This window comes from Siphateles boraxobius, unplaced genomic scaffold (genome assembly GCF_051911475.1).
Source record: "Siphateles boraxobius isolate OS27281-9 unplaced genomic scaffold, OSU_SipBor_1 199, whole genome shotgun sequence".
In the NCBI taxonomy this organism is placed as follows: Eukaryota; Metazoa; Chordata; class Actinopteri; order Cypriniformes; family Leuciscidae; genus Siphateles; species Siphateles boraxobius.
The window spans coordinates 1-503,959 of record NW_027508809.1 but is presented as its reverse complement, the minus strand read 5'-3'; the positions used below and the strand labels follow the sequence as shown (position 1 = coordinate 503,959).

The 503,959-nt window shown below is 43.4% G+C and overlaps 3 protein-coding genes across 5 annotated transcripts; 2 read left to right on the top strand and 1 right to left on the bottom strand.

Annotated features, from left to right (window-relative positions):
* The first annotated feature begins 26,351 nt into the window (after window positions 1-26,351).
* On the top strand, window positions 26,352-266,635 carry LOC143744160 (cadherin-7-like). The gene is made up of 11 exons (XM_077235580.1): window positions 26,352-26,516; window positions 41,246-41,540; window positions 86,014-86,133; window positions 115,955-116,122; window positions 135,083-135,270; window positions 139,747-140,000; window positions 177,048-177,184; window positions 183,161-183,282; window positions 242,900-243,017; window positions 248,497-248,748; window positions 262,301-266,635. The coding sequence occupies exons 1-11, from the start codon at window positions 26,352-26,354 to the stop codon at window positions 262,807-262,809; spliced, it is 2,328 nt and encodes a 775-aa protein (XP_077091695.1). The 3' UTR covers window positions 262,810-266,635.
* A 41,527-nt stretch (window positions 266,636-308,162) lies between these two features.
* On the bottom strand, window positions 308,163-411,888 carry cdh19 (cadherin 19, type 2). Of its 3 annotated transcripts, none has more exons than XM_077235577.1 (13): window positions 411,696-411,819; window positions 385,409-385,746; window positions 384,275-384,569; window positions 348,275-348,394; window positions 346,662-346,829; window positions 344,408-344,595; window positions 343,841-344,094; window positions 342,368-342,504; window positions 320,494-320,615; window positions 319,969-320,086; window positions 318,750-319,001; window positions 318,540-318,585; window positions 308,163-310,232 (listed from the first exon to the last, which is right to left on the bottom strand). In XM_077235577.1, exons 2-12 carry the CDS (start codon window positions 385,613-385,615, stop codon window positions 318,569-318,571), a joined length of 1,878 nt encoding a protein of 625 aa, XP_077091692.1. In that variant the 5' UTR covers window positions 385,616-385,746; window positions 411,696-411,819; the 3' UTR covers window positions 308,163-310,232; window positions 318,540-318,568. The 3 variants fall into 3 exon arrangements, with proteins under 3 accessions (XP_077091692.1, XP_077091691.1, XP_077091693.1); XM_077235578.1 differs by having other exon boundaries at window positions 308,828-310,232; window positions 318,540-318,582; XM_077235576.1 differs by lacking the exon at window positions 318,540-318,585 and having other exon boundaries at window positions 411,696-411,888.
* On the top strand, window positions 368,066-369,054 carry LOC143744159 (uncharacterized). The gene is made up of 3 exons (XM_077235579.1): window positions 368,066-368,303; window positions 368,388-368,726; window positions 368,815-369,054. The coding sequence occupies exons 1-3, from the start codon at window positions 368,139-368,141 to the stop codon at window positions 369,052-369,054; spliced, it is 744 nt and encodes a 247-aa protein (XP_077091694.1). The 5' UTR covers window positions 368,066-368,138.
* Window positions 411,889-503,959: the final 92,071 nt, after the last annotated feature.

The following is a 503,959-nucleotide window of genomic DNA, read 5'->3' as shown; positions in this document are numbered from 1 at the left end:
TTCCTCCTTCCTTCTCCTTTCTTCCTACATACCTTCCTCCTTCCTACCTACCTACCTACCTCCTTCCTACCTACCTGCCTACCTTCCTTACTTCCTACCTACCTTCCTTCCTACCTACCTTCCTTCCTTCCTTCCTTCCTACCTACCTACCTACCTTCCTTTCTTTCTTCCTACCTACCTTCCTACCTACCTACCTTCCTTCCTTCCTTCCTACCTTCCTACCTTCCTTCCTTCCTTCCTTCCTTCCTTCCTACCTACCTTCCTTCCTTTCTTCCTTCCTTCCTTCCTTTTTCCTACCTTCCTTCCTTCCTACCTACCTACCTACCTACCTTCCTTCCTACCTACCTTCCTTCCTTCCTTCCTTCCTTCCTTCCTACCTTCCTTCTTTCCTTCTTACCTTCCTTCCTACCTACCTACCTTCCTTCCTTCCTACCTACCTTCCTTCCTACCCTCCTTCCTACCTTCCTTCCTTCCTTCCTTCCTTCCTTCCTACCTTCCTTCCTACCTTCCTTCCTTCCTTCCTACCTTCCTTCCTCCCTTCCTTCCTACCTTCCTTCCTTCCTCTCCCTCTCCCTCTCCCTCTCCCTCTCTCTTTCCCTTTCCCTTTCCCTCTCTCTTCCTCTAAATTCAATTCAATTCAAAATTGCTTTATTGGCATGACTGCACATCATACAATCTTGCCATAGCATGTAATGCATAGAATTGTTATAAAGACATAACAATAGTAAAATATAATAAAAACACTTATAATAAAAACACTTAAATCTAAATGTACAAATTAAATGAATTTATTTATTTATTTATTTATTTATTTATTGTTTATTTGAATAGGGACAGATACAAAAAAACATAGATTATTACATAAAGAACAATCCGATGCCTGTATCACAGTGTTTATAGCCAAGTCTAATTCGCAACACCTGTCCCTAGAAGGGCTTTTAACAGTTAGAATAATAAAGGAGTACAAAAATGACAGTGAATACAATAAAATGTCTAGAAACCAGTTAGCACCAATAAAATTAGTAAATAAACACATTCACTCGAACTTACACAGATGCACACCTCACATACACACGGATATTCCTTTCATATGGCATGATTACACTGCTGCTGCTGTATGAACCAGGCTTTTGTTAGTTTTTTAATGGTGGATAGTTTAGTTAAAATATTTATATTTGTAGGAAGCCAGTTCCACAGATTGGCTCCTTTCACTGAAAAAACATTTTGGGCAAAAGAAGTTTTAAAAAATGGAACTTTACAGTCTCCACGAGTAGCAGCTCTTGTTGATCTGGAGGGTTCCAGCCTGTTCACAAATTTACAAAGTGGCTCAGGTGCAAGTCCAGTTAAACATTTAAAAAACAACTTAATGTGTCTGAGATTAACAAAATTTACAAAATTTAAGATTCTATGTTTACTTAAAATATAACAGTGGTGGAATCGAATGGGCTTTTCATCTAAAATTTTTAGGGCCCGGTTATAAAGCCTCTCAATAGGCTTCAGGGTAGTTTGGCTGGTCTGGGACCAAACGGTGGTGCAGTACGACAGATGGGACAGGATCATAGTGTTAAGAAATACATGAGCACATTCAAATGTAAGACAGCTCCTGATCATTCTGAAACTGTTCATACTGGCCTTCATTTTTCTTGAAATGTTTTTTATATGACTTTTAAAATTTAGCTGAGAATCTAAAATCACTCCTAAATATTTTTCTTGTTCTACCTGATCGATTAGTTCGCCATTCATTTTAATGTTAAGATCTTTTATTGTCCGAGCTCTTAGCGAAAAACACATAGCCTTAGTTTTCTTCAGATTAAGTGTTAAACATGATTTGTTTAGCCAATTAAACACTTTCTCAAGACTTTTGGTCAGTGTACTGCCGACAACAGCAGGGCTTTTGCCGGACACATAAACCACCGTGTCATCGGCATACATCTGAAGACCCACTTCAGGACACACTTCAGGCAGCTCGTTCACATACAGGCTGAAGAGAATAGGCCCCAGTATGGTTCCCTGAGGGATTCCGGTCTTAATTTTACATGGGGCAGATTTTACATGATCAATTACTACACATTGTTCTCGTCCCTGTAAATATGACTCAAACCATGATAATGCCTGGTGTGACGTATTATAGGTTGACAGTTTTGAGATAAGACGGCTATGGTTTACTGTATCGAATGCCCTCTTTAAGTCCAGGAATACTGCACCCACAATGTTTCCTTTATCAAGCGGCTGCACAATATTTTCCAATAAAGCGCAGATAGCTGATTCAGTGGAATGGTTCTGTCTGAAACCATACTGTTGAGGGTGTATATATTTCTGTGTTTCTAAGTATTGAGTTAGCTGTTCCTAAACTATTTTTTCTAGTATTTTTGACATTAGCGGAACTAGACTTATTGGTCGATAGTTACTAACGTCTGTGGTATTCCCGGACTTAAAGATGGGTTTAACCAGTGCCTTTTTCCAAGCATCTGGAAATATCCCTGTTTTAATAGAGACATTTATAATGTGGGTCAAAGGTTGAATGATAATTTGAGCATATTGTTTGAGGAAAGTTGCGTCTATGTTGTAGTTGTCTTTGGAAAAGTTGGTATTCAGGTCTGAAATGGCTTTCAATACCACTGCCTGATCCACTTCTCTAATTTTAAAAGAATTCTCATTTGCTGATGACAATATATTTAAGTTGCTACTATTGTACAATTGTGAATTGTACAAATTAACAGTAAAAAAGTTTATGAACCTCTCTCTCCCTCCCTCTCCCTCTCTCTCTCCCTCTCTCTCTCCCTCCCTCTCCCTCTCCCTCTCTCTCTCCCTCCCTCTCCCTCTCCCTCTCTCTCCCTCTTCCTCTCCCCCTCTCTCTCCCTCTCTCTCCCGCTCTCTCTCTCCCTCTCCCGCTCTCTCTCTCTCCCCCTCCCGCTCTCTCTCTCTCCCTCTCCCGCTCTCTCTCTCCCTCTCCCTCTCTCTCTCCCTCCCTCTCCCGCTCTCTCTCTCTCTCCCTCTCCCGCTCTCTCTCTCTCTCCCTCTCTCTCCCTCTTCCTCTCCCCCTCTCTCTCCCTCTCTCTCCCGCTCTCTCTCTCCCTCTCCCGCTCTCTCTCTCTCTCCCCCTCCCGCTCTCTCTCTCTCTCTCTCTCTCTCTCTCCCTCTCTCTCTCCCCCTCCCGCTCTCTCTCCCTCCCTCTCCCGCTCTCTCTCTCTCTCCCTCTCCCGCTCTCTCCCGCTCTCTCTCTCTCCCTCTCCAACTCTCTCTCTCTCTCTCTCTCCGCCTCTTTGAGACTTTGGGAACGTGTTGCATTTATTAAAAAGATTAATTTCAACAATTCTTAAAAACACTTATGGTACTTTAACTATTAAAATAAATAATATAACAGATAATATTTTAATAAGTATTTATTAATTCCTGTAGGTCTACCACTTATAATGCGGGAAATTCCCCCGCAAACATTGATTCACTTTAGCATGTAGATTGTATGAGTAGCCTAAATTAATCCACACAGATTATCAAATGAAATCAATAATTTTAAAGTGCCCCTATTATGTTGCTGTTTGAGCATAAACAACATCTGCAAAGTTACAACGCTCAAAGTTCAAAGCAAAGGGAGATATTTGCTTTTAAAGTAAAGGACTACAACAAACGGCTGGTAGGGACTACACGACATTCCTCCCGGGTTAGTGACATCAGCAACCCTAAAATGTACATAAGCCTCGCCCCCGGGACACGCAGTCCATGTGGAGAAGAGGAAAAGTCGTTGTATAAGAGTACATTTGTGATCAGCTCAAACTTTAGCATCCTTCTTTTCACATGCAATAAAAAGTCACTCTGTGTGCATCTCACAACAGTTCCTATACCAGCGATTTATAGATTAACATGACAGAATATCCTAATTGAAGATAGTTAACTCCACATCAGCAACATAAATTAATCAACTAACCATTCAGAGACGTCCTGTTGCATTCTACATGTTGTCACTTCTTCTTGAGTCTCTCCATCTTTGTCTGACTCAGTTTTAACATTAAAGGCAGAACAGTTTCTGTCATTTTAGTGTGTCTGCGTGAGGTAATCGCTCTGCTAACACACAAGAGCTCTTGAAACGCCGCTCTCTGCAGCAGCTTATTTGCATTTAAAGGGCCAGGCACAAACGGTGCGTTTTTGCAAACCCTCAAAATGTGACAACTCTAACATGCTATATAAAAATATCTGTGGGGTATTTTGTGCTAAAACTTCACACACACACTATGGGGACATCAGAGATTTATTTTACATCTTGTGAAAATGCCATTTTACCACCCCTTTAAAGTAATTTTAATATTTAATTTTCTCATGATATACATTTGTACATCACCACATTTTCAATGATTCTCAAACGACTCGTCAAATGAATCAATCTCTCTAAATCCCTCCTTTCCGCAAGCTACTCTGCTCTGATTGGCCAGACAGCTCAGTCTGTTGTGATTGGTCAACCCCATACAGCGCGTGCTTCGAAAACAAAAACGCCCATTGCCATAACAACGTCAGCTCTGCGTGTCCTGAGGCTTCCTACACCATAAACTAAACACAGTAGTGGACAATGACGTCGATTTTACCATATCAATGCGAGCACGATGATAAAACATTGGAAGAACTAGTTATTCATCCCGAGCCTCAATCGCAAGGACGAATAGAGCAGGATGTTTCTCAGTGATACACTACTTAGTTTGAGATAAATTATGAGATGTTGCAACTGTAATTCCTCAGCATCAGCATTAACAAGTGCATGTCCATCAACAAACCGATTATTTTACTTGTAATAATTTATTTACAGAGTATTTTTCTAATATATTGCGGTGAACACGTGGAAACTGTATCAATAACAGTGCATGTATGCAATGTATACATTAGCTGAGCTCTGATGTAACATAAACGTTGGTAAAACAAATCTTACTTCATGCTTAATCTTTCAGTTTTAGGTAATAGTGCCCCACAACGGATTAGCAGAAGTATTTCAGTAAGACAGTAATAATGTGAGTTAGCCAGTTAGCAGGAGACCTAAACAATATAAAACTCAAAACTAAGTATTTTGAACACCATCTTTCAAGAGCAAGCGGTTTGTGAATCCTGCATTGATCTCTGAGATTTGAGAAGCAGTCGTCAATAAAATAAAGGGAGAACAGCAAAAGTTTAGGGTTATACTGCTGTGGTATCGTGGTAAAGAAGAATTTTAACCACTGATTCTTCACATGCTCCTCCTTTGGCAGTGAAAAAAAAACTGGCTTTACCTTCACATTGTAGAGCACAGCGTCTTTTCGACATGATGCTGTCCAGTGTCCACAGGAATCAGCTTCTGGTTTGATGTTCAAGTTTCCCTGGTGTCTGCGCGCGCAATAATTGGGCGGGCAATGTGCTAACGTTTCATCTTGACGTCACAACGAAATGGCTTATTTTCATTTAAAAAACGATTCATTTCATTGACTCGATTCTTACTTTCGAAAGAAAATAACTTTGTATACGGTGCACTTTCAGATTTAAAACTTTGCAGGATGTTTTCATTCACTTACTACTTTCACACCCTACATGAAATGTAATTTTAAAAAATCCATAATAGGGGCCCTTTAAAACTTTCTCCAAGACGCAATTACATAAACCACGTGAGTGTTCAGCTGTGTTGCGTCTTCTCTCTTTGTGTCTCTCAAAATGGGTTGGACAAGGCAAGCGTCGAAACTACATTCTCGCGTTTAGGAGTCGGGACATGACGGAATTGTCACTTGCACAATCGGGCCAGCATTGCATCATAACTAAAGTTGATAATTTTCACTTCTTTTTAAGTCTTATCAGTTTAAACATTCAAGCTGAGAGAGTTTATGGCTTCGGGAGGGGTGGATGTGTCATTCAGAACACAAGACAAAATAAGAGTGTTCTTGAAAAACAGAACACGGCAAAATATTCGTTTTTACTCGATTTTACTATTTTGGTGTTCATTGGGAGGCAAAATCGAAATGGAAATTCAATTAATTGTCCCCACAATTCTTGCCTGCATTCAGGTGACTGGCCTACTTTGACTCTGGACCATCATTCTTACTGGTTTATTGATTATTTTAGCAGATACTGTATGTGGTGACTGTGATCCACATGAGATGCCGTCATCAGCCTTTGCCAGAGTCATTCTTTGACATTGGGAATCAGCACTACGAAGCTAAGCGGCTCATAATTGATATTCCACACACTCCGGTCTTCTGCCCTTTCACAGACTTGTACTTAACCCTCTGGGGTCTGAGGTGTTCTGACATGCTCTGACATTTGTGCTTATTTCTGTTACTTGTGACATTTTCATGGCTAAAGTTTGATTACACTGTATTCAGCACAAACTCTGCTACAGTTAAATGTCAGCAGCATGTATGTAAAAGTTTTTTTGAGATAATGATGTTTATGCGTGGTTTGTGAAAAAACAAAAAACAAATGTCACTGAAATAAGATCATAAAACCCATACTGATTATTCACTAGACTTTTGAAAATTGTAACACATGGCCTAGAATATTTGCTTCAAAACTATGTGAAAATCATCCTGACTGCTCATTCAGATAAGACAATATATTGATTTAAAATTTGTAAGACATGTTTTGTGTAAGAAAGCTGTATGCGAAGAGGCGTAAACCACCCATTAATATATCGTTTTTCACACCTGAGAAAGACAAAGACCCTCCCCTAATGGCCCTATCAGGTGCTATCAGGCCCAATCATTATGAGGAGCCTTGCACAAAGAATGAGGAGACATTTCAAAAAGAATGGCTTTTAGATTGTTTGGATTTATTTACAACACAACATAATCCAAAGATACACAACAAATGACAAAATAGCACATTAGTAAAAACACTGATCTAAAGACAGAGACTTGGAAAGTCACACACCTTTGTGCCATTCCTAAAACATACCTGTCATCTTCAAGGTGATTGATTTTTCACTTTACCATGTTCATGTACAGAGACTCATGTGAATGTTGAAGTCAGCAGGACTCATCAGTGACATCTGCTCCCTGTAAAAAAAATGCTGATATCAAGAGAAACTATAGGGCTGCACGATTTTGTGAGTACATTTTAGATTTTTCTGGTTAAAATTGTGAAATTTACTAAGTACACACACACACACACACACACACACACACACACACACACACACACACACACACACACACACACAACACACACACACACACACGCCGCTCCAAACTATGAAACATTATTTTAACCATATCTACGTGTGAGCAGATATCCACAAGGACAGTATTTAACAGTAAACACAGGTCTAAACATTATAATATTCACCATATTAGAATAAACACTCATAGGCATACAAGCCTAGCTGTTATATCGTGCTGTGTTTAATTATCGAACATAAAAAACATTCTTGTGTCGTACATGTATATACATTTAGCATTAGGCTTCATGTTTTTACTCCAATCTCATTTCTTAACGTACATTTTAGTCTGGCACCAGTTTAACTAGTAGTTACAATGTAAAGTTTATGCAACAATAACATGCTACTATTAGTGTCTTACCTTAAAAATCGTTCTCATAATCAAATCGTGTTCTTCTAATTCTTCTGAGGTAAATCCAAGGTAAACAGCAGAGCACAAACACTCGGCGAAAAGCAGGACTGAAGTCGCTGATTCTTTGTTTAGAGGTGATGAGGGTGTTGAGTTCCTTCACGTGGCTCATTTGCATGTGAACAGCTCTTGCACGCGTGGGTGTGGTCAAATTAGTGTTAATGAGCTCGGGCTCGAGAAACTGTACATGTCGTTGCTTTCATACGAGTTACTTAGAGAATATTTGTTTTTTATATGATTTACATCATTTAAAATTGGAGACTTCAAGCATTGTAAAGACATATGTTTCATGTCACAGTGACAAGTATTCGCTGAGTTACAGGTCACTTTCTGTTGCGTTTCAGAATGAACTTCACATTGAGTAAGATGGGAGAACGCGCATCATGTTAAATTAATTTTTTACGAAAAACACAACATTTTGTTTTTATTATTAGTGTACACAAATAAAATAAGACATTTAACAGTTTTGAATGATGTATAACACTTGCCTGTATGACAAATATAGACAGAGTTATTTGAGTCTATTTTGCACTGATAAGAAAAAAAGCGAGGCAATCGCGCCGGCGCGATAGTATTAAACAACTTGTGCTGTGTATTGTCATGTTCCTCTCAAATCTAGGATTTGTGAATGTTATGTATATTAAGGTAAAGGACATTTTCTGTACTATTGTTTGGCGGCATCTTACACCTTTTCCAAAATCAATTTCTAACCCTTTTCAAGCTTTCAACTGTGGTTAATTACATGTTTACATAAGTAGCTGCCTTTGCTATGTTTCACTTGAAATGGGACTCTGTCTTCACGCCACACACACACACCAGGGGCAGAAACTGTTTGGGCTTGGGTCAAAAATGTCAGCGAAATTACTAAAATGCTCTCTAAATTCATGATAAATAGGGCAACATTTTTTATATATATATATTTATAATAGCCTAGCCTGTATTTATGTTTATTTAAAGGGCTATAGAGTGCTGTTTTCCCGAACACCAGCACTATTGCAAACCTGAACCCTAATGATTTTATACAACAGTGTAGAGCTAAAAATATATATATGGCGTCTGAAAGTTGTGCAAATGTACGTTTTATATCAACTTTTTCCACTTTCGATGTTATTTCTAGTGAGAAATTACTTTTGTAGCAATTAAATATTCACTTAGTTTTCACCAAAGCTCACTATATTTTGCTGTAGTTCATTAAACTGTTACTCTGCCTGAGAAGTCTGTCTGATATCATTTTCCTGATGTACCTTCATGTATTTGATGGAGGTACCTTCAAACATTGCTTGAGTCAACAAGTCAGTCACAATAGCTTTGTCTCTGAATGAATCATCCGTTTTTGAATGGATTTTTTGACTGATTGAATGACTCGCACGTAAAGGCAATATTTGCCACCACCTACTGGCAATTTTAGTTTCATTTCCTTTTCCCCATCATTTCATTTTTATTTATATCTGGCACATGCGGCTGATAAGAATAATTCCTGCGGCCCCACGCTCTCATGAGATAACTGCATAATAAGGATATACTGTAGTTACACTTTTCAGAGCTTTTGCAGCACTGGGTCATCGGAAAGCCAAATTATAAATGTCAAATTCGGAGTGTAAAATATTTCCTCCTGATGTACCTAGCATTTTCATAATTCATTACTAATTCCTATCAAACTATTTATATAATCCCTGTTCTCTAAATGTAATGTCTTTGCTCTTTGTGAGGTTAGTGTTAGGGTCTAACCCTTGCAATCTACTAAAAGAAATATAGTAGAAAAATGTATGTTATGAAAATAAAATTTCTGATAGGATTTATGGAACTATTTATGAATGCTTGTTAAGTCAAATTAAGTTGAAATGGTATGAAAAGTGAGTTTACTTGTTGACTTAACAGGCATTCATAAATAGTTCCATAAATCCTATCAGAAATTTTATTTTCATAACATACAAATTTTTCTATTATATTTCTTCTCAAAATGGTTAGTCTGCAGATACAAATATTATCATCAGAGGTGGACAAAGTACACAACTTCCTTACTTGAGTGGAAGTACAAATACTACTTGTCAAATATTCCCCCGTTTCAAGTTAAAGTTGTAAAGACAGAAGTACTTGTTTTTAAAAGTACTTGAGTATCAAAAGTAAAAAGTAAATGTCAATGCATTGTTATATTATTGTTGCATTATTACAGGACCTAAATGCCTCTGAAGCAACCTAGTGAATACACTGACCAGTTTGTAGTTTTGTAGTGTGGAGCTTTTAGAATGTCACAAAACCTATAGAAATTAAACAACTGAATTTATAAAAAAGACAGCCATAATCATCTTCATTTATTTTTTTAACACTCCTACCAACCCCAACAAAAGAAGTACACATCTATGTGTATCCATTCATGCACATTTGAATCAAGTGGTCTGTAAATAAAAATAAAAAAACTAGCTACAACCATAACTGTATAACTGCTCAACAGCAATACTGCTTTAACAAACAGCACAATATAAATATTTATTTGCCATGAAAACAAAACTTTCAAACCATTACTTGTGACAACGATACTGTCTCTCACAGATCACTAGTAAAGAGAAATCGTACTAATCGTCAAAGTTTACAAAACGTGACCCTACAGGAGTGATTACCGATAGGCTTGTCTGTCAGCCGCAAAAAAAACCAATCACGTTTTAGAAACTGAAAAAATCATGACAAACATAACTACTTTCTACTCAAGGACGTTGACAGAAATGTAGTGGAGTAAATGTACGATATTTGTCTTTCAAATGTAGTGAAGTTAAAGTAAAATGTTTCCAGAAAAAACAATACTCAAGTAAAGTACAGACACTCAAAAAGTGTACTTAAGTACAGTACTCAAGAAAATGTACTTCGTTACTGTCCACCTCTGATTATCATTATTGTCTCAGTCCCACTTATCTCTACTGTTTTACAGAAACCAAAATATTATATTACTCATATCTCAATCCCCAAGTCGCACACACAGACTTTTGGCTGCTTGCTACTTCAATGTTTATCATATAAACTTAAATTCTCAAGATATCTAATGTCATACATCCATTTACTGGATGAAAAATGGCAGTTCGACTTTTTTATCTTTGCGCTCTGCCTCCTCTAACCAGTACATGATTGTTTGCTTACAATCCACACACACACATCTCACACAACAGACAAAACAGACATCAGACAAAACACCGGTTCATCATATTGATATTTTTTTGCACATTTTGAGATTTCCCCATGATGGTCCCTCTTCTCAGTTGGTGCCACAAATATAACTCTAGACGTCTCTAGAGAGATCAGTTTTCACCTCAATTGAAAAAGGTGAGCATTCACAACTTGCTCACAAGACCATCAGAGTTTCCCCCACTACTACAGAAGTACCTTTATCGGGGGCCTGTTTCAGAAAGGAGGTTAAGTGAAAACTCTGAGTATGTTAACCCTAAAATGAGGGACACTCTGGGTTTTCAGTTTCAGAATGGGAGATATGTCAAACCTGAGAAAGAAGAGTAAGTCAAGCCCGTTTCTGAAAGAGAGGTAACTTATACTCAGAGTCAGTCACCATGGTAACTAACGTCTCGGTTACGTATGTAACCCTCATTCCCTGAGTAGGGAACGGAGACATTACGTCGGATGACGACGAATGGGGGTTTCGCTTAGAATCCTATCACCTTCGAGTGTTAAAAAAATGAGCCAATGGCAAAGAAATGCCATGGGTCTGCAGAATTTGCATAGCGTAGCTCCGCCCCACCTCGTAGGCATATAAGGAAGGACACTGGCAACATGCAGATATGTTTTCCTGCTGAGGAGCCAAGACTGAACCCGGCGTTCCAGCCGAACAGCGGAAGTGGCCGGAAGACGTAACGTCTCCGTTCCCTACTCAGGGAATGAGGGTCGCATACGTAACTGAGACGTTCTCTTTCGTTGTCACTCCGAGTTACGGCGGATGACGACGAATGGGGGTACCAGTCTAATCACGCCACTTCTCGGCTGTCTTCCAGTGCCCTGCGTAAGTGTGAGCTCCCTGTCGTGAGACTGGCATGGAGGAAGGACTCCAACTTAACACGGGAATACCAAGGTACACTGGGGTGCATATCTCAGTGGAAATATCAATGCAAACCACGCCCGAAGGGAGGTCTTAGGAATACACGTATGGCCCAAGAGCGGATAACATACGGAGAAACACTGGAGTGTCCAGCCCGTAGGGTGGAATCTTTCAACTCCAGGGGTGGCAAGGTGGCTTGCCGAGGGAAAGACACACGCTCAAGGAGGCTTACAGTGGAAATACACATGTGGGGGTAGCCCAGTGGGGGGACCATGCACATGGAGGCACCTAGCCAACTGCAAAAGCTGCCGGAGGCATAACCTTGGCGTTGACGTCAACAGTGCAGGAGGAACCCAGGGTTTGCCTCCTCCGAGGGCAGCGCTTGCAGGTTCACCACCTGGTCTCGAAAGGGAGTGGTAGGAACCTTGTGCACGTATCCAGGCCGGGGTCTCAGGATCACGTGAGAGTTAGCCGGCCCGAATTCCAGGCACAATTCGTCAACAGAAAATGCCTGCAGGTCCCCTACCCTCTTGATGGAGGCCAATGCAATCAGGAGCGCTGTCTTCATTGAAAGGAACTTAGGCTCCATTGACTGCAAGGGCTCAAAGGGAGCACTCCGCAGGGCAGTTAAATCCCAAGAGGGAACGAGAGGAGGGGGAGGAGGATTTAGTCTCCCACGCTCCTCTCAGGAACTTGATGATTAGGTCATGCTTTCCAATGGACTTACCTTCAACTGCGTCATGATGTGCAGCAATAGCGGCAACATACATTTTCAGGGTGGAGGGAGACAGCCTTCGCTCCAACCCGTCTTGCAGGAAGGAAAGCACGACACTGATCGGGCATATCCTGGGGTCTTCTCGGGCATATCCTGGGTTCTTTCTCAGCACCAGTTGACGAAGAGGTTCCACTTCAACGCATAGGCATGTCTCGTGGACGATGCTCTAGCGGAAGTGATGGTAGCCGGCACCGCTGATGGTAGGGTACTCAAACCTGCCTCGTCCTGTCCAGGAACCACACGTAGAGGTTCCAAAGATCGGGACGAGGCTGCCATAGGGTGCCCCGTCCCTGAGAAAGGAGGTCCTTCCTCAGAGGAATTGGCCAGGGAGGTGCTGTCGCGAGGAGTACAAGTTCGGAGAACCAGGTCCGGGTGGGCCAATGAGGCGCAACCAGAATGACATGCTCCTTGTCCTCCCTGATCTTGCACAAGGTCTGTGCGAGAAGGCTCACTGGGGGAAACGCATACTTGCGGAGGCCCTGCGGCCAGCTGTGCGCCAGTGCATCCGTGCCGAGCGTGCCCTCGGTCAGGGAATAAAACAGGCTGCAATGGGAAGAGTCGTGGGAGGCAAACAGATCTACCTGAGCGTCCCCGAACCGTTCCCAAATCAGCTGAACCGACTGGGGATGGAGTCGCCATTCGCCGGAGAGAGGCTGAATCCGTCAGAGCTCGTCGGCTGCACAGTTCAGGTCTCCTGGAATGTAAATAGCACGAAGCTACCTCAGATGCTTTTGACTCCATAGGAGGAGGTGGCGGGCGAGTTGCGACATACGGCGGGAGCGTAGACCACCTTGACGGTTGATGTACGCTACAGTCGCGGTATTGTCTGAACGGACTAGTACGTATTGGTCTTTGAGCAAGGCATGTCCAGGAGCCCGCAGCAGCATGTCCATTGCACATGGCACCCCAGCCCGTGGTGTAGACATCTGTTGAGACAACAACATGTAACTGGTAGTAACTCGGAGTCAAGTCAAGTCAAGTCATTTATATAGCGCTTTTAACAATGTAGATTGTTTCAAAGCAGCTTTACAGAGATAAACATATAATTTAAGGTAACAGAGATTGGTTTGGTTTCATAGTGGTTCTTGAAAAAAAATTTTTCCAGCTAAAGTTAGTTTTGATTGATTCACTTCCGTCTAAATGATCATTTGTTATTAAATTAGGGGCCGCTAAGACGACACCGTTCTCTCTAAACAGACTTTAAACGTGAACCTGTGATAGACGCTGATGGCGTTCACATGCGCATTAAGAATTGATTCTATAGTTATGTGCGTTTGAATATATGTGCGCAGGTTTGTAATTCCTTACAAACCATGCCTAAACAAACTACTTGTCTTGTCTATAAATTTTGATGCAGAATTTTATTTTATCTTATCACTTTGGGTAGGTACGCGAACCGAAAAATTTCACAACGCTTTATCTGTAGAGTGGTATAGGGATTCTCCATAGGGAGAGGCTAGTTGGCACTTCAGCACTGCATTGTCATCAGGTCCAGGCGAAAGTCCTTCGTCAGATCTGGAAATGGCCTGGATCCGGCAGGCTGCGGGAAAACCTCGGGATAAACAAAGACACTAAAATTAGCGTAGATGCTATTCTTCTTATGATGTAACGAGTACATCAGGATTTGCGGGAAGTTTTCCCAGTTCCGGCTGACCTAAACTAAGCAGCCTAAAATTGAATTATAGAAGTCTATAGAGTGTCATGTGAATGCTAGGTCAAAAAGATGTGTTTTTAGTCTAGCTTTTAACTGACAGACTGTGTCTGCTTCCCGGACAATGTTAGGAAGATTGTTCCCAAGTTTTGGTGCTAAATAGGAAAAGGATCTACCGCCAGCAGTCGATTTAGATATTCTAGGTATTATCAACTGGCCAGAACTTTGAGATCGCAATAGACGTGAAGGACTATAATGCGTTAAGAGCTTGCTCAAGTACTGGGGAGCTAAACCATTTAGTGCTTTGTAAGTAATCAGCAATTTTTTAAAATTTATACGATGTTTAATAGGGTGCCAATGCAGTGTTGACAGAACCGGGCTAATATGGTCGTACTTCCTGGTTCTGGTAAGAACTCTAGCGGCTGCGTTTTGAACTAGCTGTAGTTTGTTTATTAAGTGTGCAGGGCAACCACCCAGTAGAGCATTACAATAATCTAGCCTTGATGTCATGAACGCATGAACTAGTTGTTCCACATTTGTCAATGAGAGCATATGACGTAATTTAGATATATTTTTAAAATGGAAAAATGCGGTTTTACAGACACTAGACACGTGACTAGACACTTTTCAAATGAAAGATTGGTATCAAAGAGCACACACACACATACACACACACCCAGGTTCCTAACTGACAACGAAGACTTAACAGAGCAGCCATCAAGTGTTAGACGTATTCTAGGTTATTACGTGTGGAAGTTTTTTGTCCAATAATTAGAATCTCTGTTTTTTCAGAATTTAGTAGTAGGAAATTACTAGTCATCCAATTTTTGATATCAACTATGCATTCCGATAATTTTGTGAATTGGTGAATTTCGTTTGGTTTGGAAGAAATATAGAGCTGAGTATCATCAGCATAACAGTGAAAGCTAATTCCATGTTTCCTAATGATATCTCCTAAAGGTAGCATGTACAGAGTGAACAGCAGTGGTCCTAGTACTGAGCTTTGTGGTACGCCATACTGAACTTTTGACCGATAAGACATCTCTTCATTTACTGCTACACACTGATAGCGGTCAGATAAATATGATTTAAACCATGCTAATGCAATTCCACTAATGCCAAATTAGTTTTCTAGTCTATTTAAGAGAATGTTGTGGTCAATGGTGTCAAATGCAGCACTAAGATCAAGTAACACTAATAGAGAGATACAACCACGATCGGATGATAAGAGCAAATCATTTGTGACTCTAAGGAGAGCTGTCTCAGTGCTATGGTGCAGTCTAAATCCTGACTAGAAATCCTCGCAGATATCATTTCTTTCAAGAAAGGAACACAGTTGTGAGGATGCTGCCTTTTCTAGTATCTTTGACAGAAAAGGTAGATTTGAGATCGGCCTGTAATTGACTAATTCTGTAGGATCAAGTTGCGTTTTTTTTAACAAGCGGTTTAATCATAGCCAGCTTTAAGGTTTTTGGTACGTATCCTAGAGACAAAGACGAATTAATGATGTTAAGAAGAGGATCTATGACTTCTGGAAGCATCTCTTTCAGAGTCCCGGAGTACCTGGTACCCGGAGCGTGCCCTGTTGCCATGCCCACCTCGGGACTCGATCGCGGAGCCAGTGCTGAAGCGGTCTCATATGAAGCAAACCGAGCGGTGTGGCTGCCGCTGCGGATGCCATATGCCCCAGGAGCCTCTGAAATAGTTTCAGTGGAACCGCACTCTTGCTCTGGATTTGACGCTGGCAAGTCAGCAGTGACTGCACAGGCTCGCTCCTAAGCTGCGCGGACATGACGACCAAGTCGATTTCCATACTGAGAAAAGAGATCCTCTGCACGGGGCAAAGTTTGCTCTTGTCCCAGTTGACCCGAAGGCCTAGGCGAGCTAGGTGCTGGAGCACTAGATCTCTGTGTACGCTAACCTGGTCTCGAGAGAGACCAAGGATTAGCCATTCGTCGAGAGTTCAGGACGCGAACCCCGTGTAGCCGAAGTGGTACAAGGGCTGCCTCGACAACCTACGTAAAGACGCGAGGAGACAGAGCTAGCCCGAAGGGGAGAACCGCGTACTGATATGTCGAGGAAGAATGGCGACATGAAAGTAGGCGTCCTTCAGGTCGATCGTTGCAAACCAATCCTCTGGCTGAACACATTCGAAAATGCGTTTGGCCGTGAGCATCTTGAACGGAAGCCTGTGAGGGGATCGGTTCAAGACGTGCAGGTCCAGGATTGGCCGTAACCCACCGGATTTCTTCGGTACAATGAAGTAGGGGCTGTTGAACCCGGACTTCATTTCGGCTGGAGGGACAATCTCAATCGCACCTTTCGCCAGCAAGGTTGTGACTTCTGTACGCATGACAGGGGCATTGCCACCGACCATAGTGTAACGGACTCCCCGAAAGCGGGGAGGATATCGCGTGAACTGAATCGCATAGCCGAGCCTCATGGTCCTGGTGACCCAGTGGGACATGTTGGGAAGCTGAAGCCAGGCTCCCAAGAACTGTACCAGCGGGGTCAAGGGGACCACAGACGTACCTTCGGTGAGGCAGCGTGGCGGTATGACTGGCCCAGACTGAGGAGGCATAGCGTCCCGGTGTGGGAGCACAGTCATAGACCGCGTCCTGGCAGAGGAGACCAGGGAAGGACGTGTGTTCCGCTGGGGTCTCGTCTGAAAGGGGTCTGGCGATATAGGGGAACGAGAGTGGTGAGGCTCGTAAGCGGCACGCACTGTCGTCTGCACACTCTGAAGGCTCAGAGATGAGTGTGTTAGTTCTGTCTTTAACCACATTAGGGTGCCGCTGGCTGGCCGGCCAGCAGCTGGAGAACAAAAGATTCTCCCATGGCCCTCCACCGGGGGAAGGAGTGGCCCTGCTACCACCTCCTCGACAGAACTGTAGCCCATCTCTGAGCTGTCCGCATCAGAAGCGCCGCTTGGCCTGGCGTTTAACGGGCGGCGGGGCTTGAGCGGACTGGGACACCTTCCTGCGACCACCTCCATGGCGCGGCCCGTTTGAAGGCTGCTGCTGGGACGAGTGGGAGGGGCGGGAGCCGCAGGGGGGCGTCCTCGGCGGCGAGCAGACGGAGAGGACTAAGCCGGCAGCTGTGTAGAGGCAGCAGCTGGCCGCCGGGGCAGTATGTGCTTTATAGCCTCAGTCTGCTTCTGGGCAGCCGAGAACTTTTGGGCGAAGTCCTCGACTGCAACGCCGAATAGGCCTGCCTGGGATATGGGGGAGTTGAGCAGACGGGTCTGCTCAGCATCCCACATATCGGCCAAGTTAAGGCGAGACACGGTAGGCAAAAACATCGTTTTTTTTTCACTGGTCAATTTTGAGATTTTAGGATATTTGTCTTCAATAACATGTCTTCTTTCAGACTTGTGGTGAAAAAAAGTCAGAAATACACATTTAGGTCTTTATTTTACTACACTTTGCCTGTTTGCGTCTGTAGATTTCTCATAAACTCATCAAAAGTTGTCGTTATAAATCATCCTTCTGCTCCGCGATCGCGATCTGCACTCTGTCATCACACACACCGTTAGAAAGCTTGCTCTCTGCTGTACAATACTGCCGGATCCAAATATGGTCATTTCCTTTTTATCAGCAACCAATCGCGAAAGTAAAAGGGGGGATTTTACTCTAAATGCGCGATCTCATTGGCTGATGCTAATTCTTTAAAGCCCGTTTTCTCAAAATGACTTTTCTCTCTCACTCCAAGTCCGAAATCTCCACGTCAGTAGCACCTATATACACCAAACTTTCCAGTCTTGTACCTAGTTATATTATGAAGACATTTACAGAGGGATTTGTAAATATATTATTCTTAGCCTGATTTACATAACATTTTATTCCAAAAAACATGTCGAAAATCATTTTTTAAAGGCTATTGGCAGTATATTCTGATTTACAGGATAACAAAAGTAGATATCCATAAATCCCTCTGTAATTTTTTTCCCATCTAATATGTGAACACAATGAAAAAATAATTTTGAACCTGGCTTTATCCAATACTCAGATTTCGTTTTTTAAAATATATGCAGAATTGCGCATATTTAATTAGATAATGTCTAATTTGCATATTTAAACATTAAATTACAGAAAACTTGTGATACATTTTTTTCTCATCTTAATGTAGGTAATCAACTGGCAAAGTTTCATGGTGATATCTGCTAGTTAAAAAAAATACCCTATTCACCTGTAGTGTCTCGCCTTAAGCCACAGATGTCGTTCCTGGACCACAGCTGTGGACATCACCTGGCCAAGGGAGCGTGCGACCACCTTCGTCGCTCGGAGAGCGAGGTCGGTGGCCAAACGCAGCTCATCGAAGAGCCCTTGGTCAGCTCTGCCCTCGTGCATGTCCTTGAGCATCCTGGCCTGGTAGACCTGGAGGATGGCCAGGGCATGCAGCGAGGCGCCGGCGCTCCCCGCAGCTCTGTAAGACTTCGCCACCTGAGTAGATGGAAATTTTCAGTCTTTGGAGGGGTGCTTTGGGTCACCACGCCATGTGGAAGCGCTCTGCGGACACAACTGCATCGCAACAGAGCGCTCCACAAGGGGAACCCCAGTGTACCCTTTCGCCACGGCCTCATCGAGGGAAGAGAAGGTGGAGGAGGCTACTGAACAATCACGGGAACACAACGGGGCCTTCCAGAATCTCGTGACCTCCTCATGCACCTCCGGGAAGAATGGAACTGGGGGGGTGCACTGACGAGAGTCAGTGTGTGCAGCCCCCAAGAACCAGTCATCCAACCGCGAGCGCTCAGGACAAGGTGGAGGCTTCCACGCTAACCTGTTGCTCGCGGCGGCCTGGGAGAGCATAGCTGTTAGTTCGCAGGTCAAACTCGGACAATGCTGGGACCACGACGTAACTCGGAGTGACAACAAAAGGGAACTCTGTGAACCTAACCTGGTCGGGAGCAGTTTTTCTTTGGTAAACCCAGAGTTTCTTTCGGTCTCCTCCCCCTTTTTAAAGAGCAAGCGGTGTTTAAACACCTCATTCTCAGGCCTCAGGCACAAACGGTGCGCTTTTGCAAACCCTCAAAATGTGACAACTTTAACATGCTATATAAAAATATTTTTGGGGTATTTTGTGCTAAAACTTCACACACACACTATGGGGACATCAGAGATTTATTTTACATCTTGTGAAAATGCCATTTTACCACCCCTCTAATTAAAATGAAAAAACGTATGCATTGACTCAAGCAACTATTTTCTCTAAAGCTAAAACTCTCCGTCCTTTGCGCTGCAACCAATATGTATATATGCAGACCTCTTTTTGTCTTGCGCTGTTGTCATGGTGACTCGTAATATCTGCACTCCATTTATAATGGCTTTTTATAGTTGTGGAGCACTGCACGCGCTTAACTCAGAGTCAGTCAACTTAGAGTTGATTGAACTTACTCATTTCAGCTGTTCTGTAACCAAAAACTCAGAGTTTCCCATCTCAGGGCAAGTCAACTCAGAGTTCAAGTTTTAACTCAGAGTTGGTTGAACCTCCTTATTGAAACGGGCCCCTGTTGTACAGACAACAGGATTATCTGAGCCCCCCAGGTAAGTAATCCATTCTAACTGGACTAGTAATCTGTACTAGTCTCAGTGTTCCCTTGATAATCCGTACCAGAACAGTAATCTGTACCAGTCACCACAAAGCCCCTTGACCTCATGATCATGAGTCTATCTCTCTCAAACAGGTATCAATAACAATTTAGACTCTGTCTCTTACCAGTCTCAGCTTATGCCACTTCAGTTATTTTGATCATTCCAGTGATGTCTCTCTTGGGCCCTTGCGGTCGGTCCCTCTCTCTCAAGTTTACGAGGTAGGGCTAGAACTGCTCAGTCCAGGTGGCCAAACACCGTCCGCTCTCGGGTCCAAGAGACACATCCAAGGAATATTGCAGACAACACCAAATTGTGGTGGCAAACAATTTTACATCACTAAATAAGAGACAAACATGTACCAATTATCTTTAAAGGTTTAATTTTCAACAAAAAAAAATAATTTTCTTGCAAGAAAAGGCCAGCGGTCAAACAGTCATACAGAATGGCTGCAGAGTGTGACAGAGAAGGGTGGGCATCCTTTCATCGTTATAGTTAACTCCCTCTATGTCATCATGAACAACATGTCCCATAACTAACACATTGTGTAGTACTACTACTAACACTTCTACTAATGTCTAAAAGGCCCTTTGTCTCAGTCATACAGAGTCACACATTACTTTTTGTCAAGTCACATATACAAGGTCATACACATACATACACAGATAAGGGTTAATAGTTCTTTGTTCCATCAGTGTAGCAGAGAATCATGGGACTCCACATGCAAAACTCGTGCATTTTACTACCTTAATCTAATCACTATGAATATTAGAAAAAGCACATATATATATATATATATATAGCAAATTAAATTGCTTCCACACTCTTCAAGGCCTGTCATTAAAGGGTTAGTTCACCCAAAAATAAAATTATGTCATTAATGACTCACCCTCATGTCGCTCCAAGCCCGTAAGACCTCCGTTCATCTTCAGAACACAGTTTAAGATATTTTAGATTTAGTCCGAGAGTTTTCTGTCCCTCCATTGAAAATGTATGAACGGTATACTGTCCTTGTCCAGAAAGGAAATAAAGACATCATCAAAGTAGTCCATGTGACATCAGTGGGTTAGTTAGAATGTTTTGAAGCATGGGAAATACATTTTGGTCCAAAAATAACAAAAACTACGACTTTATTCAGCATTGTATTGTCTTCCGGTTCTGTTGGGGATCTGCGTTCACGAGTCCGCAGTGACGCTGATGACGTAAGACGCTGCTGAGGTGTATCTGGTGCGTCCGTGTATTCGGGTTCAAATAAATATGGATGGGCAAAAAAATGCAAGTTTTCCTCTGTGTGGAAATCCCTAGACATGTTTGTGAAGATTGTTTTGTTTCCAGCGTGCGTCTCCCTCAGACTGTAAACGAAGCTCGGGCGCACCAGACACACGTCAGCAGCGTCTTACGTCAGCAGCGTCACTGAACGCGGATCCACAACAGAACCGGAAGACAATACAATGCTGTATAAAGTCCTAGTTTTTGTTATTTTTGGACCAAAATGTATTTCCGATTCTTCAAAACATTCTAACTAACCCACTGATGTCACATGGACTACTTTGATGATGTCTTTATTTCCTTTCTGGACAAGGACAGTACACCGTTCATACATTTTCAATGGAGGGACAGAAAGCTCTCGGACTAAATCTAAAATATCTTAAACTGTGTTCTGAAGATGAACGGAGGTCTTACGGGCTTGGAGCGACATGAGGGTGAGTCATTAATGACATCATTTTCATTTTTGGGTGAACTAACCCTTTAAACTGTCCAAGCTGGTATTTGAGGGGAAAACTGAATTGACGGAGATTGAATGTTGACTTTGGTTCGGTCGTTGCGTAGCAGTAGATAGAATATAAATTGTCTATTAAGTGTGAAATATAACAAATAAAAGTAATTGCAGTCTGACTTTCTTTGAAACAGGCCTCCCAATTGCAAAGACCGCCTTTGGTTTACATGCATATATGAACTTATACATATACATTCTTCTTCACATTAAAGTTTGAATAATGGTATGAATTATTGTGCTATTTTAATAAGAAAAGCATTTGTTATAGCATTCTACAGAAGGGTGACAAATTACAGGAAAACGCCTTTAATGGTTTAAAATGTCTCACGTTTAAGTAGACGGCATCCTATGTAACTGTAAGGTATGAGCAGGTAAGGATGGCTGGCGCGAAACAGACGTTCCGAAGCTTTGCGAGATCCCGAAGCAAAGATGATTCGAAACACTGATCCGAAGCGTGATTCAAGACACCCACGTCACGTGACAACGGCTAAATGAAGCGTCTAAGTGTTTCATCAGGTGGAGTGCTCCTCCGAATCAGGGTTTCATTGATTGGTCGGTTCGGGAACAAATCACACAATCACACAGTATAAAAGTTTTGTCAACGCATTTTCATATCGTGGGTTTTTGTGAGAGGAGTTTGGTTTTGAGATAGCGGATTTTTGGTGATATAGTGACATTTATAGTGCGATTTGTTTAGTTATATTTAGGATTTAATTTACATTTACACATTGACTTAGAGACACACAGAGTACATATAGTGACACATTAATAGATGCATTGATAGAAATATATATATATATATATATATATATATATATATATATATATATATATACATATATAGATTAATAGATAGATACATATATTACAGATACATATAGATTGTTAGATAGATAGGCTACATATAAGATAGATAGATAGATAGATAGATAGATAGATAGATAGATAGATAGATAGATAGATAGATAGATAGATAGATAGATAGATAGATAGATAGAAATGGAGGCTCCACAGAAGAGATGCCGTACATCTGTGGTGTGGGAGCATTTCCATTTGGAAACCCCAAAAAAAGTGAGATGTGTGTATTGTGATCGGCAGCTAGCCTACTGCAACAATACATCATCCATGATGCGCCATTTGAGGAGCATTCATCCTGCCATTCTGCAGGGTGCAGAGGATGGTAGTGTTCCCCCTGTACCAAGGCCTGCTACTGACACTGCTGGGCCATCTAAGCAAGGTATGCATTGTTTGAAATATATGCTAATTATAAGTGAAATATAATAACTAAGTGTTGGGCCATTGTTTAGAAAGGCCATGGACTAAGACATGCCTAACATCCCAATCACAACTGCCAATCACTTTAAAAACAAATGTTGTCAATATAATATTATACTTTGTGAATATACATTTTATATGTCTACATATGAGTACCCAATCTACAGCCAAGACATCATTTTGTTTTTTTGTAATTGTTGTATTTCTATAATGCACTTTATCTTTCTCTGCACACTGAGCATAAATATTCATAACATAACTTTGTTTAGGAAGGTTTCCAAATGAACCAGTAGACTACTTTCACGGTAGGCTACTATTTTTCCAATATATTTGTCTGAAAGTATGTTTTATCTTCTCTTTTAAAAGGCAGACAGAGGGAATTGGATGAGGCTCTTCTGAACATGGTGGGGAAGGATCTGCAGCCCTTCACCATCGTGGAGGATGAGGGTTTCAGGGCCTTTGTGAACAAGCTTGATCCAAGCTATGTCCTCCCATCCCGGAAGGTGCTTAAAACAATGGTCAGCGAAAGGTACAACACAACCAAGGAGAAGACAATGGAGGACCTACAAAAGGCGGAATTTGTTAGCCTTACGGCTGACATGTGGTCTTCCATTAATATGGATGGATATCTTGGTGTAACATGCCATTACATAACACCAGAGGCAACAATGGCAACTGTTTTACTGGGTGTAAGGAGGTTTTACCAAACCCACACAGCCCAGCATCTCATGGAGGCTAAAGCCTTGCTAATGGCTGAGTGGGGAATAACCTCCAAAGTTCACTGCATGGTGACTGACAATGCATCCAACATGATCCTAAGTGCCCAGCTACTCAACCTTCGCCATGTCCCATGTTTTGCTCATAATTTGAATTTGATAGTGAAAAAGGCCCTGGATCAAACCCCAGTCATCAATGAAATTCGCCAGAAAGCCAGAAAGATAGTGGGGTTGTTCAGATCCAGCTGCAAAGCAAAGGACAAGCTTGTGGAGATGCAGAGCTTGATGGGCAGACCAAGTCTGAAAATGATACAGGAGGTTGAAACGAGATGGAACAGCACATTCGACATGCTACAACGCTTGTATGAGCAACGTGAGCCAGTGGGTGCTGCACTTGCCAATTTAAACAGTGATACTGCTCCCCTGACAAGTCTTGAGTATGACATTATTCAACAGTCATTGACACTTCTTCAACCATTCAAACTAGCAACAACAGAGATGTCAGAGGAACAGAGAGTGTCTGCTTCAAAGCTCATACCATTGTACAGGATGTTGCAGCACAAGCTTGCACAGAAAAAAGGAAATGCAACGCAGGAATCAACTGTACAATTAGGTAGGACACTATGACCATACGTGTAATTGGCCATAACTCTCATATTGTTGTCATTATTTTAATTAATATGGTTTTCTCTTGTGTTGGCTCATAGGCTCACATCTACAAGAAGGTCTGCACTCCAGATGTGGAGGGTACGAGACTTTTAGAGCCTTGGCACTGGCTACACTGCTGGACCCAAGGTTTAAAAATGTGGCTTTTGGAAACCCTGCCAAAGCCCTGGATGCTGAAAAGCACATCACACTGGAGTGTGCTTCACTGATGCGTTCAAACACAACTCCTGGTGAGTTTCAGTCTATGTTATCTTATGTAATGTGATTCATGAAATTTATACTTCATATGTGTTGTCAGTTTATGATTTGTTACTAATTGCCGTTTTCTTTTAATTCAGAACCACAAATGTCAACATCAGGCCCATCATCATCAACACCAGTTGAAACACAAGACAGTTTATGGGAACATTTTGACAATCGTATCCGTGAGACCCAGATGATACACAATCCTACAGCTGATGCCACAGTGGAAGTGAAAAAATACCTCAGCGATGCGTTTTTGCCCAGAACTCATGATCCTCTAACTTACTGGAAAGAGAGAGCAGTAATCTTTCCTCATTTGTATGTCCTAGCTAAAGAATATCTTTGTATGCCAGCAACAAGTGTCCCTTGTGAGAGAATTTTTTCAAAGGCTGGAGAAATTATCTGTAAAAAAAGAAGTAGGCTGAGTCCTTCAACAGCAGAGAAATTAATATTTTTGAATAAAAATCTATAAGAAAGGGAGACATTGTGGCTTGATTTATTTTTATTAATATTCATTTTTCATGACCAAAATCACATTATGCAATGTGAAGAGACTACAGGTTACAAGCTTCATATATTACAAAAATACAATAATAAAAAAAAAAAAACCAACACATTTTTTTATTAGCTCTTTGTAAAGGTTGTTTCAGATCAACACCTGCAAGTGACCACTAGGTGTCACCGTGGAGACAGGTTTCGGATTGATTCGAAGCCTCGAAACGAAATGGCACATTTGCTTCGACTGTTTCATTGCTTCACGAAGCCTCGATCTGCCCATCACTATGAGCAGGCATGAGACAAAGTGAGAATCCAAACACAAGCACAGAGGTTTATTAATAAAACAAACACAGATAATCCAAGAACAAGAGTATAATCTGCATAATCCACATAGAGCAGGCAGGAGAGCAGGCAGGAGAACAACAACAGGAACACACATGCAGGAACAACGAACAACAACCAACAACTGAAGCACATAGGTTTAAATAGACAGGTTAACAAGGGGCTGATGAGGGACAGGTGTTGGTGATTAGATGTCATGGAAACTAATGAGGGTAACTATGGCAATAAACATGGTACAAGGAAAAACAGGAACCAAACACAGGAAGTCAACACAGAAACAATGGGAACTAAGACTACACTTCAACATAAAAGTCCTACAAAACACAAGACACGTGAAATCGTGACAATAACCTGGATTAGTTGATATAAAACAATCACTAAAATGAATTATAATAATACAACTTTACATAATATACATATAGTGTGTATATAAATATGTATGCAAAAATAGTATAGCCTATAAAGTATTTAAATTATAAAAATAATTTTAAAAAACAGTAGTACAGTGTAGGGCTTCAGTATTATAAGAAAATAATTATTATTGATTATTGCTCTTTATATTGTAATGATGATTATTCATTTCAATTAATAGAGTACATTTTACATACATGTTTTTACAATTTTGTGTGGGGGTAACACCCTAAAAAACATTGCAAGACGTACCATCTGCTTTCAGCAACACCCTGTTAACCACTCAAACATGGCAGTGGGGATTTGCTGCAACAACTCTTCTTCAGAAAATCTACAATAGTTGAAGGCAGATCCACTCATCCTTGTTTTATCTCTCTTTCTCTGACAGGCAACAGAAACTCCTCCGGAACCATCAGGAATGACATCACTGTAATCACTTCAGGGAATTCTTGGTTTTGTGCATCAAAAACTTTGGAAAATCCACAAACTGCAAGGGTTTGACATTTCATGATCTGCGCTGGTGATATTTCAGAACGATCGTATTTTTGTTCAGTCTCTGATCCGTCCCGTGTGCTGATCCTTCACTCCAGTGTTCTGATCCTTCACTCCGGTGTCCTGATCCTTCACTCCTGTGTCCTGATCCTTCACTCCAGTGTGCTGATCCTTCACTCCGTGTGCTGATCCTTCACTCCTGTGTCCTGATCCTTCACTCATGTGTGCTGATCCTTCACTCGCGTTTCCCCAGATGAGTGTTTGTGGCCGTCTCTTGTATTGTGCCGTCTGGCTCCTCACTGTTCAGAACATGTGCTGGTCTGCGGACACGACCCATGACCCAAACCCTGACCGACCCCACAAACACCCCACACACTCACGAGACGCCCTGCAGAGACAGAAACGCAACTGGGTTTGGAATCAGTTCTTTGTGCTTGAGGAATACACTGGGACGGAGCCGCTGTATGTGGGCAAGGTAAGAACTCTTCACTCGTTTCTCACATGGAAGTCTTATTTTTTTTAAATAATCACCACAAGGTTTACAAAACATTAGTGTTTAGAATCATTAATAAGTTCAGTCAAGTGCTATACAAACATGTACAGTTATTTTTTTGTTCTCTCTGTACTGCACTAATGCAATATTTGCTGCGAAATGGGTAGTCATTTTAGTAGAGAGTAATGTAGTAGCGGTATTATGGAGAAGACTTCACAGCACAAAGAGAACGGGCATAAATATTTCAATATTACATTATTTTTGCCCTTTTATTTCTGGAAACTTTTGCCCTTTAGTAAACTGCAACTTTTGAGTAAAGTCTATTAATTCTGGCCTTCTGGTATTTCGCTGATATGATTGACAGCTGTTCACCACCTGTTACCATGATGTCAAACAGTTAGGGAAAAATATCTCTTGCAGATTTTAAACAGATATCAATCAAATGTTGGTGGCTTTTGTTTTCAAATATAAATATAGTGGGGTTTTTAAATGGTGAGGCATCGTCAGTGCTTGTGAAACCTGTCCTGGTTCCCATAGCACATGCCGTGTGTCTCCATCATCAAACACACCTGATTCACTCATCAGTGCATCAGTCTAGTCTGCAGGATGTGAAGGATGAGGGAGACACACAGAATGTGGTGTGTTTCACTCTTCGGGGTGTTTATTTAGGCTGTTCATCTCATCTTCACTACCTCTATTGAAACAGCTTTGCATCATGGACGTTTGCCATTGCCAGCGGTACTAACCATACTAGTTGACACATTTCATCATAGTGTAATACATGCATTGTTTGTTGAAGTGGAATCACAAATGGAGAACATGAATGCACTTCTTAAAAGTATTCTGAAGCAGAACACAAAAGCTCTTTTCCCATTCTCTCTCCTGTTAGGGCATATCTGTGACCTTTTCTCCTGTTTTCCTGTGAAATGATAGAGCTGAAAGTTGACAACGAAACCACTTCAGACAGAAACAGAACAAGAGACAAAAACTGAATATGAAAAGAAGGAAGGTGAGAGAGTGGATATTTCCACAGGCGAATGTGTCATTTGCATTTAAATGATTTTTCGGCACTGGCATCCCTTAGGCGAGCCTGTTAGCAATGGCATCATGCCAAAGACTGAGATTAGATGAAAGGCAGCAGACATATATTTCCTGGATCAACATATGTAATGACAACCCTCAGACAACACGCAAACATATTTTGACACAAAGCGCATTGTTCAAGGAACTGAGCTTCCATGTTTGAGAGGCACTTTTTCGGCTGTTCTCTCATTCAGGCTTAGATCTGATGTGCAATTATTTTTACTGGAACTGGCATATCCTAAATGTAACAAAGAATGTATTCATGAATGTATGCATTTTGTCAGAGGTATTGTCCCCAACGATGATAAAATACTTATTGATGCTTTTGGGTTTGACTAATTTGGGAAAGGCTCTATTGTGTGGAAATACACTGAACCCGTCTTTTATCTGGGTTTGTTCATTGTTGGTGAAAGTCCATTCTTCTATCCAGTGGAATCATATATTTAGCTCTATTTCACATAGAGGCTTGCATATTGTGCATAAGAAGAAGCACTACAGTCCTTTTAAGACTTGACAAAATGTAAAATGTAAAGAAGCATGTTAAGGCTTTTAACTCCACTTGTGTAAAGATCTTAAATGCTTCAGCTCCTCCGAGGAATAAACATGCTAAACCCAAGTCAGTCCCTTGGTTAAATGATGATATCAGGAATGTCAATGGAAAAATGCTGTCTAATGAAATAATCTTATTAAAGTTTCAAAATTCTTTGAAAGCAGCAAGGACAGATAGTGTGATAGTGTGATTAGACACAAATGTGAAGTCTTCCCGCGCTCCAGAACATCTATAATCAGAAATGTAAGAATCAGTTGTGACTTTGATGGGAAACTGATTGGTCTGTGAGCACTGAAGCTTGTCTTATTCTCAGCAAAGCTGTCTGAAGATATTTTCACATTTGCATTTGCACAGGGGCCTGTCTCTAGATGCTTCAGAGCTACTGTCAATGTATGATACACATGGTTGACTGTGCTGAGCTGACTGATGCTCCCAAAGCTGCTAACCTGCCTTACCATCACTTACCTTCAAATGGGTTTAGCACACAACAAATAAGAGCTTTCACTCAGACCCATGGAAATGGCCATGCACCATTTACTGACCATCTGATGTATATCGCACTCAAAAATGGCAAAAGCTCCAATCTGGGGTGCGTTTCCCAAAAGCATCGTTGGCCAACTATGATCGCAATTTCCATTGAACTCTATTGGTAACGACGGAACTTGCGACCATAGTTGGCTTTGGGAAACGCACCCCTGATTGGCTGATTTTCAACTCCCAAAAGTCAGTGCACCTGCTTGAATTAGTAAATTACAATGAGTATGTTGGCCATTACAATGAGTAATGTAATGAAACTCAGATCATCACTAGATTTCTCTCAGGACAGTAAGGTTGAGTAAGAAAACATTCAAAGTAGGAATTCATCTCTGTAGTGGTTTTGAAATATTTATAAATTACCTTGTTTCTTGTCTCAGCTAGACATCATCTCTGTAGCACATTTTATTTTATAGGGTTAGATCCATTTCTAAGCATAAAAATTAATCTACCTTCAGATTTCTTTTTAGCTTTAATATGGATATTGAAATGATTCTTGTAGAAATTATATAATGCAGTATTTTATGGATCCAAACAATGCAGATATTTTACTGTTTACTGACTAATGAAAAATGACATTGCCTTCCCCCAGGACTATAAGAAACAGAGAATATGATAGACCTGGTCTTCTTTTCTTTTCTTGTTTTGGAAGGGGTACCAGTGGCATCCTGTCACGGTTCATGAATTCACTGCTCCTTCTCGTCTCGTGTGTTTTGTTAATCTGCGTGTGGGCGTGGTCCCATCACCGCCGCTGATCCGCAGGACCAGCTGAATCGGTTCAGCGGCATCAGCTGCAGCTGATCAGCAATGTCTATTGATGTTCACAGTTTCCGTCCTGTCTTTGTCAGATCGTTTGTGGAGTACCTTTTCATGTCTGGCGTCTTGGTCTTCGTGTGGTGTCGTGTTGGATTTGTCTGTTGGTTGTTAGTTCCCGTCTAGATTATCTGTTCACCCTGCACTTCATGGACTTGGTTTTCACCTGTCATCATCTTACCTGGATCAGCCCATAAAAGTCCCTGCATCACTGCACCGCCATGTTGTGTATTTGTTCTGACATCTGTGATCCAAATAAATGACTATTACTTGCTGTTGCATCCGTCTCTGAATTACGTCACAGAACAATCTGACCCTGATAATGGAAGCAGAGAGTAAGATCAGTCTGGACGACTTCGTAACGCACAGCATTTCCAGGATGGATTCCCAGGAGGAAAGCATCACACAGATGGGTCGGGTGGTGCAAGCTCTAGTGGCGCATGTGTCCGAGCTCACCCAGCAAATTCAACATCTGAGAAGTCCCGCTGCTGTACCCACACCACCAGTTCAACACACACCACCAGAGCCGACTCTCCAGCCAGAACCTCGTCTACCTGTTCCGGAAGCATACGCAGGTGAGCCAAGCTACTGCAGAGCCTTCTTAACTCGTTGCTCGATGCATTTTTCTCTTCAGCCGAGGACGATCTCAGTGAAAGAAGCAAAATACTCGTAGGATACTCGTTGACCTCCAGTAAGGTAACCGCTCGGTCTCAGACTATTCTATTGAAATCCAGACCTTGGCGGCAGAGTGCCAATGGAACGAGGAGGCGCAGTGGGACGTATTCCTGTGTGGGCTGGCTGACGTGTCCAAAAGGAGATCTACGCCCTGGACCTTCCGACATCCCTGAATGGTTTAATCGAGCTGGCTCTTAGGGTGGACGCTCGTCTGTCCGGAATGGAACGATATACTCGTCCTAACAGACCGTCAGGAGGCACAGAGAACCCAAGAGCCAGCAGTGAGGACACGGTCAGTCCTGTTTTTGATCACGAGCCCATGCAGGTGGGTAGAGCTCGGCTTTCCCGGAAGGAGAAGGAGAGGCGGAGATCCCAGGGACTCTGTCTCTACTGTGGGGGAGCAGGCCATTTCCTTCACGCCTGCCTGGTAAAAGGGCCAAGCCAGATAGTAACAGTGAGGCTACTGTCGGGTGGGATCTCCGCCGAAAAGACCTCATCATCATCCACCCTCCTTCTGGTAAGACTGAGATGGGTCACTCACACTCACGACTGTCAAGCCCTGCTAGATTCCGGAGCAGAATGTAATTTCATGGACCACACATTTGCTCACAGACTTGCCTATCACATCTCTCAAGCACCGGATATCTGTCAACGCACTCAATGGTCAAGAACTCCCTAACATTTTGCTCACCACCGGACCCATCACTCTCATCACATCTGGCAACCATACAGAAACATTATAATTTCTCCTCATGTTTTCTCCCCTTGCATAAATCCTGTCTTGTGGTTGCTTGTTTGTCTGTGTCTGGTTCTGTGTTTCAGGAGGAAGCAGTGGATTTATCGTGCCCGTAGAGTACCGTGACCTGAAGGGGATCTTTAGTAAATCTTGTGCTGCTTCTCTCCCTCGGCATCGTCCCTATGACCGTGCCATAGATTTACTGCCAGGTAAATCTCCACCTAAAGGCAAGTTATATTCACTTTCTGTATCAGAAAGAGAGGTCATCAAGAAGTATATTTCTGATTCTCTAGCATCTAAGTTCATTCACCCCTCCTCTTCTCCTGCGGGGGGTGGGGTTCTTTTTTGTGGGGAAGAAGGATAGTTCTCTGTGACCTTGTATCGATTACCGGGGGTTGAACAACATCACGGTAAAGAATACCTATCCTTTGCCGTTGATGTCTTCAGCTTTCGAGAGGTTGCAGGGAGCATCGGTCTTCACGAGATTGGATTTACGTAATGCTTATCATTTTGTCCGCATAAGGGAGGGGGATAAATAGAAAACTGCTTTCAATACCCCCAGGAGGCACTTTGAATATTTGGTTATGCCGTTTGAGCTGTCCAACTCCCCAGCGTTTTTCCAGGCACTCGTCAATGACATGCTGCGAGATATGGTTGATCAGTTCATATATGTTTACCTGGATGACATATTGATTTTTTTCATCTTCTCTCCAGGAACATGGGCAGCACGTCTGACGAGTGCTATAAAGATTGCTATAGAATGGGCTTTTTGTCAAAGGGGAGAAATGCGCTTTTCATGCACAGTCTGTTCCTTTCTTAGGGTTACATCATCTCGTCTGAGGGAGTACATATGGATCCTGACAAGGTTAAGGCTGTGGTAGATTGGCCAAGTCCATATTCCCATAAGGTCCTACAGAGGTTTCTGGGATTCGGCGTTTCATTCACAATTTCAGCCAACTAGCCGCGCCTCTGACCGCCTTGACCTCCCCCAGGACTACATTCAGGTGGTCCGATACAGCTGAGGCTGTATTCGCCAAACTAAAGTGTCGCTTTGTTTTGGCTCCCATTCTGGTAGCCCATGATTCCTCACGTCAGTTCGTGATCGAGGTCGATGCGTCAGAGGTGGGGGTAGGTGCAGTACTCTCCCAACGTTCTTCCACAGACGACAAGATGCATGCACATTTTTGTCCCATCGTTTATCCCCTGCCGAACGTAACTATGACATTGGTAACAGAGGGCCCTATCTTGCACCCGGCGCAAATGACTTTGTACACTGACGCATGTATCCTTCCTATTTTGCACCCGCGCAAAGCGGACTTTTCCCTCCACAGACACACGTTGGTTAACTAAGAAATACACTTGCGCTCCCCGGGGCGGTTCATCGCAAAGAGGAGGCGTGTTCCGGCGCAAACTTTCCCTCATGCTATTTTGCTGTTCTATAAAACAATTGCGCCACTGACCAGATAAAAAGTAGTTTAAAGTCAATGGCGCGTTGCATGTACATTCAGATGCTATCCCGCCGGGAAAATAGCAACAGCGCCGGGATCTGCCCACAAAGTTACTTGCGCTTTGCGCTTTGACACTTGCGTTTCCGATCGGTAAAATAGGGCCCAGAGAGTTATTGGCAGTCAAATTAGCATTGGAGGAATGGCGTCATTGGTTAGAAGGGTCGGGGGTACCTTTTATCGCTTGGACCAATCACAAGAATTTGGAATATATCAGAACCGCCAAAAGACTAAACTCCAGGCAGGCTCGGTGGGCACTTTTTTTCTGGTCGTTTTGATTTTTGTCTCTCGTACCGCCCGGGTTCCAAAAACATTTATTTATTTATTTATTTGATACGGACAATGCCCATTAATGAACATCTGCATTGAGACAACAAAAACAGACGTAAACATGCCGGATTATAGCCACAGGGCTAATTTACATCCGTGGTCACATCCATCCAAGGGGTGGTGATGGCGCAGTGGATAAGACACATGCCTTTGGTGTGAGAGACCCGGGTTCGAATCCACTGCGAGACACCAATGTGTCCCTGAGCAAGACACTTAACCCCTAGTTGCTCCTGAGGCGTGTGACCTCTGACATATATAGCAATTGTAAGTCGCTTTGGATAAAAGCGTCAACTAAATTAATAAAAATGTAAATGTAAATGTAAAAATGTAGTCCCTAGATAAATTAAAAAAATACAGATATTATAACGAAAAAAATAACAAAAATGAAAGGTAAAAGTAGAATAAAAAAAATAATCATTTAGTGCTCACAAGACTGGTTTGCTATAAGCCACACTGAGTTTGGTTTTAAATATAGAAAATGTGGAACATTCCCGGACAGTAATGGGGATACTGTTCCATAACTTACAGGCCTTCACGGACAGATAATTCTGTCCAAAGTCTTTTCTTCTGAACGGAACCTCACAGTCACAGGTTTAAAAAAGTCCGACAACGGAGGTGGGGCTAATCCATTTAACACTTTGTAAACAAAACAGGCATATTTAAAATGTTTGAAATTCTCTATGCTTAATAGATTATGTTTTTGGAAAATATTACAAACATGGAAGGACATTGACTTTTTATCAAGGACTTTTAAGGCATTTTTATAAAGTAATTCTATTGATTTGAGTTTGTTCATACCGGTCAAAGTCCAGCTGGTACAGCAATATTCCATATGTGATAAAATCATAGAATGTACAAACACTTTAGCAGCCCCAAATGGTATAAATTGACGAATTTGTTTAAAATTTCGTAAATTAAATTCTACTGTACTCGATATTCTTTTTACATGTTTTTTAAAACTTAATGTGGAATCAAGGGTCAGACCAAGGTACTTAAATTCCGAGACGATTTCTAACTCTTCTCTTAGAAATACACCAGATTGTTTTATGTTGCGAGACTGTTTAGTAAACATCATACAAACTGTTTTTTTAGTATTAAGTAACAGACAGGATTTAAAAAGCCATTCATTTACAGGGACCAGAGCGGAGGTCAGAATGTCTCTTGAACACTTTTTGCAATTGTGTAGATGACTGCGTCATCAGCATACATTTGAAATTCAACATCAACACAAGTGTTTGGAAGGTCAATTATATATACAGAAAATAATGAGGGACCAAGTATTGACCCTTGAGGCACACCAACGGGGACATCTAAGAAAGACGATTTGACACTGTTAATATTAACACACTGTTTTCTTGAGTCCAAGTAAGATTTAATCCATTTAATGGCATTTAAAGAAAAGTTAAAATATGTCAGTTTAGATAATAAAATGTCATGATTCACAGTGTCAAATGCTTTTTTTAGACCTAAAAACACTACACCGACACAAGCATTATTGTCCAATTTACTTTTTACTTTTTCTACAAACAAACTATTGGCAAATTCAGTCGAGTGATTGGTGCGGAACCCAAATTGCATAGGATGCAAGGAGGAGTGGCCTTTATTTAGATGTTCATTTATAATTTTAGCAACCCACCTCTCAGCAACTGGAAGGATACTGATTGGTCGGTAGTTGGCTACATTTAATTTATCACCGGATTAAAAGATTGGGGTGACTTAGGCCATTTTCCAGAAGGATGGAACAATTCTCTGCTTGAACGATAAATTGATCATATATGTTATTAGATTAGATTATGATATAAATTGATCATAATTTTAGAGAATATGAATCTAGCCCATAAGCATCCTTTGCTTTGGAGCTCTTAAGTGATCCAATGATGTTATCTACCTCCAGCTCTGTTATTTCACACAAATTGAACACAGGCTAGGAAGAATCAATGGGTCTAGTTATTTTCTCAGGTGGCTCAAACAGTTCAGTTATCTCCCTAACAGATTTAGAAAAGTATTGGTTAAATTCATTTGATAGAGAATTTGGGGTTTTTTCTACATTGTTAATTTTGAGTTCAAAGGCTTCAATTGATTCTTTTTTTTTGTCTACCAAGTAATTTATTGATATTTTGCCAAATCTTTTTGCCATTTCCTTTGGCATCAATTATAATATCCATGAAGAATTTTGCTTTTGCCTTTCGCATATAATTAATGACTTTATTTCGTAAGGATGTGAATTTTTTGCCTATCTATTATAAGACCTGATTTTAATGATTTTTTAAGTTGCACATCCCTCTACCTCATTAATTTCCTACAATTATCATTTAACCAAGGCAACAACTTTCCTTTTCTCTTGTTATAGCTCCCTCTTTTAGTAAAGTTTAACATTACTTGATTGATTTTAAACTGAAACAGATTACTACAATTCTCTATGTCCTCACTTTGATTTATTTCACTCCAATCGGTTTCTTGCAAAGCCGCCGCAAAATTTGGCAGTTGGTTTTTTGGAATAGCATTATACACAGTATGGCTGTGTGAAACTTTAAAACGTCTTCTTGTGAGCTTTCTTGAAAAAAAGAAAGCATTGTGGTCTGATAAACCTGTCATAAAGTTAAATGTTTTAATAATTCTTTCAGGTCGATTGGCAAAGAGTTATCCGGGTGGGCTGTTGAATTAATTGTGTGAAATTATAGCGGTCTGTTGTTTCTTTAAGATGGTTCTTAACCTTCTTTTCATTCCAATTTACGTTCAAATCACCAATAATAATTGTTTCTTTATTTAATATCACAATATTTGAGAAGAAGTTTAAATTTTTCATAGAAATCCAACTTTGCAGATGGTTTACAATATACACATATTATGGTAAATGTCATTGAAAATGAAAGGGATATATCTACTCCGACAACATCGAGTTGAATATCCTCTGGCCATACAATCTGTTTACTATTAAAAACATCTCTCACGTACAACAAAACTCCTCCGCACCTACCGTTATCCCTGTCATTCCTGTACACATTATACCCAGGCATATTTACAACAGAATCTGGAGAGCTATGTGTCAGCCATGTTTCAGAGAGGCCTATAAAATCAATGTTGAAATTGCAGACCAGATGTTTTTGCTCTTCTCATTTAGGTGCCATACTCCTTATATTTAAATGTCTGCCCAATAAGCCTTTAGGTTTGGCTAGCGGGTCCCATATTATTTTTGCCTGATTCAGAGTATGGAAAATATTAGATGATCTGTGTCTTTCCAACACGGGATTCCTAGTTTTAGTCTGTATTGTTACCTGGGAAACTGCAGTTTGGAGCACTCACCGGCAGAGGTGACAGTATCTGACTGCACCACCTGTGACCGTCGCGGATCTTGACCTGTCCATGGATATGAGACGTCTGCAATGGATCTTTGCAGTCGACGATCTCGCGGTCCACACAACACGCAGCCCCCACCAGGTCCAAGCACAACAGGACGAGCCGGGGCTCGACCCGCCATCGGGCCACAAAGTGGGCAGAAACCAGCAGACGCAGCCCCCAAACCAGCCGATGAACACGAAGACGCCGTGGCCAACAGCGCACCGCTCCCACCGGAAACACAGCAATCCGAACGAATGCCGGGAAGCGCTCCGCAGATTCACCCCGGGGTTCTCGGCACCACAATACTTCCTCCTGAAGACGGTAACCCTGCAGTAGCAGAGTCCACAACCCGCCCATCCGGAGCGCCCCGAGCCACGCCACCTGAAGCCAACACCACAGGGCAGAGCACCCCCGCGCCACCCACCACACGACCACCAGCGGCAGGCCAGGCCGGACCAGGCCCCCACCGGAAGCCACACGGGAGGAAGCCACACGAGCCCCACAGGTGGGCAAAGCTCCACGGGAGGCCAAATGCCAGGGTCCACTGACTGATGGATGGCCCGGGGTGGAATCATTGATGTTACTGGATCACTGCTCTGTGTAGCATCTGATAGCAGGGGGCCAGGATTTAGCTCAACAGCACCAGGAAGCATGAGTATTAAAGCGAGCTGATATAACACCAGAGACCTACTATTTAAGTAGATTTCTTTTTGTCTTTTTGAAGGTAGGTTTACGCGTCCGTCTTTCAGAAAAACTGAGAACAGGACATGTTGACTCTTCCGGGTTGGTAGATAGTCTCCAATTGTGATTTCTTTCATTAGGCAACATCTTAAACTCAGTAAGAATGTCGCAATCATAATTATTAAAACAAACCAGAGTTGTGGGTTCAATGTCTTGAATAAAATAGACAAATGTGCAGAATACCCAGCACCTGCTAGTCCGTGTGCGCGCACAGCAATCATCTTGAATGAATACCACTAACAAGGCTCATAATAGCCCCACACTAACATGGTAGCATAATTAGGGTCTCTACCTGCAAACCGAAGCATTGAGAACTTTGTAAGTGTCATCAAACCCGACTCTTTATCGCGCATTTTTGACCATTCCGATCGCCCGGTTACTCCCGAATGCATTTGACCCGAGACCCTATTTGTCTCCACACTCACATGGGAGGTCAAATTAAAGGTTAAGTCGGCCTTAGAAGGGGTAACGCCTCCGCCCGGTTGCCCACCAAATCGTTTGTTTGTGCCGGAGGGATTATGGTCCAACGTCATTCAGTGGGGGTATAGTTCTAACGTGGCTTGTCATCCAGGAGTTAACCGCACCAGTTTTTCTGGTCAAGCAACGATTCTGGTGGACATTAATGGCTTGGGACATTCGCAGTTTTGTTTTGGCCTGCTTGGTTTGTGCCACTGGTAAGACTTCCAATCGACCCCCAGATGGGTTACTCCAACCGCTGCTTGTCCCTTCAAGACCCTGGTCCCACATAGCGCTAGATTTTATCACCGCCATCCCGCCCTCCCAGGGCAAGACAGTTGTTTTGACTGTAGTGGACCGGTTCTCGAAGGCGATCCATTTTATTCCCTTTCCTAAATTACCGTCTGCCAAGGAGACAGCGGTGGCTGTCGTTGCACACTTGTCTGCAGGTCTGTTCACGCACACATCAGACGTCATCCGCGCGTTCACATATGCTGTGCAGTCAGAGCGACAATGGCAGGCAAACAGTTCTTTACGTTCGTTACTGTAGTACTGTTACTCACTGTACTGTAAAGTTTCTCACCGGTGAATGACACATGATAATAACGTTGTCTCTGCTCGTCTCGCTTCTGGTGTGTGTGCGTTCATGTGTTTTGTAGGTGGCGTGGCTTTGGATGACTATTTGCAGGGTGGGTGGAATCGTATGCTTTCAATGCTAGCAGGCAAAATTTTGCATTTTCCAGATCACCTATTGCACCTTTAGATGATTTTACTGAATGCAATGCAGAATTCTGCAAAAAAATACGAGTCTTTTTGGGGGATTTATGGTTAGATGTCCATATTTGTAGCAGCATTATCATAATTTGTCAGTGAGTACCTGATGTGAGCAGAGAAGGCAGACCAATGTCAGCAGCTGATTGGATTAGAGAGAGATGCTGTATAAAGACTGGTGGAAGTTCCAGGGTTAGGGTACAGGGTTAGGTTCCAGGGTTAGCGTGAGAAGGAAAGGGTTAGGGTTAGGTTAGTGTGCTTTGGGATCTGTGCTGGTTGCTAAGACAGGAGGATGGAAAATACAGGTAAACAAAAGAGGATAGACCGATTGCGGAGGCCTTGTGCTAGCGTCTGCTCATTAGGGATTAGGATGAAATGTGGAAACAGAAGGGAAAAAGAGTAGAATGAGGTGAGAGTTCTGGATGAGCTACTGAGGCCTGGATTAGCATAAGTTTAGTGGCCGCTGTAGTTGTTTGGGAGGAGGTCACATTTATTTATTAAGTGCTTTATACAATATAGATTGTTTCAAAGCAGTTTCACATGAATAAAAAGGAAAATAAGTGATAATGTTGTTCTGAAATAAGTGATAATGTTATTTCAGCTGTAAAGCAGCTTTACATAAGCAAATAGTGTCATTAATCAGCTCAATTTTGCTCAGTGTTGTTTTCATTCAAAAAGTTAAAAGTCAGGGTTAGGGTTCAGGATCCAGCTCAATTCTGTTTAAATTTTGTTCTCACCAGTGCAGTTCTTACTAATTATTAATTGTCTTTTCAAACCTGAATTGAGCAAGTCAAAGTCCATTAGGTTATAGCACTTCTCGTTGAAAATACTCTTTATCTGCAGTGTGTTTGAGTGCCAATAGAGAGATGAGTTCTCATCGGCTGTCTTCTGTGATTGTGTTGCATCACAATCTATTTTCACCTACGGTGTGGTCCTGACAAACAGCTTGTTGCTGGAATCTTGCCACATCTCACCTGATTAAGACACAGAGTTGCAGTTGCAAGATATCCCTTGATAAAAAAGTACACTTAAAGGTACAATGTGTAAGAATTTTGTATCAAAATATCCAAAAACCACTTGCACAGTGTTATATATTTCTTTCAATTGTGTACTTACATTATCCTAAATGTTTCCAAGAATCTGTAAATTCAGAGAAATTCACAATTTTAAATAGTGCCCGTCCCTTTTCACTTGTCGCATGTGAATGATGTAATATCTGCGTTATCCATGGTTTCCGCTCATACTGCCATAGTAACCATGGCGACAGATGTGGATAACTGCGTAATGTAAACGATACACTGTTTTTGTTTCGTTCAAACATTATGGATTATGGCAAGCAGACTCTGGGACAAAAGGAGAACTAAAATGAGGATCAATATCAGCGTGTCATTTTCAAGATGCCGAGAGCTTCACGACAAACTTGGACTTGACAGAGACACCACTCTTGTATCTTGTATTTACTTTATGAGACAGGTGAGCAAATGTACATAAACATTGTTTATATACATTATAAAAATTATAACACACTCAAATGTTTAGTATGATAGTGTAACGTTAGACCAAGTGAAACAGCGCTGCGTTACCTCACAAGTTTCATTCGTCAAATAAACTGACCTGTATGAGTAGTAATTCAGCACTTGCTGGTAATTCGGAAGAATTAAATGTCCTCATTCCTTTATATCCGAGGGACTCGCGTGTGGCGCTGATATCTGTCTCTCATTAGCAATCGCGCCCTGCTTCATACCACAGTCATGTTAAAAAACATGAATGTATTCACTCATCCATAAACATTATTAGATCCATCAGCATGACGGCAAGTTCCATGATTCCACTTATCACTGCATCATTTAAATGTAGGGGAGACAGTGAATAACCCCAATTTCAAAAAACGGTGAAGTGTTCCTTTAACTGCCTTTTACTGACAATAATCCCTTGCAAAGCGAGTGTGTTCAGTATATCCTGGTAACGCATCCCTAAATTAAAATACAACTTTATCAAATGCTCTCTATCCATAGCTATTAGCCTGACAAGAAGTGCCTTAAGCGGGTGGCAGCTTTAGCGTGCACTTTCTGCTTTGGGGAGAAAAGCTGCTCCACTATATTTGCTTCTTATTTATGAATCCATGCAAATTTGTTAATGAAACATTGATTAAAATGAAAATACAATTTATACAAAATGAAATTTTAAAGTAAAAATAATATTCGAAGATTGCCGAAAATTATTCGATTATTATAGCTTTAGCGTGCACTTTCTGCTTTGGGGAGAAAAGCTGCTCCATTGTGCATTCTCCTTTTATAAACACCTATCTTGAGGCCACTAGTTATAATCTTGAGGCCACTAGTTATAATCTTGAGGCCACTAGTTATAATCTTGAGGCCACAAGTTACTATCTTGAGGCCACGAGCTACTATCTTGAGGCCACTAGTTATAATCTTGAGGCCACAAGTTATAATCTTGAGGCCACTAGTTATAATCTTGAGGCCACTAGTTATAATCTTGAGGCCACTAGTTATAATCTTGAGGCCACTAGTTATAATCTTGAGGCCACAAGTTACTATCTTGAGGCCACTAGTTATAATCTTGAGGCCACTAGTTATAATCTTGAGGCCACTAGTTATAATCTTGAGGCCACTAGTTATAATCTTGAGGCCACTAGTTATAATCTTGAGGCCACTAGTTATAATCTTGAGGCCACTAGTTATAATCTTGAGGCCACGAGTTACTATCTTGAGGCCAAGTGTCTCGCCAAAGTGTGGCTCTTATTACAAAATTAAAAAAAGGTAAAGGTTCTTGCACACTTTTTCTGAACAAATGACATGATTGCAAAGATTTAAATAAATGCTGTAAAACATTGAGGAAGTTCCCCAATGACTGAAATGTTTGTTACTTTTAAATGCACTGAGCACTTTATTTTTGCACATGGAAAAAATATCAACAAAATTGCTAGACTGCAGTTCCAGGTGTGTATGTGCAAAGAAAACTTCAAAAAATGAAATTCAAAAAGTTTAAAAGTTGTGCTGAAATATTAATTTAGGTTTATTGTAACTTCACTGTAATTTATTGTACTGTTTTGTTTAAATGCTGTAATCCATTTATTCTCATCTAAATGTCAGAGCATTAAACAGCTGTAGTGTGTGTTCTGGTTGTCTATAAGTCTGTTGTGTGTGTTTTTTCACAGCTGCATTCAGATGTGGATAAGGGTGATGGAAATGTCAGGTACGTGTTGACAGGAGAGGGAGCGACTTCAGTCTTCACTATCGATGAGAATACAGGAGACATCCATGCTACCAAACGCCTGGACCGAGAGGAACAGGCTTATTACACACTGCGTGCTCAAGCGATCGACCGCGAAACTAGCCTTCCGCTAGAGGACGAGTCTCAGTTCATCGTGAAGGTCCAGGACATCAATGACAATGAGCCCAAGTTCCTGGACGGGCCGTACGCCTCAGGAGTGCCCGAAATGTCTCCTCTCGGTACGTTTATTTAACTAATCTTTGCTCATCTTCAAAAGCTTATGATTACTTTCTTCGAAGGACACGTATAAAAATATATTTTAAAAAAGCCAAGTACTACCATTAAAAAGTTTGGGATTGGTATGATTATTTAAAATGTTTTTAAAGCAAGTCTCTTCTGCTTTCAAAGACTGCATTTATTTGACAAACAAGTGCTGTACAAAAAAAACTTGTGTGTGTGGAAACTACTTCACAGATTCAGTAGCTGCCATTGCTAGTTTAAAAAAAATGTCTAAGCCTTTGTTATTAAATTGAAAACATCATGTTAGAACAAGGATGGGTGAATTGGTCTGTTTCTTGAAGTAACACGAGGCAGGACTTGCTAATAATCTCCATCATAGCTGTATTTCTCTGCAGTGTGTTACTGAAGAATGTCTGAAAAAAGACCAGACACCAACTAAAGAAACTGATTTACAGAATGAGATTATTACAAAACTCCTGTGAGTTAAGAAGATGATAAGCTTGTTATCATATTATTATTTGATATTGCCTGTTTTCTCAATATTGTACGGCACAGAATTGTGTTCTTTTACTCCCAAGATGCAGTGAGCCCCTGATTGTGTGTCAAATCTTGAAAACTGCCAATGAAAATAACCAAAAGCTTTCCGAAACACAAGAACATGACAAATGAGATAGAGCAAGAGAGAAACACACAGTCACTAAAATGAAACATGGAGGCAGTCACATGACAGGCGTATTCAGTGTATGTGAATCAGTAACATGACAGGCGTATTCAGTGTGTGTGGTTCAGTCACACGACAGGCGTATTCAGTGTGTGTGAATCAGTCACATGACAGGCGTATTCAGTGTGTGTGAATCAGTCACATGACAGGCGTATTCAGTGTATGTGAATCAGTAACACGACAGGCGTATTCAGTGTGTGTGAATCAGTCACATGACAGGCGTAATCAGTGTGTGTGTGAATCAGTAACACGACAGGCGTATTCAGTGTATGTGAATCAGTCACATGACAGGCGTATTCAGTGTGTGTGAATCAGTCACATGACAGGCGTATTCAGTGTGTGTGAATCAGTCACATGTCAGGCGTATTCAGTGTGTGTGAATCAGTCACATGACAGGCGTATTCAGTGTGTGAATCAGTCACATGACAGGCTTATTCAGTGTATGTGAATCAGTCACATGACAGGCGTATTCAGTGTGTGTGAATCAGTCACACGACAGGCGTATTCAGTGTGTGTGAATCAGTCACATGACAGGCCTATTCAGTGTGTGTGAATCAGTCACATGACAGGCGTATTCAGTGTGTGTGACAGGCGTATTCAGTGTGTGTGAATCAGTCACATGACAGGCGTATTCAGTGTGTGTGAATCAGTCACATGACAGGCGTATTCAGTGTGTGTGTGAATCAGTAACACGACAGGCGTATTCAGTGTGTGTGAATCAGTCACACGACAGGCGTATTCAGTGTGTGTGAATCAGTAACACGACAGGCGTATTCAGTGTGTGTGAATCAGTCACACGACAGGCGTATTCAGTGTGTGTGAATCAGTCACATGACAGGCGTATTCAGTGTGTGTGTGAATCAGTCACACGACAGGCGTATTCAGTGTGTGTGAATCAGTAACACGACAGGCGTATTCATTGTGTGTGAATCAGTCACACGACAGGCGTATTCAGTGTATGTGAATCAGTCACACGACAGGCGTATTCAGTGTGTGTGAATCAGTAATACGACAGGCGTATTCAGTGTGTGTGAATCAGTAACACGACAGGCGTATTCAGTGTGTGAATCAGTCACATGACAGGCTTATTCAGTGTATGTGAATCAGTCAGTGTATGCGTATTCAGTGTGTGTGAATCAGTCACATGACAGGCGTATTCAGTGTATGTGAATCAGTCACATGACAGGCGTATTCAGTGTGTGGGGATCAGTCACATGACAGGCGTATTCAGTGTGTGTGAATCAGTCACATGACAGGCGTATTCAGTGTGTGGGGATCAGTCACATGACAGACATATACCGCACTGATGGCACATGACAGACAGAAACCTCCAGTTGAAATTGCATGAAGGAAACCTCCAGTTGCAATAACTCTGGTATTTGATATCGATAATTAAAGGCGAATCTGAGGGGATGCAGGCCTCATAAAATCACTGTCTCTATAAAAACCTCAGGAGTATTAACTGATGACCAACATACAGATAGTGATAGATAGATCAAATAAATTACTTCACATTCTACAGAGCATTGAGAATTCAGTGTTTCGCTCATTTCCTAGACACAATATATCACGCTCTCACAATGTTACATTTTGTGTTGATTTGTGTACAGCAAACAGAAACCAAACTAGTGATCATAAGAAAATGAGATATAGTGATCATAATGGTCAATTTCAGCTCTTGTTTGGGGGAGGAATATTAAAAAGTGTCATCGCTTAAAATTAGTCGAGATATATTTATTTTCATTACTGTCAGATGACAGTCGGCTGCCTAGAGCATAGACTTGATTGAAAACAACAGAGATGCATTTGTAGTACACAGAAAATGAATGGAAACCTGAGAATGTGATCATTCACTGTAATGAAGATGGACAAATGAGAGATGACAGAGAGAGGGAGAGAGGGAGGGAGGGAGGGAGAGAGAGGGAGGGAGAGAGAGAGACTTTGACTTTTAGGGTCTCTTTTATTTCACAAAAATATATTTCCTTCCATATTTATGAAAAAAATATTACAATAAAAAAAATTCCTTAAAAAAAAAAGAATAAAAAAAAAACAAAAAAAAACTATACCATAGACATGTAACAATATACCATAGGCATTAACACCCCTAGACATTACATTTAAGATTGCTCTCAATGTCAACTTCACACACACATTGCTTTACTTCCCATTTTCATTTAAAATTTTCAAGATTGTCAATTAGCTTATGAAAAGCATACTCTATTTTAACACGTGTTTTTATCAATCCTTCCAAAATTAATAAAACATCAGTTGACCCTGTTTCATTTAATTTTCCTTTATGTGACAACCATATTGCCATCTTTGCCTGTCCAAATAACAAATTTAATAAAACAAGTACTTCCTTTTTACTTTTAATATATTTTGGTCCATAAATAAAGACCATTGGGGAAACGATGCCCAACGTTTGGCATCACCTCTTTAATTCAGAAAATAGTATCTGCAATCTCCCACAATTAAAAAACAAATGGAAAACAGTTCCCTTTCGAGGGAACTCGGACTGCGTCGAATGACACTTTGGGGGGAACGCCCTTAGCGTTACGCATCTGAAGTATGAATGAAACTAATCCAATCCTGATTGGTGTTGCGTCATGACGTAACATGTGACGGCATACACGGAAGCAACGCCGGCACACAACTGAGTTAGCTTTCTGCTCTTCAGCAAGCGCTCTGTGTCAAACTGTCTGTCCTATTTGGTGTTGTTTGTCCCATAAGAATTGTCCTAAATAAAGGTCTGCAAGAAAAAAGAAATTGCAGTATAGAATCTATAGTGGCCCGGATCTCGCGTTTGCCGAGGGAGCGCGTTGATTACGGGTCTACTCTGCAATGAAGATTCTGTGGCTGGGATCTCGCGTTGTCGAGGCAGCACGTAGATTTAAGGTCGTACATTGCAATACAGAATCTATAGTGGCTCGGATCTCTCGTTTGCCGAGGCAGCGCGTAGATTACGGGTCTACTTTGCAATAAAGATTCTGTGTGTGTGCGAGGCATGAACAGCTCCTGAGGGTGCTGTCTGTGTTCATTGAGAAATATCTTGACGCGCACAGCCGTGCGTTTTCGGGTGTTTCAGCCTCGTGCCTGTTGATTTTCTTCTCGAGAGATGAAAACCAAATATATTGTGAACGACTCGAATCTCGCGTTTGCCGAGGCAGCGCGTAGAGTACGAGTCTGCAATGAAAGGGACACACGCGATCTGTGAAATAATAGGCTACTGTTTGGGGGCGAGGCATTCACAGTCAGCTCCTGAGGGTGCTGGCAGTTGTTCATTGAGAAATATCTCAACGCGTATATCCGTGGGCTGTCGGATGTTTCAGCATTGCACCTGTTGGCTTTCTTCTTGAGGGATGAAAGCCAAATATATAACGACTCGAATCTCATGTTTGTAGAGGCAGTGTAGATTACGAGACTGTAGCCTATAACACAAAACAGTATGTCTGGTAATTATGGCTGCATTTAATTTTAAGAAATTAAAATGATGACATTTTATCTGACTTTAAGGAAGTTAGATATTTTAATTCAGCCTACCATTCAGACTGTGTTTCACAAATACAGTGTTTATGGCTGCATTTAATTCTGAGGAATTAAAATGATGAGCAGTGAATGCACGCTGCTCTGTCTGCCCCACAGGCTTGCGGCCATGCATTGTCCCTTCTGCACATCAATAATTGTTTTTCGATTTTTCCCTGCCAGTCCTCCGCTTCAGGGTATCGAAAACGAGACAAAAATAGCAGGGCTATCCCCCCCGTGGAGGGATGAGCGAGAATTGCTCCTCCGCGGAGCCCTCAGAAAATCGATGTTTGTATCCAGCGTCAAGTGCGCCTCGGGACACATCGGTTTTCAGCGAATGCACTGCAGTGTCCGCCACAAGGGCTTGCGGCCAGGCAGTGCTCATGTTCGCCCATCGGAAACGGTTTTCGATTATTCCCTGCCGGTCCTCCGCTTCAGGGTGTCGAGAACGAACCCGAAAGAGCCCTTAGGAAGTCGATGTCTGTATCCCGCCGTTAAGTACACTTCGGGACACATCGGTTTCCAGCGAACGCACGCTGCTCTGTCTGCCCCACAGGCTTGCGGCCAGGCAGCAATCGCGTCCACCCATCGAGAATCGTTTTCGGTCAAACCCTGCCAGAGATCCCCTTCAGGGGCCCGAGAACGAATCCCGATTGATACCCGAAACCAGGCTCGAGAGTAGATCCGAGGATTGGTTTGTCACGAAAGATCTAAAGGACGCATACTTCCACATATCCATCCTTCCATCTCACAGGAAGTTCCTGAGGTTCGCTTTCGGGGGCGAAGCGTACCAATATCGGGTTCTTCCGTTCGGCCTAGCTCTCTCCCCACGCACATTTACCAAATGTATAGATGCAGCTCTAGCACCCCTGAGGCTCCAGGGCATCAGGGTACTCAATTATATCGACGACTGGCTGATTCTGGCCCAGTCACAAGAGCTGGCGGTTCGGCATCGAGATGTCATCCTCGCCCACATCCAAAGCCTGGGGTTGAGACTCAACACGAAAAAGAGCATGTTGACACCAGTCCAGAGAACCACGTTTCTGGGAGTGGTGTGGGACTCGGTCGCGATGTGGGCACGATTATCTCCTGCACAAATCGAGTCCATTCTGGCCACAGTGTCCAGGATAAAGCTAGGCCAAGCCATTTTTGTGAAACATTTTCAAAGAGTGTTGGGGCTAATGGCAGCAGCGTCCAACATTATTCCATTTGGCCTGCTGCACATGAGGGCCTTCCAGTGGTGGTTGAAAACCAAGGGGTTCTCCCCGAGGGGGATCCCCATTCTGCATGATCAGGGTTATGCGCAGATGCCTTCGTTCCCTATCTATGTGGAAAAAAGCTTGGTTTCTGTCCCAAGGTCCAGTGTTGGGAGCGTCATGTCGCCGGAAAACCGCTTCGACAGACGCCTCCCTCACGGGCTGGGGCGCGGTCATGGATGGCCGCATTACGACAGGCCTATGGCAAGACCATCATGCCTCCTGGCACATAAACTGCCTGGAGATGTTGGCGGTGTTCCGAGCTCTGAGGAGCTTCCTGCCGAGCCTCAAAGGTCATCATGTCCTTGTGAGGTCAGACAATATTTTGGTAGTGGCCTATTTAAACCATCAGGGGGGGCTGAGGTCTCGCGCTCTATGCAGACTGGCGCATCAGATCCTCCTGTGGTCCCAGGGGAAACTGTTATCTCTAAGAGCAACATACACCCCAACATACATCCCACAAGACGCTCTGCTCCCGGGAGTTTTAGAGAGGGTCCATCGTGACGGGATCAGTCTACTGCTGGTAGCCCCATTGTGGCTGGCCTGAGTATGGTTCTCAGACATTATATCGCTCCTAGACGGCCCTCCATGGGAGATTCCCCTCAGGAGGGACCTGCTGACACAGGCAGAGGGCTCAATATTTCACCCTCGGCCCGAGCTATGGAAGCTGTGGGTCTGGCCCCTGAGGGTGCACAGTACCTAGAGGCCGGCCTATCAGTTGGAGTAGTGGATACCATACTCAGCTCTACAGCTCCCTCCATGAGGAAATTGTACGGCTTAAAGTGGAATGTCGTTACCAATTGGTGTAGAGAGCGTGAGGTGGATCCAGTTAACTGCCCAGTGGCTTCAGTTCTGGAGTTCCTCAAAGATCGCTTTTCAGCTGGTCTTACCCCGTCCACACTCAAGGTGTACGTGGCTGCCATTGCGGCTTTCCACACTCTTCTGGGTGATGGGCCTCTGGGGAGACAGCAGTTGGTCGTACGTTTCCTCCGTGGGGCTTGGAGGATGAGACCTGTGGCTCGTACCAGGGTTCCCACATGGGACCTGGCAATGGTTCTCGAAGGGCTGGCCGAGACCCCCTTCGAACCACTGGAGTCGGCTGAGGCCAAGAACCTTTCCCTGAAGGTGGTTTTCCTGTTGGCCATTCCTTCTCTGAGGAGGGTAGGAGATCTCCAGGCGCTCTCTATATCTTAACGGGTGCCTGGAGTTTGCTCCAGGCGACATTAAAGCAATCCTACATCCTAGGCCGGTCTATTTGCCTAAGGTGCCATCTAATGCGGCACGGCCTACGGTTCTGCAGGCTTTTCATCCTTCACATCACGTGACGGCGGATGAGGAGAGACTTCATCTGCTCTGCCCTGTCAGAACTCTAAAAATTTACATTCAGAGGTCATCTTCATGGCGGAAGTCAGACCAGTTTCTGATTATGTTTTGGGTCGCCCAAGAAGGGTCTTCCCGCCTCCAAACAGATCAGCAGCAACTGGATTTTCCATGCTATTTCTTTGGCTTTCTAGGTGCGCAATCTGCCTTCACCTTTGGCCGTGATGGCTCATTCAACCAGAGGCATGGCGTCATCTGGAGCCCTCCTCTCGGGGGCCCCAATCCAAGAGGTCTGCGATGCAGCAGGATGGGCCACCCCCCACACCTTTGTTAGGTTTTACAGTCTGGACATCCCGTCTACACCTGGCACTCTCGTGCTCTCGTCCTAAGTGTGCCTGTGAGCAGCTTCACACTAGGACAGGCAGGGCGCGTTGCGGCATAGTGGGTACTCGTTCCCCCAAAGTGTCATTCGACGCAGTCCGAGTTCCCTCGAAAGGGAACGTCCTCGGGTTACGACTGTAACCCTTGTTCCCTGAGAAAGGGAACGAGGACTGCGTCCCTTCGCCACGCCTTCCCCTGCCTGGGAGCGACTTGCTTCATCGCATAAGCTATCTCTGTTGTGTGCCGGCGTTGCTTCCGTGTATGCCGTCACATGTTACGTCATGACGCAACACCAATCAGGATTGGATTAGTTTCATTCATACTTCAGATGCGTAACGCTAAGGGCGTTCCCCCCCAAAATATCATTCGACGCAGTCCTCGTTCCCTTTCTCAGGGAACAAGGGTTACAGTCGTAACCCGAGGACGTTTCCTGTACTCCACAAAAGGGCAACCCTCCCCTACCTCTGGATCAAGGTGTGCTCTGTGTTTGTTTGTAGCTATTATACCATGCACAATCCTCCACTGAAGATCTCCAGTCCTTTTCGCGGTAGGAGGCTTGTACAGGGACCTCCAGCTACCTTTAGGGGAAGCGCCTGCTCCAAACGCCTGCTGCCATTTAGACTATTTTACACTGTCCAACTTTTGAAGGTATAAAACTTTGACACACAGTACATAAAGAGCTTTTTTTCCTACATTCCTAAAAACTCCAAGTTGGAGTGTCTCAAAAGACAGCAGTCAACCCTCCGTATTATTCCATGATCCAGTCTCTGCAGTAATAGACAACTCTGGGAAGGAAACAAACTCTTCTTCATCATGCGTTTCTAGAGACAGTCTGTAATCCACAGGTAGAGCTTTACTTAACTGAGTCCGTATGTTCTGGGCGAGCCGAATTGATCTAATTCCCAGTTTTTCCGCCAAAGCATCCGCAGATATTCCTCCTTCCTCAGATAAGAATTGTCCAACTTTTAATAAATTTGCAGTCTTTAGAGTATTTCTTAGAGATATTGACTTTAAAATGTTCAATTCCAATGCAGGATTGAAAACAATCGGTTCTTCTTTCCTCCACATTCTCTGCACACCATTTTGTTCTTGAGAAACTCTGCAAACTGTCCAAGATGTTAAAATTGACCTGTAGAACACTGTTAACCCTCAGGGGTCTGAGGGGTTTTCTGGGTCCTGGAGGTGTTCTGACATGCTCTGACATTTTTGCTTTTTTCAGTTATTTATAAACATGTTAATGGCAAAGGTGTAAATTCACTCTATATAGCACAAACGTGTCTACCGTAATATGTGAGCAACATGTATGTACATGTTTGTATTTTTGAGAGAATATTGTTTATGCGTGGTTATTGAAAAAACTAAAACTTAAAGTGTCTGAAATAAGGCCACAAAACACATACTAAATATGTGTCTACAAGACTTTTGACTAAAGGGCATTGTTGCCTAGAGTTTTTGCTTCAAAATGATCTGAAAATCATCCTGCCTAATCATTTACACAAAACAATACATTGATTTAAATTTTATAAGACACCTTTTGTTTGGAAAGGCAATATGTGTGGAGGCATGTTCACACCTGAGAAGACAAAGGCCGGATAATGTGCCACATACATAATGAGCTGCATATTAATTAGCCCTTTCACACAGATGTGTCACAGGGTCCCAAAGAACGCAAGGACAAAAGAAATTATCTATATATTCAAATTCTACAATTAGAAATTGTAACCAATTACAAATAGGTTACAATTACAACAACAATTACAATTTTAACAATATTTCAAGTGTATTTCTTTGGAAAAAGTATACATTTTATCATACGTATTAAAAAAGGTAAGGATTCATTATTTTGAATATTGGAACAAACACTATAATAACATCTTAGTTGATAATTCAATATACCTACTTTATTTTTGACAAAACATCATATAGTATATTTTACATGAGCAGAAATTGGTGAACAAAAGCTTACCTATTTAATGTGACAGTAATCTTTTTTTACAGTCAAAACTTAATAATCTATCCAAAACTAATCACAAAATCTTGTCTAAACATTCATATTTAGTCTGTAACATATTGTGTATGATATATTAGCATATACATGTTAATTTGCAGTTTGTTGCTTATACAGACATTTTATTTCAACATATTTCAGTCTATTTTTACTCATCTTAGTAGGCTATATCAATATAGTTTGGATGTGTTCATGTAAATTTAATAACATGTTTACTAATGTAGATGCGAGAGTGAATGAACGGCAGAGACACGCGCTATATAACTGTAGTAAACAAAGCGGCAATACCAGCTCACTTTTTTCCTTATCAGTGCAAAAGAGACTCAAATTACTCTGTTGATTTTGATCTTACATATTAAGTGTTGTACATCATTACATCCTGTTAAGTGTCTATTTTTTTTGTGGGTACTCACAATAAAAACAAAGTGTTGTGCTTTTCGTCAAATAAAGAAAAATAAACATGATGCCCGTTTTACCTTCTCTCGTCAGTGAGGTCCATTCTGAAACGCCTCCGAAAAATGAACTGTAACTCTGTCAATACTTGTCACAGAGATATGAGAGATTTCTCTTTATGAAGCTGAAATTCTCTTCTTTTAAATTAAGTAATTTATATAAAAAAACAAATATTCTCAGTTTATGTAATCTGTATGAAAAGAGAGAGATGTCAGTATTTTTCTTTCCAGCTCATTATACCTCATTACGCGTTACGTGTCACACAGACATGCAATTCATATTTAAACAGTCTTTTTGCGGTTTATAGACACTATTCAATATCGTGATTAGAACAAAGCACTTAAGAATAAATGACTTACTACATCAGCTGGATCCGTTGCTCCTCGAAATGAAACTGCCAGCACTTCTGGTACATTTTCCAGGGTTATTAGATAGTATTATTCCTCACAGGGTAGGGATACGCTGTGTTCACAGCGGTAGTAAGAAACTTACTAAACATGATTTTATAATCCAGCTGGTGGGCGTTGGCATGTTTGAATGGCTTGCCTTAGATCATTTGCGTTTGAATACCGCGAGCTCTCCGTGGGCGTGGCACATTAACGCGTAATGAGGTATAATGAGCTGGAAAGAAAAACACTGACATCTCTCTCTTTTCATACAGATTACATAAACTGAGAATATTTGTTTTTTTATATAAATTACTACATTTAAAAGAAGAGAATTTCAGCTTCATAAAGAGAAATCTCTCGTATCTCTGTGACAAGTATTGACAGAGTTACAGTTCATTTTTCGGACGCGTTTCAGAATGGACCTCACTGACGAGAGAAGATAAAACGCGCATCATGTTTATTTTTCTTTATTTGATGAAAAGCACAACACTTTGTTTTTATTGTGAGTACCCACAAAAAAAATAGACACTTAACAGGATGTAATGATGTACAGCACTTATATGTAAGATCAAAATCAACAGAGTAATTTGAGTCTCTTTTGCACTGATAAGGAAAAAAGTGAGCTGGTATCGCCGGCGATACCGCCGACCCCAGAGGGTTAATCCAGACAGGTCTATCTGGTAAATGTCCATGTGGAATAAATGGCAGTCTAGTCCTATATTACCCGCTCTCCTCAGCAAGGTACATGCGACTTCAGCCCAACTCACATCTTCCCCATACAGGAGTTTCTTCACGGTCTGGAGTCTGAAGCCTTTGACTCGGGATCTTATGTCTACCAGTCCTTGTCCTCCTTCTTGTAGAGGTAGATACAGCACCGATGCCTTCAACCAGTGTTGTCCCGAACAGAAGAAATCTACCAGGCACTTTTGTAATCTTCGTACTAAATCCTCTGGAGGTTCCAGAATCCTCATTCTGTGCCACAAAGATGCTGCAGCCAAATTGTTACAGACAAGCACTCTTCCCCTGTAGGACAGCTGGGGCAGCACCCATTTCCAGTGAGGCAACCTCACACACACTTTTTCCACTAAACTCTCCCAATTTTTTTCGCCTAAAATCTTCTGTACCTAAAAAGACACCCCCCAAAAAAACTGCCCTCCTCCATTTTAAATCACCTGGGAGTATTGGACTTTGAGGTTCTTGACCACACCACAGAGCATCGCTTTTGCCCCAATTGACCTTAGCTGAACATGCTTTTTTAAAACACTTGTTGTGGCAAAAATTCTGTTAAACATCATCACTGCGTAAGAAACACTCAGAGTCAAATTAATAAAAAGAAAAGTATTTATTCTTGCAAGAATAGGTTCAGTCTAGTACACAGAAGTTACGCTGTGCAAGAGAGTGACACCCAACAGGAAGATATGAGACAGCCTTTATACTGTTTTCAAGGTTCCTCCTCACCCGCTGTACCTTTCACCCACCCAGATAAGGTCCTTACTGCTGTTCAGTTTCTACTTAAAGACACAAACTGGTACTGAAATAAACTGGCCAAAACTGACCATCCCTAAGGTCAGAGGTCCTGTCCCATATGTTCCTGAAAAGTCACGCACAAGCACGTACACACATATACTTTTATACATTGAATAGGTTCTTTCTCTTATGATACCTGTTTGGGATCAATGACTATTAAAGTTTCTACAACAATTCCCCCCTTTTTATCATTCAGATTACCCAATCATAATAATAAAAATAATAGAACAAATTTTAAGTCATTTCATCACACTTATACTCTTCATCTCTGGTTTTCACATAACTGACCACTCTCTTAAACATTTGTGAAATAACATTTGGAAAAGTAAAAACCTTAGGCTGTTTTTGTGGGGATAGTCCCTTAAGTATTAGCAAGCAAGTAAAGACTTTATCTGAGGCCGGGCTGAATGAATAAGCACTGTTATTGCACTCCCGACCTAGGTCGGACCCTCAGTCACCTCAGTATAAACAAGAAATAGTGTATAGTTTAAGTATGAAACACATCAATTTAACACCCTGGTTATCATTACACATCTTGAAACCCACATGGCATTTCAACAGGCTAAGAAATACGAAGAAATAAAAGTAGAATAAAATCCCTCATTTCGACCCCTCTCCTTGTACGTCATCACATAGCGGATAACCACAGCTTTTAACCTTCTGTTCATATCAAAAACATTCATAGAAAGAAAGAAAAAGAAAAGGAAACATACACTTTAGCACATGTCACAGTAGCTCCCACTACTTGTATCATCATATTTTGTTCATCCAATTGAACAGACTCCCAGCTTTAACCAGTCTCTGTACTGAGCTGGAAACACATTATAATGCATGGTAAACATAACAATATTGATAATCCTATCGCTGAAATTGGTAGTACAGTACCCCCAACCCCCCAAAGATTAACCAATCTTATCCATTTACCATCAGTCCACGCCCATTTCCATACATCGCCTCCATTTTCCTAACCATATTTTCTTAACTTTTAACACCATATTTAATAAAATCTATCCTGAAAAGGTTTTATATTTTTTTATCCATTCTTTTAACCAATGTAGTTGTTCAAAATTTACTCTAATATTTCAAATACGGACCATCTTTTAGCTTATTACCACACATATTCTCCCATGATCGGCCTTTCTTACCCTTAATGGACAGCCTAATCAAGTTTCTTCAATAATAATCCCTATAATTTACCTGAAATATTTTCTAATGAATCCTTAACCAATCAAATCATTTGATCTAAGCCCTATTTTGATTCAATCAAATAAAATCATCAAAATCATCACAAAAACAGATTATTTTGCTAAACTCAAACCATTAGTTGGTGCATCTTCCTCCAGGTGTGTTGGTCATCTCGTTTGCCCCATGGACATTCCGTCTTCACCAGGGTGACACTTTGCGTGCCGTAGCCATGGTCTTCCATCGCTGGTTCGGGAGGTACGTTACTAGCACGTCCTTGAATCCCTCACTTTGTGCTCTATTGGATAGTTGAGGCCTGTTGGTGTTGTCTAAGGTGAGAGGCTTGGACCCAGGTGTCACACTCTCCAACCATTTTCTGATCCTTATAAGGTTTTCCCTTAAATCACGACCCCCACTGGAGTGAACCATTTCTTGCCTGCTTTCACCTGTGAATGGAGACCTTAAGTATTTTGTTAGTGACCGCTTGTCTTGCCGCTCGTGCCTATTGGTGTGACCTGTGGAATTTTCACCATTTGTTCACCTTGCTGATGATATGCATAAAGAATTTCAAGTTTATTCTCAACACTTCTCCAATTCAACTCTGTTTCTTCTCATTTTACAAATCATCTTATCACTAAATAATTTCTTCCTCACTTAATAGCACTCGGGGTCCTTTTACCCTGAAAAACACTCAACCCACTTTGCTCATGTCCACAACACAATATTTATACATTTGGAACAGAATTAGTTCTGTTTTCTGCAATCCTTCCTGACATTCTACAAAAGGACAATCTTAAGTTATGCGCTGCGCAGGTGTGGCCTTGTTTCTTTCTGCCACAATAACAATCTAGGCCAGGATAGTTAGTCAAATTCATCCATAACAATTATTTTATTGGGCACATTCTGCCCTGCATCAAAAGTCTGCATGCTCTGTAAAGAAAAACAAATGTCGAGGTTATTTTCAGATAGTAAAGTACACGTAGTTTCTTTTGTCTGCTGTGCTGCCACGGCCTTCGCTGCTGCATCTGCCCTGGCGTCTCCTGTTGAAACAGTCCTGCAATTTTGTTATCAGCGTGTGCGGCACACTTACAGACAGCAATTTTGTTAGGGAGAAGAATGGCTTCTTGCCAGGCTTTTACCCTATTAAGCCCCTTGTCCTCCCAACATATACCGTCCCTTAATAAACCAAATTTTGTCAATTGTTATCAAAATTGTTACCATCCCCCCTTTTGATGCATGAATCATCTCGTGCATCAATCTAACATAATGGTGTTTGGATAAAGTTTGCCATCAACACTAACCCAAATGTTGTCCCAAAGCCAAAATTCCTCCAGACATCTTTCTCTGCCTCTGAAACAAAAATATTACTTAAAGCCACAAACACATCTTCTTATCAGAGTATTTGGAGGGCAACGGCCCTCAGTTTTACAGTGTATCCTGCTTTTCAGGCCTGTTGTTTGGTCTCTTAATCCCGTCATCTACAAACATTGTTTCTGAAAATTCTGTTTCAATTGTTTCTGTCAGGTCAGGTCGTGCTGTACAGACTTGGTCAATGTCAGTCAAACAACATTTTCCCCCTTTTGTTCACAATATTCATAAATGTGAAGGACTCTCTGGATAATTTGATATTGACTTAGCCAATATGTCACTTTGTTATTGCCTTCAAATCTATAACATTTTAGTTTATCTCAACCCATTATGGACGACGATCTACCACTTCACAAATCCAATTTAAATAAATGCTTTTAATCCATAGATTGATTCATAATTACCAGTAGCAGACAGAGCTGGATAACTAATCCATTTAAAGCTCGTCCCATTTTCTGCATCATCTTGTCATCAGATTGACTCAAAACTATTAGCTTCCTTAAAACTTGTCATTTGCCTTAACCCATCTGTAATGATAAAACCCTCATTCCAGAGGTTAAAGACACAATATACACACTATTCAGGCGGAGTATTAGTACCCCAAACTAACACATACAAGACATAGAGTGCAGTCACCATCACACACACTCATATTAGACACATATATTAACTGTTCATTTTTAATGTTCGCTTTTCATTATATCATCTCTAAAAAGATTTAAATTTTAAGTAAGATTTTAAACTTCACATTTTACTGTAGCTTTTACCTAATTTTAAATGGTCTCTTAACCAGTTACAAGGCATGTCTGTTCATTATTCATTTCATCTTAGAAAAGTCAGCTGGGTTGTTTTGGTTCATTATCACTATTTTGTTCTTTAGCAGGCCGATAACAGAAATACATACACAGTTACCATCCCTTCCTCCACTCAAGCAGTCTCTCTCACTATAAACAAATAATCTTTTCAACAGCCTCCTAAGACTGTAATTTAGACAAAATGTAATATTAAATTTATTACATTAACCTTTTACCATTCACCTTTGTTATCCAAACTCTTCTCAAATCTACAAAAGCCTGTCTTCATCTTTAGCCACCACCATGCCTAACGACCTTCAGGAGTTAAAACTATGTTATAAACATATTAGCTCAACATTAACTCTTCTATACATTTTACTTGTCCATATGGCAACCAACATCATGTCCCTCATATAATTAAGTTTTGTTACTGTCTCCGCAGCAAATAATTGCAATCACCTCATGGAATCAGCTGGCTCCTGAAAGCCCACTCCCGTTAATCATTTATCTTTAATTTTCTTCTCTTCAGGGTGTTGTCCCCTGGCATAGTTGCAGACACTTGTCACAATGAAAAACAAGCCATACAATCAATGCGGTTTCTGGTGAGTGGTATAGAGGAACTCACATTTCTGGGTCAGACTGCCGTAACATTAATTTTCACCTCACAGCCCATCTCACCTCTCAATGCTCTGCTGACCCCGGTGGCCTCCAGTAATCAGCGCTCAACTCTCATACCTTTCTCACAAATAACACCTCCATCCGGAGTTGCCCAATGTTCGTGACCCCCTGCGTTAGGCTGTCCCCTGGCCAGGAAGATCATCCCGTCATTGAGTAGCCACTCGTACACACGTACACACCGGTGACCGCTCATTCCCAATACAATCAGTTTTCTTCAACAGAACTCAGCTGTTTTCTGGAGCTTAGGAAAGGCACGTTCAAGAGTCACCAGAGCCATTCCGATTGCCTCATAGTGTTCACAGGGAGACAGGTTAATAACAACAGTATTTAATCACTTAAATCCATTAACTATCTTAAAAGCAGCAACCTAGCTACTTAAACTATACTCAGTGAATTTAGATCACAACCGTACATTCAGTGTACTTCATCTGTAGCCGGAGCCATCGGTCCTGAATGGTGGAGACTAAATGAGACAAAGTTGTTACTGGTCCTAAAATACGCTAATCAAAATGTCACCTCAATCGTTTAAGGTCTGTATTATTATTTTAAAGACTTCTTTAAAGTCATTCAGTTTTACTTTTAACATTTTTAACATGATTTCCATTACACGAGAGTAGATGTTAAAACTTCATGCTGATTTGTACTCGGCTTTCGCCAAGATAATCACCAACTAAGACGTAGCTTTACAGTAACCTATGCTTCTCCATCCATTTACGCTTCTTTCCATCTGGTGACGTGAATCTTCTGTCTGGTGTTAATACAGTGTATTGCGCGTCAGCACACACAACGGCTGCAACCACAGTGCGGTCCCCCATAACAACCCTCTGGATTGAGCGGAGTAGGGAACATCTCTAGGGTCTTCAAGTGGGCACCTTCCGTCCTCAGTGTTTCGTCGACTAGCCCACGACACCTCAAGAGGGCTCGACAGTGACTCTGGCGTCCCAGAGTCACCCCCCTCCGTCCCCCACTCAACTCAGCCCAGCTTACTGACCTCTACTTCCCTCTTGCTGCTGAGACCTAACCACAATCTCACAATCTCTCCGCAACCCAACCATACGCGCCAACCCGTTTGACTAAGGCTGTCGAGCCCCACTGGTGCGTTAATATGCAGTTTCAGTGGCAACGGTTCCGTATGGCATACCAACTACCACAAAACACAATATCTGCCCAACCACCCGTCATTCACGCAATATACACAGGAACGTAATGACTGTAAATACTATACAACCTATACAAATAAACCAACAGTTGCTGCTGAGACCTAACCACAATCTCACCGCAACCCAACCATACGCGCCAACCCGTTTGACTAAGGCTGTCGAGCCTCACTGGTGCGTTAATATGCAGTTTCAGTGGCAACGGTTCCGTATGGCATACCACCTACCACAAAACACAATATCTGCCCAACCACCCGTCATTCACGCAATATATACAGGACGTAATGACTGTAAATACTATACAACCTATACAAATAAACCAACAGTTGCTGCTGAGACCTAACCACAATCTCACAATCTCTCCGCAACCCAACCATACGCGCCAACCCGTTTGACTAAGGCTGTCGAGCCCCACTGGTGCGTTAATATGCAGTTTCAGTGGCAACGGTTCCGTATGGCATACCATCTACCGCAAAACACAATATCTGCCCAACCACCCGTCATTCACGCAATATACACAGGAACGTAATGACTGTAAATACTATACAACCTATACAAATAAACCAACAGACCTTTCAAGTTTTCAAGAATTCTACGAAACCGTAGCATGGCGGCCTGTACACAGCCAGCTAGAATCCTTCCGTCTCAACCACAGCCAGTTGCTGCTCCTTTCTGCTGCTTCAAATAAGTTCTTTACTGTACGACGCAACTCTTGGCCACTGAATCCGACGTCTCTGAGGAACCGGGTTGTAGAGTGTGCCACAAAACCACGACAACCCACTTCCACTGGATAAACCTGGACTCTCCATCCTCGCTGTTCTGCTTCAGTGGCCAGATGAGCATACCGCAGTTTCTTCCTCTCATATGCCTCATCTACCGCATCCTCCCATGGCACTATTAACTCTATCAGTTGAACAATGCGTGCTGATCCAGACCACAAAACAATATCTGGTCGTAGGTTAGTGGTGGCAATCTCAGGTGGAAAAATAAGCCGTTGATCAAGATCAACCAGCATCTTCCAGTCCCTAGCAGCTTCCAGTTGTCCTGGGGCGAGAATTGGTGTTAGCACCTTTTCTTGGTGGTTGCTCGCCTGGGCGGAGGAATATTGTCTTCTGCGTGTAATGTTTTGCTAGAACAGGCGGCAATTTATTGGTCATACTACGCTTGCCTTCCAATGCTAAAGCCAAACATCGCAATACTTGGTTATGGCGCCAAGTAAACCGACCCTGGCTAAGAGCCACCTTACATCCTGTCAAAATGTGCCTTAATGTGGCAGGTGATGAACACAAAGCACAAGATGGATCCTCTCCTACCCAGAGGTTTAGGTTCTGCGGTGATGGGAGAACATCATATGTTGACCTAATAAGGAAACTGATCCTACTCTCTTCCATTGACCAAAGGTCTTGCCAGCCCATTTTGCGTTGTTCCACACTCTCCCATCTCATCCACTCTCCCTGCTTGGCCTGGGAAATGGCCTTTATACATCTCATCCTCTCATCCTGCTTTCGCACCTCGTTGACTACCAGCTTCCTCCTTTGGGCTGGGCCTGCCTTGTGCCATTTAGGAGGAGCTAAACTGAGCCCAAAACCCCCTCTTCCATGCTGTACCTGTCCCACGATATCCCCAATTTGAAGGTCAGCATTTGCCTCTACTACAGATTTCTTTGCTGACCACTTTCTACCAGTTTTTACCACAGGGGCTGTCTCCCTTACACATTTGTCACGTGACTCTGCTAAAGTCATTTCCAGTCTGACCTTGGCACACTTAAACTCCTCAGTTAAAGCAGAGACTGGCAGCTGCAATACTCCTTTACTATAAAGTCCCACTCTGCTGAGGCAGCGTGGAACTCCCAACCATTTCCTGATGTATGAACTTATTAACGCTTCCAGCTTATCCACTGTTGTCAAAGAAACCTCATACACAGTCAGTGGCCACAGCAACCTTGGCAGTAGACCAAACTGAAAGCACCAGAGTTTCAGTTTGCCTGGTAGAGCACAGCTGTTTATGCTCTTCAACCCTTCCACTGCTTGTCGTCTAACTTCTCCCACTCGAACTGTGTCCTTTAGATCCCCATCGTACCATCTCCCTAGACTCTTCACTGGCTTCTGAGAAACTGTTGGTATTGCCTCACCATTAATGAAGAATGTTTTATCTACTACCTTGCCTTTAATTATGGAGATGCTCCTTGATTTAGAGGGCTTAAATTGCATTCGTGCCCATTCAATATTATCTGTTAACTTCCCCAATAACCGATTAGTGCAGGCTACCGTTGTAGTCATGGTTGTCATGTCATCCATGTATGCTCTGATTGGTGGTAGTCGCATCCCAGAAGCCAAGCGCTCTCCTCCTACTACCCATTTTGATGCCCTAATGATTACTTCCATTGCCATGGTAAAAGCCAGTGGAGAAATGGTGCATCCTGCCATTATTCCAACCTCTAAGCATTGCCATGTAGTGCTGAATTCTGGAGTTGAGAAACTAAATTACAAATCTCCAAAATAGGCTTTCACTAAATTTGTTATCGACATCGGTACCCTGAAAAAATCAAATGATGCCCAAAGAAGCTCATGTGGCACTGAACCATATGCATTAGCCAAATCCAGGAATGTGTCGTGGAGCTCCTTCCTCTCCTTTTTAGCTGATTGAATTCGTTGCCAGATAACACTGATGTGTTCTAAGCATCCTGAGAATCCTGGAATGCCCGCTTTTTGAACTGAAGTGTCAATGAAGCCATTCTTTAATAGGTAGGTTGACAATCTCTGAGCAATAATGCTGAAGAAAATCTTTCCTTCGACGTTTAATAGTGAAATAGGGCGAAACTGACTGATGCTTGTAGCATCTTTTTCTTTGGGTATAAAGACTCCCCCTGCTCTGCGCCATGCTCTAGGTACAACCTGCTTTTCCCAAGCCACTTTTATCAATTTCCACAGAATTCGTAGAACTCCTGAAGCACTCTTGTACACTCTGTACGGAACTCCATTAGGCCCTGGAGATGATGAAGCCCTTGCCTTTCTCACAACCTGCTCTATCTCTTTCCACTTAGGTGCACAGACCTCCATTTGGTATTCTGGTGGATTGACAGGTGGGATGTCTGACGGAATAGACATAGGCTTATGCCTTTTTGCATCTGTATGTGTTTCCTCCAAATATCTCTCTAGCTCAACCCTAGATGCTTTTACAGTGCCCTTCTTCTCACTGGTGAATAACTTCTTTGCGAATTTGAATGGATCTTTATAGAAATTAGCCCTCGCACGCTCCATCTTTTTGTAGCGTTTCCGTAGGCGCTCAGCTCTGCGTAATGTTGCAAGCTTATCTTTTATGGCCCTTTGTAAGAGATTGAGTCCCTCCTTCTGACTTTGTTCCGCTCTTTTCCATTGCTTCCTCAGCTGTCTCCTTTCTCTAACTAACCCTTCAATTTTCTGCTGCCGTCTAGACAATCCAGGAGTAGTTTGTACTTTTTCCTTCCTTTTTTCCACACCAAACCTCTCACTTCCATATGCGTAAATGATGTCCCCAAATTTATCCAGCTTCTTTTCAACTGTTCCAGTTAATCTTTCTAATGCAAAGCATAGATCTGTGTTTACCGTGTCCCATGCAGTTTTCTCACAAGCTCTTGGCCATCTAACTCCAGGCTGATGCCCGTTGAGGTTCTTTTCTCTCTTATGCTGGTTAGTCTGACCGGGTTCACAAGAATCAATGTGTTCATCACTAACTGTGCAAACCCTCCTCTCCTCTATGACAGGGGTGCTGATATCCTGCTAACTGTGGTTTGCTTCCTGTCGCTGGATTTCATTCGACTGACTTGACTGACTTCGTAAGAAGTACTGATCAATGCGAGGCCCTTGTCCCTTCTCCCTCAAGCATTTCATTTTCCCTTGATGAATCTTCAAACCCCTGACCGTTGTCGCCTTGCTCCAGCCACAGACACAAGCTTGGAGTTCAATGGCTTTGCTAACTGCAGAACCTGAACTAGTCTTTTGTGAAGTACTCTCTATACTCATATCCGTTTCCATTCCAAAGTCGTTAACCATGTTGTCCACCATTGAGTCATCTTCCGCCCCTGCTCTCGCAGACTCTAGGGGTATTTTCCTCTTTAATTTTTCAGAAGCCTTGGGCGGGTGTCTCCAGCATCCTGTAAACACAGAGCTGGATACTGCCGACAAGGGTAGCTAACCCTTACCAGTCCCATTGGGGTCTCTTTCCTCCTGTCAGCTGTCTCTCCAGGCTGTCACAAGGTCTTTCCCTTGTTGCCAGCAGCACTATTCACCGCAGTCACTGGACGTATCCAGATCTTCATGATTTCCATTACACGAGAGTAGATGTTAAAACTTCATGCTGATTTGTACTCGGCTTTCGCCAAGATAACATTTAAATACAAATTGCCCTCTGAATGGTAATGATTTCTTTTAACATCTCTGTGTCTATGGTTTTCAACTGAAACACTGTGCTTTACTATAAATAGCTTATTATCACTTATGACACAGGCTCAGATAACAGCTTTTAGCTGACATTGAATGAGAGAGACTCTGAGACATTCGGACTGGTACACTGCTCTCTCATAAACTTCTAACATCAAACTTTTATACACCATCTTTTAACTCTAGCCCAGCTTAAGGCATCTTAGCCAGAAATTACATGTGTTTTCAAATAAACATAGTTTTACAGTTGTCTTTTGCCCACGTCAGGGAATCTAGACATTACAAATTTCCATTCAGATTGAGTCTCTGTCGCACTGGCTGTTTCAGCCACAGCACACATCAGATTTAGATAAGCGAACTGTTTCATTACAGCCAATAGCAGACTCATCTTTTGAAAGCAAAACATCAGCTTCTAGCTCTTTCATGGTCAACTTTTCAAGCTGTTTGTTTAATCAGATGCCTTTCAACACATTTTACATTTAGCAACCGTTAATTCAGTAGCCTACTACTTCTGCTTATTTGTTCTTACATAAAAATAATTATTCTAGTTCTCAATAACGTTTCACATTTCTCAATCTCAATTACCATAGTTTAATATTTGACTTAAGTTTTCTCTTGGAGTTTATCAATCTCCAATCAGGATTTACTTTTTGACGAGGCAAGCACTCTCTGCTTGTGATACTTTTGCAGTTATTGTAAATCATCTGTGAGATTAGTCTCTCTATATACTCTAAAATCTTTTTTTAAATGTTTAATTACAACACAATCACCCTGTTAGTTACTTTGATATATTTTGCAACTCATTTTTTTTAGTCATTATCTGTAATTTTACATTAACCTGTATTCATCAGTTCACTTGTAAAAATTACTATTATAGATCTTTTCTTCAAAAGGATTCACTTTAAGACTTCAATCTTTTGACCTTGTTTTTATCTCTTACTCTTTCTCAGACGAAAACTTTAATATCGTCATATAAACACTGATCTACTTTCAAACCCACATTATTACCAGAAATGTGCCACTATCACATTTTCGAACACCTTCTCAGTGGGCATTTAAAGTTACATGTTAGATGGTCCTGCTGACCACAATTAAAACACTCTCAGTCGGCTCCAACTTACTGCACACTCTTGAAGCAGTGTGTCCCATTCAGGAATGCAAACAGAGCTGATAAGCAGTTCTCTTTATTCTTTCACAGTCCACCAGTGGCGGATTCAATCCCAATAGCCGAATCATAATCTTTATCATTATTTTTCATAAGCTGCATCGAAATGCTCAAAATATTCTAAGTTGTTTTCACAAAGTTTTCGTTTAACTTTAGTCATACTTGTCCAGGGAAATTATCCCCGACCCATAATTTCATTTATAAAACAGACAATATCTTTTGCTTCAATTACTTAATATCAACAAATATCCGACATTATACATTATTGATTTCCAGAATTTTTGGTCAAAGTTGTCTTTACATTTTACTAATTTGGTATTATCATCAACAACCCTAATTACAGAACAAGTACATATCTAACATCCGGGAACCGGGCTGAATAATCAAACCCTGTTGCTGTACCCCCAGCATAGCTGGACCCTAGGTTCAAAACACAATGGTTATCAAACTAAAACTAAACCTAATTTCAATCATTATTTTACCATTAAAATATAGAATTTTCCCCATTTTGCTTAATGAAACATTCCTTATCTTTATATCACATTAGTCCCCGTTAATCATACTCAATGCCTTATTTTTATTCTGAAACTCATTTTTCATACCATTTAAACAGTTAATTTGACTTCCATAAATTCTGTCAGACATTTTATTTTCATCACATATAGTTTTCTACTATATTTCTTCTCAGTCTTTCCCTACATGCCAGTTCCTTCTGTATCCTCTCCTTTCTTTTCCCTACATGCCAGTTCCTTCATTATCTAACCAGTACATGATTGTTTGCACAATCCCCACACAAACATATCTCACACACCAACCTTCTTGTTTTTTTTTGTTTTTTTCGCTTCCTTCTTCCATCAAGTCTCTCACCCGTCATAGTGACACTTGAATTTCCAATCTTTCCCTTGTTTTGATAACAATCCCCTATTTCACACAAACAGCCTTATTGCTGCTTGCAACTTCAATCCGTATCATATAAATTTAAGTTCTCTAGACATCTAATGTCATGCATCCATTTACTGGATGAAGAAGTAAAACCCTATTTCTCTCGACAGTTCTTTTTTATCTGCCCCTTTAAGACAACAATCCATTGTTTGTTCACATTGCTTACACATGTTGAACACAGCCATAACAACCTTTTTTGTTTCTCACTGCCCTGTTCAACTGATTCTCGCACTACTTTCAGTCTAGTTGTGCTCAGTGTTCCCTCCCTGGGGAAATCATGGTATTTTCTCAGTTTTTTCAATATCTAAAACATAAATTTTCCCCCATAATTTTCTCATTTGATAGAAAAACCGGTGTATCAAATTTTGCATGCTTACCTTGAGACTTCCCCATATTGGCTGCTTCTCTGTTCTCTGTGGATTTCTCTTCAACGCGCGTTTTCCTGATCTGTTAGGCGTCCCCAACAGACCCGATTTTTTCTTTTAACCCAAATCGGTCGGGTTGCACTATTAGTGCCCTCCTAATTAAGGTTTACCAAAAACTGTTCTGGTTCCCCCTAATTAGCCTCAGTACCTAAAAACAATTTGCTCCGTGGCGGAACAACTCATTTTCAGGTTACCTATCTGTTTGAAATCTCTTGATCTGTTACAGACCTCAATTAATCTCAGATAATTTTCTCTCGTATCTGTTTGAAACCTCTTGATCTATATATAGATCTCAATTAATCTCAGATTACGTACCACAGAAACAGCCCTCAGCCAATATGGTTAACTCACATTTCATACCCGAAACAAAATACTTTTCCCCAAAAGAAAATATTTTAGACGTCTCTTACCAGAGATATGTTGGTTGCCACGGGTTCGCTTTCTTTTGATTCCAGTGGAGCCCCTCCCGGACCCGATAGCGGTCGGCCCCTCTCTCTCAAGCTTACGAGGTAGAGCTGGAACTGCTCAGTCCAGGTGGCCAAACACCGTCTGCTCTCAGGTCCAGAAGGCACTTCCAAGGAACCCCACTCTGACACCAAATTGTTGTGGCAAAAATTCTGTTAAACATCATCACTGCGTAAGAGACACTCAGAGTCAAATTAACAAAAAGAAAAGTATTTATTCTTGCAAGAATAGGTTCAGTCTAGTACACAGAAGTTACGCTGTGCAAGAGAGTGACACCCAACAGGAAGATATGAGACAGCCTTTATACTGTTTTCAAGGTTCCTCCTCACCCGCTGTACCTTTCACCCACTCAGATGAGGTCCTTACTGCTGTTCAGTTTCTACTTAAAGACACAAACTGGTACTGAAATAAACTGGCCAAAACTGACCATCCCTAAGGTCAGAGGTCCTGTCCCATATGTTCCTGAAAAGTCACGCACAAGCACGTACACACATATACTTTTATACATTGAATAGGTTCTTTTTCTTATGATACCTGTTTGGGATCAATGACTATTAAAATTTCTACAACACACTCTAATGCCTTTTCTAGCAATTTTACATCATTTTGATTAACATTGACATTCAACCCTTTTAATTCTCTACTCAGTTTGCACAACAGAGGCTCTATTGCCATACTATAAAGAAGACCAGACAGAGGACAACCTTGCCTAATTCCCCTCTGCACTTTTATCGGAAAACTGAGAACTCCAGCCATTTTCACCATACATGTGGCTTCAGTATACTGTATAACATTTTTAATGTAGAAATAAAATTGTCCCCAAAACCAAAAGCTTTTAGCGTCTTAAACAGAAGAGTGTGATCAACCCTATCAAAGGCCTTTTCCTGATCTAAGGATAAAAAAACAACATTAGTGTCATTTATGACCGCAAAATCTATAACGTCCCGCACTAAGTGTAGATTGTCAGAAATACATCTGTTTTTTTTAATACAATATGACTGATCTTTGTGAACAATTCCATTCAGTACACCATTTAATCTATTTGCTACACTTTAGAGAAAATTTATACTCAGAGCACAGAATTGCTACCGGCCTCCAGTTCTTCAACAGTGTCAAATCTCCTTTTTTTGGGAGCGCATTAAAACTGCACGCTGACAGCTTGTAGGAAGGATTCCCTTACTTTGACAAATTTGCAATACTTCAAAAAATCTTTCCCAATAATGTTCCAAAAAGTCTTATAGAAATCAGCAGGCAATCCATCCAGTCCTGGCGCACGGTCTGAGGAGAGTCCCATGACAGTGCTGGTAACTTCCTGAAATTTAAGTTCAGTTTCTAGAGAAAGTTTATCTCCTTGAGTTATAATAGGGAGATCTTGCAACAGTTCAGTCCTGCATTGTTCATCTGTATTTTCAGCAGCATACAGTTCCAGAATAAAAATCAACAGCAATTCCTCTCATATCCACCGGGTCTGAAGTGTCATGTCCATTAGTGTCTTTTAAGCAGTACATTCGTTTTTCTTGCCCAGCTTTATGCTCCAAATTAAAAAAGAGAGTTGTAGGAACATCCACATCTCTTATTGCAGTGAACCTGCTCCTCACAAGCGCTCCTTTGGCCTTGTCATTAAGAATTGAGCTCAGTTGATTTTTCTTTTCCCCCCACAAATATTTTACAATTATAGGTTCACTTTCAATCATGTCTTTTTCAATCTCCATAATTTCTTTTTCTAGCCAATCTATTGTATTCTTTAAAACTAATTAGGAATGAGAAGTTTATTGCTGACAAAAATTCTTTATATGCACCTTTCCTACTTCCCACCACTGAGTAATATCTTCATAATAATTCTTCTCTCTTTTCCAGGTCTCCCAAAAACCATTAAAATATTCACAGAACTTTATATCTTCTAATAATTTTATATTAAAGTGCCAGTAGCAGCTTTTATGATTTGTTCTTTCTAATGTGCATTCAACTGTGATGAGTTTATGATCAGAAATCGATGTTGGTATTATAGCAGTTTTTAAAATTCTATTTCTCATATTTGGTGATACATATATCCTGTCTAATCATGCAGCAAAAACGTCCCGGGTTACGTATGTAACCTTAGTTCCCCGAGGGGACGGACGCTGCGTGTAATCGCAGTGGGAACGCCTCCAGCGTAGTGCGTCTGAAGCATGAATGAAATCAGTCAATGGAGAGAATGAGCGTCACAGCGAGTGACGTCATCGACCAGGAAGCTATAAAGCACCCCAGAATCATAAGCGCGCCAGCTTCTGATGTTACTGAACCAAGCGATCCAAGGGGATGCCGGAGAATAGCAGGACACGCAGCGTCCGTCCCCACTGGGAACTAGGGTTACATACGTAACCCGGGACGTTCCCCTTCAGGGACTACCGCTCCGTGTAATCGCAGTGGGAACGCAATACCCATGTCCCCATACGAACAAGTCCCCGTCGTGTGTGATTAGGGGACACAAGCCGACAAGAGAACCTGAGCCCCAGGAGTGGAGCTAAAATCAAGATAATAAATAGGCAAACTAGGCGGAGGACAGAAAGCCTGCAGTACTATATACCAAACCAGGAGCAAATTCCAGGCACGAGGGAGACACCGAAAGTGCTTGAATATCTACTATTCTTTTTAGAGATGAGACAGCGAGAAGAAGAATAGTCTTAAGAGTAAGAAACTTTTCTGAAACCTCCTTGATGGGCTCGAAAGGAGCTAGGGAGAGACCTTCTAAGACAATGGCCAGATCCCAAGATGGTACCCTCATGCGAACTGCTGGCCTCAGCCTCAAGGTGCCACGAAGGAAGCGAGATATAAGTGGGTGTCTCCCGAGGGAACCTCCACTCGAAGGGGCGTGGTAAGCAGCTAAGGCCGCCACATACACCTTCAGTGTGGAGTGGGATAACCCCGTGGAGAGACGGGGTTTGTCTGCCCCCTGATTTAAATACCCCGGGAGATAAATAGCTCTCAGAGAAAGAATTTTCCCCTGGGACCATAGAAGGATCTAACGTGCCAGTTTGTAAAGCGGGCGAGAACGCAGACCCCCCTGATGGTTGATATAAGAGACCACCGTTGTGTTGTCTTTTTGGACAAGAACATGGTTGCACCTTAGGTCTGGGAGGAAGTGTTTCAGAGCCAGAAACACTGCCAACATCTCTAGACAATTTATGTGCCATAGACGATGCTGGTCCTTCCACAGACCCTGAGCTGGGCGACCACTCATGATCGCCCCCCAACCTGTGAGAGAGGCATCCGTCGTTAGCATTACGCGACGGCAAGGAGATCCCAACACAGGACCTTGGGACAGAAACCAAGGGTCTTTCCACATGATCAGGGCGCGATGACACCGTCGCAAACTCATGATCATGCGGAGCGGATTTCCCCTCGGGGAGAATCCCTTGGTTTTGAGCCACCACTGTAACGGTCACATGTGCAGGAGGCCAAAAGGTATCACGTTGGACGCAGCTGCCATGAGACCTAACAGTCTCTGGAACTGTTTTACAGTGGATGACTGGCCTAGCTTGACTTGATCTACTGCGGCGAGAATCGAAGCAATATGAGCAGGTGACAATTGTGCCTGCATCGTCTTCGAATTCCACACTGCACCGAGAAAAGTGGTTCTCTGTAATGGAGAAAGCACACTCTTCTTGGCGTTAAGCCTCAACCCCAACCTCTTGATGTGAGCAAGAACAACATCTCGATGCCGAACCGCCTGTTGTTCCGATTGAGCTAGAATTAACCAATTGTCGATATAATTCAGAATGCGGATGCCCTGCAGCCTTAGCGGGGCTATAGCCGCATCCATACACTTCGTGAATTTTCGGGGTGACAATGCTAGGTCGAACGGGAGAACCCGTTATTGGTACGCTTCGCCCCCGAAAGCGAACCTCAGGAACTTCCTGTGTTGAGGGAGGATAGATGCATGGAAGTAAGCGTCTTTTAGATCTATCGTGACAAACCAGTCCTCGGATCTGATTTGTGACACGATCTGTTTGAGAGTGAGCATCTTGAATTTGAGCTTCCCTACAGTGCGATTTAAGAGACGCAGATCTAAAATGGGACGCAACCCCCCATCTTTCTTTGGAACGATGAAGTACCGGCTGTAATATCCTAACTCCCTGCTGGGGGGAGGAACCCGCTCTATAGCTCCTTTTAGCAGCAGAGTTTTTACCTCCTGTTCTAATACCAGAGCCTGCTCGGGGCCCACCACTGTGGGCAGAACCCCTCTGAACCGAGGTGGACGCGTTCTGAACTGAATAGCGTACCCATTTTTTATAGTATTCAGGACCCACTGAGATACATTGGGAAGAATTTTCCATTCCACCAGAAACTCTACTAAGGGAACCAGCCTCGCGAGGCTGGCCTCTGGTTGAATATCCCGAGTGACCGACGCAGCGTCCTGTAGCGGCGCACCGGCAGGGAACAGCTGGTCTGGGCACTCCGAAGCCCTCCTCGGAGGGGGCGAACGTCCCTCGGGAAATTGCTCGCAGAGTCTCTCTATTTCTCTCTTTCTTGCATTTTACGTTGATTTAACCATAAATGCCTCTCTGTGGCCACCAGGGCTGCCATAGAGCGACCGATTGATCTGGCCGTCTGCCTGGTGGCTCGAAGAGCGAAATCAGCTGTCTGTCTGAGCTCATTGATCGTCTCAACAGAAATGTCCCCCTGCTCTGGAATGGCGAGACTTCGGCCTCCTCTGATCCGAAGCTTTCAACGTCCAGCTCCTCAGAACTGGATAGCTGAAGCTCCGCAACAAAATGTGCCTCAACCCGGGGAGAAGTAGCGGAGGACCGCGCTTCTACAGCCGGAATAGACGCACTGGATCTCTCCGGTGAAGGCTGAGATTGCGAGAAGCTGTCCGTGAGGACGCTCCACTCCTGCCGGGAGTTCTTCGAGGAGGACGGTTCGGTTCACACTCCCCGAGGTGCGTGTCCCACTGCTGTCGAGACACAGCGGCGGCTTTCATCTTGGGGTTCGCATATGGATCTAGTAGCGGGGCTTGAGACAGGCCCAGCCCTTTCTCAGCCCTTACCTGCTGGATCCAGTGCCTCTGTCCAGGAAGGAGCCTGCGCTGCGGTTTCTCCTCCCCAGGTTGAGGCACACCAATGCTGCGGCTATCCAATTCTGAGGAAATGGATGTCGTTAAAATTGATACTGGGGATTATCAGTCTTCACCAGCTCATACCCCCGTTGATGAGGAGCTTATGGAGGTCTTGACTCGTGCTGTAGCTAAATTAAATATTGACTGGCCAGCTGATGATGTTGAGACTGAATCAAGAAAGAGTCTTTTAGATGAACGTTATTTACCATCTATATCACAACCTCCTCATCGGGAACTCCCGTTTTTTCCCGATCTCCACACTGAGGTGTCGAGATCGTGGAATAAACCGGTATCTTTCCAAGTGCATAATCCACAAACACACAACTATAGTAATATTAAAGATATTTCACACTGTGGTTAATTGACAATGCCTCGTGCTGAAGAGACGCTTGCGAGCTATCTCTCCCCCGAGTCAGCGTCATCACTGAAAGCCCCGATGTTACCCACCAAGCCTTTAAAAATACATCTTTACTGGTGGGTAAAGCCGCGTATTCGGCAGCAGGTCAAGCAGCGGAATGCTTACACACTATGTCTATTCTTCAAGCATACCAGGCTGACCTGCTGAGGGACATTGATGATTGTGAGGAAGTTAGTGCTGACGCAATTTGAGAATTGCGTCGCACAACAGATCTATATCTCCGGGCCACCAAGGAGACGGCCAAATCTGTATGCCGTTCTATGGCAGCCCTGGTGGCACTTAAAAGACTGAAAGTTCAGACATTCATCCGTGGACCACTCCCAGCAAGAGGAACAAACAGGTTTTCACGGTTGCTTCGGCTTAATACATGGCTGCAAAAAACCTGCAATATAAAAGGAGTGAACTTCATTGACAACTTCAATTTTTTCTGGAGTCAGAGGCAACTGTTTCAACAGAATGGCCACCACCCAAACAAACTTGGTTCAAGAGTGCTAAAGGACAATATCTACTTCTCCCTCCGTCATCCTTCTGCAATGTGTGCCAATCCACTCAACCGGAATGGCACACACACACACCTGGATACAGTATGAATGACCACAGGATTTCACTTCAGCACCTGAATGGACATGCGGTTGACACATCACACAAGGACAATGATAACACCACTCAGCCACAACAACCTCTGCTCACGGACACAATCTTAGCTGAGCCCTGCCCACAGAGCTCACCACAGACAGACTGTGACATACTAGCACTGCTCCAAGATTCAGCACCCAAGGATGACTTTCTGGAAAACAGCTAAAGAAACCAGGACAGCATATTACAGCCTCCAATAACACCAGAGCAACAGGCCCTCTCAACAGACACGTTATCCCTCTCTCCAGCATCTCCACTTCTGTGCTTCTCAGAGAAAATGGAACAACTGGTGTATGCTGAAACTAGACTATCCCACTCTTTTGCTGCGAGCCCCCAGATACCAACCAAAAAACGCCAGGCCCTGCAACCACCAAAGCCTACGGGCCCAGCTCGCCCTCCCCCTCCTCCTGTGAGAGCTCTTCGGCCTCTGCCACAGCGCCAGGGCCCACACCCTCCTCCAGCGGCTCGAGGTGATCCAAAAACAACTGATACCAGCTCTCAGTGATATGTGTCGGTTCCCCGCTATGACAATAATAACTTTCTCAAATGTTTACAGAACAAGTGGGAAATCAGTGTGCCTGTATCTGACTCTATTGTTGTTCGATTACATGATAGAAAGTCTAAGGCCTTCAAAAGCCGTACAGCAAACCATTCTAATCTGGTGCCTATTACAATCAAACTAAGATTGCTGTGGGGACAAAAAATAAGACTGTTAAGTTAACACTTTTAAACAAACCGCTCACTTAAAAATAAATCACTTCTAGTCAACGACTTAATAACCACATACAACCTGGATTTTATGTTGCTAAATTAAACTTGGCTATTAGACAGCTGCAGTGCAACAGTCCTCAATGAAACAGCCCCTCCTAACTTTACTTTTATGAGTGTCTGCAGAGCTGTCAGAAGAGGCGGAGGTTTAGCTGCTCTTTTAAAGATATCTATCAATGTAAGCAAATATCATTTGGGAATATCTGGGTATTGTGTTAAAAGGTGCTTCACGCATTTTACTTATCATTGTTTAGAGGCCTCCAAAATACTCTCCAGCCTTTGATGATAACTTTACAGAACTGTTATCAACAATTTCCTCAGAGTTTGACTGTTTTGTCATTGCTGGAGATTTTAACATTCACATAGATAATGCAGAAACCAATATGGCAAAAGAAATCAAAACTGTTTTAAAAACTTTTGATCTGACTCAGCATGTACATGGACCCAAACATAATCGTGGACACACTCTAGATTTACTTATCAGTAAGGGTCTAAACATTTCATTGATTGTTATTAAGAATGTAGCACTGTCTTATCATTTCTGTATTTTCATTGATATATTGATCTCTCCTGCCATTGAAGCTAGATCTGTGTCTGTCAAGAAGATATGCTTAAATGAGAACACTAGTGTACTATTTATGAATGCTATATCTTTAACACCAAGCATATCTGCTGACTCTGTTGATTATCTCCTTGATTCTTTTAACTCAAAAGTTAAGAGTGTAATTGATGATATTGCTCCTGTGAAAGTCAGGAAGAAGAGTGGCAGACAAAAAGCACCTTGGAGAAACTCAACAGCAGTGCAAAATATGAAAAGACAATGCAGAAAAGCAGAGCGCATGTGGCAGAAGACAAAACTTGTAGTCCATTATAACATCTACAAAGACAGCATCCATGCTTTCAATAAGGAACTAGGCAAAGCTAGACAGACTTTCTTCTCGAATATTATAAACAGCAATATAAACAACACACGCACTCTTTTTGCTACTGTAGAGAGACTGACAAACCCCCCAAGCCAGATTCCCAGTGAAATGCTCTCAGAGAGCAAGTTCAGTGAGTTTGCTTCCTTCTTCTCTGAGAAAATCAATAATATCAGAAAGGTGATCAGCTCATCCTTGACTTGCGCTGGGGTCAGACAGTTCAGACAACAGCCTGAGAAAGTAGTCACTATGTCTGATTTAGAAGAAATTGATGGCAACATTTTGGAAGAAACCGTACAGCACCTTAAAACATCAACCTGCGCCCTTGATGCGCTTCCAACATCTTTTTTCAAAAATGTGTTACAGAGCTTAGAAGCAGATCTCCTAGAAGTGGTAAATGCCTCACTTCTCTCTGGGAGTTTTCCGAACTCCCTGAAAACTGCAGTTGTCCAGCCTCTCCTGAAAAAGAGCAATTTGAATAAGACCATATTAAACAACTATAGACCGATCTCAAATCTTCCTTTCATAGGCAAGATCATTGAAAAAGTTGTCTTCAATCAGCTGAACAAATTCTTAAGCTCGAATGGATACTTTAGAAATTTTCAATCTGGTTTCCGACCGCACCACAGCACAGAGACAGCGCTCATAAAGATAATAAATGATATTCGCTTAAATACTGATACAAGCAAATTATCAGTGCTGGTACTACTCGACCTCAGTGCTGCATTTGACACTGTCGATCACAACATACTTCTTGACAGGCTGGAAAACTGGGTCGGGTTTTCTGGGAAAGTCCTAAAATGGTTCAGGTCATACATGGTAGGGAGAGGTAATGATGTGAGTATTGGAGATCATAAGTCTGAGTGGACATCCATGACATGCGGAGTCTCTCAAGGCTCAATTCTTGCGCCACTCCTTCTCAAGGTGAACGCATACCTTCAGTCTAGTGGTCAAACAACCAAAAATCAAGTCAGGAATCTAGGTGTGACTCTAGAGTCAGACCTTAGTTTCAGTAGTCATGTCAAAGAAATAACTAAATTAGCATACTATCACCTGAAAAATATTGCAAGAATTAGTTGCTTTGTTTCCAGTCAAGACTTAGAAAAACTTGTGCATGCTTTCATCACCAGCAGGGTGGATTATTGTAATGGACTCCTCACTGGCCTTCCAAAAAAGACCATAAAATAGTTGCAGCTCATACAGAATGCTGCTGCTAGGATTCTGAGCAGAACCAGAAAATATGAACACATCACACCAGTCCTCAGGTCTTAACTGTCACAGTATCAGACAGGTGGATTTAATACAGCAGTTTATTGAACACAAAGGGGGCAATCACAGCAGGTGAGGAGTAGCAATGAACAAAGTCTCTTATCTGGCTCAGGACGGAAACAACGATGAAGGCAGGAGTCCGGAGGCTGACTGCAGGATGGAGGAATGAACAGATGAGAATCTTCACACGGATAGCAGGTAAGCGGTACAGATAGAAGCACGAGTTACAGGTAGTTGAATCCCGAGGGAGAATCAGGGGGTCGATGGTGTATCGACGAGACCAGACAGAGAACTGAAGGTGAAGGTGGTGTATATATAATGCCAGTGATGAGAGAGCGATGAGTAACAGGTGACGATGACAGGTGCGGGTGATCAATACTCAGGGGACGCGGAACGAGTGGGAGGAGTGAGAAGTTATGGAGTTTCCGTGACAGTACCCCCCCCCCCCCCCCCTCCACGGCCAGCTCCTGAGGGCAGAGATGACCGACGACGGGGACAACCACGACCTCTAGGTGCCGGACGGTTGGGATGGGTTGAGTGGAACTCTTGAAGAAGTGTGGGGTCCAGGATGTCGTCACGGTGGACCCAGCATCTTTCCTCCGGTCCGAAACCTTCCCAATCTACAAGGTATTCTAGGTGGCCGCCCCGTCGTCGAGAGTCGAGAATGTCCTTGACTTGGTAAATGCCATTGTCTGCGGGATTGACTGGAGGAGGAGGTACGTCACCAGATCCTGGAGAGGAAGGAGTCAGAGGGTTAGAGTACGGTTTTAACAGGGAGACATGAAAAGAGGGTGAGATGCGATAGTGAGCGGGTAATGATAACCGGTAGGTGACTTCATTGATCTGCCTCTGTATGGCGAACGGACCGATGTACTTGGGACTCAGCTTGCGGCAGGGCTGTCGGAGACGGATGTCCCTAGTAGAGAGCCAGACCATTTGTCCTGGTTGATATAAGGGGGTCGCAGATCTCCTAGCGTCGGCCTGGTTCTTATGTCTCCGAACAGCCCTCTGCAGATGGACATGAGCTGAGTCCCAGACCCTCTCGCTCTCTTGAAACCAGTGATGAACTGCTGGGACATTAGATGGTTCACCTGACCAGGGAAACAGAGGTGGCTGGTAGCCGAGTATGCACTGCAAAGGTGTTAAGCCCGTGGTGGATTGCAGTAGGGAGTTTTGTGCATACTCGGCCCGGCTAGCCGGTAACGGCTCCAGGATTCTTGGTGGGTATAGCAATATGACCGCAAGTATCTCCCGATCTCCTGTATCTTCCTCACCACCTGGCCATTGGTTCAGGTTCACAGGTTCAGATCGGGTGGCCTCAGCGATGTGGTCATCCAAGCTCCACTGGATGGGACTAACAATTAAGGCTGGAGGGAGAATGGGTTCTGGTTTGGAGATGATGGTTTCTGGTTGAAATAAAAGCGAGAAAGAGAATCAGCTTTTGCGTTCTTCTCACCAGAGCGGTATGTTGCTTTGAAGTTGAACCGGGTGAAAAAAAGCGACCAGCGGGCTTGGCGGGTGTTGAGACGTTTTGCTTCTCTGAGATATTCGAGGTTGCGATGGTCGGTGATGACATCACAGGGATATTTAGCTCCCTCCAGCCAATGTCTCCACTCTTCCAAAGCAAGCTTAATAGCCAGAAGTTCCCGATTGCCAATATCATAATTTTGCTCCACCAGGGACAGTTTCTTAGAGAAGAAGGCACATGGATGGAGTTTGGGAGGCTTCCCCTGCCGCTGAGATAGCACCGCTCCTACCCCGGTGGAGGAGGCGTTGACCTCGACTACAAACGGAAGATCTGGGTTAGGAAGAGCTAGGGTAGGAGCGGAGGTGAAGGAGGTCTTGAGTAATTCGAAGGCATTGGTGGCTTCCATGGTCCAGGATAGAGACTTGGCCCCTTTTCTCAGCAGTGAGGTGATGGGAGCACTGATCTTGCTGAAACCTTGGATGAATCTTCGGTAAAAGTTGGCAAAACCTAAGAAACGCTGTAGTTCCTTGACGGTGGTCGGTTGTGGCCAGTTGGTGACTGTTTCCACCTTCCTCTGGTCCATGGAGATTCCGTTAGGGTTATCACATAGCCTAGGAACTGGATAGATTGTAGATGGAACTCACATTGTTCAAGTTTTAGGAAGAGCTGATGTTCGCGCAGACATTGGAGTACACGTTTTACGTGATGGAGATGCTCGGCAAACTGGAAGAGTAGATGAGGATGTCGTCTATATATATAATGATGAACTGATGAAGGTAATCTCTGAAAATTTCATTCATGAATCCTTGGAAGACTGCAGGAGCGTTGGAAAGCCCGAAAGGCATGACCCGGTACTCGTAGTGGCCAGCAGGTGTGATGAATGCAGTCTTCCATTCGTCACCCTTACGGATACGCACCAGATTGTAGGCACTGCAAAGGTCCAGTTTGGAAAATATCTGTGCCCCACGTAGTTGTTCCAGAGCGGCTGCCCCAGGGAGCAGGTCGATCGCACAGTCCCATGGCCGATGAGGTGGTAGTTTGCTTGCCAGTTGTTTATTGAAAACATCCTGGATCGCCCGGTAGACAGTTGGTATAGTGTGATGTTCACTGGAGGCTGGACTCTCAACTGAGGTGAAACCGAGCGTGAGTTAAGAAACTGAAGTCAAAGGTGGGCGAGAACACTTATTGATTGGACGTAAACAATGGATGAAACAGTTATTCCCCCATTGACGTACTTCACCGGAGGACCAGCAGATGTTGGGTGAGTGTTGTTCTAACCATGGGAGTCCCAGGATGATGTCAGCGGTGGAGCCCTCCAGCACCAAGAATGAGAGACTCTCTCCATGAAGACATCCAATTTTTAGAGAGATGGAAGGACTGCAGAACTGAATCTTCCCACTGCCGAGCGGCTTCCCAAGGATAGACTGCACATAAAGTATTTGTGAGATGGATCTTTGGCGGGCGTGGAGCTTTTGAAGAATGTTGCGTGAAATAAAGTTGCCGCCAGCACCGGAATCAATCAGCGCTTTCGCTGAAACAGACCATAGACGATACGTTAGTAAAACTTGAGTAAACTTCATGTGAGAGATTGGAGATGGGAGATGAACTGTACTCACCGCCGGTCGGGGGGGACGAACTGGACAGGTGGCGAGAAGATGCCCGGCGGTTCCACAGTAAAGGCATAGGTTGTTATGAATTCGGCGTTGACGTTCGCTAACAGACAGATGAGCTGAATCGATGTCCATAGGTTCAGGTGCTGGAGGGCTGGTGGTGATAGATGGGCGTGGAGGAGGAAATACAGGATTATCCTGCTGGCAGGCAGAGCGTAGTTGGGCGAGTCGTATGGATCGCTGAATGAGGCTCTGAAGTCCGATGTCATCATCATAAATAGCGAGCTGTAAACGAATTTCGTAGTTCAAACCCTGGCGATATGCAGTGATTAATGCTGACTCGTTCCATCCACTAGCAGCTGCCAAGGTATGAAATTGTAAAGCATAATCAGACACTGAAGTTCTTCCCTGTCGTAAATGAAATAACTGATCTTGAACGGAAAGAGGATCAGAAGTTTGTGAGAAAACTTCACGGACATGAGTGATGAAATTAGAGAAGGTCTGTGTGACAATACCGTCAGCATCCCATAGCGCTTTCGCCCAGAGAAGTTCTCATCCGTTGAGAAGAGAAACGATGAACGCAATTTTCGCTCTTTCAGAAGGGAACTGTGAGGGATTCATTTCCAGATACAATTCACACTGTAAAAGGAATCCGCTGCAATCCCCCTCCACACCAGAGTAGGTCGCTGGTCGGGCCATGGGACTTACAGAGGCAGAAGAAGCAAAACTGATGGCGGTTGGACGAACACGCTGGGCGTCTTGCAATGCTTCAGGGTTGGGAGCCGAAGCACCTGCTTCGCTGTGACCACTCGGTTCATGCATTGCGGTCTGGTCTTCTGTCACAGTATCTGAATGACGCAGACAGGTGGATTTAATACAGCAGTTTATTGAACACAAAGGGGGCAATCACAGCAGGAGAGGAGTAGCAATGAACAAAGTCTCTTATCTGGCTCAGGACGGAAACAATGATGAATGCAGGAGTCCGGAGGCTGACTGCAGGATGGAGGAATGAACAGATGAGAATCTTCACACGGATAGCAGGTAAGCGGTACAGATAGAAGCACGAGTTACAGGTAGTTGAATCCCGAGGGAGAGTCAGGGGCTCGATGGTGTATCAACGAGAACAGACAGAGAACTGAAGGTGAAGGTGGTGTATATATAATGCCAGTGATGAGAGAGCGATGAGTAACAGGTGACGATGACAGGTGCGGGTGATCAATACTCAGGGGACGCGGAACGAGTGGGAGGAGTGAGGAGTTCTGGAGTTTCCGTGACATTAACACTGGCTGCCAGTTACATTTAGGATTGATTTTAAAGTATTATTACTGGTATATAAATCATTCAATGGCCTAGGACCTCAATACATTGCGGATATGCTCACTGAATATAAACCCAACAGATCACTCAGATCATTAGGATCACATCAGCTAGAAATACCAAGGGTTCACTCTAAGCATGGCGAGTCTGCTTTTAGCTATTATGCCAGCCGCAGCTGGAACCAGCTTCCAGAAGAGATCAGATGTGCTCCTACAGTCACATTCAAATCCAGACTCAAAACACATCTGTTTAGCTGTGAATTTACTGAATGTGCACTGTGCCACTGTTCGTCCGACTGTTTGCACTGTATTTTATTTTATGTTTTAAGGCGAGACACGGCAGGCAAAAACATTGATTTTTTATGCAGTGGTCAGTGAGATTGAGATTTTGGGCTAGTTTACTTCTTCAATGTGTGTTCTTTCAAACTGCTATAAAGAAAACATTGAAAATATACATTAAGATGTTTATTTTATTACATTTTGTTTACTTGCGCCAGTAAGTTTCTCCCGAATTCACCAAGAAGTTAGCATTCTAACGCGACATGCAGCACTCCGTCTGTTTACTGAAGTCTGTCATGACCGGTATCGTTGGAAAGCTCTGGGTCTCATGCACAACGCTGTGTAACCCATATATGGGCATTTCCTTTCTATCAGTAACCAATCATGAATGTCCAAAGGGGGATTTAAAGCTAATGACGAAATCTCATTGGCTACTGCTGGTTTCTGCTAACGTGATTCGCTCAGACGCATCACGTGGTGTACTCTGACACTTCCGTGTTTAGCTTGCCGCGAGACTTTCGAAAATGCCGCTAACACCGCAAATCTCAAGGAAAAAAAACCGGCAATTGCGCTTTGCAAGATGTGGAAAGGGAAAGCAATCAGATGGGTTAGGTGAAAAAACACCAGGAAGCAGCACATCTGCCCGTAAGCTGACGTTGGGAAACCGGGGTGGGTTTAATGACAGTGCCGCTGACTGTGGGACACAGCAGTGGCTGATTATGCATGTCGCACGTCTGAACGAATTAATAAATGATCTCTTGTGCCCTAATTGTGCTGCATCAAGTCTATTTATTAACATTGATCCAGTGAACATGGATTTTGTAGCAGTTTGCTTCTAGAGTGCAGTAATTGCAAAGGGGAGAATGTGTATAGGCGAAGCATCTACACATCCACACGGCTGCAAAGCGAAACGAGAGGTGATGTCGCTTTTGACGTGAACGTCCGCATGGTGCTTTTAGCCCATGAATTAGGGATGGGATATGCAGCACTGATGAAGGTCAGCAAGGTGTTGGGGATCCCTTCCCTTCACCTGAAAACATACCAGAGGCATGACAAGAGAGTCACAGGTAGGCTTTCGAAATAGGGATAGGACAGGGATGTTGATTTTGGAGGTCTAATGACCTGTTACATTTATCATAGTGTTGTTGTAACAGTGAACATATTTTATTGGATGGAACACACACACACACACACACACACACACACGCACGCACGCACACGCATACATACACATACACATTAACAGTAGGCTGCATCACATACACGCACAATTATGAATCTGTTATAATAGTATAACATAGGATGGCCTTATTCTTTAGTCATTTACTGTTTGCTTGTCCAATTGGCTGCTATGACTGCATGGTCTACTCCCTGGTCCTTTCAAAAAAAAATTTTGCCACTCAAATGTACTGTTTCAATAAACTCAACAAAAAAGGAACAGTTCTTGACACAACATGCATTTTAATCTTAGTGGCGGAAATTGAGAGAGGACTGGAGTCACTGCACAAGACTAGGGAGCAGATCAGACAGGCCTATGCAGACGTTGATCCAGAGTTGGCAGAGTTGCTGAGGGAGGATGCTGATGCTGTAATTAACATTGGTGTCTCTTTTGATGGCACCTGGCAAAAAAAGAGGCTTCACTTCCCATTATGGCATTGGTGTTTGTATCGACATTCTTACAGGACTTGTCATTGACTTTGAGGTCTTATCCTCTTACTGTCATGCTTGTGTCCTAAAGCAAAGTGCCAAGAATGAAGGGAAGATCACTGTGGAGGAATTTGACAGCTGGAGGGAGACGCACACTGACTGTGCAAAGAATTTCACAGGGTCTAGTAAGGCAATGAAGCAAGAGGCAGCAAAGAGGATGTGGGCTAGATCAGTCAGTCGCCACCAGCTGCGGTACACTGAGATGCTCTCAGATGGGGATAGCTCTGCTTTTAAGGAAGTACTGTCACTAAACCCATACCCTGGGCATGAGATTGTAAAGCTGGAATGTATAAACCATGCTCACAAGCGAATGGGCACAGCGCTCAGAAAATTTAGTGGCGAACGCAAATTGGGAGGCAAGGGTTTGGGGAAACTGACTGCAAAGAAATGCAAAACACTGCAAAATTATTACAGGGGGGCAATTTTGAATAACCAGGGGTCACTGGAAACAATGAAAGCAGAGATATGGGCAGGCCTTCTCCACTGCATGTCAACAAATGAAACACCATTACATACTAGGTGCAATCCATCTTGGTGTTGGTATCGGAGGGCAGAAGACAAAAATGAGACCCCCGAAAGCCACACACGACATGCTGCAAACTACCTATCCCACGAGGTGGGCCAGAAACTTCTCCCCATTTATCACCGCATGTCAAGTGATAGCTTGCTGCAAAGAATGCAGCATGGTGGCACACAAAATGCAAATGAGTGCCTCAATTCTGTGATATGGGCCCGCTGCCCAAAAACAGTTTTTGTAGGCAAGAACAGGGTCGAGGCAGCGGCAAGCATGGCCATCTCCACTTTTAATGAGGGTGCCTCAGCTATGCTTAATGTGATGGCAAACTTATGGCTGGAGAGCACACTTATTACAGTGAACACCATCAAGCAGGCAGACCTGCTCAGGGTGTCCAAAGCAAACGCCATTCAGTCCGCAAGTGCAAAACGCAAACGAAAACTTGTGAGCACAGAGAAGAAAGTGAAAAGGCACCAGCAAGAGATGTCAGAGGGACCTACATATGGTGCTGGAATGGATCATTAGACTTTAGAAAGCTGTGACAGCTACTGTTGGTATTGTTCTGTGTCCATAACTGTCCAGCTTCGGTTTTGTCGGCATCTTTGTGCATGATACACCAATGTTAATTAATTAAGTTACTGCCGTTGTAGGCCTTATATGCATGCCATGTTATTAAATAATCAGTTTTCATGAGCTTGAAATATTATATATTATTATTACTAAGGGCCTGAGCATTTATTCTGTTTTTGAAAAATGTTTTCCAATAGAAATGTATTAAATTCCCCTATTTAAATTTTTTAAATGCCGTTTTCTCAAAATGAGTTTTTTGTCATTCTCCAGTAGAAACTTCTCAGCCTGTGTAGCACCTATGTACACCAAACTTTCCAGTTATACACTTAGCAGTATTCTGAAGATATTTTCTGAGGGATTTGTTAATAAATCATTCCTGGCCTGATTTATGTGACATTTTAATAAAAGAAATAAGGCGAAAATCGATTTTTTAAGGCTATGAACAGTATATTTTGATTTCCTATGTAATGAAAGCATATATCCTGAAATCCCTCTGAAATTTTGTTTTCATCTTGTGTGTAAACAAAATGAAAAAAGAATTTTGCACCTGGTTTTATCATATGTTCAGATTTATCTACCGAAAATATATGCAAAATTGCGCATATTTAATGAGATAATGCCTAATTTGCATAATCAAACATAAAAAAATTAAAAACTTGTAATACATTTTTTTTATATACTATGCAAGTAATCAACTGAGGAGGTTTCATGGTGATATCTATTATTTAAATTTTTTACCCTATTCACCTGTAGTGTCTCGCCTTAATTATTCTGATTTCATTTGATTATTTCTGTATTTTATCTTTTATTCTAAACTGTTTTAATTATTCTGATTTCTTTTGATTATTTTAATTTCTTCTATGTAAAGCACTTTGAATTACCATTGTGTATGAAATGTGCTATATAAATAAACTTGCCTTGCCTTGCCTATTATTAGTAGCGCCTTACTGGGCGGCCCGAGTATGGTTCTTGGACCTAGTGTCCCTTCTAGATGGCTCTCCTCTGGAGAATCCGGTCAGGAGGGACCTGTCGTCCCAAGTAAGGGGCACGATATTTAAACCCTCATCCGGAGTTGTGGAAACTGTGGGCCTGGCCTCTGAGGGGGCTCGGCTCATAGAATCCGGTCTCTCGACTGAGGTCGTTGAGACCATTCTCCAATCAAGAGTGCCTTCCACGAGAAAACTATATGCATTGAAATGGAAATTATTCTCCACCTGGTGTGGTGGACGTCACCTAGATCCTGTTAACTGCCCTGTTGGTACAGTTCTTGATTTCTTGCAAGACCGTTTCTCTGGAGGATTATCTCCTTCTACTTTAAAGGTATGTGTGGTGTCTATTTCTGGCCTTGGCTCCCTTCGAGCCTATTGAAGAGGTTTCAGAAAAATTCCTCACTCTAAAAACTTCATTTCTTCTCGCTATTTCTTCGATTAAGAGAATTGGAGATCTGCAAGCCCTGTCGATTGCTCTTCATGATTGGAATTTGCACCTGGTATGGTGAAGGCATTTCTTTACCCTAGGCCGGGTTACATCCCTAAGGTCCCTGCTAATGTTTCAGGCCCAACAGTGTTGCAGGCCTTTTATCCTCCATCTTTTAATACCCCAGATCAGGAACGTCTTAATCTGTTATGTCCCGGTAGGGCATTGGAGGCTTACGTTCACAGAGCTGCCCTGTGGCGTAAATCTGAGAAGCTATTTGTCTGCTTCGGGTCACCTAAGAAAGGTTGCCCTGCATCTAAACAGGTAATGAGCAAGTGGTTAGTTGAGGCTATCTCACTTGCTTATGAAGCGGCCGGACAGCTTTCAGCTATGGCTGTTTGGGCCCACTCTACTAGGAGTATGGCTGCCTCTAAGGCTTTAATTTCGGGTGTTTCTCTTCAAGATGTTTGTAATATGGCAGGCTGGTCCTCACCACACACGTTTGTCAGGTTTTATGACTTAGACCTCTCCACTCCTGGGACTAGGTTGCTCGCTTCTTAGGGTGCGCAAGGACTTCACTCAGAACAGGCATTTGTCATTATGGTGTAGTGGGAATGGGGTTCCTACCGCGTCTCAACGCAGCTCGAGTTCCCTTGAAAGGGAACGTCTCAGGTTATGTATGTAACCCTGGTTCCCTGAGAGGGAACGAGACGCTGCGTTCTCCTGCCATACTTCCTGCATGCCCTGATCGACTTGCTTCAGGCTTTCCAGAAGCTGACGCGGTCTGTTTTCAGGGGTGCTTTATAGCTTCCTGGTCTATGACATCATCTATGACGTCTCGTTTTTCCATTGGACTGATTATACACGTGCTTCACGACGCAATCACACAGGGTGTTCCCACCGCGTCTCCACGCAGCGTCTCATTCCCTCTCAGGGAACCAGGGTGACATATGTAATCTGAGACTTTTTATTTAACATACTTGTTGTGACTTGTTTTTGTTGTGTTGTGGCTTGATTTTGTTGTGTTGCGGCTTAATTCCGTTGTGTTGGGACTTGATTTTGTTGTGTTGCGGCTTGATTTGTTCTGTTGTGGCTTGTTTTTGTTGTGTTGTGACTTGATTTCGTTGTGTTGTGACTTGTTTCTGTTGTGTTGTGGCTTGATTCCATTGTCTTGTGACTTGATTTCGTTTTGTTGTGACTTGTTTCCTTTGTGTTTTGATTTGATTTCATTGTGTTGTGACTTGTTTCTGTTGTGTTGTGGCTTGATTTTGTTGTGTTGTGGCTTGATTTTGTTGTGTTATGGCTTATTTCCGTTGTGTTGTGACTTAATATAGTTGTGCTGTGACTTTTTTCCGTCGTGTTGTGGCTTGATTTTGTTGTGTTGTGACTTGTTTCCGTTGTGTTGTGGCCTGATTTTGTAGTGTTGTGGCTTGTTTCCGTTGTGTTGTGACTTGTTTCCACTGTATTGTGACTTGATTCCGTTGTTTTGTGATTTGATTCTGTTGTTGTTGTGTTGTGACTTGATTTTGTTGTGTTGTGGCTTGATTTTGTTTTGTTGTGGCTTGATTTTGTTTTGTTGTGGCTTGATTTTGTTGTGTTGTGGCTTGTTTCTGTTGTGTTGATGCTTGATTTTGTTGTGTTGTGAATTGATTTTGTTTTGTTGTGGCTTGTTTGTGTTGTGTTAGACTTGATTTCATTGTGTTGTGACTTGTTTCCGTTGTGTTGTGGCTTGTTTTTGTTGTGTTGTGGCTTAATTTTGTTGTGTTGTGGCTTATTTCCGTTGTGTTGTGACTTAATTTACTTGTGTTGTCACTTGATCTTTTAGTATCTTGATTTCGTTGTGTTGTGAACTGATGTTTTTTTTATAAATTCCACTGTGTTGTGGCTTGTTTCCGTTGTGTTATGATTGTTTGCTTTTTAAATTTCGTTGTTTTGTGGCTTGTGTCCATTGTATTGTGACTTGATTTCGTTGGGTTGTGAACTGATGTTTTCTTTTTAAATTCCTTTGTGTTGTGGCTTGTTTCCTTTGTGTTGTGATTGTTTGCTTTTTAAATTCCGTTGTTTTGTGGCTTGTGTCCGTTGTGTTGTGACTTGATTTCGTTGTGTTGTGAACTGATGTTTTCTTTTAAAATTCCATTGTGTTGTTTCCTTTGTGTTATGATTGTGTGCTTTTTAAATTCCGTTGTGTTATGCACTACTGGGGCACTGTAAGACACAGCATTACCATGGTAACTCACATCACATCCTGTTCCCTTCAGCTGCATTGTTTCCTGATGCTCACAAGCGTGTTGTGTTGCGTCTGTTCTGCATAGGCACGACTGTGGTTCAGGTGACAGCGACGGATGCTGACGACCCCACTTACGGCAACAGCGCCAGAGTTGTGTACAGCATCATACATGGACAGCCTTACTTCTCTGTGGAGCCCAAGACAGGTAACTTTACATTTATCTCATAAATATATCTGAATAGTTGACATTAAGTATTTGTAGAAATTTGGGACTTTTCGACACTGTTTTTTGCCAAGCAAAAAAAAAAATGAAAATGGACATATGGGCTACTTTTATGCTTCATTTTTTTCTTCATAACTCAATATCCCCCAGTCTTCATAACTCCATACCCCCTAGTCTTCATAACTCCATACCCCCCAGTCTTCATAACTCCATAGCCCCTAGTCTTCATAGCTCCATACCCTCCAGTCTTCATAACTCCATACCCCCCAGTCTTCATAACTCCATAGCCCCTAGTCTTCATAGCTCCATACCCCCCAGTCTTCATAACTCCATATCCTCCAGTCTTCATAACTCCATACCCCCCAGTCTTCATAACTCCATACCCCCCAGTCTTCATAACTCCATAACCCCCAGTCTTCATAACTCCATACCCCCAGTCTTCATAACTCCATACCCCCAGTCTTCATGACTCCATATCCTCCAGTCTTCATAACTCCATACCCCCCAGTCTTCATAACTCAATACCGCCCAGTCTTCATAACTCCATATCCTCCAGTCTTCATAACTCCATACCCCCCAGTCTTCATAACCCAATACAGCCCAGTCTTCATAACTCCATACCCCCAGTCTTCATAACTCCATACCCCCCAGTCTTCATAACTCCATATCCCCCAGTCTTCATAACTCCAAATCCTCCAGTCTTCATAGCTCCATACCCCTCAGTCTTCATAACTCCATATCCCCCAGTCTTCATGACTCCACATCCCCCAGTCTTTATAACTCCATACCCCCCAGTCTTCATAACTCCATACCCCCAGTCTTCATAACTCCATACCCCTCAGTCTTCATAACTCCATATCCTCCAGTCTTCATAACTCCATACCCCTCAGTCTTCATAACTCCATATCCTCCAGTCTTCATAACTCCATACCCCCCAGTCTTCATAACTCCATACCCCTCAGTCTTCATAACTCCATATCCTCCAGTCTTTATAACTCCATCTCCCCAGTCTTCATAACTCCATACCCCCAGTCTTCTTAACTCAATACCGCCCAGTCTTCATAACTCCATATCCCTCAGTCTTCATAACTTTATATCCTCCAGTCTTCATAACTTCTTACCCCCAGTCTTCTTAACTCAATACAGCCCAGTCTTCATAACTCCATATCCTCCAGTCTTCATAACTTCTTACCCCCCATTCTCCCAACTCTATACCCCCCAGTCTTCATAACCCCATACCCCCCAGTCTTCATAACTCCATATCCTCCAGTCTTCATAACTCCATACCCCCAGTCTTCATAACTCCATACCCCCAGTCTTCATAATTCCATACCCCCAATTCTCCCAACTCCGATTGTATTCGTCTGAAAGAAGAATTTCATATACACCTAGGATGGCTTCAGGGTGAGTAAATCATGGGCTAATTTTCATTTTTGGTTGAACTATCTTTGATAGTAACTTTGTGTATGTCAGGTCAACATTTTTGGGGTCTGAGGGGTTTTCTGGGCCCTTGAGGTGTTCTGACATGTTCTGACATTTGTGTTTATTTCTGTTACTTGCAACATTTTCATGGCTAAAGTCTGATTACACTGTATTCAACACAAACTCTACTACAATAATATGTGAGCAGCATGTATGTAAAAGTTTTTAGTTTTGAGAAAATTACATTTATGCGTGGTTTGTGAAAAAACAAAAAAAGTCTCTAAAATAAGGTCATGAAACCCATACTGATTATTTTTTCACAAGACTTTTGAAAATTGTATCACGTAGCCTAGAATAGCATCCTGCCTACTCATTCAGATAAAACAATATATTGATTTAAAATTTGTAAGGCATGTTTTGTGTAAGAAGCTCTATGCGAGGAGGCGTGAATCAACAATATGAATCATCACATTCATATTGATGGGTTTCACACCTGAGAAAGCCAAAGACCCTCCCATAATGGCCCTATCAGGTGGGGACTGTGAGGGAATTAGAACAAACAATGAGGAGAGATTTAAAAAATAATGGCTTTTTGATTGTTTGGATTTATTTACAACAAAACATAATCCAAAGGTAAATAATAAAGGGCACAAAAGCACATTAGTGAACACATTGATCTAAAGATAGGTTAGGGTTAGTGACTTGAACAGTCACACACCTTTGTGCCATTCATGAAACATAGTATATCCTACCTGTCATTCCAAGGTGTTTGATTGTTCATTTTACCATGTTCATGTACAGAGACTCGTGTGAATTTTTAAGTCAGCAGGTCAGTCTGGATTATCTTATGTTACTTAAAATGTTTCCATTTCATTATGACGTTATGATATGAGATTGGAGTAAAAACATGAAGCCTAATGTTTGGCGCGTTGTGCTTTTCAAATGCACAGCGCGAGTGACTCAAACCCACAGCGAGTGCAGAGAACATTTACTGAAGCGATGGAGACGCTCCAAATTATGAAACATTATTGTTACCACATTATACATATCTACGTTTGAGCAGATATCCACAAACACAGTATTTAACAGTAAACACTGGTCTAAACATTCTAATATTCACCATATTAGAGTAAACACTCATACTAGCCTACTTTGATATCATTCTGTGTTGTATTATCGAACATAAAACATCCTAATGTCGTACATGCATATACATTTAGCATTGAAAGGTTGCCTACCTGTCTATAGTTCATGTTTCAACATGTTTCTGTCTAGGGAACAGAGCTAGGGAACATGTGGTAGCTGCCGCTGGAACCTGTTGATAAAGGTGATCGTCAAACCCACACTAAAAGATGGTCTTTAGTGTGTCCTCCTTCCTGGGTCTTTGATATTAGAATCAGAATCAGAAAGAGCTTCATTGCCAAGTGTGCTTGCACACACAAGGAATTTGTTTTGGTGCTGAGGCTTCCAGTGGACTATACAAATACAACAAGAAACATGAAACATAATACTACAAATTATAAGAATAAAGAATAAAAATATAAATATATGAGAATAAAAAGTATCACAGTTAGGTTTAGTCAGAATAGACATTTCCAGATTTCCAGATTATGAACATATTTACAGTGTTTTGAATATTATAATAAATAAATCTAAATATAAGTATAAGTATCACCTGAGTTGTAAGATATTGCACTAAACAGTGGGAGTATTGCACTTAGAGGCATATGCCTTGGGAGGTGTGTTAACTGTTCAGAAGGGAAATGGCCTGTGGGAAGAAACTGTTCCTGTGCCGAAATGTTCTTGTGGCCAGTGATCTGAGTCTCCGTCTTGACGGTAACAATTCAAACAGGTGGTGTCCAGGGTGAGTGGAGTCTGTGGTGATTTTACCTGCTCTCTTCCTCACTCTGGAAGAGTACAGGTCCTGGAGGTTTGGCAGGGGGGCACCAATAATCCTCTCCGCAGTCCGGACTGTCCGTTGTAGTCTCCTGATGTCTGATTTGGTAGCTGAACCAAACCAGACAGTGATGGAAGTGCATAAGACAGACTCAATGACGGCTGAGTAGAACTGAATCAGCAGCTCCTGTGGCAAGTTGAACTTCCTCAGCTGGCGAAGGAAGTACAGTCTCTGCTGGTCCTTTTTCACAGTGGAGTCAATGTGATTATCCCACTTCAGGTCCTGAGAGATGATAGTGCCCAGGAACCTGAATGACTCCACTGCTTCCACAGTGCTGTTCATGATGGTGAGTGGGGGGAGTGCTGGCCTGTTCCTCCTGAAGTCCACGATCATCTCCACTGTTTTGAGCGTGTTTTGCTCAAGGTTGTTATAACTGCACCAGACAGCCAGCTGTTCAGCCTCCATTCTGTAAGCAGACTCGTCACCGTTTCGGATGAGACCGATGACAGTGGTGTCGTCGGCAAATTTCAGGAGCTTGACAGTGGGGTCTTTAGAAGTACAGTCATTAGTGTACAGGGAGAAGAGCAGTGGGGAGAGAACGCACCCTTGGGGGGCGCCAGTGCTGATTGTGAGAGTCTTGGATGTGTGTTTCCCCAGTCTCACTCGCTGCTGCCGGTCCGTCAGGAAGCTGGTGATCCACTGACAGATCAAGGATGGTATGGAGAGCTGGGTCAGTTTGGCTGTGAGAAGACCAGGCATGATGGTATTGAAGGCCGAAATGAAGTCCACAAAGAGGATCCTTGTATAAGTCCCTGGTCTGTTGAGATGTTGCAGGATATAATGCAGTCCCATGTTGACTGCATCATCCACAGACCTGTTTGCTACGTAAGCAACCTGAAAGGGATCCAGCAGGGGTCCAGTGATGTCCTTCAGGTGGGCCAACACCAGTCTTTCAAACGACTTCATGACCACAGACGTGAGAGCGACAGGTCTGTAGTCATTAAGTCCAATGATTTTGGGTTTTTTGGGGACAGGAATGATAGTGGAGCGTTTGAAGCAGCAGGGAACTTCACACTGCTCCAAAGATCTATTGAAGATCTGCGTCAAGACTGGGGCCAGTTGGTCAGCGTAGGCTTTTAAACAAGCAGATCAGATGCCGTCTGGGCCTGAGGCTTTGCTAGTCTTCTGTTTTTTGAAGACTCTGCTCACGTCCTCCACACAGACCTTAAGCTCAGGTTGGATGGCAGGAGGGGGGGGGGGGGGGGGGAGTGAGAGTGCAGGAGGTGATGGTGAATGTGTGAAGTGCAGGTCAGAGCCGGTGTGTGGTGTGAATGAGGGCTTTTCAAACCTGCAATAAAATGAATTTAAATGGTCAGCCAGGTGTTGATTGTCCACAGATCGGGGGGATGGTGACTTGTAGTTGGTGATGTTCCTCAGGCCATTCCAGACTGATAATGGGTCGTTGGATGAAAACTGTTTTTTCAGCTATTCAGAGTAGTTCCTTTTAGCAACTCTTATCTCCTTCGTCAATCTGTTTCTGGCCTGGTTATACAAGATTTTATCCCCACTTCTGTAAGCATCCTCTTGGCATGACGAAGGTGTTTGAGTTTCCCAGTAAACCATGGTTTATCATTAGTGAATGATAAGAATGTCCTGGTAGGAATGCATGCATCCTCACAGAAACTTATATATGATGTTACTGTCACGGTTCGTAAATTCATTGTTCCTTCTTGTCTCGTGTAGTTGTTGTTATGTGTGTGGGCGTGTGTTTTGTGGGCGTGACGGCTCGTTCCACTTGATCAGCGATCAGCTGATCATTCTCCTCTCCAGCTGCATCCTATCTGCTCTCCCATAAATACTCACCGCATTCTTCTCTCATTGTCAGATCGTTGTTTGATGTCTCGTTCGTGTTTGGTCCTGTTCCAGTTGTCCTTGCTGTGTTGCGGTTGTTCCTGTCTTGGTCTCGTTTCCTGTTCCCGTTTGGATTACTCACTCTTCGTCACTTCTACACCCTGCACTTGGACTCTGACCATCTTGTCCCTGCGTCACCAAACGAACTTGAGACTGTTCATGATTATTCCTCATTAAACGAGTTACTTGCACTTTTGCTTCTGCCTCATTCATCATGACAGAACGATCTGACCGTCAAATGGAAGCAGCGAGTAGTTCGTCGGCGTTGGAGGACTTTGTCAACACCAGCATTAGACGCATGGACAACCAGGAAAGAGGTCTTAACGACACTACTCGGGCCGTGCAAGCTTTGGTGACGCAGGTGTCCGAGCTCACCCAGCAACTACAACTTCTGCGAGCTCCCACTGCGCCGCCCACACCGGCCGTTCCCCCCACACCCCCGGAGAACGTTCCACAGGCGGAGCCCCGTCTGCCTATACCACAGTCCTATGCTGGTGAGCCTAATTTTTGCAGAGCATTTTTGAATCGGTGTTCTATGCATTTTTCATTGCAGCCCAGGACCTTTGTCAACGAACAGGCTAAGGTAGCCTTTGTGCTCACGCTGCTCACGGGGAAGGCAGCGTTATGGGGGACGGCGGTGTGGGAGAACCAAGATCCCTGCTGCACCTCGTTCCAGACACTCGCCGCCGAAATGAAGAGGGTGTTCGACAGAGCCATCGCCGGAATGGAGGCAGCTCGCATGCTCACCGAACTCAAGCAGGGCGAGAAATCGGTATCGGAATATTCTATGGAATTTAGAACCCTGGCGGCTGAGTGTCAGTGGAACGAGGAGGCGCAGTGGGACGTATTCCTGCATGGGTTGGCTGACCGCGTCCAGAAGGAGATTTATGCCCTGGACCTCCCCACTTCATTGAATGCCTTGGTGGACCTGGCCCTCCGAGTTGATGCACGCCTGACAAGAGTGGAACGGTGGAGACTGCCCAGCCGATCTCTAGAGGGTGCGAGAGTCAGCGGTCCAGCGGCGGGGACGCGGTCAGCCCCGTCTATGATCACGAACCCTTGCGGGTCGGGCGAGCTCGGCTTTCTCGGGAGGAGAAGGAAAGGCGGAGATCCCAAGGGCTTTGTCTGTACTGTGGAGCCTCGGGCCATTTCGCCTATAACTGCCCAGTAAAAGGCACAGCCCGGCAGTAAGTATGAGGCTACTGTCGGGTGGGATCTCCGCTGCGAAGACCTCATCTACATCTACACTCCTCCCGGGAAGACTAAGATGGTCTACTCACGATCACAATTGTCAAGCACTGGTGGACTCGGGAGCCGAAGGTAATTTTATGGACCGTTCGTTTGCACAGAGGTTTCAAGTTCCTATTTTTCCACTCACACACAAGATAGCAGTCCACGCACTCAACGGCCAAGATCTACCCACCATTTCTCTCATCACCGGACCCATCACGCTTATTACATCTGGCAATCACTCGGAAACTATTTCATTTTATGTATTGGACTCCCCTCTTGCACCCATCGTACTTGGACACCCATGGCTAATCAAACACAATCCGAAAATAGACTGGCAGCAGAGAGCAGTATTGGAGTGGAGCAGTAAATGTCATGAGTCCTGTCTTGTGTCTGCTTGTTCGTCTGTTTCTGTTTCTGTCTTTCAGGAGGAGGCAATGGATTTATCTAACGTGCCCACGGAGTATCTAGACCTGAAGGAAGTGTTCAGTAAGTCTCGTGCGGCTTCTCTTCCTCCGCATCGTCCCTATGACTGTGCCATAGATTTACTGTCAGGTAAGTCTCCGCCTAAAGGCAAACTTTATTCGCTCTCTGTACCAGAGAGGGAGGCTATGGAGAAATATATTTCTGATTCTCTAGCAACGGGGTTCATCCGTCCTTCCTCATCTCCGGCGGGGGCGGGGTTCTTTTTTGTAAAGAAGAAGGATGGATCCCTGCGACCTTGTATTGACTACCGGGGGCTGAACAACATCACGGTAAAGAATACTTATCCTTTGCCGTTGATGTCTTCAGCTTTCGCGAGGTTGCAGGGAGCGTCGGTCTTTACTAAATTGGACTTACGTAACGCTTATCATTTGGTCCGCATCAGGGAGGGGGATGAATGGAAGACTGCTTTTAACACCCCCAGGGGTCATTTTGAATATTTGGTTATGCCGTTCGGGCTGTCCAACTCCCCAGCAGTCTTCCAGGCACTCGTCAACGACGTGCTGCGAGATATGGTTGATCAGTTCATATATGTTTACCTGGATGACATATTGATTTTTTCGTCTTCTCTCCAGGAACACGTGCAGTACGTTCGGCGAGTGCTTCAGAGGTTGCTAGAGAATGGGCTTTTTGTCAAGGCGGAGAAATGCGATTTTCATGCACAGTCTGTTCCTTTCCTAGGATACATTGTGTCGACTGAGGGTATACGTATGGATCCTGAGAAGGTTAAGGCTGTGGTGGATTGGCCAAGTCCAGATTCCCGTAAGGCCTTACTGAGGTTTCTGGGGTTTGCCAATTTTTACCGGCGGTTTATTCGCAACTTCAGCCAACTAGCCTCGCCTCTGACCGCTTTGACCTCCCCCAGAACGACGTTCAGGTGGTCAGATGCAGCGGAAGCTGCGTTTGCCAAACTCAAAGGCCGGTTTATTTCAGCCCCCATTCTCGTTTCCCCTGATACTTCACGTCAGTTCGTGGTGGAGGTCGACGCGTCAGAGGTGGGGGTAGGTGCAGTGATTTCCCAACGTTCTCCCACAGACGACAGAATGCATCCATGCGCATTTTTTTCCCATCGTTTATCTCCTGCCGAACGCAACTATGACATTGGTAATAGAGAGTTGTTTGCAGTCAAGTTAGCGTTGGAGGAATGGCGTCACTGGTTAGAAGGGTCGGGGGTACCTTTTATCGTTTGGACCGATCACAAGAATCTGGAATACATTAAGACTGCCAAAAGATTGAACTCCAGGCAGGCTCGGTGGGCACTTTTTTTCGGACGTTTTGACTTTACTCTCTCGTACCGCCCAGGTTCCAAAAACGTTAACCCTGATTCTTTGTCACGCATTTTTGATCATTCCGAGCGCCCGTCTACTCCCGAGTGTATTTTACCTGAGACTCTGTTTGTCTCCACTCTAGTATGGGAGGTCGAATCGAAGGTCAGGAAGGCCTTAGAAGGGGTAACGCCTCCGCCCGGTTGCCCACCGAACCGTTTGTTCGTACCGGAGGGATTACGGTCTGACGTCATTCAGTGGGGGCATTGTTCCAATGTGGCTTGTCATCCAGGAGTCAGTCGAACCAAGTTTTTGGTCAAGCAACGATTCTGGTGGCCACTTATGGCTCAGGATGTTCACGATTTTGTTTTGGCTTGCTCAGTTTGTGCCATTGGTAAGACTTCCAATCGTCCTCCTGATGGGTTACTTCAACCGCTGCCAGTCCCTTCGAGACCCTGGTCCCACATTGCGCTAGATTTTGTAACCGCCCTCCCCCCTCTCGAGGGAACACGGTAGTTTTGACCGTGGTGGACCGGTTCTCGAAGGCGGCCCATTTCATTCCCTTGCCCAAATTACCCTCAGCCAAGGAGACAGCGTTGACCGTCGTGGATCACGTCTTTCGCTTACATGGCATCCCGACAGACGTGGTCTCCGACAGAGGACCCCAGTTTGTGTGAAGATTTTGGCGAGAATTTTGTAAGTTTTTGGGGGTGACTGTCAGTCTGTCCTCTGGGTTTCATCCCCAGAGCAATGGTCAAACTGAGGGAGCCAACCAAGATTTGGAGAGAACATTACGATGTTTGGTCTCTAAGAGTCCTTCCTCGTGGAGCCAACAACTGTCTATGGTGGAGTACGCCCACAATTCATTACCAGTGTCATCTACGGGCCTGCCTCCGCCCACGCCTTCGTCCAGAGGTGTCATCACACTTGGACTAGAGCCCGAGAGACTCTACTCCAAGTGGGAGCACGCACCAAGGCCAAAGCCGATCGCCACCGGTCTAGGCCTCCCGCATACGTCGTTGTTCAAAAAGTGTGGCTTTCTACCAAGAACATTCCTCTCTGATCCATCTCTAATAAACTTGCTCCCAAATTTATCGGCCCGTTCACTGTCACCAAGATCATTAGCCCGGTGGCAGTCCGCCTCAAACTCCCTCCAGTGTACAGGAGGATACATTCCGTCTTTCATGTGTCAAAAATAAAACCCATGTTTCGCTCTCATATTAATCCGCCAGTCCCGGTTCCCCCACCGCCGCGACTCGTAGAAGGGGAACCCACATATTCGGTTAATCGTATTCTGGACTCGAGACGGAGGGGACGCGGATTCCAGTATTTGGTGGACTGGGAAGGTTACGGTCCGGAGGAGAGAAGTTGGGTTCCTGCTAGAGACATTTTGGATCACTCTCTTATCGATGATTACAATCGACAGGTAAGGGAGTCTGGGAACGCCGGGAGGCGTTCCTAGGAGGGGGGGTACTGTCACGGTTCGTAAATTCATTGTTCCCTCTTGTCTCGTGTAGTTGTTGTTATGTGTGTGGGCGTGTGTTTTGTGGGCGTGACGGCTCGTTCCACTTGATCAGCGATCAGCTGATCATTCTCCTCTCCAGCTGCATCCTATCTGCTCTCCCATAAATACTCACCGCATTCTTCTCTCATTGTCAGATCGTTGTTTGATGTCTCGTTCGTGTTTGGTCCTGTTCCAGTCGTCCTTGCTGTGTTGCGGTTGTTCCTGTCTTGGTCTCGTTTCCTGTTCCCGTTTGGATTACTCACTCTTCGTCACTTCTACACCCTGCACTTGGACTCTGACCATCTTGTCCCTGCGTCACCAAACGAACTTGAGACTGTTCATGATTATTCCTCATTAAACGAGTTACTTGCACTTTTGCTTCTGCCTCATTCATCATGACAGTTACAGTATCTGTGAGCTCATCCAGATCGTTGGTAGCAGCTTCAAAAACAGTCCAAACAGTGCAATCAAAGCAGGCCTGTAGATTCTGCTCTGCTTCATTAGTCCATCTTTTTACAGTCCTTATTACAGGTTTAGCTGATGTCAGTTTCTGCCTGTAGGTCGGTATGAGATGAACCAAACAGTGATCAGAGAGCCCCAAAGCTGCTCTTGAGACGGAGTGATACGCATTTTTTATTGTGGTGTAACAGTGGTCCAGTATACTACTGTCTCTGGTGGGACATGTAGCGTGCTGTCTGAATTTTGGTAGTTCACGGGAAAGATTTGCTTTGTTAAAATCCCCAAGAATGATTAAAAAAGAGTCTGGGTAACTTTGTTCCGTTTCAGCTATTTGTTCAGCCAGCTGTTGTAGCGCCGCGCTCACGCACGCGTCTGGAGGGATGTAAACATTCACGAGAATGAAAGAGGAAAATTCCCGAGGTGAGTAGAAGGGTTTACAGTTTATGAAATGTGCCTCTAAATTAGGAGAGCACATCTTCTTCAGTTTTGTTACATCTGAACACCAACTTTCGTTAATGTAGAAACACAATCCACCACCTCTCGTTTTCCCCGTTAGCTCCGCGATGCGATCCGCTCGGAACAGCTGGAAGCCCGGCAGATGTATTCCATTGTCCGGTATGGCTTCACTCAGCCAGGTTTCAGTGAAGCACAGAGCAGCAGAGTTTAAAAAATCCTTGTTAGTGCGGGTGAGGAGAAGAAGTTCATCCGTTTTGTTATGAAGGGATCGGAGATTCGCGAGATAAATACCGGGGAGTGCAGTGCGCAGGCCGCGCTCGCGGATTTTAACCAGCGCGCCGGCACGCTTCCCGCGTTTGCGTCTGACCGCGCGTTTGAACAACAACGCTGCCCCTCCGACGAGAATGTCCAGCAAAACGTCCGAATAATCAAAAACTGTAGAAAAGTTATCTGGTGTGTGTTTCCTAATGTCCAGTAGTTCGTCTTTGGTGAAACTGATAGGAAATTATGACTAAACGCAGAACATACGAACAAAAACAATACAATAGCTGGAGAGCCCCACATCGAGGCAGCCATCCGCGCCGCCATCTTGATGTCACCATTTTGAATTAATGTAAAACGCTGTGCAGCAGCATGCAGACATAGGCAAGACGGCTTGCGCGCCTATTGGCTGCCCCGCGGCAACAGCAGCAGCCTATCGAGAAAGGCTCTGCGTGATGGATATCCAATGGGGGCATTTCGCGCCCATTTCGTCACGTCCCGCCAGAAAGGGCGTGGTCTCACCCTATAAACATAGCTCGATTAGGCTGGTCCAACTGATTTTCATCTCTTCAGCGAAGCATCACCGCATCGCTTGATCCGGAGTGAGAAGCCACGCCGTCTGAGAAAAAGCACACAGCGGGACGAGCCTTTCACATTCCTTCACAGACACGCTCAACCCCACTGGGTTTGTCCCGCTCGCTCTCTCTCCACAACCTGTCATAGGGAATTCAAGTGCGAACAGGCTTCCCGCCGTGATCGGTGCGCCTCCCGCCTCGCACACTATAAACACAGTGTTTATGTCTCAGCACACCGAAGCTCTGCAGCCGCCACTATGCCGCGGCCAGAGCCCGGATATCATTCTACCCTTAGCTATTCACGCAGATGCGTGGGCAAAGCTTCCCGGGGTATCAGAATGGGTGTTGAACACTATAGAAGGAGGCTATTCGCTACAGTTCGCTCGACGTCCCTGCCCAGCTCCTATGCATAAACTGTCTACAAATGCTGGCAGTCGACAACACCCTATGGCGCTTTTGTCCCCAGATAAAAGGCTGCCACGTCTTAGTCCGGTCGGACAACATGTCAGTTGTGGCATACATAAATCACCAGGGTGGCGTAAGGTCCCGAAACCTTTACAGGCTGACGGAACGCCTCTTGGTCTGGGCTCAGCACAACCTGCTTTCACTGAAAGCAGCGCATGTGCCTGGTCGCCTGAATCTGGGACCAGACCGTCTGTCCAGAAACAATGTCCCAGCAGGGGAATGATCGCTGCACCTGCAGACGATCCAACTGCTGTGGGAGACTTTCGGCAGAGTGCAGGTGGACCTCACTGTCAGAAAGCGCTCACTGTCAGAACTTTTTCTCCAAGAGCAGGGATGCGCTGGCCCACGTATGGCCCCGCTGCCCCCTCTATGCTTTTCCCTGCTTCTCGCTCCAGCCTCAAGTGCTGGAACGAATCAGGGAAAACGGATGCCCAGTGCTACTTGTGGCTCCGCTCTGGACAAACCAGAATTGGTTCCCAGTCCTAATGCGGCAGACCAGCACTGCCCCGTGGCTGATACCGGTGAGGAGAGGCCTCCTCTCTCAGGCTAAGGGCTCGATTTGGCATCCTCGCCCGGAATTATGGTCCCTACATGCATGGGCCATCAACGGGTATCGCTAACCTCCCAGAGGGAGTGTTAAATACAATCACGCAGGCTAGAGCCCCGTCTACTAGACGGCTCTATTCCTCAAAGTGGTCAGTGTTCTCTGCCTGGTGTAAAGCTCAGGGCTTTTCACCTGCAGACTGCGGGGTTACGGAAGTGCTCAACCTTACTCCAGGAGCTGCTGGATAAGGGCCGAACCCCATCCACGCTCAAAGTATACGTGGCGTACATAGCGGCGTTTGCAAAACCGACGTCTGGCCAGTCACTGGGGAAAAACGACCTGGTTGTGCGATTCCTCAGGGGAGCTCGGAGGCTGAATCCTCCCAGACCCCCCTCAGTCCCTGTGTGGGACCTTTCTACGGTTGTGGAAGCCATGAAAGGTGCCCCATTCGAGCCAATCCATTTGTCAGACATGAAACATCTGTCTCTCAAAACGGTATTCCTTATGGCTCTCGCTTCAGTGAAGCGCGTAGGGGACTTGCAAGTGCTTTCGGTAAGCGCCTCATGCATGGAGTTTGGGCCTAATGGCTCAAAAGTCATACTCAAACCAAGGCACGGGTACGTGCCCACATCCCTCAACACACCGTTCAGGGCCCAAGTTATTTCCCTGTGCGCCCTCCTGGTTCGTGATGAGGAGAAGGATGCGAGTCTCCTCTGCCCTGTCAGGGCTCTGAGAGCTTATGTGTCCTGCTATTCGGTCTTCAGACAGACTGAGCAGCTCTTCGTTTTGTTTGGCGGTCGCTCCAAGGGACTGGCCGCATCAAAACAGAGCCTATCCAGATGGATAGTCGACGCCATAGCACTGGCTTACACTTTTATGGGCCTGCAGTGTCCTTTGGGTGTCAGAGCGCACTCCACAAGAGGCGTGGCCTCATCGTGGGCGTGGTATAGTGGGGTTACCGATATCTGTACGGCCGTGGGCTGGGCCTCACCGTCTACATTTATAAGGTTTTACAACCTAGAGGTTCCCGCCTTACAAGCCAAGCTTCTGTCGGTATAGAATTCAGTGCTATCTGCCCTGCTGTGCCGGCCCAGATGCTGAGTTTCGCTTGTGCATCGCTCACTGAGCGATAAAACAGCTCCATGGGTGTTGAATAACCCTTACTATTACCCAGTTCAGGCTGAACACGTTCACCCTGTCTGCGTGAAACACTGTTAACATAACTAGCTCCTGTAGGATGCTATTTCTTGGGGAATGATGCTTGCAGCCTCTCTTCTCCGACTCTTTGTGAGTCTATGGTGATTATGCACTATATGAGCCCCGGGCTACTGCCCTTGGGACTTTGGTTTCGGATCCCAGTACGCACGCCGTTTTGCATTGTGTTCCCCATAGCGTAAGATATTACGCAGTACGAGAGATACTCTCGTAAGAGAACGTACTCGGTTACTAACGTAACCTCGGTTCTCTCTAGAGAGGGAACGAGTACTGCGTATCTTGCCGTGCATACACAGCTCTGGTTCGCTTCGGCGATTAAAACCAGTTGTACCAGCCTAATCGAGCTATGTTTATAGGGCGAGACCACGCCCTTTCTGGCGGTACGTGACGAAATGGGCGCGAAATGCCCCCATTGGATACCCAACACGCAGAGCCTTTCTCGATAGGCTGCTGCTGTTGCCGCAGGGCAGCCAATAGGCGCGCAAGCCGTCTTGCCTATGTCTGCATGCTGCTGCACAGCGTTTTACATTAATTCAAAATTAAGGATAATTTTTGGCTTCAATATCTCGTGGAAAAGAGGTTTTCCCCATAGCGTAAGATATTACGCAGTACTCGTTCCCTCTCTAGAGAGAACCGAGGTTACGTTAGTAACCGAGTAAGTTATTTCTTAGTTTTATTGATCCGAAATGTTTTTATACATTTTCTTGTATCTTTGTGTGATGTTCTGTACATCGCGGCTTTAAAATGTTAAAGCCCCGCCCCCTCCCCAACCCCACACACGATTCGAATATTAGTCGACTATAGGGAAGACTTGACGATTCTGATTCGACTATGGAAATCCTTAGTCGGGGACACCCCTGAACAGGACATTATAGTAAATAATGATTCAAAACAGAAATATATATGAAGCTTACAGATGCAAACCAACTCAGCAACAGCAGCAGCAGACAGACATACAGACCGACAGACAGACAGGAGTAATCGAATTGAAAGGGGTTTGAAATCTTTTCAGGGGTCTTGGTCTGCTTGACCAAGCTTGGTGGCACCAGGGTTCAGATGGCAGCGTTCACAGATCAATCGCACCAGAGTTTGTTTTAATCAAACCTGCTATAAGTGAACACCTTTAGGTTTAATAAGTAATTTTCAGGGAGCAAATGACTCGATTTGCATTTGCACCACCTTGTGTTTGCGTGTGAATGAGGAGCTCATGCAAAATACAGATTCATCCAAGGAAACCCACAAAAGAGATGACAGGGCACACTGTTTTGCGCACATGAAACCCACAATCCTTTTATATAGGCAAGCCTTTAGTACATCAGGGCCATAGATTTTTAGACAGAAAATCTCTGGTCCATCATGAGGCTAACATTAACTCTTAAATCAATTAGTCTCAACAAGAAAATGTGTATCTTCATTTTATTAAAAGCTGAGCTAAAATCAATAAATAGAATTCTAGTTTAATGTGCTCTGCAGTCTGAATATATTCAGGATTTCTGTCTAACCCTAAATGTGAACAGAAGTAAAAGTGATCCTTGCCTTAGCAAACACTAAATTACATCAGTGTATACGACAGAAACACTGACTGTTGATTCACTGTGAGGGTGATTCTCTCTCTCTCTCTTGCTTCTATATCTGATGCATTTTTCATCTGTCATAAACTTTTTCCTTTCGATTCAGCTGAGGTCCCACATCTGAGGAGTTTTATAATGTTCCTGACGCATGGGTAGATGTTTTTTAGTTCTTAGACTGGCTTTTTTCTCTCTCTTTTAAGCTAACCACGGCCATATGAGCTTCAACTCATTGTGTGAACCTCCACACAAACAATCACAACATATGCTCTATTAGAATCTTGCACAATTATTTTGCACAGTAAGCTTTAACATTAAAGCTTTTTAACATTAAAATGGAACTATTATGCCCTTTTACAAAGTCTTGAGGTTGTTTTCAGGCTCTACCAAAACAGGTTTTCCTGCTTGAATGTTGATTATTTTCCTCATATTCTCCATTGTTGCAGCTCCTCTCTTCCCAGTATGTCAGTAACGCTCTGTTTAGTTCCTGTCTCTATGAAGCCCCTCCTTGTAAAAAGGACACTGAGCTCTGATTGGTCGGCTGGATCAGTGTGTTGTGATAGGTCGATAGCTTCGAGTGTGTTTGGGAAATGTCCTTCCCCTTACCATAACACTCTACTATACTCCAGTTTCAACACTCCAGTTTCAACACTCTCCTAACTAACTCACCCAGGCCCCGCCCCCTTTATTCTGCATATCAATTACTTAAATGAGGAATATTGTGACGTGTCCGTTCCCGGAAGAAACTCAAAACTACAATGGAGGCGTTTCAGGGAGTTCAGAAACACTGACACTGATATAGAGAATAACTGGAGCTTTTTTATGCTCAAACAGCAACACACTAAAGAAAGATGAACGCAAAAGCAGAATAGAACCCATTTAAGTTAAGAAATTAATTTTTTTTTATGTAGCCTGCTGAAATGGAGCCAAAACATTTTAGTTCTCTTTCAGATCAACATCACTTTAGACATAATCAATACAATATGCCATTACTGACACCATATTTCATAACGTAATTCATAACGTCTGAAGTTAATATTGAGCAAAATACAGAGTCAAAAGATTTTGCCACATTTACCATGGCTTGGTGAAATTTTATGGTAAACAATCAAGCAATTGATATCAATTGGTATAATAGATGTGTGCATGTATGTCAATTACCCTGTCTCATTGTTTGGCGTATTTAATGCTTTATTATTTTGTTTATTTAGAGGAAAAGCTTTTTATGCGTAGTGATGTAACTGTTAAATACATAACTGTTTATGTAAATATATAACACACACACACACACACACACACACACATATACACTGAACAAAATTATAAACGCAACACTTTTATTTTGGCCAGCCTAAGACACACCTGTGCAATAATCATGCTGTCTAATCAGCATCTTGATATGCCACACCTGTGAGGTGGATGGATTATCTTGGCAAAGGAGAAGTCCTCACTAACACAGATTTAGACAGATTTGTGAACAATATTTTAGAGGAACAGTCGGTCTGATCACAATGTCTGATTATTTTCTCGGTTGCAGATACATGAAAAGTGAAATATTAGTTGGGGTTTAATACTTAATTATTCAAACATCTTGACCTGTGCATTTTATTAAGAAACAATAACGATACAACTTCCAATGGAATAATCTGGCACTGTAAATGAAAACATTTGTGAATTTAAAATTGTATATATATATATATATATATATATATATATATATATATATATATATTATCACAATCTCACTCAGTTCGACCTTCTTTTTTTTTTTTTTTTTGCAAGTTAGGGTTGTGCCGATAGACGATAGTATCGTGTATCGACGATAGTCAGAGATATCGCCGATGGCAGATGCATTTGACGATATCAATACGATAATTTGCTAGTTTTATCATTAATGTATTAAATTATTATTATTATAAAGTTAGTATTGTTATTAAATTAATATTAGGAACTACAATTAATTGGCATTAAAATGCCCTGTGTTTCCCCCTTTCATTGTGTATTTAGTTCAGTTCTGTTCCCAGTTTTCTCGCTCATCGTTAGTGTTCAGTTCTATCACCTGTCTATCAGTCTTCATCATTTCATTTGTTCTTGCTGTGTCTCCTTTCCCCTTGTCTGTCCTGTGTATTTAAGCCCTGTGTTTCAGTCTGTTCCTTGTCTGTCGTTGTCGCTACATGCGTGGTTGTTTCTGTTCCTGTTCTCTTTGAATCATGTCCGTGCGTATATAGTTAGTTTAAATACAGTCTTCTGCAATTGTGATCCAGCTTCTGTGCCTGCCTCAACCAGCCCGTGACAGAACGACAGACCCAAAAGAAAAATGGATTTTGCAGCAGTGTAACTCCTCCTTCTCATATGTACCATAGGTATTTGGACTTAGTACATTTTGTCCATTACAATGACACCAGCCTCTGTTGGTTCTGCCGGGCAGGCCTTGGCGGAACTTCGCCGAGTATGTAGATTGGGTGCTGGCGAGCTGTAACTCACCCTTCACCCTTGGCTTAGGAGAAGAGCTGAGTCTCGTCCTGCCGAGACCGTCCTGTCAGAGTCTCGTCCCGCCGAGACGTCCAGCCAGAGTCTCGTCCCGCTGAGACCACTGAGCCTGCACTTCACGTCGATCCAGCCGAGCCAGAGACTGTTCAAGTCACGTCTGCCCAGCCAGAGACTTTTCACGTCACGTCTACCCAGCCAGAGACTGTTCACGTCTCATCTGCCCAGCCAGAGACTGTCCAGCCAGAGACTGTTCACGTTTCGTCTGCCCAGCCAGAGACTGTCCAGCCAGAGACTGTTCACGTCTCATCTGCCCATCCAGAGACTATTCACGTCTCGTCTGCCCAGCCAGAGACTGTTCATGTCTCTTCTGCCTACCAGAGACTGTTCACGTCTCGTCTGCCCAGCCAGAGACTGTTCACGTCATGTCTGCCCAGCCAGAGACTGTTCACGTCACTTCTGCCCAGCCAGAGACTGTACTCGTCACTTCTGCCCAGCCAGAGACTGTTCACGTCTCGTCTGCCCAGCCAGAGACTGTTCACGTCACATCTGCCCAGCCAGAGACTGTTCACGTCTCGTCTGCCTAGCCAGAGACTGTTCAGCCAGAGACGAGACTGTTCAAGTAACTTCTGCCCAGCCAGAGACTGTGCTTGTCACTTCTGCCCAGCCAGAGATTGTTCACGTCTCATCTGCCCAGCCAGAGACTGTGCTCGTCACTTTTGCCCAGCCAGAGACTGTTCACATCACGTCTGCCCAGCCAAAGTCTGTTCACGTCACGTCTGCCCAGCCAGAGACTGTACTCATCACTTCTGCCTAGCCAGAGACTGTTCACATCTCTTCTGCCCAGCCAGAGAATGTTCACGTCTCGTCTGCCCAGCCAGAGAATGTTCACGTCTCGTCTACCCAGCCAGAGACTGTTCACGTCACGTCTGCCCATTCAGAGGCTGTTCACGTCACGTCTGCCCAGCCAGAGACTGTTCACGTCACGTCTGCCCAGCCAGAGACTGTACTCGTCACTTCTGCCCAGCAAGAGACTGTTCACGTCACGTCTACCCAGCCAGAAAGTGTGTTCGTCACTTCTGCCCAGCCAGAGCCTGTTAACGTCTCGTCTGCCCAGCCAGAAAGTGTGTTCGTCACTTCTGCCCAGCCAGAGACTGTTCACGTCACGTCTGCCCAGTCAGAGGCTGTTCACGTCACGTCTGCCCAGCCAGAGACTGTTCAAGTCACGTCTGCCCAGCCAGAGACTGTACTCGTCACTTCTGCCCAGCAAGAGACTGTTCACGTCACGTCTACCCAGCCAGAAAGTGTGTTCGTCACTTCTGCCCAGCCAGAGCCTGTTCACATCACGTCTGCCCAGCCAGAAAGTGTGTTCGTCACTTCTGCCCAGCCAGAGCTTGTTCACGTCTCGTCTGCCCATCCAGAGACTGTTCACGTCACGTCTCGTCTGCCCAGCCAGAGACTGGTATAAGTATAAGACATAATTCTTATACAGATCCATGATGAAAACGGCATCGTTGTTCGTCAGTATTTTGTTTCCATAGCCCATTACCAAAACATTTAATGACATTAATAACACCAAAAACAATACAATAATAATAATAATATCACTAAGATGATATAGGCCTAATAACAGTCTTTAGTTCACGAACACAACACAACTCTGCCATCTGTGAAAATCAAACGCAACTTCAAACACTTGTTTAACAAGAAATATTCTTCTAATTTTTTCACTGTCATATGGGTCCACAAGAGAAATATTAAGCCATTAAATCAAGATAGTTGCTTTACCGTTAAATCCGTCATCGTCTCTGAGAGAATGCGGCGTTAATGCAGCGCCAGATGCCGAAAGCTCAGTCCATTTTTACTTTCACTTTCAGGGAATGAGCGCGTTTACATGGACATTCTTGTTTCAACCCGATTATGCTGAATTAACTGACAATGCATGTGGTCATGTAAACGCATTAACCCGTTTTCCTTTATCGGAGTCAAGTCATAAGTTTAAGTATAAACCGATCGACTCAGCTAGATTTTTGCCCCTTACTCGGATTTCTCCCGGCATTTAAAACACATTAACCCACGTTCTTTGTACTTACTGAACTGCGCAAATGTGAAGTGCATCCAGACAGAGAGAGCACTGGTAGGAGGACATATATCGAAAACTCTTGACTCTTTCTTGACCCAAGACATTTTTAAAACGTGTCCTCGTCTCGTGCAGAAGTAGAGTCAAAATGCTGCATCTGTAACGGCATGAGAGGATAATTGGTGTCTGTAAATTTCCTGCTGACATGTTGAAATACTCTGAGTCAGATACAAAAATTATTAGGATCTTTTTTACCTCACTATACCAGGAAATAACCTGATCCAGCCTATTAATAAACACTCCACCTTTTCTAGCAAAATAGAAAAATATTCTCATATATATAAAACGAAGTAATAAAACAAGAAAATTAATGAGTAAATAATCAAGTTAATAATCAAATAAGTGAGCCCCGCCCCCTCACGATAATATCGTGTATCGCCGATCTCACAGGCTGACGATAGGACAATATGAAAATTGAGCATTTCACCCAACACTATTTCAAGTATTTATATAGCGCTTTCATATGTTATATATATATTGTTCTTTTTTAAATCTAGATTAATCTCACTGGAATCTTGGAATTAATCTAGATTAAAATGGCTCATTCGAATTCTGCCGAAGGCATTCAGAATATGTGTGCTACCCAAATAATGACTTAAAGTAAGTCTTTGAGAATAGTTCGCCTCGCGTAGGGATGTGAATTTCTGCCAAAAATGCCATTTGACAAAAGAGGAGCAAAAGTCAAATATCGTTAAAAAAAAAAAAAAACAACAAAAAAAAACGCACACTCACAATGACAGAAAGGGAGGCCAATTTCATCTTTAGCGATTAGTCATCAAACAAACTGTATATTAATTGAACAAGTAACATGTTTTCGTCATTTTTTTAAACATAGTAGGCTAATTGGGAGAAGAAAAAAACAATAACCACAGCGTAGCTACAGTCCGTTTTCGTCATTTTTTTAAACATACTAGGCTAATTGGAAGAAGAAAAAAACAATAAGCACGGCGTAGCTACAGTCCGTTTTCGTCATTTTTTTAAACATAGTAGGCTAATTGGAAGAAGAAAAAAACAATAAGCACGGCGTAGCTACAGTCCGTTTTTGCATCGCCAAACCAGATGCTCGTTAGATCAAAAAATAATGTCATATGTCATAATGATTTTATGTGAACTTGCCTTTACCGGCAATAGCCTCCTCCTTTTTAAACAAATTAGTTTTCAGACTATGCCCCTACACAATACACACACATTACCGTGGGATGGCGGGTGTTCATTTCATAAACTGTACACAATGGTAGCGTATTTAACCTGTTAACCTAGTTCTTGAAGTTTTTCACTGAGAAAATTGACCACATCAGAACACAGTTCACTCCAGTTGTATCTGAAATACCACCACATTTCCCCATTGCCACAGCAACGTTTGACCTATTTCAAGCAGTGTCCTAAACTGATCTATGTGAAATTATAAAGCATATGAAACAATCAAAAGCTCCACATGATTCTATCCCTTCACAGATTATCAAAGATGCGTTTGATGCTATTGGTCCCATCATTCAATTTATTCTTAACTCTTGCCTTGCAACCGGCACTGTTCCTACATGTTTCAAGCATGCGGTTGTCCAGCCTATGCTAAAGAAACATAATTTGAATGCAAAATGTCATAATAATTTCCGGCATATTTCCAAACTGCCATTTATCTCAAAAATTTTGGAGAAGGTGGTTTTAACATAGCTGCTTCCATACCTCAACTCAACAGAGATCCTAGAGCCATTTCGATCTGGGTTCAAAGCCCGTCACAGCACTGAGACAGTCCTGTTAAAGGTGACAAATGACCTGTTGCTCACTCTTGACTCAGGTGATAATGGCATCCTGGTCCTGTTGGATCTTAGTGCTGCATTTGACACTGTAGACCATAGTTTATTACTGGAGCGTCTCAAACAATGGGTTGGTATTAAGGGTATAGCTCCTAAATTGTTTCACTCATACCTCCACCAAAGATCTTTTTCTGTATCCATAGGCCAGTGTTCTTTATCCTCTGCCCCTGTGTCTTATGGTGTCCCCCAAGGATCCATTTTGTGTCCAATACTTTTCTGTCGTTGCATGCTCCCCTTAGGTAACATAATCAGAAAATTCAATATTTCATTCCATTTTTATGCAGATGACTCCCAACTGTACATCCCACTTAAATCTGGCAACTCCATGCAGACTCTTTTAGACTGTTTGAAAGAAATTAAAATCTGGATGGCAAAAATTTCCTTCAGTTAAATGATAACAAAACTGAAGTTATTGTCTTTGGTCCTTCAAAATCAAAGAATTCCATTTCTGCCAACCTTGGCTCCCTTGCCCCCTATGTTAAAGCCCATGCACTTAATCTGGGTGTTATTTTAGACTCCCATCTTAACCTGCACAAACAAATATCATCTGTTGTAAAGACTAGTTTTTATCAATTAAGAATAATTTTTAAAACTCAAGTCTGTTTTGTCATACAATGATCTAGAAAAAGTTATCCATACCTTCATAACCTCTCGGCTAGACTATTGTAACTCTCTTTACTTTGGTCTTCCTCTGACACTGGTCGCACGGCTTCAGATGGTCCAAAATGCAGCGGCTAGGCTGCTCACAAATACAAAAAAACGTGAACACATTACACCGGTTCTAGCCTCCTTGCACTGGTTTCCTGTCAAGTCTAGGATACAATTTAAAATGCTGTTGATGGTTTTTAAAGCTCTTCACGCCCTGGCCCCCAGCTACATGGGGGCCAGGATGGCGAATGGCGGATGGCAAAGTATGATCGCTCAGAAAAAAATGGCGGAGTAGAGGCATAGTTGCTCACAGCTCTCCCTGCTAAAATTGCTAAAACATCAAATCAAGATCTCCAAGCGCAGAATTTATCTCATGGTCTTTTGAATTTTTGCTATATGACTTTGATCATGCCTGGGAAAAGGGGAAACACAAAAGAGTCTGCGAAGTTACAGGCTGAAAACGCTGTCACTACCTCGTGCGTCGGACTGACTATGGCGTCTCTGCAGGAAACTCTGCAAAGGTTTTTTGCTGAAGCCGACATAAATGCCAGAGGTCGCTTTGAACGTCTGGAAAATCAGCTGGATTCTATCAAAATGACACTTGATCAACATTCCAAAGACTTGGATTCCCAGCGCAAGATTACAACCTCTCTACAAACACGAATGAAGCGAGTAGAGGAAGCTACTACTGCACAAAATGATACTATGGAGAAACTTCAACAGAAACTGGTTTCGATGGAAGACCGGAGTAGGAGGAACAATCTCTGAATTATAAATTTGAAAGAAGGAGTGGAAGAAGATCAGGCCTTGGCTTACCTGGTGCGTAGCCTTCTCAAATGGTTCCCTGAATTGGACAGCAGCCCTCCGGAGCTCACACGAGTACATCGTATTGGTCCCCTGCGCAGGGCTCCTGCTCCTCCGCGGACCATGATCCTGAATTGTCTTCGCTTTACAGATAGAGATCGGATCTTAGGATTCACAAGGAAGTCACCGGTGACGGCCAAACAATTCGCTTTGCTGCAGACTATAGCGATGCCACCGCTCGGCGCAGACGTCCGTGCTTCCCTATAATGAATAGGGCTCGCACCTTGGGATTTCCAGCTTTCCTGTTATATCCAGCCACCATCAAGTTGACAAGAGGATCCGAGAAAAACCTGTTTACTGAGCCAAGTGAGGCGTCTAAGTTTATCGATTCCTTTGATTCACTCAATTCGGAAAATGAGACCTCAATTCTGCCATGACTGTTGTCATGTTAGTTTTGTTTACTTCCGAATGTACGGTATGACGCGCTGTTGAGTGCTTGACGTCCTTCCATTCAAAAATAAGAGACGTCTACAGGTGCGACCTGATTTAGATTTTTTGACTCTTTGATTAATTATCGTCCTTTTTACGGCTTGGAGGCTTGTCAATTTTTATTTGGTAATAGTACGCTGTTTTGTTGTTCTTTTGCACTAAGAGTTAACTTGTAAAATTCGTTGTGATTCACTTTTATTTATCTAGCCAAATATAATAAAGAAATATGATTGATTATGCTCAGTAGTGTTACTCTTGGGGGAGCGAGCGAAGGACAATTATTTGAGTTGTTGACATTTTTGCCTTATTTCAATGCAAGATTGCATTTTGTATTTATTTTTTATTTGTATTTTGTGTGTGTGTGTGTGTGTGTGTGTGTGTATGTGTGTGTGTGTGTGTGTGTGTGTGTGTGTGTGTGTGGTTTGTATGTTGGTTTGCTCTCATATTCTCCTTACCCCAATTCACTACCATTATTGTAAATCGGACATGTCCAGTTGGTTCTATTTTGGCATTCGCTTTTCAAACTGTAATCAATGGGCAAAGGTCTTAATGTAATTCATTTAAACATTCGCAGTTTAGTTCCTAAAATAGTTCCTAAAATTTAATTCCTAAAAGGGCATGGCTTGTTCATAATAATCCCAATATTATAACATTATCTGAAACCTGGCTAAATGAAAATATAGCAGACTCCAATGTTAAACTGGACAACTACATCATATATAGGCTAGATAGAGAATCTAGGGGAGGTGGGGTTGCCACTTACATTTCATCAAATTTGAAATCACAATTAACTATTCCTAAAGTGAAACCTGAGCTTTTTGAAGGTATCTTTGTTAAGGTTATTCTTCATGTAAATAAAGAATTAGAAATTGGCAATATATATCGCCCACCAACATCTCCCAAGCTAGAGTCTGTTCGAAACATCCTAGCCACTGTTTCATCGTTTGGTGACTCATCAGAAATTGTGCTTTTGGGGGTTTTAATTTAAACTGGACTGATCCTGGTACTCTCACAGAACGTGACATGTTCAATGGTTTAAATTTTACACAAATGATTAAAGAGCCTACTAGAATCAGCCCAAGTTGCAAATCTCTTCTTGATTGGATATTAGTCACACATCCCAACAGAACATTTAAATTTGGTGTTCTCTCGGATTGTTTCAGCGACCATTCTATCATATATTGCACTTGGAAAATTTCAACTCCCCATCTTCCTCCAAAATTTATTAGGATCCGTGACATGAAATTATTTAACAGTGATTTATTTATAAATGATGTGAGAAGGATAAATTGGAACAGATTTAGCCTAATTCCTGACGCGGAAGCTGCCTGGAATTTCTTTTATACTGAATTTGTGCAAGTCATTGATAAGCATGCCCCATGGACAACTATTAAGGTCAAAGGTCATCATCTACCCTGGGTAAATGGGGAACTTATCAGTTTGTTTAAGCAGAGGGATAGGGCGTGGAATAAACACAAAAAAACAAAACTTCTTAGTGATTGGGAGGAATACAAACGGCTACGAAACACGTGCACAACCCAAACTAGAAATGCTAAAGCCAATTACTATAGAAATAGTTTGTCATATGACTTCAATAATCCTAAACAATTTTGGAAAAAAATGATTACCTTACTTGAAGAGCCGAACAGTAGCAGGAGTAACATGACCATTAATAATGCAACTGTTAATGATCCAGCAGTTATCTCAAATGCATTTAGTTTGCATTTCTCCCCAACACTTCAGGTACAGTCATCGCTCTTTCACCCAGAACCGACTTTTAATTCCCAGGCCTACGACAGTTCTTTCACATTCCGACAGGCTAGCTCAGCTGATGTCCAGCTGGCCATTAGCAAGCTATCCTCTAGCAGTGGACCGGGCCCTGACGACATTGAGGGTAAGTTTATCAAAATTTCTTCACATGTCCTATCCTCTCCATTGGCTGAGCTCTTTAATCTGTCATTTCTAACCCATGAAGTGCCTCTGGCATGGAAGTGTATCAAAGTCATTCCATTGCATAAAGGAGGGGACACCCAAAACATGAACAATTATAGACCCATTTCAATAATTAATAGTATTGTGAAAAATTTTGAGAAAATTATCTTCGATCAATTATCTAACTACCTTTCTGATAACAATTTACTTTCTCAATGCCAGTCAGGTTTCAGGAAACACTACTCAACTACCACTGCTCTTTTGAAATTTACAAATGATATTTTCACTAGTTTTGATAACAATATGAGTACTGGTGCCATCTTCTTAGATCTTACAAAAGTGTTTGATTTAGTTGATCATTATCTGCTCCTGGATAAATTTTATTCAATTGGCCTTTCCCGCCCATCTCTTCTGTGGTTTAATTCATATTTCCATCACCGCCGCCAATGTGTGTCCTTCAGGGGCAGTCAGTCGAATTTTACAGGTGTAGATAAAGGCATACCCCAGGGTTCTTCTCTTGGGCCTTTGTTATTTTCCAGTTTTATTAATGACTTGCCACTCTGCTGTTCGGGATGTGACATTCATCTTTACGCAGATGACACAATTATATATTGCTCCAAATTGAATATTCCTGACATAAATGATTCCTTACAACATGACTTTGATTCTGTACAGCAGTGGCTGTCATTTAATAGACTGCTGCTGAATAAGTCAAAATCTTACTGTATGCTTTTCCAGAAGAAAGATAGAAATAATCTTAATCTGCATTTTCTGGATTCTTCTCCTTTAGAGTCAATTGAAAAATTTAAATATCTCGGTGTTTGGCTAGAAAATTATCTTTCATTCAAAGCTCATATACACGCTAAAAGCGCTGTTAAAAGCGCAATATAAATGAGGAAATGAGGATGACGCGCTCAACAACAAACTTAGCTTTCGTCTTAAAACATTATATCGATAGACTGTTTTAACTTTCAGGTTAGGAGAAGAATAGTCTCCCAGTTGCTGCTACCTATACTGGACTATGCAGATATTATATATGCTAACTCTTCTGCCACTTGTCTACACTCTCTCGATGTGGTATACAACAGCCTGTGCCGATTTGCCCTTCGCTGCCCCTATAGTACACATCATTGTGTGATGTATGACCAGCTGTCCTGGCTTGCACCCTCAGCCAGAAGACAATATCATTGGTTTCAGCTTATATTTAAATGCATTTACTTTCAATATCCATATTATTTATCGCAATATTTAGTGCCTTACAGTTCACAATATAATCTTCGTCACAACGAACAGATCTTCTTTTCTGCCCCTAGAGTTAAGAGAGAAATTGGGAAATATGCTTTCTGTGTTAAAGCCCCTCGTGATTGGAACAGCCTTCCTGCATCTATCTGCTCGCTTACATCTTTTCCTCTGTTCCGAACTACTTTGTTAACACATCTTCAGAATACTTGTCTATGTTTCTAGCATTTCAGATTTAGCATTGATATGTGTCATGTTATGTATGGGTGTATGAATGTGTATATATGTAGAAATTTCATATCTAGTGATGTCAACTTTGTCAGTTATATTTGGGATTATAGTGTTTTATGCAATATGTTACACCAGTTGTTCTCTTACATCTCACACTTAATACCACTCTTAAAATGCTTGACTTTCAGAGCACCATCATGCTTAGTCTAAGATTAAAAAAGGTTTTACTGTTTAGTGGTATACATACCACAGTTAGGGAACCACTGTGATTTACTTTAACTTTATCTGTGAAGAGTGGGGATAGTGAGAGCTTGTGTGTGTGTGTGTGTGTGTGTGTTGTGTGAGGGGGTGCATGGTGTGAATGAGTGAGAGTGTGTGCGTTGAGGTTTTTCTTGTATCGTGTATGTTGTATCTACTCTGGTGTTTTGCTTTTCTATATTGTTTGGATATGATCCTGAGGACCCCCATGAAAACGAGATGTTTCATCTCATGAGGCTGATCCTCTAAAAAATGTTCATAAATAACCATAGCTACATATTATTCATCCGCATGTAGCTCCCAGGTCCCTTAGATCTTCCAGCCAAGGTATCCTCCATGTACCGCGGTCCCGGTTCAAACAAAAAGGTTATAGAGCCTTTTCTATCGCTGGCCCTCAGCTGTGGAACCAACTGCCACCTGACATCAGAAATGCTTCATCTATCACAATTTTCAAAACCAGGCTCAAAACTCACTTATTTACATTGGCCTTCCCTGCGTTTTAACTGTCTTACTGTGCTATGTTTGTAATTGTAATTGTATTTATTTATTTATTTTATTTTGTGGCTATTGCGCTATGTACAGCACTTTGGTCAGTGCAAGCTGTGTTTAAATGTGCTATAAAAATAAATTTTACTTACTTATTTAATTATATATCTAATCAACCAATCACATGGCAGTTGCTTCAATGCATTTAGGGGTGTGGTCCTGGTCTAGACAATCTCCTGAACTCCAAACTGAATGTCAGAATGGGAAAGAAAGGTGATTTAAGCAATTTTGAGCGTGGCATGGTTGTTGGTGCCAGACGGGCCGGTATTTCACAATCTGCTTAGTTACTGGGATTTTCACGCACAACCATTTCTAGGGTTTACAAAGAATGGTGTGAAAAGGGAAAAACATCCAGTATGCGGCAGTCCTGTGGGCGAAAATGCCTTGTTGATGCTAGAGGTCAGAGGAGAATGGGCCGACTGATTCAAGCTGATAGAAGAACAACTGAAATAACCACTCGTTACAACCGAGGTATGCAGCAAATCATTTGTGATGCCACAACACGCACAACCTTGAGGCGAATGGTCATTTGTGATGCCACAACACGCACAACCTTGAGGCGAATGGGCTACAACAGTAGAAGACCCCACCGGGTACCACTCATCTCCACTACAAATAGGAAAAAAAGGCTACAATTTGCAAGAGCTCACCAAAATTGGACAGTTGAAGACTGGAAAAATGTTGCCTGGTCTGATGAGTCTCGATTTCTATTGAGACATTCAGATGGTAGAGTCAGAATTTGGCGTAAACAGAATGAGAACATGGATCCATCATGCCTTGTTACCACTGTGCAGGCGGTGGTGATGGTGTAATGGTGTGGGGGATGTTTCTTGGCACACTTTAGGCCCCTTAGTGCCAATTGGGCATCGTTTAAATGCCACGGCCTACCTGAGCATTGTTTCTGACCATGTCCATCCCTTTATGGCCTCCATGTACTCATCCTCTGGTGACTACTTCCAGCAGGATAATGCACCATGTCACAAAGCTTGAATCATTTCAAATTGGTTTCTTGAACATGACAATGAGTTCACTGTACTAAACTGGCCCCCACAGTCACCAGATCTCAACCCAATAGAGCATCTTTGGGATGTGGTGGAACGGGAGCTTCGTGCCCTGGATGTGCATCCCACAAATCTCCATCAACTGCAAGATGCTATCCAATCAATATGGGCCAACATTTCTAAACAATGCTTTCAGCACCTTGTTGAATCAATGCCACGTAGAATTAAGGCAGTTCTGAAGGCGAAAGGGGGTCAAACACAGTATTAGTATGGTGTTCCTAATAATCCTTTAGGTCAGTGTGTGTATATATATATATATATATATATATATATATATATATATATATATATATATATACTTACTGTATTTATAATTACTTAGTTACATTAAGTGACGTTCCTGTCGGTACTTTATTCTTAAAGCAAATGCACATTTGACTGGACTGGAGCTAATGGATCACTCTGTTGAGTCGATTCTTTTCAAAGCTTCTACTTGCATTATTCTTCTACATTACATTATTTCTATAACCACTTGTACTTTTACTCAAGTATATTTTTTGGTTATTTTACCCACCTCTGGTGATTTGAACACATTATATCCATAAAACAATAATAAAAAAACTTTTTAAAAATCTAGATGGACCAGATGGATTTTCAGCCAAGTTTTATAAAAACCTTCTGTAGAGAATTTTCTAAACCATATTTCAGCAATACATATTTTTACTATTTTATTTTATGCATACTTAAATTTTACAAAATATTTGCTGGAAAACATCAATCCATTATTGGTTTATGTAGGAGCACCACAATTGTTCAAACAGCATTACAACAGAATGGCAAACAAATTCACGCTGTGGTTGATTTATATAATCAAGATATGTTTTAGATTTAAATACATGTTTTTCTTCGCACATCAGTGTATATTTCTAGAGACTAAATAAAGGCTATGTTTTCCTCAGGCATTATACGGACAGCCCTGCCCAACATGGACCGAGAGACGCGTGACCAGTATGTGCTGATCATTCAGGCCAAGGACATGGTGGGTCAGATGGGAGGATTGTCCGGCAGCACCTCTGTGACGGTCACACTCACCGACGTCAATGATAACCCTCCACGCTTCTCTCACAGTAAGAGCAAAGCATGTCTGACATCCTGACCTCTGATCACTGAGGACATTTGCTGATTGTGGAAAGTGAATATGATCTAATTTCCGCATAAAAGGAAACACAGTTGCTCCACTTTAGCATGTGGTTTTTCAGTGTGAAACATATATTCATGTACCAATGTACCATACACAGTCCATCTTAACCAGGTACCAAATGCCCTTTACATTTCAAACTCCTACAACAGTATAAATCAAGCTAGCTGGTCATCAAGCTACAGCAGATAGATGTTCTAGTGCTTTGGAAAAAGTGCTTTGTGTTTATACTGAAAGCTAGTTGTGTGACGCAACAAGTCAAGTCAAGTCACCTTCATTTACTGTATATAGCACTTTTTACAAAACAGATTGTTTCAAAGCAGCTTTACAGAGATAATAGGAAATTAATGCAACAAAGATTGTTTTGGCTGTACAGCAGCTCTAGAAGAAAGCCATCGTCTATATCGTAAGTAAGGTTTTTAATAGATTCATTTTCTTTGTAAGAATCATTAGCTATTAACTTAGGGCTGCTTACACAACACCATTTGCAAATGAAAACAGAAAACTTTTTAATGCGCTCTGGCCGTTCATTTACACAACAACAGCGTTTTGGTGGCCTGAGAACGCAAATTTTCTAATTTGGATTCAAAGTGCAAGTTTTTGAAAATGGGTTTTGAAGCAATACCGTTATCATCTCCATGTAAACTTCAAAAACATGTTTCTGTGAAAATAGTGACGACATGAACATGCGTATTACATGTTTAGTCTATAGGCATGTGCATTTGAATGCATATGTGCGCAGGTGCGCAGTCTTTCTTTACAAAGTGACATTGCCAATTACTTGTCTGGCAGCATAATACAGCGTTTTTAGTTGTTAATACTGATCGGTGTGAACGGGTAACATTTTGATAACATTTTTATCTGTACAGAGGATAAACTTTGTAATGGAAAAAAAAGTATGTCGTGTCGATGAGGCCTTCGCAGGGGAGAGTCTAGTTGACACAACCTCTGCTGACACTTCAGGGCTGCGTTGTGGTCGTGTCTAGGCAAAGGTCCTGCATCTGATCTGGATATGGCCCGGAGTAAGGTAAACTTTGGGATAAACAGAGAGACTAACATTAGCGTAGATGCCATTCTTCTTATGATGTATTGAGTACATCGGGTGTTATAGGAAGTGTTTTAGATTCCTGCTGACCTAATTTATGCAGCCTTCCTCAATTTTCATTGAGAGCATATGTCGTAATTTAGATATATTTTTAAGATGGAAGAATGCGGTTTTACAGATACTAGACACGTGACTTTCAAATGAATGATTGGTATCAAAGAGCACACCCAGGTTCCTTACCGACGACGAGGACTTGACAGAGCAGCCATCAAGTGTTAGACAGTATTCAACCAGCTAGATGTCAACCAATCTGGCTTCAAGAAAGGCCATTCAACCGAGACTGCACTACTGTCGGTCACAGAAGCCCTGCGGATCGCAAAAGCTGCTTCCAAATCTTCAGTTCTCATTCTGCTGGATCTTTCTGTTGCCTTCGATACTGTGAATCATCAGATCCTTCTGTCCACCCTCTCATCACTGGGCATCAAAGGAACTTCCCTCCACTGGTTTGAGTCCTATCTCACAGGTAGGTCCTTCAGGGTTACATGGAGAGGCGAGGTATCCAAAGCACATCAACTGAACACAGGGGTTCCTCAGGGTTCAGTTCTTGGACCGCTCCTCTTCTCCATCTACACCACATCATTGGGACCCATCATACAGGCACATGGTTTCTCTTACCATTGCTATGCTGATGACACACAGCTCCACCTCTCATTTCAACCAGATGATCCCACAGTAGCTGCACGTATCTCAAGCTGTCTGGCGGACATCTCGGCATGGATGAAGGAACATCACCTGCAGCTCAACCTGGCAAAGACTGAGCTTCTCGTCCTCCCTGCTAATCCGTCTCTACAGCACGACTTCACTATCCAGCTAGAGTCATCCTCAATCACCCCATCAAGGTCGATCAGAAATCTTGGAGTAATATTTGATGACCAGCTGACCTTCACAGACCACATTACAAAGACAGCTCGATCATGCAGGTTTGCAATGTATAACATCAGGAAGATCAGGCCTTTCCTAACTGAGCATGCAACACAACTTCTCGTCCAGGCCCTGGTTATTTCTAGGCTTCATTACTGCAATGCTCTTCTAGCTGGACTTCCATCATGTGTTACTAAACCTCTACAAATGATCCAGAATGCCTTGTCTTCAACGAGCCCAAAAGGGCTCACGTCACTCCTCTGTTCATCTCACTGCATTGGCTACCACTCGCTGCTCGCATCAAATTCAAAGCTTTGACGCTTGCTTACAGATCTACCACAGACTCAGCTCCGTCCTACTTTCACTCCCTACTACAAGTCTACGTCCCTACCAGAAGCCTACGATCGGCCAAGGAGCGACGGCTCGTGGTGCCATCACAGCGAGGCACTAAATCACTCTCCAGAACATTCTCAAACACGGTTCCTTGATGGTGGAATGATCTCCCCGCCCTGGTCCGTAATACAGAATCCCTGACAGCATTCAAAAGACAACTGAAAACTCATCTCTTCCGTGAGTACTTAACATAAAACAATAAATAAAAATAAATAAAAATAATAAAAAAAATTCTTCTCTTTTAAATCTTTCCTTCCCTTTTAAATCTTCCCTTGTCTGGCTTTTGCTACTCTGAGCAATGCCTGAACTTTTTATTTTGAGCACTTCTTGCGTCGTTCTTCCCTCTTCACGATGACTCGCTTGATTTAGTCCTCAGATGTAAGTCGTTTTGGATAAAAGCGTCTGCTAAATGACTAAATGTAAATGTAAATGTATTCTAGGTTATTGCGTGAGGAAGTTTTTTGTCCAATAACTAAAAACTCTGTTTTTTTCAGAATTAATTAGTAGGAAATTACTAGTCTTCCAATTTTTTATATCAGCTATATATTCCGTTAATTTTGTTAATTGGTAAGTTTCGTCAGGGTGTGGAGAAATATAGAGCTGAGTATCATCAGCATAACAGTGAAAACTAATGCCATGCTTCCAAATGATATCTCCTAAAGGTAGCGTGTACAGAGTGAACAGCAGCGGTCCTAGTACTGAGCCTTGTGGTACGCCATACTGAACTTGTGATCGATAAGACATCTCTTCATTTACTGCTACAAACTAATAACGGTCAGATAAGTATGATTTAAACTATGCTAATGCCATTCCACTAATGCCATCATAATTTTCGATTGTCTATTGAAAAGAATGTTGTGGTCGATAGTATCAAATGCAGCACTAAGATCGAGTAACACTAATAGAGAGATACACCCGTGATCGGATGATAATGAGAGATCATGAGAGCTAATGAGAGCTGTTTCAGTACTGTGATATGCTCTAAATCCTGACTGAAAATCCTCGCAGATACATTTCTTTCTAAAAAGGAACATAGTTGTGAGGATACTGCCTTTTCTAGTATCTTTGACAGAAAAGGTAGATTCGAGATCGGCCTGTAATTGACTAATTCTGTAGGATCAAGTTGCGTTTTTTTAACAAGCGGTTTAATCATAGCCAGCTTAAAAGTTTTTGGTACGTATCCTAATGACAAAGATGAATTAATGATATTAATAAGAGGATCTATGACCTCTTGATGTGCACCCCACATCAAAGCGCTGACCAAATCCTGTTTTTTCCACTTACGTAATTTAAGTAAATTGAGGTCTGTGGTCTCTCACTCAGAACTGGAGATGCTCATTCATGCCTTCATTCCTCCCGTATTGATTATTGTAACTCACTTTTCTCTTCACTTAACATATCTGTTCTTCATAGATTGCAATCCATTCAAAATTCAGCTGCTAGGTTACTTACTCGATCAAATAGGCGCACCCATATCACCCCGATACTCTGCTCCCTTCACTGGCTTCCTGTAATTTACAGGATCCAATTCAAAATACTAACCATAACCTATAGGGCTTTACATGGTCAGGCCCCTGCTTATCTTGCTGACATAATTCATTTTCATACCCCTCTCCGGTCTCTCAGGTCTAATAATCAAAATCTGCTATCTACGCCACGCACTCGTTTAAAGACATGTGGGGATAGAGCCTTTGCCGCTATGGCACCCAGATTATGGAATGCTTTGCCAACCAGTATTAGGTTTGCTGAGAATGTGGACAGTTTTAGGGGACAAGTGAAGACTCATTTGTTCAGATTAGCTTTTGGGTAATCTCTGTACTTTATATATTGATAATTTTATCTGTTTTATTTTTATTTTTATATCCATTTTTGTCTATTGTAAAGCGCTTTGTGACTTAGTCTGTGAAAGGCGCTGTATAAATAAATTTTACTTAATTACTTACTTTTGTTGGGTTGGTGAGGAATGTCTGAAATGATAACTCTTTGCTGCCTGTAATCTTTTTAAATGGCTGTTAGTAGGCATCTTTAAACTCTTGTCAATTATAATTACAATGCAGGAGACTGACCAATGTTACCACACATGTCTGTGTGGATTAACCCTTTTGTGATGGGAAGAGAGAAAGTCAACGGAAGCTGACCTTTACTGCTCACGAGTCTAGTCACAATCAATAGATCATTGCTGACTTCCTAAGACAGCAGTAAGTCAAACAAACTGAACTGGCCATGTTAGATCTGACCTATTGAAGAGACACAGAGTCTGTCTCTCCAGGAAATGCGCTACTCTCTTTTTAGGAATTAGGCTCATAGCCAGGGCCTAATTTACCTCATATTGTAACATAGTGTAAATTAATTTATAATTAAAAAATAAATGTTTGAGCTCCCTAAACCACGCACCTCATTGAAGACAGTATTAGCTGTGACTCGACGACAAATGCTAGACTAAGAAACTCTTCTCCACTCCTTAAATGCATAAAATATTAGCCATTGAGTAAAGAAAATGCTGCACTTATTGAATAAACCAGTTCTTCTTTATTTACCTTTACATTGCAAACAAGCAGAGATGCTCTAAAATGTGTGCAGCACTTCATTCACGATACACGCAACTTCAGAGCTCATCAATAGAAAGGCTAACATGTTAACACTAGAAATAATTTCCTCTACGAAGAAATTAGTCTAACTATAGGCCAGAAAGAAGTCAAACAAACTTAGAATAAGAAGAGCAATGTTTGTGAGACAATGTGAAAAAAGAGAGGTCTGAGAAAAAAGGGGAATGTGAATTAAAAACAAAAGGATAGGTAGATGGTGTCACACGATGAAGACAGATGAAGACAGATTAACAATATAGACGAGGTTTAATCCACAGAGAGGTGATAGACAGTAACAATGTCTATCACACACAAACAATAACCAACAAGGGCCTGAACAGACCGGGGAGAATAAAAACTCATAGCAAATAAGGTCACTAAACAGGAACAGCTGACAAGTCTTAACTAATTAGAAACCATAGTGACAAACGGTAACTAATGGAGACAAGACAGAAACTTAACTAAACTGAACATACATGTGACAGATGGATGGCGGGATAAGAAATCACATGGAGAAAAAGAGGAGAGAAACCAAGCCAAGGATGACAGACAAGGTTTGGTCTGCTAGAAGCTTCTATTCCATGGCAAATTAAAAAGTCATTACAGAGATTTACACGCCAGTTCTCCATGAGGGGGACATGATAATACAGACACAGAGAGATCTAATGACGCTCATGATTTCATGAGTCTCAACATTAGCATTTCATAATAGATCTGAGGTAAACCTGAGATCGTGTGATTAAACTGATTTGCAGATATTCTTGCCCTTATTGAAAATTCAAATTAAAAAAGGCATTGAATGTGCTACTGAAAAGAGAAAAACTGGTTGGTAAACCTTAAAGGGTATTCGGCAACTCTAGCTATTTCTTCGCTGATTTTCACCTTTGTTGTCTCATGTTTTCTCAGAGAGCTCCCCCTACAGCTGTTAGGCGTATATTTCACAACAATGTCGTAAAAAAACTCACTTGCGGCCCTTCCTCCCCCTTTCTACCGCTGTTCATGTGCATTTGTTATTATCGGAGCCGGCCAACTTTATTGTGTGGAGCTATGGCTACCGAGGTGGGTAATACATCATACACATTGAGGGCGCCGTGTGTGTTTATGTCGAATTGCCGTAAAGCAGTTTGTGTTTCTCGCTCATTCTCGCTTCTCACGAGACTTCCTATTTCCAACTTACCTTCAAACTTGAAAAGTGACTTTTGACTTAAAGTCATGATGCAAAGGTCCCCTTTGGTATGGAAGTACCTTAGGGCCATAGAAATAAATTTATCCTAAGACACAAGTGAGATCACATTTTGTATCTTATATACGCACTTATAACAAGTGTCTTGCTGTTCCTGAGCCGGAGCCAGTGCCTGTTGTTCCTGAGCCGGAGCCAGTGTCTGCTCCTGAGCCAATGTTTGTTTCTGTGTTTGTGTCTGTCCTTGTGGTTGTTACTGTCCTTGTGTCTGTTCCTGAGCCGGTGTCTGTACCTGAGCCGGTTTCTGTTCCTGAGCCGGTGTCTGTTCCTGAGCCGTGGCCGCCCGAGTGGTCGTCTTCGCCCTGGTCGTCACCGCCATGGCCACCCGAGGGGTCTGCACCGCCCTCGCTGCCCGAGGGGTCGTCTTCGCCCTGGTCGTCACCGCCATGGCTGCCCGAGTGGTCGTCTTCGCCCTGGTCATCACCGCCATGGCCGCCCGAGTGGTCGTCTTCGCCCTGCCGCCGAGAGCGCTGCACCCGAGCCTGCCGCCGAGAGCGCTGCACCCGAGCCTGCCGCTGAGAGCGCTGCACCCGAGCCTGCCGCCGAGAGCGCTGCACCCGAGCCTGCCGCAGAGAGCGCTGCACCCGAGCCTGCCGCCGAGAGCGCTGCACCCGAGCCTGCCGCCGAGAGCGCTGCACCCGAGCCTGCCGCCGAGAGCGCTGCACTCGAGCCTGCCGCCGAGGGTGCAGTTTCAGAGCCTATGGCGGTCACCGAATCAGAGTTCTGGAGCGTTGATTCTGGGTCTACCTCTGGGAGCTCTGTTCTTGTTCCAGCCCCCCTACCGCCTGATAATCCCCTTGTCTCCGTTCCACTACCTGCTGCGGCAGTCCCAGCTGTCTCCGGTCATCCGTTTGTTTTCCCTGTCTCCTCTGTCATGTCTCATCCCCGGACTGTTTCCCCGTTCGTCCCTGTCGCCACTAGTCCCCGGACTGTTCCCCCTGTCACCACGAAACCCCGGACTGTTTTGCCCAAATCTCGTCCTCGTGTGTCTCCCTCCAAGCCTGCCCGGATTCTTCGTTCCCCGCCCACATCCCTTGGACCTAAGACCCCCAGCACACCCATCCACCCTGGACCACCCCCCATGAACTCTGTTATTCCTCCACCTCCCCTGCCATGTTTGATGTTTTTATTGTTCCATCCCAACCCTGTTATTATTTTTTCTTGTATGCCTTTATTAGTGTTTTCCATGTTTTGTTGGTTTTTATCCATGTCACCATCTGTCTTGTCTTGTGTTTAGTTTCCCTTTGAGGAGTGTCTGGTAGCTGCTCCTTAAGGTGGGGGTTCTGTCATGATTCTGCCATCATGTCTTTTCCCCTAATCCCCTTGTGTTTGCTGTCCTGGGTCGGTTCATTGTGTCAAACAATGTGTGTATCATTCTCTGTGCTTATCTTACCTGTGAGTACTTTGTGGAAGGTCGTGTCGTTGTGAACATTTTATTAGTAGTATTGTTTGTTTTCGTATAGTCATGTCTTGTAAGTCTAAGTTTCCCTGTCCTGTCCGTATTTTGCCCCCTCGTGGGTTTTGTTTTCTTGTTTGTTACTAATAAACCTTGTGTTCATCGTACTCTGTCTGCATTTGGCTTCACCTCCTGCATCCACATAACACTTATGACATCCTGTGCATATGTTTACCCAAGTCTCATCCTCTATATGGTCATTCATTTCAAACTCCCACTTTGCCCTTATATGGAACATATTATCTGTTGAATCAAGCAGTAATCTGCTGTATATGTGTGACATATGTTTTTTTTTTTATGTAGTGGGTGTTGTTTCTTTATAGCGATGAAATATTGTTCCACATTAGTTGGGGCTTTCTTAATTATTCCCCTTTCCTTTTGATTTGTAATATAGTTTCTTATTTGTAGGTATCTGAAAAAATCATTTGATGATAACGTAAACTTTTCTTTAAGATCAGAGAAAGAGCGCAATGTATTTCCATCAAAAAGCTGATCAATCATGATAAGACCCTTCTCAGTCCATCTTTTAAAAATAGCATCCCACCGGGAGGGTAGAAACTCAGGGTTATCTCCTATGGACATAGCCCTTGATAAGGTTGCCACTCCTTTCAGTTTTTTCTGAACTGTTGTCCACACTTTCAAAGTTTGCTTAACCCATATATTTGTTATTTTCATCTTCTTCTGAGATTGGGGTGTCATAAAAGCTAGTATTGATAAAGGGGTATTTGGTACAGAACTCTGTTCTATGTTAACCCATCCTGTTTCAACATCATTATTAATCCATGCCACTATCAGTGCTACAGTATCTGGGCAGCCCAGTAATAGTATCTTAAATTAGGGAGCCGCAGCCCTCCTCTGTCTTTTCCTAAAGTCAATGTTTTTAATTTTATTCTGGGTCGTTTGTTCTGCCATATGAGTTTTTTTTAGCATATTAAATATAGTTGCAGGAATCCATACTGGAAGGGATTGAAATAAAAAAAGCAATCTAGGCAAAAAATCAAAAAAGGATTTTGAATCCTCTCTGCTAAAATTGAGGTTAAAATATTTAGATCCTGACAAAGGAGGCTTATGGGCCTATAGGTTGAACACTGAGTGGGGTCTTTGCCGTCTTTATGGATAACTGTGATAACTGCCTCAGCCCATGAGTTTGGAGGATCTCCCTTCCCTAATGCGTAATTATACATTCGACACAAAGTTGGGGTTAATTAATTTATGAAAGCTTTATAAAATTCTCCCGGGAAGCCATCTACTCCTGACGACTTGTTATTCTTGAGTTTGACAATACTTTTATGAATTTCTTCCTCTGTAATGGGATTAACCATTGCTTCAGACTCCTCTTTTGTCAATCTATTTAATTTAATAGAGTCCAAAACATTTTTTTATTTTTCTTTCCTTGTTTGGCTGTTTATCCCCTTCGTATAGTTTTTTATAATAGTATTTAAATGCATCTGCAATTCCTTTAGGTTGTGATGTTATAATACCCGTATTTGGATGTCTAATTTTCGGGACAACTTTACTAGATTGGACTTTGCGTAATTGGAAAGCAAGCAGCCGATTTGCTCTATTACCAAATTCATAATATTTTATGCTTGTATACCTGAGAGCACCCTCTGCCTTGTAAGTTAACAGGTCATCTAGTTTCTGTCTATTTTGCTTCAATAGTTCTAGTGATTTTTAATTTCCAGAGTTTTTATGTTCACATTCCAACCTTCTTATTTCGTTCTCCAATTCCAATCGCTTAAATTCAGTTTGATTTTCTATTTTAGATGTAAGTGCAATAATCTTTCCCCTTAATACTGCTTTGGCTGCATCCCATAGCACAGAGGGTGATACAGATCCATTATCATTTATTTTAATGTAGTCAGCCCATTCCCTCTGTATTTCCTTTTTATTTGCTTCATCATTCAATATTGAGATATTTAGTCTCCAATATTTAAACTGTTTATGCTGCCCTAAATTTAGTTTTAAGACAACAGGGCCATGATCTGAAATAGTAATGGGCTCTATATTGCACTCCACTACTCTATGCAGCTCAGTTTTTGAGATGCAGAAAAAATCGGTAACACTTTACGGTAAGGGTACATGAATTATCATGAATTCATATATAAATTCATGCATGAATTATGCATTCATTCATGCATTAATATCTCATGAATCATCAGGAACTAACACGAGTTCAACGTTTTTCATTCATGATTTCATGGATGAAGAACACCTTAATTAAAACATTAACTAAGATGAGCACATCATCATGAATTATGATTTATTTCGCATGATCATGATGTTTTCTTTGTTCACAGTTATGCCACCATTAATAGCACATTGTTCATCAGTGTTTCAAAGGACTAGTCACCACTTTAGTTGAGGGGCCACACACATGATGAAGTCATTGATAGATAATGCTTAGTTAATGATGACTACTGTATTTGAATGTCAACAGAATTTGTTTGCTATGAGTTGTGATTGGTCTATTTTGGGGTCTGTCCAATACAGTAGTCATCATTAACTAAGCATTATCTACCAATGACTTCATCATGTGTGTGGCCCCTAAACTAAAGTGGTGGCTAGGTAACTGACCTAGACAAAGAACAAAGAAAACATAATGATCATGCGTAGTAAATCATAATTCATGATGATGTGCTCATCTTAGTTAATGTTTTAATTAAGGTGTTGTTCATCCATGAAATCATGAATGAAAAACATTGAACTCGTGTTAGTTCCTGATGATTCATGAGATATTAATGCATGAATGAATGCAGAATTAATGCATGAATTTATACATGAATTCATGATAATTCATGTACCCTTACCATAAAGTGTTACCAAAAAATCTAGTCTAGAATAGCTCCCGTATACTTGTGACATAAATGTAAAGTCTTTTTCTTTTGGGTGGAGATATCTCCAAGTGTCGACCAGCCCGAACTCTTTCATCATCCCCAGCGCTGTATTTGTTTTGCATGATTGGGGTCTCTTTTCTGCTGGCAGTCTGTCCATATGTGGGTTCAAGACACAATTGAAATCTCCACCTATCACTACAATACCCTCCGCTTCATCGGCCACAAGTGAGGAAATTTTCCTAAAAAAATATGGACAGTCTTCGTTTGGAGCATATAGATTCAAAAAAGTTATTTGAATACCCCCAATTGTTCCCACAACCATGATATATCTCCCATCTTTATCCTTAATAGTTTTTTTGTCTGTAAAATAGACATCTTTACTAATAAGAATGGCAACCCCCCTTTTTCTCCCTTTACCATAGGATGCACTGAAAACCTGATCCACCCATTCTCTTTTCAACTTTAAATGTTCTTTGTCTGAGAGATGAGTCTCTTGTAACATAGCAACACCACATTTTAATGTCTTGAACTGATTTATAATTTTGTTCCTCTTTACAGAGCTACCCTGTTCACGTTGTAACTAACACATGTTAAACTTTCCATGGTTATTAATACAATTAAATGTTTTTTTTTATATTGCCACTTTGGGCTGGTCATAAACCAAAAAACAATCAGCACACATAAGGCATCACCGCTGTCAAGGAAGAGAGAACAATGAACTTGAACATCATTTTGAACTTTGCCACATGTGCATAGATTTGCATAACACACTCCGCCCCCGCAGCGCGGGTATAATACGGAAGTGGATGCACGCACTAGTTGCTTTTCGCTGAGGAGCCGAGAGTAACCCGGGGTCAGCGGTGGTCCAGCGGTAGTGGCAAGGGGACTATGTCCTCCGTTCCCTCCTTCAGGGAACGGTGGGTTGCTTACGCAACCAGGACGTTCCCTTTCAGTCGATAACGTCAGACGTAGTCGACGGTCGACTGAATTGGGATCACCCTTTGAACACGCCACTAACGCTGCCACCTTCCAGTGCCTAAACCAAAGCCTCCTGATGCCCCCGCAAATTTAAGGCGGGGAAGGACAGGGCTTAGGCCAGGGAAGTCACTGCTGTTCCTACAGGACCACTGGGAAAGCGTTCCCCGTACATTGGAAGGAAGGGACGCTGCGGAAGCCATATCCAACCCAGAGGGAGGTAACGTGGAGAATACACATATGAACTGGGCGGAAAACCGGCAGTCTAACATATGGAATGCACTGGGGTGGCTCCAGCCTAAGAAGGGGGAGACACACCGGACAGTGACGGCAGAGAGACTCTGCCGAGGGAAGACACGGGCTCGCCGCAGGGAGCCGTATCGTGGAAGAATACACATATGGGGTCGCCGTAGGGACCGCAACATATGGACCCAGCCTAACACAGGTTCCACACTGCTTACGAGTGGTTGGCCTACACCAGACGTTCCGCACGTCCGACGTCGGAGGGGTGTGGAGGAACTCAACAGGGTTCAATTTTAAGGGAACTCAACTGGAGTAGAAAGGCGCACGTATCCAGTCCATAGGAGGGGAATGGCGCAGCAAGCCGACACTTGAACCGGGCTCACGGTGAAACTGGCTTCATGAGAAGGGAGCCCACGGGAAGCAGCGGTTCAACTAGGTGTCGTCCAGCCCCCAACTCTAGAATCTGTTTAGCAAAGCATATCGTCAACGCCCAGGCAGAGCACTTTACACTCATCATAGAGGAGCTCAACACCTAAGTGGACATGTTGCATCTCGGATTTTTACCGAAATGAAGGCAAGCACTAAGTGCAACTTTGCATGGAAGCAGCCTTCCCTCTCTGCTGAATTCCAAAAGATATTTGTAGAGCTGGTCTGAGGTCTATGGCTTGCGTTCTGTACGCGTCCAAGCGAACGGACAGAGAAGCCAGGGCTGGATCTGCCTCCTCCAGGGCAGCGCTTGCAGGGTCACCACCTGCTCCTATTACGGGAGAGGTAGGAACCTTGGGCACAGTCCGAGCCGGGGTCTCAGCTTGTGAGAGTTAGCCGGCCCAGACTCCAGGCACAATACGTTGACCGAAAGCGAGCAAGTCCCTACCCTCTATTAGAGACCACGCGAGCAGGAGAACTGATATAACAGAATTTTTAACTCACTGCCTGCAGTGGCTCAGGGGCGGTCTCTGCAGTGCAGTCGCACCAGGACAAGGCCCAAGAGGATAAAGAGGGACGCAAGGATTAACAAGACCTTGCTCCTCAGGAACCTGACGATCAGAACATGCTTCTGCACACTTCTGCAACACGATGAGCGTCGTTTAAACACCGAGGCAACATCATTTTGAGGGTGAAGGAAAACAGCCTACTCCAACCCATTTTGCAGGAAAGAGAGCTCTGAAGTGATCGAAAGCTTTCAGGATCTCCTCTGGAGAGAAGACGCACTCAACGACTAGGTTCCACTTCTAAAGGCGTAAGCACGCTACCCATTTCTAGGGGGTGCTCGCAGAAGTGATGGTAACTATCACATGCCCTGTGATAGCCACCTGAACCTCCGCGTTCAGATGTAAGACCGCCCGGAATCTCCGGGGGAAGAACGCGGGTGCCCTCGTGCCCCGTCCCTGAAAGAGTTTTCAGGGGAAGTCAGGAAGGCTGTCGATGGGAACCAGGTCTAGTTGGGCCAATAAGGGGCAACTATGAAGACCTGTTCCTCCTGACTTAGCACGTAGGTGCAAGCGACGGGCGCAAAAAGACAGGAGCGTTGCTCAACACAACTTGTGAAGATCACTGGGCTTCAGGAGCATCTTCTGCTCAGCACTTGAGTGTGACAAGTTCACTGAGCTTCAGGAGCATTCCTGCTCAACACCTGAGTGTGATAAACTCACTGAGCTTCAGGAGCATTTCTGCTCAACACTTGAGTGCGAAGAACTTCACTGAGCACCAGGAGCATTTCTGCTCAGCACTTGAGTGTGACAAGTTCACTGAGCTTCAGGAGCATTCCTGCTCAACACCTGAGTGTGATAAACTCACTGAGCTTCAGGAGCATTTCTGCTCAACACTTGAGTGCGAAGAACTTCACTGAGCACCAGGAGAATTTCTGCTCAGCACTGCGTGTGACGAATTCACTGAGCTACAGGAGCATTTCTGCTCAACACCTGAGTGTGATGAACTCACTGAGCTCCAGGAGCATTGCTGCTCAACACCTGAGTGCGATGAACTTCTCTGAGTTTCAGGAGCAGTTCTGCTCAACATGAAGTGTGATGATTTCACTGACTTGAGCAGGCGCAAGGCGACCATGAGTCGCAGTCACTTTTAGAAGGCTCACTGGGGTTAAACGCATCCCTGCGGGCTCCTGGGGCAGCTGAGACCCAGTGTTTGTCCAAGGGTAGTCCGCTCGGTTTACACAAACACTGGCGGAAAGATGAAACCGAGGACCCAGGGGATGGAGTCTCCACTTGCCCTGGCTATAACTGTCGTGAGGCTCGATGGCGGCACGATTGAGTAAAGTGGGAGGAGTGGAACAAAGCGTCCCTCAGAAGCTTCTGACTCCAAGGAGGAGGTGACGGGTGAGTTGTGACAGCCGGTCGCAATGTCTAACAACTCGAGGCATGAATGCCCGTGTAGTCGGGGGTCGCCCAGGCCCCCGTTAAAACACGCCCTTTGTCCATGGCCCCTCTGTTGAAGAGGGTTTGGCAGCAGACCGGGATGAACTATAGTCACACAGGGTGAGCTGCTCTGCCACGGTCACCTCGGGACTCGATCATGAAGCTAGCACTGAAGCGGTCACATATGGAGGAAGCCAAAGGCTGCGACTACCATATACCCCAGGAGCCTCTGAAAGTTGTTTCAGTGGGACCCTTTCTCACTTCAATACCAGCTGAACCCATTCTCATTGGAGAGACGTGCTAGACCGAGTCCCTCTCCAAAACTGAAAAAGAGATACTCAGCCCGTGGGCGAGATTACTCTCTTCCAGTTGACCTGAAGACCCAACGGGCTCTGGAGCACTCGAGGGAAGGACACTGTACTGATACTCCACCCTTAGACGCAACACACAGGATGGCCTGCGGTGCAGAAGGTAGAGATCTAAAAGACATGTCTTTCAGGTCGGAGCTGCAGACCAATCTTGGGCCAAGATGGTCACGACTCACCACCTAGTAGCACGAAGAAAGAGTTTGCAACTGGCCTTCGTACCGGCTGGAGGAGCGGCTATATCAAATCCTTCGCCAGCAGGATAAGATAAGCACGCACAAGTCAGGAGCACTGCTCCACACTCGGTGTGATGAACATCACTGAATTTTCAGGAGCACGTCTGCTCAACACCTAATGTGATGATTATCACTGACTTGAGCGGGGTAGCCTTGCCTGAGGTGGGGCAGCAAAGTAGAGATAGTGCTGTTAGTGTGCAGTGCAACACTTACCTGTCTCCACTAGCGGCAGGGGGACGTGAGAAGGCGGATGACCGGGTCCTCGAACGCCCCAAGCTACCTTCTGGCGACCAAGGGCTGCTGGGGGATGTAAGGCTATTACAGGGTCACACCCGCCAGACTGGTCCACTTGGGACTCAGGAATAGAAAATTTGCTATTTTTCTGAATATGTGGGTACCGCTGACCCCGTTTTTATAGGGGCCAGCGGCGGAACAGACACATACATAACAAAAAACTCCAGCCGGCCCTCCAACCAGCCAGAGGGAGTGGATCGGCGACCACTCCACGAGCAACTCCTCCATCCCTGAGAGCCCGTCCAGGTTCAGCGTTTTCTTTTGCGCTGATGCTTACCACCTGGCTTGGCAGCGCCTGGAGCAGGCTGGGCGCCCCTTCCGCGGCCGGCTCCACGCCGGAACCTGGGTGAAGGCTGCTGCGATGGTCCGGCGGGAGCTGAGGCGGCTGCAGGCGGACGCCCTCGGCGACGAACAGGCGGAGGATCTGACCTCGGCGGGCGGGTGAAGGCAGCAGCGTCCCTCCGAGGCAGGATGTGCCGGATGGCCTCCATCTGTTTCTGAGCTGTAGAGAACTGTTGGGCAAAGTTCTCCACAGCGTCGCCGAATAACCCAACCTGGGACATGGGAGAGTCCAGGAACCGAACCTTGTCCGCTTCTCTCATATCGGCCAGGTTGAGCCAGAGATGGCGCTCCTGGACCACAAGTGTGGACATCGCCGAACCGACCGCGCGAGCTGCAACCTTCGCCGCCCGGAGGGCGAGGTCAGTTGCAGTGCGGAGCTCACCCATGAGCTCACGGTCCGAACTACCCTCGTGCATGTTCATGAGTGCCTGGGCCTGGTGGACCTGGAGCAACGCCATGGCATGCAAGGAGGAAGCGGCTTGCCCACAAGCTTTGTAAGCCTTGCCTGTAAGAGCGGACGAGAACTTACAGGCTTTAGAGGGGTGACGAGGATCACCTCTCCAGGAAGCGGCCGCCGTTGGGCATAACTGCATCGCAACGGCCCGCTCCACCGGAGGGATAGCCTCGTAACCCTTCACCGCTCCCCCATCAAGGGTAGTGAGGGGGGAGGAGCTACTCAGGCGGTTTCTGGCAGAGAAAGGTGCCATCCATGCCTTCGTAAGACCGCACCCAGAAATGCACGGATGGAATGGCATCTTGAAAAAGACGCACTCACACCCGTGTTGCTCTTTTAGGAAATGGGACCGTCACCAGTGCCGGAGCACACAGGGAATGACCGCGGCAAACACTGAATAGTCTTTCAACCAACAGTGAAGCACTCACTTCTCGCCCTCTAACCAACCGTCAACACACAAAGAAACAATAGAAATTTGATGCTGTTAAAACAGTCATTATCAAAGTAAATTCGTCTGTTATTATACATGACTTGTTTTTGTACCCAGGCCTGCCGTAGAATCGCTTCTTTTACCGAGAAATCCGTGAATTTTACTACTATTGATCTGGGTGGTTCCGTTTCTTTTGTCTTGGGAGCCAGTGCTCTGTGAGCCCTTTAAATTTTTATGTCACCATCGGGAAGTGAGTTTAGAGTTGAATTGAGTAATTCTTTCACAAACTCAATTGGATTCTTACCATCCTCGCTGTTTTCAGGCACTTGGTAGATTCTTAAGTTATTTCGTCTCACCCGGTTTTGCAGATCATCTCACCTTGCAGAGAGTTCCACCTCTCGTTGCAACAGATATCGAATCGCCCTCCCGTGACGCATCACGGAATCCTCGCTGTTGCTAATACGTTCTTCAGCCTCTATGATGCGCGTTTCCAGCTTTGTTATCTGACCTTTCAATTCTTCGACCTATGTTTCTAATCTCGTCAGCGACTGCTTCGTGCCGATGTGCCCCTGTTGGTTTTCCTTTCGCAATTGTTTAAGTTCCCCAACTAACTCCGCCATGGTTACGGAGGAGTCGGAGTTAGCCCGTGTCTGAATAGGGCTCGGGGACTTTTTCCTTTCATCTCTCTCTCTTAAATTATCATGTTTTGCCCCAGATTTGGCATGTCTGCTAGACGAACACATCTTTAGGATGCAGGATGTCTTTTGTTTGCCGTGTTAAATTTGATATTTTAGTTGGTTTAACAATAAATTCGCAGAGACCACGTTCTCCGATATCTATTCAGTCATGGCGTCACCGGAAGTCTCGCCAAGGTCTTTTAGCCGTCTGATAGTAGAAGAAGCCACAAAACCTCTGCATCCCACTTCAACCGGACTTTCGCTTTCCATCCTCGTTGTTGAGCGTCTGCTGCCAGTTCTGTATAGCGCAGTTTCTGAATTCTCCCATGGGACTGTGAGCTCAGTGATGTAAACAGACTTCAATGAAGGGGACCAGATGGCTGTATATAAGAATGGAATTTTTGTCCCTATATGTTGTTGTTTTTCTTTCAAAAAGAAAAAAATAAGAAATCATATTTCAGATGAAGAGAATCGTGCCTATTGGGTTTAAAGATTTTCTCATTTCATTCCTAAATTCTAATTTCTGTATCTATATTACCCTGTTACAGGAGTTTGCATGTAGTAATGCTATAGTTTTGTTATTTGCTTCACTGTCGCTGAAAATCATTGAAAATACTTACTTTTGATTTTTTTTAATAATCAAACAATAATCATCACAACTGTTCATCTTTTAGTTAATCACCATGTGTATTTAAGTTCCTCTTGTTCACCCATTGTTTGTTCGATCTACGTTACATTTCGTGTGTGTTACCCTGCCTGTCTGAGTGTTATTTCTATTACCTTCATTAAACTTCATATTGGAACTTTATTCTTCATCTTCGTCTGCTTTCTTACAACTTCCTGAGACAGATAAATTCATTAGGCTAAAAATATAGTTAAGTGGATTGCAGGAAAATGTGCTTAATTGTCACGAAAAAACACAAAATCGTACTGATCCTAAAATTGTAAGGCTGCCCTGGATCAGGCCAATGAGGGTCTTCTGATCATGCGGTGAAGGTCTCTGCATGTTACTGTCTTTTCTCGCGGCAAAGTATTTTTGGTTAAATGCAATACATTTTCTCATATGTTCTGTTATTTCATCTTGACTCCATAAATGAAAAGGTTTTAATGATATCTGTGCATCATTAAGTGTGAGCGGATGTTTAACTATTCTTTTAAACTCTTGAATGAAAATAATGTCAAAGTCAATTAGAATAATCAAATATAACAATTTATTACTTCAAGTAAATGTATCATTACAATCTCATAATCAATTTAAAGATAATCAATGCAAAACATCAAATGCTCTAGAACAAAGAGGAAAAATGTTTACCCGACATTAGAAATACATGAGGCTGAGAGACCACTTTCAGCCTCACAGGCTGATCTGAGATACAGAAAAGGCCCTGATCTTTTTTCTGCATTCCATTATATAGCCAGAACCTCTTTCACATGGTAACATGCTAAACAATGGATATTTGCATTCGGAGGTCATACCTTTTGGTGGTACGAGACCATTTGTCTAGAGACCACATTCCTTTGTGTGTCAGTTATCTTTAAACTCTTAAAAACCTTATTACCTTTTGTTTTACTTATTTGGAAATGAGACATTTGTACCAGTCACACTGAGACATTTCAAATGATACCAAACATGTATAAACTGTATGATAATTGTTCACATTAAAACCATATTGATTCTTGTGTGAGTTTTGGAGATCTCACCTCGAGGGAGGGAGAGTGGGGGTTGAGGGAAAGAGATATAGATTAGAATGATTCTGAAGTGAGACTTGAATCTCGAATGTTGCAAAAGAGGGGGTCCAAATAGTAATTTCCTTTGTTTTCTCAGAGAGTAGCCCTCTCTTACAGTTCTTACAGTTTTTCCAGTCTTACAAATTATTGCAAATTAAATAATTAGCTTAATTTTCATCAAGCAAACTTCACATTTGTAATTACTTTTTTTTTTATTCATAACCTAGACATTGGTAGGTTCATTACAGGTTTGAATGAGTTTCAAGTGTTAATGTTAAACATCTCTCTGCCTCTAGAGTTATATCAGTTCTCCGTGCTGGAATCTCTGCCGGTCTCATCAGTGGTGGCCAAACTGAAAGCCGCAGATGCTGATATCGGCTTCAATGCGGAGATGGACTACCGCATAATAGATGGAGATGCACCCGGTGTGTTCAACGTCACCACGGACGAGGAGACTCAGGAGGGAGTCATCTTTCTGCAGAGGGTGAGATCACACTGGCCTCCATAGGGAAAGACTGGCCATTTGGAGTCAACATTAAATTAGATTGTTGTGATTTGTTAATATATCTGTATCTTTGTTAATATATCTCAACTGATTATGGTGGTATGCAGGGTTCCTCACTTTTGGGTCTGGAGAAACAAATACAACTTACACTTACATTTAATAATTTAGCAGATTCTTTTATCCAAAGTGACATACAAATGAGGAGAACTATAGAAGCAATCAGACCAACTAGAGGGCAACAGTATTAAAGTGCTGTAACAAGTCTCAGTTATTCTAACACAGTACACATAGCATACTACATGCATGACACGCGAGCTGAGCGCTGAAAGCCAAAGTGGAAAGAGTGATATTTGATATAGTGGAAAGAGTGTTCTCTGAACGTGAGTGGAGTTTATGTTAAAGCGCACACAGCGCATTTTTCTGTTCTATTTTTGGATCAAATAAAGTGTACGAGTCCCTGTCACGCCGACCCCTGTTTTCTTCCATCACACCTACTCTGATCCTTCACTACAAGCAGTGACTGAAATAAAGAAGGACAAATCTCCACACACCTTTTTACACAAAATGGACAAAAGCCTACAACACATCCACTTAATGCTTATTCAGAGAAATAAGTATTCTTAATAACAACCTTTTGTATTACAACGGTTTACACAAATTCAGCTGTTAGCATAAAATTCCTAATAGTTCTGTCTATTTCCATCATGTTTGACTCCATGCGTTTAAAACATTGCTAAATGTTTTTTGGAGGTTTGGTGGTCTGGGAAGTGATTAATGCATAGATAGATAAAATGTGTATTCGACATCGGCTGCGGCTGGATGTAACTGATCACGTGCAAGCGGGAGGAGCTGTAAACGGAGACGTGAAGTCGGACACTTTCTGGTTCCCGTAGTGACCGCTCACAAGGGTCCTCATTTATCAAAAGTGCGTACACCAAATTTCCAGCGTACACCTGGCGTACACCCAAAACCACGGTGACTTTGATATTTATCAATATGGACGTTGGCGTACGGCACGCTCAAATCCTACGCCAGGTCAGGAGGTGGTGTACATGTACGCACGTTTTGAGTTAGTGCGGAAATGCGCAGAAAAACAATTCCTAACATCACAAAACGCACTGACAAACTAAAAGATATGAGGAGCTCTTTTCCAAAACGCGATAAACGCCATTTTTAAAAATAAATTTGTATTTTATTTCTATTAATAAACTAGTGTTGTGTCTGCAAAGATGAAATTGATGATCACCATCTCCGTAGTGAACGCGCCTATAGAGAGAGTAGCCTATTTCTTTTCGTTTATAATTGTTTCGTTTAAAGACATTTCAAGCTTTCTTTATAGATATATTTCTCATGTCTGGTTCGGCATATACTGAGTTTCGGTTAATTTGTGATGAGATGCGCTCCAGTTCACGTGCAATGCAAGGGACCGCGCCCGCGCCTCCATGTCATGACTCATGATTATATTGTCTGCTATTTGTTTCTTATTTATTAAATCCAGGCAATTGGTTGATGAAAAAAATATTAAAATTAAGATACAATTTATAAAAAACGAAATTCACTTTAAAGAAAGGCTTTCTACAAAACAAAACTTAATTAAGTGGCCAAAATCATGTCCGAGCATGTCTCCCGATATATTGCGCATCCTATCTTAGCCTATGTTCACTTTTCATAATCAACATAGATGGGGAAAAAATAACATTATTATTTTTTTAACAAATATGAAACTAAATGCACTTAGTTAATGGCTACAACACGTAGCCTAATAGTAGGCCTGAATATTGCTATCATTACTTTTTTCAAGTTCGGCACGAATTACTATTAGCCTAAATGTGTTACTAAATGATTTGAATGTATTTTTAACATTGTTGTATTTAAGGACTGTATTTGTGTGTTATTTTTAAATTATTTGTTTTATGTGGTGGACAATATTGGAACGTGTAATTGGAAATATTTATTTTATTTTTACTATTTAATTTATTTTACTATTTATTTTGTTTGGCTTTTATTTATTTCATGCAGCTGCACTTATTTAATTTATATTAATTTATAGTATGAATCCCTGATTATATGTTGCATGTTCTCTTCTTGTTGTTTTTGTTGTTGTTTTTTTAGACAAAAAATGGATGGATTTATAGCGTTTTGAAAAAAAATACAATTAACTTTGAATTTATCATCAACAATATTGTTGTTTGATTTAATGATAATTTTTCATGATGGTGATGGTCTCGATCTCCAGAGAAGTGTCTCCTCTTTGCCGTCTTCCGTGTGTCGATGGTGTAAAATGAGGGCGCGGGGGAAGTGGATACTTGAATATATAGGGGCGTGTTATTCTAATGACGATCGTTTTCAGCCGCGGCATTTATCAAGGGCAGGTATTGCGTACACCTGGATTTCAAAGGTACGCACAGCTTCATAAATCAGGCGGTGAGAGGAGTGTAAGCATAATCTTACGCCAACATATACGCCCGTTTCTACGCAAGAATGATAAATGAAGGCCAAGGTGTTTGCATACTTTACCACAGCTGAAGTGAAATAAATGCAATATTTGTAAAATACACAGATGTTTCAGAGACATTTTCATTCAATACTTTATGTACTGCTTCATACAGCGTCTGTTTGAACAAGAATAAAGTTCAACATAAGCCTGCAGCTACTATCAGTGGTGTAATCAATGCTTTTTAATCAGTTTTATTTTGATAAACATGACACAATATAACATTGCGACTACATGAAAAGAGTGTTAACTGTTATAAAAAACTGATTTGTGAGCTTTAGTGGAACTAAACCCTGGGCAAACCCTCTGATGCCAACAGCCAATCATTGCACATCATAGAGACTGCCAAATTGCAATCTATTCTTTAGAAAATGGATACAGTACACTTGACCAAGTTCTGTGTCTCTGGCCCAGTGAGCCAGAAAACATTATAGACACATTTGCAACCAGGTTGTTCTAGATTGTTAAGGACCTTCTGTGCCTACTTCAAGGCCTTGTCTTCATGTTCCAGATTGTGAGGACCATCTTACAGGAGATCCGCATCCTACATTTTATGTTACATAGAGTACATAAAGGTGTTTTTTCCTTGGCGCTGACTCTGTAAAATCTCCTCTTTTAACACAAAAGTCATCACCTATATCGCTATATAAAACCATCTAGACATGACCACAGACTACGTAATTATAAGCATCTAGCGATTTGTAGGCTCTTGGTTTTTCGTGTGTGTAAACACTCGGCTTCTCCACCAGATAGCTGTATATGGTGGGCCAGTGAATATCTGGTCACTTGCTAGCGTTGTCTACCCATTCTGTTAGGAGCTCGGGATCGGGGCAGACAATCGCCATTAACTAAAACAAGTTTCCCTTCGAGGGCCAACCTTCACCTTTGTCTACCAGAGCTCATTCTACTAGGGGTATGGGTGCTTCTAAGGCCCTTATGTCAGGGGTATCTATTCAGGTGGTTTGTGATGCATCTGGCTGGTCCTCACCTCTTACGTTTGTCAAGTTTTATGATTTGGACATTGATACCCCAGGGTCCAGAGTTCTCATGTAATGACAGTGCAACGTGACAGGTTCTCGGCTGTATGGCGTTCGGGCATTCTCGTTCCCAAAGCGTCATTGACGCATCGTGAGTTCTCTCGAAAGGGAACGTCTCAGGTTACGACTGTAACCATAGTTCCCTGAGAAAGGGAACAAGACGATACATCACTTTGCCATACCTCCTACATCCCTGTCATCACTGCTTTGGCTCCTTTGAAGCGGACGCGGGGCGATTCCGGATGTGCTTTTATCCTTTCCTGGTCATGACGTCACCCGCCCATGACATTCATTCTCGCCATTGGACTAGATGACACAAGTGCTCAGAGGCAATCACGCAGGGGCGTTGACAAAGCGTCATTGACGCATCGCGATTTCCCTTTCTCAGGGAACTATGGTTACAGTCGTAACCTGAGACGTTTAGTATGGTACTGTTACCGTTCCTGTGGTGGCAAAGACAGTGCATACCTTGACACAATATGCCGGTCTATTAGCGGTGCCATTTTTCTGACCCCTTGCTGCGCGTGCATCCAACCTAGGCTTTCGATGTTTACAAACATTGAAGGGGTCTATAGGACAGGGGTTCTCCACTCTGGCCCTCGAGATCCACTCTCCTGCAGAGTTTACCTCAAACCCTAATCAAACACACCTGCCTGTAACTTCCTAGCAATCCTGAAGACTTTGATTAGCTTGTGAATCTCGGGGGAAAGAGTTGAGAACCCTTGGTATAGGAGAAGTAAAGACGTGGATCTAAGTGGTTCCCAACCCTGGTCCTGGAGATCAGGACATGTGTCAGACATTCAGAATGTGCAGTGTTGTGCTCCAGGAACAGGGCGGAGACCCACTGTATCACACACTGAAGATTGAAGCCACTAATCGGAATATTGTCTTTCTCTCTATCTCTCTCTCTCTCTCTCTCTCTAGCCTTTGGACTATGAAACTAAGAGCAGTTTTTCTCTGAAGATTGAAGCCACTAATCGGAATATTGACCCTCAGTTTCTGAGCTTTGGGCCGTTCAGTGACTCAGCAGCTGTAAAGGTCACAGTAGAAGATGTAAACGAGCCCCCGGTCTTCTCAGCCCGGATCAGTAAGATGGTGGTGTCGGAGGCAGCGAGGCTTGGTTCTGTCATCGGGACGGTTTCAGCTCGTGACCCAGACTCGTCCAGTAGCGCCATCAGGTAAACACTTAATTCATTTGTGTGCTGTGTAATATGCTAATGTGATTCATATCGCTGTTCATCCTACTGTCCTACTGTTAGCAACATACAATACAGTTCTAAACATAACACTGATTGGCAGAAAGCACCTGTAACCACACATGAATCAGAGTCTATAGTACAGTGCTGCTTTTCTGTTTTTGGTCAGATAAAAGGTTGATTGAATTATCAAATGTATAAAAAGTTGACATTACATAAAAAATAATGTCATCTTTTCAGCCATTTAGTTTTAGCCAAAGTTTGTAAAGAGCGAGAACATGCAAGTTTGGTTGTGAGGGTTGAACAAACAGGTGTCAGGGTTCTGTCACTTCCGTCTAGTCTATTTCTTGGTTTTGTGAAAGAGCCCTGACACTCCTGTTTTGTCTTGTCTGTGTGCCTTGTTTCATGTGCGTGACGTGTTCTGTGTAGCACATGGTTCGTGTTTACATCGGCCGCATGCTTTCATAACGTGTTTTGTCTTGTGCTGTGTAGCACGCAGTTTGTGGGGGAGTTGGGGTTAGACTCAGCGTTCTGTCACCTCTATCTACTCGTTATCTTGGTTTTGTGACAGAGACTGCTAAACACATTTACTTGATTTCACTTTATTATCAGAATTTCTTACAAACGTTGTATTGCATTCTAAGATGTTTCATGTGAACACCAAGAACAAACAAAAATCAAAACAGAATGACAACATATTTCACATAAGTAATTACAAATAACTGGCTTACACGTAAAGAGGAAAACTTTGTATGTGTTTTGGCCATTCATTTACACGAAAACAGCATTTTGGGGGCCTGAAAACCAAAGCTTTTGTAAACGGATTTCAAAGTGAAAGTTTTTGAAAATGATAGCATTATCGTCCCAATGTAAACAACAAAAATGACAATTTGTAAAAATGATGATATCATGCAAATGCGTGTTACATGTTCAGTCTATAAGCGCATAGTGTTTCTTTACAAAGTGACATCTCCATCTACTGGCCTGGCAGCATAACTGCAGTAGTGACTGAAGATAATTAATGACGTGCACCTGAACAGAATGAACTAATAACAGTAACCATAGAATCAAAGGAGAGGCAGAAAAATGAAACAAAGGAACCCATGAGATGGATAAAAACAAACTAAAAGTCCATGAAAACCAAGAAAAACTGAACATAACTGTGACAGTAGCTTGTCTCCACCATTAAAGTGATGGCGTTCTCTTTTGTGACTTTGATGAAGTCTCTTCCAAGTTCCAACTTAGTAAATATATACAATTTGTTTTGGAAACTTTCTTTAGAAGAATGTTTTATTTAATGATCATCTGAACTTCAAAATGCAATCATATTGAAGTTTTTTTAGGTAACAAAAATTATGTTTTACCGCCCAAAAAATGCATGTCTTAAACCATACTCTACCTGGTATTTTGCGTCTGTCATTATGTAAATGATCTGACTGCATCCGTGTTCTTTAGTTTTCATCATGCACAGAACTTTACACTCCCATTGGTGCTGTTTTGGAATTGCGCTCTCATGCTAATTTGCCCTGTTTAGTAAATCTACCCCTATAACTACTAATTATTTAATTTGCATTGCATCAGCATGCCATTTTTGTGAGCCTCATTGGAGAAGGGAAAGTTTATACTGTAAGTGAATTATGGCTTTGTTTTGTTCCTCACACTTATCCTAATGTTGAGTCAATAGAGTCCATAGTCCATGTATCAGTAACTGTTCCTTTGAAGTTTTGCTAGGTTGAAGATTGTTCTATTATTGACATAGTGAAGGATTACAGGCTTATTTTATTCATGAAGATTTTTAAACAGGAATGAATGAGATCATTATTTGAGTACTTAACAAATAATTAATCAAATTGCTCTTTAAATATCTATATGTAATAATTCTTGAACGATGTTGCAAGCAGACTAGTGTGGTTGCAGGGACACTGTTAACTCATTCATCTGAGCAGAACATGAATCCATTCTGACAAGCAGACTGTGTCCCAATTCAGGGGCTGCATCATTTGAAGGCTGCACCGAGACTCGTTTAAAGTCAAGTCAAGTCAAGTCACCTTCATTTATAAAGTGCTTTTAACAGTATGGATTGTTTCAAAGCAGCTTTTCAGTGATAATATAAATTACCGTAACTGATTTTTTTGGCTTTACCACAGATCTAGGATAAAGTTAATGTCCAGCTAAAGTTAGTTTTGATTGATTCACTTCCGTCACAACGATCATTAATTATTAACTTAGGGGCCGCTAACACACACCGTTCTAACAGAAAAACCCTTAACGCGCTCCGGCCGCCCATCCGCATAAAACAGTGCCTGGTGTCTCGAGAACACACTCCCTGAAATAGGTTTGAAGGTGCAAACGATTATCTGTTATCTCAGCGCAAACCTCAAAAACGCAAACCTGTGAAAACACAGAAGGCGCACACATGCGCATCACGTGTTCAGTCGATAGGTATGCGCGTTTGAATATTTATGTGCACAGGCGTGTAGTCCTTCTTCACAAATCAACCCTCAACAAACTACTTGTCTGGTTTAAAATTTATAATACAGAATTTTCTACGTAGCCACGTGAATGTTTTATCTGTACTGAGGTAAAGGGAAGAAGGGCTTCACAGGGGAGAGAACAGTTCACACTTCAGGACTTCGTTGCAACACAGAGACTAATATTAGTGTAGACGCCATCCTTCTTATGATGTACCAAGTACATCAGGATTTATGGGAAGTGTTCCCGGTAACGACTGATCTAAACTATGCAGCCTAAAATTGAATTATAGAAGTCTATAATGTGTTATGTGTATGCTAGGCCAAAGAGATGTGTTTTTAGTCTAGATTTGAACTGACAGACTGTGTCTGCTTCCCGGATAATGTTAGGAAGATTGTTCCAAAGTTTTGGTGCTAAATATGAAAAGGATCTACCGCCAGCAGTCAATATTGATATTCTAGGTATTATCAACTGGCCGGAATTTTGAGATCTTAATAGACGTGAAGGACTATAATGCGTTAAGAGCTCGCTCAAGTACTGGGGAGCTAAACCATTTAGTGCTTGGTAAGTAATCAAGCAATACTTACAATAAAATGTTTAATAGGGAGCCAATGCAGTGTTGACAGAACCGGGCTAATATGGTCATACTTCCTGGTTCTGGTAAGAACTCTAGCAAGAACTCTAGCTGCGTTTTGGACCAGCTGTAGTTTGTTTATTAAGATTGCAGGGCAACCACTCATTATAGCATTACAATAATCTAGCCTTGATGTCATGTCTGTCAAGACACAGATAGGAAGCAATTGCAAGTAAATGGTCTTTATTGAAGTTAACACAGTAGGTATCGCTGACACAATCAATGAGGCAGATGAGTGGCGCAGGGACAATGTTCCCTCTTATTTTATTTCTTGGTGAGCAAAACTTTTTTCTATTGGGCGGACATATTTCGCCACCTGAGCAAAAGTATTCTTTATACATGACCTGTACAGCATACGTAGAAACACAATGGTTTCAACATTCAGTTGTAACTTTTAACTTGAATGTGGCATTTCTATTTTATTTGACCCTTGATGTAACTTATTGGTATTAAATCATATTTTTGAAAAACAAGCAGTTAATAAAGAAGTCACTAAATGAAGCACATTTTAGGTTACCTGATATTTTTTTCACAGTGCTGTTAACTGTGCAGTCTTTACCAAGAAATCCTATGAAAAATAATTTACAAAATCTTCTGCAGGACAGTTCAATTCTTTACAATAATAGAATATAGTATGAAAGAAAAGTAAGCTGTTACGTTGAGATGGTTTGGTTAAAAAAAGTGTTTTTGTACAGTCAATTAATTGTGTACAGGAAGCATTAAACCATCAAAGTTAAATGATTGTTTATTTCTTATGAATTTCCAATATTTTCTTTAGCAGGGGGTTTCAAAGTTTTTAATGGCAATGAGCCCGTGAGATTCTTTATTTAGGCTTATAACAAAATATAGGCCTAATATAATATAATATTAAAAAACGAATTGAAGTATTTGAAGTGATATAATATATCAGTTTAAATGCTTCAATTTGTTTACATATTATTATAATATATAACAAACTGAAGCATTTAAATAGATCGAATAGCTAAATATTTTCAAGAAAAGTGAATATGTGAACTCTTTTATAGTAATCTAACCATGCCTGAACCAAACCCCCCCCTCCCTCCCCCCCCCCCCCCCCCCACACACACACACACAAACACAAAAACATAGATTTAAACTAATGATAGCCTATTTTGAATTTGCACGCGGGTGGGTGTGTAATTGTTACCGTTCTGTATCAATCAACAGTTACTTCTACCACTTTAATCAAACCACTCTTCTTTAAAACATTATGATGTGATTTTATTTCACATGTCTGCATTTCTCGTTGCCTCTCGTATTGAGCTATTTGGTCCGCACGCAAGACTCACTGCCAATCACACGTGCTCACATCATTCTCTTTCTATGAAACCTGTAAACTGCATTCACCAGTTTTCACTCTATAGCGGTTGACCAGAGCACTGAAATTATTTCTCACTTAAACTACAATAAAATGGATTTCCCTACACATTTCGCGGCAGTCCTCTGTGTGGCATTTTAATCTTTTCTGCACGGCCGCGGCTTCAGAAGTGCAGGTTGCTTCAACAACGATCTGACAATGAGAAGGAGAAAACAGTGGCTTTAAATAGCCGAGATGAGTGGCTGCAGCTGGAGCCGCTAATAGTGATCAGCTGATACCGCTGATCAGCGGTGACGATCCGGACCACACACACATACACACACACACACATATAACAACAAAGACACGAGACAAGAAAGAGACATGGGATTCATAAACCGTGACAGTACCCCCTCCTAGTAACGCCTCTTGGTGTTCCCAGACTCCCTTACCTGTCGATTGTAATCATCAATAAGGGAGTGATCCAGGATGTCTCTAGCCGGTACCCAACTTCTCTCCTGTCCACCAAGTACTGAAATCCGCGTCCCTTCGCCTTGAGTCCAGAATGCGATTAACCAAATAAGTAGAATAAGTAAGTTCCCCATCTACGAGTCGTGGCGGGAGGGAAACCGGGACAGGCCGATTAATATGAGAACGAAGCATGGGTTTTAATTTAGAGACATGGAAAACGGGATGAATTCTCCTGTACACCGGAGGAAGATTGAGGGGTACTGCCACCGGGCTAATGATCTTGGTGACAGTGAACGGGCAAGCTTAGCGAGCAAGCTTATTAGAAACGGAGCGGAGAGGAATATTCTTGGTTGAAGCCACACCTTTTGACCAGCGACGTATACGGGAGGCTTAGACCGGTGGCGATCGGCTTTAGCCTTGGTGCGCGCCCCCACCTGGAGTAGAGTCTCACGGGATCTATTCCAAGTGCGGTAACACCTCTGGACAAAGGCGTGAGCTGAGGGAACCGCAACCTCGGATTCCAGACGGGGAAAAATTGGTGACTGGTAACCTAAACTACACTCAAACGGAGATAGGCCCGTGGATGACACTGGCAACGAATTGTGGGCGTACTCCACCATTGAGATTTGTTGGCTCCAAGAGGAAAGGAATCTTGGAAACCAAACATCGCAACACTTTCTCCAAATCTTGGTTGGCTCTCTCGGTTTGGCCATTGCTCTGGGGATGAAACCCGGAGGACAGACTAACAGTCGCTCCCAGTAATTTACAAAATTCTTGCCAAAATTTGGACACAAACTGGGGTCCCCTGTCGGAAACCACGTCCATCGGTAGGCCATGTAAGCGAAAGACGTGGTCAAAGACGGTCAACGCTGTCTCCTTGGCTGAGGGTAATTTGGGCAAGGAAATAAAATGGGTTGCCTTCGAGAATCGGTCCACCACGGTCAAAACTACCGTATTAATCCCTTATCCCTTCAAAAGAGAAAAACTACTCTCTTATTCTGATTTATCTGCCGCATAATGGATCGGAGATCTAGAAATAAGCAAACTAACTCGACGAGTGTACATACTTCATCGTGTGAAAAGGAAGACCAGCAACAAGAAGCTAGCATTAGCAAGATGGCGCACGGAAAAGCACAACCTACCGGGGACAATGCTCATATACTTCGAGAGATACGAAAAGGGAACCTAGCCCTTTCCAATAAATTGGATACCAAAACGGCAGAGATTAATGAATCCATATCGGGTTTAAAGTCCATGCTTGATAATCTGACATCCCGTGTCACTGAAGTGGAGGATCGCATCGGGGCGGCGGATGATCATGTCACCGAGCTGGATTTGCGGGTGGTCAAGTTGACTAAGGACAATGAATATTTGATGGAGAGTGTTGAGTCAGTTGAGAACTACAGCAGACGCAATAATATCCGCGTTCTTATTGTGCGTGAAGGGTGTGAGGGCGGTGACCCGGTCACTTTTTTCGCCGATTGGCTTCCGACTGCATTGGGTCAAGAGCACTTTCCCAAGCCACTAATAATAGAGCGAGCACACCGGATGCCTGCGCCAAGACCATTCGCGGAGGAAAGGCTGAGGGCTGTGTTGGTACGCCTGCTGAAATATTAGGACCGGGAGAAGATGCTCCGTACGGCAGCAAAATTGTCCAGGGAAAGCAACGGTCCCATATTGTATGAGAATGCGCCGGTGATGTTTTTTCCTGATCTGAGTGCCAACTTGGTGAAGCGCCGAAAGGAATATGATCGGGTAAAGAAAAAGCTGAAGTCCAAAGGTATCCAGTATGCTTTACTTTATCCCGCTACCTTAAGGGTAACGCTCTCAGATGGGAAAAAGAAAAAAATTAAAACACCAAGAGAAGCAGCAGCATTTGTGAGAGAGAACACTTGAAAATGGAAGAGAAGTGTAAACAAGTGGCCTGACGCACCTTCTTAATCTCAACCATTGTGCAAACTGTAATGTTAAGACACCACAATTATATGATATTGTTCACCTACTTGACTGGTTATCTTATTACAGTCAGTTCTATTTTAGAGTGTTTCATATAATATTCTATATTATATAGCGGAGAGCCTCTGGGGGCAGAAGATCTTAGATTTAGGTTAGAATAGTTGTTCACGGATACAAGACCTTTCTAGAGGTAGGGAAGTGTGCCACACTTTTTGAACAAAATATACTTATAGGAGGGGACTTTAACTTTTGCTTAGATCCTATAATGGACAAATCGACAAAGACCAGTAGAAATTCAAAAGCAGCCAAGACCACTCAAACATATATGAAAGATCTAAATTTAATAGACATTAGGAGGCGGATGCACCCTCAGACCCGGGATTATTCTTTTTATTCATGCCCTCATAAATCCCATACTAGAATTGATTTATTCCTATTATCCACCCAATTATTCCATAGAGTATTAGACTCTGATTATTTATCCAGAACGTTATCGGATCACTCGCCACTGACTTTGTCTATCTTGTTTCCAGATAAACCTAAAACACCATATAGGTGGCGCCTTAATCCCACTCTCCCACAAAGAACTGAATTTGCACATTTATAAGAGACCAGATTAAGATGTTTTGTGAAACAAACTGTGCTTCCTCCTCCGATAGCTTTATCTTATGGGATACGCTGAAAGCCTATCTGAGAGGGCAAATAATTTTGCTATACATAAGGCCTGAAAAGGCAATATACAGAAGATATTGACAAATTAGAAAAATAAATATTATCCCTAGAAAAAGATTATCAAAGAAATGGTTCTTCTGACACATATCAATCCTTAATCCTTAGAAAAAACTCCAATACAATACATTAGACACTCACAAAATTGAAAGAGCCTTTTTAAGAACTAGACAGAGGTATTATGAATTTGGAGAGAAAGCACATAAAATATTATCCTGGCAACTGAAGACAGAGGAAAACAATCGAAGTATTAATGCTATTCAAACTGAAACAGGCTCTATCTCATATAGTCCAACAGAAATTAATGATACATTTAAACACTTTTATTCAAATTTGTACAAATCAGAGCTCCCTAAAGATTTGACCTATATAGACAATTTTCTATCTAGAATCGAATTACAAAAAATTAGTGAAGAAGATAATAAAAAAAATTTGGACCTCCCTTCGAAAAAGCCTTTGATAGGCTGGAATGGCCCTACTTATTTAAGGTATTAGCTCAATTTGGTTTTGGACATACATTTATTAACTGGGTCAGAACCCTATATTATAACCCCAAAGCAAAGATTAGTACTAATGGAAAAATTTCATCCCCATTTTCATTACATAGATCCAGTAGACAGGGATGCCCGCTGTCTCCGAATCTGTTTTCCTTAGCCATTGAACCTTTGGCGGAAGCAATTAGAAGGGACCCTGATATAAAGGGCTTCAAGGTCGGACAGACAACCCATAAAATTTACTTATTAACTGATGATGTTCTTTTATATTTAACAGACCCTTCTCACTTTCTCACTTGATTACAGGATTTATTAGACACCTATAGTATTGTTTCAGGATACAAAATAAACTATGATAAAAGTGAAATAATCCCCTTAACAAGATTTAATTATCATGTGTATCTGTCACGGATTGGCCAGGTTCTTCCACCACAATCACCCAACGATCACAGTCACCTGAGTTTTAACAAGAGACACCTGCACCCCATTAGCCACTCTGCTTCATAAGCACACACCACACACCTCTCATTGTCCGGGCTCGTTCATACGAAGCGGACTTATAGTGCTTCTCTCTACGAGTATCACTAACCTATCTACCCTGTGTTTACTTACCAGTTCTCTGTGCCGATCCCAGTCTGTCCAGATCATCTCTGCCGTGGTGTACGAGCCTTAAGCCTTTCAGTCCAGTCAAGGGGTGCGTGAGTGTGTGCCGTCAGCCTGTTAGTCTCTTCTCCACTCAGGATATCTCCATCCGACGTTCCTGCAAAGGAAATATCCATTATCCATCCACGGACTGCACTCAAGTATTATCCATATCTGAACTCTGTTACTCACCCATTTCTGCACGTTGAAGTATCCTGAAACTCTGCTGTTTGAATTAAACATTATCATCACTACCTACCTTGTTGTCCGCCTGCTTCCGTAACAGTTAGCCCGGACCTAAAGACAGTAACAGCATGAGTGTTCCAGATCCCTTTCAAGAGCTGGTGAATTCGTTGAAGAGGATTTTAATATCTTCTCCTACCATCGCGCCTCCCGCACCACCGGCACCGCCAGCGCCACCACCACCGAGCATTTCTTCGGCAACCGCAGCTTCCAGTCCCATGGCCCGACCAGCGCCCTACTCTGGCGGGGCGGAGGAGTGCAACGGATTTTTGCTTCAATGCTCTCTCATATTTACCATGCAACCCACTTTATATTCTACCGACCAGTCAAAAATAGCATTCATCACATCGTTACTCACCGGTCCAGCTCTCCAATGGGCAGAAACGATCTGGAGGCAAGCTGGTCCAGCCATTAGTTCTATACAAGCTTTCGTTTCTCACTTCAAGGAGGTGTTCGGCCAACCTGATGGAGAGATATCAGCCGGTGAGCAACTTTATCATTTATCTCAAGGAAAGATGTCGACTCGTGAATATGCCCTTCGCTTCCGCTCTCTTGCTGCAGCCAGTGGATGGAACGAGCGGTCCTTACTGACCACCTACCGGCTTGGTCTCACACCCCAACTCCGTCTACAACTGGCCGCTTAAGATGATCATATGGGGCTCGAAAAGTTCATTCAACTATCCATCAGATGCTCAGACCGTCTACAATCTTATCAGTCCCATTCTAATGTTACTGCACTCTTCCGCCCATCTGAAACCGCCAGCCCTCCATAACCAGAACCCATGATTATCGACTCTGGTAAACTCACCGCTGCTGAGCGACAGAGGAGACTGAACCGGGGTCTATGCCTGTATTGTGGAGCCAGTGGGCATGTTCGGTTAAACTGTCCAATTCGTCCCATACGAACATCGGTGAGTGGGTTTCATATTGATGAAGAAAAAATGCATCCTCTCACTACTTGTGTCCAGTTAACCACCCAGACATCCTCTGTTTCAGCCCACGCTTTCATTGACTCCGGGTCAGCAGGGAATTTCATCTCGGGAACCCTCTGTCGCCAGCTCCAGCTCCGTACCGAAGCCTCGTCAAATGTTTACCAGATCCAACCCATAACCAAGTTCATCACTGCACGTCCACGTATTCACCAGAAATGTGAACCCGTTATGCTCCAAATCGGAGCACTACACAAAGAGGATATTCAACTGCTGGTTCTGGAGGGAGCCAATGTTGACATCATCCTTGGGCGTCCGTGGCTGGTGAAACACGATCCCATCATCTCTTGGGGCTCCGGGGAAGTGATAAAGTGGGGCAAAGAGTGCTTACCAAGATGTTTTCCGGTTCTTCCACGTCCGATACCGAATCCTGTTCCAGTCTATGTCACATCAGTTGAAAGTCCTCTCGAGAAACAGTCCACGGAAATTCCTGATATCTACTCTTCTTTTCAAGACATCTTCTGCCCCAAGAGAGCTTCCCAGTTACCACCACATCGGCCATGGGACTGCGCCATTGATCTGATTCCCAATACTCCTTTGCCCAGAGGTAAGATTTACCCGTTGTCACTGCCAGAGACCAAGGCCATGGAGGAGTATATACAGGAAGCTCTCAATCAAGGATACATTCGGCATTCCACATCTCCTGCAGCGTCCAGCTTCTTTTTTGTTGCCAAAAAGGATGGAGGGCTGCGGCCATGCATTGATTATCGGACTCTAAACCAAGGTACAGTCAAATTCAAATATCCCCTTCCTCTCATCCCTGCGGCCCTCGAACAACTTCGCTCTGCTACCATCTTCACGAAGTTGGACCTCCGCAGCGCTTACAACTTGGTGAGAATACGAGAAGGCGATGAATGGAAGACCGCTTTTGTGACCCCTACTGGTCACTATGAATATCTGGTTATGCCGTATGGTCTGGTCAACGCCCCTTCCGTGTTTCAAAACTTCATACATGAGGTCTTCCGGGAGTTTCTGCATCGCTTCGTGGTCGTCTATATAGATGACATCCTCATCTACTCACGGAGTGAAGTTGAACATCGTCACCACGTTGCGGAGGTCCTCCACACACTCAGAGATCACCACCTCTTCCTGAAGGCAGAAAAGTGTTCTTTCCATCTCCCCTCAGTACAGTTCTTAGGATACCTCATTGACCGTCAGGGGGTTCGAATGGATGAGAAGAAGGTCACTGCAGTAACTACCTGGCCAGAACCCACCACGATCAAGGAAATTCAGAGATTTCTTGGATTCTCCAACTTACAGACGTTTCATACGAGGTTACAGCCTCATCACCACTCCACTCACCAACTTGCTCAAAGGTAAACCGAAAAGTCTCCTCTGGACTCCTGAAGCAGCCGCAGCCTTCCAATCCCTCAAATCTGCCTTCACACAGGCACCTCTCCTGACGCATCCAGATCCTGAACTTCCTTTCGTCGTGGAGGTAGACGCCTCGACTTCCGGAGTTGGAGCCATCCTTTCTCAACTTCACGGGACACCTAAATTACTCCATCCATGTGCCTACTTCTCCCGGAAGCTTAACCCGGCAGAAAGAAATTACGACATCGGCAACCGTGAACTCCTGGCCATCAAACTCGCCCTGGAGGAGTGGCGACATTGGCTGGAAGGTGCCACCCATCCATTTCAAGTTATCACTGACCATAAAAACCTCCAGTATCTCCGGGATGCGAAACGACTTTGTCCCCGTCAAGCCAGATGGTCGTTATTCTTCTCAAGATTCCACTTCTCCATTACTTACCGTCCTGGTCCTAAGAATGTCCGTGCCGATGCTTTGTCTAGATTACATGATTCTACAGAAACTCCCGAGATAACCACCAACATTATACCCGAAGATATCATCATCAGTCCCATCGAATGGTCTACTCCTCCAGCCGTCGCCACTCCTAACCCACGACCTCCGCCGGGCTGTCCACCTAATCGTCAGTTCATCCCTAGGTCACAACGGGTGGATCTCATTCATACCATTCACACCTCTCTGGGCACTGGGCATCCAGGGGCCAACAACACTATCTCGCTGCTATCCGAACGCTTCTGGTGGCCAGGTTTGGCAGGGGATGTGAAGAGGTATGTACGAGGTTGTAAGGAGTGTGCAATGTCCAAAAGTCCCAGACATCTACCTGCAGGAAAGCTCCTACCCTTGCCAATTCCTAACCGTCCCTGGTCACACCTAGGAGTGGACTTCATGACTGACTTGCCTTCATCGGATGGAAACACCTGCATCTTCGTCATAGTAGATCGATTCTCTAAGTTCTGCAGGCTATTGCCCCTAAGAGGTCTTCCCACTGCCCTGGAGACTGCCGAACTTCTCTTCAATCATGTTTTTCGCTATTATGGGATCCCAGAAGACGTTGTATCGGATAGGGGACCCCAATTCATATCCCGGGTATGGAAGTCATTTTTCAAACTCCTAGGTGTGACAGTCAGTCTCTCCTCTGGCTACCACCCCCAGACCAACGGCCAGACGGAGAGAAAGATCCAGGAGTGTAACGGTTCCTCAGGACCTTCTGTAATGGCCACCAGAACTCCTGGAACCAGTTTCTGGGCTGGGCAGAGTATGCCCAAAATTCACTGCGGCAACCCACGACCGGCCTCACACCATTCCAGTGTGTTCTTGGATTCCAACCTCCCCTATTTCCCTGGGATGGTGAACCATCTGAGGTTCCCGCAGTGGATTACTGGTTCCGGGAGAGTGAGAGAGTTTGGGACGAAGCTCACCATCATCTGCAAAGGGCAGTACGCAGATCTAAGACAGTCGCTGACCGGAGGAGGATTTCGGGCCCAGTCTATGTTCCGGGAGATAAGGTCTGGCTCTCCACTCGTGATATGCGTCTGCCCTCCAAAAAACTTAGTCCCAGGTTTGTTGGCCCTTTTACCATCTTGGAACAGGTCAATCCCGTCACCTTCAAACTCCAGCTACCACCACAATACAGAATTCACCCCACATTTCACATTTCTTTGCTCAAGCCCTTTCACGAACCTCTGATTCCCTCTACAGAACCTGGCCACGAAGAGGAACCTCCTCCCCCCTTGATGCTGGAAGAAGAATCCATCTACTCCGTTCGAGAACTCCTGCAGTGCCGACGTCGTGGTGGTCGATTGGAATATCTCGTCGATTGGGAAGGATACGGACCAGAAGATAGATCATGGATCCCAAGAGTCGACATTCTAGATCCCACAATCATGGAAGAGTTCCATTCCAGCCATCCTCGATACCCTGGACCTCGTGGACGAGGAAGACCACCACGGCGCCGGAGACCTCGGCCCTCAGGAGCGGGCCCTGGGGAGGGGGGTAATGTCACGGATTGGCCAGGTTCTTCCACCACAATCACCCAACGATCACAGTCACCTGAGTTTTAACAAGAGACACCTGCACCCCATTAGCCACTCTGCTCAATAAGCACACACCACACACCTCTCATTGTCCGGGCTCGTTCATACGAAGCGGACTTATAGTGCTTCTCTCTACGAGTATCACTAACCTATCTACCCTGTGTTTACTTACCAGTTCTCTGTGCCGATCCCAGTCTGTCCAGATCATCTCTGCCGTGGTGTACGAGCCGTAAGCCCTTCAGTCCAGTCAAGGGGTGCGTGAGTGTGTGCCGTCAGCCTGTTAGCCTCTTCTCCACTCAGGATATCTCCATCCGACGTTCCTGCAAAGGAAATATCCATTATCCATCCACGGACTGCACTCAAGTATTATCCATATCTGAACTCTGTTACTCACCCATTTCTGCACGTTGAAGTATCCTGAAACTCTGCTGTTTGAATTAAACATTATCATCACTACCTACCTTGTTGTCCGTCTGCTTCCGTAACAGTATCAAGGTGCATCCGCATTCAAATGGGCCCTAACTGGAATAAAATATCTTGGTATAGTTGTGGAATTTTAACTAAAAAAATCTTTATAGATTGAATTATTGTCCACTACATAAAAAAATTGAGGAAGATCTATGCAGATGGATTAGTCTCCCCATTACTTTTGATCGGGATAATTAATTGCATTAAAATGAACATTCTACCAAGATTGCAGTATCTTTTCCAATCATTACCTATTCCATTACCCTAAAACTTTTTCAAAACTCTTGATAAAAATGTAAGACAGTTCATTTGGAACAACAAGGTACCAAGGATATCTTTGGAGAAATTAACGTGGGACTATCAGTCAGGGGGACTACAATTACCCAATTTTAGAAAATGTTATTTTGCTGCCCAAATGAGATTTCTTTGGTCTATGTCTGAGAAAGACACAATTCCATCCTGGGTTTATATCACATTTCTTTCATTGAAAGATAACTCCTGTAGCGAATTTGTGTACAAATACAACTACCGAATTTTATCAAGGAAAACTGATAACCCAAATCTGTTACACCTTATTAAACTTTGGTATGATGTACATAAGACCATCGGCAAGGAGATAAGACTGTCTCCAAAGTCACCTTTAAAACAAAACGAGCTTATCCCGGTGACTGTAAATAACAAGATCCTGGAGGCATGGCATCACAGTGGAATTCATACTTTGGAGGATTGCTATGAGGATGGACTTTTCATGTCCTTTGAACAATTAAGGATGAAATATAACCTGCCCAGCAATACTTTTTTTTTGTTACCTTCAATTGTGATCCTTTTTGAGGAGCACTTTGAACGACAGCATGACTAAAACCTGATTTGTATAGGTCCAAGGGGAAGTGGGAATCAGACTTAAATACCACAATTGAAGACCAACTTTGGCCAGAGTTGTGTAAAGACAGTTGATCTGCCACTATTAATGCACAGTATAGACTTATCCACTATAATTTCCTCCATCAGTTGTATTTAACTCTGGAGAAGATTCATAAGTTCAAACCTGATCTATCTGGTGCATGCTTCCGCTGTACAATAGAGATGGGCACCTTCCTACACTGTACTTGGTCGTCTGTAAAAGTAAGAGATTTCTGGATTGACTTTTGTAGTGTCTTGACTAAGATTACACAAATTTCATTACCGGTCAACCCAGAGTTTTGTTTGCTGGGGAACTTCATGAAAGTTTATAAAATATTAAACAGGTTTCAGAAAAGATTTCTGGAGATAGCTCTGGCAGTGGCTAGATAGATTCCCCTCTATCTATAACTAGGTGGTATTTAGAAATGAATAGATGTTTGCCATTAGAAAAAATAACATATATAGCCTTAGAAAGGGATACAATACTTTTATTAAAATCTGGCAACCCTACTCAGATCATGTGGATAATGTGATGTTAGAATGTGACTGACATCGAAGACATTGTTACATTACATTTCTACTGTAGAATATTGGAGCACCCTTTTGGGGAGGGGGATTTTTTTTCTTCTTATTCTACTTGTTCTTATGTTATTGTTTTTGTAAACTGAAAAACCTGAAAATAAAATATTTAAAAAAAAATGCACTCGGGAGTAGACGGCATTCGGAGCGGTCAAAAATATGTGATAAAGAATCAGGTTTGATGTTCTTGGAACCCGGGCGGTACGAGAGAGAAAAATCAAAACGACCGAAAAAAAGTGCCCATCGTGCCTGCCTGGAGTTTAGTCTTTTGGCGGTTCTGATATATTCCAGGTTCTTGTGATCGGTCCAAACGATAAAAAGATACCCCCGACCTTTCTAACCAGTGACGCTATTCCTCCAACGCTAACTTGACTGCCAACAATTCCCTGTTACCAATGTCATAATTACGTTCGGCAGGTGATAGACGATGGGACAAAAACGCGCAGAGATGCATCTTGTAGTTTGTGGAAGATCGTTGGGATAACACTGCCCCTACTCCCACCTCCGACGCGTCAACCTCCACCACGAACTCACGTGAAGGATCAGGGGCTATAAAAATAGGGGCTGAAACAAAGCAGCCCTAAAGTTTAGCAAATACAGTCTCGACTGTGTCTGACCACCTGAACGTAGTTCTGGGGGAGGTCAAGGCGGTCAGAGGCGCTACTAGTTGGCTGAAATTGCGTATAAAATGCCGGTAGAAGTTGGCGAATCCCAGAAACCTCTGTAGTGCCTTACGGGAATCTGGACTTGGCCATTGTACCACAGCACTAACTTTCTCAGGATCCATATGTACCCCCTCAGACGAAATGATGTACCCTAGGAAAGGAACAGCATGCTGCACATGTTTCTGGAGAGAAGAAGAAAAAATCAATATGTCATCCAGGTAAACATATATGAACTGATCAACCATGTCTCGCAGCACGTCATTAACGAGGGCCTGGAAGACTGAAACATAAACTTGGTTGCCAGAGAATCAGAAATATATTTCTCCATAGCCTCCCTTTCTGGAACAGAAAGCGGATATAATTTGCCCTTAGGCGGAGACTTACCTGGCAGTAAATCTATGGCACAGTTGTAGGGACGATGCGGAGGGAGAGAAGCAGCACGAGACTTACTAAACACTTCCTTCAAGTCGTGGTACTCTGCGGGCACGTTAGACAAATCCACTGTCTCTTCCTGAAACACATACACAGGTACAGACGAACAAGCAGACACAAGAGAAGATCTCATAACATTGATTGCTCCATGTGAAAATGGATTTAGAACAACAATCTATTTTGGGGTTGTGATGAGTTAACCAAGGGTGGCCAAGAACGACAGGAGCAAGGGGAGAATCCATGAGGAGAAATGAAAGGGTTTCTGTGTAATTTCCTAAGGTGGTGAGAGTAATTGGATCGGTAGTGAATAAAATAGTGAGAAGTTCTTGACCGTTGAGGGCGTGGACTGAAATCTTGTGCGTGAGTGACCGGGTCGGAATCTGAAGTTTGTGGGCGAATGACCGGTCCATAAAATTACCTTCTAGTTACTATCGGGCATGCCCTTTTACTGGACAGGCGTTGAGATAGTGGCCTGCCCCACCACAGTAGAGGCAGAGCCCCTGGGACCTCTGCCTTTCCTTCTCCTCCCGGGAAAGCCGAGCTCTCCCCACCTGCATGGGTTCGTGATCGTAGACGGGGCTGACCATGTCCCCGCCGCTGGACCATAGACTCTCTGCTCCTCCAGGCGATCGGTTAGGGAGAGTGCATCGTTACACTCGGGTCAGTCGCGCATCAACTCTCAATGCTAACTCTATCAGCCCATTCAGGGTGGTCGGAAGGTCCAGGACGTAGATATCCTTCTGGACACGATCAGCCAGCCCATGCAGGAACATGTCCCACTGTGCCTCCTTGTTCCAGTGGCACTCTGCCGCCAGGGTCCGGAACTCAATGGAATAGTCTGAGAAAGAACGGTCGCCCTGGTGGAGGTCAGCGAGTATTCTGGCCGCCTCTCTTCCCGCTACAGCTCTGTCGAATACTCGCCTAATCTCGGAAGAGAGTGCCTGGAACGAGGCGCAGCATGGATCCTGGTTCTCCCACACCGCCGTTCCCCATAACGCTGCTTTCCCCGACAGCAAGGTCAAAATGAACGCAACCTTTGATCGTTCGTGGCTGAAAGTTCTGGGTTGCAAGGAGAAGTGCATGGTGCACCATGTCAAAAAGGCTCGGCAGTATTTTGGTTCTCCGGAATAGGATTCGGGAACCGGCAGTCGAGGTTCTGCTTGGAACAGAGATTCCTGTGATGTGGGAGGGACTTGCGGTGAGGTTGGCGCAGTGGGGACCCGCAGATGTTGAAATTGCTGGGTGAGCTCGGACACCTGCGCCACTAGAGCCTGAACCGCCTGACCCGGGTTCGAATCCACTGTGAGACACCAATGTGTCCCTGAGCAAGACACTTAACCCCTAGTTGCTCCAGAGGCGTGCAACCTCTGACATATTTAGCAATTGTAAGTCGCTTTGGATAAAAGCGTCAGCTAAATGAATAAATGTAAATGTAACCGCACGACCCGTGTGGTTGAGGCTCTCCTCCTGAGAATCCATTCTAGCCATACTGTTTTGAATAAAATCCTCCAGAGAGCTCGTCGTACCACCTGCTGCTTCCATTTCGGGGTCAGATCGTTCTGTCACGACACAGTTGGAAGCAATTGCAAGTAAATGGTCTTTATTGAAGTTAACACAGTAGGTATCGCTGACACAACCAATGAGGCAGACGACTGGCGCAGGTACCTCGGTGGGCAATACAGATGATGGTGAAGAGATGGTATATGATAAATGGGAACCAGAACAGTAATCCAGACAATGAACGAACCGAACACGGAGACATCCACCGAACACCAAACACGAACAGGTCAGACTGAAGACTAACAGATGGAGAACCGGGAACAGGAACAGGACACAGCACGAACTGACTTCAACAACGATCTGACAATAAGGAGAAAACAGTGGGTTTAAATGCGGTTTTACAAATACTAGACACTTTCAAATGAAAGATTGGTATTAAAGAGCACACCCAGGTTCCTAACCGGTGACGAGGATTTGACAGAGCAGCCATCAAGTGTTTAACTGTCACGATTTAGATCCAATGAAGACGGTGAAGATTGAAACAAACCCTGTCTGTTGCCTGGGTATAAAATAAAAGATGTATCTTTCTCTGTCTGAATTTACTTGTGCAGAGACAACTGTCACACACACAGTTAGTTAATTATTCATACATTGTTTGGATAGTGACAGTATGAGCGTTCCGGGTTACTTGACTGTAACCTGTTCCCTGAAAAAGCAGAATGAGATGCTGCGCTGCTTAGCGCATTGGGAACGTCTTTAAACGTGACCTGCTGTGAATATAGTGTGTAAACACGTCGATGGAATAGACACAGAGGTAATATAGCCTCGGTCGGTGACGTCATCGGGGCGCACCCGCGAGGCGAGGCTATAATTAGATGAGCCACAGGTGCATCGTCAGGATTTTTTGTCTGAAGAGCAGTCATGGGACATCATCAGCACGGCAATGCAGTGCAGCTTCTCGTTACGCTTTTTCAGGGAACAGGGTTGAATTAACCCGGAACATTCCCTTTCAAAAGCTACAGTCTATGCTGCGCTGCTTAGTGCATTGGGAACGAGAATGCCCAATGCCCCAGAATGGGCAGGAGGCGACCCCTCTGGTGGTAGTGAGCCCTTAGACCCGTTGGCGTAGCTTGGCCGCGCGGTTCATAGGCAAGAGCAATAGCATCCCTGACCCAATGTGACATGGTCTGTTTGGTGGCTACAGCGCCTCTGCTGCTGCCCCCATAACAAACAAATAGTTGCTCTGACTTACACCACTGGCTAGTGCGGTGGACGTAGGTCTGAAGAGCACGAACTGGACATAGTCTGTGAGATCTCTCCTGCTCCGGTGTTGTGAACGGTGGAGGGCAGAAGGCACCTTAGGCAGGTAGAAGGTACCTTAGGCAGGTAATCAGCATGAGGATGCAAAATCACTTTCACCATTCCTGGGGCAAAGTCTAAGCAGGATGGCGATATTGACAGAGCCTGCATTTCCCCGATTCATTTTAGAGAGGTTATAGCCATAAGAAAAAACATCTTGAGGGTCAGAAGTTTGTCAGACGCTGACTCTAAAGGGGGTCTCAACCAGACCCTCGAGAACTATTGCTAAGTCCCATGACGGGATCTTGGTTCTTACGGGAGCCCTCAATCACCTGGCCCCACGAATGAAGCGAGCGAGCAGAGGATGTCTCCCGAGTGGCACCCCGTCAACCAAGGCGTGGCAAGCCGAAAGAGCAGCCACATAAACCTTGAGAGTGGCGGTGCATGTGCCTGTTAATAATTTTTCCTGCAGGAAGTCCAGAACTGAAGCAATCTGACAGTTGACCGGATCTGCATTATGCACAACACACCACCTTTTAAAAACACCCTATTTGTTGGCATAACTCTTTCTAGTGGAGGAGGCCCTAGCACTTAGAATCATCTCAATAACGGCAGGCGAAAGCCCAGTGTCCCTCAGTTGGTACCCATCAGGGGCCAAACATGAAGGTTCCACAGGTCGGGCCTGGGATGGATTATCGTGCCCTACGCCTGGGACAGAAGGTCCCTCCTCTTCGGAATCAACCATGGCGAGCCGTCGAGGAGCGATATTATCTCCGAGAACCATACTCTGTTCGGCCAACAAGGCGCTATCAGTAAGAGGCAAGACCCTTGTTGGCGAACTCTGGCTAGAACTCCTGGCAGCAGAGCCAATGGAGGAAACGCATACAGGCGCATTGTGGGCCATGTGTGCGCCATTGCATCCAGACCCAGGGGGGCTGGGTGACTCGGAGAGAAGTAGAGGGGAAATTGCGCTGTCTGATAAGAGGCAAAGAGGTCCACCTCCGCTTCGTAAAAATCTGTTCCAGATCTGTTTTACTACCTCTAGGCAGAGTTTCCATTCCCCCATTGGTAATTTCTGTCTGGACAGTAAATCCGCTCCCACATTCAGATGCCCTGGAATGTACAATCCCCTGAGTGACAGGAACTTCTCCTGGGCCCAGAGAAAAATCTGCCTCGCTATTCTGTTCAGATTGCGTGAGCGCAGACGTCCCTGATGATTTATGTAAGAGACTGTAGCTGTGTTGTCCCCCCCACACTAGGACATGACAGCCTCTCTACTGAGGGAGAAAGTATTTCAGGGCCAGAAATACAGCCATCGACTTGAGCCAATTGATTTGCCAATCTAGATGATGCCTCCCCAGATCCCTTGGGCTGGACGACCACTTAAGACCGCTACCCAGCCCGACAGGGAGGTGTCTGTCGTTAGCATTCCGCAACGGCAATACGCACCTAGAGTGGGACCCAAGGTGAGGAACCGGGGTCTGAACCACGTAGAAAGGGAACGAAGCCACAGCGCGTAAACCTTACCGTAAAGATGGATTTTAGAAAGTACACGAAGCATTCAGCGCGTGTCTTACCATAAACATGGATTTTTAGAAAGGACACGAAGCACTCAGCGCGTGCTCTTGCCTTTATTTACCCTTGGGAATTGTATAGCGATTTTGAACCACAACTGAAGTGGTCTCATGTGCAAAAGGGCCAGAGGATCACTGGGGACCCAGCTGCCATGAGTCCCATGTAATGTCCTGACCTAGCCAGATGTTGCTTTAGGGTGTTTAAAATGGTCTTGACACGAGCGGGGGACAGTTGTGCCCCCGATGGTGACAGAGTCCCATTTAACCCCCAAGCACGTTACTCTTTGGGGAGGAGAGTGAACGCTTTTCTTGGCGTTGCAACTCAGCCCCAGAGAGAGAGGATGAGCGGGGATCGGTCTCAATGTCGAAGCGCCAGCTCTTGAGACTGGGCCAGTATCAGCCAATCGTCTACATAACATGGCTAGGTCAAATGGAACGACCCGATATAGGTAAGCTTTGCCCCCAAAAGCAAACCTCGGGAACTTCCTGCATTGTCCCAATCGCAATGTTGAATTTGCAACACAATCTTCTTGATAGTTAGCATCTTGAACTTGAGTGTTCTGACGGAACGGTTCAAGCCTCAAAGATCTAAAAACGGATGCAGTCCCCCATTTATTTATTTCTTGTGGCAGCTTATGCGCCTATTTCTGTTTCACGGTAATGGGAACCACACCGTTAAAACGAGGAGGGCAACATATTCCTTTTTACTGTCTTTAGGACAAAAAGAGATACCCAGCAGTAGCTTTTGCGCTGCCAAAGTCTCTTTAATACTTCCTGTTAGGGGAATGTAAAATATTCTTTGTCCTGGGCGATAACAGCCCAGGACAAAGGAAACAAAACAGCATTCAACATTTCGCTGGAAACCGCTGGCCCCTGAATCACCAGAGGTGGCAGGATGTTACAGTGGTTTCGTGAGGGTGTCAGGCAGGAGTTGATTGATGCATTTTACATGCTCCGTCCCAAAGGGGCACACTCCCACAGACCTGGGACGAAAAAACTCAGGATTTTTGTCTCTGGTATGTTATGAGGCTGCTGAGCGCGTCGAGCCGGTCCCCAGTCTTTACGAGGGGGAACGCAACTCGCCACACTCTGCTTTTTTTTATCAGATCAGCCTGGCATGCCTGCAACACTGCCATAGTGTGCAGAGTAGCACCAGTCTGACCCCCACCAGCGTGGATGTTACAATACACGACTTGGTGGGGAGTGCTGACTCCTTAAATGGCGATGATCCACAGAGAAGAGATAGCCCGCGAGCATCTCTTCGGACCAGCGCATCATCGTATAAGCACACGCCCCTGCAGCCATGATAGTCTAATAAATTGACGTTGAGGGCACAAAGATGCATGAAGAATAAGGTTTTCCCCATGCACAAGTTAACGTCATGGAGATCCTCAAGGAGGGCAGTCTAGCTGTAATCTACTGCACGAGTCACAACCTCGAGTAACCTCTCACACGCTTTATCATAGCGAGAGAAGTGTTCGGAGGCAGCACTCTAAATGTTTAATTCCTCAGAATTAAGACCAGCCAGACAATATATTAATATGAGCATCTGATATATTGCATTGAATATCTGATATCTCATTTATTATTTTTTAATTCGTCAGCAATAAATAGCCAAATATCAATCAGACAATCAAACACAGTCTGGATGACAGGCTGTGTTTAAATCTTTCATAAGATCAACCTTGTAAGCCTGCAACACAGCCATTGTGTAAAGTGCAGTACCAGCCTGACCCACTGTAATGCGTGTGATATTGCGATCTCAGGGGAGAGAAAGCCTGTGAGCGTCTCTCGAATCTAAGGGAGCATCATATAATCGCGTGCCTTCGCACCCGCCATAGTCGAACTGGTCGACGTCGAGGGCACAACGACACGTCATGTATATACATATATATATATTATATATTTATAATCTTTATTTAAGCTTAGAGTGTTTTATGGGACTTTTTTTGCTGTGATCAGAGTAGTCTGGACACTGCACGAACGATAGCCCCGAGCAGTTCTCCTTTTATCATCACGGGAGGAACACTCGTAGGCGGCGAACTCACGAGATTCAGTGTCCTCAGCCCGAGCCGAAGAAGCGTCAAGGCACGCTTCGGTAGTCAGGCAAAAGGACATCGTGATCTGGAGAGAGAGTGAGCGATAGGGACACATCCGTCTCTTGTTCCTCAGCCAGAGCAACACGCGAGGCCCACAATCGTATTGTGGGTGCTACCCCTTTGAAATAAGCAAAGCGAACGCGAAGCACTTTAACTGTGAATATTCCACTGTGCTCGTAATCACCATGCTCAAACGCAAGGGCAGCATGCTCTTTCCCAAAAAAACAAAGCAGGAAGTGTGTGTATCCAGTTCTGACATAGGACGAGAACATGGAGGGACACATCGCTTAAGCGGTTGCTGACTCATTTCTCTTTTGAGATCGTTCAGAGATGAGAAATAGAAAAGTCTGCACACTGCCAGTTGTAAAAACTAAATCACTCCTAGCAAAGATCTGTAGTAGACAGAGAGAAAAAAGATGCTTGCACACCAAACACAGAAAGGTGTTATGTGGATGGCGGATGAACCCAGGCGCAGACAGTATGCAAATCACAGAACGTTTATTGTAGACAGAAAACAGGAAAACAAAAACCCACGAGGGGGCAAAACAGACGAAACAAGGGATATAAGACTGACAAGGGGTGGTGATGGCGCAGTGGATAAGTCACATGCCTTTGGTGTGAGAGACCCGGGTTCGAATCCACTGTGAGACACCAATGTGTCCCTGAGCAAGACACTTAACCCCTAGTTGCTCCAGAGGCGTGCGACCTCTGACATATATAGCAATTGTAAGTCGCTTTAGATAAAAGCGTCAGCTAAATGAATAAATGTAAATGTAAATGTAAATGTAAATGACAAGGCAGTACTAGAAAAAAGACTGAACAAGAAACAAACAATACGTCTTACAATACTAACAATGACTAGGCTACTAATAATGACTAGACTTGACAGGATACTCACTAGTAACGTTTGGCAATGAACCGACAAAAGACAGCGAAACACAAGGGGATAAAATAGGGAGACTAATCATGACAGGTGACACAGATAAAGCAATAATGACTAAATCAGGATAACAAGGGGGCGGGGTAAAGAGACGAGACGACACAAGCACATGGCCCAAACAACAGACCATGTGCTTGTACATAAAACATGGGTCTGTCATGATCCTGCCACAATACTAGAAGAATACAAGGACATGATGGCAGAATCATGACAGAACCCCCCGCTTAAGGAGCGGCTTCCAGACGCTCAAAGGGACACTAAGCACAAGACAAGACGGAACGAGACATAGACAAAAACCAAAAAACCTTGGAAAACACTAATAACGGCATACATGAATAAACAATTACAGGGTTAGGGTGGAACAATAAAAACATCAAACATGGCAGGGGAGGTGGAGGAATCACAGGGTTCATGGGGGGAGGTCCAGGGAAGATGGGAAGACTGGGGATCTTGGGTCCACGGGATGAGGGCTGAGGACGAGGACTCTGGGCAGGCTTAGACGGAGACACACGAGGAGAGGTCTTGGGGGAAACAGTCCGGGGCTTAGTGGAGACAGGGAAAACAGTCCGAGAACTAGTGGTGACAGGGACAAACGGGGAAACGGTCCGGGGACTAGTGGAAACAGGGACAAACGGGGAAACAGTCCGAGAATTCGTGGAGACAGGGGCGACCGGGAAGACAGACTGGGATACTGCTTCAGTGGTAGCAGGAACAGTTTCAGACACGGAGGACACAGAGGATGAGGAAATGGGACTCCTGACGGGGGACATAGCAGGTGAAGGGGCAGGACTGGGTGCAGCGCTCTCCGTGGCAGGCTTGGGTGCAACGCTCCCAGTGACAGGCTTGGGTGCAGCGCTAACAGGGACAGGATCGGGTGCGGCGCTCACAGTGGTAGGCTTGGGAGTAGAGCTCACAGACACAGGGGGCTCGGGACAAGACATGACGGGCACATCGAGGATCTTGACAAGCTTGGCAAGGTAGTCTGCTAGAGTCTCGGCAGCAACAATGATAGGCATCCGCTTACGAGCATCCGCTTGCAGGACTGCTTCTGCAGCTTGATCGGCCGCAGCTCTCACAGAGATGGGCTCTGGAACAGCGCTTGCAGTAGCGGGCTCTGGAACAGCGCTTGCAGTAGCGGGCTCTGGAACAGCGCTTGCAGTAGCGGGCTCTGGAACAGCGCTTGATGAAGGATGGGAGGCTCCCCTCTTCCTCCTCTTTCTCCTAGGTCAGGAAGCAATGGTCACAACAGGACTCGTGATCGGCTGGACGGGCTCAGCGGAAGACAAAACAGGAACTGGGAAGACCACTTCTGGTAGGCTGAGCTCAGATGACGATGATTCCGAAGGGGAATCCCACGAAACCCGTCTCCCTCGTTTACCATGGAGGTCAGTGGGTGTGGAAGACGCCTCTGGAGTCGTGGGGGAACCAGCCTGGTCCCCAAGCGTCGCAACGCCTATCATACGACCCTCCGGGATGACAGGAAGACTGGCAGAAGGTAAAGACCTCGAGGACGCCGCCCCAGACTCCTCCCGGGAGAAGTGGTCATACAACCGGGAGAAGTTCGACAAGATCCACTCACCCTCGGGTGAGTATGGAAGGGTGACACTCTTCTTATTGAGGGGGGATGACAACCAGACTTCTTCAAGGGGCTCCAGACGATGCTTGGCAGAGAAGGACAAACGGTCTGCTGGGTTCTTCTTTGGTCGGTTCATTCTGTTATGTGGATGGCGGATGAACCCAGGCGCAGACAGTATGCAAATCACAGAACGTTTATTGTAGACAGAAAACAGGAAAACAAAAACCCACGAGGGGGCAAAACAGAGGAAACAAGGGATATAAGACTGACAAGGCAGTACTAGAAAAAGACTGAACAAGAAACAAACAATACGTCTTACAATACTAACAATGACTAGGCTACTAATAATGACTAGACTTGACAGGATACTCACTAGTAACGTTTGGCAATGAACCGACAAAAGACAGCGAAACACAAGGGGATAAAATAGGGAGACTAATCATGACAGGTGACACAGATAAAGCAATAATGACTAAATCAGGATAACAAGGGGGCGGGGTAAAGAGACGAGACAACACAAGCACATGGCCCAAACAACAGACCATGCGCTTGTACATAAAACATGGGTCTGTCATGATCCTGCCACAATACTAGAAGAATATAAGGACATGATGGCACAATCATGACAAAAGGTCTCTGAAGACAAAAGACCTGACGATGCACCTGTGGCTCATCTAATTATAGCCTCGCGTCGCGGGTGTACACCGATGACGTCACCGACCGAGGCTATTTTACCTCCATGTCGATTCCATCGACGTGTCTACAGACTATATTCACAGCAGGTCACGTTTAAAGACGTTCCCAATGCGCTAAGTAGCGCAGCATCGATTGTAGCTTTTGAAAGGGAACTACAAAAGTGACACTGTGTTGAGTGCATTGCTTATGGTGGAGGGAGTGTAATAAAGTAAACTGCAATAGAATAGTCTGGGGCAGAATAAGTTAAGAATTGTTTCTGGGTTTTTGTTTTTTTGCAGTGAACTGTTACTAGTTTTAGTGCAGTGTTGTGCTTATAGGACGGGGGATGTAGAGGAGCAAACTGCAACACTGCAGTTTGGAGTGGGTGAAGGCAGGATTACAATAGATTTTTATTGAGAAACAAAAAAATGTTCAAGTGTGTTGGGGTTTAGACGATTCATCTTCTTGGACAAAACTTCTCCAGCCTTGGAAAAGTTCCTTTCACAAGGAACAGAGGATGCAGGGGAACATAAAAATGACAGTGCCAGCTGGTATAAATGAGCATATTGATGCTTCTGATGAGCCCAGACAGGGGAGGATTTCCTCTTTCTTGCTGGATCTATTACCAGGAAAAAGGAAGAGTCACAAAAAGCAAACAAATCCAAAAGGGCAATCCAAAACAAAATGCAGTCCAGTCCAGATCTAAAAATCCAAAGCAATCAAAATAATCTTATCTAATTAATATAACAAGACTACAATATAGCTACTATAATTAATAATGACAATATACTATAAGTATTCTAACCTGATATAATGTAATAATATACAGCCCTAACACATGACAATAACGACAATGACAATGGGAGTTCTCTAACTCTCTGAATCTGACACTACTACAACTGCTTCTACTACACCCAGAAGGTGGCGCAAGTTTCAAACCCCCTTTATCCGGAAGCGACACTCAGACTGAACCGATGACGTGTCCACACAAACCAAGTCCTCGTTTGTCATTAGTCATATGATTTTCATGTTAACAACACAAGCCTCGAATCGCGGCTTCATCTGGCACGCCCATTTTTTCTCGACACAAGCTCCGACGCCTCGGTTCAAATGTCACATCACTACCCGTTTGCCTTGTCCCCTGCCTGCCTCTGGATTACCTGTTTGCCTTGTTCCCAACCTTGTGTGTTTGTTTGTTTGTTTGTTTGTTTGTTTGTTTGTTTGTTTGTTTGTTTGTTTGTTTGTTTGGATTGCCTACCTGGATTTTGACCTGTTGTCTATTCACTTGATTACGTGCCTGGATTACCCCATTTTATTAAAAGCTGCATTTGGATCTAAACTTTCTTGTCTCAGAGCAGTTTGTGACAGACATAAACAGTATTCTAGCTTATTATGTGAGGAAGTTTTTATTCCATTAATTAGAATCTCTGTTTTTTCAGAATTAAGTAGTAGGAAATTACTAGTCATCCAGTTTTTTATATCTGCTATGCATTCCATTAATTTTGTGAGTTGGTAAGTTTCGTCAGGGCGTGAAGAAATATAGAGCTGATTATCTTCAGCATAACAGTGAAAACTAATGCCCTGCTTCCTAATGATATCTCAGTCCTAGTACTGAGCCTTGTGGTACACCATACTGAACTCTGACCGATAAGACATCTCTTCATTTACTGCTACAAACTGATAATGGTCAGATAAGTATGATTTAAACCATGCTAGTGCAATTCCACTAATCCCAAAATAATTTTCGAGTCTATTTAAGTCAAATCGGGTCAAATGCAGCACTAAGATCGAGTAACACTAATAGAGAGATACAACCACGATCGGATGATAAGAGCAAATCATTTGTGACTCTAATAAGAGCTGTCTCAATACTATAATACGGTCTAAATCCGTACTGAAAATCCTTACAGATACCATTTCTTTCTAAAAAGGAACATAGTTGTGAAGATACTGCCTTTTCTAGTATCTTTGACAGAAAAGGTAGATTCCAGATCGGTCTGTAATTGACTAATTCTGTAGGATCAAGCTGCGTTTTTCAAACAAGCGGTTTAATCATAGCCAGCTTAAAAGCTTTTGGTACATATCCTAATGACAATCATGAATTAATGATATTAAGAAGAGGATCTATGACCTTTGGAAGCATCTCTTTCAGTAGTTTAGTCGGGGTCTAACATACATCATGTCGATTTAGATGATTTAACGAGTTTAGAAAAATTTTCCTCTCCTATAGCAATGAATGAATCAAATTTTTCGTCAGTGAGACTACACTGCACTGCCTGATGCAATACTGTAGTAGACGGTTGCTTAGTTATAATTTTCTCCCTGATAATATCCATTTTATCATTACAAAAGTCATTACTGCAATGCTGCTTGGAAATTTCTGGGCTAGAAGTTTTATTTTTTGTTAGTTTAGCCACTATTTCAAATAAATACCTAGGGTTTTGTTTATTTTCTTCTAATAGGGTTGAAAAATAAACAGATCTAGCAGTTTTTAATGCCTCTCCGTATGCAATCGTGCTCTCTTTCCATGAATTGCGAAATATCCTTAGTTTTGTTTCCTTCCAGTTGCGTTCCATTTTTCTGGCTGCTCTCTTCAAGGCCTGAGTGTGCTCGTTGTACCACGGCGTTGGACTATTTTCTTTAATCTTCTTTAAGCGCAAAGGAGCAACTGTGTCTAAAGTGCTGGAAGAGAGAGATTTAAACATTTCTGTCGCAATATTGAGTTCTTCTAAGCTATCTGGGATGCTGAGATGATGAAACTTGTTACAGAAGAGGCTCCCGTACTGCCTCCACTCCACCACCGGAGGGAGCCATCTTTGGAATATTGAACTTTAACGAACTCCAAATCCCATCATGCCTCTTACCTGGGACTGGTTGCGCACACACCTGTATCTCATTCACACACACACACATATAAACCACTTCCAAGCACCACATCAGTGCGAAGTCTTGATTTGCCCTGGTTATCACTACCGAGCGTTTATTCCCGTGGATTGTTTATTGCCTTTGACCTTGGACTGTGTACCCCATCTCCTGATTGTTCTCTGCTTACCATGACCTGGATTGTTTACTGGACCTTGTCTCTCGCCACCTGCCCGACCATTGCCTGTTATCTGGTTTGTTCTCTGCCTATTCTCCGTTGCCCTGTTTGCTAGTGTTGATTCTTGCCTGTTTGACAATTCTAATAAAAAGCTGCAAATGGATCCCGTTGAGTCTGCTGGTTCATTACAAAACTGATCAGGAAAATTATTTATAAAGCAATCTTTAGTGGCAGAAGTGATAGGGCTAACATATTTGTAACACGGAGTCGGCTTTGCAGCCTTAGCTACATGAAGTTTACACAAGACTAGATAATGATCTGAAATGTCAGTGCTCTGCTGCAGAATTTCAATGGCATTAACATTGATTCCATGTGATAATATTAGATCTAAAGTATGATTACGACAATGAGTAGGTCCTGACACATTTTGTCTACCTCCAATAGAGTTAAGACTGTCTTTAAATGCCAATCCCAATGCATCTTTTTCGTTATCTACATACATATTAAAATCACCAACAATAAGGACTTTATCTGCAGCCAGTACTAACAGCCAGCAAATTTTTTGATAAAGTCTGTATGGTGCACTGGTGGCCTGTATACAGTTGCCAGCACAAATCTCAAAGTATTTGTCATTTACACTAGATATTGTTACATAAAGCACCAACACTTCAAAATAATTATATTTGAAACTAGACTTCTTAGTAATTCTGAAAATATTACTATAAATTACAGCAACACCTCCCCCTTCATGTTTATAACCGTAATCTTGCGGGGTGGACTCATTTAAAGTAATGTAATCGTCTGGTTTTATCCAGGTTTCTGTTTTACACAGCACATCTAGGATATAGTCTGTAATCATATCATTAACAATACTTGCTTTTGAAGTAAGGGATCGAATATTCAGCAACCCAAGCTTTATCATTTGTTCATTTATATCATATCTGTTTTTTATTTTTGAACATCAATAACATTTTTACCCTTAGATGGGTTTGGAAGTTTTTTGTATTTCCCAATTCAGAGAACAGACACAGTCTCTATGATGATATCTAGGTGACAGAACCTCTATGTGATGGGATTTATCTGACCTCAGTGACGTGAGAAAGCTAGCAGACGGTCGGTTTAGCCAGTCTGTCTGCTTCCTGACCTGAGCCCCAATTAATGTTCAATTCATTTAAAGGGGAAAGTATAGCCGATTGCGTCACTGGAGCGCAATGAAGATTGTTCCAATGTGAAGGTCCTTCGAAGGCTCCAAAATGCAACCTGCAAATTCGTCCTCCTTTTCCTGTGAATGCAGGATACATCAGAAGGATCCTTTGCAGCCTTGCATACCCCAGAATGCATTGTGCGCCGGAGACAAATTGCCAGATTACACTTTTAAATGTAAGTCTTGGGTTTCAATTTAATTGAGTAATCTAATGTATCTAATGATTAAAATGAAAAAAAAAAATACAATAAAGGTTCAAATGTTGACTTATATGTTACCAGTATGTGGTTTTACATAGGCTTGTTTATACTCTTTAGACTTTATTATGTGTATAAATGGTGAACATTTTTAGATAGATTTTCAACCACGTTTTGTTTTTAGGCAGTTATAACTATATGCATTTATATATACTTATATAAAGTTTTATATATAAAGTCCAGTCCAAATGTTACTGCGGCTCGTCACAACAGGTGTCACCAGTTGCTAGACGACAAAACCAGACCGTCCCATTGAACACATCTGGGTAACAGCTTGCAACAATTTGTTAATGTGACAATACAGTTTGTTAGTTTCATTTTCCAAATAACCAGTGGTGGAATGTAACAACATAAATTTACTCTGGATTAAAGTATACATTTGAAGTACTTTAGATTGTTATTCAACTCCACTTAATCTCAGAGGCAAATATTGTACTTTTTATGAAAAACTGACTTTTTACAAATTAGATTTTGATATTATGTATTGTTTCAAAAAATATGAACAGTATATAATAGAAACACTAAAAATATATCTTATAGATCAGGGATAGGCAACGTTCGGTCCTGGAGGGCTGCTGTCCTGCAGAGTTTAGCTCATAGAACTGTTTTTCATGTTAAAATATTTTATGCTTTGATTTTTGAGTAGGTGAGTTAATTTCTTTTATTCTTCCCTCTTTCTGAGAACATCTCAGTAATTGGCAGCCCATGCATGAGTCAGCCAAGCAAAACTGCTAGTGGACACTGGAAATATGCACTCATCCCAGATGATTCCCTCTGGCAGAGGCTTTATCCAGGGCCGGATTAAGAACTCAGAGGCCCCTGGGCACATTGTCTTGTAGGCCCCCTCTTAGGCAGGCCAAATGTATAGTTTCACCAAGGACATTTTAATTTGGCATTAACAGTTTTACTGACTTAAAAGGAACTTTGTTGTACTATGCTGGAGTAAAGTTCATAAATGATTGTTTTTTTCCCTTAGGATTTTGTAAAACTATGTTGGGTGGACCACTGTCCCTCTAGGGGGTTCTGGGGCATGCTCCCCCGCAAGAAGATTTTGTACATTTTAAGGCTAAATCCATCAATCTGGTGCACTTTGAGAGCTCAAAATTAAGAGCTTCAACCGGCTTCAACCCATGAACTGTGCACGTTGAACAAAGAAAAAGCATTGACTTGTACCTGGACATTAAAGAGGGCTCAAACATCTTTTTAGTTATGATATAGAGTCTCAGTCTACATTACATTATCACTGGTGTTTTAGTCAAGTCAAGTCACCTTCATTTATGTAGCGCTTTTAACAATATGGACTGTTTCAAAGCAGCTTTACCGAGATAATAGGAAATTACAGTAACAGAGATTGTTTTGGCTTCACAGCAGCTCTAGAATAAAGTTATTGTCCAGCTAAAGTTATTTTTGATTGACTTAATTCCATCGCAATGATCATTAGTTATTAACTTAGGGGCCGCTATCATGACATCGTTCTAACAGAAAACCTTTAGCGAGCGATCCGGCCGCTCATTTGCACAAAACAGTGCTTGGTGGCTCTGATCATTTTTTGTCGCTTCCGCGTAGCCACGTGAATCGGAATTATCCCGACAACGTTTTATCAGTACAGAGGTAAAGGGAAGGAGGGCTTCACTAGGGAGATACTAGTGACACTTCAGGTGCATTGTCGTCGTGTCCAGGCGCAGGTCCTTCAGCAGATCTGGATACGGCCTGCATCCGGCGGACTGCGGTAAACCTGGGGATAAACAGAGAGACTAATATTAGCATAGACGCCATCCTTCTTATGATGTACAAAGTACATCAGGATTTATGGGAAGTGTTCCCGGTTCCGGCTGATCTAAACTATGCAGCCTAACATTGAATTATAGGAGTCTGTAATGTGTTATGTGTATGCTAAGCCAAAGAGATGTGTTTTTAGTAGGGCTGACTTCTAATAGTCGAGGATTCGACGATTCGATTCGGAGAGGTCTGATTCGACTATGAACCTAATAGTCGAATAGTAGGGAAGTGTTATGTAACCAATAGGGGTGTGACGGTTATTATATAACGTGAGACCGACGGTTATAGTTGATCACCATCATTAGAACTCTATAACCGCCAAAACCATGCTATTAAAATATTTTTTACAAAAAAATGTTATCATAGAGAATGTTTAAATACTAATATCATCTTACGAGGGAAGCGGAGGCGGAGTTAGTGGTGCTTCGGAGGCTGAGTCCTGGAGATAATTCGGGAGAGGTCTGTGCACCTTTACCGATCAGAGCGCGCTCTGACACAGAGTAAAGCCTTGTTTATACCAGACGCATCCGCACAAGAGCGAAGGTGCGCGCGGCAAAAAATGACGCGTTGACCGGCAAGACCCCATTTCGCTTGGCTGTGTGCACGGCTTTTTTTGTAACAGCGCGCGGCGCCGCATCCTAGGATGAACGACTTCAAGCTGAATCTGCTCGAGCATGTACGTCGCACCGGCATGCAGTTTGCGCGTCTAAATTGCAAAGTTCATTGCAAAGTTTTTTTTGTTAAGGTTTTGTTTACTGTGTGTGATTTATTTAAAACAAAGCACGTTCATTGCAACATTTATTTTTATTTATTTTTGTTAAGGATTCATTTAATGGAAAGCACATTCACTTCTAGTTGTCTTGCTGTTCATTTTAAATAAACGTAGAGCGAGTTGTCCTATTACAGACGAACAGTTATTCAACTGAACGTCTAGCTGCTATCTAAAAAAAAAAAAAAAAAAAAGGTTTGATTACCAGTCGACTACGGCAAAATCTAACGAATCTAACTATCTAACTAGTTTTTAGTCTAGATTTGAACTGACAGACTGTGTCTGCTTCCCGGACAATGTTAGGAAGATTGTTCCAAAGTTTTGGTGCTAAATAGGAAAAGGATCTACCGCCAGCATTCGATTTATATATTCTAGGTATTATCAACTGGCCGGAGTTTTGAGATCGCAATAGACGTGAAGGACTATAATGCGTTAAGAGCTCGCTCAAGTACTGGGGAGCTAAACCATTTAGTGCTTTGTAAGTAATCAGCAATATTTTAAAATGTATACGATGTTTAATAGGGAGCCAATGCAGTGTTGACAGAACCAGGCTAATATGGTCGTACTTCCTGGTTCTGGTAAGAACTCTAGTGGCTGCGTTTTGGACCAGCTGTAGTTTGTTCATTAAACGTGCAGGGCAACCACCCAGTAGAGCATTACAATAATCTAGCCTTGATGTCATGAACGCATGAACTAATTGTTCTGCATTTGTCATTGAGAGAATATGACGTAATTTAGATATATTTTTTAGATGGAAAAATGCGGTTTTACAGATACTATTCACGTGACCTCTCAAATGAAAGGATGCCAAACAATTATTATAATAATGTAATAATGATTTGCATAATTATTCCTATGACGTAAAATCCATATAGCCTATGAATGTACTGTATAAATGAAAATGAATATTTCAAAAGTATATTTTACATTACACTATAGTATAGGAAAATTACAATACCTTTGACCTAATTTCTTCTCTTGCAAGAAATAAACCCTTGAGCTTTTATTTTGGAGAAAACACCAGATCACCATGCTAATCGCGTGAGCAAAGTGCACACTTTTCTTTAAATCACGCAGCACAAACAAAATGCCTATATAGGCTACTTAATTAAAGTCTTGTGCTGTTTTATAAAGGCACAAAGCCATATCATGGTTTCGATTTTAGTTTGTTGGCAAAATGTAACGCTAGAGACCTTTATGTTAGGCTATACATTTTACATCTCATATGTGTTGGGAAAAGGGAGAAGAGAGAGTTCGGCAAAAGGCGGATTCGAACTCGGGTCCAATGCTTCAAAAGCTACTTTCAAGCACCTCACGCCCTACGACCTATGCCACTGTAGATATTTAGTGGCAGGTGTTTTTTTGCTAAAAAGACAGGCACTTAGTGGTAATATATGCCGTGTTATCGGAAATGTAAAAACAAGGTTTTTTTTAAAGTTATTTTTTGTCTTCCCCTCACTTGGATCCCAAGTGCGCATGGGCCCCTGGGCCCGTGGCCATAATGCCTATTGGGTAACAGGCTTTACAGGGCTTATAGTTGGCTTTAAAGGGTCTCTATTGTGCAGTCCATCCTGGATCTCCTGCTCAGATCAATAACAGTCTACAGAAAATTGTTTTCTTCCAATCTGTTTTATGTATACTGTTAATTAAAATTTGTATTTTGTTTTTCTTATCTTAAACGTAACTTATCTTGTAAATAGTAGTAAAAAGTACTGTAAGTAAAAATGTATAGAACAATTTATTCTGTATCAAATTTAAAAATTAATTGAAATTACAAAAATAAATGTACAGAATAAATTCATTATTACAAGTTATAACTTGCATTACAAAAATAAACAAATGCACAGAAATTATTTTTTTACAAAAAAGTATGTATACGATTGTTTAATTTATAAATGTCCTCCCTAAATATCTCGATCTCAATTCCTTGCTCTATCCTTCGCGGCCCGGGGAAAGGAGGACGGTAGGAGGGTTGCCAGGTCTGTGCAACAAAAGTAGCCCAAAAAGACCATCGGCTCTTCTCCATCGAGCGGCCAAATTCTCCACTGGATTTGAAAATCTGAGGGGTGTTTGAGTGCTGAAATCGTACTTACGGGGATGGAAATCAACTAGTGGAAAAAAATGTTTACCCGTGACAAAAACTTAAAAGTAGCCCAATTCTGCAGGAAACTCTCGGACTTGGCGACACTGACGGTAGGCCACAATTAGAAGGATCCTTCAAATGGGGAAAGCCTTCGTTGCGCCGCTGTGACGCAATCGCCTTCAAATGCAGCCTTCGGAGGAGCAGCCCCTGAATTGGGACACAGCTCACCACTGTTTCTCTCCAGCACTGTGATCGCTTAGAGTCTGTCTTTGGTGTATCTGACACTGCTTTGAGTTGGTTTAAGTCTTATTTCTCTGATCGCAAACAATTCGTTGTGTTAGGTGGCTGCAGATCTGAGGTTGGCATGGTAAAATTTGGTGTTCCCCAGGGCTCAATTTTGGGTCCCTTACTTTTCACTCTTTATATTTTTCCTCTTGGCCAGCTTTTGAGGTCTCTAGATCTTGATTTTCATTTTTATGCAGATGACACTCAGATATATGTTCACTCAAAATCTGATGTAAATGTGGCAGTATCACATCTTTCTAACTGTATTACAGTTATTAAAAAATGGATGTCTGCAAACTTTTTATGTTTAAATAGTGACAAGACTGAGGTGATGCTTATTGGTTTGCCTCACCATTTACGCAGAGTGCAACCTGTAGCGATACATGTGGATGGCTCGGTAATTCAGTTCCAATCTAAATTAAAACATTTGGGAGTAATTTTCGATCCTAATCTTACATTCGATCTCCACATACGTAATACTGTCAAAGTTTCCTTTTTTCATCTTAGAAATATATCCAGATTACGGCCCATGCTGTCTTTTCCTGTAGCAGAAAAATTAATTAACACTCTGTTTTTTTACAGATTTCTTGTTAGCAGGAGCATCAAAATCTATTCTGAACAAACTTCAGTGGGTACAAAACGCTGCCGCACGTATTCTGACCAGGACAAGACAAAGGGATCATATAACACCTATTTTAGAGACCTTGTATTGGTTACCTGTTAAATTCCGTGTTGACTTTAAAATACTTATGTTGACGTATAAGGCATTGAATGGACTCGCTCCTCAATATCTCACCGAGCTTTTAATGCCCTACATTCCAACACGTAATCTTCGCTCGGCTGATGCCGGTCTCTTAGTTGTCCCGGTAACAAACAAAAAAACAATGGGTGACAGGGCATTCTCTTCAGTTGCCCCAAAGTTATGGAACTCCTTGCCTTCTGAAATAAGATTTGTTCCATTTTTGAAAAGGTTTAAATCATCCCTTAAAACTCATTATTTTACGGAAACATTTGGAGAAAGGTGATATTGGTGGTTGTTAATGAGATGTATCTTATGGTATTCTCTGGTTTTAATTTTAATTGCCAAATACTCTGTTTGTATTATTGCCTCTTTTATGTGTTTTCTTAATTCTGCTTGTGTAAATCGCTCTGAGAATTAACTTGTAAAAGCGCTATATAAAATAAAGTTATTATTAAGTTATTATCCTTTACAGTTATTTGCTAATTCAAGAATTATTGTGAGGGATTGAGGCTTGAATGTTTATGATTATCTGTCATTTCATTTCAGGTCATCAAAAAAATTTAATTACTCAATTATTAATTTTTTTGAGAATGGCATCTCTATGACTGAAGGAAACTGAGCTAGATCCGTGATTGAGCTATGGATTAATATCTGTGCTTGTTTAATGACATCACTGGAGGATATGCTACATTTAAATTAATGGGGGGGGGGGGGGGGGCATCTAAGAATACTTTTAGTCATGGTACAGTTAACAATGTGAATTATTTTCCAGGTTAGAGCCAATGATGATAAATAAGAAAATAAGAAAGCCTATAAAGATTAGTTTATTGTCCGTGTTATTATTGAAAGACACGTAACTGGTGTGTCCAGGTACTCCATAGACCGTAACACAGACCTGGAGCGGTTCTTCAATGTGGATGCTCTGTCTGGTGTCATCAGCACAGCCAAACCTCTCGACAGAGAACTCAATTCAGTCCACAACATCACCATATTTGCCACTGAGAACCGTGAGTATAATATAAGCCACATCTGAGAATCTTCATTTGCATAATTAAAAGCAGAACAATTGTGTATGCCTCAGTCAGCATATGTATATATATATATATATATATATATATATATATAAGAATCACCAAATTATTGTTGGTCCAAATCAGCTTTGCATTGCTGGTTCTTCACCTACTGAAAACACGTTTGTGCACTACATGCCCTTCCCCTAATCACACGCAGACATGGGCAGTATTTCAATTAAATGTATTTTAAATACGTATTTAATTACTTTAGTGTATTTTGTAATTTGTATTTTGCAGGTGTGGAAAACATAAAATGTAGTTTGTAACTGTCACAATCACTAGGCGGAAGCAAAGATGCAAGTAACACGTTTATTATGGGGTCTTAACGACACAACAGTACAGGATCACGGGTGGGCTTTTGGTGCAGGGACTCGATGGTCAGCGTGCTGGTGCAGAGTGAAGGTGGTGAATCCAGTGTAGGTGAACATCCAGACGAGACGACAACCACGAAGACACCGAACAGGAACTTGAACCAGGACAGGACTGTAGACAGGCACACGATAAACAAACACGGAGGACACCAAACCAACGATCTGACAAGGAGGGGTGAGTGTGATGAGTTGATATAGGTGAGTGAATTGGCAGCAGCTGGTGCAGGGAACGAGATCAGCTGGCATGCTGATCAGAGGAACGAGCGGTAACGCCCACTCACACACGCTCACACACACAGGACAACAAATACACGAGACACGAAGAAAACAGCGAATTCATGAATCGTGACAGTACCCCCCCTCCTAGGAACTTTTCCCCTTCTACGAGTCGCGGCGGTGGGGGAACCAGGGCTGGCGGATTAATGCGAGAATTAAATACGGGTTTGATTTTGGATACATGAAAAACGGGATGGATTCTCCTGTACACTGGAGGAAGGTTAAGGCGGACTGCCACCGGACTAATGATCTTGGTGACAGTGAACGGGCCAATGAATTTGGGAGCAAGCTTATTAGAAACGGAGCGGAGAGGAATGTTCTTGGTAGAAAGCCACACTTTGGAACCGACGACGTATATGGGAGGTCTAGACGGGTGGCGATCGGCCTTGGCCTTGATGCGCGCTCCCACTTGGAGTAGAGTCTCACGGGCTCTAGTGCGACGACACCTCTGGACGAAAGCGTGGGCGGAGGAGACCGCGACTTCGGATTCCAGACTAGGAAAAATTGGTGGCTGGTAACCTAGACTACACTTATACGGAGATAGGCCCGTGGATGATACTGGTAACGAATTGTGGGCGTACCCCACCATTGACAGTTGTTGGCTCCATGAGGAGGGATTCTTGGAGACCAGACATCGCAACGTTCTCTCCAAATCCTGGTTGGCTCTCTCAGTTTGACCATTGCTCTGGGGATGAAACCCTGAGGACAGACTAACAGTCGCACCCAGTAATTTACAAAACTCTTGCCAAAATCTGGACACAAATTGGCGTCCTCTGTTGGAAACCATGTCCATCGGGAGGCCATGTAACCGAAAGACGTGGTTAACGACTGTTAACGCTGTCTCCTTGGCTGAGGGTAATTTGGGCAAGGGAATGAAGTGGGCCGCCTTCGAGAACCGGTCCACCACGGTCAAAACCACTGTGTTACCCTGAGACGGTGGGAGGGCGGTGACAAAATCTAGTGCGATATGGGACCAGGGTCTCGAAGGAACCGGCAGCGGTTGAAGGAGCCCATCTGGGGGTCGATTGGAAGTCTTACCAGTGGAACAAACTGAGCAAGCCAAAACAAAACTGTGAACGTTGCGAGCCATGCGTGGCCACCAAAATCGTTGCTTGACTAAAGATGTTGTGCGACTAACTCCTGGATGACAAGCCACATTGGAACAATGCCCCCACTGAATGACGTCGGACCGTAATTTCTCTGGCACAAATAAACGGTTCGGTGGACAACCGACCGGAGGCGTTACCCCTTGTAAGGCCGTCTTGACCTTCGATTTGACCTCCCATGTGAGTGTAGAGATAATTAAGGTCTCTGGAAAAATGCACTCGGGAGTAGACGGGCGATCGGAACGGTCAAAAATGCGCGATAAAGAATCGGGCTTGATGTTTTTAGAACCCGGGCGGTACGAGAGAGTAAAGTCAAAACGTCTGAAAAAAAGTGCCCACCGAGCCTGCCTAGAGTTCAATCTTTTAGCAGTTCTAATGTATTCCAGATTCTTATGGTCGGTCCAGACGATAAAAGGTACCCCCGACCCTTCTAACCAATGGCGCCATTCTTCCAACGCTAACTTGACTGCCAACAACTTTCTATTACCAATATCATAATTAGGTTCGGCAGAGGACAAACGGTGAGACAAAAACGCGTATGGATGCATTCTGTCGTCTGTAGTAGAACGTTGGGATAACACTGCACATACCCCCACCTCTGACGCATCGACCTCCACCACGAACTGACGTGATGGATCAGGGGTAACCAGGATGGGGGCTGAAACAAAGTGGCCTTTCAGTTTGGCAAACGCAGCTTCAGCTGCGTCTGACAACCTGAACGTAGTTCTGGGGGAGGTCAAGGCGGTCAGAGGCGAGGCTTGTTGGCTGAAATTGCGAATGAACCGCCGATAAAAATTGGCGAACCCCAGAAACCTCTGTAGGGCCTTACGGGAATCTGGACTTGGCCAATCCACCACAGCCTTAACCTTCTCTGGATCCATACGCATTCCCTCAGACGACACAATGTACCCTAAGAAAGGAAAAGACTGTGCATGAAAAGCGCATTTCTCCGCCTTGACAAAAAGCCCATTCTCTAGCAACCTCTGAAGCACTCGTCGGACGTGCTGCACGTGTTCCTGGAGAGAAGAAGAAAAAATCAATATGTCATCCAGGTAGACATATATGAACTGGTCGACCATATCTCGCAGCACGTCATTGACGAGTGCCTGGAAGACTGCTGGGGAGTTGGACAACCCGAAGGGCATGACCAAATATTCAAAGTGCCCCTTGGGGGTATTAAAAGCAGTCTTCCATTCATCCCTCTTCCTGATGCGGACCAAATGATATGCATTACGTAAATCCAACTTTGTGAAGATTGAGGCTGCCTGCAACATCTCGAAGGCTGAAGACATCAGCGGCAAAGGATAAGTATTCTTTACCGTGATACTGTTCAGCCCCCAGTAGTCTATACAAGGTCGCAGGGATCCGTCCTTCTTCCCCACAAAAAAGAACCCCGCCCCCGCTGGAGAAGAAGAAGGGCGGAAGAACCCCGATGCCAGAGAATCAGAAATATATTTCTCCATAGCCTCTCTTTCTGGAACAGAAAGTGAATATAACTTGCCCTTAGACGGAGACGTACCTGGCAGTAACTCTATAGCACAGTCATAGGGACGATGTGGAGGGAGAGAAGCAGCACGAGACTTACTGAACACCTCCTTCAGGTCTAGATACTCCGTGGGCACGTTTGACAAATCCACTGCTTCCTCCTGAAACGTAGAGACAGAAACAGACGGACAAGCAGACACAAGACAGGACTCATGACATTTACTGCTCCACTCTGATACTGATTTCTGCTGCCAGTCTATTTTGGGGTTATGTTCAATGAGCCAGGGGTGTCCTAAAACAATGGGTGTGAGGGGGGAGTCCAGAATATAGAAGGAAATGGTTTCAGTGTGGTTGCCAGATACGCTGAGTGTGATGGGTCCAGTGGTGAATGAAATAGTGGGAAGTTCTTGGCCGTTGAGACCATGAACTGCAATGGTACGGGTGAGAGGCAGAAGGGGAACCTGAATCTTGAGTGCAAATGTGTCGTCCATAAAATTACCTTCTGCCCCAGAGTCCAGTAGTGCCCGTGAATGTGGGCAGACCACCTGAGTTTTACCGGAAGGAGCGTAGATGTTGATGAGGTCTTCTCAGCAGAGATCCCACCCGACAGTAGCCTCAGATTTACTGCCGGGCTTGCCCTTTTACCGGGCAGTTGATATAGGTGAGTGAATTGGCAGCAGCTGGTGCAGGGAATGAGATCAGCTGGCATGCTGATCAGAGGAACGAGCGGTAACGCCCACTCAATGAGTTTTTAACTCTTTAAAACGGCATTAAGGTTAAGTGTTTTGTGACAAATATACAGTCTACACACACACATATTGCACACTGAACGGCATTATAGAGAAAATAATTGTGCCTTATGAGATCAATACACTGTGTTGTCATTCATAAAAGGACATCATAGGCCCTACCTATTATGAAACAGCGCGCCTGTCGTAACTCCACTGAAATCTCCATACTAAGCAAGCGTTCACAATATAACATCCATCTGCAGTTTTTACAGGTTTTTAAAAGTATTACATATGAGAAATATTGATTTTGTATAAAATAATCATCAATAATCGTGCACACAGCGCGATTCTACTATGGAAAAGGCATACGCGGTCAGGGCAGTTAGAGTCTTGTGTGTAAAACAAACCCACACATATTATGATTAATATGATTAATCATATATATTATGATTAAAATGGAATTTTGATTTTGTGACGAAAATTCTCAGTCTGTTATTTTTACACAAAAATCGCTGCAAAAGATGCTTTCCAGCAGTTTTATCTAACATCAGTTGCTAATACAGAAACCGAAAATTCTCGGGACAGCAGCATTTGTCCAAATTTCAATCTTAACCATTCGATTTTATCAGAAACGATCTTAAAACAGGGTTTTAAGTGTAAAATACCGAACTTGTCCTATAAGGCACGAGTAGAGTAACGGTGATAATATGGCTACGTAGCCTACATCAAACACGTTTTGCTATTAAGGGCCGCCTACCACACCATTGATGTGAACTTAGCTATACATGCCATTTACGTCAGAGGGAGCTATTTCAGGCCCTGTAGAGATTTAGTGAAATGCCCATCCTTTTTTTATTTTGCTATTTCGCCATTTTGAATTTACACATTTCTCATATTTGTGTTATTGCTACTATTTGTGTTATTTACCTTTCAGTAATTTAAAAAAAGGCTTAAGATTATTGTGGGAGTATTTTTGTATTTTCAAAATACTAATTACTTGTATTTTATTTAAATACATATTTCACATCAGTATTTTGTATTTTATTTTGTTACATTTCATGAGCCAGTATTTGTATTTTGTAACAAAATAGTTTTTGATGTATTTGTGCCCACCTCTGTTTCACACGTGAGCAGGACAATGGAGCACTTGCATGTGAATGTGTTCTTCTGGGACTGAATGTGGCCTGCAGCTCAGGGTCTATGAGTTGAGCTGCTGACTAAGGCATGTCTACACAACTGTTCTGTGTTTAATTATGGAGATGTCATGCCGCGAGGTGACACACATGCAGAACAATGCTTTCAAGAAGAAAGGATCTCACTCCACAGAATCTTGATGTGACTCTCATCCACACTCACTAAATGTCATTACTAACATTATTCCTTCTTATAGATCAGACTGGAAAGTTCTCCCAAAGTTAATTCACACGTTCTCAAGATAAAGTTAACACTAAATAAATCGAAATTAAACTGGTTTAACCAATGGACTCGTTTGCAGGTTGGTGAATGGTCAATACTACAATTCTGATTTCCAGAAGTCTTTATTTGTCAGAAAATAATAATGATCTAGACTAGGGCTGTTTAAACCTGTCCTGCAGAGTTCAGCTCCAAACCTAATTAAACACACTTGAACCAGCTGATCGAGCTCTTCAGACTCACTGGAGACCTCCAGGCAAGTGTGTTGGAGCAGGTAGAAGCTAAAGTCAAGTCATGTCAGCTTTACAGGGATAACAGGAAAATGATTCAATGAAGAGTCCTGAAAAGCAAGCTAAAGTGTTCAGGATGTTGGCCTTCCAGGAGCAGGATTGGACACCCCTGATCTAGACATAACATCATATTATTGACCCGTCTTAGACCATCAATCAAAACTAAATTTCAATGTGGTGAGTCTGTATGGCTTAGCGAATAGCGAATGTTGATGCTAACTGTGTTTGTGTGTGTCAGAGGACCCGTCTCAGGTTGGCAGAGGAATCGCTCTGATCACAGTCATGGACATTAATGATAACGCTCCAGTGTTTGCTATTGAGTACGAGACACTCCTGTGTGAAACTGCTGCACCTGGACAGGTACGTATAGCACTGTGCATGTTTATTAGGGGCGTCAAAATACAACAATATATCTTTACGGTTATAAAAATTAAATTCATTGATTATGGAATTTAATTACATTGATTATAGTAATAACCAATCTGTCAACATATAACGATTTCGAATATCGTTATATTTTCGCACAATTCCATGTGTAGCCTAGTATATTAACATAATTGACGCCGCGCCTACTGTCACAGATCGCGCTGCAGGGTATTTTCCTGTCAGGGACACAAGGTTTATACTTTTACATGTTACGTTGGGTGACGTTCCTCTCGTTACTTTATTTTAATGCAATTACATGTTGTTAAATTAGTTTATTCCACGCGCGCTGTATCTTTTTATGGGCATGAGCTATGCTCAATTTACAAATGAATCACTCTTTTGAGTCGATTCTGTTCAAAGACTTCATCAAACAAGTTGGCAGATCTGTCTAAATCGGTTCGCGAATCAGTCTGAATGATCTGTTCAGTTCCTCACGCACTGAATCGTCTGAAGCGCGTTCAATCACACTCGACTCGGATTCATAACAGGAAGATTTAAGAACATCAAGAGCGTTGGATGAAGTGGCCGTGGATCTACATTTTAGTCTAGTGAAAGCAAATCTGCAAATGCATCATATTTTTGCCAGCAATGAAGATCTTTATTCGTTGAACATCTTCGTAAGCTGTCTGTGAATGAATGATTCCACAGGACGATACATTCGATTTCATTTCATTCAGATAATACATTTTACAACCAAACAGATTATTACGCCACAATAGCACTACTAAAAAGTATGAGATTATTTGTTTTTTGGACATATACATTAATTTATAGGCTACAAAAAAAACGCTTCAGAGCGTCGGCGCACTGGCAAAGGTTAACAGGTTAAATAAGCTAACGTTACCATTGTGTACAGTTTATGAAGTGAACACCCGCCATCCCGCGGTAATGTGTGTGTATTGTGAAGGGGCATAGTCACACGCATAGTTTACATTGATTGAAAACTAATTTGTTTAAAAAGGAGGAGGCTATTGCCAGTAAAGGCAGGTTCACATAAAATCATTTTCACATATGACATTATTTTTTGATCTAACGAGCATCTGGTTTGGCGATGCAAAAACGGACTGTAGCTACGTCGTGCTTATTTATTTTTTTCTTCTTCCAATTAGCCTACTAGGTAAAAAAAAAACGACGAAAACATGTTACTTGTTCAATTAATATACAGTTTGTTTGATGACAAATCGCTAAAGATGAAATTGGCCTCCCTTTCTGTCATTGTTTTTTTTTTTTTTTTTTTTTACTATATTCGACTTTTGCTCCTCTATTGTCGAATGGCATTTTTGGCAGAAATGTACATCCCTACGCGAGGCAAACTATTCTCAAAGACTTACTTTTAGTCATTATTTGGGTAGCGCACATATTCTGAATGCCTTCGGCAGAATTCAAATGAGCCATTTTAATCTAGATTAATCTAGATTCATTCCAAGATTACAGTGAGATTAATCTAGATTAAAAAAAATAATCTATGCCCACCTCTAATATATATATATTATGCTAGAGCTGCATCCATGCATTTTGTAAAAGTGCGAGGAGAGAGAGCTAGGCCGAACGGAAGAACCCGATATTGGTACGCTTCGCCCCCGAAAGCGAACCTCAGGAACTTCCTGTGACATGGAAGGATGGAAATGTCTAATATATCTAATATATAACAGAATCAGACATAAAACTTCCCTGTGGTGGGAAACACTACTGGCAGCTGGACTGGGCAGGAACAGGCAAAGCAACCCAACATGGGAACAGTAGAGAACCAGCTGGGACAGGACAGAGAATATAGGGTAATAACATGAGAGAGCAGGTGGACAAATAAACCAATAATCAGGTAACAATAGGGGTGAGGTTAAGACAATCAACAGGAGAGCACACGGCACATAGAAACAAACATGACAAGCCATGTGCTCACACCAAACATGACAAAACAAGCGCACGGCCAGCGAACACAATCACAACACTAAACACGCAGCCAATGAGAGCTCTCACCGACTGCCTGTCCACACAAAACATGAGTATATGAAAGCACGGGGCCGATGGAAAACGTCTTGGGTTACGACTGTAACCCTTGTTCCCCGAGAAGGGAACGAGACAATGCGTCATCGTCGTGACGACACTAGGGGAATGCCCCCAGCGTAGCGCGTCTGAAGCATAAATGAAATCTGTCCAATCCTGATTGGTGCTGCGTCATGACGTAGTAGATTACGGCATAACCGGAAGATACAAAGGGACGCCCAGCACACACACACATTAGCTCTTTTGCGATGAAGCAAGCGCTCTGACCGTGATAGGTGTGGCGATGAGACGCAGTGTCTCGTTCCCTTCTCGGGGAACAAGGGTTACAGTCGTAACCCGAGATGTTCCCCTTCGAGGGAACTCGCACTGCGTCGTCGTCGTGACGACACTATTTATAGTGTAGAACTAGGGGAACGAAAGGCCCACTATATAACACACCGTAATCACGCCCGCCCTAGTGTGAAGCTGGAAGACCAGGCACACTTAGGACGCGAGCACTCTGGCGCCAGGCGTCACGGGGAGTTGCAGACTGTAGAAACGTATGAAGCTGTGCGGGGTAGCCCACCCGGCCGCCTCGCAGATCTCCTGAAGCGAAACGCCAAAAGGAGGGCCACCGAGGAGGCCATGCTCCTGGTGGAATGTGCCCTCACGGTCATAGGTGAAGGCAAATTGCGCACCTGATAAGCCGTGGCTATAGCCTGGACAATCCAATTGCTGATTGTCTGTTTAGATGCAGGCAGCCCTTTCTTGGGTGAACCAAAGCACACCAACAACTGGTCTGACTTCCTCCACTGAGAAGACTTCTCCAAATAAACCCTTAGAGCTCTGACTGGGCAGAGCAGGTGAAGTCTCCCCTCTTCCGCCATCCCATGAGGTGGAGGATGGAAGGCCTGAAGAACCACCGACCGTGCCACACTAGACGGCACCTTGAGCACATAGCCCGGTCTAGGATGCAAGATGGCCTTGACACCGCCAGGGGCAAACTCCAGGCAAGTTGGCGTTATAGCCAAGGCCTGGAGATCCCCCACCCTCCTCAGAGAGGTGATGACAAGGAGAAAGGCCAACTTGAGGGTCAGGTTCTTTGCCTCAGCCGACTCCAGTGGTTCAAAGTGGGCCTCAGCCAACCCTTCAAGAACCACCGCCAGGTCCCAAGTTGGGACTCTGGAGTGAGCCGCAGGCCTCATCCTCCGAGCCCCACGGAGGAAACGTACAACCATATGGTGCTTTCCCAAGGGCCCAGCACCTATAGGCGAGTGGAAAGCCACAATGGCAGCCACGTACACCTTAAGTGTGGACGGGGTAAGACCGGCGGAGAAACGATCTTGGAGGAACTCCAGCACTGAAGCCAATGGGCAGTTAACTGGGTCCACCTCACGCTCTCTACACCAAGTGGAAAACACATTCCACTTTAGGCTGTACAGTCTCCTGGTGGAAGGAGCCCTGGAGCTGAGTAGGGTCTCGACAACATCTGCTGACAGGCCAGCCTCTAGGTACCGAGCCCCCTCAGGGGCCAGATCCAGAGGTTCCACAGCTCTGGCCGGGGGTGAAATATTGTGCCCCCTGCCTGAGACAGCAGATCCCTCCTCAGAGGGACCTGCCACGGGAGGCCGTCTAGCAGTCCTACAATGTCCGAGAACCATATCCGGGTCGGCCAAAGGGGTGCTACTAAAAGTAGGCTGATCCCTTTCAAGCGGACCCGCTCCAAGACTCCCGGGAGCAGAGCGATCGGGGGAAATGCGTACAGACGCAGCCTCGGCCACGTCTGTGTCATAGCGTCCAGCCCCAGCGGAGCTGGATACCTGAGAGAGAACCACAGTGGACAGTGGGACGTCTCTTGAGACGCGAACAGATCCACTTACACTGGGCCGAATCTCACGCACATGGCCTCCACCACCTCGGGGTGGAGTCGCCACTCCCCGGGCCTCAGCCTCTGCCTCGACACGACGTCTGCTCCCTGATTTTGGATCCCGGGGACATACATCGCTCTGAGAGACGACAGTTTCCCTTGGGACCACAGAAGGATCTGGTGTGCCAATCTGCATAGAGGGCGCGACCTCAGACCCCCCTGATGATTCAGATACGCGACTACAGAAGTGTTGTCCGAGCATATCAGGACATGGTGGCCGCGGAGGTCCGGGAAAAAACTCCTCAGAGCTTTGTAGACCGCCAGCATTTCCAGGCAATTGATGTGCCAGGAAAAATGCCAGGTCTCCCACAGACCTCTCCGCAAAGCGGCCGTCCATGACCGCGCCCCAACCAGTGAGAGAGGCATCTGTTGAAACGATTTTCCGGCAACATGATGCTCCCAGCACCGGTCCCTGGGACATGAACAAAGGCTTCCTCCAAATGACAAGGGAACGAAGGAATCTGCTCGTTACCCTGATCATACAGAACGGATTTCCCCCCGGGGAAAACCCCTTGGCTCTCAACCACCACTGTAGGGGTCTCATGTGTCACAGGCCAAAAGGTTCCGCACGGGGCGGGAGAACCTCTGAATCCTCAGACGAGGACCGGGAAGATGCCGTAGCAGTCCCGTGTCCCCCTGAGAGATCCATCTGCGAGCCCTACGATCTGCGGCGTCGGGCTGCCTCGGCAACCGCGGGCCCAGAACCGCGAGGCTCGCGAGCCTGGCCGCTTGAATCAAACACGGCCAGCCGCGAGCGAAAAGCCCTGAGCGGCAGCTTCTCACACTCGCTACAAGCGGCTCCCTCGAGAGCCGCTCTAGTGTGCTGCGCGCCCAGACAATACACACACAGCTGGTGTGTGTCCGTGCCCGTAATGTAGCGCGGACACGGATGCACACACTGTCTAAATTGCTCGCTAGACATCTTATATATTGTGCTTGATGTCACTGCAATTATATATGGGACAAACAACAGTAAATAGGATGAACAGATCACACAGAGCGCTTTAGCTGAAGAGCAAAAAAGCTAATGTGTGTGTGTGCTGGGCGACCCTTTGTATCTTCCGGTTATGCCGTCATCTACTACGTCATGACGCAGCACCAATCAGGATTGGACAGATTTCATTCATGCTTCAGACACGCGACGCTGGGGGCTTTCCCCCAGTGTCGTCACGACGACGACGCAGTGCGAGTTCCCTCGAAGGGGAACCACGAGCTTCGTGCTGCACAGAACACAACAATACACGCGGACAGAAGAGCGTATGGCCCGAGCAAACTCGAAAACACACGTTCACACAATGAGACCAGAACGCACGGAGAATTAGCAAATGCCCATCCCGTTCAGTCACAATGGAAGAAAAACATACAGAGCATGAATGTCCGAACCTCGACATGAACCGAAACCAAACTAGACAGAAGTGCCGGATCCGAACATCATGCTCTCACGGACGGAAGAGCGAACTCGGAACCGCATGCTCACAGTGACGAGACAGCAGGAGTGTGAGGGCTCTGTCACCAAACAAGAATAAACTAGAAGCCTGACACAATGTGTTACACATATTATACATGCGTGCTCTCAATACAGACAGAGCATGAAAGACTAAGGAAACATTTTAGATTTTAATTATTGTTATATATTTTAATTTTTGACAGAAAACATTTTTTTTCAAGAGTCAACTTAACATGTGGGTTAGTTTGTAAAATAGTACATTTTACAATAATAAATGTACATGAATTTGTTTTCAGGATTTAATTCAAATCTCATTCTTTTTTAAACCGCACATATTATTTTGTCTATATTTGACTATAATTCAAATGATCTTCGTTACAATGTCTTGAGAGTATTTTTTTAAATAATTATGAATTGTTGCAGAATAATACTGTGATGCAGAGTCAGAGACAGTCGGATCCATTTGCAGTGGTTTATTCAGGATAGTCAAACAGGCAGAAATCAGAAAACAGCATAGACAATGTAGCAGGCAGTCCAAGAGCATAAACGATGCCAGGCAGAGATCAGGGCGGGCGGCAATATCCAAAATCCAAACGATAACAGGCAAAGGTCAAGGCAGGCAGCAGACAAGGAGACGGGAGTCGATAAACAGTCACAGGTCAATACACGGGGAATCAAAAGACAGAAGATAAACGCTTGGTAATGTTAGCCGGGGCAGAACAAGACTTCGCAAAGTGTGTGAGTCAGAAGGCAGTTTATATAGAGGAGAGAAATGGGAACACCTGTGCAGATAATAGACCTAGGTACGGGGTTTGTGGGAAATGCAGTTCAATACTCTGGTGAAGGTGTTCTAGGATGAGCGGAGAGAGCCACAGAGGTGCGATCTATGACAGAGCCCCCCTCCTGCGAGCGGCTCCGGAAGCGAGGACCAGTGCGGCGCCGAGGTCTTCCACGGGGTCTTGGGGCAGGTCTTGTGGGGTGGTTTTGATGAAACTCGGTGGTAAGTGCGGGATCCAGTATATCCTGTGATTTAACCCAGGATCTTTCTTCTGGACCATACCCCTCCCAGTCGATCAGGTACTGTAGCTCCCTGCCTCGGCGTCTTGAGTCGAGAATCTCCTTTACACGGTAAGCCTCCTCGCCCTCGATGATTATAGGAGGGGAGCTTGCCTCCGCAGCCTCGTCCTGGTCCCTCTCTCCACTCGGAACTCCGGCAGGTTTGAGCAATGAAACATGAAAAGTGGGAGATATGCGGTAAGTGGATGGCAATGCTAGACGGTATGAGACTGGTGTAATTTGTCTAAGAATCTTAAATGGACCCACGTACCTAGGACTTAGCTTTTTGCTGGGAAGACGAAGACGGAGGTCCTGGATGACAGCCATACCCATTGTCCCGGAAGGTAGTTAGGTCCCCCTCTCCGGGGACGATCCGCCTGTTCTCTGACTCTGCGAACTGCTCGTTGAAGGTGTACGTGAGCATTATTCCAGGTCTCCTCACTTCTCTGTAGCCAAGCGTTAATGGCCTGGAGATCCGTGGGTTCCCCAGACCAGGGGAACAGAGGGGGTTTATAACCTAGCACACATTGGAAGGGGGAGAGGCCAGTAGAAGGTTTGCGCAATGAATTCTGGGCGTACTCGGCCCACATGAGAAAATGATGATGACAGTATGTACGTAGGAAGCGGGTGAGCTCTTGATTTAACCTCTCTACTTGCCCGTTGGACTGTGGGTGATAGCAAGACGTCAAACTGACATTAATGTTCAGCTGACCACATAACGCATGCCAAACCCGAGAGGTGAACTGGGGACCCCTATCTGATACGATATCCTCAGGTAATCCGTACAGTGTGAAAACCTTTTGCACTAAAGCCTCTGCTGTTTGTAAAGCTGTGGGTAGTTTGGCGAACGGAATGAATCTGCAAGCCTTCGAGAATCGATCAACCACGGTCAGAATGGTCGTATAATTCTGTGAGGGAGGTAGATCAGTTATAAAGTCAATAGCAATGTGCGACCATGGACGTTGTGGTACAGGGAGTGGTTGAAGTAATCCGGCCGGTCTCTGATGGGATGATTTGGAAATGTTACAAGTGGTGCACTGATGCACGAAGGTTATCACGTCGGCCTGAAGCGTCGACCACCAGAAACGATTCATTACAAGATGAGTAGTAGCTGTGATCCCAGGATGTCCTGGCCTGGGAGTATTGTGCACCCATTGTAATACTCGTGTGCGGAGACAGGTAGGCACGTAGGTACGATCTGGAGGGCATTCAGACGGTGATTGTTCCTCACTCTGTGCGGATGAAATTTCGGTCATTATGTCCCACTGTACCGGAGCAAGAATAAGTGTCGTAGGAAGTATAGGATCAGATGAAAGAGGGCTAGAGGAGCTGTCAAACTGATGAGACAAAGAGTCGGCCTTGCCATTCTTGGAGCCTGGGCGATAGGTTACCTTGAAATCAAATCTGGTGAAGAAGAGGGACCACCTGGCCTGTCTGGGGTTCAGTCTTTTGGCAGCCTTAATGTATTCTAAGTTATGGTGGTCAGTTAGTACCCTGAAGGGCAGATGAGCTCCCTCCAACCAATGCCGCCATTCTTCCAATGCTGCCTTTATTGCCAGAAGTTCCCTGTCACCTACATCATAGTTGCGTTCAGCTGGAGTACGTTTGCGAGAATAATAGGCGCAGGAGAAAAGTTTCGCTGGATTACCATGCCGTTGTGACAATATAGCCCCGATTCCTGTATTGGAAGCGTCTACTTCCACAATAAACTCTCGTTCAGGATCTGGGTGGTGCAGAATGGGGGCTGTAGTGAATTTCTCCATGAGCTGTTGAAATGCTGCAATACTCTTGGATGACCACTTTAACTGATGTCCTCCACCTTGAAGTAGGGATGTGAGAGGTGCTGCGGTGATGCTGAAATTTCTAATGAACCGACGATAGAAGTTGGCAAAGCCCAGGAAACGTTGTAATTCTTCACATTGGTGGGCTGTGGCCAATTTACAACTGCTCGTACCTTGCCGCTGTCCATGGTTACCCCCTCAGCACTGATGATGTAACCCAAGAAGGTAATCTGTGTTTGGTGAAACTCACATTTTTGTAGTTTGGCGTACAGTTGGTTCTCAATGAGGCGTTTCAGCACTGCTCTTACATCTCTCACGTGATCTTCAAAAGTCTCAGAATAGATAAGTATATCATCAATGTAGACGATGAGGTTCTGATTGAGCATGTCTCGGAAGACCTCGTTGACAAAAGACTGGAATACAGAAGGACTGTTGGCCAGCCGGAACCGGCTTAACGTAAATCATGCACTGTTCCTTCGTTGGCCAGAGGAGAACTGGCCCTCCGACTGAGTCTGGTTTCTCCCAAGGTTTTTTTCTCCATTCTGTCACCTGATGGAGTTTTGGTTCCTTGCCACTGTTGCCTTGGCTTTTGGCTTGCTTAGTTGGGGACATTTAATATTCAATAATATTATTGATCTGCCTTGCTTAAGGTGGACGTTGACTCAATTTTCATTTAGAAACAAACTCTGTTATATTATTTTCATGTTATCACTGTGAAGCTGCTTTGATACAATCTGTATTGTAAAAAGCGCTATATAAATAAAGGTGACTTGACTTGACTTGCCTTAATGTAATATTCATATTGCCCAGTAGTGGTTGAAAAAGCTGTTTTCCACTCGTCTCCCTCTCTGATCCGAATGAGATTATAGGCGTTTCGCAAATCCAACTTTGTGAAGTACTTTGCGGTACGTACCTGTTCGAGAGCAGCTGGAACTAAAGGCAAAGGATAGCTAAACTTAACGGTGATCTCATTGAGGCTGCGGTAATCAACACAAGGACGCAATCCTCCATCTTTCTTTTTCACGAAGAAGAATCCGGCTGAAGCAGGAGAGGGGGATGGTTTTATGAATCCTCTGGAAAGCTGTTCCTCTATGTAAGTTTTCATGGCTTCGGATTCGGGCTTTGAGAGAGGGAAAATTCTTCCTCGTGTGGGAGTGGCTCCTGGGATGAGATTAATAGCACAATCATGGGATCGATGAGGAGGAAGTTGAGTGGCTCGGCTCTCACTGAAGGCTAGAGAAAGATCGTGATACTGAACAGGAATCTTCGGCAGATCGGGACTCTCAGAGTGGATGGAATTTGGAGTGATTTTGGTAAGAGAGTGCAGACATTCTTCTTGACAGGCTTTAGACCATTGGGTTATCTGCTTCTCGGTCCATGAAATTATGGGATTGTGCTTCTCCAGCCAGGGTAAACCAAGAATGATGGGGTGTCGTGGGGATTCAATCGTGAATAGTTGAATGAGTTCAGCATTAAGAGTACTGGTGTGTAAGATGACTTCTTGAGAGATGTATTGGATCTCTCCTGTTCCCAACGGGCGCCCGTCTAACGCTGCCACAGCCACCCGGGATTTACATGGAAGAAGAGAAAGATGATGAGTTCTCGCGAAAGACAGATCAATGAAATTACCTGCAGCTCCAGAGTCTACTAAAGCGGTGGTATTAACCGTCTCATTATCAAAACACATAGTAACATCAAGTTCAAAGGATTTTGAAGAACTGAAATGAGAACTCACCGCAGCAGAATCTCGGGAGATGGGTCGTTTAGGACAGGTTGCCCTCATGTGCCCGGATTGTCCACAGTACAAGCATAAGTGATTGCGTAATCTTCTCTCTTTCTCTTCGGGCGTTAGACGAGTGTAGCCGATCTGCATGGGCTCGATTTCTTGACGAACGGCTGGATATTCAGTGATTCTGTGCATCTGCGGAGTTCGCCGAGCTCGCAACAAATTGTCAAGACGAATGGACAGGTCCGTGAGCTGATTGAGTGATTTCCCCTCATCCCGACATGCCAATTCCCCCTGTAGATCGACATTGAGACCCTTGCGATAGAGTAATTTCAGCGGACCATCCTCCCAGCCAGTTTGTGCTGCTAGTGTGGGGAACGAGAGAGTGTAATCTGCAGCCGAAGATCCGCCCTGATGTAGCGAAAGCAGAAGTTCGCCCGGTTCCTTTCCACCAGCGGGATGTTCGAACTCCTCTCTGAACGGTTGAAGGAAACTGTTATATGATGGAAATGATAGATGACCACCCTCCCAAAGTGCCGTTGCCCACTCCAGAGCTCTTCCGGTCAGCAGTGAGCAAATGAATGATACTCGACTATCGTCAGTGTGGTAAAACTGTGGTTATTGATTGATAAAGATTGAGCATTGCAACAGAAATCCTTCACATCTGGAGGGACATCCATCATATTTGTCTGAAAGGGATAGACGAGGAATGTTGGATGGGTTACTCACACTTGGAATGGGTTGATCCGAAGCTGCCGCTGGAGTAGCTGGTGCGGCGGTACGTGCGGTGAGTGTCTGCATGGAAGTCAAAAGCTGTTCGGTAAGCGTAGTTAACTTGACGAGTTGTTGCTGGTGTGAAGCTAGAACAGACGCTTGAGATGTAACCTCATTAGTAAGACGATACATAGCTGCTGGATCCTGTGTTGGCGAAGTCTTCTGTGATGCAGAGTCAGAGACAGTCGGATCCATTTGCAGTGGTTTATTCAGGATAGTCAAACAGGCAGAAATCAGAAAACAGCATAGACAATGTAGCAGGCAGTCCAAGAGCATAAACGATACCAGGCAGAGATCAGGGCGGGCGGCAATATCCAAAATCCAAACGATAACAGGCAAAGGTCAAGGCAGGCAGCAGACAAGGAGACGGGAGTCGATTAACAGTCACAGGTCAATACACGGGGAATCAAAAGACAGAAGATAAACGCTTGGTAATGTTAGCCGGGGCAGAACAAGACTTCGCAAAGTGTGTGAGTCAGAAGGCAGTTTATATAGATGAGAGAAGTGGGAACACCTGTGCAGATAATAGACCTAGGTACGGGGCTTGTGGGAAATGCAGTTCAATACTCTGGTGAAGGTGTTCTAGGATGAGCGGAGAGGGCCACAGAGGTGCGATCTATGACAAATGCAATTGAATTCAGATTTCATAAAGTCAGAATATATATGCATTAATTGCACGAATAAAACATTCCTCTCATGTATTTGCATTGATTAGTCTTCTAGTTTAAGTTTAAAATACTTTTTTCTGGTTTCAAAGACAAGGCTTAAACCTAGTCCCAGACTGAAATGCATGTTTTCAACTGTTTGAGCTGAGAGCATAGATTAAAATATGTCAGTGCCATTGTTTTGTAGATGCACACCAGTGATGTCTTTCTGTAATTTAAGCCCTGTCTGTGAAACCGGGCCATAAAGTAATAATTAGTTATCAACACAGTCAACCATAATATGAGATTATATACTAAGTGCGTGTAATGTGTTTGTATCACTGTTTCACATTCACCTCATGTGGTTTGGATAGAAAAGATGCAGTCAAACAGAAAGAAGAATGAATGACAGTGAATGAAGGTCAGGGGAGGCACACAATTCATGCATCACACAGCAAATATTTATCAAAAGTCTTTTGTGGAGCTAAATGCCTGAACTGGGTGCTCTTGGCATTTGGAAAATATTATCAGCAAGGGAGACATGAAAAAAGTATCATAGATCAAAATGATATTATTAAGGAAACGGCCGTTAGGCTAATTTAATGTGGATTTGCATTGGCTCTTGCTACTCATAAAAGCAAATAAAGAAGGGCTTTCTTTTAAATCTGCTACTAATCACATCAGTTTTGTGTTTAGCTTCCTTTCTGTTGTGTCAGTGGCTCAGCTTTGAGTTTAGAATCAAAAGAATCTGAAAAAGTAGGCTGTGTAGAAGCAGAAATTAGCATTATTGAGTCTTTCAATTGTACTCTGACATATACTTTGTACTTGGAAGATAATTTCAAAGTACATGTCTTAAATCTGGAATTAGAGTGGAGCATAAGATGATGTCCCAGACAATTAGAGTTAATAATAGACTTGATGTTTGTGACAGTGAATTAATATGACTGAAGAACCAAGTCAAGTCAAGGCAAGTACCCTTCTTTTATATAGCGCTTTTTACAATACAGATTGTTTGAAAGCAGCTTTACAGAGATAACAGTGTGGCCGGTGGGTGTGGATAGGTGTCACGGTTGTTGAATCCACTGGGTCATTCTGTTATGTTGTGTCCGTGTATGTGTGTCTGTGTAGGCGTGGTTATCAATTCCCGTTTGATTTGTTTGCACCAGCTGCAAGTCATTACCAGTTCCTTTATATGTTCAGTAATCTCCGTCTCATGTTGTCAGATCGGTGTGGCTTCCCCGGTGTCGTGTCCTGTTCCTGTGTGGCTCTCTGCTTCTCCTCGCGTGTTCCAGTCTTCGTGGATCTTCGTCGTTGTTTCCCAGTTTGGATTGTTTATTGTTCCTGGTTCCTGAGCTCACCTATTTCATCACCACAAGTTTCCGGGTTGCCCATCGACGTCCCTGTGTCACAGTACATCTAGAGTTTGTCCCCGACCTGTGTTTCTGTGTTTTATCTGACCAACTGGAATAAACAACTTTTACTTGCAATTGTATCCGACCCGTTCATCACAGAACGATCTGACCAGACATGGATGCAGCAAGTTCGGCCAGTTTGAGCGAATTCATCACACACAGCGTGACAAGAATGGATCAACAAGGAGAAGAAATCGTGAACATAGGTCGCGCGGTTCAAGTACTCGTGGCACAGGTGTCCGAGCTCACCCAACAGCTACAACTTCTACGTGCTCCCACTGCACCGTCCACACCGCTCGTTCCCCCCCCCCACCACCGCAACCAGAGAATCGACCTGAGCCTCGTCTGCCCACGCCTGAGGGGTATTCAGGTGAGCCTGAGTACTGTAGAGCTTTTCTCACGAGATGTTCCATGCATTTCGCATTGCAACCACGGACTTTTTACAGTGAACAGTCCAAGGTGGCATTTGTGCTGACTTTACTGTCAGGAAAAGCAGCGCTTTGGGGAACGGCGGTGTGGGAGAATCAAGACAACTGCTGCTCCTCGTTCCAGGCACTCTCCACAGAGATCAGAAGAGTATTCGATTGAGCGGTAGCGGGTAAGGAGGCGGCCAGATTACTCGCGGATCTACGCCAAGGTGATGGCTCGGTGTCAGATTACTCAATCCAGTTCCGCACCCTGGCCGCAGAGTGTAATTGGAACGAGGAGGCGCAGTGGGACATGTTCCTGCATGGGCTGGCTGACCGCGTTCAGAAAGAGATATACATCTTGGACCTTCCTAAATCTCTCAATGAACTGGTGGAACTGGCGATGAGGGTCGATTCACGCCTTAACCGCGTAAGTCAGCGGGTGCGTTCCAGTCAATTCCAACCATATCCGGAGGATGCACGGACCGGTGACGGGAACGCGGTCAGCCCAGCTTTCGGCCATGAGCCCATGCAGGTGGGGAGAGCTCGGCTTTCCCGGGAGGAGAGGGAAAGGCGGAGATCCCAAGGACTCTGCCTGTACTGTGGTAAGGCTGGACACTTTCTCTACTGAAACTGAAAATATTTCCTTTCTTCTCATGGACTCACCACTAGCACCGGTGGTTTTGGGGCACCCGTGGGTCACCAAACATAACCCCCGTGTCGACTGGCAGAACAATTTCATTTCCTCCTGGAGTAACCACTGTCATGAGTCATGTTTGGTGTCTGCTTGTTCGTCTATGTCTAGTTCTGTGTTTCAGAAAGAGGCAGTGGATTTGTCAAACGTGCCCGCAGAGTACCTCGACCTGAAGGAGGTGTTCAGTAAGTCTCGTGCTGCTTCTCTTCCTCCGCATTGTCCCTATGACTGTGCTATATATTTACTGCCAGGTAAGTCTCCGTCTAAAGGCAAACTTTACTCTCTTTCTGTTCCTGAAAGGGAGGCCATGGAGAAATATATTTCTGATTCTTTAGACTCTGGGTTCATCCGACCTTCCTCGTCTCCTGCGGGGGCGGGGTTCTTTTTTGTTGGGAAGAAGGATGGTTCTCTGCGACCTTGTATTGATTACCGAGAGTTGAACAACATCACGGTAAAGAATACTTATCCTTTGCCGTTGATGTCTTCAGCTTTCGAGAGGTTGCAGGGAGCATCCATTTTCACAAAATTGGACTTACGTAATGCTTATGATTTGGTCCGCATCAGGAAGGGGGATGAATGGAAAACCGCGTTTAATACCCCCAGGGGCCATTTTGAATACTTGGTTATGCCTTTCGGCCTTTCCAACTCCCCAGCGGTTTTCCAAGCACTCGTCAATGAAGTGTTGAGAGACATGGTCGATCAGTTCATATATGTGACCCGTCACAGAAACCAGGGACACAAATCGGCAGCACAACTTTCGAGCAAAATGAGAAAGAAGAGTTTTTTTTCAAAATTGGTGATTTTCAATTTTTTGGAGAATCTGTTAATTGAAATCACGAAGAAGCCTCTCCATGTTTGAGATAGCAGTATTGGTATATTTAAAAGCTTACATTTTGAGGTTGAAATCGGCTTGTTTTCGGAGATTCTAGCTTGCAGTAGGGGCGTGGCGTGTCATTGTCTGTGTGTATTTCCATACTGAATAACCCGGCGCTTTTGCCCCCGCCCTCCAAGTCAACCACATGGCTACTTATTATGCTGTGCTCTGGCCAGCTCTCTCTGATATCAAAATTCAATGAAGATGGATGCCGCAAAGATTGTCGCAGACGAGATGAACCGTCTGGCAGTTACACCGAAAATGTTTTCGCCGCACTTCGTGGGCTCGGGAAACTGAACCGGAGGTATGGGCGCAGCGCGCTCGCCCTCAGTGCTTCAATACGACGGCTCGGCTCGCTGACAGCGGTGGCTGGCTGTTTCATATGTGACGGAGAATCGAAATAGAGGATGCAGTTAAGACCTTTGCTGCTGCGATGAAGGCCTGCCGTGCGTGTTTCTGAAATGTAAGTTAAGCTTCATTTGCTCTTTAGTCGTTATTTAAGATGCTGAACCTGCTGATGATATAATGTGCTTGCGGACATTTCATTTGTGTGTGTATACGCACATAAGAAAGTGGTGTAAAGAGATTTGCAACAGTAATTTGAGGAGGTGAAATGTGATTATTTGGAAAATTGCAGAAATGACTGCTTAAAGAAAAATGCCAGCAGGCATTTGCCTCCTACATAAACTTTAATATTGTTGACATTTTGGGCACACGAGTGTTGCGTACTATTTGCGCTATATGTAGGCCTATGGCTTATTGGTCTTTGTTTGTTTTGTTGGTTTTGCGTTATATGTATATGGCATATTGGTCTTTGTGTGTTGTTGCTGGTTTTGCGTTATACTGTATGTATATGGCATATTGGCCTTTGTGTGTTGTTGCTGGTTTTGCGTTATATGCAGGCTATATGGCATATTGGTCTTTGTGTGTTGTTGCTGGTTTTGCGTTATATGTATATGGCATATTGGTCTTTATGTGTTGTTGCTGGTTTCGCGTTATATGCAGGCTATATGGCATTATTGGTCTTTGTGTGTTGTTGCTGGTACGTTGCAAATAGAGGGGCAGCACAATTGTTTTTCGCCTAGTGCGGCAGAAGTGCACTCATTCGAAGTGTAAAAAAAGCTGTAAAGCACATGGAGGAGCTTTACAGGGGGTATGGCTTATCTAAATGAGATGTAAATGAGCCCTATTGTCACCCCCAGCAGCAGAGACAGGTGAGAACTGCACAATCTTTAGCTCGTTTTCTCCTCTTTGAGCTTTTTTAAGTGCCTACTTTAAAATGGCCACAACTTCTCCAAATATTATCAGATTTCCACATGTTACACATCGTTGGAAAGCTTGGATATTACACTCTCAGAATCTATGAATAACTCAAAATGCCCCAGAACCGACTTGTGTCCCTAGTTTCCGTGACTGGTCACATATGTTTAACTGGATGACATATTGATTTTTTCTTCGTCTCTCCAGGAACACGTACAACATGTCAGGCGAGTGCTTCAGAGGTTGTTAGAGAATGGGCTTTTTGTCAAGGCGGAGAAATGTGATTTTCATGCACAGTCTGTTTCCTTCCTAGGGTACATCATCTCTTCTGAGGGAATGCACATGGATCCTGACAAGGTTAAGGCGGTGATGGATTGGCCAAGTCCAGATTCCCGTAAGGCCCTACAGCGGTTTCTGGGGTTCGCCAATTTCTATAGGCGATTCATTCGCAATTTCAGCCAACTAGCCGCGCCTCTGACTGCCTTGACCTCCCCCAGAACTGCGTTCAGGTGGTCCGATACGGCGGAAGCTCTATTCGTCAACCTCAAGAGTCGATTTATTTCGGCCCCCATTCTTGTCACCCCTGATTCCACACGTCAGTTCGTGGTGGAGGTTGACGCGTCAGAGGTGGGGGTAGGAGCAGTTCTTTCCCAGCGTGCATCCTCAGACGACAAGATGCATCCCTGCGCGTTTTTTTCCCATCGCTTGTCACCTGCCGAACGTAATTATGACATTGGTAACAGAGAGTTGTTGGCGGTCAAACTGGCGTTGGAGGAGTGGCGACATTGGCTAGAGGGTTCAGGGGTACCCTTTATTGTTTGGACCGATCATAAGAACCTTGAATATATTAGAACTGCTAAAAGACTCAACTCCAGGCAGGCTCGATGGGCACTTTTTTTCGGACGTTTCGATTTTGTTCTCTCGTACCGCCCGGGTTCCAAGAACATCAAACCCGATGCTTTATCTCGTATTTTTGATCCATCCGTACGCCCGGTTACTCCCGAGTGCATTTTACCGGAGAAAGCAGTTATCTCCACACTCCCATGGGAGGTCGAATCGAAGGTCAAGACAGCCTTAGAAGGGGTAACGCCTCCGCCCGGATGCCCATTGGGTCGTTTGTTTGTTACGGAAGGGTTACGGTCCTACGTCATTCGATGGGGTCATTGCTCCAACGTGGCTTGTCATCCAGGAGTAAGTCGTACCAACGCTTTGATAAAGCAACGATTCTGGTGGCCGTTAATGGCTCGTGATATTCACAATTTTGTTTTGGCTTGCTCGGTTTGCGCCACTAGCAAGACGTCTAACCGATCTCCTGATGGGTTGCTCCGACCGCTGTCTGTCCCTTCGAGACCCTGGTCCCACATCGCACTAGATTTTACTACCGCCCTCCCACCCTCTAAGGGCATCACGGTTGTTTTGACCGTTGTGGACCGGTTGTGCACATTTCATTCCCTTGCCCAATTACCTTCAGCCAAGGAAACAGCGGTCACGGTCATTAATCACGTCTTTCGGTTACATGGCCTCCTGAAGGACGTGGTTTCTGACAGGGGTTCTCAATTTGTGTCAAGATTTTGGCGAGAGTTTTGTAGGTTATTGGGAGCTACGGTCAGTCTGTCTTCGGGTTATCATCCCCAGAGCAATGGTCAATCCGAGCGAGCCAACCAGGATTTGGAGAGAATGTTACGATGTATGGTAGCCAAGAATCCTTCATCCTGGAGCCAACAACTTTCTATGGTTGAGTACGCTCATAATTCGTTACCAGTGTCATCAACGGGCCTCTCTCCGTTTAAGTGTAGTTTAGGTTACCAGCCACCAATTTTTCAGAGTCTGGAATCCGAGGTCGCGGTCCCCTCCGCTCACGCATTCTTCCAGAGGTGCCACCGCACTTGGGCCAGAGCCCGTGAGACTCTGCTCCAAGTGGGGAGGCACATGAAGTCCAAGAGCGATCGCCACCGGTCAAAGCCTCCCGTATACATCGTGGGTCAAAAGGTGTGGTTTTCTACCAAGAACATTCCGCTCCGCTCCGTTTCCAATAAGTTAGCTCCCAAATTTGTTGGCCCGTTCCCTGTCAACAAGATCATTAGTCCGGTGGCAGTCCGACTCAAACTTCCTCCGGCGCACAGGAGAATTTGTCCCGCCTTTCATGTGTCTAAGATCAAACCCGTGTTTTATTCTCCTATTAATCCGCCAGTCTCCTATTAATCCCTATTAATCCCCCCCCCCGCCGCGACTCGTAGATGGGGAACCCACTTATTCGGTACACCGTATTCTGGACGCCAGACGGAGGGGACGCGGATTTCAGTACTTGGTGGACTGGGAGGGTTACGGTCCGGAGGAGAGGAGTTGGGTACCTGCTAGAGACATTCTGGATCACTCCCTTATCGATGATTACAATCGGCAGGTAGGATCGGCTGTTCCATTATCACTTCCAATTGACACGACCGGCTCAAAGCCGTGAAATGAAATAAGGACAGAGTAAGGTTGGTAAGGTTGCAAACAAAAATATTTATTAACATAAGCAGAAAAAAATATAACATAAAAAAACAACGTAATAAAATACAATTTCTGTCAGACACATGATGTAAAAATATTAGACAAAACAATACTCAAAAAGTAATAACAAAGTCAAAGTAAACAAACAGAAGTCTGGAGGGGGTACTGTCACGGTTGTTGAATCTGCTGTGTCATTCTGTTATGTTGTGTGCGTGTATGTGTGTCTGTGTAGGCGTGGTTATCAATTCCCGTTTGATTGTTTGCACCAGCTGCAAGTCATTACCAGTTCCTTTATATGTTCAGTAATCTCCGTCTCATGTTGTCAGATCGTTGTGGCTTCCCCGGTGTCGTGTCCTGTTCCTGTGTGGCTCTCTGCTTCTCCTCGCGTGTTCCAGTCTTCGTGGATCTTCGTCGTTGTTTCCCAGTTTGGATTGTTTATTGTTCCTGGTTCCTGAGCTCACCTATTTCATCACCACGAGTTTCTGGGTTGCCCATCGACATCCCTGTGTCACAGTACATCTAGTGTTTGTCCCCAACCTGTGTTTCTGTGTTTTATCTGACCAACTGGAATAAACAACTTTTACTTGCAATTGTATCCGACCCGTTCATCACAATAGGAGGCTAATCACTAGAATGATGTGTATCTGTTCTTCCTCTATAAAACCTCAGGATTTGTTGGTATGAGGGTGCGCTCACTTTCTCACGGTTGTTTTGTGCTTGGTTTTGACTTCTGTTTGTTTACTTTCAGAATCAGAATCAGAATCAGAAAGAGCTTTATTGCCAAGTGTGCTTGCACACACAAGGAATTTGTTTTGGTACTGAGGCTTCCAGTGGACAGTGGCTTTGACTTTCCAGTGGCTTTGACTTTGTTATTACTTTTGAGTATTGTTTTGTCTAATATTTTTACATCATGTGTCTGACAGAAATTGTATTTTATTACGTTGTTTTTTTATGTTATATATTTTTTTGCTTATGTTAATAAATATTTTTGTTTGCAACCTTACCAACCTTACTCTGTCCTTATTTCATTTCACGGCTTTGAGCCGGTCGTGTCAATTGGAAGTGATAATGGAACAGAGATTGTTTTGGCTTTACAGCCAAATTTGTAAAATCATTAGTTCTTATCTTAGGGGCCGCTTACAAAACACAATTTTCAACAGAAAACAGAAAACTGTTAATGTGTTCGGGCTGTTCATTTCATTTTGGTTGCCTGAAATCACAATAGACGTGAAGGACTATAATGCGTTAAGAGTTCGCTCAAGTACTGGGGAGCTAAACCATTTAATGCTTTCTAAGTAATCAGCAATATTTAAAAATGTATAAAATGTTTCTGTCACGAGTGGTTGCAAGAAGTCAGATGAAGATTACAGTTCCAACACAAATTTTTTATGATAATAGGCAAAGCAACATGCACCATAAACATAAACTAACTGAGCTAAACTGAACATAAATGTGACAGTTTAATAGGGAGCCAATGCAATACTTCCTGGTTCTGGTAAGAACTCTAGCGGCTGCGTTTTGGACCAGCTGGAGTTTGTTTATTAAGCGTGCAGGGCAACCACCCATAAGAGCATTACAATAATATAGCCATGATGTAATGAATGCATGAACTGATTGTTCCGCATTTGTCATTGAGAGCATACAGGTGAAACTTGAAAATTTTGAATATCGTGCAACAGTTCATGTATTTCAGTAATTCAAATTAAAAGGTGAAACTAATATATTTAGTATATATAACTATATATATATGCATGATTATACTTTTCAGAGGGCCGACATTTCTGTATTTAAAATCCTTTTTTTATTGATTTCATGTAATATCCCAATTTTATGAGATTTTGAATTTGGGGTTTTCATAAGCTGTAAGCCTTAATCATCAAAATTATAACTTTTGCAGGATATTTTAATTTTTCGAGTTTCACCTGTATGATGTAATTTAGATATATTTTTAAGATGGAAAAATGTGGTTTTACAGATACTAGACACATGACTTTCAAATGAAAGATTGGTATCAAAGAGCACACGCAGGTTCCTAACCGACGACGAGGACTTGACAGAGCAGCCATCAAGTGTTAAACAGTATTCTAGGTTATTACGTGAGGACGTTTTTTGTCCAATAATTAGAATCTCTGGTTTTTCAGAATTAAGTAATAGGAAATTACTAGTCATCCAATTTTGTATATCACCTATGCATTTTGTAAAATTTGTGAATTGGTAAGTTTCATCGGGGCGTGAAGAAATATAGAGCGGCGTATCATCAGCATAACAGTGAAAACGCCTCGGTTACGACTGTAACCTCGGTTCCCTGAAGAGGGAACGAGACGTTGCGTCGATTGACGCTAAGGGAACGCTTTGCGTGTTGATGTATTGAAGCACATGTAAAATCAGTCCAATGGTGTGACGGGACGTCAGAGGTGGGTGACGTCATGAACCAGGAAACTATATAAGCCTGTTCAAACCCAGCCGCTCCAGCTTCGTAAGGTCTGAACAAGTCGCTTACAGGCACGTAGGAGATATGGCAGGTGACGCAACATCTCGTTCCCTCTTCAGGGAACCGAGTTTACAGTCGTAACTGAGGCGTTCCCTTTCAAGGGAACTTGCTTTGTGTCGATTGACGCTAAGGGAATGTCTATACCAACGCCACCATAGCAAGAAGTGCCTGTCCAGTGTGAAATCAGGGGAGTAGCACTAGGACTAGAGCACTCAGGACCCTGGTTTAGAGTCCAAGTCCAGAGAATAAAACCTAATGAATGTGTGAGGAGAGGACAAGCCTGCCGCATCATAAACGTCTTGTAGAGGTACTCCTGACAATAAGGCCTTAGAGGCCACCATACTCCTGGTTGAGTGAGACCGCACCGCCAAAGGTGAAGGCTGTCCGGTCAACTCATAAGCAAGCGAGATAGTCTCGACCACCCTCTTGCTCATTCTTTGCTTAGATGATGGTGACCCCTTTTTAGGGGGTCCAAAACAGACAAATAACTGTTCAGATTTATGCCACAGGGCAGCTCTGTGGACATAAGCATCCAATGCCCTAACCGGGCATAGCAAATTGTGCTTTTCCTGGTCCGCATCCTGGAGCGGAGGAGGACAGAAGGCCTGCAGCACTATAGATCGGCCACATTAGTGGGGACTGTGGCGAACAGGACGGCCGAGGGACGTGAGAGAATGGCGCGAGGCCGGTGGTGCGATTGGGCTGAGGCGGTGGACTCTCTGCTGTCAGAGAGTCCTCGCCGCTGTGGGGAATCCGCGGTGTCATCGAGCATGGTGCGCGAGTCGCCGCCGCTCGCCCGTGGGCCGGAGCCTGCTGCCATCCGCCAGAAGGGGAGGAGCAGGGAGCGGGGGACTCGCGGCCATGGACGCTCGAGGCGGTGCGCTGGAGAGAGTTGCCGGTTGGACGGTCGAGCTCGCTGCCGGCCGCCTGTGTATTGGAGGGGCGGGAGGGAGAGGAGGAGTCGCCGCCGCTCGCCGTGGGCCGGAGCCTGCTGCCGTCCACCAGAGAAGGGGAGGTGCAGGGAGCGGGGGACTCCTACCGTCTGCCCAAGGCACCCGAGGAGCCGTCGCCGTCCACCGGGCGGCGGAGGAGCGTCGAGCCGTCCACCGAGGGCCATCCAGCGTCACCGCCAGGCACCGCGGAGGAGATCGCCCAGCTGGTGGGGGACCAGATGGCAGCGCGTTGTGGGAACCGGACCATTTTTTTTTTTCCTCTCTCCCCTCTCTCGATCTGTCGCTCCTCATGCTTCCGTCTCCATTTCCCTCGGCTTGTCGGTCCATACCCCCCAGGGATCGCCGCCGCCGGGGGGGGAGTAGGCACAGGCTCGTGGGTACCCCCCGGCCTGTGAGGGGCGATGGGGGTATGTGGCGAACAGGACGGCCGAGGGACGTGAGAGAACGGCGCGAGGCCGGTGGTGCGATTGATAATGAGCAACACCTGTGAGCACACCGGTCTCGCATCTCTCACGGAGGAGCGGAAGCATAAAGGAGGAGCGACGACGTTGATGATCGAGAGAGGAACAGGCCTGTGTTTTAGTTGTGTTTTTGTTTTATTTTAGCCAGCAGTCGTCCGCGAGGGGCTGCTGGCCGTTATGTTTATTTTTGGTAAGCCAGCAGTCGTCCGCGAGGGGCTGCTGGCGGTATTTTAGTTTGTTTATTTTATTTTAAATAAAGTATATATTGATTGTTCGCCGGTTCCCGCCTCCTTCTTCCCTGAACATTGCTACAGGGACCTTGGGAACATAACCCGGCCTAGGATGAAGGAACGCTTCAACCATGCCGTGCGCAAAATCCAGGCACGAGGGTGCAACCGACAGCGCCTGAAGATCTTCTATTCTCTTGAGAGACGAAATAGCAAGGAGGAACAGCGTTTTCAATGTCAGAAATCTGGCAGGAACCTTCTCCAGGGGCTCAAAGGGAGCCTGGGAAAGGCCTTGGAGGACAATCGCCAGGTCCCATGTCAGAACCCTTGTGCGTGCAACAGGCCTCAGCCTTAAAGTGCCACGTAGGAAACGAGATTCTAAGGGGTCTTTACCCAAAGACATTCCACCCAAAGGAGTGTGGTAAGCACCTAAGGCCGCTACATAAACCTTTAAAGTGGACGGGGAGAGTGAGCCGCTCCAGCAGGAACTCCAGCACTGTACCAACCGGGCAGTTAACCCTCTGAGGTCGACGTGATAGTCTCGCTTTTTTTCTTATCAGTGCAAAAGAAACTCAAAATACTCTGTTGATTTTGATCTTACATATTAAGTGTTGTACATCATTAGATCCTGATAAGTGTCTATTTTTTTGTGGATACTCACTATAAAAACAAAGTGTTGTGCTTTTCGCCAAATAAAGAAAAACACGTGCGCGTTCTGCCTTCTCTCTGTCAGTTAAGTCCATTCTGAAACGCGTCCGAAAATTAACTGTAATTCCGCGAATACTTGTCATACAGGCACGAGTGTTTTTCCATAATGAAGCTTGAACTCTCTTCTTTTAAATGAATTAATTTATATAAAAAAACGAATATTCTCAGTTTATGTAATCTGTATGAAAAGAGAGAGATGCCAGTCTTTTTCTTTCCAGCTCATTATACCTCATTACGCCTTAATGTGCCACGCCCACGGAGAGCGCGCAGTATTCAAACGCAAATGATCTAAGGCAAGCCATTCAAACATGCCAACGCCCACCAGCTGGATTATAAAACACATCGTGTTTAGTAAGTATCTTACTAAAGCTGTGTACACTGCGTATCCCTACGCTGTGAAGAATTATACTATCTAATAACCCTGGAAAATATACCAGAAGTGCTGGTAGTTTCATTTCGAGGAGCAACGGATCCAGCTGATGTAGTAAGTCATTTATTCTTAAGTGCTTTGTTCTAATCGCGATATTGAATAGTGTCTGACTGTAAAGCGCAAAAAGACTGTTTAAATATGAATTGCGTGTCTGTGTGTAGGCTAAATGATGAATGAACGGCACAGGCGCACGCGCTTTGTTTACTACAGTTATAGAGCGCGTGTCTGTGCCGTTCATTCGCTCTCGCACCTACATTAGTAAACGTTATGTTTACATGAACACATCCAAACTATATTGCTATAGCCTACTAAGATGAGTAAAAATATACTGAAATATGTTTAAATAAAATGTCTGTATAAGCAACAAACGCCCTCGGGTTACGACTGTAACCCTTGTTCCCTGAGAAAGGGAACGAGGACTGCGTCGAATGACACTTTGGGGGAACGCCCCTCAGCGTAGCGTCTTTGAAGCATAAATGAAACTAAGCCAATCTCTGATTGGTGTTGCATCATGACGTAATGAGTGAGCCCTCACGGCCAAAGGTGAAGGCAGATTGCGCACCTGGTAGGCCAAGGAAATAGCATGGACTATAGTTGTGGTTTTCAGTCTTTGTAGAAATAACTTCAGAGATCTTGGATTTCAGAAATAACAGACTTTATTTTCCAACAAATAAAGCCTAACGTTCTCTGCAGAAGACACGCTCCCGAGGTCTTTCACATTCTACCTTATATACCAAGCCTTTCGACCAAGATGGTCACAAACCTATAGATTATTTGTGGTGAAGGTCTTTTCTCAAGTGACTTCTTAGAATAGAATTTTCTGCAGCAAACAACATTCCAGGCCTCTCAAAAATCACTCACAGAGGTAATTCAAAGTCACACAGAGAGTAAAGGAAATCCAAAGTCACACAGAGAGGAAATAATTGTGTATAAATATATAGCTAAATTACTTATTTTCTAACTAATAAAATCTTCAACATTCCCCTCTCTGGGGCTTACTTAAGCCCCACTTTCACTATCCTTTTCCAGAGTGTAGTTTCAAAATCCAGTTCCTTCAGTTATACTACCTGATGACTCAATTCAGTCACCCCTTCTTCTTTCCAATAACCAGATTATTGCCACCACACTCTGAGGAGTATAAGAACCAAACATCTCTCTCCATACATGTTTCTTTCTTTCAGTTATTTCTTATTTTTCTTTCAATAGAGAGAGTAAAAGATTCTTTACTCATTAACTAAACTTAACATTAAAACATTGTTATAAGCGTGAGCGTGTATTTTGTTCAGCCTTGCCTGTGGTTGTCACAGTTATGTAGAATACATTGTACATCAAATCATGCATTCATTTCAAGTTTTTCTTGCCGGGTAGACATCTTCTTCGACCTAGAAGCTTTGCGCTTCGTAGAGGGTCACCACTGGGGAGAGGGCAGGCCAGTACTTACACCCAGGGTCTGGCTCATCAATCATCTTTTTCATCCTCAATTGAGGTACTTGAATCATTGTCCAGTGCTTGTAAAATCCAATTTGTGTCCTGATAGTATATACCTTGGCTATCCTCTAAAGTTATTTTCCCATTTTCTTGGCATTTTAGCACCTCTATCTGCTTAACGGTGGTTTTGACAACCAGTGATCTTAATATGGGAAGTACACAACAGAATAATAATCCTCCTATTAATATTGCAGCACCTAAAAACATTCCTAATTTTGCAAACCATGCGCCTAATGCTCCAAAATTTAAATCGAACCAGTCCCACATTTGCGCATCTCTTCCTGCATTTGCTTTAAGTTCTGCTCTTAAGCCTTTTATCTTATTCATAGCTTCAGTAAATTTTCCTTCTGGAGCGGTATTATTTGGGATAAAAGTACAGCACTGATCTCCAAACATAACACATACTCCTTCTTTGTCTGCCAATAACCAATTAAGCGCTTGTCTATTTTGCCATGTCATTTTACTTGTTTCACGTAACTGTTCTCCTAATGCAGATAATGCATCATCGGTATAATTAATAAATCTCTGCTGATTATAGTAAATATAATTGATCCATTCGACATTTTTGTTTTGTTTCTTAGTTCTTTTTTTGTCTTCCTTTACATTTGGTTCTGGTTCCCATTGTGCAATAGTAACTTCTTGAATTAGTCTTACTCTAGCACATATTCCTTTACATTTTAGTGGCAAGGAGGCTAGAAGTCGTTTTTTCCCACAAGCCCAAAAGAAATCTGCTACTACTATTGTTTGGTCTTCGTACAGCTCTATTGATGGTAATGCTATAGTTTGGTTTTTACATTCTTCTTCTGGATTTATTTTTTTTCCTTTCCTTGTTCCTAGTGCTTGAAATTCTGGAGCTCTTACCGGTATTTTGGAATCCCACGCATTTGTTTTATCTAGGTTCCATATTGTATCGCACTTCCCTTTAAATTCTCCTAAATTATGAGTTCCTGTAGATTTATTAAAACACTCATATTCTTGGCTGTAGTCTATGCTGTACCATTTTGGGATTTCTACTTTTCCTTTTTCTATTTTAATATTTGCATTTACGTCCCAATATTGACACCAGGTTCCCCAATGTGGTCTACTAAATTGTTCAAAAAATACAGAATTTCCTGAAAAGGCTAGGCACTCAGCTGAGCAGTAAGTTCTAAAATAGTCATTTACATGACAGAAGTGACTATTAAACTCCGCACATTTTACGTAGTCATGTGGATTTGGAACTACTATCACCTTATTCAAGGGGGATTTGGAGCACATTATGCAATTGCTCATACCTATTTCTCTGGCTGTATATGACGCCCAGTTATACCAATCATTATTTTGTGCTGTCTCCCATAATATATCTTCTTCACTAGCCCCTTCAATTTTATCATCTTCAACATTTCTACGTTGCTTTGATATCTTTTGCTGTTCAATCAATTCTTGTTCTGCTGAGGTTATTGTTGTTTTGTCACTAGGTCTATTTGAGGGCTGAGAAGTCAATTGTAGGGTAGTCTGGGTGGTGTTGTCTAATATTTGAACTTGAAAGGAGGTTTGGGTGCTGATGCTGGTAGCTTGAGATTGCAGTATCAGATACAGTAAGCATGTGAGGATCATTATCAGGCACATTATCGGACTCATTCCTTTCAGTTTGTTGATTTTCACTGCTGTGCTCACCCACTCGTTGTTCTGAGCTTTCAATATTTTGCACCCTTTCGTCCTGTTCCTCAGTTTCACGTGTTCTTTCTTCTCTTTCCTGTCTTTGCCTGGGAATTCTTGTGCAGTGGTTCAGATGGTACCAGGTGGTCTTTCCTTCCACCTGGACTGCTGTTGGAGTAGCCGTCACTACTTTGTAGGGACCTTCTCTCCTAGGCTCATTCCACTTCCTCCTGAATACCCTCAGATACACTAGATCACCTGGAACCACTGGACAAGGTGTCTCTGTCTCCTCACTGGGCTGCTTTCTCGATTCCTGTAAATATATAGCTTTATGTATTGCAGTTAGTTTCTTCATATATGATCGTAATTCCATTTGCAATTGTTCCAATGGAGGTCCTTTATAGGGACCTCTGCAATACGGCACAGGCATGGGTCGACCCGTAAGCATCTCATGCGGTGTTAGATGTGTAATTCTATTGGTTTGCATGCGATAGCTCATTAGTGCAATTGGTAAAGCATCAACCCAATTAAGCTTAGTACTTTCACATATTTTGTTAATTTTGGCCTTGAGAGTACCGTTAATTTTTTCAACTATTCCTTGCGATTGCGGTTTATAGACACAACCTAATCTCTGTTTTATTCTCAATTGCTGCAGTACTTGTTTTACAGTCTTTTGAACAAATGCTGACCCATTATCAGAACTTATTTCTGATGGTATCCCAAATCTAGGGATTACTTCTCTTGTCAAAAATTTAATCACTGTTCCTGACCCCTCATCTGCTGATGGTACCGCCTCTACCCATCTACTAAATCTATCTATTATCACAAGCATGTACCTTTTGCCTTGTACTCGCTTTATCATATCCACATAATCCATAACCAAGTGTCTGAATGGTCCTTCTGGTACTGGTATGTGGCCTATTGGTGTCGCTGTTCCTTTCCTTACATTGTATTTGACACAAATTTCACATGTGGACAGAAAATCGTCAACCATTGCATACAAATATGGGGACCAATATCCCTGTTTTTTAATTTTCCTAATTACTTCCCCTCTCGCGCAGTGATCAAATCCATGCGCATCTGCAATGAGAATATTTAAAAATGCTGTTGGTGCAACAATCTGTCCCTCATGTGAACGCCAAATATCTTGTGCATCTTTTTTGGCCCCTCTCTGATACCACATAGAGTGTTCATAAGTGGCTGCTTCTTTTTGAATTCGAGCGATATCATCCAATTGCGGCTGTGGTTCTATCAGAACCACCGGATTTAATATTGCTACTTGACACCCTGATGCTTTTTTGGCTTCCAAATCTGCTATGTTGTTACCTTTAATGACAAAGTCATTTCCTTTTTTATGTGCTTGACACTTGATGATTGCCAATCGTGTTGGTAGCATCATAGCAGAAATTAATTGACCTATTTATTCTGCATGCTGGATGGGAGTTCCATCACTCTTTTTGAAACCTCTCTGTTTCCATACTGCTCCAAACAGATGACACACTCCATGAGCATATGCTGAATCCGTAAAAAATATTTGCGGTTTGTCCCTTTGCCAATTGACATGCAGTCGTAAGAGCTTTTAATTCTGCTAATTGAGCAGAACAAGGCTGGATACAATGTTGAGATATTACGGGTACAAATTCATCCTTGTCTTTTCTTACCACTGAATATCCTGTATGAGTCCCCAGATAATCTTTAAAACTAGAACCATCTACAAAGTAAATTATTTCTACTTCAGGTATTGGTGTTGATTCAAGATCTGGTCTCAATCTGGTGAATGCCAATGAATTGGCTACACAATCATGTGATTCACCTTCATAATCCAGAGGAATTAATTCAGCTGGATTCACTGTATCACATCGTTTAATGGTAACATCTGGGTATGTAAGCAATGATGAATATGCTAGAATACGAGCTTGAGTTAATACAAATTTGCCTTGTTCTATTAATTCCACAATTTTATGGTGCGCATAAATAGTTATTGGGTATCCCATAGTTATTGTAGATGCTTTATCATAAGCATAATATACTGCTGCAAGACCTTGTTGGTAGCAAGGTGGGTAGCCTTGTGCTACGTTGTCTAGCTTGGTGCTATAATAAGCTATGGGCTGTTTCTTTCTGCCACTGCAAGTTTCCTGCATTAGAACAGCTGATGCATAGCCATCAGTTCTATTTGCAACATATAAGTAAAATTGTCTAGTATAATCAGGGTTTCCGATTACAGGTGCCCTTTGCAATTCCTTTTTAACAGATTCAAATGCTATCATTGCATCAGTAGTCCATTTTAATGGATTACTCAAATTTTGTACTCCTGCTTGTTTCATGATTTCCCTCAGTGGAGCTGTCTTTATTGCATAATCTTCTATCCAATCTGCACTGAAGCCAGTCATTCCTAGAAAGGTCATCATTTGTTTTACTGTTTGTGGCAACGGTGCTTTACTTATGCCTTCTAAGTGATTTGGAGCTATAGCTTTTGTCCCGTATGAAATCGTTCTTCCCAGATATTCAACCTGTGGCTGACAATATTGTAGTTTATTTTTGGATGCTTTGTGACCTCCTTGGGCTAATTTTATAAGCACTTTTATAGAATCCTTGTGACACTGTTCTCGTGTTGCTGAACAAATCATCAAATCATCTACATATTGTAGCAAATTGCTGTCTATTACAAGATCCTCTAAATCAGCCTTAAGAACTTGATTGAATATATGTGGAGAATGCTTAAATCCCTGCGGCATTCTTGTATAAGTATATTGTTTATTAGCATATGAAAATGCAAATAAATATCTACTTTTTTCTTCCACTGGTATACTGAAAAAGGCATTACATAAATCAATTACCGTAAAATATTTAGCATCAGGTGGTACATTTGTTAACAGTGTATGTGGGTTTGGAACATCAGCCGGCCAATCTTCTGCTATTTCATTAATTGCTCGTAAGTCATGTACGAGGCGCCATTTAGATTTATTTGCTTTAATTACAGGTAAAATTGTGTTACAGTAACTATTTGTTTCTATTAATACTCCTGCTTTCACCAGCCCTTCAATTGTGTCTTTTATGCCCGCTTCTGCTTCAGGCCTTAAAGGGTATTGTAATTTACGAGGTAGGCGTGCACCTGGCTTAAGTTGTATTGTTATTGGACCCGCTGATTTAACCAATCCCACATCAGTGTCATGTTGAGACCATAACTCGGTTGGTACTTGTTGCTCAGTTTCCTTAAATAGTTCATTATCAATAGTCTCTATTGATTTGGATTTTGTTATCATTTGTTTTTGTATTTTTTGATTAATGATGATTTCTTGAGGAGACCCCATTAATTTTGATGTATACAAAATTTTAATGAAATTTTTGTCATCTGAATGAAAAATTAGCGGATTTATTGTTGGCTCCCACTGGCATTGTTCTGCTTTTTTCATCATTGGTCCTAAATCTTTTGTCTCCCAATTACTTCCTACATATAAGGATATATGTGGCACAGAATCAGGTACATTAAACCAATCTTTTATAAATTCAGTTTGTAATATACTCATTGCTGCTCCCTGTTTTCCTATTATGATATCTTTCACATTCAGTTCAATTTTTTGACTGTTAGTTTTTTCCTGCCATAGTTTTTCAAATTTTTCATCTCTCTTCGGGTCATATATCATAGTACAATGAAATTCAGATTTTGGTACTTGTGCTTCAAAAATCTGTGCTTCAATGAACTTTCCCCATGTGTTAATTATTTGTCTTACCTCATTTTCTATTTGTCCTATCCAGTATACGTTTGCTTTTGGTTCAGAGATCATCATTTGAGTTTTTATTCCTTTCAGGTCTATATATACTCCTTCTGAAGAACACCAAATTTGAAGGCCTAATTTACATAATGCATCTCTTCCTAGCAAATTAACTGGAGTCTGATTTGATACAAGGACAGGTAGTGTCACACTTTTATTTTCAGTTTGTAAACAAACTGGAGCGGTCATAGGAATTAGCTGCAGTTGTCCCGAGAATCCTATTGTCTTGGCAAATTTTCCAGACAAGGGGAGATGTGAGGCATAATTTGAATTTACACATGTATAAACTGCTCCAGTATCTATTAACATGGGTGTTGTTTTACCTTCTATATTAATTTTTAGCATTGGCTCTTGATCAGCATTGGTTGTTAAAATTGGCAGCTGATTCTCCCCCATAGGATTCTCTGGGCATCCCTAATATCCTTGATTTGGACCTCTCCAAGGGTTTACTGGGCCTTGACATGGACCCCGAAAAGGCTGTTGCCATCTCTCCCCCCTCCCACTCCCCGGTGACTGTTGAAATGGATTGATGGGGCAGTTGACTTTATTATGTCCAGGTTGTCCACACCCCCAGCACAGTCCTGGGGGTTTTTTATTAGACCTGCCTTTTCCTCTTTGTCCCCCTTGTGGTGGATTACTTTTCCATCCCATTTGCCGCTGCTGTTGAGCATTAACATTGACAGTGGGTACAGGGATCTGGTATGTATTTTGAGGTATTGGTAGAGGTGGGGGCTGCTGCATAGCTGACTGTGGAGCACTCATAGGACACATCACTGTCATTTGTTCTGACTCTTCTCTTTTTACAGTAGCTTGAATCTTTTTCTTATTATTGCTTTGTCAGCTGTTCAATCTGTAACTGAGTCAGTTTTCTCTGTAGCTCATTTTCTTGAATTTTTATTCTCTGTTCATTTTTCCTGTATTGTTCTACAGCATGGGTCACATGGTCACAAAACTCTTTGTGTGTTTTTGAGTTTAAACCGACTACATCTTCTAGTTTGCTTTTTACAGTTTGTGGCATGGCATCTACCACAGCATTTCTGAACAATGTAGCCATTAATGGGTCTCCTTCTGGATTCCCTTCAGTCTCTTGCTTCCATCTTTTTAATTGTCTCTGTATATATGCAATTGGGCTTTCTGTATCTCCCAGTTGATCCCCTTTTAATGCTTTAGGGTCTATTCTGGTTGGATACTCATCACGCAGTGCTTGCCATACTGCTGGACGGTATGCATCAAAAACAGTCCCATCCATGTAAAATGAATCAACAGCTCTGTTTAAATCAGAGGCTTGAAGGATTTCTTCCATTTTTGATCCACCTAATATTTTTGCCAGAAGTGCTTTAATGTCCCCCACAGATAACAATTTGCCCATTGTTTCTTCTTCAAACACTTTGATCCACTTTCCAGCTCCCTCATGAATGTTTGGGAGGCGAGTGACTAAGCCCTCAAGGTCCTGTGAGGCCCAGGGCACATATTGACCCTCAGTACCTTTAATTAGAATTGGGAGTTGTTTTGCCAGAGATCTCAGCCTTCCTTTTTCTCTTCCCTGTGTCCACCTTTCCTCGTCAAATGACAACTCCTGTTCACTTCCTATATTTAAACTGTCCAATAGTCTACTTCTATTTTTGACTAATTTGTCTGTATCATCTATTAATCGTTCTGTTTCTTGAATAGTTTGATCTATCTCATCATCAAGCATTTGTGCTACTATCTCAATCTCTTCTTCTACTTTATCTATTTTTTTCTCCTCATATTGTTTTTTTATTTTTTCTAATGCTTTCCGCGCCTCTTTATATCAATCTAAGGGCAAGCTTTTCTTAAACGTTTTATTTTGAGTCATTTTTTGTCTCACATCTGGTCCTGTTTGTTTGTCTTTATCTAATTCCACTTGTCCCTTCATTTTCATTTCTCCTATAACTTCTACCAGTCCCTTCAGCATTGGGAAATGACCTTCTAGTTTATTTGAAGGTGGTTTGGCAAAGATTTCCTATTTTTTCTTTGTTTCCTTGTCTGTCTCTTTAATTATTTTCCTTGCCTGCTTAATATTTTTCAATAATTCTTCTCCCTCTTGTTTGAACAATGCCAGCACTGCCTGTTCTTTTTCCCATTTTTCTTCTCTAGTTTTTCTTTTAAGGTTCTTATTCTTTATTCTATAATTTTTTATCAAAGTTTCCATTTCTTCGCATAATGAAACATCAAATGTTCCTTCCTTAGGCCATTTTGTTATCATATCTTGAGTTCTCTTTTGCCATTTATTTGACATTTTATCAATTAATTCCTTACACAATGGGTATTTTAACCCCAGCATTTCTACTGGAGAGGCCATAATTCTCCTCTAATCAATTATTATTTTATGAAGTAATTACCTTTGGTTTAAAACACTCTTTGTATTTCTAGTTTCAAATATTATTTTGAAAAGGCATTCAAAAAATTTTCTTTCTCTTTCCTATAGCTTGTATTTGAATGTTTATACAGCTTTTCTCTATTTCTTTAATTACTTTATACTTGAATATTGCCAATCATCAATAAAAGCAACTTCTTTATTTTTAGATTATAGTATTTTCCTATTATTGTCTTTTATACTTTGCATATGCAGAATAAATAATTATTTTAGCACCAGTCGTCTGGATATCTCATATATTTTTCTATTTTGCAAAGCTAGGTTTCTAAATTGGTGTTTCTCACATTCACAGTATTGCAACATTCAAATCATTCACAATAGTCCTTTATTATTGAATGGGGACAATTTTTATTCTTTCACACTTGTTCCTGAGGCTTATTACTTTATCCTCAGGACTCATACATACACTCCTTATCTCTTCTCAAGTGAACAATTTCACCTCACCACCAGACCGCAGTCTGTGACGGTCAGCAAGCGATCAAAGTTCACAAGGAGCAGAGCTTATTTTTTACCAGTGACACCCAGAGCTCATCCACACACACACATACACACAAGCTAGTCTTTACTCCTCTCCCTGTCAGTTTTACTCACTGAAAGAACACTCTTTAAACTATAACACTTACTGACACAGCGAAAAATAACTTTAAAATTATCACAGTCCTCTGCGATTCACTTTAGCTTCCCTGAGCAAGCCATCGTCATACCTATAACAATGCGGTAACCAGAAGCTAAACTTATCTGTGCGCATGCTATCTTATTAACCTTAATAAGAAACACAGATAAAACTGATAACCTTATCAGTATACTCGTTATCCTTAACGAGCAGAAAATGATTAACCTTAATCATTAACAATAACCATTATCCTTAACAGTAAATATAAATCCTGATAGCCTTACCAGTAATGATAATCTTATCATTAAACTTGTTATCCTTAACAAGTGTGATAAACCCTTTATAGTGCCAAATTAATACCAATATTTATACAACCTGCATCAGATTACATAAACACTGGCAAACGAGAGCTCCATTTTTACAATTTATCTTATATCCCCAAGGCCTTCTTATTAGACATCACACTGCATGCAATTATTTCGAAATCAGAGACCTCTGTTTAAAATATGTAGTTCTTTAATTTTGGAGAAGCTTTTTTTAAGTGTCTCACCGTAAAGGGCAAATATCCGGGCGAACCACACAAACTATAAGCAAAAATTGCTTACCTTGTGGCCACTTTTTGTTTGTGTTGCTCGTCCAGCGAAGCCCACCACGATTCGTCACCAGCCCCTACGGACGTCCCATCTGGGGTGCCAAATGGTTTTCAGCCTTTGTAGAAATAACTTCAGAGATCTTGGATTTCAGAAATAACAGACTTTATTTTCCAACAAATAAAGCCTAACGTTCTCTGCAGAAGACACGCTCCCGAGGTCTTTCACATTCTACCTTATATACCAAGCCTTTCGACCAAGATGGTCACAAACCTATAGATTATTTGTGGCGAAGGTCTTTTCTCACGTGACTTCTTAGAATGCAGCAAACAACATTCCAGGCCTCTCAAAAATCACTCACAGAGGTAATTCAAAGTCACACAGAGAGTAAAGGAAATCCAAAGTCACACAGAGAGGAAATAATTGTGTATAAATATATAGCTAAATTACTTATTTTCTAACTAATAAAATCTTCAACACTATCCAGTTGCTGATGGTCTGTTTGGAGGCGGGAAGACCCTTCTTGGGCGACCCAAAACACAACAGCAACTGGTCTGACTTCCGCCATGAAGAGGACCTCTGAATGTAAATTTTTAGAGCTCTGACAGGGCAGAGCAGATGAAGTCTCTCCTCATCCGCCGTCACGTGAGGTAGAGGATGAAAAGCCTGCAGAACCGTAGGCCGTGCCGCATTAGATGGCACCTTAGGCAAGTAGCCCGGCCTGGGATGTAGGATGGCTTTAATGACGCCTGGAGCAAACTCCAGGCACCAGTTAGATATAGAGAGCGCCTGGAGATCTCCTACCAACCAAATCTCCTACCTTGAGTGTGGACGGGGTAAGAGCAGCTGAAAAGCGATCTTGGAGGAACTCCAGAACTGAAGCCACTGGGCAGTTAACTGGATCCACCAAACGCCCTATACACCAATTGGTAAAGACATTCCATTTTAAGCCGTACAATCGTGGAGGGAGCTCTAGAGCTGAGTATGGTCTCCACTACTCCAGCTGATAGGCCAGCCTCTAGGTACTGTGCCCCCTCAGGGGCCAGACCCACAGCTTCCATAGCTCGGGCCGCCCTGATGGTTTATATAGGCCCCAACCGACATATTGTCTGACCTCACAAGGACATGATGACCTTTGAGGTCCGGCAGGAAGCTCCTCAGAGCTCGGAGCCCCGCCAACATCTCCAGGCAGTTTATGTGCCAGGAGGAATGATGGTCCTGCCATAGGCCTGTCGTAAAGCGGCCGTCCATGACCGCGCCCCACCCCGTGAGGGAGGCGTCTGTCGAAACGGTTTTCTGGCGACATGACGCTCCCAACACTGGACCTTGGGACAGAAGCCAAGCTTTTTTCCACATAGATAGGAAACGAAGGCATCTGCGCGTAACCCTGATCATGCGGAACGGGTCCCCGTTCGGGAAGAACCCCTTGGTTTTCAACCACCACTGGAGGGCCCTCATGTGCAGCAGGCCAAATGGAATAATGTTGGACGCTGCTGCCATTAGCCCCAACACTCTTTGAAAATGTTTCACAGTAATGGCTTGGCCTAGCTTTATCCTGGACACTGTGGCCAGAATGGACTCGATTCGTGCAGGAGACAGTCGTGCCCGCATCGTGACCGAGTCCCACACCACTCCCAGGAACGTGGTTCTCTGGGCTGGTGTCAACACGCTCTTTTTCATGTTGAGCTCAACCCCAGGCTTTGAATGTGGGCGAGGACGACATCTCGATGCCGAACTGCCAGCTCTTGTGACTGGGCCAGAATCAGCCAGTCGTCGATATAATTGAGCACCCTGATGCCCTGGAGCCTCAGCGGTGCTAGAGCTGCATCCATACATTTGGTAAATGTGCATGGGGAGAGAGCTAGGCCGAACGGAAGAACCCGATATTGGTACTCAGGAACTTCCTGTGAGATGGAAGGATGGATATGTGGAAGTATGCGTCCTTTAGATCTATCGTGACAAACCAATCCTCGGATTGAATTTGACTCACGATTGTGGGAAACGTGAGCATCTTGAACCTGAATCTCCTCAGAGAAAGATTCAAGTGTCTGAGATCTATTATTGGACGCAACCCCCCATCCTTTTTGGGCAGTATAAAGTACCGGCTGTAAAACCCAGACTCCCTGTCCGGTGGAGGAATACGTTCTAAAGCCTCCTTTACCAGCAGGGAGTTTACTTCCTGTTCCAATACCCAACCCTGCACTGGGTCGACTGCAGTCCAGACCGGCCCGTTGAACCTTGGTGGGCGTAAACCGAACTGCAGCCTGTATCCCTCTTGAAAAGTGCGCAGGGCCCAAAGCGAAATATTCGTGAGATTTTTCCATGCATCGAAATATTTTACCAAAGGAACCAGGCTCTCGAGCCTGCCTTCGGGTACAATTCGTTCTCGACCCCCTGAAGCGGATCCCCGGCAGGGTTCGACCGAAAACGATTCTCGATGGGCGGACGGGATTGCTGCCTAGCCGCAAGCCTGTGGGGCGGACAGTGCAGCGCGCGTTCTCTGGAAACCGATGCGTCCCAAAGCGCACTTGGCGGCGGGAAGTCGACATCGTATTTACGGTGTCGCCGAACAGGCCAGAAGGTGAAATTGGGGCATCAAGGAGAAAAGCCCTGTCCTTTTCCTTGATCCCCGACAGATTTAACCATAAATGTCTCTCCGAGACCACCATAGCTGCCATGGAGCGGCCGATGGCACGGGCCGTCTCCTTGGTGACTCGGAGAGATAAATCTGCAGCCTTCCTCAACTCCGCTACATCTTCGGAAGTTGGTCCCTCGCCCTCATCAATATCCTTAAGAAGGTCGGCCTGGTAAGCTTGTAACACTGCCATAGTGTGTAAACAAGCACCAGCTCGACCCGCAGCCATATAAGCCCTGCCCACCAAGGAAGATGTATCCCTACACGGCTAAGTGGGCAGCACCGGGGCTTTTAGGGACGATGTCGATTCAGGTGATAAATAGGTGGCTAATGGTTGTTCCACCTGTGGCATCGTCCCATAACCGTTCTCTCGCGCCCCCAAAATATTACTATAATTAAGGACAGGGCAGTTGGACACGCGCGAGGAATGTGGTTTATTCCACGATTTACACAACTCGTTGCTGCAGGAAGCGCTCATCTAATTTGCTTTTCACGAGCGCGTCCTGCCTCTCATGTGGCCAACTGATATTAAGACGGGCCACAGCATGAGAGACAACCTCTAGCAGCTCCTCATATGCGGGGACATGGCGTGGCGAGTCATCCCCAAAATCTCTGCCCTCGATGCTGAGCACGACTACTTCCTCGGAAGCAGACAGCTCAAACATCGGGTCCTCCACTCGCGCGGAAGAAGCCGCAGGGGCGGACTTCCGCGCGAGGTGGGAGAACATCAGAACTGACAGAGGAATCCCGAGAATGTGCCTCGGCAGTCTCGAGATCCCCTGTCAGATCCATTTAAGAGCCCCATGAAGAGCGTTGCCGTGCTGCCTCAGCAAACGTGGGTCCCGCACCACGAGGCTCGCGAGCCTGACCATCCTCGTTAAAAATGGCCAGGCGGGAGCGCAGCACACGGATTGGAAGTTTTTCACAATCCTCGCAAGCAGCCCCCTCGAGAGCTGCCCGCGCGTGCTGCACTCCCAAACAATGAGTGCACAAACGATGTGTGTCCCCACCCGTGATATAACGAGGGCAGGGATGCACACACCGCGTGAAACTCGCTTGGCTCGCCATAATATATATATATATATATATATATATATATATATATATATATATATTTGAAATGCTTGTGACAGACAACACCAAATAAGACAGACAAGTCAAACACAGAGCTCTTGCTGAAGAACAGAAAGCTGACATCTCATGTGTGCCGGCGTCCTTTATAGCTTCCGCTTGTATGCCGTCACTCATTACGTCATGACGCAACACCAATCAGAGATTGGCTTAGTTTCATTCATGCTTCAGAGACGCTACGCTGAGGGGCGTACCCCCAAAGTGTCATTCGACGCAGTCCGAGTACCCTCGAAAGGGAACTGTAAATTCACATGTATATGCTAATATATCATACACAATATTTTACAGACTAAATATGAATGTTTAGACAAGATTTTGTGATTAGTTTTGGATAGATTATTAAGTTTTGACTGTAAAAAAAGACTACTGTCACATTAAATAGGTACGCTTTTGTTCACCAATTTCTGCTCATAGTTAAATATACTATAGTATGATGTTTTGTCAAAAATAAAGTAGATATATTGAATTATCAACTAAGATGTTATTATAGTGTTTGTTCCAATTTTCAAACAAATGAATCCTTACCTTTTTTAATACGTATGATAAAATGTATACTTTTTTACAAAGAAATACACTTGAAATATTGTTAAAATTTTAATTGTTGTTGTAATTGTAACCTATCTGTATTTGGTTACAATTTCTAATTGTAAAATATGTATATATAGATAATTTCTTTTGTCCTTGCATTCTTTGGGACCCTGTGACACACCTGTGTGAAAGGCTAATTAATATGCAGCTCATTATGTATGTGGCACATTATCCGGGCTTTGTCTTCTCAGGTGTGAACACGCCTCCATGCATATTGCCTTTCCAAACAAAAGGTGTCTTATAAAATTTAAATCAATCTATTGTTTTGTGTAAATGATTAGGCAGAATGATTTTCAGATCATTTTGAAGCAAAGATTCTAGGCAACAACACTCATTAGTCAAAAGTCTTGTGTACACATATTTAGTAGGTGTTTTGTAGCCTTATTTCAGACACTTTAAGTTTTAGTTTTTTCTATAACCACGCATAAACATTATTCTCTAAAAAATACAAACATGTACATACATGTTGCTCACATATTACGGTAGCCCCGTTTGTGCTATATAGAGTGAATTTACACCTTTGCCATTAACATGTTTATAAATAACTGAAAAAAGCACAAATGTCAGACCATGTCAGAACACCTCAAGGACCCCAAAAACCCCTTAGACCCCAGAGGGTTAACTGGGTCCAGCTGACGGTCACTACCCCATGAAGTGAAAACCTTCCACTTCAGGGCATAAAGCTTCCTCGTGGAGGGAGCTCTGGATTGTAGAATGGTCTCCACAACCTCGGTTGAGAGACCTGACCCTATGAGCTGGGCCCCCTCAGAGGCCAAGCCCACAGGTTCCACAGTTCGGGACGAGGGTAAAATATCGAGCCCCTCTGCTTGGGACAGAAGGTCTCTCCTGACGGGAAACTCCATAGGAGGCCCGTTTAGGAGAAACACGAGATCTGCAAACCATACTCTGCACGGCCACAGCAGGGCTACAAGAAGCAGGCGCAGATGGTCCCTGCGAACTCTCTCCAGAACTCCCGCGAGCAAAGCGATCAGGGGAAAACATACAAACGTAGCTACGGCCACGTCTGTACCATCGCATCCAATCCGAGAGGAGCTGGATGCGTGAGGGAGAACCAGAGTGGACAGTGAGACGTCTCTCGAGACGCAAAAAGATCCACTTGAGCCTGGCTGACCTCCCTCCATATTTGCTCCACCACCTCGGGGTGGAGCATCTAATCCCCGGGCCTCAGCCCCTGTCTCGACAGGTTCTCTGCTCCTTGATGACTTATATATCTGACGACCGATATACTGTCTGTGTGGACCCACACATGGTGGCCCCTGAGGTCTGGAAGGCCCCATAGACCCTAAGTCGAGCGTCCTTCCAGGATCGCTACCCAGCCCGTGAGGGAGGCATCTGTCGTTAGCATCCTGCGACGACAAGAAGCTCTCAACATGGGGACCTGGGACAGGAACCAAGGTTTCTACAACATAACCAGGGCATGTAGGCATCGCTGCGTAACCCTGATCATGCGAAAGGGGTTGCCCCTCGGGGAAAACCCTTACCTTGAACTGAGCGTCCTTCCAGGATCGCTCCCCCAGCCCGTGAAGGAGGCATCTGTCGTTAGCATCCTGTGACGACAAGAGGCTCTCAACGCGGGGACCTGGGACAGGAACCAAGGTTTCTTCCACATAACCAGGGCACGTAGGCATCGCCGCGTAACCCTGATCATGCGAAAAGGGTTGCCCCTTGGGGAAAACCCTTTGGTCCTGAGCCACCACGGCAAGGGTCTCATGTACAGCAGGCCAAACAGTATTACGCTGGATGCTGCTGCCATCAAACCCAACAGTCTCTGAAACTGTTTCACAGTGAGTGACTGGCCTAGCATTATTCTTTTCAAAGCTGACAGGATGGACTCTATGCGTGCCGGAGACAAGCACGCCCGCATCAGCATAGAATTCCACACTACCCCTAGAAAGGTGGTCCTCTGTAATGGAGAATGCACACTCTTCTTGGCGTTTAGCCGTAACCCCAGCTCTTTCATATGGGTGAGAATGACATCTCGATGCCAAACTGCCAACAGATGTGACTGAGCTAGAATCGACAAATCGTCGATGTAGTTCATGATGCGAATACCCTGAGGACGCAGTGGCGCCAGAGCTGCATCTATGCATTTCGTGAAAGTGCATGGTGATAGTGCTAGGTCGAATGGAACAACTCGATATTGGTATGCTTTTCCCCCCAAAGCAAACCTCAGGAACTTCCCTTGATATGGAAGGATGGAAAAGTGGAAGTATGCGTCCTTGAGATCTTTCGTGACAGACCAGTCCTCGGATCTGATCTGTGGCACGATTTGTCTCAACACTCTGAACTTCAGTTACATGACGGAAACGTATAGAACAATTAAAATCAAAATGGGACCCAACCCTCCATTCTTCTCTGGAACGAAGAAATACCGGCTGTAAAACTGTCCCTGCTGGAGGGAGGTACATATTCTATGGCCCCTATGTCCAACAGGATTTTCACTTCTTGTTCCATTACCAGAACCTTTTCCTGGCTCACCACGGTGAGATGAAAGCCCCTTTAGGTCTGCAGGACCCAATGAGAAATATTTGGCAGTAGCTTCCGCACTGCCAAGAACTCTACTAGAGGTATCAGCCTCTCGAGGGCCTGCGCCCTCGGACGTCAGGCCTTTTCTTTGCAGCTTTCTTGGAACTAATGACGTTCCTCAGATCCGTCCTATCCCTTGATGGCTGCTGTTGAGCGCGCTTTCCGTGTCCCCAGTCTTTTTGTAGGGGAACACGGGAAGCCAAGCTCTGTTTTTGTGTGGCACGGTGTGAGGAGCTGGTTTTAAAAGTTTGGGGCTGCTCCCGCTCAGCAACCCCGGAGACATGAGTCTGGCGAGGGAGACGTTTTTGGAAGGCAGCCACTTGTATGGCTGATTCCTGAACCCTCTTATTCTAGATAAAGAAATATTTTTCCTTTTCTTTAATATTGCTGAAATTCAGCCAGAAATGTCTCTCAGTCGCCACCAGGGCTGCCATAGACCGGCCGATAGAAATAGCCGTCTCCTTGGCGACCCTGAGAGACAAATCTGTGGCTTGACGCAGTTTGCAAACTGCGTTCGGGCCAATAGCCCCGCCCTCATCAATGTCTCCTAACATTTCAGCCTGGTAAGCCTGCAGCAGAGACATTGTGTGAAGACATGCTGCAGCCTGACCAGCCGCTGAATAAGCCTTACCCACCAAAGCTGAAGTTACTCTAACTGGCTTGGTGGGTAATAATGTGGCTTTAAGGGAAGATGCAGATTCAGGGGAGAGATAGCTCGCGAGCGTCTCTTCCACCTCCGGCATTTCCCCATATCCGTGCTCTTTATATTGTGAAATAGAAGAGTAGTGTAATGATTGTGCACTGTACATTCTATATGACACAGGTTTCATCCACGATCTCGACACCTCAGTGTGGAGATCGGGAAAAAATGGAAGGCTCAGGCGTTCAGATTGTGAACGAGAGGGCAGGAAGCGTTCGTCTAGTTTGATTTTTAAACAAACGTCCTGCTTATCTGCCGGCCAATCGATATGTAATCTTTTGACCGCTCTCATTACAACCTCAACGAGCTCCTCAAAAGCATGAGACTGAGGTGGCGAATCCTCAGTATCACGAGCATAAACACTAACAACATCCAGTCTCTCGGAACTGGATAGCTGTAGTGTTGGTGCCTGTACCGGGGTGGAAGAAACTGCAGCGCGTGCTTCTGAACCCTGATACGAGGCATTAGATCTGTCAGTTGAAGTCAGAGCCATGACAGATCCATTTGCGAACCCCAAGTCTGAAGTCTTCGCTATGCCTCGGCAGCAGCGGGACCTGAGCCTTGGGGAACGCGAGCCTGGGCGTCCTTGTTAAGAAACGCCAGGCGGGATCGGAGTGTCCGCAAGGGAAGCACAATACAGTGCTCACAGTCAGCGCCTTTGAGCGTGCATGCTCCTCTCCCAAACAAACAACACATAAAGTGTGTGTGTGTCCACCCGTTAAATAAAGTGGGCAGGGGTGCACACATACTCTAAACTGCTGCTTGCTCACCATAGTCTATAAATATATATAACAGACAACAAGGACAATTTCACATAGAGAGCACTTGTGAAGACACAGAAGCTGGAGCTGCTGGGTTTGAACAGGCTTATATAGTTTCCTGGTTCATGACGTCACCCGCCTCTGACGTCCCGTCACACCATTGGACTGATTTTACATGTGCTTCAATACATCAACACGCAAAGCGTTCCCTTAGTGTCAATCGACGCAACGCAAGTTCCCTTGAAAGGGAACTAATTTAATTTAATTTAATTTATTCTTAAAGCACAAATAAACACAACAAAAGTTGACCACTGTGCTGTACAAAAAAAACAAAAAAACAACAACACAGTAATAAAAAGCAATACATCACTACATTTAAGTTAAAAGAGACCAAAAGTAATAATGATTGAAATGCAAGGGTAAAAGGATAAGACTGTAACTTGGATTTAAATTTATGTACGTACGATGCAGACCTCACAGATAAAGGAAAACTATTCCATATCCCAGGACCGGCCACTGAAGACGCACGGTCACCTCGCAACTTCAATCTTGTTCTTGGAAATGACAGTGTAATACTGTCTGAGGATTGCAAGGATCTTACTGACTTATTCACGTTTAAAAGATCTGACAATTAGGAAGGTGCCAGACCATTTAAAGACTTAAAAACTATGAACAAAATTTTGAGTTCAACTCTATAAAACACTGGCAACCAATTAAGAGGCACTAGTATTGGAGTAATATGTTCTCGTTTACGAACCCCAGTTAATTACCTGGCTTTGGCCGTCACATGGAGGATAGGGGTAATCCAATATAAAGTGAATTACAGTAGTCCAAGCGAGATAAAACAAAAGCATGTGTGACTCTTTTAAGGTCCCTAAAAGATAGAAAGGTTCTAACTTTGGACAGAAGTTTAAGATGCGAAAAACATGACTTTATTAATAATTGTATGTTGGTCAAACTTAAGAAGTTGGTTATTTTACTTATTACAGATGAAAATGTAAAAACAAAAACAGACCAAGAAACAAACGGAGAAAGCAGAGGAGCAGAAGTTATGCCATTGCTATCGGTGCCATCTTACACACGATACGACTTCAGCCATGCTTCCTAACGATATCTCCCAAGGGTAGCATGTACAGAGTGAACCGCAACGGTCCTAGCACTGAGCCTTGTGGTACGCCATACTGAACTTGTGATCAATATGACATCTCTATTCAAAAGAATGTTTTGGCCAATGGTATCAAATGCAGCACTAAGATCGAGTAACACTAATACAGGATACAACCACGATTGTATGAATCATTTGCTAATCAAGCTAATGATTAATTATAGATTCATTCTCTATCATTTAACAAATTAATAACTCACACACACACACACACACACACACACATATTGATTTTGTCCTAATGGACACCACCTTTTCCACGTCCACTCTCAGGCTGTCATGTAAGGGAAGCTCTTTGTCTCTCTCTGCTAAGTGTCAAGTCACCTTTATTTGTAAAGCGCTTTTTACAATACAGATTGTTTCAAAGGAGCTTTACAGAGATAACAGGAAAATAGTATTGTAATAATATTGTTTAATATAAATTTAAATGTCCCCAACTAAGCAAGCCAAAAGCCAATGGCGACAAAGGCGAAGAAAGGTGAAGAAAGGCGAAGAAAGGCGACAGAGAAGGAACCAAAACACCATCAGTGACAGAATGGAGAAAAAAAACGTTGGGAGAACCCAGACTCAGTCAGGGGGTCCAGTCATCCTCTGGCCAACGAACGATTAATATGATTTAGGCAGCATTATAGGTCAGAAGTCAGATTGGATCAGAACTTTCACAAGTGGGATGAAAATTGATAGAAATGAAGATTTTGCTTGCTTTAAGAGAGCTTCATGCCTTTTGCATTAATGTGTCTAATGGTCTCTTCAGGAGAACTAATGGTCAGTTCAGTTCAGTGTGTGTGTGTTTGTGAGAGAGAGAGAGAGAGAGAGAGAGATAGAGAGTGTGTGTGTGTGTGTGTGTGTGTGTGTGTGTGTGTGTGTGTGTGTGTGTGTGTGTGTGTGTGTGTGTGTGTGTGTGTGTGTGTGTGTGTGTGTGTGTGCACGTGTGTGAGTGTGAGAGTGTGTGAGTGCATGCGTGCAAGTGTGTGTGTGAATTAGCACTTTGTGGTGCTTGGCGCCCTTTATATTTGCATCTTTGTAATTTGCTATTAAATCACTGTTTATGGAAAAAGGAAGCTTTGTCTTTCACTGTGTCTGTTTAATGTGACACTTCTTCCTGCATAAATTCTAACTATTTTTAATTTGCTAATTGAACTGAAGCTGCTGACAAACTTGCACTTTAAGCTTGTGGTTAAACTAACTTTTTGTGTTAAACTTTTTGTGTTAAACTCTCAGCAGCCATATCACCCTGTAGCCCAAGACTGGTTGCCCACTAAAGCTAAGCAGGGCTGAGCCTGGTTAGTACCTGGATGGGAGACCTTCTGAGAAAACCAGGTTGCTGCTGTAAGAGGTGTTAGTGAGGCCTGCAGGGGGTGCTCACCCTGTGGTCTGTGTGGTCCTAACGCCCCAGTATGGTAATGGGGACACTATACTGTCAATTGAGCACTGTCCTTTGGATGAGACGTTAAACCGAGGTCCTGACTCTCTGTGGTCATAAAAAATCCCAGGATGTCTTTCGAAAGAGTAGGGGTGTAACCCCGGCATCCTGGCCAAATTTGCCCAGTGGCTCTGTCCATCATGGCCTCCTAATCATCCCAATGTATATATATACCAATTGGCTTAATCACTCTGTCTCCACTCCACCAGTAAGCGGGTGTTTTGGGCGTTCTGGCGCAATATGGCTGCCGTCGCATCATCCAGGTGGATGCTGCACATTGGTGGTGGTTGAGGAGATTCCCCCTTCTATGTGAAGCGCTTCGAGTGTCCAGAAAAGCGCTATATAAATGTGATGAATTATTATTAATTATAAACTATCTCTGTTGTCACTGAACATTTCAGCATATATCAGGCTGTTTACTGAATGCCACTCATCAGAAAACATTTATTCTGCGGCTAACTTTTTATAATTTTCTGCAACCAATCTCTTTACATCACATGTAAAGAACTGAATTACTATTCAAGCTGTTAAAAAAAGTCTTTGTCGACTGTCCACAGTTTAGTTATTTTTCTTTGTTCTGTATGTTGCCAGATACTATTGTTTTGTTTGTCTTTATTTTCGTCAAACATTGTGCATCATGCCACTATGAACAGAAAAAAAGAGGGGCTTTTTGATAGAATTGGGAATTCTGCTCCGTATAAAATAACTCTTATGAACAATGTTACACCGCCTGTCCATTATCTGAAGCGCAGTTGGTACGTTATATTTTAAAATCATTATCTTGCTGTAATTCTAACTCAGAATGGTTGAAAAATAAGAAAGGTTTTGAAATTGTACAGTCAAAGTCCAGACTTAAACTCCATTCACTGATGCACAACTAAACACTGATCAGACAGGGCAAACACTTGATTTCTTACATAATTATGTGGTGATTCACTTATTTACCTCTCCATTTTCAATCACTTCGTGTATAGGGTCACTGTTCACACATTCTATTTGACAGGTATTTTACAGATGTTTAGAAAGTTTACATTTAAGAATTTATTGTGTAATACTGTCCAGTTACTCAAACTGAAGAGAGAATACAGAATTAGGGATCCACCGAAATTTTGGGTACCAAAAATGTTCTGCCAAAAATGCAATTAAACATTATTTACATTATATTAATTAATAAAATGCTGATGGTTATTTGTAGCTGGAAAAAAAATGTGTACAGTCTATTAAACGTAATGACAAAGAAATTCAACAACACTCCGACAACAAGTGTGATGTAACAAAAATCTCATTCTAGAATACTGCAGTCAAATTTCAGATGCAATTGCGAAATTACATGGTCATGTATTCTGCCTATCATACATCCATCCATCCATCTTCTTCCACTTATCCAGGACTGGGTCGTGGGGGCAGGAGTCTAAACAGAGATGCCTAGGCTTCCCTCTTCCTTGACACATCCTCCAGCTCTTCCGGGGGAATACCGAGGCGTTCCCCGGCCAGCCGAGAGACATAATCCCTCTAGCGTGCCCTAGCTCTTCCTCGGGGTCTCCTCCCGGTGGGACGTTGCCAGAACACCTCCCCGGGAAGGCGTCTGGGAGGCATCCGGAACAGATGCCCGAGCCACCTCAGCTGGCTCCTCTCGATGTGGAGGAGCAGCGGCTCTACTCTGAGCTCCTCCCAAGTGGCCGAGCTCCTCACCCTATCTCTAAGGGAGCGCTCAGCCACCCTGCGGAAAAAGCTCATTTCGGCCGCCTGTATCCGGATTCTTAAACTTTAGTTCCATTATTGGCCGAATTCTCCTCTCCAGTATCCTGGCATAGATTTTCCTGGGGAGGCTGAGGAGTGTGATCCCCCTGTAGTTGGAACACACCCTCAGGTCCTCCTTCTTGAAAAGAGGGACCACCACCCCGGTCTGCCAGCCCAAAGGTACTGTGCCCGACCGCTACGCGATGCTGCAGAGGCGTGTCAGCCAAGACAGCCCCACAACATCCAGAGACTTGAGGTACTCAGGGCCTCAGAGGTATCTCATTCACCCCGGAGCCTTGCAGCCGAGGAGCTTTTTATCTACCTCTGTGATATCAGCTTGGGTGATGGCGGGTGGTGGGTGGTGATGGCGCATTGGATAAGACTGCGCCATGACTGCGCCATAATGCCTTTGGTGTGAGAGACCCGGGTTCGAATCCACTGTGAGACACCAATGTGTCCCTGAGCAAGACACTTAACCCCTAGTTGCTCCAGAGGCGTGCAACCTCTGAAATATAGCAATTGTAAGTCGCTTTGGATAAAAGCATCAGCTAAATGAATAAATGTAAATGTAAATGTAAATGATGGACGAGTCCACCTCCGAGCCCTCGGCCTCTGCTTCCTCAATGGAAGACGTGTCGGCGGGATTGAGGAGATCCTCGAAGTATTCCTTCCACCGTCTGACGACATCCCCAGTTGAGGTCAACAATGGCTCACCTCCACTGTAAACAGTGTTGGTAGGGCACTGCTTCCCTCTCCTAAGGCGCCGGACGGTTTGCCAGAATCTTTTCGTAGCCAACTGATAGTCCTTCTACATGGCCTCACCGAACTCCTCCCAGGCCCGATTTTTTGCCTCCACAACTGCAGTCCGCTTGGCGGAAGAGATCAAAGATCTCTCTGAAAGGGGACTCGGCCAAAAGTTCCCAACAGACCCTCACAGTACATTTGGGTCTGCCGAGTCTGTCTAGATCCACCCCCCCAACCCCCCCATCGGATCCAACTCACCACCAGGTGGTGATCAGTTGTTCACCCGAGTGTCTAAGACATACGGCCGGAGGTCAGATGAAACGACCACGAAGTCGATCATCGATCTCCGGTCTAGGGTGTCCTGGTGCCATGTGCAGTGATGGACACACTTATGCTTGAACATGGTGTTCGTTATTGACAAGCTGTGACTACCACAGAAGTCCAATAACAGAACACCGCTCAGGTTCAGATCAGGGGGGCGTCCCAATCACGCCCCTCCAGGTGTCACTGTCGCCACCCAAGTTGGCATTGAAGTCCCCCAGTAGAACGACGGCGTCCCCAGTCGGTGCACTTTCCAGTACCTCTCCTAGAGACTCCAAGAGGGCCGGGTACTCCGCACTGCCGTTCGACCTGTAGGCACAAACGACCGTGAGAGGCCTATCCCTAACCCGAAGGCGCAAGGAAGCAACCCTCTCGTTCACCGTGGTGAACTCCAATACATGGCAGCTCTCTCAAGGAGAGTGGTTCCAGAGCCCAAGCTGTGGGTGGAGGTGAGCCCGACTATCTCTAGTTGGTATCTCTCCACCTACCGCACAAGCTCAGGCTCCTTCCCCACCAGCGAGGTGACATTCCACGTCCCTAAAGCCAGTTTCCTTGTCCAGAGATCGGGTCATCGGGGCCCTCGCCTTCGACTGCCGCACGATCCACTAAGCACCGGTACCTTAGGATCCCTGCTGCAGGTGGTGAGTACACGGGAGGGTGGCCCCACATCACTCTTCCGGGCTGAGGGGGTTAAGTTCAATAACAGGACACCGCTCAGGTTCAGATCAGGGGGGGCGTTCCTCCCAATCACGCCCCTCCAGGTGTCACTGTCGCCACCCAAGTTGGCATTGAAGTCCCCCAGTAGAACGACGGAGTCCACAGTCGGAGCACTTTCCAGCAACTCTCCTAGAGACTCCAAGAGGGCCGGGTACTCTGCACTGCCGTTCAACCTGTAGGCACAAACGACCGGGAGAGGCCTATCCCTGACCCGAAGGCGCAAGGAAGCAACCCTCTCGTTCACCGTGGTGAACTCCAATACATGGCGGCTCTCTCAAGGAGAGTGGTTCCAGAGCCCAAGCTTTTAGGGTGGAGATGAGCCCGACTATCTCTAGTTGGTATCTCTCTACCTACCGCACAAGCTCAGGCTCCTTCCCCACCAGCGGGGGTTCATTCCACATCCCTAAAGCCAGTTTCCTTGTCCAGAGATCGGGTCGTCGGGGCCCTCGCCTTCGACTGCCGCATGATCCACTAAGCACCGGTATCTTACGATCCCTTCTGCAGGTGGCGAGTCCACGGGAGGGCGACCCCATGTCACTCTTTCGGGCCACCAGGCACTCGCATGCAAGCCCCAACCCCTGGCCTGGCTCTAGGGTGGGGCCCCGGCTGCGCCATGCCGGGCGACGTCTCAGTGCTTGATTTCTCTTTCTTCATAAGGGGTTTTTAACCGCTCTTAGTCTGACCCGTCACCTAGGACCTGTTTGCCTTGGGAGACCATATAGTCCCGGACAACATAGCTCCTAGGATCATTCGGTACTCAAACCTCTCCACCATGATAAGGTGACAGTTCAAAGAGGAAAATTCATACTGGGTCATTTTTGCCCAGATTTTGTCCCCAATTTACAGTCTGGGCAAGTCAACGCTAGTTGCCTAAAGTCAGAGGCAGTCTGCAGGTTTTGAGCAGTCAGAGTTGATTGATTTTACAGAAAAGTGTGTGGGGAATGATGGACGTAGACTCTGATTTTCACATGTTTCTGCCTGAGTTTGTTTGGATCAACTTAAAAATCTGGTAGTGTTGTTTATTATGTGAAGCGCAGTTTTTCTCAGTTTTGCCAAGTGTATGATGCCTAGGATCGGTTTCACAGACAGGGTTTAGATTAAGCCAGGATTAGGCCTTAGTTTAATTAGGACATTTAAGTGACTTTTATAAACATGCCTTAGAAAAACTTAAGACAAAATGGCACTGACATATTTTAAGATATGTCAGTGTATGCTCTTATTTTAGTGAACATTTTATTGCCCAAGATATGAAGCCCATTAAAGACGTTACTTCAGAATACTGCAGCATCAACAAGCATATAAAATCTAAAAACTGTGAAAGCATTGATCTGCAGTGATAATGGTCTGTCTCAGGCAAGTTCTCTTATGCTAAGTGTTCTCAGCTCCATTCACAGAGTAGAAGAGAGACAAGCCATCAGCACCAATGTGCAGATTATCCAAATGCATTTTCTCTCAGTAAATAATAACTTATTTATAGCAAGGAATAGAGGATTTGTATATGTTTGATATTTTGTTTAATTACTAGTTTGTTACATTAGTATTGGACTGTATGATAAATTTCAGCCTAAATTAGATATATCTCTGTACAAAATTGCATATCATGTAATGGGTAAGGAAATGATATCATTAACCCTCTGGGGTCTAAGGTGTTTTTGGGGTCCTTGAGATGTTTTAACATGCCCTGACATTTGTGCTTTTTTCAGTTGCTTATAAACATATTAATAGTAAAGGTGTAATTACAATCTATTTCGCTGCACTGCGGATGCCATCTCCTCCGTTCTGCACCCGAGTCTTGCACACCTAGAGGATAAGAACACGCATGTTAGGCTGCTGTTCCTGGACTTCAGTTCAGCTTTTAATTCCATCATTCCTCAAAATCTGGTGGACAAACTGGGTGGACAAACTGGACATGGGTTTCAGCTCACCGTTGCGGAACTGGCTGCTTGATTTCCTCACTGACAGACCTCGATCAGTGAGGGTTGGACAGAACACCTCTAGTGTCATTACTCTCAATACAGGCTCCCCTCAGGGCTGTGTCCTGAGTCCTCTGTTGTTGTTGTGAAATTTGCGGATGACACAACGGTGGTAGGCCTAATAAAGGATGACAAGGAACTGGCCTACATAGAGGAGGTGGAGCAGTTGGTGGGCTGGTGTAGAGATAACAGTCTGATCCTGAACGTCAAAAAGACCAAAGAACTCATTATCGACTTCAGGAAGAACCAGCCCAGCCACGTTCCACTACTCATCAAAGACATAAACGTGGAGGTGGTTAGCAGTATAAAGTTTCTGGGTGTGTTCATTACTCACGATCTTACCTGGTCTGTCAACACTGCATCGCTGGTGAAGAGGGCACAGCAGCGGATGTACTTCTTAAGGAGGATGAGAAGAGCCCATCTGCCCCCGCCTATGCTCACCACATTTTACAGAAGCACCATAGAGAGCATCTTGACCAGCTGTATCTCAGTGTGGTGTGGAGGCTGTAGTGCCTCTGACTGGAAGGATGTAAGAAGGGTGGTGAAGACAGCAGAGAGAATCATCGGCACCTCTCTTCCCTCCATTCAGGACATTGCAGAGAACCGCTGTGTCTCTCGGGCCCGGAAAATTTGCGGGGACCCCTCTCACCCCCATTACGGTCTGTTTAGTCTGCTGGCCTCCAGAAAGAGGTTCCGCAGCATGCGGTGTCGGACCTCCAGGTTTTATAACAGCTTTGTCCCCCAAGCCATCAGACTGTTGAACACTAATAAATAATACTTAGTACTGCTGGTCCTATACTTGACTGCTGTCAAATATTGAGATAGATATTTAGATAGCTAAATTATTTATTCCACTTTGCTATTTATATATTTATTATAATCTGTTTGTACAAATTTTTGGGATGAACATTTTCCTGCATTGAAACTGTAAAAAACTGTGGCCAATGCAAACGAAATTTCGTTCTGTATACACTTGTTGTATTCTGAATGACAATAAAGTCAGTCAAAGTCAAAGTATTTAGCACAAAAAGGGCTACCATAATATGTGAGCAAGATGTATGTACATGTTTGTATTTTTGAGAGAATATTGTTAATGCATGGTTATTGAAAAAACTAAAACTTAAAGTGTCTGAAATCCCTTCTTTAAAAGAGAACGAAAAAAAAAATGTACCGATTGAAAGCTAATCTACGGGGAAGTAAAGGTTGGAGAGGAGAAAAAAAACCTTCCCTTTTAAACCCTGCATACATTTCTTTACTCCAAAATGAAGATGGAAAGGAGAGAACACACAAAGTGTAGCACTACACAAACTAATATTCATGATGGAACACAACAGAGAATACGGTTCCAGATAACACCTGTCTTTGCCAAAATGCCAGGAAAACCAGCACGGTTTATACTTTTTTAAAGATAAAATTAATATCAATATAACCAGCAAGACAGGTAGTTATGGGAAACCCCCACAAACAGTCATATAGCCTACTTAGCAAAACATCACAAACAGCAACACATAGCAAATATTGCCAAGATGAATAATTGACTTTGTATGAGTGAGGGAGGTTGCAATTGGCATTGCACTTGAGATTGACATTTCAAACATTCAACAAACACACATTTTTATAGGTTTATATTATTTTATATATTTTATAATGTAATAATTTCACAGCTAATCTACAAATGAATTTAGAGACAACATAAAGACAGTATATTTTAAAAACTTGTTTAATGGCATCTTTTTATGAATGAAGGTCAGTAGACCTATGACTGATACTAATACAGCTATTGATGTCTGGATAAAAAAAAAATTTCCCCCTAATTTTAAACATTAATTATGGCCATCCAACATTACAGTGTAATTGAAAGCCGAAAAAGTAACATTTATTAGGCTTCAAAAAATATATAACAACTTTTTATTTCCGCGAACTTCAAACAATCATCAAATAAACCCATAATAAATGTCATATTTACTTTTGCCCTTTCTGTAGGATGTAACGTTATAACTTACGTTATCCTCACCTTGCATCACTTCACATAACAGCTGCTGCTGTAGCGGCATGTATCCCTAACAGAAGACGTAAAAAAGTTTGTCATTTTTGGCAGAGTTGCCAAATACATATCGGCGTCTTTTTTCTTTTATTTGAGCCGCTTGGGTAACTTCATTTCATTTTCGCGTTTAGACTCGTCTTGCTTCGTTGTGTACTTCCCAGTCCTCCTGTCATTGTGTGTTTATCTTTCGCCGTTTCGCGCCTCAGCGCGCACCGTTACGGACTAGTCCATTCCATTGAGAAAGTAAAGGGTGTTATGTGTAGGGACAGATAACCTTGAACTGGACATTTTAACTACTACTTCAACATTTCAACGTATTCCTTAAGAATATTAATAACATTTACTATGCTTTTGAAGTGTTCACGATGATAAGAGGCTTTTTCATTTTTTATCTTTTCTATTTTCTTTTTTTTTTGTTTAGGTTGGTTGGGGGCCCCCCTACTACGACCGCTGTTAGGGGGCCCCAAGCAGCCACCTGCCTATGCCTCTATGTTAAGACCGCCACTGATTTGCAGTTTGTTGCTTATACAGACATTTTATTTCAACATATTTCAGTCTATTTTTACTCATCTTAGTAGGCTATAACAATATAGTTTGGACGTGTTCATGTAAAAATAACATGTTTACTAATGTAGGTGCGAGAGTGAATGAACGGCACAGACATGCGCTGTATAACTGAAGTAAACAACGCGCGCGTCTGTGCCGTTCATTCATCATTTAGCCTACATACAGACACGCAATTCATATTTAAACAGTCTTTTTGCAGTTTACAGACACTATTCAATATCGTGATTTGAACAAAGCACTTAAGAATAAATGACTTACTACATAAGCTGGATCGGTTGCTCCTCGAAATTAAACTACCAGCACTTCTGGTACATTTTACAGGGTTATTAGATAGTATTATTCCTCACAGGTAGCAAGACGAGGTAAAATGCAAGATTCTTATTAAACATGATGTGATTTATAATCCAGCTGGTGGGCGTTGGCATGTTTGAATGGCTTGCCTTAGATCATTTGCGTTTGAACACCGCGCGCTCTCCGTGGGCGTGGCACATTAACGCGTAATCAGGTATAATGAGCTGGAAAGAAAAAGACTGACATCTCTCTCTTTTCATACAGATTACATAAACTGAGAATATTTGTTATTTTATATAAATTAAATCATTTAAAAGAAGAAAGTTCAAGCTTCATTATGGAAAAACACTCGTGCCTGTATGACAAGTATTCACGGAATTACAGTTAATTTTCAGACGCGTTTTAGACTTCACTATCAGAGAGAAGGCAAAACTAGCATCATGTTTATTTTTCTTTATTTGACTAAAAGCACAATACTTTGTATATATTGTGAGTATGCACAAAAAAAATATGTGAGTATTTTGAGTCTCTTTTGGACTGATAAGAAAAAAAGCGAGACTATTCCGCCAACATGATAGCAGACCTCAGAGGGTTAACAGACATACAGACCATTATCATAATTATTGTTGTTGTTGTTTGTAATGCTTTTTATTTGGTGCTTTTAATGCCATAAATAAAGGAAGTGTTCTGTATATGTGTGCCTTAAGCTCTATATACAATATAAAGCTTTACTGTTTCAAGTATTGTTCTTTAATTTAAACTTTTAAAACCACAATACTTGCACATAATTGTTTGTAGATACATGTCATCTACCTCTTTTTTCTTTTTTTTTTCTTTTGTTGGTGATTGAGTCTTTCCTGCATTCCAAATCCCCAGTCCTGCAATAACTTGTGTGCTATAATTTGTTCAGCATTATCTCGATCAGTGCCAAGTTGGCTGAATCATGCATCCTCTTTGTGAAAGAACAATGTCCTCATTACTTAATTACAGTATTGATTCTTGTCTCAGACATAAAGATTTAGATCTTCTCAAAAAGATTCTCCTTCTTAGATTAGCCTCAAACTTCCTGCCAAATAACCACTTTGAGTTTGAACGATAAATGATGTCCCAAAACCTAAATACCTGAAACTGTCCACCCTTAACAAACAACATGGGTAATAACATATATAAAATAGCACTTTCCACAATACTGAGACATTTAGCTCTTAAAACTTTAGTGAAAATAGATGCAGACATCATGGATTCCAGTTCAGAATTGGTTTAGTCCAAGAATCGTTTCAAAGACAAGCTGTTTTAAGAAATTGATTGATACATGGTTAATTTTCATGAAGGTATATTTCACACAGAATTTAGTACATAAAGCAGGAAAAAATTGAATTGATTGTGTCAGATATAATAATAAATAACATCCGTCAGAGAAAGAATATCATTTTTAGACTTTGCAAAGTTATTTAATTAAGTCCAGTTACTACAGTTGACACCATACAGTGTGTGTGTGTGTAGCAGGCAGACAGAAGATGAATATAATTTCAACACGAAGTTTAATAAATCCAAACAGGAAAGATAGTCCAATTAGTGCAATGAAACACACCTAACGTGAACGTGACTGAACAGAGAATGAATGTGTGGGTTGAACTAATATAGCATTCCACTTATATAGCGTATATAGCACTGGGGACAGGCGGACGGCGACAAGATCCCAGCGGCAAAGATGAAAAGTGTCCGCTGATGGAGATGCTGACCCAGAACCAAACCGTGCCAACATCTGGGGGAGGACCGAGAGAGCCAATGCAGGAGACCCCGCAGGTGCAGACCGAGGTTTGGTGGAGGCGGTGCAGGAGAACCCGCAAGCGCAGACCGAGGGTTGGTGGAGCTGGAGCAGGAGATCCCGCAAGCGCAGACCGAGGGTTGGTGGATCTGGAGCAGGAGATCCCGCAGGCGCAGACCGAGGGTTGGTGGAGCTGGAGATCCCGCAAGCGCAGACCGAGGGTTGCTGGAGCAGGAGATCCCGCAAGCGCAGACTGAGGGTTGGTGGAGCTGGAGCAGGAGATCCCGCAGGCGCAGACCGAGGGTTGGTGGAGCTGGAGCAGGAGATCCCGCAAGCGCAGACCGAGGGTTGGTGGATCTGGAGCAGGAGATCCCGCAGGCGCAGACCGAGGGTTGATGGAGCCGATGCAGGAGAACCCGCAGGTGCAGACCGAGGGTTGCTGGAGCTGGAACAGGAGATCCCGCAAGCGCAGACTGAGGGTTGGTGGAGCTGGAGCAGGAGATCCCGCAGGCGCAGACCGAGGGTTCGTGGAGCTGGAGCAGGAGATCCCGCAAGCACAGACCGAGGGTTGGTGGAGCTGGAGCAGGAGATCCCGCAGGCGCAGACCAATGGTTGCTGGAGCTGGAGCAGGAGATCCCTTAGGCGCAGACCGAGGGTTGGTGGAGCTGGAGATCCCGCAGGTGCAGACCAAGGGTTGATGGAGCAGATGCAGGGGAACCTGCAGGCGCAGACCAAGGGTTGGTGGAGCTGGAGCAGCAGACCCCGCAAGCGCAGACCGAGGGTTGGTGGAGCTGGAGCAGGAGAACTCGCAGGCGTAGACCGAGGGTTGGTGGAGCTGGAGCAGGAGAACCCGCAGGCGCAGACCGAGGGTTGGTGGAGCTAGAGCAGGAGATCCCGCAGGCGCAGACCGAGGGTTGGTGGAGCTGGAGCAGGAGATCCCGCAAGCGCAGACCGAGGGTTGGTGGAGCTGGAGCAGGAGAACCCGCAGGCACAGAGTGCTACATCTAGCTACATGTTATCCCTGAGGCGGTCTCCTGCGCATGGCCACGGGTTTAGCTCTCCGCACTACCAGGCGGTTAGTTCCCTTGGACGATATATGGCTGCTCTGGTGACAGTGGAGAGGCATCTGTGGCTTAATTTGTGGGGCATCAAGGAGTACAACAAAGCGATCCTCCTAGATTCTGTCTCGCCCGCTGGACTGTTCACCACTACTGTTGAGATGGTAGTGAACAGAATTAGAGAGGAGCATTCGGCTTTATTCCAAGTTCATTCCTCGCCAAGTGCAAGTTCCTCCTAGACCGTCTGAGCCCTGGAACGAGTTCTGGAGAGAGGAGCGGACGGCAAGTGTAGACGCCTGTGCACCGCCTCCGAGGAGAGTAACCCACACTCAGATTAAAAGCTTCTTTATACATCAGAAATAGAGGAGAATGTTTATGTGAGGCTGCTATTCAAGCTTTCCCCGTTCTGCGTTCCTTCTTCTCATTACTCACTGCCATCCCTTTTTATTCAACTATTTTCCTAAAATATCCTCCCTCCTCCTCTGAGGAGTGAGCTGGGGTGCAGAGAATTGTTATTAGAGGAGAATAATAATAATAATAATTATTATTATTATTACATAATTAATAGACATAAAAAAGGAGCCTAGAATTACATGTTTGGCTCCCTGATAAAATATTCGGAAGTAGAGCAGACAGATATTTGAGATGATCGACTATGATAATTATATTCTCTTCTCTGTCTCCTTCTCCAATATATCTGGGTATTAAGTGAGGATCGAATGGTAGATCTGGTAGATCAAGGCTCGAAATTGCGACCAAAATTGAATCTGTTCATTGTTAAGTTTAGGGACTATATTAGTAAACTAATGTAGGGAATAGGGAATGAGGGTGTAGGATGTGATTTTGGACACAGTCTCTGAGAGTCGACTATGTTTGTAACGACTGAGACAAATCAGACACCAATTATTTGTTTTAGGTAATAAATAATATTTAAAACTCACTCTGGGATCTGTGGTCCCATCCCCCAACAAGGGCAAGAAGGATCTTTGGTTACCATGACTACGGTCAGATAAGTTGGTTTTATTGCTGTGAAGAATGTAAAGACAGAAACAGACATTGAAACAAACTTTGCTGCATTAATCATAGACAAACGGATCTATAAATGAACATGCACCCCAGAAAATTGTGTGAATTAGTTTGTCATGAGAATATACGAGAGTGGAGGCAAAAGCAGGTAAGTCACGTTTATTGAACAGCAGAAAGGATCATGATGATCAAAGTCACACAGACAAACACAAAGGGGCGGGCAAACGATGCAGGTACCTCAATGGATACCGGTAGAATGATGGGAGATTGGTGAAGCGATGATTCCAAGTCCAGAGAGTGCTGAAGTGAAACAGAGAGGAAGAACACAACGAAATCCAGGACGGGAACACAGGTCTGAGATAGCAGCCAGACAGGAACAGGAACGCACACCGGGAACACATCACAACGATCTGATAAAGACAAGACGAAAACAGTGAGTATAAGTAGGCATCGCTGATCAGATTCAGCTGTTGTTGAGATGGATTGCAGCTTGCGCCACTGATCAGCGGTACAGATCGGAGACCATGCCCATACTCACACGCACAACAACAATGACACGAGACAAGAAGGACACAGTGAATTCCTAAACCGTGACAGAGTTACTGTTTTGTGTAGTGTCTTTTAATTCTATTCATTTTTATTTTTGATACTGTATACTATTTTGATAGAACCAACGGTCAATGCAACCTCATCAATACAATGTTTGGGCACTATAACTTGGAACTTTGAAGATCGAAATGACTGTGTACATGATATGTCGATGACAACAACATATTAGTAATACAAGAATCTTTCATAGTTGCTTCATCAGGTACCACCCATTCAGCGTGCACATGCAAATGAGCACCCTTGAAACAAAAAGCCATAAACCAAATTCTCCCGCCTGGAACTTCCACCTTTCTTATTGGCTGAGCCAACCCTGAGAGGTGGGACCTTTCTCAGGCTTTAAATTGCATCTCCACCAGCCATTCACACTCTTTGGTCTTCTCGATACGTTCAAGGTACTGTGCTGTCCTGTGTGGCCTCAGCCGGCCCCAGGGCAGCAAGCCTTGACTCACAACCAGCCATGTGCTCATTCAGGAGAGAGAGGACTCTGTCAACCACAACAGAATCCAGGACAACCTCAGGAGTTTGGCACAACGTCTTCATTCAACGCAGAAGACGTCCATCGCAACTCCTACCATTTGTTCTCTTAGTCCGCTCTTCCTCTGGCCTTCACTGCTGTTTCTTCGGGTTGTCTGCATGGACACCCCCAGCAGGCAACCAACAAATGTCAATTTTCATTAACTTCAAGAATTGTGTCCACTGCAAGGCCATGCAAGTATGCTTTTAAGAAGGAGCTTTGAACATGATAATATTGATGGTTCTTTTCATAGTTGAATGGATCTTTTCCATAGTTCCATTTCCTACTTCCGGTTTCGTTCTGTCACTTTCACCATCTACCTATGAATGCATGAATGAATGTGTAATTGTTTGTATGTTAGTTATGTTTTCATGTTTTTGTTAATAAAACTGCACAATATGTATTTGGTTCTGATTCTCTGCTTGCATACAAAGTTTACGATTTAGATTGTGACTACATGCTCTTAACAGTACTGTACAGTAAGAAACACATCCCCGATTCCCTTCCCCGGAAATCAATATTTCTTAGAATTAATAAACAATTAACGCTGATTTCCACGGGACAAACAGGTGGGTTGAAGTAAAATTTAATTTTACTACATTAAGTTAATAATATTAACTGATCCAAATATTCATAATCAATTATAACCAGTTATTATTGATTATTAATATTTCATAGAGCTAATTTTGATAGTTACTGTCAGAATTTGGGCGTTTTTTTACAGCAAGATTTTACAGTGTACATTATTGCAGTGAGTAGTCACCAAACACTAAATATGCTAATAAAAATGGCTACATAGAATTATTTTGATTAAATTGATGTACATGAAGATTGCATTATAATTAGAGTTTCAGAAACCTGAAAACAACATGAAATTTCTTAGTTGTTTCTCTAACATTAATTAAAAAAATGGTCATTTAAACTCTCAACCTTGCTGTAGATTTTAACTAGCTTTTTTTGTCTTCTTCTGGCCAATGATAGGTTATTCAGACGATCAGTGCTGTGGATAAAGACGAGCCTCCCAGTGGTCATCGTTTCTATTTCTCTTTCGCTTTCTCTGCCGTCAATAATAACAACTTCAGCCTCAGAGATAATAAAGGTAAACTCTGCAAACCATGAGAGGGAATTACAGGTACTGTTTGTATGATGTAGCACTGTAGCATTTATGACCATAAAATGAGATATTTCAAATGTTGACATTTTCATGACTGCTACAGGTGAATTGTAGTAATTCCCTTACATTTACATTTACATTTATTCATTTAGCTGACGCTTTTATCCAAAGCGACTTACAATTGCTATATATGTCAGAGGTCGCACGCCTCTGGAGCAACTAGGGGTTAAGTAATAATAATAATAATAATAATAATAAATTTTATTTAGAAAAGCGCCTTTCAAGGTACCCAAGGACACTGTACAAATTGGTATAGTAAAGAACATACAAAAGTACACAGTACATAAACAGTACACTGTGAAGTACACAGTACATAAAATGCCAAGATGCAGAGAAAATATAAACGTCCTCAAATGGTATACATGAGTGCATTGAACAAGAGCTGAAGACAGTGCAAACAAAATCAGCAGGCTGACAAGTAAGCTAAACTAAAAAAATGTGTTTTTAATTTAGTTTTAAAAATGGTAACACTTTTACTTTGGCGCATCTCAAGTGGTAGGGCATTCCACATTTTAGAACCTGCCACACTAAAGGCCCTGTCACCCATGGAGTGAAGTCGAGATGTAGGAACTGCTAAGAGACATGTATCACTAGAACGAAGGGTGCGGGATTGCAGATGTGGGGTGAGGAGATCTGATAGGTAGGATGGGGCCAGATTATGTAGGGATTTATAAACAAGGAGAAGGACTTTATAATGGATGTGGTAGTGGACAGGAAGCCAATGCAACTGCTGGAGGACTGGAGTAATATGATCCCCGGGCCTGGTGCGGGTAAGCAGCCTTGCAGCAGAATTTTGGACATACTGCAGCCTATTTAGGATTTTTTCCGGAATGCAGAGAAATAGAGCATTGCAGTAGTCAAGCCTTGATGTGATAAATGCATGTTTAAGTGTTTCTGCTGCAGATGAGTTGAGCGAGGGGCGTAGTTTGGAGATACTTTTGAGATGAGAGAAAGATGTTCTGGTGATATTTTTAATATGTGACTCAAAAGAAAGAGTAGAATCAAAGATTACGCCCAGATTTCTGACTTGCACAGAAGTTGTAGTGAAATAGCCAGGGATAGATAGCTGCAGATGTTTAAGTTTTTTTTTTAGAATATTAGGGGTGGAAATAAGTAGGGGTGGCACGATCCGCTTTTTTTGCCTCCGATACCGATTCCGATACCTGGGATTCAGTATTGGCCGATACCGATCCGATCCAATACTAAAATAATAATTAAAAAAACAGTGCCAAATTACCTAATAAACTGTATCTGTATGCCTCACTGTGGGGAAGAGACTGGGATTATTCTTTTGTTAAAGGCATCAAAGCTTGACTTAAACATTATTTTCCTTACTTTGTAAAACAATACAGACAAAATATATACTATATAATTAAAATACATTTATTTTAAAATTTTAAGCGCAACTTTTTAATGAAGCAGCAACATATGATACATAGATTGGACAGAACAACTAAGGCTATCAATAAACTGCCATTGCGCAAAAGTATTGTAATATGAAAGGCTCCAATTCAGAGCGGCACGAAAGCTTATACGCATCCCGTGCGCAGAATGATGCGCTCGAAGCAACATGGAGTCACGGCGCGCAGCGCGTCGCATTGAAAAGTTCAAAGCACAAAAGTAAGATATACATATATTTCTTTATTTATTCATTAGTTTGAGCCTTTTAACAGTTTTAAATTTCAGTTAATATGCGTGTGAAGAGCAATTATATCGCTCTCTACTCCAGTGTTGTGATCACTGAGGAGTTGTGTTGTGATCTAACAGACACCCGGTTGAAAGTAACATGTGAAACTCCAGCACGTTAAAGTCCTTTTATGCAAACCATAGACCTTTATCTACAGATCTACAGTATAATAATAGGAACATTGACTCATCTTGGAGAGAGTTTCATCGTGTTGACTGTTTTACCCGAGCGCGACGCGCTGTTTGAGTGCTGAGAATGACTGACAGCCGCAGCGGAGGGAAGCACTTAGGTGAAGATTAATTTAACGATTTAAATCTGTACCTCACATTAAACTATATGTAATGGCTTCAGAAATCTTGGAATACAGTACACGAAAACATTATAGTGCTTTATAATGTTTTTGTGCCTTTTGTGTTGTATAAAAATAACATACGTAGGCTATACAATATCTGATCGGATTTGGATGGTCTCGTCTGGCGATACCCGATCCGGCAAATATTGCTAGTATCGGAGCAATACCGATACTGAGTATCGGATCGGCGCACCCCTAGAAAAAAGAATAGCTTCTGTCTTATCTTGATTAAGTTTGAGAAAGTTTTGAATCATCCAGTTGTTAATGGCATTTAAGCAGCTAACCAGATTGGATAATGACAATGTGTGAGTGGGATTTGTGTGAATGTAAATCTGAGTGTCGTCTGCATAACAATGGAAATTGATACCATAATGTTGTATTATCTGGCCAATAGGAAGGATGTAAGTTATGAACAGCAGGGGACCTAGGACAGAACCCTGGGGGACACCATGTAAGAGGGGTGAATTTGGAGATCTGAAATTCCCAATTGAAACAAACTGTTGTCTATCAGTGAGATATGATTTGAACCAGGACAGTGGAACATCAGTGATACCAAGCAAGGTCTCCAATCGAGAAAGTAAGTGGTTGTGACAGACAGTGTCAAAGGCAGCTGTAAGATCGAGAAGAATGAGAATACTGACATGGCCCGAGTCAGCGGCCAACAGGAGGTCGTTGACTACCTTAACCAGGGCAGTCTCAGTACTGTGCATGGCCCTGAAACCAGACTGAAACTTTTCCCAAAAGCCATGACAATGGAGGTACTCTTGGAGCTGTTTGGCAACTGTACGTTCAAGGAGCTTAGCAATGAACGGAAGGTTAGAGATGGGCCGATAGTTCTTATAATCCTCTACAGCTGCCCCAGGCTTTTTCAAAACGGGAGTGATAGTTGCTGTTTTGAGAGACATAGGAACAGAGCCCAGAGTGAGAGAAGAGTTTATTATTTGAACCAAGAGGGGGCAGAGGACAGATAGGCAGACCTTAACCAGAGGGGTAGGCATAGGGTCAAGGAGGCAAGTGGTAGGCCTAGACTTACTGACAAGGTCAAAAACATCCTGTTCATCAACAGGTGTAAAGACAGAGAAGGATCTGTTTAGTGTTGCACAGGGGGAGGGGGGAGCATCATCTTGAGTGGTCTGGTTTGTCTGCAGCTGATTGTAGATCAAGCTAATTTTGCTGCGGAAGAATTCAAGGAATTCACAACAGAGTTTAGTGGATGGGGTAAGTGGAAAAGTTATATTAGGTTTGGTTAACTTATTAATAGTGGAGAAAAGGGCTCTCGGATTGTTATAACCTCTGTCAATGATGGTGGTGTAATACATGCCTGTAATACAAAGCCTGGTTGAGAGACTCTTTGTAAGTGGAGACATGATCACTGTATGCCAGGGCATGGACGGTTAGGCCAGTCTTCCGACTAAGTCGCTCTAGCTGATGTCCAGCCGCCTTCATTTTACGAAGCTCAGGTGTAAACCATGGAGCAGAGTGAGTGAAGGAGACTAGGCGTGTCTTCAGGGGTGCAAGAAGATTAAAAGAGTCAGCAAGATGTGTGTTGTAAAGGAGGACTAAGTCATCAATACAAACATCCAATGGCTCCATGATAGATTTCAAATTTAGAGTGTCTAACAGAGCAGCTGTATTAATATTCTTAATGTTCCTATATGTGATGGAGCGAGAGTCACGTTGGCGATGTAGAGGCTCAGGGACAGCAAGATTGAACATAATGGTTCTATGGTCAGACACAGAAAGGTCTTTAGGACACACCTTAGTTGGCATGATGCCAGCGGTGCAGACAAGGTCTAATATATGTTTTTTTGAGTGGGTAGGGAAATCAACATGCTGAGTGAGGTCAAAACAGTCTAACAGATTCAGAAATTGTACAGCAAAATTACAGTTTCCAGAATCTACATGGATGGATGAGTACATAGGACTAACAGATGCGAGTAATTCAGAAAATTCCTTAATAAAAACAAAAGACATTTTTGGAGGCCGATAAACAAGTAATAACAGAAGCGGTAACCCACCAGTGAATTTCAAGGCTAGACATTCAAATGATGCATAATCCTGCACAGGCACCGATACAACCCTATAGCCGGAACGGAAGACCACAGCAAGGCCACCTCCTCGGCCAGTTAAACGTGGCTTAGCAACAAACTCATAACCAGGAGGAGTAGCTTCATTCAATGTAATAAGATCATTTGGTATCTGCCAAGTTTCAGTCAAACAAAATAAATCAATACCAGCATCAGTAATGACATCATTGATAAAAGGTGCTTTGTTGTTAAGAGACCTCACATTAAACAAGCCAAAATGCGCATTTCTAGAGGCAGGGTAACCTAGAGAGGCTTTTATCAGTTTTATGGAGTGTAAGTTCTCAAAGTCGACAGTTCGCCCCACAATAGGCGACGTTTCTCTACGAGACAAACTCCACAATGAATCGATGTTGTTAGAATAGTGGTAGCGAGCAAACTTCTGACCAGAGCCCCTATGTAAATATTTGGGACGACACAACAGACCAAGATGTTGGTGTGCACGTAGAGTGATTGGAATTTTATAGACTTTGTTCCCGAGGTGGTGGAGATAAGTTAACGAGTATCTTAATGCCATGCCAGAGTCATAGAGGAGCCCATGCGTATAATTAGGCTCTCCGTAGCATAAGTATTCTGGCCCATAGACAAGAAACCAGAACAGCGTCACAATTGTTAAATGCATTAGGAAGGGATATGTGTTGAACACCATTTAGCTCAGTCCAAACAAGTGTACCAAACCCAACAGCAAATGCAAGTGTCTTAATCAGGGACACATTGGTGTCTCACAGTGGATTCGAATTCGAGTTAATAGTTCAACAAAGACGGGAGAGGGTTGTAGTGGAGGACGTTAGCAGGTGGAGTGGAGTCTTATGTTTGCTTATATTTTCTATATACATATTTTCCTCTCTTTTTCATGAACTAAAGACAGTTTTCATGAAGTGATCGTGTTTTTTCCATCTTCCAACTCTTCATCCATCCATCCCTTCATTCAGAGATTCATTCATCTCTCAATCCTCGATTTGGTGGTGGGGTGGTGATGGCGCAGTGGATAAGACACATGCCTTTGGTGTGAGAGACCCGGGTTCGAATCCACTGTGAGACACCAATGTGTCCCTGAGCAAGACACTTAACCCCTAGTTGCTCCAGAGGCGTGCGACCTCTGAAATATAGCAATTGTAAGTCGCTTTGGATAAAAGCGTCAGCTAAATGAATAAATGTAAATGTAAAATGGTGTCAGGTGACCAGTCTTGATCCAGTCTAACACTTCTGACATGTTAATGAGTCTAGCATTTAATTTCACATTCTTACCCTTGACCCTTGACCTTTGCCCGTCCCTCTCAGATAACACTGCATCAGTGCTGACCAAGCGAGCTGGTTTCCGGAGGCAAGAGCAGCCTCTGTACTGGTTACCAGTGCTGATCGTGGACAGTGGCAGCCCGGCCTTGAGCAGCACCAACACTCTCTCAGTGCGCGTGTGTCAGTGTGATGTGGATGGGGTTCCTGAGGCGTGTGGATCCGTGGCCTTCTCTCTCCCAGTGGGTCTGAGCACTGGAGCTCTGCTCGCTGTACTGGCCTGCATCATCACACTGCTGGGTAAGACTGCCAGAGCACAATAGTGAAGAAACTGTTATCCAGAAATATTATACATCTATTTACCCTCATGCTGTTAGAAAAAGATTGCTCACACTTCATCTAGTCACGTGTGTGCGCTATTACTCTCAGCTCTGTTGTCTTCTCCCGTACTGTAAATTTGGTTTCCCTCTGTATACACAAGCGTTTTCACACACGTGTGTCTCAGAGCTAGGATGGAAAGAAAACAGTATTATTTTTTATTTTAGAAGACTTAAAGTATACTACCAGTCAAAAGTTTCCAAAGTCCTAGTACTACAGTAGAGTTCCCACGCCAAGCACTTGTTGGCTGCAGTTCCTTTTTCATTTACTAAATAAATAAATAAAAGTTCAGTTTTGTAAAGAAACCCATACTTAAAGGAGAACTCCGGGCAATTTTTAAGTTAATCTTGATCGTTAGACTTTAATCTTTAGCACGTAGTACTTCTACGGGAGTTTGCACATCAAGTTGAAGTACAACTAGCCACAACTGCAGAATCTCGAGGTCATGAAAAGGAAGACGATGAAAATTTAAGCTCTTATATTTTCGCATTCTGTTGCCACAATTCGGAAAGGCACAAACACGAACCATTTCTTCTTCACTTGTAAGCAACTCTGATCTTAACTCGTCGCACATGATCAACGCTCCTCCCACCTGGACATTGTTTACCTTTTCCGGCTACAGCACGGGACTGCAGCACGAGAATACAGCTTGCCGTCTAAAAGACTATTTAGGTGAGTTGAAACAATGGCTAAGTTGATAAACGTATCTTGTTTACATGTAGGGTCCCTGTTCATGTTGGACAGACATTTTAATTGCATTTTGTGTCTGTTAAGAGGCTCATAAACGCTCTTTATGTCCATGCCCCCATAGCTGCCGTTTTAGCTGGGTGGGAGCTCTGGGCATTCGCGGTCGCAGCTCCGAGTAGCAAGCACCAATCCGGTTCGTTTTTTTTTTCTATAGTCAGTACTCACAAAGGTCTAACGATCAAGATTAACTTAAAAATTGCCCGGAGTTCTCCTTTAAAAACATACTTAAAAAGCCTAGATCATCTCTCTATCACCTATAGATCAAAAGGTTTTTAAGATCATAAGAAACAGATTCAGTCGAGTGGGTCCTAACATTTGTCAAGTACATCCTTCTGCAATATTTTTTTTGGGGGGAGTTGGATTTTTGTAATGTCTGCAGTCTTCCCTCAGTAACTGCCCATTGCTTTAGGAATTTGTAAAAGTAACATTTTGTTTTTAAATACTGTACTTAATACTGTGAGTCTGCATGACAAACCCAAATTTGAAACTAAACACTGTAAGCGCTGTGAGGTTGAGTTGTGAAGTACTCATGTCTTTTGGCAAGTATATCCCTACTTTGGGTAATGCACTGTGGCATCAGACTCATCTTTGATAATGAAATTCATCCCCTGTTGCAGCGCTTCGGGTCATGGATGAGTTCATGTACCAGCCTCATTATAAGTGCTGACACAATTATTTCCAGCACCTATTTTCCTAATGTAAATCTTTTGCTGCTCCTTTATTTACTACCTTGAATGAATTCTTGTTACTGTGCCATCTTCTCTATTTAAACGATACGGTAAAATCTCCAATAACAAGGGCACTTTCGACAGTACTATCTGTTCTATCTGCATCCACATTCCTTCTGTTTACTGTTCTTTCTCATTTACCCTCAACTAGCATCAGGATGTAAGTTATGATTGGAAAAGAGTCACACAGGATTATTTATAAAACATCTTCATCTTTTTCTACAGCTTAAAGGAGGTCACCATTCACTGCCATAGAACCGTAAGCAGGTCATTAAAAAAAATAATAATAATTTGTGTTCCAAAAAAAGAAATGTCATATGAATTTAGAGCAACACAAGGATGAGTAAATAAATATTCTGAAGGGTGAAGGGTGAGGAACATTAGCAACAGCTAATTAATGAAAGGGTTGTAGTTCAACAAGAAACGTCTATGGTTACGCATGTAACCCTCGTTCCCTGAGTAGGGAACGGAGACGTCACGTCGGATGACGACGAATGGGGTTTCGCTTAGAAAGCCTATCAACTTCGAGTATTACAAAACGAGCCAATGGCAAAGAAATGCCATGGGTCTGCGGAATTTTTATGGCGTAACTCCACCCCACCTCTTGGGTATAAAAGGAGGAAGCCGGCAACATGCAGATATGTTTCTTCGCTGAGGAGCCAAGACTGAGCTCAGGCGATCCCCGCGGTACAGCGGAAAGTGGCAGGCAGACGTAATGTCTCCGTTCCCTACTCAGGGAACGAGGGTTACATACGTAACCATAGACGTTCCCTTTCGTTGTCACTCCGAGTTACGTTGGATGACGACGAATGGGGTTACCAGTCTAATCTCCTGTTGCCTGTAAGCTGGCTATGATTAAACCGCTTGTTAAAAAAACGCAACTTGATCCTACAGAATTAGTCAATTACAGGCCGATCTTAAATCTACCTTTTCTGTCAAAGATACTAGAAAAGGCAGTATCCTAACAACTGTGTTCCTTTCTTAAAAGAAATGGTATCTGCGAGGATGGGTCTACTGGGTGGTTGCCCTGCACGTTTAATGAACAAACTACAGCTGGTCTAAAACGCAGCCACTAGAGTTCTTACCAGAACCAGGAAGTACGACCATATTAGCCCGGTTCTGTCAACACTGCATTGGCTCCCTATTAAACATCGTATACATTTTAAAATATTGCTGATTACTTACAAAGCACTAAATGGTTTAGCTCCCCAGTACTTGAGCGAGCTCTTAACGCATTATAGTCCTTCACGTCTATTGCGATCTCAAAACTCCGGCCAGTTGATAATACCTAGAATATATAAATCGACTGCTGGCGGTAGATCCTTTTCCTATTTAGCACCAAAACTTTGGAACAATCTTCCTAACATTGTCCGGGAAGCAGACACAGTCTGTCAGTTCAAAGCTAGACTAAAAACACATCTCTTTGACCTAGCATTCACATAACACTCTATAGACTTCTATAATTCAATATTAGGCTGCTTAGATTAGGTCAGCCGGAACTGGGAACACTTCCCTCAAATCCTGATGTACTCGTTACATCATAAGAAGAATGGCATCTACGCTAATTTTAGTGTATTTGTTTATTCCGAGGTTTTCCCGCAGCCTGCTGGATCCAGGCCGTTTCCAGATCTGACGAAGGACTTTCGCCTGGACCTGATGACAATGCAGTGCTGAAGTGCCAACTAGCCTCTCCCTATGAGGGATCCCTATACCACTCTACAGATAAAGCGTTGTGGAATTTTTCGGTTCGCGTACCTACCCAAAGAGATAAGATAAAATAAAAATTCTGCATCAAAATTTATAGACAAGTAGTTTGTTTAGGCATGGTTTGTAAGGAATTACAAACCTGCGCACATATATTCAAACGCACATAACTATAGAATCAATTCTTAATGCGCATGTGAACGCCATCAGCGTCTATCACAGGTTCACGTTTAAAGTCTGTTTAGAGAGAACGGTGTCGTCTTAGCGGCCCCTAATTTAATAACAAATGATCATTTAGACGGAAGTGAATCAATCAAAACTAACTTTAGCTGGAAAAACATTTTTCAAGAGCCACTATAAAACCAAACCAATCTCTGTTACCTTAAATTATATCTTTATCTCTGTAAAGCTGCTTCGAAACAATCTACATTGTTAAAAGCGCTATATAAATGAGGATGACTTGACTTGACTTGACTAATCACGCCACCTTCTCAGCTGTCTTCCAGTGCCCTGCGTAAATCGAGATCCCTGTCGAGACTGGATGAAGGACTCCATTTAACACAGGAATACCAAGGTACACTGGGAAGCATATCCCAAGCTAGGGGAAGTATGCAATTAATGCCAACCCAGAGGGGGGGGGGGGGGGGGGGGGGGGTTGGGGGGGGACTTAGAGAATACACATATGACCTGAAGGAAACATATGGAGAACACTGGGTAGTCTAGCCGCAGGTGGAATATTTCAACCCCAGGGGTGGCAAGGTGGCTTGCCAAGGGAAAGACACATGATCAGAGAGGCTTACAGTGGAAAAACACATGTGGGGGTCGCTCAGGAGAGGGACCATGCACACGGAAGGCACCTAGCCGACGCGCAGGCAATAGACACTGGCGCCAACGTCAGGAGTGCTGGAGGAACTCAGGGCTTTCGGGGAAGCTCACCTGAGGAGAATATTGCACGTATCCAGTCCGTGGAGTGGAATGGCGAGCAAGCGAAGACACCTGAGCGGGTCCAGTGCTAGCTGGTTGAAGCGAGTACATGGGAGGACACTGGCTCCACTCTGAGATAGTAGAATCTGGCGAATGTGTTAGGTGTCGCCCAGCCTGCAGCTCTGCAGATGTCTGTTAGCGAAGCGCCATGCGCTAGAGCCCAAGAGGACGCCACACTCCGGGTGGAGTGGGCAGTCACACCAAGAGGGCACGGTCGACCTTGCTGCTGGTATGCCAAAGCAATGGCGTCCACTATCCAGTGAGACAACCTTTGCTTGGAGAGAGCCTTTCCCTTCAGCTTCCCACCATAACAGACAAAGAGCTGATCTGTGGTCCTGAAACAGTGCGTCCTGTCTACATAGACGCGGAGAGCACGTACTGGACAGAGCAGTGCCAAGGCTGGGTCTCCCTCCTCCGGGGGCAGCACTTGCAGGTTCACCACCTGGTCCCGGAAGGGAGTGGTAGGAACCTTGGGCACATATCCAGGCGGGGGTCTCAGGATCACGTGAGAGTAAGCCGGCCACAAAATCCAGGCACGCTTCGTTAACGGAGAATGCGTGCAGGTCCCCTACCCTCTTGATGGAGGCCAGTGCAGCCAGGAGCGCTGTCTTCATAGACCGGAATTTAAGCTCCACTGATTGCAGGGGCTCAAATGGAGCACTCTTCAGGGCAGTTAGAACCACAGGGCAGTTCAGGGCAGTTAGAGGTCCCAAGAGGGAACGAGAGGAGGGCGAGGCGGATTTAGTCTCCTCGCTCCTCTCAGGAACCTGATGTGAAAGTGAAAGTGAAAGTGAAAGTGACACGTGATGGCCAAGTATGGTAACCCATACTTGGAATTTGACCTCTGCATTTAACCCATCCAAGTAAGTGGACACACATTAGGAGCAGAGTAGTGAGTAGTGAACACACACACACTGCAAACGTGGATACACACACCCGGAGCAGCGGGCAGCCTTGAGTGGCGCCCGGGGAGCGATTGGGGGTTAGGTGCCTTGCTCAAGGACACCTCAGTCATATTCCTGCCAGTACTGGAATCGAACCAGCAACCTTTGGGTCACCAGTCCAACTCTGTTACCATTAGGCCATGACTGCCCCCCATTAGGCCATGACTGCCCCCATTAGGCCATGTCCAGGTCGTGCTTCCCCACCGACTTACCTTCGATGAGGTCATGGTGTGCGGCAATAGCGGCAACTTAGACCTTCAGGGTGGAGGGAGACAGCCTTCGCTCCAGCCCCTGTTGAAGGAAGGAAAGCACAACGCTGATCGAGCATCTCCGGGGCGCTTCTCGGTGAGAAGTGCACCAGCTGACGAAGAGGTTCCACTTCAACGCATAGACGTGTCTCGTGGACGACGCCCTAGCGGAAGTGATGGTAGCCACCACCGCTGGTGGTAGGGTACTCAAACCTGCCTCGTCCCACCCAGGAGCCACATGTGGAGGTTCCAGAGATCGGGACGAGGGTGCCATAGGGTGCCCCGTCCCTGAGAAAGAAGGTTCTTCCTCAGAGGGATCGGCCAGGGAGGTGCTGCCGCGAGGAGTACTAGTTCGGGGAACCAGGTCGGTTGGGCCAGTAAGGGGCAACCAGGATGACCTGCTCCTCGTTCTCCCTGATCTTGCGCAAGGTCTGCGCAAGAAGGCTCACTGGGGGAAATGCATACTTGCAGCCCTGTGGCCAGCTGTGCGCCAGAGCATCCGTGACAAGAGTGCCCTCGGTCAGGGAATAAAACTGGGCGCGATGGGTCAGGTCGTGGGAGGCAAACAGATCTATCTGTGCGTCCCCGAACTGGTCCCAAATCAGCTGAACCGACTGGGGATGGAGTCGCCATTCTCCAGGGAGAGGCTGAAGCCGTGAGAGCTCGTCGGCTGCACAGTTCAGCGCTCCGGGAATGAAAATGGCTCGAAGCGACCTCAGATGCTTCTGACTCCATAGGAGGAGGTGGCGAGCGAGTTGTGGCGAGCGAGTTGTGACATACGGCGGGAGCGTAGACCACCTTGATGGTTGATGTACGCTACAGTGGCGGTATTGTCTGAACGGACTAGTACGTGTTGACCCCTGAGCAACGCCCGGAAGCGGTGCAGGGCAAGGCGTACTGCCAACAACTCGAGGCGATTGACATGCCATAGCCGCTGGGGTCCTGTCCAGGAGCCCGCAGCAGCATGTCCATTGCACATGGCGCCCCAGGCCATGTTGGAGGCATCTTTTGAAACAACAACATGCCGGGAAGCTCGTTCCAGGGGGACACGCACGCTGAGAAAACTGAGGTTCGACCACGGGGTGAAGAACTTCCGGCAGGTCGGAGTAACTGGTACTCGGAGCGTGCCGTGTTGCCATGCCCACCTCGGGACTCGGTCGCGAAGCCAAAGCTGAAGCGGTCTCATATGAAGCAATCCGGGCGGCATGACCGCGGCTGCAGATGCCATATGCCCCAGGAGCCTCTGAAAGAGTTTCAGTGGAACCGTACTCCTGCCCTCGAATTGTGTCAGGCAAGTCAGCAGTGACTGCGCGCGCTCGCTCGTAAGCTGCGCGGACATGGTGACCGAGTCGATGTCCATACCGAGAAAAGAGATCCTCTGCACGGGGCAAAGTTTGCTCTTCTCCCAGTTGACCCGAAGGCCCAGACGAGCTAGGTGTCGAAGCACTAGTTCCCTGTGTTCGCAAACCTGATCTCGAGAGTGAGCTAGGATCAGCCAGTCGTCGATATAACTCAGGATGCGAACCCCGTGTTCCCGAAGGGGAACAAGGGCAGCCTCGACGACCTTCGTGAAGATGCGAGGAGACAGGGCTAGCCCGAAAGGGAGAACCGGGTACTGGTATGCCTGCCCCTCGAAAGCAAACCGAAGGAACGGTTTGTGTTGAGGAAGAATGGAGACATGAAAGTAGGCGTCCTTCAGGTTGATCGCTGCAAAGCAATCCTGGGGCCGTATGCATTCGAAAAGGCGTTTGGCGGTGAGCATCTTGAACGGCATCCTGTGAAGGGAGCGGTTCAGCACGCGCAAGTCCAGGATTGCCCGGAACCCACCGGTTTTCTTGGGGACAATGAAGTAGGGGCTGTAGAAGCCGGACCTCATCTCGGCTGGAGGGACAGTCTCGATTGCACCCTTCGCCAACAGGGTGGCAATCTCTGCTCTCATGATGGGGGCATTGCCACCAACCAAAGTGGAGCGGACTCCCCTGAAGCGGGGAGGAGACCGTGCAAACTGAATCGCATAGCCGAACCTGACGGTCCGTGCGATCCAGCGGGACAGACGGGGAAGCTCTAGCCAGGCTCCCAGGAACTGAACCAGCGGGATCATGGGAATCACAGGCGTCCCCCCGGAGGGGCAGCGAAGCGGAGTAACCGGCCCAGACGTGGACGGCATTGCGGCCCGGTGTGGGGGCACAGTTAGCAACCGCGCCCTGGCAGAGGGGGCCAGGGGAGGACCAGGCTGGTCGTCCCGCGGGGGCCTGCTCTGCCAGGGTCTGGCCACAGAGGGGGACAGGGGCGAAGCGGTCCGTGGACGGCACGCCGTGTCAACCGCCTCTGGGACAGAGGGTGGCGAGGAGAGCATGGCTTATGGGCGCCGCTCTGTGTCGACCGAGAACTCTGTGAGCTCAGGGAAGAGGGGATTGTTTCTGTTTTTAACCACACGGGGAGTGGAGAACAAAAGATTCTCCCCCGGCCCTCCACCGGGGGAAGGAGTGGTCCTGCTACCACCTCCTGAGAAACAATCATCATCCCTGAGCAGCCCGTCTCAGGAGCGCCGCTTGGCCCGGCCTTTAGCGGGGGGGGGGGGGGGGGGGCAGGAGAGGGCTGTGGCGCCTTCTTACGGCTTCCTCCGCGACCGGCCCTGGGTGGAGGCTGCTGCGTGGTCCGGGCGGGAGGGGCGGGAGCCGCAGGAGGGCGCCCTCGGCGGGAAACAGGTCGAGGCGTCTGCCCGGCCGGCTTGGTGGAGGCAGCAGTGGGCCGGCAGGGCAGAATGTGTCTGATGGCCTCGGTCTGTTTCTGGGCAGTTGAAAACTGTTGGGCAAAATCTTCAACTGCATCGCCAAAGAGGCCGGCCTGGGACAAGGGGGGCGTTAAGCAGACGGGTCCGCTCCGCGTCCCGCATGTCGGCCAGGTTCAGCCACAGATGTCTCTCCTGGACCACAGCTGTGGACATCACCAAACCCAGGGAGCGCGCGGTAACCTTCGTCGCCCGGAGAGCAAGGTCGGTCGCGGCGCCCAGCTCATCAAAGAGCCCTGGGTCTGTCCTACCCTCGTGCATGTCTCTGAGCATCTGGGCCTGGTAGACCTGCAGAGTGGCCATAGCATGCAGTGAAGCAGCCGCCTGTCCTGCTGCTCTGTAAGACTTCGCCACCAGGGTCGACGGAAATCTACAGGCTTTGGATGGGTGCTTAGGCTCGCCCCGAGAAGAAGCACTCTGAGGACATAGTTGCATGGCAACAGAGCGTTCAACCGGGGGAAGCCCAGTGTACTCACGGGCAGCTGCCTCATAGTGGGGAGGAAAGGCGGATGAGACCAGCTAGCGGTCCCGAGAAGACAGGGGGGTCTTCCAGGACTTCGAGATCTCATCATGCACATCCGGGAAGAAAGGTATTGGGGTTTGCCGAGGACGAGGGTCGGCGACCTTACCCAAAAACCAATCGTCCAGCCGCGAGCGCTCGGGACAGGGTGGAGGCCTCCACTCAAGTCCGATGCTCGCGGCTGCCCGGGAAAGCATGGGCGTCATCTCCGGATCAGACTCGAGCACAGCCGTATGCACACCGGAAGGTGGCAGCTGTGACGAGCCCTCACTTCCAGAAGACTCAAACCCACCTAGTGATGCTGCAACAGACATGGTATCTTCCTCTGTAGCTTCAACTGAAACATGCGGGCCACCAGAGGGTAGACCCGCGGGAATCAGCAGTTCGCTAGCGGGCACCGTCATTGAAGAGGGGGGCTGGGGTCGCGGACACATAGTCGGCGCCTTGTTCCAGACCGTAACCCTCAGGTCACACTGGCCACCAGCCGCAGAGCGGGGGGTGGATGAGGGGACTCTCACTCTTGCGAGTTCACGGAGTCTCGACTGTAATGACGCGATGGTCATGTTCCCACAGAGAGAACATGAGTCATCCACGAGCGCTGCTCTAGCATGATCAATGCCCAAACATACTATGCAACGCTCGTGCCCATCAGAGTCCAATACCAATCTGCCGCAACCAGAAGTACACGGGCGAGACATCTTTAAAAAGACATGCCACGTGTAAGCTCTTTTAGTGAGAGAAAACTCAAGTGTTGAAGCACCCGGGGAGAAACGCACCGACTGGCAGACCACTGCAACAGATCAGCAGGAAGCACGCTCTCGCCGTAGATCGCCGTCACACCAACACTCGAGGTACTCGTTTGTGAAGCTGACAATTCAGAGATGGCTTGTGGAGAGAAACATACTCTTGGCTCCGAAACGAAAACATATCTGCATGTTGCCGGCTTCCTCCTTTTATACCCACGAGGTGGGGCGGAGTTACGCCATGCAAATTCTGCAGACCCATGGCATTTCTTTGCCATTGGCTCGTTTTGTAATACTCGAAGTTGATAGGCTTTCAAAGCTAAACCCCATTCGTCGTCATCCGACGTAACTCGGAGTGACAACGAAAGGGATATGATTTTAGTTTCAGAACTAGTTCCACTGATGTGTGGAAAAAAGGCCCTGAGCCTCAGTACATTTTAATTGTATACACTCGAGGTAGAGAGACGTGAGGCCTGAAAATTCACCCATTTCATATTGATTGCATGTGATGGATCATTTGTACAATTTAATTACATTAATTCCTCATTACAAATGGACCATGGATACAAATGAAGGCGACAGGGAAAGATTCTTCAAGTTCAATGGAGAGTTTTTACACAATTTTAACTTTAATGAACAAGGTAATAAATAATGACTGGACAAAGAGAACTGATGCATACAGTTAAAGTTAGACTATAGTTTTTATCTCCATAGTCTCCATACTCATCTCATATATGACATTATGAATCTCAAACCCTCAATCTGCTCGAGCCTGTATGAATGCACCACATTCCTTACTATCTAGAAGCTTCACAGGTTCCACTAAAACTCAGTCAAATATTTCTTTCACTGAACAATATTCCACTCTCCCTGCTGGTTGACATTTTGTTGTAGATTATTTTAGTTTTGCATTCAAAGAGAGGGGATGTGGCAAAATGAGTGAGATGGCAATGTCGCCTAAGGAGGAATGTTTCTATAAAAAATCCACAAGTATTTTTTTAGCACTGTTTGAATTTCCTTTACATGTCAATCAAACAGTCTCTTCCTTTCTAGATGGGTGGTTGTTGATCAGAATAAGCTGTGGAACAGACTTAAAATCACACAATCAAAACTCTGTACTTGTTCCTGATGCTGGGGTCTTCTGAAGAATGTATAGAGACCCAAATTAACTTTTTTAATGGAATTCATCAAATTGAACATTCGTCCATTTGTGCTGTGGTCAGAAGACACAAATAAGTAGAGTACATCAGAAACTGAATGGACAGCCATATACTGTATCGAGTGTAGACAGCATCATTGATTATAATGCCTTCTATTTGCTTTTGATAATCATGTCTGGTGTTGACAGGTAACAGCCGTTATACAACTGATCGCCAATGGGTAATTATACATTTTTAGATAAAGGTACTCTGCTTTGTAAAGTTTGCCATTTCAACTGAAAATACAAACACAGTTGAGCATTTTTGAGAGAAACCTAAAAAAAATGGTTCAAACAAAAGCATGTTTGTGAACATCTCAAAATCTTGTTGTTTTTGCAAATCTGCCATTAATTTTTACAAGTATTAAAAATATACAATCTTCTCCACTTTCTTTCAACACAGCAAAGCTGAAGTTTTAAAGTTTGCGCTCTATTAATTCAGCTAAGAAATCATCACTTGAAACGTCAATTGACATTTTTTTCCAGTAATTTTAATCCAGTAATGTAATTTTGCATAGATCAGTTAATTTTTCACTATAATTGTAAGTTTTACCATTAAAATTAATAAGTATTTTACCATTAACATTACATTGATAAACATGCTATAGAGTTTTTTATGATTAATTTTATGTTGCTTATACATTCTATCTGATTTATATTAACTCTTTCCATGCCAGCCAGTCACTACAGCCATCGGCACTGATCCTCCACAAACCCATCTCCAAACCGGCGTGATGACTCCGATCTTAAACCAGATGGAACTGGATAATATTCTGATTGTTCCAATCCAATCTGACTTCTTCTCTCCTATAATGCTGTCTGAATCATAATCATACACTGTTCGTTCATTGGCCAGAGGTGAACTGGCCCCCTGACTGAGCCTGGGTTCTCCCAAGGTTTTTTCTCCATTCTGCCACTTGATAGAGTTTTGGTTCCTTCATTGTCGCCTTTTTCGCCTTTTTTTCACCTTTGTTTCCATTGGCTCGCTTAGTTGGGGACATTAAATTTAACATTTAATTTAATATTCAACAATAATATTGATCTGCCTGCATTGACACCATTATATGAGAACTGAACTGAGCTGGACGATTACATCACGGTTTTCTCCAGAGCGGCTATATATATAAATTAACTAAATTAATAACTTTTTTTCAAACAAAATAAAACATCATTGAACTTACTTAAGCTGGACTTTGACACTATTTTCTTCTGGAAAAACAAACTTTTTTGCATTTTCCTGTTATCTCTGTAAAGCTGCTTTGAAACAATCTGTATTGTAAAAAGGCACGATATAAATAAATGTGACTTGACTGGACTAAGTGTCTTATAAAAAGCAACATTTTGAGCAAAAAGTTGAGAATATCACATTTTTGTCAAAGACTACATTCAGATCGGATTCAGAACAATGATGCAGTAGATTACTTAGTAGACTGTCCTCTGGCTGTCTAAGGGGTGTCCGCAAAATAATATAGAATTCATAGACAATTGGAAAAGTTTTTGGGGCAGACCTGACCTGTTGAAAAGACATGGTATTCATCCCTCCTGGGATGGTGCTGCTCTTCTCTCTAGTAATTTGGCACATAGTCTTAGATATAAAACATGACAATCTGGGGCTCAAGTCAGGAAACAGACAAACTGGCTAAACCGACCGTCTGCTAGCGGCCTCGCGTCACCAAGGTCAGATAAATCCCATCACATGGAGGGTCTTTCAGCTAGATATCATCATATAGAGACTGTGTCTGTTCCCCGAATTAGGAAATACAAAAAACCTCCAAACCCATCTAAGGGTAAAATGTAATTGATGTTCAACAAATAAAGAATATATATGCATCGTTTAGATCCTATATATGCATCCTAACCCTAACCCTAACCCTAACCCAGAACCGGGAACACTTCCTATAAATCCTAATGTACTTTGTACATCATAAGTAGGATGGCATCTACGTTAATATTAGTCCCTCCGTTTATCCTGAGGTTTACCTCAGTCCGCCGTATCCAGAACTGAGGAAGTACCAGCGCCTGGACACGACGACAACACAGTCCTGAAGTGTCAACTGGTCTCTCCCCTGTGAAGGCCTCCTTCCCTTTACCTCTGTACTGATAAAACGTTGTCGGGATAATTCTGGTTCGCGCGGCTATGCAGACGCTACAAAAATTTATGTATTATACATTTTTAAGGCCAGACAAGTAGTTTGTTGAGGGTTGATTTGTGAAGAAGAACTACACGCCTGCGCATATATATATATATATATATATATATATATATATATATATATATATATATATTCAACACGCATACCTATCGACTGAACATGTAATGCGCATGTGCGCGCAGTATGCATTTTCGCGAGTTTGTGTTTTTGAGGTTTGCACAGAGAAAACAGATAATCGTTTTCACCTTCGAACCTATTTCAGGGAGTGGCTTCTCGAGACACCAGGCACTGTTTTGTGCGGATGGGCGGCCGCAGCGTGTTAGGTTTTTTTTATGTTAGAACGGTGTCGTGTTAGCGGCCCCTACGTTAATAACTAATGATCTTCAGAATGGAAATGAATCAATCAAGCCTATCTTTAGCTGGACAATAACTTTGTCCTAGAGCTTTGGTAAAGCCTAAACAATCTGGTATGGTAATTTCTATTATAACTGTTGAAGCTTTGATACAATCCATACTGTTAAAAGCGCTTTGTAAATTAAGATGATTTGACTTGACTAGATCAAGTCCATCAACACCCTCAAAGCTTCACAGTCCTATAGCTCCCCTAGGTCATCATTTCATTTAGTAAAAAAAATCCAGTAAAGATAAGTGTATCAGAGTTTTGTTCCATTGTATTGTGTAACCACTGAACCTTCATGTCTGTCTCTCCTCTAGTTATGATGCTGCTGATCGTGGTGATGCAACGCAGACGAAAAGTGCCTCTTTTCCTGGAGGATGAGCGTGATGTGCGGGAGAACATTGTTCAGTATGATGATGAAGGAGGAGGTGAAGAAGATACAGAAGCTTTCGATATGGCTGCACTGCGTAATCTCAGTGTCATACGTGATTCAAAGGTCCAAAATGTAACTCCAGTTAACTCAGTTAACCCATACTCAGCTTCAGCTAGGACATCTTACAAAACACTTCCTGACAACACTGTCTTTCAAGAGTTTATTTGGGACAGACTGAGAGTGACTGATGTGGATCCGTCAGCTCCACCGTATGATTCTCTTCAGACCTATGCGTTTGAGGGAAACGGCTCAGTGGCGGGGTCTCTGAGCTCGCTGGGTTCTCCCAGTTCAGATTCTGATCAGAGTTACGACTACCTCAGCAACTGTGGACCACAATTCAAGAAGTTGGCAGACCTGTATGGAAATCTTGAGGGAAGCAGGGTTTTCTCCTAGCCTTAATGATTATGGCCTACAAACATTCAACAACACAACAATTGTTATTGTTCTGCAGGTGTAAAGCCAATGTGTAAGGTCTGAATTTCTTTAGTTGGCTTTTGCAGGTTTGTCGACTCACTCAAATGAAACGAAATTGTGGTGCCAGGGTTTGATTTGGTAGGTGTACTGTAGTGTCCCTCCAATCTGACCACTGCCCTGCATAGTTTAGTTTCAACCTTAATAAAAGAAACTTGAGCAAGCTAATCAAGAGTGCATTTGACTCAATCCAGTTCTGCTCAGACCGATCGCTGTCTGGCTTGACGCAGTGCAATCTTTGTCTGATTTAAACACAGCGCCTGATTTAAACACAAGTGTCACTATGGGAAGCAGAAAATCTCAGAGATTCACGTCTTCACCGGACTGTAGTCTTCACCACGATAAATGCTATGAAAGTGCTCATAAGAATGGTATTCTCAATTGAAACAGAATGGAGGCTTGGACCAGTAAACTGTTTTCGATGCCCAGAGGCATGGCGAAAAGACACAGTGTCTCGTTCCCTGTTCTCAGGGAACAGAGGTTACAGTCATAACCTAGACATTCCCTTTCGAAAGGGAACTCGCACTACGTCGATGTCGCTTTGGGGAACGATATACCAACGCCACCATGCTAAGGGGAGTGTATGCCCATTGGCAGTGACAACTGTCAGAACCAGCAAATTCAAATGAAATGCCAGAATCATTCACACTCAGGTCACACTGGGCTGTCAGTGACATCATTCCCTACAGTCATAGCCCAAGCTATACGCTTCACAGGAAAACCTCCATTGTTTAATGAAAGGCCTACCTGGGCCTGTTCAAGGGCCTAGGACCACAGCTTCAAAATAGAAGGGGCCCCTTCTAGGGAATGTGGCTAGGAAATCACTATTCAGTGGAACATACTCCCCCGAAATGCCAGCAGGAAGGCCTGACCTGGTGTCACTTACATTGGACATTTCAGTCTGGCCAATTTCCTGTCTGTCCGAAGACAGAGCCTCTGCATACTTGCCTATAGATAAGGCATCCAACCCGAGGGACTGCGAAGCTGACAGTGAACCACTCGGCCCGGATCTCAGAGATGGGGTATCCAGGAGAGCATGATTCAGCATAGCACTTACAACGCTTGCCAGCGAGCCTTGCCTCACAACCCTTGCCTCACGAGAGAAGGGGGCGGGCCTTGGCCAAATGACTCCGTATTGGGAGGAGGCTGTCATTTAAGGGATGCTAAACAGCCTAAACTCACATAGTGAAAGGCCAGAGGCAGGAAAATGTCAGACGGCCGCATTGGCGGACATAAGATCTCTCTGAAGCTCCAGCGTCAGTCTCTAGAAAGAAATCTATATACTCTCTAATAAGTTTTTTAAATTATTATTTAAGAGAGGAGACAAACTACTCTACTCTGCGGTGGCTAATAGCCTGAGGGCTTAAACAGATGTATTTAGAAAATAAACGAAGCGGCAGGATTCAACATTTCCATTTTCTTTTAAATGACGTTATGCCACTTAATGCTCCGCTAACATTCTAGTAGAAATGAGTGACGGCCTCAAAATGCTCTCATAATGAGAGGAAGCCTAGCTATTAACATAGTTTACATCTACAATGAGCGGTGGCACACCCTGTGTATGGAAGGCCATCACATATTCACACATGAAGCCCATATAACTGGTGCTTCTCTCTATCGTTCTAGCCAACAAACAGGGGGACGTAAGGGCCCTTATAATACCATATCATACCTTATACCAGTGACATGACCCCATAACTCTACACAGGGAACGATGGTCTGTAGAGAAATACATTTTAGTGTCAGGTGCACACAAAACTGAAATTAAGACGCATCAGGCCTGATGTAAGAAGCGGGTGGGGAGTTGTGGAAGAGAGGAGAGGGCTAAGAAATAATAACGCCCTCAGAGGAGGTGATCCATCACAGACGCTGTGTGCGTTTGTGCTGGATCACCTCCCTTATTTCCCTCTTCTTGCGGGAGTCCCGCCTCTTCTGTGACCTAATCCTCCATGGAGGGGGCGCACGAGAGGTGACGCTGGCTCTCTGGCCCTGTCTACGGTCCTCTGACCGTGATGGGCAAGCCCCTCATGCTTGTCTGGGTGTGGAAGCGGATCTCAGCGGTATACAGGTACTAAATTCAGCTAAGCGTGCCTTCGCCTCTCTGAACTTTCCAACCACTGCCTCCACGGAGGTGGAGCAGCAGTTTGTTTGGTGGCCCGGAGCACTAGATCTGTGGTGTGGCGCAGTTCAGCAACCGCCTCAGGGGACATCCCTACCCCCTAGTCGAGATCCCCCAGCAGATCGGCCTGGTATGACTGCAACACTGCCGTGGTGTGCAAGGCAGCACCGGCCTGACCTGACTCAAGCCTACCGCGAGCGCACCGCAACCATCACCCTCATCAGCCATCTCCTGCTCATCCTGAAGACCACTCGCTGCTGGGCTAAGAGGAGGAGAGAAAACCTCCACCTGCAGCTCACCCTCGTCAGCAGCCGAATCGTCTGAGAAGGTTATCCCCCGATCCAGACGCTGAACCTTCTTCACTCGAGAAGAGGGCCTGACGAGAGTGGAGAGGAGAGCTCAAGGGAAAATTCTCACAGTGTGCAGAGGCAGCTCCCTCTAGAACTGCCCGTGCGTGCTCTTCACCCAGACAAAAAACGCACAGTTTGCGTGTGTCACCCGGCGTCAAGTATTTTGGGCACAGGTTCGCACACTTCTGGAAGTATTCCTTAACTTTCTCAGTGCATTTCATTTTTCTTACTGTAATCTCAAGGGTGTACAGGCAGAACAGTCCCTGAAGACGAAAAGGTGATTGTCATGTTTGCAAGGCGCCCTTATATACTTCCGGGTTGCACGCCTGAGGCTTTCCCCAAGGCGTCATTGACACAGTGCGAGTTCCCTTTCAAAAGAGAACTACATATAGGTGAGTTTGATCAGGGTTTGAGTTAAACTCTGCAGGGGAGTGGTTGTCCAGGGATAGATCTGAGGAACCCTGCTGTATATAAGACTACGGATAGAATACATTTTACACTTAAAAGAGTTTGTCCATGTTCAGCGGCTTCCAAAAGAGCAGCTAGAGTAAAAAACTGATAGGAAAAATTAGGATATATTCATAATAAAGTAATCAACAAGAACTGTAATTTTCAGAACAGTCCAGAAACATCTACTTTTTATCATTCAACCTGGTTAAAGGACAAATATTTTTCAACTTTTTTTTTTTTAAACTTTTGATTTCATGAACTAGGGTAGCATTAAAAAAAAATTTGTGTTGGTGATCTAGATTGTTTGCTTGAATCTCTCTACGAAAGTCTCAAAAATAATTCTTAAATGTTTTTTTGTAAACCCCAGATTGTCTATGTGAACTAGAGTTTCAGTTTGAAATGTAAAAATTGGTTCAGCAGTCTTTTTTTAACAAATAAAATTGCTTTTAAACTTAATCAGTATAATAAGCTTGCACAAATACCGTATATGTGATTGCACAAGACTGAGGATTTTATACATTTGTTGAAAAACAGGTTTACAAAGCAATGCCGTTAATATGTTTTTCACTGGAGATTAATATCACAGTCAAAGCTGAGCAAACAAATGTGTGAACTCTACATTTTGTAGATATAAGGAAGGAAAATATTTAATGGATTTAAAAAAAATCTTCTTCTTGTTTCTTGTATAATAGCATTAATCATAATGCAGTTGTAGATTTATGCAAGAAAACTGCACGGCTAGGACACTGAAACCCTTGTTTATTTGAACACTTTTCCTCTTTTGAGATATTTTATGTTTATGTTAAATAAAAGTCTCCCTGAGGCCTGATGCCGCACCCACTGTGTCTGTCTTTACTTGTCCCACCACACTTGGATAGCTTTCCCCACACAGTCATTCTTTGGATCATCCTCAGAAAAAGTCCAGTGCTGATGTGCCTCGGCTTCTTTATTGCATCACTGCCCTGTTTGGCAGGGTTAATATTACAGTCAGCTTTCTCCTTAATTGTATGCCATATGCACCACTAGCGTATAGTGATGCAATACCAGGTGGAGGATTTGATTGTATGAGCATCATGTCATTGAAATCAGCAAGGTGTTCTTTAATTTACCGTGATGCAACCAAATGCAATGAGGATGTAACCCATCTCTACTTGCTGGTAAACAGAATCTATCCTTGAGGTTATTGACATCACGCACTTTGAAGATAGGCGTACTGTACATAGAGAAAAGAAGAAAGTTTGGAAACATCAGATGAGTCTGGGAGAAAAAGCATTTTCTGTAAAATAAGGGTTACATAAAGATTTATGAAATGCATCTGGAAATCTAGAAACCTGGTTTGTGAGTTTTTGGGTCTGATTTGATCAATACTTTTGTAAGGCTCCAGCTTGTAATGATTCTCCACTTGGTGGCCCCAGCTTCTGTAGAATTCATTGTGTTTCTACTCATTAGTATTTGATTTCACCCAACTGTGGTTCATTAGCTTGTTTGTGTTGGCCTATTTAAATTCAATAATGCCCTGTTTGTCCCGATGGAGTGCGCAATGTGGTTTAGGTTCATACATGAAATTGTGGATATAAGATAAAGAAGATTAAATCCATGGCTTCAACTCTGTGGCCATTAACACATTATGCTCTGTTAATACTAGATGTTGATAGTAAATGAATCCATGATGACACATTTAATTAATAGCAATTCATATATTACTTAATCTATTAATCAGACCTCATTATTATATACTTTATTATCATTAATAACTGTCTTAGTTCTTCATTAACTCATGATTATCTGTGCATTAGAGGTGCACTAATATTCATTCATGTTTAACTATTGTAAAGTGTGACCAGATCTCAAGGTTTAATTTGAGATATAATGTAATTTTAACTTGTCTGTGAGTAAGTAGGTCAAGTGCAGGTGATTTAAACTATTAATGATCGTTTATCTTCTGCTTTGCTCTCCTGTTGCTGACTGCGCTGAACAAACGCCCCCTTAACCACATACAACATCAATTATAGTTACCTTTATTTACAATTCCTACCAATCAAAACTAATTTGTAAATATCATAAAATACTTTCTGAAGAATGTCAATGGAACTATGTCTAGTCAAAATAGCATTCTCGATATCTTAAATGCCAATTACGACGAGTAAAAATTGCATGATATCTAGAATTGTAAGGGGAATTATATGTTAAAACAACTTGCCATTCATCTGTATATTGTTGTAACATTCATAACATGAGTATTTCAGTTCCTTAATTGCTCTTCATGTTTCAGGGCTTCAGGTCTTTGGGGAGATTCAATTTTCTGAATGATCAATTGCCAAAAGAGATATGTTAATGTCAACCAAGACCTGAGGGAGAGCGTGTCTCCTCAGTGGACAGAAATAAAGACTCCGAGGGATTCACCGCATAAATAGATTCTGACACATCAGTCCTCATTTCTGTATGTGTGTGTGCTTTTTCTCAGCATGTAAGAGAGAAACAAAAATGAGGCAGAAAATGCAGCTAAACTGAGACTTAAGTATAAAACCCTTATTTATCAAGTACAGGGTTTAAAAGATCTGGCCCAACATTCAATCTGCAAAATAAATTAAATATTTTTTTTTCTTTTTTTTTTAACCATTATACTACACATAATATTCTATTTTTAGCTTCATTGGGACAGTTTAATCTCTTGCCATACTAACAAATACATGTTTAAACTTGTAGTAAATCTATAAGATCCTTCATTCGCCATTGGCTTTTGGCTTGCTTAGTTGGGGACATTTAACATTTAATTTTGAATTTAACAACACTATTACAACTTTACTTACCTGTTATCTCTGTAAAGCTGCTTTGAAACAATTTGTATTGTAAAAGCGCTATATAAATAAAGGTGACTTGACTCTCCCCAAATTTGTCACTAATAAAACACAATACAAATAATTTGAAGAGAAGGCTTATATTGAACTTTTAAGATTTTGTTTACATCTACCTTGTAAATATATTATTTGGTATTTTATTAAAAAGGGTTACAATTACAGCAACAATTAAAATAACAATATTTCAAGTGTAATTTGTCGATTGCTGTTCCTGATCCTGATCGATTGCTCCTGTCTGCCTAGCTGCCTTCTGTGTTTTGTTTGCTTCGAGGCTGTAAGCTCCGTCTAAGCCTCGTATTAGCTTTGTATTTCTTTCTGTTTTGAACCATCATTTACTACCATTTCTAGTTGTTTATACTACTAAATACAGCTTAGACAACATCTCAGATTAACCTGACATCGCTAGCTTCTGTTATTGTTAGAACAACACGCTAGTAACTCGCTAGCCTGTTAACGCGCCACCCGTGCGCTCAGTTATTTATTTATTTTTCTCTCGCGCGCCCGCGCCTCTGAGTTCATAAAAAGCCCAGGTGAGTAAGAATCAGTCAACAAACACGGTGAGTAATGTCTTGTCCTGTTATTGTCACCTGCACTTCATGTTACATGTTTAGCATAGCCTTCCCCGTCGGCAATATAGGGTTTATATGTGATAAATGCAAGGAAACAGTCAGGCTGACGGAGAAGATTTCAGAATTAGAAACACGCATCCAAACTTTAATTGAGGATAGTAAGTGTGCTAGAGCTTTAGATTCTACTTTGGATGCGCCTAGCATAGTGAACTCTTTACATGATTCGGTTCCGGCTGAATTATTGCCTGTGCAGCCAGGCAGATGGGTGACAGTGAGGGATCGCTCTAGTCGCGGATCAAAAAACCACTCTTCCGTTCCGATTACCACAACAAATCGATTTGCCCCACTCAGTGAAACACCCACTGAGAATTCTGTTGATTGTGCCCTGGTAATTGGCGATTCTATTACACGGAACGTGAAAATAGGGACACCAGCCAACATAGTCACATGTTTGCCGGGAGCCAGAGCGCCTGACATCAAGGCAAATTTAAAAGTGCTGGCTAATGCTAATCGTAAATTCTCTAAGATTGTTATTCACGTCGGCATTAATGATGTTCGACTCCGCCAGTCGGAGATCACCAAAATTAATATTAAAGAGGTGTTTGAACTCGCAAGTATGATCTCAGGCACTGTCATTTGCTCTGGCCCCCTTCCTGTTCGAAGGAGTGATTAGATAGTTAGCAGATTGTCATCACTCAATGGCTGGCTGTCCAAGTGGTGTCCGCAAAATAATATAGAATTCATAGACAATTGGAAAAGTTTTTGGGGCAAACCTGACCTGTTGAAAAGAGATGGTATTCATCCCTCCTGGGATGGTGCTGCTCTTCTCTCTAGTAATTTGGCTCATAGTCTTAGAGACAAAACATGACAATCTGGGGCTCAGGTCAGGAAGCAGACAAACTGGCTAAACCGACCGTCTGCTAGCGGCCTCGCGTCACCAGGCTCTTTCACCTAGATATCATCGTATAGAGACTGTGTCTGTTCCCCGAATTTGGAAATCCAAAAAACGTCCAAACCGATCTAAGGTTAAAAATGTAATTGATATTCAACAAATAAAAAATAGATATAATACAGATGAGCAAACGATAAAGCTTGGGTTGCTGAATATTCGATCCCTTACTTCAAAAGCGCTCATAGTTAATGATATATTATAACCTAGATGTGCTGTGTATGACAGAAACCTGGCTAAAACCAGACGATTACATTACTTTAAATGAGTCCACCCCCCATGATTACTGTTATAAACATGAACCTCGCCTGAAAGGCAAAGGGGGAGGTGTTGCTGTAATTTATAGTAATATTTTCAAAACCACTAAAAAATCTAGTTTAAAATATATTTCTTTTGAAGTGTTGGTGCTTAATGTAAAAATATATAATGTAAACGATAAATCAAGTTTGAGAATTCTGCTGGCAACTGTATACTGGCCACCAGGGCACCATAAAGATTTTATCAAAGAATTTGCTGACTTTCTATCAGAATTAGTATTAACCGCAGATAAAGTCCTAATTGTTGGTGATTTTAATATACATGTAGATAATGGAAAAGATGCAATGGGATTGGCATTTAAAGACATTCTTAACTCTATTGGAGTTAGACAACACGTGTCAGGACCTACTCATTGTCGTAATCATTCTCTAGATCTAATATTATCACATGGAATCAATGTTGATGCTTTTGAAATTCTGCAACAGAGCGACGACATCTCAGATCATTATCTAGTCTCATGTAAATTACATTTAGCCAAGGCTGCAAAGCCAACTCCGTGTTACAAGTATGTTAGACCTATCACTTCTGCCACTAAAGATTGCTTTATCAATAATCTTCCTAATCAGTTTCATCGTCTCAGCATCCCAGATAGCTTAGAAGAACTTGATATTGCAACAGAAACTTTTAACTCTCTCCTTTCCAGCACTTTAGATACAGTTGCGCTTAAAGAAGATTAAAGAAAATAGTCCAACACCGTGGTACAACGAGTACACCCGGGCCCTTAAGAGAGCAGCCAGAAAAATGGAGCGCAACTGGAAGAAAACAAAACTAGAGGTATTTTGGATTTCATGGAAGGAGAGCTCGATTGCTTACAGAGAGGCTTTAAAAGCTGCTAGATCTGCTTATTTTTCAACCCTATTAAAAGAAAATAAACATAATCCAAGGTATTTATTCGAAAAAGTGGCTACACTAACGAAAAAGAAAGCTTCAAGCCCAGAAGTTTCCAAGAAACACAGCAGTAATGACTTTATGAACATCTTCACTTATAAGATTGATAATATTAGGGACAAAATTATAACTATGCAACCGTCTACTACAGCATCACATCAGTGAGTGCATTATAGTCTCCCTGAGGTAAAATTTGATTCATTTGTTGCCATAGGAGAGGAAGAATTTTGCAAACTCGTTAATTCATCTAAATCGACAACATGTATGTTAGACCCTGTACCGACTAAACTACTGAAAGAGATGCTTCCAGAAGTCATAGATCCTCTTCTTAACATCATTAATTCATCTTTGTCTCTAGGATACGTACCAAATATCTTTAAGCTGGCTATGATTAAACCGTTTGTTAAAAAAACGCAACTTGATCCTACAGAATTAGTCAATTACAGGCCGATCTCAAATCTACCTTTTCTCTCAAAGATACTAAAAAAGGCAGTATCCTCACAACTGTGTTCCTTTCTTAAAAGAAATGGTATCTGCGAGGATTTCCAGTCAGGATTTAGACTGCACCATAGCACTGAGACAGCTCTCATTAGAGTCACAAATGATTTGCTCTTATCATCCGATCGTGGTTGTATCTCTCTATTAGTGTTACTTGATCTTAGTGCTGCATTTGACACCATTGACCACAACATTCTCTTAACCCTTCGGAGTCTTGGGCTATTTTGGCCGTTTTTGAGTACTTTTATTTTTTTTAAATTTTGCAACATAAAAAAATGTTTACCATACCAATGTTTGGTATAATTTTTTTCAGCACAACATCACCTATATGATCAGACAATTAGTTTTTCACTTTGATGTACTATATCAACATACTGGACCCAAAATCACACAAAAAACACAAAATCCGAATAGAAAAATTATAGCTTTTCTACTACAAAAAACACAAACATGCTCAATGAAGCATTTTAAAAGGTTTAAAATGTAAACACAAGTTGTAAATGTCAACATATACAGGTACAATTCAGATATAATCAACCTATATACAAAAAAAATATGATTTACAAAAAAAAGCGTGTGTAGCCATAGGCTTTTTTTCTTTCTTTTTAGCTCAGCCACTTTTTAAAAAATGTTGTGCACACAATTATTCAGAGAGCTATATTTAAGGCCTTACATTCCCAGAGTATGAGGGTTCCCAAATAGTGCAAATACAACATAAAAAATGTAAAATTGAGATAAAATTAAACTATATGCAGCAAAAAGCAGGTGTGGCAATAGGCGTTTTTTCTTTTCTTTTTTGCTTAGAAACTCTACAAAACAATTCATGTACAATTACACAGATATCTGCATTACAGGGATTTCATTCCTTGAGTAAGAGGGGTTCCTCAATAGTGCAAATATACCATACAATAGGTAAAATGAACACAAAATCAAATTATACATACAACTATTTACAGCAAATATCAGGTGTTTTTTATTTTTATTTTTTATCTGTGCCTCTCCTCAAAACAGTTTAGCTAAATCTACTCCTAAACTACCCCTAAACTACTCCTAAACTACCTAAACTATCTACACTACTCCTAAACTACTCTCAAAATCTACTCAAACTCTTCCAAAAACTAGCAATAATCTCTCTATATATATATAACGTATATATGTCTATCTTTATCAACTCCGTAAATCCTCTGCCTTTCAATTTTGCGTCTTAGCTCAGTTGGCTCCTCCTCCATTCCCTAAAATGTGCAGCCTGAAGAGCAGAGTCAGCAGATTCACACATTTTTCTCCGTTTTGTTTTATGACAAAAACCGACGAAGTTATTAGAATAAATGCAACGCCTGTCGCATCCCATCTTGCGTTCTTTTACGAACGCGTCAGTATTTTTTTATATAAAGTTTAAATGATCATATCTCCGTTTTTACTTGGTCTATCAACACAAAACAAAAAGTAAAATAGAATTTCAAGCCAGCACTTTCAACAGAAGTGGACGGCAACGCTCAACGTGACTTTGTTTTTATGCTTCGACGTCTTAAACTGGTCATGTAACTTGATCACGCCGGCGTGATCGGCGACCCCGAAGAGTTAAATAGACTAGAAAACTATGTTGGCATTAGTGGAATTGCATTAGCATGGTTTAAATCATATTTATCTGACCGCTATCAGTTTGTAGCAGTAAATGAAGAGATGTCTTATCGATCACAAGTTCAGTATGGCGTACCACAAAGCTCAGTACTAGGACCGCTGCTGTTCACTCTGTACATGCTACCTTTAGGAGATATCATTAGGAAACATGGAATTAGCTTTCACTGTTATGCTGATGATACTCAGCTCTATATTTCTTCCAAACCTAACGAAAATCACCAATTCACAAAATTATCGGAATGCATAGTTGATATTAAAAATTGGATGACTAGCAATTTCCTACTACTAAATTCTGAAAAAACAGAGATTCTAATTATTGGACAAAAATCTTCCACACGTAATAACCTAGAATACTGTTTAACACTTGATGGCTGCTCTGTTAAGTCTTCGTCGTCAGTTAGGAACCTGGGTGTGCTCTTTGATACCAATCTTTGGTAAAATGGGGACGAGTCTGCTTACAGACTGGAGGTTGAACAGCTGGCTGTCTGGTGCAGTTATAACAACCTTGAGCTGAACACGCTCAAAACAGTGGAGATGATCGTGGACTTCAGGAGGAACAGCTCAGCACTCCCCCCACTCACCATCATGAACAGCACTGTGGAAGCAGTGGAGTCATTCAGGTTCCTGGGCACTATCATCTCTCAGGATCTGAAGTGGGACAATCACATTGACTCCACTGTGAAAAAGGCCCAGCAGAGACTGTACTTCCTTCGCCAGCTGAGGCAGTTCAACCTGCCACAGGATCTGCTGATTCAGTTCTACTCAACCGTCATTGAGTCTGTCTTGTGCGCTTCAATCACTGTCTGGTTTGGTTAAGCTACCAAATCAGACATCAGGAGACTACAACGGACAGTCCGGACTGTGGAGAGGATCATTGGTGCCCCCCTGCCAAACCTCCAGGACCTGTACTCTTCCAGAGTGAGGAAGAGAGCAGGTAAAATCATCACAGACTCCACTCACCCTGGACACCACCTGTTCGAACTGTTACCGTCAAGACGGAGACTCAGATCACTGGCCACTAGAACATCTCGGCACAGGAACAGTTTCTCCCTCCTGAACAGTTAACACTCCTCCCAAGGCATATGCCTGTAAGTGCAATACTCCCACTGTTTAGTGCAATATCCTACAACTCAGGTGATACTTATATGTAGATTTATTTATTTATAATATTCAAAACACTGTAAATAGGTTCATAATCTGTAAATCTGAAAATGTCTATTCTGACTAAACCCAACAGTAATAGTTTTATTCTCATATATTTATATTTTTATTTTTTATTCTTATAATTTGTAGTATTATGTTTCATGTTGTATTTGTATCTGTATATGTCCACTGGAAGCCTCAGTACCAAAACAAATTCCTTGTATGTGCAAGCACACTTGGCAATAAAGCTCTTTCTGATTCTGATTCTGATTCTGATCTTTCATTTGAAAGTCACGTGTCTAGTGTCTGTAAAACGTCTCGGTTACGTATGTAACCCTAGTTCCCTGATAGGGAACGAGACGCTGCGTCAAACGCTGCGGGAACGCCCCTGCGTTGTGCGTCATGAAGCACGTATGGAATCAGCCCAATGGAGAGATGAAACGTCATAGGCGGGTGACGTCATCGACCAGAAAACTATAAAGCACCCCAAAAACACAAGCGCATTAGCTTCTGATAGGCTTGAAGGAAGCGCTAACGGGAGTGCCGGGAGTATGGCGGAGCGACGCAGCGTCTCGTTCCCTATCAGGGAACTAGGGTTACATACGTAACCGAGACGTTCCCTTTCAAGGGAACTTCGAGCTGCGTCAAACGCTGCGGGAACGCGAATACCCACGTCGCCATAGGACCAAATGACCGTCATGTGAGACTAGCGCACAGAGGACGGGAGCACCTGTGCCCCAGGGGTAGAGCTTAAGTCTAGGTCATAGAACTTAATAAAAGTATGCGGTGAAGACCATCCAGCCGCATCACAAACATCACTCAGGGAAACCCCCGACAAAAGAGCTTTAGAAGCAGCCATACTCCTGGTAGAGTGAGCTCGGACAACCAAAGGTGAAGGCTGGCCAGCCGACTCATAAGCAAGTGAGATAGCCTCAACCACCCACTTGCTCACTCTCTGTTTAGACGCCGGACACCCTTTCCTGGGTGGCCCGAAACATACAAAAAGTTGTTCTGATTTCCTCCACAGGGCAGCTCTGTGGACATAAGCGTCTAATGCCCTAACAGGGCAGAGTGAATTAAGTTTCTCCTGGTCCGATGACATAAATGGAGGAGGACAGAAAGCCTGCAGAACCGTAGGTCTAACAATATTAGTAGGAACCTTAGGAACGTAACCTGGTCTAGGATGCAGAAAAGCTTTAACCATGCCAGGTGCAAATTCCAGGCACGAGGGTGAAACCGACAGAGCCTGCAAATCTCCGATTCTTTTTAGTGAAGAGATAGCAAGCAAAAAGATAGTCTTAAAAGTGAGAAACTTCTCGGGAACTTCTTCGATAGGTTCAAAAGGAGCTAGGGAAAGACCTTCTAATACAATGGCCAGATCCCAAGTCGGCACCCTCGTACGAACTGCTGGCCTCAGCCTCAAAGTGCCACGGAGGAAACGAGTTATAAGCGGGTGTCTCCCAAGAGAAACTCCACTGAAAGGGACGTGGTAAGCAGCTAGTGCCGCCACATACACCTTTAGTGTGGAGGGGGATAACCCTGTGGAGAAGCGCTCCTGCAGGAATTCCAGCACTGCACCCACTGGGCAGTTAACTGGGTCCTGCAGGTGTTCTCCACACCAAGAAGTGAAAAGTTTCCACTTCAAGGCATAAAGCTTCCTCGTGGATGGAGCTCTGGAGTTAAGAATGGTCTCAACAACCTCGGTTGAGAGACCGGAGTCTATGAGCTGGGCCCCCTCAGAGGCCAAGCCCACAGTTTCCACAATTCTGGGCGGGGGTGAAGTATCGTGCCCCCCGCCTGGGAGAGTAGATCCCTCCTGACCGGGAGCTCCAAAGGAGAACCGTCCAGGAGAGAAATCAGGTCCGCAAACCATACTCGGGCCGGCCAGAACGGGGCTACTAGTAGTAGACTGACCCCGTCCCGGCGGACCCTCTCCAGAACTCCTGGTAACAGAGCAATCGGGGGAAAGGCGTACAGACGTGACCTCGGCCACGGCTGCACCATAGCATCCAACCCCAGGGGGGCTGGAAGAGTGATGGAGAACCACCGATGACAATGAGTGGTCTCCTTGGAAGCGAATAGGTCCACCTCGGCGCGACCGAAACTCAACCAAAGGAGCTCCACCACCTCGGGGTGGAGTCTCCATTCCCCTGGCCTCGGCCCCTGCCTCGACAGGGAGTCTGCTACCACATTCAAATACCCAGGGAGATACATTGCTCTCAGAGATAGTAGCTTCCCTTGGGACCACAGGAGGATCTGACGGGCCAACTTGTAAAGCCGGCGAGACCGCAGGCCCCCCTGATGATTTATATAAGAGACCACCGACGTGTTGTCTGACTGAACTAACACATGATGGCCTCTCAGGTCTGTTAGGAAGTGTTTCAGAGCCTGAAACACAGCCAACATCTCTAGACAATTTATGTGCCACGAAAGATGATGATCCTGCCACAGACCTTGGGCTGGGCGACCACTCATGACCGCCCCCCACCCTGTGAGGGAAGCATCCGTCGTTAGCGTTATGCGACGACAAAGAGCCCCCAGCACAGGACCTTTGGATAGGAACCAAGTTTCTCTCCACATGACCAGAGCACGAAGGCAGCGCCGCGTGACTTTGAACGTGCGGAGCGGATTTCCCCTCGGGGAGAATCCCTTGGTCCTGAGCCACCACTGTAGCGGTCTCATGTACAACAGGCCGCAAGGTATAACGTTGGACGCTGCTGCCATCAGACCCAACAGTCTCTGAAACTGCTTGACAGTGAGTAGCTGGCCTAGCTTCACTTGTTTCACAGCTGAGAGAATCGAAGCGATGCGGGTCGGAGAGAGTCGCGCCCGCATCGATACCGAATCCCAAACGACACCCAGAAAAGTGGTCTTCTGGGAAGGAGATAATACACTTTTCTTTGCGTTCAGCCTCAACCCCAACTTTCTGATATGAGCGAGGACGACATCTCGATGCCGAACCGCCATCTGCTCGGTCTGAGCTAAAATCAACCAATCGTCGATGTAATTGAGAATACGAATGCCCTGAAACCTCAGAGGCACTAGTGCTGCATCCATGCATTTCGTGAAAGTGCGGGGAGATAAAGCTAGGCCAAACGGAAGAACCCTGTACTGGTACGCCTCGCCCCCGAAGGCGAACCTCAGGAACTTCCTGTGTTGTGGAAGGATGGACACATGGAAGTATGCGTCCTTCAGATCTATCGTGACAAACCAGTCCTCGGACCTGATTTGAGACACGATCTGCTTGATAGTGAGCATCTTGAATTTTAGCTTCCCTACCGAGCGATTCAATATGCGCAGGTCTAAAATTGGACGCAACCCCCCATCCTTCTTTGGAACGATGAAATATCGGCTGTAATAACCTGACTCCAAACTGGGAGGAGGAACCCGTTCTATAGCCTCTTTTTGAAGGAGCGTTTTCACCTCTTGTTCCAATACCAGAGCCTGCTCGGGGCCCACCACTGTGTGCAGAACCCCTCTGAATTTTGGTGGACGACACCTGAACTGGATAGCATAACCCTTTTCTACTGTCTGCAGGACCCAATGAGATATTTTTGGAAGGCTTTTCCACTCTGCCAGAAATTCTACTAAGGGTACCAGCCTCTCGAGACTGGCCTCTGGTGTAACTTGAGCAGCAGACGCAGCGCCCTGTAACGGCGCACCGGCAGGGAACAACTGGTCTGACCGCTCTGAGACCCTCCTCAGAGGGAGCGAGCGTCCCTCGGGAAAGCGCTCGCTGGGATCGTCTGTGCCCCGGCATAAAGGCGGGGTTGGCAGAACGAGCCCCTGAGGGCACCGAGGAGGAATGGGCACCGTAAAAAGAGGTGAACACCTTTCCGCCTCGGTGGGGACCACCCTCAGCATCCTGAACGGCTTGGCGTCAGGACTTCTTCTTAGCCGAAGCCTTCTTAGCCAATATAACTGTCCTCAGATCAGTTCTACTGGGAGAAGGCTTCGGCTGAGAGTGTCGCGGCTGAGCCCACTGTCCAGCAGGGGGAGCACGAGACGCGACACTCTGCCTCTGCTGCGCTCTATGTGATGAGCTCGAAGACGGCCGGGGCTGCTCCCGCCCAGCAGCCCCAGGGACATGAACTTTAAGGGGAAGAAACTTTTTAAAAGCTGCAGTTTGTTTCTTTTCTTCTTGGAATTTATCGATAACTGAATTCACAGCATCACCAAACAACCCCATGGGAGAAAGAGGAGCATCTAAAAGAAAAGCTTTTTCTCTCTCTTTAATATTAGTCTGATTTAACCACAAATGTCTTTCTGCGGCCACCAGAGCTGCCATAGAACGACCCATTAATTTGGCCGATTCTCTGGTGGCACGCAGGGATAAATCAGCAGCCTGACGCAGTTCGCGAACTACGTCAGTACTGACCTCCTCACTCTCACTCATGTCCCTTAGCAGATCAGCCTGGTATGCCTGCAAGATTGACATAGTATGCAGACATGACGCAGCCTGACCTGCTGCCGAATATGCTTTACCCACCAAAGCCGAAGTGTTTCTTAAAGGCTTGGTGGGTAATGCCGGTGCCTTAAAAGATGATGCTGCTTCGGGGGAGAGATGGCTCGCAAGCGTCTCTTCCACACGAGGCAAAGCACCATAACCATGAGCCTTGGCTCCCATAATATTAGCGTATGTTGAAGTCTGGGGACTAAACACTCTATATGACACCGGTTTTCTCCATGATTTCGACACCTCGGTGTGGAGATCATGGAAAAACGGCAGGCACCGGCGTGGAGGCTGCACACGTGACGGCAAAAATCTCTCATCCAACTTTGATTTAGAAACAGACTCCTGTCTAGTCACTGGCCATTCAATATTAAGTTTTTCAACAGCTCTTGTTAACACCTCCATAAGCTCATCACTCTCAGGAGTGTGGGGTGGCGAATCCTCCACATCTCCCTCAACACTAACAACATCAAGTTCCTCAGAACTGGATAGCTGCAGCATTGGTGCCTCAGCCCGAGCGGAAGAAACCGCAGCGCGTGCTTCCGAACCCGGGACTGAGGCACTGGATCTCACAGGTGAAGGGAGAGATAAGGCAGAGCCCGTCTCAAACCCCGCTGTGAGATCCATCTGCGATCCCCACGATAAGCGCCGCCGCTCTGCCTCGGCAGAAGCGGGACCCGAACCGCGGGGAGCGCGCACCGAACCGCTCTCCTCAAAGAGCGATCGGCGGGAGCGGAGCGTCCTTAACGGCAAACGCTCGCAATGCTCACAGTCTGCTCCCTCGAGAGCAAACTGGGCATGCTGAACTCCCAAACAAACAACACAAAGATCATGTGTATCCCCGCTCGTTAAATAACGCGAGCAGGGAGGAACACACTTTCTAAACTGCTGTTCGTCCGCCATAATCTCTCAATATATATATATATAGGGATAAATTGTTTGTGTGGTGCAGGGTATGTAAGACAGACAATATCACACAGGGACAGATTCACATGTAGCGCGACTGAAAGCACAGAAGCTAATGCGCTTGTGTTTTTGGGGTGCTTTATAGTTTCCTGGTCGATGACGTCACCCGCCTATGACGTTTCATCTCTCCATTGGGCTGATTCCATACGTGCTTCATGACGCACAACGCAGGGGCGTTCCCGCAGCGTTTGACGCAGCTCGAAGTTCCCTTGAAAGGGAACCGCATTTTTCCATCTTAAAAATATATCTAAATTACGTCATATGCTCTCATTGACAAATGCGGAACAACTAGTTCATGCGTTCATGATATCAAGGCTAGATTATTGTAATGCTCTACAGGGTGGTTGCCCTGCACGCTTAATAAACAAACTACAGCTAGTTCAAAACGCAGCCGCTAGAGTTCTTACCAGAACCAGGAAGTACGACCATATTAGCCCGGTTCTGTCAACACTGCATTGGCTCCCTATTAAACATCGTATAAATTTTAAAATATTGCTGATTACTTACAAAGCACTAAATGGTTTAGCTCCCCAGTACTTGAGCGAGCTCCTAACGCATTATAGTCCTTCACGTCTATTGCGATCTCAAAACTCCGGCCAGTTGATAATACCTAGAATATATAAATCGGCTGCTGGCGGTAGATCCTATTCCTATTTAGCACCAAAACTTTGGAACAAATTTCCTAACATTGTCCGGGAAGCAGACACAGTCTGTCAGTTCAAAGCTAGACTAAAAACACATCTCTTTGACCTAGCATTCACATAACACTCTATAGCCTTCTATAATTCAATATTAGGCTGCTTAGATTAGGTCAGCCGGAACTGGGAACACTTCCCTCATATCCTGATGTACTCGTTACATAATAAGAAGAATGGCATCTACGCTAATTTTAGTGTCTTTGTTTATCCCGAGGTTTTCCCGCAGCCTGCTGGATCCAGGCCGTTTCCAGATCTGACGAAGGACTTTCGCCTGGACCTGATGACAATGCAGTGCTGAAGTGCCAACTAGCCTCTCCCTATGGAGGATCCCTATACCACTCTACAGATAAAGCGTTGTGGAATTTTTCGGTTCGCGTACCTACCAAAAGTGATAAGATAAAATAAAAATTCTGCATCAAAATTTATAGACAAGTAGTTTGTTTAGGCATGGTTTGTAAGGAATTACAAACCTGCGCACATATATTCAAACGCACATAACTATAGAATCAATTCTTAATGCGCATGTGAACGCCATCAGCGTCTATCACAGGTTCACGTTTAAAGTCTGTTTAGAGAGAACGGCGTCGTCTTAGCGGCCCCTAATTTAATAACAAATGATCATTTAGACGGAAGTGAATCAATCAAAACTAACTTTAGCTGGAACAAACATTTTTCAAGAGCCACTATAAAACCAAACCAATCTCTGTTACCTTAAATTATATGTTTATCTCTGTAAAGCTGCTTTGAAACAATCTACATTGTTAAAAGCGCTATATAAATGAGGATGACTTGACTTGACTTAATATTTCTTTGTAAAAACTAAAGTATACATTTTATCATACATATTTCAAAGTTAAGGATACATTAGTTTGAATAAAGCCTACATTGGAACAAACACTATAATAGCATCCTAGTTTATGACTGTCAGGTTGTGTGCAGGTAGCTGAAGACGAGGATGCAGGAACTTCAAAGTAGTTGATTTATTTACAAAATTAACTTCAGGAACATACATGAACAAAATAACAAACTCCAGGAATTCAGAGACACAACCATACAAGGACGACGACCAACAAACACTGAGGGAAAACACAAGGCTTAAATGAACAGGGACTAATATGATAATTAACACGAACACAGGTGAAGAAACTGAACACAAACGAGGAGCGGGAAAAACTAACAGGACTAAACCAAAATCACAAAGACAGGGGGAAACAAGATCACAGAACATAACTCAAACATACTGAAACGTGACAATGACTTTATTTTTGACAAAACAAACATAGCCTAATATATTTAACATTTGAGCAGAAATTGGTGAACAAAAGCTTATTCAATGTGGCAGTAGTCTAGTTTACAGTAAACAGTTAATAATCTATCCAAAACTAGTCAACGAAATGTCTTGAAGTCTTTCATATTTCGTCTGTAACATAGGCATATCGTTTGTTGTTTTTATGATAGCCTATATTAGGGTATATAAATATAAATTTGCAGTTTAATATGTTGCTAATACAAAGACATTTTAACGTTATTTCAACATATTTCAGTCGATTTTCACTCATCTCAGTATAGCAATAGGGTTTGGTAAAAACTGTTCAGTTCATTCATTCACACACAGACGCGATTCATATTTAAACAGTCTTTTTGTGGTTTACATACACTATGATATGACGATTAGAACATTAATAAAAAAAACTTACTTCTCAGATGGATCCGTTGCTCCTCGAAATGAAAATAAACCAGCACATGTTCTGAGGTAAATGTCCTAGGATTATTCCTCACACTGCCTCGCAAGACGAAATAGTACATTAATCTGATGATTACATTTGTGTTATTGCGTCTATGAGAGGCGTTGACACGTTTGCATGTGTTGCTTCAGATCATTTGCGTTTGAAAACCGCGCGCTCTCCGTGGGCGTCACATTAGCATCGGCTGACACCGCTCTGTTTTTTTATGGATTACATAAACAGAGAATATTTATTTTAGTTTTGAATTAGATATTTTAAAAGTACAAACTTCAATGATTATAAAGATATATTGCTCATGCTTAGGTGAATAGTATTCGCTGAGCTTTGTTTAAGTTTAGAGACGTGCTCCAGAAAAAAAGTTAACGGTGACAGAGAGGCAGAAAGCACACCCTGTTTATTTTCTTCATTTTAAAAAAGCACACGGTTTTGATGTTAATGTGAGTGTACACAAAAAAAAGAAGACCCTCTATAGTTTATAATCATGTATTGATTTTATTTATATGACCAAAAATGACAGAGTATTTTAAGTCTATGTTGCTGCTATGTGGAGAAAAAAAACAGCAAAACGCGCCGATGCGTTCCTCGACCCCAGAGGGTTAACAGCTTGACGCACCCTGGGGAGGCCGGTCCTGGCGGGCGTTTGCAGTTGACCACGGGGAAAGCCTGGGGAAAGCCACCCACACCACAGGAGGCCTCTTCTGGTGTGGTCGGGGTTGAACTCAGCGCTACCCTCTTCCAGCACTCCAATTATGGCCATCTGAACACTTCGGAGGACATGACAGCCGTCCGGCTCCCGATGGAGGATCATCCACCGTTTAACTCACTGGCGGAGGAGCCATCACCACCGGGGAGACTTGCTGCAACGAGTAAATCTCTAGCCCTTACCAGGAGCAACATCGGCGGTGACCATACGCTTGTGAGTAAATTTAGTCTCCAACCAAGTGACAAGCACCGCAGGATTTCATCAGACAAACATGTGTACAAGAAAAACAAGCGTGGTGAAGTAAACAGAGCTTTCCGTAAGTACCGGAAGTGGAAAGTCTTTCCAACTGTAAACAACTCAAGGATTATCTGGGATCCAAAAGCTAAGCCAAAGGGCATATTAGGTGGCCACCAAAATATACGGAGCTTAAAATCCAACAGTGATCAAATAAATCATATATTAATATAGTCTAATTTAGACGTCCTCTGTTTAACGGAAACTTGGCTTCATGATAACTCTCGATCCGCCGCTCTAATAGTTCTGGGCTATGATATTTACCGGAGGGACTGAACTGATGCAAAAGGGGGTGGAGTTATGATATATGTAAGAAACACCATCCATTGCTATGAGATTCAATTGCAAAATCAAATGTGTAGCCTTGAATATTATTATTTCGCCCCAGATGTCCTACACCCTTGTAGTCATTTATCGACCACCTTCCTCAAACATTAGCTTCTATAAAAAACTCAAGACGATATTATTTCGATTTTATTTCAAGAAAGAAATAATCATAATGGGTGACTTCAACTTAAACTGTGAAGATAAGTCCTCAAGAATGAAGCTCAAGCAAATTTGGTTTTAATCTGGTTCAATTGGTTAAAGGTCCAACACGAATGGAAAGGATCACAAAATCATTCAATAAGATAACTGGGCTATCAGATCATAATATGGTGCTTATATCAAGAAAACGTCTCGGGTTATGACTATAACCCTTGTTCCCTGAGAAGGGAACGAGACACTGCGTCGTTTAAAAAAAGACTCTTTGGGGACGTTCCCTTAGCGTGCGTCTCTGAAGTATGAATGAAACTATTCCAATCCTGATTGGTGTTGCGTCATGACGTAACATGTGACGGCATAACCGGATGCATAAAAGTGACGCCGGCACACACACACACTAGCCTAGAGATGAAGCAAGACGCTCTCAGGTCCTAAGGGGCGTGGCAGGACGACGCAGTGTCTCGTTACCCTCTCAGGGAACAAGGGTTATAGTCATAACCGAGACGTTCCCTTTCGAGGGAACTCGCACTGCGTCGTTGAAAACGACTCTTTGGGGAACGAATGCCCACTAGGCCACGCACCGAAACAGGCCTGCCCTGGAGTGAAGGACGAGAGCACATGTGCGCCAGGCGTACTAGGGAGGTGTAGGCTATAGAACCTAAAGAAAGTGTGCGGGGTAGCCCAACCGGCTGCCTCACAGATCTCCTGGAGGGGAACTCCCGAGAGGAGGGCCCTAGAGGACGCCATGCCTCTAGTCGAATGAGCCCTTATGGCCAGAGGTGAAGGCAAATTGCGCACCTCATAAGCCAAGGCAATAGCCTGCATAATCCAATTACTAATAGTTTGCTTGGATCCCGGGAGCCCTCTCCTAGGTGACCCGAAACACACTAACAGTTGGTCCGACCTCCTCCATGAAGAGGACCTCTCGAGGTAGATACTCAAAGCTCTGACGGGGCAGAGCAAATGAAGCTTCTCTTCTTCTGCCGACACATGAGGTGGAGGATGGAATGCCTGAAGGGTCGTAGACCTAGCCGTATTAGCAGGCACTTTAGGCACATAGCCCGTACTCGGGTGCAAAAATGCCTTAACCTTGCCAGAGGCAAACTCCAAGCAAGCTGGTGTCACTGCCAGGGCTTGGAGATCTCCCACCCTCTTAAGAGAGGTGATGGCTAAGAGAAAGACCAATTTGTATGTAAGATCTTTAGGCGAAGCCGACTGAAGAGGTTCGAAGGGGGCCAGGGATAACCCTTCCAGAACCACTGCCAGGTCCCAGGCAGGAACCCTGGACCTGGTTGTCGGTCTCATCCTCCAAGTATCACGGAGAAAACGAATGACCAGCTGGTGCCTCCCCAGAGGCCCATCACTTAATGGTGCGTGGAAAGCCGCAATGTCAGCCACTTATCACTTAAGTGTGGAAGGGGAGAAACCCGCAGAGAAACGATCTTGAAGAAACTCCAGAAATGAAGCCACCGGGCAGTTAACTGGGTCTAAATTGTGTTCTCTACACCAAGTGACAAAAACATTCCACTTGAGGCCATATAATCTCCTAGTAGACGGAGCCCTAGAGCTAAGTATGGTTTCAACCACCCCGGCTGATAGACCAGCATTTAGGTACTGAACCCCCTCAGAGGCCAGGCCCACAGTTTCCACAGCTCTGGGTGAGGGTGGAAGATTGTGCCCTCCGCCTGAGATAATAGATCCCTCCTCAGAGGAATCTGCCATGGCTGAGCTATCAGGAGTGAAATTATGTCTGAAAACCATACTCGGGTCGGCCACATTGGGGCAACCAGAAGTAGACTGATGCCTTCCTGACGGACCCTCTCCAGGACTCCCGGAAGCAGAGCGATCTGGGGAAAGTACAGCCTCGGCCAGGCCTGTGCCATGGCATCCAACCCCATTGGGGCTGGATGTGAGAGGGAGAACCAAAGTGGGCAGTGGGACGTCTCTCGAGACGCGAATAGATCCACTTCCATGGGTCGAAACCTCTCCCATATCAACTTCACAACATCTGGATGAAGTCTCCATTCCCCGGGCCTCAGCCCCTGCCTTGACAGGATGTCTGCTCCCTGATTCTGAACCCCCGGAATATACATAGCTCTGATAGACAGTATTTTCCCTTGGGACCAAAGACACTCCTAACACTCCTAACACATCGTTTCCTTGAGGGCTCCGCTGTGAGAACAACCTCGGTTTTTATGCAACGGAGGCTAGGACCTCCTTCCTGAAGCTCTCCTAGCCTGAAGGACATCCCTCAAATTGCCCTTCTTGCTGGGGGGCTACTGCTGGGAGCGTTTCCTCCGTTGCCAAGCTCCCGGAGGAGGGGCTCTAGAGGAAACGCTCTCCCTTTGCTCTGCACGGTGTGAGGAGCTGGTTGATGGCTGGGGCTGATGTTCTTACCCCACCCTACTCGATTTGGACTTGGATTTACGGGGGAGGAACTGCTGTAACGCCGCAGATTGCTTCTTCGCCTCCTGAAACCTGTCGACGACCGATGTAATGGCGTCGCCGAATAGGCCAGAAGGCGAAAGCGGCGCATCCAGCAAAACAGATTTATCCCTTTCTTTTAGACCTGACAAATTCAGCCACAGATGCCTCTCCGTGGCCACCATAGCTGCCATAGAGCGGCCAATGGCGCAGGCCGTCTCTTTAGTGGCCCGGAGAGACAAATCTGTGGCCTTACGCAACTCCGCTATATCTTCAGGAGTTGGCCCCACCCCCTCGTCCAAATATTTCAGGAGGTCGGCCTGGTATGCCTTGCAAGATAGCCATAGAGTGCAGACATGAACCAGCCCGACCTGCCGCCATGTAAGCCCTGCCTATTAAAGCGTATGTATCTCTGCAGGGCTTACTAGGCAGTGCCGGGGGTTTTAAGGGAAGATGCCGCCTCAGGAGAGAGGTATCCGGCTAACGCCTCTTCTACTCTAGGCATCTTCCCATAACCCATTTCCCGTGCCCCCACAACATTGCTATAATCAACGCCAGATGGATAGGAGACACAGGACGAATGCGGTTTATCCCACGATCTCGAGATCTCTTTGTGGAGATCGGGGAAAAACGGCAAACCCTGGCGCTGAGGCTGTGACCTGTGCCGCAGGAAACGCTCGTCTAACTTGCTTCTGACTTGCGTTCCCTGCTCATATTGTGGCCAGCTGATGTTAAGTCTGGCCATGGCACGAGTCACAACCTCCACCAGCTCCTCATAAGCTTGGCCGTGAACTGACACGCTTGACTCACGGTCATCCTCGATGCTGATCACCTCTACCTCCTCGGCAGCAGAGAGCTCAAGCATCGGGACCTGGTGGTGGGCAGAAGAAGCCGCAGCACGGGCTTCTGCACCACTCACAGGGGCTTTGGGATCCTCAGATGAAGAATGAGAAAGTGCCGCAGCAGTCTCATTCTCATCTGCAAGATCCCGCTGCGAACCCCACGATCTGAGTCGCCGCGCCGCCTCAACAGACGCGGGATCAGAACCGCGGGGAACGCGAGCCTGACCGAGCTCATCAAAGCACGCCAACCGGGAGCGCAGCACCCTCATGGGTAGTGCTTCACAGTGTACGCAGGCAGCTCCCTCGAGAGCTGCCTGGGCGTGCTGTGCTCCCAAACAGTTCACACACAAAACATGCGTGTCCCCATCCGTAATGAAACGAGGACAGGGGTGCACACACATTCTGAACTGTTGTCTGGCCATAATATAAATGAGGAATCAGACAAACAACACCAAATAAGACAGACAGTCGTAACATAGAGCGCTTGCTGAAAAGCAAAAAGCTAGTGTGTGTGTGTGCCGGCGATGCTTTTATGCATCCGGTTATGCCGTCACATGTTATGTCATGACGCAACACCAATCAGGATTGGAATAGTTTCATTCATACTTCAGAGACGCACGCTAAGGGAGCGTCCCCAAAGAGTCGTTTTCAATGACGCAGTGCGTGTTCCCTCGAAAGGGAACTCACTTGTAGGCGGGTTAGGAACGCTGGCAATAAGGAATTTTTGGCATCCCGAAAAACAAACAAGAGGACTTTAAGGCAGCCATAAAAAACATAAAATGGGATGAGTTACTTCCTGAAAATGATTTAGAAATGAACAGTCAAATCTTTACAGAAAAATTGCAATCTACAATCCATGAATTTTTAATTAGAATTAAATGTAAAAACAAGAAACAGAGTCTTCCCTGGATGAACGAGAAAGTTCTAAAATTAATGAAGGAGTGAGACAATGCTTTAAAAATAGCCACAAAAACAAATATGTCCCACAATAGGCATAAATTCGTTAAGCTAATAAACACAGTAACTAGAGAACTGAGAAAAGCAAAGGCGGACTTTTTCATCATAATTATTGAAAATTCAAATGGAAACTCAAAAGCCATATGGAGTCAGATTCAAAAATTACAGCCAGCATTAACACTAAAACCAGGATCAGGGGATGAGGTTGTAAAAGTAGTCACATCTCTCACATCCTCAAGGGCTAAGGATGTCTATGGTATGGATATACTTATTCTGAAAGAGATTAATTCTTCAATAGTTACCCCATTAACAAACATAATCAATACTTCACTGGCTCAAGGAAGGTTTCCTGATTCATGGAAGCCTGCTGTTGTGGCCCCTATATTCAAAGGTGGTCCCTCTACTAACCTCCAACTACAGGCCCATCAGTGTTGTACCTATAGTATCTAAAGTATCTGAAAAACTGATTAACAAACAAATCATTGACTATCTCAACAATAGCTCCTTTACACTGTACTCAATGCAATTTGGATTCAGGGCTAATTACTCGACAGAAACAGCTACATGTTACTTCATAGAAAAAGTTGAGGCATCACTGGATAAAGGCAGGGTTGTAGGGCCGTGTTCCTTGACATTAAGAAAGCATTTGACATGGTTAATCATAACATCCTATTGTATAAATTACTGAATTTCAATTTTTCTTCAGAGTTGGTCAATCTTATCAAATCTTATCTCTCATTCCGCTCTCAACATGTCAAAATTGGTAATTATAAATCTAACCCCCTATGTCTTCCAACCGGGGTCCCGCAGGGCCCCATACTTGGTCCAACCCCTTTTAGCATATATATTAATGATCTACCATCTGTTTGTGGAAACTGTGATATTTTAAGGCATGCCGATGATACAGTTATTTTTACTCATGGTAAGACTGCTGAAGAGGTTGCAATCAAGCTAACAGATGTATTAGTGAAGGTCACTTCCTGGCTTAATCACTGTTGTTTGCAACTGAATGTTTCAAAAACAGTTTGTATGTTTCTTTCCCAAGGCTCTCGCATAGACGCAGAACAAGACATTTCCATTTGAAGACACAGACTAAAAGTTGTCTCAGAATACAAGTATTTAGGACTACACTTAGACTCAAACCTTGCCTTCAAAACCCGCATAAAGAGGGTCTGTAATACAGTAAAGTTCAGTTTGGCTAATTTCAGGTATATCACAAACCTCCTATCAACTGAGGCAGCTAAGTTATATTTTCACTCATTGGTTCTCTCCCACACTATCTACTGTCTGATATGTTGGTCCAACGCACACTCTACAGCCACTGAAATCATTATACAAACAAGCACTTAAAACTCTAGACAACAGGCCATTTCGTTACCATCATTGCCATATTCTAAATAAGTATAAACAGCTTAGTTGGGGAAACCTCATAAAATACAGAAATGTCTGTTTAGTTTATAAGATCATGGAAAGTGTAGGATTTGATGGTGAACCAAACACAAATGAATCTTCCAGCTGATTCGTTCAAACATAATTCCACACAGAACTCAACACTCCAGACCCACAAAACACCAGTCTAATCTAGGGCCATAAATGGAGTGGGCTCCAGCCAGTCCCAGCTAAGAACTTTATGACCATGAAAGCCTCAAAGAGATATGCCCAACTAAAGAAGAACGTTGTCAACGTTAGATAGTTTGGAAAAGACTGATTGTACTGAGATGGCACGGCTTGAACCCACCAAGATAACGGCAGAGGTTTGTTTGAACCCATGACAAATGATTTAAAACAGACCTCCTCCTTTTTAAGGACCTCAGAACGACCGCAGGGTTGAAATCTCTTAAAACCACAGAGACTGATACTTTACATATAAAATTACATTAAATAATCCCAAAACAATTCTTGACGGACTTATAATCAAACATTGTTCAACTACATAATCCTATATTGTATCTACAACCCCTGTATGTGTCTATTATGCTTAGATCACATACAATTCATGTAATTGTTATAACTATTAGATGTTTGAATGAAAGTGTGTCTTGTTTCCTATCAGTACGATCATATGTTCTTAATTCATAAGATGGCTTGATTGAAATCTGTGTAAAATGTTTCGTGTTTTTATAATAGGAATCATGTCTAAACTGTACACTTTTGTACTCTGCTAGAGCCGGAGAGTAAAGAGATCACAGATAACGCATGATTTACGATGAGAGGTGAAGAGAATGCCACCTCTCAAATAAAGACAGTCCCTAATTGGTCAGAACTCATCCAAGAGGCTGGACAAACAGCTGAGTTCAGTTGGGTTGAAAGAGTTGGTAGAGTTGAATGGAGGTTTGGTTGAGTTGAATTTGTTTGCTAGAGCAGATTTACAGAAGTCATGGAGAAGCCATGACTGGTAACCGGACAGACGAGTAACCATGTAGATGAGCAGACAAAAGAACCCAGATCAAGATCAGAAGAACATGAGTTAGACAGCTTCATTCAAGCCATCTAACTACTCTTGTCTCACTTTTCTTTCTATTTCTTAGTTTTCTTTTCTTTCCCATTGTGAGTCTCGGTTCTAATTTAAGATTTGCTGCAAAGTTTCGTTTAAACGATTTGACTGCAAAGCCCGCTTTCCAACTTCAAAGACTTTCCATCCATCCGCCAACACAACACGTGATTGGCCGCCCAAGACATCTATCCAGGCACGAGGACACCACCAGCCAATCAACAAACCCGGGAAACCCCCTTTTACGCCGATAAAAAGGACTCCCCAAAGGAACGCGAAGACAAGCAAGTAGCCTCCAGACTCTTAACTGAACTGGTGCTTTGATATAACATTTAATAACTCCGCCTAAGAAACGATCGAATGGTTAAATTAATGATTGATGGTTCGTTCAGGTCATGTCTTACAAGTGCATATAGAAACTTGGGATTTCATCATCTCACTCTTAAAACTCATTCTTTCCTCACTCTCTTTCTTTCTTTCTAGACTATCCCACTGTTTTGCTGGAAGCCCCCAGATACCAACCAAAAAACGGCAGGCCCCACCACCACCAAAGCCTACGGGCCCAGCTCGCCCTCCCCCTCCCCCTGTGAGAGCTCTTCGGCCTCTGCCACAGCGCCAGGGCCCACACCCTCCTCCAGTGACTCGAGGTGATCCAAAAACAACTGATACCAGCTCTCAGTGATATGTGTCGGGTCCCTGCTATGATAACAATACCTTTCTCAAATGTTTACAGAACAAGCGGGAACCCAGTGTGCCTGTATCTTTCTCTATTGCTGTTCGATTACATGATTGAAAGTCTAATGCCTTCAAAAGCCGTACAGCAAACACATCTAATCTGGTGCCTATTACATGCCAAACTAAGATTGCTGTGGGGACAAAAAGTGAGACTCTTAACCCTCTGAGGCCATCACGCGACCGTACAGTCTCGCTTTTTTTCTTATCAGTGCAAAAGAAACTCAAAATAATCTGTTGATTCTGATCTTACATATTAAGTGTTGTACATCATTAGATCCTGATAAGTGTCTATTTTTTTGTGGATACTCACAATAAAAACAAAGTGTTGTGCTTTTCGCCAAATAAAGAAAAACAAACATGATGTGCGTTCTGCCTTCTCTCTGTCAGTTAAGTCCATTCTGAAACGCGTCCGAAAATTAACTGTAATTCCGCGAATACTTGTCATACAGGCACGAGTGTTTTTCCATAATGAAGCTTGAACTCTCTTCTTTTAAATGAATTAATTTATATAAAAAACAACAAATATTCTCAGTTTATGTAATCTGTATGAAAAGAGAGAGGTGTCAGTCTTTTTCTTTTCAGCTCATTATACCTCATTACGCCTTAATGTGCCACGCCCACGGAGAGCGCGCGGTATTCAAACGTAAATGATCCAAGGCAAGCCATTCAAACATGCCAACGCCCACCAGCTGGATTATAAAACACATCGTGTTTAGTAAGTTTCTTACTACAGCTGTGTACACAGCATATCCCTACGCTGTGAAGAATTATACTATCTAATAACCCTGGAAAATATACCAGAAGTGCTGGCAGTTTCATTTTGAGGAGCAACGGATCCAGCTGATGTAGTAAGTCATTTATTCTTAAGTGCTTTGTTCTCAGAATCAGAATCAGAATCAGAAATCAGAATCAGAAAGAGCTTTATTGCCAAGTGTGCTTGCACACACAATGAATTTGTTTTGGTGCTGAGGCTTCCAGTGGACATATACAAATACAACAAGAAACATGAAACATAATACTACAAATTATAAGAATAAAGAATAAAAATATAAATATATGAGAATAAAAGTATCACAGTTGGGTTTAGTCAGAATAGACATTTCCAGATTTACAGATTATGAACATATATTTACAGTGTTTTGAATATTATAAATAAATCTACATATAAGTATCACCTGAGTTGTAGGATATTGCACTAAACAGTGGGAGTATTGCACTTAAAGGCGTATGCCTTGGGAGGTGTGTTAACTGTTCAGGAGGGAAATGGCCTGTGGGAAGAAACTGTTCCTGTGCCGAGATGTTCTTATGGCCAGTGATCTAAGTCTCCGTCTTGACGGTAACAGTTCAAACAGAAGGTGTCCAGGGTGAGTGGAGTCTGTGATGATTTTACCTGCTCTCTTCCTCACTCTGGAAGAGTACAGGTCCTGGAGGGATGGCAGGGGGGCACCAATGATCCTCTCCGCAGTCCGGACTGTCCGTTGTAGTCTCCTGATGTCTGATTTGGTAGCTGAACCAAACCAGACAGTGATGGATGTGCATAAGACAGACTCAATGACGGCTGAGTAGAACTGAATCAGCAGCTCCTGTGGCAGTTTGAACTTCCTCAGCTGGCGAAGGAAGTACAGTCTCTGGTGGGCTTTTTTTACAATGGAGTCAATGTGATTGTCCCACTTCAGGTCCTGAGAGATGGTAGTGCCCAGGAACCTGAATGACTCCACTGCTTCCACAGTGCTGTTCATGATGGTGAGTGGGGGGAGTGCTGAGCTGTTCCTCCTGAAGTCCACGATCATCTCCACTGTTTTGAGCGTGTTCAGCTCAAGGTTGTTGTAACTGCACCAGACAGCCAGCTGTTCAACCTCCAGTCTGTAAGCAGACTCGTCACCGTTCCGGATGAGACCGATGACAGTGGTGTCTTCAGCAAATTTCAGGAGCTTGACAGTGGGGTCTTTAGAAGTGCAGTCATTAGTGTACAGGGAGAAGAGCAGTGGGGAGAGAACGCACCCTTGAGGGGTGCCAGTGCTGGTGGTGAGAGTCCTGGATGTGTGTTTCCCCAGTCTCACTCGCTGCTGCCGGTCCGTCAGGAAGCTGGTGATCCACTGACAGATCGAGGATGGTATGGAGAGCTGGGTCAGTTTGGCTGTGAGAAGATATTGAATTGAATTTGGCTCTAATCGCGATATTGAATAGTGTCTGACTGTAAAACGCAAAAAGACTGTTTGTGAATTGTGTGTTGTGTGTCTGTATGTAGGCTAAATGATGAATGAATGGCACAGGCGCACGCGCTTTGTTTACTACAGTTATACAGCGCGTGTCAGTGCCGTTCATTCACTCTCGCACCTACATTAGTAAACATTATGTTTACATGAACACATCCAAACTATATTGCTATAGCCTACTAAGATGGGTAAAATTAGACTGAAATATGTTGAAATAAAATGTCTGTATAAGCAACAAACTGCAAATTCACATGTATATGCTAATATATATTATACACAATATGTTACAGACTAAATATGATTGTTTAGACACGATTTTGTGATTAGTTTTGGATAGATTATAAAGTTTTGACTGTAAAAAAAGACTACTGTCACATTAAATAGGTACGCTTTTGTTCACCAATTTCTGCTCATAGTTAAATATACTATAGTATGATGTTTTGTCAAAAATAAAGTAGGTATATTGAATTATCAACTAAGATGTTATTATAGTGTTTGTTCCAATATTCAAACTAATGAATCTTTACCTTTTTTAATACGTATGATAAAATGTATACTTTTTACAAAGAAATACACTTGAAATATTGTTAAAATTGTAATTGTTGTTGTAATTGTAACCTATTTGTAATTGGTTACAATTTGTATTTGTAAAATATGTATATATAGATAATTTCTTTTGTCCTTGCATTCTTTGGGATCCTGTGACACACCTGTGTGAAAGGGCTAATTAATATGCAGCTCATAATGTATGTGGCACATTATCCGGCCTTTGTCTTCTCAGCTGTGAACACGCCTCCACGCATATTGCCTTTCCAAACAAAAGGTGTCTTATAAAATTTAAATCAATGTATTGTTTTGTGTAAATGATTAGGCAGGATGATTTTTAGATCATTTTGAAGCAAAGATTCTAGGCAACAACACTCATTAGTCAAAAGTCTTTTGGACACATATTTAGTATGTGTTTTGTGGCCTTATTTCAGACACTTTAAGTTTTAGTTTTTTCAATAACCACGCATAAACATTATTCTCTAAAAAATACAAACATGTACATACATGTTGCTCACATATTACGGTAGCCCCGTTTGTGCTATATAGAGTGAATTTACACCTTTGCCATTAACATGTTTATAAATAACTGAAAAAAGCACGAATGTCAGAGCATGTCAGAACACCTCCAGGACCCCAAGAACCCCTTAGACCCCAGAGGGTTAACTGGGTCCAGCTGACGGTCACTACCCCATGAAGTGAAAACCTTCCACTTCAGGGCATAAAGCTTCCTCGTGGAGGGAGCTCTGGATTGTAGAATGGTCTCCACAACCTCGGTTACTTAACATTTGAGTAATTAGTGAGGAGTTTGCATGTTTTACACTTTAAAATAATGGGCCACATCACTAGTAGTTCCTGCGGGATGACATGGTAACGCTTGAGTAATTCGTGAGGAGTTAGCATGTTTTACACTTTAAAATAATGGGCCACATCACTAGTAGTTCCTGTGGGATGACCTGGTAACGCTTGAGTAATTAGTGAGGAGTTAACATGTTTTTCACGTTAAAATAATGGGCCACATCACTAGTAGTTCCTGTGGGATGACATGGTAACGCTTGAGTAAATAGTGAGGAGTTAGCATGTTTTACACTTTAAAATAATGGGCCACATCACTAGTAGTTCCTGCGGGATGACATGGTAACGCTTGAGTAATTAGTGAGGAGTTAGCATGTTTTACACTTTAAAATAATGGGCCACATCACTGTCAGTGCCTGCGGGATGACATGGTAACGCTTGAGTAATTAGTGAGGAGTAAACATGTTTTACATTTTAAAATAATGGGCCACATCACTAGTAGTTCCTGTGGGATGACATGGTAACGCTTGAGTAATTAGTGAGGAGTTAGCATGTTTTACACTTTAAAATAATGGGCCACATCACTAGTAGTTCCTGCGGGATGACATGGTAACGCTTGAGTAATTAGTGAGAAGTTAGCATGTTTTACACTTTAAAATAATGGGCCACATCACTAGTAGTTCCTGCGGGATGACATGGTAACGCTTGAGTAATTAGTGAGGAGTTAACGTCTCAGGTTACGTATGTAACCCTGGTTCCCTGATAGGGAACGAGACGCTGCGTTTGAGACGCGGTGAGAACGCTCTGCGTGATTACGTCGTGAAGCACGTGTAAAATCAGTCCAATTGAAGCCCACTACGACATAGGTGACGTCATAGACCAGGAAACTATAAAGCAACCCTGAAATCAGACCGCGATAGCTTCTGAAAAACCTGAAGCAAGTCGATCAGGGCATGCAGGAAGTATGGCAGGCAAACGCAGCGTCTCGTTCCCTATCAGGGAACCAGGGTTACATACGTAACCTGAGACGTTCCCTTTCAAGGGAACTCGAGCTGCGTTTGAGACGCGGTGGGAACCCTATACCCACTACGCCATAGTGACAAATGCCCGTTCTGTGTGAGGTCCTGCGCACACTAAGAAGCAAGCAACCTCGCCCCAGGAGTGGAGAGGTCAAGGTCATAAAACCTGACAAATGAATGCGGAGAGGACCATCCTGCCGCATTACACACGTCAAGAAGGGAAACTCCCGAAATTAAGGCCATAGAGGCCACCATACTCCGAGTAGAATGGGCCCGCACAGCCATAGGTGAAGGCTGTCCGGCCGCTTCATAAGCCAATGAAATAGCCTCGACTATCCATTTACTCATAACCTGCTTAGATGCAGGGCATCCTCTCTTGAGTGACCCAAAACAAACAAATAGTTGCTCAGATTTACGCCACAGGTCAGCTCTGTGAACGTAGGCATCTAAAGCCCGGACTGGACATAACAGGTTAAGCTGTTCCTGGTCAGGGGTATTAAAGGGTGGAGGATAGAAGGCCTGCAGCACTATTGGGCCCCCAACATTCAGTGGGACCTTAGGAATATAACCCGGCCTGGGGTAGAGAAATGCCTTCACCATACCAAGTGCAAATTCCAGACATGAAGGAGCAACCGACAAAGCATGTAAATCACCAATTCTCTTGATAGATGAGATAGCAAGGAGAAATAAAGTCTTTAGAGTGAGGAACTTTTCAGAAACCTCCTCGAAGGGAGCTAAAGCCAGACCCTCGAGTACAATGGCCAAGTCCCAAGCCGGTGCTCTAGCGTGCAGTGCAGGTCTCAACCTCAATGTACCACGGAGAAAGCGAGTAATTAGAGGGTTTCTCCCAATAGAAGTACCCCCCAGAGGGGTGTGGTAGGCAGATATAGCCGCCACGTAAACCTTTAGGGTGGAAGGAGATAACCTGGCCGAGAAACGGTCTTGCAGAAAATCAAGAACTGAACCAACAGGGCAGTTAACAGGATCTAACTGACGTTCAACACACCACGTGGTGAAAAGTTTCCATTTTAGCGCATACAGCCTTCTCGTGGAAGGAGCTCTGGATTGAAGAATGGTTTCTAAAACATCGGTCGAAAGACCGGTCTCCCTGAGCCTGGCCCCCTCAGAGGCCAGGCCCACAGTTTCCACAACTCCGGCCGAGGGTGAAATATTGTGCCCCCGGCCTGAGACAGGAGGTCCACCCTAATTGGGATCTCCAAGGGGGAGCCGTCCAGAAGAGACACCAAGTCCGAGAACCAAACTCGGGTCGGCCAATAAGGGGCTACTAGAAGCAGACGAGCCCCTTCTCGGCGAACCCTCTCCAGAACCCCCGGAAGCAAAGATATCGGGGGAAAGGCGTACAGGTGCAGCCTCGGCCACACCTGCACCATAGCATCCAGACCGAGAGGAGCTGGGTGCGTTAGAGAGAACCACATGGGACAATGGGTTGAATCTGATGATGCGAAAAGGTCTACCTGAGCACGACCGAACTTTTCCCACAGGAACTCCACCACTTCAGGGTGAAGTCTCCACTCCCCGGGCCTCAGCCCCTGTCTCGACAGAATATCTGCTCCCACATTCTGACGCCCCGGAATATATACCGCCTTGAGCGACAGTAACTTCCCCTGGGCCCATAGGAGGATCTGATGGGCCTATTTGCAAAGGTGACGTGACCTCAGACCCCCCTGATGGTTGATATAGGAGACCACCGAAGTGTTGTCTGTGCGGACCAACACGTGATGGCCTCTCAGGTCTGGCAGGAAATATTTGAGTGCTCGAAATACCGCCATCAACTCTAAACGATTTATGTGCCAGGAACATTGATGGTCCTGCCACAGACCTTGCGCCGAGCGGCCACTCATGACTGCCCCCCATCCCGTGAGGGAAGCATCCGTCAAAAGCGTGACGCGTCGACAAGGAGCCCCCAACACTGGGCCCTGGGCGAGGAACCAAGGTTTCTTCCACAAGGCCAAGACACGAAGGCGTAGCCGCGTGACCTTGATCTTGCGGAACGGATTTCCCCTCGGAGAAAACCCCTTGGTCCTGAGCCACCACTGCAGGGGTCTCATGTACAGAAGGCCAAAAGTAATAACGTTGGACGCAGCTGCCATGAGACCCAACAGTCTCTGAAACTGTTTCACAGTGAGTGACTGGCCTAGTTTCACATTCTTTGCGGCTGTGAGAATCGCAGAAATACGAGCAGGAGACAGGCGTGCCTGCATTGTGGTCGAATCCCAAATTACACCTAGAAAAGTGGTCCTGTGAGCAGGGAGGAGCACACTCTTTTTGGTGTTTAGCCGCAACCCCAAACTCTTTATGTGGGACAGAACAGCATCTCGATGCTGAACTGCCACCTGCTCTGACTGAGCTAAAATCAACCAATCGTCGATGTAATTTAATACGCGGATGCCCTGGAGTCTCAACGGAACCAGAGCTGCATCCACGCATTTTGTAAAAGTGCGGGGAGATAAACCTAGGCCAAATGGAAGAACCCGATATTGGTATGCTTCGCCCCCGAAAGCGAACCTCAGGAACCTCCTGTGATGAGGATGGATAGATACATGGAAGTACGCGTCCTTCAAGTCTATTGTGACAAATCAGTCCTCGGACTAAATCTGTGATACAATCTGTTTGAGTGTAAGCATTCTGAACTTGAGTTTCTGAACCCTGCTGTTTAACTGGCGCAGGTCTAGAATAGGACGCAGCCCTCCATCCTTCTTTTTTAACGGCTGTAAAACCCTGACTCTCTGCTGGGAGGAGAAACCCTTTCTATAGCTCCCTTTCGAAGAAGTGTCAGTAATCCTTGCTCCATTACCAGAGCCTGCTGTGAGTCCACCACCGTGGGGAGGACTCCTTGAAATCTGGGCGGACGAGAACCGAGCTGAATTCTGTAACCCTTTTCTATTATGTGCAGGACCCATAGAGAAATATTTGGCAGAAGTTACCACGCTGCCATAAATTCCGATAAGGGAACCAGTCTCTCGAGACTGGCCTCTGGATTTGATTGAACAACCATTTCGGTGCCCTGAAGCGGCGAACCGGCAGGGAACAACCGAACTGACCATTCTACAACCCTCCTCAGAGGATTGCACGGGGACGCTGACACCTCGGCGCCCTGAAGCGGCGAACCGGCAGGGAACAACCGAACTGGCAGCGCTGCGACCCTCCTCAGAGAGTCACACCCCAGAGGGCGCCTTTAGGAGAAACGATTTCTCAAAACCGTCCCTACCCCGGAGGCGACCACCCTTAGAAGCCTGATAGCCTCGGCATCAGGTCTTCTTCTTTGTACTCTATGCCAGTTTCAGGAACATAGATTGGTGAGGAAGAAACCTCTGGAACGCCTCTGAAAGGTTTAGTTTTCTTGAAAGCGGAGCGTCCAGAAGAACAGACATTTTTATCTTTCTTTTTCTTTATTTTTATATCAGAAAAACCTATACATATATATATATATATATATATATATATATATATATATATATATTCTAGAATAGAGTCAATGCTGACATCCTCACATTCATATATGTCCTTAAATACTTTACCCACCAGTACTGCCTAATAAAATTTATTTATTATTAAAGATGGCTGGTGGGTAACGTCGGGGTTAAAAATGATGACGCCGACTCGGGAGAGAGAAAGCTCGCAAGCGTCTCTATAATCCAAGGCACTGTCATACCATGATACTTAATACCCATAACATTACTCTAGTTAGACGTTTGGGTATTAAACACATAAAATATAAACCGGTTTATTCCACGATCTCGACACCTCAGTGTGGAGATAGGGAAAAACCAGTAGTCCCCGATGAGGAGGCTGAGATACAGAGTTTTCCTGTTTTTTTTAGATATATTTCATCTAATAAACTCTTTTTATTTTCACTCTCATAATGTTCAGCTGTCCAGTAAATATTTAACTAGCAACAGCATTAGAAAAGCCTCCTTTTAAAAGCTCCTCTTTATTCAACAGAGTTATGAGCTGCCTATTTATTGAAAAATCAAACATCTGCCTTTTTCTTAATATTTTTATTTGTTTTGTTCACTTTTTCTTAACAAAACACTAACGATACCAATTCCTCAGAACTGGAAATCGCAGCACACTGGATCTGCAAGAGAAAGCTGAGGTAGGGCGGGGCCCGTCCCAACCCATGCTGTCAGATCCGATTTCGAACCCCAAAATGCGAGTTGCCGCCGTGTCTAGGCAACAGCGGGACCCGCGCGGGGAGCGCAAACCGTACCGTCCTCCTCAAAGAACGATCGGCGAGAGCGGAGCGTCTTCATAGATAGACTCATACAATGCTCACAATCAGCCCCCTCGAGGACTGACTGAGCATGCTCCACTCCCAAACAAGCAACACAAAGCTGATGTGTGTGTCCCCAGCCGTATATAACGAGGGCAGGGAACAACACACCGTCTATAATCTTGCTTGCTCGCCATAATAATGATAGATACATTGGGCTTGACAGACAACAATAAATAGACAAGGACAGATATACAGAGAGCGCTTGCTGAAGGTACAGAAGCTATCGCGGTCTGATTTCAGGGTTGCTTTACAGTTTCCTGGTCTATGACGTCACCTATGTCGTAGCGGGCTTCCATTGGACTGATTTTACACGTGCTTCACGACGTAATCACGCAGAGCGTTCCCACCGCGTCTCAAACGCAGCTCGAGTTCCCTTGAAAGGGAACATGTTTTTCACTTTAAAATAATGGGCCACATCACTAGTAGTTCCTGCGGGATAACAAGGTAACGCTTGAGTAATTAGTGAAGATAACATGTTTTTCACTTTAAAATAATGGGCCACATCACTAGTAGTTCCTGTGGGATGACATGGTAACGCTTGAGTAATTAGTGAAGAGTTAACATGTTTTTCACTTTAAAATAATGGGCCACATCACTAGTAGTTCCTGTGGGATGACATGGTAACGCTTGAGTAATTAGTGAAGAGTTAACATGTTTTTCACTTTAAAATAATGGGCCACATCACTAGTAGTTCCTGTGGGATGACATGGTAACGCTTGAGTAATTAGTGAAGAGTTAACATGTTTTTCACTTTAAAATAATGGGCCACATCACTAGTAGATCCTGTGGGATGACATGGTAACGCTTGAGTAATTAGTGAAGAGTTAACATGTTTTTCACTTTAAAATAATGGGCCACATCACTAGTAGTTCCTGTGGGATGACATGGTAACGCTTGAGTAATTAGTGAAGAGTTAACATGTTTTTCACTTTAAAATAATGGGCCACATCACTAGTAGTTCCTGCGGGATGACATGGTAACGCTTGAGTAATTAGTGAAGAGTTAACATGTTTTTCACTTTAAAATAATGGGCCACATCACTAGTAGTTCCTGTGGGATGACATGGTAACGCTTGAGTAATTAGTGAAGAGTTAACATGTTTTTCACTTTAAAATAATGGGCCACATCACTAGTAGTTCCTGTGGGATGACATGGTAACGCTTGAGTAATTAGTGAAGAGTTAACATGTTTTTCACTTTAAAATAATGGGCCACATCACTAGTAGTTCCTGTGGGATGACATGGTAACGCTTGAGTAATTAGTGAGGAGTTAACATGTTTTTCACTTTAAAATAATGGGCCACATCACTAGTAGATCCTGTGGGATGACATGGTAACGCTTGAGTAATTAGTGAAGAGTTAACATGTTTTTCACTTTAAAATAATGGGCCACATCACTAGTAGTTCCTGTGCGATGACATGGTAACGCTTGAGTAATTAGTGAAGAGTTAACATGTTTTTCACTTTAAAATAATGGGCCACATCACTAGTAGATCCTGTGGGATGACATGGTAGCGCTTGAGTAATTAGTGAAGAGTTAACATGTTTTTCACTTTAAAATAATGGGCCACATCACTAGTAGTTCCTGTGGGATGACATGGTAGCGCTTGAGTAATTAGTGAAGAGTTAACATGTTTTTCACTTTAAAATAATGGGCCACATCACTAGTAGTTCCTGTGGGATGACATGGTAACGCTTGAGTAATTAGTGAAGAGTTAACATGTTTTTCACTTTAAAATAATGGGCCACATCACTAGTAGTTCCTGTGGGATGACATGGTAACGCTTGAGTAATTAGTGAAGAGTTAACATGTTTTTCACTTTAAAATAATGGGCCACATCACTAGTAGATCCTGTGGGATGACATGGTAGCGCTTGAGTAATTAGTGAAGAGTTAACATGTTTTTCACTTTAAAATAATGGGCCACATCACTAGTAGATCCTGTGGGATGACATGGTAACGCTTGAGTAATTAGTGAGGAGTTAACATGTTTTTCACTTTAAAATAATGGGCCACATCACTAGTAGTTCCTGTGGGATGACATGGTAACGCTTGAGTAATTAGTGAGGAGTTAACATGTTTTTCACTTTAAAATAATGGGCCACATCACTAGTAGTTCCTGCGGGATGACATGGTAACGCTTGAGTAATTAGTGAGGAGTTAGCATGTATTTCACAAGTAATACAAGTTATTTAATTTTATATTTGACACATACTGTATAGGCATACATTTCTGTGAGGCACTAGTAATATTCAAACAAACATTGTAATCTGGAAGATGTGGTTTTGCGATTATCGCAAAATAAATGCAGCCAATTTCTTCATTAAGGATGCAAATTGTTTTTGACAAGAGAGCATCAATGTTTATATTAATATCCTAAAGAGAAGTCCTCCTCAGGCGGCTACTGTAACATAAAGGTAGGTCGTTGGAGTCTGAGACATATTGAACTGACACTCAAAAGAGCTCATAATAGTGAACTAATCCAATCATGTCAGCATCACTTCCTAATTATTTAAAATTTTAAACAAATTATAATTATTAGTATTATTCTATGTTTAAGTTTGAATTAAACAGAGAACATACGTCCATCCTTTGGTAAGAGTAGTAGTCACAATCTCAACCTGTAGCTAATGTATTTGGGGTAGTATAATCTTCATTAACGGGCTTCCACAAAGAACCCATTTAAGGCACAAGCTTCTGAAATGTTATGACCATGTTAAGAGTAACAAAAAAAAAAATTGTTCACTTTTTAGACATGTTACTTTTGTGATTAGTAATTAATTGGTTATTCTTTCTTAGTTCACAAGTAGTTCTCAGTATATATTTCTTTAGTAATAATCAAAACCTACCAAGGAACTACCTTTGTACTTAATTAGATATTACTTACTGCTTAGTTAGTATTGCTTCCATATTAGTTAATAGTATTAATAGTAAGTTCGGTGTTAATGCAGTACTACCTATTACTTCCTGCATAGCTACTTGTTAACTACGGACCATTATTCTAAAGTGTTACCAGGATGGATTTTAAAGTATTATTACTGGTATATAAATCATTCAATGGCCTAGGACCTCAATACATTGCAGATATGCTCACTGAATATAAACCCAACAGATCACTCAGATCATTAGGATCACATCGGCTAGAACTCTAAGCATGGCGAGTCTGCTTTTAGCTATTATGCTGGAACCAGCTTCCAGAAGAGATCAGATGTGCTCCTACAGTCACATTCAAATCCAGACTCAAAACACTTCTGTTTAACTGTGCATTTACTGAATGAGCACTGTGCCACTGTTCGTCCGACTGTTTCTATTTTACTTTCTTTTTTATTCTAAACTGTTTTAATTATTCTTATTTCTTTTATTTTAATTTCTTCTATGTAAAGCACTTTGAATTACCATTGTGTATGAAATGTGCTATATAAATAAAGTTGCCTTGCCCTGCCTTGCCTAATACATGAAATACATTTCTTTCCAAAACCAAATTTATCCAAAGTATAAAATAAATATCTCCACTCCACTCTATCAAACGCTTTTTCAACGTCCAACTAAATCAAAGCTTCTACTGTAATTAGCCTGAGAAGGATTGTAAATTATATTAAAAAGCTGCCAGAGATTAGACAATAAGTGACGATTCCGAATAAAACCTGTTTGGTCTTCTGAAATAATAGTGGGAAGAACATGTTTGTCACATTAGTGTTCTCTCTTGTCTGCACCTGTTCTTGTTAGTTCCCCTGTTTACCCTGTGTATATAATCTCCCCGTTCAGTTCAGTCACTTGTCGGTTACTGTTCGTGTCTTCATGTTTATGTTTACGTTTACATGCTGTTACATTCTGTTCATCTGCTTGTTACATTAAATCTTATTATCATTTGACATTCATCTGCCTCATTGTGACAGAATAACCGACTCTCAAATGTAACAAAGTTCTTTGTTAGTAATTGGTTGATTTAATTCATCCGAAGATGATTGTTCAATGGAAGGCATAGCTAAATTACTGAAGAAAAAGTAATCAAAACTGGAGGAATTATAAGAAAGCTCTGATGAATACAAGGACATATAAAAATCTTTGAATACAGAATTAATCTGTGAAGGATTCGTATTAGTATCCAAGTCAGTTAGAATCTGGGGAGTTTGATTTGTAGGTATGTAATTTCAAATATTCGATTAGAAAATTATTCGATTAATGCAACCTATGATGTGATCTGAACATGAAACACATGGAGTGATTAAAGTACTCAATCCTGAGCACTTTGAAATGCTTCAACAACACTGTAATGATAAAGAGGGAACTTAAACTTGTGTGGCTTAAAAATATGTTTCATGATAATGTTGCTTTTTGTAAAAACCCACACCCGCAGTGCTGTCAGCATCATTAGGGCAGGACTCATTCTGGGAAACAGAGAGAGCAATAGAGCCGAACTGTTGCATGTAAGCGCTGTCTGTGTCAACATGATAAACAAATGCACGCATGCCACCCACACACACACAGCAGCCCAGGCATGTCTAATGATGACAAACACAGAACAAACTGTATACTGAACTTAATTATACGCATCAAGACTCATACCCATATCAAGGTTTTCCCCAACATAACATTTGCTGGATTTTTCTTTTTTTTTAATACAGTTCTTGTTTGATAGTTAAATATTACCAGGTAGATTATATACCGCTTGATTTTTTTTCTTTGTATGCATTTATTACCAGTGTTAGGAGAGTTGTGATGTTAGTTGTCTATAAGGGCATGAAATATTGTTGTCACATCAACCTGATGATGGTAACATTTAGCTCCTTATGAGTTAGCTAACACAACAGTTAATGACATTTGCACCGAAATACAACTCACGTTATTACCACAACAAGATCTCTCTGCAAGGAGCTTGTAGTTTTAAATTTCAACTACTACAGATCCAATAGTTAGATTTAAGAGGGCCAATAATGTAGCTTTAGTTTTTAAGATACTTATCCCAGTTAAAATTGCAGGTTTTTGAGATGTAAAAAAAATCCAAGATAAATAGTATCATATCCTTTTCCACCTTTAATGCAATAATAATGCTCTGGAGTCAGTGGAGGCACCAGCACGATCACGTGCATTTATTCTTCTGGAAAAAAGTTTTATGTATTCTGTCAAGACCCCGATATTGTCACATCTCATTCCTCGCTTACGGGTAAAAATGCTTGTGAAACATAGTCGGTTATATCTCACGTGAACATAGACCGTATATTCAAATGAGATCCATGTGTTTGGTCTTAAAGGGACAGCAGTCTAATAAACCTGCTGCTGTGTTTTAATGTTAATCAAACAAATGTCAAAGAAATCACTCATGGCTCTTGACTGAATAAATTTTGTAACTTTATAAAGATTCCATCTATATTTAATTTATACAGTGAAGAATACGCAGTGTTATTGCACATTTGATTACTTTATTCAAATGTATACCTGAAAAATAATGTTAGACCTAGGCCTACCTGAGAAACCCAAAACACTGTTTATTTAATTTGTAGCATTTATATATTGATATTGGCAGGATATCGGCAGGACCTGGAACATGCTGTCGTGTACACCGATCCAGAGCATCCCAAACATGCTCAATGGGTGACATGTCCGGTGAGTATGCTGGCCATGCAAGAACTGGGATGTTTCATCTTCCAGGAATTGTGTACAGATCCTTGCAACATGTAGCCATGCATTATCATACTGCAACATGAGGTGATGATCATGGATGAATGGCACAACAATGGGCCTCAGGATCTCATCATAGTATCTCTGTGCGTTCAAAATGGCATCATAAAAGGCAGCTGTGTTCGTTGTCCATAACATACGCCTGCCCATACCATAACCCCCCCACCACCATGGCGCACTCGATCCACAATGCTGACATCAGCAAACCGCTCAACCACACGACGCCACACACGCTGTCTTCACTGTACAATGAAAACCGGGATTCATCTGTGAAGAGAACACCTCTCCAAAGCGCCAGACGCCATCGAATGTGAGCATTTGCCAACTCAAGTCGGTTACGACAACTAACTGCAGTCAGGCCGAGACCCTGATGAGGACGACGGGCAAGCAGACGAGCTTCCCTGAGACGCTTTCTGATAGTTTGTGCAGAAACTCTTTGTTTAATCAAACCGATTGTGTCAGCAGCTCCGGGTGGCTGGCCTCAGACGATCTCAGAGGTGAAGATGCTGGATGTGGAGGTCCTGGGCTGGTGTGGTTACACCTGGTCTGTGGTTGTGAGGCCAGTTTGGATGTACTGCCAAATACTCTGAAAAGCCTTTGGAGACAGCTTATGGTAGAGAAATGAACATTCAAGTCATTCAACATCCAACCGCTCTGGTGGAAATTCCTACAGTCAGCATGCCAATCGCACTTTCCCTCAAAACTTGCAACATCTGTGGCATTGTGCTGTGTGATAAAACTGCACATTTTAGAGTGGCCTTTTATTGTGGCCAGCCTAAGACACACCTGTGCAATAATCATGATGTCTAAACAGACTCTTGATACGCCACACCTGTTACGTGGATGGATTATCTCGGCAAAGGAGAAGTGTTCACTAACACAGATTTGTGAACAATGTTTGAGAGAAATAGGACTTTTGTGTACATAGAAAATGTCTTAGATCTTTGAGTTCAGCTCATGAAAAATGGGGGCAAATACAAGTGTTGCATTTATAATTTTGTTCAGTATATATATATATATATATATATATATATATATATATATATATATATATATATATATATATATATATATATATAATATATATTCTTGAGATAAGGGACAAAACATGTCCTACACACAAAAGCCCTCTTTATTTCAAAAATAAAGAAATTCATCAAAATAGAAATATTTAAAAAGAAACATCTAAAGGAAATCTGGATACTCAGGACATTCATTGCTTTTATTTGAATATGATTTCATTAGTATTATTTTAAATACATGCTCTATACTTGGAAAATACATGTAGTTTAACCGGTCCTCAGCATGAGGTCATAATGTAAAATGGCCAAACAAGTGTTTAAAAATGCAACAAATACAAAACAACAACAACAACAAAAAAAAACATTGAAATTGAAAGGCAGAGATCTGTAACATATCAAACAATATAAAAAGTAAATCTTGAACTATATTTTACATTATAAAATGCCTTTTAAAGTTGTGTCCTCACTTTGTGTCAACTCCTTGAGGATTTTTTAAAATTCTGAATAAATCAGGCAATGTCTTGGTCATCTTTAACTCTGAGGACCTCTTTTCTATTTCCTACTCATTGTGGATCTCACACTAAGACACATAGTCTTAAGCATTTTATATATTTTTTTGTATTTTATATAAACACTGTAGAACTATCTGCAGTCATAGCTTTAACATGTCAACTATATCATCCCAGTGTTGTAGTTTCTGTAAATAGTTGTGGGATACATCTAGACATTTTTTGTGTTTATTAAGGCAGCTACAACTAAAAAAGCTTCAGGAAAAAAAACAAAATGACTCATATAAATATTCAGTTTTGTCAACTCTGTCATGTTTTAAGTCTGATGGAGTTGACCTGTATGGTGATGGAGTTAACAAGTGCTCACATAAACTCATATAGTTATATTATTAGTCATATAATTATATTATTATTATTATTTATTTATTTATTTTAGCATATGGGTAATTATTCTAATTTTGTTTCATGAATTTATTTACTTATATGTTTATGGCCCAATTTACATGCCTTAAATACATAGCATCTTTACATCTACTGTCACCATGAAATCAAAATGAATAATTCTTTTTTTATATTTTTTTTTATTGCAGTTCATATTATAAATAATTAATTTGTACACGTCTTTTTTTTTTTTTGTAACACCCTTTCATTCACATAAGATCACAGCAATAGCAAACCCTGCTGTAATGGACAGAACATGTCCGACGGCATTTCCCATTGCTTCAGTCATGCAGGTCGGCACAAATAAAATGTATGTAATTGATTTGGTTTAAACACAGGCTACAGATCCTCTGGATTCACATTAGGAAGATTTCTGTTTCTGCTACAGGGCGGCACATAATAATGCTTCCCATTACACTCAGCCTAACATATGCTTCTGGTGTCCTGTGAGCTAGTGGAGACCCAGAATGAGATGTACTGTACAGCTAAAATGAGAAAATAAACCACTGGAACGAGTGTTGTTTAAATTAAATATTAGTATAAAAATGAGTTGTCTTAATTTGTTGTATCGTCAATCGTTTGTTGTAGCCTCAGTTGGACCTTTGTCAACACCCTCAGTTTTTAACACCGTCAGATGAAGATTTCTATTAATTTTGAAAGAAATGTATATATTTTTTTCCATTTATTGTGTTCAAATATTAAAACATCAACTGAACTACATGATATTATGTCTGATTTACCTAAGAACATTGGTTATATATGTTTTATATGTTTAATATTAAAAAAGGAGGGTAGAGATTTAAGGAATTCAGGAACTTGATTATTTATAATAGCCCCAACCCAATGTTTTTTTTTATTTTTTGTTTTTTTATAAAATGTATTTTTTCGCTTTGGTTCTTTACTGAATACCAGTATTACATAATTGAAGACTTTACACTGTTGTTGGATAAATCAAATTAAAATAGCATGCTATTTAATGTGTTTTTAAGTTATGAATTAGGTTATGAAGTGAATAAATCTACATTTTTAGAAAAAAAAAACATTTTCAGAAAAACCTGTTCCCTCACATGGTTAATTAGCTGAGACCTTTGTCTACAAATATATCAGTTTATAATTAATGATTAATAATTAACTTCTAAACCATGTTTTGTCCCTTATCTGAAGAACCAGTGATTATTATTATATTATCATTATATTGTAATAACACTGATGTAGAAGCGCCTAACCCTGGATGCAATCCTAAACTTGTCTTGACATAAACTTTAAACTTGTCCCTCAAATCTTATTGGTTGATTGAAATGTTGTTCCAGGAACATGTTGCACTTAGTGAAATCATGTTCTACGTGTAGGACAGTACAATTTAATTTTTTTTAGTGTCTGGTCCAACTCGCAACCGCTCAGAGCAGGATTCAAACCGGCATGGGAGGTGGGCGCGTTAACAAGGGCACTAAAAGAACTGCAACACTTTACCATCAGTCGCTAGTGCTCCTCTTGAGATATAAATATAAAGTAAATTATTATTATTATAATGTTATATAAAGATGGATGTGTGTATGTACACATGAGTATTTGTGCCAATTTTAGGGTCTCTGCAATATACATTCTCTGATACCCAAAGAGTTTCAGTAGTAGTAGTAGTAGAAGAAGAACTCAAGGTTCATGATCCTTCTTTGGTTTGACCCCTAAAAGTTCAGTTCAGTCACTCCAAGATTTGTAGGTATGATCATAAAAGCCACAGTGAGAATAGTTTTTTTATCGTCAGGTCAGAATAAGGTGTCATCATCTGCTGCTCCCAGCCATGGTGAGAGCCTCAAGAGTTGTGGCCCCGAATCACGAGTTAGACTTACGCAAGGGTCAGATGTGTCAGACTCCAGCGAGCTCAGTGACCCCGAGACCGACCCCGTCCCCTCAAACGCATATGTGTGCAGACAGTCAAAGGGTGGGACGTAGGGGTCTTCATCTGCCTCAGCCAGACGATCCATAATAAACTGTTGAAAGACCCCGTCTTCTGGTCCTATGAGGTGAGAGTGACGTAGAGACATGCGGATACTGGTGGTGACTTGTTCTCGACAGAGCTTGCGGTCTCGCCGGTGCGGATACCGAAGAGAAACTGTTTGGTTGGATTGTGTCTCTGGGACTGTAAAACTCAAGCTTTTCTCAGAGAACTCTTCTGTTTCCAGCTCTTGTGTTGCCATTTTCTCCTGTCGTAATGTCTTGTATTTTCGCACAGCTAGAATTAACGTGGATAGCACTGCAGGGCAAGCCAGAAAGAGAAGTGGTTTACAATACAATACAGTATTTATTTATAAAGCACATTTAAAAACAACCAAAGCTGACCAAAGTGCTGTACGTAACAAAATAAAACTAAGAAAAAAAAAAAAATCTACATTTTTAAAATGACCACTTTTTAAATTTGATATAATCTAAGAAAATCTTACCAGGGTCAGGTCCAGGACTTCATAAAAACATCAAATACATTAAAAACAGTATTAAAGGCACAATATGTAAAATTGGATTTTGGATTACAGTTAGGAATATCCCAAGCCGATCTCAAGGATGAGGATCAGGGTCGATTAAGCAGTTTTTTTAACTGATCGGTATCGGCTATCCTAAGCCCGATCCTTTATTTTACATCAGCTGTCACGCCGGTGTTGTGTAGTAGGATTGCCATCCAGTGACCGCCATTAAATGGAAAAGAAGAAGCTCAAATGTGCTCGAGAACCAATGCAGTCTGTTCTAGCATGTCTCACTCACACGTTCAAGCTTTAATGTTTAGCATATTTGATGCACACTCGAATGTCATTTACTATTAATTTTTAACTGCCGTCAGACTATCTTAGACATCTTTCCCACAATGTGTTGCTGTCGGTGGTAACTTGGTTCAGACTTGACTGACAGACTGGCATTCTGACATCGTGAGCATCATGCTTTCTAACCTTAAATCCACTTTTTCCCCTTTATGTTGCAATTTGTCTGCTTATAGAAATGCATAATAAAATACAAAATGCACATGCAAAATAGAAGAAGTTTATATCAGTAGTCTCATGTTCAAAATTGGGTCCACACAGTCATGTTTACATCTACTAATGTCTTTATACAGTGTGTACATAGACATATATATCAGGGGTGTTTCCTCCGAGGAGAAAACGGAGGCAGTGTCTCCTAAAAAAAAAAAAATTCAATATTACACTGCAAATATTAAATATGTTGTATAAAGTAACACTGTCCAACAGCGACATCCGCAGGTAAAGTTACAGCAGGAATCCGCATCTCTCTTGCCTCTTTTAAGACCACGGACTTATAACAAACACCCCAAAGCCTGCAGTGGGTTTGAGGGGGGGGGGGGGGTTATTGAGAAAAAATGGGGGAAAGTCACTTGAGTGTCATGATTCTAGTCTGTGTTCCCGTCTTGTGCCATATTTAGCAGCTCCCCGATTTGTTTAATGTTTATTATTCTCCCCAGGTGTTTCCTATTACCCACGCCCTCTTGTTATCATGTTTAGCTTCTGCCTCTGTATTTAAGCCCTGTGTCTAGCTTCAGTTGTTGTCATTTCTTAACGTTGTTTGTTCTGGTCCTGAGTCTTGTTCCTGAGTCTGAGTCTATATTTGTGTAGTTTAGAGTTTATTTAATAAATGAATGCTGCACGTGGATCCTGCTTCCTCCTCTGCCTCAACCAACCGGGACAGAAGAACTGAACATAACATGGATCCAGCAGACTGTCTCTTCCGCCTCCGCCAGGGTAACCATCGATGGAGGAATATGTGAAGGAGTTTTGTGAGCTTTGCCATGGTGTAGACTTCAATGTTGTGTCTTAAAGGACATGTTTGGCCATGGACTTAATTCGTTTCTTCATTTCCTCATGCCTGATGATACCCCTCACTACACTCTAGTGAAATATATTGGCTTTGCCCTTTTATTGAGTGGTTCGTCATTTACTGTGGGCCTGGCGGATGAGGAACCCCGCAAGCTCACAGTATCCACTAAGCCTGTTCATGTCATGCCCACTTGGATGTTGGCAACTCCAGTACTCACACTGCTCGCCAGCAGTCACGCCAGAGCCTCATCGGATCCACCCCGTCATGGCCGCCAATCCAGAGTCTCGTCCCGCCAAGACCACTTTTCCAGAGTCTCGTCCCGCCGAGACCAACTTTCCAGAGTCTCGTCCCGCCTAGACCACCTGTCCAGAGTCTCTTCCCGTGAACCGTCGGATCCGCCCAGGTCTCCTGAACTGTCTGGTCCACCTTGGCCCCCTGAACTGTCTGGTCCGCCCTGGACGCCTGCTCCGCCCTGCATGCCTGCTCCGCCCTGGATGCCTGCTCCGCCTGCTCCGCCTGCTCCGCCTGCTTAACGTTGTTTGTTGCTTGTTCTGTTCCTGAGTCTTGTTCCTGAATCTGAGTCTATATTTGTGTAATTTAGAGTTTATTTAATAAAAGAATGCTGCACGTAGATCCTGCTTCCTCCTCTGCTTCAACCAACCGTGACAGTGAGAGGAGGCGATGCCTCCATTGCGCTATGATTGGATGTGATCAGTTATGATTGGATATGATTGGTTTGTGCGATAAATTCTTCCTCTTCGTGCGCATTCTTAAATCAGCCCTAATGAAGACGATGGCGTTAATGGGAAAGCTAATTAAAAAGTAAGTAACGGCTCAGCCACTTAGATATTTTTCTGGTTACTAGTGATTCTCCTCCTCATATACCATTTTCCTTGGTTGTTATTTGTCGCTGTGCCTTGTTTACAAAATATGCGATTGTTGATCTCTTGAACTTGCACTCATGAAATTGCACTGTCGATTGATGCTCTCATGTAATCTCGTTGCATCACTGCAATGACAATAAATTATTGTCATAGTAAGGTCAAGGTGTTTTTTTTTCAGATGTGGTCCTGTTCAGTATTGCAACTTGACATGTCTAAAATGTAAACAAGCTCTTAGAGGCTCTAAACAAGCTCTTTGCCATTGTACTGTGCATTGAATTCTGAAAAAAAATTATCTTTCAAGGGAACTCGCGTTGCGTTGAAACGGTTTGGGAACGCCTCTGCGTGATTGTGTTGTGAAGCAGGAATGAAATCAGTCCAATGGCGTGACGAACATCATCGACCAGGAAACTATAAAGCACACCTGAATCAAACAGTGTTAGCTTCTGTGCCTTCAGCTAGCTCTCTGTGTGAAATGTCTCTGTCTATTTATCTATTTATTGTTTGTTTGTGACAAGCATATCAAGACACGCATTTTGCATCCCTCCTTGCCCTCTCTACATTAGAGAAATCAGCAATTTTAACAAGTGTAACAGTGTCATTGTTTCGCCTGTAATTGACATTATATCCGCTTGTCTCGATTTCTGGTTTTACTTCCATAGAAACCATGGAAACACCAAAGACGCTCAAATAAATGATATGTTTTATTAGACAGGTGAGAAACTGTTTGGATACCTTTATCGACAGAAAGCTAATCATTGTAATATAGCTCAAAAAAGATTTTGATTGTTTGAATCTCTTGTTTTCTGGATTTACCGCAAGTAATTTTTGTATCATGCCTCAGAGACAATATTATTCTGTCAAGTGGCTAACATAGCAAAATAAGATAGAGCTTTATGTGTAGGAACAGTAATACATAATTTTCTCCACCATACAATATATTTTAAATTTAATTGCATTCCATTTAGCTATCACGGAGTGACCAGATCAGCACGCTCCGCCCACTAGTTCACTCTCGCCGGAATTCTGATTCACTGCACCTGCACATCATCATCAGCACACTCTATAAAGAGGCACTTCTCCTTCACTTCCTTGTCTGGTGTCGTCCTTACATACACTTACAGACTCTACCCTGATACTTACCCGTGATTACTTACCTCAAGGATTCCTTATCTCAAGGATTCCTTAACCGAATTTCGTCATCTGTCATCTGTCTCCCACCTTCAGTCAGCCGTATCTTTTTTGACCACCTGCAATCAAGAAACCAAGATTAACACTCAGCTAAGTTCATCATTCAACTCTGATTTTCTGTCTCATACTCACCAGTCTCCATGGCTGTCCCACTCCGTGCTCTGCTGAATAAAGACCTTATTTATATTACTTACCTGTCTTCTTCCCTCTGTTACGTGACAGAAGACCAGACCACAGGCAGAGCCCCACGGAGACTGCAGCGGATCGTCCCACCGATCCGTTTGCAGATCTGGTTCCCGCAGTTCGTCTTTCCCTTCTCCCTTCTACATCTGACAATCCACCTGCCATTCCCGCTGATCTGATTCAAGCCGCACGTCAATCACTCCTGCACCCAGCACCTGCTGCCTCTGCTAGTCCCATGGCCCGACCTGCGACATTCACCAGAGAGGCGGAGGATCGCAGCGAGTTCCTTCTACAGTGCTCCCTGTATTTTGAGAAGCAGTCTCACCAGTTCACCACCGATTGCGCCAGGGTAGTATTTGTCATCTCGCTGCTGTCTGGACGCGCCCTAAAGTGGGCTTAATCACTGTGGCAATGTTTCTTTAGTCACTTTAAAGAAATGTTTGGACAAACCACCTCGGAACTATCTGTTCACAACAATTATTCAACTTACGCCAAGGCAATAATTCTGTCAGTGCCAACACTCTCCAGTTCCGCACTCTAGCTGCCGCTAGTGGCCGAAATGAGACTGCATTGCTCACCGCCTTTCGACAAGGACTCAATGCTGATATCCGTCAACTGATGGTTGTTTATGACGATGCAATGGGTATTGACAACTTCATCCAAAAGACCATCAGAGTTGCTCAACGTCTCACCGTTTGCTGTCTCCTGAACCCTGCTGTGTGTCCTCCACCCTCTGCACCATTAGTCGTCCTTCCAGCACCTGAACCTATGTAGGTAGACTCCTACCACCTAACACATGCAGAGCGTCAGAGGAGAATTCTCTATCAACTGTGTCTTTACTGTGGGAGAGAGGGACATGTCATCACCGCCTGTCCAGTTCGACTATCACGCCCAGCGGTGAGTACTATTTAACTTCCACTTCAAATAAACTCTTTATCCCGTACAACCGTACATGTCCCAACCCCCTGCATTTGTGTCTCAGCACAAGCTCTCATCAACTCGGGTTCGTCATCTCCACCCAACCTGTTTCCAATCCTGTCTCTCCTCTGTTCAAAAATCTTCAAAGTCTCATTCTCTTTCATTTACCACTCCAAAACCACCATCACTCTCACTCAATTGACTACCACCGTTGAGAGCCCGGAGGTGGATCACAAGGTGGAGATTCCTCCGGGATATAACGGGCGTTCCAGGATGTCTTCAGTAAGTGGTTGGCAACCCAACTTCCACCACATCTGCCATGGGACTGCGCAGTCGACCTACTGCCTGAGGTTACTCTGCCCAAAGGCAGAGTATACGCACTTTCCATCCCAGAGCACAAGGCCAAGTATAACCAGGAGAACCAGGAGACACTTCAACAACGATTCATCAGACCATCTACATCCCCAGCCGCTTCAAGCTTCTTCTTCGTTGCTAAAAAGGACGGAGGCCTTGCAATCAAGAAACCAAGATTAACACTCAGCTAAATTCATCATTCAACTGTGATTCTCTGCCTCATACTCACCAGTCTCCATTTGCTGTCCCACTCCATGCCTCTGCTCAATAAAGACCTTGTTTATATTACTTACCTGTCTACAGTTTTTATTAATATGATATTCTAATATCAATCTAGCTAAAAGTGTCTCATACCAGCCACTGAGTGAGCACACATACCCTAACTTTCAACACTCTAATGTATTTTTTAGTATGATTGCTTTGACCAGTAAAACAGCTGCTTTACCCCACAATTTTAATTCATCAGATAAAATGACCTGTATGAGTAGTAATTCAGCCCTCGCAGCTATTTCATTAGAATGAAATAAAATAATGTGAATTTAAGTGATCAAACATAACTGTAACAAAGTTCAAGTTCAGGGAAGAAGGAGGCGGACATTAAATGAAACTATAATCATAAAATAAACAAACAACAGCAACAAAAATTAGCGGCAGCAGCCCAATGCGCCATATAGGCATATAATAAAAGCATCAATGTGAAATATCCCACTCTCGGCCGTGCCCTGGTTCATACCACAGTAACATTAATAAAACTTTAATACTTTCGCATGAGCCCCGGTCTGATTGCTTCCATTGGCTGTGGAGGTGAAGATGACACCTCCCATGATTCCACACTCATTTACAAAGTCATCAAGCTACACCCTTTTAATTGTTTTGAAGAAGCGACCTCTAGTGGCAAAACTTACATACTGTGCCTTTAATGTAATTGAAAAAAAGTATTCCTACAAATATTTATAATAGGAATGGCAGCTAAAATAATTATTCAGTTTCTTTTTAGAAAAATGAGGCATGCACCCTATTTCTTATCACAAATGCCATTTAAGATGTAAGGTAAACTATTGGTGACAACTGAAAACTGACCAGGTTATATACCAAAACAAAATGCTACATTGTCACAGTGCTGTAGAAATGTATCCATGTATCTTGCAGAAATGTATGTGATGGTAAATCCTTTCAAGGTCAGATTGATATACTGTATGTTAACACAACATTAATGGATCAATGCCTACTTAATCATTGCATCTTTTGTCTGTCATTAGTCAAGATCTCACCTTTATATCACTTTATGCAATACAGATAGTTTCAAAGCAGGACATTTTTTGAAAGTCCATTTTGAGCTGAGAACAAAGTTTTAAATGTATAAAATTTTTATGTTAGCAGGTGGCCTGATATGACAAGATAGCAAATGAGCTTTAGTGGTTAGGGTAACCCTAACCCTCTCCTGACTCAGATAAACTCTGTCTATGACCACACCTCAAGGTAATCAGCGGGCCAAAAACCCCTGGTCGTTGGCCCAAGAAGTGACAGTGGAAACTATGGTTGGGTACCGAAACGCGGTACCAATAGGGAACCGGTTCCGACGTCAATGGTAGTAACCAGACCGAATAAGAACGAAAATTTCGGTGCCTGATTTCGGTGCCTGACTCTCTGTGTCATAAGGCGCACACATGCAAGGTCTCTGGCTCTCTCCCTCTCCCAGTCAAAAAGACTGAAACAAATCATTTCAAATCATAAGATTGCCCTACAAATAAAGCTGATCAGTCAGTTTGACTTAATGAGCTATCGATTTTCTTTCATGTTTTATCTAAGAATAACATGAGAATAACGTAACACTTGGTATTTTAACGTGACATGTTATAACAAGAATATCTATAGTAAGAGCTCTGCATTCTTTTCCTCATGATTATTTTCCTTATGATAAAGGTCAACATATACTGCACATTTGTGGTCTGTTCTCAACAATTTAATTTACGATATATGCCATTAATAATTCACTGGAATCCTACCCAAATCCTCATGTCTCTTTCCAGGTTTGGTTTCACAGGTAAATACAATTTATTATCTGTCAAAATGACTGAAATCACTTTAAAATAGTATCACACAATGCTGAAGTAAAACATTTTGTTATTATTAGTACGCATGTTACATAATACAGATTACCACAGTGACATTTAACCGACCGATTTTGCTGTGGAAAGATGCTTTTGGGGTTGTTCATGGTCTGTTGAAAGTACCTTGTTGATGCTTTTACACTTTTAAATGTCCTTTTAATGTTCAATGGTTGAAGGGTGAGTAGAATAATGTAATGTCATCGTACACGGTTTAAAAATATGTATATTATTGCGTCCATAGAGCTAGTCTTTCACTGATTGTTTACAGCTTAACGGAAGTTACACCCATAATTCGCGCAAAGCGTCATGGGGCACAGGAATACTGTGGATACGGTTTGGAGCAAAGTCTGTTCTGTCTCGCATGAGCGCTCTTGCTCGTAAACCTAAATTGGGCTCTATATGAGTTCCATGATTCAGGTCAAATGATTGTGAAATAATGATTATGTTAAAACACAACCAACACCATCAGATCACCTTTTCTATTTGTTCATCTGACTGTTATAACTGAAGTACAACAACCAAACAAAATCTAAAGTCAATGATTTAAGAGTCAAGAGCCCAACTAAAGCAAACATTAATCTCCATAATGGTAACATACCAATTACGGTTTTCTCCTTCAGTGATTCGGCTTGTTAACATCAGGTGTCTTCAATGTCTTCAGTGTCTTTTTCTTAAGTACCGTTTCAAGAACCGTTTAAGCACCGGAACCGTTTAAAAAATACCAAGTAGGTACTGGTATCGGATAAAACCCAACCGATACCCAACCGTAGTGGAAACACAGCTCTTATTGTTGCTCTTAGGACCTGGTGGGCCTCAAACTTTTGGTGATACTATTTATCTAGATTAGGTATCGTGAAGATCACAAGTCTTCATTAGACCTAGATTAGGTCTATTTAACGGCTGACTTTGAAGAATGCTCATTATGTTACACCCAATATTGCACATCTGCAAATTATACATGCAGTCTCATTTGTGTACAGTATGTAATTAGCATTATGACACTTGATCAAGCATCAATGTTATTATATTAGTGTGAGGTCACACTGGTATATCAGTATATTGATTATGAGAGCTTATTAGATTGTTCACTGCTGTCATACTTGCCTGCTTGAAGCTTGAAGAATATTTCCTCATTAACACAAAAGCTCTGCTAGAAAAGAGAGTCTTGTGATTCAGTACTAATGCAACCTACAATGTATCCCACAATTAAAGAGAAATGGACAAATCTATCCTGGGCTATGTACCACATTTAAAATATTCCCTTAGAATCAGATGGTCATGATTGCATAGTGCATGGTTCTCATTTAGCCTCACCTGCAAGTGTGATGAGGCAAACAGACAGGCCCAGTAGAATCTGCATGTTGAGATCCAGAGCGAGCGCCTGGGCTTCAACACCAGCTGATGGACAGTGACCGGTCGGCTGGCACACACACACCCTGATGGTGAGAGTGGTGGTGCTGGACAGAATGGGGGAACCGCTGTCTCTGATCACCACTGGAAGATAATAGTGTGTGCGATCATGTTGGGTGAAGGTGCTCCGTCGTGCCAGAATGCTAGCTGTGTTATCTGCAACAGTTTCAGATTACCATACAATTATATACACACAGGGCATTAAAAAAAAATCCAGAAGACTTGATCATTTGATCTGTATATCAGTGGCATGCAGTGCTTTTCTGAAATGAGGAGGCAAAGTCCTCATTATTTTATAATGCTTTATTTTAATCCAATGTAAATTAATGTTCCAGTTGCACTTAATGTTGGCCTAGTTTTCCAGGTTAAATAAACATTACAGTTAAAAAAAAAGCAACCAATAATTTCTAATTTGTATTTTTAAATGATCCATTTAATGAATGTTGTTTTCACTAAATATCTCTTCAAGTTAGTATTTTTAAGAATTATAACATTTAATAATAAAAATTATTACATTATGTTTTTCATCTTAAATAACAGCCATAAGTTAAATGGTTATCCAAACCCCAAACTATCATCTAGATTCTGTCAGACTGACTAAACAGAAAGTGCTGTTTGTTTGCTTGTGCTTGGCAAACATATTTTCTGTTCAGCGTGAAACATTTTGAAGCTTGGTGTTTAGCACTGTACTGATCACATATGCTGAGTGAATACTCTATACCTAATTGATACCTATACCTACATTTTTTCAGCCACATGTTCTCCTTTGTCTTAGTTTCCCACCAATCATTAGTTTCTATGGACTCTGATTAATCGTCACAGCTGCTTATCATTTAGTTCATTGTTTCTGTCTATTCAAGTTCCTATGTTTGTATCACTCATTGTCTGATATTATTTGTGCATAGCACAAAGTTTTGTATTTATGGATCATTTTTTGCTTTACTATTCTAAGTTATTTTTTTATCTATAGTTATTAAATATCTTGTTTTATTTTGAAATCAACTTAATCTTCCTTGGAAAAGCTTTACACCAATATAGGCAGCAAAAGCCACTGTTTGTGCCGCAGATGTAAGATGAGTGAAACTGGCCATTCTAAACGTAGAAAGCTAATGTTGTGAAATACCTTGGTTGTCTCTGATGGTGAAGTTGGGATTGATGTGTTTGTCTGAGATCATGGAGAAATAGAAATGATGGCCATCTACTGGATCATCTGCATCAGTGGCACTGATCAACTCAATTAGCTTCAAGTGAGACATAGAGAGAACATTATGATCTGTGCATGTACATGAATTGATCGACTGTTCAAACTCAACCAGTTAGAACCTTGCCATTAGGACATATACTTTGACTATTGTGTGTGTATATATATATCTGGGGATTCCTGAAATGTTGCTTTTATGTAAAAAAAATCATCCACTTAGATACAGAATATGTACTTATTAATGTAAATATATTTGTTTTGTATGTTTTGAATACATCGGGCCACTCTTCCCTGTTAAGCTTTTTGTGATTTCTCTACTTCACTGATCTAAACTGTTACTGTAACTAAAAGGGATGAGCAAGTAATTCTCATAGGAGACAGAAAAAGCTCTACAATGTCAGGACTGATTATGAAAAAAGATTTAAACTGGGGATTTGTGTGTGTTACCTCTCCTGCCTGAGTGTCCTCACATACATAGGGCTGATAGTCTTGTGACAGGGTAGGCACATTGTCATTGACATCCAGGACTGAGATGAGTAAAGACACAGAGGAGGACAGCTGGTCATCTCCTGAAAGGTGCAGCAACACATACATGTTACTGTCTGTTGTCCATCAATTAATCAATCTTGTTCATTTTCAAAGTGTGTTTAAGTAACTATGAAAGATATATGATGGAAAAATACACTAGTCTGAAATGTGATATTGTAGCCTCGCTCCTTCCTTGAATCATATGAGGCAATTCATTAGGGAGAGAATTTGCTCTTGCTATAGATCAGTGGGTTCCCACTAGGGGTCGCTAAAGATTTTTGAGGAGTTGCCAAACTCACTCTCAGTTTGAGGGTTACAAGAATAAGAAATGTATTCTTTTATTATTAATTGAAAAAGCACAATAAACAATTATTTGAACATTTTAATTATAGTGTATATAAAAAAGATAAGTAATTTTCTTAAAGTGTCATGTCAAAAAAGGTATATGTGCAGTACATTAAAAACGCTGGAATAGGTAATTCTTTTGTCTAATAATTTGTCAGCAACAACATGCAGAGAAGATGTTTTCCACACAATTGACACATACTTCACGAAGAAAAAAAATTCCCTAACATAATTTAGTCACATTCTGCACATATGGAGCTGCTTCAATCATGAGGGGGAAAAAAGTGTTTGAAAGAAAAGACTCCCCAATTTCTCGTGATTCACTGTATGATACATTATGAAGCCTTGGCCAGCAAACACCTCTTTGATGAGCTGAAAAAAATGAATCTGCCAACATGAACTATAATTAATGATTTAACTATAATGATGAACTATAAATAATGATTTAACTATGCAAACAGTTAAAGTCGTCTGCAAAGCAGCTGTAAAAAGAGAAAAGTGTCTGTTGTGAGACTCAGCGTGTCACTGACAAAACATTTAAAAAGATAAAATGTGAATATCTTACCGTTTTCTTCAAATTCTATCCTTCAAATATAATAGTATTTTTCATAATATTGGGAAGACCCCAAAAATGGTTATCATTAGGCTACTTACTGTCTGTGCATGACACCAACAGCACCTGCGTGCAGCAGAGGTTTTACAGCCTACTATCATCAGACTTATTCAACCCGGCCAATGGACTGTTCGATCCCCGAGCGTGTCCTTCAGTGTCTTTCATTATAGGTCTACTGACTATGTTGCTAAGCCATCTGCTTAGACAAAGTGCACATCATTGATCATTATTTGCGGACAAATATTTTCTAAGAACATTAGTTCTGCTATTTAGAACACAATTCGAAGTGAAATTATCATATGCCAAGCAATCCTCGGTGTAATTAAAACATTAAAACACAGCATTCCATAGGAAAAGTGAGCTCATGATCTCTTCCACCCTCCACGGTGTGATGGCCAGGGGGGTATACGGACGTTCCAGAGGTGAAAAGTGCTGTTGCGTGGCATTTATGCCCACAAAATGCCACCACCTGGCAGAACGGTCACAGATTCCAGTCCAAGGCCCTTAAGTTCACTTTGTCTCTAACAAAGGCATGCCATTGCCATTCTGCGGGTCCATCAGGCTAAAGCTCTAAAAGAGCTGCAAGAGGGTAATTTGAGCCAGGATTGATGCAGGATCTGCGCTTGGGGACCGACTTTGCTCTCCGAGCGACAAAGGTCACAGCACGGGCTCTCGGCCAGGCAATGTCCACCATGGTGTTTCAGTAGCACCATCTCTGGCTCAGCCTTGCTGAGATGAGGGAGGTAGACAAAGTCCGCTTTCTGGGTGCCGCCCTCTTGCAGTGCCCCCTCCACCGACACTGTCGAGGACTTAGCCCAGCAGTTCTCAGCAGTCCAGAAAGCAATTAAACATATGTTCTCTTGGTTTGACTCCACCGCCACCTAAAGTGGCTTGACAAAGATGCCACTGTCCTGCATACAGAAATTGCAGTCCTATTGGCTAGGGAAGCTAGCCTCCAGCGGAGAGGAATAAGGGTCTCTACAGCCCTTACTTGATCATGCCAAAGAAAGGCGGTGGGATGCAGTGTTGACAGAACCGGGCTAATATGGTCGTACTTCCTGGTTCTGGTAAGAACTCTAGTGGCTGCGTTTTGAACTAGCTGTAGTTTGTTTATTAAGCATGCAGGGCAACCACCCAGTAGAGCATTACAATAATCTAGCCTTGATGTCATGAACGCATGAACTAGTTGTTCCACATTTGTCAATGAGAGCATATGACGTAATTTAGATATATTTTTAAGATGGAAAAATGCGGTTTTACAGACACTAGACATGTGACTTTCAAATGAAAGATTGGTATCAAAGAGCACACCCAGGTTCCTAACTGACGACGAAGACTTAACAGAGCAGCCATCAAGTGTTAAACAGTATTCTAGGTTATTACGTGTGGAAGTTTTTTGTCCAATAATTAGAATCTCTGTTTTTTCAGAATTTAGTAGTAGGAAATTACTAGTAATCCAATTTTTTATATCAACTATGCATTCCGATAATTTAGTGAATTGGTGATTTTCGATAGGTTTGGAAGAAATATAGAGCTGAGTATCATCAGCATAACAGTGAAAGCTAATTCCATGTTTCCTAATGATATCTCCTAAAGGTAGCATGTACAGAGTGAACAGCAGCGGTCCTAGTACTGAGCCTTGTGGTACGCTATACTGAACTTGTGATCGATAAGATATCTCTTCATTTACTGCTACACACTGATAGCGGTCAGATAAATATGATTTAAACCATGCCAATGCAATTCCACTAATGCCAACATAGTTTTCTAGTCTATTTAAGAGAATGTTGTGGTCAATGGTGTCAAATGCAGCACTAAGATCAAGTAACACCAATAGAGAGAAACAACCACGATCGGATGATAAGAGCAAATCATTTGTGACTCTAATGAGAGCTGTCTCAGTGCTATGGTGCGGTCTAAATCTTGACTGGAAATCCTTGCAGATACCATTTCTTTTAAGAAAGGAACACAGTTGTGAGTATACTGCCTTTTCTAGTATCTTTGACAGAAAAGGTAGATTTGAGATCGGCCTGCAATTGACTAATCCTGTAGGATCAAGTTGCGTTTTTTTAACAAGTGGTTTAATCATAGCCAGCTTAAAGGTTTTGGTACGTATCCTAGAGACAAAGATGAATTAATGATGTTAAGAAGAGGATCTATGACTTCTGGAAGCATCTCTTTCAATAGTTAAGTCGGTATAGGGTCTAACATACATGTTGTCGATTTAGATTAATTAACGAGTTTGCAAAATTCTTCCTCTCCTATGGCAATGAATGAATCAGATTTTACCTCAGGGAGACTACAATGCACTCCCTGATGCGATACTGTAGTAGACGGTTGCACAGTTATCATTTTGTCCCTAATATTATCAATCTTATAAGTGAAGAAGTTCATAAAGTCATTACTGCTGTGTTTCTTGGAAACTTCTGGGCTTGAAGCTTACTTTTTCGTTAGTGTAGCCACTTTGTCAAATAAATACCTAGGGTTTTGTTTATTTTATTCTAATAGGGTTGAAAAATAAGCAGATCTAGCAGCTTTTAAAGCCTCTCTGTAAGCAATCGAGCTCTCCTTCCATGAAATCCGAAATAGCTCTAGTTTTGTTTTCTTCCAGTTGCGCTCCATTTTTCAGGCTGCTCTCTTAAGGGCCCGGGTGTGCTCGTTGTACCACGGTGTTGGACTATTTTCTTTAATCTTCTTTAAGCGCAACGGAGCAACTGTGTCTAAAGTGCTGGAAAGGATAGAGTTAAAAGTTTCTGTTGCAATATCAAGTTCTTCTAAGCTATCTGGGATGCTGAGATGATGAAACTGATTACAAAGATTATTGATAAAGCAATCTTTAGTGGCAGAAGTGATAGGTCTAACATATTTGTAACACGGAGTTGGCTTTGCAGCCTTGGCTAAATGTAATTTACATGAGACTAGATAATGATCTGAGATGTCGTCGCTCTGCTGCAGAATTTCAACAGCATCAACATTGATTCCATGTGATAATATTAGATCTAGAGTATGATTACGACAATGAGTAGGTCCTGACACGTGTTGTCTAACTCCAATAGAGTTAAGAATGTCTTTAAATGCCAATCCCATTGCATCTTTTTCATTATCTACATGTATATTAAAATCACCAACAATTAGGACTTTATCTGCAGTCAATACTAATTCTGATAGAAAGTCAGCAAATTCTTTGATAAAATCTTTATGGTGCCCTGGTGGCCTGTATACAGTTGCCAGCAGAATTCTCAAACTTGGTTTATCGTTTACATTATATATTTTTACATTAAGCACCAATACTTCAAAATAAGTATATTTAAAACTAGATTTTTTAGTGGTTTTGAAAATATTACTATAAATTACAGCAACACCTCCCCTTTGCCTTTCAGGCGAGGTTCATGTTTATAACAGTAATCATGGGGGCTGGACTCGTTTAAAGTAATGTAATCGTTTGGTTTTAGCCAGGTTTCTGTCATACACAGCACATCTAGTTTATATTTTGAAATCATATCATTAACTATGAGCGCTTTTGATGTAAGGGGGTCGGATATTCAGCAACCCAAGCTTTATCGTTTTTTCATCTGTATTATATCTATATTTTATTTGTTGAATATCAATTACATTTTCAACCTTAGATCGGTTTGGAAGTTTTTTGGATTTCCAAATTCGGGGAACAGACACAGTCTCTATATGATGATATCTAGGTGAAAGAGGCTCTATGTGATGGGATTTATCTGACCTTGGTGACGCTAGGCCGCTAGCAGAAGGTTGGTTTAGCCAGTTTGTCTGCTTCCTGACCTGAGCCCCAGATTGTCATGTTTTGTCTCAAAGACTATGAGCCAAATTACTAGAGAGAAGAGACACCCGGACACCACTTAGACAGCCAGCCATTGAGTGATGACAATCTGCTAACTATCTCATCACTCCTTCGAACAGGAAGGGGGCCAGAGCAAATTACAGTGCCTGACATCGTACTTGCGAGTTCAAACACCTCTTTAATATTAATTTAGTGATCTCCGACTGGCGGAGTCGAACATCATTAGTGCAGACATGAATAACAATCTTAGAGAATTTACGATTAGCATTAGCCAGCCCTTTTAAATTTTCTTTGATGTCAGGCGGTCTGGCTCCCGGCAAACATGTGACTATGTTGGCTGGTGTCCCTATTTTCACGTTCCGTGTGATCGAATCACCAATTACCAGGGCACAATCAACAGAATTCTCAGTGGGTGTTTGACTGAGCAGGGCAAATCGATTTGTTATGGTAATCGGAACGGAAGAGTGTTTTTTTGATCCGCGACTAGAGCGATCCCTCACCGTCACCCATTTGCCTTGCTGCATAGGCAATAATTCAGACGGAACCGAATCATGTAAAGAGTTCACTATGCTAGGCGCATCCAAAATAGTATCTAAAGCTCTAGCACACTTACTATCCTCAATTAAAGTTTGGATGCGTGTTTCTAATTCTGAAATCTTCTCCGTCAGCCTGACTGTCTCCTTGCATTTATCACATATGAACCCTACATTGCCGACGGGCAAGGCTATGCTAAACATGTAACATGAAGTTTAGGTGACAATAACAGGACAAGACATTACTCACCGTGTTTGTTGACTGATTCTTACTCACCTGGGCTTTTTATGAACTCAGAGGCGCGTGCGCGCGAGAGAAAAATGAATAAATAACTGAGTGTGCGGGTGGCGCGATAACAGGCTAGCGAGTTACTAGCGTGTTGGGCTAACAATAACGGAAGCTAGCGATGTCAGGTTAATCTGAGATGTTGTCTAAACTGTATTTAGTAGTATAAACAACTAGAAATGGTAGTAAATGATGGTTCAAAACAGAAAGAAATGCAAAGCTAATACGGGGCTTAGACGGAGCTTACAATCACCTAATCACCCATTGGTCCGGATGGACAACATGGCAACAGCCAAGGCAGATAGAGATCCAGCCAAGGCAGCAACAGCCTAACCCTATCAGAGAGAATGAAGAACCATTCTTGATAGTTGCGCCGTATTGGACCCACCTTGACTTGGTTCTCTGGGCTCATGCATCTCACGACAGCCCCTCCCTGGCAAATTACCCTGAGGAAGGAGTTCTTTCTCTGGGACGGGGCTCAATTTGGAACCCGTGACGAGACCTGTGGAATCTCCATGTCTGACCGCTGGATATGACACAGAAGACTTGAGTGGGCTATTACCAGCGATGCTAGACACAATCACTCCGGCTAGAGCCTCCTCAACCAGGTGGGCTAAGCTTTGAAATGGAGTCTGTTCGCTAACTTGTGTGCTTCCCGAGGGGAAGACCCACAGAGATGCACAGTTGGGTCAGTGCTTTCCTTCCTGCAGGAGAGGTTGGAGGGCCAGCTGTCTGGCTTAGTTCCATTTGGACCGCGGGACATAATTGCATAATTTTACCATTTCTAAATTTTGAAGTGAGCAGCGCATCAAAACAACAGATCAGTTCACAATACAAGTGCTCAGGGTTGTTTATGGTAATGATATTTTGGCTCTACATCCTGTAATATTTTTATCTAGAGCCAAACCAGTTTAACCCTCTGGAGTCGGCAAACGCGCCGGTTTGTTTTGCCCAATCTTTTTCACAAAGCAGCAAAATAGACTTAAAATATTCCGTCATTTTTGGTCATACAGACTTAAGAAATATGAAAAAATAAACTGTTAAATGTCTTCTTTTTTATGTGTCCACTTACAATCGAAATAAAACATTGTGCTTTTGTAAAATAAAGAAAATAAACAGGGTGTGCTTTCTGCCTCTCCGTTAACCTTTTTTTTGGAGCACGTCTCTAAACTTAAACAAAACTCAGCGAATTCTATTCACCCAGGCATTAGCAATATATCTTTATAATCATTTAAGTGTGTACTTTTAAATTATCTAATTCATAACAAAAACAAATATTCTCTGTTTATGTAATCTATATGAAAAGAGAGAGATGTCAGTTGTTCTCATTTGAGCTCATTATAGCAGATTATTTATTAATGTGATCACACGCATGGAGAGCGTGCGCTATTCAAACGCAAATGATCTGAGGCGATCCATGCAAACGTGTCAACATCCAGATCAACTCGATAAAACACACCAAGTTTAATCAGATTACAGTACTTGACGTCGTTTTGCAAGCCTGTGAGGAATAATCCTGGGGAATTTACCTCAGAAGTGCTGGTATAAATTAATTTCGAGGAGCAACGGATCCATCTCAACGGATTGTGAATAGTAAGTTTTTTTTATTATTGAGTGCTTTGTTCTAATCACAATATGGAATAGTGTATGTAAACCGCAAAAAGACTGTTTAAATATGAATCACGTGTATGTGTGTGAATGAATGGCAGAGATGCGCTGTTGTTTACTAATGTTGCAGCTCGCAAAAAGACTGTTTAAATATGAATCGCGTCTGTGTGTGAATGAATGAACAGCTTTTACAAAACTATAGGCTATTGCTATACTGAGATGAGTAAAAAATGACTGAAAGCAGTAAACAACAAACTAAAACTGTATATGTGTGGAATAGTGATGGTATTGAAACCTTAAAAGGATGCTTCGCCTGTACTGACTGGAATCTCTTTCAAAGTTTGGACTTGGAGGAGGCTCTAGAGACTACTACAGATTATATACATTTTTGTAAAGATAATGTGTTATGCCAAAAAATAATAACTTTATATCTAAACAACAAATCTTATATCTCCAAAGAAATTAAAGAGTGCATAGTACGGAAAAGAGTGGCTTTTAGGAAAGGAGACCTGGTAGCTATGAAAGATGCACAGAAATAATTGAATTATAAACTAAGGACAGCTAGGAGGAAGGAGAGGGAGAAATTTGAGGCCCATTGTTCGACTATGAACACCAAAAAACTATGGGATTCTATGAACTATATGACAAATATGTCTCCAGCCAAAAGGTCTATCAATGTGATAGATGTGGGGACAAAGGCAAATGAGTTGAACGATTTTTATTGTAGGTTTGATGTAAGAAACTTCTCACAGGAGAAGAAAACTGCACTGGGTGCCTTGTCTGTACTGGATTATCCGAAAATAAGTATTGACCAGCAAATGGTAGAGAGATTGTTTTCACATGTCTGTCCTAACAAGGCTTCTGGGCCAGACGGCATCTCTGGACGGATACTGAAATTTTGCAGTGAAGAGCTGGCAGAAGCCTGGTGCCCCATTTATGGAAAAATCTATAGACACGCATACAGTTCCCTAAATTTGGAAGAGTTCCACTACTATCCCTGTCCCAAAAAAGGTTAGCTGTAAGGAGAATAATGATTATCGTCCAGTGGCACTCACTTTAATAGTAATGAAGTGTTTTGAGAAAATTATGATTCATTTTGTAAAAACAGAGGTTAGTGGTCTATCAGACCCATTTCAATTTGCAAACAGGAGCAATAGAAGTACAGATGATGCTTTTATAGCTATAACACACTTTATAAATAAACATTTAGGGGGTCCGAGCTCTTATGCATGTCTTTTATTTGTAGATTTTAGTTCAGCTTTTAATATGCTGCAGCCACATGTCTTAATTGCAAGGCTGAATGATTTTAAAGTTCATCCACTTAATATAAAATGGTATTATTCTTTTTTGACCAATCGTAGGCAGCAGGTTAGTATTAACGGAACAATTTAATTTTAATTTCACAGAAACTTTAATTTTTAGTTTTTTCAATAACCATGCATAAACATTTTTCTCTCAAAAATACAAACATGTACAGTAGGTGGACAACCAGAATAATTATTTTACCGCTGCCGTTCTGCCGCGGCGGTAAAATTTGGGGTGTATTTGCTACCTTTTACCGCTAAGAGGCGCTATAATCACAGACTTTGAATAGAGTCCGTTTATTTTCTCTATTGCGTAATCTGCCGCCGCGCCACGGCTCATTCAGAGCGATTGAAAGCTTGTAGCAGATGAATTTAAGTGAAACGTAGTAAAAATAATTCATATTCACAATACTGAAATTACTGAAATTAAATTAAATAAATAATGAAAACTTAAAAAAATTGCAATAGAAACATATTAGGCTACATCAATGAGGCTTAGCAAGAGCTTAAGACGTAAACTTAACAGCGTTCAGACGGTAGCTCTGTGGTCAACGCAACGACATATGCCTCACGGAGCTTCAACCGACCCGAGATCGAATCGCATTGTAGTATACTTGCTGATGCTTAACTGTTTATTAGGGAGTTTATTGACTGTTTATTTATTTAAAGTCAAGGGTTTTGTTTAATTAGCAATGGCAAATTACAAAATAAATTTGCTACATTTCTGTAGAGCCGCTGCACAGACAACAAAACTGATAAAGGAAGATTGTCAGCCGATCGCGTCAGAAAATGAAAATGAAAATGAAGAAGCTTGTCTTTAGTCTGCTAAATTAGTGTAGGGTCTGGACCAATCAGACACACACTAATTATTCATATTCATTGTATTTAATGAATATAAAGGTCTATGAAACTCTCCCCCAAAACTAACCTCACAAATGAAGTTACTTTGTCAGCCGGGTGTCCCGTTACAGAACACTTTAAGACTGATAACAGACTTTTACGACCTCAAAGGAATGTGGTCACATGCGCCACATGCAAGAGAGAGAGAGACAATCTTTAATTAAATAAACTTTGCGGTATTACTCTGATCTATGAAGGAACATGCCTCACAGAAACTGTGATGATTTACTGTCTCGTGTACTATCATGTATAACAACATGGTATGTTTGATTGGGGTGTATGTGGTTGCACAACCACCCAACGGTCAATATAACCTCACCTGTATCATGCTTCCTACCTAATTAATCCTCATTTAATGACACACACTTTGATGGACATCACCTTCTCTTAGAATGCAATGTGAATTTGTTATGTCTCAACATGCCAGAATAAAACACGATTTTAGAAAAATGCATATGGCCACTTGGCGTGGTGTGCCAAAACACATAACTATAAACTTCAATATTTGATTCAAAATAATCTCAAAACGCTTTTTGACATTTTGAAAAGACGTGCATTAAGGCCACTGGAACTAATGAACAACTGAAACGCTGGTTTTGGTTTTATTGTTTGTCGTTTAAACGTGCCTGTTGCATAGGCTATCTTTATTTTATATATTTATGGTCTATTGGTGAAGTAACCTATAGCATTGATTACTGTGAAGGGAAGGGTGTGGGGATTAAAATAATTCAGCAGAAACAGGGATGTTTAGACCAGAAGGAAATCCCCGTCCCCCCTGGCAAATCACACTTTACTTAAAACCTTAAAAACTATATAGGCTATAGGGAATCAAAGGCTATATATATATATATATATATATATATATATATATATATATATATATATATATATATATATATATATATAATATTCATATATATACATAAGTATATATAAATATATAATTTTAATATAAATTAATATAAATTAAATATAAAATATAATTTTTTTTTTTTTTTACAGAACTGCTTTTGAAATTACGATTGGTATTATTATACAGATGTAAAGTCGTTCTGTTGGATACTATTTGTTCCTTAGTGTAAAATGGAAATGCATGGTAATTTTATTTTATAAATATAAGCAAAAAACTAAATGGTGTAACAGAGTTTTAGAACTAGACAAATCTCTCTGCATTAATAGCCTAAATATAAAATTTAACTACAGTAGTCCATGATTGAATGGGCTTTGAACCCGTGCAATCTAAATGTTCGAACCGTAAGTTCCCTATCAGGGAACTCAAGCTGCATGAAACGCTGTGGGAACGCCCCTGCGTGAGTGCGTCATGAAGCACGTATGAAATCAATCCAATGGCGAGACGGAACTTCATAGGCGGGTGACCTCATCGACCAGGAAACTATAAAGCACTTCCAAAACACAAGCGCGTCAGCTTCTGTTACTTCAGCAAGCGCTCTGTGTGTGTGAAATCTGTCAATACTGTGTTTTTGTCTGTCCTTAGTTGATACTAGGCAGGAGTTTTTCACTTATATATCTCATATATATATATATAAACATTTATCATTATGGCGAGCGAGCAACATTTTAGGAAGTTGGTTTTCCCGTGCTCTCGTTATATCACGGGCGGGGATACACACCAACTATGTGTTGTTTGTTTAGGAGTGCAGCATCCCCAGTCAGCTCTCGAGGGGGCTGATTGTGAGCATTGCGAGCGTCTACCTTTACGGACGCTGCGCTCCCGGCGATCGCTCTTTGAGGAGGGCAGTTCGGTGCGCGCTCCCCGCGGCTCGGGTCCCGCTTCTGCCGAGGCTGAGCGGCGACGATTGTCGTGGGGATCGCAAATGGATCTAACAGAGGGGTTTGAGACGGGCTCTGCCTTATCTCAACCTCTACCAGCTAGATCCAGTGCCTCAGTCCCCGGTGTGGAAGCACGCAATGCGGTTTCTTCCCCCAAGGCTGAGGCACAGGTTGTTCGTCTATCCAGTTCTGAGGAGCTGGATGTTGAAAGTGTTGAGACAGTAGAGACTGGGGACTCGTCCCTTCAGTCTCCCGCTAGTGAGGAGCTTATGGAGGTGCTCACTCGAGCTGTTGAAAAATTAAGTATTGAGTGGCCAGCTGACAGGCAGGAGTCTAAATCAAAAAGTAAATTAGATGAGAGATTTTTGCCTTCCCGTGCTATGCCTCCACGCCGGTGTCTTCCCTTCTTCCAAGACCTCCACACTGAGGTGTCGAAGTCCTGGAAAAAACCTGTTTCCTCCCGTATTTTTAGTCAGCAGACCTCTGTATATTCCAACATAGCTGGGGCTAAATCTTATGGGTATGGGGCGATGCCTAAGGCTGAAGAGACTCTGGTCAGCCATCTCTCTCCTGATTCGGCATCTTCTTTTAAGACACCGGCTTTGCCCACCAAGCCTTTAAGAAATACCTCGGAGCTGGTGGGCAAAGCTTATTCGGCGGTGGGTCAAGCAGCTTCATGCCTTCACACTATGTCGATTTTACAAGCTTATCAGGCTGAGCTGCTAAAAGATGTGAGCGAAGGGGAAGAGATAAGTGCTGATGTTATTCGTGAGCTTCGTCAGGCAGCAGATTTGTCTCTTTGTGCCACCAAGGAAACGGCCAAGTCAGTGGGCCGTTCTATGGCAGCCCTGGTGGCCACGGAGAGATACTTATGGTTGAATCTTTCTAATATGAAGGAGAAAGAGAAAACTTTCCTTCTGGACGCCCCGCTTTCATCTGCTAGCCTCTTCGTTGACTCTGTAAATTCTGTCATCGAGAGGTTTCAGGAAGAAAAAAAGCAGGCGGCGACGCTCCAAAAATTCCTTCCCCTTCGGGTTCACGTCTCTGGGGCTGCTGGGCCGTCGACTTGCTCCTCCCACCGAACACAACAGAAACAGAGTGTCGCGTCTCGTGTAACTCCTCAGCAAAACTGGGACGAGATGCGGCGCTCTCAGATGAGGTCTTCGAGGGGTAGGGCTGATCTGAGGACAGTCATTATCACCAAGAAGGCTTCGTCCAAGAAGTCCTGACGCCCCTGGTGTCAGGATGCTGAGGGTAGTCCCCACCGCGAGAGAAAGGAGTTCACCTCACTACACGGTGCCCATTCTCTCTCGGTGCCCTCAGGGGTCCGTTCTGCCAACCCCGCCTTCGTGCCGGGGCATAGACGGTCCCAGCGAGTGTTTCCCCGAGGGGCGCTCGCTCCCTCTGAGGAGGGGTCCAGAGCTGTCAGACCAGTTGTTCCCTGCCGGTGCATCGTTACAAGGCACTGTGTCTGCAGTTCCAAATGTTCCAGAGGCCAGCCTCGAGAGACTGGTACCCTTAGTAGATTTTTTGGCAGAGTGGAAAAGCCTTCCAAATGTATCTCATTGGGTCCTGCAGACTATCGAAAAAGGTTACACTATTCAGTTCAGGTCTCGTCCGCCTCGATTCAGGGGGGTCCTGCCTACAGTGGTGGGCCCCGAGCAGGCTCTGGTTATGGAACAGGAGGTAAAAACTCTTCTGCTGAAGGGGGCTATAGAACAAGTTCTTCCTCCCAGCAGGGAGTCAGGTTATTACAGCCGGTACTTCTTCGTTCCGAAAAAGGATGGGGGGTTACGTCCAATTTTAGATCTGCTTTTAGAATCTTAGATCTGGGAGCTCCCTGTCGTCGTGTAACGCTAACGACGGATGCCTCCCTCACGGGCTGGGGGGCGATCATGAGTGGTCGCCCTACTCAGGGTCTGTGACAGGACCATCATCTCTCGTGGCATATAAATTGTCTAGAAATGTTGGCAGTGTTTCAGGCTCTGAAACACTTCCTCCCAGACCTGAGAGGTCATCATGTTCTTGTCCGATCAGACAACACATCGGTGGTCTCCTACATAAATCACCAGGGAGGTCTGCGTTTGCGCCCGTTATACAAGCTGGCTCGCCAGATCCTTCTATGGTCCCAGGGGAAGCTTCTTTCATTGAGGGCGATCTATATCCCAGGGTATCTAAATCAGGGGGCAGACATCCTGTCGAGGCAGGGGCCGAGGCCCGGGGAATGGAGACTCCACCCCGAGGTGCAGGAGCTCCAATGGAAACATTTCGGTCGTGCCGAGGTAGTAGGGACCGATGAGTAGGGACCTTCTCTCTCAGGCGAGTGGGTCGAGTGGGTCATTCACCCCCGCCCAGAACTTTGGAAACTGTGGGCTTGGCCTCTGAGGGGGCCCAGCTTATAGAATCTGGTAAGTAAGTAAAGTTTATTTCTAAAGCACTTTTCACAGATAAAATCACAAAGTGCTGTACACGAGAAAGGTAAAATCAAAACCTTATATAAACAATGTAAATAAAATGTATATATAGTACATTTGTAAAATCAAAGTGACACTAGTTAAAACCCATCAACCTAAAGCTTTCTTGAATAAACAAGTCTTCAGATCTTTTTTAAAAGAGTCAACAGAGTCAGCCAGACACAGAGACAGGGGCAGGGCGTTCCACAGACTGGGGGAAACATACTGAAATGACAGGTCCCCTCGAGTCTTATAACGAGTTTTGGGGACCATAAGCAGGTTCTGACCAATAGACTGAAGAGTGCGGCATGAGGAGTGCGGTCTCAAAAGGTCCAAAATATTTAACCTGGAGCCAGTGGAGATTCAACAAAACGGGAGTGATATGAGACCTTCGGGGAGCACCAGTTAGAAGTCTAGCAGCAGAATTTTGGACCATTTGCAGTTTGTTCAGAGCAGACTTATTCAAAAAGGTAAAGACAGAGTTGCAATAATCGAGTCTAGTTGATATGAAAGCATGAATAATATGAGATTCCGATCAGGAGGAATCTGAGGTCAACTGAGGTCGTTGAGACCATCCTCCAATCCAGTGCTCCGGCCACTAGGAAATTATATGCTTTGAGGTGGAAACTTTTCTCATCATGGTGTGGAGAGCACCGGTTGGACCCAGTTAACTGCCCGGTGGGTGCAGTACTGGAATTCCTGCAGGAGCGTTTCTCCACAGGGTTTTCCCACTCCACACTAAAGGTGTACGTGGCGGCCTTATCTGCTTACCATGTCCCTTTGAGTGGAGTCTCTCTGAGGAGACACCCACTTATATCTCGTTTCCTTCGTGGCACTTTGAGGCTGAGTCCAGCAGTTCGCACGAGGGTGCCGACTTGGGACCTGGCCATCGTTCTAGAAGGCCTCTCCCTTGCTCCTTTCGAGCCCATTGAAGAGGTTTCCGAGAAATGTATTACTCTCAAAACTATCTTTCTGCTTGCTATTTCTTCTTTAAAAAGAATTGGGGATATTCAAGCTCTCTCGGTTGCTCCCTCGTGCTTGGAATTCTCGCCTGGCATGGTAAAAGCTTTTCTCCATCCTAGACCGGGCTATGTTCCAAAGGTCCCAACTAATATGGTTAGGCCTATTGTACTGCAAGCCTTCTGTCCTCCTCCTTTTCTGACGTCGGACCAGGAGAAGCTTAATCTGCTCTGCCCAGTTAGGGCTTTAGATGCTTACGTCCACAGAGCTGCCCTGTGGAGGACATCTGAACAATTGTTTGTTTGCTTTGGACCACCCAAAAAGGGGTGTCCTGCGTCTAAGCAGAGAATGAGCAAGTGGGTGGTCGAGGCCATCTCACTTGCTTACGAGTCGGCTGGTCAGCCTTCGCCCTTGGCTGTGCGAGCTCACTCTACTAGGAGTATGGCTGCCTCTAAAGCTCTTTTGTCAGGAGTCTCTCTTCAGGACGTTTGTGATGCGGCAGGCTGGTCCTCACCGCATACATTCGTCAGATTTTATCTTCTTGACTTCAGCTCCACTCCAGGGGCGCATGTGCTTTCGTCTGAATGTGCGCCCTGACTTCACACGGCGGACACTTGCTCGTATGGCGATGTGGGTTTTGGCGTTCCCACAGCGTTTCACGCAACTCGAGTTCCCTGATAGGGAACGTCTCTGGTTACTTATGTAACCCTAGTTCCCTGAAGGGAACGAGACGCTGCTTGTCTATGCCATACTCCCGGCATGCCCGAGATCACTTGCCTCAGTCTATAAGAACCTGACGTGCTTGTGTTTTGGGAGTGCTTTATAGTTTCCTGGTCGATGACGTCACCCGCCTATGATGTTCCGTCTAGCCATTGGATTGATTTCATACATGCTTCATGACGCAATCACGCAGGGGCGTTCCCACAGCGTTTCACGCAGCATCTCGTTCCCTTCAGGGATACATACGTAACCAGAGACGTTCTACCACTCGGTCATGTCTTAACTCACTGAGAAATGCCCAAACGTTTGTTTCTCCAGTGTGTGTTCGTTCACATGAGCGAGAAAACGTTTTGTCGTTAGCATATTGAGAGTGTAGGCCTACTTTAGATGAAAAAAAGCAGTTTTACAGTAAAACTTTTACAGTTTTAAAAGATGATTTTATTTTAGCTGTTATGAGAAAAATAAATTCAAGTGAACGCGCAGTCGCGTTTGTTGAACTCTAATTCAATGCCAGAATAAAACCCGATTTTAGAATACGCAGTCGGCTTGGTGTGTCAAAATACTTAATTATAAACTTCAATATTTAGTTCAAAACCACCTCAAAACACTATGACATTTTGTGACATTTTAAAAAGCTGTGAATCAATGTATTAAGGCCACTGGAACCAGGGTCGTAACTGAAAAGCGCTGCATGTCTCTCAATACAGGAGCAGAAGCACTGGTTCAGATTTTATTGTTTGTTGTTTAAACGTGCGTGTTGCATATAAAAAAAATATATATATATATATATATATATATATATATATATATATATATATATATATATATATATATTTGATATGGTCTATTTAGGCTAATTATAGCATTGATTACTGTGGAGGGGGGAAATCCCCCACCGGCAAATCGCACCTTGCTTAGCTTATAACCATGTTTTTTAAAATTCTTTCTGCATATATGGAACCCCATGAATTTTTATTTTCTTTTTTTTTTAACAGAACTGCTTTTGAAGACGTAAATTCAGTCAATCTGTTGGATGAGATTTGTTCCTTAGTGTAAAATGGAAATGCATGGTAATTTTATAAATACCATGTTTATTCGGGATTTGAAACAGTGTCATCAAAATGATTGAAACCTAAGTTCCTCAGTGGCCAAGAGTTGCGTCGCACAGTAAAGAACTTATCTGAAGCAGCAGAAAGGAGCAGCAACTGGCTGTGGTTGAGACGGTAAGATTCTAGCTGTCTGTGTACAGGCCGCCATGCTACGGTTTCTTGAAAACTTGAAGAGTCTGTTGATTTATTTGTATAGGTTGTATAGTATTTACAGTCATTACGTTCCTGTGTATATTGCGTGAATTATGGGTGGTTGGGCAGATATTGTGTTTGTGGTAGGTGGTATGCCATTCGGAACTGTTGCCACTGAAACTGCATATTAACGCACCAGTGGGGCTCGACAGCCTTAGTCAAACGGGTTGGCGCGTATGGTTGGGTTGCGGAGAGATTGTGAGATTGTGGTTAGGTCTCAGCAGCAAGAGGGAAGTAGAGGTCAGTAAGCTGGGCTGGGTTGAGTGGGGGACGGAGGGGGGTGACTCTGGGACGCCAGAGTCACTGTCGAGTCCTCTTGAGGTGTCGTGGGCTAGTCGACGAAACACTGAGGACGGAAGGTGCCTACTTGAAGACCCTAGAGATGTCCCCTACTCAGCTCAATCCAGACGGTTGTCATGGGGGGACCGCACTGTGGTTGCAGCCGTTGTGTGTGCTGACGCGTGTTAACACTAGACAGAAAGAGATTTACATCACCATATGGAAAGAAGCGTAAATGGATGTAGAAGCATAGGTTACTGTAAAGCTATGTCTAAGCTATGTCTTAGTTGGTGCTTATCTTGGCGAAACCCGAGTACAAAATCAGCATGAAGTTTTAACATCTACTCTCGTGTAATAGAAATCTACCACTCGATCACAAGTTTTCTCACTGAGAAATGCGCAGAAGTTCGGTTGTTCAGCAGTCAGTGTGCATGTGAGATAAGCGCTCTTCAATCTTCTCATTCCTCAGTTTAGCGTCATTGATTGCACCCAATTTATTTTCACTGACTGCGAGATAGGCCTATTTTAACTTTTGATTCATAAAATGTTCTGCTCTAAAAGTTTGCTATATTCCATTTAAAATGTAGGCTACTTTTACATAATTACGTTTTGCTTTCGCTATATGTCCCCTTGCGCCACCTGGTGGTCATTTCGCGAACTACTTTGAAATGCGACTGGTTTATTTTTGCCGCGGTGGATTTGCTGCAGCAGTTGCCGCGGGTACAGCGCCATATTAAGTGCTACAGATGACGCGGTTATTTTGACAACAGTAGCAGAAACACAGTGAGCAAAATAGATACTTTTGCTAAAACAATGCAGAAAACAAGGATGCAGCAAATATTTATCCGTCATACAGATGACTCTGACTGTTTAACTAAACCAGGTTTGTGACAAGTTAACATGTGGCACCTTTAGACGTTTTGTTTTTTCCATACATTAAGCATTATTAATCAGCACATTAATAGAATTTCATAATTAACATTATGATTTGGAAAATTATGTAGAGATGGCAAGGGAAGATAAAAACAAAAACTTTGAAAATACTAGTTATCTTTGTTTTGTGCTCATGATGACAATTTTTATTATTAGATTATGTATATTGTTTGTTTCTAGTAGTTTATTACTTTGTGCAAAATATAAAAAATGTTCCATACTTTTCTTAAGAGGTAAACCCTGCAGCCCCAGTATGTTTTCTCAGTCCCAAGGCTTCTATGTGCCATACACGTAGTTGTCTAAATGAAAAAATAAAAAATATAATTGCCTGATAAAACTTTTGATCTAACCTTTAATATTCCTACCCAGTTTTTTGGTAAATATTGGTATTTTTCGATCATTGGCTCTTGATTACACGTGCCTCAGACAACGGTCACGCTAATGCCTTTCCCCATTGCATCAATACCAGACGCATTGTTTTCAACATGATTGAGCAGAAATTCAGCATATGTGACCGATCACGGAAAATAGAGACACAAGTCAGCAGCACAACTTACGAGCAAAATGAGAAAGAAGCGTTTTCGGTCAGGGGATCTCTGGATAATCTGTAATTCGTTTGTAATTATAAAACGAAAATACCGTTTTTCTTTTTTTGTTTCAAAACAAAAAACCAAATAACCGTTTTTAGTATCATAATAAAAAAACGAAAAACCAATTAAAAACGGCCCGTTTTTCGTTTTTAGCGATCAAGTTATCGTTATTCCTTTTTGAACAAAGAATGAAGAGAGTCTTTGAACTTCAGTCAATTCGTTTTTCGTTTATAAACCAACAACGGAAGTCACGTGGTCTAACCCTTTTTTGGAAGCGGAAGTAACCGGCAACACTTTCAAAATAAAAGTAACTATAGTTAGCGAGGTGATTGTAGACTAAAACTGAACTAATATAAAAAATGTTAGTACAACTAAAGTAGCACTGGGTGTGAAAAAAACACTTTAGTTAACTGAAATAAAAATTAAAACTAATAAAATAATAACTCTGGCTGTTAGGGAGAATTAGACATTTGTAAGACCATTGCTGACCTGCAACTTCAGGACCTCACACTAGGAGGTCTACATAACTAATCAGAACTACAAGCTGCATAAAAAATATTTCATCTACTTAACTAACATAATAAGTATATTACACTGAAAAAAAATTAAAATGAAAATAAAAAGTATTCAACTTTATAGATTTGTCTTGGAAGAGTTTTGTTTTGACACAGAAGGGGTAACAGTAGATGGTGGAAGCTGAGAGTTTTTAGCAGCCATAGTGCCATAGAAAGAGGAGCTGGAAGGCAGGTGAAGTTCTGCACACCCTTCAAACTCAGTGATTAGCTTCTGTTGGTAGCTGTGCTTGCCTTCTCTTTGGTATAAACACAAGTCAAAATGGTCAAAGTCTTGTTGCCTGTTGTCGCCACAGAAAGAGTTGGTGCACAGAAGGGTGACCTCTGCTGGTTGAGCTTCCATATAGCAAGAAGGGCCATAAATATGTTACAAAACTAAAATGTGAATTAGATAATAGAAACTTATAAATAAATAGGCTACCTGCTATCCTAAGATACATATAAAATGAGTTCACTTGTCTTAATCTGAAGTTACAGGTCACCAATGGTCTTACAAATGTTTAATTCTCCCTAACAGCCAGAGTTATTATTTTATTAGTTGTAATTTTTATTTCAGTTAACTAAAGTGTTTTTTGTCACACCCAGTGCTACTTTAGTTGTACTAAAAAACATTATATTAGTTCAGTTTTAGTCTACAATCACCTCGCTAACTTTAGTTACTTATTTTGAAAGTGTTACCGGTTACTTCCCCTTTCAAAAAAGGAATAGACCACGTGACTTCCGTTGTTGGTTTATAAACGAAAAACGAATTGAATGAAGTTCAAAGACTCTCTTCATTCTTTGTTCAAAAAGTAAAAACGATAAAATGATCGCCAAAAACGAAAAACGGGCCGTATTTTGGTTTTTCGTTTTTTGATTATGACACCAAAAACGGTTATTTGGTGTTTCGGTTTGAAACAAAAAACAGAAAAACGGCATTTTCGTTTTATAATTACAAACGAATTACGGATTATCCAGAGATCCCCTGACCGTTTTTTTTTTTGTTTTTTTTCAAAATTGGTGATTTCCACTTTTTTGCAGAATCTGTTAGTTGAGATCATGAAGAAGCCTCTCCATGTTTGAGATAACATTGTTGGTATATTTAAAAGCTTACATTTTGAGGTTGAAATCGGCTGGTTTTCGGATATTCTAGCATGCAGTAGGGGCGTGGCGTGTCATTGTCTGTGTGTATATCCATACTGGATAAGCCGGCTTTTGCCCCCGCCTCCAAGTGAACAGCGTGGCTACTTATTATGCTGCGCTCTGGCCGGCTCTAACTGATATCAAAATTCAATGAAGATGGACGCCGCAAAGATTGTAGCAGACGAGCTGAACCGTGGCAGTTACACCGAAAATGTTTTGGAGTACTTCTTCGACAAGCCGCACTGAAATAGCGAAACTGTTGTGCAAAGGGGCCATAGCACCGGCTGTAAAAGCCTGACTCGCTCAGAGAAGGAGGTACCGGTTCTATGGCCCCTTTGCATTCTGATATCCCTGGAATCGCTTCCCATGCTTTTACATCTACAGCTAGGGGCAGAATGGCCTCCGGGTTCCAATCGCCGCACTTCGTGGGCTCGGGAAACTGAACCAGAGGTATGGGCGCGGCGCGCGCGCCCTCGGTGCATGAATACGCCGACTCGCTGACAGCGGTGGCTGGCTGTTTCATATGTGACGTCCCGATTGCTTTGAATGGGGAACGTTTTGTGAACAGGGAACAGACTTAATGGACTGGCAACAATCTCCATATAACATGAACTGGCACAGAGAATCGAAATAGAGGATGCAGTTAAGACATTTGCTGCGATGAAGGCCCGCCGTGTGCGCTTCTGAAACGTAAGTTAAGCTTCATTTGCTCTTTAGTCGTTATTTAAGATGCTGAACCTGCTGATGATATCATGTGCTTGCGGACATATCATTTGTGTGTGATTTACGCACATAAGAAAGTGGTGTAAAGAGATTTGCAACAGTAATTTGAGGAGGTGAAATGTGATTATTTGGAAAGTTCCTGTCATAACTGCTTAAAGAAAAATGCCAGCAGGCATTTGCCTCCTGCATAAACTTTAATATTGTTGACATTTTGGGCACACGCGCGTTGCGCAAGAATTTGCGTTATACAGTATGTAGGCCTATAGCTTATTGGTCTTTGTGTGTTGTTGCTGGGTTTGCGTTATATGCAGGCTATATGGCATATTGGTCTTTGTGTGTTGTTGCTGGTATACGTTGCAAATAGAGGGGCAGCACAATTGTTTTTCGCCTAGAGCGGCAGAAGTGCATTCGCTGGTCCTGGTTATCTAACCTTTTAGCTTTTTTGACAGCCTACCTTCAAATGGCCATAACTTCTCCAAATATTATCAGATTTCCATGTGTTACACATTGTTGGAAAGCTACACTTTCAGAATCTATGAATAACTCAAAATGCCCCAGAACCGAAATGTGTCTCTACTTTCCGTGATCGGTCACATATTACAATGATTTCTGAAAGATCATATGATACTGAAGACAAGAGTAATGATGCTGAAAATTAGGGTTAGGGTTTTTAAAAATATATTACAAGAGAAAACAGTTTCTTTAAACTGTAATAATAAACTGTAATAATATTTCACAATATTACTGTTTATACTGTATTTTTGATCAAATAAATGCAGCCTTGGTAAGCAGAAGAGATTTATTTTTATTTATTTTTATTTACCGACCCCACACTTTTGAACGGTAGTGTATCTATTTTTTAAAATGCAAAAATCAGAAGCAAAGAAGCATTTTCACTAGTGATCTCTTTGTGTTAGAGGTTGATGCATGTTAATGACAAGAATGTGCTCACTGATCTCTCTGGCGTTGACGGTCAAGTTGTACAAGGCTGCTGTTTCACGATCCAAACGGGTGGCCACATACACCGTCCCATTACTAGGATCAATTCTGAATATCTGTCCTGTGTCACTGCTCTTTGAAATGCTGTATCTGTTCAAGGAAAACAATTGTTATTTGGGGCAATTTTTCTCATACACTTCTATTGTTTGTTACCACATGCAGATTTCAACCATTCACAAACAGCATGTAAATCAAAAATTATGGACTGTATGGACAAGCACATAGACTATATGGCAAACATAATGTATTCTGTTCAGTAGATTCAGAATCTTTCGGTCTGTTTGAGAACAGAAATAATATAAGCTAGGTAAGTAAGTTAATGTTTGGAAATGTATGGTATTGGAATGCATGTATGGAAAGCAGTTCCTCTCCTAGGGAGACTGGCATGGGTTGTGATAGACCTAGATAAGATCACAGACATCCCAAGTCTCCTGGAAGTTCCGGGAGTCTCCCGCATATTGATAGCGGCTCCCTGATGCCCGCAAATTAGTTCAAATCTCCCGGAATCTAGAGCTCGCGAGCTCGGCAGAGAGGGAGAGAGCGAGAGACCTTGCGTGTGTGTGCAAATGTGCGTACACGAAGAGATACCTCATGAAGAGATACCTCCCTGAAATTACTTCTTGCAGGTTTAGATGTCTGTGATCATATGAACATCCACCCCTGGGTGTAAGGCCAATATGGATAAGGACCGAATGCCTACAAAACACCATACATGTCTGCCTCAATTGGACGTGATGACTGCAGCGCGAAACAACATATTCTCAATAAATTCTCCTGATCTCCACTTCTGAGTTTCCTACATTAGCCCAGAATCTCACTAGCCTGCAGTAGAAAAGCGGCTATTGTGTCATGTCGCTAGGTGGACTTTTAGAGGTTGAGTTTTTTTGTTTTTTTCTTGGCGTTTGTGTTTGGTTTTTGATCCGGCCCTTGCCAGACCTGTCGCTATGGGCGGGCCATAGGGGTTAGGTTAGGGGCGTGTGTGTGTATGTGTGTGTCATGGCAATGCATATCCCTCTGTTGACTACTTTAAATTGCAATGTTTGAGAGATGTTTCTTGTGTTAAATCTAATATGTTGTAGTCAAGTGTTTTATGGATATTCATAACCTTGCTTCTGTGTAATGTGTTGTAGGCTATAGGCTACCTGGTCATATTGTTGTTGGTTATATGTTTAACGTGATGATTAGGCTACGTGCTGTGCGACTAGAGTTGATTATTATAAATATACATACTGTAGGCTAATAATAATTGTGCCCCCCCCCATACATTTCATATGCCTCCCTTAAGACTGAGGTCTGGTGACGGGTCTGGCCCTTGCAGTTCTGCCCTGGACGTATTCCATTGATTGAGTTAGAGTCACCTGGCATTTAGGGGTTAGTATGGGTCCAAACGGGAAAGGAGAAAATGAAAAATAAAAATGTACATTACCTTATGGGGTTGTTGGTGGTGTCTGTGTCTCTAGCATAGATTGTACCGACTTGAGTGCCAATTTGGGCGCTTTCTAGAACTTTCCAGCTATAAGGTGATTCAGAAAAGATGGGTGGTTCGTCCACATTTGTCACAGTAATTTTGAGTGTTGTCTTGTCTTGAAACTCATTTGCACTTAAAAAACGTGTGTCTATGTTTTCATTGATGGCCTCAACAGCAATGACGAACCGCCTCTTGCTCTCAAAATCCAGTGGCTACAGAGAAGAGAGAAGACTTATAAAAGACAGAAAACACATAAAAGATCTCCCATGGGGGTTGTAGGCTTTTTGTATATCTAAAAGTACTGCCTCAATATGGTTGGATGTTTCATAATAATATAATATAATATAATATAATAAATGAAAACACATTTTAATCATAAATTAAAATAATATTCAACAAAATTTAATATAAAAATAAAAGTGTCTTGAACTTTTGATGGTTGAATCTGAGAACATCATGTCCAACATTTGTAAACACATATTAGATGATAATACATATACATATAACAGGATTGTACTATAAGACCTGATCCAGTATGACAATCCCCTCTTGAGTGTCAGGGTCCGTCTGGATTGTGAAGGTGCTGCTCTCCTCGAGATCCTCTAAGCTGTAGTTCATTTTAGCGTTCAGACCAACATCACTGTCATCTGCCATTATTCTTCCCACTGTGGTGCCCACTGGGGCTGACTCTGATATAGCAAATGTGTACAAATCTGGACATAAAGAGGAAAATGATAGAACACTCTCAATGTGCATGTGCTTTGGCAACAGAAACACAAAAACTACATAATGTAACAAATCACTGAATGCTGATAATGATATAAATTGTCACCACTCACACACCTATGTGTTTTTTCTGCTGCTGTGCAAATGTTCCATGAACATCTATTATTTAACCCTCTTAGAAATAGTTCCCATCACCACATTATAAGATGTTATTTATTAAGCTGTTTTCTATGTGAGCGATGTTGGCTGCTCTACAAAAAAAAAACACAAGTTGAGTCTCTTTTAGTGTTCTTTACTGTGCAACTGCAGCAGGTCAGTGTAGAAGGCAGGGAGTATATATGAGGGAGATAATAATGAACTAAAGACAGCTGATAATCATAAGTAACCATAGAAACTAACAGGGACATGATCAGAACCCGAAACTAAACGCCAGGAAACAGGAACTTAAGGTAAGCACAACAGAATATCAAAAAAAGAGTCAGAGACTGTGCCAGTAGTTTCCCCTCCCAGAAGGCCCGTCCTTGCGCCGTAACTGAACTTCTAACAGTGGAGGGCTGGAGAGGGCTTTGGTGGTGGGCGTGGAGCAGGTGATGGATAGGGATGAGGAGAAGTTGGTGGAGACGAACACCACAGAGGAGTCGACGGTGGGAGGAGCCAGGGTGGAGTCTTGGTTGAAGGGCTGGATGGAACCCAGGGACTCATCAATGGAGGCGGAACCAGGGTACGTGGAAGAACCAGCTGAGCAGAGCGGCTCACGGACCAGGGCGACACCCACCGCCCGAAAGCCCAAAGTGGAGCTGCTGACTCGCGGGACCGAGGGGGAGACTCGGCTGACGGGGGCGATGATGGAGCCCGGAGAGAAGGTGAAGCCAGGTGGAGCCGAAGGGGTGGAGGGTCGAGGCACATCCGGAGACTCAGAAGTCCGTGTCAGAAGCGGAGCGCTGACCGATTTAGGCTGATCCAGATGGACGAGGGAGCCCAGAGGAGTCCTAGGGCAGACGGGCCACTGTAGATATGAGGGAAATCAGAGTCGGGGCAGAGCCGACGGGGCTGAGAGGCCGGGGTGCAACCGGAGACTGCCAGATGCCGAGCTGGTGGAGTTGAAGCCCGAGGCAAAGCTGATTAACCGCACGGTGTCAGCGGCGGGGGCAGAGCCAATGAGCTAGACGACACCAGCGGTGCAAGGAAGGAAGATCTACACCAGCGCTTAAATTTGCGCAGAAAGCAAAAGCTTCTTAAAGCATTTCAACCCCAGCAATTAAGCAATACCCCTGAATGAAAGCATCAACCAATAAGCAAAAGCTTACTGCTGGAATTGTTTGCTGTTTGGGTAAGTAATTTAAAGTTTACTGTTTTATATTTTAAGCCTTAGTTTAGAAAAGTTATTTTGCAGAATTACTGGTCAGTCTGTAAATTTACTAACTTAGTGACATGCACATTTTCTGTAATTCTGCATAATTGTTCAATTTTTTCCCAATCATAAGTTTAATATGGTCTGTTACATACATTTAATCAGCTGTTGTGCCAGTCTAATGATATGATTTATTATCAACATATGCGGAAGTGTTGCTCACTAATGTCCTTTGGTCTGAGCGCTGTCATGATGGCTTACATTCAATTCTGTTGGTTTTGTGGCCAGTTTGCACATTTTACCCTGAAATGACACACAGATTGTGTGCATTTTATTACTTTTTGTATAATTTTGGTGTTAAATCTCATGCTCTCATGTTTTCTTGTCAAAGGTAACATGAAGTATTATAGAAGAGGACACAGTAAGCTAGGCTGATTTTAGGCAGAGTTTACTTTTTTACCGACGAGAGAAGAGGATGAGAGGGCCAAGGTTCGAGAGTCACGGTTCGCTTCTGATATATTCAAATTTGATATTTAAGAAAACCTAAGTCCTTTCACAGAAATATAATAAAATAATGAATTAATGAATGTGATAAAGCCATATTTAATGTGTATAAAAGGTCCTGACTTTCCCATTAGTTTAATATAATTCATCTGTTTGTTTGATTGACTGAAGTGTCATAGTCATGTTTTGGATTCTCACTGTGCTGGAAAGTGGGTCCGTTGTCATTGACATCCATTAGGCTTATGGTCACGGTGGTTGTGGCGCTGTAGCCTCCGTTAAGTCCTAGCATATCTTTCACCTGAACCACAACCAGATATACCTCCCTGGCTTCTCTGTCCATATTAGACCATGACGTCACAATTATACCTGTGTTGGAGGGAAAGAAAAATAAACATTGAGCACAGACTGTCCTTGTTTAAGTGTGCTAAATGGTATTTCTAGTAAGAAATGTACGTTTGTACTATAGCAGGGTTTCTCAAATCTTGGCCTGGAGGGCCAATGCCCTGCAGAGTTCCAACCCTGATCAAACACACCTGAGTAAGCTTATCAAAGACTTCAGGATCACTAGGGTTGCATTCCACTCCACTTTTTGACACGCACTCACGAACTTCCCTAAGCACTTTCCCTCGGGGGAATCCCAGCTGCCATTTTGAAGTGTGTTCCACTTCGTGAAAACAGAGATTCTAATTATTGGACAAAAAACTTCCTCATGTAATAACCCAGAATACTGTTTAACACTTGATGGCTGCTCTGTCAAGTCTTTGTCGTCGGTTGGGAACCTGGGTGTGCTCTTTGATACCAATCTTTCATTTGAAAGCCATGTTTCTATTATCTGTAAAACTGCATTCTTCCATCTAAAAAAATATATCTAAATTGCGACATATGCTTTCAGTGACAAATGCGGAACAGATTGTTAATGTCTTCATGACATCAAGGCTAGATTATTGTAATGCTCTACTGGGTGGTTGCCCTGCACGCTTAATGTACTGTACAAACTACAGCTGGTCCAAAACGCAGCCGCTAGAGTTCTTACCAGAACCAGGAAGTATGACCATATTAGCCCGGTTCTGTCAACACTGCATTGGCTCCCTATTAAACAAATGATACATTTTAAAATATTGCTGATTACTTACAAACTATTAAACGGTTTAGCTCCCCAGTACTTGAGTGAGCTCTTAACGCATTATAGTCCTTCATGTCTATTGCTATTTCAAAATTTTGGCCAGTTAATAATACCTAGAATATCAAAATCAACTGCAGGCTGTAGATTTTTTTCCTATTTAGCACCTAAACTTTGGAATAGTCTTCCAGCATTGTTCGAGAAGCAGACACAGTCTGTCAGTTCAAACCCAGACTAAAAACACATCTCTTTAACCTGGCATACACATAGAACATTATAAATGTATATTATTCCAATCAGTTAAACGATTGTTACGGTGCATAAGCTAGATCATTCGGAACCGGGAACACTTCCTAAAACACCAACTGTACTCGTTACATCGTAAGAAGATTGGCATCAAGACTAAAAATGAGTCTCTCTGTTTATCCTGAGGTTTACTGTAGTCAGCTGGATCATGCCTGAATCAAAGTACACTGTACACTGTACACTGTACACTGTACACATACACTGTTCGTTCGTTGGCCAGAGGAGAACTGGCCCCTGACTGAGTCTGGGTTCTCCCAGTATTTGGTACCCAGTATCTCCAAGGTATTTACATAAATACCATTTAACCCTAATGCAGTGAGATTTAGATCATTTTAAACATGACTATTCAAAGCACAAAGGTTATTGCTGAGCAATGGATCTGCACCTGTTTTGGGTTCCACTGAGAAGTAGGGCTCCCCCTGCAGGATTGAATAGATGAGTTTAGCATTGTTCCCAAACAAAGGGTCATCTGCATCTGTGGCTGTCACCTGGATAACTGTGGTCCCTGTAGAGAAGAGAGAAGGGTGAATGAGCGAATAGTGGTTCATGCACACATATGCATTGTGCTACTCCCATTGAATCTGCCATTGCGTGTCTGTCTCTCATTTACAAAAAGTCCTTTAATAAGTCTGTTCTTTATTCATTCCATTGAGTTGAAGTGTCTATATGATGTAGTTGATCGTAGTTGTCTTTTGTCCTGTCTCTTCTTTGCTAAATTTGTGTATTTATTCTTACTGTCTTTAATTAAAATATGTTGCCTGCATCTGTTGGCTTATGATGCGCGTTCTGCCATCTCTCTCTCAGTGGCGTCCATTTTGAAACGCAAATGAACTGTAACTCAGCGAATACATGCCACACAGACATGAGAGATATGTTCACATGCTAATCGTCCAGGTGAAGGAACGCAAACCTGTAAACGCCCCCATCACCTCAAAACAAACCAAACTTGATCTTTCCTCTGCTTTTCATCGAGTTTTCCTTGGATTTACATCAGAAGAAGAAGAACGTGATTTTAAGATAAGAAAGATAGTGTTTACACTACCATGATGAATATTACAGTGTTTAGACCAGTATTTATTGTTAACTACTGTGTTAATGTATATCTGCTCAAACGTAGATGTTTACAATGTGCTAACAATAATGTTTCATAGTGGGGAGCGGCTCGATTGGTTCAGTAAATGGTCTCTGCATCGGCTGTGAGTTTGAGTCACACAGCAAGATAGTTTGGGTCACAAAAGCAAATTATGCTACATATTTTTACTCCAATCTCATTTCATAACGTCATAACGTATACAAATATTTTAAGTAACATATAATAATCCATATATTTTTCTCCAGTGTAGTGTACTGAAGTGTTCTTTTTTAATTATTTAAAGTTATAGGCCACAAAAATAAACACATATTACAACGCGTTTTCTGTAAAGTGAAAATTATTATTATTATTAGGGCCCAAACCTTGAAAAGGCGAAGGCCCCTTTTGTTTTCCTTAGGATTATTCTTCTTCTTCCGACTTCTTCTTCTTATTATTTTACTACCTTTTGGGGGCCTTAACGTGCTAAAAAACTCTTGAAACTTCGCACAAATGTCAGAACCCGCGGCCATCAGGGCCAGACTGAAGCTGGTACCCGGGCGTGGCAGGGGGGCTCGACAGTCCGAAAACTTGGTCCATAAATCAAACACGCTTGCATGGAATAATATGAAAGTCGGTACACATATACTGTAGATCTCATCGGTTCATATATCCTTCATGCTCTGACTTTTTACCCCAGCCCAACAGGAAGTCGGCTATTTCGGGTTGTTTGGAAAACGCATGCAATGAAATTTAAAATACTCCTCCTAGACAATTCAACCAATCGCCACGAAACTCGGTGTGCATGAAGTCAAGATATTGAGGATGAAAAATAGCCAGGGGATTTTTGATATCTCGAACGGTTTGGCCGTGGCGAGGAAACGAATTTATGACGAATAATGGAAACAGGAAGTGTGTTAAAACTTCTTTATACATTAATTGATCTCGATGAAACTTCAGCAGTGTGTTCGCTGTAAGAGGCCGATCACATGGATGTGACTATTGTGAGTCAAAGTTATAGCCCTACCAACTGGCAGCAGGAAGTGTGTCACTTTCAAAATGCTTTGAAATCACACACTTATTTTTACCCGATTTGCTTCAAACTTTATGTGTATAATGTAAACACACGGCAGATGTAGACCTGTGAAAGGATTATTGATATCTTAGATACTGTTGCCGCGGCAACGCATCAAACTTTACAATTCTTTGTTGATGTTTTTGAGACTCTTAGCATACTTGAAATTGCATGACACTCGACAGACACATCACATTTATTATCCAGTAGACATGTGCAAAGTTTCAGAAACGGGTGTGGTGCAGGGGCTCAGTAGCGCCACCTTTTGACAAAAGAGGGGGAGTTAGGTCTATACTTTTATCTACAATCTTTAAACTCAGTATGTATATTGTTCATATCAGGCTGGACAACTTTCTAATTTACAGTTATTAGCTCAGACCAACAGGAAGTCAGATATTTTGGTTTGAATGTGGATGTTTTGGAGAATTTTCTCTTCCTCTCTCTATGACCCTACTTCTCTCCGTGTGTTTGGGGGAGGGGGATTTGTCTGCTGAGTGAGAATGCTTTTATTTTTGTTTTTCAAGGTTTTGGGGCCCTAAACGTGCTCGAAAACTCTTGAAACTTTGCACACAGGTCAGAACCCGCGGCCATCAGGGCCGGGCTGAAGCTGGTACCCGGGCGTGGCAGGGGGGCTCGACAGTGCCCCCTGGAATGCGATTCGAACACTTGTCCATATATCAAACATGCTTGCATGTAATAATATGAAACTCGGTACATATTTAGATCTCATCTGGCCGAACAACTTTCGTGCTCTAAGTTTAACGACAGCTCAACAGGAAGTCAGCTATTATGGGTTGTTTGGAAAATGCATGCTTTTATTTTTTATATACTTCTCCTAGAGAATTAATCCAAACACCACGAAACTCGGTCAGCATGAAGTCAAGACATTGAGGATGATAAATTACCAGCGGATTTTTGATATCTCGAACGGTTTGGCCGTGGCGAGGAAATGAATTTATGACTAAAAAAGGACACATAAAGTGTGTTATAACTTAGTTACCTACAGTTACAAAACTTGGGGTGCATATTGTTCTCTTCAAGCCGAACAACTTTCTAATTTACAGTTATTAGTTCCGACCAACAGAAGGTCAGATATTGTGGTTTGAATGTGGATTCTGAGAATTTTCTCTCCCTCTCTCTAACAGAGAGAGTGTTCCCTGCCATTCTCTGTGTGTGTTTGCCTGTGTAGGGAGGGTGAGAAGGAAAGGGGGGGGGGGGGGGGCTCTCTTCCAGTGATAGTTTAAACACAAAATCATAAATAGGGCTATACTGCCCTCTTGTGTCCAAAATTATATTTATATATAAATATATTACGTATGTGACTGATGATGTTGTGTTTTATAGCGAGTGTACACAAATATAAGTAAACAGTTTGCAGTCTGAATGATGAAAAAAATGACGGAGTATGTTTCCACTGTTCACACACACACACAGTTCGATCGCGCCCGCGCCCGCCCCTCTCTCTCTCACACGCGCACATACACACACACACAGTTCGATCGCGTCCGCGCTTCTCTCTCTCTCTCTCTCACACACGCACACACACACACACAATTTGATGGCGCGGGCCTCTCTCTTAAGCTGGAGTGTGTGTGCGCGCAAGAGAGGTGTGCTGGCGCGATAGAACTTTGTGTGTGTGTGAGAGAGAGAGAGGGAGAGAGAGAGAGAGAGAGTGAGAGGGTGAGAGAGAGAGAGAGAGAGAGAGAGAGAGAGAGAGAGAGAGAGAGAGAGGCAGAGAGAGAGAGAGAGAGAGAGAGAGAGAGAGAGGCGCTGAAATCATTTTATACGGAAATCAATTATTTATAATTCAGATGAGAATAAAGTTAGTGTTAATTAAAATTATAAGGAACATTTAGTTTTTCTGTTCTGAATATCATTAAAACAGAAAAGGCAGAGACAACATAATGATGAATAATCTTAAGATATTATATCGTATGCTATGTGTTGTGAATACACCCATGTTAAACATTAAAATTTACTTCCATTGCATATCATTGGACACGTAAGTGTAAAATATAATTAAATTAATAAACCTGTACAAAGACCTCCAGATAAATACTGGGCTTCTATATTTACACATTTAAGTGCTGAAAAACATATTGAGCTATGACATCCTATGACATTAAAAATTATTCTATATTTAAATTATCTCATATATGTGGCTATTGTCGTTCAAGATCATAGGCCCTGTCCCAAATGGCACACTTCATATGAATACTCGGTCTTGTGTACTTATTTCATGTCAAGTGAAGTCAAGTCATCCACATTTATATAGCGCTTTTACAATGTAGATTGTTTCAAAGCAGCTTTACAGAGATAAACATATAATTTAAGGTAACAGAGATTGGTTTGGTTTTATAGTGGTTCTTGAAAAAAAAAATTCCAGCTAAAGTTAGTTTTGATTGATTCACTTCCGTCTAAATGATCATTTGATATTAAATTAGGGGCCACTAAGACGACACCGTTCTCTCTAAACAGACCTTAAACGTGAACCTGTGATAGACGCTGATGGCGTTCACATGCGCATTAAGAATTGATTCTATAGTTATGTGCGTTTGAATATATGTGCGCAGGTTTGTAATTCCTTACAAACCATGCCTAAACAAAGTACTTGTCTTGTCTATAAATTTTGATGCAGAATGCATGTGTCCGTTAAATCCATGAGACCCATGGATAAGGTGTCTCATTTTTCATTTTAGGTTTCAGAAGGTTGCTCACGCATACTTTGTGGTTGATATGTGTCCTCGATGCGCACTTGATGCACCCACACTGATGCGAGCTCTACAGCACACTTCTTTTCGACAGTCAAAGCAGGGTTACGATTTTGCACGTCGTGCACAATAACCCTAAAGGCACCAGGGTGGCGGTGCCACCGGCTTCTTTTTATATATATATATATATATATATATATAAATATAGCTGCGAACAGCGATGAAGGGCCAAAGCCGGCGGCACCGCCACCCCGGGGCCTTTAGGTAACTAAAGGAACCGGGGTTGCGGTGCCACCGGCTTGGGCCCGCAAATATATATTTATATTTATTTGTTATTCATATTTTATAGAGCCCTACAAGTATATGCCTACAAGACACAACAAACCTGGTGTTCTTTATATATATATATATATATATATATATATTTGTGAATTTTAAATGCAATTTTTTCAAACCGGTATGTTGAACAGGAATTGTTTCAGGAATGGCTTAAATTGTATGTGACTGTTCAAGTCTCTCTGTTGTGATCAGTGTGCTCAACATTGTGACTTTTTTTTCCTTCATTATGTATCTTTGGATTATATTGTTTTGTAAATAAATCCAAACAATCAAAAAGCCATTATTTTAATCTCTTCACATTTTTTGCTCACATATTATTGTAGCAGAGTTTGTGCTGAATACAGTGCAATCAGACTTTAGCTATGAAAATTTTTCAAGTAACAGAAATAAGCACAAATGTCAGGGCATGTCAGAACACCTCAGACCCCAGAGGATTAAAAGCGGATTTTAGTTTGAAACAGGCTAAGGGTGGCATTTGCCCCGAAAAAGACGTGTGATGGCATTTCAGATCTGCCATCACATTCCCCTGCATCTGAGGAGCTGCTGGAGGTTGTGACTAGGGCTGTGGCCAAATTAAATATCGATTGGCCACCAGAAAAGCAGGAAGCGACAGTAAAAAGCAAGCTTGATGAGCGCTTCCTGCAAGCCCGGTCACAGCCTTCGCGCCGGAGCCTCCCGTTCTTTAATGATCTCCACACCGAGGTGTGGAACAAGCCCTTCTCCTCTCGACTGTCTAGCCCCAATATAAATATATATGCTTCAATAATGGGGTCGAGAGAGAGGGGCTATTGGAGGATGCCTCGGGTTGAGGAGACTTTGGCATCTCATCTCTCGCCCGAGGCCGCATCGTCCCTGAGAGCTCCAGTGCTTTCCTCCAAGCCCTGCCGTACAACATCGGCCTTGGTGGGGAAAGCATATATGGCGGCGGGTCGGGCTGGTGCATGCCTGCCCACAATGGGGCTCCTGCAGGCATACCAGGCCGACCTTCTAAAAGATGTGGACGACAGCGGGGAGGTCACCCTCAACGACATTCAGGAGATGCGTCGAGTGACTGACTTGTCTCTCCGTGCTACCAAAGAGACGGCCCGTGCAATTGGCCATTCTATGGCAGCCTTGGTAGCCACGGAGAGACATTTGTGGCTGAATCTGTCGGGCGTTGGGGACAGGGAAAGGGCATTCCTCCTCGACGCCCCGATTTCGTCTTCTGGCCTCTTTGGCGACGCAGTCAGCACTGTCGTCGAGAGGTTTCAGGAGACGAAACGGCAGTCAGCCGCATTAAACCAACTCATCCCCCGCCGACATTCCAAGTCTCGTGGGGCTGCTGCCAGGGGGCAGTCCCACGAGGCTGCCGCCAGCTCCTCACACCTGCAACAGCAGAGAGAGAGTGTTGCTTCTCGTGCTCCCCCGCAAAAGGCCTGGAGCCAGAGGCAACACTCTCAGCCAAATCCTTCCAAGCCTAGGACAGATCTGAGGACTGTCATTCAGGCTAGGAAGGCTTCGGCGAAGAGGCCCTGGCGTGTGTGGCAGGCCTCTGAGGGTGGTCTCCCCCGCGATCAAGTATCAACAACTTAGTCCTTCGCGGAGCCCTCAGGAAATCGATGTTTACTTCCCGCCGCTAAGAGCGCCTCGGGATGCATTGGTTTCCAGCGAACGCATATCACACTGTCAGCCCAAAGCTTTTGCGGCCCTGTCCAGTTCGCTTCCTCTCCCGAGGACTGCAGAAAAATTAAATCGGTTAGTTCCTGCCAGTCAAATGCTTCAGGTCACCGATATATCGAATTTAACACCAGAGGCCAGTCCCGAGAGACTGGTCCCCCTAGTAGATTATCTAGACACCTGGAAGGGTCTTCAAAATATATCTCAATGGGCAAAATATATCTCAATATCCTGCACATAGTAGAACGGGGGTACAAAATTCAGTTCGAATATCGCCCGCCCAGGTTCAGCGGGGTGGTAAACACACTGGTCAGCCCCGAGCAGGGTCTGGTTATGGAACAGGAAGTTCAGTCCCTCTTAGCGAAGGAGGCCATAGAGTATGTTCCTCCCCAAGAGCGAGAAGCCGGGATTTACAGCCGGTACTTCATAGTTCCCAAGAAGGATGGGGGATTACGTCCTATTATAGATCTCAGGGTACTAAACCCGTCTCTGAGGAGATACAGGTTCAAAATGTTAACAATACCTATGATCTTGAGTCAGATCAGGTCCGAGGACTGGTTTGTCACGATAGATCTAAAAGATGCTTACTTCCACATATCCATCCTTCCACGACACAGGAAGTTCCTAAGGTTTGCTTTCGGGGGAAAGGCTTACCAATACAGGGTTCTTCCTTTCGGCCTAGCATTGTCACCTCGCACCTTCACGAAATGCATGGATGCTGCCCTTGCTCCATTAAGACTTCAAGGCATTCGCATCCTCAATTATATCGACGACTGGCTTATCCTGGCACAGTCAGAGGATATGGTGGTTCAACATCGAGATGTTGTTCTGTACAATCTAAGGTGCTTGGGACTAAGACTCAATGTCAAGAAGAGTTCTTTGGTGCCTCTAACAAAGACTACTTTTCTGGGGGTAATTTGGGACTCAACTACGATGCGGGCACAGCTGTCTCCCGCTCGTATGAATACCATCTTGACTACAATCTCGAGCCTCAGGCTAGGCCAAACCATCACGGTCAAGCATTTTCAAAGGGTGCTGGGTCTCCTGGCGGCAGCGTCCAACGTAATTCCTTTTGGCCTGCTGCATATGAGAGCCCTACAGTGGTGGCTCAGAACCAGAGGGTTTTCCCCGAGGGGGAACCCATTTCGCACTATCAAGGTAACGCGCAGATGCCTTCGTTCTTTGGTAATGTGGAGGAAACCTTGGTTCCTGTCCCTAGATCCTGTGTTGGGAGCACCATGTTAAAGAAAGATTGTGACTACGGATGCTTCTCTCACAGGCTGGGGTGCGGTTATGGAAGGCCGCTACACCAGGCGTCTCTGGAAGGACCACCATCTCTCTTGGCACATCAACTGCCTGGAGATGCTGGCTGTGATTCTGGCTCTCAGACACTTCCTTCCAGACCTCTTAGGCCATCATGTCCTAATTCGGACAGACAATACGTCGGTGGTCTCTTATATAAATCGTCAGGGGGGCCTGAGATCGCGCCCTCTATGCAGATTGGCGCATCAGGTCCTCCTGTGGTCCCAGGGCAAACTTCTCTCAGTCAGAGCGATGTTTATCCCTGGGGTCAGCAATGTGGGAGCAGACATCCTGTCGAGGCAGGGGCTGAAGCCCGGGAAGTGGAGACTCCACCCCGAGTCGGTGGAGCTAATATGGAAGGAGTTTGGACAAGCGGAAGTGGACCTATTTGCCTCTCACAAGAACACTCACTGTCCACTCTGGTTCTCTCTCTCGTAGCCTCCCCCAGGGGAGCTGGATGCGATGGTGCAGACGTGGCCGAGGCTACGTCTGTACGCATTTCCCCCAATCGCTCTGCTCCCAGGGGTTCTAGAGAGGGTCCGGCGTTACGGGATCAGCTTACTCCTAGTAGCCCCGTACTGGCCGGCCCGAGTATGGTTTTCGGACATCATGGTCCTTCTAGCAGGCCCTCCGTGGCAAATTCCGATCAGGAGAGACCTTCTTTCTCAGGCCAGGGGCACAATATTTCACCCTCGGCCGGAATTTTGGAAACTGTGGGTCTGGCCCCTGAGGGGGACCAGCTCATAAATGTTGGTCTCTCAACCGAGGTTGTTGAGACCATTCTAAACTCTAGAGCCCCCTCCACGCGGAAACTATATGCATTAAAATGGAATGTGTTTAACTTATGGTGTAGAGAACTTCAGTGGACCCAGTTAACTGCCCAGTGGCTTCAGTGCTGGAGTTCCTCCAGAGTCGCTTCTCTAACGGACACTCCCTGTCCACGCTTAAGGTCTATGTGGCGGCCATAGCTGCCTTCCACACGCCTCTAGGGGTGGGCACCTTGGGGGGACACCCACTTATTATACGTCCCTCAAAAGAGTTGGGGACTTGCAGGCCTTATCGGTTGCTCCTTCTTGCCTTGAGTTCGCTCCCGGTAGAGTAAAAACCATTCTCCACCCTAGACCTGGCTATGTGCCTAAGGTGCCGTCAAATGTAGCACGGTCTATAATTCTTCAGGCTTTTCATCCTCCACCGCATGTGTCGGATGAGCAAGCTAGACAGCATTTATTGTGCCCGGTCCGAGCCCTTGAGGTCTATGTTCATAGAACCTCAGGCTGGAGGAAGGCGGACCAGTTACTTGTATGTTTCGGGTCACCTAAGAGGGGTTCCCCTGTTTCCAAGCAGACTATCAGCAGATGGATAGTAGAGGCTATATCTTTAGCCTACGAGGCGCGCAGCTTGCCTTCGCCTCTGCAAGTAAAAGCTCACTCAACTAGAGGAGTGGCTTCCTCTAAAGCTTTGCTGTCAGGAGTTTCTCTTCAGGAGGTCTGCGATGCCGCGGGCTGGGCCTCCCCTCACACCTTCATTAGACACTACAGTCTAGATCTGCCCTCTACTCCGGCTTCACAAGTTCTCTCGTCCTAAGTGTGCCAGATTGCTTCACACCAGGGCGTACTCTCTCAGTGTGGCGCAGTCGCCATTTCGTTCCCCAATGTGTCGATTCTCGACGCAGCGCGAGTTCCCTCGAAAGGGAACGAGACGCTGCGTCCCTCGGCCACACTTCTAGCGCTCCTGAGAGCGACTTGCTTCGATCAATCAAAAGCTGACATTGTTATGATCCGGTTCCCTTTTATAGCTTCCGCTCACTGTCACATGCGACGTTACGGATGACGTCATGACGCAACACAAATCAAGATTGGACTAGATCCATACAGGCTTCAGACGCGTCACGCTGGAGGCGTTCCCCAATGTGTCGATTCTCGAATGTGTCGATGAGACGAAGACAGTCGTAACCCGAGACGTTTCGGTAGTTGCCACTGTCGTCTTTGGCTTGTTTAAGGGACTTACACTTTGTGATTTTAGCATGGTTACCTACTGACACTGATCCATCCGATGTAAAGCCAAAGCTCAGGATTTACAGTGGAGAAAATAACTATTTGATCCCCTGATGATTTTGTAAGTTTGCCCACTTACAAAGAAATGAAGGGTCCATAATTTTTATGGTAAGTATATTTTAAGGGATAGAGACAGAATATCAACCAAAACATCCCGGGAAAAAAAAACACATTTTATAAAGGTTAAAAATTGATTAGCATTTGATTGAGTGAAATAAGTATTTGATCCCCAACCAACCAGCAAGAATTCTGCCTCCCACAAATTGGTTATGTGCTCATATGCAACACAGATCAGTCCTTTCACTTTAACCCTCTGAGGTCGACCGCGATAGTCTCCCTTTTTTTCTTATCAGTGCAAAAGAAACTCAAAATACTCTGTTGATTTTGATCTTACATATTAAGTGTTGTACATCATTAGATCCTGATCAGTGTCTATTTTTTTTTGTGGATACTCACAATAAAAACAAAGTGTTGTGCTTTTCGCCAAATAAAGAAAAACAAACATGATGCGCGTTCTGCCTTCTCTCTGTCAGTTAAGTCCATTCTGAAACGCGTCCGAAAATTAACTGTAATTCCGCGAATACTTGTCATACAGGCACGAGTTTTTTTCCATAATGAAGCTTGAACTCTCTTCTTTTAAATGAGTTAATTTATATAAAAAACAAATATTCTCAGTTTATGTAATCTGTATGAAAAGAGAGAGATGTCAGTCTTTTTCTTTCCAGCTCATTATACCTTATTACGCGTTAATGTGCCACGCCCACGGAGAGCGCGCCGTATTCAAACGCAAATGATCTAAGGCAAGCCATTCAAACATGCCAACGCCCACCAGCTGGATTATAAAACACATCGTGTTTAGTAAGTATCTTGTACAGCTGTGTACACAGCGTATCCTTTCAGTGTGAGCAATAATACTATCTAATAACCCTGGAAAATGTACCAGAAGTGGTAGTTTCATTTCGAGGAGCAACGGATCCAGCTGATGTAGTAAGTCATTTATTCTTAAGTGCTTTGTTCTAATCGCGATATTGAATAGTGTCTGTAAACCGCAAAAAGACTGTTTAAATATGAATAGCGTGTCTGTGTGTAGACTAAATGATGAATGAACGGCACAGGCGCGCGCGCTTTGTTTACTACAGTTATAGAGCGCGTGTCTGTGCCGTTCATTCACTCTCGCACCTACATTAGTAAACGTTATGTTTACATGAACGCATCCAAACTATATTGCTATAGCCTACTAAGATGAGTAAAAATATACTGAAATATGTTGAAATAAAATGTCTGTATAAGCAACAAACTGCAAATTAACATGTATATGCTAATATATCATAAACACGATATGTTACAGACTAAATATGAATGTTTAGACAAGATTTTGTGATTAGTTTTGGATAGATTATAAAGTTTTGACTGTAAAAAAAGACTACTGTCACATTAAATAGGTAAGCTTTTGTTCACCAATCTCTGCTCATAGTTAAATATACTATAGTATGATGTTTTATCAAAAATAAAGTAGGTATATTGAATTATCAACTAAGATGTTATTATAGTGTTTGTTCCAATATTCAAACTAATGAATCCTTACCTTTTTTAATACGCATGATAAAATGTATACTTTTTACAAAGAAATACACTTGAAATATTGTTAAAATTGTAATTGTTGTTGTAATTGTAACCTATTTGTAATTGGTTACAATTTCTAATTGTAAAATATGTATATATAGATCATTTCTTTTGTCCTTACATTTTTTGGGACCCTGTGACACACCATGTGTGAAAGGGCTAATTAATATGCAGCTCATTATGCGGTACATTATCCGGCCTTTTTCTTCTCAGGTGTGAACACGCCTCCACGCATATTGCCTTTCCAAACAAAAGGTGTCTTATAAAATTTAAATGAATGTATTGTTTTGTGTAAATGATTAGGCAGGATGATTTTCAGATCATTTTGAAGCAAAAATTCTAGGCAACAACACTCATTAGTCAAAAGTCTTGTGGACACATTGTCACGTTTTCTATGTGTTATTAGTTCAGTTTTGTGATCTTGTTCACCCCCGTCTTTTGTGATTTTGGTTCAGTTCTGTTAGTTTTTTCCCGCTCCTCGTTTGTGTTCAGTTTCTTCATCTGTGTTCAGTTAATTATCCCATTAGTCCCAGTTCTATTAAGCCCTGTGTTTTCCCTCAGTGTTTGTTGGTCGTCGTCGATGTAAGGTTGTGTGTTTTTGAAGTCCTGGAGTTTCCTTTGTTTCTGTATGTTCCTGTAAGTTTAGTTTGTAAATAAATCAACTATACTTCAGTTCCCGTGTCCTCGTCTTCGGCATCCTGCAACAACCCTGACAGAACGACCAACCTATTAAAAAAAAAGATGAGCCGAAGGAGGAATAACAAGAAGGTGAGCCCCATGGAAATACCAATCCTCTTCCAGAAGGAGCTCTCTCTTGAGGAGTATGCGGGGCGTTACCTAGACCTCTATGATGACATGACTCAGGATGAAGAGGAACTGAAACAGAGTTTCTGGGGTGGTCTGAGAGACCCGCTAGCCCAGATAATTCTGGTAAAGGACCTAAAAATGTCCTTCTTGGAGTTTGTGGATCACACGCTGTGGGCGTGTGGATCCAACTACCGCGTAGAAGATCTCCCACTCCAGCCAGTTCCAAGCCCGCCAGCGCCTGAGCCCATCGCCTGCCCGCCAGCGCCTGAGCCCATCGCCTGCCCACCAGCGCCTGAGCCCATCGCCTGCTCGCCAGCGCCTGAGCCCATAGCCGGCTCGCCAGCGCCTGAGCCCATCACCTGCCCGCCCACGTCTGGCCCCGGACGTGTGCTGGCCCCGTCCAGTTCCGAGTCCCATGATGTGCTGGCCCCGTCCAGTTCCGAGTCCCATGATGTGCTGGCCCCGTCCAGTTCCGAGTCCCATGATGTGCTGGCCCCGTCCAGTTCCGAGTCCCATGATGTGCTGGTCCCGTCCAGTCCTGCGCCAGAGCCCTTTGATCCTGCGCCAGAGCCCGTTGATCCTACGCCAGAGCCCGTTGATCCCACTGATCCTGCACCAGAGCCCACTGATTCTGCACCAAATGCACCAGAGCCCACTGATCCTGCGTCAGTCCTGTCCAGCCCAGAGTTTCCTTTGCCGCTGGTCCTGCTTAGCTCAAAGCCCTCTTCACCGCTGGTTCTGCCCAGCCCAAGACCCCCTTTGCTGCCGGATCCCCCCTTTCCTGTCAATTTCCCCATTAAAATTTTGGGGGGGCGCCCACCCGAAGGGTCCTCACCGCCATGGCCACCCGAAGGGTCCTCACCGCCATGGCCACCGGAAGGGTCAGCTCCACCATGGACGCCCGAGGGTCCGACAGCTCCGCCCTGGACGCCCGAGGGTCTGAGAGCTCCGCCCCCCTGGACGCCCGAGGGTCCGACAGCTCCGCCCTGGACGCCCGAGGGTCCGACAGCTCCGCCCTGGACGCCCGAGGGTCCGACAGCTCCGCCCTGGACGCCCGAGGGTCCGACAGCTCCGCCCTGGACGCCCGAGGGTCCGACAGCTTCGCCCTGGACGCCCGTGGGTCCGACAGCTCCGCCCTGGACGCCCTAGGGTCCGACAGCTCCGCCCTGGCCACGCCCACAGCCGGGTCCGACAGCTCCGCCCTGGCCACGCCCACAACCTGCTCCGACAGCTCCGCCCTGGCCACGCCCACAGCCTGCTCCGCCCTGGCCACGCCCACAGCCTGTTCCACCCCGGTTCCCCGAGCTACCAGCTCCGCCCTGGAGGCTTCCCGTCCCTGCACCACCATGCCCTCGTCAGCCTCAAGGGCGCCCACCCTCCAACCCCTTTGGATGTTATACGGGGCGAGGATGCGCCTTCGGGGAGGGGGAGGTTCTGTCACGTTTTCTATGTGTTATTAGTTCAGTTTTGTGATCTTGTTCACCCCCGTCTTTTGTGATTTTGGTTCAGTTCTGTTAGTTTTTCCCCGCTCCTCGTTTGTGTTCAGTTTCTTCATCTGTGTTCAGTTAATTATCCCATTAGTCCCAGTTCTTTTAAGCCCTGTGTTTTCCCTCAGTGTTTGTTGGTCGTCGTCGATGTAAGGTTGTGTGTTTTTGAAGTCCTGGAGTTTCCTTTGTTTCTGTATGTTCCTGTAAGTTTAGTTTGTAAATAAATCAACTATACTTCAGTTCCCGTGTCCTCGTCTTCGGCATCCTGCAACAACCCTGACAGAACGACCAACCTATTAAAAAAAAAGATGAGCCGAAGGAGGAATAACAAGAAGGTGAGCCCCATGGAAATACCAATCCTCTTCCAGAAGGAGCTCTCTCTTGAGGAGTATGCGGGGCGTTACCTAGACCTCTATGATGACATGACTCAGGATGAAGAGGAACTGAAACAGAGTTTCTGGGGTGGTCTGAGAGACCCGCTAGCCCAGATAATTCTGGTAAAGGACCTAAAAATGTCCTTCTTGGAGTTTGTGGATCACACGCTGTGGGCGTGTGGATCCAACCGCGTAGAAGATCTCCCACTCCAGCCAGTTCCAAGCCCGCCAGCGCCTGAGCCCATCGCCTGCCCACCAGCGCCTGAGCCCATCGCCTGCCCACCAGCGCCTGAGCCCATCGCCTGCTCGCCAGCGCCTGAGCCCATAGCCTGCTCGCCAGCGCCTGAGCCCATCACCTGCCCGCCCACGTCTGGCCCCGGACGTGTGCTGGCCCCGTCCAGTTCCGAGTCCCATGATGTGCTGGCCCCGTCCAGTTCCGAGTCCCATGATGTGCTGGCCCCGTCCAGTTCCGAGTCCCATGATGTGCTGGCCCCGTCCAGTTCCGAGTCCCATGATGTGCTGGTCCCGTCCAGTCCTGCGCCAGAGCCCGTTGATCCTGCGCCAGAGCCCGTTGATCCTACGCCAGAGCCCGTTGATCCCACTGATCCTGCACCAGAGCCCACTGATTCTGCACCAAATGCACCAGAGCCCACTGATCCTGCGTCAGTCCTGTCCAGCCCAGAGTTTCCTTTGCCGCTGGTCCTGCTTAGCTCAAAGCCCTCTTCACCGCTGGTTCTGCCCAGCCCAAGACCCCCTTTGCTGCCGGATCCCCCCTTTCCTGTCAATTTCCCCATTAAAATTTTGGGGGGGCGCCCACCCGAAGGGTCCTCACCGCCATGGCCACCCGAAGGGTCCTCACCGCCATGGCCACCCGAAGGGTCAGCTCCACCATGGACGCCCGAGGGTCCGACAGCTCCGCCCTGGACGCCCGAGGGTCTGAGAGCTCCGCCCCCCTGGACGCCCGAGGGTCCGACAGCTCCGCCCTGGACGCCCGAGGGTCCGACAGCTCCGCCCTGGACGCCCGAGGGTCCGACAGCTCCGCCCTGTACGCCCGAGGGTCCGACAGCTCCGCCCTGGACGCCCGAGGGTCCGACAGCTCCGCCCTGGACGCCCTAGGGTCCGACAGCTCCGCCCTGGCCACGCCCACAGCCGGGTCCGACAGCTCCGCCCTGGCCACGCCCACAACCTGCTCCGACAGCTCCGCCCTGGCCACGCCCACAGCCTGCTCCGCCCTGGCCACGCCCACAGCCTGCTCCGCCCTGGCCACGCCCACAGCCTGTTCCACCCCGGTTCCCCGAGCTACCAGCTCCGCCCTGGAGGCTTCCCGTCCCTGCACCACCATGCGCTCGTCAGCCTCAAGGGCGCCCACCCTCCAACCCCTTTGGATGTTATACGGGGCGAGGATGCGCCTTCGGGGAGGGGGAGGTTCTGTCACGTTTTCTATGTGTTATTAGTTCAGTTTTGTGATCTTGTTCACCCCCGTCTTTTGTGATTTTGGTTCAGTTCTGTTAGTTTTTCCCCGCTCCTCGTTTGTGTTCAGTTTCTTCATCTGTGTTCAGTTAATTATCCCATTAGTCCCAGTTCTTTTAAGCCCTGTGTTTTCCCTCAGTGTTTGTTGGTCATCGTCGATGTAAGGTTGTGTGTTTTTGAAGTCCTGGAGTTTCCTTTGTTTCTGTATGTTCCTGTAAGTTTAGTTTGTAAATAAATCAACTATACTTCAGTTCCCGTGTCCTCGTCTTCGGCATCCTGCAACAACCCTGACACATATTTAGTATGTCTTTTGTGGCCTTATTTCAGACACTTTAAGTTTTAGTTTTTTCAATATCCATGCATAAGCAATATTCTCTCAAAAATACAAAAATGTACATACATGTTGCTCACATATTACGGTAGCCCCGTTTGTGCTATCTAGAGTTAGTCCAAACCGTGGGTTCGTGGAAAAACGCCCATACAAATAAGCTGCCATTGGGCGCACTGTGGGTCGGAGGGATCGTAGGGTGAATTTGGATGACAATTGCCCACAAACTTGTAGAGAAGTGGGCCTTTATTACTAACCCCCCTATTCACGGTTTCTTACCTACTTGCCACGGAATAGGTGGTTTTCGGACACCTCTAGTGGACGACAGAGAGCATATTGCCCCATGACCCCCCCCCCAACCCACGAACCCACTATTTGTCCAATAACCCACTATATTGGGCAAATGCCCCCCCACCCACCCCCCACACCCCCCCCCCTTCCCACGGACCCACTATTTGTCCAATAACCCACTATATGGCGCAAACTTCCCGTTGAGGAGCCCCTGGGACGTTTGGGGCCCCCGGGACGTTTCTGTAAAAATCCCACTCGCCCTAGGGGGGCGCCGTTTTCTGACTCGCCACGGCCCCCTGGTGCGGGCGGGAAAGCTCGGCGGCCCTAGGGCCTCGTTCAGGGGCCGAAAGGTCAAAAAAGGGGCCGTGAGTCAGGGTTAGCGTGACGGTTAGGGTTAGAGGCTGAAAATGTTTTGCCTTCGCTCATGGGCCCGGTGCTTTCGGTACGTCGCTCGGGGCGGGCCCAGGGGTCAGCATGCCGAATTTGGGGCCCCGGGGACATTTTGAAAAAAATCCCACTCGCCCATTAAATGAATGTATTCGCCGCAGTGGTTTCGCGGACGCCGCTTCGGAAGGGCCGACCGACTAGGGGGTGCCGTTTTCCGACTCGCCACGGCCCCCTGGTGTGGGCGGGAAAGATTGGTGGCCCTGGGGCCTCGTTCAGGGGCCGAAAGGTCGAAAAAGGGACGCCCGTCCGCGAACCCGCTATGCCTTTTGAATGGCTCGTGGGACGGCCCCCGTCAGCAGACGGAGGGTCGCGGTACCCCGATGCTTCAGATTCCGACTCTCCAGGGGCCCCTGACGCGGGGCCCCGAAGCGTGGGGCCCTGGGGCCTTAAAAGAAATCGCCCCTCCCCCGAAAAAAAATGAAAAGCCTGAAAGTGCATTTTCAGTCTGAGAGGGAAACAGCCCTGAGGGAGGATTTCTGCACAGAGGCTGAGAAAAATTTGACTCTGCTCTAGCGCCCCCTGCTTTGGGTACGTCGGTCGGGGAGGGCCAAGGGGTCAGCTTGCCGAATTTGGGGCCCCTGGGACGTTTCTGTAAAAATCCCACTCGCCCATTAAATGAATGTATTTTGCCATAGTGGTTTCGCGGACGCCGCTTCGGAAGGGCCGACCGACTAGGGGGCGCCGTTTTCCGACTCGCCACGGCCCCCTGGTGCGGGCGGGAAAGTTTGGTGGCCCTGGGGCCTCGTTCAGGGGCCGAAAGGGTGAAAAACACGTCACGGGGTCAAAAAGGTCAAACCAACGGAACGCGCTGCCACAGGGAGACGGAAAGTCGTAGGACCCCGAAACTCGGCGAGTGCCGTCGTCTCCCGTCCCTGCAAACTAAACACTGAAATGACTTGAAAATTAGTGAGATGTGTTCAGTGGGGTGTGCTTAGTACAGTAGAGGTGGTTGGGGCTGAAAAAAAAAGTTTTTAATCATCTGGAAGTCCCGTTGGAGACATGGGTGACAGCCATATAACCACTGAACGTATGTGAATGTTTGTTTTTCTCGAATATCTCGAAAACCACACGGCGAAAAAATTTTAAACTCGGGTCGTCTGTAGGCCTCGAGGAGCCCTGTCCAACGAGGCCACCCCCGTCCCCGAGGGCCTCGGGGCCAGGGAGTTACGTCCGGTCAAAGGCGCAGCTTTGTCGGCTTATATCTCGAGAACCCCTGGCTCAATGTTCCCCAAACTCTAATGTAACCCTAACTTTCACAACTCCTGGGCATGAAATGAGCCCACTCCACTTTCACAACTCCTGGGCATTAAAGTGACTTTAAAAAAGACTATAAAAGATGCCTGCACGGGTCAATCTTTGTCAAATCATATTCCACAAGGTTTTTGCACACACACACAAGCTCACACATATTGCAACAGGATCTTGACGGGTTCCTCACTTTTTTTTACCACTCAACATGGGAATCAAGGACTGCCCGCTGTGCAAGAGGCCATACCACCAGCTGAGCCAGCACCTCACCAACACCCACGGGATCAAGAACAAGGACGAGCGCAAGCTGCTTCTCGCCATACCATCTGGGAGGGTGGACATCCGCAAGGGAACCTGCCCCGTGCCTGCCTGCGGCAAATCCAGCTCCAGGATGGACCGCCACCTTAAGGCCCACACAGAGCTGAAGGCCGCAGCTCGCTGGAAGATGATGCAGGCTCTGAAGAGGAAGAAGGTGTTGGAGGGCCTCGCCGAGCTGAGGGCGACCAACCCGACGGTGCCACTGACCTCATCCCTGGACCTGGAGGATCCGGAGGAGGAGGAGGAAGAGGAGGTGATGCCAGGGGAGGAGGTGCAGGACGACCCCGCTCTGCAGTTGCCCTGCTGCAAACCTGGCTGCATGAAAGTCAGAGACCAGGTGGCCCACCTCAACGAGCAGGTGGACACCCTCAGCCGGGCGCTCAGAGACGTGACCCGCCGCTACCGCCTCTTGAAGAGGAGGTCGACGCGCTCCGGCTCCGGCCTGGTCGCCAGGGTGACCGGTAGGCTGATGTCCGCTCTCGGCCCCCCCGAGTGTGGAGAGGCCGAGGAGGAGGAGGAAGGAGAGCCCCGTGCCGGGCCATCCGGAGAGCCGGCCGGTGAGGCCCCCTGCGAGCAGCCTCCCGCCCCCAACCAGTCACCTCAGCAGGAGAGGCACCCGTTCCCCGACCACGTGCCGGTTCTGAGTGAGTACTTTGTCTCTTCTCCCTCTGCGGCCAATGTTGTGTGTTTTTGTTCTGACCCCATGTGCTCTTGTGTGTTTTCTCTCTTTTCGCAGATCTCCTCCTCGAGGAGTTCCGCGGCCACCAGGAGGGCGCCGACCCCAGTCCGAGGCTGGTCAACAATGTGGGGTCGAAGGTGTTCCGCATTAGGAACTTTGTGGCGTTCATGGCGGCGGGGCAAACTGACCTGGCCAGCTTGGCGTTCCTGAACCAGACGGCGAGGATGCGGTCTTGGCACCACTCACTGAAACAGGCCAAGATCGCGGAGCCGACCATTCAGATGTATTTAAAGAATGTCTCTCAGTTCCTGGCCTACATCACCGAGACCCCGCCGCCCAACTGCCGGCTCTCCCGTACTGTGATGGTCGGCCTGAACCGGGAGATGAAGAGCATGCTTCGATCGGTGAGGCGGAGGGTGGTCGTTCACGAGGTGGCCGTCAAACAGGCCAAGGAGGGCCATCTCATCCCCAAGGCCGCTCTCCGCCAGTGCGTTGCCTCCACCAAGACTGCCATTCCTGAGATCCTGGGTAAGTTTTTGCCTCCTCTTACCTCTCAAACCTTGGCGTACCACACACACACACACACACACACGCCACTTAACGCTGTCTTTTTTTCCCTCACAGCGTGTCTAAAGGAGACTAGAGACAGGAAGGACCAATGGTCATTTTATGGGCACCTCACTGCCTACCTCGCCTGTATCTACGGGCATCGCAGTGGGGTGTTTCAAAATATGACCATTAGGGAAGTGGAGGCAGCGCGACAGGCCGCCATTGATGGATGCTACGTAATTAATGTGAGTTTTTTTCTCTCTCTCTCTCTCTCTCTCTCTCTCTCTCTCTCTCTCTCACGTGTCTTACATCGTTTTTCACTGTTTCCACAGATTTCTTCCCACAAGACCAACCAGGCCTTCGGGGCCGCTCAGCTGGCATTGGATGAGGAGGAGTAAAGGTGGCTGGTGGAGTTCCTGGCCATGAGAAAGGAGTTAGTGGGCGGTAGCGACGCCCACTACTTCTTTTTCACCTCTAAGCCCAGCTCATGCAAGAATCTGAATCAGTACTTTCAGGAGGCATGGGCTGGGCTGGACCTGCCAGGAGCTCCAACCTTTACTGATGTGAGGACGTCCATCGCAACCCACGTGAGTTTCCCAGCCCATGTTTCTGCCTTGTGAACTTCTGATGTGCGCGTGTCTGTTTCCAACTGTGCTTTCCTCTCTGTACAGGCCAAGAACACCCACAGCCCCGGGGACAGGCAAAAGGTCTCCCGATTCATGTGCCACGACACCTCCACTGCTGACCGCTTCTACGCTCTCAACTTGGACGCCAAGCAGGCCGCGGAACAGCGTAGGCTGTTCGAGGCAGCCGTGGAGGGTGAGGATGCCCCCCCGGGGACCCCGGAGCGCCCCGCCACCTCCTCCAGGCGAAAGGTGGCCAAGAGGACCCGTAAGCGGCCGCCCCCCGCCGCCAGCCCTCAGAAGACAGAGGAGGGAGATGACCCGACGGAGGAGGACCCGACGGAGGAGGACCCGACGGAGGAGGACCAGACAGAGGAGGACCCGACGGTAAGTCCAACTTTTGGTGGGTCCGTTTAACCGTTTGTCTGACGAGTGGGCGTGTTCGCTGATTCTTTGCCCTTCTCGCTGTTTGCAGGTGGAGCGCACCCCAAAGAAGCGGAGGCTGAGGCACCGCTACTACCCCGTAGTCCAGCTGTCTCCTCTCAAGTCCCCGAACAAGGTGGCCCAGAAACTCATAAAGACAGCTCGCCAGAGGAGAGCTCTCCAGACGACAGTAGTCCCGATGACAGCCCTCGAGAGGACAGCACTCCATAAGTCGGCACTCCAGAGGTCGGCAGCAAAGAGGCAGCGGAAACAGACAGAGACTTTTTATTAAATGGCACGTTTTTTTTTTGTCTGGTTTTGTTGTTAAATTTTTGTTCTTGTTCAAATAATAGTGTTAAAAGTTTCTCTAGTCTTGTCTTTTTTTATGCCAATTGGGGGCCCTACCACCTCGTTCAGGGATCGGAAGGTCGAAAAAGGGTGAAAAACACTTTGTTAAACAACGGACACTGTGGTTTTTCAGCTTAGCTTTCAAAATATTTTGATGAAAACCATTTTACTGCACTCCTGAGGGCCCCCTGAGTCCGTGGCACCAAAAGCCATCCAAAAATTCCACCGTCCACGAACCCACTATTTTTTTCCATTGAAAAAATGCTACGTGGGATCTCCGTATCTCAGCTCTGGAACGATCTAGAACCTCCATTTTTGCCCTCAGGTCTAAGTCCCTTCACCCTCTATCAGAATCCAGAGTTTCGAGAAGATCGGAGAAACTTTTTTTTCCGACCCGAAAAAACCGACAGGGGTACGTTTTTTCGGGTCAAGATTTTGAGTTTCTCCAATCTTCTTGAAACTCTGGATTCTGATAGAGGGTGATGAGACTTAGACCTGAGTGCAAAAATGGAGGCTCTAGACCCTTCCTGACCAGAGCTATGGACATCCCACGTAGCATTTATTACATTATAAAAAATAGTGGGTTCGTGGACAGTGGAATTCTGGGATGGGACTTGGTGCTACGGACTCTGGGGGGCCCCCTGAGTGCAGTAAAATAGTTTTTATCAAGAAAAAAACTTTAAAAAAATTGCCTATCACAGAAACTGTCAGATCCCACGTAGCATTTGTTCCATTGTAAAAAATAGTGGGTTCGTGGTCAGTGGAATTCTGGGATGGGACTTGGTGCTACGGACTCAGGGGAGGCCCCTGAGTGCAGTAAAAGTGTTTTCATCATGACAGGAACTTTAATTCAAATGTCTATCAGAGAAACTGTCCCAATCGCCATTAAATCGATGGCACGTGGGATTGTGTCCGATTGCAGCTTATTGCATGAAGGCCGGGGTTAGTACTTTTCAAAAATAGTGGGTTATTGGACAAATAGTGGCTTTATGGACAGTGGAATTATGGGATGGCACTGGGTGCTATGGACTCTGGGTGGCCTGCAGAGTGCAGTAAAATGGTTTTCATCATGACAGCAACTTTAATTCAAATGTCTATCAAAGAAACTGTCTGAATATCCCCATTCAATCGATGGCAGGTGGGATTGTGTCCGTTTGCAGCTTATTGCATGAAGGCCGGGGTTAGTACTTTTCAAAAATAGTGGGTTATTGGACAAATAGTGGCTTCGTGGACAGTGGAATTATGGGATGGCACTGGGTGCTATGGACTCTGGGTGGCCTGCTGAGTGCAGTCAAATAGTTACCATCATGACAGGACCTTTGAAGGTAAATGTCTATCAAAGAAACTGTCTGATTATCCCCATTCAATCGATGGCAGGTGGGATTGTGTCCGATTGCAGCTTATTGCATGAAGGCCGGGGTTAGTACTTTTCAAAAATAGTGGGTTATTGGACAAATAGTGGCTTCGTGGACAGTGGAATTATGGGATGGCACTGGGTGCTATGGACTCTGGGTGGCCTGCTGAGTGCAGTCAAATAGTTACCATCATGACAGGACCTTTAATTCAAATGTCTATCAAATAAACTGTCTGAATATCCCCATTCAATCGATGGCAGGTGGGATTGTGTCCGATTGCCACTTATTGCATGAAGGCCGGGGTTAGTACTTTTCAAAAATAGTGGGTTATTGGACAAATAGTGGCTTCGTGGACAGTGGAATTATGGGATGGCACTGGGTGCTATGGACTCTGGGTGGCCTGCTGAGTGCAGTCAAATAGTTACCATCATGACAGGACCTTTAATTCAAATGTCTATCAAAGAAACTGTCTGAATATCCCCATTCAATTGATGGCAGGTGGGATTGTGTCCGATTGCAGCTTATTGCATGAAGACCGGGGTTAGTACTTTTGCCCAATATAGTGGGTTATTGGACAAATAGTGGGTTCGTGGGATGGGGGCGTGGCCCGGGAGTGGGGGGGGAGTGGTCCCGGGAAGTTTGCCCAATATAGTGGGTTATTGGACAAATAGTGGGTTCGTGGGATGGGGGCGTGGCCCGGGAGTGGGGGGGGTGGTCCCGGGACTTTTGGTAAATATAGTGGGTTATTGGACAAATAGTGGGTTCGTGGGACGGGGGCGTGGCCCGGGAGTGGGGGGGGGGGGGGGTGGTCAACGGGAAGTTTGCGCCATATAGTGGGTTATTGGACAAATAGTGGGTTAGTGGGACGGGGGGGGTGGGGGGGGTCTGGTCACTCTAGTGGCCAATCGGACAAATAGTGGGTTAGTGGGACGGGGCAAGTGTGGCGCCCCACCAAGGACGAAGGCAGAACTGCTTTGGGTGGCCTCGGGCTTCGGGGCACTCCCGTCGGGCCCCTGAGGGGGTCGGGGCACCCCGACCCCGCCCGCGTGGGTCGGGGGCCCGGGGAGGGTCGGCCTGCGGCGTCGGCCGACCCCCCAAAAATTTCGGGGGGGTCGGCGCGCTCGTCCGCCAACCACCGTCCGATTCCCATCGGCCCAATTACCGAATGGACGCTTTTTATTTTCATGGACTAGCTAGAGTGAATTTACACCTTTGCCATTAACATGTTTATAAATAACTGAAAAAAGCACAAATTTCAGAGCATGTCAGAACACCTCAAGGACCCCAAAACACCCGTAGACCTGAGAGGGTTAAGAAAGTATTCCTAATGTCAGCTCGTTATGTGTATAAAAGACTTCCATTCCATCCTCTCCACCAGCATGGTTCAAGACCAAAGAGCTGTCGAAGGACATGAGAACAAGACCGTAGATAGGGTAACGTCTTTGCATTTACTTTTCCTCTAGTCCACACAAAACCGATAAGACCCATCTGGTTTCTTCACCAGGACTACAGGGGATGACCAGGCTGACTGAGAGGGTTCTATGATGTTATCTTTTAGCATCTTCTCTACATGCTCCTCAATGACTCTTTTTTTTAAGGGGAGATACCCGATAGGCCTTATACCTGACTGGGACTTCATCCTGGACAAAGATGGCATGTTTTTCCACATTGGTCTTGCCCAGCATATTGGAAGTAACTGACGGCCAGGCCCTCATCAGTTGTTGGAGTCCTTTTGGACAGTCAGTGTCGTAACACAGCCCGATTCTTCCATGAAACTGGACCCCCAACAAGGAGGTAATTCCCCTGGAGGTAAAGCAGAGTAAAGGTGTACACCTTGTGATGAGGTGAGGGTGTCCTGATTTCTTTCACTAAAGTGGTCTCGCTGTTGTTTAAAGCCATAATAGGTGTAACCTCTATTGGTTTACAGTCCGTAACTGTTTTTAGCCAAGTTGAGGATAACACCTGTTGTAGTGAGGAAGTCCAGCCCTAAGATCACAGGAAATGCCAGATGACGATCTTCTATTACATGGAATTCTACAGCCTTCTGTTTACCGTGCCAGTCGAGATAGATTGTTTTCTTCCCCAGAGCTTGGTGAATGGTCCCATCCGCCATGACGAATCTCTGTCTCCGCTGGTAAGAAAGCTTCCTCAGCAGACGTCACCTGCTGCCACAGACTCTCCTTCATCAATGTGAAGGTACTACCCGTGCCCAATACAGCCTCTCCGTGCCTGCCTCTGATGGTAATAGGCACTAATAGGAGACCATTTTGTGGTTTATTGTAGGACTGATGTTGCACCACACCCAGTTCAGCTGCACCGCCATGAAATTTTTTCTCTGATGCTTTTTTCCCTTGCTTTTCAGAACTCGCTTGCACCTTCTGCCAATACTCCTTGGCTCCAGCACAGTCCCTCTCTACCATAGAGCCTATTTTCACCAGTTGTGTCACAGTTGATACCGTTCCACGGAGACATCCAGCCACTCTAGGGTTAATATTATTCAAGATGCGCCTGACTATCTCTTCCTCAGGCATGTCCTGCTTCCATTTCAGACACAAAGCCTGATAATCATATGCAAAGTCTCTGAGGCCTTGATCAGGTCTCTGTACTGTCGTCGCTGCCATAAAGGTGTCCTTGAATGAGGCCCAATCATTGATCTGGCGTTTTGTGGCCTTCCACCAACTAAGTGCTGGTCCTTTAAAAAATGTTGAGAGAGCCCCTAAAAGCTCTTGATTGGAGAGGGGTCACAATTCTAGAAAGTTTTCGCACTGCTCGATAAAGTGCAGGACATCAGATGATTCACTAGTGGTACCAAACATGGGAAACTCTAGTTTTACAGGAGGCTTAGAGTAGAAAGGAGATGCACCAGGGCAACTAGTGGGGTTAGAGGTTACTGTTGGACTGATAGTCATAGGGAAGGCTCCTGTTTTCTGACTAAGAGGAGTGCTAGTCAGCTTTAGCTTGTTCAAATGCTTTCCCATAGTTTATCTCTACATAAGAGCCAATTATAAACCTCTCTATCCACTTTTCCTATACTGAACATTACCACATTTCTCAATTCAGCTAAGCTTTTATCGACATATTGCCTGGAACTCGCCTCTCTATTTACCGCACTTGTAACAGAATCTCTAAAATCATTCTCCAGTTTACTCAGCTGCTGTTTTATGATAGTAACACTACTGGTTAATTCATCACCAACAACCTCATCATCATCATCCTCAATATCATCACCATCCTCCTCATCAACTGCATTATCGTCAACATCAACATTTTCCTCCTCAGTCATACCATCTTCCTCAAGTGCATTATTTTCAACGTCGTCAACCCCTTTATCACCAAGATATAATGACTTCAACAAAGATTTACTGAATCTGTTGTAACAGTAGACCTTCTTGTAACAAATGGCCCAGCTGTAAAATCTGGGTCCCCAAACCCAGGTGTATCGCCTGCCCTATTTGCATCAGGAGTGACTTCAAACCCCCTTTCACCGTCTCTTCCTGCCATAATATTTCAGTCTCAATTAATTAAATTGTCAGGGGTTTTTTTTGTGTGTGTGTTTTTTTTGCAAAATCAACGTTATCTCAGTTCCCCGTACGGGCCACCATATGTAAAAAGTCTGATATATGTATATATATATATATATATATATATATAGATAGATAGATAGATAGATAGATAGATAGATAGATAGATAGATTATTAACAAGAAATAACAGGGTTCATGGACTGATTTACACATTAATGAAATTGCTTCTTAGATATTTTCAGGAAGACACTGGAATGGCATTAGATTGAAGGTGACAATTTTTCCCAGACAAACGATATCACATACAACAATGGGCTGTCTTATTCACATAATATCACACAAGCCAAATGACCGGCGTCTCGTTCCCTTCAGGGAACTAGGGTTACATACGTAACCAGAGACGTTCCCTATCAGGGAACTCGAGCTGCATGACAACGCTTTGGGAACGCTAATACCAACGCCGCCATACGAGCAAGTGTCCATCGTGTGAAGTCAGAGCGCACATCCGGACGAAAGCACCTGCGCCCCTGGAGTGGAGCTGAAGTCAAGATGATAAAACTTAACGAATGTATGCGGTGATGACCATCCTGCCGCATCGCAAACATCCTGAATAGATACTCCTGACAAAATAGCCTTAGAGGCAGCCATACCCCTGGTTGAATGAGCCCGGACAGCCAAAGGAGAAGGCTGACCGGAGGACTCGTAGAGGACTCGCTCTACGACCAACAATCAATGTTCAAACCGTATTTGCGGTTCCAGCCGTATAATGGCCATCAGTCCGAGTTGTAATTATGAGTTAAATGATGGTTAAGAACAGAATAAAGAGAGAAATACGGAAAAACAGAAGGAAATACGAAGCTAATACGAGGCTTAGAAAGCCACGACGCAAACAAACTCACAGCTCACAGCAGGCAGCGAGGCGGACAAAAGCAATCGAGCAATCGAGCAATCGATCATAAGGTCCACAGAAGAAGGTCCTAAGAGCGAACAACTGTTCGTTTGCTTCGGACCCCCTTGGGTCCGAAGCAAACGAACAGTTGTTCGCTCTTTCTCCACAGGGCAGCTCTGTGGACATACGCATCTAAAGCCCTAACAGGGCAGAGCAGATTTAGTTTCTCTTGGTCCGACGTCAAAAATGGAGGAGGACAGAAAGCCTGCAGTACAATAGGCCTGACCACATTAGTTGGAACCTTGGGAACATCCCCAGGCCTAGGAAGGAGGAAAGCCTTGACCATGCCGGGTGAAAATTCCAAGCACGAGGGAGAAACCGACAGAGCTTGAATATCTCCTATTCTTTTTAATGAAGACATAGCAAGAAGAAATACAGTCTTTAGAGTGAGGAATTTCTCAGAAACTTCTTCAATGGGCTCGAACGGTGCTAGAGAGAGACCTTCTAGAACAACTGCCAGGTCCCAGGTAGGCACCCTCATGCGAACTGCTGGCCTCAGCCTCAGAGTGCCACGAAGGAAACGGGTTAAAAGTGGGTGTCTCCCGAGAGAAGCTCCACTCAAAGGGACGTGGTAAGCAGATAAGGCCGCCACATACACCTTCAGTGTGGAGTGGGATAACCCTGTGGAGAAACGCTCCTGAAGGAATTCCAGCACTGCACCCACTGGGCAGTTAACTGGGTCCAACTGGTGTTCTCCACACCAAGAGGTGAAGATTTTCCACCTCAGGGCATATAATTTCCTAGTGGCCGGAGCTCTGGAGTGGAGGATGGTCTCCACGACCTCAGTGAGCTGGGCCCCCTCAGAGGCTAAGCCCACAACCTCCATAGATCTGGGTGGGGATGAAGTATCGACCCGCTCGCCTGAGAGAGAAGGTCCCTCCTGATCGGAATCTCCAGAGGAGAGCCATCGAGGAGAGATATTAGGTCCGCAAACCAAACTCGGGCCGGCCAGTACGGGGCTACCAACAGTAAATGGATGGTAAATGGACTGCATTTATATAGCGCTTTCACAGACCGAATGGCCACCAAAGCGCTTTACATATTTTGCCTCACATTCACCCATTCATACATACATTCATACACCGACGGCGGTGTCAGCCATGCAAGGCGCCACCCAGCTCGTCGGGAGCAGTTGGGGTTAGGTGTCTTGCTCATGGACACCTCGACACTTGGTCAGGTGGAACCGGGGATTGAACCACCAACCTTTCGGTTTGTAGACAACCTACATGAACCACTGAGCCACTGCCGCCCCAGTAGACTGACCCCGTCCCGGTGAACCCTCTCCAGAACTCCTGGGAGCAGAGCAATCGGGGGAAATGCGTACAGGCGTGACCTTGGCCACTCCTGTACCCATAGCGTCCAACCCCAGATACGGTCTGATGTTTGGAAGCATTGCAAGGAATGCCAGGTATGTCAAAAGTAAAAAACCGACCGTTTCGAAATTAGCTGGCCATATGCAGTCGACCCCGGTAGTGGAACCTGGGCATATGCTGGGTATTGACCTCATGGGGCCGTTCCCTAGAAGTCAGAAGCAGAACGAACATCTCCTCGTAGTAGTGGACTACTGCTCAAAATGGATGGAATTGTTTCCATTGCAAGTGGCTAAAGCTCCACAAATTTCACGTATTCTGGTGGAAGAAATTTTCACCAGATGGGGCACTCCCAGGTACTTAGTGTCTGACCGAGGAACTCAATTCACTTCACAGCTCATCAGTTTAATCTGCAAACAATGGAATGTCATCCAGAAACTCACCACTACTGCGCACCCTCAGACCAATTTGACTGAACGAGTAAATCGAACACTCAAAACTCAAAAACACGCAAGACCATCATCGCCATTGGGACAGGTGGTTAGCCGAATTCCGATTTGCTATCAATACGGCGTGGCAAGAAAGTACTGGCTTCACCCCAGCCGAAGTCATGCTTGGTCTCAAATTGAAGGGACCTCTGGAGAGAGCTATTCTGAGACCCCCTGACCCAAACAGTCCAGCCTACCCTGTCCTGGAGAAGTCCGAAGAACTGATTCGGACTGTGCAAAGGAATGTTGAGAGGGCACTACTATAATCTTCGTAGGAGACAAGCTCACTTTGAAGTGGGAGACTTAGTATGGGTTCGTACACATCCTCTGTCGCGTGCTGATGGCGGTTTTATGGCTAAACTGGCTGCCAAATGGAAAGGTCCTGCTAAAGTGGTTAAATGTCTTGGCCCTGTTAACTACTCAATATCATTCATTGAACACCCAGAGCAGGTAGATTCTTTCCATGTACAGAATTTGAAACCTTATTTTGGCAACATAGGAACAGTGCTAGCATGAGGGGACGGATATGTAACAGTCACCACCTGTCACAGGGTTTCTTTCATTCCAATTGTGGGTGTTATTTTCTTCCTAGCCACTAGGGGGATGAAAGAGGGCACATTGTATGGGATAAAACAGGAAGCAGTAGAGTAAGTGCTAAGGTCTGTTTGATGCTGCCTCATGGTTGTTTGCTAACTATTTTCCAATCCTGTTTGAGAAACTGTTTGTTTCCTGCTCAAACGTAAGTTTAATTGTTTGTGCGAAATGTTTGGGTGAACTGATGGGGAATCTATTTAGTGTATGATGTGTTTGAGGTTTTTCTTGTAGAGGATTTGTTTGGGATGTAGCTATTGCTCGTCAGCTGTGGATACTGCTAAGTGGGTCTGACCAAACACCATGCTTATACTACTGAAGCACTTTTCTGATTCGTTTGATGAGAAGATTAACGACTCACCAAACAACTAAGCATTGGACAACCTCCTACGTCAAACTACAGATAAGACTGACATCTTTCATTTTCTGAGCTAATGGACTTTGTGAACCTCAGAGGACTGTGTTGGACATTTCGATACACCCATATGCATATACTTGGGCATGACTGAAAATAATGAATTGATCTCTGTATACGGGTGTATGTTCTGTGACATTTTGGGTTTGTGGGATAATGAATGAGTAAAGCTTTGACTATATGAAGAAAGAAACACTGCATTTGTTTGTGGAAGAGTTTATTTTAGATCTTTTTCATATGAGACCAATTGAGCATTGCACACAAAGTTACCCCCTTTTGAAATATAGCTTGACCAGTGCAAAGAAGCTGGGATTGTTATATGGTGGATTGTGTTTCTACATTAACGAAAGTTGGTGTTCAGATGTAACAACACTGAAAAGGTGTGCTCTCCTAATTTAGAGGCACATTTCATAAACTGTAAACCCTTCTACTCGCCTCGGGAGTTTTCCTCTTTCATTCTCGTGAATGTTTACATCCCTCCAGACGCGTGCGTGAGCGCAGCGCTACAACAGCTGGCTGAACAAATAGCTGAAACAGAACAAAGGTAGCTGAAACAGAACAAAGGTATCCTGACTCTCTTTTAATCATTCTTGGAGATTTTAACAAAGCAAATCTTTCCCGTGAACTACCAAAATACAGATAGCACGTTGCATGTCCCACCAGAGACAGTTATATACTGGACCACTGTTACACCACAATAAAAAATGCGTATCACTCTGTCTCAAGAGCAGCTTTGGGGCTCTCTGATCACTGTTTGGTTCATCTCATACCGACCTACAGGCAGAAACTGAAATCAGCTAAACCTGTAATAAGGACTGTAAAAAGATGGACTAATAAAGCAGAGCAGGATCTACAGGCCTGCTTTGATTGCACTGATTGGACTGTTTTTGAAGCTGCTACCAACGATCTGGATGAGCTCACAGATACTGTAACCTCATATATAAGTTTCTGTGAGGATACATGCATTCCTACCAGGTCATTATTATCATTTACTAATGATAAACCATGGTTTACTGGGAAACTCAAACACCTTCGTCATGCCAAAGAGGATGCCTACAGAAGTGGGGATAAAATCCTGTATAACCAGGCCAGAAACAGACTGACAAAGGAGATCAGAGTTGCTAAAAGATGCTAACATCACCAACTACAAGTCACCAACTCCCCAATCTGTGGACAATCAACACCTGGCTGATGATTTAAACTCATTTTATTGCAGGTTCGAAAAGCCCACATTCACACCACACACCGGCTCAGACCTGCACTTCACACATTCACCATCACCTCCTTCTCTCCCATTAATCCCCCTCCTGCCATCCAACCTGAGCTTAAGGTCTGTGTGGAGGACGTGAGCAGAGTCTTCAAAAAACAGAAGACTAGGAAAGCCTCAGGCCCAGACGGCATCTAATCTGCTTGTTTAAAAGCCTGCGCTGACCAACTGGCCCCGGTCTTCACGCAGATCTTCAACAGATCATTGGAGCAGTGTGAAGTTCCCTGCTGCTTCAAACGCTCCACTATCTTTCCTGTCCCCAAAAAACCCAAAATCACTGGACTTAATGACTACAGACCTGTCACTCTCACGTCTGTTGTCATGAAGTCGTTTGAAAGACTGGTGTTGGCCCACCTGAAGGACATCATTGGACCCCTGCTGGATCCCTTTCAGTTTGCTTACAGAGCAAACAGGTCTGTGGATAATGCAGTCAACATGGGACTGCACTATATCCTGCAACATCTCGACAGACCCGGGGCTTATGCAAGGATCTTATTTGTGGACTTCAGTTCGGCCTTCAATACCATCATGCATAATCTTCTCACAGCCAAACTGACCCAGCTCTCCATGCCATCCTCGATCTGTCAGTGGATCATCAGCTTCCTGATGGACCGGCAGCAGCGAGTGAGACTGGGGAAACACACATCCAGGACTCTCACAATCAGCACTGGCGCCCCCCAAGGGTGCGTTCTCTCCCCACTGCTCTTCTCCCTGTACACTAATGACTGGACTTCTAAAGACCCCACTGTCAAGCTCCTTAAATTTGCAGACGACACCACTGTCATCGGTCTCATCCAAAACGGTGACGAGTCTGCTTACAGACTGGAGGTTGAACAGCTGGCTGTCTGGTGCAGTTATAACAACCTTGAGCTGAACACGCTCAAAACAGTGGAGATGATCGTGGACTTCAGGAGGAACAGCCCAGCACTCCCCCCACTCACCATCATGAACAGCACTGTGGAAGCAGTGGAGTCATTCAGGTTCCTGGGCACTATCAACTCTCAAGACCTGAAGTGGGATAATCACATTGACTCCACTGTGAAAAAGACACAGCAGAGACTGTACTTCCTTCGCCAGCTGAGGAAGTTCAACCTGCCACAGGAGCTGCTGATTCAGTTCTACTCAGTCGTCATTGAGTCTGTCTTATGCACTTCCATCACTGTCTGGTTTGGTTCAGCTACCAAATCAGACATCAGGAGACTACAACGGACAGTCCAGACTGCGGAGAGGATCATTGGTGCCCCCCTGCCAAACCTCCAGGACCTGTACTCTTCCAGAGTGAGGAAGACAGCAGGTAAAATCATCACAGACTCCACTCACCCTGGACACCACCTGTTTGAACTGTTACCGTCAAGACGGCGACTCAGATCACTGGCCACAAGAACATCTCGGCACAGGAACAGATTCTTCCCACAGGCCATTTCCCTTCTGAACAGTTAACACACCTCCCAAGGCATATGCCTGTAAGTGCAATACTCCCACTTTTTAGTGCAACATCTTAAAAATTCAGGTTATATTTATATTATATTTATTCATACTATTCAAAATACTGTAAATATGTTCATAATCTGTATCTGTAAATGTTTATTGGTACTGTTGCGAAGGTAAAACATTTTCTTTCTCAAAAAGATCTTGAAATTGTCATCCATGCACTAATCTCTTCTAGACTGGACTATTGTAATTCTCTATATGTCGGTCTTCCACAAAGCACTCTATCTCGGCTTCAGATGGTCCAAAATGCGGCAGCCAGACTGCTGACAGGAACAAAAAAACGGGAGCATATTACTCCTGTTCTTGTTTCATTGCACTGGCTCCCTGTCAAGTTTAGAGTTGATTTTAAGGTCCTTCTTTTTGTATATAAGGCTCTCCAAAAATCAACCCCGGATTATCTCTATGAACTTATCCAGCCACATACAACCTCTAGGTCATTAAGATCCTGTAACCAGCTTCTTTTATCAGTTCCTCGTTCACGTTGCAAATCAAAAGGCGACAGAGCTTTCGCGGTTGCTGCACCTAAACTTTGGAACAGCTTACCCTTTAATATCAGGGCCTCTCCATCGCTCAATGCTTTTAAATCTAGCCTAAAGACTCATTTTTATACTCTTGCATTTGAGTGACGCTGTGTATGGTACACTGTGTAAATGTACGTAGAAATGTTCTTTTATTCGTTTATTATTATTAATAGTTTTCTTTATTAATTTTTAATTTTTATTTTTGACCGTCTGTAAAGCACTTTGGATCAACTAATGTTGTGTTTATGTTGTGCTCTATAAATAAATTGACTTGACTTGACTATTCTGACAAAACCCAACTGTGACCGTATATTTTTATAGTATTTTCATATTTTTTTATATAATTTTATTTGTAGAATTTGTATTACTATGTTTCTTGTATCTGTATTTTTATATGTGCACTGTAAGCTTCAGTACCAAGGAAAATTCCTTGTGTGTGCAAGCACACTTGGCAATAAAGCTCTTTCTGATTCTGATTCTGATCCGATAGCGTCAGTGCATTTAAGTCAATAATACTGCTGAATATTAAGTGTCCCCAACTAAACAAGCCAGAGGCGACAAGGGCAAGAACCCAAACGTAATCGGTGACAGAAATGGAGAAAAACAAAAAACCCTGGGAGAAACTCAGTCGAGGGGCCAGTTCTTCTCTGGCCAATGAACGAACATGGTGTGATTATGATTTCAGGCTGCATCAAAAAGTCAGATTGTGGATTGATATTCAACTCCAGACTCAGTAAACCATTTATGGAGCTATTCTTTCTCAATAGGGGTTTTGCCATTTTGGAACAGAAAGGACTCTCCCCAAATTGCTGTAACAGCTTTGCAAAAACAAACTTTTCCAGGATGTCATTGTGTGATCCTATTTATATAGCAAATATCAACCAAGCTTTCTGTGAATATTTGAATATTTCTCTAAAACATTTAATGTAGTAGCTTAATAATTTTGTTGTCACTCTTTCACTATCAAACTGTGTAACACTTTAGAAAGTGTTCCTTCATTAATGACACAGGAACATTATGACACATTAACAACACAGGAACAAAGGAGTAACGCATTATTGACACTCTAGTAACTACTATTAACTAACAATAAACTCTAATTAAGTAAGAAAGCTCAGTTCAATGAGGTAGTTCACCGGAATGAATTATAATCCAATACCTTACAAAAACCTAAAAAACGTATAATGCCTTCAGTCAATATAAAGGAGTTATTATGGTTCTCACTTCAGAATACTTATCCAAATAATTAGTAGTTCCGTCTGAAGGATTTGGTAATACTTAGTCATTACTATCCAATACTTTTCTAAAACCTCAAGCTTACAATCATTTCAGTCATTACTAGTGAGTTTTCATGCTTTTCACATGATCCAAAAAATGTGTAACTCCTTTACATGGATACAGTGACTCTTGAGTCATTAGTAGTGGGTTACTATGATATTTACTTATTTAATCATACATTAATTATGCATTATTCATGTTAATTTTTAACCTGTATATAATAGTTCTTAGTAGTCGTCTGGGAGGTAAGAAAGATATTACTTATTGATTAGCTAATAGTGAACTACCTGTTATTAGAGTGCTATTACTTACTAATTTGTTAATCAGAGTTTCTTGTTAGTTAATAGTAGTTACTGGAGTTTTATATATTACTTATAATAATAATAATTTATAATATAGCTGCAAGAAGCGGCAACAGATGCCATAATGGGTGGGAGTGGCAGACCAACTGCAGTAAGGAGCAATTAAAGACATTTTAAGAGAATTTGGTAAAATGGCTGAAAAATCATATAGACAGTAACTTTTAAGATGTTTTAATGGTTTATCACTTTCGACAAATAGGTGGCGTAGTTATGAAATCGATGTGATGTGGTCAGAGTGAGGTGACAATGACAATGACGTGAAGCTCTGGCTGGACGTGGCTGACGTGAAGCTCTGGCTGGACGTGGCTGACGTGAAGCTCTGGCTGGACGTGGCTGACGTGAAGCTCTGGCTGGACGTGGCTGACGTGAAGCTCTGGCGGGACGTGGCTGACGTGAAGCTCTGGCGGGACGTGGCTGACGTGAAGCTCTGGCGGGACGTGGCTGACATGAAGCTCTGGCGGGACGTGGCTGACGTGAAGCTCTGGCGGGACGTGGCTGACGTGAAGCTCTGGCGGGACGGTCTCTGGCGGGGCGGTCTCTGGCTCGGCAGAAGTGATGGGTCGCTGGAGTGGCGCCAGCGGACAAGTCTTTGAGGAGGCCTTTCTCCTCCTCCGGGCCACCGGACTCGGGATCACCGGACTTGAGACCACCGGACTCGGGACCACCGGAACTGGGACCAGAGTTGAAGGCCTGGCATACCGTGGGAGGAAGCTCTCCAGACATCGGGAGAGTGCCTCTCTCCAGTCCAGACCGGAGATATTGGGAAGCTCCCTCGGGTTGACCTCCTTAGCCCCCAGCCGGTAACACAGCTTAATTGCCTCGTCTCCGAGGGAGCAGGAAGCAGCAAGAGGAATAACCCCCCACGTGAATTGGAACAGATCGGGGCTATCCAGGGCCAAGGCCGCGATCTGACCCGTGAATTCCTGGCTCATGCTGGGGAGATCAGGCGAGATCCGTGATGCTGGATTCATTTTTGGTCGGTTGTTCTGTTACAGCCAGTCAGGAACGAGACGGAGAGCGAATCCAATCGCAAGCACATTTAATAAACAAATACACACAGGTAATCCAGGGAACTCAAAACAGGATAGAAGTAACATTAAACAACAACCGACAGCCAACAACTGAAACACAGGGGTTTAAATACACAGACAAACAAGCTAAACAAGATAACAAGGGGGCGTGGTTAATAAGAAACACCTGGGGAGACTAATAAACATGGACGAGGAACACCTGTGGACACTGAGCAACAACAACAAAAGACAAGACACATGGCAGGGTCACATGACAAACAAGGAATCACGTGATATACAAGACACAGCAAAACCCACACGTAACAGGTTTAGAAAAGCCTTTCTAGGGACCTGAGATGCAAATTAGCTGTTTGCTATACTCTCTATGTGCAATACATATTTTCCAGTTTTGACTGGGATCATGTTTTTTTGTACTGTCCCTATACAAATAAACTTATAAAAAAATTAAAAAATAAAGTGTCACCTCAAACTGTGTATGAACATAAACTTTTTTTTTAACACTGATAAGTTAATTTATTAACTTAGACCATGCATAATCTTTTTATTTTTATTTATTTGTCATGAACATATGAAACACACGTACCTGTGGGACACATCTCTGGGATGCTGGATATGTACGGCTCATTGATAAATTCTGGAGCATTGTCATTGATGTCCTGGACTTTAATGATAAACTCAGATTCAGGTTCAACAGGCTGTTTGGATCTGCGGTTGATGGCCTGGGCTTGCAGGATGTAGAAGGACTTCAGCTCGCGATCCAGACTCTGTAATGAGTGAAGGTCACCTGTGTACTCATCAATGATGAATATCTCACCAGCTCCTTCACCTGATAGGATGTACTTGATAGTAAAGTCGCCTGTGTCGTAGTCTGATTTCAGCTGAAGGAAAATAAACAGGATGTAAAAGATATTTTGCAAGACATATCAACTATATATCAACATCTAATTATAATTGAGAAGTGCCAGGACTGTCACTCGTGCCCCTTAAAAAAAGACAGCCTTGACACTTCACATTTACTACACCCTAGGGAAGTAAACAAAATAGTAGTTAATACAGGACAAGTAAAAGACTGAAACTGAGGGCTTAAATACATGAGGGCAAATAAAGGAGCTGGTGATTTAACACGACACACCCGAACAGAATACTCAAATCAATCAGAAACCATGGAAACCAACAGGCAGGGGACGAAGAAGACAGAACTAATTAACAGACTAACAGCAAACAGAAAAGGAAAGCTAAATCAAGCAATACAAAGCGTGAAAACAGACTCAGACTCTGACACCAGCTGAGCTGAGTAAGTAATATATTGCTATTGGAGACTAAAATGGGAATATGCTGAAATGACCGTTAATACGGTAAAATGTTGGTTTGGTTTACTATTTAAAAGTACATGTAATTGGGTATGACATTGCTTACAATTTTATTGAAATAATTAACAAAATTTCCTGAACTCACACTTTAATAATAATAATAATATTATACTTTAATAATATTTAATAATATTTTTTTCCAATATTTTATATTGCAACTTAATATCATAATGTTAGGTTTTAGGGGTTATCATTATTATATGTGTTGGTAAATAAAATGGCTGTCACTGTAAGACTGTCACAGAATTTATCCATGAGCTCCCTATCCTTGTATTTAAGCTATCTGACCTTTTCCCACATTTCTTCCGTTTAGAGGTGTCAGAGCCCTTTGTGAACTCCAGTAATACCTGACCAATCTTCATTGGTGTTGGATCTTCTTCTTCAACAAATATTTGGCTCCATATCCAGCCACGTCTCACTCTCTGATGGGACCCACGAGAGGCTTTACTCAAACGGATCTCTTGCTGTTTTCTTGAGATAATAAGGTCACCTCCAAGCCAGCCAGGCATGATGAAGATCATGAGGAGCACATGAAGAACAGAACAGTTGTCCATTGTTCAGAAGTTCTTTGAATCAGTGTTTCATTGAGTGTTAGGGCTGGATATCAGGGTGATAATGCCAACGGGGGAGACAGACTCAAACAGGATATGAGGCAAAACTCCATTAGAAGGAAATGATGACTTTTCTGTTATTGAGAAAGAGGAAAGAGATTATTAGAATGATTTATAGGGTTCAGGCTACGATGAACAGAGTTCTTCAATAGACTGAGGTGTTGGAGTCTAGCTGGAGCACAAATAATCCATTACAGTGAAACTACTGAGTAATCATCAGGCTAGGTGTAATCTGCAAGGGTTTTTCAACAACCACCATTGCATGTACTTAATCATGTTTTAAATGTTTTAAAATATGCAACCAAAATGTTAAATAAACAGAAATGCAAGCGGCAGATTAATTATTTATTATTAATTATTATATATATAATTATTAATTAAATTTTATTTCAGCCATTTTACTAACTTAAGCTAGTCTTGGTCACTGAAGTATTTGTAGATAATATTTAGATCATGGTTCTGTGTCTTTTGTACCATTGTATTATGTGTATTATATTTTATTTTGTGTCTTCTGTTCCTGTGTTTCTCCTCGTTAGTCTTGATTGTTCCCAGCTGTGATTAGATATTCTTTTCAGCCCTTGTGTTTCCTGTATTCATTGTTCTGTGTTGTTATATAATTGCTGTCAGCACAGTTTTGTCTCCTTGATTGTGTGATGTATGTATTTTTGTTATTATTTTATTAAAGATGACACATTATGCCCCTTTACACAAGATGTAATATAAATCTATGGTTACCCAAGAATGTGTCTGTGAAATATCAGCTCAAAAGTACCCCAGATCATTTATTATAGCTTGTCAAATTTGCCCCTTTTTGGGTGTCCCTTTAAATGCAAATGAGCTGCTGCTCCGTCTCTGTTCAGAAGAGGCTAACAATAAAGCTTCAGATACTCCAGCAATAACAAAACATGTGAATCTCACTCATCCAGAATCCCAGAATAACCAGTAGCGAGTGCAGCCTTACGGAGAGACTCAGGAAGAGTTTCTGAATGTTAGTGGAGACATTTATGTAGTTGTTGTGGAGTCACATTGATCATCTCATCATCATGTTGAATTTCTACACAAGTGTCCACAGTTCCTGAGGTGTTTATAAGACAGCGGTGACATGTTCTGGTCAATAGTGTTCAGTGCTGGTCTGTGCTCAACGACAGAACAGTTTCAGGCTTTGTTGGATCTTCTGCGTTGCCTTAGAACTGGTCACTATTGTCGCTCGAGAAACCGAATGTCGGCTGGTGTGTGTAAACGTGCAGATTAAGGGCCGGTAATATTATAATAAGATCCTCTTCCTATGACAGAAGAAGAGAAATCTGATTGGCTTAGTTTTTGACATGCTTGCAGAGAAAGGCTTATCAATAAAAGTTACTGGGTTTCACTTTTCACATTTTCTGGGTTGGTAGAAGCACCGGGGACCAGACTATAGCACTTAAACACGGAAAAAGTCAGATTTTCATGATATGTCCCCTTTAAACATTACATAGCATTTGGATCCCAACAAGCGATGGGTAGTCCGATTCATTTCCACAAATGTCTGTTATAGATGTAACCCCCGTTCCCCGAAGGAGGCGACAGAGACGTTACGTCAGAACTGAACTGACGAATTGGTGTCTCGTCTGAGAGCCCAATAACCTTTGAGTGTAATTAGCCGCGTTTCCATTACCCTTCAAATTGCGCAAACTGAAATTGCGAATTGAAAATACGCAATTTCATCGCAAACGCATTTAAACGCAATTTATTGCAATTTTTTTTTACACTCACATGAGGTGGTTTTTCAGGCAATTCGAAAAAGAAATATTTCACAAAATTGCAATGGAAACAGTTTTTGCGAGATCCTGAACGGTGACGAGCGCGTCGGAGCTGTGGTGCTACACTCGGGAACGAACGACATCAGGCTGCGGAAGACGGAGGTTCTGAAGAAGGACTACAGAAGCCTGATCGAGACGGTTCGCAGCACATCGCCTGAAGCAACGATCATCGTGTCTGGACCGCTTCCCACGTACCGACTAGGACAAGAAAGGTTCAGTAGATTATTTGCTCTAAATGAATGGTTAATGTCATGGTGTAATGAACAGAAACTGCTCTTTGTAAATAATTGGAATCTGTTCTGGGAGCGACCTAGGCTCTACCGTGCTGATGGCCTGCACCCCAGCAGAATCGGAGCGGCTGTTCTGTCGGACAACATCTCCAAGACGTTACACACCATATGACTAGTAAGTCAAAGTCCAAATCACAGTCTTTGCTGTCCCAACTTAATTGATATAAGTAGTGTAGAACATTATATAGAAACTGTGTCTATTCCTCGCTGAGTGAGGCCAAACAATAAATCTAGTGTAGGATCTAGCAAAAATCTTATTGTAATTAAACCAGAAAATCTAAATATCAGTGAACAAAAACAATTTCTAAAGCTAGGTCTTCTAAACATTAGATCGCTCACACCTAAGGCGGTTATTGTAAATGAAATGGTCACAGATAATAGTTTCGATGTACTTTGCCTTACTGAAACCTGGCTTAAACCAAATGATTATTTCGGTCTAAATGAGTCTACTCCACCAGAATACTGTTATAAGTATGAGCCCCGTCTGATCGGTCGTGGTGGCGGTGTTGCAACAATCTATAGAGATATTCTTAATGTTACTCAGAAAACAGGTCACAGGTTTAATTCGTTTGAAGTACTTGTGATAAATGTTACGCTCTTAGATGTAAGAAACAAATCCATATTATCTCTAGCCTTGGCTACCCTATATAGACCTCCAGGGCCCTATGCTGACTTCCTAAAAGAGTTTGCATACTTTCTCTCAGATCTATTGGTCAATGTCGATAAAGCAATAATTGTTGGAGACTTTAACATACACGTAGATAATACAAATGATGCATTAGGGGCTGCGTTTACAGATTTATTAAACTCCTTTGGGGTCACGCAAAACGTCAGTGGTCCCACTCATCTTCTAAATCATACACTAGATTTAATCATATCATATGGAACCAATCCAACTGATATAAATATTATACCGCAAAGTGACGATCTCACTGATCATTACATGGTATCTTGCGTAATACGTACTGCTGAAATTTGTCATGTTGCGCCACGTTATCGACCAGGCAGAACAATCCTTCCAACCACTATAGATAGATTCTCAAATAGCTTACCTGATCTATCTCAGCTGCGCAGTGCACCCAAACAAACAGATGAACTAGAGGAAATGACTAGCAGTTTGAGCACCATGTTCTCTAGTACACTAGATATTGTTGCACCAATTAGATTAAAAAAGGTTAGAGAGAAAACTAAAGCACCATGGTACAACAGTGCTACGCATGCAATCAAGAGAGAAACTCGTAACTTAGAGCGTAAATGGAAACAAACTAATTTAGAGGTCTTTAGAATCGCGTGGAAAGACAGTATGTCACGTTATAAAAAGGCTCTAAAAGCACCCAGGGCTGAGCATCTCCGCAAACTAATAGAAAATAACCAAAATAATCCAAGGTTTTTATTCAACACCGTGGCTAGACTAACAAATAAACAAACATCACCAGAGCAAAATATTCCGTTACAATATAGTAGTAATGATTTTATGAATTACTTCAATGAGAAAATAGAAAGCATCCGAAACACAATTGTAAATATACAATCCTCTATGATGTCTTATGATTCAGCCTCAATTATGGCCCCTCTGGAACAACTACACCGCTTTACAAATATAGGACAGGAAGAGCTAAATAAACTTATCATGGCATCTAAACCAACAACATGTTTATTAGATCCAATACCCACTAAACTACTGAAAGAAGTGTTACCTGTAGTGGAAGAGCCTCTTCTTAATATTATTAACTCATCTTTATTTTTAGGTCATGTTCCAAAAATATTCAAGCTGGCAGTAATACAACCTCTCATTAAGAAACCACAATTAGATCCAAATAACTTAGCAAATTACAGACCCATCTCAAATCTTCCATTTATGTCTAAAATACTAGAAAAAGTTGTGTCCGCTCAATTGTGCTCTTTCTTGCAAGAAAATGATATCTATGAAAAATTCCAGTCGGGATTCAGACCGCATCATAGCACAGAAACTGCGCTAGTTAAAATTACAAATGATTTACTTTTAGCTTCTGACCAAGGCTGTATCTCAATACTAGTTCTACTCGATCTTAGCGCTGCGTTCGACACTATAGATCATAAAATACTCTTGGATCGACTACAAATCTACAATGGTGTTCAGGGACAGGCATTAAGCTGGTTTAGATCGTACTTATCAGACCGTTACCATTTTGTCTGTTTAAATGGGGAAAAATCAAAGATAACGTCAGTAGACTATGGAGTGCCGCAAGGATCGGTGTTAGGCCCTCTGCTATTCTCAATATACATGCTGCCACTTGGTAACATTATAAGAAAACATGGAATTAATTTCCACTGTTATGCTGATGACACTCAATTATATATCTCATCACGACCAGATGAAAACACTAACTTATCTAAATTGACAGAGTGTCTAAATGATATAAAATGCTGGATGACGTGTAATTTCCTGCTATTAAATTCAGATAAAACGGAGGTACTACTTATTGGTCCAAAAAACTACCCACAAAATCCCTTACAATACAACTTTAATTTAGAAGGATGTCCTGTTATTTTATCCACTACAGTAAAAGACCTGGGTGTTATACTAGACCGCAACTTGACTTTCGAAAATCATATTTCATATATTACAAGAACAGCCTTTTTCCACCTTAGAAACATTGCTAAGCTACGTAACATGCTATCTGTTTCTGATGCAGAAAAGTTAGTTCATGCATTCATGACCTCGAGACTAGATTACTGTAATGCTTTATTAGCTGGTTGTCCTGCATCCTCAATAAACAAGCTACAGTTAGTGCAAAATGCAGCCGCTAGAGTTCTTACTAGATCAAGAAAATATGATCATATAACACCTATTTTATCATCTCTACACTGGTTACCTATTAAGTTACGTATCAATTACAAAGTATTCCTACTGACCTATAAAGCCCTAAATGGTTTAGCTCCTGTGTATTTAACAGACCTTCTATCGCCATACAATCCATCGCGCTCTTTAAGATCACTAAATTCGAGGCTTCTGGTCATTCCTAGGATATCTAAGTCCACTAAAGGAGGAAGGGCGTTCTCGCATTTAGCTCCTAAACTCTGGAATAGCCTTCCTGATATTGTTCGAGACTCAGATTCGCTGTCCCAGTTTAAAACTAGATTAAAGACGCATCTCTTTAACCAAGCATTCACTTAATGCTTAACCTTTAAAACTACTGCTGAATCAGTTCGAATGCATTAACATTATGAACATCAGCTATGCTAATTATTTCCCATCTGCCTTTCTGCTGTTATCTCGGGACGCTAGTCCCGAGGTAAATAGTGTTCGTCAGCTCCAGTTTGTATCCAGCCTCTCACGGAGACTTCAGATGCCCCAACGCCTGTGAAGAGACGACTCGACGCCTGTGAAGAGACGACTCAAAGCCGGCGATATGTTATGCCATAAATTACTACTTGATTAACTAACTGTATTTTTCTATGTACATTTCCGAAATGCACTTTCTGTAAAGCTGCTTTGAGACAATGTGTATTGTGAAAAGCGCTATACAAATAAATTTGAATTGAATTGAATTTACAGGATACCTGACGTACATAGGCGCCGATACCGTGGGTGCTCCGGGGCTCGAGCACCCACGTAAAATACCGAGCACCCACGTGTGTCAGACTGCCAGTAGGCTACATTCATTTAAAATTAATCATTGCAGTCGGTGCTATCTGAAGCGTCTGTCACACTGTGATTGGTTATGTCGCTGTCAGTCGCCTGCTCCATCACCAATCACAGCATTTCTCGGATGAAAACGCCTCTGATCGCAGTTACGTGTCAGTTAAACTTTTGATCTCCAATCCTGTCTGTATTTGTGAGAAGTGGTGCTGTCCTGAGCTATGGTCCTGAGTTGAAAGATAGCCTACTTTATGGCTTTATTATCAAGTAAATAGGTGTGTGCGGTCGTGTCGGCGGCTGTCCATTTCCTAACAGGGGTCGCACACCGGACGAGAATCGCAGCCCGTCGCGCAGTGCCATGTCTTTTACAATTCAAACACATTATTCTCTATGAGTGTAACTTACACACACCGGCGGCGCCCAGCTACGGCTTTAGGACCTTGTTCAAAATCCTGCCGTGCCACAGAGCGCGATTTACAAAGTTTTATATTAAATTTACATTTATTTGTCTCAAATCGTCGTTAATGTATACTGACTTCAACCTGTGCTGCAATATACATTTAGTTTTACATTCATTTACAGAAATCAGCTGCCGAATGAAAATTGCTGATGTGATCGGATTTTCAGGTGATATTCTCAATTCATTCAGTTAACGGACGCTCTGAGGTAACGTTAAAGTGTTCAGACAGCAGACTTTGCAACGGTTGTATTTAATTGTAACAGGGCCGTGCACAGGGGGGTGGCCCGGTGGCTAGAGCCACTGCCCCTCTGCCCTCATCGACCTAGGTGCCCCTCTTCCCCACCCCCACCGCTCCGCTCAAAGCATTCCGCTGATTCTGCTAATCCGCTCCAGGTTTTCCCGCTCGCTCCGCAGCATCACTCACAGTATATTTGTCTGCGCGGCACTCTCTTGAAACTGATGACCCTTTCACACAGGCAGTTTAGTTCGGAACAGGGCACGGTTCACATGAAAAATCGCTAATGTGAACGCTGTCATGTGGACTCGGGTGCGCACTGGGGTACCGAACCCGAGACTGCCTGGAGGAGGTGGTCTGAGTTCGGTTGCTCCCGAACTGTGCTGCGGTTCGCGTGCATGTGAAAGCAACACGGACTCGGGTGCGCACTTGTTCAGGAAGTTAGATCAAATAAAACACACGTAAGGGATGAAGATTTACCTTGGATACGAGCAAGAGTGAGTCTGCAGTGTATTCGCGCATAGTGCGCGCAATCAGGGCAACAAATTAATGGAAATCCACTGTCTCCTCAAAAGAGTCCATTTGCAAACAGCGGGAAGACAGTAAACCTGTGCTGTTTACTTAGCTATGCATAATAGCACCAAATTAATAAAAAACACAATATATTGACCGCGTCGTGTTTTCTATCATGCGCCGTGCACGTTTGCAATGACGTAAGATGCACGCAAACGCACCAGAGTTTGATAGAATCAAGTTGAGTGTGAAACCAACAATCGCGCTCGGCCTCGGACCGCAGCAAACGAGGCCAGTGTAAAAGCATCACGAAAGCTGTCGCATTAACAGGTAGGCTATGCAAGACAGAGGTTGAATCTGCGAAATTATTCTTTTTTTTTGTATTTATGTCAGTAATGTTTTGCTCTTGGTCTTCTACTAGTGCTAACAACTTGTACAACATATCTACGTTCTTAGAATTAGCTGCTTGTCTAATCGAATTATTGTACTCTGATCAGATCTAATACCAATAACTAAATTTTCTGTTGTTGGCACACTCTGTAGACAAAGTGGTATGAATAACACCCCTGGTTAGAGTATTCTCCTGATAAAGTCTAAAATGTATTTGAGTGTGTGCTGTCTTCTCTTTTAATTGTATATTTTGTAATAACTGAATAATTTGTGTTAACAAGCAACCACCCCCTTAGTGCCCCTTTTTTTTGGTTCAGGCCACGGCCCCTCAAAATGTCTGTGCACGGCCCTGAATTTTACAGTACAATCATAACATAGTACAGACATTATCTTAATTCCATAATGTCCTTAAACATAACATTACAATATTGCTGGCCATACACTGACAAAGTGCGCGTCCGGTGTGCGTTAGGCTACCTCGGGTTGTCATAGACGCGGCGCTGCGCTTCTCGTTCGGTTTTGAAATGCAAACATTTTTTGACTAGGCCTAACGTTACTTTTTTTTTTTTTAAAGGGCGTGCGCCCATGAGCACCCACGGAGGAGAACATAAATCGGCGCCTATGCTGACGTAGGTGTTTGGTATGTTTAGACAGAATACGAGACAGAGTTCTTTATTAAATTCATTAAAGAAAAAAGAATTACAGGAATACTGGATTCTAAACCTCAAAGAAATGCCATAATCAAGACCTTGAAGCAGATCTGAGGGAGAAACACCCTGAAACTCCTCATATGTGCGGCTCACACTATAAGGGTCTTTCCTTACCTTTCCTTTCCTTGCTAGGATAACACACATACGTCGACTTCCATTAATAATAATGGCCAGTGCAGCGGCTGGGATATACGTAAACCTACCAACACCCATCGGCAGGATTTTTGGAATGACTTATCGGGAGAGGAAAAAATTACGTTTTAGTCGCATAACATCGGTTAATGGAAACGCCGTCATTTCGCAATAGTTTTTTGTCGACATTTAGAAAAAATCGCGAAAGTTTTGCGCAAATCTGTAATGGAAATGCGCCTATTGGGGTAAAATACTTGCATCACGCCCTCACCCCGTGCAAGGAGGAAGCAACACAACTATCACCCCAAAGGAGCACGGCATAACGTTGAACGTGACTCAGAGTCCTGCACGGGTCCATTTTTGGAGACCCGCCCCCGCCCGTACCCGCAAAGTTCAGCACCAGATCCGACCCGTCACCCGTGATAATATCAAAATTAAATCCGCACCCGCCCAGACCCGTTAATATTTGGCCCGTTACCCGACCCGTGCCCGTGATAAATCACACACGCTGAAATCATTCCAATTAAAGTGCTTTATTTTTTATCTCGCACCTCTCTTAACATCACAATAGCCTCATGAATGAGCTAATGAAACAGGCTAAAGTGCGCTTTGTTTTGCGCCATTCAAGTAGCCTACATCGGCACCTAAATAGGCTATGGAACCTGATAACGCAAATAGACCTATTAATGGGGGGGAAAAAAGAACAAGAAAAAATAAAACCTATAGAGCCTGTCGCTCACAAACAATAGCCTATAGGCCTATGCCTATGCATTTACTTTCCCTTAAGGTTACTGTGCAGGAAAAGGATATCGTCCACAGTCCCAGGTTTAAGTTGCGTTCTCCGTTCTTGAATTACAAATCCAGCTGTGGAAAAGTCTCTCTCACTCGCAGCGCTCGATGCTGGGATGGAGAGAACATTCCGCGCAATCATTGCCAGGTTGGGAAATGTTTTCGCATGCTCCTTCCACCACAACAAAACATCGAAAGGATCCCCCTTGGGTGGCTTGAACTCGATGTATGCAGAGACCTCATCCTCGGGCAGCACAGTGTCATCGCTGGAGTCCTCTACGTCTGACAAACAATCAACTGTTGAAACCAAACGAACTCTCTTCGCAGCTGGGCCCGCCGAGATGCTGCGGCCTGGTAGCAGATCTTCGCGTTTCTCCTTGAGTTCTATTTAAAATAAATAGACAAATGGATGTATATATTTCACTAAATTATTAATTTGCCCATTGACAATAATTGTTAATTAATAAAGACAAGTAGCGGTAACACTTTATATTACGACCCGCAAACAACTGCGTAAGTAAACCTAAATTACGGTGTACGTTTCTGTAATTATAGTGTACCTCCATGTAGGTATAAGGGAACGATATGTTAAGTTTTGGATAATAAAGAAAATAAGCTGCTACCTATATATATACATATATATATATATACACACACTCGTTTAATTTACAACCCACAGATGTCAAAATTACCCTGTAACTACATTGCACAAGAACATATTTTGCCACAAATGTGTTGATAACTTTTATATACAACAATCGTACAATTTTTGCCTGGAATATATTAACAGAATAGGTACCTGTTAGTTTTAAAATAATTACATTATATATAATTTGCTTGTATATGTGGTTGTACCCCTTTATTACCCAAAACTTAACATATTGTTCCCTTATACCTACAAGGAAGTACACTATAATTACAGAAACGTACACCGTAATTTAGGTTTACTTACGCAGTTGTTTGTGGGTCGTAATATAAAGTGTTACCCAAGTAGCATATATTAGTTTGTGATTGAATAGCTTACCTTTCACAAGACGCCGTGCTTCGCTATGAACTCCCATAATTTCACCATGGTCTGCCAGCAGCTTCAGGCTTTTCAACTTTGGATGCAAGAACATCGCCAGCTTGTGCAAGAGATGCAGCTCAAATTTCTCAGTTAAAATCTTGAGGCATTTTTCTTTAAGCGATGACAATGTCAGACTGTCGGTAGAAGACGGCTGAAGGTGACGTTTGAGGTGCTCCAACAACACAGCTGTCAAGTGAATGGTCGGAGTTTTGGATGCTTCCAGGGCTTTGGTGGCTTCTTTGAATCGTGCCAAAAAATTCACAATGTCATGCAAAGTCTCCTTGCTCATGCAGTTTAAACGGTGTTCTTCATCACGTTCCTCCAGAAGAGCACGGATGGCCTCGTACTGGCTGCTAATGGAGTCCAGCATCGTGTGAAGCGAGTTCCATCGCGTCTCCACGGATGCTTTCAGTGTTTTTTGCAGGCGATTCTGGAGATGTGACTGCTTAAAGTAAGTCACAAGCGACTTAGCGGACTCAATGACACCAGATACCTCTTCGCCGAACAAATCGTCCCCAGCAGGTTTCCCAAGTGTGGTATGCAATACTGTTTTCAGGATATGTGCTGCGCAACTCAATCTAGTGGCTGTGCGGAGGGCCGCAACAATGTTTGCACCTCTGTCAGTTACGTACACTAGTTTTGGAAAGAACTCATCCAGTCCAAATTTGCGGAGTGCTTGGACGATGGCTGGCCTGAGGTTGTCCGCTGTTTTACGTAAATTGCTGTCCCATTCAGCTGTGCAGAGCACTCGCTCCTGCAGTTCCCAATTGCTTTTAATGTAATGTATTGTCACACAGAGATATCCAATTTTTCGGAAATCATCCGTCCACAAATCCAGCGTCACAGCCCCGTTGCCCTCGGTTAATTGTTCCCTCAGCTCCGGAATTATGCCTTGTCTTTTATCCTCGGCATACTTAGTAATCCTACGGGAGACAGTAGTTGGATCAGGCAGAAGCTGACGCGCGTCCACAAGGCCAGCTCGTGCCCCAGTGTCAATTAAGCCCTGTGCCAGTTCCAAAAATCCATCGCCGCACACAGTCTCAAATGATCTAATGTCTCGGCATACAAATTGCACAGCCAATTGTGTTATCGCCTCCTTGTCTTCCCCTCTTGGAGGTTTGTAGCCTCAAAGTACCTGTCAATTGTCGCACTGGCAACTCCTGCTGTGCTCCTGCAAGTCTCTACATGCTTCCTAAGAGAAGACGTGCCCAGCTTCCGGCTATCAAACGCCAAAACTTTATGGCATGTTTTGCAAGCCGCAAAGCCGCTTATGATGTTATTTTCCTGATCACGTATTACACCACACTCTCTCCACACATCCGATTTTGCCTTTAAAGACTTGTTGTCAACAATTTTATATACTCCACTCGCCAACTTTAATTTTACTTCATCCATAGCTAACTTACTCCTGCAACGCTCCAACTAGGCTACGAGAAGCATCAACGAAAGTCGCACTGTCGCAGTGGTGACGTGATGGGTCCAAAGGTCATATCGTTGTTGCGTATGTGTAATGGCAATTTAGACACAAATATTGCACATATTTTTCATCTGCTACCTGCCCGCAAGGAGTTCATTATTCGCCCGCATGCCCGCCCGTGAATTTTAGGAATGTCAAACAATCCACCCGTTTTAGCCACTTTTATGCAGGCACCCGCGGGTACCCGACCCGTTGCAGGACTCTGACGTGACTGACTGATAAGGAAACGGTTCTTTCAGATAGTTATTTTCAGTAAACCGGTTAAAAAAATTATTGAGCGTTTCTTTTATGTAAACGGGTATTGGCAGTAGTCGGATATGTCTAACATCTTAGTGTCATGGTATGATCACACTAAAACATTCAAATAAATTTGTGAACTCATATTGCAGATTACTTTTCATCTACTTCATCTAAGTTAATGTTGTTTGTCACAGTTTCCTTTTGTGATCCTGCATGTCGAATAAAGTGACATATACTGAGTAACTTAATCTTATTTGGAAGTTTTCTACATTAAAGTTTTACACCTGAAGTAAACGATGCAGAAATTGAAGAATAAACTATAAAAAGAATACAAATGTCTTATAAGCTCAATGATTTAGTTATAACTAACCCTAATTTATACAAACTTCATGCACAATTAATCTCTAAACAGAAAGGTTTTTGCATACTTATCCACAATAAGTATATTTCCAGAGAATCAAACCGACAGGCAGATGTCCTATATTATGCGCACGAGAGCTTAATGCATGTAAGTGAATCGTGCTCATAGTATCAGACATCTGCCTGTCGGTTTGATTCTTTTGTTCAGTAGCCGGTCTGGTGGATCCTAGTGTAGCCTTTAAAGCAGGGATGTCCAAACTCAGTCCTGGAGGGCCTCTGTCCTGCAGAGTTTAGCTCCAACCCCAATTAAACACACCTGGACCACCAGCTAATCAAGGTATTATAGGCTAGACTCTTCCAGGCAGGTGTTAAGTCTGGCTAGAGCTGAACTCTGCAGGACAGTGGCCCTCCAGGACTGAGTTTGGACACCCTTGCTTTATTCATTTTCAAAAAGTAAATTCATTTCTCCGCCTTGTGTCAAGGCACACACATTGGCTCGTTGATCTGTACATTTATAAATGTTTTATTCTGCTACTGCTGGTAACGTGACACATATGGGAATGGTAATCTTCGGCAAACTTAAACACTTAGTTGAACCTTCTCATTCGGTTCTTGTGTGCTACTTCGTCTGTTCGTCTTGCATCATCAAGCCAGAACTAACATTGGATTCAGTTTGATTTTGTGAATCGTTTCGACCGGTTCCTTCCTATGAACCAGCTTAAAAGAACGATTCATTCAAGAATTGGACATCACTAATCCATGCTCTCCCTCATTTCTGAGTTTGGCTAACTTTACAGTTTACATGTAGAAATATGTATATTTTTGTAAGTTTGAATATATGCTTGAATCTACAGTTTGGATGTACATTTAATTTTTACCTGTATCTGACTGACAGGTAAAATATTTACCTACACACAGCTTTTGAAACTTAATATGATTCCCTTATTTTTTGACTACATAAAAAAAGGTATTTTAAAATCGGACAAAAAGACAAACATACAAGACTGTTTCCTTTCTGTGAACTACAATTTAGTGAAGTATTTTGGCAGCTGGTTGGTGACATTGGTGACATTTTCTTTATTGGTTAATGTTGTTTTTCAACACAAATTCAGATTTTAAACAATATTATTTTATAAATAATATGAAATAATGTGAACGGATGGCTTCAACAACATATAAGAGGTATTGTATGACAGTTTTCACCCCTTCAATAGAGGTCTATAGGAATTTGGGCCTTTTCGGAAGCCCAATATTGGAATTCTGTAAGTCGGATCAATTAGACAAGATATATACTTATTGTTAGTAATAAATACACTTTGTTAGTGTGATTTTATTTTCAACCAAACCAATTGCAGTGAGATGTTATTTTATATTGCCTTTTTTATGTTTTAAATAAATTATTGTGACTAACATTTACAGTACCTGCCTGTTACCTGTGTTTTTCTGTTGTTGTTTTTTGTTTTGTTTTTAATTTTCAAGAAATGTGTTATGTTTAGGGGTGTCGGCCTGTAAACCGGACTGAAAAAAATAATTCAAAATTTTTCACTTAAATGGTATCAAAATTAATTTCAAATTCAAATTCAACAGTGTGAAATTAACAAAATGACAAATAAAAATTTGTTCATTTTGCTGAATGAGATTGAACAAGAGAGTCAGTAAAATGGCGTTCCCATCACTGTTACCCAGAATTTTAGGGACAACAAATAGTTCATTGTACATGAATGAAGATGAAACTATTTTGAACACAGTTCATTCGGTTTGACTCAGAGTTTTCCATCTTGTGAAAGTCTTTTAATTTAGTTATGATATAACAGAGCAGGAATGCATGTATGTTGCTATTTAAAATTCCTCATTATAGTTTATAATTCACTATAAACCAAACCTAAAATGAAATCTTATTTTGCAAAGCCATGAAACAATTATACCACAATATCAACAAAAATATATAAATAAGTGCCTAACCAGCCAATAATGTCTTGGGTCAAAATCCCAAGCTAGTATATTTTACTTTGACCCCGTTCACACCGCAAGTCTTAATGCTCAGTTCAGATTTTTTGCTCAGATCCGATTTTTTGTTTGGCTGTTCACATTACCTTTAAAAATGTGGCCTATATGAGATTCCAGCGTGAACTGTTTGCGGTTTCGAGCTGACCCGCAAAAGAACAATAACAATGACATCAGAGCCACACAGCACGCTGTTGCACTAAAGTTGGGGAGTTTATGGAAGAAGTAAGCATTTTCACTTTTATTTCAAAATGTTTGTGTAATGGCAGCCGTAACATTAATGGAGGAGAGGAGGAGAAGAATAAAGAGAAAGAGAGCAAAATGGCTATTTTGGCCTTTTGCCGGGTTATGGCTGCAGATTCACTACAGAGGTCTGTTACCCCTTTTCCACCAAGGCAGAGCTGGTGCTGGTTCGGAGCCAGAGCCTAGTTTCAAAACGGTTCTTTGTTTTTCGACCACCAAAGCACCAGCTCCGAACCAGTAAAAGTGGTTCTTAAGTAGCACCAAATCATTGCTGGTCTAGAAGTAGATACCGCTTACGTCAGCGGCTGGGGTTACTGTGACAAACAGAAACTTGTGACCGCCATTTTTTAAATAGCAGCTAATCGTGCTAATAGCAGCTCGATTGCAATCTCCGTTAATGCAAGTTAAGGCGAGCTGCACGAACGTGCTGGATTCGCTGTGTTTGGATACCAATATAGGTTTGCAAAGCCATGAGAATAAAAAGTAACGCAACGACCGCCATTGTTGATGGAAGGCTTGTTTGAGATGCATCGGAGCGGCATGGACTGATCGGATCTGTGGGAGTGTTGGGAGAGCATACGACTCCTTCTGCTTTTGGATCGCTCTCGCAGTTCGAGATTCACAGTGCCGAACCATCTCGAACAAGCCTGGTGTGTTTGTGTGTGCCGTGCTAGCGTTGCTGGGCAACATGAGATGTATACAGTGACGTAAGATCTGGCTCTGTGATGGCTTTCTAGCCTGTGGAAAGGCAAACCGGTTCTTTGAAAGCTCGTCAGTCGAACCAACTCCGAACCGGCACTAGCTCTAGCTCTGAACCAGCACCTGGTTCTTGTTGGTGGAAAAGGGGTATGTGTGGATGCGGAGACGAAGCGAGGAGTGCTGGGAATGTGATGTGAATAGCTTCACAGAGACACTGTTTTCGAAAACTTTCAGATGTCACTGTCTGTGCCTAGGGTTAACTCGCCGGCGCATAATTTGTGACAAATGTCGATGTAGATTGACGTAAAAGTCGCATCAAATCCGCCTTGGTTGTTCACACTGTGGCCACATTGAAAAAAATCAGACCTGGGCAAGATTTGAGTGTTCACACTAGTTCTGAAGAAGTCTGACCTGGGGCCTCATTTATAAAACTTTGCGTAGGTTTTGCGTCAGAAGTGGCGTACGGATGAAACATAGGACGTGCGTACGCACAGAAATATTCGGATTTATAAAACCGTGCGCACGCACATCCTACGCATTTTTTCCTTAATAAATCCCAATCAATTCTAAATGTAGCGCAGCTTTTGCGGCTTCATGTCACGCCCATAGTTGCCCATAAATAGTCCGTGAAACGCCCACAAGTTAATATTCATAGATTGTGAAATTATGGCAAACATAGAGAGGAAATAAAAAAAACGTAACTTCACTCAATGTGAAGTAGAAGTTATCGTTGGCGAGGTGGAAAAGAGGAGAAGAATGATGTTTGGAGGGCACAGTGTGGGTATTACTAATGCCAAAAAAGGCACTTGAGTGGCAAAAGGTTGCAGACGCTGTAAATGCTGTAGCCTCACAACCTCGGACTGTGGCCGAAATAAAAAAGAAATGGTCAGACATCAAAGTCGAGGCAAAAAAGGTCTAGCGCTCCATCGCCAGAGTGTGTCTGCCACGGGTGGGGGAAAGGGGACACCGGAGCTGACCCCTCTTGATGAGAGACTGTCGGCAATTATTGGGGAATCCCTATTAAGTGGAGTGGTGACTGAGGCGGAGGGGGACACTGATGCGCCAGATGCACCGGATGACACAGGTAAGTGAAATAAGTCAAATGAATGCAGTCAAGTCACATGTATGTAGGCTACACAATTACAATTTATTCATATAGAACAATCTTTATTTCAGTCGCTGGGTGTTCTAGCTGGGCCAGTGCCAGTGGTTCAGAGGCTGCAGCTGAGCAGCCGTCTGTGCCCAGCGTCTCCACGGCACGCGGCTCTCAACCCTCCAGCAGCGGGCGTGTCCTCACCGATGCAGTCCTTGAAATGCAGAGGGAAGTCATTAACTCAGTCAGAGAGGTGGCAAAGGAGTTGGGTGAAATCAAGACTATCCTAACTGAAATAAACAGCACAATGAGGGAATTCTTGAATAAATAATATATTTTTTCCACACCTTTTGTTGTTCTTTACAAGCGACGCATCACTTCCAAACGCTGGCGCACAGCAGCAGCATTTGGCTCAAATGCCTGGGGATGGGGGTCAGGGTCGGGGCCAACACAGCAATCGGTGTCAGGGGGTAGAGGCACGTTTTTAAGCTGTGCCACATTGTGTAGCACAGCACATGCCAGCACGATTTTGGACACCTTTTCAGGAGTGTACAATAACCTCCCTCCAGTGCAGTCGAGGCAGCGCCATCTGCCCTTAAACAGGCCGATGGTGCGCTCCACTATAGCGCGAGCTCGGCTGTGGCACATGTTGTAGTGCCTTTCCTCTGCATTATGTGGATTGAGGAAAGGTGTAAGCAGCCACTGTTTGAGGGGATATCCACTGTCCCCTGCAAGGATAGTGAAAGGGTTAAGACTTTGAAGTACAGTAAAATGTCTAGCAATCAAACGTAGCCTACCTAGAAGCCAGCCATCACGCACAGCACCAGCCTCGAGTCTGCGCCCAACACTGCTGTGTCTTAAAATGAATGAGTCATGGGTTGACCCAGGCCACCGAGCTACTACGTTAGTGAGCAACATGTCTGCATCACAAATAATTTGGACATTGATCGAATGGAAATGCTTTCGATTAATGAAAGCATTTTCATTCACATTCGGTGCCCTTATGGCAACATGAGTGCAGTCAATAGCACCGATAACGTTTGGGAAACCGTACATAGCTGCAAATTGAGCTTTCTTGTTTGCCTGTTCACCCGCCGTGTATGGAAACTTTATGCACTCATGGGACAAAGCTATTATGCCTTTTAAAACGTCTGCCATTATCCGGCTAAGGGTCGGCTGAGATATGCCTGACCTGTCAGCCAATTCCCTCTGAAAAGTGCCAGTCGCCAGGAATCCTAGTGTTGTTAGGACTTGAAGTGGGACTGGCACGGCATGGTTCCTCCGAGTGCTCCTCTGTAACGCGGGGGCCAAAAGACCGCAGAGGTCCAACAGGACAGCTCGAGGAAGTCGGAACCGGCTCATAAGCCACTCGTCCTCATTTGCCAGCAAATCTTCTTGCTGTCTGAAGATGCGTTCACTCCGAATCCTTCCATTTGCCACATCTTCTAAGAGCGCAAGATCAGCCATTGTGCGTCATTACGCATTGTGATGGGGCATTTTATTTCCATCCATTTAATTGCATCTGACAAGCTACAGATGTTGGTTATAATCTACTTGGAAATGGGAATTAGTTCAGCGCAAATGTAATTTCTTGCAGCTTTCTGAATGGTTGAGACATAGGCTACGTCATACGTTATTTTATCAAAAATAAAACAAACTAAAGGCATATGCAATGAATACCATGATTCCGTAGCTGATGAAGACATTTTTAGTATGAAAACAACTTTCCCCAGAGGACAAATAATACAACTATTTATCTATCTATCTATAAATCTATCTAGGCTATATATCTCCCTAATTATATATCTATCTGACTGACTATCTAATTGCATCTATATCTGCTCCGCCAGACGGACACATTGGCGAGAATATCAGTTTTGTACATTATTTCGTTCTGTTTACCATCTTATTTATGAGGATGAATTGTATAACATGCCAATATTATTGCAGAACATATTTGACTTTTCTTTTTGGAAATATTAATTTGCATTTCTGTTTCAGATCGATCAAACGGGGGCTCGTGTAGGCTGTTGATTGTAAGACTTGCTTTGTGAAGTCTTCGTGTTATTTATGAGAGGCAGTATTGCCATTTATTTTACACAACGGTCTACAGTTTCACACACTTTCACGTGTTTCTTCCATCTGCCGACGGTGTCGCCATTTCTCATTTCACCCGTTTTTGTGCGTACGCCTGGGTCAGAGCTTGCGTGAAGGACCGCACATTTTCCCGTCAAGTTTGCTTTTTATAAATACCAATTATTGCGTAAAGAGCGGCGTACGCCTTCTTTTGTGCGTGCGCAACGTTTATAAATGAGGCCCCTGGTCACTTGACCCCAAAAAAATCTGATTTAGGCCACTTTTGCCTGCAGTCTGAATGGGGTCTTAGATTCTACGAGTCAGAACGTGGTTGAGGCAAAGATTTTAAAAAACGGAGAGCTGGATCTAGACACAGTAGTATTTCAAACGAAATCAAACGTTCCAAACTCAGGTGTGAGACGTGACACTACAGCAATAGACTACACTACAGTGTCACCAGCTGGAGTGCCCTTGAGAGCCAGACTACTGTCATTCCCTCACAAACTACATTTCCCATAACTCACTGCCCGGACTCATCAACACTGATTGCATCCACCTGTGTCTCATTACCTTGTCAGTCTCAGCCTATTTAAACCATGTACACTCATTCATTCCCTTCAAAGTCTTGTTTAGCGTCTCTACTGCATTTCTGAGCGTGTTTGTATCCTGTTTCTCCCATGTCCTGGTTCTCTTGATTCTCTGCCCGTCCTCTCAGATTTCTCTCTTTGCCTCAGCCCTGATCTGTTATTGTTTGGATTGTTTGTGTATGACCCTTGCCTGTTATCTGGATTACGTCTTTGGATTACCCTGTTCAATAAATTCTGCATTTGGATCCTCAACCTTTGTGTCTCAGAGCAGTACGTGCAGGATGTATAACTTTAAGCAATTGGAGTTATACAAAATTATAGTTATTATTGGAGTTATACAAAAAGACAACAACATTTATTTTTGTTGTCTTTTAAGTGGCATTGTTGGTTGATCTTAATCATGAACCTAATCAACCTAATGTAGCAGAGAATTTAAAATGTAATGTTTCCAGGTATTTCTGCTCGGATCTGGTTTCATAAAATGAGCTTCTTCTGCCATTTCAAGTAAAAAAAGAAAGAAAAAAGACACGTATATATACAGTAGGTGGACAACCAGAATGCCTATTACCACCGCGGCAAAAATAAACCAGTCGCATTTCCAAGTCGTTTGCAAAATGACCACCAGGTGATGCAAAGGGACATTTAGCGAAAGCAAAACGTAATTATGTAAAAGTAGCCTACATTTTAAATAGAATATAGCAAACTTTTAGAGCAGAACATTTTATGAATCAAAAGTTAAAATAGGCCTATCTCGCAGTCAGTGAAAATAAATTGGGTGCAATCAATGACGCTAAACTGAGGAAAGAGAAGATTGAAGAGCGCTTATCTCACGTGCACGCACACTGACTGCTGAAGAACTGAACTTCTGGGCATTTCTCAGTGAGAAAACTTGTGTTTGAGTGGTAGAAGTTAGGTCTCAATCATTTTGATGACACTGTTTCAAATCCCGAATAAACATGGTATTTATAAAATTACCATGCATTTCCATTTTACACTAAGGAACAAATCTCATCCAACAGATTGACTGAATTTACGTCTTCAAAAGCAGTTCTGTTAAAAAAATAGAAAATAAAACTTAATGGGGTTCCATGCAGAAAGAAGTTTTAAAAACGTAACCTAAGCTAAGCAAGGTGCGATTTGCCAGTGGCGGATTTCCCCCCTCCACAGTAATCAGTAGCTGCGTTTACATGGACACTTAAAATCGGATTGACGGCTCAATCGGACTAAAAAACCTTCATGTAAACACCTTAATCGATCCGATTGAGCTCGATCCGATTGAAATTTCGATCGGATTGAAAGGGGTGGTTTACTCCTTTTGTAATCCGATCGAGAGAACATGTAAACACTTGATCGGATTGAAAACCGAAACTTAAAGGACTGCGCATGTGCAATGACGTTGAAATAGCGCAATGACGTATGACGCGTGGAACAAGCTGTTCTTCCTGTTGAATAAAGTGAATATAAATGAGTGTTCCGTCATTAAAAAATTCTCATTTCACTCAGCGTCTGTGAAGTGGAGCAGGACAAATTCCCACCAGTGCTTGTTTCAGATTATCATCCATGGACGACAGGTTTTGGGCGCGTGGTTTTACTGCGTGATCAATAGCAGCACGGCAAAACGGTTCATGCTCATCATCTCCAAATCATGACCAGAGACGGATAAATATTAAGTCTGCTGTTTAAAAAAAATAAAGAACCAATAAAGGAGAATAGTTATGCACGAACAGCGGCATATTCGTGCAGTGTGCGCATGTCAAAAAATCAATTCCGATTTGAATCTTGTGACATATAAACGCGCACATCAACCCGATTACTTTATTTATAGTTCATGTAAACACCGTGTTCGGATTCATCAATCGTATTGATTTCATTCCGATTGTGTCCATGTAAACGTAGCTACTGATATAATTAGCCTAAATAGACCATATCAAATATATCTATTTTTTAAATATGCAACACGCACGTTTAAACAACAAACAATAAAATCTGAACCAGCGCTTCTGCTCCTGTATTGAGAGATAACATGCAGCGCGTTTCAGTTACGATCCTGGTTCCAGTGGCATTAATACATTGATTCACGGCTTTTTGAAATGTCACAAAGTGTTTTGAGGTGGTTTTGAACAAAATATTGAAGTTTATAATTAGGTATTTTGACACACCACGCCGAGTGCGTATTCTAAAATACGGTTTTATTCTGGCTTTGTATTAGAGTTCGACAAACGCGGCGGCGCGTTCACTTGAATTTATTTTTCTCATAACAGCTAAAATAAAATCATCTTTTAAAACTGTAAAAGGTCTACTTTTTTCATGTAAAGTAGGCCTACACTCACAATAGGCTAACGACAAAACGTTTTGCTCATGTGAGCGAACACACACTGGAGAAACAAACGTTTGGGCATTTCTCAGTGAGTTAAGACATGGTCGAGTGGTAGAACTTAAGGTTCAAACATTAAGATGACACGGGTTCAAAGCCCGATCAAACATGGACTACTGTAGTTCAATTTTATATTTAGGCTATTAATGCAGAGAGATTTGTCTAGTTCTAAAACTCTGTTACACCATTTAGTTTTTTGCTTATATTTATAAAATAAAATTGCCATGCATTTCCATATTATACTAAGGAACAAATAGTATCCAACGATCGAACGACTTTCCATCTGTATAATAATACCAATCGTAATTTCAAATGCAGTTCTGTAAAAAAAATAATATATATATATGAATATATATATATATAGCCTTTGATTCCCTATAGCCTATAGAGTTTTTAAGGTTTTAAGTAAAGTGTGATTTGCCAGGGGAGACGGGGATTTCCTTCTGGTCTAAACATCCCTGCTTCTGCTGAATTATTTTAATCCCCACACCCTTCCCTTCACAGTAATCAATGCTATAGGTTACTTCACCAATAGACCATAAATATATAAAATAAAGATAGCCTATGCAACAGGCACGTTTAAACGACAAACAATAAAACCAAAACCAGCGTTTCAGTTGTTCATTAGTTCCAGTGGCCTTAATGCACGGCTTTTCAAAATGTCACAAAGCGTTTTGAGATTACTTTGAATGAAATATTGAAGTTTATAATTAGGTGTTTTGGCACACCACGCCAAGTGGCCATATGCATTTTTCTAAAATCGGGTTTTATTCTGGCATGTTGAGTTAGTGTTCGACAAACACGGTGGTGCGTTCATTTGGATTTATTTTTCTCATAACAGCTAAAATAACTTAATAGGTTACTCCATGATTTGTTGGTCATACAGATAAGAGTAGAGTAGCCTACATAGTTTAAAAGTCTAAATATTTAGGCTAATAAATGTTATCTGATTATGTAATCCATATGAAAACGAGAGGTACCAGTTTAGCCATCATTTAAGCACTTCCCAATGAGAAAATCTTGCTCTAATCTAATTCTCTTAATATAGGCTAAATTGCCCTGAATTAAAATGTAAAACCAGATCAGATAATTTATTTGTCAAAATGTTGCGATTTTGTTTCATTTAAGTTCATAATTATTCTATAAATGTTATTTGGTTTAGCAGCAGTACCACGAAGCACTGAGGTTCGATATTTATTTGAATAATAATAATAATAATAATAATAAAACTTAATTCACAAATTGCATGCACCTAGAGTGAAGGATCCAACGATCCCTAGAATTTAATAGTGAGTTGAACATTTTGTTCATGACAACAAATGAGAATTCATGAGAACATGCGTTTGAAGATTATATTTAGTTTTGCTTGGAAAAAGCAGTGTGTGCAGTTAATGTTCCTCTTTCATATGGTGTCGGATAGCCAGCCTGATGAGCAAAGGCAAAATTATTTTAAGGATAATCTTCTCGATGTTCCAAATGTAGGCCCTATATCTTTTTAAATTATAAAAATTGTAGTTTATTTATTGTAGCATATTTAAAGTAAATATATTTACATATGTAGCAAAATTTTAATTCAAGTGTTCAATCCAGTTGTTTCAACTGTTTTTGTAGAGTTTTAGAGTGTTTGAGCAGTGTGTATGATTGTCAACAATCTGGTGTTATCTAAACATGAACTGTTGATGAAACGGGTTCATGCAACGAATGTGAGTGATCAGCAGAGACAGAGCTCTTTAATTTGCGATCAACCTCGTTTTATTGTAAGGTGAATTCAACAAGGCATGCAGTGTCTTTGAAGCAACAAAGGCTAAATAATTGGTTACTGTATTTTGTTCGCGATTTGGAGTTCTCCTTTAACTATTCTTTGGTCGGTGATAGTGCTGGTTTTATTATGACACCCACAAACGATATAAAGGTTAGTAAAATACCCTCAACACTTGCTAATAGCAAAGCAAAGGACATCTATGGTCTTGATACCGCTTTCTTAAAAACTCATATAAAATCCTTGACCACACCTTTAACTAAATTAATAAATAAATCAATTAATGAAAGCAGTCTTTTTTGATTTAAGCAAGGCTTTTGATATGGTTAATCATGAGATACTATTATGCAAACTGGCACAATACAATCTTGAAATAAACACACAAAACTGGTTCAAATCTTATCTGAGTGGACGACAACAGTGCGTGCGGATGAACAATACATTCTGCCCATTGAAAAGATTTACCATGGGGGTCCCGCAAGGGTCAATTTTAGGGCCGCTGCTTTTTAGTATATATATATATTAATGACCCTCGCTTAGTTTGTAATGATATTGATATAATAATGTATGCAGATGACACTGTGCTGTACACTCATGGGAAGAATGCTACAGAGGTTGCTTTAAAATTAACGAATGTAATGCATAAGGTTGTTGAGTGGTTACATAACTCATGTCTTTCTTTGAACACTGAAAAGACGGTAACCATGTTTTTTAAAAATAGATGCAAACTTAGGGAATGTCCTGAGGTCTTTGTAAATGGGCATACAATTAAAAATGTGGACGAATTCAGATATTTGGGCTTAACCCTGGACCCAACTCTAACCTTTAAAAAACATGTTAAAAAATTTATAAATGCACTGAAATTTAATCTTATAAATTTCAGGCATATAAGAAACTCTCTTACCATTGAGGCATCAAATACCTACTTAAGTGCAATGATTGTCCCGCACTTTTTGTATTGCATGACAAGTTGGGCTCAAGCAGGAAAGACAAGCTTAAGACCACATGAATCATTATATAAAACAGCCCTTAAGATCCCTGATAAAAAGACTCCTCAATATCCCCACTGCAAAATAATGACTAAGTATAATATTTTAAATTTTGGAAATTTGATAATGCATTCGAATGTTTGTTTACTTTTTAAAATCATTCATAATGCTGTCGCTCCTCCTCTAAAAAGATGTATTGTGCTCAACAAAAGGCAAATCAGCCTTTTCTTTTGTGGCTATAACTCAGTGGAATACTCTCCCCACACACCTTATTACATGTACAAATCCTCAAACCTTCTCGAGTTTGACAAAAGCATGGTTATTGTCACAACAAAACTGTACACATTTATGAAATGTGTGTGTGTGTGCGTGTGTGTGTGTGTGTGTTTTGTACTGGGAGAGGTAGGGATCTTGATTGTTTAGTTTTGTCGGTGTGGGGTGGGGTGGGGTTGGTTTTAGGAAAGGGGAAAAATTGAGCATATGATAGTTTTAATTGTAAATTAATTTCATGGTTGTAAAATTTTATAATTTGATGTTTTGTTTTCTACTTTGCCAAGGGACTACGGGTGGAAAATAGCACTTGTGCTACAACCTGGCACAATGCATCTCTCTTTGTTTTTAAACAAGGTTAATGTTAACTTATGCACTGTCCCTATTTAAATAAAATGAATCTGAATATTAGTGACAGTTTATCCACACTTATTCACTTATTCTGGTCTAACTTAAATATCACTCAATAAGTGCCATAATTAATAAGGATATAACTTTCACTTTAGAACAGGATCAAATTGTATTTTTTACACTATTATACCAATTTATAACTAGAAACAGCACTAATTAAACATAGTTATTAGCTTCATATTGTTCAGTTAACTTAATAGATGGTGAATCACTGAAATATAACTACGTACATTACTACACAAAAATCCTACATGGTTTTCTAAATTGTAAATAAGGGCTAAGAGACGTTTACAGTTTATTCAGTTAATTATTAATTACTAGCTTATTTTTGCTTATCGCATGAATTTGGATCCTTCAAATGTTTAAAAAAATTGTAAAGAATTACTAATATCCCCTTACTATATTTTAAGTTAATCATTTATTACTAGTGCATTTATGCTTAACTAATATACATAATTCTGGACCCTTAAAATAAAGTGTTACCAGCTTTTATTTACACCACACAACTCAAACACATTTAGGATGTTTAACCTCTCAGAGTTAAACACATTCTGCTGCCTTATACTGAACTAAAGCATTATTTAGACTTCATGCACATCCATGCATGGGATAAGTAAAACTAATTAGAAATTCTTTGATATAGGGTAAGGTTAGGGTTAGCTAACCTCTCAAACACCAACTTCATGTATGTGAAAGGGTGTGTTTAACAGAGTCTCATTTTGTGTTAAGTATTGTGTATTTATTACAGCACACAACTATTGTGGTAAAGCTTTTTTGAAAAAACTGCGAAAACACGACTGAAGATTGTCAAACTTTGTCCCATGCTACAGTCAAATCTTTAGCACACTTTAATTGGTCATTAGGGGAATCATGTTGTGATGTGTTGTTTACCGTCATGCATGATGGGTAATGACATGCTGGGTTCAAGTGTAACTATGGAAAAACTAAACATCACATAAAAAAGACATTTTACGTATGTGAAAAGTTTGTTAAAAAAGTAAAAGTTAAAATATTGTGTATATGTATGCTAATTAACAAATGGAATCATTGTTTTTTTTAAAGTTTAGATTAACATTAAATATTTCGAAAATGTTTATTTACTTAACTATCACGGACAAGCTAACAATATATATATATATATATATATATATATATATATATATATATATATATATATATATATATATATATATATATATATATATATATAAATATATGTATATATATATATGTATATATATATATATATTTAAAATCTGTTATTGAGATTAGTGACATATGGACAGTCCAAATGTTTGTCAGTATGTAATGGGGATGTTTTGCTGCCAAGTAATAGACATATGCAAAATAGTATTTTACATTTTGGATACTCTTTTTAAAGTCATTGCAAATGTTCATGGAAAATTATCAGATTTAGTAAGTTAAAACAGCTCACCTGTGTCTCTGAACAATATTAGCAATTCCCTCAAAATCACCATCAAGCTTTCCTCAGTTGTTCATTAACACAATTTGAATGTGTTAACTGGTCACAGACGGCAGTGCTAATGCTCGCATCTCTCAAAATGGTTCGTCCCTTCAATGACCACCTCCTATTTCTCCCCCATTTGTCTTTTTTCCTCATACATTCTGGAAGAGAGCAAACAGTGCTCGTATTGTCCGAGCACAGTGACACACACACATCATTCTTCTTCAAGCAAACAGCCTTGACCAATGGCTACAAATCTCAAAACTCTAACAATACAGCATTTATTAGCTTTATCTCGCTGCAGGCCTGTACTACATTCAACTGAGTGTCAACTGTTCCCTAGACTGATAGGAAGAATGTTTCTGACATTTAAAGGGCCCATGAGCCCCTTCTTCCTTATTGATACACAGGCATTATGACGCTACCTTCAAAAACATGAACGGTTTGTGAAATGAAGCAGAGTGCTGGCAAACACAACAGTCCACAAAATGGCTAAAATGGGCTTGGTAAAAAGTGATGTTTGTTCTTTACAATGTCATGTTAAGTAGAGATATGACATGGGGCCCCAAAACGGGGTATGCAGTATATGAAGTGCATAGGGGCACCAAACGAGAGGGGATTTGAAAATCTCCTTTAAAACTTCAGAAGTTATTTGTTAACAATTATGAAAGGAAACATTTTATATAACTTTTATTTAGCATTTTAACAGAGTTAAAAATGTATGTTTTGTATAAATATCAACCACTCACTTTTTAACATTAAGTCTTTGAATAAAATGGATAGCGGAAGCGTTCTGTGTCGCAGAACAGAAAAAGGAAAAGGGGAAATGATAATGTAACATCTGCTCCCTCTAACCAGCAGAGGGAGCCCTGACCTGAATACTGGCGGCACTCCATTTCTTCTACAGTTACTTCCTGTTTGTTAGATATAAAGAGCCATGGGCTGCGTCCAAAACCGCATACTCACTGAGTAGGTACTTCATTAACGAGCGCTAAAAGAGTAGGTACTTTATAGCCTGATCTCGTTAAGTATGAATGAGAGCCGTACAACATCTGCCATGTTGATGTTATCATGTGACCTACCACGTTATCACAAGCGCAACAACTTAAAGATATGAGCGACAGGTTTAACTCATCTATCTGTAAATATCTTGATATTGACGAAACTTGCCCATGTAGTGGTCTTGTTGAAGGAGCAGCTAGCCATTTATTTTGTGATTGTAGTATAACCAATATTGATTTAAATTGTAAATTTAAGATTAAATTAAAATTAAATTAAAATGCATTTAATGTATTTTTAACCCACTAATGTGACCCACAGTTTTATCCTTAAAGATAATATTTTTTATTATCTCTTGAATATGTTATTAAAATTCTTCATTTTATATGCAAAAAATGTTCGCCCACTAGAAAAAGTAGCTTAAATCTCCTGTGATGAAGAGTCAGAGGCGTTCGGATCCATGTGCAATTACTTTAATGATGAACTCAAACAGACAGAAACAGAGAAAGCACAGAGCTGAGAAATATACAGGGGCAGTCCAAACTCGGAGAGGTTACCAGGCAAGGGTCGTAGGCAGGCAGCAAACGTTCATAGAGTAGACGGGGAAACAGGCTAGGATCGAGGAGCCAGGAATGCACAGAGATTTGGAAGAATGCTCAGAGTTGCCCGCCGTAGCAGAAACAAGACTTTGCAGGGAACAAAGTGGAGCGAGGTCCAGATAAAGGAGACTGAGTGGGAACAGGTGGCGCTGATGATGGAGATGTGACAAGGATGGAAGGAGATGATTAATGACGGGAGTGATGGGAAGTGAAGTCCTAGAATTCAGGAGAGAGAGAGATCTGGTGAGGCCAGGAGAGGGCGTTGTGGAGCGCATTGTGACATCTCCATTGTTTTCCTCTTTTTCTTGTTGAAGTAAACCCTCGCTTAATCCCTAAGGCTAATAAATAGCAAACAAAAAATACTTTTTCTTTATGTATTATGATGAATTATTCAAAGATATTTAACCTTGTCACTGTGCTTTCCCTCCTGTGTATTCTTATATTATGATATACACAAACCCATGATATTTGTTTTCTGGGTTTTTTTTTGTCATTATGATTGTTCATTGTTGAAAGATACAATCATGGTATCTTTCTCTGATCTTCATGTAACTATAAATTCTGCGATAACAAAATGATATGAGCGACAGGTGTACTAACATCAGTAACTCGACAGCCCTACGTAGAATGGTTTTCCTCATCATTTGTAATGTCTGTATGAAGAAGACGGCAGCTGTGTGAAGATCTCGCCTTTGGAGAAAACTGTGGTTTTTATTCTGGGAAAATGTAAGCATCACTTCTTAAAAATTAAGATTACCCCAAAGTGAATTACATTGCTAGCCCACCCCAACACTTATGCACAATAATAATGATAAATGCTGACCAATACTTAATATCACTTTTTTTTCCTTTTTTTCTGGAAATTATATATTTTAGTAAAACAAGCTAAATGTCATGGGTCACCATCTATTTCTGCACTACAGTCCCCAGAATCCTCTTTTGCGCACCTGCAATCACTTTCCCCTAAATTATCACCTGCACCTGGTTACAATCAATTACCTCATCACCCAGCTCTATAAAACTCTCACGGATACCTCAGTCATGGTCAAGCCTCCAACAGGAACTGACCTTATCCCGTTGTATCCTGAACCATTGCTTCCCCTGAGTTTTCCCTGATGTAACGTATACCCTTTTTGAGAATCACTAACCTTTGTGATTTTGTGTTGCTGTCTTCAGATCTGATCTTTTGACGTCTGTGATCCAGTGTTCTCCTGAGTTTCATATTCACATCGAAGCCGTTTGACTCCGATCATATCTGATTGTAAGAAGATAAGGATTCACGGACTGAGACTGTGTTGTTTCAACTTTCCTCAAGTTATCTGGCTTACCTGCTGTTTCCCCCGCACCGAGAGATCTTCACAGAAGCTGTATCTGAATTCACAGTATTCACCTTGCACGTTTGTCACCTATAAATAAAGTTGTGAAGATTCACTTACCTCGATCTCCGTGTCTGAATCCTGACACTAAATGTAATTTGTTTTGTCGTATAACACAGCTATGCATAACTACACTAGATAATTGCAGTGAACACATCTTAATTCTCAGTCAAGCAATGAATTAGTACATTATTTAATGAAATAAATTATATTTTATTTACTGACAACATTAAGAAACATGAATAAACGAGTAAAAGATTAAAAAAGGAACCATCACAATAAATAAATATATATAAAAATCAACAACACATGAAACAAAGCTTTATTCATACTTATTGTTCTAACAATCGCATATTCACAGGTGGTGAACCCACATCCTGCCATCTCAACACAGCGGTTCCTCATTCTGTAGCTTTATTCTGATGAGTCAGCTAACCTGCATTCCCACCGATCCTTCACCTGTCTCTGCTGTCCATCATGTCCCATACTGCTGCAGTCAGACTGGGATCTGATCACGGATGGGAAAGGGACATCGAGGCTATCTCCCTCATCACCTCATACAGAGAGCCTGAACAGAACCTGTGAGACTCGTCTCAACAGCAAACACTCCCGTGAGGGAAGCATAGTAGAGCGAGCCTTTGACAAGCTGAAAAGACACTGGTGCTCGATTTTCTTCATGGCCAGAGGTGAGTCGTGCCTTTGTGTCTGAGGTTATTGCTTGCTGCGCTGTGCTTCACAATCTGAGGCAGTAACGGCCGGTTGAGTGATGGAGGTTATCGTAAGGGCCGGTGGAGTGATGGAGGGACTCATAAGGACCGGTGGAGTGATGGAGGGTCTCATAAGGGCCAGTGGAGCGATGGAGGGTCTCATTAATGGCACCGTTTCCAGGATTTAGCTCTGGGCTCCTAATTCTCAGTGATGATGATGATGATATACCAGTACGCAGACATTTCAGAATCCTACAAAAATGCACAAAACATAATAAAAAAACAGACATGTTAACCGCAGAATGTCATTCGATTTCTGCATTAGAAGTAACAAAATTATTCTACTTTTTATTTTTATTTCAGGTTTTCCTTTTTTCCCCACAAATGCCCCCTTCACCCTGCCTTGCATCCCGAAATTGCCCCTGATCTCCTTATTCAGTCTAACCGCCTCTGGGGTATAAGAAAAAATGACCGGAACTAGAACCTCGCCCATTCCCGAGGGTCCAGGCTCAGGGTTCGCCTGCAACCAGCAATGTTCTTTATAAATCCCTCTAAGCCGCGACCTGGAATAACCCCTCGTCCGAAGCGCACAAAACATTGTGCGTTTAGCTTCCTGAAAATCATCCTCTCTTGAACAAATCCTCCTAAATCTGAGGAGCTGGGATAACACTATACCCCTGAATGTATGTCTCGGATGATAACTCTGATGGTGCAACAGGGCATGGGTATCTGTCTCTTTGAAGAACATCTTAAAATCCAACTGACCCGTAGAAAGAAAGTCCGGACCCTTATATACTTGTTGTCAAGAGGCGGAGTCAGGAGAATCCATTTGCAGCATTTATTAGAATAGTCAAAACAGGCAGGGTCAAACAGTGGCAAACAGAACAGAGAAGGCAAGGCTGAGACAAACCAGGTAAGCAGGCAAAGGGTCGAGGCAGGCAGAGAGAATCAGAGTACCTCCATGGGTACCGCAACCATTTCCTCCTCTCCCTCCCGTTGTTCCCATCCTTGTTGTCCCTGTTGTCCTTCATTTTCCTGCCCTGGTTGATCCTGCAGCGGCCCGGGCCCAGCTCCAGGGCCCCTAAAAATTGCATTTTCTTCTTCTCCCGCCTCTTCCTCAGCTCTTCTTCTGGATATGAGGGTTTTCACCAGTCTCTCGGCTCGCTGAACCGTCTCCTCCCACATCCTCCTATACCTCCTCCGAGTCCATTTGATCGCCACTTGCCAGGCCTCCTTCCAATCTATCTTTGGGATGTTGGCTACCTCCCCGCTTGCCTTTCTTAAGGCCCCCTGATAGTGCTCTTCCAGAATCATTAGGTCTGTTTTTAGCAATGTGTTTGTGTTATCCTGAAGTCTAAACTCTGTTCTTATTGATTGGAAGGCCGGCTGAACTTTTTTAGCCTGGGCTGCCAATTTTTCCAATCTTCCAGGTTGGCCCTCCTGGGCTCCTTCTACCTCAGCATTATAGTGGCATAACTTCAAGGAGTGGAATGTTCGCACTGCACTCCTGAATTCAGGATCCCCCTCCTTCCTGGTCCCTTCCACTTGTCTGCTTCCTTCATTCCCGGATCTCCGTCTGTTCCCTCCATACTTCTGCCCCCATCTACTTGCACCTCTATTCCCCAGGTCTTTTCTTCTTCTCCTCCCTTCTGACTCCAATTCTCTTCTTCGTCCCCTCCCTCCTGCAACATGTCTCCATCCTTGTCTACGTCCCTCCCTACTTCCCCATCTCCTTTCGTCCACATATCTCCTTGTTTTCTCCTCTCTTCTTCCCCGCCTCTCCCCTCTTTCATCCAAATATCTCCTTGTTTCCCTTGTTCTTCCGCTCCCCTCCCTTTCTTCAACAAGGTGGGGGGGGGGGGGGGGGGGGGTGGCGAGAAGAGGTATACTACAACCCAAATCAAAAATAACCTTGTTTAAGGCTGTTAAATTTGACTTCACCTTCGCGGGCAAGGCTTGATCAAAATTGATCAAGGGGACACAAATTCTTGCCCCTGGAAATGTCCCCTTGGCTGCTTCCACCATCTTCTCCATAATCTTCCCTATAGCTATTATATTACCACTTGCCCGATCATTCAATCCGAAGCCCAGGATCACCTGCTCAGTCACTTCCGTCCGCTTGGTCCTGTGTTTCAGGATTGTTTACCCGTCCGCAATTGAGGCCCCTGGAAAACTATGGATCTCCAGATCCCATGCCTCCGTTCTCGGCAACCGCCTCAGATTAGAGTCACCCACCAACAGGATCGGGTTAACCGGGGCTAGAGACCATTCCTTGGCACTCCCCCTCCCCTCATGGTTAAACTGTAGGCTCCACCGAGAAACCTCTTCCTGTCCTGATTCCGGGGATCCCTTTTCCTTCCCCACTTCCTCCTTTTGAGGGACTGGTGGCCCCTCTTGGCCCCCCAATTCTTCCTTAAAGAGCTCCTCCAAGGTCCCTTCCTCAATCTCTATCACTTGGTGCTTTTCATCTGGCTTTTGTCCCCGGCGCTGAAATGGAGTCAAGGTCGGCAGGGCCACCCCTGCCTTGCTTGTACTTGGACCTATCCCCTTCCTGGCTCTTGGTGTCCTGGAAGCCGCCACCAAGGGAATTTTTCTGCCCCCAGTTTCCTTTCCTGCCGTCCTCACCATTTGGGCCCCTGCCTCCAAAGGTTGGTCCACCTCCATGGGGACCGCAACCATTTCCTCCTCTCCCTCCCGTTGTTCCCATCCTTGTTGTCCCTGTTGTCCTTCATTTTCCTGCCCTGGTTGATCCTGCAGCGGCCCGGGCCCAGCTCCAGGGCCCCTAAAAATCGGCTTTTCTTCTTCTCCCGCCTCTTCCTCAGCTCTTCTTCTGGATATGAGGGTTTTCACCAGTCTCTCGGCTCGCTGAACCGTCTCCTCCCACATCCTCCTATACCTCCTCCGAGTCCATTTGATCGCCACTTGCCAGGCCTCCTTCCAATCTATCTTTGGGATGTTGGCTACCTCCCCGCTTGCCTTTCTTAAGGCCCCCTGATAGTGCTCTTCCAGAATCATTAGGCCTGTTTTTAGCCATGTGTTTGTGTTATCCTGAAGTCTGCACTCTGTCCTTATTGATTGGAAGGCCGGCTGAACTTTTTTAACCTGGGCTGCCAATTTTGCCAATCTTCCAGGTGGGCCCTCCTGGGCTCCTTCTACCTCAGCATTATAGTGGCATAACTTCAAGGAGTGGAATGCTCGCACTGCACTCCTGAATTCCGGATCCCCCTCCTTCCTGGTCCCTTCCACTTGTCTGCTTCCTTCATTCCCGGATCTCCGTCTGTTCCCTCCATACTTCTGCCCCCATCTACTTGCACCTCTATTCCCCAGGTTTTTTCTTCTTCTCCTCCCTTCTGACTCCGATTCTCTTCTTCGTCCCCTCCCTCCTGCAACATGTCTCCATCCTTGTCTACGTTCCTCCCTACTTCCCCATCTCCTTTCGTCCACATATCTCCTTGTTTTCTCCTCTCTTCTTCCCCGCCTCTCCCCTCTTTCATCCAAATATCTCCTTGTTTCCCTTGTTCTTCCGCTCCCCTCCCTTTCTTCAACCAGGATGGGGGGCGGGGGCGAGAAGAGGTATACTACAACCCAAATCAAAAATAACCTTGTTTAAGGCTGTTAAATGTGACTTCACCTTCTCGGGCAAGGCTTGATCAAAATTGATCAAGGGGACATAAATTCTTGCCCCTGGAAATGTCCCCTTGGCTGCTTCCACCATCTTCTCCATAATCTTCCCTATAGCTATTATATTACCACTTGCCCGATCATTCAATCCGAAGGCCAGGATCACCTGCTCAGTCACTTCCGTCCGCTTGGTCCTGTGTTTCAGGATTGTTTACCCGTCCGCAATTGAGGCCCCTGGAAAACTATGGATCTCCAGATCCCATGCCTCCGTTCTCGGCAACCGCCTCAGATTAGAGTCACCCACCAACAGGATCGGGTTAACCGGGGCTAGAGACCATTCCTTGGCACTCCCCCTCCCCTCATGTTTAAACTGTAGGCTCCACCGAGAAACCTCTTCCTGTCCTGATTCCGGGGATCCCTTTTCCTTCCCCACTTCCTCCTTTTGAGGGACTGGTGGCCCCTCTTGGCCCCCCAATTCTTCCTTAAAGAGCTCCTCCAAGGTCCCTTCCTCAATCTCTATCACTTGGTGCTTTTCATCTGGCTTTTGACCCCGGCGCTGAAATGGAGTCAAGGTCGGCAGGGCCACCCCTGCCTTGCTTGTACTTGGACCTATCCCCTTCCTGGCTCTTGGTGTCCTGGAAGCCGCCACCAAGGGAATTTTTCTGCCCCCAGTTTCCTTTCCTACCGTCCTAACCATTTGGGCCCCTGCCTCCAAAGGTTGGTCCACCTCCATGGGGACCGCAACCATTTCCTCCTCTCCCTCCCGTTGTTCCCATCCTTGTTGTCCCTGTTGTCCTTCATTTTACTGCCCTGGTTGATCCTGCAGTGGCCCGGGCCCAGCTCCGGGGCCCCTAAAAATCGGCTTTTCTTCTTCTCCCGCCTCTTCCTCAGCTCTTCTTCTGGATATGAGGGTTTTCACCAGTCTCTCGGCTCGCTGAACCGTCTCCTCCCACATCCTCCTATACCTCCTCCGAGTCCATTTGATTGCCACTTGCCAGGCCTCCTTCCAATCTATCTTTGGGATGTTGGCTACCTCCCCGCTTGCCTTTCTTAAGGCCCCCTGATAGTGCTCTTCCAGAATCATTAGGCCTGTTTTTAGCCATGTGTTTGTGTTATCCTGAAGTCTGCACTCTGTTCTTATTGATTGGAAGGCCGGCTGAATTTTTTTAGGCTTGGCTGCCAATTTTGCCAATATTCCAGGTGGGCCCTCCTGGGCTCCTTCTACCTCAGCATTATAGTGGCATAACTTCAAGGAGTGGAATGCTCGCACTACAATTCTCATTGTTCCAAAACGCTGTTTTCTACTATCGACTCTGTCTTGAATCCTTCTGTTAAGTCCTTTCCTATGATCTCTCTCACTGAGTGCGAAAACTTCCTTAACTTTTTCACTGAAAAAATTAATATTACTCGTGCACAAGTTTGTCCTTCAAGTGAGTATCTTTCCGATCCTATTCTTTCCTGTTCGAAATGGAGTCACTTTGAACTGATTTCCCTTCAAACATGCAGGGAAATCAGTTTAAAGCTAAAATCCACCTTCTCACCCCACGACATTCTACCTTCTCACTTCTTAAAACAGATATTTGACACCATTGGTCCGGATGTTCTGCGTATCTTTTCTCACTGTACATGCTTCCTCTTGGGTCAATTATGAGTAGACTTGGCGTGTCATACCACTGTTATGCGGATGACACCCAACTTTACATACCCATAACACATAACGACAACACTGCATGTAAGAGACTACAAGACTGTCTCCATGAACTCAAGATCTGGCTCACTAACAACTTTATGCTGCTTAATGAAGAGAAAACATAAATCATCCAATTTGGCCCCAGTGAGCTCTCTGAGAGATATTGCACTGACCTCGGTACCCTCACACCACACCTTACTTCCGAAGTTAAAAACTTAGGATTTTATCTAGATAGTAGTCTTAAGCTAAACAAGCAAATTAATGCCACAGTCAGAGCCAGTTTTTATCATTTACGCCGGTTGGCCAAAGTCAAGCCATTTTTAAATAGGAATAGTTTTGAAACGATTATTCACGCTTTTATTTCAACACGTATCGACTGCTGCAATTCATTATATGTTGGGTTACCTCTCTCTTCTATTTCACGTCTTCAGATGGTCCAAAACACGGCTGCCCGTCTACTCACTGGCAGCCGAAAACGAGATCATATCACTCCAATTCTTCGTTCTTTGCACTGGCTACCAGTCCGATTTAGAACCGATTTCAAAATTTTATTATTTGTATATAAATCGCTTTGCAACCAGGCCCCCAAATACCTCTCGGATTTAATTACTACTCATAATCCATCCAGATCACTCAGGTCAAGAGACCAACATCTCTTGGCTGTCCCACGATCCCGTTTAAAACGTAGAGGTGATCGTGCTTTTGCAGTAGCCGGCCCCAAGCTGTGGAACACCCTACCATTATATATAAAATCAGCTTCCACAGTAGCTGAATTCAAATCGCTACTGAAAACTCATCTTTTCTCCAGTGCGTTCAGTGTACCATAACTTGTATGCTTCTTAATTAATTACTTTTATTTATTTTGTTTATTTGTATTTGTTACTTTGTCTTGTCTAGTTCCTACTCTACTGTACAGCACTTTGGCCAACCAAGGTTGATTTTAAATGTGCTTTATAAATAAAAATGATTTGATTTGATTTGATTTGCACTCCATAATTCCGGATCCCCCTCCTTCCTGGTCCCTTCCACTTGTCTGCTTCCTTCATTCCCGGATCTCCGTCTGTTCCCTCCATACTTCTGCCCCCATCTACTTGCACCTCTATTCCCCAGGTTTATTCTTCTTCTCCTCCCTTCTGACTCCGATTCTCTTCTTCGTCCCCTCCCTCCTGCAACATGTATCCATCCTTGTCTACGTTCCTCCCTTCTTCCCCATCTCCTTTCGTCCAGATATCTCCTTGTTTTCTCCTCTCTTCTTCCCCGCCTCTCCCCTCTTTCATCCAAATATCTCCTTGTTTCCCTTGTTCTTCCGCTCCCCTCCCTTTCTTCATGAACACGTCTCCTTCCCATCTCCTCCCTTCTTCCACTCCTCCTTTCCTCTAGATCTCTCCTTGTCTCCTCTCTTCTTCCACTTCCCTCTCCTATTTCATCCGAATGTCTCCTTCAGAGTCCAGTAAACAGTCTGGAGTCAGGGCAGGCAGAGAAGGGTCAGCAACGATAAACAATCCAAGATCAAACACAGGAATCAAACTCAGGGAAATAACGCTCAGAAATGATGGCCGGGGCAGATCAAGACTTCGCACTGAATGAGTGTGTGAATGAGGCTTATATGAGTGTGTGTGAATGAGGTGCAGGTGTGAGTGCAATCAGTCCCAGGTATGAGGCATGATGGGAATTGGAGTTCGATGGGTAAATTTAATATTCCGGAGACGGTTCCCTCCGGTGGTGAAGAGGAGGTGGTGCGGGAGCCTGCTCCGTTACAGAGCCCCCTCCCTGCGAGCGGCTCCTGAAGCGAGGAGGGCAAACGACGCCGGGGTCTCCCACGGGGTCGAGGGGCCGGCTTTTCCGGGTGCATCCGATAAAACTCCTCCGTGAGTGTGGGGTCTAGGATATCTCCAGAGTTGACCCAGGATCGCTCCTCCGGACCAAACCCCTCCCAGTCAACCAGATACTGGAGGACGTTTCCCCGGCGCCTGGAGTCAAGCAATTCGTGCACACGATAAGCCTCCTCGCCGTCAACCAGGATGGATGGGGGGTTTGGACCTGTGGCTCCCTCCTCCGACTCTCCTCTCGGACCACCGGCAGGTTTCAGGAGTGATACATGGAACGTGGGAGAAATACGGTAATTAGCGGGCAGGTCTAATCGAAATGATACTGGTGAAATTTGCCTAACAATTTGAAACGGACCAACATACCTGGGACTGAGTTTGCGACATGGAAGTCGAAGTCTGAGGTCCCTGGTTGAGAGCCAAACCCATTGATACTCTGGGGCAGTGCGGCGATGACGATTAGCCTGGAGTTCTTGGCGTCTGACGGCGTGAAGTAGGTGAGTGTGTGCTTGATCCCAGACCTCTTCACTCCGTTGTAGCCATTCGGTGACAGAGGGTAAATCAGTGGGTTCACCAGACCATGGGAAGAGTGGCGGTTGGAAGCCCAGGATGCATTTGAATGGAGTGATTCCAGTGGCGGGTTTGATGAGGGAATTCTGAGCGTATTCGGCCCAGAATAGATATCTGCTCCACTCAGCTTGGTGCTGTTGACAGTAGGATCGTAGGAAACGAATTACATCTTGATTGAGACGTTCAGTTTGTCCGTTGGACTGGGGGTGATAACCGGAAGTGAGGCTGATGTTGACGTTGAGATGTTTGAAGAAAGATGTCCATACCCTTGAGGTGAACTGAGGTCCTCGGTCAGAGACGATGTCTTCGGGGAGGCCATAGAAGCGGAAGACTTGGTTGCAAAGATGTTCAGCAGTTTCTAGAGCCGTAGGAAGTTTCGGAAGAGGAATTAATCTGCAAGCCTTGGAGAAACGATCCACAAAGGTGAGTATGACAGTGTGACCTTGTGAATTGGGTAAATCTGTGATGAAGTCGATGGCTATATGAGACCAGGGTGTTGCGGTATGGGGAGTGAATTTAAGAGTCCGGCTGGCAGTTGTCGGGAGGATTTGGACGTGTTACAAGTTATGCAGTTCTGGATGTTTGGGGTCGTATCAGACTGTAAAATTGGCCCCCAGAAGCGGCTCCGGAGTAGATGAGTGGTCGCTGTTATGCCGGGATGTCCAGAACTGGGTTTGGAGTGTATCTGTTCTGTGAGTCGTGAGCGCAAAGATTCTGGAACGAATAAGCGACCCTCAGGACACTCGGTTGGAGGTTCTGCTTGACAGTTGAACTGCTCGATTTCTGTGATAATATCCCACTGTACCGGAGCCACTAGGAGTTTTTCTGGGATAATGTTATCTGTGACAGGGAGTTGAGCAGATTCATCTGTCTGGCGGGAGAGAGCATTAGCTTTAATGTTCTTGGACCCTGGACGATAGGAGACAGTAAACTGAAATCTGGTGAAGAACAAGGCCCACCCGGCCTGACGGGGGTTCAAACGTTTGGCTGACCGAAGGTATTCGAGGTTCTTGTGATCGGTAAGGATAATGAAGGGTTGGGTTGCTCCCTCCAGCCAGTGTCGCCATTCTTCGAGAGCGAGTTTCATGGCCAACAATTCGCGGTTACCTACATCGTAGTTCCGTTCAGCTGGAGACAGTTTCCTGGAGAAGAAGGCACATGGGAACATTTTTTCTGGATCACCTTTGCTTTGTGAGAGAATGCCTCCCACTCCTGTGTTGGAGGCATCCACCTCCACAATGAATTGAAGCGCTGGGTCTGGGTATCGGAGAATGGGAGCAGAAGTGAACAGGGCTTTGAGTCTGTCGAATGCTTGATTTGCTTCCGAAGTCCAGTGCAGCCGGTGGGTGTGGCGTTTGGTCATGGCGGTGAGAGGTGCGGCTACAGTACTGAAGTTTCGTACGAAACGTCGGTAGAAGTTGGCAAAGCCCAGGAAGCGTTGTAATTCTTTGACGTTTTGGGGTAAGGGCCAGTCCAACACTCCTTTGCCCTTTTTGTTATCCATAGCCACTCCCTCCTGACTGATTATATACCCGAGAAATGATGTGGGGGTTTGATGAAATTCACATTTCTCTGCTTTGGCATAGAGTTGGTACTGCAGTAGACGTTTCAGGACCATTCTGACGCGTTGAATGTGTTCTTCTAAGGAATTTGAGAAAATTAGAATGTCGTCGATGTATACGATCACCCATCTATCCAACATGTCCTGAAAAACATTGTTCATGAAGGACTGAAAGACAGAAGGACTGTTAGACAGGCCGAACGGCATAACCGAATATTCATAGTGGCCACTGCTGGTTGAAAATGCCATTTTCCGTTCATCTACCCCCCGAATGAGGTTATAGGCATTGCGAAGGTCCAGTTTGGTGTAATATTTGGCCTGGCGGAGTTGTTCGAGAGCGGCTGGAACAAGAGGTAAGGGATAGCGGAACTTAACAGTCACCTCATTGAGTCCACGATAGTCAATACAGGGTCTCAACCCTCCATCCTTTTTCTTAACAAATAACCCTGCTGATGCTGGAGATATTGAGGGTCTAATGAAACCTTTGGCTAATTCCTCCTCAATGTACTGCTTCATGGCTTCAGATTCTGGCTGAGATAAGGGAAAAATTCGACCTTTAGGTGGAATGGCTCCGGGCATGAGTTCGATGGGACAGTCAATGGAGCGATGTTCAGGAAGTTGTGATGCTTTCCTCTTGCTGAAGGCTTCAGTAAGATCTGGTTATGCTGGAGGGAGTTTTATTTCTTGTTGATCAGAAGTGGGGTTAGTTGAGACGGGTTGAGGAACTTGAGTGACCCTAGTCAGGCAGTGCTCGTGACATGTGACATCCCATTGACTGATTTGACCTTCCCTCCAAGAGATGTGTGGATTGTGGATGCGTAACCAAGGCAGACCGAGTATTATGCTATGATGTGGAGCTTGAATGACGTAGAATTGGATTTTCTCAGAGTGCAGGGCCCCGATGTGCATTGTGATCTCTTCGGTCACCCGGTGAATTCTTCCTCCTCCGATGGGGCGTCCGTCTAGCGCTGATCCAGTACATCCAGGGACAGACTCCTCCTAGGATGAGGAGGTTTTACCTGTTACCAAAAGTTCATAAGGATAGGAAGACCTGGCCTTTCCCAGATGTCCCGCCCGGGAGACCGATCGTATCAGATTGCGGTAGTGAAAGTTATGGAGTAGCGGAGTTGATCACCTTCCACCTTAATCCGATTTCTACGAGGCATCCCAGCTACAACAAGGACACCTACGACTTTCTGGACAAAATTAAGGGCCTTAGAATGAGTCCGGGGGCAAGACTCTTCTCTATGGATGTTGAGAGTCTTTATCCCAATATAGGGACACAGAAGGGATTGGAGGCCGTAGCGAGAGCCTTTCAACGGTATCCTGAGGAAGGGAGACCTGATGAAAGTTTGTTGAGGTTGTTGGAACTAAGTCTCACACGAAACGATTTCGAATTCAACTGGGAGTATTTTCTTCAAATCAAGGGGACGGCTATGGGCAAGAGGTTTGCCCCGGCCTATGCCAATATCTACATGGCGGACTGGGAGGAGTCGGTTTTTCTAAAATGTCGGATTAGACCCACGCAATACTTACGGTATTTGGATGATTTGTGGGGAGTATGGGAGGGTTCGGATGAGGAATGGCTGGAGTTTATTGGTATTCTGAACTCTCATCACTCTTCGATCCGTCTAAAATGGGAACTGAAGACAGATAGTATTGATTTCTTGGACACGACCATATACAAAGGACCAGAATGGGCAGAGACTGGGAAGTTAAATGCTAAGGTATTTTTCAAAGCTACGGATACTCCTGCTTTATTGCACAAAGGTAGTCATCATGATCGGCCTGTTTTTAGAGGATTGGTCAAGGCTCAACTCTTGAGGTTTCGATGGATTTGCACCTCGGAGGAGGATAGGTTGGAGGCCACAAGGATCTTGATGAGGGGACTTAGGGGGAGAGGATACTCTCTGAGTTTTTTGAGAAGGATGGTGGAAGAGGAGAAGGAAGGGAGTGGAATCAGGATTAAGGAACCACGTAAAAGGATTCTTCCGATTGTCTTGAGGTTCTCAAAAACGGCCAAGAGGTTAGCGATGGGACTGAGGTGGAATTTCAAGGACTTCTTGCAGGAAGAAGCGCTGGGCAACGAGTACAGGATGGTGGCAGCTTACAGGAGAGGAAAAAATCTTAAGGATTTCTTGGTGCATAGCAGACTGGGCCCAATCAATAGTGCGACACAAGGAAAGGTCCGGGATACCTTCATAAGAGGCAGACAGAGGACAGTATATAAGATCACCCAGACCATCCCCTTGAATTGTAAGAACTGTATCTATTTGATCAGGTGTTCCTTGTGTGGAATAAGATATGTAGGGGTGACCAAAAATTCTATCCTAACCAGGATGTGGGGCCACAGTTATAATGTGAGGAGAGAAACCCAACGGAAGGGGCATTTGGTACCTCACTTCAGGAGGCATGGATTGGAGAATCTGCAGATCTTGGGGCTGGAACACGATCCAGGATGGACCAATGCGGATAGGCTGCGGAGAGAGAGGCATTGGGTTAGGAAGCTGGACACGAGATTTCCTAAAGGCCTTAATTTAAGATGAGAAATAAAATTTGGTTTGGTTGGATGAGGCTTCACTTTATTGTTTAGACATATTCACCCCTCACGGGAGTTGGTCCGAACTAAGAGATAATTAAACTATCCCTGTACCTGCACAAGCACTAAAACCTACCCCTTACAGGGGATTAAAAAGCATTTTTTATATACCTAGACCTACCCCTCACAGGAGGGTGATTTAAGTAGAATACAATTAGACTATCCCTGTACCTGCACAAGCACTAAAACCTACCCCTTACAGGGGATTAGGACCAAATTCTTTTTTATATACCTAAACCTACCCCTCTAATATAATTAGACTATCCCTGTACCTGCACAGGCACTAAAACATACCCCTTATAGGAGATTAGGGCTAGGTTATTTAAATATACCTAAACCTACCCCTCATAAAAAAGGGGGGGACGGGGGGGTTTGGTTTTTTTTTTTTTTGGTTTGGTGGTTTTTTGGGGGGGGGCTGGTTTTTTTGGGGGGGTTATTATTATTATTATTATTATTATTATTGTTGTTGTTTTTACTCGATTTTTTTATTATTATTTTTTTTTATAATTTTATTCTATTTTAATTATTTTTAATTATTACTAATTATTTATTATTAATTATTATGATTAACTATTGATATTTATTATGGTCTGTTGGGAGAATCATGTGGCGGAGTGGTTAGTGTTGGTAGTTTAGGGACTGGGGGATCCGAGTTCGAGACTGGCTTTAACACTCTTTTTGGGAGGATAGGTTTTCTTGGGTTAACTGTACAGGTAGTTAGGTGAGATCTTGGAAAGGTCTGGTTGAGTGGTTACTGCTGGTAGGTATCAAGTCAGGGGACCCGGGTTCGAGGCCAGCATTGGGATGTACGTATGTTTGTTTTGGGCACCGATTGGGAACTGGATGCATCAGGTTTGGATGAGGTGGATGGGAGTAATTGGGTGGTGTAGTGGTTGATGCTGGTGGACTGGGGACGGGGAGATCGGGGTTTGAGACTGGATGTGGGATCAATTTTGGACTTTGGAAATTTGGCGTTTCTGTTAAGTGGTTACGTTAGGGAAACGGGTTACTCATAGATGGTGTGGAAAAAATCGAAGACAAGGATCGAAGAAGGAATCGTCGATCGGATCGGGAAGGATTCATGGTATTGGGATTCACGTTGGATAACATCGATAACGGGACGGTTGGATTACCGAGGATTGTGGGTAATGAAGGATATGAAGGTTACCAGGAAGGTGATAGTGGGTAGATTAGGATAGGGTTTTTTTGAAGATAGGAGTTTGTTAAGGTTATGCTCCCTTGCGATTGCACGGCAAGGTGTGATGTCTCTTAAGGTTCTTGCATTTACTTAGAGTTTATGGCTGGTAGAAGCTTGGTACTCGTTATTGCCTATTTTGGCACTTGTGCCCGCCAATCATGAGCTCGTGACACAGGCCCTTTTCGGGTACCCTGGGATACCTTGCGGTGTTAACGAAGGGGCTACTTGGTTTGGGAGGTAAAGTATCCGACCTCTCTGGGTCCACTTGGACATCACTCAGAGAGGGTGGCCTTGGGTTAAAATGGCCGTAACAGGATTCCCAGTCTTCTATCGATGCTTAGCATTAGGGGTTATATAATAATTGGTTGAGGTTGTTGGGGATGGTGGGGAGGCCCTTTTGTAGTTTGCGGTATGGATTTTTTGATATTCGGGTTTGGTGCTTTTAGGTTAGATGGGAATAGTACTTAGTTAGCTGGAGGTTTATAGATGTTGTCTGAACACACGCCTAGGACTGATCCCCTTGGGCGGGCCGCCTCAGAGGAGGGTGTCTGGTGTTTTAAGAGCCAAAACACCCAATGATCCTGAGGTACACCACTGAAGATGTGTTCCTTAGAGTAGGGAGTATCACTTAGATGGATGGCTTGCTTTTTTGAGGGACGTTCCATGTTGAAAGCAATCATGAGTTGACTCCTTTTGGGGGGATGGGCTCGGTCAGGATTTCCGACTTGTAAAATGGGTAGTGATGGGCAGATCGAGGCTTCGTGAAGCAATGAAACAGTTGAACCAAATGGTCCATCTTTGTTTCGAGGCTTCGAATCAATCCGACACCCGTCTCAACGGTGACACCTAGTGGTCACTTGCAGGTGTTGATCTGAAACAACCTTGACGAGCCATGAAAATTTGTTTCGAGCAAAAAAAAAAATTTTTTATTATTGTACTTTTCTAATATGTGAATCTTGTAACCTATAGGGTCCTCCCTGTGCATAATGTTATTTTGGTCCTGCAAAATGAATATTAATAAAAATAAATCAAGCCACAATGTCTCACTTTTTTACATATTTTTATTCAAAAATATTAATTTTTCTGCTGTGGAAGGACTTCGCCTACTTTTTTTACAGATAATTTCTCCAGCCTTTGAAAAAATCCTCTCACAAGGGACACTTGTTGCTGGCATGCAAAGATATTTTTTAGCTAAGACATACAAATGAGGAAAGATTACTGCTCTCTCTTTCAAGTAAATTAGTGGATCATGAGTTCGCATCGTTGATGTATTTTTTCACTTCCACTGTGGCATCAGCTGTAGCATTGTGTATCACCTGGGTTTGATGGATACGAGTATCAAAAAGTTCCCATAAAATGCCCTGTGTTTCTACTGGTGTTGATGGTGATGGTGATGGATACATCTATGCATACCTTGCTTAGATGGCCCAGCAGTGTCAGTAGCAGGCCTAGGTAGAGGGGGAATGCCATCCTCTGCACCCTGCAAAATGGCAGGATGAGTGCTCCTCAAATGGTGCATCATGGATGATGTATTGTTGCAGTATGCGAGCTGCCGATCACAATACACACATCTCACTTTATTTGGGGTTTCTAAATGGAAATTCTCCCACACCACAGATGTACGGCATCTCTTCTGGGGAGCCTCCATTTTATCTATCTATCCAAATCTATCTAGATGATCTATCTATGTAATTAGATATATGTATCTACAATCTATCATTTAGATATGTATATATATAATATGTATCTATAATATATGTATTTAGTGTAGGGTATGGACCAATCAGACACATACTAATTATTCATTATATACAAAGGTTTATGAAACTCCTCACACAGCCCAAATGAACAAACACAAGGGCAGAAACAGTGTCATGTTACAGGGCATGATAAGGAGATTTTACGACCTCCGAGGAATGTGGCCACATACTCAAGAGAGAGACTATGAAACAGAAACCTCTTTAAAACAGACTTTGCTGCATTAATCATAGACTAACTGATCTATAAATGAACATGCATAAAACTGTGAAAGAAACAGTGTAAATGGTTTACTGTCTCGGGTACTATTAGGTATATATTATGGTATGTATCCTGGTATACAACCAACTAACGACCAATGTAACCTCACCTGTATCATGCCTCCTACCTAATTAATGCTCATTTAATGACTCACACTTTGATGTACATCACCTTCTTCTAGAATGCAGTGTGGATGTGTTATAGCTATCTGAACATTAATGAAGGTATAATCATGCTAGGGACAAAGATCCGTAAATCAACTAAGAGCCACTTTCCCTCTCAGACATGTCACCTTTCTGATTGGTCGAGTTCAACCCTTAGGGGAGGATCTTTTCCAGGCCTTATTAGAGACAGTCCACATGTGACCTCCCTCTCTTAGTTCTTTCATCCAGCCGCAACACTGTTCTGGTGATTCTGGGGAACCCCCTCCCCCTCCACGGGGGCCCCAGGGCCCAGCAGGCCTCAATCCAACCAGATATGGGCACAGGCAGGAGAGAGATGACTCTCTCACAAAGAACCAAGGACAATCTCAAGAGTTTTGGAACAAAGACTCCAACCAACAACGACTCCAATCACCCATCCTTCCGACTTCCTCACTTCTCCTGGGTGCTCGGCGTGGCCTCAACAGAGTCCCAGGCCTTGACCAAACCAGCCATGCGTTCCTGGAGAAAGAGAACGCTCAACCAACTTCCACTTGACACTGCCGGAACCATCAACGACTTCAATTTTCAACAACTTCAAGAATTGTTCCCATTACAAATGCAAGTATTCAATTCAATGAAATGTGAAAATGAAATTCTGATGGTTCTTCTCATGGACCCTTTCCGGTTTCCAATTTCATCCTATCACTAACCTATTTATGTATTCATGTGTGTATGTTGTTTAGTTTATTTATATTCATATAAATATCTATATTTAGTTAATAAAACTTGTACATAATATGTATTTGGTTCTGTTTTGTTTGCAATACAAGTCACTTTACGATCACGGTTTTTGCTACTGGCTCAAAGTACTGTACAGGCGAAGAAATAATTATTCTTCGGTGGCCATGGAAGATACCCTTTTCTTAGAATAAATTAATAATCAAAAGAGTTCGTTGGAAGAACTGATTAATTGATTGTAATATTAATTCAGCCACATCAAGTTAATCCAATTAACTGACCCAAATATTTATAATTAATAATAACAAGATATTATTGATTATTAATATTTCCAAAAAGCTGAGTTCCTTACATTAGACATGTATCTATAAATGTATCTATAATCTATGTATTTATATAGCCTATGTAGGCTATATTTAATCTATCTATCTATCTATCTATCTATTAATGTGTCACTATATGTATACTCGGTGGCTCTAGCCTATCAGTCAATGTGTTGTGTAAATTTAAATGTAAGCCTAAATCTAACTAAACAAATCGCACTATAAATGTCACTATATCACCAAAAATCCGCTATCTCAAAATCAAACTCCTCTCACAAAAACCCACGAGGTCAATATTCGTTGATTTCACTTTTATACAGATGTGCGATTGTGTGGTCTGTTTCCGACCGTGTCAATAAAATGCTGATTCGGCGGATCACACCTGATGAAACATTTATTGAAACACTTCGAGGCTTCGTTTGGCCATAGTCACTTGACATGGGTGTTTTGAATCACGCTTCGAATCAGTGTTTCGAAACATCTGCGCTCCGGGATCTCGCAAAGCTTCGGAACGACTGTTTCGCGTCAGCCATCCCTAAAAATGGGATCTGAGTGAGTCGGATACGGCTAGGAGCTGGGTTCTGAAAATGAGAAGCTATTTAAGATTACACAAAAAACAAACAAAAATGGTGGAAGATTGTGTCATTGGTGGATCAGCCTCATCAGAAACATGCGCCGGCCAGTGCATTTCTGCGTCCTTCCTATCTAACTGGATGACCAGGAGAGGTCGTCCGGTGGGAGGCGTTGTCTTTTCAAAAACCTAACCTAGCGAGTGCCTTCGGACATAGTGTGGCTGAGAAAAACCAAGGAGTATTTATTAAATATTTTGTGAATTATAGGGACGCTGCATCACTTGATTCTTAGTCGGGTGATCCGAAGTCCCGTGGCCCTCCCCAGTTTGTTTCTCTCATGAGGTTCAACGTCAGCCCGGGCCAGGAAACTAGCTGGTAGTGGTTTCTTTTCTTGGGGTGGGATTGGATGTGGGAAAGAGAATAAACTCTTGGGAATGCGATGCCTGGCCAGGATTACTGAATTATTCTCCTTTTTGGGCTTAGTGAGGTTCGCTGGTCAGGAGCAAATCCATTCGAAGATTTCGCATTCTGAGAAACAGGTTTTTTTCTGGTTGGGTGGTAATGTAGGGGATATTAGTCATGGATATATTAAGAATTTTTTCTGTCTCTGTTTTCTTTATAGATGGGTACTCATGATTGCTTTGGGAAAGTCGTCCGATGTATGCATAAGTACATTAAGATAACACATCATTTGTTGAATCTAAGGGATTTGGAGGAAAATCCAGGGCCCAAGGCTTTGCAAAAGATAGCCAGATGGTTGGGGGGAGTCATAACACCAGCAGGCCCGACATCCCAGGTCATCGGACAACTCAAGGAGAATTCTGACAAATGGCTGAAGGAGAGTCTGGAGATTCTTAGGCAGCATTATAACTCGAGCCGGGAAGAGATTTGGTCTCAATTGAGGGAGATGGACCTACAAGAGGGAGAAAGGGCGTTTGAGGTAGGCTCCAGGTGGGTCTGTAGGAACCTTAAGAATATTCGTCCGGTGACTTTATCCATCGTGAGAGCACAGGTCGGACCTCTTTGGGGGGATCAGACCTTGATGGGGCATGCCAAGCCTCTAAAGAAGGAGGAGGACAAATCAGTTTCGGGAATACAAGCTTCGGGCGGTTCTGAGGGCATATGGATCACCGTGGACGAGGTGGCGAGTTATAGTGGCTCCCAGAAGGTTCAGGAAGGGGTTGGGGAGAAGAGGAAGAGGACGGAGGAGGATGAGGAAGAAGAGGAGGATGAGGAGGAGGAGAAGAAGGGAGATGAAGATGAAGAGGAGGACGTTCAAGGGGACTGGGATGGGTTCCAGAGACAGGAACATGGGGGTCACAAACTCTGGAATTGGTCCTTGAAACCGGAGAGACCTATCTTGATCCTGGGTGATTCCAATATGGCCCGGCTGCCGAGCATTGGGGATAGGAGGATTCAGATAACATGCTACCCGGGGGCACGTTGGCGCCATGCATATGAGATAATCAGGAATAAGACCCCCACGACGGACCGGGTGACCAAGGTGATATTGTCATTTGGGATAAACGACAGAACTTCTGGCTCCGCCGCATGGGTGGGGACTTGGATCAGGAAAACCTTGTTGGCGGCAGAAGGAACCTTTCCCAACGCACAGATCTTCATCCCTGTTATACATTTCCACAGGTATCTTCCTAGGGATCAAATCAACACATTGAATCAGATTAACGCATTCATGGTTAACACTAAAAAGACCATTGACCCTCTCCCTGCGCAACAGTTCTGCACAGAGCTGGACCTGACCCACTGGACTGGGGCTACGGGTCTCGCCATGTTTAATCATTGGGCGAGATCTTTAAACTGGTAAGGGAGGGGTTCCCTGTGGGTCAGGGGGCTGGGACCGTGGTTAACCTCTCCCTTACGAAAATTTGAAGTAGAGCAAAGGTATCGGTATTGCAGAAAGGAAGAGGTCATAAAGAGGGTTAGGGGAAATAAATACCATAAACTGTCCGAAGACAAATTCAGGCTATGCACGGGCCCTCGTTCTACTGGCCGCTCCCCGAATACAAACACCACAGTGAACCAGGCAACATCCTTGAGAGACATGTATAATTATAAAATAATAAAATGGAGGGCTAACTCGCCATGTGCTACATCCAATAGGGCCATATTGCCGAGGTTTACGCCAGAAAGGGTTAATTTTCCAGAAAAAACGAGGGTAGGTTTTAGTGCAGATGCGTGGAAGGGCACAAACACGATATCCCAACGTCTGTATGGACATTGGAGAGACACTCGACGTCACGATGGACGGAGAAAAAATTAATTTGGCTCGTCAACATCACAACACTCAATGATGGAGGCCTTCTGAACCAACTCAACGCATATATGGGCTGAAGAGAAAATTTTCCAGAGCTTTTCTACATCATCCCCACTCAAAATGATGGCAGCTGTACTCATTTTTACGGTATTGTGTCATTCAGGTACTCTCGCGACCCGTTTCGAACTTTCCCAAGGTCCTCATCAGGCGGATTGGAATGACTGTTGTCTCTTACTCACTCTACTGAACTGTGGTAGAGGGCGTAGTCCCTCTGGACTTTATAGTTCATAGGGCTGGGCCCCTCCCACACCTGCAAGAACACCGTTCAGCACTGTATGGTGCCTCATAAATCGTTTTTTCACTATCAATAAATTTGTATTCAATTTTAAAATTTAATAATCATACACATACACTCACAAACACCACAAGGAACACCCAAATGCAGTCCCCGAGGTCCAGAGGCAGAGGCACTGGCTTGGTTAGGGGAAATAAATACCATAAACTGTCCGAAGACAAATTCAGGCTATGCACGGGCCCTCGTTCTACTGTCCGCTCCCCGAATACAAACACCAAAGTGAACCAGGCAACGTCCTAGAGAGATATGTATAATTATAAAATAATAAAATGGAGGGCTAACTCGCCATGTGCTACATCCAATAGGGCCATATTGCTGAGGTTTACGCCAGAAAGGGTTAGGGGAAAATATAATCCAAAACCCAAACCTGAGGTATGAGTCTGGTTGTGCACTGTCCATCGCACAACTGGTCGCTTCAAAGATAAACACCAAAATGGACCAAAATAATGTCCAGAGAGCTGCATAAAATTATAAAAAGGGCTAAATCGCCATGAGCTGTGCCAATGTGGGCTGTTTTGCAAGAAAAACGAATGGTAGGTGTTAGAAAAGATGTAGAAGGGGACATATACGAGTTAGGGGAAATAAGATCCAGAGTCCGAACCTAAGGTACAAACCTGGTTATGCGCTGTCCTTCCGGCCGTTGGCCACTCCGGGTAGACCACTGCACCAACACAAAACCTGAGTGCATCCGTTCTCCCCATCACTCTCAGTTTAAATATTCAAGCCCCACTTACTAACGTGAAACCTCTAATGGATGCCAAGACACTAGCCACTGAATTACTGACATATAGCTCTTTCTGATCGAACAAGAGAGCCATGGGGCCCCGAGCCCCAGGACAACAGGGCTGTGTGGCCCTGGTATTACGTATCCTAGGGCTAAATGAGTTCGGGCTAGGGTTAGGTTAGGGTTAGGGGAAAATATAATCCAAGACCCAAACCTGAGGTCTGAGTCTGGTTGTGCACTGTCCATCGCACAACTGTCCGCTTCAAAGATAAACACAGAAATGGACCAAAATAATGTCCAAAGTGATGTATAAAATTATAAAAAGAGGGCTTAAAGGCCATGGGTTGTGCCAATGTGGGCTGTTTTGCAAGAAAAACGAATGGTAGGTGTTAGAAAAGACGTAGAAGGGGACATATACGAGATACCAACGTCTGTATGGACGAAGGGAGACTTTTAAATATTTTACAGACCAACTCAACACCTGTTTGGGCGAAGAGAAATATTTATTTTTGGCTCAGCAACATCACAACACACTATTGATGGCGGCCTAACTCGTTTTTACGGTCTGCGTCATTCAGGAACTATCTCGCGACGCGTTTCGGCCTTCCAACGGCTCTCATCAGGCGAGTTCGAATGACAACAGTCTCTTTTCCCTCAGTTCTTTATAGTTTTTCAGAGGGCGTGGCCCCTCCCACACTCTCAAACACCAATCAGCATGTTTTGATGCGTCATGAGTCATTTTTCTGCTATCAACCTTGTTGTTTTTAATTTTAAAATTTATTTAATTTTTATAACTCTGTACATGCACTCACAAACACTACCAAGAACACTCCAATGTCATCAATAAAGTCCAGAGAACGAGGCACGGGCTGGTAAGGGGAAAATATAATCCAAGACCCAAACCTGAGGTCTGAGTCTGGTTGTGCACTGTCCATCGCACAACTGGCCGCTTCAAAGATAAACACAGAAATGGACCAAAATAATGTCCAAAGTGATGTATAAAATTATAAAAAGAGGGCTTAAAGGCCATGGGTTGTGCCAATGTGGGCTGTTTTGCAAGAAAAACGAATGGTAGGTGTTAGAAAAGACGTAGAAGGGGACATATACGAGATACCAACGTCTGTATGGACGAAGGGAGACTTTTAAATATTTTACAGACCAACTCAACACCTGTTAGGGCGAAGAGAAATATTTATTTTTGGCTCAGCAACATCACAACACACTAATGATGGCGGCCTAACTCGTTTTTACGGTCTGCGTCATTCAGGAACTATCTCGCGACGCGTTAGGGTTAGGATTTTTGTAAGTCCAATCGACAGGTCCCGAAGGACCTGAAGACGGTTATGCACTGTCCATCCGTTCTGCTGACCGCTTTGCGATGGTGTGGGACCAGGAAGGATCCCACCACAGACTCACCCTTGTTACATGATTTATTTCTCTTTCTTTTTTTTCATTTCAGGTACCAGGATCACTCCCAAGACTGGAAGGTCAAGAGGTCAACCCAACCGGCATCCACGCCACAATGAGGCCAAGGATGACGTTTTACAGATGTGGTAATGTATATTCCTTTATAATATTTATTTATTTATTTATTTATTTATTTATTTATTTGTTTATTTATTTATTTTATCAATTATCTGAGTGTCCGGGGTGTTCGTGAGCGGGCTATTTGGCCTCGTGCTGTTTTACCAGAGGCCGTTTTGTCCAGGGTTACTCTGGGTAGGGTTAGAGGTCTGTTAGAGGCTGGTCAGTCCAGGGATAGAGGGTTAGAATGGGTAGGTTTAGGAGCTGAGAGGGGTTATGTGTCCTGGGCTGGTGATGCACAGGCGGTTGTGACGGTAGGTTTTAGGGCTGTGGGGTGTCAGCCGTCGAGGTTTAGACCCCACCAGTCACAGATGGAGACTCAGGTTTCATTCAGACCTCTGGGAAAACGTGTATCCAAACGTTTAATCCATTGTGCCTCTGCTCTGAGTCGGTCACTGAGGGTCCAGGATGGGTTGGCCTGCAAGCCTGTGACCCTCAAGGCCGCCAGGCCATGCAACAGAAAGTGCTGTACCACGTGTCTGCATTTTTCCATTTTATGTGTGATGTTATGTGCGTGCTGATATATGCGTACTCGTAGTTCATTCTTTGTCTGGCCGACATACTGTTTGTGACACTTGGTACAGTATAGCAGATAAATGCAATTGCAGGTTTCGTGGGACAGAGACCTGGGAAGCTGAAATACTTTTTTGGAGAATCTACTGACTACTAATTGTGCTGGAGTGTAGTATTTGCATTTGCCAATACGGCCTTTGGCAGGCGCTGTGTTAATCTTGCTTTGTACTAATCTGTCCAGCAAATTGTCGTTCCTCCTATATGCCGCTATTGGCTTATATCTTTTTAGATAGTTAGTTGTTTCTAGAAATTTTTGGAAGTTGGCTTTGAGTTCAAGATTCAGCTGTGTGCTTTGTGGTGAGAAATGGGCCACCAGAGGGAGTATTTTGTCCCTCTGGCCTGTGTTTTCCACAGGAGGGGCCCGTGGCTTATTAAAGCTTTTCAGGATCCTTCTGAGGAAGGACCGAGAGTATCCCCTTTGTTTAAGGGCCCTAAAAAGGGTTTGTACAGCTGAATAAAAGGAGGACGGTTGTGTGCAGATCCTTTTAAATCTGAGCAATTGAGATTTTATTATACCCTTGAATGTATGTTTAGGGTGAAAGCTCTTTTTGTGTAGAAGTGAATGTGTGTCCGTCTCCTTGAAATAGACTCTAAAATCAAGGAGGCCAGTTTCCAAAAATGTGGGTCCTTTGTAGGAGACCACATCCAGAAAATTGACCTCCCTGAGGTCAACTGTATATTTGATTTTTATGGATTTTTGGTGTGTGTTGAGATGGTCAGTGAAGGCAACAAAATCTTCCATAGAGTACGTCCATACCCCCCATATGTCGTCCAGGAACCTGTAGTAAGCATATGTTTTTTTACTAGCTGAGGTCAAAGCTGATTCTTCCCAGTCTGCCATAAATATGTTGGCATATGAGGGCGCAAATTTCTTCCCCATTGCTGTCCCCTTGGTCTGTAAATAGAATCTGGAATCAAATTCAAAGTCATTTCTAGTAAGATTGATATCTAATAATTTAAGTATATAATGATCTGGTCTTTTGGGGTCTGGATATTTTTCCATGAACTTTTTGACAGCTTTGAGGCCTACCTCAGTCTCTATATTTGTATATAAGCTATCTATGTCTATGGTGAAGAGGAATGCATTTTTCGGTATTTTTAATTTTTTAATTTTTGATATGAAATCATAAGTATCCTTTAGGTAACTGGGATGACGTATGGATATAGGATTCAAAAAGTGTTCTATATATTCAGCTGTAAAATATGTCTCACTGTTACAGTCGGATACTATAGGTCTTCCTGGAGGGATTTCTCCAGGAATACTCCATTTTTCGGGCTCTTTGTGTATTTTGGGTAATAAATAAAATCTTCTGGGCCTGGGGGGGTTTTCTCCCAATAGATATTCTTTTTGTGCCCCACTAATTATTTTTTTATCCAGCATTTCATTTAATATCTCTTCTACCATAGTTCTAGTTTGTGGATATATGGCTCCCTCTAGTGTGCAATAATGTTCCTTCACTGCCAACTGTCTCTGTCCCTCCCAAATATACTGACTTTTGTCCATAATAATAGTGGCATTCCCCTTATCAGCAGGGTTTATGATAATGTCCCTATTTCTTTGTAATTCTAGTAAAGCTTTTCTTTCTCCCCTTGTTAGGTTTTCTGCTGTTTTTAGTCCCCAATTTAAGTGTTTATATGCATAATTGTCAGCTCTGATTATTTGTGTGATCTGTTTAGGCAAGCTGGACAACGCTGGAGTCCAGTCAGACGTTCCAGTGAATGGAATTTTTTGTTTTTGATTCTTTTTACCCTCAAAGTAAGTTTCCAATTTAATTCTGCGGTGATAGGCTTGCATATCTTTTAATAACTGTATTTTTTGAGTTTTAACTCCCATAGGCGTGGGAATAAAAGATAGGCCTTTGAGTAAAACCGTACGTTGTTCTTTGGATAAAATGAATTTCTTTGAGAGATTTATGATGAGTTTGTCTTGGTCCTGTTTTGGACTCTCACGAATTAACAGTTTAAATGCCTCTTCCAGTGTTGTAGCATAGCTCTGGCCGTGGAGGCCCTCCAGTGTGTCCCATCACTTTCCACCAGGAATTGTTGAGTGGGAAGCGGGGGGATGCAACTGGTGTTTTTCTTTATGTGAGTGTTCAAGTGTTCAATCATGACTTGCTCGTACAATGGTAGAGATCTGGTGAAATTAATCAGTGGGAAGAATACCTCGGTGTTAGGAAGTCTCTGGGCGACAGCTTTTAGGGCCTTTTGCAGTTCCGTTATGGCCGCAATCCTGTACCTCTGCTGTCTGTTATTAAAGCCAAAGGATAAAATGATTTTTTCAGGCTGTACTGTAATTGTGGCCTTTTCTATTAGGTTGGCTGCGTGCTGCAGTTTGGCCCCGGGATAACTGTCTACCTGTAAATCAGGACAGTTGGTGGCTGGGAGTCTGGACACGTTGGAGTCACCAATTATTACATATTTTTTCTGAAGTGTTAGACTCCAATCTGCCATTTTTTTATTTGTATTTATGTGTCTAGTGGGCCACGCTATGGGGCTGTCATGAACTGTGGTCTGTATATTTGTGTCATTTGTGTTTGTTTCATCAGCAGGTGCTGCGACTGGGAGATTTTCTGTTCTCTCTTCATCTACCGAGTTTATGTCCCCTGGTGGAGCTGCCTCAGAGGTAACTTTTCTGTCTTTTTTAGCTAAGGCCTTTTTGGGCCTTGATTGAGGGATGTAATGTGAGGTGTTTGCCAAACATGCTTCAGGCTCCACTGTTGTTTCTTGTGGAGCGTCTGGGCTGATAGGAGAATCGTTCTCTGCAATAAACCTAGATATAGGCGAGAGGCCCTGCATGGGTTCATCTGGAGTGTCCGAGAACAGTAAAATGTTTAGGGGAGATGAATGGTCTGAACCCCTGAGCAAAGCTCGACTCCCATCATCGATAATTTCTTCTTCCCCTGAGAAGTCCAGTTCTTCCACTGGTGCCCCCTGTGGTGGGGGAGGAGGAGAGGAGGAAGCATTCACCTCTGGGCGTTGTGGTGTTTCTTCAGAGGTGGTGGGAGCGTCATCAAGGGGAGCTGTCTGGACTCTACCGGGCCTAACTGTTCTCTGTTCCCTAGGGGAAGAGGAAGGGCCCTGTATGGGTCGGAGTACATTTTTGGGGTCTAATGGATTTTGTTCATCGTCGTCATCATCAAAAGACCAGTCCCCCCGGTGTTGTGGGGGACCCACCATGTTTCCCTTTTCCAGTAATGTGGGTGATGTTTGGACCTCTATGTGTTGTACACCCTTTTTGGGGCGTACAGAGACTTGTGGGGGTATTAGAGAGGGGGGGCCCTGGAACCGAGTGGGTCGAGAAACTGTTGCGGTAGGGGGTCTTGAAGCCGCCACTTGAGCATATGTACGAGGGTTCGTTGTAACAGTGGTGGCCCGATGGACTGTGTTTTGTGGGCGTGTCACCGTTCCTTCCTCAAATAGTTCGGCTGTGATAAGGGCTTCTGCTTGATCTACAGTGTCCGTGTTAACCTTTCCCCTGTAATTTTTCTCTGTCCAGGAGGAGGCCACCTCAAAGGCCTGAGGCCAATCTGCCCGATCGGTTTGTTCACGGATCTCTTTCATGGTGGTTTCAATGAGGGATTCGTAAAGCTGTTCAAGGGTTAATTGGGTAGTGTACAACCAGTTATTCGCATTGCCCTCCAGCAGCTGACTGACCCGTTCACTTGGGAAGGCTGGTTTAACTGTGTTAATCAGTAAGTTGGTCAGCCTCTGAAATGTGATGGGTTGATTATCCTCAACCTTGGTTGTAACTTTACCCAAGTGATGAACAAGTCTAATCAGTTGGTACATCAATTTGATGGTATTTTTGAGCTTAGGAGGGGCTGGAATGAAATCTGTGTTGTGTTGTGTCGTTCTCTGGTTAGTGTGCCTCTGTTGTGCCCCACTTTGGGTTCTTTTCTGGGGGAGATAGCGTGCGTTTCTGTTCCTTTTAAATCCCTGTGGCCCCCTGTACATAGATGCATCCTCATAATTAAATCTTCCACCATAGTTGGTGAAAGAGGCAGAATCATTTCTAGTCTGAATGGTTCTGTTTCTCTGATTTTGGCCTTTTTTGAACCGTCTATCGGGAGGCCTGTATGGGCCTGCTACCTGATCTGGTCGTTGAAATTTGTGAAACCTATTCAGATAACTATAATGAGTTGTGTTGTATTTGTTTTTATTTTTATTCAGATCATGTGTGTGTCTGTATGGATCACTGGATCTGTAACTCATTCTCTGTTCATACCCTGTTCTTTGAGGGTATGAGTTTTTAGAACGAAAGGAATAATTATTATTCCCCCCTGTTCTGTATTTGGGTGTTATATTTCTCTGCCTTGGGTGAGTGTATGGTGCAGGACGTTGTCTCACTCGTCCCCTAAGGCTTTCCATCTTTTAAATGCACCCACAAAAATTAGAGAGTGAGGAATAATCAAATTTTTATATAAAGTAAGGGATTAAACGAAGAGTGAAAATAATATAAATGAAAATAATGAATATAAAATTGAAAATAATGATTGGGAATAAAAGAAGAGAGAAAGAAATGTATTTTTCTTTTCAAAATAAGTTCACTAGTGCAAGCTAATCGCGACGTTTCGATACAATTAGTATCTTCTTCAGGCTAGCTTGCACAATAATATATAAAATACCGGTATAATATGGAGAAATAATGGATATAATAGGAGTTCGTAGAGAATCAACCTTCCGCAGCTGTAGTAAATCAGCGAGTGAGCTCCGCAGCGCACCGACCCTACAAATAGCCTACTGGTGGGCGTGGCCTAGGTCGTGCTTAAAAGTGTTAAAATAAACCTTTACATTCATGCAAAAAAACGGGAAAAAGATCGATCTGCTGTAGGGGATGTTTTGTAAAGCGATCCAGTTCCAGAGGTGAATTTAAATGAAGAGATAGTGGTGTTAACAGTGTGTTTTCCCTCCTGTCCAACTTTATGAATGGATGACGTCATCGTCTCCCAAATATGGAGTGGCGTCCTTTGAAAGTGCGTCCTGCGTCCGTTTAGTCCTTTGAATTCGTTCAAACAAAAACAAAGTTGCACAAGCACGTAGAATGTCAAAAAGAATTTTTAATAAAGTCTCCAAAGTGCATACATTTGTCCATTTGTATATAATTATTTATTCTTTTTCTCTTTTTTTGTCTTGGGTGAAATTAAAGGTGTATATCACCCTTATGTGATTTTATAATCATATATTGTGATTTTATAATCATATATATATATATATATATATATATATATATATATTTGTTGCAATATCTATCTGTGTGTCTTTATGGAATAATGTTTATTGGCCTTTTTTATGGTTCTGACATAGAAAAAAATTTAGGGTTAGGGTTAGGGTTAGGGTTAGAGGAAATAAGATCCAGAGTCCGAACCTAAGGTACAAACCCGGTTATGCGCTGTCCTTCCGACCGTTGGCCACTCCGGGCAGACCACTGCACCAACACCAGACCTGAGTGCATCCGTTCTCCCCATCAGTCTCAGAGTTGACCTATTGAACCCCACTTACTAGCGTGAAACCCCTAATGGATGCAAAGACACTAACCACTGAATCACTGACATATAGCCTTTACTGTTCGAACAAGAGGGCCGTAGGGCCCAGAGCCCCAGGACAATAGGGCTGTGTGGCCCTGGTATTACGTATCCTAGGGCTGTATGAGTTCGGGCTAGCTAGAAAAGGGCTATTTGGCCCCGGGTAGAACGTCTTAGGGTTCACGGTGGTAGGTCTAGGCTCCAGAAGAGGGTCGTGTTCCGTGGGGTACTGTAAGGAGGGGTAGTGACGGGTAGGATTAGTGCAGATGTGAATATGGACTTAGAAAAAATATGTGCTCCGGTTTTGAGATTGAAGTGAGTCGGGTAGGGGGAAATAAGATCCAGAGTCCGAACCTAAGGTACAAACCCGGTTATGCGCTGTCCTTCCGACCGTTGGCCACTCCGGGTTAGGCTTGTGAAACGACAACGCCTCCCCCCGGACGACCTCTCCTGGTCATCCAGTTAGATAGGAAGGACGCAGAAATGCACTGGCCGGCGCATGTTTCTGATGAGGCTGATCCACCAATAACCACAATGTTTTTAGTCTAGTATTACTTCCCCTATTTTTGTGTTTTTAATATTAAATAGCTTCTCATTTTCAGAATCCAGCTCTTGGCCGTACCCGACTCACTCAGATCCCATTTTGCTCATCGGAAATCCTGACCGAGCCCATCCCCCCAAAAAGAGTTAACTCATGATTGCCTTCAAACATGGAACGTCCTCCAACACAATTTAACCAAACGTGATAATCCCTCCTCTAATGAACACATCTTCAGTGGTGTACCTCAGGATCATCAGGTGTTTCGGCTCTTTAAACACCAGACACCCTCCTCTGAGGCGGCCCGCCCAAGGGGATCAGTCCTAGGCGTGTGTTCAGACAACATCTATTACCCCCCAGTTAACTAAGTACTATTCACATCTTACCTAAGAGCACCAAACCCCAATGCAAAATTCCATACCTCAAACTACAAAAAAAGGCCCCCCCCACCACCATCCCCAACAACCTCAACCAATTATATAACCCCTAATGCTAAGCATCGATAAAAGACTGGGAATCCTGTTACGGCCATTTTAACCCAAGGCCACCCTCTCTGCGTGCTGTCCAAGTGGACCCAGAGAGGTCGGATACTTTACCTGCCCAAACCAAAATAGCCCCTTCGTTAACACCGCAAGGTATCCCAGGGTACCCGGTAAGGGCCTGCGTCACGAGCCTCAGATTGGCGGGCACAAGTGCCTGAAATCGGCAATTTACGAGTACCAAGCTTCTACCAATCGTCACCTCTAGGTTAATGCAAGACCTTAACCGACATCACACTTACCAGTGCAACCGTAAGGCAGCATCAACCTTAACAAAACTCCTATCCTCCCAATCCACCTACCTTAACACACCCATTGCCACATTCCTGGTACCTTCACAATCCCCCATTACCCACAATCCTCGGCTACCCAATCGTCCCGTTATCGGTATTTTCCAACGTGAATCCTAGCACCATGGATCCTTCCCGATCCAATCGATGATTCCTTCTTGTCTCCTCTGGTCGATTATTCTTCGATTTTTTTACCACCGCCCATGAGTAACCTGTTTCCTTAACCTAAGCTTTTAAACCTTTTTAGCCAAGATACCAAGGTCAAAACTGAACCCCACACCCAGTCTCGAACCCCGATCTTCCTGTCCCCAGCCAACCGGCACAAACCACTACACCACCCAATTACTCCCATCCCACTCATCCACTCCCAATATATCCAGTCCCCAATGGGCCAAAACTCTGCATGTACATAAACACCTATCCCAAGGCTGGACTCGAACCCAGGTGTTCTGCTCCCAAGCCTACCAGCACTAACCACTCAACCAAGCTATTCCCACAATCTCCCTAACCTATCTGCCATTTTAATCAAGGAAAAGGAACATAATCCCCCAAAAGTGTTTTAGTCCAGTCTCAAACTCGGATCTCCCAGTTCCTAAGCTACCAACACTAACCACACCGCCAAATGAATCTCTTAAATATTAAATACTAATACTCATACTAATACTAATGATAATAATAATAATAATAATAATAATAATAATAATAGAACAATTAATAAGAAACCATAAATAATTAATAATAATTATAATAATAACAATTAACAATAATTAATAATTAATATTAGCAATAATCATCAACAATTAATAATAATTAACATTAATTATTAATAATAATAATAACAATAATCATAATACTATTCATAATACTCATAACAATAAACATAAAATCCCCTGTAAGGGGTAGGTTTTAGTGCTTGTGCAGATACTGGGATAGTCTAATTAAGTCACCCTTCTGTGGGGGGTAGGTTAAGGTATAATAAAATAATCAAGCCCCAATCCCCTGTAAGGGGTAGGTTTTAGTGCTTGTGCAGATACAGGGATAGTCTAATTAAGTCACCCTCCTGTGAGGGGTAGGTTTAGGTATAAAAAATAATCAAGCCCCAATCCCCTGTAAGGGGTAGGTTTTAGTGCTTGTGCAGATACAGGGATAGTCTAATTAAGTCACCCTCCTGTGAGGGGTAGGTTTAGGTATAAAAAATAATCAAGCCCCAATCCCCTATAAGGGGTAGGTTTTAGTGCTTGTGCAGATACAGGGATAGTCTAATTAAGTCACCCTCCTGTGAGGGGTAGGTTTAGGTGTAATGAAAATAATCAAGTCCCAATCCCCTAAAAGGGGTAGGTTTTATGTACTTGTGTAGGCCTCGGACAATGTTCCCAAAACAATCATGAGTATCCATCTACAAGGAGACAGAAACAAACTCTTAATACATCAATTCCTAATATCCCCTCCCTTATTCCCACCCGACCAAAAAAAACTGCTTCTCAGAATGCGAAATCTTCGATTGGATTTGTTCCCGACCAGCGAACCTCACTAAACCCAGAAATGAGAATAATTCAGTAATCCTGGCCGGGCATCGCATTCCCAAGAGTTTGTTCTCTTACCCACATCCTAATCAGAACCCCAAAAAATGAAACCACTACCAGCCAGTCTCCTGGCCCGGGCTGACATTGAACCTTATGAGAAAAACGAACTAGGAGAGGGCCACGGGAATTCGCAGGCCTCCCCCGGTGCCAGAATTGGCCTCCAACGTTCGCTCCCCCACTCGACTCCTACCCGGATCACCCGACCAAAAGTCAAGTGAGGCAGCGTTCCTACAACCCATAATAAATAACCACAATGTTTTTAGTCTAGTATTACTTCCCCTATTTTTGTGTTTTTAATATTAAATAGCTTCTCATTTTCAGAATCCAGCTCTTGGCCATACCCGACTCACTCAGATCCCATATTGCTCATCGGAAATCCTGACCGAGCCCATCCCCCCAAAAAAAAGTCAACTCATGATTGCCTTCAAACACGGAACGTCCTCCAACACAATTTTCAACCAAACGTGATAATCCCTCTCTTGAGCTGTAGGTTAACCTTGGACGTCGGGTTAGGGTTAGGGTTAGGGTTAGGGTTAGGGTTAGGGTTAGGATTTTTGTAAGTCCAATCGACAGGTCCCGAAGGACCTGAAGACGGTTATGCACTGTCCATCCGTTCTGGTGACCGCTTTGCGATGGTGTGGGACCAGGAAGGATCCCACCACAGACTCACCCTTGTTACATGATTTTTTTCTCTTTCTTTTTTTCATTTCAGGTACCAGGATCACTCCCAAGACTGGAAGGTCAAGAGGTCAACCCAACCGGCATCCACGCCACAATGAGGCCAAGGATGACGTTTTACAGATGTGGTAATGTATATTCCTTTATAATATTTATTTATTTATTTATTTATTTGTTTATTTATTTATTTTATCAATTATCTGAGTGTCCGGGGTGTTCGTGAGCGGGCTATTTGGCCTCGTGCTGTTTTACCAGAGGCCGTTTTGTCCAGGGTTACTCTGGGTAGGGTTAGAGGTCTGTTAGAGGCTGGTCAGTCCAGGGATAGAGGGTTAGAATGGGTAGGTTTAGGAGCTGAGAGGGGTTATGTGTCCTGGGCTGGTGATGCACAGGCGGTTGTGACGGTAGGTTTTAGGGCTGTGGGGTGTCAGCCGTCGAGGTTTAGACCCCACCAGTCACAGATGGAGACTCAGGTTTCATTCAGACCTCTGGGAAAACGTGTATCCAAACGTTTAATCCATTGTGCCTCTGCTCTGAGTCGGTCACTGAGGGTCCAGGATGGGTTGGCCTGCAAGCCTGTGACCCTCAAGGCCGCCAGGCCATGCAACAGAAAGTGCTGTACCACGTGTCTGCATTTTTCCATTTTATGTGTGATGTTATGTGCGTGCTGATATATGCGTACTCGTAGTTCATTCTTTGTCTGGCCGACATACTGTTTGTGACACTTGGTACAGTATAGCAGATAAATGCAATTGCAGGTTTCGTGGGACAGAGACCTGGGAAGCTGAAATACTTTTTTGGAGAATCTACTGACTACTAATTGTGCTGGAGTGTAGTATTTGCATTTGCCAATACGGCCTTTGGCAGGCGCTGTGTTAATCTTGCTTTGTACTAATCTGTCCAGCAAATTGTCGTTCCTCCTATATGCCGCTATTGGCTTATATCTTTTTAGATAGTTAGTTGTTTCTAGAAATTTTTGGAAGTTGGCTTTGAGTTCAAGATTCAGCTGTGTGCTTTGTGGTGAGAAATGGGCCACCAGAGGGAGTATTTTGTCCCTCTGGCCTGTGTTTTCCACAGGAGGGGCCCGTGGCTTATTAAAGCTTTTCAGGATCCTTCTGAGGAAGGACCGAGAGTATCCCCTTTGTTTAAGGGCCCTAAAAAGGGTTTGTACAGCTGAATAAAAGGAGGACGGTTGTGTGCAGATCCTTTTAAATCTGAGCAATTGAGATTTTATTATACCCTTGAATGTATGTTTAGGGTGAAAGCTCTTTTTGTGTAGAAGTGAATGTGTGTCCGTCTCCTTGAAATAGACTCTAAAATCAAGGAGGCCAGTTTCCAAAAATGTGGGTCCTTTGTAGGAGACCACATCCAGAAAATTGACCTCCCTGAGGTCAACTGTATATTTGATTTTTATGGATTTTTGGTGTGTGTTGAGATGGTCAGTGAAGGCAACAAAATCTTCCATAGAGTACGTCCATACCCCCCATATGTCGTCCAGGAACCTGTAGTAAGCATATGTTTTTTTACTAGCTGAGGTCAAAGCTGATTCTTCCCAGTCTGCCATAAATATGTTGGCATATGAGGGCGCAAATTTCTTCCCCATTGCTGTCCCCTTGGTCTGTAAATAGAATCTGGAATCAAATTCAAAGTCATTTCTAGTAAGATTGATATCTAATAATTTAAGTATATAATGATCTGGTCTTTTGGGGTCTGGATATTTTTCCATGAACTTTTTGACAGCTTTGAGGCCTACCTCAGTCTCTATATTTGTATATAAGCTATCTATGTCTATGGTGAAGAGGAATGCATTTTTCGGTATTTTTAATTTTTTAATTTTTGATATGAAATCATAAGTATCCTTTAGGTAACTGGGATGACGTATGGATATAGGATTCAAAAAGTGTTCTATATATTCAGCTGTAAAATATGTCTCACTGTTACAGTCGGATACTATAGGTCTTCCTGGAGGGATTTCTCCAGGAATACTCCATTTTTCGGGCTCTTTGTGTATTTTGGGTAATAAATAAAATCTTCTGGGCCTGGGGGGGTTTTCTCCCAATAGATATTCTTTTTGTGCCCCACTAATTATTTTTTTATCCAGCATTTCATTTAATATCTCTTCTACCATAGTTCTAGTTTGTGGATATATGGCTCCCTCTAGTGTGCAATAATGTTCCTTCACTGCCAACTGTCTCTGTCCCTCCCAAATATACTGACTTTTGTCCATAATAATAGTGGCATTCCCCTTATCAGCAGGGTTTATGATAATGTCCCTATTTCTTTGTAATTCTAGTAAAGCTTTTCTTTCTCCCCTTGTTAGGTTTTCTGCTGTTTTTAGTCCCCAATTTAAGTGTTTATATGCATAATTGTCAGCTCTGATTATTTGTGTGATCTGTTTAGGCAAGCTGGACAACGCTGGAGTCCAGTCAGACGTTCCAGTGAATGGAATTTTTTGTTTTTGATTCTTTTTACCCTCAAAGTAAGTTTCCAATTTAATTCTGCGGTGATAGGCTTGCATATCTTTTAATAACTGTATTTTTTGAGTTTTAACTCCCATAGGCGTGGGAATAAAAGATAGGCCTTTGAGTAAAACCGTACGTTGTTCTTTGGATAAAATGAATTTCTTTGAGAGATTTATGATGAGTTTGTCTTGGTCCTGTTTTGGACTCTCACGAATTAACAGTTTAAATGCCTCTTCCAGTGTTGTAGCATAGCTCTGGCCGTGGAGGCCCTCCAGTGTGTCCCATCACTTTCCACCAGGAATTGTTGAGTGGGAAGCGGGGGGATGCAACTGGTGTTTTTCTTTATGTGAGTGTTCAAGTGTTCAATCATGACTTGCTCGTACAATGGTAGAGATCTGGTGAAATTAATCAGTGGGAAGAATACCTCGGTGTTAGGAAGTCTCTGGGCGACAGCTTTTAGGGCCTTTTGCAGTTCCGTTATGGCCGCAATCCTGTACCTCTGCTGTCTGTTATTAAAGCCAAAGGATAAAATGATTTTTTCAGGCTGTACTGTAATTGTGGCCTTTTCTATTAGGTTGGCTGCGTGCTGCAGTTTGGCCCCGGGATAACTGTCTACCTGTAAATCAGGACAGTTGGTGGCTGGGAGTCTGGACACGTTGGAGTCACCAATTATTACATATTTTTTCTGAAGTGTTAGACTCCAATCTGCCATTTTTTTATTTGTATTTATGTGTCTAGTGGGCCACGCTATGGGGCTGTCATGAACTGTGGTCTGTATATTTGTGTCATTTGTGTTTGTTTCATCAGCAGGTGCTGCGACTGGGAGATTTTCTGTTCTCTCTTCATCTACCGAGTTTATGTCCCCTGGTGGAGCTGCCTCAGAGGTAACTTTTCTGTCTTTTTTAGCTAAGGCCTTTTTGGGCCTTGATTGAGGGATGTAATGTGAGGTGTTTGCCAAACATGCTTCAGGCTCCACTGTTGTTTCTTGTGGAGCGTCTGGGCTGATAGGAGAATCGTTCTCTGCAATAAACCTAGATATAGGCGAGAGGCCCTGCATGGGTTCATCTGGAGTGTCCGAGAACAGTAAAATGTTTAGGGGAGATGAATGGTCTGAACCCCTGAGCAAAGCTCGACTCCCATCATCGATAATTTCTTCTTCCCCTGAGAAGTCCAGTTCTTCCACTGGTGCCCCCTGTGGTGGGGGAGGAGGAGAGGAGGAAGCATTCACCTCTGGGCGTTGTGGTGTTTCTTCAGAGGTGGTGGGAGCGTCATCAAGGGGAGCTGTCTGGACTCTACCGGGCCTAACTGTTCTCTGTTCCCTAGGGGAAGAGGAAGGGCCCTGTATGGGTCGGAGTACATTTTTGGGGTCTAATGGATTTTGTTCATCGTCGTCATCATCAAAAGACCAGTCCCCCCGGTGTTGTGGGGGACCCACCATGTTTCCCTTTTCCAGTAATGTGGGTGATGTTTGGACCTCTATGTGTTGTACACCCTTTTTGGGGCGTACAGAGACTTGTGGGGGTATTAGAGAGGGGGGGCCCTGGAACCGAGTGGGTCGAGAAACTGTTGCGGTAGGGGGTCTTGAAGCCGCCACTTGAGCATATGTACGAGGGTTCGTTGTAACAGTGGTGGCCCGATGGACTGTGTTTTGTGGGCGTGTCACCGTTCCTTCCTCAAATAGTTCGGCTGTGATAAGGGCTTCTGCTTGATCTACAGTGTCCGTGTTAACCTTTCCCCTGTAATTTTTCTCTGTCCAGGAGGAGGCCACCTCAAAGGCCTGAGGCCAATCTGCCCGATCGGTTTGTTCACGGATCTCTTTCATGGTGGTTTCAATGAGGGATTCGTAAAGCTGTTCAAGGGTTAATTGGGTAGTGTACAACCAGTTATTCGCATTGCCCTCCAGCAGCTGACTGACCCGTTCACTTGGGAAGGCTGGTTTAACTGTGTTAATCAGTAAGTTGGTCAGCCTCTGAAATGTGATGGGTTGATTATCCTCAACCTTGGTTGTAACTTTACCCAAGTGATGAACAAGTCTAATCAGTTGGTACATCAATTTGATGGTATTTTTGAGCTTAGGAGGGGCTGGAATGAAATCTGTGTTGTGTTGTGTCGTTCTCTGGTTAGTGTGCCTCTGTTGTGCCCCACTTTGGGTTCTTTTCTGGGGGAGATAGCGTGCGTTTCTGTTCCTTTTAAATCCCTGTGGCCCCCTGTACATAGATGCATCCTCATAATTAAATCTTCCACCATAGTTGGTGAAAGAGGCAGAATCATTTCTAGTCTGAATGGTTCTGTTTCTCTGATTTTGGCCTTTTTTGAACCGTCTATCGGGAGGCCTGTATGGGCCTGCTACCTGATCTGGTCGTTGAAATTTGTGAAACCTATTCAGATAACTATAATGAGTTGTGTTGTATTTGTTTTTATTTTTATTCAGATCATGTGTGTGTCTGTATGGATCACTGGATCTGTAACTCATTCTCTGTTCATACCCTGTTCTTTGAGGGTATGAGTTTTTAGAACGAAAGGAATAATTATTATTCCCCCCTGTTCTGTATTTGGGTGTTATATTTCTCTGCCTTGGGTGAGTGTATGGTGCAGGACGTTGTCTCACTCGTCCCCTAAGGCTTTCCATCTTTTAAATGCACCCACAAAAATTAGAGAGTGAGGAATAATCAAATTTTTATATAAAGTAAGGGATTAAACGAAGAGTGAAAATAATATAAATGAAAATAATGAATATAAAATTGAAAATAATGATTGGGAATAAAAGAAGAGAGAAAGAAATGTATTTTTCTTTTCAAAATAAGTTCACTAGTGCAAGCTAATCGCGACGTTTCGATACAATTAGTATCTTCTTCAGGCTAGCTTGCACAATAATATATAAAATACCGGTATAATATGGAGAAATAATGGATATAATAGGAGTTCGTAGAGAATCAACCTTCCGCAGCTGTAGTAAATCAGCGAGTGAGCTCCGCAGCGCACCGACCCTACAAATAGCCTACTGGTGGGCGTGGCCTAGGTCGTGCTTAAAAGTGTTAAAATAAACCTTTACATTCATGCAAAAAAACGGGAAAAAGATCGATCTGCTGTAGGGGATGTTTTGTAAAGCGATCCAGTTCCAGAGGTGAATTTAAATGAAGAGATAGTGGTGTTAACAGTGTGTTTTCCCTCCTGTCCAACTTTATGAATGGATGACGTCATCGTCTCCCAAATATGGAGTGGCGTCCTTTGAAAGTGCGTCCTGCGTCCGTTTAGTCCTTTGAATTCGTTCAAACAAAAACAAAGTTGCACAAGCACGTAGAATGTCAAAAAGAATTTTTAATAAAGTCTCCAAAGTGCATACATTTGTCCATTTGTATATAATTATTTATTCTTTTTCTCTTTTTTTGTCTTGGGTGAAATTAAAGGTGTATATCACCCTTATGTGATTTTATAATCATATATTGTGATTTTATAATCATATATATATATATATATATATATATATATATATATATATATATATATATATATATATATATATATATGTTGCAATATCTATCTGTGTGTCTTTATGGAATAATGTTTATTGGCCTTTTTTATGGTTCTGACATAGAAAAAAATTTAGGGTTAGGGTTAGGGTTAGGGTTAGAGGAAATAAGATCCAGAGTCCGAACCTAAGGTACAAACCCGGTTATGCGCTGTCCTTCCGACCGTTGGCCACTCCGGGCAGACCACTGCACCAACACCAGACCTGAGTGCATCCGTTCTCCCCATCAGTCTCAGAGTTGACCTATTGAACCCCACTTACTAGCGTGAAACCCCTAATGGATGCAAAGACACTAACCACTGAATCACTGACATATAGCCTTTACTGTTCGAACAAGAGGGCCGTAGGGCCCAGAGCCCCAGGACAATAGGGCTGTGTGGCCCTGGTATTACGTATCCTAGGGCTGTATGAGTTCGGGCTAGCTAGAAAAGGGCTATTTGGCCCCGGGTAGAACGTCTTAGGGTTCACGGTGGTAGGTCTAGGCTCCAGAAGAGGGTCGTGTTCCGTGGGGTACTGTAAGGAGGGGTAGTGACGGGTAGGATTAGTGCAGATGTGAATATGGACTTAGAAAAAATATGTGCTCCGGTTTTGAGATTGAAGTGAGTCGGGTAGGGGGAAATAAGATCCAGAGTCCGAACCTAAGGTACAAACCCGGTTATGCGCTGTCCTTCCGACCGTTGGCCACTCCGGGTTAGGCTTGTGAAACGACAACGCCTCCCCCCGGACGACCTCTCCTGGTCATCCAGTTAGATAGGAAGGACGCAGAAATGCACTGGCCGGCGCATGTTTCTGATGAGGCTGATCCACCAATAACCACAATGTTTTTAGTCTAGTATTACTTCCCCTATTTTTGTGTTTTTAATATTAAATAGCTTCTCATTTTCAGAATCCAGCTCTTGGCCGTACCCGACTCACTCAGATCCCATTTTGCTCATCGGAAATCCTGACCGAGCCCATCCCCCCAAAAAGAGTTAACTCATGATTGCCTTCAAACATGGAACGTCCTCCAACACAATTTAACCAAACGTGATAATCCCTCCTCTAATGAACACATCTTCAGTGGTGTACCTCAGGATCATCAGGTGTTTCGGCTCTTTAAACACCAGACACCCTCCTCTGAGGCGGCCCGCCCAAGGGGATCAGTCCTAGGCGTGTGTTCAGACAACATCTATTACCCCCCAGTTAACTAAGTACTATTCACATCTTACCTAAGAGCACCAAACCCCAATGCAAAATTCCATACCTCAAACTACAAAAAAAGGCCCCCCCCACCACCATCCCCAACAACCTCAACCAATTATATAACCCCTAATGCTAAGCATCGATAAAAGACTGGGAATCCTGTTACGGCCATTTTAACCCAAGGCCACCCTCTCTGCGTGCTGTCCAAGTGGACCCAGAGAGGTCGGATACTTTACCTGCCCAAACCAAAATAGCCCCTTCGTTAACACCGCAAGGTATCCCAGGGTACCCGGTAAGGGCCTGCGTCACGAGCCTCAGATTGGCGGGCACAAGTGCCTGAAATCGGCAATTTACGAGTACCAAGCTTCTACCAATCGTCACCTCTAGGTTAATGCAAGACCTTAACCGACATCACACTTACCAGTGCAACCGTAAGGCAGCATCAACCTTAACAAAACTCCTATCCTCCCAATCCACCTACCTTAACACACCCATTGCCACATTCCTGGTACCTTCACAATCCCCCATTACCCACAATCCTCGGCTACCCAATCGTCCCGTTATCGGTATTTTCCAACGTGAATCCTAGCACCATGGATCCTTCCCGATCCAATCGATGATTCCTTCTTGTCTCCTCTGGTCGATTATTCTTCGATTTTTTTACCACCGCCCATGAGTAACCTGTTTCCTTAACCTAAGCTTTTAAACCTTTTTAGCCAAGATACCAAGGTCAAAACTGAACCCCACACCCAGTCTCGAACCCCGATCTTCCTGTCCCCAGCCAACCGGCACAAACCACTACACCACCCAATTACTCCCATCCCACTCATCCACTCCCAATATATCCAGTCCCCAATGGGCCAAAACTCTGCATGTACATAAACACCTATCCCAAGGCTGGACTCGAACCCAGGTGTTCTGCTCCCAAGCCTACCAGCACTAACCACTCAACCAAGCTATTCCCACAATCTCCCTAACCTATCTGCCATTTTAATCAAGGAAAAGGAACATAATCCCCCAAAAGTGTTTTAGTCCAGTCTCAAACTCGGATCTCCCAGTTCCTAAGCTACCAACACTAACCACACCGCCAAATGAATCTCTTAAATATTAAATACTAATACTCATACTAATACTAATGATAATAATAATAATAATAATAATAATAATAATAATAGAACAATTAATAAGAAACCATAAATAATTAATAATAATTATAATAATAACAATTAACAATAATTAATAATTAATATTAGCAATAATCATCAACAATTAATAATAATTAACATTAATTATTAATAATAATAATAACAATAATCATAATACTATTCATAATACTCATAACAATAAACATAAAATCCCCTGTAAGGGGTAGGTTTTAGTGCTTGTGCAGATACTGGGATAGTCTAATTAAGTCACCCTTCTGTGGGGGGTAGGTTAAGGTATAATAAAATAATCAAGCCCCAATCCCCTGTAAGGGGTAGGTTTTAGTGCTTGTGCAGATACAGGGATAGTCTAATTAAGTCACCCTCCTGTGAGGGGTAGGTTTAGGTATAAAAAATAATCAAGCCCCAATCCCCTGTAAGGGGTAGGTTTTAGTGCTTGTGCAGATACAGGGATAGTCTAATTAAGTCACCCTCCTGTGAGGGGTAGGTTTAGGTATAAAAAATAATCAAGCCCCAATCCCCTATAAGGGGTAGGTTTTAGTGCTTGTGCAGATACAGGGATAGTCTAATTAAGTCACCCTCCTGTGAGGGGTAGGTTTAGGTGTAATGAAAATAATCAAGTCCCAATCCCCTAAAAGGGGTAGGTTTTATGTACTTGTGTAGGCCTCGGACAATGTTCCCAAAACAATCATGAGTATCCATCTACAAGGAGACAGAAACAAACTCTTAATACATCAATTCCTAATATCCCCTCCCTTATTCCCACCCGACCAAAAAAAACTGCTTCTCAGAATGCGAAATCTTCGATTGGATTTGTTCCCGACCAGCGAACCTCACTAAACCCAGAAATGAGAATAATTCAGTAATCCTGGCCGGGCATCGCATTCCCAAGAGTTTGTTCTCTTACCCACATCCTAATCAGAACCCCAAAAAATGAAACCACTACCAGCCAGTCTCCTGGCCCGGGCTGACATTGAACCTTATGAGAAAAACGAACTAGGAGAGGGCCACGGGAATTCGCAGGCCTCCCCCGGTGCCAGAATTGGCCTCCAACGTTCGCTCCCCCACTCGACTCCTACCCGGATCACCCGACCAAAAGTCAAGTGAGGCAGCGTTCCTACAACCCATAATAAATAACCACAATGTTTTTAGTCTAGTATTACTTCCCCTATTTTTGTGTTTTTAATATTAAATAGCTTCTCATTTTCAGAATCCAGCTCTTGGCCATACCCGACTCACTCAGATCCCATATTGCTCATCGGAAATCCTGACCGAGCCCATCCCCCCAAAAAAAAGTCAACTCATGATTGCCTTCAAACACGGAACGTCCTCCAACACAATTTTCAACCAAACGTGATAATCCCTCTCTTGAGCTGTAGGTTAACCTTGGACGTCGGGTTAGGGTTAGGGTTAGGGTTAGGGTTAGGGTTAGGGTTAGGATTTTTGTAAGTCCAATCGACAGGTCCCGAAGGACCTGAAGACGGTTATGCACTGTCCATCCGTTCTGCTGACCGCTTTGCGATGGTGTGGGACCAGGAAGGATCCCACCACAGACTCACCCTTGTTACATGATTTTTTTCTCTTTCTTTTTTTCATTTCAGGTACCAGGATCACTCCCAAGACTGGAAGGTCAAGAGGTCAACCCAACCGGCATCCACGCCACAATGAGGCCAAGGATGACGTTTTACAGATGTGGTAATGTATATTCCTTTATAATATTTATTTATTTATTTATTTATTTGTTTATTTATTTATTTTATCAATTATCTGAGTGTCCGGGGTGTTCGTGAGCGGGCTATTTGGCCTCGTGCTGTTTTACCAGAGGCCGTTTTGTCCAGGGTTACTCTGGGTAGGGTTAGAGGTCTGTTAGAGGCTGGTCAGTCCAGGGATAGAGGGTTAGAATGGGTAGGTTTAGGAGCTGAGAGGGGTTATGTGTCCTGGGCTGGTGATGCACAGGCGGTTGTGACGGTAGGTTTTAGGGCTGTGGGGTGTCAGCCGTCGAGGTTTAGACCCCACCAGTCACAGATGGAGACTCAGGTTTCATTCAGACCTCTGGGAAAACGTGTATCCAAACGTTTAATCCATTGTGCCTCTGCTCTGAGTCGGTCACTGAGGGTCCAGGATGGGTTGGCCTGCAAGCCTGTGACCCTCAAGGCCGCCAGGCCATGCAACAGAAAGTGCTGTACCACGTGTCTGCATTTTTCCATTTTATGTGTGATGTTATGTGCGTGCTGATATATGCGTACTCGTAGTTCATTCTTTGTCTGGCCGACATACTGTTTGTGACACTTGGTACAGTATAGCAGATAAATGCAATTGCAGGTTTCGTGGGACAGAGACCTGGGAAGCTGAAATACTTTTTTGGAGAATCTACTGACTACTAATTGTGCTGGAGTGTAGTATTTGCATTTGCCAATACGGCCTTTGGCAGGCGCTGTGTTAATCTTGCTTTGTACTAATCTGTCCAGCAAATTGTCGTTCCTCCTATATGCCGCTATTGGCTTATATCTTTTTAGATAGTTAGTTGTTTCTAGAAATTTTTGGAAGTTGGCTTTGAGTTCAAGATTCAGCTGTGTGCTTTGTGGTGAGAAATGGGCCACCAGAGGGAGTATTTTGTCCCTCTGGCCTGTGTTTTCCACAGGAGGGGCCCGTGGCTTATTAAAGCTTTTCAGGATCCTTCTGAGGAAGGACCGAGAGTATCCCCTTTGTTTAAGGGCCCTAAAAAGGGTTTGTACAGCTGAATAAAAGGAGGACGGTTGTGTGCAGATCCTTTTAAATCTGAGCAATTGAGATTTTATTATACCCTTGAATGTATGTTTAGGGTGAAAGCTCTTTTTGTGTAGAAGTGAATGTGTGTCCGTCTCCTTGAAATAGACTCTAAAATCAAGGAGGCCAGTTTCCAAAAATGTGGGTCCTTTGTAGGAGACCACATCCAGAAAATTGACCTCCCTGAGGTCAACTGTATATTTGATTTTTATGGATTTTTGGTGTGTGTTGAGATGGTCAGTGAAGGCAACAAAATCTTCCATAGAGTACGTCCATACCCCCCATATGTCGTCCAGGAACCTGTAGTAAGCATATGTTTTTTTACTAGCTGAGGTCAAAGCTGATTCTTCCCAGTCTGCCATAAATATGTTGGCATATGAGGGCGCAAATTTCTTCCCCATTGCTGTCCCCTTGGTCTGTAAATAGAATCTGGAATCAAATTCAAAGTCATTTCTAGTAAGATTGATATCTAATAATTTAAGTATATAATGATCTGGTCTTTTGGGGTCTGGATATTTTTCCATGAACTTTTTGACAGCTTTGAGGCCTACCTCAGTCTCTATATTTGTATATAAGCTATCTATGTCTATGGTGAAGAGGAATGCATTTTTCGGTATTTTTAATTTTTTAATTTTTGATATGAAATCATAAGTATCCTTTAGGTAACTGGGATGACGTATGGATATAGGATTCAAAAAGTGTTCTATATATTCAGCTGTAAAATATGTCTCACTGTTACAGTCGGATACTATAGGTCTTCCTGGAGGGATTTCTCCAGGAATACTCCATTTTTCGGGCTCTTTGTGTATTTTGGGTAATAAATAAAATCTTCTGGGCCTGGGGGGGTTTTCTCCCAATAGATATTCTTTTTGTGCCCCACTAATTATTTTTTTATCCAGCATTTCATTTAATATCTCTTCTACCATAGTTCTAGTTTGTGGATATATGGCTCCCTCTAGTGTGCAATAATGTTCCTTCACTGCCAACTGTCTCTGTCCCTCCCAAATATACTGACTTTTGTCCATAATAATAGTGGCATTCCCCTTATCAGCAGGGTTTATGATAATGTCCCTATTTCTTTGTAATTCTAGTAAAGCTTTTCTTTCTCCCCTTGTTAGGTTTTCTGCTGTTTTTAGTCCCCAATTTAAGTGTTTATATGCATAATTGTCAGCTCTGATTATTTGTGTGATCTGTTTAGGCAAGCTGGACAACGCTGGAGTCCAGTCAGACGTTCCAGTGAATGGAATTTTTTGTTTTTGATTCTTTTTACCCTCAAAGTAAGTTTCCAATTTAATTCTGCGGTGATAGGCTTGCATATCTTTTAATAACTGTATTTTTTGAGTTTTAACTCCCATAGGCGTGGGAATAAAAGATAGGCCTTTGAGTAAAACCGTACGTTGTTCTTTGGATAAAATGAATTTCTTTGAGAGATTTATGATGAGTTTGTCTTGGTCCTGTTTTGGACTCTCACGAATTAACAGTTTAAATGCCTCTTCCAGTGTTGTAGCATAGCTCTGGCCGTGGAGGCCCTCCAGTGTGTCCCATCACTTTCCACCAGGAATTGTTGAGTGGGAAGCGGGGGGATGCAACTGGTGTTTTTCTTTATGTGAGTGTTCAAGTGTTCAATCATGACTTGCTCGTACAATGGTAGAGATCTGGTGAAATTAATCAGTGGGAAGAATACCTCGGTGTTAGGAAGTCTCTGGGCGACAGCTTTTAGGGCCTTTTGCAGTTCCGTTATGGCCGCAATCCTGTACCTCTGCTGTCTGTTATTAAAGCCAAAGGATAAAATGATTTTTTCAGGCTGTACTGTAATTGTGGCCTTTTCTATTAGGTTGGCTGCGTGCTGCAGTTTGGCCCCGGGATAACTGTCTACCTGTAAATCAGGACAGTTGGTGGCTGGGAGTCTGGACACGTTGGAGTCACCAATTATTACATATTTTTTCTGAAGTGTTAGACTCCAATCTGCCATTTTTTTATTTGTATTTATGTGTCTAGTGGGCCACGCTATGGGGCTGTCATGAACTGTGGTCTGTATATTTGTGTCATTTGTGTTTGTTTCATCAGCAGGTGCTGCGACTGGGAGATTTTCTGTTCTCTCTTCATCTACCGAGTTTATGTCCCCTGGTGGAGCTGCCTCAGAGGTAACTTTTCTGTCTTTTTTAGCTAAGGCCTTTTTGGGCCTTGATTGAGGGATGTAATGTGAGGTGTTTGCCAAACATGCTTCAGGCTCCACTGTTGTTTCTTGTGGAGCGTCTGGGCTGATAGGAGAATCGTTCTCTGCAATAAACCTAGATATAGGCGAGAGGCCCTGCATGGGTTCATCTGGAGTGTCCGAGAACAGTAAAATGTTTAGGGGAGATGAATGGTCTGAACCCCTGAGCAAAGCTCGACTCCCATCATCGATAATTTCTTCTTCCCCTGAGAAGTCCAGTTCTTCCACTGGTGCCCCCTGTGGTGGGGGAGGAGGAGAGGAGGAAGCATTCACCTCTGGGCGTTGTGGTGTTTCTTCAGAGGTGGTGGGAGCGTCATCAAGGGGAGCTGTCTGGACTCTACCGGGCCTAACTGTTCTCTGTTCCCTAGGGGAAGAGGAAGGGCCCTGTATGGGTCGGAGTACATTTTTGGGGTCTAATGGATTTTGTTCATCGTCGTCATCATCAAAAGACCAGTCCCCCCGGTGTTGTGGGGGACCCACCATGTTTCCCTTTTCCAGTAATGTGGGTGATGTTTGGACCTCTATGTGTTGTACACCCTTTTTGGGGCGTACAGAGACTTGTGGGGGTATTAGAGAGGGGGGGCCCTGGAACCGAGTGGGTCGAGAAACTGTTGCGGTAGGGGGTCTTGAAGCCGCCACTTGAGCATATGTACGAGGGTTCGTTGTAACAGTGGTGGCCCGATGGACTGTGTTTTGTGGGCGTGTCACCGTTCCTTCCTCAAATAGTTCGGCTGTGATAAGGGCTTCTGCTTGATCTACAGTGTCCGTGTTAACCTTTCCCCTGTAATTTTTCTCTGTCCAGGAGGAGGCCACCTCAAAGGCCTGAGGCCAATCTGCCCGATCGGTTTGTTCACGGATCTCTTTCATGGTGGTTTCAATGAGGGATTCGTAAAGCTGTTCAAGGGTTAATTGGGTAGTGTACAACCAGTTATTCGCATTGCCCTCCAGCAGCTGACTGACCCGTTCACTTGGGAAGGCTGGTTTAACTGTGTTAATCAGTAAGTTGGTCAGCCTCTGAAATGTGATGGGTTGATTATCCTCAACCTTGGTTGTAACTTTACCCAAGTGATGAACAAGTCTAATCAGTTGGTACATCAATTTGATGGTATTTTTGAGCTTAGGAGGGGCTGGAATGAAATCTGTGTTGTGTTGTGTCGTTCTCTGGTTAGTGTGCCTCTGTTGTGCCCCACTTTGGGTTCTTTTCTGGGGGAGATAGCGTGCGTTTCTGTTCCTTTTAAATCCCTGTGGCCCCCTGTACATAGATGCATCCTCATAATTAAATCTTCCACCATAGTTGGTGAAAGAGGCAGAATCATTTCTAGTCTGAATGGTTCTGTTTCTCTGATTTTGGCCTTTTTTGAACCGTCTATCGGGAGGCCTGTATGGGCCTGCTACCTGATCTGGTCGTTGAAATTTGTGAAACCTATTCAGATAACTATAATGAGTTGTGTTGTATTTGTTTTTATTTTTATTCAGATCATGTGTGTGTCTGTATGGATCACTGGATCTGTAACTCATTCTCTGTTCATACCCTGTTCTTTGAGGGTATGAGTTTTTAGAACGAAAGGAATAATTATTATTCCCCCCTGTTCTGTATTTGGGTGTTATATTTCTCTGCCTTGGGTGAGTGTATGGTGCAGGACGTTGTCTCACTCGTCCCCTAAGGCTTTCCATCTTTTAAATGCACCCACAAAAATTAGAGAGTGAGGAATAATCAAATTTTTATATAAAGTAAGGGATTAAACGAAGAGTGAAAATAATATAAATGAAAATAATGAATATAAAATTGAAAATAATGATTGGGAATAAAAGAAGAGAGAAAGAAATGTATTTTTCTTTTCAAAATAAGTTCACTAGTGCAAGCTAATCGCGACGTTTCGATACAATTAGTATCTTCTTCAGGCTAGCTTGCACAATAATATATAAAATACCGGTATAATATGGAGAAATAATGGATATAATAGGAGTTCGTAGAGAATCAACCTTCCGCAGCTGTAGTAAATCAGCGAGTGAGCTCCGCAGCGCACCGACCCTACAAATAGCCTACTGGTGGGCGTGGCCTAGGTCGTGCTTAAAAGTGTTAAAATAAACCTTTACATTCATGCAAAAAAACGGGAAAAAGATCGATCTGCTGTAGGGGATGTTTTGTAAAGCGATCCAGTTCCAGAGGTGAATTTAAATGAAGAGATAGTGGTGTTAACAGTGTGTTTTCCCTCCTGTCCAACTTTATGAATGGATGACGTCATCGTCTCCCAAATATGGAGTGGCGTCCTTTGAAAGTGCGTCCTGCGTCCGTTTAGTCCTTTGAATTCGTTCAAACAAAAACAAAGTTGCACAAGCACGTAGAATGTCAAAAAGAATTTTTAATAAAGTCTCCAAAGTGCATACATTTGTCCATTTGTATATAATTATTTATTCTTTTTCTCTTTTTTTGTCTTGGGTGAAATTAAAGGTGTATATCACCCTTATGTGATTTTATAATCATATATTGTGATTTTATAATCATATATATATATATATATATATATATATATATATATATATATATATATATATATATATATTTGTTGCAATATCTATCTGTGTGTCTTTATGGAATAATGTTTATTGGCCTTTTTTATGGTTCTGACATAGAAAAAAATTTAGGGTTAGGGTTAGGGTTAGGGTTAGAGGAAATAAGATCCAGAGTCCGAACCTAAGGTACAAACCCGGTTATGCGCTGTCCTTCCGACCGTTGGCCACTCCGGGCAGACCACTGCACCAACACCAGACCTGAGTGCATCCGTTCTCCCCATCAGTCTCAGAGTTGACCTATTGAACCCCACTTACTAGCGTGAAACCCCTAATGGATGCAAAGACACTAACCACTGAATCACTGACATATAGCCTTTACTGTTCGAACAAGAGGGCCGTAGGGCCCAGAGCCCCAGGACAATAGGGCTGTGTGGCCCTGGTATTACGTATCCTAGGGCTGTATGAGTTCGGGCTAGCTAGAAAAGGGCTATTTGGCCCCGGGTAGAACGTCTTAGGGTTCACGGTGGTAGGTCTAGGCTCCAGAAGAGGGTCGTGTTCCGTGGGGTACTGTAAGGAGGGGTAGTGACGGGTAGGATTAGTGCAGATGTGAATATGGACTTAGAAAAAATATGTGCTCCGGTTTTGAGATTGAAGTGAGTCGGGTAGGGGGAAATAAGATCCAGAGTCCGAACCTAAGGTACAAACCCGGTTATGCGCTGTCCTTCCGACCGTTGGCCACTCCGGGTTAGGCTTGTGAAACGACAACGCCTCCCCCCGGACGACCTCTCCTGGTCATCCAGTTAGATAGGAAGGACGCAGAAATGCACTGGCCGGCGCATGTTTCTGATGAGGCTGATCCACCAATAACCACAATGTTTTTAGTCTAGTATTACTTCCCCTATTTTTGTGTTTTTAATATTAAATAGCTTCTCATTTTCAGAATCCAGCTCTTGGCCGTACCCGACTCACTCAGATCCCATTTTGCTCATCGGAAATCCTGACCGAGCCCATCCCCCCAAAAAGAGTTAACTCATGATTGCCTTCAAACATGGAACGTCCTCCAACACAATTTAACCAAACGTGATAATCCCTCCTCTAATGAACACATCTTCAGTGGTGTACCTCAGGATCATCAGGTGTTTCGGCTCTTTAAACACCAGACACCCTCCTCTGAGGCGGCCCGCCCAAGGGGATCAGTCCTAGGCGTGTGTTCAGACAACATCTATTACCCCCCAGTTAACTAAGTACTATTCACATCTTACCTAAGAGCACCAAACCCCAATGCAAAATTCCATACCTCAAACTACAAAAAAAGGCCCCCCCCACCACCATCCCCAACAACCTCAACCAATTATATAACCCCTAATGCTAAGCATCGATAAAAGACTGGGAATCCTGTTACGGCCATTTTAACCCAAGGCCACCCTCTCTGCGTGCTGTCCAAGTGGACCCAGAGAGGTCGGATACTTTACCTGCCCAAACCAAAATAGCCCCTTCGTTAACACCGCAAGGTATCCCAGGGTACCCGGTAAGGGCCTGCGTCACGAGCCTCAGATTGGCGGGCACAAGTGCCTGAAATCGGCAATTTACGAGTACCAAGCTTCTACCAATCGTCACCTCTAGGTTAATGCAAGACCTTAACCGACATCACACTTACCAGTGCAACCGTAAGGCAGCATCAACCTTAACAAAACTCCTATCCTCCCAATCCACCTACCTTAACACACCCATTGCCACATTCCTGGTACCTTCACAATCCCCCATTACCCACAATCCTCGGCTACCCAATCGTCCCGTTATCGGTATTTTCCAACGTGAATCCTAGCACCATGGATCCTTCCCGATCCAATCGATGATTCCTTCTTGTCTCCTCTGGTCGATTATTCTTCGATTTTTTTACCACCGCCCATGAGTAACCTGTTTCCTTAACCTAAGCTTTTAAACCTTTTTAGCCAAGATACCAAGGTCAAAACTGAACCCCACACCCAGTCTCGAACCCCGATCTTCCTGTCCCCAGCCAACCGGCACAAACCACTACACCACCCAATTACTCCCATCCCACTCATCCACTCCCAATATATCCAGTCCCCAATGGGCCAAAACTCTGCATGTACATAAACACCTATCCCAAGGCTGGACTCGAACCCAGGTGTTCTGCTCCCAAGCCTACCAGCACTAACCACTCAACCAAGCTATTCCCACAATCTCCCTAACCTATCTGCCATTTTAATCAAGGAAAAGGAACATAATCCCCCAAAAGTGTTTTAGTCCAGTCTCAAACTCGGATCTCCCAGTTCCTAAGCTACCAACACTAACCACACCGCCAAATGAATCTCTTAAATATTAAATACTAATACTCATACTAATACTAATGATAATAATAATAATAATAATAATAATAATAATAATAGAACAATTAATAAGAAACCATAAATAATTAATAATAATTATAATAATAACAATTAACAATAATTAATAATTAATATTAGCAATAATCATCAACAATTAATAATAATTAACATTAATTATTAATAATAATAATAACAATAATCATAATACTATTCATAATACTCATAACAATAAACATAAAATCCCCTGTAAGGGGTAGGTTTTAGTGCTTGTGCAGATACTGGGATAGTCTAATTAAGTCACCCTTCTGTGGGGGGTAGGTTAAGGTATAATAAAATAATCAAGCCCCAATCCCCTGTAAGGGGTAGGTTTTAGTGCTTGTGCAGATACAGGGATAGTCTAATTAAGTCACCCTCCTGTGAGGGGTAGGTTTAGGTATAAAAAATAATCAAGCCCCAATCCCCTGTAAGGGGTAGGTTTTAGTGCTTGTGCAGATACAGGGATAGTCTAATTAAGTCACCCTCCTGTGAGGGGTAGGTTTAGGTATAAAAAATAATCAAGCCCCAATCCCCTATAAGGGGTAGGTTTTAGTGCTTGTGCAGATACAGGGATAGTCTAATTAAGTCACCCTCCTGTGAGGGGTAGGTTTAGGTGTAATGAAAATAATCAAGTCCCAATCCCCTAAAAGGGGTAGGTTTTATGTACTTGTGTAGGCCTCGGACAATGTTCCCAAAACAATCATGAGTATCCATCTACAAGGAGACAGAAACAAACTCTTAATACATCAATTCCTAATATCCCCTCCCTTATTCCCACCCGACCAAAAAAAACTGCTTCTCAGAATGCGAAATCTTCGATTGGATTTGTTCCCGACCAGCGAACCTCACTAAACCCAGAAATGAGAATAATTCAGTAATCCTGGCCGGGCATCGCATTCCCAAGAGTTTGTTCTCTTACCCACATCCTAATCAGAACCCCAAAAAATGAAACCACTACCAGCCAGTCTCCTGGCCCGGGCTGACATTGAACCTTATGAGAAAAACGAACTAGGAGAGGGCCACGGGAATTCGCAGGCCTCCCCCGGTGCCAGAATTGGCCTCCAACGTTCGCTCCCCCACTCGACTCCTACCCGGATCACCCGACCAAAAGTCAAGTGAGGCAGCGTTCCTACAACCCATAATAAATAACCACAATGTTTTTAGTCTAGTATTACTTCCCCTATTTTTGTGTTTTTAATATTAAATAGCTTCTCATTTTCAGAATCCAGCTCTTGGCCATACCCGACTCACTCAGATCCCATATTGCTCATCGGAAATCCTGACCGAGCCCATCCCCCCAAAAAAAAGTCAACTCATGATTGCCTTCAAACACGGAACGTCCTCCAACACAATTTTCAACCAAACGTGATAATCCCTCTCTTGAGCTGTAGGTTAACCTTGGACGTCGGGTTAGGGTTAGGGTTAGGGTTAGGGTTAGGGTTAGGGTTAGGATTTTTGTAAGTCCAATCGACAGGTCCCGAAGGACCTGAAGACGGTTATGCACTGTCCATCCGTTCTGGTGACCGCTTTGCGATGGTGTGGGACCAGGAAGGATCCCACCACAGACTCACCCTTGTTACATGATTTTTTTCTCTTTCTTTTTTTCATTTCAGGTACCAGGATCACTCCCAAGACTGGAAGGTCAAGAGGTCAACCCAACCGGCATCCACGCCACAATGAGGCCAAGGATGACGTTTTACAGATGTGGTAATGTATATTCCTTTATAATATTTATTTATTTATTTATTTATTTGTTTATTTATTTATTTTATCAATTATCTGAGTGTCCGGGGTGTTCGTGAGCGGGCTATTTGGCCTCGTGCTGTTTTACCAGAGGCCGTTTTGTCCAGGGTTACTCTGGGTAGGGTTAGAGGTCTGTTAGAGGCTGGTCAGTCCAGGGATAGAGGGTTAGAATGGGTAGGTTTAGGAGCTGAGAGGGGTTATGTGTCCTGGGCTGGTGATGCACAGGCGGTTGTGACGGTAGGTTTTAGGGCTGTGGGGTGTCAGCCGTCGAGGTTTAGACCCCACCAGTCACAGATGGAGACTCAGGTTTCATTCAGACCTCTGGGAAAACGTGTATCCAAACGTTTAATCCATTGTGCCTCTGCTCTGAGTCGGTCACTGAGGGTCCAGGATGGGTTGGCCTGCAAGCCTGTGACCCTCAAGGCCGCCAGGCCATGCAACAGAAAGTGCTGTACCACGTGTCTGCATTTTTCCATTTTATGTGTGATGTTATGTGCGTGCTGATATATGCGTACTCGTAGTTCATTCTTTGTCTGGCCGACATACTGTTTGTGACACTTGGTACAGTATAGCAGATAAATGCAATTGCAGGTTTCGTGGGACAGAGACCTGGGAAGCTGAAATACTTTTTTGGAGAATCTACTGACTACTAATTGTGCTGGAGTGTAGTATTTGCATTTGCCAATACGGCCTTTGGCAGGCGCTGTGTTAATCTTGCTTTGTACTAATCTGTCCAGCAAATTGTCGTTCCTCCTATATGCCGCTATTGGCTTATATCTTTTTAGATAGTTAGTTGTTTCTAGAAATTTTTGGAAGTTGGCTTTGAGTTCAAGATTCAGCTGTGTGCTTTGTGGTGAGAAATGGGCCACCAGAGGGAGTATTTTGTCCCTCTGGCCTGTGTTTTCCACAGGAGGGGCCCGTGGCTTATTAAAGCTTTTCAGGATCCTTCTGAGGAAGGACCGAGAGTATCCCCTTTGTTTAAGGGCCCTAAAAAGGGTTTGTACAGCTGAATAAAAGGAGGACGGTTGTGTGCAGATCCTTTTAAATCTGAGCAATTGAGATTTTATTATACCCTTGAATGTATGTTTAGGGTGAAAGCTCTTTTTGTGTAGAAGTGAATGTGTGTCCGTCTCCTTGAAATAGACTCTAAAATCAAGGAGGCCAGTTTCCAAAAATGTGGGTCCTTTGTAGGAGACCACATCCAGAAAATTGACCTCCCTGAGGTCAACTGTATATTTGATTTTTATGGATTTTTGGTGTGTGTTGAGATGGTCAGTGAAGGCAACAAAATCTTCCATAGAGTACGTCCATACCCCCCATATGTCGTCCAGGAACCTGTAGTAAGCATATGTTTTTTTACTAGCTGAGGTCAAAGCTGATTCTTCCCAGTCTGCCATAAATATGTTGGCATATGAGGGCGCAAATTTCTTCCCCATTGCTGTCCCCTTGGTCTGTAAATAGAATCTGGAATCAAATTCAAAGTCATTTCTAGTAAGATTGATATCTAATAATTTAAGTATATAATGATCTGGTCTTTTGGGGTCTGGATATTTTTCCATGAACTTTTTGACAGCTTTGAGGCCTACCTCAGTCTCTATATTTGTATATAAGCTATCTATGTCTATGGTGAAGAGGAATGCATTTTTCGGTATTTTTAATTTTTTAATTTTTGATATGAAATCATAAGTATCCTTTAGGTAACTGGGATGACGTATGGATATAGGATTCAAAAAGTGTTCTATATATTCAGCTGTAAAATATGTCTCACTGTTACAGTCGGATACTATAGGTCTTCCTGGAGGGATTTCTCCAGGAATACTCCATTTTTCGGGCTCTTTGTGTATTTTGGGTAATAAATAAAATCTTCTGGGCCTGGGGGGGTTTTCTCCCAATAGATATTCTTTTTGTGCCCCACTAATTATTTTTTTATCCAGCATTTCATTTAATATCTCTTCTACCATAGTTCTAGTTTGTGGATATATGGCTCCCTCTAGTGTGCAATAATGTTCCTTCACTGCCAACTGTCTCTGTCCCTCCCAAATATACTGACTTTTGTCCATAATAATAGTGGCATTCCCCTTATCAGCAGGGTTTATGATAATGTCCCTATTTCTTTGTAATTCTAGTAAAGCTTTTCTTTCTCCCCTTGTTAGGTTTTCTGCTGTTTTTAGTCCCCAATTTAAGTGTTTATATGCATAATTGTCAGCTCTGATTATTTGTGTGATCTGTTTAGGCAAGCTGGACAACGCTGGAGTCCAGTCAGACGTTCCAGTGAATGGAATTTTTTGTTTTTGATTCTTTTTACCCTCAAAGTAAGTTTCCAATTTAATTCTGCGGTGATAGGCTTGCATATCTTTTAATAACTGTATTTTTTGAGTTTTAACTCCCATAGGCGTGGGAATAAAAGATAGGCCTTTGAGTAAAACCGTACGTTGTTCTTTGGATAAAATGAATTTCTTTGAGAGATTTATGATGAGTTTGTCTTGGTCCTGTTTTGGACTCTCACGAATTAACAGTTTAAATGCCTCTTCCAGTGTTGTAGCATAGCTCTGGCCGTGGAGGCCCTCCAGTGTGTCCCATCACTTTCCACCAGGAATTGTTGAGTGGGAAGCGGGGGGATGCAACTGGTGTTTTTCTTTATGTGAGTGTTCAAGTGTTCAATCATGACTTGCTCGTACAATGGTAGAGATCTGGTGAAATTAATCAGTGGGAAGAATACCTCGGTGTTAGGAAGTCTCTGGGCGACAGCTTTTAGGGCCTTTTGCAGTTCCGTTATGGCCGCAATCCTGTACCTCTGCTGTCTGTTATTAAAGCCAAAGGATAAAATGATTTTTTCAGGCTGTACTGTAATTGTGGCCTTTTCTATTAGGTTGGCTGCGTGCTGCAGTTTGGCCCCGGGATAACTGTCTACCTGTAAATCAGGACAGTTGGTGGCTGGGAGTCTGGACACGTTGGAGTCACCAATTATTACATATTTTTTCTGAAGTGTTAGACTCCAATCTGCCATTTTTTTATTTGTATTTATGTGTCTAGTGGGCCACGCTATGGGGCTGTCATGAACTGTGGTCTGTATATTTGTGTCATTTGTGTTTGTTTCATCAGCAGGTGCTGCGACTGGGAGATTTTCTGTTCTCTCTTCATCTACCGAGTTTATGTCCCCTGGTGGAGCTGCCTCAGAGGTAACTTTTCTGTCTTTTTTAGCTAAGGCCTTTTTGGGCCTTGATTGAGGGATGTAATGTGAGGTGTTTGCCAAACATGCTTCAGGCTCCACTGTTGTTTCTTGTGGAGCGTCTGGGCTGATAGGAGAATCGTTCTCTGCAATAAACCTAGATATAGGCGAGAGGCCCTGCATGGGTTCATCTGGAGTGTCCGAGAACAGTAAAATGTTTAGGGGAGATGAATGGTCTGAACCCCTGAGCAAAGCTCGACTCCCATCATCGATAATTTCTTCTTCCCCTGAGAAGTCCAGTTCTTCCACTGGTGCCCCCTGTGGTGGGGGAGGAGGAGAGGAGGAAGCATTCACCTCTGGGCGTTGTGGTGTTTCTTCAGAGGTGGTGGGAGCGTCATCAAGGGGAGCTGTCTGGACTCTACCGGGCCTAACTGTTCTCTGTTCCCTAGGGGAAGAGGAAGGGCCCTGTATGGGTCGGAGTACATTTTTGGGGTCTAATGGATTTTGTTCATCGTCGTCATCATCAAAAGACCAGTCCCCCCGGTGTTGTGGGGGACCCACCATGTTTCCCTTTTCCAGTAATGTGGGTGATGTTTGGACCTCTATGTGTTGTACACCCTTTTTGGGGCGTACAGAGACTTGTGGGGGTATTAGAGAGGGGGGGCCCTGGAACCGAGTGGGTCGAGAAACTGTTGCGGTAGGGGGTCTTGAAGCCGCCACTTGAGCATATGTACGAGGGTTCGTTGTAACAGTGGTGGCCCGATGGACTGTGTTTTGTGGGCGTGTCACCGTTCCTTCCTCAAATAGTTCGGCTGTGATAAGGGCTTCTGCTTGATCTACAGTGTCCGTGTTAACCTTTCCCCTGTAATTTTTCTCTGTCCAGGAGGAGGCCACCTCAAAGGCCTGAGGCCAATCTGCCCGATCGGTTTGTTCACGGATCTCTTTCATGGTGGTTTCAATGAGGGATTCGTAAAGCTGTTCAAGGGTTAATTGGGTAGTGTACAACCAGTTATTCGCATTGCCCTCCAGCAGCTGACTGACCCGTTCACTTGGGAAGGCTGGTTTAACTGTGTTAATCAGTAAGTTGGTCAGCCTCTGAAATGTGATGGGTTGATTATCCTCAACCTTGGTTGTAACTTTACCCAAGTGATGAACAAGTCTAATCAGTTGGTACATCAATTTGATGGTATTTTTGAGCTTAGGAGGGGCTGGAATGAAATCTGTGTTGTGTTGTGTCGTTCTCTGGTTAGTGTGCCTCTGTTGTGCCCCACTTTGGGTTCTTTTCTGGGGGAGATAGCGTGCGTTTCTGTTCCTTTTAAATCCCTGTGGCCCCCTGTACATAGATGCATCCTCATAATTAAATCTTCCACCATAGTTGGTGAAAGAGGCAGAATCATTTCTAGTCTGAATGGTTCTGTTTCTCTGATTTTGGCCTTTTTTGAACCGTCTATCGGGAGGCCTGTATGGGCCTGCTACCTGATCTGGTCGTTGAAATTTGTGAAACCTATTCAGATAACTATAATGAGTTGTGTTGTATTTGTTTTTATTTTTATTCAGATCATGTGTGTGTCTGTATGGATCACTGGATCTGTAACTCATTCTCTGTTCATACCCTGTTCTTTGAGGGTATGAGTTTTTAGAACGAAAGGAATAATTATTATTCCCCCCTGTTCTGTATTTGGGTGTTATATTTCTCTGCCTTGGGTGAGTGTATGGTGCAGGACGTTGTCTCACTCGTCCCCTAAGGCTTTCCATCTTTTAAATGCACCCACAAAAATTAGAGAGTGAGGAATAATCAAATTTTTATATAAAGTAAGGGATTAAACGAAGAGTGAAAATAATATAAATGAAAATAATGAATATAAAATTGAAAATAATGATTGGGAATAAAAGAAGAGAGAAAGAAATGTATTTTTCTTTTCAAAATAAGTTCACTAGTGCAAGCTAATCGCGACGTTTCGATACAATTAGTATCTTCTTCAGGCTAGCTTGCACAATAATATATAAAATACCGGTATAATATGGAGAAATAATGGATATAATAGGAGTTCGTAGAGAATCAACCTTCCGCAGCTGTAGTAAATCAGCGAGTGAGCTCCGCAGCGCACCGACCCTACAAATAGCCTACTGGTGGGCGTGGCCTAGGTCGTGCTTAAAAGTGTTAAAATAAACCTTTACATTCATGCAAAAAAACGGGAAAAAGATCGATCTGCTGTAGGGGATGTTTTGTAAAGCGATCCAGTTCCAGAGGTGAATTTAAATGAAGAGATAGTGGTGTTAACAGTGTGTTTTCCCTCCTGTCCAACTTTATGAATGGATGACGTCATCGTCTCCCAAATATGGAGTGGCGTCCTTTGAAAGTGCGTCCTGCGTCCGTTTAGTCCTTTGAATTCGTTCAAACAAAAACAAAGTTGCACAAGCACGTAGAATGTCAAAAAGAATTTTTAATAAAGTCTCCAAAGTGCATACATTTGTCCATTTGTATATAATTATTTATTCTTTTTCTCTTTTTTTGTCTTGGGTGAAATTAAAGGTGTATATCACCCTTATGTGATTTTATAATCATATATTGTGATTTTATAATCATATATATATATATATATATATATATATATATATATATATATATATATATATATATATATATATATATTGTTGCAATATCTATCTGTGTGTCTTTATGGAATAATGTTTATTGGCCTTTTTTATGGTTCTGACATAGAAAAAAATTTAGGGTTAGGGTTAGGGTTAGGGTTAGAGGAAATAAGATCCAGAGTCCGAACCTAAGGTACAAACCCGGTTATGCGCTGTCCTTCCGACCGTTGGCCACTCCGGGCAGACCACTGCACCAACACCAGACCTGAGTGCATCCGTTCTCCCCATCAGTCTCAGAGTTGACCTATTGAACCCCACTTACTAGCGTGAAACCCCTAATGGATGCAAAGACACTAACCACTGAATCACTGACATATAGCCTTTACTGTTCGAACAAGAGGGCCGTAGGGCCCAGAGCCCCAGGACAATAGGGCTGTGTGGCCCTGGTATTACGTATCCTAGGGCTGTATGAGTTCGGGCTAGCTAGAAAAGGGCTATTTGGCCCCGGGTAGAACGTCTTAGGGTTCACGGTGGTAGGTCTAGGCTCCAGAAGAGGGTCGTGTTCCGTGGGGTACTGTAAGGAGGGGTAGTGACGGGTAGGATTAGTGCAGATGTGAATATGGACTTAGAAAAAATATGTGCTCCGGTTTTGAGATTGAAGTGAGTCGGGTAGGGGGAAATAAGATCCAGAGTCCGAACCTAAGGTACAAACCCGGTTATGCGCTGTCCTTCCGACCGTTGGCCACTCCGGGTTAGGCTTGTGAAACGACAACGCCTCCCCCCGGACGACCTCTCCTGGTCATCCAGTTAGATAGGAAGGACGCAGAAATGCACTGGCCGGCGCATGTTTCTGATGAGGCTGATCCACCAATAACCACAATGTTTTTAGTCTAGTATTACTTCCCCTATTTTTGTGTTTTTAATATTAAATAGCTTCTCATTTTCAGAATCCAGCTCTTGGCCGTACCCGACTCACTCAGATCCCATTTTGCTCATCGGAAATCCTGACCGAGCCCATCCCCCCAAAAAGAGTTAACTCATGATTGCCTTCAAACATGGAACGTCCTCCAACACAATTTAACCAAACGTGATAATCCCTCCTCTAATGAACACATCTTCAGTGGTGTACCTCAGGATCATCAGGTGTTTCGGCTCTTTAAACACCAGACACCCTCCTCTGAGGCGGCCCGCCCAAGGGGATCAGTCCTAGGCGTGTGTTCAGACAACATCTATTACCCCCCAGTTAACTAAGTACTATTCACATCTTACCTAAGAGCACCAAACCCCAATGCAAAATTCCATACCTCAAACTACAAAAAAAGGCCCCCCCCACCACCATCCCCAACAACCTCAACCAATTATATAACCCCTAATGCTAAGCATCGATAAAAGACTGGGAATCCTGTTACGGCCATTTTAACCCAAGGCCACCCTCTCTGCGTGCTGTCCAAGTGGACCCAGAGAGGTCGGATACTTTACCTGCCCAAACCAAAATAGCCCCTTCGTTAACACCGCAAGGTATCCCAGGGTACCCGGTAAGGGCCTGCGTCACGAGCCTCAGATTGGCGGGCACAAGTGCCTGAAATCGGCAATTTACGAGTACCAAGCTTCTACCAATCGTCACCTCTAGGTTAATGCAAGACCTTAACCGACATCACACTTACCAGTGCAACCGTAAGGCAGCATCAACCTTAACAAAACTCCTATCCTCCCAATCCACCTACCTTAACACACCCATTGCCACATTCCTGGTACCTTCACAATCCCCCATTACCCACAATCCTCGGCTACCCAATCGTCCCGTTATCGGTATTTTCCAACGTGAATCCTAGCACCATGGATCCTTCCCGATCCAATCGATGATTCCTTCTTGTCTCCTCTGGTCGATTATTCTTCGATTTTTTTACCACCGCCCATGAGTAACCTGTTTCCTTAACCTAAGCTTTTAAACCTTTTTAGCCAAGATACCAAGGTCAAAACTGAACCCCACACCCAGTCTCGAACCCCGATCTTCCTGTCCCCAGCCAACCGGCACAAACCACTACACCACCCAATTACTCCCATCCCACTCATCCACTCCCAATATATCCAGTCCCCAATGGGCCAAAACTCTGCATGTACATAAACACCTATCCCAAGGCTGGACTCGAACCCAGGTGTTCTGCTCCCAAGCCTACCAGCACTAACCACTCAACCAAGCTATTCCCACAATCTCCCTAACCTATCTGCCATTTTAATCAAGGAAAAGGAACATAATCCCCCAAAAGTGTTTTAGTCCAGTCTCAAACTCGGATCTCCCAGTTCCTAAGCTACCAACACTAACCACACCGCCAAATGAATCTCTTAAATATTAAATACTAATACTCATACTAATACTAATGATAATAATAATAATAATAATAATAATAATAATAATAGAACAATTAATAAGAAACCATAAATAATTAATAATAATTATAATAATAACAATTAACAATAATTAATAATTAATATTAGCAATAATCATCAACAATTAATAATAATTAACATTAATTATTAATAATAATAATAACAATAATCATAATACTATTCATAATACTCATAACAATAAACATAAAATCCCCTGTAAGGGGTAGGTTTTAGTGCTTGTGCAGATACTGGGATAGTCTAATTAAGTCACCCTTCTGTGGGGGGTAGGTTAAGGTATAATAAAATAATCAAGCCCCAATCCCCTGTAAGGGGTAGGTTTTAGTGCTTGTGCAGATACAGGGATAGTCTAATTAAGTCACCCTCCTGTGAGGGGTAGGTTTAGGTATAAAAAATAATCAAGCCCCAATCCCCTGTAAGGGGTAGGTTTTAGTGCTTGTGCAGATACAGGGATAGTCTAATTAAGTCACCCTCCTGTGAGGGGTAGGTTTAGGTATAAAAAATAATCAAGCCCCAATCCCCTATAAGGGGTAGGTTTTAGTGCTTGTGCAGATACAGGGATAGTCTAATTAAGTCACCCTCCTGTGAGGGGTAGGTTTAGGTGTAATGAAAATAATCAAGTCCCAATCCCCTAAAAGGGGTAGGTTTTATGTACTTGTGTAGGCCTCGGACAATGTTCCCAAAACAATCATGAGTATCCATCTACAAGGAGACAGAAACAAACTCTTAATACATCAATTCCTAATATCCCCTCCCTTATTCCCACCCGACCAAAAAAAACTGCTTCTCAGAATGCGAAATCTTCGATTGGATTTGTTCCCGACCAGCGAACCTCACTAAACCCAGAAATGAGAATAATTCAGTAATCCTGGCCGGGCATCGCATTCCCAAGAGTTTGTTCTCTTACCCACATCCTAATCAGAACCCCAAAAAATGAAACCACTACCAGCCAGTCTCCTGGCCCGGGCTGACATTGAACCTTATGAGAAAAACGAACTAGGAGAGGGCCACGGGAATTCGCAGGCCTCCCCCGGTGCCAGAATTGGCCTCCAACGTTCGCTCCCCCACTCGACTCCTACCCGGATCACCCGACCAAAAGTCAAGTGAGGCAGCGTTCCTACAACCCATAATAAATAACCACAATGTTTTTAGTCTAGTATTACTTCCCCTATTTTTGTGTTTTTAATATTAAATAGCTTCTCATTTTCAGAATCCAGCTCTTGGCCATACCCGACTCACTCAGATCCCATATTGCTCATCGGAAATCCTGACCGAGCCCATCCCCCCAAAAAAAAGTCAACTCATGATTGCCTTCAAACACGGAACGTCCTCCAACACAATTTTCAACCAAACGTGATAATCCCTCTCTTGAGCTGTAGGTTAACCTTGGACGTCGGGTTAGGGTTAGGGTTAGGGTTAGGGTTAGGGTTAGGGTTAGGATTTTTGTAAGTCCAATCGACAGGTCCCGAAGGACCTGAAGACGGTTATGCACTGTCCATCCGTTCTGGTGACCGCTTTGCGATGGTGTGGGACCAGGAAGGATCCCACCACAGACTCACCCTTGTTACATGATTTTTTTCTCTTTCTTTTTTTCATTTCAGGTACCAGGATCACTCCCAAGACTGGAAGGTCAAGAGGTCAACCCAACCGGCATCCACGCCACAATGAGGCCAAGGATGACGTTTTACAGATGTGGTAATGTATATTCCTTTATAATATTTATTTATTTATTTATTTATTTGTTTATTTATTTATTTTATCAATTATCTGAGTGTCCGGGGTGTTCGTGAGCGGGCTATTTGGCCTCGTGCTGTTTTACCAGAGGCCGTTTTGTCCAGGGTTACTCTGGGTAGGGTTAGAGGTCTGTTAGAGGCTGGTCAGTCCAGGGATAGAGGGTTAGAATGGGTAGGTTTAGGAGCTGAGAGGGGTTATGTGTCCTGGGCTGGTGATGCACAGGCGGTTGTGACGGTAGGTTTTAGGGCTGTGGGGTGTCAGCCGTCGAGGTTTAGACCCCACCAGTCACAGATGGAGACTCAGGTTTCATTCAGACCTCTGGGAAAACGTGTATCCAAACGTTTAATCCATTGTGCCTCTGCTCTGAGTCGGTCACTGAGGGTCCAGGATGGGTTGGCCTGCAAGCCTGTGACCCTCAAGGCCGCCAGGCCATGCAACAGAAAGTGCTGTACCACGTGTCTGCATTTTTCCATTTTATGTGTGATGTTATGTGCGTGCTGATATATGCGTACTCGTAGTTCATTCTTTGTCTGGCCGACATACTGTTTGTGACACTTGGTACAGTATAGCAGATAAATGCAATTGCAGGTTTCGTGGGACAGAGACCTGGGAAGCTGAAATACTTTTTTGGAGAATCTACTGACTACTAATTGTGCTGGAGTGTAGTATTTGCATTTGCCAATACGGCCTTTGGCAGGCGCTGTGTTAATCTTGCTTTGTACTAATCTGTCCAGCAAATTGTCGTTCCTCCTATATGCCGCTATTGGCTTATATCTTTTTAGATAGTTAGTTGTTTCTAGAAATTTTTGGAAGTTGGCTTTGAGTTCAAGATTCAGCTGTGTGCTTTGTGGTGAGAAATGGGCCACCAGAGGGAGTATTTTGTCCCTCTGGCCTGTGTTTTCCACAGGAGGGGCCCGTGGCTTATTAAAGCTTTTCAGGATCCTTCTGAGGAAGGACCGAGAGTATCCCCTTTGTTTAAGGGCCCTAAAAAGGGTTTGTACAGCTGAATAAAAGGAGGACGGTTGTGTGCAGATCCTTTTAAATCTGAGCAATTGAGATTTTATTATACCCTTGAATGTATGTTTAGGGTGAAAGCTCTTTTTGTGTAGAAGTGAATGTGTGTCCGTCTCCTTGAAATAGACTCTAAAATCAAGGAGGCCAGTTTCCAAAAATGTGGGTCCTTTGTAGGAGACCACATCCAGAAAATTGACCTCCCTGAGGTCAACTGTATATTTGATTTTTATGGATTTTTGGTGTGTGTTGAGATGGTCAGTGAAGGCAACAAAATCTTCCATAGAGTACGTCCATACCCCCCATATGTCGTCCAGGAACCTGTAGTAAGCATATGTTTTTTTACTAGCTGAGGTCAAAGCTGATTCTTCCCAGTCTGCCATAAATATGTTGGCATATGAGGGCGCAAATTTCTTCCCCATTGCTGTCCCCTTGGTCTGTAAATAGAATCTGGAATCAAATTCAAAGTCATTTCTAGTAAGATTGATATCTAATAATTTAAGTATATAATGATCTGGTCTTTTGGGGTCTGGATATTTTTCCATGAACTTTTTGACAGCTTTGAGGCCTACCTCAGTCTCTATATTTGTATATAAGCTATCTATGTCTATGGTGAAGAGGAATGCATTTTTCGGTATTTTTAATTTTTTAATTTTTGATATGAAATCATAAGTATCCTTTAGGTAACTGGGATGACGTATGGATATAGGATTCAAAAAGTGTTCTATATATTCAGCTGTAAAATATGTCTCACTGTTACAGTCGGATACTATAGGTCTTCCTGGAGGGATTTCTCCAGGAATACTCCATTTTTCGGGCTCTTTGTGTATTTTGGGTAATAAATAAAATCTTCTGGGCCTGGGGGGGTTTTCTCCCAATAGATATTCTTTTTGTGCCCCACTAATTATTTTTTTATCCAGCATTTCATTTAATATCTCTTCTACCATAGTTCTAGTTTGTGGATATATGGCTCCCTCTAGTGTGCAATAATGTTCCTTCACTGCCAACTGTCTCTGTCCCTCCCAAATATACTGACTTTTGTCCATAATAATAGTGGCATTCCCCTTATCAGCAGGGTTTATGATAATGTCCCTATTTCTTTGTAATTCTAGTAAAGCTTTTCTTTCTCCCCTTGTTAGGTTTTCTGCTGTTTTTAGTCCCCAATTTAAGTGTTTATATGCATAATTGTCAGCTCTGATTATTTGTGTGATCTGTTTAGGCAAGCTGGACAACGCTGGAGTCCAGTCAGACGTTCCAGTGAATGGAATTTTTTGTTTTTGATTCTTTTTACCCTCAAAGTAAGTTTCCAATTTAATTCTGCGGTGATAGGCTTGCATATCTTTTAATAACTGTATTTTTTGAGTTTTAACTCCCATAGGCGTGGGAATAAAAGATAGGCCTTTGAGTAAAACCGTACGTTGTTCTTTGGATAAAATGAATTTCTTTGAGAGATTTATGATGAGTTTGTCTTGGTCCTGTTTTGGACTCTCACGAATTAACAGTTTAAATGCCTCTTCCAGTGTTGTAGCATAGCTCTGGCCGTGGAGGCCCTCCAGTGTGTCCCATCACTTTCCACCAGGAATTGTTGAGTGGGAAGCGGGGGGATGCAACTGGTGTTTTTCTTTATGTGAGTGTTCAAGTGTTCAATCATGACTTGCTCGTACAATGGTAGAGATCTGGTGAAATTAATCAGTGGGAAGAATACCTCGGTGTTAGGAAGTCTCTGGGCGACAGCTTTTAGGGCCTTTTGCAGTTCCGTTATGGCCGCAATCCTGTACCTCTGCTGTCTGTTATTAAAGCCAAAGGATAAAATGATTTTTTCAGGCTGTACTGTAATTGTGGCCTTTTCTATTAGGTTGGCTGCGTGCTGCAGTTTGGCCCCGGGATAACTGTCTACCTGTAAATCAGGACAGTTGGTGGCTGGGAGTCTGGACACGTTGGAGTCACCAATTATTACATATTTTTTCTGAAGTGTTAGACTCCAATCTGCCATTTTTTTATTTGTATTTATGTGTCTAGTGGGCCACGCTATGGGGCTGTCATGAACTGTGGTCTGTATATTTGTGTCATTTGTGTTTGTTTCATCAGCAGGTGCTGCGACTGGGAGATTTTCTGTTCTCTCTTCATCTACCGAGTTTATGTCCCCTGGTGGAGCTGCCTCAGAGGTAACTTTTCTGTCTTTTTTAGCTAAGGCCTTTTTGGGCCTTGATTGAGGGATGTAATGTGAGGTGTTTGCCAAACATGCTTCAGGCTCCACTGTTGTTTCTTGTGGAGCGTCTGGGCTGATAGGAGAATCGTTCTCTGCAATAAACCTAGATATAGGCGAGAGGCCCTGCATGGGTTCATCTGGAGTGTCCGAGAACAGTAAAATGTTTAGGGGAGATGAATGGTCTGAACCCCTGAGCAAAGCTCGACTCCCATCATCGATAATTTCTTCTTCCCCTGAGAAGTCCAGTTCTTCCACTGGTGCCCCCTGTGGTGGGGGAGGAGGAGAGGAGGAAGCATTCACCTCTGGGCGTTGTGGTGTTTCTTCAGAGGTGGTGGGAGCGTCATCAAGGGGAGCTGTCTGGACTCTACCGGGCCTAACTGTTCTCTGTTCCCTAGGGGAAGAGGAAGGGCCCTGTATGGGTCGGAGTACATTTTTGGGGTCTAATGGATTTTGTTCATCGTCGTCATCATCAAAAGACCAGTCCCCCCGGTGTTGTGGGGGACCCACCATGTTTCCCTTTTCCAGTAATGTGGGTGATGTTTGGACCTCTATGTGTTGTACACCCTTTTTGGGGCGTACAGAGACTTGTGGGGGTATTAGAGAGGGGGGGCCCTGGAACCGAGTGGGTCGAGAAACTGTTGCGGTAGGGGGTCTTGAAGCCGCCACTTGAGCATATGTACGAGGGTTCGTTGTAACAGTGGTGGCCCGATGGACTGTGTTTTGTGGGCGTGTCACCGTTCCTTCCTCAAATAGTTCGGCTGTGATAAGGGCTTCTGCTTGATCTACAGTGTCCGTGTTAACCTTTCCCCTGTAATTTTTCTCTGTCCAGGAGGAGGCCACCTCAAAGGCCTGAGGCCAATCTGCCCGATCGGTTTGTTCACGGATCTCTTTCATGGTGGTTTCAATGAGGGATTCGTAAAGCTGTTCAAGGGTTAATTGGGTAGTGTACAACCAGTTATTCGCATTGCCCTCCAGCAGCTGACTGACCCGTTCACTTGGGAAGGCTGGTTTAACTGTGTTAATCAGTAAGTTGGTCAGCCTCTGAAATGTGATGGGTTGATTATCCTCAACCTTGGTTGTAACTTTACCCAAGTGATGAACAAGTCTAATCAGTTGGTACATCAATTTGATGGTATTTTTGAGCTTAGGAGGGGCTGGAATGAAATCTGTGTTGTGTTGTGTCGTTCTCTGGTTAGTGTGCCTCTGTTGTGCCCCACTTTGGGTTCTTTTCTGGGGGAGATAGCGTGCGTTTCTGTTCCTTTTAAATCCCTGTGGCCCCCTGTACATAGATGCATCCTCATAATTAAATCTTCCACCATAGTTGGTGAAAGAGGCAGAATCATTTCTAGTCTGAATGGTTCTGTTTCTCTGATTTTGGCCTTTTTTGAACCGTCTATCGGGAGGCCTGTATGGGCCTGCTACCTGATCTGGTCGTTGAAATTTGTGAAACCTATTCAGATAACTATAATGAGTTGTGTTGTATTTGTTTTTATTTTTATTCAGATCATGTGTGTGTCTGTATGGATCACTGGATCTGTAACTCATTCTCTGTTCATACCCTGTTCTTTGAGGGTATGAGTTTTTAGAACGAAAGGAATAATTATTATTCCCCCCTGTTCTGTATTTGGGTGTTATATTTCTCTGCCTTGGGTGAGTGTATGGTGCAGGACGTTGTCTCACTCGTCCCCTAAGGCTTTCCATCTTTTAAATGCACCCACAAAAATTAGAGAGTGAGGAATAATCAAATTTTTATATAAAGTAAGGGATTAAACGAAGAGTGAAAATAATATAAATGAAAATAATGAATATAAAATTGAAAATAATGATTGGGAATAAAAGAAGAGAGAAAGAAATGTATTTTTCTTTTCAAAATAAGTTCACTAGTGCAAGCTAATCGCGACGTTTCGATACAATTAGTATCTTCTTCAGGCTAGCTTGCACAATAATATATAAAATACCGGTATAATATGGAGAAATAATGGATATAATAGGAGTTCGTAGAGAATCAACCTTCCGCAGCTGTAGTAAATCAGCGAGTGAGCTCCGCAGCGCACCGACCCTACAAATAGCCTACTGGTGGGCGTGGCCTAGGTCGTGCTTAAAAGTGTTAAAATAAACCTTTACATTCATGCAAAAAAACGGGAAAAAGATCGATCTGCTGTAGGGGATGTTTTGTAAAGCGATCCAGTTCCAGAGGTGAATTTAAATGAAGAGATAGTGGTGTTAACAGTGTGTTTTCCCTCCTGTCCAACTTTATGAATGGATGACGTCATCGTCTCCCAAATATGGAGTGGCGTCCTTTGAAAGTGCGTCCTGCGTCCGTTTAGTCCTTTGAATTCGTTCAAACAAAAACAAAGTTGCACAAGCACGTAGAATGTCAAAAAGAATTTTTAATAAAGTCTCCAAAGTGCATACATTTGTCCATTTGTATATAATTATTTATTCTTTTTCTCTTTTTTTGTCTTGGGTGAAATTAAAGGTGTATATCACCCTTATGTGATTTTATAATCATATATTGTGATTTTATAATCATATATATATATATATATATATATATATATATATATATATATATATATATTTGTTGCAATATCTATCTGTGTGTCTTTATGGAATAATGTTTATTGGCCTTTTTTATGGTTCTGACATAGAAAAAAATTTAGGGTTAGGGTTAGGGTTAGGGTTAGAGGAAATAAGATCCAGAGTCCGAACCTAAGGTACAAACCCAGTTATGCGCTGTCCTTCCGACCGTTGGCCACTCCGGGCAGACCACTGCACCAACACCAGACCTGAGTGCATCCGTTCTCCCCATCAGTCTCAGAGTTGACCTATTGAACCCCACTTACTAGCGTGAAACCCCTAATGGATGCAAAGACACTAACCACTGAATCACTGACATATAGCCTTTACTGTTCGAACAAGAGGGCCGTAGGGCCCAGAGCCCCAGGACAATAGGGCTGTGTGGCCCTGGTATTACGTATCCTAGGGCTGTATGAGTTCGGGCTAGCTAGAAAAGGGCTATTTGGCCCCGGGTAGAACGTCTTAGGGTTCACGGTGGTAGGTCTAGGCTCCAGAAGAGGGTCGTGTTCCGTGGGGTACTGTAAGGAGGGGTAGTGACGGGTAGGATTAGTGCAGATGTGAATATGGACTTAGAAAAAATATGTGCTCCGGTTTTGAGATTGAAGTGAGTCGGGTAGGGGGAAATAAGATCCAGAGTCCGAACCTAAGGTACAAACCCGGTTATGCGCTGTCCTTCCGACCGTTGGCCACTCCGGGTTAGGCTTGTGAAACGACAACGCCTCCCCCCGGACGACCTCTCCTGGTCATCCAGTTAGATAGGAAGGACGCAGAAATGCACTGGCCGGCGCATGTTTCTGATGAGGCTGATCCACCAATAACCACAATGTTTTTAGTCTAGTATTACTTCCCCTATTTTTGTGTTTTTAATATTAAATAGCTTCTCATTTTCAGAATCCAGCTCTTGGCCGTACCCGACTCACTCAGATCCCATTTTGCTCATCGGAAATCCTGACCGAGCCCATCCCCCCAAAAAGAGTTAACTCATGATTGCCTTCAAACATGGAACGTCCTCCAACACAATTTAACCAAACGTGATAATCCCTCCTCTAATGAACACATCTTCAGTGGTGTACCTCAGGATCATCAGGTGTTTCGGCTCTTTAAACACCAGACACCCTCCTCTGAGGCGGCCCGCCCAAGGGGATCAGTCCTAGGCGTGTGTTCAGACAACATCTATTACCCCCCAGTTAACTAAGTACTATTCACATCTTACCTAAGAGCACCAAACCCCAATGCAAAATTCCATACCTCAAACTACAAAAAAAGGCCCCCCCCACCACCATCCCCAACAACCTCAACCAATTATATAACCCCTAATGCTAAGCATCGATAAAAGACTGGGAATCCTGTTACGGCCATTTTAACCCAAGGCCACCCTCTCTGCGTGCTGTCCAAGTGGACCCAGAGAGGTCGGATACTTTACCTGCCCAAACCAAAATAGCCCCTTCGTTAACACCGCAAGGTATCCCAGGGTACCCGGTAAGGGCCTGCGTCACGAGCCTCAGATTGGCGGGCACAAGTGCCTGAAATCGGCAATTTACGAGTACCAAGCTTCTACCAATCGTCACCTCTAGGTTAATGCAAGACCTTAACCGACATCACACTTACCAGTGCAACCGTAAGGCAGCATCAACCTTAACAAAACTCCTATCCTCCCAATCCACCTACCTTAACACACCCATTGCCACATTCCTGGTACCTTCACAATCCCCCATTACCCACAATCCTCGGCTACCCAATCGTCCCGTTATCGGTATTTTCCAACGTGAATCCTAGCACCATGGATCCTTCCCGATCCAATCGATGATTCCTTCTTGTCTCCTCTGGTCGATTATTCTTCGATTTTTTTACCACCGCCCATGAGTAACCTGTTTCCTTAACCTAAGCTTTTAAACCTTTTTAGCCAAGATACCAAGGTCAAAACTGAACCCCACACCCAGTCTCGAACCCCGATCTTCCTGTCCCCAGCCAACCGGCACAAACCACTACACCACCCAATTACTCCCATCCCACTCATCCACTCCCAATATATCCAGTCCCCAATGGGCCAAAACTCTGCATGTACATAAACACCTATCCCAAGGCTGGACTCGAACCCAGGTGTTCTGCTCCCAAGCCTACCAGCACTAACCACTCAACCAAGCTATTCCCACAATCTCCCTAACCTATCTGCCATTTTAATCAAGGAAAAGGAACATAATCCCCCAAAAGTGTTTTAGTCCAGTCTCAAACTCGGATCTCCCAGTTCCTAAGCTACCAACACTAACCACACCGCCAAATGAATCTCTTAAATATTAAATACTAATACTCATACTAATACTAATGATAATAATAATAATAATAATAATAATAATAATAATAGAACAATTAATAAGAAACCATAAATAATTAATAATAATTATAATAATAACAATTAACAATAATTAATAATTAATATTAGCAATAATCATCAACAATTAATAATAATTAACATTAATTATTAATAATAATAATAACAATAATCATAATACTATTCATAATACTCATAACAATAAACATAAAATCCCCTGTAAGGGGTAGGTTTTAGTGCTTGTGCAGATACTGGGATAGTCTAATTAAGTCACCCTTCTGTGGGGGGTAGGTTAAGGTATAATAAAATAATCAAGCCCCAATCCCCTGTAAGGGGTAGGTTTTAGTGCTTGTGCAGATACAGGGATAGTCTAATTAAGTCACCCTCCTGTGAGGGGTAGGTTTAGGTATAAAAAATAATCAAGCCCCAATCCCCTGTAAGGGGTAGGTTTTAGTGCTTGTGCAGATACAGGGATAGTCTAATTAAGTCACCCTCCTGTGAGGGGTAGGTTTAGGTATAAAAAATAATCAAGCCCCAATCCCCTATAAGGGGTAGGTTTTAGTGCTTGTGCAGATACAGGGATAGTCTAATTAAGTCACCCTCCTGTGAGGGGTAGGTTTAGGTGTAATGAAAATAATCAAGTCCCAATCCCCTAAAAGGGGTAGGTTTTATGTACTTGTGTAGGCCTCGGACAATGTTCCCAAAACAATCATGAGTATCCATCTACAAGGAGACAGAAACAAACTCTTAATACATCAATTCCTAATATCCCCTCCCTTATTCCCACCCGACCAAAAAAAACTGCTTCTCAGAATGCGAAATCTTCGATTGGATTTGTTCCCGACCAGCGAACCTCACTAAACCCAGAAATGAGAATAATTCAGTAATCCTGGCCGGGCATCGCATTCCCAAGAGTTTGTTCTCTTACCCACATCCTAATCAGAACCCCAAAAAATGAAACCACTACCAGCCAGTCTCCTGGCCCGGGCTGACATTGAACCTTATGAGAAAAACGAACTAGGAGAGGGCCACGGGAATTCGCAGGCCTCCCCCGGTGCCAGAATTGGCCTCCAACGTTCGCTCCCCCACTCGACTCCTACCCGGATCACCCGACCAAAAGTCAAGTGAGGCAGCGTTCCTACAACCCATAATAAATAACCACAATGTTTTTAGTCTAGTATTACTTCCCCTATTTTTGTGTTTTTAATATTAAATAGCTTCTCATTTTCAGAATCCAGCTCTTGGCCATACCCGACTCACTCAGATCCCATATTGCTCATCGGAAATCCTGACCGAGCCCATCCCCCCAAAAAAAAGTCAACTCATGATTGCCTTCAAACACGGAACGTCCTCCAACACAATTTTCAACCAAACGTGATAATCCCTCTCTTGAGCTGTAGGTTAACCTTGGACGTCGGGTTAGGGTTAGGGTTAGGGTTAGGGTTAGGGTTAGGGTTAGGATTTTTGTAAGTCCAATCGACAGGTCCCGAAGGACCTGAAGACGGTTATGCACTGTCCATCCGTTCTGGTGACCGCTTTGCGATGGTGTGGGACCAGGAAGGATCCCACCACAGACTCACCCTTGTTACATGATTTTTTTCTCTTTCTTTTTTTCATTTCAGGTACCAGGATCACTCCCAAGACTGGAAGGTCAAGAGGTCAACCCAACCGGCATCCACGCCACAATGAGGCCAAGGATGACGTTTTACAGATGTGGTAATGTATATTCCTTTATAATATTTATTTATTTATTTATTTATTTGTTTATTTATTTATTTTATCAATTATCTGAGTGTCCGGGGTGTTCGTGAGCGGGCTATTTGGCCTCGTGCTGTTTTACCAGAGGCCGTTTTGTCCAGGGTTACTCTGGGTAGGGTTAGAGGTCTGTTAGAGGCTGGTCAGTCCAGGGATAGAGGGTTAGAATGGGTAGGTTTAGGAGCTGAGAGGGGTTATGTGTCCTGGGCTGGTGATGCACAGGCGGTTGTGACGGTAGGTTTTAGGGCTGTGGGGTGTCAGCCGTCGAGGTTTAGACCCCACCAGTCACAGATGGAGACTCAGGTTTCATTCAGACCTCTGGGAAAACGTGTATCCAAACGTTTAATCCATTGTGCCTCTGCTCTGAGTCGGTCACTGAGGGTCCAGGATGGGTTGGCCTGCAAGCCTGTGACCCTCAAGGCCGCCAGGCCATGCAACAGAAAGTGCTGTACCACGTGTCTGCATTTTTCCATTTTATGTGTGATGTTATGTGCGTGCTGATATATGCGTACTCGTAGTTCATTCTTTGTCTGGCCGACATACTGTTTGTGACACTTGGTACAGTATAGCAGATAAATGCAATTGCAGGTTTCGTGGGACAGAGACCTGGGAAGCTGAAATACTTTTTTGGAGAATCTACTGACTACTAATTGTGCTGGAGTGTAGTATTTGCATTTGCCAATACGGCCTTTGGCAGGCGCTGTGTTAATCTTGCTTTGTACTAATCTGTCCAGCAAATTGTCGTTCCTCCTATATGCCGCTATTGGCTTATATCTTTTTAGATAGTTAGTTGTTTCTAGAAATTTTTGGAAGTTGGCTTTGAGTTCAAGATTCAGCTGTGTGCTTTGTGGTGAGAAATGGGCCACCAGAGGGAGTATTTTGTCCCTCTGGCCTGTGTTTTCCACAGGAGGGGCCCGTGGCTTATTAAAGCTTTTCAGGATCCTTCTGAGGAAGGACCGAGAGTATCCCCTTTGTTTAAGGGCCCTAAAAAGGGTTTGTACAGCTGAATAAAAGGAGGACGGTTGTGTGCAGATCCTTTTAAATCTGAGCAATTGAGATTTTATTATACCCTTGAATGTATGTTTAGGGTGAAAGCTCTTTTTGTGTAGAAGTGAATGTGTGTCCGTCTCCTTGAAATAGACTCTAAAATCAAGGAGGCCAGTTTCCAAAAATGTGGGTCCTTTGTAGGAGACCACATCCAGAAAATTGACCTCCCTGAGGTCAACTGTATATTTGATTTTTATGGATTTTTGGTGTGTGTTGAGATGGTCAGTGAAGGCAACAAAATCTTCCATAGAGTACGTCCATACCCCCCATATGTCGTCCAGGAACCTGTAGTAAGCATATGTTTTTTTACTAGCTGAGGTCAAAGCTGATTCTTCCCAGTCTGCCATAAATATGTTGGCATATGAGGGCGCAAATTTCTTCCCCATTGCTGTCCCCTTGGTCTGTAAATAGAATCTGGAATCAAATTCAAAGTCATTTCTAGTAAGATTGATATCTAATAATTTAAGTATATAATGATCTGGTCTTTTGGGGTCTGGATATTTTTCCATGAACTTTTTGACAGCTTTGAGGCCTACCTCAGTCTCTATATTTGTATATAAGCTATCTATGTCTATGGTGAAGAGGAATGCATTTTTCGGTATTTTTAATTTTTTAATTTTTGATATGAAATCATAAGTATCCTTTAGGTAACTGGGATGACGTATGGATATAGGATTCAAAAAGTGTTCTATATATTCAGCTGTAAAATATGTCTCACTGTTACAGTCGGATACTATAGGTCTTCCTGGAGGGATTTCTCCAGGAATACTCCATTTTTCGGGCTCTTTGTGTATTTTGGGTAATAAATAAAATCTTCTGGGCCTGGGGGGGTTTTCTCCCAATAGATATTCTTTTTGTGCCCCACTAATTATTTTTTTATCCAGCATTTCATTTAATATCTCTTCTACCATAGTTCTAGTTTGTGGATATATGGCTCCCTCTAGTGTGCAATAATGTTCCTTCACTGCCAACTGTCTCTGTCCCTCCCAAATATACTGACTTTTGTCCATAATAATAGTGGCATTCCCCTTATCAGCAGGGTTTATGATAATGTCCCTATTTCTTTGTAATTCTAGTAAAGCTTTTCTTTCTCCCCTTGTTAGGTTTTCTGCTGTTTTTAGTCCCCAATTTAAGTGTTTATATGCATAATTGTCAGCTCTGATTATTTGTGTGATCTGTTTAGGCAAGCTGGACAACGCTGGAGTCCAGTCAGACGTTCCAGTGAATGGAATTTTTTGTTTTTGATTCTTTTTACCCTCAAAGTAAGTTTCCAATTTAATTCTGCGGTGATAGGCTTGCATATCTTTTAATAACTGTATTTTTTGAGTTTTAACTCCCATAGGCGTGGGAATAAAAGATAGGCCTTTGAGTAAAACCGTACGTTGTTCTTTGGATAAAATGAATTTCTTTGAGAGATTTATGATGAGTTTGTCTTGGTCCTGTTTTGGACTCTCACGAATTAACAGTTTAAATGCCTCTTCCAGTGTTGTAGCATAGCTCTGGCCGTGGAGGCCCTCCAGTGTGTCCCATCACTTTCCACCAGGAATTGTTGAGTGGGAAGCGGGGGGATGCAACTGGTGTTTTTCTTTATGTGAGTGTTCAAGTGTTCAATCATGACTTGCTCGTACAATGGTAGAGATCTGGTGAAATTAATCAGTGGGAAGAATACCTCGGTGTTAGGAAGTCTCTGGGCGACAGCTTTTAGGGCCTTTTGCAGTTCCGTTATGGCCGCAATCCTGTACCTCTGCTGTCTGTTATTAAAGCCAAAGGATAAAATGATTTTTTCAGGCTGTACTGTAATTGTGGCCTTTTCTATTAGGTTGGCTGCGTGCTGCAGTTTGGCCCCGGGATAACTGTCTACCTGTAAATCAGGACAGTTGGTGGCTGGGAGTCTGGACACGTTGGAGTCACCAATTATTACATATTTTTTCTGAAGTGTTAGACTCCAATCTGCCATTTTTTTATTTGTATTTATGTGTCTAGTGGGCCACGCTATGGGGCTGTCATGAACTGTGGTCTGTATATTTGTGTCATTTGTGTTTGTTTCATCAGCAGGTGCTGCGACTGGGAGATTTTCTGTTCTCTCTTCATCTACCGAGTTTATGTCCCCTGGTGGAGCTGCCTCAGAGGTAACTTTTCTGTCTTTTTTAGCTAAGGCCTTTTTGGGCCTTGATTGAGGGATGTAATGTGAGGTGTTTGCCAAACATGCTTCAGGCTCCACTGTTGTTTCTTGTGGAGCGTCTGGGCTGATAGGAGAATCGTTCTCTGCAATAAACCTAGATATAGGCGAGAGGCCCTGCATGGGTTCATCTGGAGTGTCCGAGAACAGTAAAATGTTTAGGGGAGATGAATGGTCTGAACCCCTGAGCAAAGCTCGACTCCCATCATCGATAATTTCTTCTTCCCCTGAGAAGTCCAGTTCTTCCACTGGTGCCCCCTGTGGTGGGGGAGGAGGAGAGGAGGAAGCATTCACCTCTGGGCGTTGTGGTGTTTCTTCAGAGGTGGTGGGAGCGTCATCAAGGGGAGCTGTCTGGACTCTACCGGGCCTAACTGTTCTCTGTTCCCTAGGGGAAGAGGAAGGGCCCTGTATGGGTCGGAGTACATTTTTGGGGTCTAATGGATTTTGTTCATCGTCGTCATCATCAAAAGACCAGTCCCCCCGGTGTTGTGGGGGACCCACCATGTTTCCCTTTTCCAGTAATGTGGGTGATGTTTGGACCTCTATGTGTTGTACACCCTTTTTGGGGCGTACAGAGACTTGTGGGGGTATTAGAGAGGGGGGGCCCTGGAACCGAGTGGGTCGAGAAACTGTTGCGGTAGGGGGTCTTGAAGCCGCCACTTGAGCATATGTACGAGGGTTCGTTGTAACAGTGGTGGCCCGATGGACTGTGTTTTGTGGGCGTGTCACCGTTCCTTCCTCAAATAGTTCGGCTGTGATAAGGGCTTCTGCTTGATCTACAGTGTCCGTGTTAACCTTTCCCCTGTAATTTTTCTCTGTCCAGGAGGAGGCCACCTCAAAGGCCTGAGGCCAATCTGCCCGATCGGTTTGTTCACGGATCTCTTTCATGGTGGTTTCAATGAGGGATTCGTAAAGCTGTTCAAGGGTTAATTGGGTAGTGTACAACCAGTTATTCGCATTGCCCTCCAGCAGCTGACTGACCCGTTCACTTGGGAAGGCTGGTTTAACTGTGTTAATCAGTAAGTTGGTCAGCCTCTGAAATGTGATGGGTTGATTATCCTCAACCTTGGTTGTAACTTTACCCAAGTGATGAACAAGTCTAATCAGTTGGTACATCAATTTGATGGTATTTTTGAGCTTAGGAGGGGCTGGAATGAAATCTGTGTTGTGTTGTGTCGTTCTCTGGTTAGTGTGCCTCTGTTGTGCCCCACTTTGGGTTCTTTTCTGGGGGAGATAGCGTGCGTTTCTGTTCCTTTTAAATCCCTGTGGCCCCCTGTACATAGATGCATCCTCATAATTAAATCTTCCACCATAGTTGGTGAAAGAGGCAGAATCATTTCTAGTCTGAATGGTTCTGTTTCTCTGATTTTGGCCTTTTTTGAACCGTCTATCGGGAGGCCTGTATGGGCCTGCTACCTGATCTGGTCGTTGAAATTTGTGAAACCTATTCAGATAACTATAATGAGTTGTGTTGTATTTGTTTTTATTTTTATTCAGATCATGTGTGTGTCTGTATGGATCACTGGATCTGTAACTCATTCTCTGTTCATACCCTGTTCTTTGAGGGTATGAGTTTTTAGAACGAAAGGAATAATTATTATTCCCCCCTGTTCTGTATTTGGGTGTTATATTTCTCTGCCTTGGGTGAGTGTATGGTGCAGGACGTTGTCTCACTCGTCCCCTAAGGCTTTCCATCTTTTAAATGCACCCACAAAAATTAGAGAGTGAGGAATAATCAAATTTTTATATAAAGTAAGGGATTAAACGAAGAGTGAAAATAATATAAATGAAAATAATGAATATAAAATTGAAAATAATGATTGGGAATAAAAGAAGAGAGAAAGAAATGTATTTTTCTTTTCAAAATAAGTTCACTAGTGCAAGCTAATCGCGACGTTTCGATACAATTAGTATCTTCTTCAGGCTAGCTTGCACAATAATATATAAAATACCGGTATAATATGGAGAAATAATGGATATAATAGGAGTTCGTAGAGAATCAACCTTCCGCAGCTGTAGTAAATCAGCGAGTGAGCTCCGCAGCGCACCGACCCTACAAATAGCCTACTGGTGGGCGTGGCCTAGGTCGTGCTTAAAAGTGTTAAAATAAACCTTTACATTCATGCAAAAAAACGGGAAAAAGATCGATCTGCTGTAGGGGATGTTTTGTAAAGCGATCCAGTTCCAGAGGTGAATTTAAATGAAGAGATAGTGGTGTTAACAGTGTGTTTTCCCTCCTGTCCAACTTTATGAATGGATGACGTCATCGTCTCCCAAATATGGAGTGGCGTCCTTTGAAAGTGCGTCCTGCGTCCGTTTAGTCCTTTGAATTCGTTCAAACAAAAACAAAGTTGCACAAGCACGTAGAATGTCAAAAAGAATTTTTAATAAAGTCTCCAAAGTGCATACATTTGTCCATTTGTATATAATTATTTATTCTTTTTCTCTTTTTTTGTCTTGGGTGAAATTAAAGGTGTATATCACCCTTATGTGATTTTATAATCATATATTGTGATTTTATAATCATATATATATATATATATATATATATTTGTTGCAATATCTATCTGTGTGTCTTTATGGAATAATGTTTATTGGCCTTTTTTATGGTTCTGACATAGAAAAAAATTTAGGGTTAGGGTTAGGGTTAGGGTTAGAGGAAATAAGATCCAGAGTCCGAACCTAAGGTACAAACCCGGTTATGCGCTGTCCTTCCGACCGTTGGCCACTCCGGGCAGACCACTGCACCAACACCAGACCTGAGTGCATCCGTTCTCCCCATCAGTCTCAGAGTTGACCTATTGAACCCCACTTACTAGCGTGAAACCCCTAATGGATGCAAAGACACTAACCACTGAATCACTGACATATAGCCTTTACTGTTCGAACAAGAGGGCCGTAGGGCCCAGAGCCCCAGGACAATAGGGCTGTGTGGCCCTGGTATTACGTATCCTAGGGCTGTATGAGTTCGGGCTAGCTAGAAAAGGGCTATTTGGCCCCGGGTAGAACGTCTTAGGGTTCACGGTGGTAGGTCTAGGCTCCAGAAGAGGGTCGTGTTCCGTGGGGTACTGTAAGGAGGGGTAGTGACGGGTAGGATTAGTGCAGATGTGAATATGGACTTAGAAAAAATATGTGCTCCGGTTTTGAGATTGAAGTGAGTCGGGTAGGGGGAAATAAGATCCAGAGTCCGAACCTAAGGTACAAACCCGGTTATGCGCTGTCCTTCCGACCGTTGGCCACTCCGGGTTAGGCTTGTGAAACGACAACGCCTCCCCCCGGACGACCTCTCCTGGTCATCCAGTTAGATAGGAAGGACGCAGAAATGCACTGGCCGGCGCATGTTTCTGATGAGGCTGATCCACCAATAACCACAATGTTTTTAGTCTAGTATTACTTCCCCTATTTTTGTGTTTTTAATATTAAATAGCTTCTCATTTTCAGAATCCAGCTCTTGGCCGTACCCGACTCACTCAGATCCCATTTTGCTCATCGGAAATCCTGACCGAGCCCATCCCCCCAAAAAGAGTTAACTCATGATTGCCTTCAAACATGGAACGTCCTCCAACACAATTTAACCAAACGTGATAATCCCTCCTCTAATGAACACATCTTCAGTGGTGTACCTCAGGATCATCAGGTGTTTCGGCTCTTTAAACACCAGACACCCTCCTCTGAGGCGGCCCGCCCAAGGGGATCAGTCCTAGGCGTGTGTTCAGACAACATCTATTACCCCCCAGTTAACTAAGTACTATTCACATCTTACCTAAGAGCACCAAACCCCAATGCAAAATTCCATACCTCAAACTACAAAAAAAGGCCCCCCCCACCACCATCCCCAACAACCTCAACCAATTATATAACCCCTAATGCTAAGCATCGATAAAAGACTGGGAATCCTGTTACGGCCATTTTAACCCAAGGCCACCCTCTCTGCGTGCTGTCCAAGTGGACCCAGAGAGGTCGGATACTTTACCTGCCCAAACCAAAATAGCCCCTTCGTTAACACCGCAAGGTATCCCAGGGTACCCGGTAAGGGCCTGCGTCACGAGCCTCAGATTGGCGGGCACAAGTGCCTGAAATCGGCAATTTACGAGTACCAAGCTTCTACCAATCGTCACCTCTAGGTTAATGCAAGACCTTAACCGACATCACACTTACCAGTGCAACCGTAAGGCAGCATCAACCTTAACAAAACTCCTATCCTCCCAATCCACCTACCTTAACACACCCATTGCCACATTCCTGGTACCTTCACAATCCCCCATTACCCACAATCCTCGGCTACCCAATCGTCCCGTTATCGGTATTTTCCAACGTGAATCCTAGCACCATGGATCCTTCCCGATCCAATCGATGATTCCTTCTTGTCTCCTCTGGTCGATTATTCTTCGATTTTTTTACCACCGCCCATGAGTAACCTGTTTCCTTAACCTAAGCTTTTAAACCTTTTTAGCCAAGATACCAAGGTCAAAACTGAACCCCACACCCAGTCTCGAACCCCGATCTTCCTGTCCCCAGCCAACCGGCACAAACCACTACACCACCCAATTACTCCCATCCCACTCATCCACTCCCAATATATCCAGTCCCCAATGGGCCAAAACTCTGCATGTACATAAACACCTATCCCAAGGCTGGACTCGAACCCAGGTGTTCTGCTCCCAAGCCTACCAGCACTAACCACTCAACCAAGCTATTCCCACAATCTCCCTAACCTATCTGCCATTTTAATCAAGGAAAAGGAACATAATCCCCCAAAAGTGTTTTAGTCCAGTCTCAAACTCGGATCTCCCAGTTCCTAAGCTACCAACACTAACCACACCGCCAAATGAATCTCTTAAATATTAAATACTAATACTCATACTAATACTAATGATAATAATAATAATAATAATAATAATAATAATAATAGAACAATTAATAAGAAACCATAAATAATTAATAATAATTATAATAATAACAATTAACAATAATTAATAATTAATATTAGCAATAATCATCAACAATTAATAATAATTAACATTAATTATTAATAATAATAATAACAATAATCATAATACTATTCATAATACTCATAACAATAAACATAAAATCCCCTGTAAGGGGTAGGTTTTAGTGCTTGTGCAGATACTGGGATAGTCTAATTAAGTCACCCTTCTGTGGGGGGTAGGTTAAGGTATAATAAAATAATCAAGCCCCAATCCCCTGTAAGGGGTAGGTTTTAGTGCTTGTGCAGATACAGGGATAGTCTAATTAAGTCACCCTCCTGTGAGGGGTAGGTTTAGGTATAAAAAATAATCAAGCCCCAATCCCCTGTAAGGGGTAGGTTTTAGTGCTTGTGCAGATACAGGGATAGTCTAATTAAGTCACCCTCCTGTGAGGGGTAGGTTTAGGTATAAAAAATAATCAAGCCCCAATCCCCTATAAGGGGTAGGTTTTAGTGCTTGTGCAGATACAGGGATAGTCTAATTAAGTCACCCTCCTGTGAGGGGTAGGTTTAGGTGTAATGAAAATAATCAAGTCCCAATCCCCTAAAAGGGGTAGGTTTTATGTACTTGTGTAGGCCTCGGACAATGTTCCCAAAACAATCATGAGTATCCATCTACAAGGAGACAGAAACAAACTCTTAATACATCAATTCCTAATATCCCCTCCCTTATTCCCACCCGACCAAAAAAAACTGCTTCTCAGAATGCGAAATCTTCGATTGGATTTGTTCCCGACCAGCGAACCTCACTAAACCCAGAAATGAGAATAATTCAGTAATCCTGGCCGGGCATCGCATTCCCAAGAGTTTGTTCTCTTACCCACATCCTAATCAGAACCCCAAAAAATGAAACCACTACCAGCCAGTCTCCTGGCCCGGGCTGACATTGAACCTTATGAGAAAAACGAACTAGGAGAGGGCCACGGGAATTCGCAGGCCTCCCCCGGTGCCAGAATTGGCCTCCAACGTTCGCTCCCCCACTCGACTCCTACCCGGATCACCCGACCAAAAGTCAAGTGAGGCAGCGTTCCTACAACCCATAATAAATAACCACAATGTTTTTAGTCTAGTATTACTTCCCCTATTTTTGTGTTTTTAATATTAAATAGCTTCTCATTTTCAGAATCCAGCTCTTGGCCATACCCGACTCACTCAGATCCCATATTGCTCATCGGAAATCCTGACCGAGCCCATCCCCCCAAAAAAAAGTCAACTCATGATTGCCTTCAAACACGGAACGTCCTCCAACACAATTTTCAACCAAACGTGATAATCCCTCTCTTGAGCTGTAGGTTAACCTTGGACGTCGGGTTAGGGTTAGGGTTAGGGTTAGGGTTAGGGTTAGGGTTAGGATTTTTGTAAGTCCAATCGACAGGTCCCGAAGGACCTGAAGACGGTTATGCACTGTCCATCCGTTCTGCTGACCGCTTTGCGATGGTGTGGGACCAGGAAGGATCCCACCACAGACTCACCCTTGTTACATGATTTTTTTCTCTTTCTTTTTTTCATTTCAGGTACCAGGATCACTCCCAAGACTGGAAGGTCAAGAGGTCAACCCAACCGGCATCCACGCCACAATGAGGCCAAGGATGACGTTTTACAGATGTGGTAATGTATATTCCTTTATAATATTTATTTATTTATTTATTTATTTGTTTATTTATTTATTTTATCAATTATCTGAGTGTCCGGGGTGTTCGTGAGCGGGCTATTTGGCCTCGTGCTGTTTTACCAGAGGCCGTTTTGTCCAGGGTTACTCTGGGTAGGGTTAGAGGTCTGTTAGAGGCTGGTCAGTCCAGGGATAGAGGGTTAGAATGGGTAGGTTTAGGAGCTGAGAGGGGTTATGTGTCCTGGGCTGGTGATGCACAGGCGGTTGTGACGGTAGGTTTTAGGGCTGTGGGGTGTCAGCCGTCGAGGTTTAGACCCCACCAGTCACAGATGGAGACTCAGGTTTCATTCAGACCTCTGGGAAAACGTGTATCCAAACGTTTAATCCATTGTGCCTCTGCTCTGAGTCGGTCACTGAGGGTCCAGGATGGGTTGGCCTGCAAGCCTGTGACCCTCAAGGCCGCCAGGCCATGCAACAGAAAGTGCTGTACCACGTGTCTGCATTTTTCCATTTTATGTGTGATGTTATGTGCGTGCTGATATATGCGTACTCGTAGTTCATTCTTTGTCTGGCCGACATACTGTTTGTGACACTTGGTACAGTATAGCAGATAAATGCAATTGCAGGTTTCGTGGGACAGAGACCTGGGAAGCTGAAATACTTTTTTGGAGAATCTACTGACTACTAATTGTGCTGGAGTGTAGTATTTGCATTTGCCAATACGGCCTTTGGCAGGCGCTGTGTTAATCTTGCTTTGTACTAATCTGTCCAGCAAATTGTCGTTCCTCCTATATGCCGCTATTGGCTTATATCTTTTTAGATAGTTAGTTGTTTCTAGAAATTTTTGGAAGTTGGCTTTGAGTTCAAGATTCAGCTGTGTGCTTTGTGGTGAGAAATGGGCCACCAGAGGGAGTATTTTGTCCCTCTGGCCTGTGTTTTCCACAGGAGGGGCCCGTGGCTTATTAAAGCTTTTCAGGATCCTTCTGAGGAAGGACCGAGAGTATCCCCTTTGTTTAAGGGCCCTAAAAAGGGTTTGTACAGCTGAATAAAAGGAGGACGGTTGTGTGCAGATCCTTTTAAATCTGAGCAATTGAGATTTTATTATACCCTTGAATGTATGTTTAGGGTGAAAGCTCTTTTTGTGTAGAAGTGAATGTGTGTCCGTCTCCTTGAAATAGACTCTAAAATCAAGGAGGCCAGTTTCCAAAAATGTGGGTCCTTTGTAGGAGACCACATCCAGAAAATTGACCTCCCTGAGGTCAACTGTATATTTGATTTTTATGGATTTTTGGTGTGTGTTGAGATGGTCAGTGAAGGCAACAAAATCTTCCATAGAGTACGTCCATACCCCCCATATGTCGTCCAGGAACCTGTAGTAAGCATATGTTTTTTTACTAGCTGAGGTCAAAGCTGATTCTTCCCAGTCTGCCATAAATATGTTGGCATATGAGGGCGCAAATTTCTTCCCCATTGCTGTCCCCTTGGTCTGTAAATAGAATCTGGAATCAAATTCAAAGTCATTTCTAGTAAGATTGATATCTAATAATTTAAGTATATAATGATCTGGTCTTTTGGGGTCTGGATATTTTTCCATGAACTTTTTGACAGCTTTGAGGCCTACCTCAGTCTCTATATTTGTATATAAGCTATCTATGTCTATGGTGAAGAGGAATGCATTTTTCGGTATTTTTAATTTTTTAATTTTTGATATGAAATCATAAGTATCCTTTAGGTAACTGGGATGACGTATGGATATAGGATTCAAAAAGTGTTCTATATATTCAGCTGTAAAATATGTCTCACTGTTACAGTCGGATACTATAGGTCTTCCTGGAGGGATTTCTCCAGGAATACTCCATTTTTCGGGCTCTTTGTGTATTTTGGGTAATAAATAAAATCTTCTGGGCCTGGGGGGGTTTTCTCCCAATAGATATTCTTTTTGTGCCCCACTAATTATTTTTTTATCCAGCATTTCATTTAATATCTCTTCTACCATAGTTCTAGTTTGTGGATATATGGCTCCCTCTAGTGTGCAATAATGTTCCTTCACTGCCAACTGTCTCTGTCCCTCCCAAATATACTGACTTTTGTCCATAATAATAGTGGCATTCCCCTTATCAGCAGGGTTTATGATAATGTCCCTATTTCTTTGTAATTCTAGTAAAGCTTTTCTTTCTCCCCTTGTTAGGTTTTCTGCTGTTTTTAGTCCCCAATTTAAGTGTTTATATGCATAATTGTCAGCTCTGATTATTTGTGTGATCTGTTTAGGCAAGCTGGACAACGCTGGAGTCCAGTCAGACGTTCCAGTGAATGGAATTTTTTGTTTTTGATTCTTTTTACCCTCAAAGTAAGTTTCCAATTTAATTCTGCGGTGATAGGCTTGCATATCTTTTAATAACTGTATTTTTTGAGTTTTAACTCCCATAGGCGTGGGAATAAAAGATAGGCCTTTGAGTAAAACCGTACGTTGTTCTTTGGATAAAATGAATTTCTTTGAGAGATTTATGATGAGTTTGTCTTGGTCCTGTTTTGGACTCTCACGAATTAACAGTTTAAATGCCTCTTCCAGTGTTGTAGCATAGCTCTGGCCGTGGAGGCCCTCCAGTGTGTCCCATCACTTTCCACCAGGAATTGTTGAGTGGGAAGCGGGGGGATGCAACTGGTGTTTTTCTTTATGTGAGTGTTCAAGTGTTCAATCATGACTTGCTCGTACAATGGTAGAGATCTGGTGAAATTAATCAGTGGGAAGAATACCTCGGTGTTAGGAAGTCTCTGGGCGACAGCTTTTAGGGCCTTTTGCAGTTCCGTTATGGCCGCAATCCTGTACCTCTGCTGTCTGTTATTAAAGCCAAAGGATAAAATGATTTTTTCAGGCTGTACTGTAATTGTGGCCTTTTCTATTAGGTTGGCTGCGTGCTGCAGTTTGGCCCCGGGATAACTGTCTACCTGTAAATCAGGACAGTTGGTGGCTGGGAGTCTGGACACGTTGGAGTCACCAATTATTACATATTTTTTCTGAAGTGTTAGACTCCAATCTGCCATTTTTTTATTTGTATTTATGTGTCTAGTGGGCCACGCTATGGGGCTGTCATGAACTGTGGTCTGTATATTTGTGTCATTTGTGTTTGTTTCATCAGCAGGTGCTGCGACTGGGAGATTTTCTGTTCTCTCTTCATCTACCGAGTTTATGTCCCCTGGTGGAGCTGCCTCAGAGGTAACTTTTCTGTCTTTTTTAGCTAAGGCCTTTTTGGGCCTTGATTGAGGGATGTAATGTGAGGTGTTTGCCAAACATGCTTCAGGCTCCACTGTTGTTTCTTGTGGAGCGTCTGGGCTGATAGGAGAATCGTTCTCTGCAATAAACCTAGATATAGGCGAGAGGCCCTGCATGGGTTCATCTGGAGTGTCCGAGAACAGTAAAATGTTTAGGGGAGATGAATGGTCTGAACCCCTGAGCAAAGCTCGACTCCCATCATCGATAATTTCTTCTTCCCCTGAGAAGTCCAGTTCTTCCACTGGTGCCCCCTGTGGTGGGGGAGGAGGAGAGGAGGAAGCATTCACCTCTGGGCGTTGTGGTGTTTCTTCAGAGGTGGTGGGAGCGTCATCAAGGGGAGCTGTCTGGACTCTATCGGGCCTAACTGTTCTCTGTTCCCTAGGGGAAGAGGAAGGGCCCTGTATGGGTCGGAGTACATTTTTGGGGTCTAATGGATTTTGTTCATCGTCGTCATCATCAAAAGACCAGTCCCCCCGGTGTTGTGGGGGACCCACCATGTTTCCCTTTTCCAGTAATGTGGGTGATGTTTGGACCTCTATGTGTTGTACACCCTTTTTGGGGCGTACAGAGACTTGTGGGGGTATTAGAGAGGGGGGGCCCTGGAACCGAGTGGGTCGAGAAACTGTTGCGGTAGGGGGTCTTGAAGCCGCCACTTGAGCATATGTACGAGGGTTCGTTGTAACAGTGGTGGCCCGATGGACTGTGTTTTGTGGGCGTGTCACCGTTCCTTCCTCAAATAGTTCGGCTGTGATAAGGGCTTCTGCTTGATCTACAGTGTCCGTGTTAACCTTTCCCCTGTAATTTTTCTCTGTCCAGGAGGAGGCCACCTCAAAGGCCTGAGGCCAATCTGCCCGATCGGTTTGTTCACGGATCTCTTTCATGGTGGTTTCAATGAGGGATTCGTAAAGCTGTTCAAGGGTTAATTGGGTAGTGTACAACCAGTTATTCGCATTGCCCTCCAGCAGCTGACTGACCCGTTCACTTGGGAAGGCTGGTTTAACTGTGTTAATCAGTAAGTTGGTCAGCCTCTGAAATGTGATGGGTTGATTATCCTCAACCTTGGTTGTAACTTTACCCAAGTGATGAACAAGTCTAATCAGTTGGTACATCAATTTGATGGTATTTTTGAGCTTAGGAGGGGCTGGAATGAAATCTGTGTTGTGTTGTGTCGTTCTCTGGTTAGTGTGCCTCTGTTGTGCCCCACTTTGGGTTCTTTTCTGGGGGAGATAGCGTGCGTTTCTGTTCCTTTTAAATCCCTGTGGCCCCCTGTACATAGATGCATCCTCATAATTAAATCTTCCACCATAGTTGGTGAAAGAGGCAGAATCATTTCTAGTCTGAATGGTTCTGTTTCTCTGATTTTGGCCTTTTTTGAACCGTCTATCGGGAGGCCTGTATGGGCCTGCTACCTGATCTGGTCGTTGAAATTTGTGAAACCTATTCAGATAACTATAATGAGTTGTGTTGTATTTGTTTTTATTTTTATTCAGATCATGTGTGTGTCTGTATGGATCACTGGATCTGTAACTCATTCTCTGTTCATACCCTGTTCTTTGAGGGTATGAGTTTTTAGAACGAAAGGAATAATTATTATTCCCCCCTGTTCTGTATTTGGGTGTTATATTTCTCTGCCTTGGGTGAGTGTATGGTGCAGGACGTTGTCTCACTCGTCCCCTAAGGCTTTCCATCTTTTAAATGCACCCACAAAAATTAGAGAGTGAGGAATAATCAAATTTTTATATAAAGTAAGGGATTAAACGAAGAGTGAAAATAATATAAATGAAAATAATGAATATAAAATTGAAAATAATGATTGGGAATAAAAGAAGAGAGAAAGAAATGTATTTTTCTTTTCAAAATAAGTTCACTAGTGCAAGCTAATCGCGACGTTTCGATACAATTAGTATCTTCTTCAGGCTAGCTTGCACAATAATATATAAAATACCGGTATAATATGGAGAAATAATGGATATAATAGGAGTTCGTAGAGAATCAACCTTCCGCAGCTGTAGTAAATCAGCGAGTGAGCTCCGCAGCGCACCGACCCTACAAATAGCCTACTGGTGGGCGTGGCCTAGGTCGTGCTTAAAAGTGTTAAAATAAACCTTTACATTCATGCAAAAAAACGGGAAAAAGATCGATCTGCTGTAGGGGATGTTTTGTAAAGCGATCCAGTTCCAGAGGTGAATTTAAATGAAGAGATAGTGGTGTTAACAGTGTGTTTTCCCTCCTGTCCAACTTTATGAATGGATGACGTCATCGTCTCCCAAATATGGAGTGGCGTCCTTTGAAAGTGCGTCCTGCGTCCGTTTAGTCCTTTGAATTCGTTCAAACAAAAACAAAGTTGCACAAGCACGTAGAATGTCAAAAAGAATTTTTAATAAAGTCTCCAAAGTGCATACATTTGTCCATTTGTATATAATTATTTATTCTTTTTCTCTTTTTTTGTCTTGGGTGAAATTAAAGGTGTATATCACCCTTATGTGATTTTATAATCATATATTGTGATTTTATAATCATATATATATATATATATATATATATATATATATATATATTTGTTGCAATATCTATCTGTGTGTCTTTATGGAATAATGTTTATTGGCCTTTTTTATGGTTCTGACATAGAAAAAAATTTAGGGTTAGGGTTAGGGTTAGGGTTAGAGGAAATAAGATCCAGAGTCCGAACCTAAGGTACAAACCCGGTTATGCGCTGTCCTTCCGACCGTTGGCCACTCCGGGCAGACCACTGCACCAACACCAGACCTGAGTGCATCCGTTCTCCCCATCAGTCTCAGAGTTGACCTATTGAACCCCACTTACTAGCGTGAAACCCCTAATGGATGCAAAGACACTAACCACTGAATCACTGACATATAGCCTTTACTGTTCGAACAAGAGGGCCGTAGGGCCCAGAGCCCCAGGACAATAGGGCTGTGTGGCCCTGGTATTACGTATCCTAGGGCTGTATGAGTTCGGGCTAGCTAGAAAAGGGCTATTTGGCCCCGGGTAGAACGTCTTAGGGTTCACGGTGGTAGGTCTAGGCTCCAGAAGAGGGTCGTGTTCCGTGGGGTACTGTAAGGAGGGGTAGTGACGGGTAGGATTAGTGCAGATGTGAATATGGACTTAGAAAAAATATGTGCTCCGGTTTTGAGATTGAAGTGAGTCGGGTAGGGGGAAATAAGATCCAGAGTCCGAACCTAAGGTAGGGTAGGGTTAGGGTTAGAGGGTTAGGGTTAGGGTTAGGGTTTGAGGTTAGGTTAGGGTTAGGGTTAGGGTTAGGTTAGGTTAGGGTTAGAGTTAGGGTTAGGGTTAGGGTTAGGGTTAGTTAGGGTTAGGTTAGGGTTAGAGTTAGGGTTAGGGTTAGGGTTAGAGTTAGGGTTAGGTTAGGGTTAGGTTAGAGGGTTAGAGTTAGAGTTAGGTTAGGGTTAGGGTTAGGGTTAGGGTTAGGTTAGGATTTTTGTAAGTCCAATCGACAGGTCCCGAAGGACCTGAAGACGGTTATGCACTGTCCATCCGTTCTGCTGACCGCTTTGCGATGGTGTGGGACCAGGAAGGATCCCACCACAGACTCACCCTTGTTACATGATTTTTTTTCTCTTTCTTTTTTTCATTTCAGGTACCAGGATCACTCCCAAGACTGGAAGGTCAAGAGGTCAACCCAACCGGCATCCACGCCACAATGAGGCCAAGGATGACGTTTTACAGATGTGGTAATGTACATTCCTTTATAATATTTATTTATTTATTTATTTATTTGTTTATTTATTTATTTTATCAATTATCTGAGTGTCCGGGGTGTTCGTGAGCGGGCTATTTGGCCTCGTGCTGTTTTACCAGAGGCCGTTTTGTCCAGGGTTACTCTGGGTAGGGTTAGAGGTCTGTTAGAGGCTGGTCAGTCCAGGGATAGAGGGTTAGAATGGGTAGGTTTAGGAGCTGAGGGTTAGGGTTAGGGTTAGGGTTAGGGTTAGGGTTAGGGTTAGGGTTAGTTAGGGTTAGAGTTAGGGTTAGGGTTAGGGTTAGGGTTAGGGTTAGGGTTAGGGTTAGGGTTAGGGTTAGAGTTAGGGTTAGGGTTAGAGTTAGGGTTAGGGTTAGAGTTAGGGTTAGAGTTAGGGTTAGGGTTAGGGTTAGGGTTAGGTTAGAGTTAGGGTTAGGTTAGGTTAGGGTTAGGGTTAGGGTTAGAAGGTTAGGGT

What these genes read in the sequence shown, in the direction of transcription:
- LOC143744160 (XM_077235580.1), top strand. Translation starts at nt 26,352, where the DNA reads ATGTGCTGGTCTGCGGACACGACCCATGACCCAAACCCTGACCGACCC. An exon ending in AAACTGCTGCACCTGGACAG is followed by an intron (nt 183,283 to 242,899) that starts GTACGTATAGCA and finishes GGCCAATGATAG; the next exon opens with GTTATTCAGACGATCAGTGC. An exon ending in CAGCCTCAGAGATAATAAAG is followed by an intron (nt 243,018 to 248,496) that starts GTAAACTCTGCA and finishes CGTCCCTCTCAG; the next exon opens with ATAACACTGCATCAGTGCTG.
- LOC143744159 (XM_077235579.1), top strand. Translation starts at nt 368,139, where the DNA reads ATGAGAAAGGAGTTAGTGGGCGGTAGCGACGCCCACTACTTCTTTTTC. An exon ending in GGACGTCCATCGCAACCCAC is followed by an intron (nt 368,304 to 368,387) that starts GTGAGTTTCCCA and finishes CTCTCTGTACAG; the next exon opens with GCCAAGAACACCCACAGCCC. An exon ending in AGACAGAGGAGGACCCGACG is followed by an intron (nt 368,727 to 368,814) that starts GTAAGTCCAACT and finishes CGCTGTTTGCAG; the next exon opens with GTGGAGCGCACCCCAAAGAA.
- cdh19 (XM_077235576.1), bottom strand. Translation starts at nt 385,615, where the DNA reads ATGGACAACTGTTCTGTTCTTCATGTGCTCCTCATGATCTTCATCATG. An exon ending in CTCAGTGGAACCCAAAACAG is followed by an intron (nt 346,830 to 348,274) that starts GTGCAGATCCAT and finishes CCTCCAACACAG; the next exon opens with GTATAATTGTGACGTCATGG. An exon ending in GGATTGTCATACTGGATCAG is followed by an intron (nt 344,095 to 344,407) that starts GTCTTATAGTAC and finishes TCTTCTCTGTAG; the next exon opens with CCACTGGATTTTGAGAGCAA.